Source organism: Globicephala melas, chromosome 4 (assembly GCF_963455315.2).
Source record: "Globicephala melas chromosome 4, mGloMel1.2, whole genome shotgun sequence".
NCBI classification, from domain to species: domain Eukaryota; kingdom Metazoa; phylum Chordata; class Mammalia; order Artiodactyla; family Delphinidae; genus Globicephala; species Globicephala melas.
In genome coordinates this window covers 79,821,901-80,381,974 of record NC_083317.1, presented here as the reverse complement: position 1 = coordinate 80,381,974, position 560,074 = coordinate 79,821,901, and the positions used below count along the sequence as shown (strand labels likewise).

General features: G+C 43.1%; 6 protein-coding genes, 1 long non-coding RNA gene and 1 pseudogene across 16 annotated transcripts; 4 read left to right on the top strand and 4 right to left on the bottom strand.

Annotated features, from left to right (window-relative positions):
• The first annotated feature begins 29,272 nt into the window (after positions 1 to 29,272).
• On the top strand, positions 29,273 to 30,916 carry ADIPOQ (adiponectin, C1Q and collagen domain containing). The gene is made up of 2 exons (XM_030861109.2): positions 29,273 to 29,480; positions 30,396 to 30,916. The coding sequence occupies exons 1-2, from the start codon at positions 29,273 to 29,275 to the stop codon at positions 30,914 to 30,916; spliced, it is 729 nt and encodes a 242-aa protein (XP_030716969.1).
• A 70,327-nt stretch (positions 30,917 to 101,243) lies between these two features.
• Positions 101,244 to 238,943, top strand: ST6GAL1 (ST6 beta-galactoside alpha-2,6-sialyltransferase 1). Of its 8 annotated transcripts, none has more exons than XM_060298296.2 (10): positions 101,244 to 101,552; positions 101,920 to 102,117; positions 127,442 to 127,580; positions 195,387 to 195,522; positions 205,541 to 206,162; positions 213,155 to 213,252; positions 214,292 to 214,495; positions 232,220 to 232,318; positions 233,536 to 233,710; positions 236,127 to 238,943. In XM_060298296.2, exons 5-10 carry the CDS (start codon positions 205,580 to 205,582, stop codon positions 236,372 to 236,374), a joined length of 1,407 nt encoding a protein of 468 aa, XP_060154279.1. In that variant the 5' UTR covers positions 101,244 to 101,552; positions 101,920 to 102,117; positions 127,442 to 127,580; positions 195,387 to 195,522; positions 205,541 to 205,579; the 3' UTR covers positions 236,375 to 238,943. The 8 variants fall into 8 exon arrangements, with proteins under 8 accessions (XP_060154279.1, XP_060154280.1, XP_060154285.1 ...); XM_060298299.2 differs by lacking the exon at positions 101,244 to 101,552 and adding an exon at positions 187,891 to 188,005 and having other exon boundaries at positions 101,561 to 102,117; XM_060298297.2 differs by lacking the exon at positions 101,920 to 102,117.
• Positions 238,944 to 239,147: 204 nt separating this feature from the next.
• On the bottom strand, positions 239,148 to 321,373 carry LOC138842658 (uncharacterized). Its single transcript, XR_011377388.1, has 3 exons — positions 321,234 to 321,373; positions 281,048 to 281,131; positions 239,148 to 239,252 (listed from the first exon to the last, which is right to left on the bottom strand). It is a non-coding gene; the product is annotated as an uncharacterized lncRNA (long non-coding RNA).
• Positions 321,374 to 324,354: 2,981 nt separating this feature from the next.
• Positions 324,355 to 328,408, top strand: RTP1 (receptor transporter protein 1). The gene is made up of 2 exons (XM_030856692.2): positions 324,355 to 324,654; positions 326,466 to 328,408. The coding sequence occupies exons 1-2, from the start codon at positions 324,383 to 324,385 to the stop codon at positions 326,983 to 326,985; spliced, it is 792 nt and encodes a 263-aa protein (XP_030712552.1). The 5' UTR covers positions 324,355 to 324,382; the 3' UTR covers positions 326,986 to 328,408.
• Positions 328,409 to 331,138: 2,730 nt separating this feature from the next.
• On the bottom strand, positions 331,139 to 331,850 carry LOC115857479 (elongation factor 1-alpha 1 pseudogene; annotated as a pseudogene).
• Positions 331,851 to 338,680: 6,830 nt separating this feature from the next.
• Positions 338,681 to 401,080, bottom strand: MASP1 (MBL associated serine protease 1). Of its 3 annotated transcripts, XM_030861062.2 has the most exons (16): positions 400,946 to 401,080; positions 394,823 to 395,054; positions 375,660 to 375,837; positions 373,895 to 374,026; positions 371,520 to 371,716; positions 368,988 to 369,135; positions 367,551 to 367,669; positions 366,504 to 366,582; positions 359,952 to 360,089; positions 359,087 to 359,161; positions 349,745 to 349,882; positions 346,494 to 346,607; positions 345,439 to 345,624; positions 343,564 to 343,631; positions 341,456 to 341,555; positions 338,681 to 340,993 (listed from the first exon to the last, which is right to left on the bottom strand). In XM_030861062.2, the coding sequence occupies exons 1-16, from the start codon at positions 400,948 to 400,950 to the stop codon at positions 340,803 to 340,805; spliced, it is 2,100 nt and encodes a 699-aa protein (XP_030716922.1). In that variant the 5' UTR covers positions 400,951 to 401,080; the 3' UTR covers positions 338,681 to 340,802. The 3 variants fall into 3 exon arrangements, with proteins under 3 accessions (XP_030716922.1, XP_030716912.1, XP_030716939.1); XM_030861052.2 differs by lacking the exons at positions 338,681 to 340,993; positions 341,456 to 341,555; positions 343,564 to 343,631; ... (1 more) ...; positions 346,494 to 346,607; positions 349,745 to 349,882 and adding an exon at positions 353,155 to 355,566; XM_030861079.2 differs by lacking the exons at positions 338,681 to 340,993; positions 341,456 to 341,555; positions 343,564 to 343,631; ... (3 more) ...; positions 359,087 to 359,161; positions 359,952 to 360,089 and adding an exon at positions 360,316 to 363,841.
• Positions 401,081 to 444,506: 43,426 nt separating this feature from the next.
• Positions 444,507 to 445,240, bottom strand: LOC115857476 (olfactory receptor 8K5-like). Its single transcript, XM_030864512.1, is given in 2 exon segments — positions 444,507 to 445,141; positions 445,144 to 445,240. Coding segments are annotated over 2 exon segments (732 nt in total).
• Positions 445,241 to 471,667: 26,427 nt separating this feature from the next.
• RTP4 (receptor transporter protein 4) lies at positions 471,668 to 479,236 on the top strand. Its single transcript, XM_060297595.2, is given in 3 exon segments — positions 471,668 to 471,924; positions 474,063 to 474,816; positions 474,818 to 479,236. Coding segments are annotated over 3 exon segments (1,341 nt in total). The 5' UTR covers positions 471,668 to 471,769; the 3' UTR covers positions 475,250 to 479,236.
• The last annotated feature ends 80,838 nt before the right edge of the window (positions 479,237 to 560,074 follow it).

The following is a 560,074-nucleotide window of genomic DNA, read 5'->3' as shown; positions in this document are numbered from 1 at the left end:
ATCAGAGGACCGAAGCAGTTCACATCCTCATAGGACAGGACACAGTATCAACTCACAGTGTTGCCTGGAAGCTAAATCTGCCCTTTGCCCTAATATAGTCTTAAGGACCTGGGCCATCTGGACACTCTGCAGAAGATCACATTGTTTACTGTATTAAATGGTCAAATGAGTAAGAAGTGACAAATGCATTGGAAGACTGGATAAGACACGTGCATTCCGGAGGGCAGAATAAAGACTAGATGAAGATTCAGGGGTCACTACTTCAGTGAAGTTTTTAGAGATCCAGTGGTTTGGGGGGAGCTGGAACATATCCTCCCATCTCCACTGCATTAGGACAAATCATTATCTCATATCTCACACAACTAAGAAGAAAGCACGATGCCTGGCAGGCCTTCTGGATTCTGGAGGCAGCATGTTCCATATTTAGAAATACTGCTCTCACTTATTTCCTTAGTGACAAGGAAAACTGCCAACAGGAACGGGTTGTGTAGCAGATCTAGGCTGAGGTGCAAGCATCCCTGCTCCTGAGGAATACAACCAGTGGGCTACACAACCAGGTAGACTCTATGGGATTAGAGTTATCTGGGGTGAGAAAAGATGCCACGTGGAGGAGAGCAGAATCACAGCATAAGGCCCTGGGGTCCTGACGCAAATCTATGCCATCTGCTGCGGAGAATCATTCAGAAAAGAGATGCTCCTCTGCTAATGGACCCTGGTAGAGATTATGCACCTAACCATGGGACATGAAGGGACCGAGTGTCCAGATTTGCCATCAGGAGCTGGGTTCTGTCACATTCACCAAGCTTTAAGGCCCGGGAGGAGTCTGCAGCATTCCATCATAAGGTGGAGGTGGAGGTCTGGGAACAGCCATGCATAGGACCAGAGAATACAAGCTAGCTGCATGAGCAGGTGGCCCAGGCTCCCATGTCACCTACACTTTGTACCAGTGCCTCTCTCTCAGCTCATGTTTGATTGTGTATTGGTTTTCTATTGCTGCATAGCAACTTTATAAACTTAGCAGCTTACATTAGTACATACTTACTACTTCCCAGTTTTTGTGGGTCAGGACTCGGGCATGACTTAGTCGTCTCCTCTTCTTCAGGTTCTCACAAAGCTGCAATTGAGACATTGACTGGGGCTGTGATATTATCTGAGGATCAGCTGGGGAGCTATTCACTCCCAGCTTCACGTGCTTATAGTCAGAATCCAGTTCCTTGCCCATGGCCACAATGAGGGGTTTAGTTTCTTGCTGGCTGTTGGAGAGATGCCCCCTTCAGCTCCTGGTTCCCGGTTCCTTTCCATATGGCAGCTCATAACACAGTCACTTGCTCCTTCAAAGCAAACAAGTCACGGGGAGTGCCCTTGTGAGATGGACCTTACCATCTTATGTCCTGTATCATGTACACATTCTCATGCTCATCCCATCACCTTTGCCATATTCCACTGATGAGAAGCAAGTCCGAGAACTTTCCCACACTGAAGAGGAGGGGATTACCTAAGAGAGTGAACACCAGGAGGCAGGGGTCCTGGGGGCCGCTCTAGAATCTGCCTGCCTCAGACTGCGTGAAGGGTTCTGAAGACAAGCTGACAGAGAAGGAAAAGCTAAGCTTGGTTCATGGACGGGTCAGTTGGTATGTGGGTGCAAGACAAAAATGGACCACAGCTGCTCTGCAGCCTCACTTGGGGTGGCTCCTTTGGCCTGCAGGAGAGAGTTTCCTCCTAACGACAGCTACAGGCAGTACATCTGGTCATCCACCTGGTGAAGAAAGAGAAGACGCCTGGGGCAAGGATGCCCAGAGACTCATGGGCAGTGGTCATGCTGGCTGGTTGGCCAGAGACTTGAAAGGAGAAAGACGGGAAGACTGGGGATGAAGGTGTCTGGGGAAGAGGTGGTGGCATGCGGACCAAAGCAGTGGGCTTGGAATGTGAACATCTATGTAATATATGCTAACACCCAGCAGGGAGCATCTCCCATGGGAGAGGCACTAATCAACCAAACAGAGTGACTTCCAAGGGTCCTGAGCCAGCCTCTGCCCTTGGCCACCCTAGTGTTGGCACAATAATTTCATGAACAGAGAGGACACGGTGGCAGAGATGGAGGCTATGCATGAGTCCAACAGCATGGGCTGTTCTAGCTTCTGCACTGCTTAAAGGCCAGCCTGCCGTTTACAGAAACCAACGCGCACTCCTCTCCCCTCAAGCACCAGCTCTCAAGGAGACCTACAACCCTGTTCCTCATAAAGAAAGAAAACATCACAGAAACAAATTTCTACTCTTTAGATTGTCCTAGAGATCCTTTCTCCCTAGAGTAATGTTTCTCAGGACCATAGCTTCAGAATTACTTGCGCTTGTCACTATTGTGGATTTCCGGACCCCACCCAACCTACTGAAAGAGAATCTCTAGATTGGGTGCCTGGGAATCTGCATTTGTGGAATATGGAGGGTTTAGTCAGTGGCCTTTGACTACAATTCAGTATCCTAGCTAAATTTCTCCCAGAAAACAATCCAGTTGTTATGAGATGGGGAAAGAAAATATAAACTTAGGAGTGTCAAATTGAAAAATCACCATATTAGTAGGACAAACCCGTTATTCAGTCGCCAATTTAGAAACACATTTATAGGGTCCCTGTGAGCCTGGAACTGTGCTCTAGGTTGTGGTGGGAACGAAGAGCATAAAGTTCAGATAAGAAGGAAAACGTCTACACACATAAAACCTCAGAATTGGAGGACAGCCCCAGAGGTGTGGTCCCAGCCCCTTCCCTTCACAGGCAGGCCAACTGAGGGTCAATTTCACACAGCCTTCCTGCAGCAGGACCAGGTCTCCTGAGCCTGGCTCACCAAGCAGGGTCTGATGAAATGTCACTGCGAGTGATGCCCACAGCAAGGGCTCTAGGAATTCAGAGGGGCCTCCGCGCCCTGTGGGTGAGTGAGCAGGAGTGGGGCCTTGGGCTGGTCCCCGAGAGATGAGACTCCAGGGCCGAACACAGACTCAGGGGCATCAGGCAACAGGGGAGGGAGGTTTCAGAGGCTGCCAGATCAGGAACATCAGGACCTCACCCCTGCCCAGCACTCACACGGCTCTGACACCTACGCATCATCACCCCAGTTCATTCCTACACCGCCCGACCCCACCTTCAACCACCGGGACTGCTGGGCACGATAACTCTGTGCCCTCTGGGCAAGGCCTCCGGGCCCCCAGCGACGAGGGCCTCTAAGGCGACAGGACGGGCCGAGCCGCTGAGGGTGTGGAGACAGGGCCTCTGGAGACAGCCAGGCAGAAGGGGCCTGTGTCCAGAGGGAGTTACAGAGTCAGAGAGGCTCTGGGCTGGGAAGAGAAGCGCGTAACCCGAGCGTCCGCGGCGGCGCAAGTCAAGGAGGGCGGCTGGCCCTGTGGGGGGCCTGGGACAACCTCCTCCCGTGTGGCCTGACCCTGTGTGACAGGGAGGCCTAGGGACACTGGGAAATCAGGCTCACTGGGTAGGGGCTCTGGCGGCAGGCGGCTTCGCAGGGGCAGCACGGTGCGTGGTACAAGGCAAAGCCCCTTTGTGGTACAAGGCATCGTGCTCCAGGCCGCAGGCCCATCCTAGCAACTGGGCAACTCGTGCCGTCACATGGGTAATAAAGGTGGACCCACGAACCTCTGAAATCGCCGAGCTGCCGCCAAGGGAGCATGTTCAGTGACGACTTGGAGCCTGGCTTGAGAGGTTCATGGGTAGAGTGGAAGGAAATGAGGTTGAGCGAGAAGGAGGTAAGCCTCGAGCATCAGGCTGAGGTGGACAACACCTGAACAGAGAATGTGATCACTGACCCAGGGATGTGTAAGTTTGCCCCACCAACTTATACAGTTTGGGCTCATCTATATTCTCTTTTGGTACACATAGGGAAGAATGGAGAATGGTGGGAGCTCTGCTATTATTTATTCATTATTAACAGAGCTAACTATCACAACTTGGATGGGCCGAGAATCAAGGCATGCAGGGAACACAGCAGGATGGGCTGAGAAGTGGGAGAGGATGCCAGGACCAAGTGAGCCAGGACTGTAGAAATGTCTTCTGAATGTATGAGAGGAAGAAAAGATCAAATGCATGCATTCATATACATTTAAGTATGTGGTTATAATGTTTTGTGTGTGTGGTGGCCTTGTTCCTTTAATACTTGCTTACCCGTGTGTGTGTGTGTGTGTGTGTAAAATAAATGAAAACTGGCTTCACCGCATAGCACAGGGAGATCAGCTCAGTGCTTTGTGACCACCTAGAGGGGTGGGATAGAGGGGGTGAGAGGGAGATGCAAGAGGGAGGAGATATGGGGATATATGTATATGTATAGTTGATTCACTTTGTTATAAAGCAGAAACTAACACACCATTGTAAAGCAATTATACTCCAATAAAGATGTTAAAAAAAAACCCCAAAACTGGCTTCAATTTGAGTGCCGATTTTTTTTTTCTTTCAGCCTGAAATCAGCTTCTGTATGAAGTATGCAAAAAATTGCTGGCTTGGGTAAATACTATTTTTATCTTTAAAAGAAGTATCATATTTTGAGAGTTCATGTTGATTACTGATTTTCTTAGCTTACTGCAAGGAATTTTCGATGTTTATAAGAACGATACCAATGCCCTCTCAGTGATTATTAGTAATTCTGATTCCTCTTGGTTCTAGACTGGTTTGAAAAGGAAATACACACTTCAGAGATATACTGGTCTAAATGCACAAGCTTAAACTCTGGTTTGCAGAGCAAAACTCTGCAAAAGGTCCTAATCTAGCCTAGTAACCTACACTAATCCTAAGACTCCTTCTTTCCTGAGATCTAGGTTACTATTAGGGCAGATTAGGCAGAAATTAGCCCTGTGATTTAACACCCACCAGGCAGCAGTCACTTAGGTGGCAGTAGCACAGGGTTAAGTGCAAGTGCTCAAGCCAGCTCTGTTCCTTTGGTCAAGTTAACTAATCTCAATGTGCCTTAAATTCTTAATCTTTAATTTTACAAAATGGGGGTGACACCTCGTAGTCTCCCTATGAAGATTCAGGTAGATGGAGCTCTTAGCACAGCACCTGGCTCAGGTAGTACTTACCTTCACATTATCACAATGCTACTGTCCAGTATTTCTCCAAAGGCAAGGAAGCAAGGTCCCAGGCTTCTTTAAGGCAACTCCAGCCCCCTAGTCAAAATGACTCTGTTGATATGCTAGAAACGGTCCTAAATTTTGCATATACAATGCTTACCTTTCTTTTCCATTAGACGAAAGAAAAATCTGGAAGGAACCAAAACATAGTTTAACCATTTAAAATCTGTGCAGGAAGAGCTGCCTCCCAACCAGCAGGATCCAGAGTGGTTTCGTTCTGCCATCTAGAGGACAGGAAGGGAAAAGAGAAATTTCAAACAAAATAATTGCTCTTAGATTTTTGTTGTCAACATCTGTAATTTACCAAAAAAGTATTTTCTTTCTTCTTTTTTTAACTATAAAACATAATAGTTAGCATTTTTTAAAGGCTTACAGTCTGCCAGAGGCATGCTGAAATCTTTATAGGTATTTCCCTTATCACTACATTAACCCCATGAAATACTGATAGGTCCCATATTTAATTCCTATTTTGGAAATTAGGTAAGAGAGGAACAGAGAGGTGAAGGAACTTGCCCCATATTATACAGGTAAGAAGTGGAAGAATAAAAAAGTGTTTTCTGAATAGTGTAACTTAAACTCTCTTCTGAGTTCACTTATTAATAGATTCAACTTTTTAAAAGCAAAACAACAACCCAGTATTCTAAACATTAAGAATTAAAACTGAGTTCCCCCAAATGTTTATATTTACAAAGTGTGAGTTTCAACTATTGTCTGTGGAAGGAAGAGAATGCTCTCAAATTCTTATCATCGTGAATTTTTCTGGCCACCGTTCCCATTTATCAGACTCATTTCTGCAAAGCACTCTGCATTTATTTTGGCACAGACTGGGAGTAGCCCAGAGCCTCTGAGGTTTATGTCTTCCCCAAAATACTCGGTGAAATCAGTGGGGAAATAAAATAGCTCCATTCACGTAAAAAATGTACACTAACATAAAATGTTGGTGTAACCAAGATGAATATTTGTTAAGGCCCGTGTGTTTGAATTAGTTTTTTGCTGGTGTATGTATGCACAAATTTCCTGTTTTTATTTCTAAAGTCATTTCCTTAGGTGTCTATGAGGATTTCTATTTTGTCTGGGATGAAGACGTTGGCAGCCAAACTGCCCCCCCAAATTTAGTGACAGCAGCATACCTGAAGTGGCCAATGCTGTTCCGAGACTGTTTTTCACTCCTGTTACTACTAACAATAATAGCAGGTGCTATTTATTAAGCTTCTATGATGTGTCAGGCACCATTCTTGATGGATATACATAATGTTAATCCTCCCACTAAACCTCTAAAGTAAATACTGTTATCTTCACTTTGGATGAAAAACTGATGCTTGTGACCCACCAGGAGTCAGGCCCTGTGCCCAGGGCCTGACTGGAGTGAATAATCACTGACTGGCTGGCTGACCCTTCCAGGTCAGCTTCCTTCCCTGGAAAATGAGAAGATTTGACTAAGAGACGTTCTCTCAGGTTTTGCCTGATTCTAAAGAATTCCTCTGCTAGGAGCTGTGAGGTTTTCAGAAGTGAAAAGATTTTGTCCCTGCCACCAAGCAGCCCAGGGTCCAATGAAGCGCTGAGGGCACACACAGAGTGGGACGTTGTGTAAGAGCAGACGGCCTCAAAAGGACATCATGGCAGGCAGCTGTGTGACCTCCCACCACCTCTCACACACCCCTTTCTTCATTCTGTCCTGTCTTCTTTCTCTGTTCTTCCTTTCCCGTGTCCCTTCCATTTCCTTTCTGCTCCTCTTTCTTTCTCCCTCCGCTTTGCCCTAGAAAGGTGCTTTTCTCACTGTGGGTTTTAACTCATTAGTAGATCATAAAATCAACTCAGTGCGTCTGGACCAGCATTAATAAAAATGAATGGACACAATACAAACTGTTAGAGTATCAATCACAGTGAGGGTAATAGTGCGTAAAACTCGTTTTAACGTGTCTGCGCATGCGTGTACACTGTATCAAGATGTAAACTTTACATCTTATTTTACCACATTAGGAAAACCCTGCTTTAGAGTAAAATGGGGGCCCCACCCCCAGCTGTGGCCTCTCCAGTGAGGAGCCCATGTGCACCGCCGGCGCCAGCAGGGAGGTGGCGCCTGGGTCTTGACTGTGCTCGGAGGATTGGTCCTCTTGCCAGCTCAGGCAAATCCGTACCTGGAGGCAGGGGATGACGGCCTGGATGACCCTGAAATAATGCAGTCAACGCGTGGCCAAGTGTGCGAGGGCCCCTCTGTGCCAGCCCTGTGCCCGGCTGAGGCCCCCGCACACTCCCCAGCCCGCAGGGTCCACAGGAGAGAGGGGAAAGCAGCCCCGGCACCAGGTCATCATTTCACTTACCTCGAGGAATGGCTGGACCTCGTCCTCGCGTCTTTCAGTTCCCAGGTTGCCGCCCAGCCCCGCTACCACCCCGGGCTCCTCCCAGCGGGCGGCTCTGGGGCCCCTGGCACCCGGCATTGCCTGGGGCACTGAGGCCACGGCCCCTGCAGACGCAGCTCTTCTATCCACGCAGGGGCTGGTCAAGGGCGCAACAGCTCCTGCTCTGTCCCTCCCTAAGAGCTTTCCAGCAAGACGGCCATCCCTCCGTCCTCACTGTCTGCTCCTGGTCCAAGGGGACCCACGCGGGATGGCCGCCCTAAAGAGGCGTCTCTGGGGGTTACCGCGGGTGCCCCGCAGTCACACCTGGAGGAGGGCGGTGGGAAGCGCCTCCCAGAGCCACTTTCGCCTCCGCGCTCCCTCCGCTCGCCCCACCACGTCCCAGGAGCAGGAGTTAAACCAGGCTTTGCCCCTGCGTCGTCCCGCGGCGTCTCTGGAGGCCTCCAGGAAGCGGCTGCCCGGCGGCTCCCCGTCGTGCTCGCACAGCCCTCACGGCCCTGCTCCGGGGAGGACCCCGGGCCCCGAACGCAGCTGAGGGGGGGGCCCTCTGGGCGGCAGGTCGGGAGCTCCCTCTTGCTGGATGCCTGCTCCCGGAGCTACTGTGCCCCACCCACCCCAACTTCAGGCTACTTCCGCTCCGCTCCTGCGCCCCCACAAGGCCCCTCCCCCTGAATTCTCAGCGGAACTGAAACTCTCCTGTGCTCAGATTCCTGCGGGATGGATTGGACTCAGCTGACGCTCAACCTGGGGCTCCCTCAGATCAAAATCTTTCTGCAGATGCTCGCCTCCCTAAGCTGACTTGGGAGACCACGCCTTTAGTGTGGGGTAGATTCCAGCTGCGGTGTTTACAGGCCAAGGGAACTTGGCCAAGTGGCCAAGTGATTAATCCTCCCTCATGTGAGTTTCTCATCTGTAAAATGGGGCTAAGGTCCTTGGGTGAGACTTAACTTTTGACAAATAACTGACATCCTAGCAGGCACAGAGCAGGGTCGGAATTTGGTGGGCGTTGCTGTCCCCCCCCCCAGTGTCTTTAACAGCCCTGGCACGTGACAGGCGCACAATGGTGTGGCTGGTTAATTAATCAGTTCATTGGCGAGAGAGGCACGATGTATTCATCCCTCTGATTTTCCCACGGGGAGAGCAGTGACTTTGGGCAGAGGCTGCCAAGGAAATGGGAAATGGGCAGTAATCAGGGGAGAGAAGGAGGTAAGGAAGAAAGGAGGGCGGGAAGGAGGCAAGGCAGGAAGGTCGTCAAGCACAAAAAGACAATGACTGTTTTCTTGGAGGACAAGGAGGTAGGACTGTGAACACCATGTGGACATGTCTTCTCACAGTTACAGAATTTTGAGCTGGAAAAGGGAACCTGGAGATCACAGGCCCCCTCCTCCCGGCCCAGGTGAAGCAGTGCAGTCCTGGGAGAGGAGGGAGAGATGGCGAGAATGGGTTCCTGGAGACCGGCGCTGCCCATTCCGTCCTGCCATAGGCTGCGTGGCCTGTCCTCCCACGCCCTCTCCCCCACGGCCGGCCAAATTCTTCCCTTTCTTTCCCTAAGGTTGCTCCAGTAGGGAGTTTATCTCCATGGAAACCTTTGATGATAGTGAAGGTGCAGAAGATATGGAAAAGGAGAGCAGTGCTCTGAGTGTAAATTTATTTCCTTCTTTTTTTTTAATTAATTTTTATTGGAGTATAGTTGATTTACAATGTTCTGTTAGTTTCTGCTGTACAGCAAACTGAATCAGTTATACATACACATATATCCACTCTTTCTTAGATTCTTTTCTCATATAGGTCATTACAGAGTACTGAGTAGAGTTCCCTGTGCTATACGGTAGGTTATTATTAGTTATCTATTTTATATATAGTAGGGTGTATATGTCAATCCCAATCTCCCAATTTATCCCTCCCCCTTTTCCCCCCTGGTAACCATAAGTTTGTTTTCTACATCTGTGATTCTAATTCTGTTTTGTAAATAAGTTCATTTCTACCATTTTTTTTAGATTCCACATATAAGCGATATCATATATTTGTCTTTGTCTGACTTCCTTCACTCAGTGTGACAATCTCTAGGTCCATCCATGTCGCTGCAAATGTCATAATTTCATTCTTTTTTATGGCTGAGTAATAGTCCATTGCATATATGTACCACATCTTCTTTATCCATTCATCCATAGATGGTCATTTAGGTTGCTTCCATGTCCTGCCTATTGTAAGTAGTGCTGCAATGAATCCTTCTTACCTCTTTTCATATTTTCCCTCATTTCTGTTCATCAGCTTCTCCTGTCCTCTCTTCCTCTCCTCCTTCCCTCTCCCTCCTTTTCATGATTCTCACCCATAAAGACTAGGCCTACGGGAGCATCCAGGGAGAGAAAGAGGGAAGCGAAGAGAAGGACACGTGATTTAGAAGCGGAAAGAAAAGTAAGCGAACTTGTTAGCCATTGCTCCTCTTTCTTCTTGGAATTTCAGGGCCACAAACAAAACTGAGGAGAGCCTTGGGATGTCCGCTGGCTTGCTCGCCCCCAGTGGGGAGACCGGTTTTCGAGCAGAGGCAGTGCGGGCGCGGGAAGGGGGCCTGAGGCCGCCCTGCGCAGAGAACTGATACTCGCCTGCATTCCGGGGAGCCACTGCTGTGCATGCGGAGGCCGGCCCGCCCTTAAGCAGAAGCAGCAAAGGGGCCTTGGAGCCTGGGGATCCGCTGCCCTGCCCGGGGGCGATTAGGCCGTCCTAGTGGGGCCTGAGGCTCGGTCCACGTCCGCCGCGGAGCCCACGCCTCCCGGTACAGCCCCGCGGCGAACCTCGCGCTGTCCTACCTGCGCAAGCGCGAGCGCAGGGACTCGGCGCAGACGTCGCGCGGAACCCGGAGGTATTGACGCGCTCCTGCGCAGGGCACGCGACGCGGGTGCAGACCCCGCGGAGGCCGCGCCTGGGAGGAACCCGAAGTGATTCCGGGCGGCAGCAGGCGATCGATCCCGCCGGACTGTGTTTTCATTTCTATTTAGCTGTTTAGTATTCCAGTTATTTGACTTTGTAGTTTTCAGTTTATTTTCAAAGTTATTTTTTTTCAGAGTTTGTTTTCAGTTACTTATCTTCAGTTATTTTCGAATTAGCTTTGAGAATTATTTACTTAATGTTATTTATTTTTAGACTTGGTGTGTGAGTTTTTCAGTTACTCTTCAGTTGTAATTTTGAGTTATTTATTTTTAGTTTTGTTTTTATCTATTTGTGTTATTTAACTTTTGACTTATTTAATTTTGTTAGTTTTCAGTGTGACTTGTTTAGTTACTGTAATTTTAGCTATATAGTTTTACATTTATTTAGATTTGAATGATTTAGTTTTGTTATTTTTGAATTATTTTCAGCCTTATTTAAGTTTTTTTATTTCCTCAAAATTTGGTCATATTTAGTTTTAAGTTATCTTCAGAGCTATTTATTGTCAATTTCTTAACTTTTTTAATGAAATTTTTTTCTGTTCTTTATTTTTACTTAATTAGTTTTAAAGTTGTTTTTTTTTTTTTTGAAGTTTTTTTTTTTTTTTTTTTTTTTTTGCGGTACGCGGGCCTCTCACTGTTGTGGCCTCTCCCGTTGCGGAGCACAGGCTCCGGACGCGCAGGCTCAGCGGCCATGGCTCACGGGCCCAACCGCTCCGCGGCATGTGGGATCTTCCCGGACTGGGGCACGAACCCGCATCCCCTGCATTGGCAGGCGGACTCTCAACCACTGCACCACCAGGGAAGACCAAGTTTATTTATTTTTAAAATTGCTTAGTTTTAGAGTTACTGTCAGGGTCCAAACACTGTTAGAGACACAATACTGATAATAAAGAAAAAAAAATTTAAATAAAGAATTGTTACTTGGCTATTGGAGAACGAAAAAGGCAAAAAAAAACAAAAAACCCACCCCCCAATATTGGAGTATAATGGAAATTTTAACTGCAAGAAGCAGCTACCAGCCCAAGAGCTGAGGGAACAAAGGGAAGAGGTTGGTGGCCCCATATGGCTGGGGGTAGCCCTCTGAGTGGGTGGCACTGCCCAATGGGACAGGTGCCCCAGGAACTCAAAGACGAGCCCGGGAACTGGATACAGAACTCTAGGGAGGGGGTGCTGCCAGCTGGTGCTAGAGGAAGGGGCATGATGAGGCTGGTTGTGGAAGTGTTGGGAAAATGGTAAATTGCAGCTCCTGGAACCCACTGGGGCTCTTGAGGTGAAGGCCAGTTGCTAGGGCAATGCTGAGAGGGACCCAGGCACACAGGGAGGAGCAAAGCCCTCTCCCCTCTGCCAGCCTCTGCTCCTCTGCCCTGTTGGCCCAGGCTGACAGGGAGCAGCTGGTAAAGGAGGCGAATGGCCCCAACCACAAAGCAGAGAGCAGAAGGGTGAGCAGGGAGCTGAGCGATCATGGCTAATAACCAGCACCCTGAACTCTGGAGTTGTTTAGTTTTAGAGGTAGTTTTGGATTTACTTAGTTTGGGAATTGTTAAGATGATTTGATTTTAACTTTTCACTGGACAGGGATCTGGCTGAGTCTTCTGTCCCCTGATTCGTTCCTGGGATGGAGTGGGTCAGCAGGCACCTGGGGAGTGTCTCCCATGAGACTCAGGACCATAATTGTAGAATTCAAGAAAACCAAAATAGTGTGTCCACGAAGAAGCCCTTTGTGTGGCCAAAAAAGGGCAGAGACTGAGGGACACACCGTCAGGGAGGGGCTCCTTGGCACGACTGTCCAACAGAGTGTTCTTCTTCGAAATTATTCAGAAAGCTAAGCTATGTGGTGGTTCCACGCTCTCATGTCCCCTTTCTTAACAACAAAATATCTGTCTTGGTAGAGTGTTTCAAATTGGTAGGATAAAATATTTATTATTTGCGCACTAAAATAAAGTTCTCCCCAAATCTTTGGGAAATTTTATTTCCTTCTACCCACATTATTTTCCAATCCACATTGTTCCATTTTGACCATAAGAATATTTATTTATTTACATACGTATTCACTCATTTAATTCAACATCTATTTCCTGGGCACCCCCATCCTAAGGAAGGTGCTGGCACCAGGAGAGACCAGGGAGGTATAAAGATGAGTGAGAAGCTCTCAGTCCGATTGCGGGAGAGAAATGTGGAAACAGATCATCAGATAACATGGTATGACATATACTATGGGGACACAGCACCGTGCCACTGACTCTTCCTGATGTAGTCAAGGAAGGGGTGATGCCTGAGCAAGCATTTTCTCCAGGTGGAGAGGAAGGAGAAGGACATCCTGTGCACAGGCACAGAGAAGTGATGCACAGCAGGGAGGATGCATTGGCAGAGGCTGCTGGGCCACAGGGTTCAGAAAGGCACTAACATTAAGGGCTGGCCCCAGTGCTTGACAGATATGGCCTCCTTTCGTCCTCATAGCCAGTCTGCAAGAGGCTAGGAGGCAACCCCACAGCCAGTGCTCTTCCTGACCTTACTGTTCCAACCACAGTTTACAAGACCCTCTGACTTGCCATGTCTGGAATTCTCCAGCTCATTCCTTGGTCCATTCACTCCTTCCCACTCACTCTTGAGGGGTGAGTCCCTCCCCCTCCATCTTTCGGTTGCTGCTTCTTAAACATCTGCGGGGAAGGAGGAGGGTTGAGACCAGTCAGCTGTGAAGTGCAGCTGCAGAAGAGGCAGAGCAGAGCAGAGGGACCTGCAGCAGGATCTCTCAGGGGAGTTCTGCAGACCAAGATGGTGGGAGTGGACTCTTGGCGAACCAATCCTAACATCCTCCACCTGCATTCAGAAACCCTTGACAGGTTGTGTGGAGTCCTTTCCCAAAGGGGGGAACCTGTTTTAGATCCAATCCAAGCTTGTGGATCAACAGATTGGGATTTTCTAAGCACGCAGAGCCCTTTGCTGCATTAACAGCACTGGACATGTCTAATCTACTAAATCAATCTGCCAGGTCAAAAGAAGGTTAGTCCTGCATAATCTAGGATGGCATGTTTTCACACTTTTTATAATACACATTCAGATAGTCAGTCTTGAATGTGTAGATTTCCCAGTGGACTTCTCTCCTTTGGTCTCTCCAGTTATCTTATCAATCACAATAATACATTTCTCAATGAGAATATGTAAGAACTACATCTGGACAGAAGAATCTTCAGGATTCTGACTAGTAGCCTTAGGAAACACATCACTTGGATCCCCTCAGATACTCTTGATCATTGACTGGCCAGTTGCCCATTACAGAAATAGCCCCAAACTTCCTCAATCTTTTGCACCTCATTTTATGAATCTACAAAAATGGCCACACTTGATGGTGCTGGCAGAATGCGAAGTGCTCAAACCTCTGAGGCCTCCCAGGAAGAACCTCTCCACAAATCTCCTGGGCTGCCAGAGGAGCCATTTCAATACCAGTCATCACTGCCGATGTTCGAGGATGCTGTCCCCAGGTGTTCTGGGACAGGTCCATTCTGTACTTCCACCGTTCCCCGTGGGCACTGCACCTGCTTTTCCAGGGCCTTACACACAGTAGCCACGAACTGTGGTTGCAGTACCTTTTTCAAGCCCTTTGAAAGTAAGAACAAAAAAACCAAGAAAAAAAACCCCATACTCCTCTGTGGGTAAAACATTTGTCATCTTTCCATTTGATTAGATGAGAAAGAATACAAAACAATGAGATCAAAATCTCCTAAAACTTTTTTTCCTAAAACTTTTGGAAGAATTATTCATATTCTCTATGGTTTCATAATATTGCCTGTTGTGCCTAGAGATAACATGCTCTGACTGAAGTAGTTGGACCAAAGGCAGCCTTGATTCTGTAAAATTTGGTGGTGTTCTGAATGCATACTAACACTGGCCATGCATTATGCAATATTTAGAGAAAATAGAAATCATCTAAATCAGCATTTTCCAGATGTGCTTTTCAGAAACAGTAAGAGAATACAAGAGATCAGCAATTTTCTCCCTCAAGCTGTGATATATATGAGAAAAGGAAACGTTTATCTAGGTGCAGAGAAGTCCTATAGGAAGAGAACCTGCATACTTTTAGTACACCCTTTATTTCCCAGACTCTTTGCAGAACTGTTTCCTTTGTGGGATACCTGTGCCAGGTAGAATAGTAAGCTGTTGCAACGAAGACCCAACAATATAATGACTTGATAGATTTATTTCTATCTCAAGTAACAGTCCAGGGCAGGTTGGAAGACTACTCTGTTCCACACAGCCATCAGGACTCCCAGGTTTCTTTCCTCTGGTTTTTCCAGCGTCCTCTGGAACATCATCTTTGTATGATCAAAACCGGGTCACAGGCCTATAGTTAATAATATGTATTGTGTACTTGGAAGTTACTGAGTGTAGATCTTAAACATTCTCACCACACACACACACACACACACACACAAAGAGTTAACTATGTCTGGTGATGGAGGTGTTAATTATCTTGATCTTGGTAATCAGTTCACAATGTATACATATACATATATCACATCAGCACATTGTATACTTTAAATATATACTATTATGTTTTTTAATAATGCCTCAATAAACTTGGGAAAAAAAGTAATATGTTCTTAAAAAGTTCTTAAAAAGAAAAACGCTTCCCCCAAAAAACTGGGTCACAGGCATATCTGCACTCTTGTACACAGGGAAGAAATTGAAAGATCACATGTGTAATATTTTAAGACTCAGCCTGGAATAGCTGAGTCTCTCATATTTTATAGGTGAAAACTTTGTCATATGGTAACTCCTAGCTTTAAGGAGTGATGGGAATTATAGTCCCCGACATTGGAGGCCATTTCCCAGCTACCAGGCCATTAAAGTGTAGCATGGTCACCCAACCAGCCTGCAGTGAAGCAGAGACTGGAATCCAGGTCTTCCAACTCCTGGTCCAGAGTCCTCATTGCCACACTAGCATTTCTGGACTCAGCCAACATATATGAAGACCTCCTGTATGCCAGGCTCCATGTCAGAGTACGACGTTGGAAAATTTTATTAAATACAGTCTCCCAATTACATATTTACTCTTGTATCAAGCTTTATAAATGGATAAACTTTCAGATATGACTTTAATACTTATATCTTAGAGCTTTGCATCATGCTGCTTTCGTTGGCCAAGAGGATACTTACTCCTGATGAGGAATAAACACACACAATGAACAGGGTAGAGAATCCTGAAATAGACTGCCCCCCCATGCATTTGAAAAGTATATGAAAAAGACATTTAAAATTAGAATTTAAAAGATAAATGTGTATTAAAATGGGTACTGGGTTCAGTAAGAATACAGAAAAAAAATGGATTTTATCTTATTTTTTAAAACATGAATTGCTAATGTAAGACTCCAAAGCCAGGGACCAGATTTTCTTTCAGGTGAAGCAGAATAACCCATATGACCCTACCCAGCCTGGAAAGCCCCCATTTATATACAGGTAGATAGTGGACCAATTGAAGATGGCCAAATGTACTTGAAAGCCAATCAGAAAGCTTCCCACACTTTCAAAAAATCCCACCCTGCTAGAATTAGAAAATCCCATCCTAAAAGAACACTCGCCAAAGACTGTCGTAGGACTTCCTTCTTTCAGCCTATAAAATTCACTCTCCTTTCAACCCCCTTCCAATCTCTACTGGAATGAAAGTGATGGTAGTGACCCCCTTACAATAGTAAGATTTGAATAAATAGCCCTTGATTAACTCTATATATGGTCTTTGCCCTTTTGACAAAATAATTACAGATTGGTCAAATAGTGAATTAAAAGGAAAAAAAATCATGAACATTCTAGAAGAAAACATATTTTAAAGAATACCTTTAAAATGGGAGGAATCTTTCAGGCAACACAGAAAAATCTAGAGGCCAAAATGAAAATGTTAAAAAATTAGGCTAACCAAATGGGAAGCAAAAATTTTTGTATAAAACGTTTTTTAAAAGGCAAAAGCTAAATAAAATTTCAAAAGGATTAATTTCCTTGATATACAAAGAACTTTAAAAAATTAATAAAAAAGACAAAGTAGGAAAAATAGACAAATAGAAATTAGCACACAATTCACAGGAACATAAATACAAACAACCAATAAATATTTGAAAAGATATCCTCCTCACACATAACCAAAGAGATAACTTTAAAAAATCTATTAGAAAGCCAAATATTTAAATATTTGACAGTATCCAATATTGGTGAGGGTATAGGGAAACAGGTACTCTCATACCATTTTTGGAGCACTATAAATTATTGTTGAATTTTTGAAAGTCAATTTACAACTATCAAAATTTAAGATGTGCATACCCCTTGATCCTACAATTCCATGTCTAGAAATTTACCCTTAAGAGTTACTCACACAAATGAGCAAAGGTATATATGTACATGAATATTCAGGTTTTTGTTTGGACATGGTTTTCATTTCTTTGGGATAAATGTTCAGGAGTGTGACTGCTGCTTAATTTTTTAAGAACTGCCAAACTATTTTCCAGAGTGGCTGTACCATTTTCCATTCCCACTGGCAAATTATGAGTGATCCATTTTCGTCTTTTCCAAATTTAGTATTCTCACTATTTTTTTGATTTTTAAAAAATTGTGTGCTATTTTCCCCACCTTTAAAAATATCATCCAAAGTCCATACCTTATATTAGGGTTCACCCTTGGTGTTGTACATTCTATGGGTTTTGACAAATGTATAATGACGTGTTTCCACTATTATATTAGTATTTCTTACTGTTTTTAATTTTAGCCATTCTAGTAGATGTGTAGTGATACCTCATTGTGGTTTTAATTTGCATTTCTGTAACGGCTTATAATGTTGAACGTTTTTTCATGTGTTTATTTGCCATCCATATATCCTATTTCATGAAATATCTTTCATGTCTGTTGCCCACTTTCTACTTGGGTTTGTTTGTTCTTTGTTTTACTGTTTAGTTTTGAGAGTTTGTTATATAATCTAAATACAAATCCTTTGTCAGATGTATGGTTTGCAAATATTTTCTCCCAGTCTGGAGCTCTAAACAGGATCTTTCATAGAGCAACAGTTTTAATTTTGATGAGGTCTTATTTACCATGCTTTTTCTTTAATGGATCCTGCCTTGATGCTGTGTGTAAGAATTTGCCTAGCTCTAATTCCCCATGTTGGTTTCCTAGGGTTGCCATAACAAATCACCACAAGCTTGATGACTTAAAGAAGAGAAAATTATTTTCATCTCCTACTGTGGCAGGATATCCATTAATTATTTTCACATATGTTCTTTCCTGTCATCTCTCTAAATATAATAATTATACTTATTTTAAAGTTTTGCTCCCCCCTCCCTTTTTTTTTTTTTCTGTTAGCTTTGCTTCCTTGGGTGTGAATTCTTCTATTTATTAAAGTTGTGGCCTATGTCTGATCATGTCTATCGATACTTAGCCCTATATCCACTTTTCTGTAATCCCCTTTGTACTCCTGAAGCTGGTGTCTGAAACGACATATCCTAGACTCCCTTACTGGATAAGTTCCAATTAGCTTCTGCAAATGGGAGACAATGGTGCAAGATTGAAGGGGCGGGGGGCTTCCCTGGTGGCGCAGTGGTTGAGAGTCCACCTGCCAATGCAGGGGACATGGGTTTGTGCCCTGGTCCAGGAGGATCCCACATGCCGAAGAGTGGCTAGGCCCGTGAGCCATGGCCCCTGAGCTTGCGCGTCTGGAGCCTGTGCTCCGCAATGGGAGAGGCCACAACAGTGAGAGGCCTGCATACCGCAAAAAAAAAAAAAAAAAAAGATTGAAGGGGGATGATGGGAGAAGCTATTGTGTTTCAGGCAGTGTCCCTGGCAGTGTCAGTAGCCAGGCTTCTTTTCAGGGCAGTGAGTGCAGGCTTTTAGGCTAGAGCCCAGGGGCAGTAACCACTTCCTGAACTCTGAGCAACACCATCTCCATCTCTTTGTTTCTCCAGCCTTTCCAAAATGATTGTGGGAAATTCTTTGACTGATACAGTATTTTGGTATGAGGAGTGGTCGAAGGATAGGGCTCTCAAAGATATGAATCTAGGGTTGCTTATCTGAACTGGCCTCCTTGCCAGTGGAAGTGGATTGCTGTTAGTCCAAAGAATGAGTGACAAAACAGATTCTTATATTTGTATCTGAGGGTGCCTTAGATAAAGTGCAATTGTAGTTGAGTCTTTGGAAGAGATAAAGGAATTAAAACTTTTTTTTTGCCATTTCTAGGAATTTGGGGATGGAGTGGAAGGAAGGCTGCCGGGTGTGTTTCCTCTATGTCTTGCTCTAATCTTCTAGATTATTTTTCAAAACACACAGGTTATACTTAGTTATTTCAATTAAGATTTTTTTTTTAAAAATCACAATAAAGCAGAAATATATGGCAATACTTAAACATATTTATGGGAAGGAAATCATGTGACCTGCTGTTTCAATATCCCAGTTCCCATGCTGACAGGGGATTGAACAGTAGCCATGATACCCTGGAGGAAACGATGATGTTTATTTGATTATTTTATTTTAGATAGTAACAGTTCTATCCTGGGAAAAAAAAAACTAGCCTCAAGTTACCTCTGGCTGAATGTTTTTCAGTTGCAGTCTCTAAACCAGTATGCCACAGAATTGCTTCTTTCCACATGATGAACTTTGTGGTGAATGGCAGATTTCCCTGAGGCCTCTAGATGACAGGCTTTCGCAGTGCCACTGGCAGACAGCCAGACCAGCACAGTCTTCGTGTGATTTTGGAGCTAAAGTCATTCCACCTTGTGCAATAGTTAAAGCCTGCTGTAACCAGCTGTATTCCCATAAGATCGGAAGAAACTGCTTTTCATGCCAACCCCAAAGCTACCCTGAAGTACACGCATGAATCTTAGGGTATTATAGTCCATCAGGAGGGGTGAGAGACATAAGGTACTAGAAAGCAAGCAGGTTTTATAGCCAGACAGACTGGGTTCAAATCTTGGATCTGTGCCTTGGACAAATCACTTAACCTCATTGAACTGAAGATACTTGATTTGTAAACTGGAAGACAGTCAGAGCTATCTCCAAGGGGAAGAGTAAATATGACCACTCCCTTATTTTTGATTCAGCAATTATCATTGCCCACCTTATACCGGATCTTATTCTAAGGGCTTGAGGATAAAACATTGAACAGGCAAGGCACCTGCTCTCGTGAAGTTTACATTCTAGTAAGGAGAGACAGATAGTAACACAAACCCCAAATCAATAAAAGATGCCACAATAAAAATAAAATGCTGAAGTAATTGAGGGTTGCTGTAGTTTCTGTGTGTTTTCTCCTCGGTCCAACCTATCTAGTAAACCAGAACCTCATTTTCATAAGCCCCTTGCCTAAGTCAGTGGGCCCTTGGGAAGAGACTCATGACTCCAATCTCAAAGGCCTAAAGTAACTTCTCTAGAAATATTTGCATATTAGTAAGAGGTTAAACCCTAGATCAGATTTTTACTTTACTTTGCTGGTGGGCTTTTAGGTTTTTTGTGGCCAGGAGAGGTGGTATTTAGGGCCAGGTAGATACTTGCCCAGGCTCTGCCTGAGAACATTCTGTTTCTGTATGTCTTGCAGAAGTTATTGCTGGGATCCTGAGCCCTTGCTGGGGTCATGATTTAATGCATCAGAATTTGTGGCTAGCAGGAACTGGCCCCGATCCTGTCCTTCAAAAACAAAACGTGGGTTTGCCAAGAAAGAGTCCAAGGTGATGAGCACTGCCACTTTTAGCCTAAGGCTTCTAGGAACACCTCTGTGGGTTACAGCCGCTCCAGGCCACTCCTAGCCCGGAGCAGTGTTCGCCAGTAGGTGGAACAGGCACACGTTTAAGGTGCTGGCAAAATGGGGACTCACACATGCATAAAAAGTTAGTTTTCAAAAACTTATCCAGAATTTTGAAACCACAAAATCCTTGAAAGTTGGTATTCTCTCCTAGTTAATATGTTTTCTGATATACTGAATTTGAATCACATACAGGTGGGGACTTCAAAATCATTTGGGATTCAGGGCTTTTAATGGTCTTAATCTGCCCTACACCAGCCCAGAAACGTCCCCTCACCTCAGTTCTCAAAATTGGCATGCAAAGTCTTTCCCCGATCTGGGGTTCAGGCCGGAGAACAGAGGATGTGTTATATTCCTTGTTATACTGCAGTTCCCTATCATGCATTGTGAGCAGGAGGTGATGGTGGTAATTGGTGCCCCGGATTCATTAGGGCAAATCTCCGGGAAGACGGAGGTCTCCTGGACCACAGGGCAATTCATTTTACATAAGGAAATATCTTGTTTTCTTGCTTCTGGTCTTGACCCTTGGCCTCGTCGCCATTGTAAGAGGCGAAAACAAGAGCCAAAGTCTGGAGACAAGACTGTGGTGACTGAGGCTCCACTTGGCTTCCCAAGCCCAAGCTGGTTGCACCAGGTTCCCCAGGGCGGACCTGAGGCAGTTGCCAGGGGCACATGCCTGCCCATTGGTCTCTGGTCCTCACCATGCTGGCCAATAGGAAAGGACAACTGTGAGGTGGGGACCACCTGCCCCCATGAGTACCAGGCTGCTGAGACTGGGCCATCTCCTCCTCACTTCCATCCTGACCGAAGTCTGTGGCTCTGATTCCACACCTGAGGGTAAGGACAATTGATTCAAGTTCTAGGCTGGAGGGGAAGTGGCTGCCCTGCCGTGGAGCCCCTGACTGGGGTGTGCCCACACTGTCCTGTTAGCAGGGTAGGGAGGGATACAGGCAAAACCCTGGCCAGGGTAGCAGACAGGCCTTGGGATTCTTCCTCGATTCTCCCACGGCTCCAAGAGAAAAGGGACTGTTCCTTCTGGTCAAAATGCCTGGGACCATCCTGAATTTTGCCCAATTCACTCTGTGGTTAGATGCCTAACCAAAGAGAAGTTTGGGGTCAGTGAAGTTGGAGGGATGGTCCAGTGATAAAGTCCAATTAGATAAGAGGAGAAGGGGACAAATCACTTAGCTTGACCAGGTAGGGCGGAGAAAGAAGCACATGAAGAGGCAGCCTGGGGAAAGCCTGAGCTCCGATCTCAGCCTGAGTTTGGAATCCAACTCCAACGCTGGATTCTACTCAGCAATATTTATTGAGCAGATTCCACGGGCCAGACACTGGGTAGTGTCCGTGAGGTACAAAGATGGGTGAGGCATGGTCAGTACGTGTAGATTTGGGGGTATCTGTAAATATGGGAATATCTACCCCGCTGTGGTGATATCTCACAGGATGATTGAGAAGTGCAAATGAGGTAAAGTGAGCAAGGGGCCTGGCATATACTGGCAGCTTATGAAAAATCTTATTTTTAGCAGACATCTTCTGACAGAAACAACTGGATCTACCTGGTCTTGGTCAAGCCCAATCCTGCTTGCCCCAGTGAGCACTGCACGTGCGGCCTCCTGGTTGTTTCCAGCCATTGATGCAGAGACCTGAGTGGGAGGGATTTTAGAGATCAGGCCAGCCCTTGTCTGAGGATGCGGGTCCCTGGTCTGGGGAGGTTCTGGTTTTCAGATCAAGCCTTACGAGGGGTGCAGCTACCTCACTCCTGGTGACTCCTGCCACTGGGGGTAAGGCCACCTCCTCCTGACAAGGTTGGAAACAGGGAGGCCTTGACGCTGACAGAATATGTCCAAAGGAGCGTGAGGGTGTCAGCTTTGCTCCTGAAGCTGAGCAGTGGAAAGGGAGCCTGCAGCTTAATTGTCTATCCTTGTTGCCTCCCTCCTTCCATTCTTGAGGAGTTGTAAAGAGGGCCACAGGACTTGCTTCTTGTCCTTTCAGAGGTGGCTGTGGGGACAGACTTCCGTCCTACTCCTTGTCAAGCTGGGGACCTGTGGCCCCAGACACTTTGCTGAGGTCAGGAGGTAGAAGCTTTGGAGACTAGAAGCTTTCAGTCAGGAACTCCTTCAAGTGGAGAGAGACTGATGCCAAAATGTGTGTGTGTGTGTGTGTGTGTGTGTGTGTGTGTGTGTGTGTGTGTGTGTGTGTTGGGCACAAGGATGCTGAAAAAAAGCTTTCATGTCATCCTCCTGGGAGCCAGGCAGAGCCTAGCTGATTCCTGGTTCTGCCATTTATCATTAGGTTGCACCATGTGAAATTGCCAATATTCTACCATTTTCGACCTTTAAAAATGGCAATTTCATTGAATTCAACCCAAGAGTTGCATGATCTTAAGCCAGCATCTTGGTCTCTTTGAGTCTCAGATTCTTCTAGAGAGTGGAGTCAAAAGCAGGGCTATGAGAAGGATTAAACAAAATACAGTCTGAAACTGCCTTATGCAATTTATACTGCAAAGAACGCTTCCCAATTTCAAAGTGTTCTCATGTTCCTCGTGATCTCATTTAGCAGATTATGAAGGTGAGCCTGAGAAGCCTTTTTCGAGGCAATGTAATGTGATGGGAATCTCTCGCGGATGTTCTCCTTAATCTCTCAGTTTCCCCATCTCTACAGTGGGGGTTATTTTCTTTGCTTCATGGAGTTCTTGTAAAGATTAAAATAAATAACAAATAGCATAAGTAATGTGTAAAAGTTCCTAGTGTGAGAGCTGGTTTCTATGAGGATGCAATAAATGCATCCCTTTCCTCCCCCTTAGCCTCCCATTTGTAAAAGCAGGGCAGGGGTGAGATGATTTCTGGGGTACCTTTCAGCTCTCTGGGACTATGTGATCTATGCTTTAATGTCCTTTCCTGCTGGAGGAATTGGCACCGGGTCTGGTGACCTTTTTCCCCCATCCCACTCTGTCTCCTGCCTGTCCCAGAGGAGACCCCATCCTTGCATTTCACAAGATTCTGCTGTTGTTACTGGCATTCCAGCAGGTCAAAGTGGAATTTCTCATACACTTAACAAATGAAAACGAGAGATTGTAATATGGCCCTTTAGGATCCAGAGATCATCATGGTCATCCCCTTGCATTATTTTGAAAGCAAGGAGAGCCATGCCTGTACACAGTGCACCATGAAAGTTAGTACGATAGAAATAACTCAGGTTTTGGATTTCAAATTTCACCTCTGCACTCTTTTACCTGTGACCCTTGAGCAGAAATTACTAAACCTCTTTGGTCCTCGGATTTCTCGTGTGGGAACTGAGTCCTAACCCCCAGGAGCTGTGGAGGTTAAATGAGATTAAAGGGGTGGTGAGTGTACAGTGGGGATCCACAGCGAGTCGTCCATAAATATTTGCTTGCTTCTCTTCACTTATATGTGTGGAACACTTTATAAGTTTTTAAAATACTTCTTCATAATTTTAGTCTACTGGTTCTCACAACAATATTATGAAATAAGCTAAGAATAAATTCATTAATAATCGCCTTTGAGGAATTCCCCAGTGGTCCAGTGGTTAGGACTCTGAGCTTCCACTGCAAGGGGGCATGGATGGGTTCGATCCCTGGTCGGGGAACTAAGATCCCGCAAGCTGCACATGGTGCCGCCAAGAAAAAAAAAAAAGTTAAAAAAAAGAAATAATCACCTTTGCCTGCAAAGAGCATGAGGTCTGGAAAGTGGGTGGGGACGGGTAAGTCACCCAGTAAGTCACTGGTGGAGCCCAGACTAGAAGCCAGGTCACTGCATCATAGTCTGGAGGTTCCTTCACATTATTTTCTCTTCTATCCCCCATCCTATGGAGTGGAATATTAAAAGGCAGATGTGTGACCTTGATGCTGTTTTCCTTTCTTGGGATATGCCTAAGGGTCCATTGCTGGGTTTCAGAAAACCAGAATTTGATTTCCAGCTCCTCTACATGTAGCTCTGGGATCTTGGACGAGTCACTTAACCACCCCGAAACCCACTTTTCTCATCTCTAGAATGGGTACATTCATACAACAGATGACATTTATTGAGCGCTGACACATGCCTGGCACTGTTTGAAGTATTATTTTACGTGGATTGTGCCTTTTAATCCTCCAACAGCCATATGACTGAAACATGTTACAAGGAAGAACAAATTATTTTCACCCAACCACTGAGGTCATAGAACCTGTGCTCTGTATTCTACCTCAACCTGTCCCTCAAAATTCTGAGAATTAGGTGGGATATTAAGTGAGGTGAGGACTTTACAAAAGGCATTCTACAAAGACAAGGAATTATAGGTGGTACTTGGGATTAGCTTCATGACCCATGTAAATGGTTTCTTTGTAGGCACGATTGAATCTTAGAATATAGTTCTAGATTACAGTTTTATTTAATAATGTTTTCCCCTTTAGAAAGAGAGGTCTTTCAAAATCAAATTGTAAAAATTGCTATATCTAAACAGAGAGCACAGATAATTTTGGAATAAATTGTTTGAAATTTCGGCATCTCTGCACTGACCTTCAATTATTATCAATTGCTAATTTTTCCATCCAGAACTTGGTTAGACGACAACCTTCTTCTTAATCAGAATCGCTTCTTAGCATCAGAAACATCCTAGGATTGTGTGCCCATCTGCCCCCAATCCCTCCTTCCATTACTGTCGCCCCATGTTACTGTCATGGAACCCAGATTGGTTGCCCCTATGAATGGAGAGATCTGTCCATAACACTGTAGTGTTGAGCACAGAATGCCTTCCCTTGGGCTGGGAAAATAGAATCTTTTTTTTTTCAAATTTATTTATTTTATTTATTTTTGGCTGTGTTGGGTCTTCATTGCTGCACACGGGCTATCTCTAGTTGGGGCCAGCGGGGGCTACTCTTCGTTGTGGTGCGCGGGCTTCTTGTTGTGGTGGCTTCTCTTGTTGTGGAGCACAGGCTCCAGAGCGCAGGCTCTGTAGTTGTGGTGCATGGGCTTAATTGCTCCGCGGCATGTGGTATCTTCCCGGACCAGGGCTCGAACCCCTGTCCCCTGCATTGGCAGGCAGACTCTTGACCACTGAGCCACCAGGGAAGCCCAGGAAAATAGAATTTTTATTTTTTTATTTTTATTTTTATTTTTATTTATTTTTTTTTTTTGCGGTATGTGGGCCTCTCATTGTTGTGGCCTCTCCCGTGGCGGAGCACAGACTCCGGACGCGCAGGCTCAGCGGCCATGGCTCACGGGCCCAGCTGCTCCACGGCATGTGGGATCTTCCCGGACCGGGGCACGAACCCGTGTCCCCTGCAACGGCAGGCGGACTCTCAACCACTGCGCCACCAGGGAAGCCCAGAATTTTTATTTTTAAAAGAGGAGGAGGAACCAGAGAACTCTAGAGACCTGACTTTTCACTCCTTCTAATGGTTTGGAGGAAGCCCCCAGTCACCCTTCTTCTTTGGGACCCTCTGTAGCTGCCTTCCCTGGTTCTTTATTCTGGATTCTCTCCTTCTGTTTCCCTGTGGAAAAGAGCATAGCCCTCCTCATTTCTGGAAGAAGCAAGCACAGAGCCTCTCGGTGGTCTTCTTAGGAGTTTTACTGCTAACCCCATAGAGGAAAAGGATGGAGATGACAAATTGTGGGAAGTTTGGATGGCATATAAAGCCTTAAAAACCTCAGAACAAGTATTCTCCTTAAACACAAAAGGGGCTTGGCTGGTCTTTTCTCCTTGGCTTCTCCTCTAACTCCCCTCTTTCTTCTCATCTTGGGAAAAGCCAAGCTTAAACGATCTCTCATTTTCATTTTATTTCCGGCTGTTATTGAGAACACCCCTTGAGACCTCCAATTCCAGTAGAGGGGGACAAAGGTACATGTTAATGGTAAAAGAAAACCTTGACTAGGGACTCATGACCACCAGGGGGCAGCATCTATCCCTATCGGCACCTGTCTCAGTTATCTTGCCTGTCTCTCCTCCTCTCTGTCTGCTGGTCTCATTCTCAATTCTCACTCTGCTTAAGATGATATTAGAACTTGATATTTGATAACTGATGCATCAGACCAACAGAGATAAAAAAGGTTAATTTAATTAAATGTCTTTTAAACAGTTTTCAAATAGGAAGAAATCATTTGAGTATCTTAGATCACAGTTTACACCAACACAAAATATCAGAGATGGATTAAAGAGTAAAATTTAAAATACACCAAACAATAGAAGAAAATAAAGTACTCACCAAACTCTAGTATGGAGAAGGACCGTTTAACACTCAGAAGCAAAAAAAAAAAAAAAACCCAACAGAGTTGGCTATATAAAAACTAAAACTTCTGTCACCTAAAACTCAGGATAAGCAAGACAAAAGAATAATCTTTACACTAGAGTTAATAGTCATAGCACATATGACAAAGTGTTGGCATAAAGAACTCACACAAATTAATTCAAAAAGCACATTGTGTCCCTAATAAATTAACTGATAAAGAACACTTAACAGAGATATCAAAAATGAGGAAATTAAATTAGGAAATAGGCCTTTAATAAAATGTACAACTCACTAATGATCATAATGCTCACTAAACTAAGAATAAGAAAAATGTTTGTAATCGTTATATCCAAAGCTGGTGAGGGTAGCTAAGATAGGCTCTCTATGTACACACTGACGTATTACCGGGGAACAGCATGACAAACTGTAATTTGGGAATATCCATCATAAGCCTTAAAAATGTTCATACCTTTTGGTCCAGAAATTTTACTTCTGGGAATATGTCATAGCAGAACAATAATTTGAGGATAAACTATGTGCCTAAGGATGTTTGTTACAGATTTAAAATGTTTTAAAATGAAAATATGTTCAAAGTTCAGTAAAATGGGAACGTTGACATATATCTTGGCTATATCCACTTGATGGACTAGCGCACACACACGTTTAAAATGACGATTATAAAAATTAGAAAATTGCAAGGCAAAAATTGGGGAATAAAATTTCTATGTAAAGTATTATTTCCACCATGTTTAAAAATAAACAGATGGATTCTTGGGAGTGGGGGTTGTTTTGTTTTCTGTAGTTTTCAAAGTATTTATCTTACTATTTTTTTTTTTTTTTTTTTTATCTTACTATTTTCCTTTCTTGGCTGTGCCTCATGGCTTGTGGGATTCCGCAACCAGGGATTGAACCCGTGCCCCCTGCAGTGGAAGCTCAGAGTCCGTTAACCACTGGACTGCCAGGGAATTCCCTCTCTTACTATTTTTAATGAATACACACGTGTGTGTGTATGAAAGATGAGCATATATATATATATATATACAGTAAACATATATATATAAGTTTATATATAACATATATAAACTTATCATATATATATGATGTTTCACATATACATATGAAAGATGAGTGGGTTGTGTCACATGGAGGGGGCATTATAGAGCCCCAGGCAATGGGCCATAGAGGTGGGATTCCAGACACCATGCATGTCTTTAGGGTAAGATTTCTCATCAGGGTCTTTTCTCCATCCTTCATAGAGGAAACGCCTCCTGAAGCCAAACTCAATTCTGGAGGCTTCGTGAAATCTATGAGACAAGCAAACTGATGAAAAATATTGCGTGTTTAGGGTAAAAAAATACATATGGACCATGTTTTATTTAGAATCAAGTTCTTGGGATTAGCTACCTTTCAAACTCCACAGAGGGTCTTAGTGATGCCTGTGATCCAGGATCCTATGCCCTGTTCCCCTCTGTGGTGCTTTCTCTCCACTCCCTGGTGAGAGAGGGCTGGGAAGACTAACACCCTGGCAATCAGAGGTGGGGGGCTAAGATCACCTAATAACAGGCAGGGATGGATGGGGACCAGAGCCCCTGTGCATGTAAAGGACTGTCTTCCGGGAGGGGATATGGAGGGCCAGTTCTGAGACAGGGAGCACATTTATTTTTAAAAGAGGAGGAGGAACCAAAGAACTCTAGAGACCTGACTTTTCACTCCTTCTAATGGTTTGGAGGCACCTTGGCCATCTGTGTCGCTTGAGCTTTTTGTTAGGGTACCCAGAATATATGTTCTAAATGTACTCCATCCTCTTTCCCTCGTTCCCCCTTCCTTTCTCTTTTCCTTCCTCCTTCCCTTCTCTCTGGCTCTCTTGCTCTTTTTTTTTTTTTTTTTCCTACAGAACTATTTATTTAGTCCCTACTCTGTGCTGGTGGTGGGTTAGACTTTGCCCCATGGTGCTTGTAGTTTAATGGCTGAAATGGGTAAGCAAGTCAGGAATTATAGTATATGGTGCAAGATGTTCCAGTGCTAGATAAGCGAGGGCACTGGGGGAGCACAGAGGAGGAACGGCAGACCAGATTGGGGAAGGAGGACCGGGAAGACTTCCTAAAAGAGAGGACAGCCCACTGTGTCCTGAAGGCTGCGTGGGGATCAGGCAGGTGACGAGGTGCAGCTAAGTGTGGCCCAGGCAGCGGTCAGTGGATATTCTCATGCGACAGTGTGTCGCTGGTTGTCTGACTAAGGCTGTGTGTGTGTGTGTGCGCGTGTGCATTGTGCATGTGTGTGTATGGGTGTACATGTGTATATGTGCATATGTGAGCACGTGTGTGTGCACGTACATAATATACCAAATGGTCTAACATGTGGCCCAGGGAATGGGGAGAGGAAGAAAGAGAATGGGAAAGAAAGGAGGAGGAACAGACATAGAAAATGAGGAAAAGGGAAGTAGAGAAGAAAAAGAAGGAGCCGGAGAGAGGGAAGTTGGTTAGAGTTGAATGGGATGATCTGAATCATCATTCTTGGACAATTCAAGGGATAGGCTCATGACAAGTTGACTCTTGGAGCCTTCCCTGTGCCTCGTACTGTGCTCAGATATGAGGAATTGGAGGAGTGTTGTCTCACCATCACTGATGGTGGAAGAAAGGAGATCACACACACAAAGAATAATGCTAAATACTGCAAATTTCAGGGCAGAGAGAAATCAAGGTGGGCTGAAAGAGTCAGAATCTGAGTCTCCCTGGAAGAGGTGAGTACTGAGAGAGCAGGTCTCAGAGGCAGACTCTGCGGAACTGGCCAGAGTCCTGCTTGGGTTCTGACTGGGTGAGCCATGTGGGGTCCACTCTTCTGTGTCTGACAGCACAGGTCTGGGTTCCAGGACTCAGGATGCTGCTTCTGGGAGCTGTTCTACTGCTACTAGCCCTGCCCAGTCATGGCCAGGAAAACATTGAAGCGCCTGAAGTCCTTCCCATCCCCAAGGGGGCCTGCGCAGGTTGGATGGCAGGCATCCCGGGGCATCCTGGCCACAACGGGACTCCAGGCCGTGATGGCAGAGATGGCACCCCTGGCGAGAAGGGTGAGAAAGGAGATCCAGGTAAGAATAAGGTCTTTAGTCTCCTCTGTTACAGACTTCTCCTGGGTAGAAGAGGGCTTCTAGCACTATAGGAGGGCAATAGTTATTAACTTAAGGTCTACACACAGGGAAGAAACAAAGCTTTTTAATGTGACCCATAAGCAACATGAAGTGGATTTTGGATTGGCCTTTCAAAGGTAAACACACGTGGTACCTTTAAAACCAAGTACCCTTGACTCTGCTCTACCCACACCACCTTCTGCATCCTCTTTCCATCCCCGCCCTCATCCATCCCTATTCCCAGTCTGCTCATATTCCTGTTTCCCTTAATTTTCCCTTAATTCCCGTTCCATCTAGTGGCATTCAACCATACTTCCTGGTACCTCCTGCAGGCCACAGTCCTTCTCTTGGAGAACTCTTGCTCTGGTGCACAGGACTGTTAGAGGTTACTACAAGAGAGTCTACTCCAAATATGCTGAAGTGAATGTGGACAAGTGCCTAAACAGTGGAACAGAGAGAAAATGCCCTCAATGCAGACCTGGGTTAACAATGAAGGCTTTCAGGAGGAGGTGGGGCTTGAGCGAGGCCTTGAAGGGTGTGTGGACAGAATAAAGGAGGGAGGGCAGCCTAGACGGAGGGCAGAGAAAAGCAGATGTGTAGTTGGTTGAGCTGGCACATAAAGTGTTGGCAGGGTGGAGCATCAGTGATGGAGATGTATAGGAGATAAGGTTGGAGATGAATTTATGGGAGCCTGCTGTGGGGCAGGGGATGTGGAGGGGGAAGTGACAGCTGTCCCCTTTGGGAGCTCTCATTGGTTCCTTGCTCTGTCAGTCAAGCAGTTTGTAGGTAGGGGGCCACAGGGACAGTGATTTAGGCTGGAACCAACCTAAACGGGAGTTCTGTTTTTGTGGTCACTAAGGTCTTCTCGTTCTCTAGGTTTTGCTGGTCCTAAGGGCGACACCGGTGAAACTGGAGTGACTGGGGTTGAAGGTCCCCGAGGCTTTCCAGGAATCCCAGGCAGAAAAGGAGAACCTGGAGAAAGTGCCTATGTATACCGCTCAGCATTCAGTGTGGGACTGGAGACCCGGGTCACCATTCCCAACGTTCCCATTCGCTTTACCAAGATCTTCTACAATCAGCAAAGCCACTATGATGGTACCACTGGCAAATTCTACTGCAACATTCCCGGGCTGTACTACTTCTCCTACCACATCACAGTTTACTTGAAGGATGTGAAGATCAGCCTCTACAAGAAGGACAAGGCCGTGCTCTTCACCTATGACCAGTTCCAGGACAAGAACGTGGACCAGGCCTCTGGCTCTGTGCTCCTCTATCTGGAGAAGGGTGACCAGGTCTGGCTCCAGGTGTATGGGGATGGAGAGAACAATGGGGTCTATGCAGATAATGTCCATGACTCCACCTTCACAGGCTTCCTTCTCTACCATGACATTGAATGATCACCACTAACTCAGAGCCTCAACTGGGCCAAGCAGCCTGGAGTCAAAGAACAGTCCACAGGTCTTCAGTGTAGTTAGGAGACTGACTTTATTAACTAGTTGGAGGACTCTGAACATTATTCTTTCATTCATTCATCAAGTACCTTTTCAAAAAATCATATACCGTATTCCCAGACAGTCCTGAAGAAGACACATCCCTTGGCCTCAAAAATCTATCATGTAGTGGTAATACTAGAAGGATGGTAACATCTACTGGGGAGTTTCAAAACGTGACAAGATAACGAACTACAAGAAAGTATTTGACAGTGCTACTCTGTGCCCACTGTTTTTCCTTATGTTCATGCCAATCTTGTGAAGTACACAGGAAAGATACTATTCTCCTCTTTTTACACTTGGGGTCCTGAGGATGAGAGAGTTAAGTGAATGCCTAAAGTCACACAGGCATTTAGCGGCAGAGTTAGAGATCCAACCCAGGGCCGTGGGCCTTTTCCAGTATACAGTGCCCGTTTTAAGGAGTGTATGGCCTTTTGGAGGGTATTGGTAGGGGTCTCTCACCCAGCTTGCCTGAGGGCCTTTGGACTGGCCTTCACCATGCATTAAACCTTTCCCCAGTAGTGCTCCCTCGGAGAAGGTGGTTCTATGACTACGTCCCTTTCCAAATGGACTACTCAGCAGCTCCTGCACTACTCCGTACTTCCTCTTCTCTGTGTCTTTCCTCATGCTCTTCTCTCTGGCCCAGCAAGTAGACTCCATCTCCATATGTTGACATCTTCCTTGTTTCTCAAGTCCACCTGGTCAGGAAGCTTCTCTGATGTGATGTCTCTTTCCTGCAAGCCTTCCTCACACCTGTGTCCCTCTACATGTTACCCTGGATAAGAGTCCTAGGTCTGTGAAACATCCTCCCACAGACCAGGGACAACTGCCTAGAAAGGACTGTGCTTCCTTCATCCCAAGTCCCCTTGTAGGTCCTTGATAAATGCCTCATGAAGAGCAAGCACTGGAACCTCATATCTACCCAGAGTTAACTCCATTTCAGTCTCTCCATATAACTAATCCCTATCTAAGAAAACAGTTTCATTTTAGGAACTCCTTGATTTTAAACACCCAATCTTTGTTCCACTGGACAGCTTGATTTCCACTGAGGTTCGGGATGACTGTGCTTTCTAGAACACTCAAAGAATTTTCCCTCAAGGAAGTACCTTGAGCCTTCAATGCAAAACCCATGAAGGAATTTGGAAACCATTCTTTCTTTGAGCACCAACAGGGTCTGGGAAGACCTGGGCTTCCTGAATCTACTCGTGTTCTTTAAGAATTATAAAGAAAGAAAGAAAAGGAAAAAAGAACAGGTAACTGTCTGAGGTGATAGATACGTTAATTAGCTTGATTGTGGTGAATATTTCACAACATATAACTATATCAAATCATCAAATTGTACACCTTAAATATACACATTTTTAATTGTCAAATATTCCTCAAGAAAAAGGGGGGTGGATTACAGATGATTGATGGTGGTAAACATCCTCTCAGGAGACAATAGCTTGAGAGCTGCTCTTCAAAGATTTTAGCCAAAGCAGAGCTAATATCATTCTGTATAAACGTAGAAATGGAAAACTTAGTTTTTTGCTTCCAGTTTTAAATTCTGAATGATTTTCTTTTATATGTGTATGGCTATTCCTTAGGTGATTATTATTTCTGCCTATAAAGCTTTGGTTTATAAAATGTTTGTATATCATTATTTTCTACAAGTAAAGATACTGTCGTTCAGCATTAAAAGTAGAAGCACCTGTATCATGTGGCTTTTGTTTTCATTTTTGGAGAAATACGTGGGATGTAGAGAGGGATGAAGGGGTAAACCGTGTGTCAATAAAGACGCTATTTTGTGAATGATGAATGAGATTTCCTCGCATCTCATTGGCTCCATTGCATCTCTGACCAATCACTGGAGTCAGGAGGATGGAATATATTTATTTACTTAATTGGTTATGGTTAAGCTAGAGAAGGGGTATTTTCATTAAAGCAAAATCTGGACACAGTTACCAGAGTGGGGGAATGGATGATGAATGCAAAAACAACAGCTGTCCACAACAAACTTTTAATGTTATGTTTGAATTTTCTCAGGTTTCTCAGAGAGGCATTGCTGCTATTTTTTTTTTTTGCTATTTTTATTGCTGCTATAATTGCTATTGATTTTTTCTAAAATTTCAACAAATAGCTAATGTCTGGCCATGCTCACAGTCCCACATCTGGCTCGGGTGGGATCCTCACAGCACTGGACACAGTATCACACATACTCTAAGCTCTCTGGAACAGGGGTTGGCTTAAGTTCAGACTACAAGTTGTGTCTTACCTTCTAAGGTGGTAATTCCAGTGTTAACTCAGTTTTCAAGACTTTGCTATGCTATTGGGTCTATCTGTCACGTGCACCACTCCGAGTTTGGTCTGGGACTTTAGTAGTTTAATTCTTGAAGCTTTTGCTATGCTTCTTTGGGTCTGCTCTGCATGTGTACACTGGGAGTTGAGTCTGGGACTTACGTAGGGTCCCGAACAGAATTAGAAGGTGTCCTTTCCCAGCTCTTTCCTCTCTGGCATGTCCCTATATTCTCCAGCCCTCAGGGACCCTCCTTTTCTTGATTCTTTTTTTTTTTTTTTTTTTTTTGCGGTACGCGGGCCTCTCACTGTTGCGGCCTCTCCCGTTGCGGAGCACAGGCTCCGGACGCGCAGGCTCAGCGGCCATGGCTCACGGACCCAGCTGCTCCGCGGCATGTGGGATCTTCCCGGACCGGGGCACGAACCCGTGTCCCCTGCATCGGCAGGCGGACTCTCAACCACTGCGCCACAAGGGAAGCCTTTTTCTTGATTCTTAATGCCAGGAAGCTAGCGTTCTCTCTGAGTTTTATTTTCTTGCACTATTGTGCTGTCCTGTGTGACTGGGGCTGTCTTTGGGGATAAAGCAGCAAGAGAAAAGAAAGAAAAAAAAATAACAGGGATCACCCACACTATTTGAACAGTGGTGGTCCATTTCACTGGTTTCTCTGGTCAGAGAGAAAGATTTTGCGGGGGGTGAATTTTAGATGCTTGTGTTGCCGCTGCTTCTGTGACAATGCAGCCCAGTGCTTGGGGCTGATCTCAGGGCAGAGCTGGGAGAGAACAGAGAAAAGAAGGCATGTTAAAAAAAGAAGTGGGATTTCTCTTACACGTCTGTCATTCAGGAATTGCTGTTCCTGGTCTGGTTAGCAAGAGGTGATTTCACCCAGGCTATGAGTTGCTATTCACGTTTTGACTTTAGTCCTCAATCTGCCTGCTGTTATTTACTGTTTAGACTCTTCAGGTATTTGTTTTTTGCATTTTGTGTAGAGTTTTTGGTTGTAATCAGTGGGAAAGGTAGACTGTAGTTAGTTCAGTTTGGCTAGTACCAGGCACCCGATGTCCCATGATAGTCCTGAAGAAGGATAAAGGGAAGGAATTGAGGGATAGCAGGAGGCCCAAGAATGCACATACATTATGCTGAAGTTGATGGAAGTCAAAGAAAATAAGTCCAATCTTGAGACAGACCATTGTTGAAGAAAGAAGGTGGAAGGTGCCAAAAACTCCTTAACCAAGGGAGGCTGGGGCCAAGTATGGTCTTGATTATAACCCCAGCCTCTAATTCTTCCTGTGCATGGAGTGACCGATGAGAATACATCCCATGCTGTGCAGTGATGAAAGCAGTCAGCATGACTCCACCACAGGCATCAAAGCAGAAATATTTACCTTCAAATTCAGAAATTTTATTCATTTAGTGTTTTACTTAGGAATGTTTGGAAACATACAGGTTTTTAGTGAGATTTGGAAAGAACTAGATTTTTTCCTTTGACCTTCTCAGTTTTCACTCAGGTATTTTACAGCAAGTAAACATGATTTTGAATGAAATTCACTATGTAAAAACCACATTTTCCCAAAAGTAGGTGAAACAATGAAAATGCAGAGACCACTTCCATTTATTTGTTATGTGTGTTTCACAAGATCAGTGTAAGTGGAATTCCGGGACAAGGATTAAGGTTTCTTTTTGTTTTGTTTTTAAATTTTATTTATTTATTTATTTTTGGCTGTGTTGGGTCTTTGTTTCTGTGCGAGGGCTTTCTCTAGTTGCGGCAAGTGGGGGCCACTCTTCATAGCGGTGTGCGGGCCTCTCACTGTCACGGCCTCTCTTGTTGCGGAGCACAGGCTCCAGACGCACAGGCTCAGTAGTTGTGGCTCACGGGCCCAGTTGCTCTGCGGCATGTGGGATCTTCCCAGACCAGGGCTCGAACCCGTGTCCCCTACATTGACAGGCGGATTCTCAACCACTGCGCCACCAGGGAAGCCCAGGATTAAGGTTTAATGTGCAGTTCAGTTTGTGCTGAGAGTTAGGGCTATAAAGAGGTTAAGCGTCAGTCTGTACTGAGTGTAGTGGACACCTGCTGGGTGTTCTTCCATTTCTCCCTTCATGATGGGGCCACCCTATGGCCACACCCTTCAGGCCGCCCTATAGTCCAATCTGATCCCTTTCTCCTAGAGGCCATTGAATGGACCAAGGCAGATGCTTGATCTAAGCTGGGCCATCCAGAGTTCCTCCAGGAATATGAATTAGGATGGATGCAAAATATGCAGATTTGAGACTCAGGGGTGGCCACCTTCTGCCCTGCAGTCTAGAGATAGAAGAAGGCCAGCTGTGCAGAAAAAAAAGCAGGCTCAGAGAGAAACAAAACTGAAAGAGAGAGAAAGAGAGAGGGAGAGAGAGAGAAACTCTTGTTCTCAAAAGTTTTCCACCGTTTGGTTCCAGTCCTTCTTGACATTCAGTTGTATACTTGCCCATGGGTCACATGAGACATCAGTTCCTGGATTTTTGTATAATTTTCTCTTTTAACTTAAGCTAGCTTGAGTTGATTTCTGCTATCTATATCCAAAGAGTATAATGGGTCAGGAGTTAATCTATGACTGTGCCCAGGTACCAGGCTGAGGTCTAGTTAGGAAGAATATTTGGTAATGGGGTAACAGAATTAAGTCATCAGGCCCCATGAAATCAAACCTAGAACTCAAGTTCATTTATATTTATTTTATTGGCAATTAATTTCCTAGCTTGGAAATTTCTTATGGGCAGAGACTTCCTAGTTCATCTTTGAATTCTTTCTAGAGATCATTCATTCATTCAGTAAATATTTATTAAGTATATACTACGTGCCAAACACATAATAATTTAAAAAATAACAATGATAATAATATAAGTCATCATTTGAAGTACCTGCCTGAAACACACTCTTTTATTTAATCCTTATAACGCCCTGTACATTAAATAGCCTAGACCCAAATTTCAGATAAGAATACTGGTGAAGCTGTGATCCAAAGCCACAATTAGTAAATTGTAGAGCAAGGATTCATACTCAGAGCTGTCTGACTCTAAAGCTTATGCTTGTAGAAAGAGTGAACCCAAAGACATTTGGGCGATGGGGTATTTGTACAACCTGTAGCCCTAATAGTGGCAATCCTGTAAATAACAGCAGTGGAAAATCTTGCCTTTGAAAAATGAGTCACTGAGTTTGCTAAATGACAGAAAGTCTGGTTGTTAAAAGGAAATATGATGAAATGTCTCACTCATCATTTATGTGGACATGTTCTGAGGACTGCACTGAGGTTCTTTGTAAGTGTGATGCAAGAAAAAAGAAAGATCTTGCAAAAGAGCTTGTTTATGCCAGCTGCAATAGGCTGAATAGATGTTCAACCATTTGCTATTACAACATTTTGTGGATGAGAAATACAATGCTGTTTTCTTAACATGATAAAGAATAACACATTCAAAACAATGTCCAGCATTATAATAAAATAGTGGAACACAAAATGCGTTCCCAACAAAATTGTTTACAAGGGTGCCTACTTTCACCCTTCTCACTTAACAGCGTCCTGGAAGTTCTGTTGTTTTACCTCTTATCTTTGAGATCTATCTTATTTTATTCATGCACTTATCACAATCTTCCATAGAACAGGCACTCACTGGAATTTAAAAAAATTTTTTTTTGCTTGGTGTATATTTTTTTCTCCCAGACTGGGTTCTCAGCTTCTCTTTGGCATGTTGTGTTTCTCTTTCTGTTTTCTGTAGTGTACATGGCTGATTCTAGCTTGCTTGTGTTGAACGTGGACAGGTCTTTTTTTTTTTTTTTTGCGGTACGCGGGCCTCTCACTGCTGTGGCTTCTCCCATTGCGGAGCACAGGCTCCGGACGCGCAGGCCCAGCGGCCACGGCTCACGGGCCCAGCCGCCCCGCGGCATATGGGATCCTCTCGGACCAGGGCACAAACCCATGTCCCCTGCATCGGCAGGCGGACTCCCAACCACTGTGCCACCAGGGAAGCCCCAATGGACAGGTCTTTTGAGACCTTCAGTTCTCTCTGAGACACTGATGGTGAATTCTCCATGACTTCTTCCATCCCTGACGCTTGCATGTCTCACCTCCAACCTACAGGGTGGAGCTAAAATTTGCTTTCCATCCACCCTTCTGAGACTGAGGGCAGAAAGAGTAGGAGCAGACCTCCACTGCGGCTGTATGCAGCCTTTGTAACCTAGGTTTTACTCTCCTGAAATGATGTTACAAATCTGGTGCCAGGAATTAATCCACCTTGTTGGCCATGCCTCCTGTTCTCATGGTGAGATACCACTGGATTCCTGATAGTTCCCTGGGGCTCTTCCTGTTTCTAGCGAGATCTTGAAGTTGGGGTCTACACTGTGAGGAGTGTTTCTTTGAGCTGCTTACTTATTTCTTGAGTCCGTTTAACCACAGGCTGGGGAGTATTAGTGAGAGGTCTCAGGAATTTGTCCAATCTCCTTCTTTCTGGGTTCAGTCGTGGCGGGTAGAGGGCTGCAGTGGGCTCAGAAGCTGAGCTTTGACCTGTCAGAATGTTTTGTCTCTTTCCTCAATAGCCACATTTTGAAGTTTATAACTTGTAGTTATACCCCTTTTCCTATTCTGTTGCTGCTAGTGAATTTTCAGAGGTGCTAGTTTTGTGTGTGTGTGTGATGGTCATCTGACAGAGCAAACAGGTGAGACAATATAAGAACACATTTTCAAAAATAATAATTTATCAGTGGGATGGGCAGCTAGCCTTACCAGGTGATAAAAGGTATTACAAAATTATAGCAATTAAAATAGAATATTGGTTTGTGACCACCTAGAGGGATGGGATAGGGAGGGTGAGAGGGAGAAGCCAGAGGGAGGAGATATGGGGATATATGTATATGTATAGCTGATTCACTTTGTTATAAAGCAGAAACTAGCACACCACTGTAAAGCAATTATACTCCAATAAAGATGTTAAAAAAATAAATAAAATAGAGTATTGCTGGCATATGAATAGAAAGATTAAAAAGTTTAATATGTGATTAAAAAAACAAACAACCTAATCCAAAAATGGGCAGAAGACTTAAATAGACATTTCTCCAAAGAAAACATACAGATGGCCAAGAAGCACATGAAAAGCTGCTCAACATCACTGATTATTAGAGAAATGCAAATCAAAACTACAATGTGGTATCACCTCACACCAGTTAGAATGGGCATCATCAGAAAATCTACAAACAACAAGTTCTGGAGAGGGTGTGGAGAAAACGGAACCCTCTTGCACTGTTGGTGGGAATGTAAACTGATACAGCCACTATGGAGAACAGTATGGAGGTTCCTTAAAAAACTAAAAATAGAACTACCATATGATCCAGCAATCCCACTACTGGGCATATACCCAGAGAAAAACATAATTCAAAAAGACACATGCCCCCCAATGTTCATTGCAGCACTATTTACAATAGCCAGGTCATGGAAACAACCTAAATGCCCATCGACAGACAAATGGATAAAGAAGATGTGGTACATATATACAATGGAATATTAGCCATAAAAAGGAATGAAATTGGGTCATTTGTAGTAATGTGGTTGGATCTAGAGACTATCATACAGAGTGAAGTAAGTCAGAAAGAGAAAAACAAATATCGTATATTAACGCATATATGTGGAACCTAGAAAAATGGTACAGATGAACTGGTTTGCAGGGCAGAAATTGAGACACAGATGTAGAGAACAAATGTATGGACACCGAGGGGGGAAAGTGGCAGAGGGATGGTGGTATGATGAATTGGGAGATTGGGATTGACATATATACACTAATATGTATAAAATAGATAACTAGTAAGAACCTGCTGTATAAAAAAATAAAATAAAATTTAAAACAAAATAAAATAAAAAGTTTAATATGTGATAAAAGAAGCTTTATACGTTTTGGTTATTTAGAGCAAAGGAATATTCTTCGCTTTTTCCTCATACATGCTTGAAAACTATTGCAAAAAGATCAGATAGTTAAATCAACTGAAAGTAGAACACAAAACTATTAAAAACACTCTAAATGTACATAAAAGTGGCTATCAAGTCTCTAAATGGGGAAACAGACTCTCTGAGATGAGAGAAGAAACAATAGAGGAAAAGATAAACAGATGTGATGCATAAAGCTTTAAACATGTGCTTTTTAAAAAAATATATAAGGCAATTATTTTCAACAGAATTACAAGACAATCAATTTGCAATAAATGTTACATGTTAATACCTTTACTATGAGGAGGTCAAACAAATTAGTAAGAAAAACATAATGTCGCCAATAAACACATGGACAAGAACAAGAAGAGACAAGCCACAAGATGGAAAAAATAAATGAATTATAAATTTATGCTCATGCATTTTCTCTCTAATAAATACAAATTAAAACAACAAAGTTATGCCATAACATTTTCAACTATACAACCAATAAAAGATTGTTTTAGGGAATTCCCTGGGGGTCCAGTTGTGAGGACTCTGAGCTCCCACTGCAGGCGGCCTGGGTTTGACCCCTGGCTGGGAGCTAGGATCCCACAAGCCGAGCGGCCAAAAATAAATTGATTTAAGTGGTAATATTTAATGTGGATGTGGAGACATGAATTTGATATCTTTATATAATTTTGCTGAGGTTATTAATTTTACAGCTCTTTAGAAACAAATTTTTCACATTTTATCATGGACATTTAAAATGTTCATACATTTTGCCCAGTAATTAAATTCCTGAGATTACGTGTGAAGGAAATAATCCTAAATGTAGAAAAAAAATCTCTAGGTGCCAAGATATTTATTGCAGTATTATTCATAAGGAGAAATATTGGAAACAAGCTAAATATTCAAAAATGGAGGGATGGTTAAAATTATAGTATGGTTGCATGATGAGATATTTTACGTCCATAATCAATGATATTTTCAAATAATTTTTAATTACCCAAGAAATGCTTATATAATTGTATTAAGCAAAAAAAGGATATAGGTTGTGGTGTATGATTATAAATACAGTATGTATAGAAAAACAGTGGAAGAAAAACCCGCAAAAATACTAAAAAATACAGTTATCTTTTGGTGGTGTAATTGACAGTACTTAACAGTACTCGTTTCTCCTTCTTATACTTTTTTATTGTCAAGACTCTCAGTTACAAGTAAGAGAAACCCAATACCAAACAGCGTGAGCAAAAATAGGAATTTATTTGTCAAGTAACCAAAAATTAGGGGGATAGAGCATTCTTGAGTCTAAATCCAGGGACTCCATTGACGTGGTCATGAGTCTAACTGTCCTCTCATTTTATCTTATCTCTGCTTCGTTTAGCTATTGATAAAATTTTTTCCTTGCTGCAGACCCTGGCTTCTTTTGTGAGACCAGATAAGTTGACTGAAAAAGATTTCTAATTCTGTCATTCTTATAGATCTCTATTCCAGAGCTAAAGAAATGTTTGCTTTTCTGATGGATATAGATCTAGCTCCTCTGTAGTTTCTGATTATCTTGATTAGGCCACGTGCCCACCTTGATCTAAGGCGCACATACCCACCTCTGCTGTTCATAGTGGGGTCAGGGAAAACGTGTGCCTGGAGTTAGTCCCACCTGAATCACTTTCAGTGCACGGTCCACGGAAAGAGTGCTTCTAATATGTGAGGAAAGACACCATTTTTTGTATAACCAACAAGTATCACTTAAATAAATTGAAAAAAAAACCCTTGATTTTTGAGAGCAAACTATCACCACCCACCCATTTCCACCTCCACTCTCTCCTCATCGAAGGAAAAAAAATCCAGCATTATTCAGATTTGACTGGTAAGAGTATGTCATTTTTGGCATCTAAACTCAAGGAACAAAACCAATGCATTAAATTAACAAAAAAGCAATAATTCTTATAAATGAAAGGGATACACAGTTATAAGTTTGGAAGTGTCAAACCTAGCAATAAAGTGAAAAGCTATTTAGAGGTAAAGCTCATAATACTGGAGAAAAAATTAAGTCCTGAGTTCTGATAAAGGAAAACCAAGTTTCTAGCTAAAATGCTGACCCATCCTCAAAAACAAACAAACCAATCAAACTAAAGCAAAACAAAACAAAAAACAGGAGAGTGGGCTTCTGTCCAGCAGCACAGTGTTAGGGGTTCTGATAGGTATTTGGGGACCATTCCACTCACTAGGCTTTCTGCATAGCATTTTCTTGCCAAGGGAACTGCTATTCTCATGGGAACAGTAGCTGAAGGCTTATTAGGTAAGTAAGCAGTACTGGAGGCCAAGACTCAGGACAGTCTTACCCCACGGAATCATTCATGTTAATTATTGCATCAGTAGTTTTTCTTTTCATTGCTTAGTAACGTTCCATTGCATGGATATAGCACAATTTGTTTATCCAGCCATTTGTTGATGGCCATTTGAGACTTTTCCAGTATTTGGCTATTATGAATAAATCTGTTATGAAACTGTGTACAATTTCTTTTTGTGGACATATATTGCTATTTTTCTTGAGTAAATACCTAGCAGTAGAATTTATGGGCCAAATGGTAAGGGAAAATTTAACTTTTTAAGAAGCCATCAAACTCTTCCAAAGTAGTTTTACCATTTTAAATTTCCGCAGGCAGCATATGAGAGTTCCAGGTGCTCCACGTCCTTGTCAACACTTATTTTCAGTCTTTTTACTTTTAGCTAGATTAGTGTGTGTGAAGTGAGAGTTCACCTTGTCTTTTTGTTTTATTTTTAATTAATTAATTTTTATTTTTTGTTGTCTTATGTCTTCGTTGCTACCCATGGGCTTTCTCTAGTTGCGGCGAACAGGGGCTACTCTTCATTGTGTTGAGCAGGCTACTCACTATGGTGGCTTCTCTTGTTGTGGACGGAGCATGGGCTCTAGGCACATGAGATTCAGTAGTTGTGGCACACGAGCTCAGTAGTTGTGGCTCTCAGGCTCTAGAGTGCAGGCTCAGTAGTTGTGGCTCACGGGCTTAGTTGCTTCGTGGCATGTGGGATCTTCCCGGACCAGGGCTCGAACCTGTGTCCCCGACATTGGCAGGTGGATTCTTAACAACTTCGCTACCAGGGAAGTCCTGTTTTGCTCATTTTAAAATTGGATTGTTTGTCTTATTATTGAGTTGTGTTTATATATTACAAATACAAGCCATTTATCAGATATATGCATCATAAATATTTTCTCCTAACCTCTGGTTTGCTATTTTATTTTCTTAATTGTGTCTTTTGAAGAGCAAAACTTAAAACATTTGATGGAGTCCAGTTTATCATTTTTAAAAAATAGTTTTATAGTTTCTTTATATGTACTGAATCCTTAAGAATTTTTTGCCTATCCCAATGTTGAAAAAAACTTTCTCCTGTGTTTTTTAAGATAGTTTTATTGAGATATAATTTATATGCCATACAATTCGCTGACTGTAGAGTAGAATTCAATGATATTTTAGTATATTCACAGACTTGTGCAACCATCACCACAATCTAATTTTAGAATATTTTCCTTCCCCCTAAAAGAAACCCTGTAACCATCAACAGTCATTCCTTAATCTCAAGCCAATCTTATCTCTCATACCTCCCAGTCTAGGCAAACAATAATCTACTTTCGGTCTCTATAGATTTGCATATTCAGAACATTTCATGTAAATGTACTCATAACCTGTGGTCTTTTGTGACTGGCTTATTTCACTTAACATAATATTTTCATGGTTCCTCAATACTGTAGCATATATCAGTACTTTATTCCTTTTTTATTATGGAATAATATTCCATTGTATGGATATAAGCCTATTTTATTCGCACATTCATCAATTGATGGGTATTTGGGTTGTTCCCACTTTTTGGCCATTGTGAATGCTGCTGCTATATATGAATGTTCATGTACATGTTTTGGTGTTGGTATATGTTTTCATTTCTCTTAGGTATATATCTAGAAGTAGAATTTCTGGGTCAAATGGTATTGAATTTTCAGCACATCTTATGCAGATTTTGTTATATCTATTTTTAAGTATTTCGTGTTTTAAATAGTATAATTGGCATTGTTTCTATAAATTCCAATATCCAGCTGTTCGTTGCTAGTACATGAAAGTAAAATTGGTTTTTGTATATTGGTCTTGTATTCTGGGACCTTGCTAGACTCACTTATTAGTTCTAGTTGCTTTTGTCGTGGACTATCAGGGATCTTCTGTGTACAGGATCATGATTAATTTTATTTTTTCCTTTCTAATATATGCCTTTATTTTTCCTTTTCTTCCTATATTGATTTAGTACAATGTTGAATAGATATGGGGAGAGTGGATACATTTCTCTTGTTCTTGAGAAACATTAAGCATTCATTCTGTCACCATTGAGGATGATATTAGCTGCAGTTTTTTTGTTTTTTTTGTTTTTTTTACATAAACCCTTTATCAGATTGAGGAAGTTCCCTTCTATTTATAATTTGCTGAGAGTTATTTTTTAAATCATGAGTGGGTGTTGCATTTTTTAAAAACAAATTTATTTATTTTTGGCTGTGTTGGGTCTTCATTGCTGCTCTCAGGCTTTCTCTAGTTGTGGTGAGTGGGGGTTACTCTTTGTTGCGGTGCGCAGGCTTCTCATTGTGGTGGCTTCTCTTGTTGTGGAGCACAGGCTCTAGTTCACGGGCTTCAGTAGTTGTGGCTTGCGGGCTCTAGAGTGCAGGCTCAAGTAGTTGTGGTGCATGGGCTTAGTTGCTCCGCAGCACGTGGGATCTTCCTGGACCAGGGCTCGAACCCGTGTCCCCTGCATTGGCAGGTGGCTTCTTAACCACTGCGCCACCAGGGAAGGCCCAAGTGTTGCATTTTTGCAGATATTTTTAGGGGGCAGGGGATCTTTTAAGATGATCATATGATTTTCCTTCCTCTCTCTGTAAATATGGTAAATTGCACTGATTACTTTCCAAATGTTAAACCAACTTTTTTTCCCCCTGGAATAAACCTCATTTGATCATGTTGTAATAGCCTTGGAATATTGCTGGATCTGATTTTGTTACTGAACCGTACTTGGGTCCACTTGTTTGCAGGCAGTAAAGCCAATCTACTGACACCAGGTTGTGGTGAAGGAAAGTGCAACATTTATCGCAAGGCCAAGCAAGGAATAAATATAGTGGTCTGGGTTGCTGTAACAGAATGTCAATAGACTAGGTGACTAAAATAATAGAAATGTATCTCTCACAGTTCTGGAAGCTGGGAAGTCTGAGATCAGGGTGCCAGCATGGTCGTCAGGTCTGGGGAGGGTCTTCTTCCTGGTTTGCAGATGGCCGTCTTCTTGCTGGATCCTCACATGATGGAGAGAGAGAGATCATCTCTCTTGTCTCTTCTAATAAGAGCACTAATCCCATTCATGAAGACTCTACCCTCATGACCTAAATAACCTCCCAGAGGCCCCACCTCCAAATACCATCCCACTGGGGATGTAGGCTTCAACATACGAATTCTGGGAGGACACAAGCATGCAGTCCATAGCAGGGTATCACAGTGATCTATCTGCATAATATTTATACCTAGAAATCAAACATGTTGGCAGATGTGTATATAAATGGAGCAAAATGTCTGCCTCTTTTGGAGAATTTTGTCAGGGCCCAAATAACTTGGAAACTTCAACTCTGGGCTGGTTGTCTCAGTATTAATTACAGCCAGAACATGGACATGAGAAGAATGCCTCACAGACCCATGCATGGGTTTGAATGATGTTATTAACCGAGTAAACTTTATAAAATCCAGGCTTATGAAAGCTTAACTGTTTTCTATAATTTGAGCTTGTAAAAAACTTCCTTAATATTCCACTGCTGCACACACGCAGCTGTTGACTGTCTGAGGTCTGGCACAGGGTGAGTCAGTATTCAGTTAGGAGTTGAAGTAGCAGCTCTTTCTCAGATTCACACATTCCTTTTGACTTATTGGCAGCAAGATATTATCTGGTTCATAGTCTTGCTTACTTGGCAGACACATTTATTTTAGTAAATAGGAATACCTTAAATCTGAATCCTAAAGACAAAGACCTTACTGTCTTCCTTATTCATGACAAAATTACAGCTACAAAAGGGAAGCATGAACTCTGGTATTCAAATGAAGAAAAAGTTCTATTGAGTTATTTTCCCACCCTGGAAAACTTTCTCTCAGAGAACAATTTCATGATGGATGATTCTACGAGGAATGCTACAATGCTGTAAATGTCTGCACGCCAAACTGCTTTCAACGAGCGAATGTTTTCTCTGGAAAATGGAAATTGTGACACAGTCCAGGCAATAGCATACTCCCTGTCTTCTGTAATAAAGGGAAGGTTCACTGACTGGAACTCAGGTGTAACAGAGATAGAAATATGCCTGGTTTCCCGGATACAACAAAAGAAGCTACCATTGTCCCCCATCTTTTCCTACTATAGTGCATGGTCATAAAAAATGCATATTTATTGAGAGATGTCTTTATTTATTTATTTTTTAAATAAATTTATTTATTTTATTTATTTATTTTTGTCTGTGTTGGGTCTTCATTGCTGCACGTGGGCTTTCTCTAGTTGCGGTGAGCGGGGGCTAACTCTTCGTTGCGGTGCGTGTGCTTCTCATTGCGGTGGCTTCTCTTGTTGCAGAGCATGGGCTCTAGGCGCGCGGACTTCAGTAGTTGGGGTGTGCAGGCTTAGTTGCTCTGCAGCACGTGGGATCTTCCTGGACCAGGGCTCGAACCTGTGTTCTCTGCATTGGCAGGCAGATTCTTAACCACTGTTCCACCAGGGAAGCCCAAGAGGGACGTCTTTAAAATGTGTAGGGAGTTACAGCCCTCACAGTGAACATGAGAACTGAGATGTGAATCTGTTTCCTTTGCTGGTGTTCAGTTATCTTTCTTGAACATGAGCTTTTCCCCTGGCTGAGTATCATCCACTCTCTGAAGATGGATATTTTCCCTTCAGTATAGACACTGATGCAAGCCAAGTATTTTGGATATACTCAAAATTCTTAGAAAAAGGACTGTCAAGGGTAATTTTAAAGAATCTGGCTATTGTCTTCAGCACTGTGACAGAGACTACTGGAACTCACTGATATCTGCATGCTCCTCTGTATCTCCCAGGCTCCTTGTGACTACCTTGGACCTATGAGGAGGTCTGGCCAATGGAATGTAAGCAGAGATGGGTGCCCCTTCCAGGCTGAAATAATAAAGTGCCTCATGTACCTTCCCACACACTGTGTTCTCCTCCATAGTGGGAGTAGAGGCCAAAGGTTAATGATGGATGGATGACGGTAGAGTCACAAGATGGAGGATTCTGTACCCCAGAGCCACATTTTGGAGGAGAGCTTCCATAGAGAGCTCCCCAACTTATATCAGACTATGACATGAGTAAGAAATAAACCTTTACTGGGCTTCCCTGGTGGCGCAGTGGTTGAGAATCAGCCTGCCAATGCAGGAGACACGGGCTCGAGCCCTGGTCTGGAAAGATCCCACATGCCGCGGAGCAACTAGGCCCGTGAGCCACAACTACTGAGCCTGCGCGTCTGGAGCCTGTGCTTCGCAACAAGAGAGGCCGCGATAGTGAGAGGCCCGCGCACCGCGATGAAGAGTGGCCCCCGCTTGCCACAACAGGAGAAAGCCCTCGCACAGAAACGAAGACCCAACAGAGCCATAAATAAATAAATTAAAAAAAAAAAAAAGAAAGAAACCTTTACTAAGATTTATTGTGTTGTGAAATTTTAGGGGTGATTTATTACTGCTGCTAGCATTTCTTATTCCTATCGATGCCAACTTCTCATTTAAACTGTCACTCCCGGGTAAACTCAATACTCCCTCCACGTTTCCTCAAGATGAAATACAGCAAGTTCTTGAATGCAGTCCTGGAAGTAAACACGTATTTGTCAAAGATCTGATATCAAGTTTTTTGTTCAACTTTCTCATAACTTTGATAAAAAGATTTATCCTGCTAAAAAGTGATCTTTAAGATACTTTATGTACTATTTTGGGAATATACTATGATAACATTTGCTGATTCTTGATTTATACAATTAAGTTAAACATATCAATTTCATTGTGTTCTGAAATTAGTACTATGACTTTCAGATGTCTCTTAGATACCTTTGAGAAACCTTGTCTTCTTCCCAGGGTGACAGGCATATAATAACTAGATGGCCTTGAAATGTAACATAGTGATATTTTTTCTGGTCATCCACTTATCCATTCAACAAAACTGTATTGACCACCAACTATTATGCAGAAACTGTGCTGTCCAACTTAGCAGCCTCTAACAATGTGTGGACTCTTCTTTAAATTTAAGTTTAAATTACTCTAAATAAAATAAATTAAATTAAAAATTCAGTTCTTTAGTAATATCTACCACATTTCAAGTGTTTAATAGCTATATGTAACTAGCAGCTATCTTACTGGACAACACAGAGGAACATTACCATCATCCAGAAAGTTTCACTGGACAGCATTCATCTAGAAAAAAGATGGATACAATATTCATAATTTCCCTTTAATGTAATCATTGTTTCCATCAAAATGATAAAATATGCTTTAGGCTGCCAGAGAAGTCAGGAAATCTGTGTATTGGAGATAACATTTGAACTTATTCTTAAAAGATGAGAAGGAATTTGCTATATTCCAATAAGAGAGAAGAGCAGATACAAAGTCAAAGAAGCATAAATGGGCTAATAAGGGAAGGTGAGAAGTTCAATGTGACTGGAGAGAAATATATGTAAGAGAAAAGAGCAGAGATGAGGTTGGGTGTGGCAAGAGCAGGCAAAGTAGAGACGGGTACAGTAGAGAGTTTGGACTTCATCTTTTGGTGATGGGAAGCCAAAAAAATCTTTTAAGCAGGAGAATAATAACATCAGACTGGCATTGTATGAAGGTCACTTGCTGGTAGTATTGATGATGAAAGATCAGATTGGAGGCTATGGGTCCCAGCAGGTGAAGACAAAAGCAGTAGCAGTTGAATTGAAGAGGAAAGCCTCAATTTTAGAGATATTTCTATATTAGAATTATAAAGTTAGAATGTACATAATTTAGACCAACTTTTTCTGCTTAATCAAGTGGAGTGTCGGAAGGAGCCAGTGAAAGGAGAAGTAAGACTGTGTGTTACATACGGGTGTATGTCTCAGTCTCTACTCACAGAGAACAAACAAGCATAGATTTTGGCACACTTATCCATCCTATGACACTCAGGTTGTGCTCTTGAGGAAGTGGTGTGTACATAAGTTCATTCAGAGAACTTCTCTGTGTCCTCCCTAACATTTGGACATTTTGAAGTTACAAGAAGGCCACTCTTTCCTAGGAAGTCTATTTCATTAAAGGGACTCTTTTGATGTTACCTCTGTGTTGAGAATTATTACCTTTTAACACATTTATTTTGTCATCTAAACTTTCCATTCTGTACTGTGAGTTATTTTAACACACGGCACATCTATCTATGTTGAGGGATGATGCTATGAGTAGTAACAGGTGAGGTGTTTGGAATTTACGTAAGCATGAGCCTTACAAAAATGTCTTCTAAAGCTGAGGGGTGCTGGTTGATGAAGAGCTTTTGGGAGCAGATGACTGCTGATAAGAGCCTCGTCCCTCAATTCTGATGAGATTTTGGATTCACTTTTCAGTCTACCTAAGTAAAATTTCAGGTTGCTTATGATTTCTCAGAGAAGAGCAGGAAGAGTTAACACTGGAGTCAGTTGGTCAGTTTAAACAGAGGCACCACTTCCCTTTGTCATTTTATCGCTGAGCCTGGTTTCCTCCTCTACTGGGTAAACATCCTTTTCTTATCCCTGTTTTTCCTCCAAGTCGGCACTTTCCTAATGATTTCCTGTTTCTGAGAAAAATCTTACTGAGATCAAATATGAAATCAAGCGGGAAGAATTAGTAAGGCCTGCCATGGCAAGAGATTTTGAAGTCCCAGCATATGTCTGGGTTATGGGAAGTTCAGGAATTAGAAGAAGGTGGAATGTCCTCAGCCTGCTATCCATTCCCTCCCCACAGGACTGTCTGCAGTGATAGGAGACTGTTAGGGATGAAAAGTTCTCCATGAAAGTTTCTATATACAGCCCTGTGGAAAAATAGCACGTAAGCCCCTATTCTAAAATGGAGGAGGATTAAGATCAGAAATAAACATTTCTCATTTCAGAATGTCAGAACGTCAGGCAGAATGTCCTAATTAGTATAGCGATCTTCTCCACTACTGAAGGCTAAAAATGCTTCAAAGTAAATACATGTCTGTTGCCTCCTTCATGCTGCTGTAAATTTTCTTGAGCTACTAACAGTTTTGTTAGGGGAAGAGTCTTCTCTTAAGTGAGCATAGATTTGATAGCTTCTTTTTCTTATATGCAGAATAAATCTTCTTTTTGTTGTTCTGTTTTGTTTTGAATGCTTTTGTTACATTGTTTCTATTATGATGTCATAAACTAGTGTCTAGTAGGAAAACTGATAATGGATTCAAACTATTTGTTGATGTAAAATGCTAAGCAGTAAGTTTACTAATCCTTTCTTTTTTTAATTTAATTTTTTAAACATCTTTATTGGAGTATAAATGCTTTACATTGTTGTGTTAGTTGCTGCTGTATAACAATCAGCTATATGTATACATATATCCCCATATCCCCTCCTTCTTCTGTCTCCCTCCCACTCTCCCTATCTCACCCCTCTAGGTGGTCACAAAGCACTGAGCTGATCTCCCTGTGCTATACGGTTGCTTCCCATTAGCTATCTATTTTACATTTGGTAGTGTATATATGTCAATGTCACTCTCTCACTTCGTCCCAGCTTCCCCTTCCCCCTCTGCGTGTCCTCAAGTGCATTCTCTACATCTGCGTCTTTATGCCTGTCCTGCCCCTAGGTTCATCAGAAGCATTTTTTTTTCTATTAGATTCCATATATATGTGTTAGCATATGGTATTGTTTTCCTCTTTCTGACTTACTTCACTCTCTATGACAGACTCTAGGTCCATCCACCTCACTACAAATAACTCAATTTCGTTTATTTTTATGGCTGAGTAATATTCCATTGTATATATGTGCCACATCTTTTTTATCCATTCATCTGTGAATGGACACTTACGTTGCTTCCATGTCCTGGCTATTGCAAACAGTGCTGCAGTGAACATTGGGGTGCATGTGTCTTTTTTTTTTTTTTTTTTTGTGGTACACGGGCCTCTCACTGCTGTGGCCTCTCCCGTTGTGGAGCACAGGCTCCGGATGCGCAGGCTCAGTGGTCATGGCTCACAGGCCCAGCTGCTCCATGGCATGTGGGATCTTCCCGGACCGGGGCACGAACCTCTGTCCCCTGCATCGGCAGGCAGACTCTCAACCACTGCGCCACCAGGGAAGCCCTATTTTTAGTTTTTAAATGAACCTCCATACTGTTCTCCATAGTGGCTGTATCAATTTACATTCTCACCAACAGTGCAAGAGGGTTCCCTTTTCTCCACACCGTCCCCAGCATTTATTGTTTGTTGATTTTTTGATGATGGCCATTCTGACTTGTGTGAGGTGATACCACATTGTAGTTTTGATTTGCATTTCTCTAATGATTAGTGACATTGAGCATCCTTTCATGTATTTGTTGGCAATCTGTATATCTTCTTTGGAGAAATGTCTATTTAGGTCTTCTGCTCATTTTTGGATTGGGGTGTTTGTTTTATTTGATATTGAGCTTCATGAGCTGCTTGTATATTTTGGAAACTAATCCTTTGTCAGTTGCTTCGTTTGCAAATATTTTCTCTCATTCTGAAGGTTGTCTTTTCATCTTGTGTATGGTTTACTTTGCTGTGCAAAAGCATTTAAGTTTCATTAGGTTCCATTTGTTTATTTATGTTTTTTATTTCCATTTCTCTAGGAGGTGGGTCAAAAAGAATTTTGCTGTGATTTATGTCATAGAGTGTTCTGCCTATGTTTTCCTCTAAGAGTTTTATAGTGTCTGGCCTTATATTTGGATCTTTGTATGGAAACACAAAAGACCCCGAATAGCCAAAGCAATCTTGAGAAAGAAAAACAGAGCTGGAGGAATCAGACTCCCTGACTTCAGACTATACTACAAAGCTACAGTAATCAAGACAGTATGGTACTGGCACAGAAACAGAAATATAGATCAATGCAACAGGATACAAAGCCCAGAGGAATACCTGTGCACATATGGTCACCTTAACTTTGATAAAGGAGGCAAGGATATACAATGGAGAAAAGACAGCCTCTTCAATAAGTGGTGCTGGGAAAACCAGACAGCTACATGTAAAAGAATGAAATTAGAATACTTTCTAACACCATACACTAATCCTTTCTTAAAGCTGCACTGTATTAAAACTTGTAAGAGGTGTAAGAGCTCAATTTAGCATGGGATTAAGGTAAACACTTTTCTTGGTCACCTTCTTATAGGAGTAGAAATATAAGTGATTCTGGCAGTTACCCTGAATACTAAACACAATGGAAAACCTTTGCTTTCTTTAAAATGGCTTTGGTAGTCCCGGCAAATCATCCTTTCCTCTTTTAATATTAAACACACAGCGACTGAACTGGTTATGCCTGCTGAGACAGGTTGTGCTACACAGGTAATGCACAAAGCCAAGCTTGCAGTAGGCAAAATAAATGATGTGTTGGACCAGTCCCTCCCATCAGGAAACTTGCACAAGTTAGATAGCCTCATCCACCAGAGGGCAGACAGCAGAAGCAAGAAGAACTACCATCCTGCAGCTTGTGTTACAAAAACCACATTCACAGAAAGATAGACAAGATGAAAAGGCAGAGGGCTATGTACCAGATGAAGGAACAAGATAAAACCCCAGAAAAACAACTAATTAAGGGGAGATAGGCAACCTTCCAGAAAAGAATTCAGAATAATGATAGTGTAGATGATCCAGGACCTCGGAAAAAGAATGGACGCAAAGATTGGGAAGATGCAAGAAATGCTTAATAGGGCTTCCCTGGTGGCGCAGTGGTTGAGAGTCCTCCTGCCAATGCAGGGGATGCGGGTTCATGCCCCGGTCTGGGAAGATCCCAGATGCCGCAGAGCGGCTGGGCCCGTGAGCCATGGCCACTGAGCCTGCATGTCCAGAACCTGTGCTCCACTATGGGAGAGACCACAGCAGTGAGAGGTCCGCGTACCACAAAAAAAAAAAAAAAAAAAAAAAGAAATGCTTAACAAAGATCTAGAAGAATTAAAGAACATACAAACAGAGGTGAACAACACAATAACTGAAGTGAAAACTACACTAGAAGGAATCAATAGTAGAATCACTGAGACAGAAAAATGGATAAGTGACCTGGAAGACAGAATGGTGGAATTCACTGCTGCAGACCAGAATTAAGAAAAAAGAATGAAAGGAAATGAAGACAGACTAAAAGACCTCTGGGACAACATTAAATGCAACAACATTCACATTATAAGGGTCCCAGAAGGAGAAGAGAGAGAGAAAGGACCTGAGAAAATATTTGAAGACATTATAGTCAAAAACTTCCCTAACATGGGAAAGGAAATAGCCACCCAAGTCCAGGAAGCGCAAGATTTCCATACAGGATAAACCCAAGGAGAAATATGGTGAGACACATAGTAATGAAATTGGCAAAAATTAAAGACAAAGAAAAATTATTGAAAGCAGCAAGGGAAGAATGACAAATAACATACAAGGGAACTCCCATAAGGATAACAGCTGATTTCTCAGCAGAAACTCTACAAGCCAGAGGGAGTGGCATGATATACTTAAAGTGATGAAAGGGAAGAACCTACAACCAAGATTACTCTACCCCGAAACGATCTCATTCACATTTGATGGAGAAATGAACAGCTTTACAGACAAGCAAAAGCTAAGCGAATTCAGCACCACCAAACCATCTCTACAACAAATGCTAAAGGAACGTCTCTAAGTGGGAAACACAAGAGAAGAAAAGGACCTACAAAAACAAACCCAAAACATTAAGAAAATGGTCATAGGAACATACATATTGATAATTACCTTAAACGTGAATGGATTAAGTGCTCCAACCAAAGAACACAGGATTGCTGAAAGGATACAAAAACAAGACCCATATATATGCTGTCTACAAGAGACCCACTTCAGACCAAGGGACACATACGACTGAAAGCGAGGGGATGGAAAAAGATATTCCATGTAAATGGAAATTAAATGAAAGCTGGAGTAGCAATACTCATATCAGATAAAATAGACTTTAAAATAAAGAATGTTACAAGAGACAGGGAAGGACACTACATAACGATCAAGGGATCAATCCAAGATGAAGATATAACAATTATAAATATATATGCACCCAACATAGGAGCACCTCAATACATAAGGCAACTGCTAACAGTTCTAAAAGAGGAAATTGACAGTAACACAATAATAGTGGGGGACTTTAACACCTCACTTACACCAATGGACAGATCACCTAGACAGAAAATTAATAAGAAAACACAACCTTTAAATGACACAATAGACCAGATAGCTTTAACTGATATTTATAGGACATTCCATCCAAAAACCGCAGATTACACTTTCTTCTCAAGTGCGCATGGAATATTCTCCACGATACATCACATCTTGTGATACATCACATCACAAACCAAGCCTCAGTAAATTTAAGAAAATTGAGATCATATCAAGCACCTTTTCTGACGACAATGCTATAAAATTAGAAATCAATTACAGGGAAAAAAATGTATAAAGCACAAACACATGGAGGCTAAACAATATGTTACTAAATAACCAAGAGATCACTGAAGAAATCAAAGAGGAAGTAAACAAATACCTAGAGACAAATGACAAAATGACAATGAAAACACGATGATCCAAAACCTATGGGATGCAGCAAAAGAAGTTCTGAGAGGGAAGTTTATAGCTATACAAGTCTACCTCAAGAAACAAGAAAAATATCAAATAAACAATCTAACCTTACACCTAAAGGAACTAGAGAAAGAAGAACAAACAAAACCCAAAGTTAGCAGAAGGAAAGAAATAATAAAGATAAGAGCAAAAAAAAAAAAAATGAAATAGGAACAAAGAAAACAAGTGCAAAGATCAATAAAACTAAAAGCTGGTTCTTTGAGAAGATAAACAAAACTGATAAAGCATTAGCCAGACTCATGAAGAAAAACAGGGAGAGGACTCATCAATAAAATTAGACATGAAAAAGGAGAAGTTACAAAAGACACCACAGAAATACAAAGCATCCTAAGAGACTACTACAAGCAGCTCTATGCCAATAAAATGGACAACCTGGAAGAAATGGACAAATTCTTAACGACGTATAACCTTCCAAGACTGAACCAGGAAGAAATAGAAAATATGAACAGACCAATCATAAGCCCTGAAATTGAAACTGTGATTAAAAATCTTCCAATAAACAAAAGTCCAGGACCAGATGGCTTCACAGGTGAATTCTATCAAACATTTAGAGAAGAGCTAACACCCATCCTTCTCAAACTCTTCCAAAGAATTGCAGAGGAAGCAACACTCTCAAACTCATTCCATGAGGCCACCATCACCCTGATACCAAAACCAGACAAAGATACTACAAAAAAAGAAAATTACAGACCAATATCACTGAGGAATATAGATGCAAAAATCCTCAACAAAATACTAGCAAATAGAATCCAACAACACATTAAAAGGATCATACACCATGATCAAGTGGGATTTATCTCAGTGATGCAAGGATTCTTCAATATACACAAATCAATCAATGTGATACACCATATTGACAAATTGAAGGAGAAAAACCATATGATCATCTCAATAGGTGCAGGAAAAGCTTTTGACAAAATTCAACACTCATATATGCTAAAAACTCTCCAGAAAGTGGGCATAGAGGGACCCTACCTCAACATAATAAAGGCCATATACAACAAACCGACAGCAAACATCATTCTCAATGGTGAAAAACTGAAAGTATCTCCTCTAAGATCAGGAACAAGACAAGGATATCCACTCTCACCACTATTATTCCACATAGTTTTGGAAGTCCTAGCCATGGCAATCAGAGAAGAAAAAGAAATAAAAGGAATACAAATTGGAAAAGAAGAAGTAAAACTGTCACTTTTTGCAGGTGACATGATACTATACATAGAGAATCTTAAAGATGCCACCAGAAAGCTACTAGATCAAATCAATGAATTTGGCAAAGTTGCAGGATGCAAAAGTAATGCACAGAAATCTCTTGCATTCCAATACACTAATGATGAAAAATCTGAAAGAGAAATTAAAGAAACATTCCCTTTTACCATTGTAACAAAAAGAATAAAATACCTAGGAATAAACCTACCTCGGGAGACAAAAGACCTGTATACAGAAAACTATAAGACACTGTTGAAAGAAATTAAAGATGATACCAACAGATGGAGAGATAGTCCATGTTATTGGATAGGAAGAATCAATATTGTGAAAATGACTATACTACCCAAAGCAATCTACAGATTCAATGCAATCCTTATCAAATTACCAATGACATTTTTTACGGAACTAGAACAAAAAATCTTAAAATTTGTATGGAGCCACAAAAGACCCCAAATAGCCAAAGCAGTCTTGAGGGAAAAAAACGGAGCTGGAGGAATCAGACTCCCTGACTTCAGACTATATTACAAAGCTACAGTAATCAAGAGAATATGGTACTGGCACAAAAACAAAAATATAGATCAATGGAACATGATAGAGAGCCCAGAGATAAACCCACACACCTATGGTCAACTAATCTATGACAAATGAGGCAAGGATATACAATGGAGAAAAGACAGTCTCTTCAATAAGTGGTGCTGGGAAAATTGGACAGCTACATGTAAGAGAATGAAATTAGAACACTCCCTAACACCATACAGAGAAATAAACTCAAAATGGATTTGAGACCTAATTGTAAGATCAGACACTATAAAACTCTTAGAGGAAAACATAGGAAGAACACTCTTTGACATAAATCACAGCAAGATCTTTTTTGATCCACCTCCTAGAGTAATGGAAATAAAAACAAAAATAAACAAATGAGACCTAATGAAACTTAAAACCTTTTGCAAAGCAAAGGAAACTACAAAAAAGATGAAAAGACAGCCCTCAGAATGGGAAAAAATATTTGCAAACGAATCAACAGACAAAGGATTAATCTCCAAAATATGTAAACAGCTCATGCAGCTCAATATTAAAAAAACAAACAACCCAATCCAAAAATAGGCAGAAGACCTAAATAGACATCTATCCAAAGGAGACATACAGATGGCCAGGAAGCTCATGAAAAGCTGCTCAACATCACCAATTATTAGAGAAATGCAAATCAAAACTACAATGAGGTATCACCTCACACCAGTTAGAATGGGCATCATCAGAAAATCTACAAACAACAAATGCTGGAGAGGGTGTGGAGAAAAGGGAGCCCTCTTGCAGTATTGGTGGGAATGTAAATTGATAGAGCCACTATGGAGAACAGTATGGAGGTTCCTTAAAAATCTAAAAATAGAACTACCATATGATCCAGCAATCCCACTACTGGGCATATACCCAGAGAAAACCATAATTCAAAAAGACACACGCGGGCTTCCCTGGTGGCGCAGTGGTTGAGAGTCCACTTGCTGATGCAGGGGACACGGGTTTGTGCCCCAGTCCAGGAGGATCCCACATGCCACGGAGCAGCTGGGCCTGTGAGCCATGGCCGCTTAGCCTGCATGTCCAGAGTTGTGCCCCACAACGGGAGAGGCCACAACAGTGAGAGGCCCGTGTACGGAAAAAAAAAACCTGACACATGCAACCCAACTTTCATTGCAAGACTATTTACAATAGCCAGGTCATGGAAGCAACCTTAACGTCCAACGACAGACAAATGGATAAAGAAGATGTGATACATATATACAATGGAATATTACTCAATGATGAAAAGTGACGAAATTGAGTCATTTGTAGAGACGTGGATGCACCTAGAGACTGTCATACAGAGTGAAGTAAGTCAGAAAGAGAAAAATGAATATCATATATTAACGCATATATGTGGAACCTAGTAAAATGGTACAGATGAACTGGTTTGCAGGGCAGAAATAGAGACACAGATGTAGAGAACAAATGTATGAACACCAAGGGGGGAAAGCAGCGAGGGGTGGTGCTGGTGGTGTGATGATTTGCGCGATCGGGATTGACATGTATACACTGACGTGTATAAAATGGATGACTAATAAGAACCTGCTGTATAAAAAATTAAATAAAATAAAATTCCAGAAAAAAAAGAAAGTGATGCTACCACTTTGGGGGAATATTTGGCAGTATAAAAAATAAAATAAAATGATGTGATGCAATAAACCTCTGTGGGCATCATCTGGAAACCCTTTACCCTTGCGTTTCTTCTCTCCCTGTATCTGTTCTTTGAGCTACTATACCCTTGTTAGGAAATGTTGGAGATGTTTTACTGCAGATAAGACTACCTGGTAGCAATACAGTGGTGAAGAGCTCCCAGAGATTCTAGGTAGATTTATCCCACTCATTAATTAATCAGCCGTTCAACAGAAAATGTTAAGTTTCTCCTCTGGGTCTGACTTTGGGTTGCTGGATGGAGATCAAAAGATGAGATTGGAAATAAGACATGGTTAATGGACAGAAGGACTCACTATTACAAAGAGGTCACTTATTCCCAAATTGATCTATAAAGTCAATGCTATTCCAGTCAAATCCCAACACAGTTTTCATGAAACTTGACAGGCTGATTCTAACATTTATATCGAAAAGCAAAGTGCTGAGAAGAGCTAAGAGTCTCTGAAAGAAGAAAATGGTTGGAATTTGTCCTTCCAGATAATGAGACTTATTATAAAGCTATAGTGATTAAGACAATGTAGTTTATTCAGGAAGAGAGAAATACATACAATCAGATATGAATCCATGAATATAGGAAAATTTTATTATACAATGAAGGTTACTTCACAGACCAGTGGAACAATATGGATAATTCAATAAATAATGCTGGAATAATTTTTTATACAGACTTTAAAACCCATGAAATTGAATCTCTTCTTTGCGCTGTATACATGAGTTAATTCCAAGAAAGTTGAAGACTCAAATATGAAAGAGTAAACTGAAAAATTTTAGGAGAAAATACAAACAGAAGGAATAATTTTATAAACAAGACTCAAAAGGCCTAAACAATAAAGGAAGCATATTTATATCTTATTATAGTGACCTTAAAAACTTCTATTAATCACATAATACTGCCAAAGAAAGTGAAAGGAACAAACCACAAATTGGAAGAAGTTATTAGCACTACATAACACTGATGATAAAGGATTAGTATTCAGAAATTATAAAGAACTAAAAAAGACTTCTGTAAAAATTGAGCAAAAGGGACTTCCCTGAACCCTACTTAAGGCACTGTGGTGACCTAAATGGGAAGGAACTCGAAAGAAGAGGGGATATATGTATATGTATAGCTGATTCATTTTGCTGTACAGTAGAAACTAACACAACATTGTAAAGCAACTATAATCCAATAAAAATTAATTTAAAAAAAGTGGTTAAGTTGGTAAAAAAAAAAAAAAAAAAAAGAGGGGGACTTCCCTGGTGGTCCAGTGGTTAAGACTCCATGTTTCCAATGCAGGGGATGTGGGTTCGATCCCTGGCTGGAGAACTAAGATCCCACATGCTGCGTGGTGTGGCAAAAAAAAAAAAAAAAAAAAATTGAGCAAAAGTATAATTGGTCAATAATATATGAAGAGGTTGTTATTCTTATTAGTAATCTAAGAAATTAAAACCACAATGAGATGTCATTTAAAAATACAGTGTATAATAACATCAAACCATATAAAATCTCCATGTTGAAAACTATAGAACATGTTGATAAATTAAAACAAAATCTGAGTTCAGGGAGCTATATACCATATTCGTGGACAGGAAAGTTCATTATTAAGATGGTAATTCTCCCCAAATTTATCTATAGATCAAATTCAATCCCAGTCAAAATCCCACCAGGCAGTGACTCAAATAGAAAGCAAATAGTCAGATGGCATATTTAAACATCAATATATTAATGACTGGTCCAACTAAATGCCCCAATCAAAAGTCAAGAATTAACACAATGGATTTTTAAAATATATGTTACTTACATGGTACACATTTAGAAAGATTAAAAGTAAAAGGATGGGAAAGTTACAGCGTGCAAGCATTATGGCAAAAAGCATTACTTAGAGCTAAATATTCAATAAACCAGGAAGGTAAAACAATTCTAAATTTGTATGCACACGGAACATCAACATATGTAAATTTAAAATTAGTATAACTATAAGGAGAAACAGAAATATCTATATTCCAAGCAAAAGATTTTAATATACATTTCATGTTATAGGATAACTAACAGATAGAAATCAATAAGAATAGAGAAGATTTGAATAATATTATTAAAAATATGACTTAATCAACATATATAAAGCACTACATCCAAAATTCACTATTTTAAATGTACATAAAACATTTTTTTAAATAATCTTATGCTGGGCCACAAAGCAAATCTCACTAAATTTCATAAGCTTTAAATCATACAGTAAAATTAGGTTAGAAATCAATGGGAAAAATAACTACAAAGAAAAAAAAAACCACCAGGCCTTTTTGTAGAATTTGACAAGCTGTTTCTAAAATTTATTTGGAAATGTAAAAGAGCTTGAATGGCAAAGCAATTTTGGTAAAAAAGAACAAAGTTGGAGACTTATGCTACCTGATTTCAAGACTTATTATTTGGCTATAGAAATCAAGACAGTGTGGTATTGGCAGGAAGATAGTCACATAGATCAGTAGGTCAGAGTAGAAAATTCAGGATTAGACCCACACATTAGTACCCTAACAACTCAAGAATGAGAAGACAAATAACCCTAAATTTTTTAAAAAAAGGGAGAAACATGAACAGATATTTTAGAAAGAAAGGTAAATGAATGTTCAATAAACTCATGAAAATATACTCAGCATCATTAATAATCAGGGAAACATAAATGAAATTATGAAAAATACCACCTTATAAGCATGGGAATGGCTAAAGTTAAAAAGTTTGACAATACCAAGTGTTGAATGTAGAGTAACTAGAACCCTCCTACTTTGCTGTTAGAGAGGTAAAATGGTACAACTGCTATAGAAAAGCATTTCAGTAGTTTCTTATAAAGCGAAACATACATTTACCACACAACCCAGAGAAACGAAAACATCCGTCTACAAAAAGAGCTGTATATGAATATTCATAGCTATTTTATTCACAATTCATAATAGCCACAAACTGAAAACTACCCTAATCTTCATTTATAGATAAATACATAAACAAATTGTTATATATTCATTCATGCAATAGGCTACCACTCAGTAATTAAAAGGAACAAATTTCTGATACTTGCAACAGCATAGGTCAATCTAAAAAATGTTATGTTGAGTGAAAAATAGGCTAGACTCATGCTATATGATTCCATTTATATTAAGGTATAGATCTATGTTATGATGAGAGAAATAAGATCAGTGATTGCTGCATAAGGTGGTGGTGAGGGGTGACTGACTGCAAAGGGACATGAAGAAAATTTATATTTTGATGCAGTGGTGGTTACATGGGAGTATACATTTTTCAAAAGTCATTCCATCATACACTTTAAAATGTGTGCATTTTTTTGATGTAAATTTTACCTTGATATAAACTAAATTAAGAACACAATGAGTTACATAATACTGTGGATGTACTTAATGACACTTAACTGTACACTTAAAAATGGTTAAAATGGTCAATTTTATGTTATGTATATTTATGTTATGTATATTTATGTTATGTATATTTATTTTACAATAAAAACATGAAAAGAGGTACATTTAAAAAAATTAATTAGAAAATTTAAACAGGGACTTCCCTGGTGGTGCAGTGGTTAAGAATCTGCCTGCCAGTGCTGGGGGCACGGGTTCGATCCCTGGTCCGGGAATCCCACATGCCACGGAGCAACTAAGCCCATGCGCCACAACTACTGAGCCTGCGCTGTAGAGCCTGCGAGCCACAACTACTGAAGCCCACGTGCCTAGAGCCTGTGGTCCGCAGCAAGAGAAGCCACCGCAATGAGAAGCCCGCACACAGCAGCAAAGACCCAACACAGCCATAAATAAATAAATTAATTAATTATTTTTTAAAAAAGAAAATTTAAACACATACTAAAAATGGAAAGAGTAGTACAGTTATTCCCTCTATATCCTCCATGCATTATCTAGACATAACTATTATTCAAGCAAATATGGCAAAATTTTAGCACGTTTATATATATATACAAGCACACTGGAATAAACTATTAAATTAAAAATTATACTTATTATTATTATGATTCAATTTATTAATATTTATTATACCTAAGTTAATAATAATTCATTAATATCAGTTTTATCCAATCGATGTTCAAATTTTCCCAATCATCCCCAAGTTTCTCTTTTACATTCTTTTATTCTAATTAAGATTTAATCAAGATGTATGTCTTATTATGTCCTTTTAGTCTCATTTAATAAAAAAACAGTTATCTTCCTCCCTGCATGATATTGACGTGCTAAAGGCACCAAGCCAGTGTGGAGAGTTTCGTATTTTATGTTTGTCTATTTCCTCATAGCATCATTTCCCCTGTTACTCAGTCCCCTGGTACTGCCATGCTGGAGAGGCCAGGTGTAGGCACTCTGGTAGACAATACCAGCTGAGCCCAGCTTTCCTGCCATCTCAGCCAAGAGGCCAGACACATGAGTTGAGAAACCATCTTGCAAGTGAATTCTCCAGCCCAACCTGTCACAGCCATCAGCCATTTGAATTATTCCCAGATATCTGAGTCATCTCAATTGAGGCCCTGGACATCATGGATCAGAGCAGAGCCATCCTGGCTGTGCCCCTTTTTGAATTCGTGAGCCACAGAATCTGTAAGAATAATAAAATGGTTTGTGCCACTAAGTTTTAGGGTGATAGGTTATGCAGCATTAGCTAACTGGAACAGCCATCAGGCTTATGAGGGACATGATACAACCTGCCAACAAATGACAGCCTAGGTTCCAGGTCAGGACTACATGCAAAACCAGTGGAGACTAGGTCCAATGAGAGAGGTAGGTAGTGAAAGTGAAGAGAAGAGTCTGAGGGAACAGGGAACTCAAGCCCTGGAGGAATCAACATTTTGCTCCTTGCAAATCAGAACTGACTTTTAGTTTTGTCGAAGTGATTGACACTTCAAAAAGGTGGTTGTATAGGAAATTTTGAGAATCAGAATTCTTGAGAATCAGAATTCCATACTCTTTGATAATTTATCATTTTGCTTTAAGATCTCCTTGAAACCTTCATTTCTGAGAGCACTCTATGCTTTTTAATATAAAGTATGGTAGCATCAATATAAACACCCACCATCATGCTGCCTCCCCATGATAGGACTGTGCCAGTGCCTACAATCCCCCATCAGATCTTTATCTCTAGCAGTCGGTCACTGCCATTGCCAGGTTCCTCTGTGAAACTGTTAATACTTCTATTCACACCTTCATTATGTGTGAATGTGAATTCTAGCCCAATCACGGTGGGGAGTCCACTGAGTAGGGGGGAGGTTAGAAATAGACTGACAATTCGAATACTGACAGGGTGATCTGGGGACAGAGTACTGAAGCAAAGAGTCTAGGGAAACTGAAACTTTGCAGATGTAACTAGAGACAGGATTAAGGGTAACATTTCTTCTTTATAAACAGGTTGAGGCCTACCTTTACTTGCCACCTCTGACCTCTTCAATACCTACCTTCTCAGACCTTCAACTGAGCTTATTGTCATAATTACTCAAGATGTCCTTGGGAGACTCCTCTCGCTGTGGTCCTGAGCTGTTATTGAGGTTAACAAATTGTTGAGCTTTTCACCAATTTATAGCTCGGATTCCAAATAAACCATGAGAAGTTTTCCCTCAAGTAACATGATCATTCATTCATTTAGCTGAGTCCATTCATCATTAGTCTTACTTTCTTTTTTTTTTGTTTTTGGCTGCGTTGGGTCTTCGTTGCTGGGCATGGGCTTTCTCTAGTTGTGGCAAGCGGGGGCTACTCTTTGTTGCGGTGCGCAGGCTTCTCATTGCAGTGGCTTCTCTTGTTGCAGATCATGGGCTCTAGGTGCACGGGCTTCAGTAGTTGTGACACACAGGCTCAGTAGTTGTGGCTCACGGGCTCTAGAGCGCAGGCTCAGTTGTTGTGGTGCATGGGCTTAGTTGCTCTGCGGCATGAGGGATCTTCCTTGACCAGGGCTCAAACCCGTGTCTCCTGCATTGGCAGGTGGATTCTTAACCACTGCACCACCAGGGGAGTCCCCATTACAACCTTAAGTGCAGTAGGGACTTCAGAAATCTTCTGGCCCAACTTTCTTATCGTACAAATGAGGAAATTGAGGCTCAGATTCGAAAAGTGATTTATAGTAGGATCTACAGGGGTAGATCTTGGTATCCAGCAAAAGGCCAATTACTGATGACATTGAATGAACTTTGACAATCTTAGTGACTAGATGACACTTTCAATGTTACCTTCTTCATTGACAAGAATCTGCAGTACAACACAGCAACCTCTCTCTCTCTCTCTCTCTCTCTCTCTCTCTCTCTATATATATATATATATATATACAGTCAGCTATGTGGAGTAGAAGATGAAAGGGGTTATAAGTCTCAAGTCTTTGGGGGCTCAGGATGAAATGTCTACATTTCTAAGAAAGAGCCCAAGGGGAACATTTCAGATCCTAATAACATCACAAAAGCTTAGAGAGGAAAGGTAAATGTATCAATTATAGTTTCAGCAATATCCCCATTTTTACCCACTGAGAGGGAGATGTGCCCAGTCTGCCCAGGACAAACCTGGGAGATCTGGCGATGAGGATGATATGAGGAATGAATTTCTTAAATTGAAAATTGTGCCAGGATGGAGGGAGGTAAATGAATCTAAGAGGCAATGACTAGATGTTGTTTCTCAGGAAGACATGGTCACCCTGGGGTCAGTTCAACAACCAACTGATTAATCAAAATGTATCATTACACCAAAAATGTAATAACTTTGATGGACACAAATATACAAAATTGTTCATTGTAGCAATGTTTGCACAATAGCCTAAATGTCCCTAATAGAGAATTAGACCATGATTTCCAGTAGCTCTAACAGAATAGAATACTATGTAGGCAGTAGTTAGGGTAATGTGGTTCTATTTTCATTGGCATGAAAAATTTCTATAAGTATTTTTAGTGAAAAATATTATATAATTTACATGAAATATATAGATATTACATATATTACATAGAGTATATGCATATTCTCTCTCTATATATGTACATATATATATGTAAAATTAACATTATGTATATGTGTGTGTGTTTATGGAAATCTCTGTAAAGATTTCCAACAAAATATTAGCAGTGATTACTTCTGGAGATTAGTATTTTGTTCTTTTACATTTTTTCATAGTGTTCTGTATGCCTTGATTTTCTGCAAAATTTCCTACTATAATCATATAATTAATAAAGGTATTTAAAAGTCATTTTTGTTTATTTTATCAATCTTTATGAGAGCAAATTGCTTGGAGAGAGGAAAGTCAGGAGAGGAATGGGGGTGGGTCATACCTGTGGGTGTCAGAGAGAAGCCTCAGCTTATAAACCAGAAGTAGGTGTGATTATCCCCACTTACAGACTTGGACAGGAAGCTGAGGCTTTCCAACCACATTCTTTCCTACTTTCCTTAAGACGTCCTACAAGACTATTTGATGTTCCAAGTATGCAATGTTTTAAATTTTGTTCCTTTTTGACTGGCACATAGTAGGCACTCAGTAAATATCTTGAATGAATGATTGAACAAATGAATGATGGGTGCAGTGTGTTTTTCCTTGTACCTCTGTGTCCCAGGCTTCACTGCCCCTCCTCTCCTGCCATCCTCCTTCTGTTGCAAAACACACGCCTCTCTTTATTAGGATGAACAACTGTAGTAACCTCATCTCAAGCGTTAAGCCTCCTGCTAGGCGGCACTTTACCTGTTATCGCATTAATCCATACAACACCTTGTGATTTAGGTGTTAAGAATATGCTCATTTTACAAATTAAGACTTATAAATGATAAAGAGCTAGCTCAGGGTTATCAACAATTAAGCAAAGAGCCCCAGGGCTTTTACATAAGACTTCCTGTCATAAATTGAGATCAGAAACTCCTTTCCTGGAAGTGCCTCTGCCCTTCCCTCATCCTCTCTGTCACTAACTGCCTGCCTATCCACCTTTCTAAAAATAAAATCTGCTTTCCCCTTCAACAGGAATTTAACGAGTGAGGGTGGGGAGGTTAACCGAATGCTGTGCTCATCTCACATAAATTTTGTTAGATTTGCGCAGAAGTTTCATTCAACAAACATTTATGGGGCTTCCCTGGTGGCGCAGTGGTTAAGAATCCGCCTGCCAATGCAGGGGACACAGGTTCAAGCCCTGGCCCGGGAAGATCCCACGTGCCGCTGAGAAACTAAGCCCGTGCGCCACAACTACTGAGCCTGCGTGCCTAGAGCCCGTGCTCCACAACGGGAGAAGCCACCGCAATGAGAAGCCCGTGCACTGCAGCGAAGAGTAGTCCCCACTCGCCGCAACTAGAGAAAGCCTGCGCACAGCAACGAAGACCCAAGGCAGCCAAAAATAAATAAATTAATTAATTAAATTAAAAACAAAACCAAAAAAACCCAAAAACATTTATGAAGCTCCTGCTAGGCACCTGGCAACATTCTGGTCTCTGGATTCTTAAGATGACCCTCAAGGAAACTTGAAAATAAGCATATAAACTATTCCTCAAACCCCATCTCTAATGTAATTCAAGTTTTCCTGGGCAAGGGCAAACCTGGTCAGGGTCAGCCCAAAATCTGGATGAGCAAGGGGATGTCCAGGGCTCCGGAAACCCCCATCCTATTGACAGTTAGCACTCTTGATTTCAGATTATTTCAAGTCGGGGTGTGAGTCAGATACCATGAAGCACAGCAGGAAATCTCCCAAATGTCTCTTAGGGGAAGGTGTTATGCAATTTCTTTAAAAGCAAATTCACCTTCCTAATTATGGTTGCCTAGAGCTACACTTACGGATAAGTAGCATTTCCAAAATCTAAAGTTCTTCCTACTTCCTTCCTCAGTGCCCTGCTGGCAAACTGCCTGGGCTGTCAGATTCTGCAGAGGTGAAAAGAGGCAGGCTGGAAGGAGCAGACCTGACCACAAAGTCCTCAAGCTGAAGCGAGGTGGGTGCTGGAGGGGAGTGCGGGACTGTAGTCATGGGGATGCATCGGCTAGAGCCCCCTCCAAGGAAGCCTTGCTGACCGGCTGCGGGACTGCTCAGCAGACAGGCTCCAGTGGTCAGTGCTGTCAGCTTCAGCCTCAGCTGTAGAGTGGCCTCACGGGTGGCCACGTCCTTCCCAGGGTGACCTGTGTCCAGCGACTGAGCAAAGCAGAGGTATAAAGCCCTGGACCTCTGTGCCTGACCTGAGACACCCACAGGCAGTCCTGAATCCAGAGCTCCCCACCACACCTGCAGTACAGTTCATCTGGTTCCTGGGCCTGGTCCTGCTTCCTCCCTCTTCCTTTCATAGGTGTTGTCCCTAATAAACATAGTGCACCCCCAAATTCCATTTCAGGGTCTACTTCTGGAAAACCCGATCTGTGAGATGGGTCAGGAGATGGGGAGCACCTTGAGATCTGGCTCCTTTGCCTGTCTTTTCCTCTCTTGCAACTCTGAGCTCAGTCAACACCATCCCCACTTCCTACCAGCTACCTAACCATAGGCTGAGGGGGGCTATTCCTGTTGCTTCAGGCACCAGAGCCCACAACTGAAAACAACAGGCAGTAGTACCCCCCATCTAAAGAGAGCTGACAATTTAGGTACAGCCACCTTTCCGGGGCTTATTAAGAGGTGGCAGAACCAGCCCTGTTGCCCCAGCAACCACCACAAATACCTCCTCCCCCCACCAAGCCTGAGGAGGAGAGAGGGTGGTGGAGAGATGGGGGATTGTCAAAGGCAGACAGCAGAGTATCCTGCTCAGGATGGTGAAGGTCAAGTGGATATGTTGAGCCAAGCTGGATCTCCCATCTGGGGGCCCTCAGAACAGTTCTCACATGAGTCTGCGGCCAACCAGCCCTGGACACCTGTCACACAGAGGACAGGTGGGTCAGCCAGTATCAGTCAGGGAGGCAGTGACTGCAGAGAGGATGACCGAATGGCTGGTTAGGGAGAGTGACATCCTCTCCCATCCCCCCCCCTCCTGACCACCCCTGCCTGGAAGTGTTGGTCATCATCAGAATCCCAGCTCCAGTACAGGTGAGTTTGAAAATATAAACTACCTTTTAATTAACCAGAAAGGAGGATTTGAGAGTGTAGTTGAAGAGAGTAATTGAGAAAGAAAACAATTTGAACAATTTTTTAAGTCCCACTAAATGTTTTAGAATTGCGCCACCCTCCTTAAACTTCAACTGAACTGTCTGCCACCCTATATGTACTCCAGAAAAGGTTGAGGACATCAGGCAGGAGCCACCTCTGCTCTGTCCCTCCAGCCTAGGGACTTTAGTGGACTGTGGATGCCAGCATTTCCCCCTCCCTGTGGTCTCAGCAGTGACGGTGCTGGGTTGAGCGGTTCCCATTTGGCAGACGGCATTTTTTTTTTTTTTTTATGGTGGGAGCAAAAAATTTAATATGTTCTGATATGGTGCTCAATGTAGGTATAAGAAACAAACACTAGTTATAAAGCAGAAACTAACACACCATTGTAAAGCAATTATACTCCAATAAAGATGTTAAAAAAAAGAAACATTTATCTTTTTTTTCTTTTCTTGAACAGATAGCAAAGATTTTACTTAGCTCATTAATTAAACAGGGAACCAGAAGGATATTACAACAGATTCAAAAGAGATTACAAAGAACACACACAGAACACATCAGGAGTGTTGAAATAAATTTGTTAATATATATAAAACTGGTTTCTTGAGAGCAATCAATAGTACCTCCACTGGACAAAATTAATTTGTATTTCTATGAATAAGAATCACTTCCACTCTTATCATTTTTCTATAACTTGCCACATTGTACAATAGTTCAAAGAAAATGAAAGGCACAGATGATCCAGAAGGGTGCACTGGACACTAAATAATCTTTTTTGCCTATTTCAGAGTCAGCAATTTTCTTGACAGTAATTTATTTATTTTTTTTTTAAATTTAATGTTATTTAATTTTTATACAGCAGGTTCTTATTAGTCATCAGTTTTATACACATCAGTGTATACATGTCAATCCCAATTTCCCAATTCATCACACCACCACCACCACCACCCGCTGCTTTCCCCCCTTGGTGTCCATATGTTTGTTCTCTACATCGTGTCGCTATTTCTGCCCTGCAAACTGGTTCATCTGTACCATTTTTCTACGTTCCACATATATGCGTTAATGTATGATATTTGTTTTTCTCTTTCTGACTTACTTCACTCTGTATGACAGTCTCTAGATCCATGCATGTCTCAACAAATGACCCAATTACGTTCTTTTTATGGCTGAGTAATAGTCCATTGTATATATGTACCACATCTTCTTTATCCATTCGTCTGTCCATGGGCATTTAGGTTGCTTCCATGTCCTGGCTATGGTAAATAGTGTTGCAATGAACATTGGGGTCCGTGTGTCTTTTGTGTGTGTGTGTGGTACGTGGGCCTCTCACTGTTGTGGCCTCTCCCGTTGTGGAGCACAGGCTCTGGACGCGCTGGCTCAGCGGCCATGGCTCACGGGCCCAGCCACTCCGCGGCATGTGGGATCTTCCCGGACCGGGGCACGAACCCGTGTCCCCTGCATCAGCAGGCAGACTCTCAACCACTGCGCCACCAGGGAAGCCCTCTAGGTATTTTTTGATTTCCTGTTTGATTTCTTCAGTGATCTCTTGGTTATTTAGTAACATATTGTTTAGCCTCCATGTGTTCGTGCTTTTTACCTATTTTTCCCTGTAATTGATTTCTAATCTTATAGCATTGTGGTCACAAAAGATGCTTGATATGATTTCAATTTTCTTAAATTTACTGAGGCTTGATTTGTGGCCCAAGATGTGATGTATCCTAGAGAATATTCCATGCGCACTTAAGAGGAAAGTGTAATCTGCGGTTTTTGGATGGAATGTCCTATAAATATCAATTAAATCTATCTGGTCTATTGTGTCATTTAAAGCTTGTGTTTCCTTATTAATTTTCTGTTTGGATGAACTGTCCATTGGTGTAACTGAGGCGTTAAAGTCTCCCACTGTTATTGTGTTACTGTCGATTTCCTTTTTTATAGCTGTTAGCAGTTGCCTTATGTATTGAGGTGCTCCTATGTTGGGTGCATATATATTTATAATTGTTATATCTTCCTCTTGGATTGATCCCTTGATCATTATGTAGTGTCCTTCCTTGTCTCTTGTAACATTCTTTATTTTAAAGTCTATTTTATCTGATATAAGTATTGCTACTCCAGCTTTCTTTTCATTTCCATTTGCATGGAATATCTTTTTCCAACCCTCACTTTCAGTCTGTATGTGTCCCTCGGTCTGAAGTGGGTCTCTTGTAGACAGCATATATATGGGTCTTGTTTTTGTATCCATTCAGCAAGCCTGTGTCTTTTGGTTGGAGCACTTAATCCATTCACGTCTATGGTAATTATCAATATGTATGTTCCTATGACCAGTTTCTTAATGTTTTGGGTTTGTTTTTGTAGGTCCTTTTCTTCTCTTGTTTTTCCCACTTAGAGACGTTCCTTTAACATTTGTTGTAGAGCTGGTTTGGTGGTGCTGAATTTGCTTAGCTTTTACTTGTCTGTAAAGCTTTTCATTTCTCCATCAAATGTGAATGAGATCATTTCGGGGTAGAGTGATCTTGGTTGTAGGTTCTTCCCTTTCATCACTTTAAGTATATCATGCCACTCCCTTCTGGCTTGTAGAGTTTCTGCTGAGAAATCAGCTGTTATCCTTATGGGAGTTCCCTTGTATTTTATTTTTTGTTTTTCCCTTGCTGCTTTCAATAATTTTTCTTTGTCTTCAATTTTTGCCAATTTGATTACTATGTGTCTCGGCGTGTTTCTCCTTTGGTTTATCCTGTATGGAACTCTCTGTGCTTCCTTTACTTGGTGGCTATTTCCTCTCCCATATTAGGGAATTTTTTGACTACAATCTCCTCAAATATTTTCTCAGGTCCTTTCTCTCTCTCTTCTCCTTCTGGGACCCCTATAATGTGAATGTTGTTGCATTTAATATTATCCCAGAGGTCTCTTAGGCTGTCTTCATTTCTTTTCATTCTTTTTTCTTTATTCTGTTCTGCAGCAGTGAATTCCACCATTCTGTCTTCCAGGTCACGTATCCGTTCTTCTGCCCCAGTTATTCTGCTATTGATTCCTTCTCATGTAGTTTTCATTTCAGTTATTTTATTGTTCATCTCTGTTTGTTTATTCTTTAATTCTTCTAGGTCTTTGTTAAGTATTTCTTGCATCTCCTCAATCTTTGCCTCCATTCTTTTTCCAAGGTCCTGGATCATCTTCACTATCATTATTCTGAATTCTTCTTCTGGAAGGTTGCCTATCTCCACTTCATTTAGTTGTTTTTCTGGGGTTTTATCTTGTTCCTTCATCTGGTACATAGCCCTCTGCCTTTTCATCTTGTCTATATTTCTGTGAATGTGGTTTTTGTTCCACAACCTGCAGGGTTGTAGTTCTTCTTGCTTCTGCTGTCTGCACTCTGGTGGATGAGGCTATCTAAGAGGCTTGTGAGTTTCCTGATGGCAGACAACATTTTAAATTCTGTTTGTGAATTAGCTCATGTTGTCTTCATAAACAGCTCTGTAAGGTACATGTGATTGCTCTCCATATTTTTAGGAGAGGAAGTTAGGACACAGAGTACTTATGTAGCTTGTAAGTTCGTTATCTACTGCCTCAGTTAACTCCTGCTGCTATAACAAAATACCATAGATTGGGTGGCTTAAACAACTGATATTTATTTCTCATTTAGTTCTGAAGCTAGGAGGTCCAAGATCGGGGTGTTGGCAGATTTGGTGTCTGGTGAGGACCTGCTTCCTGGTTTGCAGACAGCCGTGTTCTCCTTGTGTTTTTTCGCATGAGGGAGTAAGGGAGGGAGGGAGAGGAGCAACCTCCCTGTTCTCTTCTTAAAAGGACACTAATCCCATCATAAAGGCTCTATCCTCATTCATGATCTAATTATCTCCCCAATGCCCCACCTCCAAATACCATCACATTGGGGATTAGAGGGGATTAGAGTTCCAAAATATAAATGTTGGGAGGACATGCACTTAGCAAATGGCAAGACTGAAGCAGACAGTTTAATTCCAAACCCCTTACAGCCTTGCCTTCTATACTCACTGTCTCCTGAGCAAAATCCTACCCTCTGTGGGGGGGAGGGGGGTCTTGTTCTATGGTTTATACCCCACTTTTCTGGATTTTGAATTACCCCTTCTCCTCTGGCCTTCTTCCCACATAACATGACTCTTCTAACTTCTGCCTGACCTCAAGCTTTTCACTTAAAGAGTAGCCCATTCCTGCTGCCGCTATGGCTTCTCCTCTTTCTCTAGAACTGCTCCCACCAAGTCAGTAATGACCCAGTTGATATCTTTATAGATTTGCTGCTATTGACCCCTCTCTTCTTGAAAATTCTGCTTTGCTTCCTTTCTATGATATCTCTTCCTGTGAGATTTATCTTCCCCCTGGATACTCTATCAGACTCTGGTTGGTTTCTAGCCAGCTCTCTTGCTGTGCCTTGATATAGGTGTAACCCTGGATCCCATCCTGAGAAGCAGGGCAATTCTCTCCCTTCATAGTTCTGTTTTTTCCTGGGCTTTCAATTACTGCAGCTATGTGTACTCTGTATTCAGACAGCTGCACTAAAACCCATAGATCTTTGCCTAATGGTCTGTTCCATCACGGCATCCCTCAGGCAACCTAAACTCAGCGTTTCCAACACTGAACACATCGTGTCTCCTTAAAATCCTGTTCTTGACATTTCTCCCATTGGGAGAAAACTGTTCTTTCTCTCAACCCCCATTAATCATTCCCCAAATCCTATTGTTTCTACCTCTTAAACTAGTGAAATTTTGGGGTCTCCAAATCTTTTTACACTCTTAAAAATCATTGAGGAGCTCCCAAAGCTGCTATGTATATATGCTGTATTTAGAGATATTTTCTGTATTAGAAATTAAAACTAAGAAATTTCAAAATATTTATCTAAAATAACAGTAGACTCATCACATATTAACATGAATAAAATATTTTTATGAAAATAACTCCATTTTCCAAAACAAAAAAAAATTAATGAGAAGAGTTACATTGTTTTAAATTTTTACAAAGCTCTTTACTGTCTGGCGTAATAGAAGACAGCTGGATTCTCATATATGCTTCTGTATTCCATCTGTTGCAATATATTATTTTGGTTGAAGTGTATGAGAAAATATAGCTTCACACTGATAAGCAGTTGGAAAAGTGAGGGGTGTTTTAATAGCTTTTTCAGATAATTGTAAATAATTTTCTTTGATACTACACCTAAGCACAAGTATTAGTTTCTTAAAGGTTAGCTGCAATGTGGATTCTGAAACCTTATAGAGAACTTTTTGCTCTGTTTTATGAAAATCTATTGGTTATTTTACACTTTGGATGGACCTTTCACCCATCCATCATTTTGTGACATTATACACTGGGCTTTTGATAATATTGCTTCACTAAGTTATGCACATCTTTCAAATGTTGACACATTTCCTGCTACAATATCAAATAATCACATTTGATGTTATCATCGTTGTATTAGTTTCCTAGGGCTGGTGTAACAAAGTACCACAGACTGGAGGCTTAACAGACACTTCTTGGTTTGTTGCTGCATTGCTTTAATCTCTACCTACATCTTCACATGGCCTCCTTTCATGTATGTGTCTGTGTCTATTTATCCAAATCTCTTTTTACTTAAGGACACCAGTCATTAGATTTAGGGCCTATCTTAATGCACTATAACCTGCTCTTAACTTAATGACATCTGCAAAAGCTCTCTTTCCAAATAAGGTCACATTCACATGTACCAGGAGTTAGAACTTCAACGTGTCTTCTTGGGGGGGACACAATTCAACCCAAAGCAACCACCTCATCAGAAAAATCTTTAAGAATTGGGAAGCTGTCACATTCACAGTCATCGAAACAAGCTTTCCAAAAATTCTAATTTTTGCTTGAAAACTCAAATTTCACCATCAGCAATAATTGCACCTAGGAACAAATACTATAACAGAAACAAGGAACAGTTGTTTTCTCTAAAGTGGCAGGTTCACATTGCTCATTTTCAAGAAAATGTCTCCCAAATTCTCAAGTCTGAATAACCTGTTAGTCTTTTTTTTTTTTTTAGGTGAAAATGGTGTCCCACGAAAAAAGTGGTCAGTCTGACTCCCAACTCACTTGTAAAAGTATTTTTCTTCTAGACAATCATTATATTTCTGTCTTCAACTGAAGTGCTTTAGGTATCTTTCCTTTTGCATCATACAGAGTATTAATTAAAAAGGGGTGTACTCAAAGATTAAGAGTTAATGAAGTTGATAATTTTTATTGCTTCATCAAGGATATTTAAAAGAGAAACTGACTTGTTTTTCTCTGTGAGTGCATGGTGGTGAAGAATGCAGAACTCAGTGGAATTCAGTGCCTTCTTGATTGTGCTAAGACACCAGCCATTTTACCCATCGCCGTGCTTTTGTATTATCAGTGCAAATGTCAACACAGTGAAAAAGCCAAATATTGCCTTAAAATTATTGTGAAAACAGTTTTGACCTCACAGCCCCCCCCCCCCCCCCGAAAGGGCTTTAAGGACAGCTACTGGTCTGTGGACCACACTCTGGAAGCACAGTCCTGGACAGCTCTCCCCGACTCTGCCTTTGCCTTAGAGACCATCAGTCCTTAGGAGGACTATGACAATAACCATAACCAGTGCCTGTCTCTAGAGTTGTCCTCCACGTGGCAGCCAGTAAGCTCTTAGAGAGGCATATGTCATTGGGACATTCTTCTGTTTCAAACCCTTCAGTAGTTCCCATGGATTTTAAGTATAAATTCCTTAGCATACCATGGCATAGGAGGTCATCTCTGATCTAACAATGACTTACATTTACCACCTTTTCTCTAGCTGCATTTCCACATGCTATTCAATCCAGCCCCACTGGTTATTTTAATCCATTATGCTGTTCCCCTGCCTGGAATGGCCTGCTCTCCTCACCTCTTACCAGGCTGTCTTACTCCTTAAAAGTCACCTTCTGTCACCTTTTCCAGGAAGCTTTCCTTGACTACCATTTTGGATTAGCGGGTTTTTCTCCTCTATGTTTCCATGCCATCAAATACTTATTCCATCATAGCATTTCTTTTCTTTTCTTTTTTTTTTTTTTTAGCTCAAACATGTTTTTAAACTTTGATTTAATGGTAACATTCCTTGCCTGATTTGGAAAGTCTCTTTTTAGGATAATTTGGATGACAGTCCTAGGAAGATTACATGAATTCCTTTTTCCTTTTTTTTTTTAACATCTTTATTGGAGTATAATTGCTTTATAATGGTGTGTTAGTTTCTGCTTTATAACAAAGTGAATCAGCTATACATATACATATATCCCCATATCTCTTCCCTCTTGCATCTCCCTCCCTCCCACCCTCTCTATCCCACCCCTCTAGGTGGTCACAAACCACTGAGGTGATCTCCCTGTACTATGTTGCTGCTTCCCACTAGCTATCTATTTTACATTTGGTAGTGTATATATGTCCATGCCACTCTTTCACTTTGTCACAGCTTACCCTTCCCCCCTCCATATCCTCAAGTCCATTCTCTAGTAGGTCTGTGTCTTTATTCCCGTCTTACCCGTAGGTTCTTCATGACTTTTTTCTTCTTAGATTCCATATATATGTGTTAGCATACGGTATTTGTCTCTCTCTTTCTGACTTACTTCACTCTGTATGACAGACTCTAGGTCCATCCACCTCACTACAAATATCTCAATTTCGTTTCTTTTTATGGCTGAGTAATATTCCATTGTATATATGTGCCACATCTTCTTTATCCATTCATCTGATGATGGACACTTAGGTTGCTTCCATGTCCTGTCTATCGTGAATAGAGCTGCAATGAACATTTTGGTACATGACTCTTTTTGAAATATAGTTTTCTCAGGGTATATGCCCAGTAGTGGGATTGCTGGGTCTTATGGTAGTTCTCTTTTTAGTTTTTTAATGAACCTCCATACTGTTCTCAATAGTGGCTGTATCAATTTACATTCCCATCAACAGTACAAGAGTGTTCCCTTTTCTCCACACCCTCTCCAGCATTTATTGTTTCTAGATTTTTTGATGATGGCCATTCTGACTGGTGTGAGATGATATCTCATTGTAGTTTTGATTTGCATTTCTCTAGTGATTAATGATGTTGAGCATCCTGTCATGTGTTTGTTGGCAATCTGTATATCTTCTTTGGAGAAATGTCTATTTAGGTCTTCTGCCCATTTTTGGATTGGATTGTTTGTTTTTTTTGTTATTGACCTGGATGAGCTGCTTGTATATTTTGGAGATTAATCTCTTGTCAGTTTCTTCATTTGCAAATATTTTCTCCCATTCTGAGGGTTGTCTTTCGTCTTGTTTATGGTTTCCTTTGCTGTGCAAAAGCTTTTAAGTTTCATTAGGTCCCATTTGTTTATTTTTGTTTTCATTTCCATTCCTCTAGGAGGTGGGTCAAAAAGGATCTTGCTGTGATTTATGTCATAGAGTGTTCTGCCTATGTTTTCCTCTAAGAGTTTGATAGTGTCTGGCCTTACATTTAGGTCTTTAATCCATTTTGAGTTTATTTTTGTGTATGGTATTAGGGAGTGATCTAATTTCATACTTTTACATGTACCTGTCCAGTTTTCCCAGCACCACTTATTTAAGAGGCTGTCTTTTCTCCACTGTATATTCTTGCCTCCTTTATCAAAGATAAGGTGACCATATGTTTGTGGGTTTATCTCTGGGCTTTCTATCCTGTTCCACTGATATATATTTCTGTTTTTGTGCCAGTACCATACTCCCTTGATTACTGTAACTTTGTAGTATAGTCTGAAGTCAGGAAGCCTGATTCCTCCAACTCCATTTTTCATTCTCAAGATTGCTTTGGCTATTCGGGGTCTTTTGTGTTTCCATACAAGTTGTGAAATTTTTTGTTCTAGTTCTGTGAAATATGCCATTGGTAGTTTGATGGGGATTGCATTGAATCTGTAGATTGCTTTGGGTAGTAGAGTCATTTTCACAATGTTGATTCTTCCAATCAAAGAACATGGAATATCTCTCCATCTATTTGTATCATCTTTAATCTTTTTCATCAGTGTCTTATAATTTTCTGCATTCAGGTTTTTTGTCTCCTTAGGTAGGTTTATTTCTAGATATTTTATTCTTTTTGTCGCAATGGCAAATGGGAGTGTTTTCTTAATTTCACTTTCAGATTTTTCATCATTAGTGTATAGGAATGTCAGAGGTTTCTGTGCATTAATTTTGTAGCCTGCTACTTTACTAAATTCATTGATTGGCTCTAGTAGTTTTCTGGTAGCATCTTTAGGATTCTCTATATAGAGTATCATGTCATCTGCAAACAGTGACAGATTTACTTCTTCTTTTCCGATTTGGATTCCCTTTATTTCTTTTTCTTCTCTGATTGCTGTGGCTAAAACTTCCAAAACTATGTTGAATAATGGTGGTGAGAGTGGGCAACCTTGTCTTGTTCCTGATCTTAGTGGAAATGGTTTCAGTTTTTCACCATTGAGGACGATGTTGGCTGTAGGTTTGTCATATATGGCCTTTATTGTGTTGAGGAAAGTTCCCTCTCTGCCTACTTTCTGCAGGGTTTTTATCATAAATGGGTGTTGAATTTTGTCGAAAGCTTTCTCTACATCTATTGAGATGATCATATGGTTTTTCTCCTTCAGCTTGTTAATATGGTGTATCACTTTGATTAATTTGCATATATTGAAGAATCCTTGCATTCCTGGAATAAACCCCACTTGATCATGGTGTATGATCCTTTTAATGTGCTGTTGGATTCTGTTTGCTGGTATTTTGTTGAGGATTTTTGCATCTATGTTCATCAGTGATATTGGCCTGTAGTTTTCTTTCTTTGAGACATCTTTGTCTGGTTTTGGTATCAGGGTGATGGTGGCCTCGTAGAATGAGTTTGGGAGTGTTCCTCCCTCTGCTATATTTTGGAAGAGTTTGAGAAGGATAGGTGTTATATCTTCTCTAAATTTGTGATAGAATTTGCCTGTGAAGCCATCTGGTCCTGGGCTTTTGTTTGTTGGAAGATTTTTAATCACAGTTTCAATTTCAGGGCTTATGATTGGTCTGTTCATATTTTCTATTTCTTCCTGGTTCAGTCTCGGCAGGTTGTGCATTTCTAAGAATTTGTCCATTTCTCCCAGGTTTTCCATTTTATTGGCATAGAGTTGTTTGTAGTAATCTCGCATGATGCTTTGTATTTCTGCAGTGTCAGTTGTTACTTCTCCTTTTTCATTTCTAATTCTATTGATTTGATTCTTCTCCCTTTTTTTCTTAATGAGTTTGGCTAATGGTTTATCAATTTTGTTTATCTTCTCAAAGAACCAGCTTTTGGTTTTATTGATCTTTGCTATCGTTTCCTTCATTTCTCTTTCATTTATTTCTGATCTGATATTTATGATTTCTTTCCTTCTGCTACCTTTGGGGTTTTTTTGTTTTTCTTTCTCTAATTGCTTTAGGTGCAAGGTTAGGTTGTTTATTTGAGACGTTTCCTGTTTCTTAAGGTAGGATTGTAGTGCTATAAACTTCTCTCTTAGAACAGTTTTGCTGCGTCACATAGGTTTTGGGTCATCGTGTCTCCATTGTCATTTGTTTCTAGATATTTTTTGATTTCCTCTTTGATTTCTTCAGTGATCACTTGGTTATTAAGTAATGTATTGTTTAGCCTCCATGTGTTTGTCTTTTTTACAGATCTTTTCCTGTAATTGATATATAGTCTCATAGCATTGTGGTCGGAAAAGATAATGGATATGATTTCAATTTTCTTAAATTTACCAAGACTTGATTTGTCCCCAAGATATGATCTATCCTGGAGAATGTTCCATGGGCTCTTGAGAAAAATGTGTATTGTGTTGTTTTTGGATGGAATGTCCTATAAATATCAATTAAGTCCATCTTGTTGAATGTATCATTTAAAGCTTGTGTTTCCTTATTTATTTTCATTTTGGATGATCTGTCCATTGGTGAAACTGGGGTGTTAAATCCCCTACTATGATTGTGTTACTGTCGATTTCCCCCTTTATGGCAGTTAGTATTTGCCTTATGTATTGAGGTGCTCCTATGTTGGGTGCATAAATATTTACAATTGTTATATCTTTTTCTTGGATCAATCCCTTGATCATTATGTAGTGTCCTTCTTTGTCTCTTGTAATAGTCTTTATTTTAAAGTCTATTTTGTCTGATATGAGAATTGCTACTCCAGCTTTCTTTTGATTTCCATTTGCATGGAATATCTTTTTCCATCCCCTCACTTTCAGTCTGTATGTGTCCCTAGGTCTGATGTGTGTCTCTTGTAGACAGCATATATACGGGTCTTGTTTCTGTATCCATTCAGCCAGTCTGTGTCTTTTGTTGGGAGCATTTAATCCATTTACATTTAAGGTAATTATCTATATGTATGTTCTTATTCCCATTTTCTTAATTGTTTTGGGTTTGTTATTGTAGGTCTTTTCCTTCTCTTGTGTTTCTTGCCTAGAGAAGATCCTTTAGCATTTTTTGTAAAGCTGGTTTGGTCGTGCTGAACTCTCTCAGCTTTTGCTTGTCTGTAAAAGTTTTAATATCTCCGTCAAATCTGAATGAGATCCTTGCTGGGTAGAGCAATCTTGGCTGTAGGTTTTTCTCCTTCATCACTTTAAATATGTCCTGCCACTCCCTTCTGGCTTGCAGAGTTTCTGTTGAAAGATCCGCTGTTACCCTTATGGGGATTCCCTTGTGTGTTATTTGCTGTTTTTCCCTTGCTGCTTTTAATATGTTTTCTTTGTATTTAATTTTTGATAGTTTGATTAATATGTGTCTTGGCGTGTTTCTCCTTGGATTTATCCTGTATGGGACTCTCTGTGCTTCCTGGACTTGATTAACTCTTTCCTTTCCCATATTGGTAAGTTTTCAACTACAATCTCTTCAAATATTTTCTCAGTCCCTTTCTTTTTCTCTTCTTCTTCTGGGCCCCCTATAATTCGAATGTTGGTGTGTTTAATGTTGTCCCAGATGTCTCTGAGACTGTCCTCAGTTCTTTTCATTCTTTTTTCTTTATTCTGCTCTGCAGTAGTTATTTCCACTATTTTATCTTCCAGGTCACTTATCCGTTCTTCTGCCTCAGTTATTCTGCTATTGATCCCTTCTAGAGTGTTTTTAATTTCATTTATTGTGTTGTTCATTGTTGCTTGTTTCCTCTTTAGTTCTTCTAGGTCCTTGTTAAATGTTTCTTGCATTTTCTCTATTCTATTTCCAAGAATTTTGGATCATCTTTACTATCATTATTCTGAATTCTTTTTCAGGTAGACTGCCTATTTCCTCTTCATTTGTTAGGTCTGGTGGGTTTTTACCTTGGTCCTTCATCTGCTGTGTGTTTTTATGTCTTCTCATTTTGCTTACCTTACTGTGTTTGGGGGTCTCGTTTTTGCAGGCTGCAAGTTCGTAGTTCCCATTGTTTCTGGTGTCTGTCCCCATTGGCTAAGGTTGGTTCAGTGGGTTGTGTAGGCTTCCTGGTGGAGGGGACTAGTGCCTGTGTTCTGGTGGATGGGGCTGGATCTTGTCTTTCTGGTGGGCAGGACCGCATCTGGTGGTGTGTTTTGGGGTGTCTGTGGCCTTATTATGATTTTAGGCAGCCTCTCTGCTAATGGGTGGGGTTGTGTTCCTGTCTTGCTAGTTGTTTGGCATAGGGTGTCCAGCACTGTAGCTTGCTGGTGATTGAGTGAAGCTGGGTTTTGGTGTTGAGATGGAGATCTCTGGGAGATTTTCGCCATTTGATATTACGTGGAGCTGGGAGGTCTCTTGTGGACCAGTGTCCTGAGGTTGGCTCTCCCTCCTCAGAGGCACAGAACTGACTCCTGGCTGGGGCACCAAGAGCCTTTCATCCACTTGGCTCAGAATAAAAGGGAGAAAAAATAGAAAGAAAGAAAGAAAGAAAGAAAGAGGATAAAATAAAATAAAGTAAGGTAAAATAAAGTTATTAAAATAAAAAATAATTATTAAGAAAAAAATTTTTTTAAAAGTAAAAACAAACAAACAAAAACGGACGGACAGAATCCTAGGACAAATGGTAAAAGCAAAGCTGTACAGACAAAATCTCACACAGAAGCATACACATACACACTCAGAAAAAGAGGAAAAGGGGAAAAAATAATATATCTTGCTCCCAAAGTCCACCTCCTCAATTTGGGATGATTCGTTGTCTATTCAGGTATTCCACAGATGCAGGGTACATCAAGTTGATTGTGGAGATTTAATCCGCTGCTCCTGAGGCTGCTGGGAGAAATTTTCCTTTCTGTTCTTTGTTCGCACAGCTCCCGGGTTCAGCTTTGGATTTGGCCCCGCCTCTGCATGTAGGTCGCCTGTGGGCGTCTGTTCTTCGCTCAGACAGGACGGGGTTAAAGGAGCCGCTGATTCGGGGGCTCTGGCTCACTCAGGCCGTGGGGAGGGAGGGGCACGGATGCGGGGCGAGCCTGCGGCGGCAGAGGCCAGCAGGACGTTGCACCAGCCTGAGGCACGCCGTGCGTTCTCCCGGGGAAGTTGTCCCTGGATCACTGGACCCTGGCAGTGGCGGGCTGCACAGGCTCCCGGGAGGGGAGGAGTGGATAGTGACCTGTGCTCTCACACAGGCTTCTTGGTGGCGGCAGCAGCAGCCTTAGCGTCTCATGCCCGTCTCTGGGGTCCACGTTGTTAGCCGCGGCTCGCGCCCGGCTCTGGAGCTCCTTTAAGCAGCGCTCTTAATCCCCTCTCCTCGGGCACCAGGAAACAAAGAGGGAAGAAAAAGTCTCTTGCCCCTTCGGCAGGTCCAGACTTTTCCCGGACTCCCTCCAGGCTAGCTGTGGTGCACTAGCCCCCTTCAGGCTGTGTTCACGCCGCCAACACCAGTCCTCTCCCGGCGCTCCGACCAAAGCCCGAGCCTCAGCTCCCAGCCCCGCCCGCCCCGGCAGGTGAGCAGACAAGCCTCTCGGGCTGGTGAGTGCCGGTCAGCACCGATCCTCTGTGCGGGAATCTCCCCGCTTTGCCCACCGCACCCCTGTTGCTGTGCCCTCCTCCGTGGCACCGAAGCTTCCCCCCTCCGCCACCCGCAGTCTCCACCCGCGAAGGGGCTTCCTAGTGTGTGGAAAACTTTCCTCCTTCACAGCTCCTTCCCACTGGTGCAGGTCCCGTCCCTATCCTTTTGTCTCTGTTTATTCTTTTTTCTTTTGCCCTACCCAGGTACGTGGGGGGTTTCTTGCCTTTTGGGAGGTCTGAGGTCTTCTGCCAGCATTCAGTAGGTGTTCTGTAGGAGTTGTTCCACATGTAGATGTATTTCTGATGTATCTGTGGGGAGGAAGGTGATCTCCGCATCTTACTCTTCCGCCATCTTCCTCAACTCCCCTCAAGATAGTCTTTTCAACAAATGGTGCTGGAACAATCATGAAGACATAACCTGTTTCTTCCCCCCACAGGTGACATGATCATCCAAGTAGAAAATCTGAAAGAACTGCTAGTGTTGGAGTGTCTCCTGCAGAGGCGGGCGGTGGCTGTGGCTCACCGTGGGGACAAGGACACTGGCAGCAGAAGTTCTAGGAAGTACTCCTTGGCGTGAGCCCTCCCAGAGTCATCATAGCATTTCTAATAATGTACTGTAGTAGTAGTGAATAATAATAATCATCATTATTATAACCACAAACATTTATTTATTACTTATTATTTGCTGGACATGGTGTCAAGCTCTTCAAAAGCCTCATCATTTGTAGCACATTTATCTATTACTTGCATTAAGACTTAACTCCAGGGTGCAGGAGGTAAGACAACAAAATGGTTAAGTACATGGTTCTTAAAGTCTAGGAGATAAGAGTTTACATCTTAGCTTCAAGCGATGTGAAGTTAAGTAAGTTTCTCATTTTCTTTTCTTAAAAATCTTTGTTTTTACCAAAGCGCTATATGTTCTGTAGAAAAGTACAAGGAAGAAAGCGAAACAATGACCCCAAATCCCACCATTCAGAAAAGAAAATTACTTGTGAGCATGATTGTAGATATTTCCAAGTGGATCCGTATGTTAGAATGATACACAAATAAACAAACAAAAAAAAAAGAAGCCATTGGATTGTATTCCATAATCTATTGCTTGAAAGTTAAAAAAATACAACAATAATAAAAAATGAGTGTAATTCAAAGGATTGCTGACTTTCAGAGAAAAGTTGCTTCACCACGAGGGATATTGGGATATTGGCAGCTTCTTTAAATCCCTCTGAAGCAGGGCCCAGCCTGGGCCAGCAGGCTGCATATTGACCCACAGAAGGGCTTTACCTGGCTGTGTACAGTTTATTTAAAGAAATAGGAGCTCAGTGCCTTTGTGGGAGCAGGGGTGTACACACGCTCATTCGTAGGATTTCTGCTCATCCCTTGCTATCTCACCCTGGCCACCTCCCATGGTAATGAGCTATAGGAAAGGGTGGGGTGAAGTATATGACCTGTGGAGCCAGACTGTCTGCGTTTGAATTCTGCTTCCATGACTTGCTAGCTTTGGGGCTTTGGGTAAGTAAGTTAACTTCTTTGTGTTTCATTTCTTCTTTGTAAAATGGGGCTCAAAATAGACTGTACTTTATGGGGTTATGGACAGTATTACATAAATTAATATGTGTAAAGAGCTTAGAGCAGTAAGCATATGGTAAACATTCAGTAAATGTTTGCTATTATTACTTGCTATCTGGCTCTGTGCTAAGTTTAAGGAGAAAAAGGATTACAAAAACCATTAAGGGCTTCCCTGGTGGTGCAGTGGTTGAGAGTCCGCCTGCCAATGCAGGGGACACGGGTTCGTGCCCTGGTCTGGGAAGATCCCACATGCCGCGGAGCGGCTGGGCCCGTGAGCCATGGCCGCTGAGCCTGCGCGTCGGAGCCTGTGCTCCGCAACGGGAGAGGCCCGTGTATCGCAAAAAAAAAAAAAAAGTAAAAACAAAACCATTAAAAGTTGGAGTTAATTTGCTTTCAAACATCGTATTTTAATTTTGGATATCACCAACTGATGGCCTCCTAGAAAATATGAGACCAGCACTATTACACTTCTTCCCACCTCTTTCTCCCCTCCTACTGTTTTTCACTGGTCAGTATTATTTCTTTGCAAAGGTTGTGACAGTTTCAATCCATTCTGTCCTGTAACTTCCCCTGTTACTCAACTTTGCTTTGATATTTACATGGGTTTTATGCTCACCACTAGGGTTTTTGCCCCAGCATTTCTATTTCTGAGTGTTTTATTCTTATTCAACTCTTGGTCAGGTAGAGCTTATGTTTTCAAGAAGGGCTCAGGCATGCATGCTATATTCCTTGCATATTTGAGAACATCTGCCTTTTGCATTTATACTTGAATGGAATTTTGAAGGGATGTAATATTTTGGGGTCACTTTTTCTTTCCCTTGGAACTTTGTAGACATTGCTCCACTGTCCTCTGCCACTGAACACTGCAATAGAAAATCTTTTTTTTTTTTCACCCTTATAGGTGATTGGACTATTCTTCCTAAATACCTAAGGAAACCTTTTAAAAAAATTTTCCTTAACTTAAATTAACAAGCACATGTCTAGATGTCTCTCTCTCTCTCTCTCTCTCTCTCTCTCTCTCTTTTTAAACCAATATTATTGGAAAACAGCACATCTTTTGGATTAAAAGTTTGAATTCTTACATTTTGGAGAAATTTTCCTCTATTACATTTCTACAGTTTCTCAACTTAATTATTGTAGCTCTTCATTCCCAGGACACCAAAAATTCTTATGTTAGATAGTCTTTGTCATCTATTCTTTGTTTTAAATTTCATGTCCTTTCTTCAATATTCATCATGATTATCTCAAGTCTCCCCTCTATGAAAATAATTTGATGTTTAGCTGCATCTATTCTGTTACCTGTTTATTTTTCTAAGTTATATGTCAGATCCGAAGCAGGATTTTGCTACACACCTTGTCTCTTTGACACTTTAATCTCCTTTGGTTTGATACAGAATCTGGGTGACTTCTCCTTGAAACTTATCCTGTCTTATCTAAAATTCAGTTGTCTTCCCATCAGAACTATAGCTCAAGTCTGTGAGTTGCTTGCTGTCCACTTTTCTGTAGTTTTAGGGCATGAGGAGGGGATAGGGCTGCATCCAGCTTTTGTTATAGGACCTGACCTGTGCTTTTCCGAGATCCCATTAAAATCTGTAGTTCCAGTACCCATGCCACCCAGCTGGGTGTGTGTACCGCTCTTGTGGGCTTGTCCCACCCAGCAGTGATCCGGAAACTGTCAAGCCTTGGGTGTCCTCCTTCACTCTACCATGGTCCCACGGTGTTCAGTACTGCTGCTCCCAGGTGCTTTCTCTTGACTTCTCTCCAACTTGCCTTTTCACCCTCTCAGTCTTATTCTTTCCAAATTGGAATAGGGGGTGTTGCAATTCCTGCAAATTATCAGGATTTTTCCATTTCATTTATTTTCCTCCATACTACTTCTCGGGAAGGTAAGTATGAGATTATGAAACATGTGGAACCACATCAGAACTCTATTTTCCTTTCTTGGACAACTACTTTTAAAGATTCATGGCCTAAGGTTGAAACTCTTTCCTTGTTACTGCTGGTGGATTTTAAAAAATGCCTTTACTTGGCCTTTATTTTGAAGGATATTTTCAATGAACATAGAATTCTGGGAGTCCCCTGTCCCCTCCCCCAGCACTTTAAAGATGTTCCACTGTCTTCCGGTCTCTATAGTTTCTAACAAGAATTCAGCAGTTATTCAAATGGCTCTTCCACTATGTGAGGCATCATTTTTTTCTCTGGTTGCTTTCAAAAACTTCTCCTTATTTTAGTTTCCAAAGTTTGACTATGATATACCAATGTGTGTCTTTATGTATACTTATGCTGCTTCGGGTTCATTGAACTTCTTGAATCTATATATTTGTCTTTCAATAAATTCGGAAAAAATTAAGCCATTATTCCTTCAAAACAATTTTTTGGCCTCATTTTTTCTTTTTTCCACCTTTGGAATTCAAATTACATGTATGTAGACATTTTTTATTGTTCCACAGTTCCCTTAGGCTCTGTTTATATTTTTCGATGTCTCTTTTTCTTTCTGTTCTTCAGGTAGAAAATTTCTATTGATTTGTCTTCAAGTTTTTTAACTCATTTTTTAATAAATTTATTCATTTATTTTTGGCTGCGTTGGGTCTTTGTTGCTGTGCGTGGGCTTTCTCTAGTTATGGCGAGCAGGGGCTACTCTTTGTTGCGGTGCGCGGGCTTCTCCTTGCGGTGACTTCTCTTGTTGTAGAGCACGGGCTCTAGGCACGTGGGCTTCAGTAGTTGTGGTGCACGGGCTTCAGTAGTTGTGGCGCACGGGCTTAGCTGCTCTGTGGCATGTGGGATCTTCCCGGACCAGGGCTCGAACCCATGTCCCCTGCATTGGCAGGTGGATTCTTAACCACTGCACCACCAGAGAAGCCCTTTGACTCTTTTTTTCAGCAAGTCCATCCAGAGAATTTTTAATTTCAAATATTCTAGTTTTTCAGTTTTAGAATTCCCATTGGTTCTTTAAAAATATAATTTCTACTTCTCATTTGAGATTTCCTGCCTTTCGTTTATTGAAAGCATTTTTTTCTTTGACTTCACTGAGTGTAATTTTAATAGCTGCTTGGCGATCTTTAGGTTGATTCCAACACTTGGATCATATTGGGCTTGGTCTCAGTTGATTGTCTTTTCTCTTAAGCCTGGATCATATTCTCTGGTTCTTTGTATGTTGACTAATTTTGAATTATATCTTAGACATTATGAATTTAATGTTATGGAGATTCCACATCCTATTCTAGTCCTCTGAAGTGTTCGGCTTTAGCAAGTAAATGCACTTAGGTCGATTCAAAGTCAATACTCTGCCCTTTGGGGAGCAGCTCAAGTCTCAGCTCATTTCCTCTATCTTTAGATCTACTGCTTTGAGTCTGCCTTACGCTTGTGTGGTTCAGAACCTGAGAGAAACTTGGTGAGAGTTTATAAACAGAATTTGTGGTCTCTCTCTCTCTTTAGATCACTCCTTTTCAATGTTTTCCCTCTACCATTACTTTCCAGCATACTCTGTTCTTTGGTTCTTTAGGCCAGAAGGAGTATGAATTTTTTTTATCCGAGTCTTAGCCACCACAGATGGTGCTGACCTCAGCCTGTTCGCAGGCTAAAAACTACGAAAAATGGTAACTCACCTTTTGTCATTACCTTCTTCCAAGGTGTGACTGTCCTCCAGATTCTGTCTGCTTCTATTTTCTCTCAGCAAACCTTCAGGTTGCAGGTTTTTGTATTTTGTCTAGTGTTTATAGCTGTTATCTGTTGGGAGAGCAGGATCTGGTAGGTGTTTATTTGTCCATACCAAAAGTGGAAATTGCTGGTAATTTTTTTTTAACGTTTTGCTGTTTTTTTTCTTCTGCCATTCATTGTGTAAAATGTTGGGTGTTGGGTGTTGTGTGAGGCAGATCCTCTAATCTAGAGGCATTTTGCCATTTTTACCCAGAAGTTCTCTTGTGAAAATGTCTTATCCTTCCTTAGCCTCAGCTTTATAATGTATAAAATGGAGGAAACAGTGTCTTCTTTGTGGAGTTATTGTAAGTGTTAAATGGGACAGTGCAGAGAAAGCGTTTTAACATCGTGCTAGCAGTTAATAGATTATTACCACTACTTTTGGTGTCCATGTCTCATCCCTACCATAGTGCCTGGGGAATGGTTAGAGGTTAATAATGACTGTTGAATAAATGAATTAGAATGTAAAAATAGAGAAGGAAGAGAATGGATATAAGAAATGGTGGAATCACAGGAAAACTGAAGAGACACTTCAAGGCTGGCATTTCCCCCTTGGCCCTGGGCACGTAGCAGACACATAGGCCTGTGGCCAGATGGCTCCTGCCTCTGGCCAGGCTTCTGTTACACAAGGTGTTCTCTCTAACTTGTGTTCTGATTCATCATGCAAGCTGCAGCACGAGGCCAAGCCTTCCGAACTAGGTGAAGAGTCTCCACATTCTTGCTTTTTACACTTTCCAGGAGGTACAAAGGAATTCTGGGGGGATTCTGGAGCCAGAGGGGGACACACCCCCCAGATTTGTGAGCATGGGAGGCAATACCTGAAAACCACATTTATGCAGAACAATATCAGAGACAAAATGAAGAGGCTTGGGGATGGGAGAGGCCCCTCATTACCCAGACATGAGAAGCCTGCTAACACTCTGACTTAGGGAGAAATCATTCCCCACACTGGAGGGCCGAAGTGCTAACTCTCAGCAGGCGGTTACATACTCCAGGATCATAATGGTGTTTAGTAGGGCAGAGGGGTGGGAGTGTTTGGGTACCAGCAGTGGTCATGCTTCCACTCAGAGCGCTGGTTGGGCCACCATGACAGGCTGGCAGCATCAGCAAGGTCTTGAGTCTGGGAACCTTCTTCACCTGAGAAAAACACAAGACTTTAAATAAAAAATATTATTAATTGAACTGTATACCTGAAGATGGTCAAAATGGCAGATTTTATGTTATATATTACCACAGTTAAAAGCAAAGAAAATTATTAAAATAATACATGCCCATTGTAGACAATTTGAAAAATTAAGCAAGATTGAAAGAAACAAAATGATCCCTATTCCTTCCTTCTAACATTTTGGTAATTTCCTTTCCTTCTTTTTATATACAACTTGTCTATAATGTGTGTGTTTTTTGGGTAATTTATTATAATCTGAGCATATCTGTTATTAAGCATTGCTTGAAAATATCATTTTAATGGATTCAAAGTAATTCATCGTATGAATTCATCAAATCGTATTTGATGGTCTCGGTGGCTCTTTAGGCTGTTTCCAATATTTGCAGAAAAAGAACACTGCAATAATCATCTTTCAACACATGTCTTCGTTTAATAGATCCTTTGAAAGTGTAAACATTTTTCGTTTCTTCCTCTCTCATGCTTCTCACATTCTACACTTCCTTAAATGCGGAGATCAGGTCTGGCCTCTATGAGGAAAACTTCCCTGAGCACTTCAGCCTGCAAAACTACCTTCCTTCTCTGACTCCAATTGCATTAATTTGTTCATTCATTCATTCATCAAATATTATTTGATGGCATATCAAGTATGTATATGTAAATATTCATCAAATATTAAATTTTCCCTCTAATAATGTGAGTACTTATATAATAATTATGGCTAACATCCATTGAGTACTTACTCTGTGCTGACATTTTTTTTTTCTTTTAAGTAAGTGTATTTCATTTATTTATTTATTTATTTATTTATTTATTGGCTGTGTTGTGTCTTCGTTGCCATGCAGGCTTTCTCTAGTTACGGCGAGCAGGGGCTACTCTTTGCTGCGGTGTGTGGGCTTCTCACTGCAGTGGCTTCTCTTTTGCAGAGAACGGGCTCTAGGCGTGAGAGCTTCAGTAGTTGTGGCACATGGGCTCAGTAGTTGTGGTGCACGGGCTTAGCTGTTCCGTGGCATGTGGGATTTTCCCGGACCAGGGCTCGAACCCATGTCCCTTGCATTGGCAGGCAGATTCTTAACCACTGCGCCACCAGGGAAGCCCTGTGTTGACATATTATTTTATTTTATTATTTTATTTTGTCTTAAGTCTTTATTGAATTTGTTACAATATTGCTTCTGTTTTGTTTTGGTTTTTTGGCCGCGAGACGTGTGGGATCTTAGCTCCCCGACCAGGGATCGAACCTGCACCCCCTGCATTGGAAGACCAAGTCCTAACCACTGGACCACCAGGAAAGTCCTTGTGCTGACATTTAAAAAAATTACTTTACGTTGTATAATCTCACGTTTACAATACTGTCTATGCTTTACCTATGGGAAAGTTGAGGCACAGAGAGATTAAGTAACTTGCCCAAGGTTGCTCAGCTATTCTTTGGGTGACCTAGGATTCAATTCCAGATAGTCTGGCACCAGAGTCTATTAACTACATTAACAGTGATATATGCTGCCTCAGGTGGACGGTTCTAGGGAAAAAGCAAGTATACGTCCTGTAGTGTGGAGCTTACTTAGGGCTTGGGTGTGCCCCACTGAGCTCTGAATCATGAAGCTGTTCCTTCATGGCTGTCTGAGGGTAACTCTTGCTTCTGCATCCTGTGAACTCCTACAGGGCTGGAGCCCTGTCTCCTCCTGCCTTCTACCCCCAGGAAGCACACAGCTAGTACCAAGTGTTGCTCAGTAATGCCTTTAAGCCAATGGATGGCGGTAGCCGACAGAGGTCTGAGCACCTGGAGTCCAGGTTTTGCTTTGGGCTCCATCATTGTGCAGGCAGTGTTTCTCTATCACCCTGGAGTCCATTTCCTCATGAGGGACATGAGATAATCTTTGACATCCTATGAATGTAGAAAAATCTCCCAGCGATACCTTGAGTTTTTCTCACATGGTGATGAGCAACCACTAGCACAAGACCCTACCGTGGCCTCCAGCTCTCTGATTTAGTCCAAGACCTATAATTTCAGGGTTAAACATGAGAAAATTGTCTCCATGTTGCTTCTTTTTCCATATGCCCAGATGCGAGCAGGCATCTTCAGAAGCCAAAATGAAGTGCTAATTTTCTCACGGACATTTGTCTATTTCATGAAGTAGGTATCTTAGATGTTTGGGCTCCTGTAACAAAATACTATAGATTGGGTGACTTATTAAGAACAAAAATTTATTTCTCATAGTTCTGGAGGCTGAGAAGTCCACAATCAAGGCATTGGCAGATTCAGTGTCTGGTGGAGGGTCTGCTTACTGTTCATAGATGCTCATCTTTTCTCTGTGTCCTCGTGTGGTAGAAAGAGATAAGGGGACTTTCTCAGGCAGCTTTTATAAGGGTGCTAATCCCATTCATGAGGGCTCTACCCTCATGACCTAATCACCTCCCAAAGATCCCACTTTCTAATACCATTTTTTTTTTTTTTTTTTTGGCCTCGCCATGTGGCATGCGGGATCTTAGTTCCCTGACCAGGGATCAAACCTATGCCCCCTGCAGTGGGAGCACGGAGTCCTAACCACTGGACTGCCAGGGAATTCCCTAGGTTTTTTTTCTCAACGTATGAATTTTGGGAGGACATAAGCATTCAATCTATAACAGCAAATAATCATAATTACAATGTTTAATTTTTAATGAGATTAAAAGAAGAAAGAGAAGAAAAAGAAGAGGAGAAGAAGGAGGCTTCTTACGCAAGGTCATAAGCATTTGTATGTGTGTGTGTGTTTTAATTGGCCCTAAGGTTAAAAAAAGTTAGTTTTTCTTCTTTTTTTGATCGGGTTCACATCTAATAATTATAATAGCTTCCACCTTTTGAGTACTTATTAGATGCCTCGCACAGCACATAACAGCATTACCGCTGATACTTACTGTGGTCCTTCAAGGACTATAGTACCTCCGTTTCATAGGCTCAGAGGGATTAATGGCCTTTCTCAAAGCCACCTGCCCAGCAAAAAGCAAGGCAGCAGTCAAACTCTGTTTTGCTCGATCCCAAAGCCTACTGATGTGCCACTACGACAGAGTTAGCTACCGCCTCATTAGTTATTTAGGGAACGAGCTGTGTCATCAACATGATGGAGAGGCACACGGCAGACGTATGGCCTTTTTGGAATTTTATTAAAGACCTTGGAGGGGATCAGAGAGGCAAATGTCAGCTAAGAGGAGCAAGTCTGTTTCCTGGCCATGGATGGAGCCAGGAGGGACCCCTACTTCTTTACCCCTGCGATCCTGGATCAAAGTTTGGGGAATGGCTAAGTGAGGAGAAAAAAATCCTGAACCAATTCAAATCACCTCTCTGAATGTGTTATGAAAAATTTATCCTGATCTGTAGATTTATTTGTTTAAGACAAAGAGTGCTTCTATGAAATATCTAATGCATTTTATTTGAAAGAGTACTTAGTTATACATTTAATGAATGAAAAAAAAATGGCCCCAGGAAATTCTGCAGGTGTTAATAAGACTTTGGAGAAGGAATAGGTCAGTTTGGACTCAGGGCTTCCTGGAGCAGCTTAGGGTTGAACTAGACCTTAGAGGACGGGTTGTGTTCGTGCAGGTGGAGGCGAGATGAAGGAGGCATTTCAGAGGAATGAAAAAGTATAAGCAAGTCCTAGGTGGAAAGATAATGGGGAGATGAGTCAGGTCATCCTCACATCACATTGCCTTCAAGGAAAAACTGATGAGCGTAGTGGTTAAAGAGCGGCTTTGAAGTCATATACATGCTGGTTCAATCCCCAGCTCTGCCAATTATGAGGCATGCGGCCTTCCACCAATTCCTTAAACTCCTGAAGCCTCAGTTATCTCATTTCCAAATGCAGTTAATGATGCACCCTGCACAGGGGCTTTGTGAGGATTTACTAACCGCATAGTTTAGTTCCTGGTTCAGTAACTTGAGGAAGTTATTATCTCTCAGATCATTCTGGAACATGCTTTATTTCACCTCAGTAATCAATAACTAAGAATTACGATTTCTTCTGCCTCCTGAGATCTAAGAAGCAGTAAAGCCACCTCCCGCTCTGTGCCGAAACCCTGGGTGAAGGAAATGTATTATCAGAGGATCAGCTTCACACAAAGCTATCTCAGATTAGGGACTTCCTTCTTCCCAGCAACAACAGTAACATTACAGCAGTCTTCTGGTCATTTCCTACAATCTCTTCTTATCACTTTCTTTGTTTTTCTTAGCCCCTTGAAGAGACAGGCTGAAAAGCCAGCCCTGACCACTAAGAAAAGTCAGAAGACAATTAGCAGGTACCGATTCCTCTCAGGGGCTTCAGGTTCCGGGAGGCTGGCCCACAGCAATTTCTGCTTTTTCTCAAGTCTTTTGTTCTCTCTATACTTTCTGGGCTGCCCTGTGGCCCCTGATTATCATCTACAACAGAGTTGGATGTGGACTTTAGTCCAAACTTTTATTAGCTGGGTGCTCTTTGATAGGTCGTTTGAGTCTCCTGACCTCAGTTGATTTATCTGCAAAATAGAGATCAATTGAAAGATATGTTAGGCAAGTGCCTTGGGCGTCTCCAAATGAGTAACACATATTTAAGTGGGGAAATTAAAATCAAGCAGATAGGGCTTCCCTGGTGGCACAGTGGTTGAGAATCTGCCTGCCAATGCAGGGGACACAGGTTCGAGTCCTGGTCTGGAAAGATCCCACATGCCGCGGAGTGGCTGGGCCGGTGAGCCATGGCCGCTGAGCCTGCGTGTCCGGAGCCTGTGCTCCGCAACAAGAGAGGCCGCAATAGTGAGAGGCCTGCGCACCGCGATGAAGAGTGGCCCCCGCTTGCCACAACTAGAGAAAGCCCTCGCCCAGAAACGAAGACCCAACACAGCCAAAAATAAATAAATTAATTAATTTTAAAAAAATCAAGCAGGTGCGCTGTGCCCCTTTCTCTTGAACTCAACCATCAGATGAGTCCCAGATTCTGCAAATAAAAATCCCTCCTGAATGTGGCCTTATGACCTTCGCATCTTTCTTGGGCAAGGAAATGAGTTTCCTAGTATTCATCCTGCCTGTAAGTTTGAGAAAGACCTCACAGAGGAACTGCCAAAGATATACTATAGATGATATCCCTCGCTCCCTGGAAATACAGCCTACTTGATGGGATCCCGAGCTGAAGTTGATACAACCTTTTGAATACAAGTGCCTGTAATCCTCATCCCCAAACATTCACAAACACACACAAATCTTCGGCCGGCCCGGTGGGCCTGCCCTGGTGTCCCTGCCTTCTGGATGGAGTCATTCTAAGGCCTTCAGTTCATGACCTTGCGATGCTCTGAGCCATTTAGGTTAGAGAGATGCAGGCTGTTATTAGCTTTATAGACCCCCTGCTTGCTAATTGAACTAGACAGTTGGTGCTTTATTATAGCGCCATGTAATGGATAATGCTTCTTCATTCAGGGGCTACTTCCTGCACTGAACTTTGTCAGTGCTCCCCGAATGCTTATCTGATTGCCCACACACTTAGGCCAAAGCAGAGATAGTTACCGGCTAATTCAAATCACCAATCTCCCCACCAGCTCCTGGTAGGTGAACGCTACAGCTCTATACTCAGGTTTCTTGTGGGAAGTTACCAGAGATTTTGTGCTGTACGCTGTACAAAGAGGGGTTGGGAAATTAATGTAGCTTTGCAGGAGGCATCTGTATGTTAGAAACTATCCCTGCAGTGGGGAAATATGACCTGGACAAAGGTCATTGTCCAGCTGGTTGTGATCAGTTAACTATTGGTGATGACGGTTAATGAGATAGCAGTTGAGGCTGCTGCCACATCTCAGCTGTCTAAGGTTCATAATCCATGGCGAAGGGTCCCTTGCTTGAGGCAGTGCCAGGAGAGAAGGCTCCCCTGCTCATGGAGTACCACATGGTCAGCCATGGTTGGTGGCCTTTTACCCTGTGGAGGAACTTCTTCTAAGGAACCTAGAAAGCCTTAGAAGTAACCTAGTGCTTTGTCTGCAAATTCTGCTGATCTTCAGCATTGCCTGGGGAGAGTGCTAACAATTACAGACACCCAGAATCCAGCCCCAGAACCACTGGGGGAGGGACTAAAACTTACATTTTACAGGATTTTTGTAGGTGATTCCAAATGTCAGCCAGGCTTGGAAACAACTTATTTAGTCCAACTGCCCTCGTTTCACAAAAGTAGTGCCTTGGCTGAGGTCTGCGTGCTGAATCGCGGGAGCTGGGAGTAAAACTCAGTCTGTTGGTTCTTACGTTGGGATCCTGTGTGTTGTGTGGCTTCTCTCAAAAAAACATCAGCTGTCTTTGGGGAGAGATGTGTAAAATACACTTGGTGAAACACAATAAACGATGGCATAATCCTCTGAGTGTCTAAGTCACCAGAACCTAACACTGGCCATTAGCTTACTGCAAGAAATTAAAAGTCGGTTAAGAATCCAGCTTCACCACTTACTGCTTGTGTGACCCTTGGTAAGTCACTTACCTCTCAGTTTCCTCGTCTACAAAATATGAATAATAAAGTCAATAGTAGCTACCTAATAGGGTTGCTGCAAGGGTTCAATGAATGACAGAATGTCTGAAAAGTGCTTGACGGAGCACTTGGCACGTAGGAAGTGCTTAGCTTTAGGTTAGCTTTATTTTTTGAGCGTTTACTATGTGCAGACACTATACTAAGAGCTTGATGGCTGCCATTCCCAAGGTCCAGCCGTTCTGTGAAGCAGGCATTCTCGATCAAGCCTTCCCAATGGGCAGCTGGGGGAAGGACTGACTGGGCTTGTACCTTTGGCTGCATTGGTCTTTTGGAATTTGGCATTCTGTGATTGCTGTCCACATAGGTGATATGTAGAAACATGTCATGGTGAAAATATCCTCTTGGAGGTAACAGTTGTGGAATTTTTGTAAATCTGACTAAAGCTCCTTGAGGGTGGAGCCTGTCCCTTGATCATCTTGGTGTCTTCTATTCATCTTGGTGTTCCCTGATCTAGTCTAGACCCTTCCTTGGCCCATAGTGTTCAATAAATGTTTGTCAAGTAGAACTAAATATCATCTCTTCAAGTTAATCTGATGCCTCCTTCCAAGAAATACTCTTCCCCTGGGTCATTTATCTTGACTTTCTTAATTCTTCATGGCTTATCGTGGCATGCCTTCACAATGGACTTTCAATTCACTTTTCCTCCTGTCATGCATGCTGTAAATGGTTTACTGCAGGACTATTTATAATAGTGGAAACATTGAAAATGACCTTAATGTCCAGCTGTGGGAAAATGGTTGAATAATCTATGATGCACTCATACATTGCTAATAGCTATCACTTACCCATGCTTACTGTGCCATGGTACAGTAATTACACTTTTTGTGTAATTAACTCGCTTAATCTTTAGAACCACTTTGTGAGGTAGATATTACTATTCTTATTTTACGGGTAAGGAAAGAGAACCAGAGAGGTTAATTAATTTGTCCAAGGTCACACAGCTAGGAGGTAGCAGAGTCAGGATTCAAACTCAGGCAGCCTGACTCCAGAGTCAGTATTCTCAGCCGCTAAACTAAACCATCTCTCATATTGACAACAAATAGTGCAACAAACCGCTAATAAATTGCCTAAGAATATTTGCCTTGCATCTACTAAGGGCTGAAGTGAATGAATACATTTATTGTTCAATATACAAGGGAAAAGCTTATGATATACTCTAAGTGGGATAGAAAAGCAGGATATCCTTTATATACATTATGATCTCAACTATGGAAAGAAAACTGTACAGGAAATAACTGGAAGAAAATAGGCCAAAAGGTTGATTCTGCTTGTGGCTGATGGGATGACAATCTTCCCCACTTGATTCTTTACACTGTCTGACTTTTGTATTTGTCAATTAAAAAAAATTTTTTTTTGATTTATTTTTGGCTGCGTTGGGTCTTTGTTGCTGAGCGCAGGCTTTCTCCAGTTGTGGAGAGCGGGGACTATTCTTCGTTGTGGTGCGGTGTGCAGGCTTCTCATTATGGTGGCTTCTCTTGTTGCAGAGCACCAGCTCTAGGTGCATGGGCTTCAGTAGTTGCAGCACACGGGCTCAGTAGTTGTGCCGCACAGGCTTAGTTGCTCTGCGGCATGTGGGATCTTCTGGGACCAGGGATTGAACCCGTGTCCCCTGCATCGGCAGGCGGATTCTGAACCACTGCACCACCAGGGAAGTCCCTGTGTGACTCTTGTAAATTTCCTAGAGCAAACTTTATCTGTAAAATGAGAGGGGAAAAAAACCTGTTAGAAATCGATGTTTAAAAATGTGAGGCCAGGCTTCCCTGGTGGCGCAGTGGTTGAGAGTCCGCCTGCCGATGCAGGGGACGTGGGTTCGTGCCCCGGTCTGGGAAGATCCCACATGCCGCGGACCGGCTGGGCCCCTGAGCCACGGCCGCTGAGCCTGCGCGTCCGGAGCCTGTGCTCCGCAACGGGAGAGGCCACAACAGGGAGAGGCCCGGGAACCGCAAAAAAAAAAAGTGAGGCGGTACAGAGGCAGGTTTGGGACGAATCACCAATAGGCATCAAACACTTGTTATTCCCCACCCCCACCCCCCGCCAAAACCCTTTGTTAAGTTCAGAGCAGTTTCATTGGCCCACAGGCCCTCTTGCGCCAAGCCCGACCATTCCTGCAGGTTATTCTGACGGTCATCCTCAGGTCATAAATACACAGGAGGCAGCTTCTACTTTGAGGCTGGTAGAAGTCCCTTGGGAAAAGCCAATTTCCTGGATCTTTTTGAGAGAATTTATTGCAAGCATCTGCGATTCCTCAGAGCTCCTTTACCCCTGTATTTCCTGCCATTGCTGGTGCATCTGGTCTCCTGGGCATAGTTTTTGAGTCTTGCCCCCAGGGCAGCAGGGCAGCAGTTTGGGCCGCTGCAGCCTGTGAAGTGTCAGCAACGGTTTGATGGGCTTGTCCGGTCTTTTGCAGCTCTGGGGACAGATACAGTATGAAGGACAGAGGCCTTGGTTTCAAAGCACAGCTCAACACTCACTAGTGGGCTTTAAGCAACTCACTTTACCTCTGAGCCTCAGTGTTCTCATCTGTAAATGGGGATGATCAAGAGGCAAATCTACCTCACAGGTTACTGTGAGTCTGAAGAGGGCTCAAGTGGGAGAATGTATATACAGGCCATCAGCGAATATAAAGGGCCATAGTTATGTGAAGTTTTCTTTTCTCCTCCCTCCTTTCCTTCCTTCTTTCCCTCCCTCCCTCCTTCCTTCCTTCCTTTTTTCCTTCCTCTCCCTCTCTCTCAATTTCTTTCTCCCTTTCTTTTTGTAGTTTCCCACTTTCTCATACCTTTTGGAGTCACTGACAGAGGCTAATTAAAATTAATTAACATTAAAATTAAGGGAGCCTGCTAGAGGGAAGGACCTGGGAAGGGGAAGGCCGCTGGAAGAGCATCACAGTAGGGGGAGGGATGTTGAGGAGGGAGGTGTAAAAATGTGAGAGGGTGACTGTCAAGAGTAGAACTTTGGGGAGAGGAATGTTGTAAGCAGATATCTAGGAAGTTTGCCTCAAGATGTTTGCTATAACACCATTTTGTCTCCTTCAGAAAACTTCTGTAAAGACATCGCTCACTTTTTACTGTTCTTGAAGTGAGATTTGTAGACATTCCCCACCCCCCCCACCATGTATTATTCTCTTACTAAGATTGGCCTTAAGGCAAGAATAGGAAAAGGAGCTCAAGAAGACTTAGGCACACTAGGGTTCCAGAATGATTCCCCTCCCCCCAAGTGAGGATTAAATGAGAGCACGCAACAGAGACTGGCTCGCACACAGGAGATGTTCAGTACATAGCAATTATTATTATTATGAATCAAGAGACATTTTGCTAAAATGTAAGTGACTTAGAAAAGAGACCTGGTTTCTCATTGTATCTTCTAGGCCAGAGCTGGACAGGAGCTGACTGGGTGAAGTGCAGTCCAGCCACACATGCGCCCCCATAGTGTGTCCGTTTCTCTGACCTATCCTGATCACACCGTGCCGATTCCCCGCTCTGAGGTTGTGGAGCCACCAGGCCACTGCTTGCTGTACCAGCCACTTCCCTGTCCTGTGGCTGCAGTCCTCCCATGAGGCCTATCTCTAGTGTCCAGCCTCTGCCCTCTAGTGTCGTTCTCCCCTGGCCCACTCCATGCTCCAGTGGACCATCCATGTAGGGACAGCAGGAGCAGTCCTTGGGTGCTTAGTTTAGAGATGCTGTTACTCTATTGCTATTTTCTGACTTGGGTTTTAGAGACTTAGCTGTGTCTGGGTATCTTCATCCTTGAAGCTGGCAGCACTGAGGCCCAAGGTAGGGGGCTCAGACAGACCACAGAGCAGTTCCTTTAACATGGAGCCTACCTTTATGTTGGGCAATAGGTGCTGAAAGTGTTGCAGGAAGGGGGACCCCTTCCAGGGCCCGAGAGTGGGCTCTTGTCTAACGTTTGGAAATGAATTGTCCGAGGAGACACATGTGCTGACAGAGCAAGAGACTTTATCGAGGAGCGCCTGGGCGGAGAGCAGGAAGGTAAGGGAACCCAGGAGAACCGCTCTGCCTCATGGCTCGCAGTCTCAGGTTTTATGGTGATGGGGTTAGTTTCCGCGTTGTCTCTGGCCAATCATTCTGACTCAGGGTCTTTCCTGGTGGTGCGCGCATCGCTTAGCCAAGATGGATTCCAGCAAGAAGGATTCTGGCAAGTTGGTAAGACATATGGACTGGCGTCTCCTCTCTCCTTTTGACCTTTCCGAATTCTTCCAGTTGGTGGTAGCTTGTTAGTTCCGTGTTCCTTACCAGGACCTCCTGTTGTAAAGATAACGCGTGCAAGTGGTTACTATCGGGCCTGACCAGGGTGGGCAGTTTTGGGCAGTGGTACCCCTAACAAAAGCACGCAGAGGAGGGAGCGCTATCTAAGGGCTTGATGAACATTTATAGTGAGGTGAGGAAGAAGAGTTTAGAAGGTTATTTTCAACTGCCTGCGTCTCCTTTCACCCCCACCCAAGACTTTGTAATAGCATCAACCTCCACTTCAAGAGTGCTATGAAAATATTGTTTGCCAGTGGATTGTTGTAAACGAATGTTAAAAAGCAGGGGGGCATTATTTGCATTAGCCAGTAAACTGCCTAAAATGATGACTGAGAAAGGCATGACCAAAAATATTATTCATGGGCAAAGGCTGAGGCCAGCGGTGGGCAGGGAGCTGAGATGGTGTCCAGAGGGCAAGTAGGTCTCTATACTTCTCAGGAAAACATCCTGCCAAGGCAGGGGCTCCAGAGACAATGAGGAGTGAAGCCTCCTATATAGGCTCGGGAGGACCGGACCATCCCCCATCCAAGGGTCCAGACTCTTGCTTCTCACTTATGGGTGAGAAGTTCCCAAAGGCTCTGAAGACACAGCAACCTTGAGGGAGCAGCCCCCAAAGGGAATAACCCCGAGCTGCTCCCAGCCTGGAAATTTGCCAGCGGCACTGCGACTTGCCTCCTCATCTGCCTTGGAGTCCCAGGATCTTCCTGGGCTTCTATTGTCCTCTGTGGTCATCCCAGTCCTGCAAGCCAAGCCTCCAGAGTGAGCCTGTCCCCTGTTTTCTCCATACCTTGGCTGGAGTTCTTCTGGTGATGAGAACCTTCTAGAGAAAACTCTCCCCTGTTTCTTGTTCTTGGTTCCTAAGTAGTGTTGACACAAAAGTGATGCTGAGGATGGAAATGATGAATGCTTTCAATGAATGTGGAAGAGGTTCAAATTCGGGCTCTTCCATTTCCAAGTGACTTGAATTTTCTCATCCACAAGATAGGGCTAAGGGTAGGCTAAGGCCACCAGGTATCCTATGATGAGGAGAGAATGCTTTTGCTTCCCAAATGGTGGCCATTGTTTGGATGTCCTTTTCTCATTCCCTCTGTCATTGCCACCACTCCTATTATATCTCCACTGATGTCAACTTCCAAGTTGATCTCTGTGTTCCGTGCTTTCATCTCTGATCCTGCCATCCATTTTCCAGGAGGCTCACTGCCGGAGAAACCAGTGTAAAACACAAAGGGGTATGTCATGCCCCTGCACAAAGTCTTGTTTCCATTTTTTTCAAAATAAAGTCAATATATCACCCTCCCAGAAATAGTCTTAAGAGTGTGTCTGTTTCCACTCATTAACTCATACATTTTACTGTGATGAGCACCTTCTCCACACCAGACATAAACAGACTGAGGAGCTTACATAAGAGTGCATAGCTAGTTGGTCATAGAGATTTGAATTCACTCTGCCTGTCACCCTCTCCAGCTGGAGCTCTTTGTACTGAGCAGTAGTGCATCCTCAGCAGCTGGGAAGGGCCAGCAGTGACAGCAGGAGGGGTCCAGGATCTGGGGTGCGGGGAAGCAGTGTTTGGAAGAAGGATGTTGGGGATGAGATGAAGATGCCATCTTCCCTTTCCCAGGATGGTGGTGGGGAGAGGGCAATTCGATTTGGAGACAAAGTTCTGGGCCTGGGCTTCACGCACTCTATTGTGAACTGGACTCTTGTTCCCAGAGGACCCGCACTATCTTCCACTCTCCTTGTCTCCTCTCCCCCACCACTCCTTCCCTCCAAGTACAGAGCCGGGCGCCAAGTGGGCCCTCCACAGACCTTCGGCAGATGATTATTGCCTCTGGGAGTCACGTCTTTTCTACGGGGACTGCACGGGTGGCCAAAGGTCGCTTCCGGCCCTCCTACAGGGTGGTTTTCTGTCTTAGGAAAGTGGTCCCCGGGGTCACCAGGGATGGTCAGTGTTTAGTGGTGACGCTTGCTCAACAAGTGGTTTCCTCTCGCCTCCTCCCGGCAGCCCCAGCTCGGCCCCAGGGAAGAAAGGAAACTCACTCCCTTTTCCACCCTCCCTGAGGCCTCCTGCCCACCAGCCTGCAGACAGCTTGGCGTGGAAATCTCCACGGGTAGGGACTCGCTGACCCTCCTTCCCTTCTGTATCTGTAGTGTGTGGGAGGTTCTTGCCACACCCTGTGAAATAGATTTTGTTGTTTCATATTCTACGTAAGAAGAATTCGAGGCTTCAGACACGTTAAGGGACTTGCTCAGGGTCATGCAGACAGTCGGTAGCAGAGGCAGGATTTATAGTCCCTGGTTGCTAGGAGAGTGCTGGATTCAAACCTCCGCCACCTGTGAGGCTAGGGTAGAGCCAGGATTTGGGAACCTTGCCCTTCCGCGTTGTCCCTCCCCATCGGCCCTCGGGGGGGGGGGCGCGGGCGGGGAAGCCGGATCCTAGCATCACTCGGGGGCTAAGTGCACCACCTAACCAGACACCCCTAATCCCGAGGCCTGCTCGCTAGCGACCTCCGGAGGGCTGGGCCGGTTTGGGGTGCGGTGTGGCGAGGGGACCCACCCCGTCTTCCCGACTATTTGCATAACGGAGACGGCTCGTTTCCCCCGCCCCTTCGCCGCACTCTTCTTCCCTCCTTCCCGCGTCCGCGCCACCCCTCATCCCCTGTCCCCCCGCTCCTCCCCAAAGACCCTCCTTCAGGGACTGTTGCGTTGGGGCTCCCAGCTCCCGGGCTCTCTGGCCGCCGCCGGGCGAGGAGTCCGGAGGCATCCGGGGGAGGGGAGTCCCGCGCAGGGCCGGGCTGGGGAAAACGCCTGGGGCACTGCCCCGCGCTAACAAAGGGAACCCGCTGCCTGCCGGCTGGGGCGTGGAGCTGGCTGAGCTGCCGCAGCTTCGGCGGCCGAGAGCGCAGCGAGTGAGTAGGGCTGCGGTGGGCGGCGGCGCGGCCCGAGCCCCCCGGGAGGAGTGGAGCGAAGGGGCACAGGATGGGAGCGGAGCGGCGGGGTCCGGGGCGCGCCTAGGGCGCAGGGAATCGGTGTCCAGCACCCCTCAGACGCCTTGGCCGCGCTGACCGGCCACTCTTTGGCTGCGGGTGTCTGTGGATTAATCCGGGCGGAGGGGCCGCCCTGGCTTCTCCCAGGCTCCACTAGCCTGCGGACCCACAACAAACCCACGTGCGCGCGGCCGCGGGGAACCCCGCTTTCTCCACTGCACCGTCAGCATGGGAGGGGGATGCCTTGCAGAGTCCAGATTCCTTCACATCTCGCCTGCCGGATTTACAGACGGAGAAACTGAGGCCCGCGGCGGGGATGGGGGCACAGGTACCATAACAAATGCACGTGCGCCCTGTGCTGGGAGCGTGGCACGCCGCTAGCCCTTAGGAGCCGCCCTGCGCAACCCGGCCATTGTCTCAGCTGCCGGGGAGGGAGCGGCGCTGGGGGCGTCACTTGCTGGAGGAAGACGACAGACCCGTTTAAAAGGTACCACTTGGGTATCAGACCAAATTGCCAGACTTAAAAAGGGAAACACGAAAAGAGAAGGAAGCTACAAAAGATTACCCCAGGCCGGGAGTGTGTCCCCGGCCGTGGTGCATGAGTTGAGATGACCCGGACCGCCCCTCACTTCCACCTCACGGTGGTTTCTTAGAGACAGGGGTTGAATTAAAGGTCTGTGGGTCCCCCTTCTAAAAAAATGACCGTGCCCAGCGCACCATTGTCCCTGCACTGCCTCTGTTGGGGACGGCGAGTGCCTCCTTAGCCTGCAGAAAGAACAGTTCGATTTAAACGGCCCCCAGCGCAGTCTTGGGTTTCGCTTGCGCTTTGCCTTTGTAGGTCTAGCCAGCCCCGGTGTCACTGGCCCCTTTTGGCTTGTTGTGTGTTTGTACAAACAAGGCCAGCCGAGCACTCTTGTTCTAGGTGGGGACGCTATTATTTTCAGTTCTATCCGAGTTTATTTGAGGGAAATTCCGAGGTCCGGAAAGAGAGGCCTCTTGTTTGTTTTGCTTTTTCTTTGCCTACGTATGCTCAGCTCAGCTTTGCAGATTTTAGTTCATCAGACCTGTTCAGGCAGCAATGAGGTGGTTGGGGGCGGGGGAGTGCATTGGCTCGGTAGGGGATGGTGTGGGTGCAGAAGGAAGCCCGTCAGGCTGTGGGAGTGGGTGGTGTGCGCGGAAACCTAGGCACCGCCCCCCTTGTGCTTGCGGAGCGGTCGGGCTTCGGCTTCACCTTGGCCAGCTCCGCAGATTAACCTGTCCCTGGGGCGGGCGAGTGGGGGGGACTGGAGGGCCTCCGGCTCTGCGCCCCGGTTTTTGGGAGTCTAGAGAGCATCCAGTGAACCCTCTTATTTTACAGGCCGGGAAACGGAGGCCGGGAGGGTTCAGCTCCTTGTCCAAGTTTAAACCGAGTGAAATCGGCCACCTAGAGAGGACTTGAGTCCCGGTCTCCCAACTCCCACACTGCACACTGCCATGCGGTCAACTAAAGGCAGAACCGGGATTCTGTGGTTGGCTGAAAAGGCAGTGGCCTTAGGCAGAATAGAGTTAAACAAAGAAAGTAATTCAGATTGAAATCTGCACCCTTCCATTATCCCTTTCAAGAGTTCTTTACCCATTTGAGAAAAGATAGATTTAGTAATTCCTTACTCTCCTAGCCTTTCATAAGCGTAGTTAGTTTTCTCTTCTGGCTGCCCTTTCCCCTCAAAGTTGGAGCCGGGCCAGCTGTGGAGACTTGGATGTTTTGCCTGTCATCCCTGTGCCAGGAGGCCTTTGTTTGGGCATAAGCACTCCAGGAAGAAAGTGTCTCCTAGGACGCTACTCGTGAGTCACTTGTGGGAGAACAAAGCATTGTTTTCATTGATTGTATTTAATTAAATGTTTAAAAATGAGAGTCCCACGAAGTAGCTACTTATGTTTGCATTTGGCAGAGGAAAAGTTGGAAAACCAAAGAAAACATGTTGAGTCTGGGTTTCGCCAAAGCTAACGTGCTGTTTCACCCTGTCCCTCTTATCTCCTGACTGCACCTGTTTCTTAGGGTTTCCAGGCTGTTTCATTTCTGTGGTAATTCCACTTGGCACTTGATTAGAGATCTCATCAGGACTCTCACCCTGTAAGGAACTTATGAAATCACCTGGCCAGTTTCCCTAAACGGAAAAACTGAAGCTCAGAGAGGAGAGATTACATGCCTAAGGACACACAGCAAGGTGTCTGCTTTTAGTGCCTCTTTCTGCGTGAAAGGGAAACTTGCATCAAATGAGTTTTTGTTGGTACCCCAGAGTACAGTCAAAGTTATGATGGTTGTTATAACAACACCCTTCAAGTCACAGGATGAATTCCTTAAGGACTTAAATAGGTTTTGGTTGTTAAACAAAGCCCTGGATCCCAATGGTAGCTATGGTGAGGAGTATTATATTGATAGTTATCACTGGGGATCGGTTTTCTTTAGTGTGTACTAACTGGTTCACTTTACTCTTGCCCTGGTTTCCTCTGCCTTGTGCTTCCCCAGTAGGGAGCTGTTTTAAACTATGATTGTATAACGAAAGGCAGCAAGAAGTCAGAAGAGAGACCCCACTTAGCTCTTCATGCTACTTAATTTCTTGGGCTCTGGTGTCCTTCTTTGTACAATGAAAGTCCCTCCTGCCCAGTCTCTGCACAGGCTGTTCGGGTGCAGTGGAAGCTGCTTGGCCCTTAGAGGCAGAGGATCGGGTTTGGGTCAACCCTCCTCTCCTGTGTTCCTTGAGGACCAGGCGGTTGCATCTCTACGCGGTATAATGTAAGGGGAAGAACATGTATGCATCTCCTGGGGCTGGGGTGGGTATTAAGTCACGTGACTCATGCTTACACCTTTTCAGACCTCTTGTCAGGGTTGGGTGCTCACTAGCTTTTTAGTGGTAGAGAATGACGGTTGGAGAATAACCCCATGGGGTAAGCCCTGTGCTTAAATGAGAGACCCAACCTAGTCAGTAACTGGGGTGAATGTGTGTCAGACTGTAAAAAGGGCCTTTGGGGGGTTGTGAAGTGTGTGTGACTCTAAGGTAAATAAACCTAGTAAAAAACAAATCAAAAAACCGAACCCAGAACTTTCACAGCCAGGTGAGCGCAATCTAAGGTCTTTCTATTCATTCACTCCGTATTTACTGACAGGCAGAGGCAGGTCAGTGTGGGGATGGTTCCTGTACTGGACCTGGAGTTACAAAGAGCCAGAGCCACTCATTGCCCACCCACCCCTGCTTGGAACACATTTGGGTCTCCCCTCGGAAATTGCCCTCAGACACAGATGTGGAGAACAAAGCCGCAGAGGGGGTGTGTGTGATGAATTGGGCAATTGGGATTGACATGTATATACACTGATGTGTATACAGTAGATAACTAATAAGAAGCTGCTGTATAAAAAAATAAAATAAAATTCAAAAATTCAAAAAATATAAAAAAAATAAAAAGAAATTGCCCTAAAGAAGATAGAAATAGCCTCTACGGAAAATAGATCTAATTTATCTCAAAATTGATCTCTGTGGTGGCGGGGTTGTCCCTTTTCTTCATAAGTTAAACCAAGAGCAGGTGGTCAACGAGAGAGCAGAAGAGGGAAGGCTTCAAAGAGAATGTGGCTCTCTGTAAGTGTGAAGATGTGGTTGCATTAAAAAGTGACAGGAGTAATTGATTAATGAAATTTGCAGTAATATTCTGGAACATTAGAGTCCTGGGAATTTGCTTAGACTTGGTATCAGTGACTTATTCAGTAAGAACTGAATTGGGGAAAAAAATACCTTTTTTCTTGCTTGTCTGCAGGTATACTGCATATATGCTGACTTGGATAGATGTACTTTTTATAGTTGTATATGTTACAGTAACATAGTAAGCAATGTGGTATCATCACATTAAAATACTGGAGTGACTTTCTAAGTCGTTACTAGAAGGGTCAGGTTAGCCTTTAGAATCAACTTGGTGATTTAAATTTTGTTTGTCATTATGATTATAAAAATACAGCATGCCCATTGAGGACAATTTGGAAAGTACAAAAAAGTATAGAGAAACAGCAAAAATTTCCATTATTCAAAGGCAACCATTTTTAACAATTGGCGATTTTCCCTCGTCTTTTTTTTTTTTTTTTTTTAGTGGATTTGTTTTTTCTAAGTGGTAGAGAACATACTGCAAGTACAGTAACTCTTGGCTTTCTTATTTAACCTTTTCATATACCCATGTCACAGTTTATATCCTCATTAAAGCTGCACCTTTTCATTCATCACCATATCAGCATCTCCAAGGTCACATGGTCCCATGGGATCTGATCACTCTAGTGAGCATTTCAGTGAAGGCCTATAGAGGAAGGAATCTCCATCTTCTTCCCCCTTTCCCAACCATGCCTCAAGCATCCAGATACCATTTAAAAAAATATATATATCTTTCATGTTAGAAGAGCCTAAAGTCTAATGGAAAGAGAAGGGCCCTGTCTGTGGCCTTGGGTTCTAGTCCTGCCCTTGTGACAATTTATTTTAACACCCAGGTTTTCAGTTTCCGTACGTGTTAAAATAAGCAACTCCAAGGTCCTTTATTAATTCATTCCTCCCATCTTTGAGGGCCCACTCTAAACCAAAACTGTATAAGAAGAGCTCATGGTCCAATGGAGGAGATGCGGTAACAAGAGACTAGTTCAGGGTACCCTGGGAATGCAGAGGAGGGGCAACCACCCCAGACCGGAGCAGTGGGGAAGGCTTCCTGGATGAGGGCCACTGTGGGCCTGTCAAACTACTTCTAATTCTTCTCTACTGTAATTGACACCATGACTAATGTTTGTGAATAAATCTCTGTCCATATTCCAGATAATTCCAATAGGATTGCGGGAACAGTAGGAATTAAGAGCATAAGTAATTCAGGATTTGAATTCTTGTTCACCAATTACCACCAATATAGACGAGCTTCAATTTCCTTCTCTGTAAAATGGGCATAACAGCCCTTACCTCACTGGACCATTGTAAGGATTAAACAAAATCATAGTTAAAGGGTCCAGTACAGTGCCAGGTTTATAGGAAGTCCTCCGTAAGTGATAGCTATTAGTGTTATAATTGGGATTTTCACAAGCTGCAGAAACTTTTGGTCCTAATATTTTTTCTTACCATGATAGCAGGCAGAAAGTTAATTAAAGTGGTACCTCCTACTAGGTGACAAATGGAGAGAGAAATGATCACTTACATGCTGCATTACAAAAGTCTTCTTATGGAAAATTTCAAACACACGAAAGTAAAAAGAATGGTGTCATTACCTCCTTCCCCCCATTTATAATCATTTACCTTCAACAATTATCAAAACTCATGGCTGGTCTATAACCCCACACTCTACCCCACATGACTTTGAAGTACATCCCAGACATCTTTTCAGCTTAGCCATAAATATTTCACTGAGTTGCATATTTGAGGCAATGGGTCGTGCTGCTCTTGGAGCCCGTGTCTGCTGTCACTGTTACCTATGGAACCGTGTGTGTCTGTGTTTGTGTGTGTGTGTGAAAGAGAGAGAGAGAGATAGAAAGAGCCAGTAAAACTTAAGTAGTTCTACTGATCAAGTGAATTTTCCTGCTGTGTCCCGTGTCACAAAGAGATGCGATAAAAGGAGCACTGAATTTAGACTCAGAAGGCCTGATTTTGCATAAAGGCCCCACCCTTTACCAGCTGTATGCTTTTGGCAAGTGACTTCTGAATTTCTTTAAACCCATTTATAAAAAATTTGGTGAGTAGCGAATGAAATAATCCATGTGACAGCCCAAGCAACTCAGCATTAGTTGGCCCTGCATCAGACTTGAACCCAGCCTTCCCTCTCCAGAAGCAGAGTTTCCGTATGGAATGAAGGTCAGAGACTGACGGGCTGGTGGTAGTAGGGTACCTTCAAGTGGAGTTGCTGCCTGTCTCGTTCTGAAGATGAGGTCTGCGCTCAGATGAGTAGCTGGCACCCCATGCTTGCGAATCTCCTTTCACTCAACCCCTTCCCTCTGATTTATGGATGAGGGCAAGGAAGCCCAGGAAAGGTAGGGCCCTGCCAGCTATGCCTGAGAAACAGATCTTCTCTGATGCCTCTTTTCCTCCATGAGAAGACACCAGGCTCCCCTCTCTCCTCCAAGTTTGTTGTCTTGGTCTCTCCTAACTCACTGTTGCTCCCAAGTAGGAATTTTTGACTCAACTGAAAGGAGAAAATTGATTTGATTTAGTAATTAAATTAAAGTCCTCTCTTTAATACACTGGGGCTCCCATTATCTCCGGGCCTGCACTGTGACTTGTGGTCTCCTCCGGCTGTCTCGAGCTAGCTGTGTGGCCTTGGGCAGGACGCATGCCACCACAGGGATTCAGCTCGCAGCTCTCTAGGCCCCTTCCAGCTTTGAGATCATCAAATGGGGAACAAGTATAAAAAGAGGAAACTATACATAAAGTTAGGGGCTTCTTCACACAAATAATAAGTGTAATGTTTTCTTTTAGAATGTTCAAATAGGGTAAAAAATTAACCACCTTCCCTTTTGCCATTTCCCCCAATCCCACTTCTTGGCAAAGTGACTACTGTTTGCAGTTTGTTGTGGGTCCTTCAGCCTCCTTTGGATGTACCTATGTATGTATTCATGGTTATATGCAGATACATTTAAAAAACTCAGTAAATGGATTACATTGTAACTGCAACTTTACAGACTTGCCCTTTTCACTTTACTATAGGTATTGGACGTCTTTCCATATCAGTATATACAGATTATTTTCTCATAGCTGCATCACAGCCTACATCATGGATGTGTTTATTTAACCAGTCTTTTGTTGACGGATATTTATCTGTTTCCATAAAAATATATTTCTAAGTGTATTTAGACCTTGGACATAGGGAACGCTGGTCGTAAATGTCATGGTTAAATGAAGTCAGTCCATCGAACTCTGGAAAGGGTGGCGAGAAAATGGGTGCAGGAACACTGAGAACCATGCCCCGGAAAGCTGAAATGAAGGGCTCCCGGGAAGCTACTAAGAGCCAGCTGTTGGGATGGGAGGTTATTTTTGGAGTTGGCCTGCCTGATTGGGTGCCCTAGGCTGCCGGCGCAAGAAACTGAACTGCGTCATCACCTTCTCCTCCTCATTCCACCATCCCTGGCTCTTCCGCATTTGTTTCTCTTCCCAGGGTCGGTGGCATCTGGTGGGAGGACTGGAACTTGAGTGATGGGAGGGAGGAGAGAGAAGCGAAGAAGAGGAGGAATTGATCTCAGGCTCTGGAGGAAAGAATGTGCCGGTTCTACTCTACCTTGTTGTTCAGACCCATCTGGAAACTCGTGTTTCGCTGGGTCCTGTACAGATCATGATAAAATGAAGCACACCCAGAATTGGGCTTACTTGGAAGACAGAGGTTTAGGACACCATATTGGAGGTAGAATACATGTGGAAACTGGAGTGTTCTAGCCTGCAGGGGATAAAATAAGAGGCAGTTTCTTCATGTGGAAGAATGATTAGAGTTATACTGTGTTGCTGCTGGGGGGGAGGAAAACCAGTACAGAGTTGCAGAATGGCAGATAAGGAAGAACTTACTCAGCAGAACTGCCCAACCAGGGAACAAACTAGGTCGCAAGACAGTGAACTCCCTGCCATGGGAGTATCTAAGCAGAAGTCTCAAGTCAACTTGTTTGCCATCAGAGGATTCTTGCTTTTCAGAGAGGTTGACCTAAATGCCTGGAAAGGCCCTTCCCAACTCTGAGAGTCTATGACTGTGGGAGAGAGGGAAAATCGGACTGAGGGGGTGGGACAAGTTACAGACAACGCGAGTGGAGCTTTTGTCACCTGCTCTAAAAAGGTGGAATAAAATGGAAGCCTTCAAAGGAGACTTAGACCATTGTTTCCCCTGGATCTTGGCAACCCTCCTCCTGTTTAGTCCTTGGCTTCAGCTCAACTTGATTTTATATTCGTAAATTATTTCCACAGAAATAAATATATCACATACACTCTAGATGACCAGGAAATCTGGCAACCAGAAAAGAACTACATGTCCCAGGAGGATGATTGTAATTTTATTTTTATTTTTTTTATTACAGTCTTTCTAAATTTGCATCCATCTCCTGGTTTCCCTAGCACAGGACTGAGACGTCATTCAGCTTTAATTTTAGGAACACTCTACCCTTTGCAACCTCTCAAAGGTCCTCTGAGCTGGAGTTGAAATGCTTGTCTCTTTCTTTCCTGTGGATGAGGAAGAACCTCTTGGACTTAAGTCTTAGCCAAGTCTTAGTGAGGAAACGTGGCAAGTTTACCATCTTCTAGGCTTTTGCTGTGCTCCTGACCCTGATAAGGCCCTGTTTGTTCCCTTATCCAGTCCTCATAGCCTTGGGGTCTTGGTATCATCAGCTCCATTTTGCAGATGAGAAAGCTGAGCTTCAGAGAGGGCTAGGGAACTACCCCAAGATTCACTGCTGTTAAGTAGTGATGCTGGCACTGGGTGTAGCTCATTCCCTACATCATGTTACAGGTTTTTCCACTGCTAATCATTCCCAGTCCTTTGGGGCTGAGACGCCCTTCGTCCTTGTGTTTCACTGGGAGCTTGGTTGAATTTCTCCTTATGGAGCTGATGAAAGCTTTCTACCATTCCTCTAAGAACAGATGAATGAAAGAACTCATGGGACAGCCATGTGTGAATAGCTTGACATTCGGATTCAACATACATTTGCTTCTTCCCCTTTTTCTTAAGAGTTATTTTCATCAAGCCTGGTTTGCCTTTTTTTTTTTTTTTCCCCACCTGCCTTTTAAAGCACCTGTACTCATTATCTGTTTATAACCGGAATAAACACACCCACCAGTACCGAGCATGGCTGCAGATGAATGGGTACCATTGCTTGGCTACCTTCGATGCCTTTAGGTGGTAAATGGAGCTCAATATTGGCATTGTTAAGGGCTTATCTGCAGCTGTGCTTGGAGGCTCTTGAACAATTTCTTCTCTTGTAAAGTTTACTCAACATTATTTTGTTCAGTCAATATTTGTTGTGTGCTAGGCATTATGCTAGGCATTGGGAGTATTTACCCTAAGAACACACACTGTAGATATGCACACACGCGTTCAGTGTAACTGCCGGGGCCTTAGAAGTTAGTGGCAGACAAACTTTTTGTGTCCTCCTCTTCCTGTTTTCTCAGAGTCCTTGCTTTGTCCACTCGTTCAGGTAACACTAGGTGCCTGCTGTAGCCCACGCACAATGCTCAGTTTTAGAACATAGACCCAAATTGCCCCCCAGTTCTCTTCCTTTAAGAGCTTAGTTGGAGGTGGGCATGCAGATATTAATAACAATATACTGTGATAAATATTATGATTTGGATGTATACAGAGGTTGAGAAGATCGTACAGTGAGTTTGGGTAAGCTTTCTGGAGGACCTATGACCTACCTAAGCTGGGTTGTAGAGTGTAGTAGCTGCTAGCCTCTGGGAAAAGAGCATTTGAAGGAGAAAAGGGAGTGCAGGAGTGAAGGTGTGGGGTAGAGAATGGCATGTGCGGGGGAGCCACTAGCAGGTTAATGTTCCCAGAGGGGAACACATAAGGCAGGAAGTGCTGGGAGATGAAGCTGGAACCGTTATACCCATCATCAAATATAATTTTCTTAACCTCTCTATGGTGGCATACACTATTATCATCTCCGTTTAATAGGTGAGGAAACAAAGGCTGAAGGAGGTTTGGTGACTTGTTCAAAGTCAGACAGCGAGTGAGTTGAGGTGCTTGAACTTGAATGTAGGCCTGCTCAACCCTCACAGCGGTGCCTGCAGGGGCCGAGAAGGTCTGCCTTGAAGACTGAGGTGATCCTTCCGTCTCTATTAATCTTTCAAAAATCACACCCTTGCTGAATTCTCTTCCTCCACCTGCCTTAGGGTGTTCTCACTAGTGAGTCTGATGTCGAAGACCTCTTCTGAGTCTCGGTTCTAGTTTTCATCCCCCTTTTCATTCAGAGAATCAGTAGCCCAGAACTCTTCAAAGAAAACCTTTATTGCCCAACCAGGTGTAACAAGGGAGAAGGAGAAGATTCACCCCCTTTCTCAAAAGGTCCAAGTTCATTAAGTAGCCCAGGCATTACCTGTGTATCCTTTAGTTCAGAGAAGCCCTTTGGGGGCTGGAGAGGGAGCAACCTGGGTGGGCTGGAAGAGTCTGGAGCAGGTGGGCTTTGAGCTGTGCCTTGAAGGATAGGTAGGATCAGGAAGGTGGAAGGCATGGCACATAAGTAATATTATTCTGTCTCACTCAGTGATAAATGGCTTATTCTACCCATCCCCCAAGATAATTTCTGGGTTGGAGTTGGCTCTTGGGCTGAAGAGGCAGTAGGAGGATTCATTCAGTTATTCATTCAAAATAAAGTTTATTGAAAACTAATCAACTGAGAGCTCAAAGACAAGATGATGAAACTACAGAATGAAATAAAAAGGGCAATTACAGAGCTAAGGAAAACATTGAGGACACAAACTACATCATTAGAGGAAAAGTTAATAAAGGAACAAAGTAGAATCCACTGAAAACTAAATTACTAACAGAGAGAGAAGGCATGAGGAAAATCACAGTATATGCTGAGAAAAAGGATGAAGAAACTCGTCAGAGAAAATCAGAGATCTAAAGGTTGTAAAAAGATCGTAAAAAGATCACTCAGAAGGGTAATTGGCCTACCTGTGGAAGCACAGGTCACTTCTCGTGCTCCATTGACCTAAACATAATCACGTAGACAAGCCTGGATGCAAAGGAGCCTGGGAAAACATCTCCAGTTGGGTGGCCGTGTACCCTCTTAGAACTCAGATTTGGGGAAGGCCTTTTATTACTGAAAGGAAGATGAGGAAAATGGATATTGGGAGCAATTCATTTCTGCCCCAGGGAAAAAGTCATGTTGATCTCAGACTTGATTTGCAGCAGAAGCAGAACTTGAGAACATGGAGAGGAAATATTTACAGAGTTCCAAGGGAAAGGTCGTGTGACTGAAGACTTTTACACTCAATTACATCACTCTGTAACGATAAGGCAGGTAGCCATTCTCATCTCTTCATATAACACATATGAGCCGTTCATGGGAAAACCTACTTGATGATGAAAAAGATTAGTCAAAAGCACCCTTTGGAAGGCATGGTGATAGGTCATTTGGAGAGCCCTTCTTCTACTCAAATAGAGAAAACCTTAGCATGGGTGGGCTGTAAGTCTAAGGAACAGAATGGGAGGAAGTGAAAAGAGTGTAATGGAAATGGAGAGCTGAGGGAGGGAGTGGGAGGACGTTAGGTGCTAACTTTCCCTCTCTCACACTGTCTAAGTAGGGTGTTAGTATCATGGCTCCAACCTCTCAATTAGTTTTTTTAACCCTTTATTTTATTTTTTAAAATTTTATTGGAGAAAAGAATCTAAAAAAGAATGAATATATGCACATGTATAACTGAATCACTTTGCTGTACACCTGAAACTAACACAACATTGTAAATCAATTATTTTTTTTCTCTTAAACTTGGAGGAGTCTTTAAGGAAATAACATCATTTGGATGTAGAAAAATTTATTAAAAGTTCAGCTTTTCCTCTATTTTACTTTTCTGTATAATTAAAATTAAATTAAAAAACCCCAGCTGTTGTATTAAGCAGTCCCACCCATTCTTCTTTCATGCATTCTTCCATCCTCCACACTTCTGTTCAAATGTAAATGTAGAGACATGCAAGGAAGGATATGAATCAATTTTTTTTCCTGGATGCAGGGATCCTGGGTGATTTTTAGCTCTGTATAATTTTGTGCATTGATTGATTTAAAAAAGTAATGAGCTGGTCTTATTTGTTTTTGTCTTTTTTTTTCAGTGTTTTACTTCTTTAATCTTTTTTTTTTCTTTTTTAAATTGAAGTGTAGTTGATTTACAATGTTTCAGGTATACAGCAAAGTGATTCAGTTATATATATATGTGTATATATATGTATATATTCTTTTTCAGATTCTTTTCATTATAGGTTATCAAAAGATACTGAATATAGTTCCCTGTGCTGTACAGTAGGACCTTGTTGTTTACTTATTTTATGTATAGTAGTGTGTATCTGTTAATCCCAAGTTCCTAATTTATCCTTCCCCCCAACTGGTCTTATTTGAATCAAACCACTAAGGATAATTTAAAAGGCATCATTAAATACTAATGCTCAGGGTGTGGGGAGTGAGGTGGGAGATACACATAGATGAACAAGGCCTTGTTTTTTCACGGAGAAGTTGGTGAGTCAGTTACGTGAACACCGGACTCTAGGCAGAACAAAACACTTTGTAAATTAGATGGACAATTGGGGTGTTGGGGTCCCGAGGACAGTGGGGAAGTTTTCACAAAGGAGATTGTGTTTGAACTGGATGTTGAAGGATGAGAAGAGTCCCTATAGGTGGAGGATGGGAGGCAGGGCATTCCTGGCCTGGAGGCAGCAGGAGTACCAGCAGGGAGGAGTGAAGGTATGTGGTGTGTCTGGGTAACCCTGGGTAATCTATTGTGGTCAGGGAACAGAGGGTGAATGAAGGAATAGCTATTGTTCATTAAGTGCCCACAGCGTTCAGGTGTGACACACAGATCTCTCTAGGCTGCCCAACAGCCCTACAGAATGGTGATAATTATCCCTACTGTGCCGATGAGGAAACTGAAGCTGAGAGAGACTTATCTGTCCGAAGTCACTCAGGGGTAAGACTGATTGAACCCCCTGAGCTGTCTGCACTCCAAAGCCCATATAGTCTCTCTCCTGTGCTGTGATTTGCAGTGCACAGAAGATCTGAATTAGCCACCTTTGTGAAACATAACATATACAAATACAAATAAATATCAAAACATTTTTATAGGTAAATATGTTTTATGGATTTCCATACACGCAGACCTATGACATGGCCATATATTGCTTGGCCAGAAAGTTCGTTCGGGTTTTTTCCGTGCCATCTTACCGAAAAACCCAAAAGAACTTTTTGGCCAGCCCAATATTTTGCGTGTAAATTTTCTAGGTAAATTTTTAGGTAAATATAAATCCTAAATTGTGGTTCAGACTCTACTGTCCAGAAGCTGTGTGGTCGCACGCTACTCAATTCGAACTCCAGTTTCCTGATTCATAAAAGGGAATAATGATTCTGGTGCCGCCTCCCCTCAGATTTGTTTTTGTGTTCCAGTTAGATCATAGATGTGAAACGACGAGAAAGTATAAAAGTATAAAAGAGCCACACAGAAAGGTTTGTTGTTGCTGACACACCCCTCGCTCTTCTGAGAGCTTACAGACATCTGTTCGAGCACCCACAGGTGTGTGTAAAAACTCTCACAGTCATGGACATGGTCCCTCAGGCCTGCAACAAACAATGTAGTCAGCCAGCCAGAAGCTGTGCTTTCCTGGTTCAGATAACCAGCTGGGGGCTGTGGAGGGAGCTGGGGCGGCCTGTTGGGGGGTGGGGTAGAGGGAGGGGAGCGAGGCAAGCAGTCTGTCTGGCTCCCCCCACTGCAGGGTGTGGGAAGGCTCCTGCCTCCCTTCCTGGTTGCTAGGTAAGTCTGGGCCAGAGTGGAGTCAGGATGGCTGTCAACAGCTTGGTGATTTATACCGGGCAGAGGAGGGTGTTTCAGACATGCCAGGCTGCAGGAAGGAACGTTGGAGCTGCCAGGCGAACAGGCCCCTGCCACGTCTATCTGGTAGAGGCTCCTGGTCTGGAAAAGGGACAGGAGGGACAGAGTCGTCAGGGGACTCTGGAGCAGACTTTAGGAGTGCTAGGAGTACTCATGAGGACAAGATGAGGACTCTGGCCCCAGAGAAATTGGGCTCTGATGCAACACGTCAGAATGGACGGGCAGCCAGCCCTTGGCACTGGGCTAGAGTGGCCCAAGGCAAGTTACTTGTGCTCCAGGAAGGATTAGGATTGTTCCAAGGTCTAGGTTGGGGCCTGGTGTCCTCCTGGGGGCCCAAAAGCCCTGTTGCGTGTATTGTGTGTGGGGTGGCAGTGGTGGAGGTTTTAGAGAGAGCCAAGCTACGCCTTACTGACGAAGAGATCACTTCCTTCCTCACCCCCCTGGCCTCTGCTCTGCCCAGACAGGCCTTTTAGCTCAGCCTCAGCTCAGGATGAGTCCCTGAAATTCATGCCACCCAAAGCAAAGAGAAGACCTTTCATCTCCTACACTGTACTTACTAGATTATATGAAGTTAGCTATGTTCGACAGTGTCTCCCCGATGGCAGGGACACTGCGGGGGTTCTCTGCACAGCCCCCTGCCCTTAGGAGGCCTGGTGGACTGAGCTCAGCCTTCCCAATGCTCCCCGCCCCCACCCACCTGCTGAGACCAGGATGCGGTCCGCAAGTGCAGGTGCTCTCTAGGTAAAGCCAGGGTGAGAGCACATGGCAGGAACACCCTGGGGCTCCGCTGGGCCCTTCTGCCCCACTGAACAGTCCTTCTTCTACCTGTCAGTTCCGGCCTTGGGAGTGAGAGACAAGCAACAAGGCGAAGTAGGGAATGCCCTCTGGGCTGATCCGTGGAGCTGAGCCCTGGCGGCCAATCAAGTTTGGGACCTTGCTCTTGCTTTTCTTATCCCGCTGGGAACCAGGGTCGTAGGAGTGTGTCCTAGGGGTGAGAGGGAGGAAGGCGGTGAGGGAGCTCTGAAAAAAGCAGTTAGGCTGAATCATCTTGTATCTGAGCAGACTGCAGGATCGCCTTTGTCAATTGTATGCTGTTGGGAGGATGCTGGCCCAGGGCGAGAGTGGGGGTGGTTAATGACGATGGTGTTAGGAATAAATCCCCAGAAGATGTTTCCTGCTGGAGGGCTTGTGGCGGTTCCTTTTCTGCTCTACACAATGCACAGTTTATTCTGGCCTGTAGACTTGGAGGAGAGGAAATAACAGGGAGGAGACGGATGAAAGCTGCCTCTTAGGGAAATGCTTCTGGGCTCGGAGGGTCCCACCCTTGTCTCCCAGCCAGTCCAGGGGACTCACAGTGGGAACGCTGGGAGGCAACTCCATCACCATCTGTAGGGTCACCTTTCTCAGAAAGCCCCGAGGTTGAGAAAAAAATCATAGGCTTTGCAGCCAGACAGACTTGGGTTTAATTCCGGATGTGCCACTTCTCAGCTATGTGAATTTGGGAACTTCTCCGATCCTCAGTTTCTCCTCTGCAATCTGTGTTCATCGTTCCTGCCTCATAGCATTGGTGTGAGTACGATGTAGTGATTAACCTAGGGCAGCATGTGACTAGTGATGAATAAATGGTAGCTCTTTTCAATATTGCAGCACTTCTTAATAGTTATTCTCAGTTATTGGTCACCTAGTGGGCCAGACACTCTGCTAAGCCCTGGGGGTATGAGGATACATGAGACCCAGTCTCTCCCTGGGTCTCTCCATCTAGGAGGACAGACAGGCACGTGGGATCAGGGACCAGATGAACAGGAGCTGCACGAGGTGCTTTGGGAGCAGGAGGCAGGGCTGGGGTCAGGGAAGAAGAGGTGAGACCCCAGCAGGAGGCGTTTGCCGGGCAAGTAGAATGGAGGGTGTTTCAGACATGCCAGGCTGCAGGAAGGAATGTTGGAGCTGCCAGTTCTCCCCAGAACTGCAGCAGCAGATAGGAGGAGGTTCACAACTGGGACTAGTCAGTAGATCCACCCGTAAGTGGGGGACAAGAGCCAATAGTAGGGGCTCCCCCAGCAGGCGAGCTCACAGGGCTTCTGCCCTCTGCTGGCATTCGAGCCAGGGCAGTCTGGCTCAAGATAGAGTCTGCAATCTATTTTTCCAGTGGTGGGGTGAACATGGACAGGGACCCAGCCTGGCTGGACTGGGGCACTTAACTTCACAGAGATCTCTCCAGGCTCAGGGCTGGGATCAAGGGTAGACTTCCCTGGAGGGAGCAGAGATGATTACCAGACAGGAATTGCAAACATGGAACCTACTAAAATAGAGGCTCCAGGTGGCGTGGACTGGAGGGGCTTCATGAAACGCTGGCACAGAACTGTTGTATTAACACTGGGACACTGGCAGCGTGGGTAGGAGGGATGACCTGGGATTTCTACAGTTGTTGGGAAGCCCAGCGACCCCATGTGCAGTGCTCAGTGTTGCATAAAAAGAACCAGAGGGGACGTCTTCGAGATTCAAGGATATACATTTGTGGTTTTAGTTATTTGCAAATGACTTCAAAACCCTATGATGTACACTAATTGGGTGAATCATTTGGATGAGATAAAAGCAAAATTATATTTGCTACAAGGATGGTTTATATCACTTAGCTGGTGATATAATAGACATAGCAGCTTTCATTTACTGAGCTCACACCACCATCCTGACTGGTCTCACTCTAATTCATGACCATGACCCTTAAGTGGACTTTGGTGTTGTCAGGTCTTTACTCTTTTCCTTTGATCCAGGGGTTCTCAACTCTGGCTTCTGTTATCATTAACTGGGGAAGATTATAAAAAGTACTGCTGCCTGAATTCCACCCCAGACTAATGAAATCTAAATTCTTGTGGGGTGGATCTGGGTATGAGTATCTTTTTTTAAAGCTCTTCATTTATTCCAGTGGGCAGCCTTGGTTGAGAACCACTGCCATCCTCTCCAATCTCCATGACTATTTCACACTTTTTTCCCTCTTTAAATTTTTAACACCTCCTCTCCCATCTCTATTCTCAGTCGAGAAACTTATTTCCCACTTACCTGAGAAAATAATGGCAAAGGAGTGCTTTCATACCTTTCCACCATCAAATCTATGCCCATTTATTCTACTTTCTGCCTGTTGCTACGGATGATGCTCCTTTCTTTTTTTTTTTGCGGTACGCGTGCCTCTCACCGTTGTGGCCTCTCCCGTTGCGGAGCACAGGCTCCAGACGTGCAGGCTCAGCGGCCATGGCTCACGGGCCCAGCCGCACCGCGGCATGTGGGATCCTCCCGGACCGGGGCACGAACCCGCGTCCCCCACATCGGCCGGCGGACCCGCAACCACTGCACCACCACGGAAGCCCGATGCTCCTTTTTAAGACCAACCCCTCCACTTCTGTATTGCATCTTGTTCCCTTCCTTAGTTAAGGACTTGACTCTGCAGTTCTACCTTCTCTTTCCAATGTTCCTCTCTTTATGGACCACTCCCATCTGCCCCCCGACACCATCTGTCTATCTGTGGCAGCTGTTTCTCCCACTGACCCCACACATATGCACATACACATCTTCTCCTGACCGCATCTACCCCTCCAGCTACTGCTTCATTCCTCTTCTCCTTGAAAGAGTCATCTGCACTTGATCCCTGCAGTTCCTCTTTTCTCAATTTCATTCAAACTCAGTCTAACCAGTGTTTTTTGCCTCCATCACTCCATAAAAACTACACCTGTCAGGTTTACCAGTGACCTTGGTATTGCCAAATCCAATGGTTAAGTCTCAGTCCTTATCTTGATTTGTCAGTAGCATTTTATATAGTTGATCACTCTGTCCACCTTGAAAAAGTTTCTTCTTCTGGTTCTGGAACATCACCCTCTTTGGTTCTCCTCTTCTGTCACTGGCTTCTCCTTCTCAGTTTCTTGTGTTGGCTCATCTTTGCTTGTTCACTTTGGAGCGCTCCAGGGAGCAGCCCTTGGACTTGGCCTCTTCTCTGTCCCCTCACTCCCTGGAGATCTCCTACCATCTGAATGCTGACAACTCTCAATGTTTAGCTCCATCCCAGACCTTTCCCCGGAACACCACACTCATTTTAGCCATCTAATCAACAAGCCTCCTTACATGTCTAACAGACATCTCAATGATGACAAGTCCATGGCTGAAATGCTGCCATTCTCTCTCAAACAGCCTTCCCCACTTCAGTAAATGACAGCTCCATCTTTCCATTTGCTTGGGCTTAAGACTGTGGAGGCACCCTTGACTCCGATTCTCTCATGCTGCACCCAATCTGTCAGCAGACCACGCCAGCCATGCTTGCAAAATACACCAAGAAACTGACTGCTTATTTGATCCACCAAATTCACACTGGTCCAAGACAGATCAATCTCTACTTCTAATTTTTAGAATAGTTTCATACCTGGGCCGCCAGTGGTAGTGTGTCATTTTTCCACTTAAAACCAACAAAGGCTTCCTATTGCACTTTGCAAAGCCAAAGTTCCTAGAAGGGCCTCCACGGTTCTGCATGAGGCAGCCCACAGATCCTCCCAGGCTAAATTTCCTGCTCTTTTCCACCTCTTAATTCTGCTTCACTTTACTGACCTTACTCCTTCAACATAAAGCACATTTTTACCACAGAGCCTGTTCCCTTCACCTGGAACACCCTTCCTTCATATATTCCCATTGTTTTCTCCATCTCTTCCTTTAGGTTCTATTTCAGTGTCACCTTATTAGAAAGGTCGTTCTGATCACCTTACATAAGATAGTAATCTGGTGCCTGTTTCTTACCCCATCACACCTGGCTCTCTCTTTCCCTTTTATCCTGCTTTGTGTTTCTTCTATGGCACAGATGGTCATCTGACTTATTTATTCTGTCTCTTCTCACTAGGAAGTTGTTTTTGTGAGGGCAGGGACTTCATCTCTTTTGTTCGTGATTGTTCTCCTAGGGCCCAGAGCAATGCCTTAGGAATAGTAGGCACAATACCTAATTGTTGACTAAATTCAACTAAATCCACACAACGGCACTTCAGAATTAGTTGGAATAACCCACGATTTACAGATGAGGAAATTGTAGCTCAGAGAAGTCAAGTAACTTTTTCAAGGTAACACAGCTTGCTAGCATAGAGACTCAAACCTTCCAAGTGACTGTGTCATCAGACTGTCTCCCTGTTAAGCCTGGCCTTTCCCCAGCACCCACAGCTCAACTTACCTCATTTTTTCCACATCTCATTGCAAGCAGGCAGCCCCACAGAGTGACAAAATCCTTGTGAAAATGCCACAAATGTGCCTGGAGGTGTAGGAGGTGTATAGGAAATGCATACACAATCCCTTATTTGCAATACCCAAATCCCCAAATCTGTGAAAAACTGCATTTTATTCTTAACCCATTTGGTGGCAAAACCTGATCTGGACTAATGGGAGGCTATTTATAAATCCTTGTTTAATGTACTTGGTTAAAATATTTATTGTTTTGTTGCAGAAATATTAATCCATGTAATTATGGAGAGTTGCCCTGCTACTGCTGCAGGTCTTTAGGCAACATATTGCTTTTCTAAAATAGGAAGAATTGTGAGTTCTGACACTTATCAGGCCCCAGAGATTCCTGATATGTGGTTGTGAACCTGTGTTCATGCTTTCCTAAATGTCTGGCATTTGAAAGTATGCCTAAAAAAAAATTAAAAATTTTTTTTCCTGGTAACTACAATTTATTTTAAGGACTTTTCCAGGAAGAGACTCAATTTTACGATCTGATTAAGATCAAGCACAGCAGGCCAAGCTGAGGAGGGCATGCATGAGATGCCATTCTAAAACACAGGGCGTGCATAAAAGTCTACATACTGAACAATGAGACCACCCCTTCCCCAACCTTCCTTTTTTGTTGTTTCCAACAGTGCTGGCAACACTGTTGGAGATTATGAGATTTCCCTAGTCATGAGATTAGTCTATGATTAAATTTAACAGCCTAAGAGGAAAGGCCTCTTATGAGATTTCCCTAGTCATGAGATTAGTCTATGAGATTTCCCTAGTCATGAGATTAGTCTATGATTAAATTTAACAGCCTAAGAGGAAAGGCCTATAGATATTGATATTTACAGTTCTTCAAATAAAATGGAGAGATTATTTTCAATCCCCCTCTGGTAAGGCCCACCAGTCCAGCAGCCCTGCCCAAGCACACAGAGCTTCTGGTCAACTTTTTAGTGTATCACTTTTCTTCTTTTTTTTTCCTTCTCTCTCTCTCTTTTTTTTTTTTTTTTTTGGCCGTGTGGCTTGAGGGGTCTTCATTCCCTGACTAGGGATCGAACCTGCGCCCTTCCCAGTGAAAGAGTGGAGTCCTAACCACTGGACCGCTGGAGAGTTCCCAGTGTCTCACTTTTAAATTTAAGGTAGAGATCAACTGATATCTGAGAAAGTTTGAAACATGAAAGAAACCAAAAGAGACAAATAACAACAACAACAGCAACATAAAAGTATCATAGAGACAAGTGAAGATATTCTATTAATAAAATAAAGACTGAAATAAAAGGAGTATTCAGAGAATAAGAGAGAACTCTTGGAAATTAAAAGTATGTTAGCAGAAATAAATGAATCGGGAGAGGGTTTGGAATATGAAGTTGAAGAAATCTTATAGGAAGTCAAACAAAAAAAGGCTATGAAGTGAAAAATAAGAAAGGATCATTCTAAGAAGTTCAACATCTGAATAGTAGGACTTACACGGAATGTACACAAAAGGAATTAATCAAAACACACCACATGGCTCCATGGTTCAGGTGTGAACAACAATTTATCTGGTCATAATAATGTAACTTCTGATGCTGACTTAATAAAAAAACAGTCTAAAGCTATTAGGAGAATGTGGGACGGAGAAGAGTTATGTGGGGTGTGGCAAAAGAGAACTAAATCCTCCTGTTCTGTAATAGGAAGTCAGTAGATAATATCTAACATTGAAAAAACAGAGCCATATAAGCATGCTATTTAGACGCACTGATGTAACCCCAGAAATAGATAAAGGAGTTGAAAGTTGTTGCATTTGAGCAGCAGAAATTAGGGGGGTGGAGGGGTGGGACAGGGCCTGAAATCACGTATGCAGAGGGCTTAGCGTCGCCCCGCATATCCGCACTGGCACCAGAAATAAGCACAGTCAAAATGGAGTGGCTGTTCGCTACAGACGATATAGTGACAACACGGTCAAAGTTCTGAGCTAGAGCACCCTCCTTTGGATACTTTGCATACGGCAGTGGCAGAAGAACTTCCCCTTTCTGGTTCTTTGAAAATAACTTCCTACGCCATTTCTCTTTTTGTCAGAACCTGTGTATTCAGTGCTCAACTCAAATTTAATTTCAGCTCTTTTATTGAAAGAGCTTGGCCTAGCTCTCCCCTAACCCACGGAAATAATCCATGAAGTCTGCTGATTTTAACAGAAGTTCTTACAGCATCTTGGGTGTAGTGCCTTCTGATTGGACTGCAGGGCTCAGCAAACTTGTAGTGACCCAGATCCTGGAATGTTTTAGGCCCAAGGATTGATAAAAGCTCTTAGCTCACTTAGCTTCCAAGTCCAAACACAATCAGAACAATTGCTCACATCTCAGATAATGTGGATTGATGGATCCAGGGTTAACAGGATTATCTTTTACCCCAAGGCTCCTGTGTGCTTGTGGTGATTGCCCATTTCAGCCAGGGACCTGGGGCCAGGGCCCTAACTCTGTGACAAGTTAACCCATTCTCTCACTCAAAACTGAGTCCTTTAGTAATAGTCTTGCCAGGAGGATACTTACCAGTGGGGATGCTAGGGTGTGAAGTTCTTAGTGTGTGTTCTTGGCTCATTTTATGAACTTCTTTGGATCTGGGTGGGGTCTCTAAATCCTGGCTCTGGTCTGGGGTCAGGGCCTCACACAGTGTACCTCTGAAGGAAATGCTTGCTGGGGGCATGAGGGAGTTCATGAGGACAAGGCAGCCTCTCATGTGTCTGCTCTCTTCCTTAGAGTCATGTTTGGGTGCTTCTGGGTCTGACTGAGCACAGAGGAGGAAGGGGATTAGCTGAGAAGCTGCCAGGGACTATAAGGTGTGCAGAACTTGTGGGCAGGAGTGATGGCAGGGGGAGATCAAGCAGAGAACAGACCCTGAGTATGAGGAAGGAGGTGGGTGAAACTTCGGCTGAGGGAGAGTAGTGAAACTACATCTTGATGTCAAGCCAGTGACCCTTGCAGGGTAGGAGGGAGGTCAGGGAGCAGAAGTGTCCTGCATTAAATGGGTGCTGTATTAAAACTACAAGGAAGCACATGAGTCCATAGGGGGCTCAGAGACAAGGGGGATGCAAGAAGACCCTGGGATCGAATGTGTAGCACTCGTAGGGTGATAGGAAGTGTTGGCATAAGCCACTTCATAGAAAATTCTTATAATACAATAGAAAAACCTGAAGTTTCTACAGCTCTGCCATTGTTTATTTCTCATGTTTCTGCAATGCACAAGATACACTTGCAATCCAGAACTGTCCTTTCCCGTTACCTCATCTATCAAAAGCCCAGCCACAATGTTTGGAAGAAAGTTAAAAAAAAAAGGCTTCTGAGCAGCCACAATAGATGGCTAACGCCCTATCACAAAGCCACGCACTGGATCATGGGAGAGCCCCTCTGGTCTCACAGCCGCATACGGCTTTTAGTGAGTCAGAGGCAGCTGGGACCCTTGGGCCGGTCTAAACCAAGCTCTTCAGAGGTCTATTGAAGGGATTCAGGGAATGCTTACAGGAACAAAAATAGGAAGTACAGACGAGCCTCAAAGCCACTGGAAAGTTCCTAACCATCCGCCTTCTCTGGGCTGCACGGTTTCCTGTTTGCCTCTCCGCAGGCCTCTGCCCTGTTCTCTTTGTAAGACCAGCTTCCTTTCCTTCTGCAGGGCCTCGCAACCCCATCACCTGATCTTGTGCATGGCATTTGCTTCTCATATTGTGCCCACTACCTTTCCTTTAAGGGAACTGGGTCTACCACCAGTTCCCTTATTTATGGGTGAGTTGCTTTCATTTGTTTGTTATATTGACGTATAGTTGATTTACGATGTTGTATTAGTTTCTGGTGTACAGCAGAGTGATTCATCTATATCTGTATACATATATCCTTTTTCATATTCTTTTCCATTATGGTTTCTTAGAGGATATTGAATATAGTTCCCTATGCTATACAGTAGGACCTTGTTATTTATCTATTTTATATATAGTAGTTTGTATCTGCTAATCCCAAACTCCTAATTTATCCCTCCCTCCCTCACCCCCCTTTCCTCTTTTTTTTTTTTTTTTTTTTTGCGGTACACGGGCCTCTCACTGTTGTGGCCTCTCCCGTTGCGGAGCACAGGCTCCGGACGCGCAGGCTCAGCGGCCATGGCTCACGGGCCCAGCCGCTCTGCGGCATGTGGGATCTTCCTGGACCGGGGCACGAACCCGTGTGCCCTGCATCGGCAGGCGGACTCTCAACCACTGCGCCACCAGGGAAGCCCATTCTGCCCATTTTTTGATTGGGTTTTATTTTTTGTTCTTGTTGTTATTGAGTTGTATGAGCTGTTTATGTATTTTGGAAATTAAGCCTTTGTTGGTCACATCGTTTGCAAATATTTTCGCCCAGTCCATAGGTTGTCTTTTCCTTTTGTTTATGGTTGCCTTTGCTGTGCAAAAGCTTATAAGTTTGATTAGGTCCCATTTGTTTATTTTTGCTTTTATTTCTATTGCCTTGGGAGACTGACCTAAGAAAACATTGCTGTCATTTATGTCAGAGAATGTTTTGCCTATGTTCTCTTCTAGGAGTTTTATGGTGTCATGTCTTATATTTAAGTCTTTAAGCCATTCTGAGTTTATTTTTGTGTATGGTGTGAGGGAGTGTTCTAATTTCATTGATTTATGTGTGTCTGTCCAGCTTTCCCAACACCACTTACTGAAGAGACTGTCTTTTCTCCATTGTACACTGAGTTGCTTTTAGGTCAGAATTCCACCCTTTGTCCATAAGCAGAAGCCCAAGTGTGTGAGTGGGTGGGGTAGCAGCAGGGTAGGCAGGTAGAATGACTTGCCTATTTGAGTAATATTGGAGGTCTACAGGCCATCTTCCAAAGGATTTAAGAAACACTAATGGGACCCTGCATTTCCTCATTAGTCTGCAGATTTCTGTGTGGCTGGAGTGCACGGTACATGGGGTGGAGTGGTGGGGGGGCAGCTGGGAAGGAACATGAGATTTGGGTCCCCAGGGTCTTTGCCTGGGTCACAGGGCCACAGAAATCCATTCAGTCTGTTTAGACAAATTACTCGGGGAATTATCCATTTCTCACTGAAGGTTTGGCCTAGAGCAAAAGGCAGAGGCTGGCTAGAGAGAGATGGAGAGTGGGGACCTGCTTTGTGTTAATGAGGCAGGTGGGTCACCAGCCCCGTAGTCCCCCCATCCCGGGGGCACTTTGCTCCTCTTCTCTGGGGAAGGCTCTTTACTGGCAGCCTCCCAGGAGGCCACCAGCTCAGCTCTGTTTGCAGGTAGAGACCTCTTCCTGGCCTGGCCCACTTTCCCCACAGTGCCTCTGGCTCCTGGTGTTTTGTTGGCATTAATTATAGACAGCAGCAAAGTGCCCAGATGCCACAAGTGACTTTTTATTTTTCCATCTCACCTGATGCCTTTGTTGTTCGCTCTATTCTGCCCTGAATCTTTGTGAAATCTTGACATTTGCAACCCCTCAAATGGCTCACTTCACCTTTAGTTTCATCTGATGTCAGTTCCCGTAAGCACCTGTGGTCTCACGGGATGGCTCTTGTTTCTCTTGGCATCTCAGGGTCTCTTTCTCCTGGACACCATCCTTGCATATTAACACTCCTTCTCTCTTCCTTAGTGGATTTCTCACTTTTTCCCTCTTTACCCATTCTTACTTATGCACACCCCCCCACCAAAACTCGATTAGGGGAGCTCATTTTCTCATCATAGATCTTGTCTTAACCTTGGGCTGAGCTGAGTGTGAGCATGAAGTATGAAAACTCAGACTCCCAGAACTCTAACTCATTTCCACTAGAAACGTTACACACGGTGAGCAAGAATGTGTGTGAGGGAGGGACTGGAGGAGAGGAGCATTAGAAGAATGGGCAGAGTTTTCCACTGCTGGGAGTTTATATGGTATAGTAGTCCTGGAGATAGCCTGCCAAGACTGTTCAAAAGCCTGAGAAATTTGGAAACTTTTTGACCCTGCAGTTTGATTTCTAAGACTGATTCTTAAGGAAATAACCATGGATTTCCCCCAAAGATTTAGTTTTACGTACTATTTGTAATATGCAAAAAAAGTTGAAGATGACTTAATTGTCCAGGCTTTGAGCACAGGGGCATATACTACAGCTAATCAAATGATGCTGCAGAAGGCTACTAAATCATGTCTAGCTTTATTGGATCCTTGTAAAAAATCTGGATAACAAAATAAAACCAGGAAGGGGGGACTTCCCTGGTGGTCCAGTGGCTGAGACCCCGTGCTCCCAATGCAGGGGGCCAGGGTTTGATCCCTGGTCAGGGAATTAGATCCCCGCATGTGCAGTGAAGATCCCTGCATGCTGCAACTAAGGCCCAGCACAGGCAAATAAATAAATAAATGTTAAAAAACAAAGACCAGGAATGGTGTGTTATCTGTAGTCATCTGGGGTGGAGAAGAGTGGGTGACTTTTTCCTTCTTTTGACAATTATATTTTCTAAAATTTTTAGATTAAACATACGTTTCTTTGGCACTAAGAAAAACAACAGTTGCTTTAAAAACAAACGCTATCCACCCAGCCAACCACAATAATACACAGGTTGAAAATTTAGGTTCAGTTAAAAATCTTCCTCCAATAAATTCGGAATTGAATTCACATTTGTAACATTATAAACAAAATACTACAGGTCAAAGGGAGACCAAGTTGGATGCATTTGTTAATGGACATCAGTTGTCCACAAGCCTTAGATAAACACAAGACTCAGGGCCAGAACTGTTGCTTTCTTACCCTTGCTTTTCTTACCAATAATAGCAAGTAGCACAAGGATTAAGTGATTGTAGTAGAGTTTGCTTTGCTTCATCTGCAGCTCACTCTGAAATTGCTCAGCCCCAGAAGGGGTAGGTCTGGGTGAACAGATGGCCAGGTTGAGCCCTGGGAAGGAGGCTGTAGTTCTGGAAGGGGTTCTGAAGTGGCCGGAGTGACCAGGGGTGGGAGGAGCGAGGGTGTTTACCCTCCTGCGTGTGTTAACATATGTGCCTCTGATGCTTAGCTGCCAACTTGGCTTTGTTTTCTTTTTTAACTTCCTGCAGGCAGAGTAGAGTGAACTGTGTAGAGATCTGCAAAGAGCAGCTTAGAGAGAAGCAGTGAAGTCCTGGACCGCAGCTGAAATGAACTGGTCCACTTGAACCTGCCCAAGCCCTGGGGCAAGGCCTCTGTCCCAGCGCTGAGGTAAGAGCACTCGAATCCCAGCTTGGGGACAGAGAGGGCAGAATGCCTCCTGTTGTGGGGTGGTGAAAACCTCCTCTTCTCAGGCTCAGGAAAGAAGGGGCAGTCGTTTCTGGTTCAAACCATCGGCTTCCATCTCAGCCCAATCGGAGGCAAGGTCATTTGGTGGCTAAAGAGGTTTTGATTTTTCAGACTAGGTCTTTTGGAATCTTAACAGGATGTTGTATTTTTTCAATTGCTGGTGAAATTTGAACTCCAAAGGGAATGAATTTATCCTCCAGGTAAGACTGCACCAGATTCAGGGGAATGCTTAACGTTGGTGCAGCTGCTCTGTTCTGCAAGGGAAGTCAAACTTTCAGGAAACACACACACACTCTCTCTCTCTTTCTCTCTCTCCTATCCAAGGAAGATAGAGTGACAGAAATTACATGGGGAGGTTGTTGGAAAACATTCCATTAAGCTCACTGAAAAATGACTTTAAGGGACATCCCTGGTGGCACAGTGGTTAAGAATCCACCTGCCAATGCAGGGGACATGGGTTTGACCCCTGGTCCGGGAAGATCCCACATGCCACGGAGCAACTAAGCCCATGCGTCACAACTACTGAGCCTACTCTCTAGAGCCCGCGAGCCACAACTACTGAGCCCTCATGCCACAACTACTGAAGCCTGTGTGCCTAGAGTCCGTGTTTCGCAGCAAGAGAAGCCACCGCAATGAGAAGCACGCGCACTGCAACGAAGAGTAGCCTCAGCTTGCAGCAACTAGAGAAACCCTGCACACAACAATGAAGACCCAACACAGCCAAAAATAAATAAATAAAATAGAGGATACAGGGCATGCAGGTCTTCAAGGGCCTGGCTCAGGTTCTTTTCCATGGCCATGGCAGGCTCCTTAACATCCAGGGTTTTGCCCAGTTCATCTTGGGACAGCTTTTGCATGTCCTGGAAGAGGGCACAGTCACTGTGCTGGTTTTGCATCGTCAAGAGATGCTGGGCGCCCTCAAGCTTCTCCACAGTGGACTCGTGGAAGAAGTGACCCACACCCTCCAGAGCCGCATCCCTGAGGGAATATAGAAGCCCAGAGAGAGATGGCAGAGGAGTAAGATGTGGAGATCACCTTCCTCCCCACAAATACATCAAAACTACATCAACATATGGAACAACTCCTACAGAACACCTACTGAACGCTGGCAGAAGACCTCAGGCTTCCCAAAAGAGCCGTGTGGCTGACAGGGTCTTGGTACTCCAGCCTGGTGTCAGGCCCGAGCCTCTGATGTGGGAGAGCCGAGTTCAGGACATTGGAACACCAGAGACATCCCGGCACCACGTAATATCAATCAGCAAGAGCTCTCCCAGAGATCTCCATCTCAGTGCTAAGACCCAGCTCCACCTGATGGCCAGCAAGCCCCAGTGCTGGACATATGCCAATCACCTAGGAAGACAGGGACACAACCCCACTCATTAACAGAGAGGCTGCCCCAAATCATACTAAGTTCACAGACACCCCAAAACACACCACTGGACACAGCCGTGCCCCCCAGAAAGACAAGGTCCAGCCCCATCCACCAGAACACAGGCACCAGTCCCCTCCACCAGGAAGCCTGCACAACCCACTGAACCAACCTCACCCACTGGAGGCAGACACCAAAACCAACAGGAACTACAAACCTGCAACCTGTGGAAAGGAGACCCCAATCACAGTAAGTTAAACAAAATGAGAAGACAGAGAAATACACAGCAGATGAAGGAGCAAGGTAAAAACCCACCAAACCAAACAAGTGAAGAGGAAATAGGCAGTCTACCTGAAAAAGAATTCAGAGTAATGACAGTATTTTGGAGAGTAAATCCAAAATCTTGGAAATAGAATGGAGAAAATACAAGAAATGTTTAACAAGGACCTAGAAGAACTAAAGAGCAAACAAACAATGATGAACAACACAATAAATGCAATTAAAATTCTCGGGATGGAATCAATAGCAGAGTAACTGAGGCAGAAGAACGGATAAGTGACCTGGAAGATAAAATAGTGGAAATAACTACTTCAGAGCAGAATAAAGAAAAAACATTCTAATTATAGGGGTCCCAGAAGAAGCAGAGAAAAAGAAAGGGCCTGAGAAAATATTTGAAGAGAGTATAGTTGAAAACTTCCCTAACATGGGAAAGGAAATAGTCAATCAAATTCAGGATGCACAGAGAGTCTCATACAGGATAAATCCAAGGAGAAACACAAAAAGACACATTAATCAAACTATCAAAAATTAACTACAAAGAAAAAAATATTAAAAGCAGCAAGGGAAAAGCAACAAATAACATACAAGGGAATCCCTATAAGGTTAACAGGTGATCTTTCAGCAGAAACTCTGCAGGCCAGAAGGGAGTGGCAGGACATATTTAAAGTGATGAAAGGGAGAAACCTACAACCAAGATTACTCTACCCAGCAAGGATCTCATTCAGATTCGACAGAGAAATTAAAACCTTTACAGACAAGCAAGAGCTAAGAGAATTCAGCACCACCAAGCCAGCTTTACAACAAATGCTAAAGGAACTTCTTTAGGCAGGAAACACAAGAGAAGGAAAAGACCAACAAGAACAAACCCAAAACAATTAAGAAAATGGTAATAGTAACATACATATCGACAATTACCTTAAATGTAAATGGATTAAATGCTCCAACCAAAAGACATAGGCTGGCTGAATGGATACAAAAACAAGACCCATATATATGCTGTCTACAAGAGACCCACTTCAGACCTAGGGACACATACAGACTGAAATTGAGGGGATGGAAAAAGATATTCCATGCAAATGGAAATCAAAAGAAAGCTGGAGTAGCAATTTGCATATCAGACAAAATAGACTTTAAAATAAAGACTATTGTAAGAGACAAAGAAGGACACTACATAATGATCAAGGGATCGATCCAAGAAGGAGATATAACAATTGTAAATATTTATGCACCCAACATAGGAGCACCTCAATACATAAGGCAAATGCTAACAGCCATAAAAGGGGAAATCGACAGTAACACAATAATAGTAGGGGACATTAAAACCCCACTTTCACCAATGGACAGATCATCCAAAATGAAGATAAATAAGGAAACAAGCTTTAAATGACACATTAAAGAAGATGGACTTAATTGATATTTATAGGACATTCCATCCAAAAACAACAGAATACACTTTCTTCTCAAGTGCTCTATTCTCCAGGATAGATCATATCTTGGGTCTCACATCAAGCCTTGGTAAATTTAAGAAAATTGAAACTGTATGAAGTATCTTTTCTGACCATAACGGTATGAGACTAGATATCAATTATAGGAAAAAAAATGTAAAAGATACAAACACATGTAGGTTAAACAATACGCTACTAAATAACCAAGAGATCATTAAAGAAATCAAAGAGGAAATCAAAAAAAACCCAGAAACAAATGACAATGAAAACATGATGACCCAAAACCTATGGGGTGCAGTAAAAGCAGTTCTAAGAGGGAAGTTTACAGCAATACAATCCTACCTCAAGAAACAAGAAACATCTCAAAAAAACAACCTAACCTTACACCTAAAGCAATTAGACAAGAAGAACAAAAAAAACCCCGAAGTTAGCAGAAGGAAAGAAATCATAAAGATCAGATCAGAAATAAATGAAAAAGAAATGAAGGAAACAATACCTAATATCAGTAAAACTAAAAGCTGATTCTTTGAGAAGATAAACAAAATTGATAAACCATTAGCCAGACTCATCAAGAAAAAAAGGGAGGAGACTCAGATCAATAGAATTAGAAATGAAAAAGGAGAAGTTACAACTGACACTGCAGAAATACAAAGCATCATGAGAGATTACTACAAGCAGCTCTATGCCAATAAAATGGACAACCTGGAAGAAATGGACAAATTCTTGTAAAAGCACAACCTCCTGAGACTGAACCAGGAAGAAATAGAAAATATAAACAGACCAATCACAAGCACTGAAATTGAAACTGTGATTAAAAATCTTCCAACAAACAAAAGCCCAGGACAGATGGCTTCACAGGTGAATTCTATCAAACATTTAGAGAAGAGCTAACACCTATCCTTCTCAAACTCTTCCAAAATATAGCAGAGGGAGGAACACTCCCAAACTCATTGTGCGAGGCCACCATTACCCTGATACCAAAACCAGACAAAGACATCACAAAAAAAGAAAACTACAGGACAATATCACTGATGAATATAGATGCAAAAATCCTCAACAGAACACTAGCAAACAGAATCCAACAGCACACTAAAAGGATCATACACCATGATCAAGTGGGATTTATCCCAGGAATGCAAGGATTCTTCAATATATGCAAATCAATCAATGTGATACACCATACTAACAAACTGAAGGGTAAAAATCATATGATAATCTCAATAGATGCAGAAAAAGCTTTTGAAAAATTTCAACACTGATTTATGATGAAAACTCTCCAGAAAATAGGCATAGAGGGAACCTCCCTCAACATAATAAAGGCCATATATGACAAACCCACAGCCAACGTCGTTCTCAATGGTGAAAAACTGAAACCATTTCCTCTAAGATCAGGAACAAGACAAGGTTGCCCACTCTCACTGTTATTATTCAACATAGTTTTGGTAGTTTTAGCCACAGCAATCAGAGAAGAAAAAGCAATACAAGGAATTCAAATCATAAAAGAAGAAGTCAAACTGTCATTATTTACAGATGACATGATACTTCACATGGAGAATCCTAAAGATGCTACCAGAAAACTACTAGAGCCAATCAATGAATTTGGCAAAGTAGCAGGATACAAAATTAATGCACAGAAATCTCTTGCATTCCTATATTCTAATGATGAAAAATCTGAAAGAGAAATTCGGAAACACTTCCATTTACCATTGTAACAGAAAGAATAAAATATCTAGGAATAAACCTACCTAAGGAGACAAAAGACCTGTATGCAGAAAATTATAAGACACTGATGAAAGAAATTAAAGACAATACAAACAAATGGAGAGATGTACCATTTTCTTGGATTGGAAGAATCAACATTGTGAAAATGACTCTACTACCCGAAGCAATCTACACATTCAATGCAATCCCTATCAAATTACCACTGGCATTTTTCACAGAACTAGAACAAAACATTTCACAATTTGTATGGAAACACAAAAGACCCCGAATAGCCAAAGCATTCTTGAGAAAGAAAAATGGAGCTGGAGGAATCTGGCTCCCTGACTTCAGACTATACTACAAAGGTACCGTAATCAAGGCAGTATGGTACTGGCACAAAAATAGAAATATAGATCAATGGAACAGGATAGAAAGCCCAGAGATAAACCCATGCACATATGGTCACGTTGTCTTTGATAAAGGAGGCAAGAATATGCAATGGAGAAAAGACAGCCTCTTCAGTAAGTGGTGCTGGGAAAACCGGACAGCTACATGTAAAAGAATAAGATTAGAACACTCCCAAACACCGTATAAAAAATAAACTCAAAATGGATTAAAGACCTAAATGTAAGGCCAGACACTATAAAACTCTTAGTGGAAAACATAGGCAGAACACTCTATGATATACATCACAGCAAGATCCTTTTTGACCCACCTCCTAGAGAAATGGAAATGAAAACAAAAATAAACAAATGGGACCTAATGAAACTTAAAAGCTTTTGCACAGCAAAGGAAACCATAAACAAGACAAAAAAACAACCCTCAGAATGAGAGAAAATATTTGTGAACGAAGCAACTGACAAAGGATTAATCTCCAAAATATACATGGAGCTCATGCAGCTCAATATCAGAAAAACAAACAACCCAATCCAAAAATGGGCAGAAGACCTAAATAGACATTCCTCCAAAGAAGATATACAGATTGCCAACAAACACATGAAAGAATGCTCAACGTCATTAATCATTAGAGAAATGCAAATCAAAACTACAATGAGGTATCACCTCACACCAGTTAGAATGGCCATCATCCGAAAATCTACAAACAATAAATGCTGGAGAGGGTGTGGAGAAAAGGGAACCCTCTTGCACTGTTGGTGGGAATGTAAACTGATAGAGCCACTATGGAGAACAGTATAGAGGTTCCTTAAAAAACTAAAAATAGAACTACCATACGACCCAGCAATCCCACTGCTGGGCATATACCCTGAGAAAACCATAATTCAGAAAGAGTCATGTACCTCAGTGTTCATTTCACACTATTTACAGTAGCCAGGACATGGAAGCAAGTGTCCATTGACAGATGAATGGATAAAGAAGATGTGGTACATATATACGATGGAATATTACTCAGCTGTAAAAGAAACGAAATTGAGTTATTTGTAGTGAGGTGGATGGACCTAGAGTCTCATACAGATTGAAGTAAGTCAGAAAGAGAAAAACAAATACCGTATGCTAACACATATATATGGAATCTAAAAAAAAAAAAAAAAAGGTTCTGAAGAACCTAGGGGCAGGACAGGCATAACCACCCAGATGTAGAGAATGGACTTGAGGACACGGGGAGGGGGAAGGGTAAGCTGGGCCGAAGTGAGACACTAGCATGGATATATATACACTACCAAATGTAAAATAGATAGCTAGTGGGAAGCAGCACAGGGAGATCAGCTGGGTGCTTTGTGACCACCTAGAGGGGTGGGACAGGGAGGGTGGGAGGGAGGGAGACGCAAGAGGTGAGAGATATGGGTACATATGTATATGTATAACTGATTCACTTTGTTATAAAGCAGAAACTAACACACCATTGTGAAGCAATTATACTCCAATAAAGATGTTTAAAAAATAAATTGTTGGTGACCTGAAATTGGCTATAGTGGGAAAATTGATACCACAGAAATTAGCTTTTGCTGCAAACCAGGGCTTTTTTGTTTTGGAGATTCAGATTACCAGCACACCTCTGGTTCCAGTGCTTGCTCTACCCCGGACATGCTGGGAGGCATGGGGCAAGTCCCTTCACCTGTGCATCCCTTGATTTCTCTTCTGTGAACAGTAGGTGCTCAATAAGCATTAGTTGAATAGATGAATAAGGCTGAGGTTCTGTTCTTATTATTCCATAAGTTAAGGTCCCATAAGACAGTGAACATGAAGTGTTTTTCATATTGTGAATTTCCCTGCCTGTGGAGGGAGGGCTTTAATTGATTGGTGAGCCTTTTGTGTATTGATGAAGTGAAGTTGGCTGACACTTCCCTTTTTGGCTCTCGCCTCTTGGGAAATCTGTGAATTACTGACACCCTTTCATAAGGGCAGATGAAAACTCTCCATTTACTGACCGACATCTGGGGCAAATTTCCTTCCTGGAAAAATCAAGAAGTCAAGAGTAGCGTGAAAAGGAAGCCCTGGCCCTGCTGGGTATGAGAGCCTGGGCTGAAATCAGAGCTTTGGACTCAAGCTTTGATGGTGGCGTGGGGGTGGAGGAGGAGGGGCAGGTTCAGCGGAGCAGGGGCACTTCCTGCCAAATGTGAATGTTAAACAAAAGCCTCTTTCTTCAAGGCCCTGCTGTCAGCAGATTAGCGCTAATTAAATTAGCATAATGGAGCCCCCGCCTCTGCCCTCTCCCTCTGCTTTTTTCTGAACCTTCTGGCTCCTTTTCCCAACCTCCTTTAAGTATCTTGAAAGAGGGGATGGGGAGAAGGCAGGGCATCAGTTAAGCACCAGTGTACTGTGTGGAAGTGTAGTGTGTAAAATTACAGAAGTGGAAAGGACTATAGGGGCCACCTGGTGCCACACTTTCATTTTAAGAAGCCAGTTCACACAGCCATGGTTATCGGTGCCTGAGGTGAAGGTGTGTGCTCCAGGGGAGGGAGGGACATGGGCTGGTGAGACGGGCACTGCTCCTGAGGCCACTTGCTCACGGAACCTTTGCGTGTCCCTGGCACGGGGACATGGGGGTGTTCTCCAAGTGCCAGCCCTGTGTCCCCCTCCTCAGCCCCTCCCCTGTGTCTGCTGCCCCAGCCCCAGTGCGCTTCATGACGTGCCCCTCCAGTGCACTTGGAGTTAAGTCTTCTTCCTCATCAGAGGCTTGGCTTTCTAGGTCAGTGAAACCAATTGAGAAGATGTTATCTGAGGATATTTAAAGTATATATACACAAGGAAGGGTAGAGAAGGGCGTTGACTGATCTCACAGTGGTTCCAGGATCTGTGCTTGCGATCTGGTCTCTAATTCTGCAATGACCTACCTAACAAGGTGGGTATTTCTATCCCCATGTGGCAGATGTAGAAACTGCGTCTCAGAGGTAAAAGAGACTTACTTGCCCAAGATTTCAGAATTCAAAAGTAACAGAGATGTAAACTAAGCCTGTCTGTGCCCTCTGCAGCTTCTCAAAGTTCCTGAGTGTTCTTTATAGTAAGTACTTGCCCCCCAGTACTTGTTCCCCCAGGCTCCTTTCCCTCATCTCTGAGCTATGGGAACAGCTGCAGCTCAAAGTGCTCGGAGTTTTATGAAAAGCTTCACTGTTCCTTTCAAACCCCAATGGCTGTTCCCTGTGCAGTAACATAGCATCAGAGTGAGGGAGCATGCATAGAGTGCTGAAGTGTAGTCCCCTCATTCATGGGATGCCCCAGGCAGTGAGGAGGATTCTCCTGGCCCCAGGCCTCTCAGACAGTGAGAAGTGGGGGGCGGGGGGGCGCTTCTCGGCTTCTGTACTCTCAGTGCTCTTTGCAGGGGAATGTACCGAGTTAGGTCTGTTTGGTTTTCCTCCATGTTTAAACAAGAGATTATTCCTCTGGTAAGAGGGATTTAATTCAGTTTTATAGATATTTACTGAAAGCCTGCTGTGAACCCAGCCAAATATCCTGGCCTGTTTGGGCAAGAGATTCTGGCCCAGCCTTGGGCACATGGATGTGACAAGGGACACGGGAGGAGCTGCCTACATCAGAATATGAATTAGGGCTGAAAGAGTTCCTTGGAGAGCTAGTAGGTTGGCCTTCCCGTCTTATATCTGAGGAAGGGGGGCCCAGAAAGGGAAAGGACCTTGTCTGTGACACAAGTGGAGCTGGAGTCTGTTCTGAATGTCTGGTCAGGGTCTGTCCCACCAAACCACTCTGGCTGTAGAGGGAAGAATGTTCAGGGGAGGAGGTACAGCCCGCTCTCTGCCTTAGCCTGTCTGGCCCAGTACTTGTGATGGGCTGGGCTTGCCTGTTAGAGGAATTTGTGGCAATGGCAACCCAGCAGGGAGAGGGTGTCATCTCAGTGATGCGGGAGATCCCCTGGCATCCCAGTGATTCTTTCAGATTCCTCCTCGAGGCCTTGCTTAGGACAGGGGTCTTCACGCTGGAAAGTCACTATTGTGGGAAGGCATCACAATGCAGAGAAGAGTGCCCCAGCTTTGAAGACGTTTGATCTGGGTTTGAGCCTGGCTTGACCGTAGCTGCATGACTACCTCGCCCTTCTGACTCAGTTTCCTCATATGTAAAATGGGCTGAATAATACCTACTTTGAGTGAAGATTAAAAATTATTTTTATAATGTTCTTCCCATAAAGTAGATGCTTATTAAATGATACCCATTTTTTTTCCATGCAGCTCTATTAAGGTATAATTGAGAGACAAAAACCTGCATATATTTAAATTGTACAATTTGGTGAGTTTTGACATATGTATACACTTATGAAGTTCTCCGCACAAGTTAGGTTAATGAGCATAACCATCAACCCCCCAAGTTTCTTCCTTCACCTAATCCCTCCCTTCTGCCCCTCTCCATGTCCTGCCTCCCATCCCTAGGCAACCACTAATCTGCTTTATTGCTATAGATTGGTTTGCATTTTCTAGAACTTTACATAAATAGCACAATACAGCATATGTTTTTCTTACACTCAGCATAATTATTTTGATATTTATCCATGTTTGTGTATCAGTAGTTCATTCCTTTATTGCTGAATAGTGTCTCACCATATGGAAATACCAAGATTTGTTTATCCATTCATCCGTTGACAGAGTTTTGGGGTTGTTCCCAATTTTTGGCTGTTAAAATAAAGCCTATATATATATATATATATATATATATATATATATATATATATATATATATTTGCAGCAACGTGGATGGACCTAGAGATTATCATACTAAGTGAAATAAGTCAGGCAGAGAAAGACAAATATCATTTGATATCACTTACATGTAGAATCCAAAAAAATGATACAAATGAACTTATTTACAAAACAGAAATAGACTCACAGGCATAGAAAACAAACTTATGGTTACCAAAGAGGAAAGTGCGTGGGGAGGGATAAATTAGGAGTTTGGGATTAGCAGATACAAACTACTACATGTAAAATAGATAAACAACAAGGACCTACTGTATGGCACAGGGAACTATATATATTCAATATCTTGTAATAACCTATAATGGAAAAGAATCTGAAAAACAATATACATATATATATACATATACATATAACTGAATCACTGCTGTACACCCGAAGCTAATACAACATTGTAAATCAACTATACTTCAATAAAAAGGTGTTCCGTTTGAAAAAAAGCCACTATAAGCATTTGTGAAAAATCTTTTGTGGGGCATATGCATTCTGTTTGGGTGAATACCTAGGAGTGGAATGGCTGGGTCATATGGTAGGTGTATGTTTAGCTTCTTAAGAAGCTGCCACGCTTTTTTCTAGAGCAGTTGTACCAGCTTATACTTCCACCAGCAGCGTATGAGAGTTTCAGGTGCTCCACTTCCTTGTCAACACTTGGTGTGGTCAGTCTTTTTAGTTTTAGCTATTCTAATAGGTGGGTAGTGATAGCTCATGGGTTTATTTGCATCTCTCTGAAGATTAATGATGTTGAGCATCTTGTCATGTGCTTATTTGGCATCTGCATATCTCCTTTGACGAAATGTCTGTTCAGATCTTTTGTTCATTAAAAAAATTGGATTGTCTTCTTATGATTGGATTGTAAGAGTTCTTTACAGGGAAGCTTTCAGGATGCAAAGGTATGTGACTTGGGTCTTAAAGGAAATTATAAGTTAGCTAGGCAGGGGAAGGGCAGTCTAGGTAAAAGTTTGTATGTGCAGAGGCACGGAGATACAGAATGTCATGGTGCATACCAAATTGTAAGTCATTTGATTGGAGCCCTGGGATTTTTGGAGTAGAAGGATATGGGCTGGAATCCCAGATGCCCTCTTACTGGCTGTGCACCTCGTTTATTTATTTATTTTTAACTTTTAATTTGGAAACAATTATAGATTCAGGGGGAGTTGCGAAGATAGTACAGAGAGGTCTGGTGTATCCTTCATTTAGTTTCTTCCACTGGTTTCATCTTATACAATTATAGTACAATATCAAAACTAGGAGTCTGAGGTTAGTACAACTGTGTGTGGAGCTGTGTCATCTTCTCATATGTTTAGATTAGCGGAGCCACCGCGGTAATCAAGGTATGGAACTAGTCCTCCACACAAATGTCTCTCTCGTGCTACCCATTCATCATCACGCTGGCCCAGCCCTTTCTCCCTTTTCCCATCCCTATAATTTTGTCATTTTGAGAGTGTTCTGTAAATAGAGTCATATGATATGCAACCTTCTGAGACTGGCTTGTTTTCACTCATCATAATGCACTTCAGGTCCATCCGGGTTGTTGAGTGTACCAATAATTTGCTCTTTTTTACTGATGAGTGGTATTCCGTTGTATGGATGGATCACAGTTTCACTATTGACCTAATGAAGAACATTTTAGTTGTTTCTAGTTTTTGACTATAACAAATAAAGCTGCTATCAACAATTGTGTACAGGTTTTTATGTGAACATAAACTTAATTTTTTAATTGATTTTTAAAAATAAATTTATTTATTTTTGGCTGCGTTGGGTCTTTGTTGCTGCGCGCAGGCCCTCTCCAGCTGCAGCAAGCAGGGGCCACTCCTTGCGGCAGCGTGCGGGCCTCTCACTGCAGTGGCCTCTCTTGTTGTGGAGCGCGGGCTCTAGGCGCGCGGACCTCAGCAGCTGTGGCTCGCGGGCTCGAGCACAGGCCCAGAGGTTGCGGCGCACAGGGCCCAGTTGCTCCGCGGCATGTGGGATCCTCCCAGACCAGGGCTCAAACCCGTGTCCCCTGCATTGGCTGGTGGAGTCCCAATTACTGTGCCACCAAGGAAGCCCATATAAATTTAATTTTTCCAAAAAAACAGAAGCCCAAACATTTTTTCTGTATTTTTCCAGGATAAATGCTGAGTTGTATGGCAAGTGTATTTTTAACTTTTTAAGAAACTGCCAGATTGTTTTCTACAGTGACTGTATGGTTTTCTGTTCCCACCAGCAGTGTAGGAAAGATCCACTTTTTCCATGTCCTCATCAGCATTTGGGGTGTCCTATTTTAATTTTAGCCATTCTAATAGGTGTGCAGTGGTAGCTCATTGTGGTCTTCATTTCCATTTCTCTAGTGGCTATAGTTGTGTGACTCTTAGCCTTTCTGCTCTCAGGTCAGGTCGGCTGTATGAATCTAGACTCCAGCCTGTACCTTTTAAGTGTGAGAAGCAAAAGGCCCTAGTGCTGATAGCCCCTTCCCACCATTTCTGGAGCTGCCCTGGAAGGCTGGCTTCCCTTGTTTTCTGATCCAGTTAGCCGGCTACAGGATCTTCCTTCATTGTCCTGGGTGGCTCCAGGAAAGTGATATTTTATAGAGCTGAGTATTTCTCCAGGGGAGGTTTTTTTTGTTTGTTTGTTTCCCATAGAGGAGCAAACAACCTGTAAGTGTTGATTTTTTACCTCCACCCTGTCCCTCCCTGGTCCCTGTGTGCCAGCATCTGTACTTACTGGCAGCTGAGCTGGAGAAACCTCTGGAGCTGACCCAGGATGACTTTTCTCAGTGTTTGGAGGTCTGAGGTGCCAGGGGAAGCTGCCATGGCCTCGGGCCCTCCCTGTGCCTACAATCTTCTCTTCTTTTCACTTACAGATCGAGAGGCAGCTTTAATGCGCTGGGGAAAATAATAATGGTAGCTGAGAATTATATAGCACTTATGATGTACCAGGTACTAAGTGCTTTATGTATATTTACTCATTTAATTCCCACAACAACCTGACAGATCTGGGTTCCAGGTGCAGAGCCTCAGTTTCCTCACCTGTAAACAGGGCGGTAACAATCCCTAGTGGATAGATTGGGAGGGCTAAGTAGGGGTGGTGTAGTGACTTACCCCCCTAGAGAACACTGGTTCCCTCTCCTCTACAGGGGCCCTTAACAATCGTGAACACCCAGCTGTACTGCCGTGCTGCACTGAAAGAAAGTGGGTGTCTGTATCCCTTGCTCCACTTCAGTCAAAGATGAGTGTCCATTCACTCATTCAGCATCCAATCAACTTTAAGAATGAGCACCTACTGTGTGCTTGCTTCTGTACTAGGCACTGTGAGCCCCAGAGCTACAGTCCTTGACCTCATGCAGCACGTGGTCTACAGAGAGAGACAAATATGAATTTAATAATAACACAACTGAGTGTAAACTCATGAATTGTGGGATTTCTGTAAAGGCAATTCTCTGGTGCTGTGTGAGTGAACCAGTCTGACATCGGAGGATGCGTCCTCGGGGAAGTGATTCTGGCTTGGAGTCTGATTCCTTAGCCTTGATCTACTGCAGAGGCCCATGTGGAATGTTCTATAGGATCAGCTCACTTTAAGCTGCGTCCTGACTATAGACTGACCTGATGCCTGGCCATCCCAGTGCTCTCCCCCCCATAACAACCCAGACTATTCCATGAGGTTACCCATCCCCAACCATTCACAGCTGCTGCTGACCCCATGGGGACCGAGACTAAGCTCAGGGCCACACCTTACAGGGCTGGGTCATCCTTTTCTGTTGTTTCTTTGTTTTTGAATGTGCTCATGACTCAGTCAACTTATTACACAGTGAGCCACCGTGGTAGAGTTATTCGTCAAACAGATTTTTTAAAAACCATCTTTATTGAGGTATAATTTATATTCCATGAAATTAACTTGCTTTAAGTGTAAATTCAGTGATTTTTCGTAAATTTACTGGGTTGTGCAACAATTACCAAAATCCAGTTTTAGAACATTTCCATCATTGGTTGGGTCATCTTCAAATGGAAAAGGCAAGGGATTATTTTTCACGGCAATAGCTCCGTAACTCCTTTTTATGGAATTAGTTCTGTGCTCCCAGCAGGAGGATCTCATTAATTAATTCAATTAGTATTTACTGAGAGCCTGCTGGAGCCCACAGCTGGGCTAGGTGCAAAAGGCAATAAAGAGAGAAACAGGTGGAGATGGCTGCTTCCCTGTGGCTGACAAGCTTCCTATTGAAGATACATTGTTAAATGTAACCCACCTGCAGCTTACAGTTTGCTTGTGGCTGCTGCAGGGCAGGTGATTATTTTCTACCTTGTGGCTCGTAATTGATGAGGCAAGGGCCTTGCTTTTGCATTACCTGCTATTGTACTGAAATTATTGGCCAAGCAGAAGGAGGGAAGTGTACTCTCCAACATCTGCAAACTGCTGTAGGCGTTGGCAAGCCTGGATGCAGGATCTGGGAAGAGAGGGGATTGGATTGGGTGTGCTGTTTGCAGTGCGAAGATTCGACAGGTGGACTTGGGGTGAGCGGTGAGGTGTACTGAAGGAGGAAAAGAGTGCGGGGAAAGTCAGGGAGTTGCGGCTCACCAGGTGGCCTACAGCTTAGGGGTGTCTCTGCGTGCAGTGGGGTGTTGCTTGGAGGCGTGGCGGTAAGGTGGGAGTGCAAGCTTGGATGCTAGACTGAGGAATTTGGACTTGGTGGAGCAAACAGGGAAGATGCTATTTTAAGTCTTGGAGGAGGGCTGTGACTATTCAGAGCTGGGCTTGGGAGAGTAATCTCGCGTGAGCTGAGAGATGGGAAGTGGGCATGGGTTAGGAGGCTATCGAGAGCGTCTTAACGTTAGGTGACGTGGACCTGATGCGAGCAGGAGAAGGGCGGCAAGGAAAAAAGAAGTGGGTGGGAGAGAAGATCCTGCCAGGTAGGGGAGAAAATCTCTCTGTCCCAACCCCTTCTCCCAGGTTCCATACCTGCCTTACCCAGCTGCCTTTTGCACTTCAACCAACCGCTCAGGCTCAGCCTGTCCAAAGCCCCCTCCACGTCATGCTTTCCCCTTGCCTGGCGTACTTTTCTCTCCCTGTCCCATTCCTCTTGCCCAGGAGGAAGGAGAGGAGCCAGAAAGAAGCGGAACGCTGTCCCTTTGGAAGGCAGCGCCGTAGAAGGTAGAAGGTAGCGGCAAGAGATTTCCAGGGAGGGAGGTGCCAGATGCGAAGGAGGTGAGTGAGTGCGGGTGCTGAAGACGGGCCGGGGACTCAGGTACTCGTGTGAGGCGAGTGGGGTGCCTCGGGTGCAAAATTTAAGGAGGCACTGGGTGCCAACTCGGCTTGCACAACCCTGAGAGTGAGGGTCCTGGACTAGGTTCCTGGAGAGAACCGGTAGTTGGGAGGACGCCGGTGACTTTGGAGAAAGCATTAGCTTTCAAAAAGTTAAGGACCGGGCTTCCCTGGTGGCGCAGTGGTTGAGGGTCCGCCTGCCGATGCGGAGGGCACGGATTCGTGCCCCGGTCCGGGAGTATCCCGCGTGCCGCGGAGCGGCTGGGCCCGTGGGCCACGGCCGCTGGGCCTGTGCGTCTGGAGCCTGTGCTCCGCAACGCGGGGTGGGGGGGCAGTGGGAGGCCCGCGTATCGCAAAAAAAAAAAAACCCAAAAAGTTAAGGACCAGGTGTGGAACGGTTTCTTCAGAAGAACACCTTCCATAGGAAGCTTCCTGAAACTGTCTGGGGGCCTGCCTGTCTGCTTTCTCCCCACCCCAAGACAGCCCCTCAGTGTCTCCACGGACTCTCTAGGCTTCCTGGAGCACAATGTGAAGACCACTGATTAAGCCTAGCCCCCCATCTTACCAGAGAATTCTGAGACCCAGAGAAGTACATGACTTTGTCCAAGGTTACACAGGGAGGGGTGACCTTAGGGGTCTTCTTTACTTTGATTTATCACCTTCAGTTGCTTTAGCTTCTCTTTTCATTGTTCCTCCCAATCTCCTCCTCCCTCTTCCAACTGTGAGAATTGGCAACAGTTGATATTCAAGGACTCATCTATATTGGAGGACTGAGGGCTAATTCTGAGAAGTCTGTTTCTAGAGTGCCTGCTGCCTACCAAGCACTCTTGTAGGGGCTTTCCCATTCATTATTGTATTCATATAAGGACTTTCAAAGTACTTGTCATTGTCCCATTTTCCTGATGAGAAGACTGAGGCTCAGAGAGGACAAGGGCTGGCTTAGATTTGCATGGTTACTAACTGGTGCTGCCGGACCCAGAGCCCGTGTTCTTCCTCCACCACGTATCTCTTTAGTTATTGATACAACTGAGTGCCTTGAGGCCAGGCACTAGTTTGGTGCTGGTATGGTACAAAGGAGACAAAAATCCTGCTGAAACTTATTCTGCTTGTCCCCCTGCTTGTGCAGGGGATTGACCTGTGCTTCTTAAGGTCCGCTGCCTCGGGGTCTCTGGGCTGCCTGTGGTGGCTGCTGTGTTTGGGGCTGTTGCTGAGATACTGTCCGCGGCCTAATTCATTCCTCAGCCGTGTCTCACGGACTCCTTTCTCTGTGCCTCTGGGTCACTGAAACATTCCACTGAAATCACTCATAGGTGACATAGGCAGTTTATTCTCCAAGGAACACGGTTTCCCCTACATTTCTTAGCTTTTATCACCAGCCATTTCCTTTGGCCACCACCCGTGTAAAGAGCTCTGACTCAATCCCATGACTTAGCCCTGATAAGGCAAGTTATTTTGGCCTCCTCTGCCCTCAGCCCCAGTGAGAATTTGGACTCAATGTTTGCACTTCTCGCTTTAGACTGTTTGTCAGAGTTTGTGGAAAAAGCCATGTATTATTAATGCCTTGGCCGGGAATGGCTGTGCCCTGCCAGGTTGTCATGTGAGCCCTCTGAAAAGCCCTAGGCTGCAAGGCCCCAAGCTCTCCTGGGCCCAGGGGCTTTGGTGGGAAATGTGATCCTATCCTACAGAAACTGCAAACAGCCACCGAGGGTAGAGAGGAACTTGGAAGGGGTGGATCGGGGTCTCACCCAGGAATTCGTAACTGCTTAGAGAGTGTCTCATGGGGCTGATTCCATTCTGCTTCAGTGGGACCCGCGGTTTGTTGAAGGTCTTTTAGTCTGATGTCCTCCTCCCCCATAAGACAAAAATGAGCTGATTTAAAATCAGCTAAGTAATATTAAATATTAAAATCAGTTGAGTAATATTTAGAGATCTGTCTTACAGTGGGTGATATGCTGGCCACTTGAAATCAGTGATGTAGTTTTAATCCTCAGAACAAGTCTTTGAGGTGGCGCTTGTTATCTCCATGTAATGGATGAGAAAACCACCTCTGAGATGTCAAATGAATTACACAAGGTCATGCAGGTGGTAAGGAGTAGAGATGGGATTCGAACCCTGGTCCATCTGGGCCAAAAAGCTCATGTTCCTTTCAGGACATCGTGAGCCAGCAGACATAAAATATTTCCCTGACCTCCTCTGGTTTATCCCTATAGTTGGTCCCAGCTCCTCTGTCTCTCATCTTTGTGGCTTCCCATCTCTCTGTAAAGATCTTCTGGAGCTTGTATTCCAGTGGAGACCTGACTAGAGTTTAGTATTAGTTGGGTCAGGGTTTGGTGGGGTAGATGGTGAGGCTGCAGGCCAGCCCAGGGCTGAGGAGAAATGGTCTCTGGCACCTTCTCCTCTGTCAACTGAAATGGCTCCTCTTCATGCCCCATCAAAGCTCCTTTTTAGTGCTAGGAGCTCAACTCAGAGTTGAGAGAAAATAATCTATCACTTGCTTGCTTAGAAAACCTCCATCAGTCCTAGTTTTTTTCCAGGATAAACTGGGACTAGATACACTTATGTCTGGAGCAGATAATCTTGTTGAACCCCATTTCCCATCCCTGAAGCTCTCATACTCTCACCCTTCACAGCTTCTCACCATTCCTTAAGTACAACAGGCCCACTTTCATGACTGAGCCTTTGCACTGTGGTTTTTTCTTTTTCTTTTTTTTCTGTTGGGCTTACCTCTTTCTGCCTGGTAAGCTCTTATTCATCCTTCAAAACCCAGGATGAACTTTACCTTTTCTGACTTCCTCTAGCAGAGTTGGTACCACCCCAGCTCTTAGTTCCTAATGCCTTACTTGATCTTTCCACCTGTCAGTTTATGGGTCTTCCCCTTTCTCTAAGGCCTCAGAGTAGGAACTGGACCCTATTTATTTCTATATCACCTGTACTTGGGGCATATTTGTATGGACAAATGCATGAGGACTCGTTAATTAAACTATTTAAGTATGAGTCGCAGGTGGCCCCACTTTAACTGAAATGCAAGGTCACTGGACTTTAGAGAAAGAGATGCGATAGGGTAAGGCTGTGGTGCTATTAACTGATTAACAGGTGGGCCAGGCAGTGTGCTGCGAGCATTCCTGCAAATGGACCCCATTGCAGAGAGAGAGGGTCCCAGAGGAATGAAGTAATAACGCAAAGCCTGGCAGTTGAGGAGCGAAGCACGGCCTGCCCGACTCCCCAGGCCAGCCTCTTCAACCCTGTTCCCAGCCTGCCTCCCAGGAGAGCTAGGTACAGACCTGGAGAAAAAGTGGGCATTCTGAATGGTCCCAAAAGGAAGGGGAGGCGGGTGGCATATGGGGGGGGGGAGCAGAAGCAGAGGCAGGAGGAAGTCCAGGGCAACCTTTCTTTCCTTACTGTGGCGCTGGGGGCGTCTTGCTGGCCAGAGCTCCTGCCTGATGTTAGCTCCTGAGGATGCAGTCGAGCTGAGTCCGAGAGTGAATTTGGAGCCGGGACCGGTCATTCTGTGCCACTGGGCCTCTTGCCCATTTAACTCCTCCTTCCCCTGCGGCTGGGTGTAGGCACTTATACTTTAGAGATGGTCAGATCTGAGCTTAAATCCTTGTCTCACCCATTTTACCTGCAAATTTTGTAGCACTCAGCGAAAATAACAGGGTTGCTGTTATTATTATGTTGCAGTGATGATGACACTATTGACGGGGTTTGTGTTAAGTGGTTTATGGCATTTCATTTATTCCTCTGAATACCCTAAAGGTAGATGCTGTTATCATTCTGAAGTCACAGGTAGAGGACTGAAGCGCAGAGAGGCTAAATAACTTGCCCAAGGTCACATAGTGAGTAAATGATGGAATCAGGTAGTGGACCCAGGCTTGCCTCACCTGATCCACTAGGCCGCCAGTCTCCAATTTGCCTCATCTTAGTCAGCTGGGGCTCTCTGATTCCGCCTGGCTGGGGCCTGGGGAGCAGTGGATATAATAGGTACCCAGGATGATATTAAGATCTGGGAAGTTCAGGAAACACTATATGGTACTTTCCTGCCTGTAAGGTGTGACACCGCTGGCCCACAATAAATATTAGCTGTGAGTATTATGACATGAATTGATTGAAAAAATATCATGCAAAGACTTTCATCTTTTAAAAATTCATTAGTCCTAGGACTAGATCTTAAAGGTAGAAGTCAAGGGAAGTAGATTCTGGATCAGTGAATCTACATTCTAACACTATAAACTCAGAACTATCGGATGGAATGAGCTGCCTTCAAAGATCCCTGTTGCTCCTGTTCAATCAATCTGTGACAGCACATAGCGGGTGTGCTTTAAGGACCTGGGGCCAGGTGTGTGTCTGCCCTCTGCACGCATGCGCTGGGGAGGACTTGGGTGTGTGAAGGTTCCAGCGGAGCTTGAGTTTAGGAGCTATGCAAAGTCAGAAATGATCCCAACTCTGGGAGGGAAAGCAGAGGCCAAAGCCTGTATATATTTTGGGGCCATAGCTTCCTGTGTTGTGTCCTGGGCAACCTGCACTGGTCTCCTCCATAGCTTCTGAGCCTCTAGACCCGCAGTCCTGCCATCAGGGCGCTGGGCACTTCATGTTTCTCAGGGACTGCTGGCGGGCAGATGTCTTTCTATCTCTTCCCAGTGTTCCCAGGTCTTCTTGTCTTTGGTTTTTTTTTTTAAATTCTGACTTCCTTGCAGTTAGAAAGTCAGAATTTTTTTAAAAGAAATTAATTAATTAATTAATTAATTTTGGGCTGTGTTGAGTCTTCGTTTCTGTGCGAGGGCTTTCTCTAGTTGTGGCAAGCGGGGGCCACTCTTCATCGCGGTGCGCGGGCCTCTCACTATCGCGGCCTCTCTTGTTGCGGAGAACAGGCTCCAGACACGCAGGCTCAGTAGTTGTGGCTCACGGGCCTAGCCGCTCCGCGGCATGTGGGATCTTCCCAAACCAGGGCTCGAACCCGTGTGCCCTGCATTAGCAGGCAGATTCTCAATCACTGCGCCACCAGGGAAGCCCTTGTCTTTGTTTTTTTTTTTTTTTTTTGCGGTACACGGGCCTCTCACTGCTGTGGCCTCTCCCGTTGCGGAGCACAGGCTCCGGGCGCGCAGGCTCAGCGGCCGTGGCTCACGGGCCTAGCCGCTCCACGGCATATGGGATCTTCCCGGACCAGGACACGAACCCGTGTCCCCTGCACCGGCAGGCGGACTCCCAACCACTGCGCCACCAGGGAAGCCCCTTGTCTTTGTTTTTAAGTTCTCAAGGCCCATCCTGTGAGCACATACATTACAGTTCATGGTCAGGGAATGTTGTCCCGTGAGAGCCTGGAGAAAGGCTTGACCCCTACCCTGACCCATTGATCTTCTGTTTCCAACCTCAACCTTGATGATAAAACTCAGCCTAAGCTTTCTTCCAGACTAAGAGCAGTCGGTAAGGCCCTGCTAAAAGCGGAAGGAAACCCACTGAATGATTGCCCAGGATACTTCTGTTTCTAAGATCCATGATAATAGCTGCCACCTTGAACACTGATTGTGTGCTGGGTGTTTCTTTTCTCATTTAAATCTCCCCACAACCCTATGGTAGAGGTAACACTATCCCTGTGTAGAGACGAATAAACTGAGGCCCAAGAATTCAGCTAAGTTGCCCTAGGTGACAGAGCCAGTAAGCAGTGGAGGTGGACTTCAAATCTAGCTCTGTGTGACTCACAAGTTAAAACTTATTATGTATATATAATTTTGGCTTATTGGAATAATAGGAAGTTTTGCTTCTCTTGACGAGGAAACTTAGGGACTAGTTACCCTGACTGGTGACAGAGAGCAAAGCTATATACAGAGCGTATCACAGGGATGGCAGACCCTTATATTCACATTTGCAGTCATCCCTAACCTTTATTAATGTGGACAACCATGACCTTCCTCAAGGCATCTTTTGGTGATTGTGGCAGAGAGAGATTTCTGTTACTAGTGACTCTCCGTGAGGCTCCACTAATGCTAAGGATGGTGGCCGACTATGCTGGGGAACGCTTGTCTGCAAACTGTTGGGCTCTGCGGCAGGCAAGTACGTTGAGGTCCAGTAATTTTTCACGAGGAGTGAAAACGTGGGAAGATGAAGTGAGAGGGTGAGAGGAAGGGAGCGTGAGCTGTGCGTCCTTTCATCAACCTTGAGCTTGAGCTCAAAGGGCACCTGTGTGTATTAACTTTGGTAAGGAGACCATCTGAGCCCCCATCTCTGTCGCCCAACACAAAGAGATTGTATCTTCTGATGTACAGATTTGTTGTGTTAGAAGAACAAAAATCATCCAAGAGTGGCGAAGGAATTTGAGGGCTTTCTCCAACTCAAGTTTTATTTTCCGTAACTGTGAACAGTTATTTTTGGTTTTACACATTTGAGTACTCAAGATGGAGGGTCCTCACCACCCTCTCCTTTCTGATTGACTATCTGCCATTGTCTTCTTCCAGCAGCTCCTTTGGGCTCCAGTTTGAGCTGGGCGCCCTTACACACTACCATTTCTCATCTGCTATCCCTGACCACTGACGAAGCCCCCAGGGGTCTGCCTCACTTCTCAATCTTCTATTCAAAACTCCTGCTCACATCTTTCTTCTTGAAGCCTTCTGGTTATAGCCAGCCATTTCAATAACAGCACCTGTCTTCATTTCTACCTCTAGCCAAGGTGGTATCTTTTCTTGGGGCTCTTTGTGTAAATATGGTCGATATCATATAGTTTGCTCTGTCATTAATCTCATTACATTTATTCAGCTGTTTTGTTTTCTGCCTCAGGTGCACTAAGTTTGTCTTTCAACCCTTTGAGGGCAGGAAATGTCGTTGATGTGGAGGTGGTGATGACTGGATTTTAATTTCAGTGTCCAGCAGGTAGCCAAAAAAATTGTTTTTTCATCTGTGCAACTGATGTTTATTGGATAATTTCCACGGTCTGGGCATTGGACACAAAGGCACTGGGGCTATGGAGCTAATCATTACTTGGTGGTTGAAATGCTTACAGTTTTAAGGGAAGCCAGACATGTGAGCAAATTAAAATTATATTTTAATTTTATTTGAGCTATAATTGAGGTTTAAGTAAAATTTATTGGGAGCTCACATGAGAAATAATGAGACAAGAGAGATGGAGACAGATTTAAGAAATGTTTGAGAGTAGTAATAGTAGAACTTTGTTTCCTATAGAGTTTGACTTAATACCTTTAGGGGCTTGTTCTAGGGGCAGTGAGGTACCAGGATGAACACGTGATCCAGGCGCACCCTGAGTAAAGAATGAGTTGAATAGGGGATAAGAAAGAAGGAAAAAAGCTTAGCAAGATAGTAAGTGATGGAGAGACTGAGGGAGAGGATTATAATTACTAACATATATTGCATGCTTATTACCATGTGCAAGGTAATTAATATGAATTGCCTCATTTTTCCCTCATTATAACCCTAAGAGGTAGGTACTGTTCTCTCCATTTTTACAGATGAGGAAACATCATCAGAGCAGTCGAGTAGCCTGTTAAGATCACACAGCTGAGAAGTGGTAGAGTCAAGTTGAAACCTGTGGACTCTTGTTCCAGAGTAAACACCCATATGCTTGGGGAGAGAAAAACTCAACCAGCTGATCAAGAACCTCCAAAGGGCCCTCGGTGCTGATAACTCCCACATTTATACCTCCAGCCTGGACCTTCCTCCTGACCTTTGTAATTTCCTATCAGACTGCCTATTTCCACTCCACCTGAGGGTCTAATCTCAAACTCAGGATGCCCAGAGCTGAACTTCTGATCTGCTCTTCCCTCATCTTCTCTTCCGTTGAAAGCAGCACCATCCTTCAGTTGCTTGGACCCCAAACTTTGGAATCATCCTTGCTGTTTTCCTCTCATGCCCACGCCCAGTCCATCGGGCTTGACTTTTGAAGCACATCTGAATCATATCCACTTCTCACCACCTCCCCTGCGGCGGAGCCACGGGCAGCTGTCACTGGGATCTGCCTGGTGGTCTGCCTGCTTCTGCCCTTGACCCCTATCCTATCCCCACAGGCAGTCCTGGCGACATTGAATCAGATTAGGTTGCTCCTCTGCTCAAACCCTTGCAGTGGCTTCCAGTTTTACTTGGAGTAAAACCCAAAGTCCTCACCTGTTGCCTCTGTTCCTCTAGGATGCCCTCTCCCTGTGCCCTCCCCTGCTCCTTTCCTTCCAGTCAATACACAACAGTGCACGCCTGCCTTGGGGCTTTGCATGGGTCTTACCCTTGCTTTAAATGCTCTTCCCGAGAGATTGCAGGGCTCACTCCTTTGCCATCTTTGATTCTTTGCTCAAATGTCCATTTCTCAATGAGGCTTACTCTGCCCTTTTAAAAATGGAAACCGGCCTCAGTTCAGCACTTGTGGTCCTCCTCTTCCCATACTCTGCTCTGCTTTGTTTCCTATAGCACTTAGCATCTTCCCAGAGACTAAATAATTCACTCATTACATTTATGATTTTGTGTCTCACTCTGCTAGAATGTAAAGCTCTAAGGGTACTGTTCTTCATCTGGTTAAGCATCTTAAGCACTAAGAATTACGCTGAACACGTAGTTAGTGGTTAATACCTTTAAAAAAAATGAGTAAATGTGGGGTGTAAAGTTTCTGTACAGGTGTCTGGTTTAAATTTTGTTTTTAAATGTGGTCTCGAGTCTGGGGGAGGTGCCCATGGGTGTGCGTAAGGGGGTACAGAGTGAGGAGAGACCATGAGGCTGAGGCTGGACTCCTGGGGATGTGGACACTTCAGGGCTGGCAGGAATCTGGGCACCAGAGGAGGCTGGGATGGGGAGGGAGGAGGGAAGCTGGGAGGATGCCTGTTGGAGGGAGGGAGTTTGAAGAAAAAGAACCAGGGAGGCCTCACTGAAGTAGGTGCTGGAGAGGAGTCTTTAGATTTTGCAATTAGAAACGCAACTTCAGTGGAATGGCGTGGGCTGATTTCAGTGGTCTGAGGAACAAGTGGAAAGTGGGGGAAGTATAAGCATCTCAAGAGGCCTTGCTCTGAGGAAGGAGAGATTAGGTTGTTGGTTGAGGAACTGGTTTGTTTGAGGGTGTTTGCTTAATCTGTAAAAAAAAACACCAACATTTTGAGTGTGGGCCAGTGGGAGAGGTGAGGAAGTGACACAGGAAGGGGTGGGGAAGTGAAAAGTAAGCTAATAACATCCAGACTGGCAAATTATATCTGGTCCTTGCCAAAGAGTTGCTACTGAGTCCCAGCCCCAAGCTCAGGGCCTGGCACATAGTGGGCCCACAATATTTATTGAATACAATATAAAATACAATAGAATTGAGTGACAGGTCACTATCAACAATAACAAAATAACAGGCATGTCTGATGTAGTGAGACTGCTTTTTGAACCACTGACTGTGGGCAAGTGGCATTTCTCTCCTCTTATCAGCCCTCTCCTTAGCGTTTTGAGCAGCTGTATGTGGTTCTATTTTTGTTTCCTCTTTTCTGCACCATGGTTATGCTTTTAGGAGATAAATCTGCAGGTGACTCACCTGGGTGACTAGAATGACATGTTACCCAGGAGTTCTGTGTGGATGTAATGGTGACTTAGTCTGTTTGGGCTGCTTATAAACAACAGACATTTCTTTCTCACAGTTTTGGAGGCTGAGAAGTCTGAGATCAAGGCGCCAGCATGCTGGCGTTCTGGTGACGGCCTACTTCCTGGTTCATAGCTGGTGCCTTCTTGCTGTGTCCTCACACGGTAGAAGGGGTGATGGGGCTTTTCTGGGTCTTCTTTAAAATAAGAGCACTAATCCCATTCATGAGGCCTCCACCTTCATGACCTAATCACATTCCAAAGGTTCCACCTCATACCTTCACATCTGGGGATTAGGATGTCAATATATGAGTTTGCAGGGGATACAAACATTCAGACCATAGCAAATGGTAAGTCCAGGGAAACAAAAGTGTTGGCCAAGGGTGGCAGAAAGACCATTTGACTCCTGGTCAGCGCCTAGCATTGAACCAGCTCCACCTCACACCAAGTTGTACTACCCCTGGGAGCTGGATTTAAATTTGGCTGTGCTGGGTCTTCGTTGCTGTGCGTGGGCTGTGTAGGGTGCAGGCTCAGTAGTTGTGGCACGTGGGCTTCAGTAGTTGTGGCTCGCAGGCTCTAGAGCGCAGGCTCAGTAGTTGTGGCGCACAGGCTTAGTTGCTCTGCGGCATGTGGGATCTTCCCAGACCAGGGCTTGAACCCGTGTCCCCTGCATTGGCAGGCGGATTCTTAACCACTGCGCCACCAGGGAAGCCCCTTCTTTGGATTTTATAAATAGAATAGTGTCAGGAAAAGAAGAAATAAAAGGAACTATGACTTACAAAATATATCAAGAACTAAAGTCTTTCTTTTTCCTTCTTAAAAAAATGACATGCAAAGAATGCAGGTTTAATTCCCAGATGGTGGGAAATGACATAAAGTTCCCAGATGTCCAGGGAGAAGGCAGAACAATTAGATTCCTATTTTTTTTTTAATATTTATTTATTTGGTTGTGCTGGGTCTTTGTTGTGGCACGTGAGCTCCTTAGTTGTGGCACGTGAACTCTTAGTTGCAGCATGCATGTGGGATCTGGTTCCCTGACCAGGGATCGAACCCAGGCCCTCTGCATTGGGAGCGCAGAGTCTTAACCACTGCACCACCGGGGAAGAATTAGACTCCTGTTTTATTCCTACCTTCTCTGAAAAGACATTGGCAGACTGCGTAGGAAAGAATGAAAGAAAAAAATCCCTACTATTTACGAAATATCCTATGTGCCTGGAATTATGCTGGGCACACGTGCACATTACACTCATCCTGATTAGGGAAAGGGCATTATATCAGTGTTCACTGTAACCTACCCAAGGCCACACAGCCAACAAAGGGAAGAGGGGATTGAAGCCCATGTCTAAAGAGGGATGAATCTAAGAAATGTAGCTACTTGAAGTCAGCCAGAGTCCCTAGTGCCCTGCACAGTGTCTTATTCTCAGGAAAATCTTGAGAAATGTTTATCAAAGGATAGTTAGTTGGTTGAATGAATTACCAGGGCCCTGAGAAAACTTGCAAATAGTTTTGCTAAAGTGCTATTGGAAGCCTTCAACACCTTCTAGAGGATGGGAGAAACCCAGGGAGAGAAAAACATTTAAATTTTCAAAAGGAATAATTACAAAGCATCAGGCAGTCACTAAGATGACCTATGTAAAACGCCTGCACACGGTAGCACTCAATAAGTGATAACTGATGGGTAAGGTAATTATTAAATCAGTACATCCTGCTGCTTCTCCTCACCCTGGGACACAAGACATAGGGTTCCATGACCTGACACTTTCAATTTGGGGTTCATATTGGAAAGCACCATAGCTTTTCTTTATCCATAATGTCTTATTATATAAGACAATGTCTTTCCCAGTTGGCAGTCCCAGCCTGTTGCCCTCAGTTTAGCAGCTCTTTGTGGTGTCTGCACGAGGAAACTTGTGTATTGCCCCAGAAGTTATATCTTAAAGACCATTCCAAGTACCCGCTCAGTGGCCAGTCATTTTTGTGTGATACCGAAGCACAGAGAAACTTTATGTTGATTATGATGATAATTAACTTAGAACTCTTCTATCAGTGAACATATTTGTATCCTTAATAACTGAGGATTTATATTCTCATAAGCAAGATGGAAAATGTGGACTAGATGGTGGTTCATTTGGCTTGAATGTACTGCTTTTATAACTATCACTTAAGGTAGTTATAAAACAGACACAGACACAAATGCTAATTTGTGTCTGTTGGGAAGATAGTGCCTCTCTAACCCGTGATTTAGAGCAGTACGTAGACAGGGCTTGCTGATCCCATTTATGGATAATTTAAAGTCAGGAGGGGTAGCGAAGGTTGCGTGTGCCAGGGTCAAAGTTCTGTAAGCTTCACAGGCTAGAAGAGGAGCTGAGTGTGGGAAAATAAAGTGTAGCACCAGGATAAATAGAGGATAAAACGTGAGCTCCAAATACCAATGGCGCACTAAGGCAGCCCAGCTGGGAGGTAGGGAGTAGGGCTTGTAAGAAAGTCTGGTGAGCTTGAGTTCAGTGGATGCTCGACTAACTGAGGAAGTCATTAGCATGAGGCTGCTAAAAACTAACCAGAAACCCTCCACATTTGCATGGTGACGTATAGTCGGTCTCCTGTTCCATATTAGTCAGGCCACATCTGGACACTGTGTGGAGTTCAGAAAACGTGTTATTTAAGGAATGGTTCAAAGAATGAGAATGCTTAGCTCGAAAAAGAGAAGGTTTAGGGGGTGTAATAGTTTTAAAGGATTGTTTTATGGAAAAAAGAACAGACATTTGTTTTCCTCTTGGGAGGAGATGAGTCCAATGTAAGTAAAAAGCTTTTTATAACTAATATTTGGCTGTCTGCAGATGGGCTGCCTTGGAAGAAGAGCTGATCATTATTACAGGTGTGAAAGCAGATGCTGGTAGGCTGGCCATTTTGGGGCTGCTCTTGAATAGGGAATTCATTCGTCAGGTGGTGGGGTGACCACATGACTGTTCACTAAGGTCATTTCCAACTGTGATGGGGCTGCTACACCTCAGAGAGCACTCGGGCGCCACACATCATGTACGAGGGAACCCAAATAAGCATGTACCTGAGGCTTGGGCTTTGGGCAAAGAGCTAATGGAAACCTTCCTATATTTGACTTTCTCGGCAATTAACGAAATATTTGAATTCTAAAGTACCCACAGGTAGCATTTACTGTTTAAAAAATGGCGGCATAACTACAGGGCACTGGAATTTGAATCTACCTCTGTAACTCTGTTTCTGTATTGTAGGTAAGTTCATTTGTGTCCTTTTTTAGACTCCGCATATAAGCGGTATCTGATATTTGTCTTTTTCTGACTAACTTCACTCAGCTGATGGATTCCTTTTTTTTCCTTTTGTGGGAAGGGACCTTTCCATTGAAGCTTTTAGTTTTTAATATGGGAGAGGTAGGCAGGACCTAGCCAGTCGCCTTCTCGTGGACGTTTTCTGACTTGGCTTTTCAGTCAGGCCAGGCATTTATTTGCTCTTGGGTGGAGTGTGATTCTTGTATAGGCACCTCATGCATGACTCCTTCACTCAGGGCATGCAGAAGTCCTTGCTAAGGACCCAGTCTAGACCTAGCAGTGTGGTAGGTGCCCGGGCTTCAGAGAGGACTGGAATGCTTCCTGCACTCTGGAAGGTCACACCCTCTTGAAGACAGACGTAGAAACTGAGAGGATGTTGGGATGGGGTCTGCACAGGGTGCTGTGGGAGCACAGAGGAGGGGCTTCTATCTCAGACTGGGGGTCAGGGAGACTTTGGCTCCTATACTAAATTACCTCATAGTCAGCACGCTCTAAAGAACCATTCAGACCCATTGGTTCCTCCCACATGTTCAGTCAAAGGATGCCTGTGGGCCCTCCCTGGATGGCCCATTGTAGACCTTTCACAGTCGTCCCACATGAGGACTGTCTTCTCTAGCCTCCCCAGGCCTCACCAGTGAAGTGTGTGCTCTTGTGACCTGGGTTCCTTGGAAGCATGGGTTAGTCGCCTGATGGTCTCATCCCATACTGTGCGGGGGTATGAGCTGCCATGGTGCCTTCTATGATGATCCTTATTTATCTTGCTTCCTTTGCTCCTATAACTCCACCACTGGGGATGGGGAGGGGGCGTTGATCTCGTGAGCAGAAGCGGATTCCACCGAATCACAGAGCTTGGCCTCTGCTCACCTTCCCACAATAGAAGCCAGTGTGGATTTCCATTCCCCAGCCACCTCCCCTCCCTTCTGAGATGACAGAGGGTCACTGCCTGTAATCTTTTGGGATATCAGTGGATCCCACTGTTTGAGAGGCCTTCTGGGTAGCACTCTACCATCTTCCTCATCTCCAGCTGACCTCCTATGCTGCCAAACGGAGTTTGAGGACAGGAATCCAGTTCCTCAAACCGAGCCTTCAGATTCTGCTGTGCACCTGCGAACAGTTTCAGTATTCAACCATAAATATCTTTTAAAACTGTAAACATAGTACATGACCATGGTCTAAAATACCCACAACAAATATCTGAGGCCTAATTTCTGGGAATACAAAACCAAATTAGACATGGTCTTTGCTCTCAAGGCATTCACAGCCCACTATCCTATCCAGGTCAGATGGTTCCCACTGCTGGTCATCCCTTACGAGGCGAACCCTTTACTAACCCCCTCCAACACCACCCGTCTCCTCAAATCCTTCTGGGGATGGTAGAATTTGAGGAGATGGACTCGTGTGACAGAGGATGGCTCTGATCCCCCCATGCCAGCTCCCCATGATGCCTGGAGCTACCTGTGGGCTGGGACTCTGACTTGAGTGTCCCTGTCCCCACAGCATCCAGCCTGGGTTGGGGGCTTTCTTTGCAGGCACTTGATAAACACTTTCATGAGGAGTTGAGTCAAGTTGTATCAAGTATCAAGTTCATAAAGGAATCCATTCCAAGGTCAAACTCCCTGCGGGGTCCCTGTGTCACTGCTTGGCTGGCCCTTGGGCAGGGCACATCCTTTGTCAGTTCACTTCCATGAACAGCCAGTCCAACTCAATTATTAAGTTGCCATAAATAACCCAATGGACTTGAGATTTAAAGAAAAAAATTGTCGTACAGGGCCTGTTTTATGCCGGAGGGAGGGTTATTAGGTCACTGGGACTTCTGTCATTCCAAACAAAGAAGTCATTTCCTGTTTTGTCCTTTCAAGTATGTCACATGGAGCGAAGAGATGCTGGAATAGCAAAGGGAATGCCAGAGAAACTGGAAGTAAAGCTCACCAGGGCTGCAGACTTGCAGAAGTCATCCTGTGAGATCATGGAGTGGGGTTTTTGTCTGCTTTTCAGTTAGGCAACTCAACAGGTGTTTTTTTTATTTTATTTTAATTATTTAAAAAATGTTTTAGAAAATCAAGGGGCCTTGTTAAATAACTGTGCCTTAAGGGCCTCATTTGTAGGCAGGGGTAGCAGCGTGGTAGAAAGGGCTAGACTTGGGGAGTGAGATCTGAAACCTTGGTTCTGTCCTTTTCAAGCTGTGTGGCCTTTGGAAACTCACTCAGTTGCTCTGAGCTTCAGCCTTCTCACCTGTAAAATAACCCACAGAGTTATTCAGAAGACTTAAAATAGAGAGTGCCTAGGACATAATAGGGGCTCAGGAAGTGAAACTTACAATAATGGTGATGCATATGGGTAGACGTAGCGATGCTTCCTCATCAAAGATGGTCTCTGGGACCTGAATCACTCTGCATCCTCCTTATCGTCCATATATTCCCACGTGTTAAGATGTGATTATCTTCTTCTCCTAAATATCAACTCTAATACTGGAAGCTTGGTATAGCTTCCTCTCAGGCAGCATATGGGTACCCAGTGGCATGTCAATTCTACTCAGCACATTTTTAAAAAGGGAGACATTGGGAAAGAGAGGGTAATAGAAATAGTGCCCACAGTTCTGACAGCCACTCAGTCAGCTTAATTTGAGGCTTGCACAAGTGCAGGTAGGGAGACATGAACCAGGGTTCCCTCAGTCTCTGTAGAGTGAGCATCTTGTGCTGGATATGATCCCAGTGTTGAAATAGTTGTCTTTTTCTTGCTACATGTTACTAAACTCAAGATAAGTATTTCTTCTGGTCCCCAGAAAAAGAAATCATAATCTTCTCCAGGGCTGGAGAATCATCCAGCGTGTTGGATTCACTGAGTGAACTTTTATATGAGTGTTCCAGGGTTGTATAAACAGACTATGTATTCTGTATTTTATGGGTGATTTAAGATAGTAGGACTTTTTGTCTGTTTCTTTTTTACTGCACATGAATGTCCTTACAAAATAAGGGCTTATTTTAATTGACTTCTAATTCGGATTTATTAATTCAAATTTATTTTTTCATTTTATCTATAAATATTTCAATATGTATTTTTAAAAGGGACTTTTTAAAAATAAAAGCAACTTAACTATAATAGACTATTATCACATTTAAATAATGAACAAGTCCTTTGTATCATCAGATATGGAGTCAGTATTTAAATTTCCCCAACTGTCGTATGTATGTGGACGTGTGTGTGTACACAGATGTGTATGCATATTTATATGTGTGTATATATGTACATATATATAATTTTAGAAACAGTGTGTTTATTCAAATCAGGATCCAAATAAAGTCACTACATTGCAGTAGGTTCATACGACTTTTAAAATTCTTAAAATGCTTTTAATCAGTAGTTTCCCAAGAGAGGGGCGTTCTCGAGCCTCAGCACTGATTTTGTAACCAACCATTGGGTGACGTGTGGCTCCACCGTCTCTTTACGCAGAGATGGATGTGAGGCCCACAGATGCCACCTCCGCTTATTTACTCCCATTGCTCAACTGTCCCTTTCAGAAACACCCACTTCCTGATCTTTTATTCATTCTTAAATGAAAAGATGACCTTTTGAGATTCTTCTTTAAATATTTGAAAACCAATCTGAAGGATGAGTTCAGCTGCCGAAATCTCACCTTCAGATCTTCACCCAAGAAGCTTTCCGTATTTGCTTTTCCTGGGCCATGCAGGTAGAACGCCATGTTTTTGTTTTTTTGTTTGTTTGTTTTTGGTTTTTTTTGCGGTACACAGGCCTCTCACTGTTGTGGCCTCTCCCGTTGCGGAGCACAGGCTCCGGACGCGCAGGCTCAGCGGCCATGACTCACGGGCCCAGCCGCTCCGCGGCATGTGGGATCTTCCCGGATCGGGGCACGAACCCGTGTCCCCTGCATCGGCAGGTGGACTCTCAACCACTGCGCCACCAGGGAAGCCCAGAACGCCATGTTTTTGATGAAGTGAAAGCTTGCAGCTTAGCTTAACTAGAAATAACATGGATCTCACCTTGGGATTGGGAAGAAGCATGCTGTGATGTAGAGACGCCTGCCTGACCTCCCACACGATGGTGGAGCTTTGTACGCTTGCTGGCCTCAGGAGGAGGTAGATAGAGTGTAGCCGATAAGGAGGTATTTCTGGGTAAAAATAATGACAGGATGTTTTGAAACAGGGCTCCTGTTCTCACAAGCCTCTCTCTGCAAATAGCTGAGGTTTCTGCAGTTGCCGCTGGTGGGACTTAAGTTCCTAAGAGCTCATTGCACACCTCCTTGAGTGGACCGTAGGGTGAGCTGGGCGAACCTGAAGTAGCCAAGTCGGGAGGGCAATGGTGTTTCCATCTGTAGAAAGGACCTCTTAGCCAGGGGCCTCTCACGATCAGACTCAGATTGTTAGATGGCCCATTGTACATCCTATGCTGATGTTCACTTTGGATTAAATACTCTAGAGTTCCATGCTCACTCATATCTTCATGCCCTTCTGTTTTGCAAATGCCTCCAAGGTTCCTTCCTGTTGGCCATTTCATACCTCTTCCCCACCTCCACCCATCTCTGCTTCTCCCAAGTAAGGTGCACCCTCCTCTTGGTCCCTGGTGCACTTACACGTATTCAATTCCTCCATGACCCACATGTCCCATGTTGCGTTGTCAGTTTCTTTTTTTGCCAGGCCATCTGCACTGCTGCACTCTGAGCTCTCTAAGCTTACTACCCAGTACCCAGGATACGCTCAGCTTGCATGGTGGCTTGGGGGGGGTCTGCCTGCAGCACTCTGCTTGGGCTATGTTGTGGGCACATGAGAAGGAGGAGGTGTGTTCTTGGGAAAACTTGTTTCCAGAGACCTGAGACATGGAAAATAGTTAAATCACATTACAGAATGGGGAGGCAGACAGGACGGCCCAACCTCCTTCCTGTGCAAATTATACTACTTAATCCTGGCCCATGCAGTCATTTACAGTTTATCTAGCACTTTCACATGTGTTTTCATCATTGGCCCCTGTTTTGTGAAACTGTGGCTCAGAGAGTGAAATGACATGCTGAGGGCTATCCAATTAGTAATGGTAGAACCAGGACTGGGGCCCAGTCTTCTGATTCTAAATCTAGTTTCCTTTTTGCTCTTGGTCCCCAGTCTTAGGTTGGTAACCTGGAGCCTGGGAAGGAGAAGGGACTCACCTGGAACTGCAGGTGTGATGAAAGACTTTAGACAGTGCTGACAGTGCTGAGTGCTCTATGTGGCCAATGAATGGGAGGGAAAAACAGAGAAAGAACATTGACCAGTTACTATGTTCAATGAAAATCAAGTCACAAATGTGGGCCACATTTGTAATTTTAAATTTTATAATAGTCATGATAAAAAAGTACACGTGAAATTAACTTTAATAGTATATTTTATGTAACCCTATATATGTTCAAAATATTATGTACTTTCGCATGTAATCAATAGAAAAAGTATTAATCCAACATCTTGCTTTTTTTTGCCACATGAAATTGTCAGACTCTGGTGTGTATTTTACATTTATAGTTCATCTCAACCGGGATTAGCCACACTGCTGGGGCTCTGTAGGCACATATGGCTAGTGGCTACTGTATTGGGCAGTGCAGTATTTTATACATATTTCAGGAATCACATGAAGAATTTATTACAGTACTGCCTAAGAACTGAGGAAATGAAACCGGGAGAGGTTAGGTAGCTTGTCTGGGGTCCTGAAGCTGGAGAGTGACAGAGTTGGATCCTGATAGAGCAGATCTGTCCCTCTGCTTCCCACTGTGGTGGCCTGCCACTCCTCAGGCAGAGAGAAAAGGAGGGGTGCTTGATCCGGGCCTGGAACGATGGCAGAATTGAATAGGTGGAAGTGAGCTGTGTTCTCGATGTCGTGACGTTACCCCTGAGTGATTGAGCTGCTGCTGGTGTGGATAGTATTGCGAGTGGTGGGGGAGGGGGCCCAGGGGCAAAGCAGAAGTAGCCCATTTCCAAACCATTGTTAAATTTGCTTCTGGAGGTAGCTGAGAGATTCTAGGGAAGTAAGGGGAACCATCATCTTCAAATGCATATGCCAGAGTTACGGGAGTCCTTTGAGTAGGTGGAGAGCCTCTCTTCCGGGACATGGGGTCATTAAGGACACTTTCCTTTTAGAAGTTATGTGAAGAGTCTGTTATAATACATAGAGCTCAGCTAGCCAGGGCTGGGTCATCAGGTACATAGTACAGTAAGTCGCCTGCATACGAACGAGTTCTGTTCCGAGAGCACGTTCGTACGTCCAGTTTGTTCTTAAGTCCAGCCAAGTTAGCCTAGGTACCCAGCTAACACAATCAACTATATAGTACTGTACTGTAATAGGTTTATAATAGTTTTAACACAAATGATACATAAAAAGCAAACAAACACAAAAAACAAAAAAACATTTTTAATCTTACAGTACAGTACCTTGAAAGGTGCAGCAGTACGGTACGACAGCCGGTGCTTCTTAGCCGTCGCAGCTACATGTCTGCTGCTTTTACACTTGCTTCCAGACATCCTGGAGTTCAAATAAAGATACTGTACTACTGTACCGTATACAGTCCTGTAAAGAACACAAAAGCACAACCACTTGTAGAGGATGCACACACGTGACAATGTACGCCAGACACATGAACTAACGTACGTGATTGGACGTGCAAACGCACGTTCGCATCACTGAAAGTTTGCAACTTGTAGGTTTGCATGTAGGGGCCTTACTGTAAATGTATTTGCCCTCCCCTGTGCTAAAGCAGAAGGTCCTGTGGAGAAGGCCCGGTTTTATCTTTTTCCAGGAAGACTACCATACCCTAATGCAGGAGAAACTGAATGGGGAGGGCCACGGGCTTCTCCTGTGGGCAACCAAGTTGGTTCTAAGTTTGTTTTTCTTGTTTTATTCATAAACATTACAACAGCAGTAAAGACACACTTTGAAAATCCTGGCATCCTGACACATTGCTGTTCATTTTACAGTGTTCCCTTGCAATCATTGTCCTTTTGTGGAAAAAAATAATTTTTTAATATAATTTTAACATGGACAAAGTTTATTTTATTGCTCCTGTTATCATAAACGTTTTTCCATCTTTATAAGGCATGTGGTATGTTAATGGATTCAGAGAATATGACTAAATTCTATATCACAGTTTGCTTATTCCTGTGGCTAGATATTTGGGTTGTTTCAAGATTTCTTGAGATTGTATTTGATGCTACTGCCTGCAGCCTCATGCTTATTTTCTTTTATATCTTTTATAATTAGATTGTGAAATTATAAATTTATAGTTGTCACTATATGTTATTTATAAATATAGATATAATTACAACTTTAAAACTATTTCTTAATAAGAAATTATCCAGCCTTTGAATTCTAAGCCAGAAGGCTTACAAACATTTTAAAATGTATTGGTTCTTCTGGCATATTACTTCTGTTTTCTTGAGGTGTTGTTTCTGTTCCTCCTGCCTCCCCCCAGTCCCCAGTTTTATTTGAAATGTAACTGACATACAGCATTGTGTAAGTTTAAGATGTACAGCATAAAATTCTGTTTTCTCAGCAACAAGTGACGTGTGAGCTCACCAGTCTTGCCACAAAACTACCAGCACTGGGTATGAAAATTTACCTAAAGTTTTGCTAAATTTCACAAAGGTCAAAATGTGTCAAGTGTTTGTGTGTTCTTCCCCACATGCTTCTTAGAACACCACTGATGTAACTGACCAGAGGAATAGGTGAGGCTACCATCCATGCAGGGTGCTTCCTTGGAGGAAGCTTGGTTAAACAGCTTTTTTTGCAGACTGATGGTGAGGGCCAACCCCAGATACCCACAGCCTTTAAGTCCGGACACGGCACCTCGCCAAAGCTCAGCCTCAACCTCTCACAGCTGCAAAAAGCACAGAGCTTCAGTCCGAACCGCATAGAGCCTGTGGGAAAGGGATGACCTTCCTGTTTTCTTCCACACCCCGGATTGCACATGGATCTATCACAGGCTTTGGAGTCAGGAAGATGTGTGACTCTGGGCACATTATTTAATCTCCCTTTCATCTAAAGGGGACAACTGTGGTAGTTCCCTATAAATTTGCTGAGAGGATTCAATGTGTCAGTACTTGAAAGGTGCTAAGCGCAGGGTCTGACATAATTAGTACTCAATAAAATGTTGTAAATGTGGGTTTGAATCTCAGTTTCAACACATTCTAGATGCCTTCTTCAGGCAAATTACTTAATATTTCTGGCCTTGAGCTTCCTCATCTGTAAACTGGGATTATTTAACAACAGCCTCACAGAGATATCAGGGGATTTTAGTGAGATAATGTATAGAGAGCATTTAGCAGAGTCCTGCACAAAGAGGCCCTCCCTGAATGTAATATTAAGAAAAACATTGCTTTTTAGTTTTATTTTCTGTCCTTACATTGGTCTAAGCAGCAGTTCTATTGTAATTAGCTCAGATTTTGACATATGTGTGGTTACAGTGTATTTTTATTGTCCACGTTGTAGGTTTGGGGCCATCCTGAAACAAATGGGAGGCAGTTTCATGTCCCTGAAGCTTTTAACAGGTTTTAATGAAATCTTGTTTTTAAGGTTAGCGAGAGCATAATTTCACAGAGAAGGATGATACTTCATATGCTTATTAATTTTGTGGCTTTCCCCTACAGTTGACATCAAAGGAAACTGTCAGGTTTATGGAAGGTATCAAGTGTTTCTTTATGCTCAGCAACACAAATCAAGTCTGTCTAAATGATAAGGTAAAAACCCAGTCTTAGGGAAATGCAAAAAAATGACCAAGGAGGTACTTGAACACAGCTCATCCCGTTCACCTTCCTCTTGTCCGTCCCAATTCCTCCTCCTCTTCATGTCTGAGTTGAGATCAAACATGGGAGGTGATCCCCAGGCTCCTCGAACCATCCAGACTGGGTGGCTGGCTTCTCCGTGTGGCACATGCTCTGCGGCTGTCATTCCTTCTTCCCTGTCTCTCTCCCTCCGCAGTCACCCCTGCCTTCTCATTGCCTAGCGCCAGGCCTGACCAGCATAGCACTCCATAAGTCTATGTTGGCTAAGTGGAGAAACTGCAAAAATCTGCCTGTGAAGTTAGAAGGTGTGTGTAGAGTAATGACAGGTGCATCTGCAAAGTGAGGCAAGTGGGCTGAGGAAAAGGAACGCAGTGATATTTACATTTGGAAAATGCAAAGGACTTTTCCCTTGCCTACACTTTCCTGGACCCTGTGAGGCATCAGTGTTCCCTAATCCCAGCTGTTTCTCACTCCTAAGCAGCTTCTCTCTTTCAACATCTCGCCAAGTCCCATCTGCTCCATCCACCCTTGCCAAGGATTTGGGGTGAGGCTAGTTCTGTTCCTGTCCAATTTATATCCTTCCATTTTTGGGGGCAAAATCTGGACTCCAGGCACACCAGCAGAAAGGAAGAATGTTTCCTTTTTTAATCCTCATGCCCTGTGGGTTTGAGAAGGGCCAGGGCCTCCCTGGCCTTCCTTGGATGGTAGTAACTGGTGGCGTGGGGTGCTAGGCAGGTGGAGGAATAGTCTTGGTATGAAATGAGCCTTTGCTATTCAAATGTTGGCTTCAGGGCCTTCTGCTTTGTCACTGCTCATCTGGGAAGTCAAATCTAACCTAGTAACAGTATTCTTTACTGAGCATCTACTATATGGTGACAGTATACTGAGAGCTTCACAAATACTGGCTCAGGTGCTCACAATTGTAGGACCAGTGTGAGTCCCCTACAACTTCTGAGAAGCCTGGCCAGACCCTGAAGCCAGCAGCATGACACAGACTCAGTGGTAGAAGGAGAATTTGTCCGGAAGCCAAGAAATCTGAGTTCCACTTTAGTTTTGTCACAAACCAATACTCTGTAGCAGTGGGCCTCAGTTTTTCCAGCTATGAAAATAGGATGGGGAGAGTTTGATCAGATGCGTTTAAATTTCCTTCTGTTTCATGCCATCAGTGTGTCGACTCCAATCCAACCTGCTCTCTTCTTTGCCTGAGTGAATTTTGGATTGTGGGTTGGAATTATATAATTCGGTAGTCTGAGTGAGTCTATCTCCTAGTGATACTCTGATCTCCCAGTGACAAAAACCTTGTTCTCGTAAATGCTTCCTAGCCCTGGGCCTACCATATTGGTGAGATACGAAGCTTTTCCCCTTGTGTGAGGTCCCGAAACATCTTGGCTGCAAGTATTTATCCTGGGACAGTTGTTTCCAGGCCTGGATCTTAAGTCTTTCTCACACTGAAAACTGAAATCAGTTGTCAGGGCCACTTTTAAATAACTTGGCCTTTAAATGTGTTGAAGTTCTTATTATTCTCCCTTTTATTATTAATGCTTTTGTGTCTGGTCTAAGAAATCTTTGCCTACCTCATGATCATGAAGATATTCTCCTATATTTTCTTCTAGAAAAATATATAGTTCTTTATAACTATATAGTTCTTTATATATATAAACTATATAAAGAAAATATATAGCTTCTTTATAGTTTGAATTTTCACATATAGGTCTAGGATCCACTTCAAATTAATAGGGTGAAGGACAGTTCAAGATTCATTTTTTCCCCTATATAGAGGTCCAGACACTCCAGAACAATTTATTAAGAAGACCTTTCTTTCCTCCATTGAATTTCACTGATACCACGATAAAAAAATTAAGTTACTGTAAAAACTTAAGTTACTGGTATTTCCAGATTCTTGTCTTTTTCATTGATCTATTTGTCCTTACATCATTGTCTTGATTACTGTGGTTTTATAACAATTCTGGTAATTTAAGTCTTTTAACTTTGTTCTTCTCTTCTCAGATTGCCTTTGCTCTTCTAGGTCCTTTGAGTTTTCTTATAAATTTTAGAGTTAGCTTGTTAATTTCTACAAAATGCCTGTTGGGATTTTGATTGAAAATGCGCTGAAGCTATAGTTCACTGTAATAGGGTTCTCCAGAGAAACAGAACTAATAGGATATGTGCGTGTTAATCTTATTAACACCCTTACAGACATACCCAGAATAATGTTTGACCAAATAAATATCTGGGCACCCGTGGCCCAGTTAACACATAAAATTAACCATCACAATCTATTTGGGGGAAAATGAACATTTTAACAAAATTGAACCTTCCAATTCATAAACATGGTATATGTTCCCATTTCTTTAGGTCATCCTTAATGTCTATCAGTAAGGTTTGTAGTTTTCAGTAAGAAGTCTTGTCTATCTTTAATTTAATTTGCTTCTTGGCATTTGATGTTTTGTTATTATAAATTGTATGTAAGATATATTTTCCAATTTTTTGTGTACTCGTACTTTTAAATAATACAGAATTTTTGCAAGAAACATAATTCCCAATTTGTCAGACAGCAGTGATGTTTAGGAGCTGTCATTCTGGATGTAACCATAAATCATCACTAAAATATCCTATTCATCTCTATGCTACTTTACCATTTCCAAAGTATTTCCTTCCTTTGGGCCTCACGAGGGCTCTCAGAAAGAGACAGGGGAGCTATTATTATTCCTATTTTCATATAAGAAAATTTGGCCTCAGGGATGTTATCTAAAGGTCCTGTGACTGACAAGTGACAGTGCCAGCCCCAGAACTCAGGACTTTCCTAAGAGAGAGGTCCTGCTCCTGATACTAAAGTCATTCTATATAAAGGTGACCTTTTATTGAGAACACACTGCAAAGGCCTCTGGCTTTATGGAGAATCTTCTGCCTGTGGCCTCTGTGGACAGCGTAGAAGGCAGGGAAGAATTCAGCAGAGGGAGAAAAGCGGACCAAGGTACCTATAAACCACTAGATGACGGAGGGAGGACAGGGTCACCGTCAGCCCATAGAGCACTTTTTTGTCTATTGGGAAAGATGCCCTTCCACCAGTGCAGCTAGAATGTGAGGGCTGTATGCAGTGCACACCTTGCACAGTCATGTGTGGCATCCCAGAGAGAAAACAGCAAACACAGAAGCCTTAATTATTCAGGAATTAATTAATGTTGACGAACCTAATTTAGTGAGTATTTTGGTTTTTTCCTTTTGAGAAGTTCAGCAGAAATTGATTCATTAAAAGGGAATTCGCTAAAAGGGAAGACACTCTCTTCCTTTAATTTTCCTTTTACAACCTTTCCAGTTTCCTTCCTTTCTCCCTCCTCCTCTTTCCTCTGTAGTAAGTGCCAGGCCCTGTGAGTGCAGAGGTAAATGAGGGGGCATTTCCCCCTGGGAACTTAAAGTCTTACAAACTTTCTGGACTGTCATCAACAATAAGGAACGTAGTTTATGTTATTATAGTTATTTAAAAAAAACAAAACTTTATTTTTTAAAAAACATTTATTTATTTATTTTATTTATTTTTGGCTGCATTGGGTCTTAGTTGCAGCACGTGGGATCTTCGTTGAGGCATGCGGGATCTTTCGTAGCAGCACGCCAGCTCTTCTTTGTGGCGCGCGGGCTCTTCGTTGTGGCGTGCAGGCTTCTCTCTAGTTGTGGCGCGCAGGCTCCAGGGCATGTGGGCTCTGTAGTTTGCAGCACACGGGCTCTCTAGTTGAGGCACGCGAGCTCAGTAGCTGTGGTGTGCGGACTTAGCTGCCTGACAGCATTTGGGATCTTAGTTCCCTGACCAGGGACCAAACCCGCGTCCCCTGCATTGGAAGGCGGATTCTTTACCACTGGACCACCAGGGAAGTCCCAAAAGTCTTTATCTTTTAGAAATATATACCGAAGTATTTACAAATGAATGCCATGTTATTTGGGGTTTGTTTAAAAATAATCTAGGGGGTAGGAATGGGTAGAAATATAAACAAAATAAGATTGGCCATAGTTGATAATTATTGAATCTGGGTCATGGGTCCATGGGAGTTCATTATCTGTCATCCATCCATATCCATCTTTCTAATGATCTATTTCAGACAGAAGTTTCATGAAGCACAGTTATTACATGCAGCGAATTCTGATACTTTCAAATCTAGTTTACTCTATTTTTAAAAAGCTGGTAGTGATGTTTTAAATTGGTTTTGAGACTCATTAATGTAAAATAATACGTATTTTGAAAAACACTGCTATAGTGTGGGAGAGAAGGACTGTAAAATAAGTGATTACCATCCACCCCAAAGTGGTACTAGGGTGTTTATAGAGAGCTATGGGACACAAAGGAGAGAGAAGGACTGACCAAACAGGGTCCTGGAGGGTCCAGGAAAGCCTCAGAGACGTCCTTGAGCAGTTTGCATGGAAGAGGAGGCATTTATGTGTTGACAAGATGGTAAGGAGAGATATTTGAGCTCAAGGATGAGGGCATTGGTGCACGTGGGAATTGGTGAGGTGGGCTGGGTGAGTCTTAGTTAGGTCAGTGCAGCTAGAATGTGTGGGCTGTGGAGGAGTGGCCAGAGATGAGGTTACAGATAGCAGCAGAAAGCACAAAAGGTCTACGGGACAGCTTAAGGAATTTGGAATTGATTCTGTGTGTTTCAGGAAGACATTGCATGGTAAACTGAGAAATGACCCTGTACCATTTGACTTTTACGAAGATCGCTATCAGCTATGTGGAGGTAGACCAGCCTATCTTATACAGTCATGGTTTACAATAGAAAACACAGACCCAAAGGAGACCCGGTCCTGGAAGCCAAATCTCTCAACGCATCTCATGTAGTTATCTTCCCACTCTGCCACATGCTTCTCAGAAGATCCACACAGATACACATATTGGGCTCTTACAAGTATTTACTAAAGCAAAAATTATAGTCACTTTCAGGACACAGTGAGAGTTGGGAATAGAGCAAGCGCTGTCTGTTCTTTCCTCTTCCCGCTGCAGGGTTCTCTCATCTGCAGAGTAAAGTTATGGTAACTGTGAGAGATTGATAATAATCACTTACACTTACAACATGGAATTTCTCTAGGTGCTTTACAACTATTAACTCAATGTTCACAACAATTCTATGTGGTAATTATTATTATTTCCATATCATAGACGAGGAAACTGAAGTACACAGAAGTAAGTGATGTGCTTATGGTCCCACATCCAGCAATTAGCAAAGCTGGAATTTAGGTGAAGTCCCCTCTCTTAACCACCATGATGCTTCTTGGCTAGGTTTGATTTCATCCCTTGAACCCAGATGTTTGAACAAAGATAGTCATGAAAAGATTTGGCTGTCAGCTTGATTCTCAATATTGCTAAATCTGAATCTTCCCTAATTCAGAGGAAGGAGGAAGTTTTTCTAGCTGGGAGAAGAAGGATGGCTTCTTGGAAGGAAGTGGTATTTTAATGGAGCTTTGAGAGATGGGTGAAATTTTGAGAAGTAAAAATTGCTGAGAACAAAGGACATAGCACCAGCCAAGGTGAAATAATCCAACTACAACCTCTGTCTACCACTGTTTATAATGAAAAACTGGACTGAATGCAAAAGCCAACTGCATGGGAACTTGAAAAGTAATAGGCAGATAAGATACTGGAGTCAAAACTTGAACAGTGACCCATGATGGCCCTTGTCACGTGGAACTGCACAATTGTTTGGGAGGCTAAAACTCTAAGATAACCCCATCTTTCCAGTCAGAGGAACTAGGAAAATGAGCCGCTGGAAGCCAGAGAGTGTGAGGAAATTCCTGAGAGGAAAGAGCTGGCAAAGGGGGGCCACTAGTTCTGTGTATGGATTGGCACAAGTCCTGGGTGTGCTACAAGGTGTGCATGTGTGGAACAGATCCCAGGGAGCACAGCGAAGGTTTTGAGAACCTATCTGTGTTATTAACCACTAGCCGAGTCCCAGATAAATCCTTGAGTTGCCTATGTGACCGGCACACCCAACTGGCTTAGCAAAGCCTTTGAAAACTGAACTGACATCAGAGCTACCAGTCACAAAAGGTAAGACAGAATTTTCTATCTGAACCTAAGTGGGCTACATGCCTGCTAAAACAAATAAACAAAAATATCAACGTTTCAGAAGAATTTAACAGAATTCAGAGCCTCATTACATAATATCTAAAAGTCCAGGATGCAATTCAAATTTACTAAATCTAAAAAGTACCAGGAAAATCTGAACAATACTCAAAGGGAAAGACTATCACCAGGTGCTACCCCTGAGATGTCTCAGATGGTAGAACTCTCAGAGACTTAATGTAGCTCTTAGAACCATTTTCCACTCTTGAAAGACATGAAAAGATCGAGGTTTTCAGCAGAAAAATGGAAATGATACAAAATAACCAGATGGAAAATTCAGAATTGAGGAGACAACATCTGAAGTAATGAATTCACTGGGTGGGCTCAGTGGCAGAATAAAAAAAAGTCAGTGAACTTGAAGAGGGAACAAAAGAAATTATACAATATTTTAAATATATTTGTAAATATATTTTTTATTGGAAAGAATGGATAGAATCTCAGGATCTGTGGACCAATATCAAAAAGATGAAAATTCATGTTATTGGGGTCCCATCCTAGAAGGTGAAAAGAAAGATTTTCATGCAGACAAAATATTTGAAGACAGGATGGCTGAAAGTGTCCCATATTTGGTAAAAGGCATAAATTTACAAAGTATAGAATCTCTGTGTGAATCCAACACAGAATAAACCCAATGACAACTACTCAGCCACATCATAATCAAACTGCTGAAAACCAAAAATAAAAAAATATTGAGAGCATCCAGGGACAGATGATATATTATATAAAAGGGAAACCTATTCAAGTACTGTGGAACATCTTTAAAGTGGTAGAAAAACAGAATTGTCAACCCACATTTTTTTTTTTTTTTTTTTTTTTGCGGTACGTGGGCGTCTCACTGTTGTGGCCTCTCCCGTTGCGGAGCACAGGCTCCGGACTTTGTAGTATAGTCTGAAGTCAGGGAGCCTGATTCCTCCAGCTCCGTTTTTCTTTCTCAAGATTGCTTTGGCTCTTTGGGGTCTTTTGTGTTTCCATACAAATTGTGAAATTTTTTGCTCTAGTTCTTTGAAAAATGCCAGTGGTAATTTGATAGGGATTGCATGGAATCTGTAGATTGCTTTGGGTAGTAGAGTCATTTTCACAATTTTGATTCTTTCAATCTAAGAACATGGTATATCTCTCCATCTCTTTGTATCATCTTTAATTTCTTTCATCAGTGTCTTATAGTTTTCTGCATACAGGTCTTTTGTCTCCTTGGGTAGGTTTATTCCTAGGTATTTTATTCTTTTTGTTGCAATGGGAAATGGGAGTGTTTCCTTAATTTCTCTTTCAGATTTTTCATCATTAGTGTATAGGAATGCAAGAGATTTCTGTGCATTAATTTTGTATCCTGCAACTTTACCAAATTCATTCATGAGCTCTAGTAGTTTTCTGGTAGTATCTTTAGGATTCTCTATGTATAGTATCATGGCATCTGCAAAGAGTGACAGTTTTACTTCTTTTCCGATTTGGATTCCTTTTATTTCTCTCTGATTGCTGTGGCAAAAACTTCCAAAACTATGATGAATAACAGTGGTGAGAGTGGGCAACCTTGTCATGTTCCTGATCTTAGACAAAATGATTTCAGTTTTTCACCATTGAGAAGGATGTTGGCTGTGGGTTTGTCAGTTATGGTCTTTATTATGTTGAGGTAAGTTCCCTCTCTGCCTACTTTCTGGAGCGTTTTTATCATAAATGGGTGTTGAATTTTTTCAAAAATTTTTTCTGCATCTATTGAGATTAGCATATGGTTTTTCTCCTTCAATTTGTTAATATGGTGTATCACATTGATTGATTTGCATAGATTGAAGAGTCCTTGCATCCTGGGATAAATCCCTCTTGATCCTGGTGTATGATCCTTTTACTGTGCTGTTGGATTCTGTTTGCTAGTATTTTGTCGAGGATTTTTGCATCTATGTTCATCAGTGATGTTGGCCTGTAGTTTTCTCCTTTGTGCCATCTTTGTCTGGTTTTGATATCAGGGTGATGGTGGCCTCGTAGAATGAGTTTGGGTGTGTTCCTCCCTCTGCTATATTTTGGAAGAGTTTGAGAAGGATAGGTGTTAGCTCTTCTCTAAATGTTTGATAGAATTCGCCTATGAAGCCATTTGGTCCTGGGCTTTTGTTTGTTGGAAGATTTTTAATCACAGTTTCAATTTCAGTGCTTGTGATTGGTGTGTTTATATTTTCTATTTCTTCCTGGTTCAGTCTCGGGAGGTTGTGCTTTTCTAGGAATTTGTCCATTTCTTCCAGGTTTTCCATTTTATTGGCATAGAGTTGCTTGTAGTAATCTCTCATGATCCTTTGTAGTTCTGCAGTGTCAGTTGTTACTTCTCCTTTTTCATTTCTAATTCTATTGAGTTGAGTCCTCTCCCTTTTTTTCTTGATGAGTCTGGCTAATGGTTTATCAATTTTGTTTATCTTCTCAAAGAACCAGCTTTTAGTTTTATTGATATTAGGTATTGTTTCCTTCATTTCTTTTTCATTTATTTCTGATCTGATCTTTATTATTTCTTTCCTTCTCCTAACTTTGGGGGTTTTTTTATTCTTCTTTCTCTAAGTGCTTTAGGTGTAAGGTTAGGTTGTTTATTTGAGATGTTTTTTGTTTCTTGAGGTAGGATTGTATTGCTACAAACTTCCCTCTTAGACCTGCTTTTTGCTGCATCCTATAGGTTTGGGGTCATCGTGTTTTCATTGTCATTTGTTTCTAGGTATTTTTTGATTTCCTCTTTGATTTCTTCAGTGATCACTTGGTTATTAAGTAATGTATTGTTTAGCCTCCATGTGTTTGTATTTTTTACAGATTTTTTCCTGTAATTGATATCTAGTCTCATTGCACTGTGGTCAGAAAAGGTACTTGATATGATTTCAGTTTTCTTAAATTTACCAAGGCTTGATTTGTGACCCAAGATATGATCTATCCTGGAGAATGTTCCACGAGCACTTGAGAAGAAAGTGTATTCTGTTGTTTTGGGATGGAATGTTCTGTAAATATCAGTTAAGTCCATCTTGTTTAATGTACCATTTAAAGCTTGTGTTTCCTTATTTACTTTCATTTTGGATGATCTGTCCATTGGTGAAGGTGGGGTGTTAAAGTCCCCTACTATGATTGTGTTACTGTCGATTTCCCCTTTTATGGCTGTTAGCATTTGCCTTATGTATTGAGGTGGTCCTATGTTGGGTGCATAAATATTTACAATTGTTATATCTTCTTCTTGGATTGATCCCTTGATCATTATATAGTGTCCTTCTTTGTCTCTTGTAATAGTCTTTATTTTAAAGTCTATTTTGCCTGATATGCAAATTGCTACTCCAGCTTTCTTTTGATTTCCATTTGCATGGAATCTCTTTTTCCATCCCCGCAATTTCAGTCTGTATGTGTCCCTAGGTCTGAAGTGGGTCTCTTGTAGACAGCATATATATTGTTCTTGTTTTTGTATCCATTCAGCCAGTCTATTGGAGCATTTAATCCATTTACATTTAAGGTAGTTATCGATATGTGTGTTCCTATTACCATTTTCTTAATTGTTTTGGGTTTGTTATTGTAGGTCTTTTCCTTCTCTTCTGTTTCCTGCCTAGAGGAGTTCCTTTAGCATTTGTTGTAAAGCTGGTTTGGTGGTTCTGAATTCTTTTAACTTCTGCTTGTCTGTAAAGGTTTTAATTTCTCCATCGAATCTGAATGAGATCCTTGCTGGGTAGATTAATCTTGGTTGTAGGTTTTTCTTTCGTCATTTTAAATATGTCCTGCCACTCCCTTCTGGCTTGCAGAGTTTCTGCTGAAAGATCAGTTGTTACCCTTATGTGGATTACCTTGTATGTTGCTTTTCCCTTGCTACTTTTAATATGTTTTCTTTGTATTTAATTTTTGATAGTTTGATTAATATGTGTCTTGGCGTGTTTCTCCTTCGATTTTTCCTGTATGGGACTCTTTGTTTTTCCTGGATTTGATTGACTATTTCCTTTCCCATATTAGGGAACTTTTCAACTACAATCTCTTCAAATATTTTCTCAGTCCCTTTCTTTTTCTCTTTTTCTTCTGGGACCCCTATAATTTGAATGTTGGTGCGTTTAATGTTGTCCCAGAGGTCTCTGAGACTGTCCTCAGTTCTTTTCATTCTTTTTTCTTTATTCTGCTCTGAGGTAGTTATTTCCACTATTTTACCTTCCAGGTCACTTATCAATTCTTCTGCCTCAGTTATTCTGCTATTGATTCCTTCCAGAGAATTTTTAATTTCATTTATTGTGTTGTTCATCATTGTTTGTTTTACTCTTTAGTTCTTCTAGGTCCTTGTTAAACGTTTCTTGTATTTTCTCCAGTCTATTTCCAAGATTTTGCATCATCTTTACCATCATTACTCTAAATCCTTTTTCAGGTAGACTGCCTATTTCCTCTTCTTTTGTTTGGTCTGGTGGGTTTTTACCTTGCTCCTTCATCTGGTGTGTATTTCTCTGTCTTCTCATTTTGCTTAATTTACTGGGCTTGGGGTCTCCTTTCTGCAGGCTGTGTGTTCGTAGTTTCCATTGTTTTTGGTGTCTGCCCCCAGTAGGTGTATTTGGTTCATTGGGTTGTGTAGGCTTCCTGGTGGAGTGGACTGGTGCCTGTGTTCTGGAGGATGAGGCTGGTCTTGTGTTTCTGGTGGGCAGGACCGCGTCTGGTGGTGTGTTTTGGGGTGTCTGTGAACTGAGCATGGTTTTAGGCAGCCTTTCTACTAACGGGTGGGGTTGTGTTCCTGCCTTGCTAGTCGTTTGGCACAGGGTGTCCAGCACTGTAGCTTGCTGGTTGTTGGGTGGAGCTGGGTCTTAGTGTTGAGATGGAGATCTCTGAGACAGCGTTTGCCATTTGATATTAAGTGGGGCCAGAGGTCTGTGGTGGACCAATGTCCTGAAGTTGGCTCTCCCACCTCAGAGGCTCAGGGCTGACACCCGGCTGCAGCACCAAGACTCTGTCAGCCACCCGGCTTGTCTTCTTAAAGCTGGGCTGCCTGCAGCAGCCTGACCAATGTAATATTCAAATTGCAAGTATTACCTTTGCACCGGGTGCTAGAGGAGATCTCCGTCGTTCCACACCAGAAATAAAAAAGGATGAACAGGTCTTCTTATCCGTGATGCGAAGTTAAATTCTATTCCTCCAGGGAAAATTTCAGGGCACTGCCCCTGCCACCACCAGTGATAGAGATGGCTTGGGAAACATTGGAACCACCTCTAAGCTGGGGTTTTTATGAATGTGACGTGGCTCCTCCACTGTCTCTTTCCCTTTCTGCCAACGGAAGCAGAAGACTCTGAGGCTTTAGAACAGGACAGTGCTCCTCAACATTGTCGAGGTCGTCAAAAATGAGGAAAGTATGAGAAATTGTCACAGCCAAGAGGAGCCTATGGAGACATGAAGAGTAAATGTAATGCTTGGCCACCGTGGCTGCCCAGGTCTGCGTCCCGGGCAAGAATTTGCTCCCGGGCCCGAGCTTGTTATTTTACTGTGTATTTTTTTGATTTTCTGTGACATTGAATCCCCAGCCTTCCACTGAGTTGGTCCCCACCCTTTTCGGGAGAAAGCAGGGAGAAGAGTAGAAGAAAAGAGATTTATGACTCGCTCCCCATTCATCGCTTTGAAGATGAGAAGCAAATGCAGACACAGAGAGCCCTGGGTTCAAATCGTATCTCTGCAACTTCCTAGCTCCTGACTTTGTGCAACCTTCACTTCTCTGAGCCTCAGATTTGTTCACTGAAGGATAGAGCATTCGTCCTGTCCTCCATGAGGGTGAGGTAGTAGAGGTTTATAAGGAAAGAGTCTGGTGTGCAGTCTGGTCAATCTGAAGACAGTAGCTTTTGTTGTCTGTGGGGAGCTGAAGCTCAGGATATACAAGCACCTCCTGGTGCACAGAGGCAGCGAGGAACTCAGAGCTGGCTCTCCCGTCCAGGGACGGCCCCTGCAGGGACTGCTGCTCATGTTTAGGTCACCGCCTCTTCCCCTTCATTCGTCGCAACCTCCCTGTGGGGTGGTCTTCTAATCACCTCTGGGCCATGGAGGCATCTATCCCAAGCCAGGAAATTAATCCTGGGGAATTGGGTGACCTTGGGGGAGTGAATTCTGACTGCGATTGTATTTATCTGGTTCTGCGGGAATCCACCTTTCAGAACTTGGCTCGGGACCAGGGTGGACTTCAGGTGGGTTTGTTTGGCCGTGTCTCCCCTTATTCTCTGGAGCAGAATTCAGAACAGGAGCATGCTCTTTCCAGGACAGCCCAGCCAAGCTGGGTCTCTGCCTCAATTCATTATCCTTCCCTGACCCCTCATCTAAACTGCACATGTTCTTTTCTCTTTTTTTATTAATTAATTTATTTATTTTTGGCTGCATCGGGTCTTCTTTGCTGCGCACGGGCTTTCTCTAGTTGCGGCGAGCGGGGGCTACTCTTCGTTGCAGTGCGCAGGCTTCTCATTGCGGTGGCTTCTGTTGTTGTGGAGCACGGGCTCTAGAGTGCAGGCTCAGTAGTTGTGGCATGCGGGCTCAGTAGTTGGGGCTCACGGGCTCTAGAGCGCAGGCTCAGTAGTTGTGGTGCGCGGGCTTAGTTGCTCCGCGGCATGTGGGATCTTCCCGGACCAGGGCTTGAACCCGTGTCCCCTGCATTGGCAGGCGGATTCTTAACCGCTGCACCACCAGGGAAACCCTGGACATGTTCTTGTTACGCACCTATAGAAGGTTAAGAGCAGCTGATACAGAAGAGGCGGCTGTGGCTCCAAATAAGCTGTCCGCCCACAGCACAAGAGAGAACCCACGGCACTCTTCTACTACTGCTTTGATTGGTGGTGGGGGGCTCTACTCTTCAGGTTATTTGAACGCCAGATGAGTAGGCCATCTGGACCCAGGCTCACAGTGAGGCCAGAAAACCCTACCACACTCTCAGCTCAGTGCGGCTGACTGGGCTGAGAACTATTTCTCCTGAAATCAAGGTTGGGTGCCTAGGCCCCGGTGCTATCAGCCTACCCTGGTTTTGCTCTGGAAATACCTCATCGATTTCCCGTTTTCTTACCTGGGCACATTCCACTTGCAAGAGACCTAAGGGTCGAGCTGGGAGGTGGAGTGAGTTTGGCTTATTTTCTAAGTTGAAGGAAAATTCAGAAAAAAAGTCAGCAGGCTTTCTTGTGAGAATATGGGTCTACTGACTTTTTTTGTGTCGGGCAGCAAGCCAGCCCTCTACTCTGTGGCTGTGAGAGTAGAACTTCTCCAGGCATTTGTCTGCAGAAGGCGCTCAGGTGTATCCATGCTTGGAGAGAACTGAACCATTCTGTGTTTTCGTTTTGATGATCATCGAGAAATGATTCTTATACCAGTTATAATTCACATCAATTCATAGTTGAATGACCCTTTAGTAGAAGAAAACCATTGGTATCTTAAGTAAAGGTTTGTCAAACAGCAAGCATTTCTTTTTCCTCTTTCAAATGGAAGGGTGCTTGATAAAACACAAGCTTCGTTTCCTATGGCTTTACAGAAGTGGTGAACTCATGACACTGTCTTGGAGCTTTAAAGCTACTTTTCATCTCTTATTTCCCTTGTGTTTCCACCACAACCGTGTGAAGTAAAGATTATTAAGCCCCTTTGATCATGAGGAAACAGTGGCTCAGAAAGGATGAGTGACTTCCAAGGATATGCAGTGATTTGGCTGGAGGGCTGGGGGACTTCACATCTGTGTTACAGTTTCAGGCTTTTCCATGAGTTCAGCCTTCCCAGTAACACCCCCTTGTCTCTGACTCCTTTGAGAGTCCCAGATTCTGGTTCCCATTGCTGTGGGGCAGTGTTTGAAATGGTTAATAGTGAAAGAGGCTGATACCAGTTTTGTTGAGATGGACATCAAGGTCCCATGCTTCACGAGACAAATATTGAGTCGTGCACTTCCGGAAGGTTTATCTCCTCTTCTCAGAAATGAATACTTCCTCCATCCACAGCAGATAAGCCATGATCAGCCTCCGGTCCCTCCTCCTCGATTCCTGGCAGGTTCAGGATTACCAGGCACCATTTAATAAGCACCTACTATGTTCTGGGCATGGCAGGATGCTTTTTTCTAACCCTTACAGCAATCCTGTGAGGTAGGTGGCCTTGCACACATTTTACAGATAAGGAAACTGATGTCCAGAGCACTCATGTTATTTGCCTAAGGTCATACGGTGATGACAAAGGAAGCTGGGATCCAAATCTAGATTTGTCTGACTCCAAGGCTGGTTCACAGGAAATTTAGCACCACTCTTCCAAATGGGGCCTTGTGTGGGGTCTTCCTCATCTCAGTCCTGGTCCCTCATCTCATCAGTGCGTGGGGTGGAGGAGTACAGGAGGGGGGCCGCACCTAGGTTTTCTTGGCCTCTGGGCCCTGAGTCATATCTGAGTTGAGGTCCTGGCTCTGTCTCTTAACAGTGGGGTGATTGTGGGAAAATCCCACAACCTCTCTGAGCCTGTTTCCTCATTTGTAAAATAAGGTCGGCAATCATGGTGTTATTCTGAACACTAAACGGGTGCTTGGCACAGTGCCTGGCCCTAGCAGTTGCGTAAGAAGAAGTGGCTCTTATCTGTTTGTTGGTCACGTACTTTCAGGGAGTGGAGAAGGGGGTTGCGGGAGGGCCAAGGCTGCTGAACTCACACAGCCCCCCACCGGCTCCGCAGCACCCTTCTCCGCTCTGGAACTTTTGATCTACTCTCCACTGCGCCCCTGGTGAAGGCCAGGCTCTCCCACCTGACACTCACGGTGCCGCATAGTGAGGCCTGACGCTCCCTCTCAGCTTCACCTCCCGATGCTTGGCTTTGCGTACCTGCTTGGGCTGACCTGACCCTCTCTGTGCCCCAGTGCCCCACCCTCGCCCACCTCCAGGCCATTTCCCTCCCATCTCACAGGTCTTTCCCATCTACGAAGGCTTCTTTGATCCTAGACTGGATTCAGGCCCCTCCTCCTGGGCTAAGATTCTTGAACAACTTCTTTTCAAGAAGAAAACATTCACTTATTTGGCAAAGTAAGCTGAGCCGCAGGCCCTGACTCAGGTCCTGGGAACACAGAGGTAACTACGTGGTTCAGGAGCCCACTGTCTAGTGGGGGGAACAGACAAAGTAAGTAGTGCATTAGGTATTTGGTCCTTGTCTGATTTCTTGTGGTATTTAAGACGATTAGCATCTCAAGGGCAGGGGGAGTACCAGTTACATCTGGGCCCGCTGTTCTGAGCTCACAGTTACCTATGTCTTGGTTGAATTAATTGATCTGAACAGATGTGGTCAAAGGTAAGCTCACAGTTCTGGCACGCCCCGGCTAGCACCGGTGGGGGGCTTCGAGGAGGGTGGGGAGCCCAGGGGCAGCCTTCTCCCATCTGTGGCCTTCCCTTCTCCCCCTCCATCCTCCTAAGACACATTCTGTGATGGAGTCAGCATGCAGGGTTTGGCACTTTTTTTTTTTTGACAATTTGCTACTGGCTTCTAAGGAGGGAAGCACACTGGCTTTAGAGCCAGACATTCCTGGGCAAGTCATATGACCTCCTCCAGCCTCAGTTTCCTCTTGTATAAGATGTTGAAACGGGAGACTCGACATTCATATGCGAGTTCTCTGGAGATCTTTGAAAATTCTCCAAATCGTCTTCATCATTCTTATCAAGTTCTCATTTGTTGACAATGGCCCTAAGGTGAGGCATTCTGCTGTCATTTGACAGATGAAGACATGAGGCACACGCTACAAGAGCACATAATTTCCCTCATTTATGCAGTCATGCACAATCGAGCTATGTTAAGTGACTTCTGTATTGATTTCATGAATATGGAGCTGTAGGTGTTTGTAAGTCTATTAAAATAAATTCATTGTTGGGTATAAACTCTTCTGAACATGCACTAGCACTCTGGTTTCTTTGGGAGCTGTAGCTCACAAGCAAGTGGTTATTTCTATCACGTCCTGATACATGAAGGGCATGGAACTCCCTGTGCCCTGGGTCGTGGCCTGGGGGAGAGCTCTCTCGCAGACTAAGGGACGGGCCCCTGCCACCTTGCTGTTGCACATACCTCACTCCTGAGCAAAATCAGGAGACCTTTGGGGTTGTTCTCAAATAGTCAAAATCCCAAATGTTGACTCTGTACATGCCAAAGGTCAACTGTGAGGACAACCACCGTCCAGGGCTTGGTGAGATATGGCACGTGTCTAGCGCTCTCAGTGTGCCCTGGGCTTGGAACTGCAGCACTGTTGCTTTCCCTTTAACTGAAACCGTTTGCTTCTAGCGGCATTGTGGGCTTTGCCGTGGCTGAGGGAGTCATGAGTCAAACAAGATGAACCTCTGAGCACAGGCATTAGGAGCACAGTCCTTATATTCAGACAGTTCTGGATTTAAGTCTTGCTGCTGCCACTCACTACCAGAAGCACTTTAACCTCTTTAAGATTCAGCTTCCTTATCTATGAAATGGAAAGGATAGCAGTGCCAACCTCAGAGGACAGTGAAGCGAGGGAGGTTTAGGGGTGGGATTAAGCAGTGAGTGCTGAGATCTGGCCTCTAAAGAAAAAGATCCAAATTTTCCACCTGCCAACATAGGTGCACATATCAAGTGGTCTTTCTGTATGGGAGGCGGGCAGGGAGGTGGATGTGAAAAACCCCAGAAAACCAGCCCTTGCCTTCTAGAAGGGAATGACTGTGGGGCAAAAGTGGACTGGAGTGTATAATCTCTAGGTCCATCCATGTTGCTGCAAATGGTAACAGTTCATTCTTTTTTTGTGGCTGAGTAATATTCCATTGTGTGTGTGTGTGTGTGTGTATGTATGTGTACCACATCTTCTTTATCCATTCATCTGTTGATGGACACATAGGCTGCTTCCATGTTTTGGCTATTGTAAATAGTGCTGCTATGAACATTGGGGTGCATGTAGCTTTTTAAAAAAATTTTATTTATTTTTATACAGCAGGTTCTTATTAGTTATCTATTTTATACATATTAGTGTATATATGTCAATCCCAGTCTCCCAATTCATCATCCCCTCCCCACCCCGGCTTTCCCCACCTTGGTGTCCATACGTTTGTTATCTACATCTGTGTCTCTATTTCTGCCTTGCAAACCGGTTCATCTGTACCATTTTTCTAGGTTCCACATATATGTGTTAATATACGGTATTTGTTTTTCCCTTTCTGACTTACTTCACTCTGTATGACAGTCTCTAGGTCCATCCACATCTCTACAAATGACCCAATTTCCTTCCTTTTTATGGCTGAGTAATATTCCATTGTATATATGTACCACATCTTCTTTATCCATTCATCTGTTGATGGACACATAGGTTGCTTCCATGTCTTGGCTATTGTAAATAGTGCTGCTATGAATATTGGGGTGCATGTATCTTTTTGAATTATAGTTTTGTCTGGATATATGTCCAAGAGTGGGATTGTTGGATCATATGGTAACCCTATTTTTAGTTTTAACCATTTTCAGTAGTGGCTGCACCAATTTACATTCCTACCAACAGTGTAGGAGGGTTCCCTTTTCTCCACACCCTCTTCAGCATTTATTTGTTGACTTTTTGATGATGGCCATTCTGACTGGTATGAGGTGATACCTCATTGCAGTTTTGATTTGCGTTTCTCTAATAATTAGCAACGTTGAGCATTTTTTCATGTGCCTATTGGCCATCTGTATATCTTCTTTGGAGAAACGTATATTTAGGTCTTCTGCCCATTTTTTGATTGGGTTGTTTGTTTTGTTATTGAGTTGTATGAGTTGCTTACATATTTTGGAAATTAAGCCCTTGTTGGTCGCATCATTTGCAAATATTCTCTCCCATTCTGTAGGTTGTCTTTTTGCTTTGTTTGTGGTTTCCTTTGCTGTGCAAAAGCTTATAAGTTTGATTAGATCCCATTTGTTTATTTTTGCTTTTATTTCTATTGCCTTGGGAGACTCACCTAAAAAACAGTGCTAAGATTTATGTCAGAGAATGTTTTGCCTATGTTCTCTTCTAAAAGTTTTAAGGTGTTATGCCTTATATTTATGTCTTTAAACCATTTTGAGTTTATTTTTGTGTACTGTATGAGGGTGTGTTCTAACTTCGTTGATTTATGTGAGGCTGTCCAGCTTTCCCAATACCACTTGCTGAAGGACTGTCTTTGCCCCATTATGTATTCTCGCCTTCTTTGTCAAAGATTAATTGACCCTAAGTGTGTGCGTTTATTTATGGGCTCTCTATTCTGTTCCATTGATCCATAGGTCTGTTTTCATGCCAACACCGTGCTGTTTTTATTACTGTAGCTTTGTAGTATTGTCTGAAGTCTAGAAGGGTTGTGCCTCCAACTTTGTTCTTTTTCCTCAGGATTGCTTTGGCAATTCTAGGTCTTTTGTGGTTCCATATAAGTTTTATGATTATTTATTCTAGTTGTGTGAAAAATGTCATGGGTAAGGCATCTATATTTTTAAAATGCTCCCTAAGTGCCGTTAATGCTCAGGCAGGATGGAGAAGCACTGATTTAAGTGGTTTCCTTCACTCACACTGAACTTCATGGCTATGGGACTAGGGGTGGGGAGCACTTCTGAGGACAGACTTGCTCAAACTCTCTCTTCTATATTCTCTTCCCTTTTCTCTTTGCATGTGGCCTATTTGGCCTTGGACTGGTTCTAGGAAAGAGATCAGTTTGCTAAGGTGAGAGGGGTAAATTGTTGTCACCTTGGTAACCTTAAGGAGAGGCCAATCACTTCAGTGATACTGGTATTTAGGAAATGTTAAGGAACTCTGGCCCTGACTTCCTCCTGCCGAACAGGTAAAACTACATGGAAGGAAATAACAAACAGCCCCTGACACAATACCCAGCTGAGGAGTTTCTGGAGGAAAATACGTTTAAGACAACATTAGCAGAATCATTGTTCTCACTAAAGATAGTTAAACTGGGGTTTGAAGAGAGAGATGTAGGTCATCAGACTCTTGTTATCAAGATTTTGTGGGTTTTTTTTGTTTTTTGTTTTTAAAGCATCCTTCCATATCTAGCCAACCAGTAGAACCTGTTTGTTAGGAGGCCAGCTGGGATCAGAAGGTTCTAATTTTATTGGGGTAAGTTTCAGGCCATGGACAAACCAGAATTCCTTGCCCAGGGTTTCCAGAGACCCACCAGACACTTTCAGGATTTCAGAAAGCCAGACAGGAGAAGCACATTTATCCCAACAAACCTGCACAGGCCAAGGAAATCATCACGTTTCTTTGTATTAAGGCTGAACTTGTATCACCTGATTGTGTTAACAATGAGCATCTCATGCTGGTCAGAACCACTTACTGGCAGCAACATCCTTGTCCATTTGATAACAAACGAGAACTCAGATGATTACTTAAATTTGGCTGACAGCACTTTCAAAACTTGGGGATCATAGCAGGGGGAAACAAATACAAGATGTACTAGATGTGGAAGAATTTAGGAACCGGTGGCTTTGGCTAAGTTAAGGGGCGCTTCTGTTATTTCACTGTGCTAACGTCACGCTGGGATGAAGAGAGAACTGTGTGGATGGTGAAAAATCTATACTGAACATTCTGATCAATTCTCAGAATTCTACTTAGACCAGTAGAAATAAAGTCTCTACTTAGTAGTTCACTTAGTTACAGTAAACAAATAAACTCACAACAAATAAACTCACTTCTTACCTTGCCCAGAAGTGACACGTTATTTTTGCTCACACTTCCTTGCTGATAACTAGTCAGACAGTCCCAGTTCCACTGAGATGCAGGGTGTGTGTGTATGCACACTTGCTGAAAAATATAATGCCCGGCTGGACCACCAGTTTAAGCAACAGCTCTATATGGCAGAGAGCACATCTTCTGTCAGGCGGCCAGTGTTTCCTCACTGACATGAGGAAACAGGAAGAGGAGTCATTGCAGAATTAAGTGGCAACTCAGGAGACACAAATTAAGAGTTTGTGGTCATAAAGAAACGGGAACCCATTATAGGGAGGTTTTTTTTTTTTTTTTGCGGTATGCGGGCCTCTCACTGTTGTGGCCTCTCCCGTTGTGGAGCACAGGCTCCGGACGCGCAGGCTCAGAGGCCATGGCTCACGGGCCCAGCCGCTCCGCGGCATGTGGGATCTTCCTGGACCGGGGCACGAACCCATGTCCCCTGCATCGGCAGGCGGACTCTCAACCACTGCGCCGCCAGGGAAGCCCCTACAGGGAGGTTTTTGGAGGCTGGGACACACAGACTGCTTCTTCTTGGAGGTATTATGGTTAGCCAAGGGCAATATGGTGTCAAAGTTTCTAGACTAGGGACAGAAAATTTGGGTCCTAAAGTACAGATGAGGGTGAAGTTTGCACACTGAGAGGTTAAGGAGGTGGGGATCGGGGCAAAGTATGGGTTGGCTAGAAAGTTCGTTCAGGTTTTTCCATAACATCATATATATAAAGCGATGTCACCAGAAGGTCCAAGATGGTCACTGGCAACTCTAGTTGGCCTGGTAGAGCAGAGAGGCGCTCAGGGGCCATTTCAGGGGCCCTGAGTAGAGAGATATATGTTGGAAAGCTGGACCAGGCTTGCAAGTTAGAACAGTCTGGCTTGCATCCCAGTTTTGACCATTTGTAATATCTTAAGCATATGGCTTCAACTCTCTGAGCCTCAGTTTCTTCACTCATAAAAGAGGATCATTAATACCCCACCCCACTGGGTGGTGGTAAGAATTAAATATGGTAACATAAAATGCTAGCACCCAGTAAGAGCTCAGTAAACGGGATCCTGGGCCTTCCTCACCTGAATTGTTGCAATAGCCTCTCGAAAGGTCTTTCTTTCTTTAACCTTCCCCAACCTGCCACCTACCACAGTTGATTCTCAGTGTAGCAGCCAGAATGATCCCTTTCAAACATAAGTCAGCCAAATCTTCTTTAGAGTGAGAGCTAGAGTTCTCACACCAGTCGAAGACCCTCCATGCTCTGTACTTACTACTTCCCTCCTCTCCTCTTACGCTGCTCTCTTCCTCCACCTCTGTCCTCCAGGCCTCCGTCCTGTTCTTCAAGCAGGTCAGGCATGCCTCTGCCTAGGGATTTTGCTGTTCCCTCCACCTGGAACTCTCTTCCCTCAAAAATCTGCATGAGCCCTCCTTCACCTCCCTCTAACGTTTGCTCAAATGCCTTCTCAGTGAGGCTTTCTCTGAATATGTAATTTAAAATGCATACCCCCAGCCCCGCTGTCCCTCTCCATCTACCCTGCTTTAATTTTCTGGGTAGCAATTATCCCCTTACAAACACTACATCTGTGTTTATTTTGTTTTCCTCTTCACTTACCCTGTCACTGGAAGGCATATTCTGGGGGCTGTTAGATTTCTGGCTGGTTTCTGCACTGTCGAAACTTTTTCTGCATCTCCACTTTGGCTCACCATAGAAAATAAGCATTTGCTGGATGAATGAAACTATTATGAGTATCAGAGTATGTTGTTCTTATAAGCTCTGGGGCCTGCAACACGGAGGTCTCCCTGTTCATTTCCCCACCCCAAACTTCCTTAGATGACCAAGGCTTAGCTCCTCTTAGATATAAAAACATTGGGAGAACCACTGAACTTGAAACCACTGATTCTCAGGAAGCCTTGAAATCGAACGCTAAGTTCACAGGAAACAGAGCAAAGGGGAGTAAGTTAATACCTTGAGGAAGTCGTCAGCCAGATTCAGTACGTGGCACCTTCCACAGGACAAATGACTTAGTTTTTTCAACAAATTTAATATCATGAAAAAGAAAAATAAGGGAGTGGGGAATTGTTATAGATCAAAAGAGAGTTGAGAGTGGCATATCGTCCAAACAAAATGTGCCTACCTTGTTTGGGTCCTCATTCAAGGAATTTAGTGTAAAAGACATTTTTGAGAGACTTGGTAAAAATTTGCAAGTGGAGTGGTTATTGGGTGATAACGGCATCGTGGTCATGTATGTGGGTGCGTGTGTTTGTGTGTATGTGTTCCCATGTATCCTCTGGCAGAACCCAACGTGTGGGAGGTGGGGGGGAGTACTATTATAGAGAATTCAGCTCTGCAGAAAATGATTTTGAGGGCCTATGTTCTCAGTTTTCCCAAGGATGGTGCATAGCTAATACTGTTCTAGATACCAGGGAGGTAAGTTAATTCATTACATAAATGGATGTCTTAGGACATTAAGGCTTAATTTTCTCATGGCACGCCAGTCGGGAAGAGCTGGGCGAGGGGTAACTGACATGAAGTCTGGTGTTTGCTTTAAATTATTCCAAGAAAGAAAGGGGGGTGCGGGATCAATTAAATGAGATTAGCAAAATGTTGATAATATCTGGAGCCGGGTTATGAAAACATGGAGGTTCATCGTGCTATTCTCTGTACCTTTTCATTTTTTTATTTTGTTTTTAATTTTTGGCTGGGTTGGGTCTTCGTTGCTGTGCGCGGGCTTTCTCTAGTTGCGGCAAGAGGGGGCTACTCTTGGTTGCGGTGCACTGCCTTCTCACTGCGGTGGCTTCTCTTGCTGAGGAGCACAGACTCTAGGCGGGCGGACGTCAGTAGTTGTGGCACGTAGGCTCAGTAGTTGTGGCTCGTGGGCTCTAGAGCGCAGGCTCAGTAGTTGTGGCTCGTGAGCCTAGTTGCTCCACAGCATGTGGGATCTTCCCAGACCAGGGCTCGAACCTGTGTCCCCTGCGTTGGCAGGAGGATACCCAACCACTGTGCCACCAGAGAAGCCCTCTGTACCTTTTTGTATGTGTAAAAACTTCCATAATACAAATGTCATTTTTTCCCCAAGATTAGGGAGAGGTGAAACAGTTCTTTCTGAGGAGGAAAGAGGCCTATTTTCTTTTCTCTCTACATCTCTGTGGGGTGTGGAGGAGAGAGGTGGGTGGGTCTATTGCTTGGGCGGGGCGTGGTGTTTATTCAGCCCTCGTTATGGGCCCTTTTTTGTTCCTTCCTCCTCGGCTTACCCCTGACTGTTGGAGTGGAGCAGAGTGGTCTTAGTTGGTAAGACTGGGGGGATGCCTGCTGGGGCTGGGGCTTCTACTGCTTGTACTGGGGAGTGCGCATGATACAGAAAGGGAGCTGATGGGGTGTGAAGTGCGTGCTTTCCGCCAGGCACCTGTCAAATTGGAAGGCAAAAATCGCTACAGGTACGTGTCCGCTAAAGGCGCAAGGTTGAAGACAAAGCACAAGCCAATGGCCTGTGGTTTTTCTTTGCCCTGGCTCCCTGAGTCCAGAGCTCTCCCTACCTGTTCTGAGTGGCTGGCTCTGATCCAGGACCATGCAGCAGCTGCCCTGTCTGCGGTGGGGACTCAACATCCTGCACAGAAAAAGTTCTGTTCTCCACGTTTTTAGATAACCTCAGGGAAATGTACTCGGCCGTTTCACAGTCTTCTCCTTCAGTGCCTGCCTGGCTGGGTAAAAGATCTAATCTCTGTTAAGAGACCGTGTTTTTTTTTTTTTTTTTGCAGCCTGGGTCTGGAACAGCTGGGGCAGCAGGAATGAAGGCCCCTTTGTCTTCAGGGCTCTGATGTGGCAGGATTTCCCCCTCCCTCCCATTAACCTGGCAGCCGGGCTGGTCCTCAGGTAAACACTTGTCAACGCGGCCACTCAGGCACCTGGCAAAGTCTTTCATGGTTTCCTTTCACTCCCTCCTCAGATTCACCAACTACAGATTGGTTTCCGTTGCTTATCTGACTTTTTCTGTCCTTTCGAGTAAAACTGGAACTTGTCAGAAATGTTTTGATACAACTACTAATGTTTTGACCTATGCCGGCTCCCACTGGTAGGTGGCCAGGAGCTGTTAGGCTGTTTCTGACGGCAGCCTGGACCAGCTCCGCCGGAGCCCCTGGGAGGTGAGCCAGCGGCACCCACCTCAAGCACTATTGTTGCCGCAGGGATTAAATGAGTTTTACCCAATTACAGGAACTTTACCGTTTGTAAAATACTCAGCACGTGGTAAAGATACAATAATTCTTAGCCAGAACAAAGTGATAAAGTCTATCAGTAAATTGTCGGCACAACCCTGCAGGGGCAAATTTTAAAGTATTATTATCCATACTTCACAGATGAAGACACAGGCTCACAGAAGTTGACCAAACGGCGCTGACATGCAACTGACAGATAGAAAAGTCAGGATTTGACTCTGGGCTTTTGAGATGCCAGAGCCCGAGGTCTTTCTCCAAAGCTTGAGCTTCTCAAACTATTGTTGGTAAAGGACTGAGTTTCTTCCCCAACCTCTCACGCATCCATAATTTTAAAAATACAATAAAAGGGAGTTATTAGAATAATGAAATGAAAAAGACATTTAAAATACAAGCCATATTTTTAAAGTTATTAGACTCATCAGGCATAAAACTACTCTTTCCAATACCTATAAAAGTTGATTACACTCAATTTCTATGCTTTTCCCATCCTGGATCTAGAGAAAGCTTTCTCAGACTAGCACTTCTGATTGTGTCAGAATCACTTGGGGGTGCTTGCTAAATGCAGGTTTCCGAGCCCCGTCCCAGACCACTTGGAACAGAATGACTGAGGTAGAATTCAGGAATCTGCATCTTGACAAGTAATTTTAATAATGTGCTCTATATCTGATCAGCATTGTTCTCTGCAGTGCTGCCTCCCCTCTACAGATTATAGAGGGTAGTCTGAATAGTGAACACAATGTTTTATTCTACTGTCTCCCAACCCCAGCCCTACTATTTTGTTTTTGTTTTTAATTATTAGGGACTTCCTTTCTGTAGAAACTCAGCAACAGAAACTGCTTCCGAACTCATTTTAGTGCACGTCAACAAACGTGTTTTGATTGCAAACTACAGGCTGAGTAGAGGGGGAACAGATCACAAGGTGCCCACATCCAGTAGGAAGCAAGTGTCACTAGAACAAAGTCCAGAACCTGGGGCGCTTGGGTGTGTAGAGGTAGGGGAGATGTGGAGGAACCAGCATCAGAGACAGCTGAGGAGGAGTGACCAGTGAGTGGAGAAAAACCAAAAGGGTGTGGGTTTTGGAAGCCAGAAGGGGGAAGTGGCCAACTGTGTAAAGTACGGCTGATGGGCTGAGTAAGAAAAAGACTTAGCCCTGACCATTTGATTGGTAGCATGGAGGTCACGGAGGTCTTTGGGGACATGACAAGAGCAGTTTCATCGAGATGAGGGAGGTTTGATGGAGTTGGTTCAAGGGAGAATGGGAAGAGGGAAATTGGAAACAGTGACTACAGATAGTTCTTTCAAGGAGTTTTACTGTAAAGGGAAGAAAAAGGGCAGGGGAAGTGAAATGAGGTCAAGAGGTTTTGTTGGAGGGACAGGGAGATGGAGTTTCTTTAGACCTCATGTAATGGCTAAATATGTGACTTTTGTAATGTCATGTATCTTTTTCAGTTAATTCCTTCAGTAACACGAAAACATTGTCAACGTAAGTTTTTTCTTCACGCTCTTTCAAACGCTCCCTAATCCCAAATGATATTGTCAAGAAGGGTCTGCAAATCACTCTCGTTCCTTACATAGCTTAATTTGAATATATTTGAAAAAAATGATGCTGCTTTTTTTTCATATTTGCTTTATTTTTGGCTAAAGTATTTTTAAAGTAAATTTCATCTCTACTTCAAATGTGTAGGACTTTTTTCTAACATGACCACATATATAATCATAATATAATAATACTATTATTAAACCTAACAAAATTAACAGTGATTTCTTAATATCATATATAATACCCAGTCTATATTCAGATACCCCCATTTCTCCCCAGTGTTGTTCTGTTCAAACCAAAGGTCTGCAGACTGCATGTGATTGTTGTGGGTTTTTTTGTGTTTTTTAAGTCATTTGTTTTTTGTGCTCATTGACTTGTTGATGAAACTAGTTCAATCGTTCTGTAGAATGTCCTGCTTTCTGGATATATCTGGTAAACTAGGGTGTCTTTTAACTTGTTCTTCTTTCTCTTGTATTTCCGAAAAACTGGAATTGCCTATAAAGGCTTGATCACTTACAGATTAAACATTTTGGGCAAGAATTTTTCATTCGTGGTGCTGTGTGCTTCATACTGTCTCACTTCAGAAGGCAGAAGCTGTCTAGGTGTCCCATTGTTAGTGATGCTGAGACTGATCTGGGTCATGTGGTGTCTGCCTCAATCAGGAGAGAGTTGTTTTTTTTTTTTAAACATAGGAGAAATAATAGCATACCTCTATGCTGATGAGCATGATCTCTGAGAGAAAGATACCTACTGATGCAGAAGAAAAAAGGGGGACTTTTAAGAATGTCCTTAAGTAGACAAGAGTGTGTAGGATTTATGGAAAAATGTTGGATATTGCAAGTGTTGGACGCAGCCAATTAATTGATAGTAATGAGATCATTTGGGCATAAGTGCAGGTAAGGTGAGTAGCGGTGGTACAAAAGCATGCGTGTGGAAGTTCTACTCTGGTAGCTTCCTTTTTTTCTATGAGTAAGTAGCAAGTTCATCAGGCGAGGGTGAGGATAAGAGGAGTTTTTAGTGGGGAGGAAGTCACACAGTCCTCTAGGACAGTGGCAGATGAATTGACTGGAAAAGTAGCATATCGTTGCTGTGGAGCATTAAGGAGCTATTTGCAGTTAGTGATCATGAACTTGAAGTGACATCATTAAGCATCGTTGCATGATTTTCTCTAGCCATGTTCAGCTGCCTGCTTGCAGGTGTGGAGTAGGACAGAGAGTTGGATTTAACCAGGATTGGGGTTTATCCAAACATGTGTGATGAGAGAGGTCAACTGAATGACTGACCGTGGAATTTAAGCTGGATAGGAAAGGAAAGGGTGGCAGGGAGGAAGTGAGAGACAGTAGGAAGGTAGTAGGATCAAACACAGAAGATTGTTAGAGTTGGGTACTGGTTGGACTAAGCTGCAGAGGTAGGAGTGGTGATTAGAGAAGGACGCCTGAAATCGAGGTATCCCTTGATGAAGGGAGTATATTTTTTGGAAATGACAAGACCAAAGCTATGACCTTGGGGGTGAGTTGCTGATGTCACAGTCATTGGAGTTGACTAGGATAATTCTATAAGTGATTGTTAATGCCACCAAGAGTTATGACAGAAATAGTGTTGGAGAGAATTCTAGTGAGCCAGGAGCTAACATATTCGAGGAATGAGGAAGATTGTCCTGGGTGGAGGAGAAGATACAGCAGCAAGGTGGTCTGCACAGGGTTGCCACAAGGATGAAACGAGTGGGTGCACGTGGAGTTCCCAGCACTGAGCATGGGCTGAGCACAGGCTCAGCAAGTGTTACTGGTTTTCATTCTGAGTCTATATGGCTCCAGAGAGCTGAGCTTAAACTGCTGGGTTTATTTTTACAGGGAGGTTGATTTCTTTTCATTTTAAGACCTTTCTAAGAGGCAGAGCTGCTCACATAGCCATGTGCAACCTGGGGAGGTGGTGAATTTCCTGTCACTCAATGTACTCACCAGATGGAATGAATACCTGCCACGGCAGTGCTGTAAAGGGGACTCCGGCAATTGAAGGTGATGGGTGGGTAGGTGGTGGGGGTGATTCTAACAACTGAAGGACGTGGGGAACGGGAGGAGTGGGGTCCGAGCTATCCTCATTCTTTCGTTCAAACATGACCGAGCACTTCCCAGTTAGGGCGCAGAGCCTGGCTTGATGCAGGGGACCAGAGATAAATCTTAAAGCTTGGGACAGACCTGCAAACGAGTAAGTGTCATGCGGTCTGATGAGAGCCAGCACAGGCACAGCGGAGCTGTGACCATCTCCGTGGGGGTCAAGAAAGGCTTCAGCGTCCAGGGGCACTTGAGCTGGTATAGGAGGCTGAGTGGTCATGGCCCTGTGTGAACAGGGCAGGAAGGGACATTTCAAGCAGAAGGTATTCTATGTGCAGGGCTACAAAGGCATGAAAACGCATGGGACATTTGGAGTGTCACGAGTGAGTTACTCTGGGCAAATTGCTCATCACACCTGTCTCAGTTTCCCATTTGTAGAAATGGGGATAGTAGTGGTATCCACACAGTAGGGGATGGGGAGGGGTAAATGAAGTGACATGGATGATTTTTGTCACAGTTCCTATTGCAATCCCTTTGGGTGTATTATCTAACTTGATTATTTAACTAATCCCATGAGATGGGCTCTGTTATTATTATTCCCATTTTACAGATAAAGAAGCTGAGTCCTAGGGGGTTGAGTAGCTTGTCCAAGGTCATGTAACTGGGGAAAGGCAGAGTTTGGACTCTTGCCCAGCTCAGTCTAATTCCAGAGTTCTTACTCTTAACCCCTAAGCTATAGTCAGTGCTTTGAACATAGCTCGTATTAAAGACTTGGTAGCTGTTGTTGTCGTGAGTGCTAAGGTTTCTCCCCCAGAGAGTTGAGGATTCTGTTACCACTTGTGTAGCTGGTTGAAGATCACCACTGCTACTCTCATGAGCAGCGGTGACTATTTTTGGAAGGCCCTCATCAGCTACAACAGATATAGATCAACAGTTATACCACTTGTTTCAATTGGTTGATTTTTGGAAATCAACAGTGGGGAGTGATCTTAAATCTCCTCAGAGGGCAGGTTGTTCCGAGCAGATGCGACCTGTGGGAGGAAGATACGGGTTTGCTGCACTCCTCTGATGTCTGTGCACTGAACCCAAATAAAAGTCTCATGCCCCAGCAGCTCATGCATTGAGGGAATGGCAGTGAAGCAGCACATACAGGCAAGAGGCGGCATCCAAACTGCCGATGACTGCCCAAAGTGTTCTCAGTGAGGCTGCTGAGAAAGAACCCTGTCCATCAATGGTGCCTGAGGTAAGCATAGACCTCTTAAGGGCTGGCAACACTTCCCTCATTCATTCATTCAACCAATAGCTATTGAGTACCTACCATATGCCAGACATGCATCTAGGCACTGAGGGTAGTAGTGAAGAAAGGCCAATACTTACAGAGGTTACACTTTTGGTAGGAGGAGACAAATGGTAATCCTGCTTGCATAATCACAAACCCCCTGCCTCAAAGGAAAGTTACATGGCATGAAAAGAGGGATAGCTTTCAGAGACTTTTTTTTTTTTTTTTTGGACTCTACCAGGAGGCTGCTAGGCAGGGAGTAGAAATTAATTTAACTTCTTAAGAAAGTAATCATGCCATAGAATTAAGAGCTCGTGACTATGAACCAAGTTATTGTACTTCCAGGAAATAAAACTGAATAAATAATTCAAAAGGATAAAAGGTTAATAATTAAGCTTCCAGCAGTAGGGAAATAATACGCTACATCCACCAGATAGAATATATACACAATGGTGTGTGAATTTAAGTAGCAACATGAAATAAAATGCTTAAAATATTATAAAAAAAAAAGTGAAACACAGAATGTTACCTGTACATATTTAGTCACATTGCGACTAAAAGTTATGCTTGTCCAAATATCTAGAAAAAAATGTACATGGCTGAGACCTGAAAACAGATGATGAGCAAACTGAGAAGAGATAAATTCTCATCTTTCAGTTTGACTTTCTTCATGTTGAGTAATTTAGGCAAAACTGTTGGGGATATTGAATTGGTTATAATATTGCATCTGTTTTATGTTTTAGTTCTTTGGCCGTGAGGCATGCGCGATCTTAGCTCCCTGACCAGGGATTGAACCTGCACCCCCTGCATTGGAGGGCAAAGTTCTGTCTGACCACGGGACTGCCAGGGAAGTCCCTTAACTGTAGATTTTTCACCATTATAAATCATTTTGAAACTGAAAGCTATTTTTCTTTTTGCACATGCATATTGCTTTATAAAATTCATTCTTTACTTCATGAATCTTCTTCCAGTTCTCACTACAGCCATGTAAGGTAGGGAATTATTTTATATATGAGGAAACTGAAATAATATAACCTTTTCTCCCTTTGAATTATTTATTCAGTTTTTTTTTTCCTGGAAGTACAATAACTTGGTTCATAGTCATGAGCTCTTAATTCTATGGCATGATTACTTTCTAAAAAAGTTAATTTCTACTGCTCTCTTGAAATATACCAACTTCATTACAATCTGCCTGGCAATGAGTATTAATCTTTTTGAAAACTGCTGGTTAATGTTAATTTTACAAACTAGTATCTTAATGTTCAGTTGCCTCTTTTGAGTTTCTCTCAAGAGTAATCATAATTTCATATGCTCATTAATTGTATTTTCTGTTTTGTGATTTGTCTGTTCATGTTGATTGCCCGCTCATTTCTAGAGGCTTTTACTGTTTGAACCCTTTGCACACCTTGAGTTTATCTTCCTTTTTATTACAGTATTTTTTATTGTATACAAGTTGGAATTTTCATGCAACTGACTATTAAACTTTTCCTTTGTTATTTTTCTACATTCCATCAGAAAGAAGAGAGCTAACAAATATAGAGTTCTATTTTTAGCTTTCAAAAATTATATTTTTATAATTTTTTCCAACTCTAAGAGTAACACGTGTACACTTTAGAAATTTTGGAATATACAAAAAAAATTATAAAAAATGAAAACCCTCATTACTCCTTATTCTACCATCCAGGGTGTATTTTTTTTTTTTTTTTGTCCTTTCTCTTTCTCACATGTGAATTCTAAAAAATGTATTTTTTCTGAATTTCAGTTAACATTATACTGATAGAATTTTCACGTATCATTAAATATTCTTTGAAAATAATTTTTAAAAAATTTGTTTAGAGTTCATTTGGGGATGAACTGAACCCTCTCTTCCCCAAATTGCTGTTTATGTTATGCCCAAACCAGTGACTAAACAATCCTTTCTTCCCAGGTTGGTGTGTGGTGCTTGCTCATGTTCTTATGTAGTATCGGACTATTTCTAGGCTCTCTGTGCTGTTTATGGACCCAGAGCACTGCACCTGTAACTGGCTTTTGTCTCTCTTTTTCTGAGCCCTTGGGGCTTCCAGGGCCCGCACTGGAGTGTAGCAGACGTCCCTGTCTATCTTGTTAATCTTTAACTCTGCCCCTGCTGGAAAACGGCACTTGTCTCATCTTTTTTTTTTCTCCTTTGTAGATGCTTTTTGATCATCCTGAGAAAAATGAGCCTTGGCCTCCAGACCCAATAAAGCAAACATTCCTCCCATGGGGAATAGTGCTGGCTCCTGAGGACCTGGAGGGCCTGCAGCCCCAGGGGGATTAGCCAGAAGCAGGTAAGGAACACCTGGAGGCGTGGGATATAGAGGCAGCACCGGGGTCCATTTTCTATTTGGGATCGGCGCGGCAGAGTGCGCTGGTGAGGAGCCACAGAGGGGCTGCAGGTCTGGCTACAGCTTTGCTGTTTTCTTCTTCTTTTTTTTTTTTAGTCCTTAGTCAATGAGGGGTGGAGATAAGTGATTTGCCTATTTTGCCTATTTCTGTAAACTATAAATATAAGATTTAAAGTGATTCTGTAATTCAGTCTACCTTTATAAAGCACCTACTATGGCCAAGCCCTGCATCTGCTACTGGGCATCTAGTGATGAGTAGCCTAGGGTGGGAGCCCTATTTTGGCTGGGATTTTTCTTTCTGTTGGTTCAGTGTTGGCTTGTTCTCTGTACGTGATAATGTGAGTTGTTACTTATTCTTCTGGAAACCTGGTGGGCTCGTAAGTGTTCGTTGATACAGTCCCATTAATTCAAGAACCCTTTATTGAATACCCACTGTGTTCCAGGCATGGTGCCGGGCACTGGAGTGTCAGAAATGAGCCAGGAGGAGTTTCCCTCTAGCAGGGGGTCAGCATGAAAGCAAGCATTACTAAACACTAGAGGCAAGCAGCAGGGAGCAAGAACAAGAAGGGGAGGTGGGCTCCACAGGATGCCAGAAGCAGAAAGGTAATGCTGTCTGGTTGCCAGGCAAATGGACAAGGGGAGAGATTACAGCAGTGCAGAGTCCTAGAGGCTTAAGAAGGCAATCTGGGATGTGACTGGAAAATTAAAAACTTGGACTGATTTCCCAAAGAATCTGGGGAGAAATATTTACTACTCCTTTCCTTCAGTTTGGGCTGCTTAGATGAAACTTCTTCAAGTCCTTGTCTCTCTAGAGCAGCTTGAGAGATGAGAGTGAAGCTCTAAGTGCCTATGACCAGAAGCTCCAGCCAGCTGGTAGACTTGGAACCTCAACAGAGGGTGGTGGTCAAGAGAATTGGGAGCCCTGACACAAGGTTTCACGTGAATGCCCTCACGACCGAGCACTGGCCTTGAAGGCTGAGGCTTTCTTAAAGTTGTAAGACTGTGTTACGGTTGAAGGTTTGGGGAATTCTTCTTTCCTGGGAAACTCAACCTTGGAGAGTAGGTGCTGGCAGGTAGTCAAACACAAACCCCTCTGAGCCTCAGCGCAGTGAGACAGTGAACCGGGCGCCCCCTCCCTAACTCCTGTCTTATTTCACTCATACACGTAAAAGTTAAGTCCCAACTCCATCATTTCCAAATCACTCATGCAGCTTTGAAAATTATCTATATTTACAAAACCGTAGTTTCTTCAGTTGTAAATGGAACTAATAAAATTTTCTCTGCTCATCTCACAGGGTCGTACTGGGTCTCATAAACCTAATTGCTGTGAAAGAGTTGCCTGACTGGTAAAACAGTGCACATTAGTAGTGTCAGTGCTGATAGTGAGGGTGTTTATTCTGTAACTTTCCAGCAGTTGTGTCACTAGAGATCCTGATTTCTGAGTCCTAGTTGCTCAACACTGACTATTCACTGTGCTTTTTCACAATGCCTGTTCTTTGGTCCAAAGACCATGGACTTTTAGTCAGATAGACCTGGGTTCGAATCCTAGTTCTAGCACTGATTAGCTATTGACTTCAGAGAAGCCCTGTGTCCTTGCTAAGCCTGTTTCCTCATTTTCTCAAGAGGGGTTGTTAATACCTATCCCATAGTGGTATAGTAAAAATTAAATGAGATGAAGCAGGTAGAGTGCCTACCGTACAGTAGGCGCTTCTCAAATGCTACTTTCCCTTCTTTTCTAGTTTTTCCTCAGCTGTCTTAGTGTCCTATGATTAGCTGTGTTGGGTGTCTGGGGAAATTGAATTGCTTAGTTTTCTGATGATGCAACAGGCGCCTGCCCCATTTCATGATCTCATGTTTGAATTCTCCCTCTGTGTACATTTCATCACTTCCAAAACTTTGGTGGCCCAAGGTAAGCACCCATCCTCCCTAGAGTCACTGGTTCCTGAGGTCTGTGGCGGTAGGAAGCACTGTTCGGTGCTTAAATTAGAGTCTCAGTGAGGTGGGATCAAGATGGTGGAGTAGGAGGACCCTGAGCTCACCTCCTCCCACAGACACAGCAAAACTACAACTACATATAGAACAACTTTCTCTGAGAACGACCTGAAGACTAGCAGAATAGCTCTTATACAATTAAGGATATGAAGAAAAAACACATCAAGATGGGTAGGAGGGGGCAGAGACGTGATTCAGTCAGGACCCACACCTCTGGCAAGTGACCCACAGAGGAAGAGGATATCACAAACTTGGAGGTCCTTCCTAAGAGCAAAGGGTTCAAGCCCCACATTGGGGGCCCCAGCCCTGGGGACCAGCACCAGGAAGAAGTCAAACTTACGGCTGGGCGAGCTGGAGGGCTGTAGGAAACTGAGACTATGCTCTTAAAGAGCTTGTGCACAAACTTAACTTGCTCCCAGTCCCAGTGCAGAGGCTGTGGATTGAAAAGCACTTGACATTCTAGCCGGCCAGCCAAGACCACACCAGCACACCCCAGGCTACCCCTCAGCCTGTACGTGGCTCCTCCAACTGTCCCCCATTTGCCAAGATGGCAGCCCCTGGTGCACCCTGGGAGAAGTCCTGGCCCACACCAGGCTGTAACTCTAGCCCCTGCAGTGACAGCACTTCCCAAGATGGCGGCCGCTGGTGCATCCTGGGGACAGAGTAATATGTTCCAAATGAGAAAAACAAGATAAAACCCCAGAAAAAAAAAAAAAAAACAATGAAACTGACATAAGTAATTGTAATTTACATCATACACCATACAGAGTTCAAAGCAAGGGTCATAAATAGGCTCACCAAACTCAGGAGAATAGAGGAATATGAGAACTTCAACAAATAATTAGAAAATATAAAAAATAACCAGTCACAGATGAGGAATACAATAACTGAAATGAAAAAAAATACACTAGAGGGAATCAGCAGCAGATTAGGTGATATAGAACATGTAAGTGACCTGGAAGACAGAATAGTGGAAATCACCCAATCAGAGCATCAAAAAGAAAAAAGAATTAAAAAAATTGAGAATTGTTTACTGGAGCTTTGGGACAACATCAAGCATACTAACATTTGCATTATAGGGGTCCCAGAAGGATAAGAGAGGGAAAAAGGGTAGGAAAAAAAAATATTTGATGAAATAATGGCTGAAAACTTTACTAACTTGGGAAAGGAAACAGATATCCAGGTCCAGGAAGCATAGAGAGTCCCAAACAAAATGAACCCCAAAAGATCCATATCACAACATATATTTTTTTCACACTGCAATAGAGATTTATTACTTTTAAAATTTTTTATTGAAATATAATTGAAACTAATACAATATTGTAAATCAAGTGTATAGCAAAGTGATTTAGTTAATTTTTTTCAGATTTTATTCCATTAGAGGTTACATATCAAGAGGTCATAATTAAAAGGGAAAAATTAAAGACAGAGAGAATTTTGAAGGCAGCAAGAGGAAAACAAAGAGTATCGTACAAGGGAACCCCCTTAATACTATCAACTGATTTTTCAGCAGAAACTTTGCAGGCTAGAAGGGAGTGCCATGATATATGTAAAGTGCTGAAAGAAAAAACCCTACAACCAAAGATACTCTGTCCGGCAAGTTTGTCATTCAGAATTGGAGAAGAGATAAAGAGTTTCCCAGACAAACAAAAATCTAAAAGAGGTCACCACTAAACTGGCCTTACCAGGTATGTTAAGTGAACACCTTCTTTAAGTGAAAAAGTAAGGTTATAGCAAGAAATAAAAAAATATACAAAGGAAGAAAATCTCACTGGTAAAGGCAATATATAGAAAAGGCAATGGATCAACTACTAGTATAAAGGTTAAAAGACAAAATTTGTAAAATCAACTGTAACTGCAATAATAGTTAAGGGATACACAAAAGATGTAAAATATGACGTCAAAAATATGAAATATTGGACAGTAAAAAGCATAGAGCTTTTAGAATATATTGAAAATTAAACAACTACCAGATTAAAATAAATCTATATCTATGTATCTGTCTGTATATAAATATATGTGAACTTCATGGTAACCATAAAACAAAACTTACAATAGATACACACACACACACCACACACACATGAAAAAAAAAAAGAGAGGAAAAAAAAGAAACAGCACCAAAGAAAAGCATCAGACCATAAGAGAAGAGACTAAAAGAAGAGAGAAGAACTACAAAAACAACTTGGAACAGTAACACTGGAAATAAGTACACACCTATCAATAATCACTTTAAATGTAAATGGACTAAATATGTCAATCAAACGACATAGGGGACTCCCCTGGTGGCACAGTGGTTGAGAGTCTGCCTGCTGATGCAGGGGACGCGGGTTAGTGCCCCAGTCTGGGAAGATCCCACATGCCACGGAGCGGCTGGGCCCGTGAGCCATGGCCATTGAGCCTGCGCGTCCGGAGCCTGTGCTCCGCAACGGGAGAGGCCACAACAGTGAGAGGCCTGTGTACTGCAAAAAAAAAAAAAAAAAACACGACATAGGGAAGCCAAATGGATTAAAAAAAAAAAGACATATATATGCTGCCTACAAGAGACTCACTTCAGAACTAAAGACACACAGACTGAAAATGAAAGGATGGAAAATAATATTCCATGCAAAAGGAAATGGAAAGAAATCTGGAGTAACAATACTCATATCAGACAAGATAGACTTTAAAACAAAAATTATAACAAAAGACAAAGAAGGGCATTACATAATGATAAAGAGGTCAGTCTAAGAAGAGGACATAACATTTGTAAAGATAGGAACACCTAAATGCTTAAAGCAAATATCAATAAACATAAAGGGAGAAACTGAAAGTAACACAGTAATAGTAGGGGGCTCTAATACCCCACTTACATCAATGGATAGATTATCCAGATAGAGAATCAATAAAGAAACACTGGCCTTAAAACACATTAGCCCAAACGGACTTAATAGATATTAATAGAACATTCCATCCCAAAACAGCAGAATACACATTCTTTTAAAGTGCACATGGGACATTCTCCAGGATAGATTACATGCTAGTCCACAGAACAAATTTCAATGAATTTAAGAAGACTGAAATCATATCAAACATCTTTTCAAACAATGGTATGAAACTGGAAATCAATTGCAGGAAGACTGGAAAAACACAAATATGTAAAGACTGAACAACATGCTACTAAAAACCAATGGGTCAATGAAGAAATCAAAGAAGAAATAAAAAGGTACTTTGAGATGAGTGTCAATAGAAACATAATCCAAAATCTATGGATGTAGCAAAAGGAGTTCTAAGAGGGAAGTTTATAGTGATACAGGCATACCTCAAGAAATAAGAAACATCTCAAGTTAACAACCTAATTTTACACCCAGAGGAATCACAAAAAGAAGAACAAACAAAGCTCAAAGTTAGTAGAAGGAAGGAAATGATAAAGATCAGAGGAAAAATAAATGAAATAGGGACTAAAAAATCATAGAAATGATCAGTGAAACGAAGAGCTGGTCCTTTGTAAAGATAAATATAATTGACAAAACTTGAGCTAGGCTTATTAAGAAAAAAAGAGAGAGGGCCCAATTGAATGAAATCAGAAATGATAGACAAGTTACAACCAATATCACAAATACAAACAATCAGAATACTTTGAACAATTATATACCAACAAATTGGACAACCTATGAGAGATGTATAAATTCCTAGAAACATATAGTATTGCAAGACTGAATCAGGAAGAAATAGAAAATCTGAACAGTTCAATTTCTAGCAATGAAATTGAATCAGAAATCAAACAAAAAAACCAAAAAACCCAACAAACAGAAGTTCAGGACCAGACAGCTTCACAGGGGAATTACCAAACATTTAAAGAAGAGTTAATACCTATCCTTCTCAAACTATTCAAAAAAAAAAAAAAAAAAAAAATAGAAGAGGAGGGAACACTTCCAAACTCCTTCTAAGAGGCCAACTTTACCCTGATACACAAACTAAAAAAGACACTACAAAAAAAGAAAATTACAGGCCAATATCCCTGATGCATAGATGTAAAAGTCTTCTTCAAAATATTAGAAGCCGAATTTAACAATACATTAGAAGAATCATACATCATGATCTAGTGAGATTTATTCCAGGGATTCATGGATGGTTCAGTATCCACAAATCAATCTGATACACCACATGAACAAAATGAAGGCTAAAAATCACATGATCATCTCAATAGATGCAGAAAAAGCATTTGACAAAATTTAACATCCATTCATGATAAAAAAATCTCAACAAAGTGGGTATAGAGGGAACATCCCATTTATAATAATAATTATTATTATGATAAAGGCCATTTATGACAAACCCACAGCTAATATCATACTCAACAGTGAAAAGCTGAAAGCATTTCCTCTGGGATCCCCACTCTCATCACTTTTATTTAGCATAGTACTGGAAGTCTTAGCCACTGAAATCAGAAAAGGAAAAGAAATAAAAGGAATCTAAATTGGAGGTGATGAAGTAAAACTATCACTATTGGCAGGTGACATGATTTTATGTATAGGAAACCCTAAAGATGCCACCAAAAACTTAGAACTAATCAATGAGTTCAGTAAAGTTGCAGGCTAAAAAATTAATATACAGAAATTTCTTGCATTTCTATACACTAATAAATTATCAGAAAGAGAAATCAAGAATCCCATTTACAATCATATCACAAGATTAAAATACCTAGGAATAAATTTAACCAAGAGGGTGAAGACCTATACTCTGAAAATTATGACATTGATAAAAGAAATTGAAGACAACACAAACAAATGGAAAGATATACTGTGCTTGCTCATGGATCAGGAGAATTAATATTGTTAAAATGTCCATGCTACCCAAAGCAATCTACAGATTCAATGTAATCCTTATCAGAATACCCATGACATTTTTCACATATCTAGGACAAGTAATCCTAAAATTTGTATTGAACCACAAAAGAACCCAAATAGCCAAAACAATTTTGAGAAAGAACATAGCTGGAGGTGGTAGGCTCCCTGACTTCCAACTATACTACAAAGCTGCAGTAATCAAAACAGTATGGTACTGCCCCCCCCCCCCAAAAAAAAATCAGACACGTAGATCAATGGAACAGAATTGAGAGACTGAAATAAACCCATGCACATACGGTCAGTTAATCTCAGACAAAGAAGACAAGTGCTCACCATCACTAATCATCAGGGAAATGCAAATCAAAACCACAGTGAGATAGCACCTCACACCTGTCAGAATGGCTGTCATCAAAAGGACAAGAAATAAGTGTTGGCAAGGATGTGGAGAAAAGGAAACCCTTGTACACTGTTGGTGGGGATGTAAATTTGTGCATCCACTACAGAAAACAGCATGGAGTTTTCTTAAAAAATTAAAAATAGGGCCACCATACAATCCAGCAATTCCACTCCTGGGTATTTATCCTAGAAAACAAAAACCCTAATTCAAAAGATTTATGTACTCCAACGTTCACTGTAGAATTATTTATAATTTGCAACTGCCAAGATATGGAAGCATCCTGAGTGAATGGATAAAGAATATGTGATATATACATACATATACACACACAATGAATATTAGCCATAAAAAAGAATGAAATCTTGCATTTTGAGATATGGATGGGCCTAAGGGGTATTATGCTAAGTGAAATAAGTCAGACAGAGAAAGACAAATACTGTATGTTTTCACTTATATGTGGAATCTAAAAAACCAACCAAACAAAACAGAAACAGACTCACAGATACAGAGAACAATCTAGTGGTTGCCAGAGGGAAGGGCAATGGCGGGGATAGGAGAAATAGGTAAAGGATATTTGAGGTACAAATTACCAGTTATAAAATAAATAAGTCACAGGGATGTAATGTACTGCACAGAGATTATAGTCAATAATATTGTAATGGTGGGACATAATCTATAAAAACATTGAATCACTAAGTTTCACACCTGTAACTAATATTATAACTGCACTATACTTCAATTATAATTATACTTTAGTTATACTTGATGAAGGACCTGAAGTTCAGGTTGATGAGCCGTGGCCAGTGCTCCACTCCACCATCGTTTGCTGTCCCACATTGCCTCAACGTGGCCCTCATGCCTAGGGGCTGCTCTAACCTTCTGTGCCTTTACTTTACATTTACCTAGTTCAAAGCCCATGAACACCATTCTCGTTTGGTCTTCCCAGCACTCAGTGAATGAGACAGGGCAGAGATGGTTACTACACAGAAACTTAGGTGCAGAGAGGTGAAGAGGCTTGCCTAGGGTCACCAAGAATGGGGACAAGAAGCCAGGTTTTGTGATACCCAGTTCAGTACTCCTACCACTTTATCCCTGATATCCTTAGGAGCAGGCTTCATTGATATGGGCTATAGATTTTTATTTTCCTGAATTTTTTTAAATTGAAGTATAGTTGATTTACAGTGTTGTATTAATTACTGTTGTAGAGATTCCTAATCAGTTAGCAAAACCCTGGGGGTGATTGCTTAGACTCATTACGGTAAATAAACCTAGATACTTAGGGAAGAATTTAATGTTTTCCAGAAGATACAGACATTGTTTGAGTTCAAAGTACTTCCATTTTCCGTTCAGTTTCACAATAAATTCTGGGAAAACTAAGTAGGTCTTTACCCAGATATAAAGGGGCCTGTTCAGGCTCTATTTGCTTAGTGAAATCCATTTTCCAGAACTTTCAGCAGTTGTGTACAGGATACAGTGAAAGGGGTCATGGATTAGGGAATCAAGTGCACTTGGATTTGAATCTCAGTGCTACCATTCACTCAGCTCTGTGATCCTAGGCATTTCTCTTAATTTCTCAGAGCCTCAGGTGGCTTAGCTATAAAAATCGAGATTATAGCACCTTCATGGGTGGTAATGGTCAGGGCTTTTCTGCACAGCTCAGGAGATGCCCTTCATATTAGATTATTATAAACACAGTGCTCACTGAAGTTGTACCTCACAGTTTATGATGAAATTGAATGAAATAACCTCTTGTGTGCTTAATGCATTTTTATTTTCATTTCCTTAATTGGTCACATATCTGCTATTTTATCAGGAGTTCCCATCTTCCACCGTGAGGTCAGTCAGTTTCCTGCCACTTGCTAGTACTCATGCAGAACTCCATAAACCTGAATGTTATATTGTGAAGCTGACCCTTGGCTTTCTTCTCACGCAGGAGTCTAGCACCAGAGCCCTTAGAGCAGTGGTCCCTGACCTTTCTGGCACCAGGGACCGGTTTCGTGGAAGACAATTTTTCCATGGATGGGGGGGAGGGCGGGGTGTGGGGGGATGGTTGGTTCAGGCGGTAATGCGAGCCACGGGGAGCAATGGGGAGCAGCAGATGAAGTTTCGCTCGCTTGCCCACCACTCACCTCCTGCTGTGTGGCCGGTTCCTAGTAGCGGTCCTCGGCCCGGGGGTTGGGGACCCCTGCCTTAGAGAGATGCATCACAAACCTATGACACTGTCTATGGCAAGAGGTCTCTTTCTGGCAATTTTAAAAGGAGGCTGGGTCTTTTTAGGGAGTTTGGCTTCTTGTGATGTAGACCCCTCAGCCTGCTCTGCCTTTTTCTTTTAGTTTTTCAAGCATTGTATCCCTTCCCTGAACAAATAGTGTAAGGCCCTACAAACCGAATGTGTCAAATGTGATTCCTGACCTCAAGCAGCTCAGAGAGCAGTCAGGGAGCTAGACCAAGACGACAGGAAACTAAGGTTCAGGGAGTACAAAGGAGTGGTGGGCGAGTCCATAAAGTGCTCACAGCTCGGAGAGGAAGACGGGAGTGTCTGAGCGCTACTTTCTACATTACAAGCCCAAACTGAGGGTGATTTTTTTTTTTTTTTTTTAAGACTTGCTGAAGGTTGCAGACCTGGTGGGAGATAGACCTGGACTGGAATGCAATTCTTGTCACTCTAAAGCCATTGCTCAGCCCATCATTACTTTTAGATATACTTTACATCATTTTCTGCCTTGTCTCACTTTTTTTTTAGGCCTGTTTTCCTGCTCGGGACAGCGTGGCTTCCTTGAACATGTCTTTCGTTATGATTCACACTAACTTGAAGAAAAAATTCAGCTGCTGTGTGCTGGTCTTTCTCCTGTTTGCAATCATCTGTGTATGGAAGGAAAAGAAGAAAGGGAGTTACTATGAGTCCCTTAAACTGCAAACCAAGGAATTCCAGGTGTTGAGGTCTGGTTCCCAGTCTGTGTCTTCAAGCGGCACCCACAACCCCCAGAGGGGCAGCCAGGCCCTCAGTGGTCCCAAGGCCAAGCCGGAGGCTACCTTCCAGGTGTGGAACAAGGACAGCTCCACCAAAAACCTTATCCCCAGGCTGCAAAAGATCTGGAAGAATTATCTGAGCATGAACAAGTACAAAGTGTCCTACAAGGGGCCAGGGCCTGGTGTTAAGTTCAGTGCGGAGGCCCTGCTTTGCCACCTTCGGGACCACGTGAACGTTTCAATGGTAGAGGCCACAGATTTTCCCTTCAACACCTCTGAATGGGAGGGTTACCTGCCTAAGGAGAACATTAGGACCAAGGCTGGGCCGTGGGGCAGGTGTGCTGTCGTCTCATCAGCGGGATCTCTGAAGTCCTCCCAACTGGGTCAAGAAATAGGTGGGTTCTGGGGTGTTAAGACTGTTATCTGAGCAGCCAGTGCTCACTCACTTGGAGCGTCTGGGCATGTAGACAGTACTGGAGACTAGGAGTCCCAGTGTGGCTCCACCGACTGGTGGAGCGGGCCCAGATCGGTGTTACTCAACTGTCCTTCGTGAGTTAGAGGTGGCACGGGGGCAGTGGAGAGGGTGGGGATCCAGTCTTCCAGCACCTTTATCAACTAGAATGGCTTTATTTTGATCTGTCTTAAATATTGGTGTTCCACAGAAGATTTTGTTTGAAAAGAAAGTTCCACTGCTACCAATAAGCAAAACACTACATTGACATTTTAAAATATTTAAAGCATAGATCTCTACTTTTCCTTCAGGTCCTGAAATTCTGTAATGTACTGATTAATTAACGACTAATTGTCTCTTTTGGCCTCAACTACCTGGGTAATTTTTAGTTTTTCTCTTTGAAAAGAATTAATTGGGGACTCTGGACCGACTTCAGGAAGGTCCGTGAATCCCTAACATCATGTGCTGATTAGGAGCGTATAACATGTGTGTATATGTGTAAATCCGTGCATTTTTCCAAAGCGAGTGTCCATAGCTTTCAGTTGTGACCCAAAAAAGGTTAAAAATCACTGGTCAGAATATATCAATTTGCTTTTCTTGAAATTCTTCACAGTTAATAAAGATTTAGGGATAAATTAGGAGCTTGGGATTAACATATACACACTATTATATATAAAACAGATAACCAACAAGGACCTCCTGTATAGCACAGGGAAGTATACTAAATATTTTGTAATAACCTATAAGGGAAAAGAATATGAAAAAGATTCACTGAATCACTGTGCTGTACACCTGAAACGAACACAACATTGTAAATCAACTATACTTCAGTAAAAATAAACAAAAAAAAACCCAGAAAGTTTATCCAGATTTGTAAACATGTGTACAACACAGAGCTATGGATTTGCCTAAAGCTCCTTAGTTCACTTATTTTGAGAGAATGTGTTTTCCTTGACTGCGAAATGAATCAGGCTAAAGAAAGCAAAGCACAGGAAGCCTAGCTCTTCTGTCAGGCTCTGGAAGGTGCTGGAGCAGGTGAGGTCATGTGTCTCCTTTTTTATTTCCTTCATATGACTGCCAGGAAAAATGGTCTGAAACAAGCACAGGCTCTCAAAAGAAGAAAAGGAGAAGCAAATTGGATTCTCTAGAGCAGGAAGAAGTGGTGAGATCATATTTCATAACTCTCCAAATAGGCAGCACTTTGGAAGACGAGCTGCCAGGATAACCAGTCCCACCCCAACTTCTGCTTCTGCTTTTCTGGTTTCTTTTGGACTTCGTTTTCTAGAAACTAAATGTAATTGGTTTTTGTTCATCCATAATGGAACTACATTTCTTTCTTTCTTCCCAAGTCATTATAATCTGCCTGGCCGGAATCATGTTGCAGTTTCAGGCAGAGCTTAATACTCCCATGAATTGGAACTATAATCTTTATTTTTATGCACTCCATAAAACGTTGGAGTTTTATGGATTTAACTAAACATTCATTAAAATAACCTTTCTCTATAGACTGGAGTTATAATTTCAAATATGTATTTCCATGGAAGGATTTTGATCCTGAGATCTAACAAAAATTGCATGCTACACTTCAAATGTTCTGCCTTTGATAGGGTTATTTCCTTTGGGCATTTAGTCTAACAAAAATTTTTAGGAATTCATTCATGTTTTCTTTTATTCAGCCATGGACTCATCAACAATACCAAAGAGGAACTTAGAATACAAAGAGGAGAGGGAGAGGAAGGCCCTTTGTTAAAGCCTCTGAGCTCCACAGGCCCCAGCCTTCCCACCACACCTGGAATTTGTCCAGCTTAGTCCCAACTGTTGAACATATCAAATGGTTTCAGACTGTTTGCTCTTATAAATAGTACTGCTAAGGAGGTTGTGGGGAAGACAACTTAAGTGACTACTACTGCCCTCCAGAGGGGAGATATCCTCAGGAGTGGCGGTAGAAGACCAAAGTAAGATATGTTTTATGGCTCTTTTTTTTTGGTCCATTACACAAGTGTTTACCAGAGGGACCGTAACAATGTGTTGTGTCTCCGGCAGCCCCACAAACCAGCCAATGGTGGGCACAGTCATTTTCAATTGTTTTTGATACGCATACATGTAAAGTATCTTAGGTTTGTTTGACTATTCATTTCAAGCAGTAGCACATTTTTAAAATATTAGAATGAATAGGAGTAACATGTATGGTGTACCTGCTGTGCGTATAACAAGCCTTGCTCTCTTAATCCTCCCAGTAATCCCACGCGGTAGGTACGGTTATTGCTCCCATTTTACTCAGGAGCTAAGTGCGGACACTCAGAGAGGTTACGCAGCTGGTTAACGGTAGACTGGGACTTGAAACTGGGGTGTTTGAGTCCAAGGGGCCCACACTTAGCCTCATCTCTGCTCTTGCGCCTCGTGGTGATTATAGCTTTGTAATAATGAATGAATCCCTTTCCAGGTTAAAATAATCCCTTGATACTCTTCCTGACTTGCTCCCCTGGAAGAGAGGAGAAGAGCGTTCTGAACTGAGGCAAAAGCAAGAAGCAAAGGCTGTATGGAAAAACGTGCAGAGTGTGTTTAAGCATCACAGATAATCCTGTTTGCCTGGGCCGTAGGGCCCCACAAGGTGAAGAGGGCTGAGCAATGAGGTCAGAAAGGTAGCCGGTGGTAAGTTCTTAGAGAACGTTGATGGTCTTAAGGACTTTGGCTTTCATTCTTTAAGCCACAAAGAGCCCTAGAAGGTTTTTGAGCAAGCGAGTGATGGGATCATGTGTGTTTTGGAGAGATTTCTCATTTCTCTGAGTCCCCTTCCCCATGGGGACTGCTGTATAGCCTCTCTGCTGTTAGGGACTATCGTCATATCCAAGTGAGAAGCACCAGGCCTGTTGAACAGTGGTAGTGGAGGTGGGTTGAAATGGTCTGACATGAGAGGCATCATGAGGTAGAAGAGACAGAACTCGGTTCTAACTAGAAATGACCTCGAGTGAGAGGCAGGAGCCAGGGTCTCTGGCTTGGGAGCAGGCTATATTGTATCACAGGGGAGCATGCTCCTGGAGGAGGACAGGTTCCATCTTGGATGTGCTGAGTCTGAAGTGTTTGTGGATTTCCCTTCATAGATATCTATGCAGTTGGGTATTTTCTTCCAGGAAAAAGTGTCAAGGTGGGAGATCAGATTTAGGAGTCATTTGTATCAAGGTGATAGTTGTAGTCCAGGGAAGAGGACTGATGAGAAAACATAGAAAAAAAGTTTACATTTGAAGGACAAGGAAAGAACAGGGACAAGATAGATAGATAGATAAATAAATACAAATTCTGAAGGGCCAGTGAGAAGGGCTGGAAGAGAAGTAGGCATGTACCATATGATGGAAGGCAAAGGTGGGGGATGGAATTTGGGCATATTTGGGGGCAGATGGAGTTCTTGGGCAGAGTGAAGACTGGGTTGAGCAGCTCAGAGAGCATGACTGTTTATATCAGGGGTGAGCAAACTTTTCCTATAAAGGGCCAGATAGTAAATATTTTTGCTTTTGAGGACATACAGTGTCTCTTACAATGACTCTGCTATTTTAGTGTAAAATCAACCCTACACAGTAATAAATGAATGTGCCTGGCTAAGTTCCAATAAAACTTTATTTACAAAAACAAGGCAGGTCAGATTTGGCCTGTGGGCCATAGTTTGCCAAACCTGATCTGTATCATATCTAGTTTTCCTGACCAGAATCAGAATGCAGTCTTCCATACATGGTTATATGATTCATTAAGCTGACTGGAAAATGTAAGAAATGTTTGGTCCAAATAATGATAAAATTTCTTTCACCACAATTTCTAGCTATTTAGAATTCTTATACCTGGACACAGTAGATTTTGATGTATTTATGAATTTACTAACAAGCTGATTCTATTGAATTTTCTAGGCATGCAGTTATATCATGTGCATGTCGTGGTGCATTTATTTCTTCCTTTTCTAATTTGCATCTTTTTCTGCTAATTCTAAGTTACAGAGAAGTGGAGGCCCCTGTTTTCTACAGCCTTCCCCCTTCAAGGCTTGTTTTCTGGGATCCCAGTAGCTGTGGATTTTTCCGAGGGATTTCCTGGAGACCTATTTGAGGTTGAAAGTCTTAGTTTTCAGTAGCAATAGCAAAGGACAGTTTGGCAAACAAGGATCTGATCCCTTTTTTTATAAGCTCACATTTAGTGGTCTGTTTTAAAGTTCTCTTCTTTGATTTAAAAATCTTAGAATAAAATCCAAACTTCATACCTGGCCTCCACAGCCTGCATGATCTGCTTCCTGCCGACCTCTTTCATTGCACTTTTTATTTTTTCTTTCCTTCACTCACTTGTCCCCAGCCAAGTCCTTACCCTCCTTGGGGTCTTGACACTGCTGTGTCCTTCGGCTGGAATTTACTTTCCTGGGCCCTTCCCATGCCCTGTGGGTCTCAGCTCAGACGCAGTCCCTGAACAATCCCTCTATCTAAAGGAGATTCCCTCGGGGTCTCTGTTACACAGCTCAGTTTATTCGTGTCATAGTATTTTTTGTTAATTTTTATTTTTTTATGGAAGTATAGTTGATTTACAATGTTTCAGATGTACAGCAAAGTGATTCAGTTATACGTGTGTGTGTATATATATATGTGTGTGTGTATTCTTTTTCAGATTCTTTTCCATTATAGGTTATTATTTTGTGCCATAGTATTAACCACAATCTGTAATTATCTCGAATGTGGGTTGTTGTGCTTATCTATTGTCTGCCTCCTTGCAGTAGATCTCGAGGTCTCTAAGGGCAAGGACCTTGATTTCATGCTCACAACCATTGTCTCCAGCACCTAGAACTGTGTCTGGCAGAGAGTACGAGCTTTATCAGTATTTATTGAAGGAATAAAAGCATTCTCCTTTCTCATGGTCAACACCAAGGACCTATCTCAAGCCTCCTGTGCTGGGCGTTCTCCATCTGCCCCCCGCAAATTCACTCTCCATGCTTTCCTATGACTCTGTGCCCGGGGAAATAGAAATTTGGACTGTGTCAACTGGATGTCCTTGCTCTCTGGCTTTGATTTGGGACTGGACAGTAGTAACGCTGGTACAAAACTGAGAAGAAGAAGGAGAGTGAGGCCAGGGTGTCTGTCCCCCTCTTCCCCGCCCTTGCAGAAGGAACCTGTAACCACGGGCTCCTTCTCTCCTTTGACTGTAAGTTTCAGCCCCTTTCAGGCAGCCCTGTCTGTGTCTCCCCTTTTCCCTCCAGGCCTGGAAGTCAGAGGGGAGGAGGAGAGGCTGGGGTAATGATTCCCTTCGCAGTTCCCACCAGGTGGGCTTCCTCAGGGGGGGTCTCTGCTCCTCCTGCTGCCTTAGGTGTACGGGTGGGATTGGTTCCCTGCTGTGGCCAAGCCTGGGGTATGGTCCCTTTCCTTGTTCATCTCTACCTTGTTAAACTCGACCTACAACTTTGTAAATAGTCCTTTTATTTCGACCCTCAATGACTCCATTTGAGCTTGTCATTTTTGTCTGCTGGGACTCTCAGGTTTTTTCACCTGTGAAATGGGAAAGTTGACCAAGTGGAGTTTCTGATAAATCAACATTTCTAGTGGTTACTACTGGTCACTTTTGAAATCAGTGACTGATTCTGACAAAACTTGTTGCAATCCGAGTTGTGTAAAGATAAACTTCGCGCTCGATTTGCAGTTCTGTGTGCCTGTCCTGTTATCTGATAATGTTTGGACTATGGGCATCTCATGTAACTTTTAAACAATTTTGATAAAAATTTTGTCCTGGGATTGAGGATAGGGTTGTTTTTGTGAATGAGATGTCTAGATTCCTGAGGTTTGGTATATACGTTAGAATTGAAATAAAGAGGGAGGCCTTCTTCCCTTAATTCTGTGGGTATTTTCCGTTAGGTCCTCTTACATTGAGCTAAAATCCACTCCTACCCCTCTTCTCCTGATGCCACCTTTGTGCATGAAGAACCACCCAAAACAAACCCGCACAGAGAGAAACAGAACAACAGAGGTTTGGGCTGACCTCCAGATCTTGTGCAGATTTCAGTGGTGAACCGAAGCTTGTTTGATCAAATAAGCTTGAGATGAGCTCTCACAGGATCACAGAGGCTCAGGGTTAGGGTGGATCTTAGAAGTCATCAGTTCCCTCCCCCATCAGATTGGTCATTGCCAGGCAGAGAATCTTCTCCAAGTCTTCCAAACCCTGCTTAAACAGCTAGAAGGACAGAGAACCAGAGCTGGGGAGTGAGTAGATCTTTAAAAAGATTGTCTGTTTGATCTTGGCTGGATTTGAGACATTGTTTCTGACAAAGAGCTTTTTAAATTTTTAATAGAATATGTGGGGTTTAGTTTAGCTCTATGACCTCTTTTCCACCTCTGCCACCACCCAGGTTTGTGACCCTTCCTGGGGCTCGTGTTCCTAAATGGGACACTTCAGGATGCCATAGTGAATCTCTTTCATTTGCCGTGCACTGCAAGCTTTTCAGAATGCCATGGGGTACTTTGCACTTGTGGGTTAGACCAAGCTTATGGTAGGATCTTCATTTTTCTGACAGGGATAGAAGTATGACCTACTGGTAATACCAAGAGAATCTGATTTGCTCCTTTGGTAACTGGAATAGTGATTCCACTATGAGTAGTGCACTGGCCCTGTCCACGTTGCCCCTGTGCCCGGGCACACTGGCATCATCGAGTGGATTTCAGGAACACCACCATATGGACCTCTTTAGCCTTCGCAGTGGTTGGGCAGAGAGTTGGTCACCTCTGTCTGTGAACTTTACCTGATTGCACTGTACAAATATGATCGTTGTCCCCTGTGTACCAGGATGAGATAAAGATTAGGATGTATTATTCTCTTGCCCCCCCCCTTCCTCCTGCCCTCTCTCTCTCCAGACTGCTCTCTGCATATTGCTGACGCTCGCATCGTCATCACTGCTGATGTGTTCTGTTTCCTTGTGGTTTACAGATGATCACGATGCAGTCCTGAGGTTTAATGGGGCACCCACAGCCAACTTCCAACAAGATGTGGGCACGAGAACCACCATTCGCCTGATGAACTCTCAGGTAAAATTTCTTCTGTGCAGAAGTACAGTGAGAGAAGTTTCCTTCCTAACACAGTCGTGGACGGCGCTGAGTAGAGTGCAGTGGTCAGTACAGAGACTCTGCAGTTAGCTTGCCTGCCATCTAAACCAGCTTTGCCTCTCTTAGCTAAAAGATCATGCCTAAGTTACTCATGCCTCTGTTTACTCATCTGTAAAGAGGGGAGAATAACAGTACCTTCCTCACAGGGTTGTTGTGAGGAACACACGAGAAAATCCATGGGCTCTGAAGTAGAATGTATTTACTAGGAGCACATCAAAGCCACCGGCTTAATTAAGTCCCTTGCCCTTCCTGCGTCCTGGATTCCTCATGGAGAAAAAGACAGTGATTCCATGATCCAGCGTGGTACTTTGGTCATGGGAAGGCCCCTGTGGCATTAGTCTGCATTACTGGAGGTGTCCAGTGTCCAGAGAAAGCCGAGTTCTGCTGTCCCCGTGGCCGCAGGTCACATCCAGAGTGTTGCCCAAGGGAAAACAGAGGATATCCAGGGAGAGAGAGGACTGTCGTGAAAAGTAAATGAAGCAATGAACGCGGGTGTGCTTTCTATGCTGTAAAACCTTATCCAAGTATTATAAGACAGCATCACAGTGTAATTTATGTGTAATACAGCATTACAATTCAGGTATTACCTCATGAATCCCCCTAGACTATTCATTTCCTGAAGTATTTCCAGGTAGCATATGCTGATTTCTCTATACTAATGGGAACTTAAGAAGTACTCTTGCCACAAAGTTCTGCTAATGGATTGAATTAGTGGAAAAAGCTGGATTGCACATGTAACAAAAATAGCATGATAGGGCTATAAACCCACTCACCTCACTCCCGACCACCAATGTCTGTCTTTTTTCTGAGTATACGTGTAAGCCTTGGGGGGTTTTATGTCAGCGTTTAGACTCTGTACACTTTCTAGGGCTCGTGGGTGTGGACTGGGTCCTGGAAGTGACCCTAAGTGCCCTTTCAGCACCGTCCCAGCATAATATGCATTTCTCCTCCCCTCTGCCAGGCCTCCACTTCCCTGTTTCTCCCAGCAATCTCTTCACTGCCTGACCTTCAGGAACTCACCACCTGGGCAGAAGCTGCTTCCTGCATGGCCTGCTTTCCATCTGAGGCCCACAGTCCTAGGAACCTTTTCGTGATGGGACTTAACTCCTTTGCAAGAGGCCACCATCTTGTTTTCGATTCTTCTAATCCTTCTGTTATTATTTGGGTGATGATGATGTTGTCACTTTCTAACACTGTAACATCCTCCAGCAGCCTCTCTGTGCTTCTAATACCTGTTTCTGTTCAGCCTTACGTTTGGGGGTTCTACATTACTTTTATGATAAGCTATAAGAGGGCAGGTTAAAAAAAATAGATTCGTCGGCAAGAGAGTCTCTGGAGCAAGTGGTACTTGAGCTAGACTTTGAGAGATGGGCAGAATCTAGAGAAACAGCACTAGGAAGGCATCCAAACAGTGGGATTGGCAGGACAGAGCCGCACAGGAGACGAGGGGGCACTCAGACAGCCCTGGCAGGGTGGGGATGGGTCTGGACTCGTGCTGCCTCGCAGAGGGAGGTGAGGCTGGGGCTTCATGGCTGCTCAGACTCTGGTGAGTCTGGAAGATCAGGCAGAGGGGCTGGGATGAGCTCGCCCTTCTCTCTCCTGTCCCTTCTTGTGCCGCAGTCACAGAAACCTGGAGCTGGAGGGCTCCCCAGGGAATGCAAATGCCTAACTTCTGCTTCTGTATAAGATGGTACCTAAATACCCAGGAGAAAGGTGTACTTACCCTTGCTTCCTAACACAAACGGGGACGGTGCTGCGCAGAGCACAGTGGTGAGGACAGAGACTGCAGCTAGCCTGACTGCCGTTGAAACCAGCTCTGCCTCTCTTAGCTAAACGATCACGCCTAAGCTCCTTATGCCTCTGTGAAGAGGGGAGAGGGGAGAATAACTACCTCCTCACAGGGTTGCTGTGAGGAGTAAGTGAGAAGATCCACGCAAAGCATTTAGCGGCCGGCGCTTATGCATAAGTGTCACCTGCTCTGATATTTATGTGTGCGGAACTGAGGTGGGTGTGGGGGGTACGTTGGTGAGCGAAACAGACTCAGCCCTGTTCTCGTGACACCATCCAATAGTCATACAAACAAATATAAAGTTACAACAGACAGCTACAGAGGAGAGGGTTAAGGTGCTACCAGAGCCCATAAAGGGGCATCTTCCCTAGGCAGGGAAGTCAGGAAGAAGTGAGGAGGTGATTCTCCACCGCGCCTGAGGAGTAAGGGTAGACGGCGAGAAGTGGGAGAAGAGGCAGCAGCGTGGGTGAGGCCTGTGTGGAAGGGAGCTGGGACGCACCAGGACCCGGGAAGAGGTGAGTCTGGGTGGTGGGGATGTAGAGAGGGACGAGGCTGAGGGTGAGGAGGAGCCAGGCCATGGTGCCTGTTTTCTTCTCTGAGGCATAGCCAGACTTGCGTTTTGTAAACCCCTCTGGCTTCCATCTGATCAGTGCAGTGGGTGCGGTGGATGGACAGACACACTTAGGGGGCTCTTGCAATCGTGTGGACTAGCAATGCTGGCAGTTGCGCCAGAGTGGAAATGAAGGGGACTGTGAGGAAAGAATGGATTTGAGAGCTACTCAGAGTGTGCAGCCACCAGGCTGTAGTGTGTGGTTGGGCGTGAGAGGTGAAGGGAGGGGGGCCACAGGTGCGCCTGGGTTTCTGGCTTGCGTAACTGGCCAGCTAGTCACTGAGAGGGGAAGGAGTACTGGCAGATGTTTTGGGTTGTGAGGGGCGGGTAGGGTCAGAGAGGCGGGCAGGGATCAAAAACGTGGTTCTGCATATGGTTGATCTGAGCTGCCTTTTACGTGTCTGTGAAGAGAGGTCCAGTAGGCAGTTATAGAGATGGGACTGGAGTTCAGTGGAAAGGTCTGGGCTGCAGATGAGGGTTTGTGAATCGTCTCTATCTATGTGGCAGTGAAACAGTGGGACCAATTGAGGGCACTAGAGGGAGTGTAGAGAGAGGAAAAGTCCATGCAGGGGGTTTGGGTAATGAGAGCAGCGAGAAGGAGGTGAGAGCCATCAGACGCTGCTGAGAGGCCAATTTAGATGAAGACTGAAAAGCATCGTTCTCTCCTTAGCAAAATGGAGGCCACCATTGGCCTCAGCGACAGCCATTGGGGAGAGCGGTGAAGCCAGATTGGAGAGTGTGGAGGAGTGGGGAGGGAGGAAAATGTGGAGAGTTCTTGCAAGAAGGCTGGCTCCGATGGGCAGAGAGAAATAGGGCAATAGCTATAGAGAGTTGAGGGTTCCGGGGCCAGTTTTTGTTCTTTTCATTTTTTAGATTGCAGAGAATTGAGTATGTTTAAAAGTCAATGGGGGGCTTCCCTGGTGGCGCAGTGGTTGAGAGTCCGCCTGCCGATGCAGGGGACACGGGTTCGTGCCCCAGTCCGGGAAGATCCCACATGCTGCGGAGCGGCTGGGCCCGTGAGCCATGGCTGCTGAGCCTGCGCGTCCGGAGCCTGTGCTCTGCAGAGGGAGAGGCCACGACAGTGAGAGGCCCGCGTACCGCAAAAAAAAAAAAAAAAAAAAAGTCAATGGGAAGACAGTCACAAAAGGAAAATCACTGTATGATTCCACTTATATGAGGTCCCTGGAGTGGTCAAGCTCCTAGAGACAGGAAGTAGAATGGTGGTTACCAGGGCCTGAGAGGAAAGAGGAATACTTGTTTAATGGATCTAGAGTTTCAGTTTCAGAAGAAGATGAAAGAGTTCTAGAGATGGATGGTGGTGATGGTTGTATAACAGCATGAATGTACTTAATGCCACTGAACTGTACACTCAAAAATGGTTAGAAGAGTGCATTTTATGTTATATATATTTTGTCACACACACAAATTTAAGTCAATGAGGAGAAAACCAGTTGATAGAGAAACTGAATATACTTAAAAGAGGAGATAATTAAGTCAGTGGTGGGAGTGGTGGATCCAAAGCCTAGTGGAGGATTAACCCCAGCAGGAGGGGTCAGGAGGGGTCAGAAGGGAAGAAGGATGCAGGGGAGTAGCTGGAGGCCGTCTCTAGTGGAAGGATGACGGGGCTTCAATTTTCTCTGCAAAGTAGGGTACAGAGAAAAGGAGGCTTTTCATAGGGAGGCTGAGGGGAAGAGAGGTTTCAATAGAGGAGGTTTGAGCCAAGAAGGTTTGAAATTGTCATTGAGGAAAGAGTAAACCAGAGGAATGGAGTAGGGTCTCCAGGCCGTGCTAGCCGCTTCGAGGTTGGGGAGCGTGGATTCAGAGAGAAATCCAGCTGTTTGCTCAGGGGTGGGATGGTCTGCAGATCAGTAGGAAGCTGCAGGCAAGAGAGGGAGCACGGAGGAGGCCTGGAAATTCTCTTGGATTCGGGAGGCCACTCCCTTCTCGGGCATCTCTTCCAGGTGTTTAGTGAAGGACTAACCCTCAATCCTCAAAGATTCTGAAACTTTAATTTCTAGCAATTGCTCTCCTGGGTATATATCCAAACAAAACAAAAACAATGCTGAGAAAAGACACATGCACCCCAATGTTCACTGCAGTACCATTTACAATAGCCAAGACATGGAAGAAACCTAAGTGTCCATCCACAGATGAATGGATAAAGAAGATGTGGTACATGTATACAATGGAATATTACTCAGCCATAAAAAAGAATGAAATTTTGCCATTTGCAACAACATGGATGGACTTGGATGGTATTATGCTAAGTGAAATAAGTCAGAGAAAGATAAATATTGTATGATATCACTTATATGTGGAATCTAAAAAATAAAACAAACTAGTCAATGTAACAACAACAACAAAAACAGACTCACAGATACAAAGAACAAACTAGTGGTTACCAGTGGGGAGGGGCAAGATAGGGGCAGGGGATTAAGGGGTAGAAAACTACTAGGTACAAAATAAAAAGCTACAAGGATATATTGTACAGCACAGGGCATTTATTTTATAAGAACTTTAAGTGGAGTATAACCTTTAAACATAGTCACTATATTGTGACTGAAACATATAATACTGTTCACCAACTATACCTCAATGAAAGAAAATAAAGCCAAGGTAAGATTGCCTGGGAATTAAGAGACAGACCTTGATCGAATTTCTCCCTCAGTACCTAACTGCGTGAGTGACTTGAGCAAGTCGCCTTATCTTTCTGAGCCTCAGTTCCCTTATTTGTAAAGGGAAATAAGAAAAGTTGCCCTGCTGGGTCTTTGTAGGATCCAGTGAGATTACTGAGCGTGGAGCATGTCACTCAGAGGCCCTCATGCTGAAGCAAAGGCTGTGTAAAGGGTGGCCGTTGTCCCTAGTGCAGCGTGAAGGCCTGCCTGTGTCTGCTGGGCAGTCACTGTGCCCTCCCATTTCCCAGGCAAGTGGGCATCTTGGCTCCCAGCAAGGATGTCAGCCAGCTTGGGGACGCTTCAGAGGTGCCCAGCAGAAGGGAGAAAATTAAAGGATAATTTTCAGGAAAAAGTAAGCTCATGACTATCATAGTGTCTATTTTATTCATATGAGGAGGGAACCAGGCAGATGTTATAACCGGTTCAGAGGAAAAGTCAAAACAGTACAAAATCTGAATAAAGGAATGCAACTGTTTTTTGTCACGAGGTGGGCAGGAGGAAGAGGGAATTTAACTGAAACTCTACTGGGCAAGGTTGAATAAGCGTGTCTGTAGTTCACTACAACTTACAACGCGCTGCAAAACAGCTCTCACGGGATTAGAATCTGATAAAGAGGAAGGGAGTGCTGCAGACAATGCATAGTTCTCCACTGAGGTGCAGCATGTTTTCCTGCACTTCTGCATGGCTGTGGTCCCTTTGCCAGGGCTGAGAGGGGGTGGATGGCTTCCCAGGGTGCCCAGTCCACTCTCAAGAAAGCCCTTCCCATCCTCTTCAGGCACGCTGACCCTCCTTCCTCTCTTCCTGTAAGTGGCTCTAAACATCAAGCCTGTTGCTTTGACACTGGTCACGGGCAGCCGCGTGACCTTGCTCCTTGTGATACTGACATGTGACTGATGCCCTTCTATTATGGCCCTTTCTCATATTGGTATCCTAGGAAGCTGGCAGTCTGTCTCCTCTATCTTTTGTCCCAGTTGGTTATCCCAGCTGTTTTGTGTCTGTTTCTGGGCAAACTGAGTCCCCACCATCGCACCCAGACAGCACCTGGCACCCCAGAGTTCCTGGGGGAATAGCTGTGGGTTTGGTAAATTGTGCCTTTGAGCAGCTCATTTTCTTCCCAGAGGGAGAGCTCCTCTGGACGGCAGCTGGGCCCGGTTTTGTTTGTTCAGCTCCCAGCCTCCTCACATGCGGAGGACAGACTTTTGTGCATCTGGCCTGTGACAAAGCCATGGAAAACAAAGAGGTGGTTTCTAATTGAGAAGATGGCTTTTTAAAGAGAATGGTGTCATACCGTGAAGTTTCAGCAGCTCTACGCAGGCATCTATGTACCAGGTGTTGTTATGAGATTCCATAGGGAAACCACATAGAGCTAAATGTGGGTCTTTAAACAAATTCAATTGTGACTCTAAGTGTAAAGGTTTCGTGAGACTCAGCTGAGCCCCTGCTGGGCCCAGTGGCTTCCTTAGAAGCTCTTGTACAGGTTTGGGAAGAGAAAACCTACACCCTGTGCATAGTGATACGTGGACTGGACTTCACCCAGGGCATTGCCAGATCACTTAATGGGGCTTGAGATATTAGCTGATGCCACTTACTAAATACTTCTGTTGTCTAAGGGCCATACCTGTCTTACCACATTTCATGACAACTCTGTGAGGTGTGGCCACAAAACACCATTTTAGATAAAGACACTAAGGTTCAAAGGGTTGAAGTGAATTACTCAGGGTAGCACAGAAACTAAGCAGTAGAGGTGGATCTGGATCTAGGTTTGTTTGCCGGTGGTACATTAACTCCCCTGAGCTTTCTTTAAGCGTTTCTAGGTCGCTGATATTTTTCAGAAACACAGAAGGGGCTCGACTTGATGATATTGGACACAGGGTGCCTTCTTACTCCAAACCTCTGGGTCATAAGTGGCTTTCAACGTGCCAGAGCTGCCCTTGGTCTTCTCTTCCTTGTGTAGCCCATCCATCTGGTGTGCAGCCAGCTACCTAGATTCCATTCAGTCAATCGAATAAGCTCCCTCGAGACCCTGCCTAGTATGGGGGAAGAGCAGGAGAATGCAACGCTCTCCTCCTCATAAGGGCTTCCGTTTAGTTGAAGAGAAGAAGACACACCCCGCTCCCCAACATACACACACACACACAAAACCAGTAAAGGTGCTGTGCGGAAGCAGAGTATATTCTTTTTGCATGAGTTTGACTATTTGAGATACCTCATGTAAGTGGAATCGTGCAGTATTTGTCCTCTGTGTCTGGTTTACTTCACTCAGTATAATGTCCTCCAGGTTCATCCATATTTGTCATATTTGGTAGAATTTCCTTCTTTTTTGATGCTGAGTAATATTCTATAGAAGCAGATTGTTGAATGGTGGTTGCCAGGGGCTGGGGTGAGGGACAGATGGGGAGTTGCTATTCAATGGGTATAAAGTTTCAATTGTGCAAGATATATAAGTTCTTAGAGATCTGCTCTACCTTGTGCCGATAGTTAACAGTACTATATTTTGCACTTAAAAATTTGTTAAGAGGGTAGATCTCATGTTAAGTGTTCTTACTGCAATGAAAAAAAAGCAGGGTGTACTCCAGTGTGGGGCCGATACCCCCGGCCTGGAGTTCTTTGGCATGGAGTTCTTTCTGTGAGGGCACTACTGAATCTTGAAGGGAACATTCAAAACCTATATTTAATTTGTGGAAAATAGCTATCTTTAAAATAACCTGCTATCTGACCTCACACCACATTTCAGCTCAGTCACCACGCACAACCAGTGCTTACATCAGAATCTCACTCAGTCATCAAATGTCTACACTTTGAGGTCATTTGCTAGGAATTTTTGCATCTGTGTTCATGAGGGATATAGGTTTGTAATTTTCCTTTCTTGTTATGTCTGTCTGTATTTTTGATATCAGAGTAATGCTGTCTTTGTAGAGTGAGCTGGGAATGGTTCGTCTAAAATTTTCTGGAAGGGTTTGTGTAGAACTGGTATTACTTTTTTCCTGAGTGTTTGGTAGAGTTTACCAGTAAAGTCATCTGGGCCTAGAATTTACCTTGTGGGAAGGTTTTTAGCTACAAATTCAACTTCTTTAATAGACACAGGGTTATTCACGTCACTTGTTTCTTCTTCCCGAGCTTCGTTAGTCTATATCTTTCAAGAAATTTGTTCATTTCTTCTACGTTATCGACTTTGTTAGCATAAAGTTGTTCATATTTCCTCATTATCCTTCTAATATCTGTGGAATAAGATGTGATGTCTGAAGTGACATGACATCCTTTAAGGTGATCCAAATGGTATTGGAAATCCCAGAGCCGAAAAGGACTTCGGAGATCAACTAGCCATTCATTTCAGAATGAATTACTGATCACCTGCTCCATGCCAGACTTTGTGAACAGGGCTAGAACTCAGCTGCCAACAACAGCAGTAAAACAGAAACAGACATGCTCCCTGCCTTTGTGAAGCTCAGGGTCTTGCCTGATTGTTTCATTTTACAAATGAGATAACTGAGGCCTGAGAGGAGAAGGTGAGCTGTACAGTTGCACAGAGCACAATGGCAGGCCCATGTAGGCTGAAGCCTTCGTAACGGCCTGTCCAGGACTCTTTCCTGGCTCTCTGGTGACACGTTCTAAGTCCATGTTTTCTCACTCCCATCATATAATTTATCCATCTCATTTATCACTTAGCTCTCCCACTATGAGAGGAGGCATTTTTGGCCTGTTTTGTTCATTGATGCCCAATGCCCAGGTGCCCAGGATAGTGCCCATTACGTAGTAGATGTGCAAGAAATATTTGTTGAATGAAATATAGTCCAAAGAACCTTCTGTTCACTCAGTGGATTGCCTCCAAACTTCGTTTTTTTAAACTTTTTATTTGAAAATACTTGAAAACTTCCAGAAAAGTTGCAATAATATGACAAATACAAAGAATGCCTATATACCATTTATCCAGATTCACTTATTTTTTCATTTTACCCCATTGCTATATCATCTGATCTATCCATCTTTCATATTTTTTTTCATTTGAGAGTAAGTTGTATACATTGCAGACATCAAGCCCTAAATATTTGTTACAGACCGAAAGTTTACAGCTCTCCCACAAATTTTATGTTGAAGCCCTAACTACCCAATATGATAGTATTTGGAGGGAGGTGGGGCTTTGGGGAGAGAATTATGTTTAGATGAGGTCCTGAGGGTGGCGCCCCCATGATGAAGGGATTAGGATCCTTATAAGAGGAGGAAGAGGGACCAGAGCTCGCTCTCTCTCCGCCATTAAGGACACAGTTAGAAGGTGGCCATCTGCAAGCCAGGATGAGGGCCCTCACCAGGAACCAATCTGCTGGCACCTTGACCTTGGACTTCCCAGCCTCCAGAACTATGAGAAATAAATATCTGTTGTTTAAGTTACCCAGTCTATGGTATTTTGTTATCGCAACCTGAGCAGACTATGATTTTTTGGTACCGAGAAACAGAGTGCTGCTATACAAATACCTGAAAGCGTGCAGGTGGCTTTGGAACTGGGAAACTGGTAGAAGCTGGAGGAGTTCTGAAGGGCACACTAGAAATACAGACAGAGGGAAATTCTGGTGAGGACTCAGAAGGAAAAGAGGAGAGCTGGAGAGAACGCCTCTTTTTTTTTTTTTTTTTTTGCGGTACGCGGGCCTCTCACTGTTGTGGCCTCTCCCGTTGCGGAGCACAGGCTCCAGATGCGCAGGCTCAGCGGCCATGGCTCACGGGCCCAGCTGCTCCGCGGCGCGTGGGATCTTCGCGGACCGGGGCACGAACCCGTGTCCCGTGCATCGGCAGGCGGACTCTCAACCACTGCGCCACCAGGGAAGCCCGAGAACACCTCCTTTTAGAGAAGACAAATAATCATGAACAGAACGTTGGCAGAAATATGGATGATAAAGGCCATTCTGGTGTGGTCTCTCAGATGGAAATGACACGAGGAACATGTTATTGACCAGTGGAGAACAAGTGACCCTTGTTATAAAGTGGCAGAGGACTTGGCTGAACTGTGTTCTAATGTTTTGTGGAAGGTGGAACTTGTGAGTGAAGAAACTGGATATTTAGCTGAGGCAATTTTTAGAAATTGCCTTAGGGAAAGCACTGAAGGAGTGGCTTGGTTCCTCGTGACTGCTTTTAGTAAAATGTGAGAGGAGAGAAATGAATTGAAGAAGGAATTGTTTAGCAAAAAGGAAACAGAACTTAAAAGATTTGGAAAATTCTCAGCTTATCTATATTGCAAAAAATGAGAAAACTTGTTCTGAAAAAAACTAAGAGGATGGCCCAACAAGCATTTGATAAAAAGGTCAGTGTGGGAGTGAACCACAGACCTAATCAGCCACCCCAGCAGAAACACTGCTAGTGTGAACTGAACGAGTGTGGATACAGGACAAAATGAAGGCAGGCTGTCAGACTTAGATTCTACAGGACCAAACTATAGAGCTCTTTGCCCGCAAACATATACCATTCTTCAAGACAAGGGAAGAATGAACCCAATGGTGATTCAGAGACCATCAGGGCTGCCTCCTTGGTTTCAAAGGGGGCAGGGCACTGCCTTGACCTCAGTAGGCCATATGGCAGCTGCCCAGGGCCTTGGGGGAGTGACTCCTACCCGGCAGAGCCACGCAGGTGGGACTGATGCCCCACCACGTCTATAAGGCAGAGCATCAAACCAGAGAGGATTATTCTCAAGCCTTAAGATCTAATGGTATGTACTTTGCTAGGCTTAGACTTTCTTGGAACCTGTCACTTCTTTCTTCCTTCTAATTTCTCCCTTTTGGAATGAGAATCTCTACTCTATGCCTGTTCCACCACTGTATTTAGGAAACACATAATTTATCCAGTTTCACAGGTTCACAGCAGGAGAACAGTTTAACTTCAGGTTGAATCGTTTTGCTCTCTTCTGGTTTAGATAATAATATTTAGATAAGACTTTGGACTTCAGCCTTTAGAGTTGATACCAGAATGAGTTAAAACTTTTGGGGATGTTGGGGTAGAATTAATGTGTTTTGTATGTGAGAAGGACATGATTTTGGGGGATACAGGGGTAGAAAGTTATGGACTGAATGTTTCTCCCCCAAATTCATATGTTGAAGTCCTAACCCCCAATGTGATGGTATTTGGAGACGGGGCAAATGGGAAATAATTAGGTATAGAAGAGGTCTTGAGGGAGGGGCTTCCACGATGGGATTGCTGTCCTCATAAAAAAATAAGGAGAGAGACTAGAGCTTGCTCTCTTTTTACCATGTGAGGACACAGGGAGAAAGCAGCCATCTGCAAGCCAGGAAGTGGGCCCTCACCTGGTAGCTGAATCTGCTGGTACCTTGATCTTGGACTTTCCAGCCTCCAGAGCTGTGACAAAGAAATGTCTGTTGTTTAAGGCATCCAGTCTGTGGTATTTTGTTATAGTAGCCTGAACTGACCAAGATAATACTTTAATGTGTACTTCCTAAGAATATGTCTTATGTAACCAAAATATAGTTATCAACTTCATACATTTACACTGATACCATACCTTAATCTGGCTGCATTGCAGTTTTGTTAATTGACCCAATAATGTCTTTTATGGCATATTTTTTCTTCTAGCACAAGATCCAGATTAGGATCACGTGTTGCATCTAGTTGTTACGCCTCTTTAGTCTCCTTCAACCTAGAATATTTCCATATCCTCTGTCGTTTAAGACACTGACATTTTTGAAGAATAAAGTCCTTCTTTAAAGTTTTTTAAAATTTAGGGTTTATCTGATGCTTTCTCAGTATTAAATTCAGTTTCTGTATTCCTGGCTGGAAAACTACACAAATGACACTGTATCCTCCTAAGAGCATCATATCAGGAGGCATCCAGTGTCCATCTGCCCTTCAGCTTGGATATGGTGTTGTTTGATTTGGCCACTGTATAATTACATTTTTCCCTTGCGGTCTATGAGTGAACACTTTTAATACTGTGCCATTATTCTGCTCCAGATCAAAATTCCCTCCTACGTTTAACATTCATCGATCACTTTTGCCTGAGCCAGCCTTTACTATGATGGCTGAAAAATGATGGGTCTTTTAACTTCAGCTCTCCCTTCTCCATGTAATCCAGCTGGCACTCAGAATTTTATTATAAGCAAGAAGCCTCCCTTCTCCTCCTCCATTTATTTCCTTCCTCCCTCCCTCCCTCCCTCCTTTCCTCCCTCCCTTTCTTTCTTTCTTTTCTTTTTGTATTTGTTATTGGTAAGAACTCAGAGATTCCTATATTTTCAATGGTTTCTAATTCATTACGGTTCTGAACTACTTAGGTGTTCAACTTGTCCCAGATCTGGCTAGTGGGAGTTCCGTCAAGCTGGCTCTTGTTTCCCCATGACATGCATGCCCTCATCGTTTTTTAAAATACTTCTATACTTTCTGGCTTAACAAGATGTTCCAGTTCATTTTGTAACCTATCTGTTGGGTTTTTAATATTTCATCTTTATTAATTTTATCCTGAATGCACAAAGTGTTCTGGCTCAGAGACAGATTTCTTATTTAAATACCTTAGAGTAAGTAAGAAGTGCATTAGTCTCCGCTTACATTCTTATTCCTAGTGCAATGCAATAAGAGCCAGGCCAATTATCCTACATGAGTAGCCAGGTACCCTATAAGCAAGGGACAAAAAATAAGTCATTTTTTTCCCTTGCTTATAAAAGGCAGGAGGTAGCTGAAAAAGAGTCCCCTTCTTACTCCAGCCCTTTGGAATATAAATAAACTTACCTAGAGCTGTCCCTAAGTTCCTGGGCTCTTTCCTCCTGCTCCGGTCTTCCTGGTCTCTTAGAATATATTTGTATTAACCTAGAGATATAGTCTGAGCTGTAACCATTTAGCTTCTTGGGGGAGATAAGTGAAGTTTTACTATGTTTTGAGTCAGAGAAGAGCAATTAACTAGACAAATAGCTATAGATTTTATTCTCATTGTTTATAAAGTCTCAGGAATCTGGGGCTTTCTGCAGGAGTGCCGAGAGATCCTGGGAAGTTTTATTTCCCCATACTATCCTACCCTACTTCTGGGATATGCCAGTTTTTCCCAAGGAGCCCTGGTTCCTTTAAGTGAAAAATGGTATTAGAGACCAAGATCTAGGTACTAGATATGTTCATGCCTAACGAGGTTGTCTTTGCTTCTTGGCCCTTTCAGCAGGTAGAGGAAATATATGCATGTACACACACAATACTCATACATGTGTATTCATTCATTTACACATATGCATACGTGTGTATGTATACACACCTACATAGACACATGTATATACATGCAAAGATACCTATTTTAGAAATGACAGACTTAAATTGATACCTCAGTCTTTCCACACGAAGGTATTCCTTGCCTTCCCCATTGTGTATTTGTAACCCCCCCCTTCTTTCAAAGTGAGAATCCCCCTTCTAACAACATCAGCACACTGATTTATTTGCTCATATCTATAGTACATCTAAAGTAATTTGAAAATTGTTTTGCATATCTCTACATAAAACAAACCTATCAAAGTTTAGGATTTGTTTGCAATTCTCTTTCACACCCTGCCCAAGACTGAGGGGATATGGCCAAATAATGAGGTAACCCTAAGTTACCTCGATTAGTCCTTCTGTTTCTCTTCACTTCGATTATGAATTCATTTGAAATTCAACTGTATTCATTTTGTTCCAGTTCTAGGTTTTCCTTTTCCTTACCTAAAAAAAAAAAACACAGAATATTAACATGCTTCCAAAATTCAAAACTATCCAAAAAGGTATCCAAAAAGGTGAGTGTTACTCACTCCTGAATTCCTTCTACCCTGTTTCACCACCACCCTTTGTAGGTAACTCACTACTGTTGTGTGATTTATACTTATATGTTTCTATTTGTAAAGACAAATATATATATAAATATATATGTTTTAATTCACCTTACTCCTTACAAAAATGTAGTAGACTATATATGCTCTTTTACAGTCTGCCTTTTCCCAGTACCTTCTGGAAACTACTCCATATCAGTTCATAGAAATCTTCCTCATTCTTTGTTGCAGCTGCATAGTACTGCTTTGTGGGGGAGTTTCACAGCTTATTCTTTCAATCTCCTTTGCTTGAACATTTAAGTACTTTCCAACATTTACTTCCTCTAATATATTATGGTTCTTTGGATGACCTTTCCTGTGATTCTAGGTAGAATTACGGGCCCCTCTGATTTGGGGTTTGTGGTGGGTTTCAATTTGTGGTGCCCTTCTGTTTAGCACTTCCCTGTCCAGGTCCAGTTTACAATGGTCAGGCCTTCCCTTAAGGCCCAGAGCCTTCATATCATTTTTCAGGTCTACGGAAGACCTTGAAGACCTCTTTGTCTTCCTAGAGCACTAGCTAGCTTTGCAACTGTGGCAAATTTGCAAATCTGGTGGCCAGAACACAAACTTTACTTTATCGTCCCTTAACATTTTTGAAAGATTGCCTAGTACAGTGGGAGGTCAGACATACCTTGATTTGCAACCCAGCTCCATCCCTTCCTAGCTGTGTGATCTTGGGCCAGTTTCATAACCTCTCAGTTTCCTTTTCAAGCCCTGTTTGGGGCTTGGAAATATTGTGAGGGGTAAGCGAGAAGACATCGAACTGGACTGTTGTCTGAGTTTAACAAAACCACTAAGCCTAAGCTCTATAGTTAAGAGATATCAATATCTACACATACACACACACACACAGTGTATTAGTTTCCTAGGCCTGCCATGACAAAACACCACAGATGGGGTGGCTGAAACAGAGAGATTTATTTTCTCAGTTCTGGAGGCCAGAAATACTAGACCAAGGTGTCATCAAGGTTGGTTTCTGACAAGGGCTCTTCCTGGCTTATGGATGGCCACCTTCTCTCTATGCCATCTCATGTGCATGTCGGTTGGGGGGAGAGAGATCTCTGCTGTCTCTTCCTTTTTCTTATAAGGACATCAGTTTTATTAGATTAGGGCCCCATCCTTATGACCTTGTTTAACCTTAATTACCTCTCCAAAGGCCCTATCATCTCCAATATAGTTACACTGGGGGTTAGGGATTCAACATATGAATTTGGTGCAGGGGGACATAATTCAGTTCATAACAGAGGGGAAGAAAGATCTGGTAAGATAAAAGACTCACATATTCACACTGGGAATATCTGAAGAATGCAGTTATGCATGATTATTTTCTTCCATATGTATGTAGATAGATTGTGTGTGTGTGTGTGCGGGCGCGTGCACGTGGATTCCTGTATTTTCTAACTTTCTGCAGTGACTATTTCTTACTTTATGACTGCAAAGTTTACTTTAAACAGGTTGCTAAACAGCAACAGTCCATCTCCCAAGTGTAGTCTTTTCCTGGCATGTACTGCCTGGGGGCTCCGTTGCTCTGGCAATGACTTGCTTTCTTCATCATGAGGCCCTGGGGATCCCTGAACTCAGGTCAGACTGTGCATGTGGGTGAGTACAGGAGCATCTGAGAAGAGCTTTATTTTTAAGTCACTTGTGCTGCAGTTGGACAAATGACAGACTGAGATGTTGTCCAGACATGGCTGGTCACCCAGGCAGGGACTTACAGGATGGTCATGTCCTATAAATAAGGCACCTGGGGCCCAGAGAAGGTAAGTGAGTAGGGATAAATCACCTGGTGTCAGGTCCTCTGCACAGAAAGAAGCATAGCTTAAGGCTTAGACTTTCAATATACCAGCAGATTTTTTTTTTGAATGGGGGGTGGAGTGGGATGGGACAGGGAGTGAAATTGTAGAGTTCAGTCATGAAAGTCATGTAAAAAATAGTGTGAGGGTGTCCCACTTCCCCCTGGGGCCTCCCTGTCACCCGCTCAAACATGTCTACCTTGCAAAGCCCTGTCTGCCAGGATGCACACTCTGCCTTTGGACTATAGTGCTGAATTCCTGTGCTGTGAGTTACCGTGTTCTCCACAGAAAGAGGACAGTGCTTAATGTTGGAAGGTGTGGGGCCCCTCCTAGTTCCTATGGCCGCTCACCTGTGGGACTCCAGGTCAGTTGCCTCATCCTTGAACTTCAAATCCCCACTCCACTCCCAAAGGCACATACCAGCTGCTCTTCTTTCCAAGTTCTCATTTTAGGAAATGGCCTGAGGTCCAGGAGTCACCTTGACCTCTTTTTTCTTCACTTTCAACAACCAGTTAGTCTACAAGCCTACAGCTGACAGTTGTAACTCTTTTTCATTTCCCCATCATTTTTTACTTAGGCTATAGCAGCAGCTTCTATCTGATCTCCTTTTCTGTAAAAACTCTAGTCCAGAACACGGGTCAGTTTGGATTCTTCTCACTTACAAGCCTTCACTGGTCCTGTAATCTACTGAGGAAATGCTAAGCTCCCTGGTGTGGCCCCTGCCTACACTTCTCTGACCCCTTCTGGCCCTCCTTTTGTATCTAAGCCACTGGACAAACTGCAATTCCCAAAAAAGCTATTCACTCTACTAATTAGAATTAGGTTTGGCTGCAAGTGACAGGAATACTCTGCCCGCCTCTCAACACTAGCTTAACAAGATAAAAATGTATTTTTCATGTAAAAGAAGTCTAGAGTTGGTATGGTGTTCCAGAGAGTCAGGAACTCAAGCTTCTACTCCCTTGTGCATCTGCCATTCTAACACGTGACTTGCACTTCATGGTCCAAGATGGCTGCTCAAGCTCCAGCCATCACATCCACTTTTTGCCAGCAGGAAGGAGGAATGAACAAGGAAGGGCATAACCCTGACTCTAAGAACAGTTCCTGGAAGTCACACTTGCTTACACACCTTTGGCCAACATTTTGTCACATGGCCATACTTAGCTGTAAGAGAGGCTGGGAAATTTTTATTTCAGGTAGTCTTTATTTTAGGTAGCCATGTGTTGAGGTATCTGTTACCAAGGAGGAAAGAGAGGATGGGTATGGGGTGACACCTAGCAGTCTCTGCCATGTATTCTCACATCTGGGGATTTGCACACGTCGTTTCTTCTGTCCAGGTCCTCTTCCCTCTCCCTCCTCACTCCCTTGACTTGCCTAGTCTTATTTGTCCCTTAACATTCACTTACCTCATGGCCATCCTCACTCTGGCACCCTGTGACTGCCTGGGGGCTCCTTAGCACGCAGTACAACTGCACAATCTCTGGCCAGGGTGGGCCCACCACCAATAGTTCTTGTTTCAAAGATACACTGAGGAAATGAGATGATATTCTTCAGGCTCCCAGGACCTTCCTACGTCTGGGGGAAGGTGTGGGGATGGGGTAGCTGAATGACCTTAGAGGCTCTTGGCAAATTGCCATCCTTGGTTGTACAGACCACCCATCTTCCCATAGTCATTCTTCAGATACTGCAGGGACATTGATTAAGTCTCAGCCTCCTCGTGATGGTGAGTGATCGAGGTGGGGAGGGATTTTTTTGGAGGGGAGCCATGCTGTGCGGCTTGCGGGGATCTTAGTTCCCCAACCAGGGACTGAACCTGGGCCCCCAGGCAGTGAGTGCGCCGAGTCCTAACCACTGGACCGCCAGGGAATTCCTGGGGAGGGATTATTGTTGTGATTCTTGCTTTCAATTCCAGTCAATTCTTGTTTTGATTTCTGCCATTTGTTCATTTTACACCTGGGCAACATCATCTCCCACCTGCTTTTTAAGGTGACTGACAGCAGATCACACAAAACAACTCTGTCCCTTAAGAGGGACACAGCTTCTTTCATTGCTAAGCCTTCGGGGCCCCTTCTCTCTCTTTCTCACTCACTCCTGTGCCGCATTTGATCCTCAAGACACCTCCTGTTTGAGACAGCAGGGCAGTGTTACCTGCACTAGGCCTAGGGCGACTGTCTGACCTTCTCACGGTCATCAGACGAGTGGCAAAGCCAAGAACTGAGCCAGGTCTTTCTGTAATAAGTCTAGTAGTTTTCACCTTCTGCTGCCACACTTTTCATATTTTGATAAGTACTTTAATTAACATTTCTGTTCATAATTTTTTCCCAAATTTAGCTTCTCTTAGGATAAATGCCAAAATGTAAAATTACTGAGTCAAAGGGTATACAGTAAATACTTTATTTTTATTTTATTTTATTTTTCATCTTTATTGGAGTGTAATTGCTTTACAATGGTGTGTTAGTTTCTGCTTTTTTAAAAGGCTGTTAATGGATTTTGCAAAACTGATCTGTCCCATGGAGTCTTATCACAGTCACATTTTGCCCAGGCCAGCCTGACAGCAGGGGAGCCTGGGAGTGTGGGGAGGAGAGGAGCAGTAGCTGGTTCCCCAGCACGGTGCACGTGATCACTGCCCCAGCCTGGTGAGATTCTCACATTTAAGCGTATGTTTCTGCATATGCCATGGTCCCTCCACACGAGCCGACTACTTCATTTGGTGCTCAACCACAGATACTGGCATCTGGTCCAGTGCTGCAGAAACCATGGCCTGTATTAGATTCTGAGATGTCCTGTGTCCGTCTCCATCATGCTTTGTAATAACTACGTGCTGAACTTTATAGGTGACTGAAGGGCTTTTCAGAGATCATTTTGGTTATATGAGATTCTGACTTTAAACCTCACCCCCACGACTCCCATATAAGGTATGACTGCAGGGGACTATACCCAGAGCCATTTTCACTGTACCCTTGGCTCCAACAACCTCAAAAGTCTGAGTGGAACCCTTTCTACTCTATGGCTGATGAATTATGACAAAATGTCCTTTCAGGCCCACACAGTTCTGGCTGGCATCTTTGCCTTCTTCTTAAGTTAAGTGCTGCACCAAAACTCAGAAGCTTCATGGGGCTCTGGGGCCTCAGGTGGTACTTATAATGTGTCAGGTATTACTACAAGCCAACAGTCACATGTAAATGTCCAGGTGACAGCTTGTCTGTTTCTTCCTGCAGTTGGTCACCACAGAAGGGCGCTTCCTCAAAGACAGTTTGTACAATGAAGGAATCCTAATTGTATGGGACCCGTCTGTTTACCATTCAGATATCCCAAAGGTAAGTGGGTGTCCATGGGAAATTGGGATTGAGTCACCTGTTTGTCTATAGATTTCCCTGAGGTCCTGGGTTTTAAAGTCACGGCTGACGTGGACCACACTGAGGGCTGGCTATTTCCATTTTAGGGCACCCCACTTCTGGACTAGCAGTTCAGAAGGATTCCTGTCCTGTACCAGTGCTCGCCATGCCCACCCTGCACTGCCATGTATTTGTCTCCCAATTATGGTCTGTACCAGCTGTAACAGTGGCTGGATTTCCCACCATCTGGGGTGGATTGTGTTCATGTAATACAATTATTATTCCTGACGGGCACCAGCAGGAATAGACAGTGGTTACTGTCACTTCTATACGTAATATTACCACACTCTTCCCACACTTCCAATTTCCAGATGCTTCTCATTTCACTCTCGTAGCTACATAAAGAAGTAGATAGGCAGAAGCATGGTTATTCCCATTGTACAGAGGAGGAAAACAGAATATGTGTGCATGTCGGGGGGTCACCTTCCCTGGGACTTGATTGCTAAGCAGAGGGCCCAGATCTGCAACATCAGCTTTTCCAGGGAAGGAGAAAGAGTCTCAGTCCTGCTGGAGTCTAGCTTCTCCAGAATGACCCTCTCACCGTTACACACGTCAGTTGGCCTCTCCCTGATACGGGCCTCTCCCTGATACGGGCTGTGGCAGTGGCCACAGGAGAATGGCTTTAGGGAGGAGGGACAGAGAGCACTGTTCTTGGGACACTTAATTCTTATGCTGGACACACCAATAGCTGATGGGCTCTGGTATCCCTGGCACTGTCCTCTCACTACCTCAGTTTCCAGTTTTGTGTTGATCTCACTTAGAACTGAAATTTGCCTGGGTCAGGTCAAGGACTGTGAATCCACAGATGTGGCAAGCTGTGCCCCCGTTTTCACCCCTTTAAAAGAGAGGTGGGGTTAGATAGGGCCAAGAGGCCCTCTCGGCTCTGATATCCTTCCCAGATTCTAGGATCCTGAAGTCTGAAGCCGTTCCAGGGTCAACAAGCTCAAAGCTTGGTGAGCACAGTGCTGGCTCCCCCACTATCGAGTGAGAGCTTGAAGTCCGGAATTGTCTGTGCCTCAGGAGTCTGCCTTGGTCCTTCCCCACCTCCCCTCAAGTCCTCAGACGAGGATGACCCCCTGGGGGCAGCAGTGGCATTGGCACGTTGCTCTCCTTGAGAAGACCTCTTCCTTCTTTTTCAGTGGTACAAGAATCCCGACTACAGTTTCTTCGATAGCTTCAAGAGTTATCGTAAGCTTCATCCTGATCAGCCCTTTTACATCCTCAAGCCCCAGATGCCTTGGGAGCTGTGGGACGTCATTCAAGAAATCTCCCCCGAGCAGATTCAGCCAAACCCTCCCTCTTCTGGGATGCTCGGTGAGTCCATGTCTGGGGAAGGACCTCTTGTGCTTGATTCTAGAACAGATTAGCCTTCTACTGGGGTCTCATTCGTTCATTCGTTTGTTCGTTCACCACACAGTTGCTAGGTTTTGGCTGTGTTTGTACGCTGAGGCAAATTCCAGCTAAGACACAGAGGTCGATAAGATAGACTCCGCCTCCTTAATTTCAGGGTGTCCAGTGGGAGAGTTCAGTCAGGTGTCTGCGGCAACGTTCAGTTTGTGCCAGGAAAGAGTGACCAGCCCGTTGCCATAGGAGAGAGGACCCCCTTCCAGAGGGACAGTTTGAGAACTTGGCCCAGGCCTGGGAGAGGGGAGGATTTGGCAGGTGGAGATGGAGAAACGGGAAGCACAGACAAGAGGCGGCAAGAAAACAGGAGGAGCAGGGCTGAGACTCGGATGAGGCCAGCGAAGCACTTGCTTCAGGTGTCGATTTAAGGAGGTGCCAAGAAATTCAGAAACGAATGATATCTTAATACAGTATCTTTTTTAAAAAATCACAATTACTGCAAAATTTTATGATACACAAAATATCAAAATTTTAGATAAAGACAGGATCAATAATAATGTCATTATTGTCCTGGGCCATATTAAAATCTGTGGAAAAAGGAAGAGTCAATAATATTTTATTCAGAATTTCAAAAATCTGTTCACCCTAGTGACCACCCTAGTCGTGGCCCTGAGAGAAGCCTGAGCGGTGAGGCTTAGCCGGGTTTGGGGGCCACGAATGGAGCTGTGGGTGCTGACGTGGGGGTGGGCTGGGGTCAGAGTGCTGGGGGCCCTGCATGTTGGCTACAGACTTTCTTCTTGGACCTACTCCACACCTCTCCACCCTGATGGCCCGTCTGCCCTTCCCTCCCTTTCACTTTGAGTTCAGCTGGACCACGGGCACTTTCCACGAGCCTCCAGGGCTGCCTACGGCTCCCCGCCCCCCCCCCCCCCCCCCCCCGCCCACCTCACGGTCCCGGCCCACCCATCTTCCCTACTGGACTGCAAAGTCCCTCAGGGCAGGGACTGCGTTTGCCTCATCCTTGTGGGTCTGGTGCAGGATAGCCCTGAGCTAAACGTTCCTTGAGCAAACGAACAAATAAGTGTTTACTATCAGAGGCATTTCCTGATAGAAAGAGATGGAAGCGCTTTCAGCATCCCATCGTCTTCATGCCTTTCTCTTCCACTTTTGGATGGGTGCATTAGGGGGCTCTCCCTGGACCCCTTTTGAGCAGAAGTAGATGGAGAGCTTCCTGGGACACTTTCTCATTGCCCTACTGCCTGCCTTTGCCCATGCTATTCCCGCCACCGCCAGGCTTTCCCCCTTGCCCAGCCCTCATGGCCAGAGCCCCTGCCAGGCCCCATAGCAGTGCTCCGGGAGGTGCACCAGGACCCTCTCTCATGGAGGGCTCCCTCCCATCATCTCTAGAAGCACTTCTGCTGTGCCTTCATCAGTTAGTTGCAGAGGTGTCTTTTCTCCCCCACTGAACCAGGAGGCAGCCAGAGGGCAGAGGTGGGGCTTTTCCCATGTCTGATTCTTCTAGAACAGAGTTGCTGCTAGCAGTTTACAGTTTTGCTGTTAGTGAGGACTGTTCATCATAAAGATTCCCTATATTTATGGTTGACAAAAGCAGTCTAGAGCCATGATGTTATTGCATCCTAACGATAGCCTATGTGGTAGGAAGCGTGGGTAAATCACCCCCTTGGGGCAGATGAAGAACCTGAGGCCCCAAGCAGATGAGCAAGCCAGGTGGGGACAAGCGTGGGTGGTGGCAGGCGTCTCCCACCTCTTGCTGGGTTTGCACCCTGAGTGTTCTGTACCCTCCCTGAGAGCACAACCTGGCCACACCCTCCCGGCTCTTGTCTCCCGCCTGACTGAGCAGAGCGCATCAGTACAGACCACGGCATGCTCCTGTGCCAACGGTCCCTCCTCCCACCTGAGGCACGAAGCCTTCCCTCCCCACGCTGTTCCTCCGGGTACTGATATAAGAAACGCCTCCCAAGTTACCATCTACAGAGCTGCTAGAAGGTAATATCTGCACGGAATGGTTCCGTCTCCTCAGTCACGTTGTCCTGTCTCTTCACATAGCTTATGGACAGTCATCAGTTCATTGATGATGGAGCCCTCCAACCCATTAGTGTTCAGGGAGGACCTGCTGTGCACCAGGCCCTGACCTGGGTGCTGAGCAGGGCAGCACGAACCCTACGAAGGTGCACAGGGCCCTGCACCCAGAGGGACAGCCTGCTGGACTGGCTTCCCAGAACAGCTCAGACTGGGAATCACACTCAGGAACTCCAGCCAGACCCCTCCCCAGATGTGGGGGCGTAAGCTGCTGGGCTCCCTGGGCAGCACTCTGGGGAGCTGGGGCGGGCTGCCGGGCAGGACTCACCTCTGCTCGCCTCTCCAGGCATCATCATCATGATGACGCTGTGTGACCAGGTGGACATTTACGAGTTTCTTCCATCCAAGCGCAAGACCGACGTGTGCTACTACTATCAGAAGTTCTTCGACAGCGCCTGCACGATGGGCGCCTACCACCCGCTCCTCTTCGAGAAGAACATGGTGAAGCACCTCAACCGGGGCACGGACGACGACATTTACCTGCTTGGAAAAGCCACGCTGCCTGGCTTCCGAAGCATTCGCTGCGGAGCGTAAGCTGCCCGGCCAGGCCCCCCACCCTTCTCCATCGGGCATTTTACAGCTGGTCTCCTGGCCGCCCTGGGCCCAGGAAGGCTGTTCCTGAGTGATCACCGCCTGCAGTCCAGGTAGCAAGAACCTTCAGGAATCCAAGGGCAGGGACCCAGGCCCAGCCTGCCCTTTTGTCGTGGGGCTGTGTGAATCGAGAGCTTCCCACCACACTCACGTACACACGCCTAGGATTCCTTCCAGTCAGAGTCTTCTCTGCCCCTCCCCCGCACAGGTAAATGCGAGATCCACCTTTCCCAGCAGGGCTGCCAAAGCTGGGCTGCTTTCCCCACTGGAATGGTGTTATTCTTGCAAACCAGTGCTCTGTCACGCTTGAAATCTACACCTAGACACTGATTTCATGTTTTAAACAAACTCTCCCATATTATGATTGTGCCCATTACAAGGTGCCTCTGAGGGGCAAGTAAGTGTCACAAGGCATAGGAAACACAGTCAGTTCCTCCAGAACTACTAAGCTGCTCCTAAGGTCCACGCCCTGGGAGAGGCAGTGTTCCTATCACTCCGCTGGTCTGGCGGCCCTTGGCCTTGGTGCTGGTGAGCAAAGGGTCTTGATGCACCCACAGCCCTCTCCATGTGTGAGGAGATGAGAGTACAGAAAAGAAGGTACAGTCTCCATCCTCAAGTTGCTTACAGCTCAGTGCGAGTGACTGAATGGATTCGGCGTGCTCAGTGCCCTGGGGGCTTGCAGGGTGGTGGGCTTGCTGTGCTGCCATCTTTGCACCAGCAGGGGCCACACACTTCCTGTGTCAGTGGGTCATAGAGGGCTTCATGGAGCTGGGGGCTGTGGAGTGGATTTTAGAAGAGGAAGAACATGTCAAGCAGATTCTGTCCGAGTCATCTGAGATGTGTTTTCCTTTCTGCCTTTATTACCCATATTTATCCGCTAAGATCTGCCTGAATTTACATGAGCTTCAAGTTAGTTTTTGAGGAAGCCCCTCCCTCATGTCTGAGGCAGCAAGTGCAGCCCCGTGACAGATGCCAGGCAAGCCAGATGCCAAAAGCCCTATCTCCCCAGGCTCGCCTGCTCTGAGCCTAGCCTACCCGCTGGGCGTGCACACCATATCCAGGTCTTCCTGTTGGATGCCTACCCCCACACCTCCTCCTGCAATCTTGTTTTTCCCTTTACTCTTCCTCCTCCAAAATTACTTTTAAGCATTTTCCACTTTAAGATACCCGCACCCATTTTTTTTTTTTTTTTTTTTTTTGGACATACACGGGCCTTTTGTGAAAGGTCTCTCAGGGACTGGGAATGGGGTTTCCTAGGACTTAAAAGTAGCTCTCAGAGGTCAGAACCCTGGAGATCATGACTGATTCTCACCAGGTGTATCAGATTGCTGTACCCTCCACCCCTCCCTGCAAGGGAGCAACACCAGAGTCTCCAGGCAGAGGCCTACCCACTGTGGTCTGTCTACTCACTCCCTGGACCATTGTGCTAAGTCCCCTCCCCCGATGGGGAGCCACACTGGACTGGACCAGGCTTCTGGACTCCCAAAGCTAGCCCTGTGTGCTCAAGGGCCTCGAATGTTTGAGCTCCAGACCAGCTGTTTTGGAGCTGGAATCCTCGTTCGCTGCCAAACCACTGGCTTGAGGAGGCAGTAGAAAGAGCTCTGGAGTGAGAAGCCCTGGGTTTTCAAAGTGATGTTCCCCTATTACTCGATATGCCACCATGGGCAAATTCTCCTCTCTGAGCCTCTGTTTCCACATCTGTAAAATGGGTGATAAGCCTGCTTCACAGGTGCTGTGACGGTTACCTGGCATATTGTAGGTGCTCAGTACATGCTGCATTCCTCCCTTCCTTTACTAAGGACCTTCTCTGTGCTCACATCTGGGCATGACCCTGCTTTGAAGGCCAGAGAGGGGGCCTTGTCCTGAGGGAAGTTAATGTCCTATTGGGAGACTACACCTACCCTGCTTAGAACACCCTGGAAACCATCCGAGGGAGTGGAGGGTGCAGAACGTGCCCCTCCTCCTCCCTGCCTGCAGCTTAGGCCTGATCTGCTCGGGGATGGGCAGAGCACTGGGGCCACTGGCTGCTGTGCAACATGAGTCTTTTCCATGTCTCTGGGCCCATGAATTCCTCACAATCTCTGAATCATGAGCACTGAGTGCAGAGGAAGGTGGCATTCCATCATCAGGAGAGAGATGTTGGTGTGGACACTAAGACTACACTGGGTAGATGCTAGCTTTTAGTTGTTGTTATTAAGGGATCAAGTTAATTTCACTCTGTGCTTTCTCTACATGGAAACTGGTAGAATGCAAATAAGATGTGGATATTATCATTAGTCTGATAAGATGTTTAATATTTGTGACAGGTAATTTAAAAATTATGACCGAGTCCTGTAGGAAAGCCACTGTCTCTAAGGTGTTCTGTTTTCTTCAGTAGCCATCTGTTCATTCTATACCATGAGGTCCTGGAATCCTTCCATCAATCAGATAAGCTATTGATATTGGTTTGGAGTTGAGACGTCAGTCTCAGAAACTTCTGAATCATGACTAAGCTAATTCTGAATTACCCAAAGATTATGTAAAATTTTAAAATAAATGTTTTTGAAAAAGCTTGTCCCTCTTTTCTTACTTGCTAAGGGAACAACTGCTCATTGTCAATTCTTGTCTCCAAAGAGGACACAACTGGAATTCCAAACCCCCAAATCCTCCCCCACAAGCTCCTCTGGCCTCTTAGCCTCTCTTTTCAACACTCCAGGAAAAGGAATGCTTACTTACGTGGCAGGACAGCATCTTTGAGATAGTGACTGGTTTATTTTCTTCCTTTTGCTCTTGCTGGGATTCAAATGATGAAGTGTGGTTCATCCAACACCTCAGGGAAGGGCTGCAGTAGGGCAGAAAGCAGAATGAAAAAAAGGTTGGTTTCAAAAGCCTAAAACCCTTAAAGGAATGATGTCCCAAGGGAACAGCCAAATTGTTTACATACAAATCCTGAGGAGGCGCAGGAGTAAGTGGAGAAAAGAATCATTCCTCTTCCCCATGAACTGCCCTGCCCGCCTCCTGTTACGGGCTGAATATGTCCTCCTAGATTCCTATGTTGAAGTCTTGACCCCTAGTACCTCAGAATGTGACCTTATTTGGAAATAGACAATTGGTTAAGATGAGGTCATACTGGAGCTGGGTGAGCCCCTAATCCAGTATGACTGGTGTGCTTACAAAAGGGGGAATTTAGAGGTAGACGTGCACACAGGGAGAACGCCATGTGAAGATGAAGGCAGAAGTCGGGGTGATGCTTCTCCAAGCCAAAGGTTGCCAGTGAACCACCAGAAACCAGAGGAGAGGCATGGAAGATTTTCCCTCACAGCCCTCAGAAAGAACCAACCCTGCTGACACCTTGATCTCAGACTTCCAGTCTCCAGGACTGTGAGACCAAAATTTTTACTGTTGAAATCACCCGGTTCGTGGTGCTTTGTTATGGCAGCCCTAGCAAACAAATATTTCCCCACCCCTGCTTATAACTCCTTACCTACGACAGAGTCCCCTGGAGTGGGGCTGGAAAGAACACTGAGAGGAACCAGGCTGTCTCAGGACCTGGAGAGAGGGCCCTGTGCCGTGTCCCCAGCCAAAGCTCTAGGAAGGACCAGCAAATCCTTGGAGAGCAAGGCTTTCACGGGGCTCTAGTCCAGGCAGATTGGACCTTAGGCAGCCTTGAAGAGCTCCCGTGCCTGGAGAGGCAAAGAAGCAGCTGAGTGATGAGATCGTGAATGAGGGACCCCTGAGTAGTGTTGAGAGGTCAGATAACACGGAAGACTACTCCCCGACCCCTGCACGTAATGCCTTAGCGTTGCAAGTTCCCTGGAACTCAGATGTAACGCCATCTCGACTGAGATTGGGTTTCTGCCTGAATCTCAGGAGAATGGGAGCTCAAAAGAGGAGTGAAAGAAAAATAGATTTCAATTAGTTTGGAAATTGAGATTTGTGCTTGCCAAATTTACAGTGGCCTTAAATCTCTATAAAGTCCTTTCAACTGGTGAGCTGGGCCTTGGGGTGGCACTAGGCTTCCCCGTTTGGGTCTTGGGGGAGCTTCTGCAACCTCCCCAGGCTGCCTTTCCCCTGGTTCCTACTTTGCTATCTGCTGGTTATTTTAAGGTGTGTATGTTAGGGGTGAAGGAGGAAAAATGAGACCCTGGCTTCTCTTTTCCTCACCAGCTGCTTAAGGAGAAGAAAGACACAAGTCACAAAGAGAAAGGCCAATAGAGAGAGAGATTCGTACCTGCATCCTCCATGCCCACCCCACCCACAGATCCCCTTACTGACTGAAGCCCAACTCCAGGCTCTGTGTTCTTGCAGAACGCTTCACACCTTGGCAAGTGTGCGTTACCCACACCAGTAATGGCTCCAGTCATAAGCAGGAGGCAGAGAAGCGGTGCACTGGGCCTCTGGGACTGCCACCCCCACCCTATTCCCAGCTCCCTGTGTGGCTTTGGTTTCTACTTCGTCTGTGACTCTCACGGCAGCCTTCGAGGATGTTCTGTGATGTGATGGGGAGTGCATTATGGCCCCAGAGACACTTTCCACTCTAACTGGGGCAGGAACACCCTAACCCAGAAAATTCATCCTTATGGGCTTGGGGTAATGGCATCAGTTTCAGGAGAGAGGAAAAGGCCTCACGTGCACCCATGAAATCCCATCACCCAATGCATTTATGCTGCCATCCAGTCATCCTCAGGATTGACTGGAAAACAAGTTTATAATGGGGAGAGGAATTCTATTTAGTCCAGCAAGTGCACAGTGAGCACCCACTGTGGCTGGCATTGGGAGACAGTGACAAAGACTCCCAGCACCTGCCCTCCAAGAAATCAGAGCCTGGGAGACTAGACCTGCCCTGTCTGTGTGTAGTATTATCAGGTTCAAGTGAGAGAGCTGCCATTTTTTGAAAAGCTAAGCCTGGAAATTATGGTTATTGTTGTTAGGCATGAATTTATAACTGCATAGAAGAAAAATACTATGCAAATGCCAAATATGAAGGAATATGATCATACAAGGTAAAAGCACAATAATGAAGTTATAGAAGATTCATTTTGGCTGGGATCTGGGGAGTCTTAGTGGGTGACAGTCTTGAGGGACAGGCAGGATTCCCCCTTTTTTCTTTAAGGAAAATGCTTTTCCTGATTATAAAAGTTACACATATTTACTGTCAATACACAAAATCATGAAGAGGAAAAAGTCCATCTCCACCCAAAGATAATCCCTACTAGCAGTTCCCAAAGCTATAGTAGTCAAAACAGTATGGTACTGGCACAAAAACAGAAATACAGATCAATGGAACAGGACAGAAAGCCCAGAAATAAACCCACACACCTATGGTCAATTCATCTACAACAAAGGAAGCAAGAATACACAATGGAGAAAAGACAGTCTCTTCAATAAGTAGTGGTGGGAAAACAGGACAGCTACATGTAAAAGAATGAAATTAACCATATACAAAAATAACAACCCAATCCAAAAATGGGCAGAAGACCTAAACAGACATTTCTCCAAAGAAGATATACAGACTGCCAACAAACACATGAAAGAATGCTCAACATCATTAATCATTAGAGAAATGCAAATCAAAACTACAATGAGATATCATCTCACACCAGTCAGAATGGTCATCATCAAAAAATCTAGAAACAATAAATGCTGGAGAGGGTGTGGAGAAAAGGGAACACTCTTGCACTGCTGGTGGGAATGTGAATTGGTTCAGCCACTATGGAGAACAGTATGGAGGTTCCTTAAAAAACTACAAATAGAATTACCATATGACCCAGCAATCCCACTACTGGGCATATACCCTGAGAAAACCATAATTCAAAAAGAATCATGTACCAAAATGTTCATTGCAGCTCTAGTTACAATAGCCCGGAGATGGAAACAACCTAAGTGCACATCATCGGATGAATGGATAAAGAAGATGTGGCACATATATACAATGGAATATTACTCAGCCATAAAAAGAAATGAAATTGAGCTATTTGTAATGAGGTGGATAGACCTAGAGTCTGTCATACAGAGTGAAGTAAGTCAGAAAGAGAAAGACAAATACCGTATGCTAACACATATATATGGAATTTAAGAAAAAAAAATGTCATGAAGAACCTAGGGGTAAGACAGGAATAAAGACACAGACCTACTAGAGAACGCACTTGAGGATATGGGGAGGGGGAAGGGTGAGCTGTGACAAAGCGAGAGAGAGGCATGGACATATATACACTACCAAATGTAAAACCGATAGCTAGTGGGAAGCAGCCGCATAGCACAGGAAGATCAGCTCGGTGCTTTGTGACCACCTAGAGGGGTGGGAGGGAGGGAGACGCAAGAGGGAAGAGATATGGGAACATATGTATATGTATAGCTGATTCACTTTGTTATAAAGCAGAAACTAACACACCATTGTAAAGCAATTATACTCCAATAAAGATGTTAAAAAAAAATAACACCATATACAAAAATAAACTCAAAATGGATTAGAGACCTAAATGTAAGACCGGACACTATAAACCTCAGAGGAAAACATAGGAAGAACTCTCTTTGACACAAATCGCAGCAATATCTTTTTTGACCCACCTCCTAGAGTAATGAAAATAAAAACAAAAATAAACAAATGGGACCTAATTAAACTTAAAAGCTTCTGCACAGCAAAGGAAACCATAAACAAAATGAAAGACAACCCACAGAATGGGAGAAAATATTTGCAAACGAAGTGACCAACAAGGGCTTAATCTCCCAGATATACAAACAGCTCATGCAGTTCTATGTCAAAAAAAAAAAAAAACCAATCAAAAAATGGGCAGAAGATCTAAATAGAAATCTCTCCAAACAAGACATATAGATGGCCAAAAAGCACATGAAAAGATGCTCAACCTCACAAATTATCAGAGAAATGCAAATCAGAACTACAATGAGGTATCACCTCATGCCGGTCAGAATGGTCATCATCAAAAAGTTCACGAACGATAAATGCTGGAGAGGGTGTGGAGAAAAGGGAACCCTCCCTACACTGTTGGTGGGAATGTAAAGTGGTACAACCATGATGGAGAACAGTATGGAGGTTCCTTAAAAAACTAAAAATCGAGCTACCATATGATCCAGCAATCCCACTCCTGGGCATATATCTGGAGAAAACCATAATCCAAAAAGATACATGCACCCCAATGTTCACTGCAGCACTATTTACAATAGCCAAGACAAGGAAGTAACCTAAATGTCCATCAACAGAGGAATGGATAAAGATGTGGTACATATAAACAATGGACTATTACTCAGCCACAAAAAGGAATGAAATAATGCCATTTGCAGCAACATGGATGGACCTAGAGATTATCATACTAAGTGAAGTAAATCAGACAGAGAAAGACAAATATCATATGATATCTCTCATATGTGCAATCTAATTTTAAAAAATGATACAAATGCACTTACAATACTGAAACAGACTTGCAGATATCTAAAACAAACTTATGGTTACCAAGGGGGAAACATGGTGGGGAGGGATAAATCAGGAGCTTGGGATGAACATGCATATGCTACTACATATAAGATAGATAACCAACAAGGACCTACTGTATAGCACAGGGAACTCTACTCAATATTCTGTGATAACCTATATGAGAAAAGAATCTAAAAAGGAGTTAATATATGTGTAACTGAATCATTTTGTTGTGCATCTGAAACTAACACAGTAAATCAACTATACTCCAGTAAAATTTAAAAATACATACATACACACACACACACACACACATATAGAAAATGCAAAAAAAGACCATATCCCACTTTTTTTTTTAATTTAAAAATATATCATAAAAATGCCTCCAGATCATTTAGGCAGCCAGCTGTGTCAGGAATCAGCCCCATCCACCAGCAGATTAACACTAGATCCAGGACCCCCTGGCCCTGCAACCACCTACCCCAGAACCTGGCTCTGCCCACTAGTGGGCCGGCACTAGCCCTGGGACCCCCTGAGGTTCTGCAACCAGCCAGCTCATGACCTGGTCCCGCCTGCCAGTGGCCGGCAGCCACGGCACAAGGTAGGGCCTGGCAACCGACTGGACCGGGGACCAGCCACACCTAACAGACTACCAACAGTAGTCAGGAGTTTTCTTTATGTTTCCTATGCTTGGGGTTATTTGAGCTTCTTGGATATGTACGTTTATAGTTTTAATCAAATTTGGAAAATTTTTGGCCATTATTTCCTCAAACCTTTTTTCACTTCCTCTCTCTCTGCTCCTTTGGAAACTCTAATACAGTAACAGATTGCTTAATGCTCACTGATGCTCTTTCCATTTTTTATAATTCTTATTTTTTCTGTTTCATTTTGTATAGTTTCTGGTGTTACATCTTCAGGCTCACTAAACTTTTCTTCTGCAAGGTCAAATCTGCCGTTAATCCTATCCAGAGCATTCTTCATCAGATATTGCAGTTTTCATCTTTCTGCTACTTTCTTGAAAATATAAAATATACTTTTAGCAACTTTTAATGTTCTTATCTACTAATAATATCAACTTTTATTTCTGGGTCAGTTTTGACAGATTTTGCTCCTCATTATGGGTAGCTTTTTCCAGCTTTTTTGAATGTCCTGCTAACTTTAGATTGGATGCCAGATATAAATATTTTCTTTTTGGGTGTTAGATACTTTTGTAGTCTAATAAATATTCTTGAGTTTTGTTCTGGGATGCAAGTAAGCTTCCTGGTAACCAATGGTTCTTTTTAGGTACTGCTCCTAAGCTCTGTTGTTTCTCATTTCTCAGGGATCACTGTTCTTTGTTATCTGATTTCCAATGTCTTCAAAACTGTATTTTACATTTTTTGCAGTTCTTTAGCTGTTTCATGCAGGAGGGTAAAATCAAGTCTCTTTTACTCTATCTTGGCCAGAGATTGAAGTATCTCTTCATTAAAAGTTGAAGTGAATGAACGTTATAAGAGTTATACTTAAGCTGAATCCGGACTCATTCGGCTCTGTCTCAGAGACTGGAGTAGGGATACTATGGGCCTCTATTTCCCTCATTGGTAAAGAGCCTCCAGAAAAGGGCCTCATCCAAAGAAGAGGGGACAGAGCTGAGGTGAACCTGCCTGGCTTAAGGTCAAGGGGCCACAGTAGGAGGGGATCAGATGCTGATTGTTCTATAGCCCTGTCCCATGGAATAGGAAGAGAGGACTGTAGTGAAAGTATGAGAAGACCTTGTAAGTTCATACTCCCCAAAATATGTATGGGATACTGAAAACGCAGTGTGGCATGAGCACGTAAGGAGAGGCAGCCAGAATGGCTGGTGCCTGGCACTGGTGCTCATAGAAGAAAAAAGAAGAGGAGAGTGATGGCTGTCATGAAGACATCCACTTCCTCTCAGCCCTGTTTCGGTAGAGATTTGTGGTAGCTGGAGCTTCTATTAAAGGGCCAAGGCCAAAGCATGAAGCGAGATTTGGGGAAGCAAAAATGGCCTCTGACAGAGAAGTTCCACATAAGCGTGTGTGTACATACACAGGTCAACCAGGAGAGGGGTGGGGGGCAACACGATCGTGGGAACCGCAGGGTAGTGTGGCTGCTTTCAGTAACTGCATTTTCAAAGACTTTAGCTACCAAAGTGACCCACTCTTTCCAGACATGAGATCTGGTCTTTCTGTGGTGCTGAGGTCTGTGTTTGTCTCTAATGACTACATCCTTGCCCTGGGCAGCCTACAGGTGGGCCTCTCCAGCGGAATAAACAGGGTCAGGGCTGAAAGCCCAAAGCTCTCGCTGTGCTTCCTCAGAGGTTTGTTTTTACCACTTGCCAAAAACGATTGAAGGAGTCTTAAAACAGGTGGGAAAAACTTACATTGAGTTCTTTATCGGGAAGCTCTGAAACCCACTTGTCAAAGGTCTATCCCAAGGCATAATTAAGTAAATGGAAAAGGACCAGTCTTAGGCACAGCACAAAAATAGCTGAACGTCTGTTAAATTCTGCAGCTTAGGTTGAGACAAAGGCTGTGAACCTTGAATGTCTGTGGAAGTAGATCAAAAGGGAAAAGTGTGCTAGGCCTTTACATGAATACCGTTTTTCCAAATAGGAAATATCCCATTCTTGGAACATACTGCACAGCGCAAGTGGGTGGCCCTGGGCAGCACTGAGTAATAAGGTAGTATTCAGCTGAGAGCTCCAGGTGAAAGGAAAAGCTTAGAGAGACCCTGAGCAGCCGCTTTTACAATAAAATAATCCTACCGTAGTAGACCATAATGCTCCAGGCGGCGCTCACCAAGAGAAGGGAGTTGGTGGTTTGGCCTGTGGTGACCATGCTGATCTCACTGTCTGCCATACTTGGCTAGCAGTTAGTAATCTCAGCTTTTTTCCCTTCAGTTTCACTCATGTGAGTTATTTCTCATCAGACCACGGTAAATTCCATCAGAAGCCACACAGCAGTATTTCATGTTTACCAGCTAGAAGAACACCAACAGTGCTAGCCCACGACTCAAGAGTGGTAACACTTTCTAAATCTACCCTTACACTGAAGTTTCTACTATGGCCTAACTCAGCAAGCTTCACTTAGGACAGACTCTCTAGCCCGGAGCTAAAGTTCACTTAAAACTCTATGAGCCTAGTGCCCACCAATCCTGCCAGCTATCTCTTTGCACCCTCTTCTTTTAGAACTTAAAAAAAAAAACCCAGTAAATTTGTTCCTTCGTTCATCTATCCATCCACCCATCCACTCATCCATTCAACTAATGAATATTGGTGCCTACAATGGGCCCAGTTCTCTGATGGAGTTACACAGATAACATTGACGACAATAGTGATAAGGAGAGAGATGGCACCAAAATGGCAATATAGGAGCCCCCAAGCTCTATCCCTGCCCAGAGACCAATAATTAGACAGCTAGCCGTGAAGAAAAATAGCTCTGGGAGAGCTCTGGATTCCACTTAAGAAATTTTCGCACATAGTGGAACAAAAACCCTGAGAATAAATGCACAAGAAGAGAAGAAAATTAGTCTCATCTTGCCTGCATCATCCCATCCCTCAAGCTGGTACTTCTTAGTGCCAAGAGGGAACTTCCCAGATAGAAAGAATTCTCCTTTCTAGGAAAGGAACAGTCAGGTGAGCAGCTTCTCCAGCCTTTCTGGGTGCCACACAAAGGATCTGCTTAGGTTTCACCCCACAGACAGGAAAAGCTGAGATGTACAGAGATGGCTAGGAACAAAAAGAAAAGTGGTCATAGAGGGGCAGCCATCACAGTTCACAGTGACCTGCTCTATAGACAAACCCAGCAAGGAGCCTTTGCCACTGAAGAATCAATGGCTAGCACAGCTGCCACAGACCCCCTGCAGGTTGCACCAGCTTTTCCCCTATAGGTATCTGTGCTTGCTGATGCCAGCTGCCTGAGTCCCGCCCTGATCCATCACCTTCCCCAACCCCATATCCCATCTTCCTCCAGAGCCTGGGAAATGCACTGGCAGCTAGCTCAGGCCTCTGAGGCTGCACCAGTGTGAAACACCAGCTTAGACCCCTGCGGATGACCCCCACTGTTGAGCGTGCACTCAGAGCCAGCCCCCCCAGCTCACTTTTATGCTGCCAGCCTGACATCCATCACTAGCCTTCACCCAGCTGCACACCTGGGGGAGATTGTACAGCCACTAGGAGAGCATGCTGACAGCCAGGGCTCGCATAGCTCCTTGTGGGCCCAGATCAGGCCCTGTCTTATGTCACTGGCCTGAACGACTGTACTTACCTATAGCTAGAGTTCCTCCAGCTGTGCACCTGTGCACCTCCAGCCCAATCCCCTTCACCGTGAAGTTCACACACCCAGGGGAGGACTACAGCCACGGGAGAGCATGCTGATAGCCAGGGCTCCCATAGCTCCTTGTGGGCCCAGATCAGGCCCTGTCTTATGTCACTGGCCTGCACGACTGTACTTACCTATAGCTAGAGTTCCTCCAGCTGTGCACCTGTGCACCTCCAGCCCAATCCGCTTCACCGTGAAGTTCACACACCCAGGGGAGGACTGTACAGCCACGGGAGAGCATGCTGATAGCCAGGGCTCCCATAGCTCCTTGTGGGCCCAGATCAGGCCCTGTCTTATGTCACTGGCCTGAACGACTGTACTTACCTATAGCTAGAGTTCCTCCAGCTGTGCACCTGTGCACCTCCAGCCCAATCCGCTTCACCGTGAAGTTCACACACCCAGGGGAGGACTGTACAGCCACGGGAGAGCATGCTGATAGCCAGGGCTCCAGTAGCTGCCAGTGAGATTATAGTTGTTCCTGACCCTTGCTGCCTACACTGGCCCCCACCATGTTGTGTGTGCCTACAACTGCCACCTGCCATGATATAGGCACCTGCAGCTGGCCCCTACAGCCAAGTGTGTGCATACTACTGCCACTGCCTGCCCTGGTCCCTAGCTGCTGGACCTGCAGACACCACTGAGGACCCCAGCAGCTCTTGCAACCATTGCAGACTCCCCACAGTCCTTGCCAAGGACGTACCGTTGTTGACGCTGGGAACCCCAGTGGCCTGAGCTGAAGAGACATAATGCCCCTGATGGACCTGTGTGCTGCCACATGCCCCCAAACTTGGCACCCTGCACCACTAGACCTGACATCACAGCATGCTCCAGTGTGCACCCACCCACAGGTGAAGGTCTTTCCTTACCGAAGTCAGTCCACAAAGTTTGGAAGAGGCAACTGCTTCTTTAAATGCACAGACACCTAAACAAGGCTACCAGAATCATGAAGACTCAGAAAAACATGACTCCATCAAAGGAATACAGTAAACCTACAGTAACTGGCCCCAAAGAGATGGAGTTCCAGGAACTGTCTGATGAAGAATTCAAAATAATATTTCTACAGATGCTCAACGAGTCAAAAGAACACGGATTAAAAATTTAATGATAGGGGAGGACCTTCAAGATGGTAGAGGAGTAAGACGTGGAGATCACCTTCCTCCCCACAAATACATCAGAAATACATCTACATGTGGAACAGCTACTACAGCACACCTACTGAACGCTGGCAGAAGACCTCAGACCTCCCAAAAGGCAAGAAACTCCCCACGTACCTGGGTAGGGCAAAAGAAAAAAGAAAAAAACAGAGACAAAAGAATAGGGAGGGGACCTGCCCCTCTGGGAGGGAGCTGCGAAGGAGGAGAGGTTTCCACACCAGGAAGCCCCTTCATGGGCAGAGACTGCGGGTGGCGGAGCGGGGGAGCTTAGGAGCCACTGAGGAGAGCACAGCCACAGGGGTGCGGAGGGCAAAGCGGAGAGATTCCCACACAGAGGATCGGTGCTGACCAGCACTCACCAGCCCAAGAGGCTTGTCTGCTCACCCGCCGGGGCAGGAGGGGCTGGGAGCTGAGGCTCGGGCTTCTGTCAGAGCACAGGGAGAGGACTGGTGGCGTGAACACAGCCCGAAGGGGGCTAGTGCACCATGGCTAGCCGGGAGGGAGTCTGGGAAAAACTTTGGACCTGCCGAAGAGGCAAGAGACCATTGTTTAGGGGTGCACGAGGAGAGGGGATTCAGAGCACCGCCTAAACGAGCTCCACAGTCGGGCACGAGCCCCACCTATCAGCGTGCACACCAGAGATGGGCATGAGATGCTAAGGCTGCTGCTGCCACCACCAAGAAGCCTGTGTGCGAGCACAGGTCACTATCCACACCTCCCCTACCAGGAGCCTGTGCAGCCCGCCACTGCCAGGGTCCTGTGATCCAGGGACAACTTCCCTGGGAGAACACATGGCATGCCTCAGGCTGGTGCAACGTCACACCGGCCTTTGCCACCGCAGGCTCGCCCCGCATCCGTACCCCTCCCTCCCCCAAGCCTGAGTGAGCCAGAGCCCCCTGATCAGCTGCTCCTTTAACCCCATCCTGTCTGAGCGAAGAACAGATGCCCTCGGGCAACCTACATGCAGAGGCAGGTCCAAATCCAAAGCTGAACCCCAGGAGCTGTGCGAACAAAGAAGAGAAAGGGAAATCTCTCCCAGCAGCCTCAGGAGCAGCGGATTAAAGCTCCACAATCAACTTGATGTACCCTGCATCTGTGGAATACATGAATAGACAACGAATCATCCCAAAATTGAGGCGGTGGACTTTGGGAGCAACTGTAGACTTGGGGATTGCTGTATGTGACTGACTAGTTTCTGATTTATATGTTTATCTTAGTTTAGTTTTTAGCGCTTGTTATCATTGGTGGATTTGTTTATTGGTTCGGTTGCTCTTTTTTTTTAATACTTTTTTCTATTTTTATTTTAATAATTTTAAAATTTAATTTAATAACTTTACTTATTTATTTTTTCTTCCTTCCTTCCTTCATTTCTTTTTTTTTCTCTCTTTTCTTCTGAGCCATGTGGCTGACAGAGTTTCAGTGCTCCAGCCAGGTGTCAGGCCTGAGCCTCTGAGGTGGGAGAGCTGAGTTCAGGACATTGGACCACCAGAGACCTCCCAGCTCCACGTAATATCAGTTGACGAGAGCTCTCCCAGAGATCTCTGTCTCAATGCTAAGACCCAGCTCTACTCAACGACCAGCAAGCTCCAGTGCTGGACACCCCATGACAAACAACTAGCAAGACAGGAACACAACCCCACCCATTAACAGAGAGGCTGCCTAAAATCATACTAAGTTCACAGACACCCCAAAACACACCACCAGACTCAGTCCTGCCCACCAGAAAAAACAGATCCAGCCTCACCCACCAGAACACAGACACAGTCCCTTCTTCCAGGAAGCCTACACAACCCACTGAACCAACCTTACGCACTGGGGGCAGACACCAAAAACAACGGGAACTACTCAGCCTGTGAAAAGGAGACCCCAAACACAGTAAGTTAAGCAAAATGAGAAGACAGAGAAATACACAGCAGATGAAGGAACAAGGTAAAAACCCACCAAACCAAACAAATGAAGAGGAAATAGGTAGTCTACCTGAAAAAGAATTTAGAGTAACGATAGTAAAGTTGAACCAAAATCTTGGAAATAGAATAGACAAAATGCAAGAAACATTTAACAAGGACCTAGAAGAACTAAAGAGGAAACAAGCAACAATGAACAACACAATAAATGAAATGTAAAATTATCTAGAAGGAATCAATAGCAGAATAACTGAGGCAGAAGAATGGATAAGTGACCTGGAAGATGAAATAGTGGAAATAACTACCACAGAGCAGAATAAAGAAAAAAAAATGAAAAGAATTGAGGACAGTCTCAGAGACCTCTGGGACAACATTAAATGCACCAACATTCGAATTATAGGGGTCCCAGAAGAAGAGAAAAAGAAAGGGACTGAAAAAATATTTGAAGAGATTATAGTTGGAAACTTCCCTAATACGGAAAAGGAAATAGTCAATCAAGTCCAGGAAGTGCAGAGAGTCCCGTACAGGATAAATCCAAGGAGAAACGTGCCAAGACACATATTAATCAAACTATCAAAAATTAAATACAAAGAAAAAATAATAAAAGCAGCAAGGGAAAAGCAACAAATAACATACAAGGGAATCCCCATAAGGTTACTGGCTGATCTTTCACCAGAAACTCTGCAAGCCAGAAGGGAGTGGCAGGATATATTTAAAATGATGAAACAGAAAAACCTACAGCCAAGATTACTCTACCCAGCAAGGATCTCATTCAGTTTCAACGGAGAAATTAAAACCTTTACAGACAAGCAAGAGCTAAGAGAATTTAGCACCACCAAGCCAGCTTTACAACAAATGCTAAAGGAACTTCTTTACACAGGAAACACAAGAGAAGGAAAAGACCTACAAAAACAAACCCAAAACAATTAAGAAAATGGGAACATACATATCGATAATAACCTTAAATGTAAATTGATTAAATGCTCCAACCAAAAGACACAGACGGGCTGAATGGATACAAAAACAAGACCCATATATATGCTGTCTACAAGAGACCCACTTCAGACCTAGGGACACATACAGACTGAAAGTGAGGGGATGGAAAAAGATATTCCATGCAAATGGAAATCAAAAGAAAGCTGGAGTAGCAATTCTCATATCAGACAAAATAGACTTTAAAATAAGGACTATTACAAGAGACAAAGAAGGACACTACATAATGATCAATATGGATTGATCATAGGGATCAATCCAAGAAGAGGATATAATAATTGTAAATATTTATGCACCCAACATAGGACCACCTCAATACATAAGGCAAATGCTAACAGCCATAAAAGGGGAAATCAACACAATAATAGTAAGGGACTTTAACACCCCACTTTCACCAATGGACAGATCAACGAAAATGAAAAAATAAGGCAACACAAGCTTTAAATAATGCATTAAACAAAATGGATTTAATTGATATTTATAGGACATTCCATCCACAAACAACAGAATACACGTTCTTCTCAGGTGCTCATGGAACATTCTCCAGGATAGATCATATCTTGGGTCACAAATCAAGCCTTGGTAAATTTAAGAAAACTGAAATCGTAACAAGCATCTTTTCTGACCACAACGTTATGAGACTAGATATCAATTACAGGAAAAAAAACCATAAAAAATACAAACACATGGAGGCTAAACAATACGCTACTAAATAACCAAGAGATCACTGAAGAAATCAAAGAGGAAATCAAAAAATATCTAAAAACAAATGATAATGAAAACACGACGACCCAAAACCTATGGGATGCAGCAAAAGCAGTTCTAAGAGGGAAGTTTATAGCAATACAATCCTACCTCAAGAAACAAGAAACATCTCAAATAAACAACCTAACCTTACAACTAAAGCAATTAGACAAAGAAGAACAAAAAAAAAAACCCTAAAGTTAGCAGAAGGAAAGAAATCATAAAGATCAGATCAGAAATAAATGAAAAAGAAATGAAGGAAACGATAGCAAACATCAATAAAACTAAAAGCTGGTTCTTTGAGAAGATAAACAAAATTGATAAACCATTAGCCAGACTCATCAAGAAAAAAAGCGAGAAGACTCAAATCAACAGAACTACAAATGTACAAGGAGACGTAACAACTGACACTGCAGAAACAGAAAGGATCATGAGAGATTACTACAAGCAACTATATGCCAATAAAATGGACAACCTGGAAGAAATGGACAAATTCTTCGAAAAGCACAACCTCCCGAGACTGAACCAGGAAGAAATAGAAAATATAAACAGACCAATCACAAGCACTGAAATTGAAACTGTGATTAAAAAACTTCCAACAAACAAAAGCCCAGAACCAGATGGCTTTACAGGCCAATTCTATCAAACATTTAGAGAAGAGCTAACACCTATCCTTCTCAAACTCTTCCAAAATATAGCAGAGGAGGAACACTCCCAAACTCATTCTACGAGGCCACCATCACCCCGATACCAAAACCAGACAAAGATGTGACGGAAAAAAAACCCCAAAAACTAAAGGCCAGTATCACTGATGAACAGAGATCTAAAAATCCTTAACAAAATACTAGCAAACAGAATCCAATAGCACATTAAAAGGATCATACACCATGATCAAGTGGGGTTTATCCCAGGAATGCGAGGATTCTTCAATATACGCAAATCAATCAATGGGATACACCATATTAACAGACTGAAGGATAAAAACCAGATCATAATCTCAATAGATGCAGAGAAAGCTGTTGACAAAATTCAAGTCCCATTTATGATAAAAACTCTCCAGAAAGCAGGCATAGACGGAACTTACCTCAACATATTAAAGGTCATATATGACACACCCACAGCCAACATCGTTCTCAATGGTGAAAAACTGAAACCATTTCCACTAAGATCCGGAACAAGACAAGGTTGCCCACTCTCACCGCTATTATTCAACATAGTTTTGGAAGTTTTAGCCATGGAAATCAGAGTAGAAAAAGAAATAAAAGGAATACAAATCGGAAAAGAAGTGAAACTGTCACTGTTTGCAGATGACATGATACTATACGTACAGAATCCTAAAGATGCTAACAGATTAACTGCTAGATTATAATTAATGAATTTGGTAAAGTAGCAGGATACAAAATTAATGCACAGAAATCTCTTGCATCCCTGTACACTAATGATGAAAAATCTGAAAGAGAAATTAAAGAAACACTCCCATTTACCATTGCAACAAAAAGAATAAAACACCTAGGAATAAACCTACCTAAGGAGAAAAAAGACCTGTATGCAGAAAATTATAAGATACTGATGAAAGAAATTAAAGATGATACGAACAGATGGAGAGATATACCATGTTCTTGGATTAGAAGAATGAATATTGTGAAAATGACTATACTACCCAAAGCAATCCACAGATTCAATGCAATCCCTATCAAATTACCAATGGCATTTTTTACGGAACTAGAACAAATCATCTTAAATTTTGTATGGAGACACAAAAGACCCCGAATAGCCAAAGCAGTCTTGAAGGAAAAAAATGGAGCTGGAGGAATCAGACTCCCTGACTTCAGACTATACTACAAAGCTACAGTAATCAAGGCAATATGGTACTGGCACAAAAACAGAAACATAGATCAGTGGAACAAGATAGAAAGCCCAGAGATAAACCCACGCACCTATTGTCATAGCTCTAATCTATGACAAAGGAGGCAAAGATATACAATGGAGAAAAGACAGTCTCTTCAATAAGTGGTGCTGGGAAAACTGGACAGTTACATGGAAAAGAATGAAATTAGAACACTCCCTAACACCATACACAAAAATAAACTCAAAATAGATTAGAGACCTAAATGTAAGACTGGACACTAAAACTCTTAGAAGAAAACATAGGAAGAATACTCTTTGACATAAATCACAGCAAGATATTTTTTGATCCACCCCCTAGAGTAATGGAAATTAAAACAAAAATAAACAAATGGGACCTAATGACACTTAAAAGCTTTTGCAAAGGAAACTACAAACAAGACACAACGACAACCCTGAGAATGGGAGAAAATATTTGCAAAAGAATGAACGGACAAAGGATTAATCTCCAAAATATATAAACAGATCATGCAGCTCAACATTAAAAAAACAAACAACCGGGCTTCCCTGGTGGCGCAGTGGTTGAGAGTCCGCCTGCCGATGCAGGGGACACGGGTTCGTGCCCCGGTCCAGAAGATCCCACATGCTGCGGAGCGGCTGGGCCCGTGAGCCATGGCCGCTGAGCCTGCGTGTCCAGAGCCTGTGCTCCATGGCGGGAGGGGCCACAGCGGTGAGAGGCCCATGTACCGCAAAACAAACAAACAAACAAACAACCCAATCAAAAGATGGGCAGAAGACCTAAATAGACATTTCTCCAAAGAAGACATACAGATGGCCCAGAAGCACATGAAAAGCTGCTCAACATCACTAATTATTAGGGAAATGCAAATCAAAACTACAATGAGGTATCACCTCACACCAGTTAGAATGGGAATCATCAGAAAATCTACAAAGAACAAATGCTGGAGAGGGTGCGGAGAAAAGGGCACCCTCTTGCACTGTTGGTGGGAATGTAAATTGATATAGCCAGTATGGAGAACAGTATGGCGGTTCCTTAAAAAACTAAAAATAGAACTACCATATGACCCAGCAATCCTACTACTGGGCATATACCCAGAGAAAACCATAATTCAAAAAGACACACGGACCCCAATGTTCATTGCAGCGCTATTTACAATAGCCAGGTCATGGAAGCAACCTAAATGCCCACTGACAGAGGAATGGATAAAGAAGATGTGATACATATATACAATGGAGTATTACTCAGCCATAAAAAGGAATGAAATTGGGTCATTTGTAGGGATGTGGATGGATCCAGAGACTGTCATACAGAGTGAACTAAGTCAGAAAGAGAAAAACAAATATCGTATATTAACACATATATGTGGAACCTAGAAAAATGGTACAGATGAACCGGTTTGTAGGGCAGAAATAGAGACACAGATGTAGAGAACAAACGTATGGACACCAAGGGGGGAAAGTGGCGGGGTAAGGGTGGTGGTGGGATGAAGTGGAAGATTGGGATTGACACGTATACACTAATATGTATAAAATGGATAATTAATAGGAACCTGCTGTATAAAAAAATAATAAAATAAAATTCAAAGAAAAAAGAAACAAACCTATCCCCCTCCCAGGAGTTAATGATTACATTTTTGCTTGCTTAGTGGGTTTTTTTTTTTTTTGGTAGTATAACCAGTTTATCCCCAAATTCTGACAGAGCTGTAAAACTTTTCTCAGTATATTTATTTATAAATATTAGACATTCTATTACCTTCATTTTTTGAGGAGGGGTTGTGAGGGAGTCATCCCTCCTGAGCTGGTGATCTCTAATCTTACACTAAACAAGGTGTTGCCATAGAATTTCATTTCATCATCATCATCTCAGGAATTCCCTTTGCCTTTCTTCTCTGTTAATTCTGTCCCTTTTTTTCCCTATGAGTGCTTTATTGTTGGTTTAAGCCTGCTTGCTTTTGTGAGACATACCTAAACAGTGGTTTCCAGAGGCAGAGGGCACATGGAAGGAGAGAATGAAGTAGGGAGTAAAGTTGGGGATGGCTTAGAGAAAGCATCCCCATAAGGAAATGTGAAGATAGCACCCTGGGGTAATGCAAGAATACTGTGTGCTTCTGCTCTTCCTGAGACAGCAATAAGCTTCAATCATACTGAACTGGAAAGGTGAGGGTCTTAAGATAAATCTTTACATTCTTCCATGCACATAATAGGCTTAGATCTCAAATACAGAACATACAAAAAACAAGCATTAAAGAAATTGTACTTTGCCATATTGACAGAAGAGGGCATCACTAAACTAAGAATCTTGTAAACTATCACAAATTTGCAAAAACAACTGAAGAAAATGGAATAAATCTATGCGAAGCTACTTAGAAAGACAGAGAGAATCAAACATCTCAAGCAATGAAACTCCTCCACCATTCCAAGAAAGATAAAAAACAAAACAACAGGTGGATAGCTAGTGGGAAGCAGCCACATAAGCACAGGGAGATCAGCTCGGTGCTTTGTGACCCCCTGGAAGGGTGGGATAGGGAGGGTGGGAGGAAGGGAGACACAAGAGGGAAGAGATATGGGAACATATGTATATGTATAACTGATTCACTTTGTTATAAAGCAGAAACTAGCACACCATTGTAAAGCAATTATACCCCAATAAAGATGTTAAAAAAAAAAACACACAAAAAACCCAAACAACCATGAAGTGAAAGAAAATTGCAACACCGTGCAATTTTCTAAATAACCCTAAAACGAGTATTTGGAAATAAGAAAAGCTATCTTCAATCAGAAATTAAAAACATAAATGGATTTGGAAAAAAATAGGAAGATATTTTAAAAAGTTACTTGAACTCAAGGAATAAATAGAACAAGAAGAAAAATTATCTCAAAATTGAAAAGTAAATTTTAAGCATTTGTTTCCTAAGGCTGCCTTAACAAATTACCACAAACTGGGTGACTTAAAACAATAGAAATTGGTTCTCTCACAGTTCTGGAGGCCAGAAGTCTGAAATCAAGGTGTCAGCAGGGCTGGTTTCTCCTGGAAGTGCTCTCCTAGTTTTCATCCCTCTCTCCTAGCTTCTGGTGACTGCCAGAAATCCTTGATGTTCTTTGTTTATATATGCATTATTCTAATCTCCACCTCCATCTTCATATTGCCCTCTTTTCTAAATGTCTTCTCCCCCTTCCCTTCTCTTCTCTTCTAGGGACAATTGCCATTGGAATTCGGGCCCACCCAGCTAAGCTAGGATGATCTCATCTCAAGATCCTTAACTTAATTACATTTGCAAAACCCCCTTTTCCAAATAAAGTCACATTAATGGGTTTGAAGTGGACATATCTTTTGGGAGGCCGACATTTAACTCACTACAGCACCCAAGGGAGAATGGACTCAAACAGAAATTTAATAAGCAGCACCGAAGAAAGACAAATAATCAGCCAAGAAAAGGAAATAAGATAAAGTAAAAAGAGTCAGGAAGGAAATGATTGATACAGAAGACAGGCAATGCAATTTAGATATAACTGGAGGCCTTGAAGAAGAATTATAAAACAATGGAACTATTATTTAAAATTATAGTTGAAGAAAACGTCCCAGAAATAAAACATGAATCTACAAATTGAAAGGATTTGCTATATAGATAAGAAAGTTAATCTGAAATGGTCAACTCCAAGATAACCTAATAAAACAATCTCATTCCTTCATTGTACATGTCTATTTTTTCACCAAGCCCACACTGGCTTGATTACTATAGCTTTATCATAAGTATCAAAATCAGGTAGTACAGAGTTCTTCAACATTGCTGTTTTTTTCAAAGCTGTCTTGGGTATTCTAGGTCCTTTGTATTTCCATATAAATTTTAGAATCGACTTGTCTACTTCTACAAGAGAGCCTACTATGTTTCTGATTGGAATCCTGTTGAAATTATAGATCAATTTTAAAATGACAATTTAACAATATTGACTTTTCTAATCTATGAATACAGTGTATATCTCCATTTATTTAGGACTTTGCTTTCTTTCATTGGTGTTTTGTAACTTTCAGCATATAATCCTGCACATATTTTGAGATTTATATGTAAGTTTTTCATGTTTTGGTATAATTGGTACTATTTAAAATTTTTAATTTCTAATCATTTCTACAATATATATATTCAATTGTATCTTGACAACTTCTCTTATTACTTTCTAGTATCTGTTTTGTAGGATATTTCATAGACTCTTTGGGATTTTCTACATGTAAAATCATTTCATCCATGAATAGAGATGTTTTATTTCTTCTTTTCCAATATGTATGGAATTACTTTTTCTTGCCTTACTGAACTCCAGTTTGATGTTAAATAGGAGTTTTGGGAGTAGACATCCTTGCTTTGTTTCTGATCGTAGCATCAAAGAAGTCAATCTTTCACCACTTAAGTATAAGACTGTAGGGTTTTTGTAGACTTCTTTATCACAGAGGGAATAGAAATACACTGAGTATTTTTTTTATCATAAATGCATATAATATTTTGTCTCTTACCATGTTTTTTATTTGACTCTTTTTTCTAGTTTTCATTTTTATGCTGAAATTCTCCCTCTGTTCATACATGTTGTCCACCTTGTCTGCTAGGCCCTTCAGTATCTTATAGTTATTTAAGCCCAAGTTCCCAAATCTGAGTCATATATGAGTCCAGTTCTGTTGATTACTTTGTTTCTTGACTATGAATTATATTTTTGTTTCTTTTTGTTTTTGCTTTTTGTGTTTTATGTATTTTGGTTGAAAGCCATACATTGTGAGTACAACAGTAGAGATTAAGGTAAGTATATTTATGCCTGGAATTGGGTGATCTTCTTCCACTAGGCCATAAATATAGGAGGGGTTGAGTCAATGTAGTCAGGAATTGAGCTGGGGTTGGGTTTGGTTGTTCTATGTTCACTTTCAGTTCACCACTGGCATCCAGTTCTAGTGTTACTTTGTTCTTATGGAGAGACAGGTTTACTTGAGCGTTTCCCTCAGTGTTCCTGCTCCACTCTCAGCTTTAGGCCTTTACTGTTTGCCTTTGCCTGCATTTCAGAGAGAAGGTCTCTCCACCCTCAGTAGTAGTTGCCTCGCTTCTTACTTACTACCAGCGCTTGGTAGGCTGCTTGGGGCAGGATGATTCTCTCTTGTCTCGCTCCCACCTCAGTCTTAGGTAGGCCCTATGTCCCTGGGTTTTGGAGGTGAGACCTTCTCAGTGATCCTGCCCTCCCCCAGTGGTAGAAGACCTATAGTAGTCTGAGCCCAGGATTTTTTTTCCTTCCCTTCCTCCAGCCACAGTTTTCCTGCCCTTAGCAGTTTAAAAGCAGTTTCTGCCTTTCCTGTAGTAGTGACTGCTCCCTTCCTTCAGGCTTATACCTCAAGGGATGCTGTCTCCTCTAATCTCCTGCCCTGCCAATCAGTATTTTTTGTGAATAAATACCTTCTGGGAGTCCACGGAGAACAGCTTCCAAGTAGGGACAAACTCACTTATTTCTATGGCTCCTAGGGATACTGTCCTCTCAGATTATCCTACAGTCATATTCAGACTTTAGCAATTAGTTAAAAATGTTAGCTGAATTTTTCTTCTCTACTTATGATGTGGCCTCATTTTCTTCCTGTGCTTTGCCACAACTGAGTCAGTGTTTGTGTCTCTTTAGAGACTCCTGTATTTCCTTAGAGTTAAGATAACCAGTCATTCTGTAACCTTGGTTATCTAATGAGTTCAAGAAAAGCTGCAATTTTGTACACTGTCCTGCATTTTCTAACTGTAATAATGAAAGTGATTTTTATTTTCATATTTCTATATTCTAAGCAGATGTTGGTAAGCTTTTTGTTAGTTAACCTGGCTAAAGGCTTATCAATTCTATTGATCTTTCAAAAACCTAGTTTTTAACAGTATGGAGGGTTCCTTAAAAAGCTAAAAATAGAGTTGCCATATAATCTAGCAATTCCATTCCTGGGCATATATCTGGAGAACACTCTAATTTGAAAAGATACATGCACCCCAATGTTCATAGCAGTACTATTACAATAGTAATAGTTTCCAAGACTATTGTTCCAAGGCATGGAAACAACCTAAATGTTCATTGACAGATGAATGAATAAAGAAGATGTGGGATATACACACACACAATGGAATATTAGCCATAAAAAAGAATGAAATAATGCCATTTACAGCTACATGGATGGACCTAGAGATTATCATACTAAGTGAAATAAGTCAGACAGAGAAAGACAAATATTAAATGATATCTCTTCTATGTGGAATCTAACAAAAGTGATACAAATGGACTTATTACAAAGCAGAAATAGACCCACAGACAAAACAAACTTATGGTTACCAAAGGGGAAAGGGGTGGGAGGGATAAATTAGGAGTTTGGAATTAACATATACAGACTACTGTATATAAAATAGATAACCAACAGGATCTACTGTATAGCACAGGGAACTACACTCAATATTTTGTAATAACCTATAAGGGAAAAGAATCTGAAAAAGAAAAAAATATATACATATAGAACTGAATCACTTTGCTGTACACCTGAAACTAACACAGCATTGTAAATCAACTATACTTCAATAAAAAAATTTTAAAAATAAAAACAAAACAAACTTATGGTTACCAAAGGGGAAAGGGGGTGGGGAGGGATAAGTTAGAAGTTTGGGATTAGCAGATACAAACTACTATATATAAAATAGATAAACAACAAGGTTCTACTGTATAGCACAGGGAACTATATTCAATACCCTGTAATAAACCATAATGGAAAAGAATATGAAAAAGAATATATATGTATAACTGAATCACTTTGCTGTACACCAGAAACTAACACAACATTGTAAATCAACTATACTTCAATAAAAATTTTTTTTTAAAAAAGCAAAACAACAGTAAATAGTTAAAAACAAAACTCCTAGTTTTTGGTTTTGTTGATTTTTTCTATTGATTTTCTGTTTTCAATTTCATTGATTTCTGCTCTAAATCTTATTCTTTCTTTTATTCTGCTTACTTTGGATTTAATTTGCTCTTCTTTTTCTAGTTTTCTAAGGTGGAAACTTAGATTATTGATTTTAGGTATTTCTTCCTTTTTAACATATGCATTTGAAGCTATAAAATTTCCTCTAAGCACTGCTTTTGCTGAATCCGACAAATTTTGATGAACTGTGTTGTTATATTCATTTAGTTCCAAACATTTAAAATTTTTTCTTGTGATTTTTTAACCCATGTGTTATTTAGAAGTGTGTTGTTTAATCTCCATATATTTTGGGATATCCGCTAATCTGTTACTGACTTTTAGTTTAATTCCATTGTAGTCTGAAAGCATACATTGTATGATTTTTATTATTTTAAATTTGTTAAAGTGTATTTTATGGCCCAGGATGTAGTTTATCTCGGTGAATGTTTCATATGAGCTTGAGATAAATGAGTATTCTGCTGTTGTTGGATGAAGTCGTCTATAGATGTCAATTATATCCAGTATGATGATGCTGTTGAATTCAACTATGTTCTTACTGATTTTCTGCCTGCTGGATCTATCCATTTCTCATGGAAGAGTGTTAAAAGTCTCCAACTATGATAGTTGATTCATCTATTTCTCATCTATCAGTTTTTGCCTTACATAGTTTGATGCTCTGTTGTTAGGTGCGTACACATTAAGGACTGTTACGTCTTCTTGGAGAATTGACCCCTTTGTCCAAATGTATTGCCCTTCTCTATTTCTGATAGTTTTCTTTGCTTTGAAGTCTGTGTCTGAAATTAATATAGCTTCTCCTGCTTTCTTTTGATTAATGTTAGCATGTTATATTTTTTCCATCCATTTACTTTTAATCTATATGTGTCTTTATATTTAAAGTGGGTTTCTTGTAGAAAACATACAGTTGGGTCTTGTTTTTTAATAATATACTCTGGCAATCTCTGTCTTTTAATTGGTGCATTTAGACCATTGACATTCAGAGTGATTATTGATAATAGTTGGATTAATATCTACCATATTTGTTACTGTTTCCTATTTGTTGCCCTTGTTCTTTGTTCCTATTTTTGTCTTCCAGTTATACTTCTTTTTTAACTTTTTAAGAGGTTGACTCAGGGTTTGCAATATACATTTATGACTTATGCAAATCTACTTTTGAATATCACTTAACAGTAGTGTCAGTACCTTATAACAGCAGAATAATCCTAATTCCTCCCTCCGATTGTTTGTATCACTGTTGTCATTCATTTCACTTATATATAAGCACAACTAAGCATATTTGTGTGTGCATAAATTATGTATGATATATCTGTAAGCATACGTAATTTACTACATTGTTGCTATATTATTATTTTAAACAAACTGTTATCTGTGAGGTCAATTCAGAATAAGAAAAAATGAAAGTTTTTCTTTTACCTCCACTGACTGCTTCTTCAGTGCTCTTCCTTTCTGTATATAGATCCAAGTTTCTGACCTACATTTTCCTTCTCACTAAAGAACTTCTTTTAACATTTCTTGCAAGGCAGATCTACTGGAAACAAATTCCCTCAATTTTTGTTTGCTTGAGAGAGTCTTTGTTTCTCCTTTACTTTTCAAGAATAATTCCATTGGGTCAGAATTCTAGGGTACAGCATTTTAGGGTGGTAGTTTTCTTCTCTCAACAATAAATATTTCACTCCATACTCTTGCTTGCATGGTTTCTGAGAAGTTGCATGTAATTCTTATTTTTATTCCTCTATAAATAAAGTATTTTTGGGACTTGCCTGGCAGTCCAGTGGTTAAGACTCTACGCTTCCACTGCAGGGGGTGCAGGTTCGATCCCTGGTCAGGGATCCCACATGCCGCACGCTGTGGCCAAAATTTTAAAAAGTATTTTTTCCTCCGGCTTCTTTCAGGGTTTTTTCTTTATTTTTTATTTTGTATAGTTTGAAAATGATGTGCCTAGGCATAGTATTTTTTGCATCTATCCTACTTGGTGGTATTCCCTAGGCTTCCTGGTTTGGTGCCTGACATTAATTTGGGGGAAATTCTTAATCATTATTTCATATATTTTTTTCTGTTCGTTGTTTTTCTTCTTCTGATATTCTCATTACATGTACAACTTTTATAGTTGTCTCACAGTCCTTGGATATTGTTCTTTTTTTTTTTTGTCTTTTTGCTTTTCAGTTTTGGAGTTTTCTTTTGACATATGCTCAAGCTTAGAGATTCTTTCCTTAGCTGTGTCCAGTTTACTAATAAGCCCACCAAAAGCATTCTTCATTTCTGTCACAGTGTTTTTGATTGTTAGCATTTATTTCTTAGGGTTTCCATCACTCTGCTACATTGCCCATCTTTTTTTTTTTTGTAAAAACATGATGCAATTGTCTTCTAAATTACAGTGTTTATAAGATAGCTACCAAACTTGTTTCTGTTTTTTTAAATAAATTTATTTATTTTTGGCTGTGTTGGGTCTTTGTTGCAGTGTGCAGACTTCTCATTGCAGTGGCTTCTCTTGAGGCAGAGCACCGGCTCTAGGTGCGTGGGCTCAGTAGTTGTGGCTCACGGGCCCTAGAGCACAGACTCAGTAGTTGTGCCGCAGAGGCTTAGTTGCTCTGCAGCATGTGGGATCTTCCCAGACCAGGGCTTGAACCCGTGTCCCCTGCATTGGCAGACGGATTCTTAACCACTGCGCCACCAGGTAAGTCCCTGCCCCTCTTCTTACATGCTGTCTACTTTATCCTTTAGAGCCCTTAGCATATTATTCATAATTATTTTAAATTCCCTGGGCTGATAATTCCAACATTCCTGCCATGACTGGGTCTGATGCTTGCTCTGTCTCTTTAAATTGTGTTTTTTTGCATTTTAATATACCTTGTAATTTTTCTCAATAGCTGAATGTGATATACTGGTTAAAAGGAACTGCTAGGGCTTCCCTGGTGGCGCAGTGGTTGACAGTCCGCCTGCCGATGCAGGGGACACGGGTTCGTGCCCCAGTCCGGGAGGATCCTACATGCCGCGCAGCGGCTGGGCCCGTGAGCCGTGGCCGCTGAGCCTGCGCGTCCAGAGCCTGTGCTCCGCAAGGAGAGAGGCCACAGCAGTGAGACGGCCACGTACCGCAAAAAAAAAAAAAAAAAGGAACTGCTATAAATAGGCCTTTAGAAATGTGGTGATAAGGTGTGGGGGAAGGGGAAGCATTTATAGTCCTATGATTACGTCTCAGCTGTTTAGTGGGTCTGTACCTCTGGACTGCGAACTTCACAGGGTTTCTCAGTTTCTCTTCTCCCCCCTTTAGGTGGAACAAGAAGGCTAGAGTGGGCTGGAATAGTATACTTTCCCTCCCCTGAGACAGTTAGGTCTGATAAAACCCTAGCAGGCTAGGCTCTGCTTAACTAGTTTCTTCTGAGGGCAGGCCTTGTTACAAAGAACAGAGTGCTCTGGCATATTTTGAAATGATTTCTTTCCCCTTCCCCTGAGGGAAGAGTAAGGAGACTTTTCTCCAATATTTATTGTGAAAATCTGGTCAAGCTCCTAGAGGTAAACTCACAAAACTGTGCCCGCCCCTAACCATCCACCGCCCCCCCCAAGACTAGGTATCTCTGGTGTTCTTAACTCTCAGAGTTATCCACACTGAGCCTCTAGTAATTTGTCAAATTACAGTTCATATATTCCTACTCTTGTACTAGTTGCCGTGGTGTTTTCCACTTGTGGGAGGTTTCTGCTTAGGCAAGCCATGACTCCCTGTATTCATCTGTCTGTCCAATCCAAACATTTGCCCTGTGTCCAACCTCCTCTTACAGATCCAAGAGGAGTTGTTAATTTTTCAGTATGTTAAGCTTTTTGCTTATTGTTGGGACAAAGTGGTGACTTCCAAGCTCATTATTACACAACTGGGACCAGAATTCTGTGAGTTTTTAATATATTTAATTATAGATCTAAGACTTCAAGTCTGAGTTGAGAATAATAATATATGTTTTGACAAATTAGAAATGATGCATTTAAAAATGGAAGTTTCAAGAAGAGATAAAGATGAAAGTAGATCCTACCTATTACACAGACACTGGGTAGGAGTTCAGAGGTACTACTGAAAAGGAACACTGGAAGGTAAAAAGTTAAATGAAACCACAGCTAACATCATACTCAATAGTGAAAAGCTGAAAGCATTTCCTCTAGGATTGGCAACAGGACAAGGAAGCCCACTCTTGCTACTTTTATTCAAAATAGTATTGGAAATCCTGGCCACAGTGGTTGGACAAGAAATAGAAAAGGAAGGAACCCAAACTGGAAGGGAGGAGGTAAGGCTGCCACTGTTTGCAGATGACATGATACTATACTTGGAAAATCCTAAAGACACCACCAGAAAACTACTAGACCTCATCAATGAATTCAGTAAGGTTGCAGGATACCAAATTAACATACAGAAATCTGTTTCATTTCTATGCACTAACAACAAACTATCAGAAAGAGAAATTAAGGAAACAATTCCACTTACCATCAGGTCAAAAGAATAAAATACCTAGGAATAAACCTACCTTAGGAGGTAAAAGGCCTGTACTTAGAAAACTCTAAGACACTGATGAAAGAAATGGAGGATGACACAAACAGATGGAAAGATATACCATGTTCTTGGGGTGGAAGAATTAATATTGTTAAAATGACCATACTACCCAAGGCAATCTATAGATTCAATGCAATTTCTATCAAAATGCCAATGGCATTTTTCACAGAACTAGAACAAAAAATTTTTAAATTTGTATGGAAACACAAAAGACCCTGAATAGCCAAAACAATCTTGAGAAAGAACAGAGCTGGAGTAATCATGCTCCCTGGCTTCAGATTATACTACAAAGCTACAGTAATCAAAACAGTATGGTACTGTTACAAAAATGGACACATAGATCAATGGAACAGGAGAGAAAGCCCAGAAATAGGCACACACACTCATGGTCAATTAATCTACAACAAAGGAGGCAAGAATATACAATGGAGAAAACACAGTCTCTTCAATAAGTGGTGGTAGGAAAACTGGATAGCTACATGTAAAATAATGAAGTTAGAACATTCTCTTAACACTATACACAAAAATAAACTCAAAATGGATTAAAGACCTAAATGTGAGACTGGAAACCATAAAACTCCTAGAGGAAAACATAGGCAGGACACTCTTTGACATAAATTGCAGCAATATTTTTTTTGGATCTGTCTCCTAAGCAGAGGAACTAAAAGCAAAAATGAACAAATGGGACCTAATTAAACTTAAAAGCTTTTGCACATTGGAAACCACTGACAAATGAAAAGACAACCTACTGAATGTGAGAAAATATTTGCAAATGATATGACTGATTAGGAGTTAATATCCAAAGTATATAAATAGCTCATACAACTCAACATAAAACAAACAACCCAATTAAAAAATGGACAGAAGAACTGAATAGACATTTTTTCTGAAGAGGAAATGCAGATGGCCAACAGCCCCATGAAAAGATGCTTGACATCACTAATAATCAGGGAAATGCAAATCAAAACCACAATGAGATATTCACCTCACACCTGTCAGAATGGCTGTCAGCAGAAAGAACACAAATAATGAATATTGGAGAGGACGCAGAGAAAAGGGAACCCTCCTACACTGTTGTTGGGAATATAACTTGTTGCAGCCACTGTGGAAAACAGTATGGAGGTTTTAAAAAAACCTAAAAATACAACTACCATATGACCCAACAATTCCACTCCTGGGTATATATCTGAAAAAAACAAGAACACTAATTCAAAAAGATACATGCACCCCAATGTTCATAGCAGCATTATATACAACAGTCAAGATGCGGAAGCATCCCAAGTATGCATCAACAGATGAATAAATAATATATATTATTATTACCCAGCTATAAAAAAGAATGAAATTTTGCCATTTGCATCAACATAGATGGACATGGATAATATTATGCAAAGTGAAATAAGTCAGAGAAAGACAAATAGTGAATTATATCACTTATATGTAGAATCTAAAAAATAAACTAGTGAATAAAACAAAAATGCAGCAGACTCACAGATACAGAGAAAAAACTAGTGGTTACCAGTAGGGGGAGGGGCAAGATAGGGGCAGGGGATTAAGTGGTAGAAACTACTATGTATAAAATAAAAAGCTTCCATGTTTTGGCTATTGTAAATAGTGTTGCTATGAACAATGGGGTATCATTTCAAATTAGAGTTTTCATTTTTATTTTCTTCAGATAAATATGCAGGAATTGCTGAAACATACAGTAATTCTATTTTTAATTTTTTGAGGAAATTCCATACTGTTTTCCACAGTGGCTGCACCAATTTTCATTCCCACCAACAGTGCATTAGTGTTCTCTTTTCTCCACATCTTCATCAACACTTATTTGTCTTTTTGATAATAGCCCTTCTTACAGATGTGATGTGATATCTCATTGGATTTTTTCTTTCTTCTGTTCAGCTTGGGTGATATCCACTACTCTGCCTTCCAGTTTGCTGATCCATCCTCTGTATCATTTTATCTATTGTTGATTCCTTCTAGTGTATTTTTATTTGTTTATTTAAATAAATTAATATTTATTTATTTACTTATTTTTGGCTGCATTGGGTCTTTGTTGCTGCGTGCAGGCTTTCTCTAGTTGCAGTGAGCGGGGGCTACTCTTCGTTGCAGTGCGCAAGCTTCTCGTTGCAGTGGCTTCTCTCGTGGAGCACGGGCTCTAGGTGCACAGGCTTCAGTAGTTGTGGCACATGGGTTCAGTAGTTGTGGCGCACAGGCTCTAGAGTTCAGGCTCAGTACTTGTGGCTCACGGGCTCAGTTGCTCCGAGGCATGTGGGATCTTCCCAGACCAGGGCTCGAACCCATGTCCCCTGCATTGGTAGGCAGATTCTTAACCACTGTGCCACCAGGGAATTCCCTCTAGTGTATTTTTAATTTCAGTTATTGTATTCTTCAGCTGGGTTTGGTTCTTATTTATATTTTCTAACTCTTTATTAAAATCCTGTGTCTATCTATTCTTCTCTTAAGTTTGGTGACTATCTTTATGATCATTACGTTGAACTCTTATTGGGTATCTCTACTTCACTTAGTTCTTTTTCCAGGGTTTGATCTTGTTTGAAACATATTTCTCTATCTCCTCGTTTTGCCTAATTCTCTATGTTTATTTCTATGTATTAGGTAGGTCAGTTACATCTCCTTGATCTTGGAGAAGTGGCCTTATGTAGGAGACATCCTATGGGGTCCTGCAGCACACTCCCCTCTGGTCACCAGAGCTAAACACTCAAGGGGTATCATATTATCCAACTTTCCCTAATCTGATAGATGAGAAATAGTATTTCATTGTAATTTTACTTTGCATTTCTCTGAGTACGGCTAGATATCTTTTTATATGTTTTAAGAGCCATTTTTTATAACTTTCTTGTGTATATATGTAGTCTGTTAAAACCTTTTGCCCATTTTTCTGTCATATGTGTGCTCTGGGCATCAGAACACTCCATGAAAATGAGGAACTTGATCTGTTACAAGATCAGGGTCTCCAAAAATTAGACAAATCTGTCATTTATGCGAAGCAAAATTATTTTTAATGTGTAGATAAGGAAATCTTCCCATGAGTCTTCATAAAGATATTAGACATGTTTATGAATATAGACATGAATATATATTTATATTTACGTACATAAATGAATTATATTAAACAAATCTATCTGTTGATCGATATATATACATACACATAATAATTTTAGCATTTCTTAATGGAAGTTGTAGATAAGATTATTTTATTCCTGCATCACTTCAATTGTTTCTTCCTTACAGTTGTCCTTTTACTTTCTTACTGGGTGACATTTGGCTTTATGTTCAAGGGTCTTTTTGCAGTTTTAGCTCAGTTTTGTCCTAGCGATAACCACCTTCCTGGGGTGAATACCAACACGGATATAAGCCTTCTCCTGCTGCACATGTTCAATGTGGATGACACATCTTCCTATCACCTGGACCACCTTGCCAATCTGCTGACCTTCTCGTGTCCAATCCAGTGTCCTCACACAAACTGAACTTCAACATCCTTTCAGATGGGCATGAATCGAACATTGTACTTCTGTCTCAGCAACTTAGAAAGTGTGGAGGGCAATCTTCCTACCAATGTGGGAAGACACATTGAATTGCCTTTTATTTTTAGGGTTCTTGCTCTAGTCAGAAGTTACACAGGGATTAAACTTCATTTTGGCTACTATTGTTTTAGCAATGACCACAAGAGGAAAAAAAAGCTGATAGATACTTTTATTTACCTTCCCACTCTTTTCTATGATCCTCACTAGCTCAAAATATCTGTCAAGAAGAAGAAGGCAAGTGAGGGACTGATCCTGAGGAGCAGTGGACCAGTCCTGTGCAGGCTGCAGATGTCCAACAAACCAGCAGCCGAGAGGGACGGAGCTCTCTAATGTTTCTGTTACGGTTGGTGCTGGTGCGTGACAGTTACCTCGATTATATGGGCCTCATCAAAAGGAGAGAAGATCCTAACTGACCACAGATTCCATTAGAAGACATATGGCCTGTGCTCAAAACATAACCTGAGTTAGGAAACTTATTGTCTTGAATCTGTACGACTAAAATTTTTTTCAATTATCAGTGCCAGAGTGTAGTCAAAGCCCTTGGAGCTGCCAGAAGTCAGCCCAGACCTCCACTCAGAAAGAGACTGTTCCAAGGTAGAGATTCTGCTGACCAGCCAGCTAAACCCAGAGCAGAGCCAGGCCACTGAAACTCAGCATTTAATGAAAAACTTACCCTTCTTATTGCCTCACAGTTTACAGAGTTTTTTCCTCAATATCTTTCAAGATTCATAACCTACCAAGGAAAGTAGCCTCTAATTTTCAGATGAAATACTAAGGCTCAGAGAGGTCTGCTCCAGTTGTCCAATATGATACAACTGTTGGGAAGAGCCATGACTTCAAGACACCAGGCTCCTTGTTCTCTCCTTTTTGTTTCTGGATTTATTCTGACAAGATTCTTCCCAGCATTGTAAAGCAATTATACTCCAATAAAGATGTTAAAAAAAAAAAAAAGATTCTTCCCAGAAGCAAAGACCATTTCTACAAACAGAGTCCATGATTTCAGAACGAAGTCTGACATTTTAGAATTTGGGAGTAAACATTTGTTCAATTAGCTAGGCTCAGGATACAGAAATACATCATTTTATACATGGATCCCTTTTTCCTCCACCACAGCTTTTCCCAACGTGATGCCTACAAGTTCATTCAACCCAGTATAACCACTACTGTAATGCATAGTCCAGCTCTTTCCTCCACTGTCCCACCACTGGGTTGTCTTTATCTACTTTGTCTTAGGTCTTTAATATTGCTCTAATTCCTGCAGACGTAGGATCTATTTTTCAAAAATTTATGCCCTAAAAACATCAATGTCCTCGGCCTTTTCATCTTCCAGTTTTATTTTCCATTTTTTCTAAGTCTACAATTATACCCACTCATGTCTTTTACATTCACCTCAGATACATTTCTGTGCTCAAGTCAGCTACACAATTACAAGGTAGAGCCTCCCATTCAATTTTGAAAATAGGGAATTCCCTTCTAATATCAGAGGAAAAGATGCTACTGACACCTTAGTACAAAGAAAAACATACCCTTCCTTTGCAAAGATGTAGCCTTGCACAAGGGCATGGCTTGGCAAGGGAAATTCTGACAGAGCTTTAGTCTCCACTAACTTCCTTGGCCAGCCATCTTTGTGTCACACCCCAATTGCACAATCATACCAGGTAGCCCTCGGTCTGGGATCCATGAAGAATATACCTTAAGGTTTTGTTTAGTGGCTGACAAGCCAAGTAGACATGGTCATCTCACAGTCTGTAATTACATCTGCAAGATTTAATACTCTCCCCAGTCTACTTAATTAGTTCCATGAGGGTAGGAACTCTGTTTTTACTCACTCCATATGCCAGTGCCTGGTACAATAGTAAGCACTCATTACTTCTTCAATCCTTTTATAACTGTGGCTTCAATTCTTTGGGCAAAGCAGAAAGTTTACTTTATAACTCAGACATGGCCACTGCTCAACAGTTTATCTATGGCAAACATGGGGACCATTACAGAGAAGAGTGAAGATGGGCAGCCAATTCAAAAGCAGAGACTGCTAACTGTAATAGCTAGCTAAGCTAACAAATTCTGGGCTAGCACCTACAATTGCTTCTGAATACTGTCTCATTCAACTAGAGTAGCAATATAAATGACTGAATCTGTGACTGGTTCTTAACGGACCACTGTGATATTTACAATTTATCAGTTACCTCCTGTTTTTTCTAATCCCATTCTTGTGTCTTCCTCCAATCCATTTGCCATACCACAGCCAGTATGAAAACTAACCTGATTAATGTGTTTTTCAGTTCAAAATCTTTCAATGTCTTTCTTGCTTAGGAAAAAAGATAAAATTCTATCCTGCTTTGCAAAGCCCTTTGTGATTTGGCCTCTACTTACCTCTGCGCGCTCATCTCAAGGCATTCTCTTTACTTTCTATGCTCTGGCCACCATCCTTTCACTTCCTTAGGCCTATGAGGCTCACTGCTGCTCAGGGCATTCACACATGCTGTTTCCTCTGTCTAAAATTCTTCTTCCCCCCACCACAATCGCCACTTACCTGACTCTTGCCTCTCCTACAGTTCTTAGCTTAACTCAAGTTCTGATTGGCATACTGAGTGCATAATATAATGTGGGTCCACCCTCTCGCCCAGTAACTCTACTTCCTAGCAGCCAATTCTTTTCTTCCATAGTTCTCATCCCATTCTGTCCCAATCTATACATCTGTATGATTTGATTAGCATCTATCTCTACCTGTGGACAGTAATTCCACGAAGGTCTGTTTGGCTCGCTGGTATATCCTCAGCGTTACTTAGGGGTTTGGCATATAACCTGGATTCTAGTGTTATATTGAATAAATGAAAGTACAGTTTTTAAGGATCACAGAGACATATTAACATGGGATGGGGGAAGGTAACATGAGGAAGTGAGAAGTAAAAGCAGACAAGAAAGAGCATCCCTGGCATTACAGCCAGGGCTCATCTCATCGCCATTCAGATCCCACAGCAGCTCAGGAGCAGTTCTTGAGCCGCAGTGATCTGAGTCATCCAGCAGCTATGATGGTGTCTCAGCAACAAAAGTAAGCGCCCCTTGGTTCCTGCAGTTCCTGACTTCTTCCTGCTATTCATTTCTCAGCAACACTCTTCTGCTTCTCTTGTTAACTATCCATCATGAGGAAGTTTTTTAATCTTAAAAAAATTGTTCTTATGAAAAAGTTAACTCATTACAGAAAAATTAAAGAAAAAAGAACACTAAAAAGCTATTATCCCATTTATCTAGAAAGAAAATAACAGCTTGATATAAAAGTCTTCTAGAAAATACATATGTACACACAGAAGTTACCTTCCTATAAACTGAGACATTTACAGATACAATTTTGTAACTTCTATTCTTAATACACAAATTTTCTTGGAAGCTTATAAGTTGTCACAATAACCCTTTATATTTGGAGATCTTAAATCTGTTCCAGTGTTACACTATTACAAATAATACAAAACAGAAATAGCTGGCTGAAAATAAATAGGAATCTAAAAAGAAAGTAATTCACTTCCACAAAACGTAAAATATGAACATATACATTTAAACTGGTAATGTGTTGTAAACCCACCTCATGGTATATTTATATTACTACTATTTTAAGAACCAGTACCTGTGGATATTAATTTTTAAAAAATCTAATTGTCAAAATTGTCTAACTTGCTGTCTTCTGAACTTCTTTCAAATTGTGTGCCACCACTCCACTGGAGGATCTTAGACCTCCTATTAATAAGAAATGTTAACTTCTGAACTTAGGGTTAAGAGGCCAAATAATTATTTTTAATGGATTTAGATGCAAAAAAAGTCTAGGTCTCAGATAGTGAGAGTACATTATGGCAGCACAGTCCTACTGCAAACAGTGCTAGAGATATGGGAGCAGTATGGATGTGTTGTGACAGGAAATTCTTTTCCCCAACCCTAAGGTGGCAGGGGTAGTGGTAGTGTGGAAAAATTATGGAGTCTGTCTGAGTTCACATAGCGTCTATTTGCCTGTTAACCCAGCCTTTTCACATGTGACCCAAGCTATTCTCTTGGCTTTCCTCCCATAATAATCTTGTTGCTAGATGTCTATTCTATGTCCACCATCTCCTCTAAGGTGCAGGTAGAAAGAAGGGGAAGAAACTAGGGCAAAAGGGCATATGCCCTGAGGTATCCCCTTTTAAGGGGCTTTACTAGAAACCCTTCCACACCGTTAATTTACACCTCAGTGACAAGAACTGTGTCACACTGTCATCCTTATCAGTAGTGGAGGCTGGACAATGTAGTTTTTTAGCTGAGAACATTGCCACCTCCATGCAAATCAGGATTCTGTTAATAAAGAAGAAGAAAAGAGTAAAGAGGTAGTTAACTAGCAGTCTCTTATACACAGTTTTGGAAAAGATGGCTTAAGGAGACTTCTGGGAATTTCAGTTCCCAAAATAACCAAAGCAAAATGGGGGGAAATGTAAAAAGTTCTCAGTAGAATGACCTACTGGTCTGGCTACTAAAAGATAGGGTAAAAAAAACCCAGATTGATGGGCAATCCATAAATGTGATGGTCAGGAAATACCAAGAAAACTAATAGCGATTACCAACCTTACTGTCTGCTCTTCAACCCTAATACCGAAACTTCAGACAGTCCTGAAACAAATGCCCTAGAGGGGAGGCCAGTGTCCTCAGACTAGGACACTTTCCTCATTGGGAACACTTGGGAACAGGAGGCTTTATGTACAGGTAACAGACTAGTACGTACATAGCGTGGGGTACAGAGTGGGATGTGGTTGAGACACAAATGTTCCACGGAAACCAAGCCACAGGGACCTCTGCAGGAGTCTATAGGCTAACAGACATAACAACGGACAGGTCTGGAAACACTAATGGGTAATAAAGAAAGGAAAGACATAACTACTATCTCTGCCCCATCTTCTCCTCTTCTCCCCATACAAAAAAAGAACCTTTAGCTACCTATCAAGTTCACCCTAGGTTGACCAAATGATGACTTTGGACAGCTACAGAAAGCATCTAGCTGACTTGGATGATTTTACCATTTCTACTGTAACAATTTCTACCATTTCTACTCAGAAAAAGCTTGGAAGGATGCAAGGGAAGAAATCGACTGGGCTGCCACCAAACCCAATGAGACGACCATCCCCTCCCTTGAGAACACTGGTTCTACTGGCTAGGGTTCTTGAAATCACTCTCATTTGAAAGTCTTCTCAATGAAGACTTCACTGTAGTAAGACAAAGATGTGCAGTAGGACAAAAATATTTATTGACTTATTGTACTATTCCAGGTGTTAGTTCCCAGTAAAGTGAATGAGTACAGGGCTCTCCTCTGGGGCTCTTGGGCTAGGAGCTCTTACCCAGTGTTGCCCAAAATTTCAATGCCAACACATACAGCTGTTAGCTGGAGCTAACTCTGCATGGAAACTTGGAAAGAAATTCAAAGAGGTATCTGGTACCCGCATTGAAGATAGTGAAGATAAATTCTAGAAGGTCTGGCTATAATACCAGTATAAATAAGGTTACAGCCAATAAGCTAGAGGTCCTCATTCTAGTATAATACAACAGCACTGGTTATAACAGCAGTTCTATCTTGAAGGAATGATCACACTAGACATTTCAGGTAATTCAGAACACCTGTAATAATTGGCTTTTCTCAAGAAAAGACTAAACTGCATATATTTGGCCATATGCCAAGTTATCTAATTAGTCTAGAGGCTGCATATATAGAATAATACAGATCTCAACTGAACATACATACTTCATTCCAGAACAACTGAAGGATGCAAAATCATGGTAAATTTCAGAACCTGGATAGTTTATGCAAAGCCTAAATTTAAAAGTGATAATGGAGGCCCTATTGCAGTTATAAGAGAAGATACATGTGGGGATGGGAGCACATTAAACTTATGAAATCTCTATCAGCTGGAACAGGGTTAACTGTAGCTGGCCATTTAACTGGAGCTGTCAGAGAAATGACCCATTCCCCAAACCCTGAGACACTTCCTGGACCCTGCTGTCCTAAGCACAGTCCCCAATCCTGTCCATATATGCTTCTCTTGAGTCTGAGCTGAAGGGAATAGGCACCAGTACTTGTAACATCAAGGACGCTCATAAAGATCTTATCTTACAACACCCATATTAAGTACCAAAAACTGGACTCTGGGTTTTGGCAAAAAGTGTACACCCACTCCTAGTTCTCCTACCTATTGGATATGAGGACCAATCCAATGGCTGCATGAAAAGTACAGTAGGTGCTGCTATTTGGGACTAACTAGACCAGCACTGGGAGCCACTAAATGGCTCCCTAAAATCCTTATTGAGATCCGGGACAGAATTTATAATTTCCAAAGTTTAGATTGACAAAGCAACTCAGAGATCTGTGATACAGCTACTATATATATGCAACAGTAATGCTGAAGAAATGGTAGTCATAAGATATATAGTGGTCTAAAACCACATGTCCTTAATATTATATTCTAGCTAGGAAGGAGGACCATGTGCTATTAAAGAGAAAAAATACCTATATCCCAGACAATTCCCCAAACACATGGGATTCGATAAGATATATCCATAAGGAAGTGGCTAAGCTGAGTGAATTTCATGTGGTCCTGGTTTTCCATACCTTGTGATAAAGTGGGAATTTATATTAAGGAAGTTTATTATTTGTGAACTAAATATTTCTATTTCTAAGTGATGAGACATATGAAAATAATGATGGCATCATGTTGGTCTGGAGTCATCACATTGGTCTAGACAAAAGTTGTCAACTAGGGGGTAGACTGTGGTGGGTCATGACTTGTAATTTAAAAAGTCCGTGGCTGCAAAAAGCTCTATGGAAAGCCCCCTTGTTATTTGTAGCTCTGAACTGGAGAGTTCCTACATTCTGTGTTTCAGTTTGGTCTGTATTCAAAACATGAGCTTTAGGTCCAGTAATAAGGTAGCTAGAGTATAGATTTACTGGTTTACCTATCAATGACATCACCCTCTAAACTGATTTAAAAAAACAGACTGAGGAGACTCAGTGCCCCTCTAACTTGGCGGGACTCCCATCCTGCATTAGTCCCATAAACCCACAGATTCAGGGCACATCTCAGGGAGAGAAAAGAAAGGCACTGGGAGCAGCACCTGTTGTCCTACCTTAAGGCATTCTCTGCTCTAACTAGCTGAGTTATAGCCTTCACCTGAGATAAGCTAATTCTTGCTACCACCAGGGTTAAATCCTAACATGTATCCTGACCCACAGCTTCCAGGGGTCATGGGCTCTTACCACAACAAACAGTTCCCCCTTTCAGGGAATCCTGACATCATCAAGTGACTGTCAAACATCCTTAAAATTCTCTAGAAATAGCTGTCAGAGTGTGTTCATTCCTACCCCAAGCCTAGCCTACAGGGATTGTTATAAATCCCAATTGTTAGGCACTAATTAAGAGTACTCAAGATGAAGCATCTCACCAAATTCTTACAATCTCTGATCTCTAAAATGCCTACCAGTTTACCTTCCAAATGGTCAAATGCAGGATTAGTGTATGTCTATTTCCAATCCCCTTCAAAAGATACCTAAAGATAAACATAACAGACTCATCCTTACCCAGAAAGAATGTGCTCTGACTTGTCAGGAACAAGTTGGGAAGGGGTATTTCCTCTTTGAGAATCTTGCCTACCTCAAGGGATCAACCTGACATAGGAAAAAAAGGGGATGTGATATACTTTGGGGGTCGGGGAGAGAGGTGGTTAAAATATCCATCAAATGCTTAGAACTTGACAGCAAATAAAGTTTGGGGCACTCCATGTGCTATCCCAGACAGAAACCTTAATAGGGATAAGAGTGTAAACCATTTATGCTTCCTAAATTTCATGTCTCCAGACTTGTGAAAGCTATGGAAAAACTAACCCTCATAGAAAGTGCCACACACTGTGAAATGGATCCTGTACTAGGCACATCTCTGCATTTTGTGAGGCTTTCTGAAACTGTGGGAAGCATTCCTTGGAACCCACTAGTAAAAGAACATTTTGGATTAAATGTCATAAATATGCAACCCTGGGAATCTTTTCACAAGGAGAGTTTTTGTATCAAAATCATCTTGTGTGTCCCATGTGTGGATAAAGGTATAAGCTAAAAACAGAAGGTGTTTTTTTTTTAAGGATATCAACATCCATGTATTTTTAATGTTTTGAAAAACCACAGTATTTTAAAAACCTGCTGTGCATTAATGATGTATTTTGCAGATTTCCCGTTTCTGCTAATGGTCGTTTAGGTTGTTCACATCAGGCCTACAGCTGAAAACAACTATAAAACTGGATAAAATGTATTTAAAATAATCTTTTTAAAAGCATCAAAGAGATTATAAAAGAGGAAGGAATTATCAGCACAAAGTAAAGAGAAGCCAAGAATCTAGAGAAGTAGACACGCCTGAAGCTAATCCCAGAAAATTAGAAACTCCATTCTGATGGCCTTTCAGGGTGCAGAAGGGAATAGAAAACAAAACTCTGGGTCCATGCAAGTTGGGGACTCTGACAGGAGACCTTCCCCTACAACAATATGGGTTCCAGGATCTCAGAGTGAAGGTGAACAAGAATTGGAATAACCTGGGGAGAAGTAAAACAGAATAACAATCCCTGAGTATTCTAGGAAATAGCAAACTCTGAACAGGTGGTCCCAGACTGGTAGTGCCCCTGGGTGCCTGGCAGAAGTAAATGCAAACAGTCTTTGGAGCAAAGTATTTTCATTATAGGCCTCACAATTATTCCTACAAAATAACCTTTCAAGTGCAATGACTAGCACAGAGTCAAATATACCCAGGATATAGGAAAATTAAAATTAGTGAATAAAGCAGACAACAGAAAGAGATCAACAGAAACTCTAGATGTAGGGCTCAGGATCTGTGTCTTAATAGGCCACCCAGGTTTTTCTGATATATGCTAAAGTTTGAGAATCAATGCTTTATACTTTAATCATATAAATATGCGTCCTACAAAAAAATGTATAAGTGTATTAGGTCTGGGGAAGGGCCCAAGAATTTTCATTTCTAACAAATTCCCAGATGATGCTGATGCCAGACCATCCTATGAGAACCACTGGTATAGAAAAAAGGAATTACTACACAGGACAGGATAGTGGTCACCTGTGGGGAGGAGAAGAGCTGTAATTTGGAAGCAACATGCAGAAATTTCCTGGAATGCTGGCAACTTTCTATTTCTTGATGTCAGTGGTGATTACACGGTGTAATCATTATATGTTTATATTTGAATGCACAGTGAGATCACTGGCTGTCCTTCTTCCATTCAGTCACATATGTCAAATGCCACTGCACTAATCTTACCCATCATCATCCTGCCACCCTCATTTAAAATCAATTTCTAAAGTATAAAGTGTAAAAAGTTAATAAAGTTGTGAGATGTAAATTCCTCAACTTCAGTTCCTAGTGTAATTAGCTCACAAAATTAAATTCCTACAAAACTAAAAAAACAACTATCAAACTTTTAACAAGAAAAAAGTGTACAATATAAAAAATGACTGCTTTTTTCCCTAAGTGAAAAGAAAGGGGGAACTTCCTACTTCAAAGAGGAAAAGATGCAAATACAATCATTTTTGCCTTTGTGAGAATATCAGGTTCATATATAAATGAGTGCCACTTAAGAGCTATATAAAGTCATCTAGCTCACCCCGTAGGTATAAAGAGGATATCAGTGATTACTGTCAGGCTAGGTTAAGACTTCATCCCATCCACGGTTTTAAACTATTCTTTGTTATAATAATCACTTGGTTTGAAAACCAATCATAAGTCCTCAAAGCATCCTACTCTTGCAAGAAAGTCAGAGTCCCTGCTACAGACTCATCAAAAGTTGTGGATATAACTATTGACTGTCCTACTCTATGTGTCCTCTGGATTACCAGAACTGGTTTGGAAGATTGCAGGATCTTCTAGTCATTTGTGAATCTTATAGTGTTTCTTGTGAGTTGATGATGTCCTTGTCACTTTCAAACTAAAGTTCTTTATACATACCATTCATTCGTTTTATTCTCACTTTATCATAAATGGTACTGATAAAATTTTTCAGCCTCAATTTTTTTCTATGTGGCAAGTAGCTTCCGAGTAATCTTCAATTTTGAAACTGAAAGTATTCAATTATTTATTTTTATTTTATTTATTTTTTTTTTTGCCGTATGCGGGCCTCTCACTGTTGTGGCCTCTCCCGTTGCGGAGCACAGGCTCCAGACGCGCAGGCTCAGCGGCCATGGCTCACGGGCCCAGCCGCTCCGCGGCATGTGGGATCTTCCCGGACCGGGGCACGAACCCGTGTCCCTTGCCAGGGAAGCCCGTATTCAATTATTTTATACAGAAAATACTTGACACAGAAGTAGCAATCTTCCTGCAAGTTGTTTTTTCCACATTACCAGGTTATCTGCAAAACGGGAAGTTTCCACCAAATATTTGATCACACTGGTCTGTGTAACTCATATTCCACTGACTTGTAGTAAGTTCAAGGCACCACTGTAAAATTTGCTGAATCCATTTCCTTACTTAGCATGTCCTCTTTTAGTTTTCTGCACATCTTTGTTTGGTATGTAACCTAAAATCAAAATGTTACTTAAGAGCCTTTTTTGGGCTTCCCTGGTGGCACAGTGGTTGAGAGTCCGCCTGCCGATGCAGGGGACACGGGTTCGTGCCCCGGTCCGGGAAGATCCCACATGCCGCGGAGCGGCTGGGCCCGTGAGCCATGACCGCTGAGCCTGCGCGTCTGGAGCCTGTGCTCCGCAACGGGAGAGGCCACAACAATGAGAGGCCCGCATACAGCAAAAAAAAAAAAAAGTAAAAATGAACAAGTGCAATTCATGTTAATGCTTAATATATCCAAAATATCATTTCAACATGCAACTTATTTTAAACAATTGAATATGTTACTATAAAAAGTGAGACTTTGAAATCTGGAGTTCTTGGCACATTTAGAGCATATCGTATTTCAGACAGCCACCCTTCAAGTGCTCAGGAGCACCTGTAGTTTGTGGCTACAGAATTGGACGGTCCAGCTTTAGGATCTCCGTCTCCAAGTCTCTTACTTCCTCTGAACCATGTCAAACAATGCAGCCTCTGCTCTCTGCATTCTCCCACACCCACCTGCACCAGCCCTTCCAGGGCACCTGTAAAAACAGTCCCAGAGCACCCACCCATCGATACATGATTAGCTGATTCCTTACCTGTTTCTCTCCTTAGGCAAGGAGCCAAACGTTGTTGCCCTCAGAGGTGTAGCATTTCCACATTTTGCACATTCTTCAAAGACCCTAAAATATGAGGAGTGGAGGGTGAGCACTGGATCACAAAGGTCTCAACATTTCAACAACTCTCAGTTTAGTCAGTATAATCATCCCTCCTCTGTCTCTGGATGTCTTAGTAGCTACTGAGAGGTCTAGAGAAGAACCCTTGAAATTATATTTTTGTATAATTGAATGTCACCAAAGAAAGCCTTTGGGAAAAGAGGAGAGCTGGTGCATATTTGGCTGGGCCCAGTGAAAAATGAAAATGGGGGCCCTTTGTTCAAAAATGAAGAATTCGAAGATTTCGACTACAGAGCATTAAAGCAAGCACAGGGCCCTCTGATCACGGTGTCCTTCTGAGCCTGGAGCCCTGTGACTGCACAGCTTGGCCCTTTACGAAGCTGGTCCTGGTTGAGGCTTATGTCTTTGGAGGAAGCAGGGAAGTGGTGAGATTCCCTGGACTATCCTTGAGGAAATGGACATCCAAGGGACTCCAAAATCATTATCTACTGGAATTCACTGGGGAAGAGTTATTTTTTTTTTAACATCTTTATTGGAGTATAATTGCTTTTCAGTGTTGTGTTAGTTTTTGCTGTAAAACAAAGGGAATCGGCTATATGCATACGTATATCCCCATATGCATCCGTATATATATCCCCTATATGCATACGTATTGTAAGGCCAACTGGCCCGAGGCAAGGGAACGCAATCAGACTCACAGGTTGCATCAGACCGAAACTTTCCGGACCACTCAGTTCCAGAAACTGACCTGGGGACTTTCCACCTGGCCCAGCCTTCCCGCCTTTCGAGGGGCGGGACTAACGGTCCCAAGACTGATGCAACCGGCACGGGATATTGCCACGATACCCGAAGAGACCACCAAATAAGGAATAACCTGCGCCCTCCCGGATTCGCAACGCCCCTTTCCCTTTTTCCCCTATAAATTCTGCCCAAACCCTCGCCCGGGCGCGACTTCTCTGGCCCCTTTCTCTCGGGCCAGTGAACCTTGCCCGGGAGCGTTCCCAAATAAAGCTCGTTTAAGCTCTCCCCCGTTTCTTGGTGCCGTTCCTTACATTTGGTGCCGAAACCCGGGAGGGGTACCTAGCCCCGCGGTTTACCGCGCGCGCGGCTCCTCCCCTCCCCCAGGAGACAACCAGGGAACCTCTACTCATCCACCCGACCCGGCAGAAAACGGGTTAAGTCCCCCTCCCTTGTTCCCTCCGACCCTCAGAGTCCCTGCCCACCGGACTCCCTGTCCTTAATCGCGGCCGCGTCAGGGACTCCTCCGTCCTCTCTCCGGGCCTCGGGCAACTGTGGAGACGTCCCAATCGCCTGACCGCCCTCCGACCTGCTGTGAATTGGAGACTGAGACCAGGGACGCCTCTCTCCCTCTCCATTCACTCAGGTTCAAACTGGGGGTCATGGGAACCTCACAATCGAAACCAGATCCTAAGACGCCCCTGGGGTGTCTCCTAGTCAATTTTACAGCCCTCGGCTTCTCCCAAGATCAACGTTGCCGATGGCTTATTTTCTATTCCACTGTGGCCTGGCCACAATATCCTCTAGACAATCAATCCAAATGGCCTCCTGAAGGGACTTTCGATTTTAACATCCTCCGTGATCTAGATAATTACTGCCGCAGGACGGGCAAATGGTCCGAGGTCCCTCATGTCCAGGCCTTCCGGTATTTATGCTCCCGCCCTTCTCTCTGCGTCAATTGTTCCACTTCCCAGATCCTTTTTCCAAACAGACATCTCCTACATCCAAGCCCCTAATTTCCTTTGACGATGACTCCTCTCCACTAGCCGACCCACCCGAATCTCTCGCCTACCTCCTCCTTTGTAGCCCGTCTCTCAGCCTCTCAAGACAACACACTGCAGATCTCCTCAATTACCTTGGCTCTCGCGGTTATCGGGTCTCCCCAGCCAAAGTTCAACTGTCTGTATCCTCGGTAACTTACCTGGGAATCCACCTCACCCCCACGACAAAGAGCCTAACGGCCGACCGCACCCACATTATCCGTGAGCTCCAACCTCCAGAAACAGCGGGTCAAATTCTCTCTTTTTTGGGACTTATAGGATTTTTCCGACACTGGATCCCTAACTTTGCTCTCCTCGCTAAACCCTTATATCTAGCCGCTAAAGAAACCCCTCAAGGACCCCTCACCTCTCCTTCCGCCGTTCGACAGGCCTTTCTCACACTCCGTAATGCTCTGATATCTTCTCCCCTTTCTCTGCCCAACCCAAACCGACCTTTTCACCTTTTTGAGGATGAACGGGCCAGAATAGCCACAGGACTCCTTGCCCAGCCTGTAGGGCCTTCCTACCGCCCCGTGACTTACCTCTCCAAACAGCTAGACCCAGCCATTCGGGGATGGCAACCATGCCTTCGGGCCCTAGCAGCGGCAGCCGAACTGACCAAACAAACACTCAAACTGACTCTGGCCCACCCACTAACCGTGTTTTCCTCCCACCGGCTGGTCGACCTCCTAGGCCACAAGTCTCTCTCCCTCCTGGGCCCCTCCCACATCCAGGAATACCACCTGCTGTTCATTGAAAACCCTGCTATCTCCTTCGACCTCCCCCACCCACCCAAACCCGGCCTCCCTCTTGCCTATCTCCGATACCGGGACCTCCCCTTCCCACTCCTGCCCCCAAGTCATAGAGGCCCTCAGCCCGCCGAGAGAGGGACTCTTTGACATCTCTCTTTCAAACCCGGACCGCACCCTCTTCGTAGCATGCTTGCTCCCTGTTTTCTAGGTTTCTTCGCAGGCGCATGGAGGAAGTCTCTCAGGTGGCCACAAACCAAATGCTCCTCGGCCCTTACACCTTGCTTCCTATAGAACCCCCACTGGTCTCCCTTAAGCCTCGGACCTCTGGTCGCCCTTTGGACGCCCCCATTCAGCAAGAAGTAGCCAGAGATCAGAACGCTGCCCCATTACACCAAAGATGTCGGGATGTAAGGCCAACTGGCCTGAGGCAGGGGAATGCAATCAGACTCACAGGTTGCATCAGACCGAAACTTTCCGGACCACCCAGTTCCAGAAACTGACCTGGAGACTTTCCGGACCACCCAGTTCCAGAAACTGACCTGGGGACTTTCCACCCGGCCCAGCCTTCCCGCCTTTCGAGGGGCGGGACTAACGGTCCCAAGACTGATGCAACCGGCACCGGATATTGCCACGATACCCGGAGAGACCACCAAATAAGGAATAACCCGAGCCCTCCCGGATTCGCAACGCCCCTTTCCCTTTTTCCCCTATAAATTCTGCCCAAACCCTCGCCCGGGCGCGACTTCTCTCGGACCAGTGAACCTCGCCCGGGAGCGTTCCCAAATAAAGCTTGTTTAAGCTCTCCCCCGTTTCTTGGTGCCGTTCCTTACACGTATATCATACATATGCATAATATATCCCCTATATGCATACGTATATCCCCATATACTCTTGTGTCTCCCTTCCACCTTCCTTATCCCACCTCTAGGTGGTCAGAGCTGATCCCCCTGTGGAAGAGTTTCTGAGCCTGTGAGAACCCCTTGGGAAGAGGTAGTGAGGGGGTAAAGTAGGTAGGTAATACACGTGCCTTTGTTGATTAAACCATTGATTAATCAGTGTCACTCACATGCCGGATGTTCAGAAGGTCAAGTTTCTGTGGACCCTAGTTGGGCAACAACAGACTGACATCTACAAAGGTGACCTGTGGGCCTGAGCAGGAATCCCTTCAAAGCTTCGTTATAGTCAACTTTCCAACTCTCCAAGCCAGAAACAGGTGGTGACGATGAGTGCCCTCCAGAAGCTACCACTAGCATGGGAGTTTGAGCTGTGGCGTGGTTTGTAGCCACCGACCTTACTTGGGCGGCCCAGGCCGAGGATGAAGAGAGAACTTTCTTCCCCACGGCCAGCAGCGGCTCTTTCCGGCGTCCGCGCTTCTGCTTCTCCAGACGAGGGGCACGCAGACTTCGAGACGTAGGAGATTAGGGCCGGGCCTGTGGGCCACCCTGACTGAGGCACCACCAGGTCTGGGCAAAACCAACCCAAACCACATCTATTGTTCCCGAAGCCCGCGGCGGCGTCGCAAAGGGCGGCTGGGGCCTCGGTGCACCTGAGCCTCAGAGACCCTTCTTCCCCCACTGGCGTTCGGGGTAAGCAACGGCCCAGGGCGACCACCTGCAACAGTTCAACCAAAACTGGGGCCTGTAAGAGCACAAAGGCTCTGCCCGTGGTTTCCCGGGCGACAGGCCCCGCCCCCGCCCGCACGTTCGGCCACGACCCCCTGAGGAGCAGCCGGAGGGTGGGGGGATTCCGGGGTGTCATGCGCTTTGGAAGCCGGCGGGGTTCCTCTTCGTTTGTTCTCAGTTTGGCGGCAGCGCTAGTCCGCCGCCCGGCAAGGGCGCTTGGCACACGACAGGGACTAATACTCATATGTTAGATAAACCAGTAGAAGATTCTCACACTTTGGCAGGTGAGGGCCACAAGCCCTCAACCAGCGAGAAGGCGCCCTCTCGTCCGTTGAGCAACCTCCAGGCTCTCATCAGCTCTTCCTCTCGTCAGCCGCTTCCTCGATCACAATGCTGGGAGTCAAGATGATAGGCTCGCATCACAGATTTCTTAGGCAACTAAATTTTAAACGTACTTTATTTAAAAATAATAGTGACAAACTTAATAAGATTCCTGCTAATGCAGTATCCATGCCAATTTAGTTCTATTTAAAGGAACGTCCGATCTCCTCTGTTACCTGTTAGCAGTTTACCTCTTGCTCATCTTTGCGGTAACTGCAATGATACATCGAAACCTTTTTCAAACATATTTGTAGTTGAAGATGCTATTATAAGAAGTGTATCTTCTTTGCAAAGAAGTGGATATGAAAGTTTGAACTGTAGATATAAAACCCTTCCTAATTACACCGATTACATCATACAACAGTAGAACAGGTATCCTGCAAATGTTGTCTGATGTTGTTTTTACATAATCACAAGTGGATTAATCACATAGATCTTTAAATCTAATCATCATACAAATCTGGAAATATCAGATGGAGCCAGGATAAATACCAACCATCCCAGGCACCAACCAAAGTGCTTAGTCGAATGAGTCCTGCTGCCACCTGTGTTCAGATACTGGCACAGAACAATTACAGTCATTATGGTGTTAATCTGTATACAACATCTTTCAAGAGAAAGTACCAGGCAGCCTGTTCAAGTGAGGGTGTGGGTGTGGCTTAGGTTCCCAGCAGAAGCCCAGACACTTGCAGCCTTGGACATGTCATTTCAAAGTCACTCTCCAGTACTGGCTCATCAATTGTAACAAATGTACCACGTGAATGCAACATGTTAATAATAGAGGAAACAGGGATATAGGGACATTTTACCCTCAATTTTTCTGTAAAGCTAGAACTGCTAAAATAAATAGTCTATTAATTTTTAAAAAGTCACTTTCCTATTGATTAAGAAGATATGGTTAATAATTACATACCCCCAACCTGACTCATAAAAGAATTGTGAGCCCAATCCAATACATAAGGGTTGAATTTTACTGAATTATATTTCTTTAAAAAGTTTACACCACTTAATCAAAATCCCCTAGGATAGTTGTTAAAAAGAAAAAAGCAAACAAACCAAAAAACCCATGACTCTGAATCTCAGGGGTGGACTGGGTGCCTAAGAATCTGCATTTTAGTAATCATGCGAGTAGACGATTCTCAGTTTGAGGATCATTGTTTTAGGTTGTCAGAATTCATCAGCTTAAAAAAAAAAAGCCTATCCTTATTTAACTCATGCAAAGATGGAAATTTTGAAAGGTGTTAGTAAATGAGATTAACATGATTTAACTTTGTTGTTAAATCTCACCATAATTTCCTTCATTTAACGAGATTGATATTATTTTCTTGCAGTTTAAGGACTTTAACTTTTAAATGTATTTAAAAGATATGTCAATCTTCTACTTTTACTTTTTTTGATTGAAATAAAGCATTCCAGTCACTTCAAATAGTGAACAAAATATTTTTTTAAATTTTTTCTTTATAGACCTGATTTCCTTATGCACGCTAAGACATTCAAACCCTTATTTGTTTCAAAAAGAGTCATGTACTACAATGTTCATTGCAGCGCTATTTACAATAGCCAGGACATAGAAGCAAGCTAAGTGTCCATCGACAGATGAATGGATAAAGAAGATGTGGCACATATATACAATGGAATATTACTCAGCCATAAAAGAAACGAAATTGAATTATTTGTAGTGAGGTGGATGGACCTAGAGTCTGTCATACAGAGTGAAGTAAGTAAGAAAGAGAAAAACAAATACCGTATGCTAACACATATATATATGAAATCTAAAAAAAAATAAATGGTCATGAAGAACCTAGTGGCAGGAAGGGAATAAAGACACAGACCTAGTAGAGAATGGACTTGAGGACACGGGGAGGGGGAAGGGTAAGCTGGGATGAAGTGAGAGAGTGCCATGGACATATATACACTACCAAATGTAAAACCGATAGCTAGTGGGAAGCAGCCGCATAGCACAGGGAGATCAGCTTGGTGCTTTGTGACCACCTAGAGGGGTGGGAAGGAGGGAGACACAAGAGGGAAGAGATATGGGGATATATGTATATGTATAGCTGGTTCACTTTGTTGTAAAGCAGAAACTAACACACCATTGTAAAGCAATTATACTCCAATAAAGATGTTAGAAAAAAAGAAACCTTATTTGTTGTTAATGTGAGATTTAAAAATACCATTCCAAGTAATTCTCTTAGTTTTAGTAATGAATTCTATAACGCTTATGGGTTGTGATTTTTTTTTAAGAGTCTTGGTGACTTAGTGTTGATACATGATGTGACCAGTTGATGCTACATATTACTAACCAACTGCAGCTGATACGAAAATGATGCCATCAAAATGGGGTTTTATCAATTGTTCCCTTGAAACAACTTGTGTATCAAATGTTAACAACTCCATTGTATCCATTGTCAGTAATTCTGAAGGCAATAAAAATACCTTCTATCAGCTTTTTAACAATTAAACTTTATATTTTGACATAATTGTACATACATTCATGTGAAGTTGTAAGAAATAATACAGAGATCTTCTGTGCTCTTTACCCAGTTTTTCCCAAAGGTAACATCTTACAAGAGTATACTATAATATCACAACCAGGATATTGAGATTGATGTAGTCAAGATACAGAACATTTCCATCACCAGAAGAATCCCTTCTGTTGCTCCATAATGGTCACACCCACTTTCCACCTATCCCCACTCCATCTTTAATCCACGATAACTACTAATCTGTTCTCCATTTCTATATATAATCATGGAATTTCAGGATTGTAATATAAACGGAAACAGTAGGTAACCTTCTGGGATTGGCATTTTTTTACTCAGCATAATTCTCTGGAGATTCATCCCCATTGTTTCCTGTATCAGTAGTTTGTGCCTTTTTGTTGCGGAGTAGTATTCCATGATGGATATACCACAATTTATTTAACTATTCACCAGCTGAAGGACATCTGGGCTGATTCCAGTTTTTGGCCTTTACGAATGAAATTGCTGTGTACATTTGTGTACAGGTTTCTGTGTGATTAATGCCCAGAAATGCAATTGCTGAATTGCATGGTAAATGCATGTTCAGTTTTTCAGAAACGGAAAAACTGCTTTTCAGAGTGGCCATACCATTTTATATTCCCACCAGCAAATTACGAGTCATCCAGTTTCTTTGAATTCTAACCAGCAGTTGGTGTTGTCACCAATTTTTAATTTTAGTTATTCTGATAGGTATGAAATTGTAAGATATTTAAGGGGTACAACAAAATGGTTTAATATACATATACATTGTGAAAGTTTTCCTCTCATTGAATTAATTAACACATCCATCACATATTTACATTTTGGGGGGGGAGGGGGTGGGCATATTTAAGTTCTACTCTCTGAGCAAATTTCAATGATACAACACAGTGTTATCAACTATAGACACCATGTTATACATCAGATCCTCAGACCTTATTCATCTTATAACTGAAAGTTGGTTCCCTTTTACCAACCTGTCCTTATTTTATGGTTGCATTTTGAGAGTTTTTAAAATATATTCTAAATAGTAGCTCTTTGTCAGATACATGTTTTGCAAATATTTTTCTCTCATTCTGTAGCTGTCTTTTCATCCTTTTACAGTCTTTCACAGAGCAAACATTTTAGCGTAGTTCTGTCACATTATTTAAGTTTGTGTTTTAGTATTTTAATTTCTACCATGCAATGTGTTTTGTAATTTTTTTGAATGTGTGTGTTTATTCTAATACTTTGAAAATTATTTCTTTTTGATCTAAAGGTTATTGTTATAACTGTAACTTAAAACCTTTAATCCTATGTCTGTCTAGACAGAATCTAGCTCCATCCACACTGTGAGCAAATCACAAGTTAGTATTTTCCTTTTGCTTCCCTTTCACCCCTCCATTCAATTTTAGTTGCCATTTTTCTTAGCATTTACCTTTGTATTGCTACATAAACTTCTATTATTTTTACTTGATTTATCAGCTTCCAATGATATCTTTTGACCCCTTGCTGCAAAGTATGAGTGAATTCAGCAAATATTAGTACCTATTTATTCTCCCAAATCTCTTCTCAAATCTGTTATATATGTTGTTCCCATATAGTCAGGATTATTACATTTACATTTTGCATTGTTACCATAATCCCTGCATTTGCTTTAATCTTTGTCCTACAGTAAAGTGGATCAGTCCCAATGCCAGTCTTATTGTTGTCTTTCTCATTTATCTGTTGGCTGATGGAAGTTCATCATCTAGTATTTTCTACAAGAAGGGCTCATCAGATGTTCAAAATGTTTATTTTTTGCCTTTGCACTTGAGTGATGTTTTGAGTTTTTTAAATATTCTTTGGTTACAATTTCTCTTGAGGATTTATAAGCATTGCTCCACTATTTTCTGTTGTGGAAAATTTGCTCTTTGGAAATCTGAGATCAGCCTTATATTTCTCTTTTGAAAATGATTTAGTATTTTTGCACAGTTCCCCAAAGAACTTTTTGTCTTTGAAGTTCAGTAGCATTGGTTTATAGTATGTTTCTGTGTTACTTTTTCCTGAGACATCGTGTGTCCTTGCAATTTTGCAATCAAATCTTCTTTTATTTTTAAAATTTCGTGGTGAAATAGTCACAGTTTTCAAATTGTCCAAAGCAACTTTTTTCCCTGATAGATATCTTTCACATCCTGTTTGTTTTTTCTTTTCCTCACTTGTTTTCTTTCTTTTTAAAATTTATTTATTTATCTATTAATTTGTTTTTGGCTGCATTGGGTCTTCGTTGTGATGCGTGGGCTTCTCATTGCGGTGGCTTCTCTTGTTGTGGAGCACAGGCTCTAGGTGCGCGGGCTTCAGTAGTTGCGACACGTGGGCTCAGTAGTTGTGGCTTGCGTGCTCTAGAGCGCAGGCTCAGTAGTTGTGGCGTATGGGCTTAGTTGCTCCGCGGCATGTGGGATCTTTCCGGACCAGGGATCAAACCCATGTCCCTTGCATTGGCAGGCAGATTCTTTACCACTGTGCCACCAGGGAAGTCCCTTCCTCACTTGTTTTTAATAGGATCTTTGTATAGATCTTTGCAGTTCCTTTTGGTGACCTCATTTTTGACAGAGGTGTTTTTTCTGCATCAGATATTTAGTTCCAGGAGATTCATATGCAGGTGGGTCCAGGCCTACATTTTAAGTGAGCAGAAGTTTTCTTTTGATTCTGGATTTTAAGGGGGTTTAATGAGTTTTTACAGCCTTTAGTTTTTCCCACTAACGGAAAAAGGCAACTATGGGGGTTTTCACTTTGCAAGTCTCTCTTCTCCCCCAACCACATAGGTAGACTGATACCTGAAATTATGTCTTGCCAGTGTAATTCAACCTTGTCTTCTACACTTTTTACGTCAAAACCAGGTCCAGGGAACCTGACATTGTCTGTACACTATATCCCTTCAGTTACAAAAAAAATTAGATTTTGCAACTCAGAGTATGCACCTCTTTTTAAAAAGTGTACTTTATGTACTTTATGATCTCTTTCTGAGATCTGTAGCTGTGGGCATCCTCTTCTCCTCTTTCTCATATACTCCTCATAGAATTCCAATGTTCTCCCTAACCCATCCTGTTTCCTCTAGTTTTGTGACTAGAGGTTTTAGCAACCTCCTAGTTTCTTTGAAGGAAGAGTTTGCATTTCTGCTTCTCATCCTACTGGTTGCTTTAGGTTGATTTCCAAGGAAAGGAAAAAATGGAAACCTTATGCCCCATCGTCAAACCAGAAGTCCTCAAACTAAATTCTTACTTTGCTGAAGTTTAGTCAATTGCAGTTTCCAGCCATGGAAACTTCCAGCCATGATAACTTGCTGGAGATTTTCTGGATGCATTAGAGACAGGAGTATGTGAGGGAAATGTGGCCAGTGAGAAATTTCCAATGGTGGATATTTATCTTACTGCTTATTTCCTTTTGAATATCTATATGGTGAATCTTCCCTGATCTTTGTCTTATCAATGAGCCTTTTTTAGCCAGAGAAATGGTCCTAGTTCATAGCCTACATAAAGGATGATTTTTTAAGGTTCCCTGTTCCCTGTGTGATACATGTTATCTCAATCTTTGTTGTCTCCCTAGTTCCCATCTTATTTGTGAGCCACCTGAAAATACCCTGCCCTCAGAAATGAACTCGATGTACCCCATATCTTCTCTCAATAATGGACTTCAATGTTTCCTACCTCCTGGAAACACCTGAAAGGAAACCACACAAGGACACTTTAGATTGTGACATTGGAAGCAAAGCCTTACAATCTGCTTGTCATGAAGGGATTGCTCCTCTTTGGAATCCTTCCTCGGTTGCTTTTTAGGGTAACAGATTTCCCCAAATCATCACACTAAAAATTCCCTTCCTTTTTCTGCTGAGTCAGATCTTTTGTTTCCTGTATGCTCAAATCTTCCTCTCTCTCTCTCTCTCTTTGTTTTGTTGTTTTTTCTTGGTTGTAACACTTCTTCTGACAGCTTGCTGAGAATGAGTCCATGAGAGGAGAAGAATATTTTGAGACATCATATGTCTGAAAATATCTATTCCTCCCTCATTTTAATTAAAAAATTGGTTGGGTATAAACTTCTAGGTTGGAAATAATATTATCTCAGAATGTTGGAGGCCTTACTCAATTTTCTAGCTTCTAGGATTGTGGAAAAATTCAATGACTAACTGATTCTTGAACTTGTGTATGTAACCTCTTTTACCCATCTCTGGAAAATTTTAGGATATTTTCTTTATTACTACTATTCTGAAATTTCATAATAATGTCTTATTGTGGTTCCTTTTGTAGTTAATGTGCTACACCCCTGTTGGTTCCCTTAAATCAAGAAATCTGTGTTTTTCAGTTTTGGAAAATTATTTCTTTCTGTAATTTTTTTTTCTGGAAATTTTACTATTCAAATGTTGAATCCTAGATTAAAAAAATTATTTTACTGTGGTCAGGACACTTGACATGAGAGCAACCCTCTTAACAAATTGTTAAGAATATAATTCATTGTTGTTGACTACAGGTGCAATGTTATACAGCAATCTCTAGAGCTTATTCATCTTGCTTAACTGAAACTTTATGCCTGCTGCTTAGTAACTACCCATTTCTCCCTCCTCTCAGCCCCTGGCAACCACCATTCTACTCTTTAACTTTATGAATTTGATTATTTTAGATACCTCAAATAAGTGGAATCATGCACCATTTTCCATAACTGACTTATTTCCATTAGCATAATTTTCGCAAGGTTCTTCCATGTTGTCACACATTGCAGAATTCCCTTCTTTTTTTAAGGCTGAATGGTATTCCCTTGTATGTATATCCCACATTTTCTTTATCCATTCATCAATGGACATTTGGGTTGTTTCTTCAACTTGGCTATTGTGAATAGTGTAGCAATGAACATGAAAGTGCTAATATGTCTTTGAGATTCTAATTTCAATTCTTGAGGATAAATACCGAGAAGTAGGATTGGTGGATCACATAGTAGTTAAGGATTTGATCTTCAAAATATATAAGGAATTCCTACAACTCAATTAGCATAAAAACTAATAACCCAATTAAAAAATGGGCTAATGACTTGAATATATATTTTGCCAAAGAAGACATACAATTGGCCAACAGATATACTTAAAAATGCTCAACATGATTAGTCATCAGGGAAATGCAAATCAAAATGACAATGTGATATCATCTCATACCTGTCAGGATGGCTATTAGTGAAAAAACTCACAAGTGTTGATGAGGATGTAGAGAAATTGGAACCCTTGTACACTGTTGGTGGGAATGCAAAATGGTATAGCTGCTATGAACAGTAGCATGGAGGTTTCTCAAAAGGTTGAATCTCTTGGATTGATCCTCTAATTTCTTTATTTCTTCTCTCCTATGTTCCCTTCTCTTTTTTGTTGTTGTTGTTCTGATTTCTTAGAAATCTAATCAACTTTACCTTCCAATTCTTTTCTTACAATTTTAATTTCTCCTAAAGGCTCTTAAATTTTCTAAGAACGATTTTTTTGTTTTGTTTTTTGTTTTGTTTTGTTTTTTTGCGGTACGGGAGCCTCTCACCGTCGTGGCCTCTCCCACTGCGGAGCACAGGCTCCGGACGCGCAGGCTCAGTGGGCATGGCTCACGGGCCCAGCCGCTCCGCGGCACGTGGGATCTTCCCAGACCGGGGCATGAACCCGTGTCCCCTGCATCGGCAGGCGGACTCTCAACCACTGCGCCACCAGGGAAGCCCTCTAAGAACGATTTTTGATTTGAATACTCTTTTTAGAGTTTTCTGTTCTTGTTTTATGTATGCAATATCTCTTTTTTTTTTTTTCCAGAGGGCATTGATGATAGTTTTGAGTCATTTTTCTCTGCTTCTTGCATTGTCTTTCTTTCTTCAGTTCCATTTTTTTTCCTTTGGTCTACTTTTGTGGCTTTCACATTATATTCTTTCTTCAAATGTCTTGTGACCTTTGGCTGCCTTTTCAATTTAAGAGAGGCACTAAATGCTGATTGGAAGTGTATTGGTGGGGCTTGTAGGCTGGTGGGACTCACTGTAGGGTAGCTGGATAGCAAGAGAAGCAGCCTTTTTTTGTGTGGGGGGGATTACCCCATCATGTCAGTATTTGTAGGCTACTCAGTCTACCTACAGAGGAGTCCTCCCAAGTCCTGCCTGGGGAGAGAGGTAACAACACACTTGATTTTCAACATTTTGGAGGCCAAGAAAGAAAAGAAGGCACTTTAACAAGTAGGTTTTTCTCTAACCTTCCTGTTTTGAGTGTGTTGACTCATTTTTACTCTTAGCCATTTCTGGTCCTTCTGCCTCAGTCTACCCACTTCATCATTTTCTGAAAGTGAACTTGTTTGTACGGCTATCTGGCTGCTTGAAGTGAAAGAGGAAATCTGGGATTCTAACTACTCTTCAAACAAGCTTTCAGCCAATTCTTTTGAGGTTTAGCCTCACCCAGAACCCCTGTCCTCAGAGATACCAGAGGCTTATAATTCCCCAAATTCTGGGTTTTGACACCTTATTTATTGCAGTGCTTTTCAAACTTAGCATGTATAAAAATCACCTGAGGAGGCGGTTGAACCACAGATATCTGGACACCCCCTCCCAGAGACTGTTATTCACTAGGTCTGTGGTGGGCCAGAGTATCTGCAGTACTAGCAAGCTTCCAGGTGATGCTGATGCCTCAGGTGAGTGATGCATTCTGCTTTTACCTGCAGTCACTTCACTTCCAGTTTTCTGACTACTAATGATTTACTTTTTTAAAATACTCATACAACCAATTCTATTTTCCAAAATTGTTTTAAATTCTCCTGATGTCTGTAGTCTCACTTTCCATTCTGTCTGTCCTAATTAATTTGAATTAAAAAATTCTTTAATCTTGTCTTTATGTGGTGTGGGAAGGGAGTGGAAATAAAGGCAAGCATTTAGGTTGCTGCCATTTCTAACCAGACGTCTAATTTGATTAAATGTAAGTTTGGGGCAAATCCTGAGAGTGACCTTATTTTTAAGGTTGGAAATAGTATAATTGTAATATAAACTTGTCCAGCACTGGCTTAAATAAAATGGAGTTTATTTTCCTAACATAAGTCAGAAATGTCAGTATAAGCAACCATCTAATGCTTTTGACCTTTTTCTCCTGATTGCAAGTTGGCTGCTAGTTCCTGACCAATACAGAGGGTGGATCTCAAGGAATGAGAACCAGAGACTGTTGGGTTCAACGGTGTCTCCCGAAGAGGAGATTCTTCCTCCCCCGACAGTTTGGGGGACTGCAGTATCAGTTTAATAAAGGAACCACTTCCCCAACAATCATCTTTGGGAGTTATCAGGGCAGCTGTGGTTTTCCTGCTTCTGTCCTGGCACTCTACTGCGGGGCATTGCTCTATCTGCCAACCACAGGCTCTGCTGAAACGCGTTCTGTTCATTTCACTGAATTCTGCTGTTCACGATTCTGCATTGTCACTTTTCAGCTGCATACCGTCCTCATTGCTGGACCCTTTTGCTACTTGCTTTCTTTTGGACACCACTATCTTTTCTCAGGAACCACCATCTCCCATAAGGTACCACCTTGTCCCACTGGGCATTGCTGATACTCTCCTGGGTACCACAGCTTCCACTTGGATTGGTGATCATGATGCAGTGGTGCTATCATATGCCGAAGCTCCATGGCATTCCGTGGGGGAGAACACCCTTCTTCTTTGTGTTTTATATTTGGTCACTGGGCACTGCAACCATGATGCTGTGCCTCAGTGTTCAACACAATGATTAGTGAACTGGTGCTTTTATTTTCATTCCACCTTCCACTTCATCTCCATCCCCCAAAACATATAACAAACCACTCAGCAGTGAGTTATACTCAGAATGGTCCCTCTCCATCTGATATTACTGGGTAAGCAAGTCATTCTGTCCAAACTTTTCCCCCATTTTCCATGCTCACTGCTTTTAATGAGCTACTTTAGCCAATTCACCATTTATCCAGATAGATTTTTAGTTCATCAAGGCAGTGGACTCCCGAGAGATCCCTTTGGAGGAAATAACGCTCAGGTGTGCTGCAGGAAGGGCGTAAGGGAATTGGTTGGTTGATGCATTCATTTATCCATCCTACCTACTTCTACTGTACCTTGAGGCAAATTTCTTTATCTAATGTGATAAATACTCACCCCTCACTAACTTTTAAAATTTCAATCTGCTGAAGGTAGCCATGGGCTGAGATCGCTAGTGCCCCAGCAGTATAGTGGTATGGTTGTGACAACCAGTGTTTATTGCTTGGGAATAAGGTGCTGAAATTAGGTGAAGCTTGAAGAAGTCAGGCTGGGCTCAAGAGGGTTTTCATTAAATCCTCAAAGGTGACAGAGGGTTGTGAGCTCTTCAACCCTCAGCACGTCTCTGTGATCCTCCTCCTGCCCCGTCACTCATTACAGCTCACATCTCATCCAGGAGCGTCAGGCTAGCAGCTCACATCCTGTGAGGTCCATGGGATACAGGTCTCACTGCTGAGCAGAAGCTGTTCACCAGAGGTGCCTGGGTGTCACCAAGGTGAAGTTCTTTGCTCCTTCTGTCTCCTTCCTCTACCTTGATCCATTTCCACTATTTTTTTGTCTTTTTAAACTTATTTCTTTGCTTCTTTGTCTCTCTCTTGCCTGTATTTCTCTTTCCTTATGTCTATCTTCTTTGCTTCTAAGAATTCTGTATCTTCCCTTCTCTGCCTTTGTTCACTTCATTTGAACACATTATAAGCATGCTACGTGCCAGGGTGTGTGTTAGGTGGTGGGTATAATAAAGGTGAGTAAAACAAGATCCTTGTTTTCCTGAAACTTAGTTCATTGTTGGCATTGTAACTATAACCCACAAGATAAAAAGAATCATTAAGTGACTATGGTACTTCAGAAAACCACAAAGTGACCCTTGGGGTCAGAGGAGAGAGGAATTGTGACTGGGAGAATCAGGGAACGTTTTGGAAAAGGTGGCATTTGAATTAGGCTCTAAAAAATGGATTTGCTTTAACAGGAGGAGCTGGAGAGGAGCAATGAAATTCTTCTGATGATGACTTTAAAGCTGATCTGTAGACCCTAGGCACTGGATTTAAAAAGTCTTAGTGAATAGAAAATATTGAGATCTCTGAAATGGAACAGGCGGACAGAATGAGGCAGGGGTGAAGTACAAGGGCGTTCTCTGGGCTTATGACTTGAAGTAAGGAATCTGCAGGTGCTTGCTGCTTCCCTTGCTGGTGAGGTCGTGGCTTGTCCATAAGCCCTCTGAGCTTCCAGCTGCCTCCTAGGCTTGAACACACAGCCCTGGGGCTGGCATGTGAATGGTGGGGCTGACCTGCAACACTCCAAGGACCATGCGAGTGCCGGGGTGGACACCTTCCAAGGGCTTTGTCACTTGATTTGCATCACATCCCTCTGCATCTTCCCTTTAACTGAGATGCCAGGGAGATGCCACAGGAGAGGGTGGAGGTTTATCTGGAATTGTTGGATGGGAGGGGGCAACAATTTTCAAGGGCACTTTTTCAACTGTACTTGCACCCTGACCCTGAAAAATACTAAGTGAGAATGAAACGTGGTTAGAACCTGATAGCACCTGTTCACCATCATCCATCAAGTGCAAACCTTTAAAACAACAACAAAGCAATAAACCCTGGAAATATCATTCCTGAAAGAGTCTACTGGGGGTCAACTTCACAAACTGCTTGAGCTGGGATGGGTTTTAAAGAAGTGCCCTAATCACATTACACTTTCATTTTTGTGTGGGAAAACTGAGAATAATATCACATGGTGTGTACAGTAGTTCTGAAAATACAAGTCTCCTAACACCTAATTCTCTGCTCATCTCATGAACCCCTTGGATTTTGTCAGAATTACGTAAGAGGAAACATACTGTAATTATTAAAAGCCTGGGCTTCAGAGTCAGACCAACCTGGGTAACATTTTGGTGCTGTGTGGTTTTGGTCAAGTTCTCTTTGAGCCTAGGTTTCTTCATCTTTAAGTGGATATAACTATGGGATCTACTACATTGGTATTATATCAGGATTAAATGAGATAATGCATGTGAAGAGTCTGCACATAGCTACTCAACAAAACTCATCTAGGATCATTAATTATACAGATTATTACATTTTTGCATTGAGTATCTTATCCCTCAAGAATTATTTTATACCTTTACATTGTTTCATAACTATGTTTACAGTGATTACCTCCACTGTTTACCACAACTTCCTTTCTATCACATCTTTCCTTTCTCCTTTGCTGGATTCCAACCAGCCCCTCCCCGCCAAACCCTGCCAGGACCTGCCCTTACCCCTAGCTCTCCTGCTCCATTTGGTGGATTTTTGCAGATTCTGGCAGGGCTCTTACCCACTTTTCTCTCAGGCCCTCTCTTCACACAAAACTAGTTGGGCAAGACGTTTCTCAATCTCACCTTTTCTGCATCATTCCCTGAAAAAATGTCTTCAAGTTTCTGGTTCACTGATGATACTGTTCCTTGTGGTCCAGGGCTGTTACAGATGATTACTCAATATTTATATTCTTTGCTCTGTTTTTATGAAGTTTGGGTGGAAGGGGTACTAAGAGTATGGACTCCAGAAAGCATCTTGGCAAGGATACCTTGGCAGATCCCCAGCCCCTGTGTGTCAGCCCCAGGGGATGGAGGATGGGTTTGTTTCTCACAGTTCTGATTCCAACAGAAGCCCTACTCCCTGCTCAGGGAAGCATGTCCCCCTCACACAAAAGTCTGGATGGCCCTGGAGAGCACAGAGGCTGTATTCCTCTGGAAGCACCTATGCCATCATTCCTTGGCCAATCTGCCCGTGCATGACTCGGGCCAAAGTTTGAATTTTAGCTAGACTAATTATTAGATTCCTCTAGGAGAAAGGTCTCTCAAAACAAATCAATGTTGGGATTCAGATCCCCAGAGTTGTGCCTTTAGATAAATACCCTATGTGGGGAAGGCACAATTTGGCCAGGAGAAAGAGGCAGAGTTAGAGAAGAAGTAAAAATGGCATTTTTTAGACTCCAACTCCTGATAACACTTGGAATTTTTCCAAACCATAGCAACCTTTGTGGCTGAGAAAGCAAGCAGTGATAAGGTGCTGAGGAGGGTGTGAAAATTAATAATGAAGACCTTAACTAAAATCGGAGTCACGAAGACCTGGAGAGGGAGCTCTCATGCCCTACCACTTGTCCTCAATTACAGACCCCAACAGGAAGTTACATCTTCAGCAGGAAGTGACATTACTTTACTACCCTGGCAGGAGGGAAGAAGATTTTCTTCTCACCTAGCAACAATCCCAGCCAATGGAAAACACCAGAGCTCAGCCAATGAGGAGCCACCATTACCCTGAACTCTTCCTTCCTTCCAATGAACTTTCACTTTTCTCTTGCTGATAGTTCCTTGTCCCACCTTCCTTTCTATAAACAGTCTTTCATTTTGTATAACTCCTCAGAGTATCTCTCCACTTGCCAGATGAGATGCTGAGTCATTTAATAAGGCCATTTTAGATCTCCAAGTTTACTCAGTTGAATTTTTTTTTTTTTAACAAGGGTAACTAAAGTTTCTGCTTAACTGATCAACTGACCTGCTTATGGCATAATTTTTTTTTCTAACATCTTTATTGGAGTATAATTGCTTTACAATGGTGTGTTAGTTTCTGCTTTACAACAAAGTGAATCAGCTATACATATACATATATCCCCATATCTCTTCCCTCTTGCGTCTCCCTCCTCCCACCCTCTCCATCCCACCCCTCTAGGTGGTCACAAAGCACGAAGCTGATCTCCCTGTGCTATGAGGCTGCTTCCCACTAGCTATCTATTCTACATTTCGTAGTGTATATATGACCATGCCACTCTCCCACCCTGTCCCAGCTTACCCTTCCCCCTCCCCATGTCCTCAAGTCCATTCTCTAGTAGGTCTGCATCTCTATTCCTGTCCTGCCTCTAGGTTCTTCATGACCTTTTTTTTTTTTTAGATTCCATATATATGTGTTAGCACACGGTATTTGTTTTTCTCTTTCTGACTTACTTCACTCTGTATGACAGACTCTAGGTCCATCCACCTCACTACAAATAACTCAATTTCATTTCTTTTTATGGCTGAGTAATATTCCATTGTATATACGTGCCACATCTTCTTTATCCATTCATCTCTCAATGGACACTTAGGTTGCTTTTATGGCATCATTTTGAGTGAACATCTTTCTCTGAGCAACAGGGTAGATTGTGCCCTAGACTGTCTCACCTGTTTCCCCAACATGGAGACCATGGATGTCTCTAGGGCATTAGCAGTATGTCCGGCAGGTTCACTGAAGCCCAGGATTCTTGCCAAGTAACCAGGGGTGCAGGGATGGTGGAGGAGAGGAATGGAAGTTAGACTAAATCTGAAAGCTGGCAAAGAGAGAGAGAACAGGGTTTACATAAACGCCTCTCATAAGATGGGCAGTTGTGAAGTCTTGAGTCCATCCCTCTGATGGACGTTGAGGATCATCATCCCTGTTTGGCCCCAGCCCTGCCTTTCACAGCCCTGTCTGTCCACAGATCTACAGGTAAAAAATTCTCTCCTGACATCGAATGTCTCTTGGTATCTTTCTTTTCCACCATCATATTCTAGTTGCAGCCTACTACAAGACTGAGGTCTCAGGGATGACTGCCCAACTCCTCACCTGGCCAAGGGCAATTCCCCTTGTTCTTCTGGATTTGCTATTTGCTATTTCTTCCCAGGAACTCTGTTTTCCTCTTTTACACTCTGTCTTCAACCCTCTTCACCTCTTTCTGTTTTTCCCTTCATCTTTTCTCCCTCCTTTCTTTTTTTTCCCCCCCTCTCCTACTGACCTTTGTTACTAACTCTCCCTCATACTACTTCCTTTAAAAGTTTCTTTCTGGACTTTCCTGGTTCTTTTTCTCTTTCTCTCTTTTTATCCCCTCTCTCAGTGTCTCTCTTCTTCTATAACTTCAAGCTTTTCTTTGCTACTTTATTTCTTAATCTGTTTCTTTCTACCCGTCTCTGTGTTTCTCTCTTCCTGCTCACATTCTTAACCTCTTTCTTTCCTTTTCCTTTTGCTGAAAAAAACCCTAATGTGCAATGTACACATAGGTACAAAGAAGGGCACAAACCATTAATGTAAAGTTTAGCAAGTAATTATAAATTGGGCACCTATGTAACTTCTGCAAAGGTGAAAAATAGATTAATTCTAGGATTCATAGCCTCCAGTACGTACCATCCTGACCATGAGCACCTGTCTTCACAAGCCTCACTGTTGTGACTATCATTTCCTTGATTTTCTTTATAGTTTGACCACCTATGTATGCCTTCTAAACAATGTAGCTTTAGTTTTGCATATTTTTGAATGTTATGCACATGGAATCATACTATGTATATTCTTTCATGTCTTGCTTCTTTCACATTAGGTTTGTAAGATTTATCAGTGTTGCTGCTTGTAGCTACAGTTCATTCATTTTCATTGCTGCCTATTACTCATTGGATGGACACACTGAAATTTATCCAACTATCTGACATCAAATTGTAGTTATCAGGATACTTGTTTTGCATTTAAAAATAAGAGCTGGAATTGCTGCCCTCTGGTGTCTTTCAACAACTATAACAACAACATTGCATATATCCTCTCTTACTCCTTACAAGCAAACAAAGAGCTCCAAAAACCATAAAGAGTTTCACCCGGCCAGCTTGCTCAAATTACACCTGGGGGCTGAGGAGACCACACCTTTAAGCTGCAAAGAGATCCACTGACGGAGAGGCTTTTATTACCACCAGCACCAAGCTCAGTGCTGACTCTATTGAGGTTTGAGTCACCACGACTGAAAAGGATTTGGCATAAATAGATTGGCCAGATATAGTTGGGAGGTGCTCAGGCGTCTAAAAGAATGTTTTTCAAAAAGATATCTTTTACAGTGTTATTAACTCAGATACCAAGTCTTACTCTGAAAGCAGGCTGGGGAAATTCATTTCAACAGGTATTTTATTCTTTTATTTACCTGATGTTCACTGAGTGCCAGACATTGATCTAGGCTCTAGAATACAAAACTAAACAAAAACAGTAAACAGGCACATAACTGTGAAATAGTTATTTTATCACCAGTTAGTGATAAATATTAAAAAGAAAACAAATTAATGGTAAAGAAATAGAGGGTAACGGGCTGATTCTTGGAAAGCCACTCAGAGAAGGTGACATGCAGAAATGTGAGGGATGTAACAGAGCAAGCCGTGTGAGGGTCCAGGGGAAGAGCGTAAGTAAAGGGAACTGTAAAGGCAAACGCGTTGAGGAGGGAAAGAACTAGTTATGCTTGCAGAATAGTGAGAAGGTCAGTTTGATGAAAGCAGAGGAGGGAGGTTGAGATTAGCAGGAGATGAGGTGGAGAGATAGGTAGGACATTGTAGGTGTAGTGGTAAGAAAATTGGATTTTACTCTGAGAGTGATGGAAATCCACTGGAGAGTTTAAGCAGGGAGTCATATGACTTAATTTACGTTTTGAAATCATCACTCTGGCTGCTGGGCAGAAAATTGATTCTAAGGGGATAAAAGTGGAAGCAGGGTGGTAAAAAAGGAAACTATTACAAAATCCTGGCCAGAAATGGGATAGCTTTGGACTGGGTGAAATGGTGGATATTGTGAGAAGTGGTCATATTTAGGGTGCATTTTGAACACAGACCCCACAGGACATGCTGATGAACTGGATGTGGGGAACGAGGGCAACAGGAGTTCACGATGACTCCCAGTTTGGGCTCAGCTGGTAGTGGAGGGGTGGAGATCAGAGTGGTCATGGGGAGAGACACAACTAAAGTTCTACTGGGGTGCATTAACTTTGAGATGCTTACTACACATCCAAGGGGACATGTCCAGTAGACAGGTGGTACGTGAGTCTTGGATTGAGATTAGGGCCAGAGGTATACATGTGGGAGTCATCATTGGAATAAATGGGACTGAATGAGATTACATAAGGAGTGAGAGTAGAAGAAAAGAGCGCTGAGGACTAAACTCTGGGGCACTCAACATTTAGACAGCTGGAAGAGAGGTGAGGCCAGCAAAGGAAACTGAGCAGGAATGGGCAGTGAGGAAGAAGGGAAAGCAAGAGAGTTTAGTATCCCAGAAGCCAATTTTTAAAAGTAGTTTAAAAAGGAAAGTAATATGTTGCCCTCCCCCACCCCCCAAAATGCTATTGAGAGGTCAAGTAAAACGAGAATTGAGAATTGACACCTGGTTTTTCCGAGAGGGAAGTCATTGGTGACTTTGGCAAGGATGACCTTAGTAGGGGTGATGGGCTGGAAGCTTGGTTGGGAAGAATTGACTTAAGCCCAGAAAAGGGAGATGTAGAGATTTTGAATGATGACATTCAAGATGTTCTGAAGAAATGCAATCCATGCTTATAAGAAGCTGAGCTTACTAAAGATTAATGAATATTTCAGAAGGCGTCTGTGTCTTTTGAATTTATATCTGCTACACTATAGGTAGGCAAAGAAAAAAAAAGTTTAAAAAAAAGTCTCCATGGTTTGCTGGCAGAAAAACCACTGAAAGGTTTTAAAGAAATCTTCTCTTTTGCATCTAAGTGGCTTAAAAGTTAAGTGGAAACACAAAGTCACCCTAGATTATGCATCACTAGAAGACAGAGTACTAACCAGATATGTGACATCATCTGCTCAGGTGATGGCTTGGCTCAGGAAGGTGTACCAACTAATGGCTATGATTCTGCATACAATCTCCTTTAAAACACAAAATTAATAACCTTATAGATTTGTTTCATCTTATTTTTTCATTCTTAATTTTTTTTTGACTTTGTTCTCCACAACTTTTTCTGCTTTCTTAATTCCATAACACTTTTTCTCAACTTAAAAGGCACTACGTTGTGACTATCTGGAAAAAATAGGGGGTTATAGCTATATCCTTAATCTCAACATTGACAAGAGAAATTTTACTGTGCCTTTATTGATCAAAGTATTTTAACATCCCATTTCTTACTGTTGGAATCTAGCAGTAGTCTGCTTTGTAACATCATTTTGTTTTTGAATTTTTGAATTCTATTTTATTTATTTTTTATACAGCAGTTTCTTATTATTTATGCATTTTATACATATTAGTGTATATATGTCAATCCCAATCTCCCAATTCATACCACCACCACCACCCTGACACTTTTTTGACATTTTTCTTTGACCACATTTTCTCACCTACTTAATGTAATTTTTTACTGCTTAATTGTTGCATTATTTATTTTTAAAAACTGCTTTAATATTTTTTTGGAATAAGGGAAGTAATAATTTCTTAGCTGACCCATGTAGTTATTGAAATGTCTGTAACACTTCCCTAAGGAGGGAGCGAGTAACTCTGGAACACAAGGAGAGAGGAAGGCATAACAAACCCCCTACTGACCCCACCGCTGAACTACAAACCTCAGCCCTGGGAGGAGATCTAGCCTGGAGAATTTTGGTCCTGCAGCCAGATGATATAAAGGCCCAACAGATATCTCTTGGGGTATTATCAAAAGGAAAGGTTTTGTGGCTATGGAGCAAAGATTGGAGATAAAAGAGAAGGACTTGACTGTGGCCCAGCCAGTTGTGAAGACTGTTGTGTACATTGTCAGGTTCTTTCTAAGCATCCCTCCATTCCCTCTTCGGTAGCAGTCATGCTGTTTGAGCAGGATTGACATCTCTTATCTCCCATAGCTCCAGTATTCCAGTATTTCTACCGGAATATCTGGTTTGTTTTTGCTGTGTAGACACTGAGAACCTTCCCACGCTTCCTATTTCCTTTTTACATTGTTGGCTACAAACATTGAGCCAGATTTGTGGCCACACCTGTAACACGTGTGTAGGAGTACATGGAATTCATTTGTGCACCAACTCCAGTCCTGGATCCTTCTTACAGTTTACTCTCTTTTACCCCCTGTTTTGTTTTCACTGATTTAAAAATGTTTTAGTATGAAATTTCCAAACACACTTAAGAGTAGAGAGAATAGTATAATAAGCTTCCACATGTCCATCCCCCAGACTAAAGTTATCAAGATTTTGCCACATTTGCATTATTGGCTCATGCCTGGGGAATTTTGAAGCAAGACCCAAGTACCTTGTCATTTCAAGCTTAAATACTTCAGTATGCATCTCTAAAAATTTTGGATTCAATCTATAATCAAATTTCTCATGTTATCTCAAATATGTTTAATAGTCTATTTAATTCAATCAGTATCCAAAGAAGGTCCACGTATCACATTTGGTTGTACATCTCAATTCTCTTTGAATTTATAATAGTTACCCCTTCCTCACTTTTCCTTTGCCATTTATTTATTTGGGGGGAAAAAATCATGTGTCTTGTAAGATTTCCCACATTTTGGACTTTGCTGATAGCATCTTTGTAGTAATGTTTGAGATATTCCCCCATACCTTACATTTCATCTACACTATCTCGAGGCCTGATCAGATTCAGATTTAATTTTTTGACATGATTAGTGTGGTACAATTCCTCTAGCATTACATCAAGAGGCACATGACACCTGGTTGTCTTTCTTTTTGTGGCTGATTCACCCTGTTCCCTTTTTCCCTGATAGGCAAGAACTTTCTTTGGTTATTTGTTTATTATTCCATTTATTTTTAATATATGCAAATATTTATCTCTAATTCTTAGACCAAAGAGTATACCCTGGAGATTATAACCGTCTATAGAGACAATCCTCATTCCTTTGTTTAGCTCCATAGTTCTCCATTGGGTGGATGTTCCATATTTATTCACCTAGCACCCTACTAGTAAGCATTTAGTTTCTTTTCAATATTTGGCTACTAAAAATAATGTTGCAATGAATAACTTTTTGTGTATACCATTTTCTATGTTTTCCATTATATTTTAGGCCTAGATTTCTAAACTTCTGATTACTGGGTTGAAGGGAAATGCATATATTATTCTGTTATATATTTTTGGCTGTTTTAAAATATAGAAAATATTGTAATATTTTGTGCATCTTTGATGCTATTTTAAACTTTTTTTCAAGAACTTGGGGGCATAAATTAATTTTTATTTTCATTATTATAATAATAGTTTTTGAGACAATAAATTTATGATTGTATGTATATCTATCATTTATAGGCATAATTTTCTGTTGTGAAAATTGATATTAACCAGGAATTATCCATATACTTCCCTCTCCCCCCCAGTCCACCAAAGCCAACACCATAACTACCAGGTCAACCTTTCCCTACTCCCCCAGATTTCCCCATCCCTTGCACTCTAAACTTGGCATTGCCAGTCCAGTTTCTATACTTTTGTGAGGATGGATCAAGAAGGATTTTATGGCAGAAAGAAATGACCTAGGGAGAAAAGTAGAGGGATGGACATAAGAAAACTGAGGCTATAGAGGCTGGAGATGGGCAATGTGGTGGAAAGATGGGGGTAGCAAATGAGAGGTGCTAGAGGACACAAAAGATTAAGTGGAAGGGACGAAATAGGAATATGAGAAGTGTTGCTAAAGTTTGTGAACTTGACCACTTTGTCTCCTTTCGGAAAAGCAAGTGAATAAAATTCGTCTATAATTTCTTGTTTGGCTCTCGTAATATGCATCTTGAACACGATGCCATGTAGAGATGGACCTTTATGGACTATAGCACCAAGCCTTCATAATGTAAACACCTAATGTGTTTACAGATAACACTAGATTGAGATTAAGGTTGGCTGTCGGTGTGAAATCAGTTATGTATGAATTAATATATATGGACCAGCTATGTACTAATTGAAACCCATCCACATACTTGCAATGTAGGTATGTCTCTTTCTAATTATGAACAGACCTATAAAGCAAGGCTGAGTCCTACCAGACACCAGATGTCCACTTACACCCTAATGCTTGAATCCAGTTTTTCTGGAATGAAACTATATGAATCACTGGTAAAATTTCTAAAAAAGAAGAAAAAACCATAGCAACAGAAAACAAAGGCTGACTCTAAGCACAGCCAGTGTGTTAGCTAAACAGGATAGGCCAGGTTGTCAAAATGTTGGCAAGTGTGGCTGTCATCTAAAAAGCACCTGAAGTCAGGCTGTCCGTGATCAATGCCCGAGGAGCTGTCACATCTGCCCTGCACAGGATTCCTTCATGGAAAATGAGCCTTCTGGGCCTGTCCCTGATGGCCTTGAGGGCTGACTGGAACCCGTTCCCTGAGGGTAGCATTCTTGTAATCCTCTATTTAGTTGATCTCCATTTGTGGAAAACCTGGGGCCCGAATTCAGGATTCTTTCTTCCAGAGAGTTTAGTGTTTTGTTTTGTTTTTTGTTTTGTCTTTATTGGAGTATAATTGCTCTACAATGGTGTGTTAGTTTCTGCTGTACAACAAAGTGAATCAGCTATATGCATACATATATCCCCATATCCGCTCCCTCTTGAGCCTCCCTCCCACCCTCCTTATCCCACCCCTCTAGGTCGTCACAAAGTACCGAGCTGATCTCCCTGTGCTATGCAGCAGCTTCCCACTAGCTATCTATTTTACATTTGGTAGTGTGTATATGTCAATGGTACACTCTCACTTCGTCCCAGCTTCCCCTTCTCCCCCTGTATCCTCAAGCCCGTTCTCTATGTCTGCATCTTTATTCTTGCCCTGCCACTAGGTTCATCAGTACAGTTTTTTTTAGATTCCATATATATGTGTTAGCATAAGGTATTTGTCTTTCTCTTTCTGACTTACTTCAGTCTGTATGACAGACTCTAGGTCCATCCACCTCACTACAAATAACTCAATTTCATTTCTTTTTATGGCTGAGTAATATTCCATTGTATATATGTGCCACATCTTCTTTATCCATTCATCTGTTGATGGATATTTAGGTTGCTTCCATGTCCTAGTTATTGTAAACAGTGCTGCAATGAACAATGAGGTACATGTATGTTTTTGAATTATGGTTTTCTCAGGGTATATGTCCAGTACTGGGATTGCTGGGTCATATGGTAGTTCTATTTTTAGTTTAAAAAAAAAAACTAAAAAAGAGAGTTTAGTTTTTAAACTACTATTTGCAGCAGGCTGGGGAAGTCACAGATCTGCGATTGCTTTAGCCTCTTCCCTTGTCCCAAGCTTCATCTGGGAACCTGGGTTCATTCTGCTTTACTTTTGCTCAAAGTTTAGCTCTGGATTATTGCACTGATATTGGCATTTACCCTGAAGGCAACTCTCCCTTTTTCTGCCTACCACTAGTTTCAGCTCAATGTTTTAAAAGTGAATGTAAAATTTCCATGTATTTATCTCATTCACGCTCCCAAGCACTCTGTGAGGTAGGAACCATTATCCCGTCCCCACCTCCCACCCTAAATCAGCCGAGTGAGGAAACAGGCTTTAGAGGATACAAACTTTTCCACAGTTACACTCGTAGTAAGTGGCACAGCCTCGATTTCAGCGTTGTCTCTTTGACTACAAAATGCATGCTCTTAACCACTGCGCTTCGGGCCAACTCCTCCTGGGGTGCACTATGACCATGGCCTTCAAACAGCCACTCTGCTGTTTCTCTTCATGTCAATCCACCCTTCATGCTGCCCACCAACTGTCCGTTTTAGAACATGGCTAAGACAGCACCAGTCTAACCGTCCTTGATATGCCATCTCCATATTCCCCACCAAAGCGTACAAAAACCCACAAAAGACACAACTGAAAAAGCACTGGGAATTGAGGATGGTGATGGACTATTTGCTAGTGTCTGGGAAATTTACCACGAAGTGAGATGTGGAGGGGCTTAAAATGACAGACTTTTCACTTTGACCTGTGAAACAGTACAGCAGGACTAGCCATGATGATGCTGGAAAGCAGATTTGACACTCCCCTCCCACAGTTCCTCTCTCCAGGCCATAACAACCCTTCATCTCTAAGTCATAACATCCACTGGACAGCAATTCCCTGGGTGGGAGGGAAACAGAGGAAGTGTCTGTGTTAGTTTCTTCCTGGCACAAAATATAAAATCAACCAGATGTAGAAGCAGAGCCTTGGGGGCAGTGCACTCCGGGGCTTTGTTTCCTGAGACACCACTGCCCTGTCCCTCCCTCCCCACACATGCCTTTCTTGTGCCAATAGAAGTAATAGATGGGGAGAATTGGAAAAAAATTGGGCATAGGGCCAGTTGGGAAGGAACTCAACAGATCTAAGCAGGAGGAGGGGGGTAAGTTACTAGGTTTTGTTGAAGGAGGCACTCAAGCCAGCCAGTAAGGGACAGGCTTCTATGTTGCTTCGGAGAAAGAAAAAGAAAAAAGATTTTAGAGGGATATGCTATGGTAAATGGGAAATGGATGGGTGAAAAGAAAGTTTAGGACATGTTGCTTAGTGTTATACAATGTAATTCCCCGTCTGGCACCTCTGTGAGAAATGTCAATAAAAATATAAATTATTTTCCACTGCCTTTTTGGATTGTGCTTCTTTTGGTTGTAGTGCTGTTTAATGAATGACCGTTAAGGTGGTCCAAAGTTATCTCCCCTTCACAGTCAGACAAATGGGCAGTGGAAGAATTGAAAGATTCCTTCTTAGTCTGAATGAGTCACTCCTGATGCCTGTCTGTCTATAGGACAATCACCTCCCTCCAGGGTGTGACCTGAATGAGGGGAACCCAGGCAGGCATGGAAAGAGGGCATCTATGTCACCTGTTTGCTGCAAAACGTTGAGCCTTCATGGATCTTCTTTCAAATTTGAGCAAATAGGCAAACAAATGAACAAACCCCAAATCAAACCAAATAAAAATGAAAACACAATCCAAATGGAATCTATAAACACAATTAAGCCACACAAAAGCATAGTTATACTCTACAGCTGCAAAGGAAGTACAAATTTAAGAGAAGTTACTATAGGAAGCAAAAGCATGCTTTAGAGCAATCTGCTTTCCTTCTTTTTCCTCCAACTCTGTTTCTTTCCTCCGGTGGCTCCCTTGTTTCTCCCAGTCTTTCACTGTTCCATACTCTTTCTCTTCTCTTTACCCCCCTCCACAGGTCCTCTCTCCTCTTCTTCCTCTCTGCATCTCATTTTCCCTATTTTCTGGTCATCCTTTTGAGTTTCCATAGCCCTTGCTAAGGACGACATGGTGGGCATCTTTAAATCTTCCCCTCATTCTCCATCCTGTGTCATGGGAGGCGTGTTGGGATCTGAACTTCCAGGTCCTCTCAGTCCCTGAGCCACCTGGGATGGGGGAAATCTCTCTTCCTGTGGCTCCCTCCTTTGCAGAGCTTAAGTTCATGTCTTACATCAGATTCCCTTAGCTCTATGTTCACTTGTTGAGGCTTGTTAAGGAAGCCAAGATGCATGAGGTGTGTGGCAGTGGTGATGCCCTATGTAGAGTCCAAGCGTGCCTTGGATTGAGTTTCCTGGAAACAAGCTCAGAGACAGAGAGTTGCGTGCAGAGTTTATTGGGAAGTGCTCTCGGGAGTTACACCTGTAGGGAGGTGAGGAAGGCAGAATTGGATAGACAAGAAAGGAACATGTGATATGGTTGCAACTGAGCCTCAGTCTACCCTATGGGGGCCTCTGGAAGTGAGATAGCCCTTTGGAGTTTTCTCAAATCAGGCCGGGGGGAGGGACAGGTCTTTGGATCCTTGAATCAGCTAGTCATTGGCCTTTGGGAGCCTACTGTGAAGGGCAGTTCCCAGTAAGCCATCAGCATTTCCAGTATTCCTAGTTGAGGGACGGGAGCATCGGCAGAGGGTTGGGAATTTGGGTGGAGAGCTGGAGTGATAACCTGGGGACAGATATAATATAGCTGTTTTATCTTCACCCATCCAACAGTGATGAATGAGACAGAGGGTAATCAGACGTGGGTTTGGTCTTCATTCAAGGTACAAAGAGATAATGACCAAAATAACAAAGGAGTAAGAAAAAGACCAAGAAAGGGAGATATCATCTTTGGGGGATGATGTGGGAAGGTTCCTGGGGGAGGCAGCATTGAACTGGGCCTGAGAAATAGGCCAGATTTTGATAGGTAGAGATGAGGGGTAGGTAGCAAGAATGTAGGCAGGGAGTTATCTGGAAGCACTTTAAGTCTTTGCAGGTCTTCAAGCCCCAGATGATTGTGAATAAAGAAGACCTAATTTCTCAAAGTAAGTGTCCTTTAAAGACATTTACTTTGGATAAAGCATAGAGTGGATAGAATGGAATGGAAGAGAAGCCCAAGGGACCTTGACCTGGAGATGTTTTCATATATCAACACCTCGAAGATATCAGGAAGCTACAGGTGTGGAGGTGTTCCCCAAAGACTTTTAGCATCTTGAATTTAATAGAAGTTTATTTACAGAGCCATTTTCTGAGGCTTGAGTCTTGAAGTGAGGGTTGGGAAAGCTCCAAGAATGATAACTGTTGCTGCCTTTAAATATCTGAAGGGTGCCATGAAGTGGCGGGGGGGTGGGTATGAATGTGCGTTCAGAAGGCAAACCTAAGATCACTATGTGGGTGAAACAGGAAAACAGATGGTTCAGCTCATTGAAAGAAAGAGTTTAATGGAAGACAGTGCTTTTTCAAAATTAGGCAGGTTATGAAGTAGTGAGCTGACTATAGGATGAGGTATTCAAGAAGAAGATAGAAACAAGATTAGAGAGAAGATTCTTTGGAATTGGCAGTTGACCTAGATGAACTTTAAAGCCCATTCCAGCTCAGAGGTGATATAATAATGGCTAACATTTATTCAACATTTACTATGTACCAAATACTATTCCAAGCACTGTGAACACATTACCTCATTTATTCCTCACAAGTTTATAAAGTGGGCACTATTATTCTGTTCATTTTATAGACAGAAAATTGAGACTAGGCAGATCAAGTCATTTAGCCAATTGTCACACGGCTAGGAAGAGGTGATGCTGAGATTTGAATGCAGACAGGCTGACTCCAGAATCTGGTCTTCATCTCCTGTGAGACTGGGATGTCAGAACCTGTGGCATCATTGCCCAGCCCACGTGATGCAGACAGTCAGTAGTCAGAGCCCAGAACAACAGTGATAGACTCTGATGTGTTAGCAAATGTCCCCTCCACTTGGTGAGTTACTTAGCTCAGTAATCTATAAAATGTCTACAAATAATGTTACCCAAGGGACACATCACTGCTTCTTACCTCAGGCAGGAATGAGATAATCAAGTCCTTGACAGTCTCTAAGTGATGGGTTACTCAGCAAGTGGAGAGTAAGTTTGCAATGTGTTTCTTTGCTTCTCTTGTGAGGTTAGAAGGGGACCAAGAATGTGTGTCCTAGTTTTCCTATCAGAGTGGAGGTCCTTGAGGGCACGAAGTGTAGACCTATTTCTTGGGGCCCAGCAGATCCCTTCTCGCCTCTTGCGAGTCAGCCTGGATTCCCAGACAAGAGCACTGAGCCCATGTGGTTCTGGCAGACACAGCCATGCCCTTAAGGGGCTTGTGAACTATTAGAATTGCTGTCACAGTCACAGCTCGCTCACACTGAAAATAACACGGCAAGTGTAACAGAGGCACCAGAAAGGGTCTGCGTGGCTTAGAAGACAGCGAGCATATCCTCACAGGGAACAGTGGGGAATCTTCCCAGTGCAGGCAGGATTTTAACTCATTCATTCAACACCAACTTTCTTAGATGCTGTACTTCACATGTCAGTGAAAGTCAGAGGAGGAACTTGTTCTCGGAGAGCTCTTCTTTTCTTGGGGAAGACAGATCATCCTGCCATTACCCAGCACAGCGGTGAAGAGGCTGTGATGGCGCTGCCATCAGACTCTTAAAATCTCCTCTTCACCACCTGCTGGCCAAGTGACTCAGGGCAAGATGTTGAACCATTTCAGGGCTTATTTGAGTCATCCACGAAAGGCAGAAAAACAAGAGCTTACTTTATAGGGCTGATGTGAGCGTAAAATGTAAACCTTTAGCAGGGTGCCTGCTTGGCATACAGTAAGTGCTCGGTAAATGCTAGCAATCCTTATAAATGTTGCAGTAGGGAAAATGTGGGCTGCGACGGAGAACATAGGAACTCCCGCCCCTGCCGCAGTATAGGGGAGCAAGCATACCAGGCTGGGTAAGATGGTGCTGTATGAGAACAAGGCATTTCAGACAGAAGAAACAGCAAGAACAAAAGAGGAGGGGGGATTCCAGGTCCTGTTTTGGGAAGAGAGGCATCGGCCAGGTGGGCTGAGCAGGGATCATGCGGTGGGAGCTGTGTCTGGTGAGTTAGATAGAGAGTAGGTCATGGGTGAACCTGAGTGCCACGCTGAGTAATTAACCCCGGGATGTGGCCCTCAAGTGTGAGGCGGGGGATGATTTCCATACTTATACATCCTTCTTTTGTAGACTCTGCTGAATTTGCTTGGAATCAGAAAAAACCTGGAAGATATACCAATTCAGGTAAAGATATAACCTTGAGCTGTATGGATGACGGGGTGCTTATTTTATAACTTTGGTTATTTAAAAATTTGAGGGGTTTTCTAAATAACCATCAGTCCTTATTTCTTCAGAAAATATTTCATAAAGAAAAATTTGGGCACAGCCCTATCCATTCATTGGGAAAATAGGAAGTAGCTCCTTACATACGTTTCTGAGTATCTGGCGGGGGCGGGGGTGGTATGAAGAGGGAAATCCTGCCTTTGCCAAAGCTATAGGTGCTTCATATAATTGTGGGCCCATAAACTGTTAGCACGAAGAAGAAACTTATAGACATGTGGTATAGTTCTACCAGTTTTAAGGTCACAGAAATGTAGGACCAGGAGACCAGCTTCTCTGGGTCACACAGCAAGTCAGTGATGGAATGCAGACCCCTTATTTTTCCCTGCTCTCATTCATTCCACAGTTCTTGCTAACTCTCTCTCTCTCGTAGTTTCTGAGAGTTTATATATGTAGACATGTACTGAGTATCATATTTACACCTAAGACAGGCCTTATAGAAATGCAGGCGTAGGTGGTACCTCATAGTCAGACCAGATGCCAGTTGCTTCCAGAAGCACGGGTCACAGATGTTTAAAGTGCAATTCAAACAATGGCAAAGAGTCCAAATAAAATATATAGTAAAGGTATTACTTAAATCGAAAAGGCTATGGATGCCAGAGTCTTAACACTATTCAGGCCCAAGTGGCCTGGGCGATGCCCAGGTCACTATGACCCATGAGCTTACTCTGGTGCAGGCTTGGCTAGCTCTGGGCTGAGTCGTTCGTCTGTTTGAGTCTTCTGGACCTGTTTCCCACGGGTACTCAGAAAAGGGGCTTCAGGCTCTTTGGTCTTCTGTCTGGTGTGAAAGCCATCTTCCTTCTGGTGGGGCTGTCAGGGCTCCTAGGGCAGGTCTTGGCTCCTGGAAGCTCACAGAGGAGAACTGCAGCTTCTGGAGCTGGTGCCCCAGAAAGCTGGCAGGAAGGCTGGCCTCACACCTGCCTTGTGGGCCAGTCTCCCAGTCCCGGTCCATTGCCTCAGCCTTCCCTTTCCTACTTCTCTTCCTATCTGTGTCTGGTACTAAACATCCTGCCACCCAACACCAAGAAAAGCATAGCTTGTTCCCATCTCAGGCAAAGGGCTCTCTCTCCCTGGAACTTTTCTCTCTCTCATTCATGCGGGAGTCACACTCTTTTCAAGGAGACAGTCTGGGCCTAGATTTTGGTCCCAGGGAAGAAAATAACTCCTCTGGGACACTGAAGAGACAATCTGGAGTCTGAAGATTCTCAGTTCCCAAGTGGCTGAGGTGTGGACCCCTTTACTCTTCTGCTCCTGAATCAGATCTACAAAGGAATTAACTTAGACCCTTGAAAGATCAGTGCTGGCTTCTAAGAGAAAGTGAGAGCAGTTTTTGATAAGACATTGGACTTCACCAATGTGACTGGCTGTGAAGGATGCACCTGGGTTTTTCACTGTTCCTTTGTCCTGTTTTCAGGCTGCACATAACTCTCCAATTCCATTCACCTAAATCAAATACTGCAACCAAAGCTTACATATAAACTTCCAAATTAACCTCCAAACCAAAGCCAATCAAAAACTGAGGACCTAGAAAGATGAATATGGGAGAGTAAATCCTTCCTATTTTTTCCACTGAGGTCAACAGTCTTCTCTCAATAATTAAGTCATTGTTAAGTGGCTGGGATTATAACCTGATATCCAGCAATGCACTCATACATCATTCACTCAACAGACATTGAACATCTACTACATGTTGAGCAGTATTCTAGATGTTGGGGATCCCTGTGGTCTTTTATTTTGATCAAGACTATAAAATTCATCTGAACACTGGTCTGAGAGAGTAAAGAATAATTTGTCTTTGTGGCCCACAGCCATGTTACATTACCTACATGCTAGAGCATCTAGCATATAAGAGTTACTCAATGGATGCATGTTGAATGAAGGGAACTTTAAATTTTATGGTTCACCAAGACTGTTTAACTCTTTTAACAGAACAGTCTTTTGGCCTGAGAAGCTAGGCCTCTGGATAACAGAACTGCTAATTACCTGCATGTTCTGTATACACCATGTATTTCAAGCATAGACACTCGTTGGTGAGCGCATCTGAGGCTACAAGAGGAACATGTTTAGACTACTTTTGTACATATTAGGTTGTCATCATAGTGATAGGAAGATGTATGGAAAAATTCAGACCACAAAGGCTTAAACTAGACGCCTGCAGTTACAAGTTACAAGAAGCATGGGTTCATGGTTTCAAAGCAAAATATTTGAAGAGGACGATGAGCAAAAGAAAAAATGCTCATTTACTTTCTATTATGGAAACGTTCGACATAAGAAAGTAGAGAGAATGGTATAATAAATGCACATGTACCCACAGAGTCAAAAATGATCAACTCGTGGTTAATCATGTTTCATCTATACCGCCACCCATAATATTTTGAAGGAAATCTCAAATACTATGTTAAAGAAAATGTTTTAGAAGCCTGCTGGTTGTTGAAGCTGGGTGATGGGAACGTGGAGTTCCATCTTTTGTTGTTGCTGTTCACTTTTATATGTCTTGAAAGTTTCCGAGATACATCGATGGAAAACTAGGAACTGTTCTGCTTTTGCCATTACAGAAAATTATGTCAGAGAGTAGAATAACTAATACTCTTTCCCCTAAAGTTGTGTTTCAGCTCCAATATAAGGTATTCTTAATAAATTCTTTCAAGTTTAAAGAATTAAAAAAAGCAGTGGTGCTCTGACAACATAGATTTTTACAAATTATTTAAATAGAGGCTTCCAGCAGAAAAACTATAACACATTTCCCCCCCCTCTAAAAGTAGTTAATTTATCGACTGCTTACTGTGGGCTAGGACTTTGTTAAGCGCTCCTCAGTGGACAATGAATTGAGGTTTCGGGGAGTGAGAGGTTGGCATACAGCCAAGAAGAGCTTTCCAACAGCCAGAGCTTAGCTAGATCTGCTGCCTCTGGAGACAGTGTGCTCCATGGCACTGGGGGTGTTCATGGCAGGCAGGGTGACTGCGTGACAGTCAATGGGCTTCTGTGATTACTCGGACTTCAGTAGTAACCCTAATCCTGGATCACTGGGTCTGTCTGAAGACAGACGGTGAATGGTCTCCTCACTCTGGGTGAAGAGTTGCCTTCACACTAAATTAAAAACTGATCATCTTATGTCTGTGTAAAGCCTCACATGTGATAAATCGGAGTAACTGGTACATCTGATCAGGGTTGGACTAGATAAATTCCCAGACCTCTTCCACTCCTTGACTCTGTTCTATATACACTTCTGTCTTTTCAGGTCATGTGGTAGAGGCTGAGCCAAAGTAATTGAATGTAACTGTGATCCAGGATTATTCTGTGGCTGCTGTGAAATACACATTCGCTGTCCGGAGCAGTTTCCCATCGCTTCCAAAAGACAGAACCATATTTTCTCTTTCCATGGCTTTTCTTGGAAAGGTCATGTTTGGAGGGAGGATAGTATGTGGTATGATGGAATTTTCTTTCTCCTCCATTCCCTCCATTCCTTCTTCCTTTACCATGCTGAGTAGAGGATCTTTGATATAAGAGAATGAAGGGACAGAAACCTTGCTAGTGAATCAAAGTTATGCAATGGTAAGTAGTCACTATTAGTAGGAGGAACATTTATTTGCCTGTAGATGCTTCATGCTAAAGACTGAATCAGGGCCCTGAAGAGAAAGCAGAAGAGGAGAAGACAGATGGGAGATCAGATTCTATGGCCATACCACCCTGATAGTGCCTGATCTCATCGGAAGGGAGATCAGGGAGAGAAGGGAAAGTTCTAGACATGCAACCTAGATGGATTTTCAGTTGACTGATGGGTAACTTCATGGAAAAGTAAAAGAAAGTTGTACCCTGTCCTCTGATAGTGCCCTGGAGGATAGTGGCAGATAGGACTCACAAAATTGAGAAATAGCTTAGAAGAGAAGCTCAGTGGTGGTAGTGAGGGCAGGAGGGGAAGGAGAGGATAGGGCAGGCAGGGGTGGGTGGTAGTAGTGGGCTGAGTATTTGCGACGGTTTCCTTTACTGGGTTTCAAGGTGAGCAGCCCTACTGTCCCTTTCTGGTTATGTTTTGAGGTTGGGCTTACTGGATTTAGTTTACTATTTGCTTTGCTTCTCTGATCTTTAGTTTCCTTTTTTGCAAAATAATGTCAACCTCTACTTACATCATAGAATTTGACATAGCTTTTTCAAGACACTAAGCTTTGGAGGATAAGAACAAATGATTGGGCACTTTGGTGGACAGTCTGCAAAGGTGGCCACTACCAATTCCTCTCTTCCCTGTAGGTATATGCCACTTCCCCAACAAGAGGTGGAGTTTATTATAAGCTTTTGCACAGAAAAGGAAACCATAAACAAAACGAAAAGACAACCACAGAATGGGAGAAAATACTTGCAAACAGTATGACCAACAAGGGCTTAATTTTCAAAATATACATATAGCTCATACAGCTCAGTATCAAAAAAACAAGCAACCCAATCAAAATATGGGCAGAACACCTAAATAGACATTTCTCCAAAGAAGATATACAGATGGCCAACAGGCACATGAAAAAATGCTCAACATCGCTAACTATTAGAGGAATGAAAATCAAAACTACAATGAGTTATTACCTCACACCTGTCAGAATGGCCATCATCAAAAAGTCTACAAATAATAAATGCTGGAGAGGTTATGGAGAAAAAGGAACCCTCCTACACTGTTGGTGGGAATGTAAATTGGTGCAGCCACTATGGAGAACACTATGGAGGTTCCTTAAAAAACTAAGAATAGCGTCGCCATGTGATCCAGCAATCCCACTTCTGGGCATATATCTGGAAAAAATGAAAACTCTAATTTGAAAAGATACACGCACCCCAATGTGCACCCCAATAGTGCACCCAAATGCACTATTTACAATAGCCAAGAAATGGAAGCAACCTGAGTGTCCATCGACAGATGAATGGATAAAGAAGATGTGGTGTATATATATATATATATATATATATATATATATATATATATATATATACACAATGGAGTATTACTCAGCCATAAGAGAGAATGAAATAATGCCAGCATTATTGGCATTATTTGAAGCAACATGGATGGACCTAGAGATTATCATACTAAGTGAAGTAAATCAGAGAAAGACAAATATCATATGATATCACTTATATGTGGAATCTAAAAAAATGATACAAATGAAATTATTTACAAAACAGAAACAGACTCACAGAATAGAAAACAAATTTATGGTTACCAAAGGGAAGAGCAGGGATGGGGGAGGGATAATTTAGGAGTTTGGGATTGACAGATACACACTACTATATATAAAACAGATAAACAACAAAAACCTACTGTATAGCACAGGGAACTATATTTAATATCTTGTAATAACCTATAATGGAAAATAATCTGAAAAAGAATGTGCATATATATATGTATATATATGTGTGTGTGTATATATATATATATATATATACACATATATATTATCTATATATAACTGAATCACTTTGCTGTACACCTGAAATAACATAACATTGTAAATCAACTATACTTCAATTTAAAAAAAAAGGTGGAGTTTATTTTCCAGCTCCTTAACTCTGGCCCTGTGATTGCTTTGACCAATAGAACATGATGGGAGTGATGTTCCAGGATTTCTGACCCAGCCCTAAGTGGACTGACGGCTTCCATTTCCTTCCTCTTGGAATGCTCCTTCTTGGAAACCATCCACCATGCAGTGAGGCAGCCTAAGCAGCTGAGGAATACCATAATAGTGAATAAGGCGTTTTGAAAGTCCACAAATGACGGAGCATTGTGAAGAAGGAAGGGAAACCTAAATCCATAATAATTTTCTATTCCAGTGAGAACAAAGTTCTGTCCATTTCCATTTCCTTGATGGAAATGGTCCGATAAAATCAAACTGCTACCAGGTTGTTGACTGGTTCCCCATGGAATCATGTCCCATTCAAGGGGTCACTGTTGATCTCTGCTATTGTCATTTGGACACTCAGCAGTGAACTTAGAGAATAACTTATTTGCCACTGTGATATTCTGTGTAGCATTGCTTCTGACCAGGAACTGATTTTAAAGCAAATGAAATCTGGCAATGGGTTCATACTCATGGAATTCATTTGTTTTACTGTATCTCCCATCACTCTGAAGCAGCTGGCCCCAGTGAACAGTGGGGAGGCCTTTGGAAGGCTCAGTTATGGAGCCATCTAGGTGACAGCACCTTGCAGGGCCGGGGTATTGCTCTCCAGGATGTGGCGTATACTCTGAATTAGCAACCAAGGTTTGATGCTGTTTTCCTCAGCTCCACGAATTCAGAGGTGGAGAAGCTCCCTCAAAATCACCTCTGATGGTAGTGATTTTACTTTTTTTTTTTTATTCTTTGCTTCCTATCCCCGACAACTTTGGACTCTGCTGGTTTAGAGGTCTTGGTTCCCAAGCGAGGAATGTTTCCACCAAGGAAGAAAACAATGGTTTCATTAAATTGGAAGTTGAGACTGCTACCTGGGCTCTTTATACCAGTAAATCAACAGATCACGGAGGGGCTTACTGTTTGGGTTCAGCAAAGGCAGGTCTTTCTGGGAAGGAAAATTCTTCGTTGTGGAACTATCAGGTACGTTTAGATCCTAGGTCTCCAGGCACTGTGTGCCAGCAGATACTTCTAGTCATTGATCCAACCCCCAAACATACCCTTCCTTCCCAAATGCCCTTTAGGGATATGGAATTGTCCCTGGTTGAGAATCACTTGTCACTAGTGCATTGTTTCAACAGTGACAAGGTTTATTTTTTATAACGTTTTGATAAGCAATAATAGAATAATAAACTTTATAAAATATTTCTTATTGAGCCAAATAACAAATCAGAGACATGGTTTTCTTTCTTTTCTCTCTTTTTTCCCCTACCACTCCATTTTCTAGTTGGGGATTTAGTTTTAAAGCATTTTATGGATTTAAATTGTGGTCACAAACTCTAAGAAACTAGCCAAGGTGAGGTCATTGGCTTTAAAGATGTCTAGATTTGAGACAGGCTGGGACCTGGGACCCTTTGCTGTAGTGCTTGCACCTGGACAAATGTCTCCTCAAGCAACAAAATATGAAGAAACTATAAGGGACTAAAAATAACTGCGTACATGCACAGTTGGGGCAAATTATGAACAACAAGATACAAAAAGACTAAAAACCCAACTGCCACTTCTGAGGAGTCCAGAGTGAAAGCTGCGTACTGTGCATGCCCCCTGCACTCAACACCACCAAAGGGGTGGGCAAAACACCCAAGTCCCCCCTCTGGCCCGACCCCTGGACCCACCCCTACCCTTGCCCCATATAAGGGACCAGCTCGCTGCCCGCCTCAGGGAGTGAGCAAGGGAACCCGTTGCTTGTTTTCACTCCCTCCTGCTGCAGCACAAGTCCCAGTAAAGCCTTGCCTGAATTTCTCATTTGTCCTCTTATCAATTTCTATTGATTAAAGAGTCTAAGAACACTGTCAATAACCGATTGGCAATCTCTAAATTGTGGATATCATGACATCAGAGTTCATTTGACTGAGAGCAAGTTGCAATACCACAGGGTTATTTGTCTTGATAGAAATAAGATTTTATTAGAGAAAACATTCTGCTATACAGAAGGATGTATTACATTGCTCTCTGCATAGTAAGCTCAGGTTCTAAATTAAACTTAATTTGTGCCAATGGGAATTGCATCAGCTGGTTATGCACACACATGTGCGCACACGCAGGCGCACACACACACACACACACGTACCTCTGGTGATCCTTACCTTCTGTGTTCTTGTTTTTCATCATAATGTTTACTGTAGCAACGACCGCAAAATATTCCTAGAGAATCTGTTCCTGGTGCTGGGTAATACACTTTGGCTCCAGGACAAGTTCTAAAAGCTTCTATCAGCTTTTCATACTTTCTGGAATCGTCCTCAGTTTCCATTCTCTCCTTGGCCTGTGGCTGCAATGTGAGACAGCTCCCATCACACCTCTGAGACTTGTTAAGTCAGTTTACTTCTCTGAGTATTGATTGCCTTAATTCAGAAGCAAGAATACTGACTTGAAGGATAAAAAGTTTAATGAACTTTAAAATCCCTTCTAGTGTGAACGTTCAGTGGCTCCGATTCATTTTCTGTCCTTACTGTGTCCAGTACAAAGCCAGTGGAGTGACACCTCCACAGAGATCTTCAACTATGTAGCAGCCCCCAAGGAGACAGACCCTGACTCCAGGCACTACCTGCAATGCCTCATTAGAAGCATCCCTCTTCCATCCAGTGGCCTCCATCTGCCCTCCTGCCCTCCAAGGATTCAGGTTTCTAAGTATAAAGCTCTTTGAATTCATATGTGGCTACAGCCAGAGGGGACCTCAGCCTTGCCATCTGGTCTAATTCTTCATCGAACAAATGAACAAACTGAGGCCAAGAGAAGTGACTTGTCCATGGTCACAAAGCCAGCCAGTAGCAGGGCTGGGATGTATATTGACATATCCTGCCTTCCAGTTCAGTGTTCTCTCCACTGAACCTGGGTGCCTGTCGTCAAATGATTACGGCTTCACAGGAATGGTGCTCCTAGAGATGGCTTTCTGCACTGTATTTCCTTTGGGAAGATTTCAAGCTGAATATCTCTTTCAGCTCTAAAATCTTTACACTGGGTATCAGGGGTCTGTGGACACTTGCTCCATGAAGCTCAGCAGAAAAGGAGGCGTGTGATAACAGGGAACCTGGGGGGTTAAATACACTCACTTCTCTATCCAGGGGCTATGGCCTCAGGCTGGCCTACTGAACTATTTGCCGAAAGGACATGAATTTCAATTCTCTGAGTCTGGAATGACCATATCCAGTGATGAGAAGGTAGAAAGACACATTTATTTAGCAAATGTTTTGTTTTGATGTTCTGTGCTGAGCAGTGTAGTGATTAAGCTGGGGCTTTGGAAACAATCATTTAGGCTCAAATCCCAGTTCCATTCATTATTAGCTGTTGAATCTTGGGCAAGTTATCTAATCTCTCTGCTTTATCTTACGTATTTGCAAAATGGAGCTGCTGCTGATATTACCTATGTATAGAGATTATTATTAAGATGAACTCAATTAATATGTATAAAGCACTTAGAAAAATGCCTGATACATAGTAAGTGCTATACAGTGATTGCTGTTACTATGCAAATTAAAAATATATTCACATAAAACATCAACATACATTTTGAAGTGATACGTATTAAATATATTAGAATAGCTACCTATGAGGATATAAGAGCATTCCAAAAAAAAAAAAAACCCATGCAAGTAATTCCAGAGGTCCTGCTCTTAACTAGAGACACTGCCTCTTTTTTTATCCCATTGCCAATCTGAATAAACTGAGGCTAAAATAAAGGACGCTAAGGCATGAAGCATTCATGCAGAGGCAGCAGGAGAACTTGGAAGACAGTCTCCAGAATCAGATGGGAGATTTAGGCCCTTCCTTTTCATCCCTAAACTTCAGAATCTGTAGGCTGTCTACGAGTTAATACTGTTTGAAGAGGCTGCTCAGATTCCGCTAGCCGCACCAAGCTTCTGCAGGGAGTAGAGTCAGGAGTGTGTTTTCCAGCTGCGGAAAGCGTCATCTCTGATGCCTGAAATGCAGGTCCATGAGCTTCAGCAGTAAGTTTTACTCAAATAGGAAGCAAGAGTGTAACTGTGAGAGATTGAAAAAAATGAATGCTCCCAAATAGAAGGTTGCCTAAATAAATTATGCCCAACCATATGACAGCATATAGGCAGCCTCCAAGCTGGAATAATATTAATGACCTAGAAAATGATCTAGAAAAGTATTTGTGATATATTGTTATTTTAAAAAAAATAGATCACAGTGTACTATGTAGAATGTGTGTGTATATATACACATACATGCATACGCACATATATATATACACACATACATGTACGGAAAATAGCAGGCAGGGTGTGTACATCATAATATTAACAGCGACTATCTTGAGCATGGGTATTAAGAAGAGTCTTACTTTTGCCTTATTTTACCTATATTTTCCAAGTTTTCTATAATAAACCTGTATGACTTTTATAAAGGAAAAATAATTTAAAAATAGCTAAAGGGGCACCAGTACTAAAGGTTGTTTTTCCTATGGATATCATGTTCCTCTTCTATAATCAAGTTGAAAATGATCTTTTCTATTCCTTCCAGGCTGATGCAATGGCTCCCACCTTTGTGCACAGGTGGCTGCTCTTATCCATGGCTGTCACAGCATGGATCCTATTGCATTCTGGTTACTGGGTACATACCCAGTTACAACCATCTGGCATATATAGAGCCTGGCACATGGGTATGTTTGACACAAATGCAGTAATGAATCGGTAGGGGCTCAATAGCTTGGATTTGGCTACAAGCTCTGCCATTTATAAGCTAGGTGAGTCCCAGTCTCCTGATCTGTACAGTGGCAATAACAATTGTGGGTCAAGAGACCTCCAGTAGTTTTCGTAAATGGCAAAGTGCTGGTCACAAGATGGGTGAGGGTGCAGAAAGAGGGTTTATTATCATTGCTGCATCTATTAACAGGTCTACATCTTCCCATCCCTTATTTCTCTTTGGTTCCCTAAGGCATCATGGTTACCATAGAAGCCAGATGATGCTGATGGTACCTCCAGGGGCAGCAAGGTAAAGCTGAGCCAGTTCCCAGGTCCTCGTGCATGCCCTTGGCAGGTCAGAGTGAGACGGTCTGAAGCTCAGCCTCCTTTCAGGCCCCCCACCCTGTCTAGGGTCACTTAGATCCACAAACCCTGCCTCTTCAGCCTCAGTTTGGGGGCCCTGAAACACCCCTTCAGAGGCTCCCTCCTTCCCAACCTCTGTCTCCTGACTCCCTGCCTGGTTGCCGTGGAAACAGGTTCCACTGCGGACAAAGGAGGGAGCTGGGTCCTGCTTCCTCCCGGTCCTACGGATGAGGATTTTTAGACCGTGGAGACTGCGCTGCCCTGCCTTGCACCTGCCCTCACTTCCCGTGTTCTCACTCAAGTGGAGATTGCCCTCCCTTGCCACTGACGAGACCATGTGTAAAAGTGTGACCACAGGTGAATGGAAGAAAATCTTCTACGAGAAGATGGAGGCGGCAAAGCCGGCTGACAGCTGGGACCTCATCATCGATCCCAACCTCAAGCACAATGTGCTAGCCCCAGGCTGGAAGCAGTACCTGGAGTTGCATGCCTCAGGCAGGTGAGTAGCCCAGGAAGTAGGACCCCTGCAGGCAGCCCCTGGGACACCTTCCAAGAAAAGACAGAAACATGGGGAACCCAGGTGCTAGGGGTCAGTCTCACTGTTGGCCCAGTGCAGACTGGGAGGCAGAGAAAGAGCAGCTACTGGGAGTTGGGACACCTAAGTTTGATTCCAGCTCTTCCGCTGAGCACCTGGTAACTTTCCCTCTCTGAGTCATAGTCTCCCCTTCTGGAAAAAGAGGTGGAATATATTTATTAGTTCTAAACACTGGTATTTTACATACTTTTATATTTTAATAACCTCTTAACACAATTGAAAGCCAAGAGAAGGGGGGGGCTTGTGGGTCAAGAGGCCTATGTTCTGGTCCTGGAACAGTTCAGTTTCAATCTATTTAAGTCAGCTTGACTTAATATAAAATATTGAACACCTGAGGTGTGCTGGAAACTAGCTCTACTCTGTATGACCTTTGAGAAATTCAGTTTCCTTCTTGGACCTCACTTTCCCCACTTGTGGAAGGAGGGGTTAGCATAGATCCTTGCCTCTTGGTTCATGGACCAGCAGCAGTAGCATCACCTGGAACTTGTTAAAGATGCAGCATCTTCGGCCCCATTCTAGACCTGCTGAATCGGAATCTGCATTTCAGCAAGGTCCCTAGGTGATTCATATGCACAATAATGTCTGAGATGACTTTCGAGCACTCTTGTCCGTGGGTGGATTATGTAAAGACTTACCTCTGGGACATAAGATTCGGAGGTTGAATGGTGCAGCCTGGGGGTCAGAAGCAAGGCCTTCCTTCCTTCCCTAGTTCAATTTATTCAATTCAAGAAACATCTACTGGGTACCTGTTAGGTGTCGGATACTGGCTCTGCCTCTAACTCACTGTGTATACAGCTTTCTTACTCTCTTTGCCTCAGAGTAAAACAAAGGGTTAATTAGGTGATTTCTAAGCTCCCTCCAGTTTTGACATTTTCCATTCCAAGTTTTGTAGTCTAGTTTGGGAGAGGGGAAACAGTCCCCAAAGGGTGTGAGTAAACGAGAAGAGATGAGAATGGAAATGTGGAGTTCCTTAACCAGCTGATGGGAGGGATGCAAGGGACCGGACACTCGCTGTCAGGGCCCAGGAGCTTCTCAAACACCTGAAAGGCTTGTGGGGCTGAGTGGGGAGGGCTTGTGCATCCTCCCGACCTGGCTGGTGACCTGAGAACCCCAGCTGGCCCCAGTTAGCTCACTCTGGGCGTGAACTGCCTCCACTTCCAGGCCTTCAGATACATTAACCCTGGCACCGGCCCAGAGGCTGAGAATTGACAACGGTGTCATTTTCTCTGGATTTGGGTCTAGCCAGTTCATAGTCAGTGTTGACAGGTAAGAGTGTGTGGATGGAGCTTGTGTTTTCCCTGTGGTGCGGGCCATCCCTGCTATCAGACTCAAAGGATATTTGAGCAGGAAGGACTCTTAGTGCAACGTGCACGTTTTACAGATGAGGAAAGGTGCCCAGAGCCAAAGGCCCAGAGGCAAGGCCTGAAGGGCACTGAAATGGAGGGCACTGAGGCTTCTGCAGAGCGCAGAGGGGGGCCCAGTGATGGCAGAGCGCTGCTGGATGCCAGCTGCCTCCTGAGGCGCCTACTCTGCTCCTAGCAGAGCACACAAGGGGGCGGGCTGGGAAGCCACCTGGGGAAAGCTAGTGAACCCAGGGGGCCGTAAACACAACACCTCTACCTCCAGGCTCTGCCTACTGCCCCTTACCTCGTTCCTGGATCTGTTTCCACCTCCTCCACTCCGTCCTCTCCTCCTGCCTCTCCTCGTCTCCACAGGTTCCACTGCTCCTGGTGCTGGCACACCTGGCAGTCGCCCCACGTGGTCATCCTCTTCCACATGTACCTGGACCGCGCCCAGCAGGCAGGCTCGGTGCGCATGCGCGTCTTCAAGCAGCTGTGCTACAAGTGCGGCACGGCGCGGCTGGACGAGTCGAGCATGCTGGAGGAGAACATCGAGAGCCTGGTGGACAACCTCATCACCAGCCTGCGCGAGCAGTGCTATGAGGAGAGAAACGGCCAGTACCGCATCCACATGGCCAGCCGCCAAGACAACCGGCGGCACCGCGGAGAGTTCTGCGAGGCCTGCCAGGAGGGCATCGTGCACTGGAAGCCCAGCGAGAAGCTGCTGGAGGAGGAGGCGACAACCTACACCTTCTCCCGGGCTCCCAGCCCCACCAAGCCGCAGGCCAAGGCGGGTTCTGGCTGCAATTTCTGCTCCATCCCCTGGTGCTTGTTTTGGGCCACGGTCCTGTTGCTGATCATCTACCTGCAGTTCTCCTTCCACAGCTCCGTCTAAGATTCCCTTGTTGGGCCCAGGCAGATGCTAGGGGCCCAAGGCCTGAGAGGCCAGCCAACTGGTGGGAGGGGGTGAAGAGAGACCTGGGTTGGGAGTGGGGATAAGTTCTAGAGCCGGTGCCACCACTGACTCAGTGGGGACCCAGGACAAATCACCCTGCTTTTCTATCTATAAAAGTAAGGGTTTGGGCTAGATCATTGGCTTTTCAAAGTGAGGCCCAGGACCCCCACGTTCTGCATAGGTGCCTCGGGGCTTTTGGATTTGGAAGGGGTGAGTGAGTGCGTTTCCCATCATGGTCAAACCGCCCATCCCCAACTCCTACCTCCTCCTCTAGAGCAGCTCCATGTTAGATGGAGTTTATTTAAGAGTTTTGTATGAAAAAGGTCCAACTGCGTTTAAAAAGTTTGAAAATTACAGGGCTAGGTGTGATCTCAAGGGGCCTTTCCACAGCAATGAGCTCCTCCTTGCTTTCTCATTAACCCCAGCCCTACTCTCCGTTATTGCCCACATCCAGAGCTGCAGCTTTACATTAGCCTCTGCCTGGTGTATGGGTCTCATCCATAGCTCTATCTCCATGCACACAGCAGAGGTTCCTCTCGAAGGGAGAGAGGTGGAGGCGCTAGGCTGCCCCTTTGTTCCTGGGTACGCGGGGTCCCTCGTTTCTGTTTTCCACACTCCCAGTTTCCGGCTTCCCTCCACTCAGGGTGGATTCTGGGGCCTGTCTGGTGCCCAGATGGTGCTTGGGGTGGAGTCCCATAGAGCTAGGCTCCCCACCCACTGCACGTGAACCATCAGAGAATTTAGGAGAGGTTCAGAAGGTAGGATGTTAGAAGCAAAGCACAAAATCCCTAGGAAACAAATATAATGACTCTCCATTACAATGAAGAGTCTTCAGAGTTCAGGAACCAAGTCGGACTGATTCTCAGTGGTTCTGATGGTCAGAGTACCGGAAGAGGGGCCTGGCTTCTTGAGCTATTTGCTGAAACCCTCGTTGAGAGGCTTTCTCATATGGGCCAGGCATGGGCCTGCTCACCAAAGATCAGCGGTCCACCTAGAACCACAGGGATGGGTGCCCATTAGTAAGAGAGGGAGCATGAAAGATGGGAAGTGTTTTGCCCTAGAGAAGTGCATAGATAGGTGGGAGAATCCTAATCGCCTTCAAACGGGATGCCATATGGTGTAGAAAGGGAGGAGAGGAGACTTTCTGATGGGAGGGGTACAGACTGTGATTTGGGGAAGGGAGGCAGAAAGCAGGAAGTGGGACGCTACCCTGTACCTTTGAGGGTCCTCGTCCACCCCACCTTTGTTAATAACTTGACTCCTTCTCCTTCCCCCACTGCTCCCCTTTCTAATGGGAAGTCACCACCTACCATCTGTAGTGGTGGAGGGAGGAGGGCCACTTATATAAAGACAGGGTACTTTAATAAAGATGGGATTTCTTCAATCAGGCTTAGTAGTCATTACTGTGTGCTTGGGATTCACCAGTGTCCCTGATCTGTAATGGGCTGTTGGACACCCCTCCCATCCCCTCTCTCCCCTTTCTGGGGTCCCCATATAAAGCTTGATCTAGCTCCAGCTTCAAGGTCTGGGCCAACCGTGTACATAGTCAGGAGGGATTCAGGCAGCCCTTGGTCAGCCATCCAGGGGACTCAGCATAAGATAGTCTTACTCTTGCCCTTGCTCTGGTTCTAGTAACTGCCTGGTGACTTCCTTTGCTTCACATACACAAGTATTCATTCCTTTATCCAGGAGGCGTATCCTGAGTGCCTTCTCTCTGGCAAGGCCTGATTTGGGTGCTGGGATCCAGTAAGCACTAAGGGGTAGGCCGTGTCTCTCAGAGATCTCTGCTTACTGCAGATATTCTCAGCCTTGGCTGTACTTCAGAAATCCTGGGGAGCCTTTAAAGAAATATCAGTGCCCAGCCACCACCTGAGACCAGCAGAATCAGAATTGCTGGGTGTGGGGCCTGAGCATCTGAAATTAGAATAAGACCCCCAGGTGATCCACCTGAGCTGCCTGGTGTAAGGCCTCCTAACTGAGGAATAGGCTTCCTTCTGCACCCAGGCTTATAATAATGAGCCCAGAGATCTTCCTTGATGACCTGCTGTGGATTCTCTAGGACTTGGGCACAGCTTCCCCACTCACTCCCTGGGGACTTGACCCTCCCTCAAACCTCCGTGCTCCTGCCTGACCACCTGCTGCATGGCTTTATCCTGCTCTGAGAATCTCCAATTTTGAGCTCTGCCACCCTTGCCAGATGCTTATCAAGCTTGGCTGTAATTGCTTGTCTAGAGCTATACTCCCTGCTAGAGTGTGATCACGGCTCGGAAGCGACTTACTTCAGTCCCCACTGCCAGGTAGTGGTAGAGCAAGGGTCCAACCCTTGACTGGGTTTACTCCGGAACACTTTCCTAAATCATTAAGCCTCTTCCTGCTCTGTAGGAAGATGTCTACCATCTACAAACACCTCCTCCGTCTCCCTTATTGTCCCTCATACTTGCTAGGCTTACTCACAGCTTAGCCCTTGTCTTGGCAAAGACTTCTCTAGGGCAGTTCTTTCTTAGCACACATGGCCACATGCCACATGATGACCTTGTTAGATGTACCCTAGGTTTTATAAATAAACTCCTCAGGGACATTCCAGGATCCCAAGCCTCTCCCACTGGTGCTTCTGTGCATTGGTCTTGATGTTCGAGCCAGGAGGAGACCTACAGGCACTTGAATTGGTGTTCCAGAGGCTGCAATCCTTAGCGTAGGGTCAGCAAGAAGTGCTGCCTTGATCACTTCCTTCAAACTCAGCAGGATGGAGGAACAGCCCAATGGGAGAACGCTTCTTGGGGCTCAGGAGTCCTGCAAACCCAGAAGATCACCAACTAAGGATGATTTGCTGTGAGACAGATTAGAGATGTCTTGATTGAGTGCCCTTATTTTATGGAGAAAAAACTGAAGTACTAGAGAAAGTACGAAAGTTGAGCCGCACTGTACAGCATAGAGTAAGGCAAGATCATGAAATCTGGGGTTAAGAAAGACTTGAGTCCTAGTTCTGCTACTTACTAGCTGTATGGCCTTAGGAAAATTAGTTAAGCTCCTTGAGCCCCAGTTTTCCTCCTTGTTGAAATGGGAATAATCAATCTGCCACGGAGGGCTACTGTAAGGATTAAATAATACACTATCTGTGACATTCCAGATACAAAGCCCATATTCATTCTCTTCTTTCTGATGAGATTGAATGCTCATCCTCTTCTTTCTTCTCCTTTTCCTTTCAATTGGCAGCCTCCCCTTTGAGACCTGAAGGGCTTTCTCTTTGTGATTTCAGTTCTGTTGGTAAATACTTTAGGAAAAACATGGAAGGCAAGGGTTAACCTCCCAGCCCAAGAGTTAGAACTAGTTTATTTTAATATATGTAGCATCGTTTCTTTTCTTCTCCTCATATATCTTGCAAAGCAATGACTTCATTTTCCCAGCAGCATGGTAGCCACTCTTCATTCTTCAAAGATAGCTATTTAAAAAATCTCCCCAAACAGAAAACATCAGTGATTTCTGGGCTCCCTTCCCATTGGCTGAAATACCCCAGAAGGAATTTAGTTCTTTTCCAAGTCCCATTCTGGTTCTCTGCAGGACTCCCAGCTAAGAAATTTCCTTTGGGATCACTTTCGGCATTGCGTGGGTACTGCCACATGCATCAGGGAAGTGAAATCTGCCTGCTGTATGGCTCTTTTGTGACAGGGCCTTGTGAGGGCTGGTGGGTTGGCAGTTGTGGTATAGAAATCTCATTGGCCTGAGGGCTGGAAACCTGGGTTTCAGCCCTGGCTTAGCCAATATCCAGGCATGTAGGTTGATGACCTTGGATGATCTAGTCTTTCCCATCCCCTGGGTCTCAGTTTCTTCATTTGTAAAGCAAAGAGGTAAGGTGAACTGAAGGCTCCCTGCTAGCTCTGACGTTGCTCAAAAACTGCTGCTTAGACTTTTTTTTTTTCTCATTAAACTTTTTTAATGGGTCTCAAATTCTGTGACAGATTTTTGGTCAAGTTGTTTCCATTAAAAAGTACTGATTTTCAAAACTAATACCTTAAAACTGCCACACACAAAACAAATGGTCCACAAAACATTCTCCTTCCTTCTGAAGGTTTTGCCATGCACTGTTATCATTAACCAGTCTTTTGTTATTAAACTTAAATGGCCAATTGAGACAAACTGTCCTGAGACCATTCTTCCACCACTGATTAAGACTGGGGTGGCAGGTATTGGGGATAATATTCATTTAGCCTTCTGAGCTTTCTGGGCAGACTTGGTGACCTTGCCAGCTCCAGCTGCCTTTTGTCCACTGCTTTGATGACACCCATAGAAACCGTCTGTCTCATGTCACGAACAGCAAAATGGCCCAGAGGAGGATAGTCAGAGAAGCTCTCAACACACATGGGTTTCCCAGGAACCATATCAACAATGACAGCATCACCAGATTTCAAGAGTTTGGGGCCAACTTCCAGCTTTTTCCCAGAACGACGATCAATCTTCTCCTTCAGCTCAGCAAACGTGCAGGCAATGTGAGCTGTGTGACAATCCAGCACAGGTGCATAGCCAGCACTGCTTTGGCCTGGATGGTTCAAGATAATCACCTGAGCTGTGAAGCCAGCTGCTTCCATCGGTGGGTCATTTTTGCTGTCACCAGCCACACTGCCAAAGTGAACATCTTTGACAGACACATTCTTGACATTGAAGCCCACATTGTCCCCAGGAAGGGCTTCACTCAAAGCCTCATGGTGCATTTCAACAGACTTCACTTCAGTTATCACACTGACTGGGGCAAAGGTGACCACCATGCCAGGTTTGAGAACACCAGTCTCCACTCAACCCACAGGGACAGTGCCAATACCATCAATTTTGTAGATGTCCTGGAGGGGCAAACACTAGGGCTTGTCAGTTGGGCGAGTTGGTGGCAGGATGCAATCCAGAGCTTCAAGCAGTGTGGTTCCTCTGTCGTTGCCATCTTTTCAGGTGACTTTCCATCCCTTGAGCCACGGCATGTTAGCACTTGGCTCCAGCACGTTGTCACCATTCCAGCCAGAAACTTGCACAAATGCTACTGTGTCGGGGTTGTAGCCAATTTTCATAATGGAGGCGCTGACTTCCTTAACAATTTCCTCGTATCTCTTCTGAGAGGTGTCACCTTAAACAAGGACTTGGGTGGTAGTGTTGGAATATCAGTCTGTGTCTTATCCCTTCACTTCTAAGCCCAATAATTTTTCACTCCCATCTTAATAGGCTTACAGTATTATTTTGAGGACATAATAAGATATTCCCTATTTTCAAGATTTATTCACTCAACAAATGTTTATTGAGTACATATTACGTGCCAGGCATTTTTCTAGGCACTAGAGATACAGTGGAGAGCAAAGTGACTAAATCACTGACCTTATGGATAGTAGAAAAACTAGACAGCAAACAATATAAGTGAGCTGTGTGGTATACTAGATAGTGTTAAGTACTAAGGAGAAGAATAAAGTAGGCAAGGGGGACAGGAAGGGCAGGGGATGGAGTTAGTTACAATTTTAGATTAGGTAGCTAGGGAAGGTCTCACTAAGAAGGTGACATTTGAAAAAAGATGAAGGAACTGAGCAAGGCAACGGGCATGTGCAAAAGCCCTGAGGTAGGAGCAGCCTGGAATGTTGAACCATGAGGAGGCCAATGCGGCTGGAATGCAGTTCAGGCGTACTAAGTCATTACTAAGTGGGGATGGGGGTCAGAGCATATAAGCCATAGGTCATCAGGACATTGGTTGTTGATTTAAATGAGACAAGAAGCCATTGGAGGGTTTGAGCAGTGGGGTGATGTAATCCAATTTAGTGTCACTGTGTTGAGAATGTCCACAGAGGGACAAGAATGAAAGAGGAAAGATTAGCTAGGAGGCTCCTGCGACAATCCAGCAAAGAGGGGATAGTGCCTGTTCCTGGGTGGGGACCCGTACCAGGGTGGTAGCAACTGGGATTGAGTCTGGCTGTATTTTAAAGTAAAGCTGAGGGGGTTTGTTGATGACTCAGATGTGTGGTATGCGAGAAAGTGGAATCAAACACGCCCCAGGATTTTGGGTCAGGTCAACTGGAAGAGTGGAGTTACCGCTTTCTGAGATGGGGTTGGCTGTGTAAGGAACAGACGTGGGGGCCGTAACAGGAGCTTGGTTGTGGACACGTGAAGTCTGAGATGCTTTTTGGGCATCCTGTTAGACACTGAACACGAGAAATGCCCAGGCAGTTGAATATGCATACCTGTGGTTCAGAGGAGAGGACCAAGCTGGAGATGCAAGTGAAGTCATTAGCATTTGGATGATGTTAAATGTCATGAGATTAGATGAGATTACTCAGGGAGTGAGGGTAGAGAGTACAGACAGGAGGGCCAGGACTGAGCCCTGGGGCTATCCATGTATAGAGGTTGGAAAGAAGGAGAAACTTGAGGGGGACTGTGGAAACTGAGCACAGAGAGCATGATCCACTGAGCATTCAGAACCATCAGGCAGCAGAGCTGGGGCTGGAGCCCACGTCTTCAGGGTCAGGTTTCAGAACTCTTTCCACGCATCCAGAGCACCTTCTCTCTCGCGGCACCAACTTACTCCTTGAATTGGAATCCTGTCTATGTCCCCTGCGTCCCCTGTTGTTTCATCAGGTCTGAGCAGGACATGATTCGTATCTTGTTTGTTTTGTTTTGTTCTGTATGTTTAAAGTATTTCGTAATGATGAAATACACTGAAATAAAAAGACTTAATGGGAGGCCTAGACCGCCAATATGGATTTGGGCCTTGGACGGGCAAACTCAGAGCAAAGCGAGCTGTTGTTGGAATTGTTTAAAGGAAGGATTCTGTTGTCTGGGATCCTGTTGGCAAGTCTGGGCCACATGGGAGTGGATTCAATAAGCTGGATAGTCCCAGGAGATGGGCAAGATGGAATAATGTCACAGGATAAACAGCTGAATGGGAGGTGAGAGTCCTCACTTCTAAAATAGGTGAGCATCATCTAAGACCTTGGGTCTGGACTGCATCTATGCTGTACCCTTTGGGTCCCCGGGGCTTGCTGTGTTTGGTGCTGACCTGTTGGCATGTTACTTTGCAGAGACTTCCCCTGGGACTGGAGGATATTGGAGGGTAAGATATGTTCCCACCCACACTAATCTGTTCATCATCCTGCGCTCTGGGCAACATCCAGGCTCGACACATCTTCCCCTGTCTTAACACTGTCTTGTCCTAACGCCCCACTTCTCAGACAGGCCTCCCTAGCAGCCTTTGCCTAAATATTAGCAGGGTCCTGGCTCTTTTTCCTGTGATCAGAAGCTCACTGCTGGGAATTGAGCCTGTGTTTTTTGCATACAAAAGACATTTTCCTTATCTTCTTGAAAAAAGGCCAACACATACCAGACGCAGGAGGTGGTCACAAAGGCCCTGTTTGTCTCTTTCCCTCAAGTTCAGAGAATGCCCTGGCTTCCTTTCTGGAGACAGCACCGGTGCCAGAAAGTCCAGGGACCTGAAAACAGTTACTGCCTTCAGGTTTTGGTCCCTGCCCTTTTCCCCCTCTACTCTCTACTAATTCACCCTCAAATGTGAACAGAGGTTTGAATCTCTTCAAAGTGGCTCTTCTAGGCCCAGCCCTAGGTTCTCAGAGCCCCTGGAAGCCGATTCTTACCCTCCCTCTCCTCGGGCCTGCCCTTGTTCAGGACCAGAGGGTGCCTCACTTGTTGTTGGGAAGCCATGTGGAGTTTCCCTACCTTTAGGCTCTTCTCCCACAGTTTACTCTCTGCACTAAAGCCTGATTTGAAAAGTAAAGCTCATCACGTCTCTCCCTGGTCTAAAACCCTCAAATGTCTCCCCATTCCCCAAACCACGCTGAGCATCCCAGGTCAGTACTTCCTGATGCTGTTCTTTTTTCTCCCAATTTCTCTGGCTCTCCAGGGACACCAAGTCTCTCAGTTTCCCCTAAACACCCTATCATACCCCTGCTTCCTCACATGCTATTGCCCATGCCTGGGATGCTTTCCCCTTCTTCAGTTTACCACTGCAAAGTAAAAGAGCACTGTTCTTGCCAGGAAGACACTAATGCAGAAATGGCTTAGCGACGGTGTTGCTGCTGAGCCGCAGAGAACTCCTGGATCTAGGGCTAGAGCAGCAGGGTGTCTGCCTCTCCTCCACCTCTCACCAGAAGCATGACCTGGGTCAAAAAACCCAAGCTTGGGAAATAAAGGCTCCCAGCATTCTTCAGGGGTCTCACATGAGCAGGACAGCCTGGAAACGTGCATCTCAAACTGGGTGCACATTAGAATCACCTGGGGGAATTTTAACTCCCACCCCCCAAGCCCCCAGGGCTCAGCCTTACTCCAGACTCATTATATCTGAGTCTCTGGAGGGATTGAACCAGACATCAGTATATCTTTAAGGTGGTTAAAAAATTTTAAACTGGGAGTTTCCTGTGTGCTGCCTAGTTCAAGAACCACTGGTATAGAACCAGTGGAGCGAGAGCCTGGGCTCCAGAGTCCATCAGAACTGGTTTCAAATCCCAGTGCCCCTAATCTCCTAGCTGCAAGATCTTAGGTCACATTGTTTTAAATACAAACTTTTAATTTTAGAATACTTTTAGATTTTTAGAAGAGTTGTGAAGATGATAGAGAAAGTTCCCATATACGCTTCACCAGTTTCCCCTGTTATTAACATCCCACGTTAGTATGGTGCATTTGTCACAATTAATAAACCAGTATTGATATATTATTCTTAACTATTCAGATTTCCTTCGTTTTTACCTAATGTCCTTTCTCTGTCCCAGGATGTCATCTAATGATGTCTTCTTAGGCTCTGTATTAGTTTCCATGAAGGGCTGCCATAACAAAGCACCTCCAACTGGGTGGCTTAAAACAACAGAAATGTGTTGGCTCACAGTTGGCAGGGCTATGCCCTCTCTGCAACCTGTAGGGGATACTCCTTCCTTGTCTGTTCCTAGCTTCTGCTAGAATGCCATTCCTTGGCATTCCTTGGCTTGCCGCTGTGGGATTTCAATCTCAGCCCCCATCGTCACATTGTGTTCTGCCCTCATGTGTCTGTTTCTCTGTGTCTCATCTTCTCTTAAGGACACCAGTCATCACCTACTCCAGTACGACCTTGTTTTAACTAATTACATCTGCAAGGCCCCTATTTCCAAATAAGGTCCTGTTGGGAGGTACTGAGGGTTAGGACCTCAGCGTATCTTTTGAGGGATACAGTTCAACCTATTTCAGGTTCCTCTTGGCTATGACAGTTTCTCAGACTTTCTTTGTTTTTGACGATCTCCAAAGTTCTGAGGCGTGTTGGTCAAGTATTGTGTAAAATATTCCACAGTGGGGAGTTTTCTGATATGTTTCTCAGGATTAGAGTGGGCTTATGAGATCTGGGGAGGTGGAACACAGAGGTACAGCAACATTTTCATCACAGCATATCAAGGTCACAAACTATCAGTGTGACTCACCTCTGTTGATATTAACTGTGCTCATGTGGCTGAGGCAATGTTTTGTCAGGTTTCTCCTCTATAAAGTGGCTCTCCCCTCACCCCATTTCCATACTGTACTCTTTAGAAAGAGGTCACTATAGGCAGCCCACACTTAAGGGATGGGGAGTAATGTTCTACCTCCTTCACGGCAAAGTATTTACATAAATTATTTTTTATTCTCCTCTATTTCTTTATTCAATTATTTATTCATATAAGTATATATTTACGGGTATTTATTTTGTACTTTGAGTTATAATCCAATAATATTTTGCTGCTCAAATTATACCAGCTTTTACCATTGGAGCTCTTCCTGTTGGTTCCTGTGTCACACACCCCCATCATTGTGTGACTTACTTAATTTCTGGTACCAGATACTTTTGTATCATCTTGTATATTTCCTGCCCTGGTCCTAGAATCAGCCATGTCTTCAAGGAGCCCTTATTTCTTTTATTGCAGAATAGTATTAGAAACAAAAATCTGGATAATACGTGTGCTCATTGCTACTGGGGTGTTGTTGTGTCTAGGTAGAGCCACATTTTTAACCTCACCGTGCTTCAGTTTGCTCAGTTGTAAAATGGGGATAATAATAGTACTTTTGTCATAGGTTATTTTGAGGACTAAATTAGAGAATTGTGTAAGAGCTTAGTGTGGTCTCAATCATATGGTAAATACTCAGAAGTATTTTAGTGATTATCTCCCATAGACCTTTTTATTTTGAGCTAATTTAGTTTCCAAAGTTCTTTCCTATATGCTAATCCATCTGATTCAACAACCCTCAGACAGGGGTAGGGCAAAGATTTTTCTGCCAGTTTATAGATGGAGAACTTAAGTGGATAAAGAAGTCAACATATGCTTGCATGAGAACCTAAGTCTCTTGATTTCATGCCCCATACTAGACCCAGATTGGCCACCGTCTCTGCTGCATGAGGGGTATGGATTTTCCTTCCATGATTGTTGCCTACCTTTACTTGAAGGACTTCTTAGTGTTGCTGGTTCTTTGATTCCTGCCACCTGGGAATAAGGTTCACTCGTGGCAGAAGGAAAGTACATACTCCAATTCAGAGCAGGCCGTGCATAGACCTCGCGCCATATTTTCTGAACCAAACAATTGAACACATGATCCGAAAAAAATGGTTTTTCTATTCTAGGTGCGGGCGACAATCCAGAAGTACAATTTGGATATTGAAAGACTGGCATCCTGGGATATTCTGATAACTTACAGGAACAATAGAACAAGGTATTTAATCAGAACTGACCTGAAAAGCCTAAGAAGTGCTTTTGTATCGATAATTTGATCTTCCCATCAATCTCCCTCTCTCTCTTCATGGTTCAGGGATCCTAATTGGATACAGAGAAATGTTGATAAACGAAAACACAACTCACCAGAACTATCAGTACATGAAAAACATACAAGCCAAACAGGATGCTTTGACTCAAAACAGATGTTTATTGGAAGTAACGTGTAGTTACAGCTACACATGTAGAGCAACAGCTTCTGTTGCTAATGAAATCGGGCACGATCATTATTGCTGATAACAACATTCATGGCACGGAATCATAGCTTTAGATATGCTAAGTATATTCCGGGAGGTGGAGTTTGGTTGTATAGAAGAGACCTTTCTAAGAGCACGTTTTGAGGTTCAAATTGGCTATGTTTGGAGGTAGTGAGTTTCCCATCTTTAGATATGTTCAAGAACGAGGTCATAGAGTTAGACAATATGGTCCTAACAGACACTCCAACCCTCTGCTTCTATGACTCTGTGAGACAGTTGGTTTTCTTGGACCTTAGCATCAGTGCGGGGGCTGGTACATCTGGTAAATGTTTGTAGATCAAGGGTAAGCCCAAGTCCAGCAGCACATCTAGACATCCCTTAGAATCAGGATGAAATTGCAATTGGGGGAATAAACAGGATAAACTGGGTCCAGCCAGAATTTGTACACAAATTCCAAGGCTGCTTCAAGTCTCAGAGTTGTCTGATTTTAAGGAGAAAGTTTCTTTTAGATGTTGGCTCTGGTCCTGGAGTCAGAGCACTGGTCTGCTGGACATGTCCTTTTTTTTTTTTTTTTTTCAGTATGCGGGCCTCTCACTGTTGTGGCCTCTCCCATTGCGGAGCACAGGCTCCGGATGTGCAGCCTCAGCGGCCATGGCTCACGGGCTCAGCTGCTCCGCGGCATGTGGGATCTTCCCGGATCGGGGCACGAACCCGTGTCCCCTGCATCGGCAGGCAGAGGACATGTCCTTTTTGTGAGGGAAGACAGTGTAATCTGAGGAAAGCCTGAGTGGACATGGACTCTTGTTGTCCTTCTACCTGGAAGGCCTCCCTCTGTCTTACCTGTGGAAATGCCCACCCTCTTCAAGGCTCAGCTCCAACACCATCTCCTCTGGGATGTCTTCCTGACGCCCCCTCCTCCAACGTCTCCATACTAGAATGGCCTTTCTTTCACCTCTGTGCTATTCTGACACATAGCACTTGGTGGGGTTCATTCTGTTCATGATAGACACTTGTGTATGTGTCAGCTCTTCCTGTAGGAGCTCCTGGAAGGTATGAGTCATGTTCCCCTCATCTTGGTGGTCCACATAGCAGTCAGCATAACCTGGCACGTGGGGGCACCCAGGCAGTGCTGTGAAATTGGAAGCGATGGTGTTTGGAATGCCTTAGGGTAGTTCCAAAACTTTGCATTGCAATTCTTCTCTGGTGTCTGAAGTAGAGCTCCAGTTTGCTTGACAAATGTCTGGTGAGATTGAGTATGATTGCCATCTTCCATTTACAGAATAAACAGCAGGGCACAGAGAGGTAGAATGACTTACTCAGAGAATCAAAAGCAGGCTGTGAGCTTAGGGCTTAGTGTCCATAAGTTCTCATTCCTCAGTATCATCTTTCAGCAAGAGACCCTGAACTACTCCAGCAGCTGCAGTGCAGGTCGAGAAACGAAATCTCCCATGAAGACCAAATTTGATAGAACAGAAGCCAGGGACTTGGGGCTTCTGATCCCTTGAAGGGCTTAAATCTCAGAGCTCTGGAGGGAAGGAGGTCCCTGGAAGCTTCCGGAGAGAGGAGGTGGCTCTTGGAGAGGAGAGGCATCCTGCTTGGGAAGCACTTATGACCCTGCAGGGCTGGGGTGTTCAGGGTGAAGAACAGGGGTGAGGAACCAGGGGAATGGTGGCTTGGGGTCAGCTGTGGACACAGGGAGGGAGAGTGCAGGGGCCTGAGTCTAGCCTCTCAGGGCCTACCTTGTGCAACTCAGGTTCCCAGGAAGAAAAGGAGGCTGGTGCCTAGAACAGAGGCTCTGCTTAGGAATAAGGAAAGGCCCCTTGGCTAGCACTTCGCCAGGGCTATGTCCTTGGGAACTAGGGTGTGGTGCACAGGGGTGGGTGTTGCAGTAGCAGCAGTGTTTGGTCTGCAACAAAGTTCTATTGAACCTAAGGCAATTTTTGCCTTTCGGTTATTTTGGCTTTAACTCATCTCTTCAGGGAGAAATGGCTTCATTGGATCCTAGATTGTCAGAGCTGGGAGGGTCCTTTGGGATGAGGGGAAGGGAGTTGCATAGAGTCACAGGGAGCTGTGGGCAGAGTTGGTTCTAGAACCTGGTGTCTGACTTCCTAATTCACCATTCCCAGTCTCCCCACCCTGTGAGAGTGCCTGCTTCTCTCAGGCACTCTCACAGTTTGGTATCCAGCTCATGGTCATAAGTGCATCACTATGGGGCATGCCATAGACTAAGAACATTGTCTCTTTTACCTTTTTTGTGGGGAGGGGTGGGGATTGGGAATGGGAAATTCGTGGTAGCAAAGAAGCATGGAGCATTCGGGGGCAGGTGAAGGAGACGGTCAAGGCTGAGGGGAGCGGTGCACACTGGTCAGCCCTAAGGCCCAGCCAGGATTCGTAAGAGAATGTAATGCGCCTGGTAGACACACCAGCCTTCTGCTAAGTCATATTTATTGAGCACTTAGTTTATGCCTGCACTGTGCTACACTGTGCTACGTGTTATATGTATATTAACTAAATTTGATCCTCATCAGACTTTTATGAGGTAGGTAAGGTATGCCATTTCCATAATATGGACAAAGAAACTGAGGCTTAAAGACGTGAAGTCCCCTGCCCAGTGTTACAAAGCTACTAGGTGATACAACCTGGATTCTGACCACCCTGCTACTCTGCTTCTTTAAAGAGAGTGAGAAGGGGGCTGAGATGCCCCCTTTATTGGCCAGTAATAGATGGGCCGAATGAGGTGCGTGTAGGGCAAGGGGCACCTTGCATCAGATAACCAGCCTCTGCTGCTGACTGACCATGGACAGGTGAGGAAGAAGGTGAGGAACCGAATTCAATTCCTCATCCCAGTGACCCTCTGTATCCAGTCCTTGTTGTGGAAGGTGTAGGAATACACTCCGTAACGGTCCTTCTTTCCACAGTCCACACCCCAGGACACCGTGCCCACTAGGTACCATTGGCCTCTCTCTATATCCAAGGTCACCATGGGCCCTCCAGAGTCACCCGCACAGGCATCCTTCCCACCTAGAGGAAGAAGTGAGGCAGGTTAAAGCGTCTCCTTCCCTAGCCCCAAATCCAGAGAAGCCGCCTTCTCTCCACAACTGCCTTGTAGTTCAGAGAATCGGGCACCAGGGGGCGCAGTAGACCATTGGACCCAGACCTGGATTCTGAGCTGTTGTAGGTCAGACCTCCTCAGACCTCAGTGATTTTAGAAAGTGCAAGTTAGGACTCTCTCATTTCACAAGGGAAAAGCTGGGCTGGGAGAAGGGAATTATGGAAGTTCCTTACTTAGCCCCCCTTCTCTTCGATGCAGCTTCTTCAGTGGAATCCTTCCTCTCATGACCGTCCTCCCTCTCCCCCGCCTCGCTCCTGCCTGTCCGCCGCTGCTCAACCTGCCAGCTCCAAGGTCTCCAGTCCTTCCACTGCCAGGCTCAGCTCCCCTCCCTGGCTGGTGGTGCCCTGTTGTACGCTGGCCTCCTGACTTACCTTCCTTCTCCCCAGCACAGATCATGTCTCTGGTCACTTTCTTCTTCAGTGGGGTATAGGCCTCCTGGCAGATGCGGTGGTCAACAACTGGGATTTCGATCTGGAACACAAGGCCACTGTTGGTCCCCACCCCTGGCTGAGGAGCCCTGCTGCTCTGACACCCCTAGAGCTGACTCATCCCCATCCCCTTCCTGGATGAGCCTGGGTCTGCCTCAGACCTGGCCTCAGAAACTACCTATGGTACAGGTGAAGGAACACTGAATGCAGAATCAGGAGATCCATGTTCTGGTACAGTCTTAGTCATGAACTTGCTGTGTGACCTTGCACAGGTCATTTGCCCTTTCTGGGCCTCAGTTTTCTCATCTGTAAAATGGAGATAGTAATACTTGCCTAGCACATGCATGATCTCAAATATGGCAGTGTATGCAAAACCGATGGGCAGTCTTCTCTTCCTCACTCTTACCACTACTGGTTGCGGGACCTGGGGCACGTAGCCTTCACCACTGTGTTCTCAGATCTCTGAGACTCTGTTTCCTTATCTGAATAATGGGAGTCACAATATTTGACATACTAATCGCATAGAGTTGTTGTGCGAAGAGGAGATGAATGAGCAGATATTCTGTAAACTACAAACACCGCATAAATAGTAGGTGGTGTAGGGTTAGTGAGGCTCGCCTAGCAGCAAGCATTCACTTACGTTCTCCCCCACCACAGTGTGCGCTTCCAGACACTCGGTCTGTATGTCGTCCATTTCTATCTCACATAGCTTGGAACATGGTCAGTACTCAGGAAATGTTATTGTGAATCGAGGTGATACACTGATACATAAAGTAAGGTATTGTGATTGTTACTGCCCTTGATTCAGCTCGGGGGTAAACGTTGGATGGATGTCTAGAATAAAAAGAGGAAACCTATGAGTTTCCTTCAGCCAAACCAAGAACTGAATGGGTCACACTCCCCCCAAAAGCACAACTCCTGTTGGCCCTTGCTGGGAGGGGCCCAGAGGCATTCAGGTCTCTTTGGGGCCGTGGCCTTCCCAGAGAAGTGGCGAGAGGAAGTCAGGCAGGGTGGTCGTGAGCACGTGTCCTCAGCAAACTGTTGATTGCCTGACTGACCTCTGTCCATCGCTCATGCATCATTTAAGTGTCACTTCCTCTGGGAAGCCCTTCTGTACCCCTGAGACAAGGTCAGAGCCCCTGCTGTACATTCCGGAGCATCTTGTACCTCTTCCTCATTCCATTGATCACATTGATAACTACTTTCTGTCTATCCCACTTGACTGTAAGCCCAAGGAGGCCAGGGGCCAGATCTGTGCTCTTACCTCCCAGCATACCTAGCAGTTAATACAATGTCTGGTACACAGGAGGCACCGAATAAACACTCTAGAGTTAACGACTGAAGGGCTAAATTGTTGTTGCCAATCCAGAATTTTAAAGTACGCTAAAATAATGCATGTTGAAGGGTTTAGAGACTAGCTGTGGCGGTCCTAGAAGCTGGTAATGTCCGAGCCAGGCAGCTCCTGGAGGACATCTAGTGTTGCCCCTGACTTTGCAGCCTGAGATACTACACTGCAGTCTAGAGAGGCAGGATGACTCGTTTAAGATCTCGCAGCAGGTTTCTAGGAGCCAGGACTTGGAGCCATGGCTCCTTACTCCTGGTCCAGTGTTCTTTTCTGATATGACAAGAACGTAAACTTCTACATGCAACAGTCAAGTTCATTGCTGCAAGGACTGCAGCTCTCAAGGCCCACTCCTTGGCCCATTCTTGGTTACTCTGTTATGTGAACCTTCATGATGTATATAGATGGATCACCTTTGGGGGAGTCCAAGACGGCTGTTCTCTGGAAGAATTTCCACAAATTGAGACTTTAATAAGCTACAGAAACATTAAGCAATGTTTAGAGACTAGAGCCCTATGACATGCAGAGCAAACAGATCAAACTAGTTGGGATTCAGTCTCATTTAACTTTGAAGGTGAGTTTGGGCCCCTGGTACCTCTCTCACCCACCCCCTGCCGAAGCCTCTAACCCCCTAAGGGGCACTATGGTGCAGAAAGGTCCAATGTAGGGCAGAGGTGTCACCCTCTGAAGGGTATAAATTGAACTTCACCTCCATCAGGGTCTCCGGGAACCTTTGCAAGAACTGCTTCCCCCAGCCACTGACGATGACCATGGTCCCTGGAGGAGAGAAGACACAGTGAGAGCAGAGAGGCTGTCTGTGGGGTTTTCAGAGGGTGACATCTTGCAGCCCCATCATCCTCTGCCTGTGGAGGAAGGGCTGAGTTTGCCCCCTCAGAGAATGGCAGCACGGTGGGGGAGAAGACTGCTGGGTTGAAGGTTACCCACGACAGAGGTTTAGGCATTTGTTTCTATGAGACGTTAGCTGGTTTATTTGTTTAGTTGCCTGTTCTCTCCCACTCCCAGCTAGCTTGGAACCTAGACTCCATGAGAGCAGTAATCTCATATATCTTATTCAGCGCTGTATCTCCACGCCTATAGCAGTTCTGACACATAGTAGATGCTCAATCAATAACTGAATAAATACAAAGTCCAGCTTAGCCCACAATATGCTACGTTCCCTCCCCTTCTGAGTCTCAGTTTCTCCATCCATAAAATGAAGAGGCTGGACTTGGTATTCTCTAAAACCCCTCCCAGCTCTGATATTCTAGAAGCCTATGAAGTTGGCAGACCTCGAGGCAGTGTGGAAATGGGTTGAGCACTGATAGAACACTTATCTCTTCATTTGTAAAAGAGCCTGGATACTGAAAACAACATTGGGCTTTAAGTTGGAAGATCTGAATTCTATCCCCAGATCTACTTCTTACAAGCTGAATCTTGGCTAAGTCACTGTACCTTGCTGAGCCTGTTTTCTCATCTGGAAAACGGGACTACAATACCACCTCATAAGGCTTTTATAAGTAGTACATAAATTAATTAATGTAAATCAGGTGGCACGTGGTAGGCGCATGGCATCTGATGAATCAGAGCCATACCTGTGCCTTTCCTGTTGGCTTACTTCTCCTGAATACTTCTCAGATCCCATTCAGCCATTTAAAAAAATACCTTCTTTGAACTAAACGAGGTTATCTGTGACATGGCTCCACTGAATTTAGAACAGGATGGAACAAAAGCCAACTGCCCTGGGTTGGACTCTCACTCTGTGTTGGATATGTTTGATTATTATTTCACTTAAACATCACAACCACCCATGGGATATTATCCCCAGTGTAGAGGGAAGGGGCTTGAGGTTTGGCAACTTCCTCAAGGTCACCCAACTAGGAAATGGCAGCATGGGGATTTGAGCCTGTGCTGGTGATGAAGCTATTGTCTCTCAGCTCCAAACGTACCCTTCTACACTCTACTTTGTGATGCTGCGAATGGGACTCTGAAATGGCAGATCTGCTTTGTCAGGGGTGTTCCTGAAAATAGGGGGAACCTCCAGGAAGGCTTGCCATTCCTGTTGGCATCACCCTAGCAATGGTTCCTCACCCCAGCACTGGCGGTTGGTCCCAGCTGTTCTCCCTAGCACCATCAGCACAGGGCCTCTTTTGCAGTGTCTGAGTTCCTGCTTCACAGACCCCTGTCAAGCTTCTAGGTTCTATGTCTCCAACTTCTTCTCTTTGTTCCTGCAGCCCCAGGAGTGGTGGTTTCTTCCTGCAAGTGCTATCTCTATTATCTCAGCATCCCCCTTTACTTCTCCAGTCCTCCAATACCCTGTATTAAATTCTCTCTGATATAATAACTGGTCTGGTTTCTGTTTTCCTATCTGGACCCTGACTCATTTAGTGCTTGCAGTACTGATCAAGCCTGCCTGTTTACCTTGGAACCAGCTTTGACTCAACTGTTTTAGGGGCGGCAGCTGAGGAATCACACAGACATGGTCAGCTGGCTCAGTTGGCACCAGAGCCCGACCAATGCTGGAGAAGAAGGCTCTATGGAGGTACCAGGTGCTCTGCAGATGTGGAATCACAGGTGGGGGTGGTACCTTCCTGCGGTGGCCCCTGGGGCAGACAGATGGGCATCACGAAGTCATTCAGCACCGGGTTCTTCGACAGCTCCACCAGAGCCACGTCATTCTCAAACGTGTTGGGGTTATACAGGGGATGGAGGAAGATTTGTTTGACGTTGAGACTCTGTTCATTCTCATCTGACCGGTACCTCCAATGCTTGCCTGGGAAAGAAGAAGGCGTGTGAGGTATGAGGGCAATGCAAGCTTAGAGGATAAGGTCGCACCTTGTTCCCTGTCAGCCCCTGCCCCATTCAGCCCATGTTTCCAGCCTTAACCCTTATACTGCCCTTCATCTACCTTTTTCAAGGCATCCCATCCTACCTGCCCTTCTCCACATATTCTCATGGCTCTGACCTCTGTCTTTCTTCATGACCTGATCCCATTGCCTTATAATACTCATTCCAGTGCCCATTGCCATATGTCCAAGCCTTCCTTGCCTGGGTCATGTGTTGCCTCCCTCCATGAAATCTCTCAGAGTCTTGAGTTAGATTCTTCAATTAGGAATCTCTTCCCTACGAACTCCCATGCCCTTTACCTGTTCCTCTCCTATAGAACTTACTGCTTCCTACTTTATATTCGAGGTCTGTGTGCTCACATTCTATTCCTTTATTAGACTCTAAGTCCCTGTGGGCAGGAACTTGTGTAGTTATATGCTGGCATAGTGTCAGGACATAAATATGTGCTGAACTAAACTGAATCAGCCGGTGGTCTTGACTTTACAAAGGAGAGGGGAAGCTTGATTGTTTGTGTATGATCCACTTGAAACCACGGGTTCACAGAAGCCTGAAGCACTTTTGGAAATTATCCAGATGAGGCTGTTTATTGTAAAAACTGAGGCTTCACCTTCAGTGACCTGCTCATGGTCCCACCACCTGAGAATCACAGCCTTGGGCTTAGATGCAGGTCCCTGCCCTCCAGTCCTGACTCGTCCTTCATCCCAGGCACCTTCCCTGATGATTGAGTGAGTGAGTGGACACACCCCATCCCCAGAACCGCAGCTGGCTGCAGGAATCACCTTGCTCCGCACTCACCCATGATGATTTTGAAGGCAGAGGGGCTGAGCAGGTCCAAGCCATGTAGGGTTGCGTCCTCTGAATCCAGCGATTGGTGAAGGCAGTGAGCCGCGGTCACAATCCACTTGGAGCCTGGGAACAGAATTGTGCACACACACTGTCCTCACGGCCCCATCCTGCTTCCCACAGCCTCAAGCTGAGGGCTTTCAGACCCCTCCTCTCCATGGCACCCCTCTCCCTTGCGTTTCACAGCCTCAAGCGGAAACGCATATGATCCTGATCTGAAAACGGGGAGTTGAATCTGAGATTTCATCTGCCTTCTCCAACCTAGGCCCAAACTGAATGTTTTAAAGATGATTTCAGGTCTCCCTTAAACCCATGGGGTTGGCGAGCTCCGGACAGCCCAAGGTGTGCACAAGAAACTTTGTGTTCACTGGCTGCCCCTCCGGTCTTGCTGCTCAAGCCGTGGTCCCTGGACCAGTAGCCTCAGCCTCCCCTGGGAGCTTCTTGGAAATGCAGACTCTGAGGCCCCACCGTACGTCTACTGAATCAGAATCTGCATTCAGTAGTAAATTCTGAGGGTTTTAATAAGATCTCCAGGTAATTTCTATGCATATTAAAGTTTGGAAAGCACTGTTGTACGTGGTTCTTCTCAACTTTGGGTGCACGTTTAGAATCACCTGGGGAATTAAAAACAAACAAGCAAACACATCCCCCAAAATAGTACCTGGGCCTGAAGCCAGAGCATCTATGTCATGGGAGTGAGGCACAGGTACAAATACACTTTAGAAGTGCCCCCAGATGATTCTACTGCCATCAGGGCTGAGAACCGCTGCTCCGATCCAAACCTCTCATTTTATAGACATGGATTCTGAGGCCTGGAGGAGAGCGAGGATGTCTAGGGCAACTCTGCAGGTTGGTGGCAGGGCCAGGGCCAGACCCTGGGTGTCCTGATGGTCAGCTGAGCACATCTCTTGCATCTTGGCTGTCTTTTTCCCTTGATGGACAGGTCCCTGCCCTTTGCTCAGTATGGGGTCAGGCTTCGGTTCATCCTTAAGGTTGAACAGATGACAAACCCATAAATAGCTGAGGCCAGAGACATGCTGGGTTGAGCCAAGCAGAAAGAAAGGCACCAGGGCTTTGGGATGGGGTATCGGGGCCAAGTACAGAGTCCAGGGCAGAGTCCCTTTCTGCAGCAGGTCCCGGGCTCCACTTGGCCCTCTCAGGAGCAGCTATGTTCCCTGGCTACTGGCTTCTGGATAGAGCTCCGCACAGGCCACCCTCTTTTCCCTGGTGGCATTTTTGATCCCTGTCCACAGCCAGGGGCTGTTGACTAATTTTCCAGGTAGGTAAAGTGGGATGAGGTACCCAGATTAGGGAGCCTGCCTTGGAGCGGGGCTCTGGGCTATTTAGATGAACCTGGGGTATGCAGCGGTGGGTCCAAAGACATGGCTTTGCCTCGTAGCTCTGCAAACACTGAGTCCCTGAGCCAGAACCCAGGCTTTAGGGTGGGCACTGAGCGGGAGCTTTCTGCCTGTCCCTCAGCTCCTTCCCTGCTTCCTCTGCCCTCTCCTGTCTTTCCCTCTCTCTACAAAACTAGACAACAGAGGAGGAGAGAGATTCTAGACGAGGAGAGCTGTGGGGAGGGCTGAGTAAGTCAGATCTTGTAGCTTGGCTGAGGGTAGAGAAGTGGGAATAAACACGCATTAGACACAAGTGAGTGCTGAACATCATTGAACTTAAACACTCAAGGCTTCAGAAAACTAATCTAACTCTTAAAACCGTGGGCAGTGATCCATCTATTTACTTACATTCTAAAAAAGCCAGAAATGTCTTTGCTCCCTTCTGCTCTCCCTGCCGGCTCCTCCCCTCTCTTTGCTTCTCTTCTGATGCGTTCTTTTCTGGGTCCTCCCTGCTTTTCTATGCCTTTCACAATTCTCTCTCTCCCTCTCTCTCTCTGTCTCGTCTCATGCCCCACCAGTTTCTCTTCCTCCGGTTGTATTTGTTTCCTTTCATTTTCCCCTTAATTTCTCTTCACTTCCCTCTCTAGTTCTCTCATATGCCCTCCGTCTCTTTCTCTATCTTTGTCCTTGTCCTTCTAAGCCCTCTCTCTGTCTCTCTGCCCCTTCTCATTCTTGGCCCTCTCCCCTGCCTGCTTCCCACTGGGCTCCCCTTTAACCTGTGCTCACTCGCTGTGCCCCTTTGGGAGGCTCCATAGGGGAGACCACTCATCTTTGTGTTTGTAGGAATATAAGGATCAAACCCTCTGCTGGGTTACCATTTCACACACCTCGGGGATGTCCAGACTGCAGTCTCACCAGAGCCTGCACCTCCCCTCGGGGATCCCAGTCGGGGAGCTGTCCTCACCTGAGTGTACCCTGGAGGAGGAGGGTAGGTCAGCGCGAGGCGAGACCGGCAGCCCCAGAGCTGCCCAGGCAGAAGTGGACCCATCCATGCCTTCTTCCTCTGTGATAGGGTTAGAGGGACTCTAGATTGGTATTAATTTTTATTATGATGTCAGAGCTGGGATGGACCTTAGGTCATTTGGACTAAACTGGCAGGAAGAGCCATCAGTCATTTCTTCCCTACCTTTGCTCCCACTGCCAATCACATTCAGTCCACTACAAAATTCTCACAATCTTATTTCTCAATGGCTTTGAATCAGCCTGGTTTCTATTCCTCAGCCCCTGTCCTTCTTCTGAGGCTAATGACTTTCCTCCCCACTATTGCACTATAGCTGCCTCACTGGACTCTTGGCTTCCAGATTCACCCTTCTTTCAATCCATGCTGTCTCAGGAGAGAACTTTCCAGAACATGCTTATAAACCTGGAGCAGCATTCAAGAAAAGATCTAAATTCCCAAGCATGGCATTCAAGGCTTTGTAAATCTCCCTTCTCTGACTCCTCTAGTGTGGGTTTCCTGGTTCCCCCTGGTCCCACGGCGCTGGCACACCCTCACTTTGAGCCGCATGTAAGTGCCTTGTGTTGTAATCCATGTTTAAGGGTCTGACTCCCTCACCCTTCTCAGTGCCAGAGAATGACCAGGGCTCGGGAAGTGTTGTTGGCTGAAGGAGCCAGCTAGAACAGAACACGTGTCTCCTGGCTCCAGCTAAGGTTTCTTTCTGCCACTTTGTACTTCTGGGTCCCGCTACTACTGTGGAAGATTCTCAGTGAAGAAATCTTGTCAGTCTCCAGGAAGAGGGTCAGGTCCCTTTCCTTCTACCCTAACCTCTAATCCTGGGTCCCCCAGCCCTTCCACCTTCAACTTACCTAAAAGGGAGCCCCCGCAGAAGGGCTGCCCATTCAGGTGTGACAGCATGGCAATCCATGGGGTGGTGCCCTTCTGGGCTGGGCGTCCACTGAAGATCCTGGCCATCAGATTCCGGGAGAACTTGGGGATCCCACACACTGCAGCCAAGGGAGGGAGGACAGATCACACTCTGGGCTCCATCTTGCCCTTTGCCAGAGCTACTAGCACATCACCCTCTGTTAGGAACATCTGTTATTTTTGATATCCCAGCATCCATTGCTCCTTTCAGTAACAGCACCCCAATTTTCCTCTAGGGCCCACTCTTCCCCCATTTCTTGTCCATATAGCCTGAGTTGCAGTGATCTTACCTCTGGTTCTAGGGGTAGGAATGTGACCCAGACCTGACTAATGAAAGCCTCTTATACTCTGGTCACAGCGATTGCTCAGAGATGGGAATGTAACCCTGGCCAGGCCAATGAAAGCCTGCCTTGGGAATTTTGCTAGAAGGTCCTTCTCTGCTGGGTTGCTAAGCTGCTGGCTAAAAGCCCAGATTTGCCAGAGATCACTTCATGGAAAGTTTGTAGAAAAACTTGCTACTAATGGAAAAACCAAACCAAACCAAACCAAAAAACATCCTCCTCTCCATCTGCTCCCTCTGTAAACTTTCTTCTCTTCAGAACGAATTCTGGGCTTCCAAACTTTTGGGGACCTGGCTTTGAGGATTCGCACCCCTCTCCTCTGTCTTGCATCTCTCCTTTGTCTATGCCTCCAAAACATGATCAAGACCTCTCATTCTAAAAATCAAATTTCCATTTTCCCTGATTCTCACTCATTCCACAGTCTCTCCCTCCCCTCTCTTCCATAGTCAAGCTTCTGGAAAGAGGAGACGACACCCAGTATCTGCATCCTTCCCTGTCCTTTGGAGGTGGATGCCACGCTCCACACAAACTTGGACATAAAGTGGCCATTTGAATATTTAATAGATCTGTAATCATAGATGGACACAGAACGACTCTGGGCCCATAGCTGGAACTTCAAAGATGATATTTACATGTATAGGAGAACACTATTTCTGAAATTTTATCTCACGTATTCTTCAGCTCTAGGAAATCTCCTCGCCTTGTGGCTGCTGGAGGTTTTTAGGTTTCAAGGAAGCAAAACCTGGAGAACTGAGCATATAAACCAAGAGAAGGGAGGATGTAAGGGCAGTGTGCTATCTCAGGAAAGAGATAAAAACCTAGGAGAAGCCTGAAGAGAGAAAGAGAAGGAGGGAGGGTGTGGGAGGGAGGGGGAAAGAGAGAGAGAGAAGAGGGAAAGAAGAAGGAGGAGAAAGAGGTGGTGGAGGAGGAAGAGGAGGAGGATAAAGGACGAGGAGGATAAAGTAAGAGGGAGGAAGGGTTAAGGACTTCAACATGAGCGCGGGCCTGCTCCCTGGATCCTCTCTCAGAGTTGACAGTAGAGACCGGGTCCCAGCACCCGGGAAAGTCCAGCCTGGAAGCGTCCTCTGGACTGTCCTGGGTCATTTGCACTGTTGATCACTTTATCCTTCTTGACACTTTCCCTCCTTGGCTTCTGAAGCTCCTCTCTTCCTGTGTTTCTGATTCCTCTTCCTTGTCTCTTTCTTGGGGTTTCTCTTCTTCTCTCCATGCCATCAATGCTCGTCTTTCCCTTTTTGAGTCCTCAGCCCCCTTTTCTTTTCTCTTCCAGTAGATAATGCCATCTCCTCCCATGCCATCATACTATTTAGACCCTGATGAATTTCAGATCAGTATCTCTAATCTGCCCTTTCCTCTGAACCGATCCTGAAGTCTCCAGCTGGATTGCACATAAACTCCTCAAGCACAGAAAACCCAAGTCCTGGTCTCCACCCTTCACCACCCATCTGTCTCCCCTTTGTTATTCCAGATGTCTGTCAATGTCTGCACGGACTGCATCCTCGTTGCCTCCCTCTTCTTCAACATCCGTATTTAATCAGCCACTAAGCTGGTAAAAAAAGTCACCAGAAGAAGCAGAGAGTAATGTCACAATGTGCTCTCCATGCAACCTCGTGACACCTGTGTCTCAATATGTCACAACATAAAGTCCAAATATCTAGAGGAAAGTAAAACTCTGAAATGTAATAGAATACAAGACATGATAATCTTTGAAATCAGCTACATATAAAGTATAAGGCATAATGTAAGATTCTTTTAGCTCTCAATAGTGTAAAAAGCATGACAGTTTCATTATGATACAATTCCCAAACAAAGGCAAACCAGGAGTACCTTGTATGGGGAGCTCTCACTAACAGATTAGCTTGTGTTACTCCACATCTCTGTGTCTGCACTATTCACACGATGCCTCTACACCAAGCCCTGCCCAATACACTACTTAGATGTTTTCAAACTCCCTCACGCCCACATCTGCAGTGTCACACCCTAGGTCTGGGGGGTTTTCACCACCTCTCTCCAGAATGGTTGTTGTAATTTCCCAACCGCTCTCTCTAGCTTGGTCCTTCCCCGACCCCTCCGCTTTTCACAGCATGTTGCTCACGCTCTAACCTGCTGATTCAGAACTTCCCATGGGTGAGACCCAGGAATCTGCATTCCTAACAAGCACTCCAGGTGATTCTGATATACCCCAAACTAGAGCATCACTGGTTACAGGACAGAGCACATAGAATAACATAGAATGACCTTCAAGACTCTGTCCACCTTCCCCTCATCCCCTCTGCCCCCACTCTACTCAGGGCACACTTTTCTGCTTCATCTTTGTCCCCTCTCCCCTTGTCTCCCATCTCCCAGTGCGTTCTTTGTAACCTCTCTGCAAATGTATCCAGATCCTCTTCAGCTGTATGAACCTCCCCCTCCTTAAGTTCCCATAATACTGCAATCTCCACTCCTCTAATGACGTTAATTCCCTTCGCCTTTGTGAGACCTAGGTGCACACAGTCTTGCCTTGCGTGCTCATTTGAGCTCTTTGAACTCAAGGAATTAAATGGCAGGCACTTCCGTGATGGAATGGGCAGCCTTCGAGAGGACACATGTCCGTAACCGACTCCATTCCTCAACACCCTTTCTTGGATGATGTCCAGGTGACAAAAATTGTACTGTTTCTGCAATGGGAGAGATTTTGGCTTCGTGAGGGGCCAGGTTTTCTTCAAAAAGTCAAAACAGGGCTTCCCTGGTGGAGCAGTGGCTGAGAGTCCGCCTGCCGATGCAGGGGACATGGGTTCATGCCCTGGTTCGGGAAGATCCCACGTGCCGCGGAGCAGCTGGGCCCGTGAGCCATGGCCGCTGAGCCTGTGCGTCCGGAGCCTGTGCTCCGCAACGGGAGAGGCCACAACAGTGAGAGGCCCGCGTACCGCAAAAAAAAAAAAAAAAAAAAAAAAAAAAGTCAAAACAAACGAACATCAACAATAACCAAACCCCAAAACAAAGGCTGTTGGTTATCCACAGAGGGTTTATTTCCACTTTAGTCCCCTGATGGGAGAAACGGAGTGCAGAGGAAACTTACAGAGGAGTGAAGCTTGTGATATAAAATAAACAAAATAGAGTATCCTCTACATGCACTGTTCATACACATGGGAGTGTGCTTCCAGGACCCGACTGGAAAAGCGGATGCTTCCCAACTGCTCTCTTGGAATCCCTCTCAGGGCTTCTTCTTTCTCTGATGGAGAGTCCCCAGGAGAGCGAGCCTGGGGAGAAGGAAGATGATCAGCCCTGTGAGGGCCAGGGAGAGGCTGCTGGCATTGGAAGCGCCGAACGCTGGAGCTGGAAGGACCCTGAGGGGGATCTGATGCCTTCCTTTTACAGATGGGGAAACTGAGGCCCGGTTGGGGGCAGAGCTGGGGCTGGAACCCAGGACTCTGGGCTCTCCCTCTCTTCTCACTGTCTTTCACGGGCAAGTCCCTGCTTCTCTGGAAGCTGGAGGACTGGACCCCTCTCAACATCCACGCTGGGTGTGTTCTCTGTAGAGCTCAGACCACAGACACGCAGGGCAGTCTGGTGGGACTGGGTCACTCCTATGCCCTGAGCCCTCCTTCTCCTGTTTCCCTGTCCAGAGGCACAGCGAGCATGGTGTGAGCCTTCTCTCTCTCCAAACAGTCCAGTTGAGTCTCCACACCTGAGGCTGAGGCTTTTCAGGTGACACATTTCAAGGCTGGAAGGTTGCTTCGTGCTCGTCTGGAGTGCCAGGTGTGGACACCCGTGTGGTCAGCTGGTATTCGGGAGTGACATGTGGGTCCAAATGATGTGCTCTGAGTGGTTGGTGGGAATTTAACGGGCTTGGGGAGCCTCCCACTGCTCTCCTCCTCCCCCCAGTCGCCACGAAGCTTCCCAACTTTCTCTTTGTCCTTTGAAATTCCTTTAACAGGGAACAGAAGGGATAAGGCTTGGACTGCAAGAGGTTTTGGGAGAGAAAACCCAGGGACAAAAGTACTACAAGGCATTACAGTCGGAGAGAGGGGCCTCAGGCTGTCATCCCTGTCTCCCCAAACCTGAGGAGTTTTCGGCCAGAATGTACCCAGAGGGCAAAGCTGGGAGAACACACGGACTTAGCTCACGGCAAGGAAACATTTTCTAACAGTCAGGTCCAAGCTCAGTTACGCCAAGAGTGAGAGCAGGGCCACTGGGTTTGACAAATGACTAGCAGTGAACGAGGCCCCTGGGGTGAGTACTCGGGAGAGGAGTGGGGGGTACTGGCCCCAGTCTAGCTCCCTCACTGTACTGCGGGGAGAAGGAGGCCTGGAGAGGGGAGGGGACTCGCCCAGGGCCAGCGACCCAGGCCTCCTGTGTAGGGCCTTTTCCCTGTACCACACTGCTGCCTCTCAGGGTCCCAGGGGCTGTCTTGGGAGGGTGGGAGCAGCGTGGTCCATCCCACTGGTCACGTGAGTAACATGGAGTGTGCCGTCTTTGGGAGTGTGTGGTGCAGCCTCGCTCGGGCTGGCCAGGGCAGGCGCCCCGAGGACGTAACGCATCTCACCGCTCCACCTGGAGCTCCCCCAGGCCCCGCGGGGAGCCTATCTGCTCCCACACCCAGTCCACGTAGTTGGAGACCTTGGTGTAGACCCCATACACCTGCTTGCTGCCACATTCTTCGGGGCCCCCCCAGGACACCAGGCCTTGGGCCACCCAGCGCTGGCTCGAGTCGTCGAGGATGACAAAGGCGCCGCCGCTGTCCCCCAGGCACGTGTCCTTGCCACCCTCGTAGTAGCCGGCACAGAACATGTTCTCTGTGACGCTGTAGTTGCCTGACCGGGACTCGTAGCTAGTCTTGCACTCGGCGTGCGGCACCACGGGTAACTTGACGTACTGCAGGACGTCTGACAAGGTCCGCGTGCCACTGCTGATGATCTCGTCCACCGTCACGTTAGGATTGGAGATGCCCCAACCAGCTACCAGCCCCAGCATGTGGGGCGCCGGGCCTTCGGGCTCGGGTCGCGGCAGGCAGACGGGCATGATATGAGGCCCCAGGGGCACGGGCTCCCGCAGCTGCACCAGAGCAATGTCGTGGTTGTAGTTCTGGATGTCGAAGTCTGGGTGGAGCACCACTCGGGCGGCCGAGCTGTTGACAGCCCCCGATTTGTCCCGCACGTCATGCAGGCCCAGGTAGACGGTGACGTGCTCCTTGGAGACCGGTGTCACCGTGTTGTCTCTGCGCTGGGAGCGCAGCACGTGGGCTGCCGTGAGGATCCAGGACTCAGAGAGCAGGGCCCCGCTCCCAAACCACTTGTCATTGGGCACCCTTGAGGTGTCCTCCACCACAATCAGGGCCTGCCACGGGAAGAGGCCGGGCTCAGCATTCCGGCCCCCGATGATCCGCTTGACCAGGTTTGGCAGGGAGCGCGAGGGCTGGCCACACGCTGCAAGGAGAAGGAGGGAGCGGGGACAAGGGACAGAGACACGTCAGGTCAGCCAGGTGGAGGACCTCTGAAAGAAACGCACGTCTCACCCACTGTAGATTATGCCACCACGGCCCCTACTCTGCATCACAGAGTCATGCTAGCCTGGGAAAGCTGTGAGTGCGCTCATCTTTGGCCTAAGTCTTTCTAGTCTGGCCCGTCTGTAGTTGGACCCTTCTGTAGCCAGGGCTGTCTATGGACCAGACCTTTTTATATGTGGGCCTTCACCATCCTGAACCATTCCAGCCAAGACCACTTGTGGCCTGGATCATCTTTAGCCAGGACTATCTCTAGCAGTGGTCACTTTGCCCCTTTCTTCCCTAGAAAGGCATCTCAGAACCCAGACGTGGTCCATGCCGTAGGTACTTAGAAAACTTCTGAAAACCACAGATCAATGGCTTTGAGAGACGGAAGGAAATTAAAATACTGTCTAGCAAGTCACAGCAAACACTGGACTGGGAACTGAGACACCTGGGGCCTTGAACTGGCTTTTCTCTCCTCTGTCCTGTGTGACTCTGGGTTAGGATATTTCCTTCTCTGGATTTCAATTTTTGATCTGCTAAATGAGGCAGTTGGTCAAGATGATCTCCAAGGATCCTTTAAATTCCAAATTCCTTTGATTTTTATTTCATCTGCCCTGGTCACCCCCATTTTATAGGTGAGTAGAACTCTCCAGAGGTTAAATGACTAGCCCAAGGTCACACTGCTATTAAGTTGAGTAGCAGGGGCTTAACTAGATTCTAAGATGAATGTCTTGTCCTTGTGTCCCACAGAGCCTCATTACTTATAAAGAACCTTTTCTTCTCTGGACTAAAGGACACATGATGTGAAGGGATGCCCAGGGCATCCAAGCTTAGGGAAAGGTGGCATAATCTACAAGCAATGATGCATAGGCTCTGCTCTACCCATCATTGCACCTGGGAACCCCATAGTACCTTCAGGGAAAGAAGAAAGGTCTGATCAAACTTCGTTCTACCGAGTTGTACCCCGAGCATGCACATGCACCACCAGCCTCCTGTAGCCAAACGCCTTTGGCCCACGAGCAGAGGGTCTTCAGAACCAGCCCCCTGCTGCCTAAGAACAAGCTCCCAGGGGCCCCTCCAAGCAGGGTGCTTGGGTCTGGGGGCTAAGCCTGGTGTGAGCGTGGACCTCCTCTGGGTTGCGAATTGCCGGGCTACACCCCTTGGCCTGCAATACTTTCAGCTGTCCTTTAAAGACCAAGGAGCATCTGAGTTTTCTTGGCAACTCTGAGAGGTCAGGCTTCCAGCAACCTAATGCTTTTCAGATGCTCTTCTTCTGGACGCCAAATGCTTCTTACGTGATCCCGAGGCACCCTGCTGTGCACCCCGGGCCAGACGTGAGGTGGTTTTCGCTAATTGTCTGTGGCAGGCCTTTCGGAGCTAAAGGCCAGACTCCCGATTATAAGCGGCAGCCTACCAAGTGGCTTCTCCAGGCAGGTCTGCGACTGGCCCTGCAGAACAGCGCACTGAGCGCTCATAGGCCCTCATCTGGTGAGGGACGCTTCTGTGGCTCAGGCCACGGTCACAGCAAAGCCGGCACTGAATGGTGCCTTTTTCCCACGAAGGTGCCAGTGGCATACTCCGCGTCACAGAGTGTCTGAGCGGGGGAAGCTTGGAGAACAGCTCACTTACAGATGGAAAACTTGAGGTTCAAAGAAGGCAAGTGACACACTCAAAGTTATTGGTGGCAGAGCCAGAAATGGAGCCTGTTTCTTTGGACACTGGCTTCATTTTTTCCCATTAAAGTCTGTTTTTCTTCTTGATATGCTCTTGTCCTTTCAAGAGGTTGAATGACGCAGCAAGCCTTTGAGAGTGCTCATTGAAATGGGGCCATTCTTTTAGGCTGCTACCGTTCTCCATCCAGTCTTTCCTGAGGCAAAGGATTCACCTTGAAATACTAGAGCTGCAGCTGTGCTGAAGTCAGATTTGGGCTCTAGAAGACTGGAGGTACTGAGGGAGGGCCCTAAAAACAGAAATGTGATATTCGAGAATTCGGGGTTCACGAGGATGGCAGAGTCAAGAATGGCTCAGCATTGCTGGTGTTGACATCAAAAGTCTTGGGTCCATCTTCCAGTTCTGCCTCTAACTTTCTGTAGGTAACCCTGGATGAATCATTACACCTCCCTGATCCTTAGTTTTCTCATGTGTCAAATAAGGGGCAAATAATATTTTCTTAACAGTTTCCTTGGAAAGGTGGGATATTATGATGCCAGATGAAATGGCTTTCTCCATTCTGGCTTGCCTTTGGGTTCAATCTTGGTGTTTTAGTGGGGGAGAATTTAGAATTTTCTGGCCTGGTTCAATGATACACGATGTTCTGCTCGATACCAGGTGTTAGAAGAATTTCATGACTCATTGCAAGATGCTTTGTATGAATCTAGAGGACGATGACCAGTAAGAGTCATAGAATGTCAGGGATCACCTGGTACTTCTCCTTCACTTCTGAGGTACGAAATCCTAGCCCCAGAGACGTGAGGTTACCTACCAAAGCTTGCAGTTAGGAAAAGACAACAGTGGGACCAAGACCCGGGCCCATGACTCCCAGCTCAGTGCCTCCCCGGCTTCTAGACACCGCAACATGGCTGCCTGGGATGGAAGCCACCTGCAGTGCCGTCTTTGGTCCACCTAGTATTTTAGCAAAATGGGGGTTTGGCCTCCAGTTTGCCACAGCTCCACCATTCTCCATCTTCTCTGAGGCTTCTCTAGCCGTGGCCCTTGGGTGTGCTCCTGGCTAAGCCTAACTGAGATGATGGGGGTCAGCAGAGTGTGGATGGGTTGGCCTTTCCCCTGTTTCAGCTCCTCACGAATTCTTTGTGTTCTTTCTTAGACTTAAAGCCCTCTTAAGTGAAGTCTTCCTAACCAGTCCCCATCCCTTTACTCCCAGACAACTACATGCAGGAATTTCCTCCTTCTTTGGGAACTCGTAGCAGCTGTGATGGCCAGGGACGTTTCCTATTACCACAACGTTCTTTGTTCATTTTAAAGTAGGGTCAGTAGACAGGCTTGGGGGAGGTAGCAGTCACTAAGACTTGAATGCATTGCTCTTTGGAAGAGCTTTTTGCTCTGTCCTATGGTCATTTGGTATTTGTCTGATTTCCACCTCCTCTGAAACACAGTGAGTGCTTGAGGACGAGGTGTCTACTTTCTCACTTTTCCTGGTGCACAGCCAGGGCAAACACCAACTCTGTGGGATGAAAAACCTGGTGGGAAGGGTGCAGAACTGCAGAGAGAAGAGGCAAGAAGGCTCCTGGTGTGACAGAACAGGTTGAACATAGAGGCTGGCTGGTTTGAGAAGATGTGAGGCTAGGCTTTTCTGACCTTCGCCCTTCTGACGTTATCTCTTAAAAATCAGTCGAAGCATCGTGACCTCCCCACCCCTTACTCCATCAGCAGCCAGAGCACCTGCGGCCCGAGGGCCTGGCATGGGAGACCCTGAGGCAGAGAACTTGAGGGGGAGGTACCTGGCAGGCAGGTGGGCTGGCTTCTCCCCAGGACTTCATTCATCCAGACTCCTTGGGCAGAACACGTATATACATCTGGGAGAGGGAGAAAAGGTTGAAGAAGAAGGAGAACATAGGTGATTTATAGCACATGGAAAATAGATCTGCGTTTTTAACTCCTCTGTTGTGGATCATCGCAAGCCTTCCAAAGTCTTTCTGCTGCCGTTCTCTCTGAACCAGTCCTGTCTGCAACTTGAAACATCTTTCTAAACTGGGAATCGTTTCATCTCTGCTCAAAATCACAATAGCTCCCCACTGGCCTCAAAAATAAACAGGATGCTCTTCAGTATGGTGTCCAAGGCTCTGAGCAATCTGACTCCTGCCTGTCGGGGCCCCGCCCAGCCCCTGGGAGGCACCTCTCATCATTAGTCACACAGCTCTCTGTGACACACTTCCTCTGCCCCCGCTTCTCCACTTAACAAACCCTTTCATAAACCACACTGTGCCCACCATCTCATGAGACTTACGCTGGCTCTGTGAGCGCTATCACTATTCCCTTTCTGGAAGGAGGACTTGGAGGCTTTGAGAAATTAGGAGAATTTTCTTAGTGCTAGTCTGTGGTGGAAGCAGAACTGACTGGCCTTCACATCTCCTTGAGGGTTCCTTCTCTGCCAGAGGCTGTATGTCTGTGTGGGTACGGGGATGTCATGCAGCTTAACTCGGGGTGCAGGCCTGAGGCAGGGAGAGGTGAGGCATGTCTCCAAGGGTTTCTCTTCCCAATTCTCCCAAACCGTGGCCAACAGACTGGCTGTTTCAGCCCCCAGCCTAACCCTGAGACCCAGAGCGTGTGAGGACGGAGTGCGCTGGTTTAGCGTGGAAGGCTCACCTGTGATACTGTGCAGCATCTTGTAGTAGGGCTGCTGGCAGGAGTATCTGATCTCAGATTTGTATGTGGTAAGGTTGTTTCTGGTGGAAAATGTGACCAGTCCGTTTTCCAGCTCTGCCGGGGCTCCACAGTCCACAACTGAGAGAGAAGAGAGCGAGACCCCTCAATTACCCCTTCCTCTTCTTCCTGGGGCCATCTGGTGCGTGTCTCATACGATGTGCGGCTTGTACACTGCACACAACTCCAGAGAGCAACGTTATAGTCTATGCACATGGTGGCCCTGCATTTGGGGTGTCTCCCATCTATGACTGCTGTGTGGTCAACTCACCTGGCCTGGTGTCAATTCCAGGGCAGGGGCAGGTCTGCTGAGACTCAAGGAGATCCCAGTCTTCTCCCCACCAGGGCCCCTTCCTTGACTTCCAGTTCTATTGTGCAATCCTCTTCTGTCCAAGCATGAAGCCCATGTCTCAGTGAGAAAATTCTGGCTCACATGAACCAAAGAACCTTCAGTTCTTCCAGACCCAACCACATGCTGAGTAAGAGCAATTATTGTGCTCACTTTGGAGCTTGGCATAAAAAAGTACAAACAAAAAGAAACCCAGCTCCTGCATGAGTACACAGCCGCACCCTGCTGGCTCTCTGCAGGCACAGAAGGCAGGAGGGGGGTCAGGAGGGACCAACTTTTAGTCTTCACCTACTCATTTTCTCTGCTTGTTGGTGGCTGGACGTTGGGGCTGGCTGTAGGGCAAGACCAAAGATGCCTGCTCCTCAGAGGTGATCTTAGGAGAGCTTGCCAGTCCAGCCAAGTCGAGTGTGCCAGGAGCCAGGTCAGGGGCTGAGGACCCAATTTGTCAATGTCTCTTCAGGGGCCTTCGTTAGAAGATGGTGCTCATGTCTAAGGAAATCCTAATCTTAGTTCAAACAGCCTCTGCCAGAACTGAAGAATCCCAGAGGACTCAGAACCTTGCAGGTGGAAAGGAACCTGAAGTCAGGCAACCAAAACATCATCTTTACTTACAGATGAGCCCGGGGGGAGACTTGACTGGTCTAAGGTCACATAGTGAATTACAGTCAGAGAACCAGACCTGACCTTAAACTCAGTGTTTTTTTAAGTAAACCAGACTCACAGCTCTTAGGATCTGTTTTCTAGTGAAAACGGCCTGTGATCAATATTAGCTGGGTAATGGTGGACACTAGCTATCCATCTTCTGATAATTTCCGAGGATCATATTCTAAAGCCAGAGTTTCCCTCCTCCTGAATTTTACCTGGTCACCTCGGGAAACAGAGACAGGGGCAATTTAGCCCTGAGACGCTATTCAGAAATTGTGATTTTTAACTTTAGGACTCCGAATTTACATTTTTGATTGAACAGAGCGCTATCTAACTGAAAATACAGATGATTCTAAGACCCTTCAGGGTGGAGGAGAAGGATGAAGCATGGGAGTAAAAGCAGGTAGGTACCTCCTATCTACAAGGAAGGCAAACGCCAAGAGAACTGGTTAGTGTTGTTTCCTGGCCTCCAATCCCCCTGGACAAATCGCTCCCATTTGTTTTGATCTCCCAAAGGTAGAGACACCCTTCTACTCTGAGGAGAAAGCATGTAAGGGTCAGCACTATGATAACAAGAGGCAATAATATTTACTATCTAAAGCTATAAACAATTTTAAAAGAATTTTCCTGCAGAGTCTCTAAGCAGATTTTTCTTCCTTTTTTAAGAAATACCATTGATTAGTGCCTGGATCTTTGTATTACTCTTGAGTCCCTTAACTTCGGTCTAGCAATATATTTTGCCCAAATTATCCTCAAGACCTAATACCTAGTTCTGGGTGGAGGATTCCAGAGTCAGTCATAGACATGGCTAGGTGGTCAGGCCGTTGAGAGCCTGTACGCAGCCAGCACTGGTGCAGAGAGATTGTCTGGACGGAGAGCCTGCTTTCACTTTACTCCAGAGAAGTAACTTTGCCCACTGATGAAGCTGGTTTTACAACCAGACAGAGGGGGTGACAGATAGTGGAAAACAGAGGGTCATTTCAGCTTGGGTATAGTGAGTGGGGAAGAGGTGAACCTTCTCCCCGAGTCTACAGTGGCAGGCAAAGAGCCATGCGTCTCTGGGACCTAGAGACAGCTTCCCGTTCCGAAGGCCCTTTGAGTTCTGCCTGCCACAATCCAAGATGCTAGATCCAGACCCTGCTTCCTCAGTTAGTCCATCTTCTTTGCTTGGGAAAGGGTCTCATCATCTTCTCTAAACTGTGTCTGGCCACTTCCACACTCTGGGATCAAAACGCTCTTTCTTTCCCCTTTCCTTTGGCCTCCCATTCTCATCAGTCTCTGGGTTGGGTTGTGCCACCCACACCCTGTCTCCACTGTCACTCTTCCTGCCATTTACTTTCCTTCAGACATGTCTTTCTTGCCCTGCCGCCCTGAGGATACACTGACACAGTCTTGGGGCTTCCTAGGGAACCACACACAATCAGCTCACCTGGCCCTCAGGTCCCAGGGATGCCCCTGACCTGCCCCACCCCACTTTCATCTTCGTCCCTCCTGCCGTGCCCTTGCATTCCAGTGTCACACACCCCTCACTGTGCTGCTGCTTTCCCTACACAGGAAACCATGTGGTTCATGCTCTGGCCACCCTCCAGGCCTTGATCGAACATCGCTGCTGCTTGAAAGGCTTTTCTCATTCTTCTAATTGGATAGGGCTGCTTCCTCATTTCTCCTTGCATGGCCCTTTATTCACTGCTCTCTGAGGCATGTATCTTAAGTTGCCTGGTATTGCAATTATTTGGTTTTATATCATATCTTCCGTCTAAATTACGATCCCCTCTCTCACACTGAGTACAAGACCTGTTATACTTTGTGGTCTTAAAAATATTGATCCAACTGATGCTTATCTTTAGTGACTGCCCCATCTCCTCTCTCAAGGGTGCCCTTGACCTAGGATGGTGCTGCAGTCTCCGGACCATTCATTGTCCGACTTTGCAGGATTCTACCTTCGTCAAGAGGCCATTCAATCAGCAAATAGACTGAGCAGTCACAATGTAATGCAGGGGTGCTCTGATATGTCTACCCAGATTTTGTTCAGGCTGAAGCAGAGATTCCCACCCTCCACAGCCCTTTCTTTATCATTATTTATGACCCACTGATGTCCCATGGCACCAGAGCTGAGGACTGCTGCTTTCAAGCGTGATGCCTATCTTTTGAAAAACTTTAATTAGGGAATTTTCGGAAATGCAAAATTTGTAAACCCCAGAGGAAAGATCTTCTGATGATGGAATTTCAGCCCTGTGTTAGGTACAGGTGGAAGAGAAACTCTTGGGCATGAGAATAGGTCTAGGTTTCCTAAAAATCCATGCTATGAGTTACTGTTAGTTTCACCTACTCATGGTTGCTAAGAAAACAGCAATGGGGACAAATATTAAAGTCATAAAGTCACAGGCATTTTGGCCCATTGAAACTTGAAGTGTGGAGTGGAAATCAGGGCCCACTTTGACCTGGTCTACCTAAGACCATGTGAATGTCTCTAGAATGAAAGCCATTTTTCCTTTGATAAGAGTATAGTCCACATAGAAGTGCTAAAAAAAAATGCCCCATTATCTTTTCATTATCTTTTCAGCATAATGTTTGTATGATGGGTGAACCCTCAAAAGGAGAGTTGTCATATACGCCGCGGTTTCAACTGCTTAGGCCTGTGTTGCCTTGTTCAGCATCCATTCTAATCCGCACTGAAATGGGAAATGGAGTGTTGGCAGGATGGGGAGGGATGGAGGAGCTCTGGGACCCAGGGGTCTTGTGAGTGGTCCATTCCTGGATGTCTGCACTGTGTGGGGTCCCGCCATTCACTCTGCCACTTGCTCTGACTCAGGTTCGCTCTCCACATCCATTTCCGTTTCTGCCACCATGATGAAGATCAAAGAGGGGTCAGGAGGGAAAGGGAAAGGAAGCAGAGAGAAGGAGGGAGAGAGAGAAAGAAGAGAAAGAAAAATTAGCAAGCAAAGCAGAAACAGTTGCTGCAGGAAATACAGAAATCACTCCACCAGAATCGATTAAGAATGCATAGTGTAGGTACAGCCAGTGTGAAGGACAGCTTGGGATTGTGGAATGCGTACCATTCTGAGAATTTGCACAGTCATAAATCCTGGCTCATGGCAATGATAACATTCTGCCCGTGCAGCAAGCTTTGCATTCATCTGGTCCAAACCCTCATTTGGCAGATGGAATCAGAGTAGAGCAGGACTGGTTTGGGGTCACCCAGCAAGGTGGACGCAGGGCCAGAACCACAGCCCAGAATTCCCACTTCCTGTTTTGGTGCAAGTCTCTTCACTGCACACACACACTTCTGTCTGTTCCCAACTGCTTTCCCCACAGTCCCTGGGGACTCACAACTTCTCAGTCTTTTTTGTCTTTTTTGCATCTCCCCTAGGACCCAGCACATGCCTGGGACAAAAGTACTCAATAAATACCTACTCAGTGAACAAGCAGAGATGCCGGGTATGTCTGAGTGGGGAGTCTAATAGTCCTGATTCAGGCTATGCTGGGAGAACCAGGCCATATTAGGGAGGAAAAATTCCTCTTTTCTTTAGTACAAAATGACAGCATACCTTTGTATACTAGCATACGTCACATAAAAGAGCACCAGCAGATACATTAGTGCCTTACTCTATCAATACTTCTGTGACAATAAAAAGTGTGTGTTTCGGGCTTCCCTGGTGGCGCAGTGGTTGAGAGTCTGCCTGCCGATGCAGGGGACATGGGTTCGTGCCCTGGTCTGGGAGGATCCCACGTGCCGCGGAGCAGCTGGGCCCGTGAGTCACGGCCGCTGAGCCTGCGCGTCCGGAGCTTGTGCTCCGCAACAGGAGAGGCCACAACAGTGAGAGGCCCGCGTACCGCAAAAAAAAGAAAAAAAAAAGTGTGTGTTTCATCAGGGACAAAAAATTACTACCGTTTCCTACTTTCCAAGAGTATGAATGAGAGAAACCAAACCTCTTCCTACGAGGGGGTTGGGTAGGAGAAAGAAACAAGCTTCTACAGAGCTCTTACTTATTCCTGGTGCTCCATGGGTGTGATACGTACATTAACTCAGTCCACAGAACAATCAAGAATGCAGGAAACTCAGGCCAAATGAGTCTCCGTCAAGTGTTCATGCATATTTAACTGGTGGGGTCTGGATTTGAATCTAGAAATTCCTGTCTCCAAAGCAACACCCTGTCCTCTCTACCCCTCATCCTCTGCCTCGTCCTTCAGACCGCCTCCTTGCCCTGTTCTGCAAAGTGCTTCACACAGAACTTAGTCACAGCACCACACACGAGCCACGTGTTGCAGGAGGTGGCAGATGTGTCTGTTGGCATTTAGTTCTTCAATGCCTGGGCCTTGTCTTTTCCATCTGAATTCCCTGTGGACCTCTGCACAGGCATCCAGTAAGTGTCTGTGGAGACTTTTTGTTGCAGCCATAAAGTGCACCCATTTCCCACACTGGGCTGACTCCAGCCTCATCATCATATAGAAAAGAAAATTGAAAACAAGCACTTTCTGCTCCAAAATTATGCCTGGGATTTGCCTCAGGGGAGCCCCACCCTGACAGTGTCCCCCTGGGGCAGTGGGAGTGGATCCGCCTGCCCACTGGACCCAAGCCATTTATTAGAAGGGAAGAGGACAACACTCTAAAGTTTATATGAGGTCATGAAATGGGGCTGGGCAGGACCCACCCTAATTCTCAACTCCTCACCTCTCCATTCGAAAATATATTCTCCTTCCCTCCCTCCCTCTTTTCTCTTCCCTTTCTGTCGCCAGGCCTCCTCTCATCACTGTTGCCACAGATAAGTTTTCTAAAATTGTGGTCCTTACACGTCTTGCACTGAAATCACCCGGTTAGGGATAGAGGGCGTGGTGGCCGGTGATTTGTATTTTTACAAGCTCACTAGGCGATTTATAGGGATTACATTATTTCCGAACCAGTGGGATATATTCTAGAGCTAATCCAAAATCTTTACAGCTGAGGTGAAGGATCTTGTCCCTGGTCACAGCGTGGCTTAGGAGCAGAGCCAAGGCAAGAACTCTGGGTCCCAAGAACCAGTGCAGAACTGGACCCCCTGCTTCACTGTGTTGACCGCACAGCCCTTCCTGCACAGCCCCAGCTCATGAGCTGTCCCAGGAGACAGTGGATATAGCTGATGGCCACGTAAAGGCTGGCAAGGTCACTGGGCTCTGGGCACCAGTGCCAGAATAGTTTCCTGAATTAGCAATCGCCAGAGCTAGTTTCGAACCTGGAAACAAGCTATTCCTTTAGCAAATCTGGCAACCTGCCTGCAGGCAGAGGTAAAATTAGCATTTAGAAAACAAACTGGGACCCACAAGGTCCTTTCAGAATTCTAACATCTTATTGCTGAAAGAAACATTAATAAACTTTTGTCCAACCCCGATGTGCCTGTGGAATTCCTGCCCTAACCCGCTCAGACTGTACCTGCCAGGTTTCCCCCCTTGTGTGGGCTCTGCTCGGACCCCACCAGTGCTGGGGAGCTCATGAGCCTTAGAATCAACCGATTGTGTTTTCTTACTTTTACAGGTGGGAATCTTGTTACTCCACGTCCCATCCTTCAGACACTCGATCTGGAACGTGTCCATCTCCACATTATCCTGGGAAGAAACATGAAGGAGGTATGGGAAGAAGGAGGAACGGTGGGGTCTGTGGTTTTTCCCAGTGAAAGCAGCTCGAACAGCAAAGGTGGCTGCCCTCCCCTGAACTTTCCCAACCGTGGGCCTCCAAGGGCTTGAAGCTAAGGGGAAGACAGATGCTGAATTCGTATCCCCCCGCTCCTACTCTGGAGACAGGCCAGGACTGTGTGCAAGAAGGGGTCCGGGAGGCTGTCTCTGAAGGGAAACCTGGACCCGTGACTCCTTCAGAGCAGCGGCTCTCAAACCTGAGTGAGCGGCAGCAACCTGAGCCCCTGAGGGCTTTTGCACAGGTCGCTGGGCCCTTCTGAATCAGTGGGTCTGGCCTGGGGACCACAGCTTTGCATTTCTAACAAGTGACGTGCTGATGTCGTGGGGCCCTCACTTGGATGATCGTTCCCTGAGAGCAGCGGCCCACTAGCTTGGCTCACATCAGACTCACCTGGGCAACTTAACAGAGAACAGGCACCGGGACCCCCCCCCCGCCCCAGAGATTCTGCTTGAATTGATCTCAGGTGGGGTTGGGAGGTGATTTTGTTTTTGTTGTTGTTTTTAAGTTAACCATGGGGTTCCTAGGAGAACGACTGTTTCAGAGAGCAAGCAATGCCTACCTGCCACCTTCAAAATCTCTACTTCTATCCCAGGTCCCCCCCAAAAGCCTGACAAACTTTGTTAATGTTGTTTGTACTGGTTATCGGGCTGCATGGATTTGATTTGCTCTGACTTTTGTGTCACCTTCAGAAATGAGAGTCTGGGACACACACTTTGAATTTTCACAAGACTGGAATCTCTGATGCATTTTGGAGGTTTATGGAGAAGGTAGGAAATACTGTGGTGGGACCAGGACAAGCTCTAGAAGCCCACCTGCCCTGGGAGGCTCTGGAGAATTTCTCTGGCCTGGATGACCTCCCTCCCCCGGCAGGACCCTGTACCTTCAGCACTTTGTGGCCTGTGTCACAGCTGATGAGCACCTGGTCTTTGAAAAAGTACTTGGCTTGCAAGGGCTCGATATTCCCATGAACAGGAGGCTGCAGCTTGGGGCACTCATTCCCTGGTGGGGAACAATGAAAGGAGAAGGTGAGAAAACAAAGAAAAGTCTGGTCACGAGAGGCCATTCCTTAGAATGCAAGGCCTGATGAAGGTGGAAAAGCCACACAAAAACCATACCCCCAGGCTGTGGGGGCCTGGACCTACCAGGCCCTGAAGAAGGCTTATTTTGGAAACTTGAGCAGGTCACTTTCCAACATGGACCTCTATTTCCTCATTTGTAAAATGAAGTGGTTGGCCAGATGATTTCATCAAAACTCAGGGTTGGAAAAGATATTAAATGTCACTGAGTGCAACTCCTGTCTCATGTTCCCTTTACATCTTCTGTAGTAGACCTCAGACATCTATTTGCATTCCTACAGGGACAGGGAGCTCGATACCTCCCAACCTGTACCTTTCATACTAGGCTCCTTTGATTAAAGGAACAGAATTTTCATATTCAACTGAAATTTATACCCTTGTAATTTTTACTCAGTGGGCATAGTTTGCTCTTTTGGGTCACGCACGATGACCCCACCCTTTCTTCCCAAGACCATTCTTCAAAGTGTTAGAGAGACTGTGATTATATGCCCCTGAGCCCTCTCTTCAAAAGGCTAAATTGGCTAGGATTCCTCCTTCCTGGACAAACTCTCCTTTGTTAATATCCTCTTCCTGCCTCTCCCCACAAGCAGGCACTAAATGTGATGATGCAGGCAAGTCCAGGATAGTCTCTCAACTGGATTAGTCACACACAGCTGTGGTCTTGTCACTGATGTCTACCCACTTCTTCCTCGAGTTACTGCAGGCCCATTGGATCAAATACCTCCAGCAGGGTATGGACCAGGACTGAGTGCCTTGAGGTACTGGGGAATGAGGCTTGTGGGCTTTGTCAGTCTGGGGGACACATGGAGGCAGACGGCCATGGTGAAACATTTTGAGCTACAGACTCTCACCCAAATTCCTGCCCCAGACGTGAGGAGGGCTGGCACTGGAGGGGTCCTCCCCACGCCCAGTGAATCACAGCGTGAAGGGGTGAAGTTCAGGAAACAGGTTTGTTTTTTTTTTTTAAATCTCCTCATGTGATTCTGAAGTGCAGCCAGTTTTGAAATCTACATCTAGTCCAAACCCACCATCATTGCTGCCCTTGCGCCCATTTTACAGATGGGAAACTGAGTCAGTAAAGAGAATTTGCCTCGGTCCCAAGCTGCTCACTGGCAGAGTTGGGAGTTCTGCCACATCCCAGGAGGAGCCCCAGGCCTGCTCCCCCTCACCACGTGGCCACTGCCCCATGAGGGCTGAGCATGGGAGCCAAGTGTGACCCAGGAGGGGAGAGGCCGTGTTACCTGTTGCCCTGTACAACAGCCTCCAGCCCCGGTTCTCGCCTGAGTTGTCACTGCGGAACAGGATCTGAACGCTGTGGCTCTGGGTATTGATGGGTTCTGGGGCTTTCTCTCCACAGAAGGGCCCCAGAACTTTTGGACCGGTTTTAATCTGTGAGGGGCAAGACAGAGAAAAAGCAGGGTCACACCTGAGTGGCAGAGGCTGCTGCAGGGATTGTCTCTACACTGCACCCGGGGTTTTCTGGAAGCTTCAATGTGAGCCCATGGTGTTCACTCACATTTTTAGTGGGCATTACCATTCACCAAAGGGTTCCATCTCCACTCTCCCATTTACAATTTACAATGACCCTGGAAGTGGACAAGGCAGGCTGATAATCCTCTGCTCATAGATGAATCTATTATGGCTCAGAAAGGAGAAGAGCCCTGTCCAGGTGCACAGGACAGAAAAGGCGTCTGTTCTCAAAGACCCTGCAGCCTAGTCGGGGCAGACTAATGGATAATAAACAAAATAATTACGGGCTTTGGTAAGCATTATAAAAATAATCAGGATGATGTATAGATATAATATAAATATATGCTATACGTTTATGTAGTAAAATCTATGTAGTTTGTATAATTCATCATTAATATAATAGATAATAACTTTAAATAGGAAGTCAGGGAAGGCCTCTTTGAGGAGGTGACATTGGATTTGAAACATGTAGGATGAGAAGGAGCTTCTCATTGGAAGAGGAGGGAAGAATACTTTCCAGGCAGCGAAAACAACTTATATGAAGGTTGAGGCCAAAGGTGGGAAAGAGCCTGGCAAGTATCAAGAACAGGAAGGATTTGCATTTCTCTAATGATTAGTGATGTTGAGCATCCTTTCATGTGTTTGTTGGCAATCTGTACAGAATATAAATGCTGGAGAGGTTGTGGAGAAAAGGGAACCCTCCTGCACTGTTTGTGGGAATGTAAATTGATACAGCCACTATCGAGTACAGTATGGAGGTTCCTTAAAAAACTAAAAATAGAACTACCATACGACCCAGCAATCCCACTACTGGGCATACACCCAGAGAAAACCATAATTCAAAAAGAGTCATGTATCACAATGTTCATTGCAGCTGTATTTACAATAGCCAGGACATGGAAGCAACCTAAGTGTCCATCGACAGATGAATGGATAAAGAAGATGTGGCACATATATACAATGGAATATTACTCAGCCATAAAAGAAACGAAATTGAGTTATTTGTAGTGAGGCGGATGGACCTAGAGTCTGTCATACAGAGGGGAGTAAGTCAGAAAGAGAAAAATAAATACCATATGCTAACACATATATACGAAATCGTAAAAAAAAAAATGGTTCTGAAGAACCCAGGGGCAGGACAGGAATAAAGATGCAGAGTAGAGAATGGACTTGAGGCCACGGGGAGGGGGAAGGGTAAGCTGGGACGAAGTGAGAGAGTGGCATGGACATATATACACTACCAAATGTAAAACAGATAGCTAGTGGGAAGCAGCCACATAGCACAGGGAGATCAGCTCGGTGCTTTGTGACCACCTAGAGGGGTGGGATAGGGAGGGTGGGAGGGAGACGCAAGAGGGAGAAGGTATGGGGATATATATATACATATAGCTGATTCACTTTGTTAGACAGCAGAAACTAACACACCATTGTAAAGCAATTATACCCCAATAAAGATGTTAAAAAAAAATTAAAAATAAATAAATAAATAAAAGAACGGGAAGGAAGCCAGTGGGGCTGGAACAGAGGGAATGCCCTGGCTTGAGGTTGGAAAGGCAGACAAGGGCCATATTGTGTTGAGGAATTTATGTTTACTCCAAATACAATCTTGATGTAACCTGGCTTTCATAGCGTTTACCCTGGATTCTATGTGAGAGCAGACCGTGTAGAGCAAGAGTGGAAGCCAGCAAACCCGCCAGGTAGCTTTGCAGTTGACCGGAAGAGAGCAGGGTTTACACTCGGATGGAGGCATCGGGGATGGAGAGACGGGAAGACGCACTCTGGGCTGGTCCGGATTTCCCAGCTCCCAGGCCCGGTCCTGCCTATGCCTTTAACTCTTTCTCCTTCTACCTCTGAGGACCAGCACTCTTTAACCCTCATTTGATGAATTCTATAATCCTGGGTACATCTTCATCTTGTCAGCCTTACTGTGGCAAGGGGGCAAAGTGAAGCCCCAAGAGGTTACGTGCCTGGATAAGGCTCATAGCATAGCTCCCAGGATGTGCTGTGTGGTAGACAGAGTTCTAAGACGGTCCCCATGACCTTCACCCTGGTGTTACTTCATGATGATGTTATGTTACCTGGCAGAAGGGATTTTGCAGGTGGGCAAAGGGCTAGTTTGGGAACAGGGCAGATCCCTAGACCGGATCCAATTAAGCTGGTAGATGTTATTTTAAATAATTATTTTTAGGAAGAAACCTGCTTGGCCCCCTCTCCTGGAAGAAGGGAGGGCCAAGAATGTCAATTTTCCCAATTCATCCAAGATTTTCCAGCATTCCCAGGGCTTATGCCCACTGTCTTCTTACCTTGATGTAGTCATAGGGGCAGGACACCTCAGGATGGTCCTCAATGTCGAAAATGTCCTCAAACTGCAGGGTGATCATGAAACCCTCCTCCAGCTCAATGGTGTAGACGCATTCGGAGCTCTTAGGGTAAGGGCTGGGGAAGTCGGGGCTGGTGATCACGCCAGTCCTCTGCGTGAAGAGGTTGTCACTGCACTCCACTGTGGGAAACACACCGGAGCAAAGTGGCACACCACACCCATGGCCACAGCAACCCCTTTCTTATTGGCTACTGTACAATTTTCCCAGTGGTCCTGAGACGCAAGTGGGGAAGGAATCATTACTCCCATTTTACAGATGGAGAAGCTGCAGTTTAGTGAGGGGAAGTGATTTAACCAAGGTCACACACCCAGTAATTTGCAGAGTCAATACTCAAAGGCAGTGAGTGTGATAAACTTTCTTGGCAAATTCTCTGGTCTTTGTCGGGGGCTGGAGGGGTCTGAGATGGAGTGGTCTGGTAGAAAGTCTGGTCTTCTTTTGTCCTGCTCTCCCCTCAGCCCAGGACTCCCTGGGGTCTCTGCTCAAAGCCTTCCTGGATCCCTCATATAACACAGGACCTTCACACGTACCCTCACTCTCTGGCCCTGGCCTTGCCTTTGTTTCTCTTCATGCTGCTGACCACTGCTTGCCAGTATGAAATATATTTGTCAGTGGATCTTCCTGTCTCCACTAGACTGTAAGTTCCCTGAGCTCAGGGATTCTGCTCTGTTCCTCACCACAGCTGCAACCCAGCACCCAGGGTCCTGGATCCTGGCCATGGCTGAGCCCTGCCAAGGCCCTGTTGTTTGCCACTGAACCATTGTCCTTGGGCTGACCCATCCTGGCTCTGGCATGACAATTCTTCCTAAGCCTTTGTTTATCCTGCTTATTTGTAAACGAGAAAACTGTGGCCAGAAAGGGGGCGTGACTAACCTGAAGTCCCATAGCTGTGAGCTGCAGAACAAGGTTTAGAGTGGCTTCTGAATCCCGAAGCTTTCATTTTCTACACCAACCACTTTCATGGGGAGAATATCGCCCCTAAGGGGGCCAAAATTGGTTCTTTGGGAGGGGGAGTTGTTACTCTTTTTATGCATAATACACAGATAGACATACAGTGCATAAGCATATATACAGTATGTCTGTGGTATTAAAATTTCATGGGTGAGGCAATTAGGAAGAGAATGTTTCAAAAGGCTCCTGGGGGCAGAAGTGAAAATGAAAAACAGGATTGGGAAACATTGCTCATTCTTAGCCCCTCTGTACTCAGCACATAGTAGATACTCAATAAATACTTACTGAATGAAAACCATGGAAAATACAACCCTGTTCAAGAAAACTCCTGTTATGTGCCTGCTTTGTACTGATGGGTCCTATAGGGTTTTATTTGGAAGTAAGTAGACGTTTTTGAAGGAGAAAGGAAAAAAAATTCTTGTTTCCAGCCTTTCCCTCCTCCAATGATCCCTCACTCAGCTTCCAAGTGATCTTTCTAAAACGCAGATCCTTACCCTGAAGTCATACTAATCTACTGGCAATTCCCCAAGCATTCCAAATTCTGTCATGCTTCTGTATGTTTGCAGAAGCTGTTCTCTCTGCCTGGAGTGCCCTCCTTTCCTTGTTATTTCTCCTTCATCAAGGGCACCATCTCTGAGAAGTGCTTGCTCACTGCTCTGTGCAGACTCAGGTCTGATGGTACCATGTCCACACTTCTTTTACAGCACTTACTACATTTTACCATTTTCCTATGTGGCTATTACCTGCTAGCCAGGAGGTCTTCATGGAAAGTGGCCGAGTCCTCCTATTTCTCCACCCCTGCCTCAGCCTGGAGACTGTGGCAGAGAAGGCACACTGATGAGAGGTGAAAGCAAAGGGAGCTAGAAGGAATGGGACGTTTTCTTGCCACCTCTGTCTTTGCCTCTCTCTTCCCTCTTCTCTCCCTTGCACTGAGGTTCTCTCTATCAACAGAGGAACTTGAGGGGCCATGAAAGAGCAGGAAAAAAGGACCTAGTGGGTGAAGCCTAGTTTATGGTTCAGGACTGGGAAACCTGGGTTTTCCCTTGACTTGGCCAGTTACTTACAGTAGAAGAGGAAATAGGGACTAAGGAGCAGAAATTCCTGCTGCCCAGGAAGAAAGATGGACTAAAGGCTAGGGCTTCTGAAATGCGGTCCTCTGAGAACCTGAACCCGACTTCCAGGCTGGTGGGCATTTCAGCATCTTTATCCCTGTGGTATCTGAGGCACAGCTCTCTGATTTAATTTTAAATCATCCCTACTGCACATCTGTCCTTCCTCTGAGCCTCCCCTAATCTTATCGGAAAATATGGCGCATAATGGTGATGCACAGAATCATCGCTGGGCCCCACCTCGGCAGGTCCTGTTGTCTGTGTGGAGGATGTAGCCGAAGCGGCAGGAGCAGTAGTAGCCGCCGATGTAGTTATGGCAGTAGTGGTCACAGGACAGCTCCTCGTCTTCCCGCTCCATGCACTCGTCCACATCTGCGGGGCAGGTAGAGCCTCTCAGTCAACCAGTTCATGTGTGATGGTGAAGACAACAGCCAACATCTACAGAGCACTCAGTATGGGCCACTCACTGTGTTGGGAGGTTCCTGCATCCCTCATTTAAGCCTCACCGAAGGCCCATAAGTAGCCACTATCTCCATTTACAAATGAAGAGACTTACCCAAGATCACAGAGAGCCTGGTTGAAACCCAGGCAACCTGACTCCTGGTGGTGCCACTGTTCTCTAACAGTTGTGATAATAGTAAGCAGGACCATTATGATCCCCTTTCTACAGATGATGAAGCTGAGACTTAGAGCCATTAAAGAACTTACTCCGAGTCACACCAAGAGTTAAGTGGTGGAGTCAGCATTCAAATCAAGGTGGGCTGGCTCTAGAATCCGGGCTCTTAACCTCTCCTCCATGCTGCTTCTCTCTTTATAAGTCACTATGGGGGTCAAGCCCTATCCTAGGCGTTGGAAATACAAGGATAAAAAGATGTATGTTCTCAACCCAGTTTAAAAATTGGAACATATATTCCTTCCCAAAAGATACAGGAATGGCCATGAAGCACATGAAAAGATGCTCAGCATCACTAGGCACCAGGGAAATGCAAATTAAAACCATAATGAAGTACCACTACATACCCCACGGAATGGTTAAACATTTTTTAATTGATAACATCAAATGTTGGTGAGGATAAGGAGCAGCCAGAACTCTCATACGTTGGTGGAGAGATACAAAATGGTGCAAACACTTTGGAAAAAGTTTGACAATTTCTTATAGAACTAAACATACACCTACCCTATGACTCAGCAATTCTGCTCCTAGATCTATACCCTGCAGAAGTGAAAACATGTTTGCAAAATGGCTTGTACAAAAAGGTTCATAGAAATTTTATTGAGAGCCAAAATATGGATAGAACCCAGGTGTCCAACAATAGGAGAATGGATAAATAGACTGCAGTATATTCATACAATGGAAAATTACTCTGCTAGGAAAAGAAACAATTACTGATGCATTGCAACAACATGAATGAATATCAAAAACTTTATGCTGAGTAAAAAAATCCTCACCTCACAAAATATATTCTGTATGTGTTCCTTTATATGTAGTTTTGGAAGTGGCAAAGCTAATCTATGGTGGGAAAAAAATCAGGACAGTTGTGGCCTCTAAAGGAGGTGGGAGTGGGTTGCAGTTGGGAAGGAGCACAAGGGAACTTTTTGGGTTAGTGATAAAGCTCAACATCTTTTTAGGGGTTTGTGTTAGACACAAATATAAATTTTTGAAAATTTAAATGTACTTAAGATTTGTGCATTTCATTGAATGTAAATTTTACATTAAAAGGAAAAAATGTGAATAGATTAGATAAACAATATACATGCTAAAGTATTTAGGAAGAAGAGTACTGATGTCTGTAATTTATTTTGAAATGCATCAAAAAAGATGAATTAATGGATAGAGGATAGATAGATGGATAGATAAGTGATAGAGCAAATGCAGTAAGAAATTACTGGTAGAATCTATGTGGTGAGTATAAGGTGTTCATTTTAAAGAAGAGAGCACAAGGCACTTTTAATCTTGATAGAGAAAGGGAGACCCGGGGATGAGCCACCCACTTCTCTAACTTACCCACAGCCATGTAGTGGGCCTCAAAGCCTGTGAATCGCTCCTCGTTGGAGAAATCTGAACGGAAAGTGATAGACATGAAGGAGCCAGGGGAGAGGACCACTTCCTGGCCAGGGGTCTGTTCTGTGTCTGTGGTCTCCCTGCCACAGAAGGTTGCCAGCACCTGCTCCTCAGTTTCTACCTTTAGGGTCAAAGAGAAAGGGAACAAGATGAGCACCTTCCCAAATTAGCTCTTCTCTGCTGGTCTCCAGGAGAAAGGACGGAGGGGCTGCCCACAAGTAGACCAGGCAGCCTGGGAAAGCCAGAGAAAGGGGTTTAGGGATTCTGGGATTTGAGGAAAGACACATTACAGGTTAAGTCAATGTGGCCGTCCAGCCACTGTTTCACTCGTTTTGTTTAGGTCCATCAAAAGTAGCTTGGCATTTGTCATTCCTGTTGACAACAAAATGGCTTATTTGTTAAAAATAGCTCAATGTTAAAATAAATAAATTTTAACATTGGATAATAGAATAAATAAGAGCTAGATAATCTCACAGATTCTATACGCAACAGGAACTTACATTTCCAGGAAAAGAAAGTTTATACACAATATAAGTCATTCATTGAACATTCAGTGTGTGCCTGCCACAGAGCAAAGCGTGGGGTGGGGATGATGGGAGATGAGTAAGACACAGAGCTGTCACGGGGAGGCAGTGTTCAGGGGGAGAAAAACAGAGACAGAGCTATCATACAGTGTGACAAGTGTCTCATTGAGGATGCACTCAGAAGGAGGTGAAGGATCCCCGTTAGAATGTATGCTGCAAGAGAGTGAGACTTTAATTAATTAATTACTTGATTACTTAATTAATTACTTAATTACTTATTGATATATCTGAGTTTTATTTATAAAATGATACAATATCTGTATCAGAAGTGGAAGTTTTAAAAAAATTGCATATGCTTTTCATTATTTTTATTGAAGTATAGTTGCTTAATAGTGTGTTATTTTCAGGTGTACAACAAAGTGATTCAGTTATACATATGTATGCATCTATTCTTTTTCAGATTCTTTTCTTCATAGATGTATCTTCAGTGCATGGTGCAGGACCTAGAACATAGCAGTTACCCAATAAATATTTGTCATTAAGAACTAAAAGTGCAAGACATATTCTGAGAACAATGAGATGCCAGGGAGTCTGTGGGGATTGTAGGAGGAGATATATTTGGAGGAATAAGTTGAAACTAGATTACAGTTGACCTTGAATGACATAATAACAAGTGACTCAATTCTGTGAGTAAAGGGAAGACGTAATCAGAACTGTATTTAATAGGTAGTCTTAATAATACAGAAACTACTGGAGTCACCCAGAAATAGGTGCCTTTGTGTTAAGACTCAGATGCAAATATTGCCTATTTGCTAAAGAATTCCTACTTTGCAAGAGTCTGAGGCCCTGGGTAAATTCAGAGACCCAAGGAGAGATTCTAAACTGATTGCCTAAGGCAGAATTTATGTGTTTGGTTTGGGAAGCACAGTGTTGTAGCTGGTTGGTATATTTATTTGACTACCAATACTTGGCCTACCTACCACTCTATCATTTACACCTACCGCGATCCTTTTAAAGTAGTGTTTCTGTTTGCAACCTCTAGACTGGTATTTTAACCAAGATGCGAGAGAAAAATCTCTGACCAAGAATGATTTCTGCTGCCTTTCAAAGTCATTAAAGAAAGTTCTCAAAGGCTGCCTATCTCTAGTAGCTTCTAATGAATTCATTGTTTTGTTCATTAGTTTAGTATGTCAGAAGTATCTTAACATTTGACACTTCTGTTTTGAAACTAATGATTTATTTATTTAAAATAAGTGGGAGTTTTAAAGAAAAACAATTTGCCCTGGCAACAAAACACAAGGACAATTAATCACTAACTTTGGGAACTGAAGTGTAAACAGAAAATGAGATCATAGCTTTGCTATTTTTTCCTCTTCTCTGCAGATACTAGCCCAACTCACACCAGCCTTATTGCTATAGAATGTGCCTATCTGCACACAGTTGAAATGTCACTTCCTTGAACATCACAGCTGTTTTGCTGTTTTGCTGATCTGAGTTTTCCAGGTAGCTGAAGTTTTTACCTAGCTATGACTAGAAAAATTTTTTCCGGGGTAGCGGGGTATAATGCTTTTTAAAGTGCTTTATTCAAATCCCTGCTTTCTCAGGTAAAACATGCTAATCCTTCTTGGTGATCCAGGGACATTGTTATGAACATCAACTATCTTAGGGATATTGAGTTATGTAAAGTTGCTTGCCCTGCTTTGAAGGTCCTCAGACTATTATGCCTTTGCAATTCTTACGTCTTCTTTATGTAATGTTTTATTCACTGTTTTAAAATCAGTTTATTAGCTGAAATATGTTGTAAAATAGAAACCAGTTAAGCTGCTATCATTAGAACTTAATAAAAATAAGACAAAATAGATTTAGAGTGAGGGCCTGGGAGAAGGCTTCTTCTATGAGTAACTGCACAAGCTGGAATGCACTATCTTGGTGACCTCTGCTTTGGAGTGTATGGACCTGGCATTTAGAGGTCCTGAGTATTCCTGAGGACCATACTCAGAGGTCCTGAGTATTCCTGACTCCACCATAAACTGTTATGTGGCTGACTCCTGTAGTTATCCACCTGGTAAACTAGGGGTTTCAACTTGCTGAGCTCTACACTCTCTTCCAGTCCTGACATACTAGTATTCTAACAAGTCATCATATCCATACATGAAATAAACCAACTAGAGGATGGTGAGCGGGAATTTCAGCACACAGATTACTTCCTGCTGAAGAACTTAATGAACTTGAACTTGTTTGTGGTCTATAACCATGTGATACAGAATCAATTACTAATGAAGAGTCATGCCTTGAGCATTAACACTTCCAGGCACAGCAGCCTCCTTCCTAATTCGGTATTCCCAAGGTCTCTGGGGTTCCATAGTACCTGTAGCATGGACACTTTCAAGTGAAATCAGCCAGAGATAATTTGGATTAGGGAGAGACCTAATGAAAGTCTGTGATAAACAACCTCCCTCCTTGTAACTTCCAGGCTTAAGGACCGTTTATGATGGCAGGTAAACGATCATCACCTGCAGGGCCTCACTATTCCAGAGGACAGGTAAGCACGCCCCAGCTGAGACCCATGGGGAAATCTGAGCCAGATATACCTTTAGAAGCAGGGAAGAAAAGGCCCCAGGGCCCTGGGAATTCAGCCTGCCGCTCCGAATAGAGTCCTGGAATATCAGAGCGTGGAAGGAGGGACCCTTAAGAGCTGTTTCGATCCCCATCCTTCTAGAGGAAACTGAGGTCCAGAGAGGGGCAGTGACTTGCTCAAGAGTAGAGAGATAATCATGATTCCCTGATACTTGTTTTGCTTTTGGAACTGTTTTGACCCTGGTGAAAGGAACCCACCAACCCAGAGAGTGCAAGGCAAAAGACATAGGCACTCTGCCAAACAACTTTTCTGGCTCAAGGGCCTCTTGAAACTTTATCTTGGGTGCATGGACTGTCTCCCAGAGAGGATGTGGCTCAGTGACAGCTCCGGCCATAACCTAAATAGAGGGGGTCACTGGCCCTACTTAATATCTTCAGCCCTTGCTATGATTGTAAAAATCTACAAAAACCATTGACTTCTGAGTACAGATGGAGGATTGAGCTCTGGCTTCTGTTCAGACTACCCCATTTCTAGGGTCATCGTATTAACATGATGGAGGGAAATACCTTATCAAATGAAAACACAAAATTCGTAATATTAGAGAACCATCTGGCTGGGGATCACAGACTCTTCATTTTTCTACTTCTTATGGGCAGCCATGTCCTTTCAGACTATTGTGATTTAGGGCACCAACACCATGGATGCATGTCCTCAATCTGCTTTCTTTCAACTCAACTCAGCAAATATTTATATAGCAAGTTCTGTCTGCATTATAATGTGAAGGATGTCAAAAATTACTTATTTGTTGCATGTGCTTAATAAGGAAGTCCCCTGCCTCTGGGAATGTAAAATTTAGTAGGAGAATAAGTACTCAAATGTGTATGTGTTAGGGAATCACCAGATTGTAGTTATTGCAATGAAAGCTAGGAAGCCCCTGGGCTTATAAGATGGGAAAATATTGCATCCAGCTGAGGGGAATCAGAGAACACTTAAGAAGAAGAGACTGTTCTTTGATCTGGGGACTGAAAGTTGAGTAGAATTTAGGCAGGTAGAAATAGTAGGTGGAGGGTTTGGGGGGCAGAGGGGAGGACATCCAGGCAGAGGGAAAAGCGAAGTCCCAGGGGCATTAGGAGTCTCAACTGCCCCTCCCTTCCCACCACCACCTAGGAAAGGGGTTCTGTTGATGTAGGAAAGGGGTTCTATTGAGGACAGGGAACAGGGGAGAGAGATCTAAGGAAAAGAAGCCAGAGCCTGTTTTCTATGAATTTTCTACCTTAGTAGAAACAGCACAAACCTCCTAGGCAAAGCTAAGGCAGAGCAGCAGAAAACTTGGTCAAATTTCTGTGGGAGGACAGCTATGGCTGCTTTCCACATGTCCATAAGGTTACCTCACCAGAGCTTAACAAATACACTGACAGCCACCCAATGAGAAACTTGAAGCCCAGATGATTTAAATGAATCAAGCAAGGTCATGATCTAGTGAGTGGTGGCTTCAGGTTCACAATGCAGCATCCTGATTCCCTAGTCAATAATGCTCATGCTCCTTTAAGACAGGAGGCAAACAAAAAATGCTGTCCTCTACTATATGATATCACTTATATATGGAATCTAAAAAATAATATGAACTAGTGAATATAACAGAAAAGAAACAGACTCACAGATACAGAGAACAAACTAGTGGTTACCAGTGGGGGAGGGGGCAACAAAGGAGTAGGGGATTAAGAGGTACAAACTATTATGTATAAATAAATAAGCTACAAGGATATATGTACAGCACAGGGAATATAGCCAATATTTTACAATAACTATAAATGGATTTTAACCTTTAAAGATTGTGAATCACTGTGTTGTACACCTGTAACTTATATGATATTGTACATCAACTATACCTCAATTTAAAAAAAAAAGAGGCCGTCCTATAAGCCCAAATGCCTGAGAGCTCTGCTAGTCCATGTTCCCAAGCTTCATCCTGGAGCCCCACTGACATCTTCTCTGGGCCCTTGAAGAGCTTTTCAGATTTAATTTAGGCATTCAGGGAGTGTGCTGAATTGTCCTGCTGTCAATTTAGTTAACCTCGGAACCATGTTCCCCAGAATCTCCTTCTCTCTCTAGTTCCAGGTTACTGTTGGCCAAAACAGGAACTTGTGTGGGTTTGGAAGGCAATAGTCCTTACTCTCTGGAGGTTGTTTTATGATCAGATACAGAGATGGACAGATGTAGATGTGCCAATGGGTTCTAATTGTCTTCACTCTCCTCCTCTTTGCATACAGCTCTTCTTTCCTGCTTCTGGCTCTGATGACTAAGAGTGGCCCAGGCCCACCAGAGGCTTGCAGGTGTCCCCACAGGCGTAGTAGCTGCTCAGAGCCAACAGCTTCTCATAGACTTCTCTCCATGAGCTCCCTCTTCATGACCCAACTTTGGCTTCTTCAATAGGCTTGAATTCTCAGCTTTCTCTGAAGATACCAATATTTCCACCCATGCCAGGGCTTCACGAAAATGGATAAGTGAACTGTCTGTGGTCCTCCAACTCTCTGTCTAGGAGAAGCTGGGATCTTTACTTTCCTAGCCTCTCCTATAATTACATGAGTTCTAATGCCCATAAATAGCTTTTATCTCATAATACTCACAGAGGCTCTGCTTTTCTGACTGAACTCTGACTGATACAGCCTGGAGCCACAGAAATGACCTCAGGCAAATCCAGCAAAAGGACCATCCTGCCAAGTCTAGCCTAAACTTCTGACCACAGAATCAAGAGCAAATAAAATGGATATTGTTTTGGCTACTAAATTTTGGAGTGGTTTGTTACACAGCACTAGACATGTTATAGAGAGTAAGGAAGTAATCTGGGATAAAGAGAGACACTGACCTTTGTGAACTGAAATTTTGAGAATTACAGTCTCATGCCGTCTTAGGGCCTTGAAATTTACCTCATTTAACCTCTTATTTTTCTACCACACCCTTGAAAAATTCACACCACCTTTTCACGATCAGTTGCAGAGATGAAAAACTCACTACCTTCCAAGATAGATGAGGCCATTTTGGATTATCTTTGGCTTAGAAAGTTCTTCCCTGGCCCCATAACTGGGAATATAATTGAGGGGAGGATATTCCAGTTGTGGAAAAAACTTATGAACAATGATGTTTCTAGCAGTTATATATAATAATAGAAAACTGGAAACAATGTAAATACCCAATTCTAGGGGAACTGTTGCATTAGCATTAGCTTAGTTAAGCAGCTATTAATTATTGCATTAATGGAGAATTTTCAGTGATCTGGAAACATTCTTAGTAGGTTATACTAAGTGAAAAAGCAGGACAAATTGTATAGTCAATGTAATTATAACTATGTTGAAAGTATACATTGAAAATAAAAAGTGGAAGGAATTAGAGCAAACAACAATGGCTAGTGAAATGATAGGTAATTTTTCTTTTTCCTGTTTTTCTATTTTAAAAGTATTTTAAAAAGAAATTTGGGCCCACAGCTACTTCCCTCTAGCTTCTACCCAATGGCATAAAATCAGTTGGTTCAGGTCAACCAACAAAGGGAGCACACAGGTGGGGCAGCTGAACCAGCCTGGAAGTTCAGGGTTGGTTTCCAGTCTCTCCATCTCTTATAACCACCTGAGTCTTCCCTTCCTCATGGTCATGTATGGAGACCCCCTCATCACTATTTCACTTCCTTCTCTCATTTTTTTCTAGCCCTTGGGTCCCAACAAAGCTAAAAAAAGAGGTGAAATTTTTTGCTTTAATTCCACACAAACAATACGGTGAAAAATAAAATTCTGAGAAAACAATCAAGAAACTCGGAACAACTAAAATTCACATATGGCAGGGAGGGTCTCATGTCAGGGAACAGTTTTTGTGATTGTCAAGTCCAAGAGGGACCCAGAGGATGGGGTGTAAGTGGAGGTATGAGGGGAGATAGAAGAGATCCTTGGTGTGAAATTCCTGAAGACTTTAGGGGAAAGAAGAAGAGAGGGAGAGAGGGGGCATGGAGGATTGAACATTTAAGAATGTTTGTGATAAGAACATCTCTGCCCTTTTTTGGTTCTCAAGAGAGTGAGTCAAATTGTGAATTGCTTTCAATTGTGTAAGTTTTCTGTTTTTTTTGGATGTAACCCCTTACTGAGACTGGATCATGTGGGACCTCATCTTTATATAAGTTGCACATGAGTCTTCACCAATTAGTATATGTTAGGAAAATTATTTAAATTCTCTGTTTTAGGTTAAATTGTATTCCCTAAAAGATATGTTCAAGTCCTAACTCTTGGACTTGATTTTATATGGAAATAGTTCTTTGCCTATGAAATTATGTTAAGATGACATCATACTGGATTAGGGTGGACCCTAACCCAATGACTGGTGTCCTTATAAGAAATGGGAAACTTGGACACAGAGACATACACAGAGGGAAGTGTGAAGACAGAGGCAGAGATTGGAGATATGCGGCCGTAGCCAGGAATGCCAAGGACTGGCAAACAACCACCAGGCAGCTAGAAGAGGCAAGGAAGGATCCTTCCCTAGAGCCTTCAGAGGAAGCATGGCCCCACCAACACCTTGATTTCAGACTTCTGGCCTCCAGAACTGTGACAGAAGAAGCTGCTGTTATAAACCACCAGGTTAATGGCAATCTGTTATGGCAGCCCTAGGAATTGAATACACTCTGTATATAGGTTTTTCTCATTTGTAAAATAGTGAAAATAATAGTATTTATAAATCATAGGACTTTGTGAATATGACATGAGTTAATATATGTAAAATATTCAGAAAGTTACCTGAAATATAGTCAGCACTCAGTAAATCAGTGAGAAAAACAGGACCACTGAGAGTCAGCCAACTGAGGTGACAGCTTTCTGGACTCCCAGCTAAGTGGGGCATGGGTAATTTCACATATTCAAAGAAGAATTAAGAGACTGAAACCGTCCCTAGATATTCTCTTGTTTCCTGGTTCCACTCTTTCATTCCTAATCTCACTGGGGTCATCAGCACAGACATCTCTTTTTATGAGTCCCCCCAGATCCCAGGCTGATGGGGCAGGCAGGGAACCCAGGGAGACCTTGCAACCTGGCCTCCTCATTTGGCAGGTGGCATCTTAGGTCCCTTTGGCTCTCTGAACTTTACAAGTCTCCTATCAGTCCTGGGAGGTGGGTGACATGGAAAAGATATTATCCTAATTTTATAAGAGAGGACCAGAGTAATTTAAGGGATCTCTGAAAGCTTCCATCCACAAGAGAATAATAGCAAGTCCAGGAATCCCTTTACTTTCCTGTGTGTCAAAGGATTTCTCTAGGTGTGTGAATTTAGGCCAATGATTCAGTGACAGCCCTGGGCCCAGGACCCCTGACTCACAAGTGAGTGCTCTGTGCTCCTGTGGTCGCCTTCACCGCAAGTCTGTCACCCTCCAGGGACTGGGCCAGGGGTTAACAGCTCAAACTGCTACTTTATCCAGGTGCCCAAACTGCAGTTAAATATCATGAGAAGGAGCAAAGTAAAGGTACCAGATGCCAGACAAGAACCTGGGTCTAGAAAAAAAAGGAGACGTGTGTGTGTGTGTGTGTGTGTGTGTGTGTGTGTGTGTGTGTGTGTGTGTATTGCATTTCAGAAGCTCTTGAAAGCCATGTAAGTAAAAATAGCACAGCTGGTGGGGTTAAGACTCAAGTTGGCCACATTTGTGAGGGGCTGCAGGTCGTTGCTTCAGTCCTGGATCAAGTCGTTTGGCCATAAAATAATAATGATGATAATAATAATAATAACAATAATAATAATAATTGTAGTAGTAGTGGTAGTAATAGTAATAATTCCCACTCCCCCCCCCATGTGGAATTTCCAGTTGACAAGGTGTTTTCACCTTCTTTATTTGTTTCTGACGGCTGTCTTGTAATGATTGCACTTCAGGTAGACATTGTGATTCCCCGACCAGAGAGGTGACATGAATTTCCAAGGTCACATAGCCTAGGAGTAGCTGACCTGAGATAAAAATCCAGATGTTCTGACTTCCAGCCTTGTTCAGTAACTGGAATTACAAGACCATAGAAGGTCTGAGATAGAAAGGACATTAAAGGCTACCTATCATTTTCCTCTCTTAGATGGGGAAACTGAGGCTCAGAGAAGTGAAGTAACTGGTTGAAAGTCACATGGCCAGATAATGGCAGAGCTACCATCAGGGCCCAGATATACTGACAGTCCCAGCAAAGTGTTCTTATACATTTGTTATTCGGAGTAAAAACCTCCTAACAGAGCTGGGTAAGCCCCTAGGAAGGTATGTATCGTGTACATGCAAATGCTAGACGCCATTAACAGTGTGAGGACCTGAGACCCAGCTGGCAGGTGTTAGAGTCCCCGAATCCCTCTGCTACCAGGAGGATTGCCCAGTCGCTAGGAGGGCTCCGGGCAGAAAAGGAGACGGTCTCTAGGCAGCAGAGCACGGGGAGAAGAAAGAGCTGGTTGGGGAGGGGTGGCCGCGAGCTTGGGAAGCAAGCATCCCGCAGGTGGGAAACTGGAGGCGCCTGGCATCTCAGTGCGGCAGGGCTGGGGGGGCGTGGGTGGGAGCGTCTGGGAATCATGGCTGGGAAGGGGGGCCAGGAAGGGCTTTACTCTCATTGGCCCGTGAATGGCTTAAACTCCCCATCCACCCCTTCTGTGACTTCAGAGCCAGGCCCATTCACATGCAAATACCCTCTGGGACCGGGAAGCTGAGCCCCAGAAGGTTCAGGACAGGAAAATAGCCTGGGGACAGGCAAAAACAAAGCCTTGTTGTGTTCTTCTCCTGCAGAGGCAGCCTGGCTCCAGGTCGGTCACAGTCAGCACTGGGGTGAAAGCAGTGATTAAGTAAGTGCTGAGCGGAGAGAAGGGACCCGCCACGGGCCAGCGTCTCCAGGCACTTTCCAGGAATGTGCAAGCCGGTATGTCCCTCTACCACTGCCCAGGACCCTGCCCTCCCCAGCCCGAATACACATCCTCAAATCTTGGAAAATTTTCAAGAGAGCTAGAATAGGGACCAAAAGACCTGGCTTCTGGTTACCGCCCTGCCACTCACATGTGTCACTTTAACCTCCCCAGGCACTGGTGCCCTGGAGCTGGCTCTTACCAACTTACAGGGGCCAGTTGTCAACTTTTCAGGGATTTTTGCAATGCTGTCGTTAAACATAGCCATCGTGAAAAACTGTTTCATAAATTTACAATTAAATAAATTATATTAAAAAGAAATAAATTATATAAAAACTCATCATCTCCTAACTATTCTATCATTTTACTATTATCTCAGCACTTGAGTTTACTAATGTCTAGAATATCTGAGTGGTGAATAGAGAGCTACCGAGGTATCTCTTCTCTGCCCTCCCAACCCACCCCCCAGTCCAGACCAGGTTGTTGATCATTGATAAGTGCACCACTGGTTCAGCCTCAGTTTTCACAAACATACTCGGTGGACCTTAATTCTATCCTCTAAGAGTCAGGAGGTCAAATGACACTTGGGTGGGAAAGCAGCTTGTAAAGTCTGCCATTGCCTGTGCGCATTAGGCAGGGACCCTATTTCCCAGGCCCCCTGGTGATGGGGCTCCCACCTGTACCTCTGTCTTCATCTCCCACCCCTGTCCCTCCTGCTCCAGCCACACTGCCAACCTTGCTCTTCTTCAAACACACCAGGCACATTCCCACTAAGGTCTTGGCTGTTCTTTCTGGTTGGGATGCTTTTCCCCAGAAAGCTACATGGCTGACTTTCTCAACTTCTTCAAGTCTTTGCTCAAATGTCACCCTTTCAACAAGGACCACCTTGATCAACATATTTCAGTGGTAACATGCACCCCACCTCACGTGGACCCTCTTTACCCTGCTCTGTTTCACTTCTTTGCCTATCACCTTACTACTCATTATATAATTAACCTGTGGATTGTGTTTAGTGTTTATTGTCTGTTCCCCCCAGTGTCATGTAAGCACCCAGCCGACCGGCACTTCTGTCTTGATTACCACTATACCCCAAGCTCTAGTAAATGGTAGGCATTCAATGAATATTTGTTGAATAAATGAATACCTCCCCTTCCCTACTTTTTCTTCTATGAGCACATCAAAGCAAACTCAAGCCCTGCTTTTTACTAAGGTGTGTCTGAGAGTGGCCTGTGTACACATAAGCACACAGATTTGCACACCGGGGCACCTATTCCCCAGAGCACTCCCACCTCACACTCACCCACACTTGCCCACATTCTCTGCCCCAGCGCTGGGAACCTTCCTTCTGTTTTCCATCACCCCAGAGCCTGTGCTGTTTGTACTTCCTTCATAAAATAAGCTTTTGTCACGCTTTTTCTGAAGCTCATTTTCACTTCCTGATTCTTCTGAATCAGCTAGAATGGATTTGGAAACCTGGTATCTCTGGAGTGAAGAATTCCACTAGGGAATACAATTGAAATTCATGAGAAATATTTACCCATTCCTCTTTTCCCTCAGGGGCAAGGCCTCCTGTCTACTCCCAGAGAATGAACAGAGCTTCGGCACTAGTTGAAGGTCGAGGGCACGTTCAGAGTAAACACAGAGCACTGCACAGAAATTAGGAGTCCGGGTTCAGAGGAGTCAGTCTTTGAGCAGGGCCATGGGAGGGACTTATCTGTCAATTACACAGCAGGATGAAGACTGACCCAACGAGGCCTGGGAAGGGAGCATCAGGGCTGGAAGGGCTTAGAGAGGCCAGCCAGTCCAATTTCCTCATTGGGCAGATGGAGAAACTGAGGCCCAGAGCAGACAAGTGACTTGCCCAATGTCTCAACAGGAGTCAGTGGCTGATCTCTAGACCAGAGCCCTTTCCTTTATGCTTACCACCAGGAGATTTTTGCTTTTTCCTGTTCTGCCCCCAGGGCTGTGCTCACTACTAGAAATAAACACAGACATAGGCCCTGAACTCCTGGGGCTGACAGTCTAGTGCAATGTCCTTGAGTTCACCATTAGACATGTGTACCACAAACAGATAAATTGAGCACTTTCCCAACCTTCATAGCTCAGACTCCAATTTTTATTTATTTATTTATTTTTTTGGTACGCGGGCCTCTCACTGTTGTGGCCTCTCCCGTTGCGGAGCACAGGCTCCGGATGCGCAGGCTCAGCGGCCATGGCTCACGGGCCCAGCCGCTCTGCGGCATGTGGGATCTTCTCGGACCGGGGCACGAACCCGTGTCCCCTGCATCGGCAGGCGGACTCTCAACCACTCTGCCACCAGGGAAGCCTGTTCAGACTCCATTTTTATAAATTTTTTTTTTCTCTCAATGTCAGAATAAAAGAGAAAGTTCTTTAACAAAATCTAGACAACACAGGAACCCTCAAGGTCCTTCAGTTTTACAAGATTTTACTAAATTTCTCTTATAGCCAGGAAGCATATCAAAATCCTGAAATCCCTACCAGGATAAAACTTGTTCTGAGAAGGGCCAAATGGAGAAACACAATCATGACTTAGGGGTAAGAAGAAAAAGGATTGAAACCTGGCTTTGCTCTAAAGTCCTGGACCACAAATGCACTTAAGCTCTTGATGCTCAGTATCCTTTCCTGTAAATTAGATGTAGTAATCCCGGCTCTCCCTAGTCCATGAGAATCAAAGGAGGCAATACATCAGAAAGTGCCACAAACTTGTGTCACGACAAATGAATACACAGGAGAAATAAACAGCCTCTTGCATTTGATTAGTCCTTTCAGAGTACTTTTCCATAAATTGCCTGAAAAACTGAGTGATATGTGCAAGGTCACAGGCAGCCAGTTAGTGGTAAAGTCAGAGCAGATGAGAAAACGGACACTCATTGAGCATCTGGTGATACCAGCAAGCACTTTAGTGCTCACACCCTTGCCATCATTACCACTCTAATAATGCTTACTGAACTAATTACATAGGTGTTGGGCATATGTCAATACAGCATTTACCTCACTTGACATTCACAATAAGCCCAAGAGATAGGCATTACTGTTATCCCTATTTTACAATAAATAGTGGAGGCAGGACCTGACTCTAGGTCTGAGTGGCTCTAGAGGCTGAACTCCAAACCATTGAACATGTTTGCCTTTTGCAGTACTGATTTCAACTCATAGCCATCATTTCATTTAAACTCTTGCATAAACTGCAAGGAAGGTACTGTATCATTGAGTCTTTTTTTTTTTTTTTTTTTTTTGGTACCAATCACAAAACCGATGCTTAGGGAGATCAAGAAGTTTAGGGAATTACACTGTTAAATTCCTCTTTACCCTTCAAGACTTATCTCAGACATTAATTATTTCCAAAGCTTTTCTTGAACACCCAGAAATGATCACTCTACAACTTATATACTGCCCCATACTCTTGTGTTACTCTGCCCAGTTTTAGCTTATTAGTTATGTACTTGTCTTATGACACACTATGAAATCATGAGTTCTTGGAGGGCAGGTACTGTCTTACTCATCTTCATGGGGCCTGTCTTTGGTGCAGTGTCCAACTTATGGTAGATTTTCAATAAAATTCTTAGACTTCATTCCATAGACAGTGGAGAACAACTGAAAGGTTTTGAGAGTTGCACAATCAAAGCAATGTTTAAGAAGCTCTCTCTGGACACATGTAGAGGGTGGACCGGCTGGGGAGAGACCCACAGCTGGTAGACATTTAGGATGGTATTGCAATAAACTAGGCGAGAGGAATAAGAACTGGAACTAAAGGGCTAAAGTGGAGAGAATGGAAGAAATGTTTAATGTATCAAGAATATAAGAGGAGAAAAGTGATGTTATGTCATATGAGCATTTAACAGATGCCAGTTGAGCTATATGCACTCAATAAAAGAAGGGGAAAGAGAGAAAGAGAAAAAAGCCAAATGCAGGCTTTTATGATCTCCTTTTCCAATGAACAGATACCATGAAGTGGACTTGACAATAAGATGTGTGAATCTGCTGCTCCCTTGGTGGTTCTGGTTTCTGAGTACCTTTTTCAGTAACTACAGCTCCAGGGCTCACTTCTCAGCACAAGTCAAACTACTTCATCTGATGCTCAACTAAAGGAACTATATAATTTGTTGCATTTCTGGGAAAAAAAGTCTCTTCTGGACATTCTAAAAGCCAGTGCTCTACTATATTTAAGAGAGTAAGTTTGACTATAGACAGTATTTGCCTTACATTACACTTAAAAACCTAGGCATCCATAAGATGGGGACTCCACTGTCACTTAATATTTTTAAAAGAAGAAAAGACTGAGAGTTTTGAGATATAAATTCTGGTCCCCGTGTGACCTTGGCCAATGAATTGCCCTTTCCAGGGCTTCAGCATGATGATCATGAAGTTGAATCATGATTCCTGAGGTCTTAGATACATAGACTATCAGGGCTAGGTGGACCTTAGAGAACATCTGGTTCAACTCCCTGTATCTGAGACAGGAGGAAAGAGTCCACTCTAGAAGCAATCACTTGCCCAGGGTTACTTAGTTAGTAGAGAATGGCCACAAGAATCGAGGCCTCCAGTTTCCTGGCCAGTGTCTGTGCTCTGCCCCTCGCCTACAGCATTAACCAGCTGTGATTCATATGTCTCATCTGTGCACTGTAGGAATCCACACATTGCAGCCACATTCCAAGGAAGCAAATCCTGTCGTGCAGATGTGCATGTGCCTTGAAGACCAAAGACTGCGGGAAGTCAGGCTGGAGAGGAATTTTCATAAAATGAGAGCATCCAGACCACAGCCTTGGGGTCCTGCCCTTCTTCAAGCTGCTGATGTGCAGTGTCAGCAATTCCGTCGTCATCACCCTGATGGGCCAGGGTGGGAAGGGCAGTCTGCGGACTGGGGCTGGGCTGAAAGGATTCCTGTGAACTGGATGGTCCTTTAAACCCACTCCCAGGCCTGCCAGGGGAATTCAGTCACAGAATGAAAGAGCCTCAAAACAGGGGATATTATCCCATCAGACGGAAATGAGTGATATTCCAAGTTCCTTGGAAAAGGACAGCACTGGCATGATATATTTACAAGTTTTCTTCAAATGACATGTCACTAAGGCAACTCCAGCAGACTACAGTCTCTTACTGGAGTGCTTATGGCCACGGAACTTCAAGAAGAGGCCGCTGTGACATATTATTACCATTCTCTGGCATTACCCTAACTAGGATAATGAGGGTTTGGGGGGTCATCTGGAAAGCTCTGGCAAGGAGAATGAAGATTAAAATTCTGGAATTTAAGGGACCTTAGGGATCATCTCATTCTACTCCTCATGGAACAGATGAAAAGACAGAATTTTGTAGAGGGGTATTGACTTATCCAAGGGTGGCATGGCTGGCATGCTCATGCTTCATTCAGATGAAAAGGGAAGAGCCTCCTTCTCATTCATAGCCAGGAAAGCCACATATTCTGGGGGTGGAAGGTTAGGGAGAGAACACAATTAGGAAAAGTCAACAGGTTTCGACTATATGTTGAAGGCTTCTGGGTTTTAGGGTTCACAGGTGAGAGTACTAGTCTTGTCCCTGAATTGGGAACTTAAGGAGTATTCAAGCTGTAATTCCTGCAAGGTGTGACCTTCAGAGGGACCAAGAAGGTTGAGTGAGCAGAGTGAGCTTCTGAGCCACCTTCAACCCTAGCAGCCTCACTTCTGTTTCCTATATCAGAAGATATAGGTTTTTTTTAAGATTTTTAAGAAGAAAGATTTTTAAGAAGAAAATGTCCACTAGGGAGAAAATATTTGAAAAACAACAATAACAACAATGACATGGGACTAGGTGGGTCTCCAGAGGGCCCCTGTGGCCTGACATCCTATGAGTTCTTGAGTCCAGGAGGGGAACTCTGCCGGGCACATGTGGGCAAGGACACAGAGCCTGTCTCCACATGAGCACTAGTCATCAGCTGACCAGGGTGCAGCGTCCTGTGAAGGAAGGCCTGCTCAGGCCCCATGGCTGCTAGAACCTCTGCAGGGAGGCCAATGCTAGTGCTGGGATGGCATTCTGGAAGGAAGTGGGCTGTGCAAGCCCAAGCAAAGTAATACCTCTCTGTCCAATATGCTAATCTCTTCTTCTAAAGGAACTGGAAAAATGTACCGGAATCAGAGAAGCAAGGACTGTCGGGCACTTCAGGTAGGCAGCTCAGTCTCTGTGTTGCCTCACACAGACTGTTTCTTTGCTATGCTCAGAGGTCATAAGTCTAATTTTGGAGCAGAGAGAGTGCTAAAAGATCATTTGGGAGTTAGTGGCAGATCTGGCACTAGAACAGGCATTTCCTGAATCCCAGTCAGGAAACCAGGATGATGCTGCCCTTCCAGAGGGCCTAGTCCCATCTCCTTGGGCTTTCAGGAAGGTATCTCACCACGCTAGATAGAAACCATCAATCAATTTCCAAAATATTCTCCAACCAGAAAGGCCAAACTTTGGGTAGAAATTTCAGTGTCCTTAATTCAGTGTCGGAAGAGGTCTTCACAGTCTATTGTTGCCCTTGAAAAGTATCATTTTTTTCCGCTACAAAGTGTACCTGATGTCAACTCTTCAATCTGCCTTGTCAGGAGACTCAATTTATTTGGGGGCAAAGGAATGAGTTAAATCCTCTATTATGTGTTTATCATCTCGATAAAGGAGTCCTAACAAGGTCAAACCTGGCATCCATATAAATAAGAGGAAAACTTGTGAGAAATGATTGAATATGAATTGAGAGTGAATTCTTAGGGTGGAGGCAGGGAGGAATAATGAAAATAAGTCATTGTCACAGCTAAAGAAAAAAATTCTAATTTCTGTGGTCTTGAGGCCTCAGCTACTAATAAAGGCAAGTGTTTCCGCTGGCAAAAGTTCTAGATGATTGACGTATTTGAAAGTAGAGAAAAAAGCAGTTAGGAAGTTCACATCTAGCCTTGTCTAAATCTATGGAATTTACTCTTCTATTAAGTCACTGTTTGGTCATTTTCCTTCTGCTAAGTTCACTCTCCAACCTAAATATTTGAGAATACCATGGTTGTACGGTGAGCATCAGCTAGGGGAATGGGCTGGGGGATTCTGCTAACCTAATGTCCCCTACCCATAATGCATCTGGGATCCTGGAGTTTGGTTCTGCCAGAGGCTAGATTATGTCCTAGAAGACATAACTGACCTGTTTGTTAGAAATTTCAATTTAGGATGATAAACACTTAGGATCTTGGTGAATACTCTCTGCTTGATCCTTGCGAGTCTGAGAAGTTGACTCCATTTTCAATGAATTTATAGAAACTGTCTGTTAATCTAGATTACCAAGCCACATCATCTCTTAGAGCAGCCAGTTTTACCTTTTCTCATTCTTTTTGTCAATCTTTTATTGTCATTACTCTTTTTCATCTTGTGCAAGTGCTATTTTTCTAGGCTCATCTCTCTTTTTAAGGGACTAGATTTTTGTGTCCTTAAATTCTCACAGTTTCTAGCACAGGGCATTCAAAGATGGGCAGCATCACACAAAGAGAGCAATGGTTCTCAAATGGAGAGATTTTGCTCCCCTGGGGATATTGATAACTGCTGGAGACATTTCTGGTTGTCACAACGGGAGTGGGAGTGCTATTGGCAACTAGTGAGTAGAAGCCAGGAATGCTGCTAAAGACCCTACCATTCGCAAAACAGCTTTCTTCAGCAAGTAATTGCCTGGCTCAAAATGTCAATAGTGTTAAAATTGAAACACTGTCACGGAGCACCAATTTTAGAACGTTTTCAGTCACAGAAAATGTGCTTTAAATGGGATACTTGATGCATATCCAACATATATAATTAGCAACACCCACCATTTAAAATGAGTTAATCAGGGTAGGGGTTCACAGCCCCACTTACCAGGCCTCCGCCCCACCCCACCCCACTGTTCTTTTCAGCCCCTGCAGTATCCTAGGGCTCAGTGTAGTACAGCTTGTGAGCAGTTTGGTGGAGCCAAAAGAACATGGTATTGAAAGTCACAAGACATGGGTTTGGAACCCTGATCCATCACTTACTAGCTGTACAACGTTGGGTGAGTTGCTTCACCTTCTTGGGGTTGTTTCTTTGTCTGTAAATGGGACAGTAGTACCTGTCTCATAGGATTGTTTTAAAGGTTGAATGAGATTTTAAGTGTAAATCACCTTGTCAACTCACTTCTTTGCTGTTGATCAAACATTCTGGTAAATACAAGGTTAACTGTTGTTGAATTACAGGCTGTGGAAAAATGAGACTATACTAATACCAAAAATATAGAAAGCCTACTCTAGGGTGGTTTGATGAGAACTTCTTCCAGGAAACCAGAGAGAGTTTATAAAGTAGGTTCTTAGGTCTTCACATCTTTTTGAACCAGATACAACCTTAATAAGTGTCATCTCTCAGAAGTACTGTAACCTTTCTTAGCTCCACTTTTAAAAGAGAACAGCTCCCCACCCATGGCATTGTTTGTGGGCTCTCCTTAAATTCTGGGAAATGTTGTTTTGATGTTGTAATCATTTTCTGCTCCTCTTCCATTTGTCTTTTACATCCATCTGTGTAGTGACCCCCCACTGTTGCCCATACTCTTTGTTGATAAAATCCAAACTCTTTAGCATCATATTCAAGGCCCTTCAGAATCTCATCCCAATCCAACCTTCCAACTTCACCTCCTACTCTCCGCTGCAGCATACGCTACACTTCCCAAACACTTGATCATTACCTAGGGAACAGGGCAACGCTTTCTAATGCCTCAGCTTTGGATATAATGCTAGCTTACTCTGATTAATGCTGACTCTGGGGTATCTGCCCTTTTCTGCTTGTTGAATTAAAGGTGACATTGGAGCAGAGGTTAGTGGAAACGTTAAAGACTTTGAGATCAGAAAGGAAAAGGTAAGGCTGTGTTTGGCTGAGTCACACTTTGCCAGTTTCAGTTTCCCTCAAGGTCTTTTCTAGGTCTTCCTACTCAGCCTGCACCTAGCATGCCACCCCCAACCCTCCTTCATAATGTTATAACACTGTAATGTCTCCCTCACTAGACTGCCAGCCTGGGTGGTAAACACAGCATCTAATTCATCTAAGCTCCTCTAACTCCCAGCAGATTCTCCCGTAGAGAACCTGGCCCAGTTAGGGAACATTAGGGGTCTCACCTTCACATAGTCGTATTCACAAAGGTAAGAGGATTCCAAGTTGAAGTGCATGAAGTAAAGCTTGATCCGAAATCCCTCTGGGACAGTGATATTCCACGTCACCTCTGAATCACTTGGATAAGAGTCTGGATAGCCAGGCGACTGAATCTGGCCAAACATATTGTTAAGCTCCACTATGTGGGCCAAAGCCTTCAACAAGGAGAAGCACAGAGCATGAGAGAGAAGGAGCCACCTGAAAGACATGAATGGATTTACTTACATTCACAGACACTGGTCCTTGCCATTTAGCTAAATCAACAGCCAGGAGAACAAGTTCCCAGCATGTGTCTGCCACTGACCTGCTGTAATTACTTCGTCCTTATGGGTCTTGCTTACCCAGCCTATAATACTGGAGGGCGGTAACTTGATTTTAAAGGTTGCTTCCAGTTGTGCTCTTTTTAAAGATTTGATAATAGTATTAAACTTTCCCAGAAAATACCATATTTGGGACTCTGAGGCATATCATTTTTTGGTTGAAAATATAAATTTCATAGTTAGGTAAAAGCTGGTATCATTTCTTTAGCTTAGCTTCATTTAAGAATCATAAACTCTTGATTCAATTTTCTAAAAAGTAAGTAACAGTAACATGGTAATACTGAGATAAGACTCATACTCAATGATGGGATCTGTAGTACCTAAAACAAATTTAACAAAATCAATCAAGAAATGCAAAATTTTGAATTAAGAAGGAATGAGCAAAACAAGGTTTTTCCTTTTGGCAAGTGTTTTTATAAAAGGATCAAAAACATACAGTTTATTTCCAGCTGCAGGAATGAGAGATGATGGACTGTGAAAAGAGTTGCATAAGGGGCACGGGAAATTCAACAAAACTTGCAGAATACACCCAAAGTGGCTGATGCAATAATGAGGCAGAATGTCCAAGGCTTGTCAAAAACCTAATGGTCGGGCTTCCCTGGTGGCGCAGTGGTTGAGAGTCCACCTGCCGATGCAGGGGACATGGGTTCGTGCCCCGGTCCGGGAAGATCCCACATGCCGCGGAGCGGCTAGGCCCGTGAGCCATGGCCGCTAAGCCTGCACATCCGGAGCCTGTGCTCCGCAACGGGAGAGGCCACAGCAGTGAGAGGCCCGCGTACCGCAAAAAAACAAAAACAAAACCAAACAAACAAAAAACCTAATGGTCAGTACACAGGACAACCAAGGCATCTACTAGATTGCTCCCCCTGTGAGACTCAAGGACCTTGAACTCAAACATCCCAATCCTGGCTCATCGACTTCTCCCTTAAATACTATATGTTCTGCTTCCTTTGTCTTGGGAACCCCTCTGCTTCTCTCCAGCCAATTAATTTAAATGTTCTTATCTGGACTGTTGCTATTTCATCCTAACTGATCTCCCTGGCTACCACTTCATACCATTCAGCAATCTTCCGCCAAATTTGATTTTCTAAAACACAGATGTGTCCACACTGCTCCACTGTGCCTGCAGGGCAAAGCATCTGCTACCGGGATGGCTGATAAGCCCTTTTTGATCTAGTGCTGATTTACCTGTCCAACTTCATCTCATAGCAGCCATGCCGAGGCAGATCATTCTGGGAGCATGCCATGCCCATCCAGGCCTTGGTCCCACTGCACATGCCCTGCTCATTCCTCACCTGGTTGTCTTATTTATCTTCCACCATCTAGCTCAAAGCTTCCCAAGATACCACAGAGTATCCTTCACTCCAGATTCCAGCTCCCTGTACATGCTTCCAATTGGAGCACTGCTTTACGCACAGTCCCTGAAGTTAGGTGTATTTGGGTTCAAATCCCAGTTCTCTTACTTACTGGCTGTGAAACCTTGGGTAATTAGTCTCTGAGCTCAGGTTTCCTCAAATGTAAAATGAAGATTATAATCTCTAATTTACAGAGCTCACATGAACATTGGAGATGATGTATGTGAAAGACCTAATATAAAGCCTGGTATATAAAAGATGATGAATGAATGAACGAATGAATGAACGAAAGCATGAAAGTGGGGCCAGAGTCTTATATAGCCTAAAAAGTAACTTCTGGGAAATTATACCAGCGTCTTAAGATTAAGATACAATTTGGCTAATCAGGAAGTTGTTTCTCCCCAAGCTGCCCCACGCTGCTCGGTAAACAGATGCACATATGTTTATATATGCACACGTATGAATTTTTGAGTGTGCAAACACAATGAGATAACTACAATGAGATTATCTAGCTGTCATATAATATTTACATAAAAGGTAAATATGTAAGTGCAAAATGGCCTACAAGGGTGTCAGTAGGATATTAACAGTAGTTATCTCTGAAGTGGTAATATGAGTGTTTTTAATTTTACTTTTGTGTATATAAAATGTTCAGATGTGTCTAGAAGGGCCTTGTGCTATTTTTTCAATTAAAAAAAAATAGTTATTTAAATTTTTTCCAAGGCCCCTGCAATAGCAACATGTGAGATGCAACTAAGGAAACAAAATGTTTTAATCCAATTGCCAGGGTCAATATTTTTATAAACCAATCTGTGGAGGAGAGAGAAGGGGAGGCACAGGTCCAAGCTCTCTCGTGAACTAGTAGGAAAGCTTGAGTCTAGAAACCCTGGCTTGCAGGGCTCAGGCAGCCCCACTTTCAAGTGAGGAAATATACTGATGGTACCCGGGCTAGGAGTTCTGGTTCAGTTCCGCTTGGGGAGGGGAGAGCACTGGTCTTAGGTTGGAATAGCTGGATTCAAGTCCAGACTTTGACTTTATTTATCTGACCCATCTTGGGGAAGTCACGTAAGGTCTCCCTCTCAGTTTCTTCATTCTTTAATTGGTGACAATAATGACATCCCCCGGGGCTGCTATCAGAATAAAGGACGATTGGAAAATAAGTACTTTGTTAACTGTCCAGCCCTAGGCAAACATTAGTTATGATTACTCCATCATGCTGCTTCCCGAAAAGCAGGGGTTAGGAATGAGCTTTGGATCCCCCAACTGGACCTCCCTGCAATAGTGACACCCAGATTATGTAAGGCTGAAAGGTCAACTTTCTCCATATCTGCTTTTTCCAGACCACATGGAGGAGACTCTGAGCTTCCTAATGCTGCTTCTGTCAAGGGCTGGCCCAGGCTAACGGCTCCATCTATCCTCAGAGGCCCAGGACCATGTGTAGTAGGCAACTGGTCATTGTGGGAGGAAGGCCTGTGAAGCTTTCTGTTCTATTTTGTTTGCATCTCAAAACAGTTTTAAACATATGAAACAAATCTCTCTTTTCACATAATAAGCCTGAGCATATGCTTGCTTGCTTGCTTTCAGGGCTGCAAATTAAAGAATGTAAGTGGCAGCTTTCATTTCCCATCACACTCTGAATGTTTTTGGCTTCTTATCCACCAGGCACCGGCTGTACAAATTCTGACACCTGCTATCTATTCTCCAACTAATCAAAAAGTTTAATTACATTTGCTTGAAATGTCAAAAGTAATATATAATGCCAGGATTTCCTAAGCTCTACTGTAGGAGCAAGCTCTCAGGAATGCCTTAAAAAATGCCGGCATATATCCATGGTTGTGGAATGAGTAGCACTTTCTATCCTTTCCATTCACTCCTCACTTCAACCTACACTACACCCAGACTGTTTTGGGGTAGAAGAGTTGAAATGGACTATATGGATCCCTTTGACAACACCCGTACTTGACAGATGACGAAAAGGATACCCCAAGAGGTGACATGTCATGCCCAATACCATATGGTGAATTAGCTTCAACAGAAGAAAGGAATAACAAAAGCTCACAGAGGATGCTGGGTCCATGCCCATATCATGCCCAGGCATCTGGCCAAAGCAATTAATCCTGTGAAAAATAATTTAAAAACCCGTAGCTTTATGTGAAAATTAAAAAAAAAAAAAAAAAAAACTAATACCAAAGCTCCTCCCCTGCAGATTTTAGTTTAATTGGTCTGGAGTGAGGCCTGGTCACTGACATTTTTTTTTGCTGTACACGGGCCTCTCACTGTTGTGGCCTCTCCCGTTGCGGAGCACAGGCTCCGGACGCGCAGGCTCAGCGGCCATGGCTCACGGGCCCAGCCGCTCTGCGGCATGTGGAATCCTCCCGGACCTGGGCACGAACCCGTGTCCCCTGCATCGGCAGGCGGACTCTCAACCACTGCACCACCAGGGAAGCCCTGCCATTTTTTAAAGCACCGCAGATGCTTCTAATGTGCAGCTAGGATTGAGAGCCGCTGGTGCAGAATAATATACTTGGTTGAGAGTCTGGCAAAATACAGTAGAAAAACATCCTGAACTTGGAGCCTAAAGATCCAAATTTGGGTCTGGGCTTTTTCAACATCATCAGTGTGGCTCTGGGCAAGTTGCTAAACTCTTTTATCCTCACTTCTCCATAAATCCTACCTCATTCAAAATCTGAAGACCAGATGAGACAGTGCCTATGAAAGGGCTTTGCAAACTCTGAACTGTTGTGTCTATGTGAGGGAAGACCTTTTATAGACTTCTAGTGGAGCACTTTTCCAGTAGTAGTTTTGCTATTGAACAACTGAATTCAATTCAGCTAATATTTATTGCATGCCTAATAGGAAACAGACATTATGCTAGGTACTAGGCATACAAAGATGAACATGCCATAGATCCTATTCCTTAAGGAACACTCAGTCTTGGAAGAGGAGGTGGACATTTCAACAAAGAGGTATTAAGAAAGGTAGCTCCCAAGGACAGAGATATCACAAAGGAGAAGATGCTGACTCTGGGGATACTGGGCAGGGAAGAGGAGGTGATGTATGAGCCAGCTTGAACAATCGGGTCCTCTAGAAATAGGAGAAATAAGAGGGAGAGCTATTCTGGCTTAAGGGATCAGCAAACACCAAGATACAGAACTGATCGTCGGCCTTGTAGTTTGTTATGGCTGGGGCACTGGGTGGTAGGGTGAGATTTGAATAGTGGACAGATCAATCAAATTGTCATTTCATGTAGATGGGCATAAATCTCCTCTCTTTTAGGAGAAAGGAAAATGAAGTTAGATAGCAGATTTAACATTACAATGGATTTAGAAAGAAGAGAATGATTGGATTAACCTTAAAGACCTGATTATCTCTCTAAACCACAGGTAATCTGAGTTCAAAGAGTTAACATAGCCTGAAGCCCCTCATGGGCCCCAGATCCTGAAAAGTTGCTAGGTGACTTTGCAGAAGAGAAACAAATAGAAACCCTTTTCCAATTGAGAAGAAAATTAACGGGAAAAGATGTTTAGAGGCAACACATCTGCAGAGTGTTTTTTTTTTTTCTTTTTTGTATTTTTAACAGTATTAACACTTATAAGTAGTAAAAGTAATTATGGTGGTCGGATTTTGACACTTGGAGAGAAAAACTTACAAGAAATGTCTGGTAACAAGCATCAAGTAACTCTAAGTCTAGGCTGAGGAATGGGGAATATTGAAGAGCTTGGAAACAATTAGAATTTAAAGTCCTAGTTTCAGAACTCCAAAGACTCTTTTTTTTTTTTTTTAATTTCAATTTGTAATATTCCTTTAAGAGCCATTTGGTGCAATTCATAGCCTGATTCACGCCACTGGCGGCCTCTGATTTCAGTAAGAAATGCAGAAATTTATAGTGGAATGTAAAACGGGGACAGGTTTTTAGTTTTCTAAATTGAGGTTTTAAACTAGCAAACTTCTGAAGGTTTAAGAAGCCACATAGCTGAGCTACGGGAATCTGGTTTCTTTTCCGGTCAGAACAAATAAACACACAAACACATATCTAACTCACAAAGTGTTGGAAGAGATAAAGCAATGCTCTTTACAAAGGAGGAAAACAAAAACTCAGCCTTGTGGGCAACAGAAGAAAAGTCACATTGGCCAGCAGACAGCACCCTAAGCTGGCAGAGGGAGAAATCTGAGTTCCAGCGGCGTCAGGGGCATTTGCACACAGCCTCCCGTTTCAAGTTGCATGTCTCCGGAGTCCCAGGGAAGGCCCCAGCCTGTCTCCCTTCTCAGAGCCCCAGGGAGTGATGAAAAGCCCCTGAACCAGCCACAGGACTCGCAGGTGAGTCAGCCCAGAGACAAGGTCAGACCTTCCAGGGCTACTTGGCACCTGGTCCCTGGAAGGACCCCCTGTGCCCACTCCTGCCCTGGCACTCACCTCATTTTCCTGCCTTGGGTGCTCCTGGCTGCCTGGTCCCCCCGGCCTGACTTGTCTGCGAGCTCGTCCCCGGTGTGGTGTCAGCGATGCCTTATCTTTGTTCTGAGGTCCCTGTGTGTCTCTGGAATTGGCTGGCATTCTCCATTCAGGTCACGCCTTCCCCTGCCTGCAACAGATCCCCTCTCCCCCTCTCTCCCTCTGCCTTTTCCTCTCTCTCTCCTCTCTGACTTGCTCGTACACACACTCAGAGGAACCTGACAGAACAGAATCTGTCTTCTTCCTTAAAAGATCTGCTTCTCCAGGTCCCTCCTTCATCCCATACGGCTGCTTCCAGCTCCTGAGAGAGAATAACTGAGCAGCTCAAATAGGTATTTGTATCACCATGTGTGTGTGTGTGTATGTGTGTGTATATGTGTGTGTGTATGTGTGTGGATATGTGTGTGGATGTGTGTGTGTGTGTGTGTGTGTGTGTGTGTAAAGGGTGGAGGGGGACAAAGTCTGATCTCTCTGTCTCCCTTGCCAGATGGCTATAGTTTTCTGCTCGTGTTCAGGACACTGGCAAAGGACACCAATTAAACAGGATGATCAACTAAGAGGGCAATTCTAACATCTACACTAGGCAAGAAAATAGAACCAAATCCCAAAGCTTGTCTGTCTGCAAACAACTACAGGCTTTCCTGTGAACAGAGCGGCTGGACCGGTATGTGAGGGGAGCAGTCAGTCCTGCAGTTGGTTAGTTGTTCTTCGTCACTTAAAAGCAAGGCTTGTGCTGTTTACCAACTCAGAGCATTCAGAGGCCTGATACAGCCCGGGGAGGACCCACTACAGACAGAAAGCCCCGCATCCCATGGTTGTAGAGAAATCTGGGCCTGTAAAGGTGGCTAGACCTGGAGTTTGTGGAGAAAAGCAGCATCAGATATAAGCCAAGCTGAATAAGAAGAAAATTCCTTTCTTCACAACAATGACCACCAGTCCTGAATAGGGAGAGAGACATCTGGGTGTAACAAGTAGATTTTACTGAGAACCTTTTCTGTGTTAGGCACATGGCTAGGTGCAAACATCATCTCAATTACTCCCACAAACCTGTGAGGATCATACTATTATACTCATTTTACAAATAAGAAAACTGAAGCATAGAGAGGTACACAATCTGCCTGGATCATCCAGCCCTTTATTACTCCTTACTGCTACCACGGCAAACGCAAACAGTTAACATTTACTGAGCACTGTGTGTCAGGTACTGCTCTAGTAATGTATTGATTGCTTTCGATCATCTTTACATTTTGTGTATCTGGGTAGTAATATTATCCCCATTTTCCCGATGAGGAAACTGCCCAGAGAGTTTAAGTAAGTTACCCAAGATCACACAGCTAGAAAGTGATAGGGGAAGAATTTGAGTTCTTACCCACAATATTGTACTGCTTCTCACTAGAATATTATAGTGCATATGGCATTTCAAATACACACCACATTCACAAAGAAACTCAATTTGGGGCATTTTGAAAAGAGCAATTAGACTCAGCATCAGAGTTGGCTATAATCTTCCCTTTCTATCCAAGCTGGCTGTGCACTTCGGCCCCAGTTGTTAACATCTCTGATCCTGTTTTCTCATCTGGAAAATGGGGGTTGCTTTGAGACTTAAAGGAAATTATCCTTGCCATTTTTTTAGCTGTTCAGTGTACCCAAGAGAGGGCCCCCACCCATTCTAACCAAGGTGGCAAACACATGCATTCTCCACCCTCTGATAACACTGCTTTAGCACATGTGGGGGAACAGTGCCTTGCATCTTGCTGAAATTCTCCTGGCTCCATTTTCTCTCCAGCTTCTCTATTTTATCACTTTTAAAGGTCAGCTTTGCTAATCTGGGCATTATTAAGAGGCTGTGTTTGATAATGTGAATGCAAGTATATGAGATGAGAGAATATGTGTGAACCTAGGCACCATTCTGGCTAAACAGCCTAAAAATTTCTGTGTTAGGCAGGATAGAAAAAATCCCTTTAAAAGTCCCATTAAGAAGACTCACAGGCTCCTCAAACATCAAATAACTCTCACACAACATTTTAATGATTTAAGTGCAAATGAATCAGGAACACATGGACTACATTTCTCTTGGAATATACAAGGGTTTTAAAACCAAGGGATAAAGAACTTGGCACGAAGCATCCTGCACCATGCAGAGGGCCCTGCCCACTAAAGACATTCCCTCCATCAACACTGCAGCTGAGCTGACCCTCTCCTAATTTAGGGCACATCCAGGGAAATGCAGTCATTTGTTCTGGGCACAGAGGGGAGAGCTTGGGAGGGAAAGCCATCAGCTTCTCCTTGCAAAGTGTCATAGAGTAACTGAGCCTCCTGGAATAATTTCCTGGCCATGTTTCTTTAAGGCTGCCAGTGCTCAATGGGAGGCATTTGAAATACGTTCTGAGCCAAAGTTCTGCCAATATACAGCAGAGCTGATATGTGCTTCCCTGGGAGTTAGCCAAGGCTCAGATGAAATCTGCATGATAACGGGAACTATGTGGCTCAGGACTGATCTGGGTGGGATTCAGAGCTGTTTCCCATCGTGTTGGGCTGCATTGGTGATACCTTCCTGACCTTTTGATAAAAACTTCCTGGGGTATCATGAATAGATCACGGGGAGTGGGAGGAATGGAAAAGACAGTGGTTTAGGAATAGACTCAACATGAGTAGGCTAACTCATGGGACCTTGGGCAAGTCACCTACTTTCTCTGCTGGAGGAGGGGAAGGAGTGACACCAGTTTGCTCCGCTATAAAATCAGGGGAGAGGAGTCCACCGAGATCATGGAGTGAGGACTAGGAAATTGCAGTGGAGGTGGGGAGGTGAATTGCTAATGATCTGTAAAGAGAGTCAAGGAGTCCTGAGTGACCTTCTAATCTTGACACTTGTTTTATCTGTGGTCACAATAGCATTACATTACTCAGGATTCAATCATAGGTATTCAGAAAGATAATTTTTAAGAAGGTTCAACTCGTTTTTTAAAATGTTGATGAAAAGGTTAACATATAAGGAACTAACAGTATGTCAATTAGAATCATAGAAGTGTAGAATGACGGATGTGGGCTCAACATCTCGTTTATAGTCAGGGAAAGGGATCAGAAAGCTACTACTAAGAAAGTAAATACTACAGCACTCCTACAACTAGAACTGGGCTTGGTTTACATGTTCTACCAAAGTATTTATTACATGCAACTCCTGAGCCCAGACTTTCTGGAATTCCATGAATGCGCTGGAAAATGTAAAATATTTGGGCAATGAGTTTTTGTTGGCAAAGTGTGAAATCCAGGCTTCCTATAGAGTACAGGAGAACTGATAAATAGCCCCAAAGATTACACCTTAGAATTAAATTTTAGGTTATTCAACACATTGGCTGACAGTATGCTGGAAACCCTGGCTTCAGAACCTATCGGATCATCAGAATAATATGGGAAATTAAAACAAAAAAACAAAAAAACCAGTGCCTGAGCTTCATCTCAGAAGATTCAAATTCAATGAATCTCGGGTGGGGCTCCTGAATCTGTAATTTTAAAAGCTCCCATGGACGATTTTGTCATTTTGGGTACTTATAATGGTGCGTCTTATAATTAATGGCATCTTAGATTTGATGATATAGTCTTAGTGTCTGCCAGATACCTTCATATACATCATTACATGTAATATTTACATGTGTTTAAAGGTGAGGACACTGAAGTTCAGAGAAACTAAGTGTGTCAGCAAGAGGATGATGGACATCTAGAGCCCAGGACTCCTGACCCTAAATCCAGGGCTCTTTCATCTGCAGCCCCTTGATCCTGCCTGTGGACTTTGAGCACCCATGAGCCATGCTGTCATGTGACTGCAAGATTTCAGGGAAGGGATACATAATTTACATTCAAAAAATAATTAAGCTCTCTTATGGGCTAAATTGCACCGCTTCAAAATTCACGTATCAAACCCGAGACAGGAACTTTAAAGAGGTCTAAGTTAAGAGGAGGTTATTAGCGTGGGCCCTAATCCAATATGACTGATATCTTTATAAGAGGAGGAGATTAAGATAGGGAAAATCAGAGGAAAGACTATGTGAGGAGACAGCAAGAAGGTGGCCACCTGTGACCCAAGGAGATGAGGCCTCAGAATAACAACCTCGATCTTGAACTTCCTTAAAATACCTGCCAATACCTTGGGCTTGAACTTCTAGTCTCCTAAACTGTCAGAAAATGCACTTCTGCTGTTTAAGCTACCTAGTCTGTGGTACTTTGTTATGGCAGCCCTAGCAAACTAATACAGGCTCTCTTACAGAAGTTCTCCCAAAGCGTGAGCGCATACCACCACGGTGTCAAGCTGATTTCAAGCACCGCAGGCACAGAATTAACAAATACTGGGTCAGTTAAGGTTCCGTTTGGTAGGTAATAAGAGAAACCTTGACTAAAGCTGAAACAGAGTTTATTTTCCTCACTTAGCAAGAAGTGAGGCAGTAGGTGGGCCTGGGGACATTTTCTTTTTTTCTGTTCTGCCATTCTTAGGAGCTAGGCTATGTGTAAGGAAGAATCCAGGGGTTCTTAAGTACTTGAGACACTTGAGACATAGACCGTTTGTTATGAGCTGAATTACACCCCCACCCCAAATTCATATGTTGAAGCCTGAACTCCCACTATCTCAAAATATGACTGTATTTGAAGATAGGAGCTTTAAAAAGGTGATTAAGTTAAAATGGGGCTGTTAGAATGGGCCTAATCTAATTATAAAAAGAGGAGGTTAGGATACAGACAACACAGAAAGCAGGGAGACCATGTGGGGATACAGTAGGAAGGTGGCCATCTGCAAGCCCAGGAGAGGGGTCTCAAAAGAAACCACCTAGACTTCTAGCCTCCAGAACTGTGAGAAAATAAATTTCTACTACTTGAGTAATCCAGTCTGTGGTATTTTGTTATGGCAGCCCTAGGAAGCTAACAGAGCATCCACATCTCCCTTACCTTTGCTCACCTAAATCCATTTGATACCAATTATTGTTGCTATTCACTCATATTAGGTCTCCCCTCCCACAGAAGTTCCTCAGATGCTAAGACTACACGGCCCAAGCAGATTCAGCCATAGGACAGGATTAATTAGGCCTTAAGAAGCAAATGGACAGCTGAGGTTAGACCATGTGAAAGGCAGGATTCAGATCAGGGGAGTCAGTGTTAGCACTTCTCTAACTCCCTAATGCTGTTTCAGTGACCATGACTTTTCCACCCTCCTTCCAAACTCCCTTGCTCTTCTATCATTCTGGCACACACTACTCATCTCTATTACTGTCACCTTCCAATCTCTTGGTCCCCTCCTCTGTTCCTTTCATTAGGAACTTAGGCATGTGGCACCATGCTTACCTCTCCTTCCCAATTCCTCCTGACATCCTGACACTGGACCCTCATTGCTTGATCTCCTCACTTCAACGATGACTTCTTCCATTTCATTGTAACCATCTACTCTACTTAAAGCCACATCCACCTCTGAAATCTTAAACTTGTAACACCCCATTCTCTGACCACCATCTCTTACCTTTCTAAGTCTTTGACTCCTTCAATAACCCTAGACTTCAACCTCATCAAGACATCCAGTCCTCTGACACCACTCCATTTCCAGTCTATCAGATCCTCTTGGCTTTATATCTTTTCTGAATCCCACAACCAATCACCAGCACTCCTGTGTGGATCCTTCTTTCTCTACCAGTTTCTTGACTCTCTTCTTACTTCAGAGGAATGATTCCTCATCTTTCTGGTGAATCACTGAGAATCTAATGAAAGCTAGATTCTCTGTCTGGAATACCCCCAATAAAGCCACGTAATTTACTCCCTCACTTCTTCAATTCTTTCTAAAAATGTCACCTTTTCAGTGAGGTCTTTCCTGGCCAATCTATTCTATTATTTCTATTTCCACCCAGCTTTGCTCTCCCCATATCCTGTTTTATTTGTCTTAATGGCAGTAATCATCAGCTAAGATGGTATTTATTTTAAGTTTTTATTGGTTTGTTGCTTGCTCCCCACCCCATTAGAATAACACAATCTCCAGGTGGACAAGTATTTTTATATTTTTTGTTTACTGCTCTATTCCCAGTACCAACAATAATGCCTTTGACTTGCACAAAGTAGGACCTTAATAAACATTTGTGGAATGAGCCATCTTCCAAGAAACATTTAAATAGGCACACATTCTTGAATTTTGGCATATAATTTCAGGGACTTGATGGCTCTTCTGAAGCCATGAAGCTCAGAAGCTCAATTTTTTTTTTTTCACCCGTGTCGCCTGCATCGGCAGGTGGACTCTCAACCATTGCACCACCAGGGAAGCCCCAGAAGCTCAATTTTAACCATTCTTCCTGAATATTTCTCATACATCCCACCACTGCAGTTTTAAATACCGTTACATACTGATCACTAGCAAATCTATTTCTTTAGTCTAAATGTCTTCCCACCCTCAAATCAAATGTCTATTCTTGCCTCCATCTGAAAGTTCCACTGGGCCGAGGTCATTATTTTTCTATTCCTGACTTGCTCATTCTCTCATACCAACGATGTCTATGAACTACCATCAACTCAGAAATTCAAGCCAGATATTTGAGTGTCATCCCTGATTTATATTTTCCTTTTCTCCTCATATGCCATCAATCAATAACTCCTATTGTTTACATATAAGTATCTTTCAAATCCATCATTATGCATAACTTCAATTCCCCACTACCGCTGCATTAGTGAAGGGATTCATTAGTTCTCACTGGATTATTTCAACAACTTCTCATTTGTTTCTTTGCCCTTAGTACCAATCTTATAAATATACAAGTCTCATTAATTGTCTCCCTTTGTCAAACCTTTCAGATCACTTCTTTGCTTACAGAATAAAATAAAAATACCTTAGAAGAGCATTTGAACTCTGAAGTTTAATGTTGACATGAGGTGCAGTGAAACTGAAGTAGCCTGCAGTGCTGAGCCAACATGTGGAGGACAGCTGCCCTGGAGAATGGCTTGGACCCACAGCAGACTTTGCATAAGTGAGAAAGAAACTACTGTGCAAAGCCACTGAGCTTTTAGTATTATTTGTTACTGCAGATAATTTAGCCTATTCTGACTGACACAATACTCTTATATGGGATTGCTCTTTCACCTCTATATTCTCTCCTACAACCAGCACACTTACATATACAGACTTTTATGTCTAGGACTGGTACCAAACTAGTTGCATATTCCAGATTTTATCATGATCTCTCATGTCTGTATGTACTGATATACTTGGTTCTCTTGTTCTTTAATGCTATTTTCTTCCTCATTTGTCTGTAGAATTTCCTCTTATCTATCATATGAAATCTTGCTTAAACGTCAGCTTCTCTGGAAAATCTTCCCCAATCACTCAACACGGAAGTAAACACTACCTTTGTTCCTTACACTTAAACTTTAAATTATAGTTTAAATTGCATGTGTCAAATTATACAGCAAATTTTTGTCTACTTGGGTCATCCCTTCATCACAATAATTTGAGGGCCTGAACAATATCCTTTGTACCTTTGGCTCAGTAAATGTTTATTGAATACATAGATGTCTAAATAAATTTTTAAAAAGGCATCAAGACATGGGGCTTCCCTGGTGGCGCAGTGGTTGAGAGTCCGCCTGCCGATGCAGGGGACATGGGTTCGTGCCCCGGCCCGGGAAGATCCCACATGCTGTGGAGCGGCTGGGCCCGTGAGTCATGGCCGCTGAGCCTGCACGTCCGGAGCCTGTGCTCCACAACGGGAGAGACCACAGCAGTGAGAGGCCCGTGTACCGAAAAAAAAAAAAAGGCATCAAGACAGGTAAACACACAACTAAGTCTATAATTATAAATTGTGATGAATGCCATGTTGAAAGAGAGCAGAGTTCTATGAGAGAGGCTAATAGAAGGGCTTAATTTACACAGAGTGGTTAGCAAAGTCATGGTGAAGTGGTATCTAAGTTGAATAGGATGAGTACAAGTTCTCTAGTGAAGAGCTGGTGATTTCACAGTGATGGACTTTGCTACCTGGACTTCCACACATGTGGAAATTCCCCATTTTTATAACCCAGTTCATAGAAATAATAAAGATATAGAAATGAGATTAATAAATGAACAGCTGCACTCAGAATCAAGAAAAGGTATTTCCTGTGGGAAAGTCTGCAAAAGGAGGGTGGTAGATGAGAAGCTATGGCAGTGAGTTTCCCACAGTGGGAACCCATCCTGACCATGTGGGAAGTCTTCACAGTCCCGCTGGAAAGCTGGGGGCTGACAGGGCTGTATGTGAAGTCACTGGGGGAGGAGTGAGAATCACCACCACAGAAAAATTGCCAAACAAGAATCAACAAATATTTTTCAAAGCCTGCGTATGGAAAAGGGGTAGTAAACTCAATAAGAAAAGGATTTCATGGAAGGAAATAGAGTTAATAGAACCATAAGAATAGGATTTTAAAATAAGCTGTTTCCATAAAGCTAAAGGAGGGGATATCATCTATGATACAAGAAGAGGAGAAAGATTTGAAACAAGAACAGGTTGAAACGCAAAAAGAAGCAATTGGATAATTAACGAAATTAAAATAACAATTTTACATTTATTAAATATAATTTATTAAATATATTTATTGAAATTAAAAATAAAATGCAATTGTAAGTATAAACAGCTGAATGGTCACAAATGAAGAATTAATTAACGATTTGGAAAATCAAGCTGAGGAATTCTCCCAGATAAAGAGATCAGAAGTATGAAAAAAATAAAGGGGGTATGGATTCAGAAGGTCCTACATATGTCTAATAGAATTTTCATTAAAAATGGAATAAAGAGGGCTTCCCTGGTGGAGCAGTGGTTGAGAGTCCGCCTGCCGATGCAGGGGACATGGGTTCGTGCCCCGGTCCGGGAAGATCCCACATGCCGCAGAGCGGCTGGGCCTGTGAGCCATGGCCGCTGGGCCTGTGCGTCTGGAGCCTGTACTCCCCAACAGGAGAGGCCACAACAGTGAGAGGCCCGCGTACCACCAAAAAAAAAAAAAAAAGGAATAAAGAGGGGGAACAGGAAGTAATCTTTGAAGAAATATTGGCCTCAGTTTTCTAAGAATTGAGAAAAGACAAGAATTCTCAGACTGAAAAGATCTACCAAGGTCCAAGTGAGATACTTACATAAAGTTAGATCTAGATTCCTTGCAGCAAAATTTCAGTGTACTAAGGATAAAATTAAAATCTTAAAAATTACCAAAGAGAAAGAATGAAATTAGATTATCATTCAGACATTCTCACCAGCCACCTGGAAACAAAAGGGAAATAGAGAATACCCACATGTACAAAAGGAAAATACTTTTAAACCTATCATTCTATACTAGCTGAAGGATTATGTAAATGAAGCTGAAATAAAGACATTTTCAGACTCTAAAAAGCCTACCATTTGCAGGCCCTTTCAGAAAGAGTTACTGGATGATGTTGGAGCTGGTTAGTGTTGCTGAAATTGTAGAGAAATAACCACACTTATACCATGCATGTGGGAATATAAAGTGGCCTGGCTACTTGAAGTACAATCTGGGGGTATTAATAAAATAAAAATTTGCATATCCTACAAACCAACAATCTTACCTCAAGATATCTGTCCTAGGGAAACATTCATTTGCAAACATGTTTATTGTAGCAAAAGTTGTCAAGGTGAAAAATGGGCATCAGTAAAGTAATGGCTAAATATAATATGGACATACTATGAAACACAGAGCACCGGTTAGAAGGGATGAGAAAGATCTTTATGCATCAACCTGGATTTATCTCCAAGATCTACTATTAAGTGAAAAGGGCAGGCTGAAGAATGAAACGTGCGTTAGGATACCATTTATTTAATGAAAAAGCAATAGGCTCAACCAGCAATACATATTTTGCACATACCATAGATATTTTGCATGGATTTTCCATATATCACTGAAAAAAGCATGGAAGGAAATATACCAAACACAACTAGTTACTTGTATGGAGGATGTGGTGAGAGGCTTTATTCATATTTGTAATAAGCAAAACCTTTAGTGTCTGGTCAGAGCTGTTTAGGCAGGGGATTTTAAGGATAAAAGAGGACTCTGGGAAATGCAAATCAAAACTACAATGAGATATCATCTCACCCCTGTCAGAATGGCCATCATCAAACAATCTACAAACAGTAAATGCTGGAGAGGGTGTGGAGAAAAGGGAACCTTCTTGCACTGTTGGTCGGAATGTAAATTGATACAGCCACTATGGAGAACAGTATGGAGGTTCCTTTAAAAACTAAAAATGGAACTACCATACGACCCAGCAATCCCACTACTGAGCATATACCCTGAGAAGCCATAATTCAAAAAGAGTCATGTACCACAATATTCATTGCAGCTCTACTTACAATAGCCAAGACATGGAAGCAACCTAAGTGTCCATCGACAGATGAATGGATAAAGATGTGGCACATATATACAATGGAATATTACTCAGCCATAAAAAGAAATGAAATTGAGTTATTTGTAGTGAGGTGGATGGACCTAAAGTCTGTCATGCAGAGTGAAGTAAGTCAGAAAGAGGAAAACAAATACCATATGCTAACACATATATATGGAATCTAAAAAAAAAAAAAGGTCATGAAGAACCTAGGGGCAGGACAGGAATAAAGACGCAGACCTACTAGAGAATAGACTTGAGGACACAGGGAGGGGGAAGGGTAAGCTGGGACAAAGTGAGAGAGTGGCATGGACATATATACACTACCAAATGTAAAACCGATAGCTAGTGGGAAGCAGCCGCACAGCACAGGGAGATCAGCTCGGTGCTTTGTGACCACCTAGAGGGGTGGGATAGGGAGGGTGGGAGGGAGGGAGATGCAAGAGGGAAGAGATATGGGGATATATGTATATGTATAGCTGATTCACTTTGTTATAAAGCAGAAACTAACACACACACAAAATAAATAAATAAATAAATAAATATAAGAATGAGGAGAGAAATAAAAAAAAAAAAAAGGAGGACTCTGCGTATTGTGAGGAAAATGGATTTGGAGGATAGGAGGCAGGGAGACCAGTTTGGAGGCTGTTGCAGTAGTTAGGACCATTAGGCACAGTAGGCACACAGCCTGGGGCCATGAAAATGTTTTAATTTTAATTCTTTTAAAATCAGAATGAAAACTAAGATAATAATGAATATATAATAAAGAATCCATTTAGTTTTATAGCAATGAAGCACTAAAATACAATTTCTATTTATTTATTTATTTTATGAATAAAGCCCAGATTAGGAGAGAGAATGCTTGGATGGATCAGAGTGGTAGCAAGTGAACATGGAGCCACGAGGATAAAGACAAAATATATTTTGTAAGAAGAAAAGCCTGAACCTGGCCATAAATTGAGAGTGAGGAATTGAGGGAGAGAAAGACAGCAAAGATAACTCCCAGAATTCTGACTTAAGACGGTGTTGGTGCCATTTACTGAGATGGGGAAGAGAGGTGGAAGGTGAACAGGGGTCAGGATGTAAGGAGACTTGCATGCCGGACTAGATGTGGAAAATCTACTAGACAGGACAGGGATTCTCAACTCTGGATGGATGACAGAGTCACATGGGAGCTTGAAAAATTCAAAATTTTGCAACAACTCCCAGACCAGATCCCACCCAGAGTCTTGAAAGGGTTGAGGAACGCTGAATTTTTAGGCCACAGGGAGACAGAAAAGATTTTTAAACAGAGAATGACATGATCAGATAGCGTTTTTAAACAAATTCATATTTGAAAGCAGTATGGGAGCTGGAAACGAGTTGGCAAGAGATTGGAGGATAACCAGGAGCTACAATACCCAATGAACCCAGGCCCCCTGATTCTCAGGCCACTTCCGGGCTCAGAAAAGTTTAATGGAACCAAAGAAGTTTGGAAGAAAGCTGAAAAGACCTCCCAGCCACACCCAGTACAGAGCACAGATTGACTGAAGGCCAGGGACATTTGAAGCACGTGGGCCTTGGGGCCATCAACATTCTCTCTGGCCAAACCACAGTGCTAAGTTAAATGTTCAGTTGTCACAAGACAACAAACCTGAACCACAATTGCTTTTTAAAAGCAGGATTTTAAAACCTGAAATACTTCACAAAAAAAGCATGTCAGGAAAGCTGGCTATCTTTGGGACAATTGTTTTAAAATGTGGGCCTCAAAATATTGTCAGCCCCCTGACGAAGGGGCTGAAGAGGGAAGGGGAACAGAGCTCTATGGACCTTCTGTCTTTACCCATATCTGACTGTGAATAAGGGTGACTCTTCTGGAGACATGCCAGCAGACCCTGATAGTTGAGTAGGAGATCATGACACTCAACGCTTACACTCATCAGGACAGTGAGGGTTTTTGCGTAAGCTATGGCGACTCTTTGGGCCTGAGTTATTTTGTTTTGTTTTCCCCGTAAGATGGGAGAAATGATAGCACTTTTTTTTACATATTGTTTCAAGGACACAGTTGTTCTTAAAGCCTTTTGAATGAGTAACACCTTTGAGAATCTAATGAAAGTTGATCTTCTCTGGAGTAAAGTATAAAATATACATGTATCTGGGTATTTATAGGACTGGTAATTAATCCTTGGTAATGTTATAAATCACCTGCAAAGCTCCTGGCCCTTTGTGGAGACTCAACTGATAGTAATTATTATTAATATAATTAGACAGTAAGGGTAGGAGGATCATGAAATGTATATGTAGAAAGTGGCCTTCAGGATGGGACTAAAAAGATGAGCAGGATTTCGATAGGCTGAAGGAAGAACAAGAGCTACAGTAATGGCAAAAAGTGAAGTGAGAATCAGTGATGGAGGGATTATGCCTAATGAGTAATAATACTGACCATTTGCTGAGCCCTAGCTATGTGCCAGACGTTACATGCATGACCTCAGTCAGTCTTCACAAGTGAGGTACTGTTAGCCCCACTTTAGAGATAAGGAAACTGAGAATTAGGGGGATCAAGAGGGAGGCAAGAGTAGAGGCAGGATCTTACCTTAAAAGTCTCTATTTCTGTTCTTTATGCAATTCTCTTTAATTTTGTGTATGTTCGAAAATTTCCATAATAATACATTTAAAAAGTCTCCCACTCCCTACAATTTTTATACCACAGGATGGCTTAATGGGAAGCCATTAATGGGAAGTAATTTCTTCTAATTATTGAGTTATCTATATATGAGTCCATTATATATACAAGTCCATTATCAGATGCATGATTTGCAAATGTTTTCCCCTAGTCCATGGTTTGTCTTTTCATTATCTTAATGTTTTTTGCAGAGGAAAAGTTTTTAATTTTGATGAAGTACAATTTATCAATGTTTTCTTCTATATATCATGCTTTTGGTATTGTATCAAAGAAATCTTTTCTTAACCCAATTGTCCACCATAATAAAATACCATATTCTGGGGGGTTTAAAAAACAGACATTTATTTTTCACAGTTTTGCAGGCTGGGAAGTCCAAGAGCAAGGAGCCAGCAGATTTGGTTTCTGGTGAGAGCCCTTTTCCTGGTTTGTAGACTGCCTTTATGTTGTGTCCTCACATGGGAGAAAGAGAGGGTGTCTCTTCTTATAAAGACACAAATCTAATCATTGGTCCCACCCTCATGATCTCATCTAAGCTTAATTACTTCCCAAAGGCTCCACCTCCAAATACTATCACATTGGGGGGTAGGGCTTCAACATATGAATTTTGGGGGATACAAACGTTCAGTCCATAACACCAAGGTCACAATACTTTTTCCTGTATTTTCTTCTAGAATTTTTAGGTTTAGATTTACATTAGGCCTATGATCCTATGATTTACATTTAGGTCTATGATCCATATGGAGCTGATTTTCACATATGGCACAAGATATGAATTGAAGTTCATTTTTTTACATATAGATATCCAATTGTTCCAGCATCACTTGTTAAAAGGACTATCCTTTCCCCACTGATTTGCCTTTACATCTTTCTCAGTTGTCCTTATAAGTGTGGATTTATATCTGTTTTCTCAATCTGTTCCATTCATCTATTTGTCGATCTTTATGCCAATACTGCATTCTTAATTACAGTAGCTTTAGAAAAATTTTGAAATATGTAGTGTTAGTTCTCCAACATTGTTCTTTTTCAAAGTTGTTTTAGTAAGAGTTTGTCAATTTCTACCAGAAAGCCTGCTATGATTCTGATTGGGATTATGTTGAATCTATACATCAGTTTGGAGGAGAATTGACATCTTAAGAATATTGAGTGTTCATATTAAATGAACACAGTATATCTCTTCATTTATGTGTCTTTAAAAATTTCTCTCAATAATGATTTGTTGTTTTCAGCAAATAGTTCTTGTCTACCTATTGTCATATTTATCTCTAAGTCTTTCATAAATTTTGATTTCATTGTATCTGACATTTTTATTATGATTTCTGATTGCTTAGTGCTAATATATAGAAATATAATTGATTTTGTAAATTGGTTTTGTCTCCTGCAACCTTGCTGAATTCATATTTTAGTTTTAATAGCTTTTTTTAAGATCTCATCAGATTTTCTGCATAGATGATCATATCATCAAAAGAATAAAGACAGTTTTACTTCTTCCTTTCTTTTCTTTTCCTTATTTTGTTGCACTGACTAGAACCAAAAGTACAATATGGCATAGAAGTGGAGAGTGTGAACATAAATGTTTTATTCTTGATCTTATGGAGAAAGCATTCAGTCTTTCAACATTTAGTTGTTAACTGTAGGTTTTTTGTAGTTGTTCTTTATCAGAGGAAGTTCCACTCTATTCCTAGTTTGCTGAGAATTTGTACCAGGAATAGCTGTTGGATTTTATCAATTGTTTTTTCTGCCTTTATTTGTTAATTTTTTTGGCCACGAGGCATGGCTTGTGGGATCTTAGTTGCTGACCAGGGATAGAGCCCCAGGCCCGGGAAATGGAAGCATGGAGTCCTAACCACTGGACATCCAGGGAATTCCCTTTTCTGCCTTTATTGACATGATCATATGATTTTTCATTTGTTAATATTTAAAATGTCAATGTTAAAATTTTACCATATTAAAAATATGGTAAATTACATTGGTTTATTTTCTTGACTTTTCCAGAAAGTTAATCTTGCATTAACTCCACTTGGTCATGATATATTATCCTTTTTGTATATTGTTGAATTTAATTTGATAAAATTTTGTTAATAATTATTTTATATATGGTTTTGAGGGACACTGGTATGAAGTTTTCTTATAACATTTTTATCTGATTTTGGTATCAGGAAAACACTGGCCTCATAGAATGAGCTGAGAAGTATTTCCTTCTCTTCAATTTTCTAGAAGAGTTTATGTAGAATTGGTATTATTTCTTTCTTGTTTCTTAATACAGTGAAGCTATGTAGGCCTGAGTTTACCCCTCCCTCTCCTCTGTGGGAAGATTTTTAACTACAAATTCAATTTCTTTAATAGATAAAGGGCTATACAAGTTTTCTGTTTCATCTTGAGTAAACTTTTGTGTTTTTCAAGGAATTTGTCCATTTTATCTATGTTGTCAACTTTATGGATATAACGTTGTTCATCGTAGTATTCCTTTATTGTACTTTTAGTATTTGTAAAATCTTTAGTAATGTCACTTCCTTTATTCCAGAATTTGGTATTTGTGTCTTCTCTCTTTTTGTGCTGACCAGTTTATATAGAAGTTTGTCGACTTTATTACCTCCTCAAAGAGGCTGCTCTTGATTTCACTGATTTTTTTCCAACATATCTGTGTTGGGTATTTTGTGGATTTATTCCCAAATCTTTAGTATTTCCTTTCTTCTGTTTACTTTGAGTTTAATTTTGGTTTGATCTTTAGTGCTATAAATTTCCCCATAAGTTCTGCTTCAGCAGCATCCCACACATACCTATATGCTGTGTTTTTTGTTTTTTGTTTTTTTTGCGGTACGCAGGCCTCTCACTGTTGTGGCCTCTCCCGTTGCGGAGCACAGGCTCTGGATGCGCAGGCTCAGCAGCCATGGCTCACGGGCCCAGCCGCTCCGCGGCATGTGGGATCTTCCCAGACCGGGGCACGAACCTGTGTCCCCTGCATTGGCAGGCGGACTCTCAACCACTGTGCCACCAGGGAAGCCCATATAAGCTGTGTTTTTGTTTTTACTCATTTAACTTTTTATTTTTTGACTTCTGGTTATTTAAAAATGTGCTATTTGGTTTCCAAATATTTGGTAATTTTCCAGAAATTATTCTGTTATTGATTTCAAATTTAATTCCATTTTGGTCAGAGAACCTACTTTGTATGACTTGAATCATTTTAAATTTACTGAGCTTTGTTATAAAGCAGAAACTAACACACCATTGTAAAGCAATTATACCCCAATAAAGATGTTAAAAAAAATTTACTGAGATTGGTTTTAGCCCTGAAATATGATCTATCTTGGTAAATATTTCACATGCACTTAAAAGGCATGTATATTCTGCTGTGGTTGGAAGGAGTTGTCTTTAAATGACAGGTTGGCTGATCATGTTATTTAAGTGGTCAGTATAGTTACTGATTTTCTTTCTGCCTGTTCTATCAACTATTTAGGGAGGAATGTTAAAATCTCTAACCATATTGTCAATTTTTCTACTTCTCATTGCAGTTCAGTCAGGTTTTGTTTCATATATTTTGGAGTTCTGTGATTAGATGTGTAAACTTAAGATTGTTATATCCTCTTTGTGAATTACTTCTTTTGTTTACCATTATGATCTTCTTTATCCCTGGTAATATTCTTTGTTCTGAAATCTACTTGTCTGACATTAATATAGCCACTCCAACTTTCCTTTAATTAATGTTAGCATGGTATATCTTTTCCTACCTTTTTCCTTTTAATCTATTTCTATCTTTATATTTAAAATGCATTTCTTGTATGAAGCATATAGTTGGGTCTTGCTTCTTTATTAATCTGAAAACCTCTGCCTTTCAATTTTGTCCAATTTAGACCATTTACATTTAATGTGATTATTATTTGGCTGAGTTTGAGTTTATCACACAGCTCTTTGTATCCTATTTGTCCCATCTGTTCTTTGTTTTCTTTGGGTTTTTTTCCCTTTCAGATTAATTTAGACTAGAATTAGTATATTTGTTTTTATTTCATTTTATCTACTTTGTTGGCTTATTAGCTATAATTCTTTGTTTTGTTATTTTACTGTTGCTTGGGGTTTTAACTTATTACAGTCTACTTTCGAATGACATTATACAACTTAATGTGTATTATAAGAATCTTAAATAATGTACTTCCACTTTCCCCTTCATGTCACTATATGATTGCTGTCATTAATTTTCCTTATACATGTGTCTTGAGCCCCTCGGTACATTGGTATTATTTTATTTAAACAGATAATTATCTGTAAAATAGATTTAAATAATTTTTAAAATCTTCTGTATTTACCCAGGTAGTTGCCATTTCTGGTGCTCTCATTTCTTTGTGTATATTCATATTTCCATTTGGTATTATTTTCCTTCTGCCTGAAGGAGTTCCTTTAATATTTCTTTTAGTGTGGGTCTGCTGGTATGAATTCTTTAAAACTACATATCTGGAAAAGTCTTCACCTTGCCTTTGTTTTAAAAAAATACTCTCATGGAAGCAGAAGGGTCTATATTATTTTGAGTGTGACGAAAGGCATAATTAAGATGACAGTTCACATATATCAAGCACTTAGTTTATGCCAGCAACCTTCTGAGTTAAGCATTATTATTATTTACATTATACAGACCTGGAGACTGAGGATCAGAAAAATTTAAGTTTTCCAATGTCATACACCCAACAAGTGACAAATGACATTCACATTTCTCTAGAGTCTCTAATGTTAACCACAACATTCTGCTGTCTATCAATAAAATAGAGGACATATAAGTACACACTCCAGGAAATGCCTCATACTTATATTTCTGAGAAAAAAAATTAAGTCACTTGAAAGTCATTCCAGACTCTTTCTGGGACAATGGTCTTAACAGGAAACTCCTGGAGCCCTGTGAAACCATACAACTCCTCAGAGACCTGCTTATAGAGAATATAATCAGCAAAGCTCCACAACACAGCTGGTTGGTCAAGGCCACCCAAAGTCATTCCCAGAGCCTGAGAAATGGCTCTATAAAATTAGCAGCTGGGGGTTGGGGTGGGTGTTGGTTCTAAGGGAGCATTTCCCAGTGGATGGCTATACACACTCATATGAAAAGAGGGCTGCATTGATAGTGCTGGGTAGGGTGTCATGCTCTTTTCTCAAATGTTCTGTGGAAGTAGCATGGACAAAACAAAGAGCACTGGGTCTGCACCCATGCTACCTGGATGGATGGATTTAGCATTAAGAACTTGAGCGTCCTATGTTACTTGCCTGGTCCCGTTTCCTCATCCGTAACAAGAGGACATGAGTGGTCATTCAGCCTACCATTTGGTGCTGTAAAAATGAGAAGGATTATTATTTTTGTTCTTATTTTTATGGATGTTTCAGGATTCTGCACAAGGATACAATGAAAACGTGTTACATCACACACTGAAAAATGAAATATACCAAAAAAGCTGCACCAAGTTAGAATTTGGAACAGAAATTATTTATAAAATAGGCAATGCTACTGGGCATGTTTTGGTCTTCAATTAAATTCTTTTTAAACTCTGGCTCCACAGTGTAATGGTTTTGGAATTAGTAATAATAAAACATTAGTTACACTGGTGAGTAATGGTTTTATTTAAACAGGATGAAATGTTAACCCAGTGGTGCCCAGAACCAAATGTAAGACCTCTAAGTGGCTATCCCGTGAATGTCAGAGGCCAGGGTCATTCCTATTAACCTTTCGGTGGGAGGCTGAGATACACACAGCCCAGCTACCTGCATTTCACATCATTTCACCTCGATGTTTTATCTGTGCCTCAAAATTCTTTTGGGAGCACTCAATATTGACTTTTTTTTTTTTTTTTACTGGCAGAGACACTGGGGCTCAGAAAGATTGACTTGGTCAAAGTCTCACCGCCTGTAGGGGGTGCAGAGCCGAAGAGGTCATGACAGTGCAGAGAGCACAGTTTGACTGTGACATGACAGGCGTCGGCTGGGGTGGGTACCTGCATAACTGAGGAACAGTTACTATGTGAGAACGGGGATAATACCTACTTCGTGGAGACTAAAATGTGCTTACTCAGGCCCTGGCACTTACTTAAATACTTAACAAAAGTTGGCTATTCTTCTCCTTCTTCATCTCCCACCTAACTTTCCACTAGAGCACACAGGTGTCTTAACAAATACAGCCACAGGCAAGCTTCTACTTACGCAGTCCCCCAACCACCAGGAACACGCCCCCAACAAACCTGTCCGAAATGGACTCCATTCCACTCCCCTTCCAGCTTGTGAGTCCTGGGCTTTGGAGATGTTCCCGCACTGCTCCCTTTCCCTCCCTTTGCCCTGGCAGTCAGCACTTCAGCTTGGGCCTGTCCTCACCTGGCTCTGGAGACTTCCCAGGGGTGGGAGGGAGGGGTGCAGGGGTGGGGGCAGTGCTTCATTTCAGGTGGGAAGGCAGAAAAAAGAAGAAAAGCTGGAGAAACCCCTCTCCTGGGGGTGGGGGGCAGCCCCTGCCCTGATCTCCTATCAGACCCCGTCCCATCTGTCAGGCCTGCATCTCCTTCTCCTCCTTGGCTTCAGGCCCTAGGGCCAAGCTCCCTGGCAAGTCTGCCTTTCCTCTGGAACATGGGGCCTCTAGCTCTCCTCTGGGTTTGCAGGGAACCCCTGCTAGCAGCAGTATCACCTGAGAACTTGCTGGAGACCCACATTCTCTGAAGTCTGGCACCAGGCCTAATGAACGGGAACTCCAGGGGCAGGCCCCAGCAATCTGCGTTTTAAGAAGCTCCCCAGGTAATTCTGATGTACCCAAAGTGTGAAAACCACTGTTCTAGGGAAACAACGCAAAAGGAAGCTGAGGACCTGAGTATTCAGCTCTGCTTCTTGACAAGCACAGTGAGAGCCCCCCTAGTTGTGGTTAAAGGCTATGTGTTAGTTCCAGGCACAGATGGTGGGGAGGGGGAGGGGGAGAAGGAAGGAGTGGGGAGGAGGATGGGGGTGGGTACAGGGAGATGGCTGGACAGAGGAATGCAGACGGAGTGGGGAGTGGGAGATGGAGAGGGAGGGGTTTGTGGAGGTGGATGGGGGAAGGGGGAGGAGCTCAGAGACTGAGCTCTGTTCTGTGGGAAAGGAAGGCGCAAGGGGTAGAAATCCTACACTTACTGAGTACTTACTACTAAGCAGGTACCTGGCATCCACTGTTTCCTTTCACTTTTAATTTAAATTTTTTTTTAAAAAGTAAATGTTATTTATCCCTGCATTACAGATGGAGACTCTGAGAGGTTGGGCTGGGAAAGGGTAAAGAGAATAGGGTGAGAGTGATACCAATATAGGACCATAAATGTATGACCATAGATAGGATAGGACATTATTGTCTTGGGGAACACCTGCACTATACAGATGGGGAAACTGAGGGCCAGGGAGGAGAAAGGACTTGCCCAGGATCACACAGAAAGTCAGTGTCTACTAATTCCTAACCCCGTGCTCTGTCCCCAACCCTTTAAAATGCAAGAAAATCAAAAGCATTTTCTTGCATTTTAAAGCTTGTTTTCAAAGTTTATTTTGAATTAATTTCAGATTTACAGAAAAGTTGGAAGAAAGTATAGATATCCTTAAGTCCCTCACTGCTTTTCCCCTAAAGGTAACATCTTACATATGTGCAGTATAGTAATCAAAAAGTTTTGGGGGAGTTAATTACACTTTTTACTTTGAAGTAATTGTAGATTTACATTCAGTTATAGGAAATAATACAGACCATCCTGTGCATCCTTTATGGAGTTTCCCCCAATGGAAACATTTTGTCCAGAACTTTTATGCTTGTGTGTTTTTGTTTTACCCTTCAGATTCATCCTCCTCACTCAGAAGAAAGTTCTCAGATCTCTTCTGAAGAGACAGAAAAGACAGGATATAAAAATAAAAATGGAAAGGTTTTTTTCTCAGCAGGAAAATGGGCATCTGCTTTTCCTGGACCCACTATTTCTTCTCCAGGGACCGCCCAGGCCTTCCAACAAAAACCTCTGGGTCTAAGCTTCTGCAGGTGCCATCCAAAGATACCTGCGCGGGCAGCAGGGGAGCATTGGCAGTGTTCCAAGAACTTAAAACCTCGTGAGACCTTGCGCTTGGGACGAATCTTGGAAATCAGCCACCCAATTCTTCATTTGATGCTTGAGTCTCTATCAACCTCTGCTGGGAACTCACCCCTATTCAAAAGCTTTGATAACTTGGAGTGCTAGAAAGTCCTTTCACTGGACTTGAGAGCAGGACTGTGATTTCTTGTTTGCTGTGATATTCCTACTCCCCCCCACCCGCCCCCCACAACAGTGCTCAATAAATACTAGTTGAATGGATGGATGAATGAATGAGCTAGTGAGCAGATCTTCTGCCCAGTTTGTGTGGCTGCTGTGAAGGAGGGCGTCAGGGTCTGCCTGGGATGCTGTCAGCGTGACTCAGCACAGCCTGTGCCTTGCTGAGGGCAGATGTCCTTGGAACTGGAGGTGGATGGGAGAGTTCCCGGCCAAGAGGTCCCTGGGGTGGGGAGACGAGTCTTTCCAGTGTTCCGAGTGCCAGGGCCGGGTAGCAGCCTTACTCCATGGCCATGACTTATTACATTCCCGGGTAAATCGAAATACAATCCATATGTTCTGGGGTTATTTACACGATTCTCATCAAGATGCCGCCGTTGCGTAAGAGCCATTTGACATCGATGGCACGGCTCTCTTTCTTCCATTCTGAGAAGACTCCCTGAAGAAAAGCCAATTCCACTGTCCCCGGAAAGGGAGGGGCAGGAGCACAGGGAACAGTCATCTGGGGCAGCCCTGCTGGCAACACAGTGCCTGGGGAGACTGTTTTCAGTGAGTCTCATAGGGGAGGCTGAGGAAAGAGGGAGACTCCTGCCAAGCTGCATGCCCCCAAGGGCTCTGCCAGCTGCTGCCAGCACGACTTCAGTGGAGGGCGGGGTGGAAATGGCTTAAGGAGTTGCCAAAGAACAGGGAGGAAGAGCTGGTGCATTGGGAAGATGGGGGCTTCCAGGAAGGACACCTGGGTTGCATTCTGGTGTAACTTTGGGTAAATTACTTCCTTCCCACCGCCCCTGGGCCTCAGTTTCCCCTTCTGTGAAGTGTGAGGCTGCACTCATGCTGCACCATCCTTATGCATCCTGATAGACTATTCTAGGGTCCTTTTTTTATATCTTATTGTGAATATTATCTGGCAATGCCTAGATAAATATTTTTCAAGAAAGTATCTTTACCACAATCCTTAGTAAGAAATACATTTTACACAGTAATCTAGTGTGTGTGTGTGTGTGTGTGTGTGTGTATGTATATAAATATATAAAACTGAAACAAAGTTTTCACAAATCAATGCTTTCCCTTCCTACAAGGACAGACATGTAGATTAATGGACCAGCAGAAAGAGTCCAGAAATAAAGCTACGCACTTATGGTCAAGTGATTTCCAACCAAGGTTCCAAGGCAATTCAGTGAGGAAAGAGAGCCTTTTTAGGTGGTGGCACAACTGGATATCCATATGCAAAAATCCATCCAGACATCCATCCGTCCAGACATACATATATACGTGTATATACTTACACCCTTACTTCACGTGATACACAAAAATGAATTAAAAATGGACCTTAGATTGAAATGTAAGAGCTAAAAGTAAGGAGCGAACTATGTGTACTTGTTAACCACAAGGACGATCCTCATGAACATTATGTTAAGTGAAAGAAGACGAACGTGAAAGACTAAATACTTTGTGTTTCCATTTACATGAAATTTCTAGAAAAGGCAAAACATTAGAGACAGAAAGCAGCTCGGAGGTTTATTTGGGCTGTAGGGCTGCTAACAGGCATGGGGGAACTTTGTGGAGTGACAGCAGTGTTCTGAAACTGTGGTGATGGTTACACAGCCCTATAAATTAGCTAAAAATCATCAAATTGTACACTTACAATGGATGAACTTTATAATATGTAAATTATAACTCAAAGAGACACACTAATAAAATTAAACCTGAAGGATAAAGATGGTACATGATTTGTTTGTGATGTGTTCTTTGGGTGTGATGAGTTAGTTCCAAACCACCTCTTACTGTCTTATTTGTCTCTCTTCATAACATCCACAGAATCATTGCACATAGACATACTACTCATAACTACAGTCATTTGAAAAGATTAGAAAGAATAGATATACAGTGATTAGATTTATACTGAAAACTAAACTTTTTTAAGAAAAGGAGTTTATAAATCTAAGCAAGTCTTCCAACATTATGCGACACCAACAAATGCTATTAGACCATAATTAGCCATACTTTCAGGCATGTAGTTTGTCATATTCACCAAAGGCATAATCTGATAGTTCTGAATGATCATGAAGTGCAAGGAAAAACGTTCTGTCTCTCCTTAGTAGCTTAGGATGGGAATCAGACACATCCAAAGACTTCCAAACCTAACTGATCATGAGGATGATTCATGGACAGCTCCACACCTCACCCCCAAGACCTCCGAGGTGGTGAAGTTTTAGGATTCTTCAGTCTTGCAAAGATCTCCCAGGTGGTAAGGGAGGTTTGTGAGTTTCACTTGGTGAAATCAGTGTAATCAGATTTGAGATAGAATACGAAGATTGGTTTCCGATTATAGTTAAAATATCAAGGTTTGCAAATGAACGACTTAAAAATATATATATAAAGCAGAGTATAGATTAAGTTGCCCAAATCTGACCAACTCTGTTTTCTGTTCATACCTAATTTAACTGTCTCATTGAGTTTGTTTTGGGGAACTGGTCTCTCCTTCTGAAAGCACTCTTCCTTTGGTTTTTCAGGCGCTGCTTCTCCCTTCCCTTTCCCGTCCCCCAACTGTTTTCCCTCAAGGACCACTGGGAGGCATCTCATCTCCTTCACTTCCCATCCCCTACATGTTGACCTCCAACCTCTGCTCTCTCCTCCTCTCATTCTCCTCCAGTGGTTTCTCAAGTGTGCCCTTAAGCCATTTGTATCAGAAGCACCCAAAGAGTTTGCTTCTTGCTGAAAGTGCAAATTCCAGGGCCCTAGCCCAGATCTACTGAATCAGAATCTCTGGAGGGCACCTAGGAATCTGCATTCAAGCTGTCTCTCCTAAAATTCTAAAGCACACTGAAGTGTGAGAACAGCAGCTCTACAGACTTCCCCTGGGCCACACTCCTTAATCTAATGTTTCCTGATTCATCCATCCCACTGCTGCCCAGACCCCATCTCATTGTTCTACTCCTTAAAATCTTTTACACAGGCATCTCGTCCCTGGAAACTGAGGCTAAGCTCCCAGATCCTGGCATTAAAGACCTTTGTCACTTGGCCCTTGTGAAGCTCTTGGGTTAGGCTTTTTCTCCCCACAGCTCTCAAATTTCTCTGCACTCCAGGTATACCCTTAACACACCTGCCTGCTTGCACCTCTGGGCCTGGCTGTTCCTGCTGCCCAAGTGGTCTCCACCAAGGTTCTCCTGAATTCACCTTCAAGTCTCAGAAACTGCCTTGAACATTATTCTCCGAAACTACCCTGAGCTTGACAGCCTCACCATGTTCTCTTTTTGCCCTTAGGGTGCCCGTTTGTAAGATTCCTCACTCAGTATTGTCCTGGACGGGCCTCCTACCCACCAGAGCTCTGCACGAAGGGACCCATGTCCATTCTCTTCAGAACCCCAGGAGCATGGGGTTCTGTAGCACAGCAGGAAGACAATGGTCGTGATGACAGGTGCAGCAAGGGTGCTGCTTTCCTGGGTGAGGGGCGACTTCTCTCATCAGTTCACGTGCACTAGGCTCCAGGCTGGGCCCTGTGTTCGGAATGTGAACTGTCTCTGCTCTCAAGGGCCTCTTGTTGAGTGAAGGACACAGAAAAGTTGGTGGGGATAATCTGGGTGCAGAATGCTGTTATAGAGGGAAGTGTGGGGAGCTGGGGGAGCATGGAGGAGAACAGTCAGCCCGGACCTTGGTTCCAGATGAAAAGTTCCTGTCCCAGGAAAAGGGCAAAGTGATAGGGAAGGTTAGACACGGAACAGTGCACAGGATGGGAAAGAGCTCCTGAAGGACAGCGAAGAAGGCTTAAGCCTCAATCTGGGCTCTGCCACTGATAAGCTGTGTGACACATGCTTATACAATTCCTGAGCCCAGACTTCATGTAAGTAAAGGGTGGAGTTTAAACTAAGTTCAGTTCTGAAACCCTTGAAAAGATCAGAGATGGGAACTCGATACAATGTATGTTGTGAAAGGTGCATTAATAGTGTTAGACACCAGATGGCAGGAGAGGATCTATTTTTGCACAAACTTGGGGCTTTACCTCCATCACTGAAACCTCACCTTGGGGGTGGTCCATTAGAATTGGGGCTGATAGACGCCACCAGCTCCAGACCTGGCTTCTATATAAGAGGCTCTTCTGAGACATATGAGCAGCAATTCTTATTAAAAAGAATTCTCCCTCACTTTGGGGGAACTAGTCATTAGTTGTCTTTAAATATGCATATTTGAAAAGCAGCCCCCGTGATGCCTACTGACATACTTCCGAGGCCGTCCCAGCACTGTTATGCTGCAGCTCTGGTTCTGACCCCGTGTGCTGGACACATGGAGGGAGGTGTTTTATTCAGGTCCTAGTGGGACAAGCTGCCCACCCCTCACTCTCTGGGGGTAGGTATTGATCACAGGAAATGGATGGGCTGCCTTGCAAGGTATCTATGCCCTATCCCTGGGGCTTTGACCAAAGCTGGGCAGCTGGGGGGCTAAGGAGGTAATTTCTGATCCTCAGTGGCTAGGTTTGGAGCAGAGACCCTTGTGAGGATCTGATGGAAGCCATAGACCCTGTCCTCCAGAACACTCGTAATATACATGTTATTTCAGCAGCTTCTCGGACCTTGTGTCTAGGGACCCTGACTATGGACCACTCAGAGTTCTTCTCAGCCTTAAGAACCTAATGTCATGTATTCACTCTCAGTGGTCAGCTATGCACATTAGCTTTCTAATCTGTGGTAAGACTAATCTCTTGGTTATTTCCCCTAGAGAAGAAGTTGCAGGAGTGATGAATCCCGAGTCTTACCATGGCTAATAACTAAATAGCGGACCATGAAGGATCAGTTAGATATAACTGTAATGCTTTTGGGTCTGGGTTTCCTGTGAGCACTTCAGCCGTGCAAAAGGCTGCATTCTCAAGCTCTGCTCCAGGGGAGGCTGAAGAGCTGCGTATGTTTCCAGCCAGTGCCTGCCTGCTGGAACACACCTTGCTGCACAGGGAGGACATGAAGCTTTTTGCCAGCTATATGTCCACATCTCGGTCCTGAGTTTTCTTTGAATATCTTTCTCTTTGCTAGAAAACCCCTGCTGCCTGCTTTTCTGTGCACTGTACAGCGGCTCCACACACTCATGGCTTTGGGGTTCTTTGCTTCCTGAGGCTAGTGACCCAGAAGCATCAGAGGACAGAATAACTAGCAATGACCTTGGGGTGGGAGTCTCTGTGTGGTCCTGGCTCTGCCATTTATTAACTGTGAGTCTCTGGGCCTCAGACATATAATGTGGATAATGATTCCTTTCCTGGCCTCACAGGGTTCGTTTATTTGACAAATATGCGTTAGAGCCTATGTGCCACTCCCTGCTCCAAACACTGTGGATACGATGAATGAGACAGACATGGATTTCCAGTCCAAGCTAGTTTGAAAGTCAAATCGTAAAACATAGCTGAACACCTTGTGTTAACTACAAAGTGCTCTGCTGACATACAATCTTCCTTCTGTTTTTGTTTGAATGGTTTTGCGGCCTATTGTGGCAGGAGACACAGACTCAGGGTTCCAAACATCACAAATATGAGGAAGTTACCTTCAGGCAGAGTTGATGGACCTCAGTCCTGCTCGGTGGGAAATTGCAACCAGGCTGGCCCTGCTCATCCGCATTCCTTTTTTTTTACATCTTTATTGGAGTATAATTGCTTTACAATGGTGTGTTAGTTTCTGCTTTATAACAAAGTGAATCAGTTATACATATACATATGTTCCCATATCTCTTCCCTCATGCGTCTCCCTCCCTCCCACCCTCCCTATCCCACCCCTCCAGGCGGTCGCAAAGCACCAAGCTGATCTCCCTGTGCTATGCCACTACCTATCTATTTCACGTTTGGTAGTGTATATATGTCCATGCCTCTCTCTCGCTTTGTCACAGATTACCCTTCCCCCTCCCCATATCCTCAAGTCCATTCTCTAGTAGGTCTGTGTCTTTATTCCTGTCTTACCCCTAGGTTCTTCATGACATTTTTCGTAGTCTTTCTCCTGGAAGATAAGTGGATGGGACTGCAGCTTCCATTATTCAAACAAAATCCGAAGTCCTCCACCGAGCTTTGGGCAGACAAGCGCCATCTTGTGGAGAATGTAGGTGGGATGCTGCTGGCCAGGGCAGCACCCCAGGACACCCCCGAGTCTCATGTCCCTCGTCTGTATGTGTTCTTCCCCACAGTGCCCTAAGCCTCCCAGGCAAACTGATTCCTAAGACAACCAGTTGAAAGTTTCCGTTTGATCTTACTGTTCCATGTGATCCCAAATTTCCAAGTCATATGTTACATACACAAAATAGTTTAATATTAGTAATGGGGAGCTGGGAGACCCTTGATCCTCATTTCCATTCTTTTCCCCTTTCTTCTCCAACAAGGCCCTTTCCTCCGGGTTAGGCTCCGTCTGGGAGAAATGCTGTCAGTGGACAGGATGACACTGTGTAGTGGCAGAAGTCCGACAGCCCAGGGGACTCTGGATGAGAAAATGGGGCTCGTCCTCACCCCAAATGCTAAGGAATGTAGAGTATAGCCCCCCTCTCTCCCCAGTAGCCCTCTCAGTCCTTTGAATACCCACCCTTCTCACTGGGTGGGCTTTAAATCAACACTGATGCTTTCAGACAAGACCTGCATGTTGAGGGTCTGAATTCACTCAGGAAGGGGTGTGAGTGTGTGGAAATTGTTAAAGTTGCATTTTTATTAAACAATATGTTAGACTTGAGCTATTCTATTCTGTGCAAATTATTCAGAAAATGAATTTTCCTGGACAGAGTAAAAAAAAAAAAAAGACTGGGAAAGGAGGAATTAATTATTAGGAATTCTGAGGACAAAGCCTTCTCTCTTGTTTCTAGGAAAAATTGAAGAACATTTGTCTCTCTGCTTTAAAGAAGACGTATTTGCAATGTTTGTGTATAAAACAATTTAAGGCAACCCTTCCTCTGCCCGCCCCCCAGCCATATACACCTTCTCAATACCAAGAGTGTCCTGTGGGTCACACGAGGTGCTGACAGCTCCCATCTCTCCAGGGGCTCAGCCCCAAAACCATGCTGTCTTTGTGACCTCTCTCTTTCTCTCAAACCATAGATCCAACCAGTCAGGAAATCCTATGGACTCTACTTTCAAAACATATCCAGAATCCAACCATTTCTTACTTCTCTACTGTGATCTGAGCTCTCAGGAAGATTAGTGCAATAGCCTCCTACTTACTCTCCCTACTTCCCCTCTACAATCTATTTTAAAAAATTACAGCCAGAGTGGTCCTATAAAACCTAAGTCACATTCAATCAGTTTCCCGGCAAACCCTTCCATCGAAAAAAAAATTATAAACCATTTGTGTTCTCTACTGACCATGGGAATGTCTGACAGCCTGGGCAGAATCTATGTGTCCTTTGTTCAGTAGTATTAACTACTACCAGCTCTTGGGTTTGGACCTAATTCTCCTATAGCCTCTTAAAGACTGAAAAATCCTGGAAATGAGGTAGCAGCAGAGATGGGCTGAGATTTCTCTGAGGTTATTAATTTCTGTTTCCCACTAGCTAAATTGGGCCTGAGGTTCTCCTGAGAAGCACAGAGCAGTGATTCTAGCAGAGCCCTGCCAGGGTAGGTCCAAGGGATTCATCCAAGTTTGGCACAAGAGAGCAGTTAGAGGAAAACCAAAAGAGTCCATGCAAAGTCAACTGGAAATAAACGAGCCTTGGATAAGCTTCATTAATGGCAAGTTTTCCCCCCTCACCCAGTGTCTTTCCTTTAAGGGGCACTCTGCCAGACAAGTTCCTAGATCTTCCTGCTGCAAAATCTGATTTCCCGTTCAATAATGCGAGGTAATATTGACGATGGCTAATAATTCTTAAGTACATATTTTGCACCAGACACTATTCTAGACCCTTTATATTCATCCCTTCATTTGTTCACTCATTCAACAAATATTTATTGGGCACTTAATAAATCTATAAATAAAACAAAACAGAAAAATAAACCCCTACCTTCCAGAGCTTACATTCTGGTACAGGGAGACAGAAAATATAGGACCATAATGAATAAGTAAATTATATTGTATACTAGGAAGTCATGGGGCAGGGGGAGGGAAAGGGAGCATCTGAGAGCAGGAATCACAATTTTATAGTTGGTCCAGGTAGGTCTCATTGAGGAAGTGACATTTGAGAGGAGAAGGAGATGGTAATGAAGTTATCCGTGTGGTTACCTGGGGCACCAGTGTTCCAGTGCGAAGACCCTGCAGTGAGAGCAACCTGGATGCTCTGGGACCAGCAAGGACTGCTGTGGCTGGAGCAGTCCAGTGATGAGGTCAGAGGCAATGAAGGGACCAGGAGGCCATTGGAAGGGCCCAGCTTTCTCTCTTATCAAGTGGGAAGCCATGGGAGGACTTGACTTAAGGTGAGCTATGTTTTACAGGACCTGACTGCTGTGTTGAGAATAGAGTGTAGGATGCAAAGGAAGAAGCAGGGAGATCAGTTAGGTGGCGGTTGCAATAATCTTGGTGAAGGATGATGATAGCTTAGGAGAGGGGATGAGAAAGGTTTAGATTCCAGATATGTTTTAAATATTGAGTCAGTAGGACTTCTTGGATCTGTGGCGGGAGAGAAAGTAAGGAGTTAAAAACGAATACAAATGCTCTGGTGACCTAAATGGGAAGGAACTCCAAAAAAAGGGGGATATATGTATACGTATAGCTGATTCACTTTGCTGTACAGTAGAAACCAACACAACATTGTAAAGCAATTATACTCCAATAAAAATTTTAAAAAGCAAAAAACAAAAAACGAATACCAGGTTTTGGCCTGAGCACCTGGAAGAATGGAGTTGCCCTCAGCCAAGATGGAGAAGAATGCAGGCGAACAGGCTTTCGGAGGAAGGTCGGGAGTTCGGTTTGGGACATGTTACGTTTGTGGTATTTTTTTGGAGTGGGCAGTTGGTTCCATGAGCCTGGATTTCAGGGGAGTGGCTCAGCTGGAACTATACATTTAAGAGTCTTTGGTACATAGATGGTAATTAAACCCTGAGCTTGGATGAGCTCACTGAGGGGCTGTATGTTGTAGGTAGATAGAGAGGAGGACCAAGGACAGGACCCTGAGTCTGGGAGAAGATGAGGAACCACCCAGGGAGAATGAACAGGAACAGTCAGAAAGGGAGGACAAAGTCAAGAGTGTGTAGTCCCAGAAGTCTAGGGAAGAAGTGCCTTGAGGGGGCAGCAATGATCTGCTGTGTCCAATGTCACTGGTGGCTCAGGTAGGAGGAGGACTGAGTTGGTCAGTGGGCGTAGCACTGTGGAAGCCATTGGTGACCTTGACAAGAACACTTTATGTGGAGTAAAGCGCATGAGAGCCTAGTTTGAGTGTGTTTAAGAAAAGATAAGAGAGGAATCGGAGACAATGAGTATATCAACATAAGAGGTTTTGCTGCAAAGTGTTGCAGAGAGAAGAGTGGTAGAAGGCAGGGAAAGCACGGTCAAGGGAAGTTAAAAACAATTTTTTTTTTTTTGAGATGGGACAAATAACAGCCTGTGTGGAGCCGATGAGAATGATACAGTAGAGAGGAAAAAACTAATGCTATAGGAGAAAAATGCTGTTGGACCAATATCTCAGGGTAGTCTAAACGGGGTAGAATCTAGTCACTTTAGGTGACTGAAGGGTTGGCTTTTGTTGTAGTTTTCTAGAGCTGCCAGAACAAAGTACCACAAGCTGAGTGGCTTGTAGCCACTGAGTGGCAGTGGAAATTAATTTTCTCACAGTCCTGGAGGCTAGAAACCCAAGGTTAAGGTGTCAGCAGGGTTGGTTCCTTCTGAGGTCTATGAAGGAGGATCTGTTTGCAGCCTCTCCCCTGGCTTCCGGTGGTTTGCCGGAAATCTGTCATTTCTTGGCTTGTGGGCACATCACCCTGGTCTTACCTTCCTTTTCACTTGGCATTCTTCCTGTGTGTGTCTGTGAACAAATTTCCCCTTCACATAAGGACACCAGCCAGTGGTATTGAATTAGAGGCTCACCCTACTCCAGTATGACCTCATCTTAACTAATTACATCTGCAATGACCTTATTTCTAAATAAGCTCACTGAGGCGCTGAGGGTTAAGATTTCAATATACAGTTTTGGAGGGCACAGTTCAACCATAATAGCTTTCGATAAGAGGTGGAAAATTTATCTTCAGTAACAGAATGGAAGGCAGAACACTGAAAATGCTGGCAGATTTACAGATAGATTTGTAGGAGTCCATGCAAATACCCTTCTGATTGCCTCTATTTTCTCAGTGATGTGAAAAGCAAGGCCATTAGCTGAGAGTGTGGGTAAAGGCAGATTGAGGAGGAGTTTGTTGTGAAGTTGTTTCTAGCAGGGTGGGAGAGTGGGTGGTCTAAGGGGATACAATACAGCATCTGGGTATTCTTAAGGGCACACCTGTGGTCCTTGGTCCTGCATCTAAGGCAGGTCAGTCAGTGGGGTCCTGAATTTTTCTCAAGTTCCAGTCAGCTGCAGAAGGGCAGGCAGAGAGTGTGAGGAGAGTTATGATTCACTAGGGCGTGATATTGCAAAGTGAGTACAGCACCCAGAGGAGAAGGAGAATCAAGGGAGTTGAGAGTAAATACAAGGAAGTTGTAATGATAGACTGTGGAAATAAAACTGGATAACAGGGAAGGGAGGATCCTATGTGGAGATGTTATGATCACTCTGATTTCACAGATGAAGAAAGTGACGGATAGAGAAGTGAAGTACTTTTGGGGGTTCAGTCAGTGGCAGAATCAGAACCCAAATCTAGGCAGTGCATCTCAGAGCCTGTGTTCTTTGAGACAAGACCAGAAAGGTGGGAGGAAGGAGGCAGGAAGGATGGAGCACCAGTAGTTATGAAACTGTTCTCTCCACTGACCCCATGTGACTGTAAGCAAGGCATTCTCATCCCCTGTGACACAGCATTCCATGATTCCAGTGATTTCCTCCTCTTTGGAGAAGAATCTTTTCTCTTTTGTTCTGACAGATATTCTCTTTCATTTAAAACAGATATCCGTGTCCCTACTAACCTCCATCCTCCCTTCCTTTCCACCCTTAAATATGTACACTGTTTCATTGTTCACAAAATACTTTTGTATTCATTTCACACTTTGTGTTCACTGCTACCCTGCTCTGGCAGGGTAGCATTTCCTTATTTTCAAGATAAGGAAATGAGGCTTCGAATAGTAAAGAGATGAACACAACAGCCAGTTAATAGTAGACCTGGGCCTCAAATCTAAACCTTTAATTTAAAATTCAAATCTCTTTCTATCTCCTAGGATACTTTCTTTAAAAATGATGATTTTTCTGATTTTGAAATAGGGTGAATTTGAGGGCAGGTGTATCCCTGACACTGGAGAAGTTCAGGAACATAGATTAGTACTCTTCTAGGATTCTGTAGAACAAATTCAAGCAATAATTGTGTTGTTAGAGTACGTGCCACTCACATTTTCCACCCTTGACTCGCTGGTAAGTCAAGGAATAAATGCCTATGTTAATAGAAGGAAGGCTAGTTAAATGGTTTAGTTATGGTACACTATTGGTAATATCATGTTAGATATGGTAGGTGAAGCTGTCTTACTTGTTCTTGGGACATTCTTTGTGTTTCAACAAAATATTCTTCAAATATTTCAAAATGCTTCTGGAATATTTGCTAAAGCTCCTCAGTGAAGTTTATTCACTCAAACATTCAATCATTCATTCATCAGACTTTTATTAAGCCCTTGCTATGAACCTGGAATTGTGCTAGGTGTTGGATCCTTGTCTTTAGGAAATTCATAATCCATCAGGTGATACAGACCTATAGACACATACCCTATAAATGCTGTAGGGAGAAATGAACTAACTGCTAAGGAGCACAGAGCTGAGACTGACCAATTGCCTGGGCAGAGGAAGGAGGACTTCAAGTTGGAGGTGATATTGAAGCTTCTTAGAGGAGTTTTCCAGGCGGTGCAGGGAAAAAACTGCACAGTCCCGCAGCTCTCTCCATTCCTCTCCCCCAGACTGGTTTTAGCATGACCTCTACACCTGTACTAACAAAACACATGCCACACTAATAGTTTAAGACAAGTGAAGAGCCAAATGATTTCTTCAGCTCCTCGAGGTCATGGAATTCAAGAGGAAGACACTGCTGTGACCAACGAGATTATGGGCAGGAAAGAGGGCATGGGCAGGCAGAACTGAGGGTTCTCGTATGGGACAGTAACTCTACCCAGGCTTGTAGTCAGTCGTGTGTTCCTCTAACCAGTAGAACAAAGCACAGTCTTCCTGTCTCAGAGAGAAGGACAGAGGATGGTATGGAGGACACTTGGTCAATGACCTGTTGACAGGTCAGATTGTTGGCTGACCACTTCTCCTCTGTGGGCCACAGTTCATAAATTATGGAGCTGATAGTGCTAACTGTGATGGGCTTATGGATAAAAGTTTTTTCTTTAAATTATTTTACTTTTTCTGTATTTTCTATATTTTCTGCAATGAGAATGTTTTAATTAACCTTTAAAAATGAGGAGATTGAAGTAAATGGCTTCTGAGACCAATTCCAACTCAAAATCGGATTTTAAAGGAAGAGTAGAGATAGAGAAAATAAGCAAATAGTATTGACTTTTGGTGGCAGTAATACATTATGTTGATGAGGCTTCTTTATAGTAGCTCTCATTTATTGAGTGCCAAGTCTTATGTAAAACACTTTATGTACGTATTTAAATATATATGTAGAAATATTTAGTACATATGTCTAACTATATAGACATAGCACATACCTTATATAGATATTCAGATAGATATCTGTATCTATCTATCTATATACCTAGATAGATATCTATATAGAGATGTAGATATATTCCTAGAATAAGGAGAAGAAATACAGTGAAGTGTTTGGGGTCCTTTTGACTTGGAGTTAAGTTCTGGCTGGGTCTATATATTCCTCATCTGTCTCTGAGCCCAGTTCTAATAAAATTAAAAGGGAGACACACTTCCTCTTTATATGAGCATCAGCTGTATACTTCCCCAGGTCCTGATGGTCTCAAGACCCACTGCTAGTGCTATCCATCCCCACTTCCTCCCTTCAGTGAGCCAACAGCAAGCTGCATGGGTGAGTGCCCTTAGATCAGGATGGAGCCTCTGAGTGCTGGGGCTGCAAAGAAGGGCAGTACCTGCGACAACCAGAAGCAATTGGGAGCTCCCACATCCAGAAGTCTGGCCACAGGCACAACTCATTGCCTACAGCACATCCCACCCCTCCACCACAGGGCTAGAGTCAGATTTTGGTAAAGAAAATGCATCCTCAGGTGGCATTAAAGGCAACCTCTAATAAAAGTTGAGCACATTACTAAGAACTGCTGAAGATTTAAGGATAACAAACATCATATAAGAAGGGAATAAAACTCAACAAACAGAAAAATTAGCTCCCTGGGAAACAGAAAGTGGAATAGATAAAAATGGGGAAAAATGTAATTAATATTTACATTTATGAAACAAGAACAAGATGTTATGAAAAAGTACCAATTCGAGATTTCAGAAATGATAAAATATGCTTGTTGGAAAGAAAAAGTAAATCAATGAGTGCAGAGCACATTGGACATAGCTGAAGAGAAAATGAGTGTGTTGTAAGCTGGAGCTGAGCAATTCCACCAGTTTTTAGAACAGAAGGACCCAGAGCCAAAACATTCAGAGAAAGTTAAGACATGTGGAAGACAGAGTCAAAAGTCCAATATCTATTTATTGAATATGAGTTGAAGATGGAGAGAACAGACAAAACAAAGAGAGAAAATCAAAAATATAGTAGAGGGCTTCCCTGGTGGCGCAGTGGTTGAGAGTCCGCCTGCCGATGCAGGCGACACAGGTTCGTGCCCCGGTCCGGGAAGATCCCACATGCCGTGGAGCAGCTGGGCCCGTGAGCCATGGCCATTGAGCCTGCGCGTCCGGAGCCTGTGCTCCTCAACGGGAGAGGTCACAACAGTGAGAGGCCCACATACCGCAAAAAAAAAAAAAAAAAAAAAAAAATATATATATATATATATATATATATATATATATATTTGAAAAACATGCCCCAGTCCTGGAGAAAGATGTTTTTAGATTCAAAAAAGGATATCTTGCTTCTGAGTAAACGAAACAAAACAAAAATTCAAACTTAGGCACATCCTAGTGAAATTTTGGGCAACGAACAGGAAAACAATCTAAAAGCTTCAGAAAAAAATTACCTACAAAGAAGGAAGAATCAGATAAACAACAAGTTTCTGATGACCAATAGTGGCTACAAGAGATAATGGAATAATATCTTCAATATTAGGAGAGGAAATAATTTTGAGCCTAGAATTCTTTAACAATCCAAATAAACATTAAAATGTAAGGTCAAAATAAAAGGATTTTAGAATACAAAGTCTGTACAACAACTCTTATTGTAAGAATTTCTGAAAGCTATAGTCCAGCAAAATGAAAAATGAATACAAGAGAAAATTATTTCAGAGAGACAATTTTTAATTAAATCTTAATAATTGTTGACTATAAAAAATAAATCAGTATTATGCTAGATCCCAAATGCAAAATGATTCCTACGTATGATGTGGCGAAGAGGAGGTTACCATTTTTATCATTATAAATAGGGGAAAATATAGACATGGTTTAGTTTTAGATCATAGAAGAATATATGTATTGTGTTGTTTGGACTGCAGCAATAAGTGGATTGCTTTCAGAGTTTGAAAGGAAAATCAGCAAGATATGTATAAAAGAAAAATAAGAATCCTTCATCAAAATGAGAATAGCATTCTTAGCTAACACCTCAATTACTGAATCACTCATTTCCTTCTAATACTTATTGGTTGACTGTTTAAAGGTAAGAATGGAGCTGTGAGTCTCACGCTTTGCTGCACATTAGAATTACCTGGGTAGGGTTGATAACTCTCAACACCCAGGCCCCATTCCACATTAATTAAGTCAGTATTGCTGGGCGTGGGACCCAGGCATAAATATTTTTAAAACTTTCCAGGTTATTCCAATGTGCTGCTGAGTGGGCTAACCAGGGAATAGAAGAGGGTACTGTTAGGGAAAAGGTCACACTTCAGGTGGGATTAGATGGCAGAGTGACTCTGGGCGGGTCCTTGCACCCTCAGACATTCTCTGAGCTGTAAGAGTTGGTATGCAGGAGCTCTATGGGCCCTCCAGAGCTGAGGAACTCTTGATTCTATAAGACCAGTCTCAGAAAGAAGAGAATGTGTTTCCTCCCTTTTAAAATGTACCACATGGGACCAGTATGAGTACAGGGCTCACCCCCACCTGGTCCTCAGAGCTGGCACCACATTGTTGCTCCATTTGCACTGTTGTGGCCAAACATGACCCCTTCTCATTAGGAGCTTGCACACAGCTATAGGCAAAAAAACCTATCAAGGCCTTCTCGGACTATGATAACGGTTAGTGCCCTTGCTGAGAAGTGCTGCTGGACCCAGTGCCAAGCCTTGCCCAGCCTGAAATACCTTCTCTCTCCTCCCTGCCTGTTCAGGACACACCCGGTTTCTCTAGGAAGACATGACTTCCTTCTCTCAACTCCTGGTAAACACTATCTTGGCTCCTAAGTAGATGTCAACCTCCTATTTGGTATTTCTTTTTAAAATCCTCCAAATGCTTGTTTGAGCCTAAGTCTGATGCAATGAAGAGGCATTTAAGCCTGCAGTGCCTCAATGAATTCTCACCATAACCCACCAATGTGTAGGTCAGTCTCCTGAATCTCTTTCCCCCTTTGACGTGATGAAATCCAAATGCCTTTGCGTGGCATTCACACTCTTCACAACCTAGTACTCATCAACCTCACGGAACATCATTTTCTCTGCCTTCCAGTTAAGTCCATTCTCCAGCAGTCTCACCAAGGTTCCACACCATCCCTGCTGTGAGAACATGCTACTCACATGAGTGCTCCATTAATGTTCTCTGTGAAGTGTTCCTGGACTCCCCATTCAGAGCTGAGTTCACCTGTCTCTGTGCTCTTATGCCATTGTATTTCTCCCTCTGTGACAGCAGTCATCACTGTGTATTATAATTACAATTCTAATGTGTAGTTTTTCTTGATAGACCAGAAGGAACTAGAAAACAGCGTACTGGTCTCTGTCTTCACCCATGGCTAGCACAGTACCTTATGATTAATAAATATTTATCAGATGAATGAATCAATAAATGAAATGATTTAAGACCCTAACTGACCTGGCCAAAAAAAAAAAAAAAAAAAAAAAAAGCTCTTCAGCTTGGCTAGAAATTCTAGAAATCAGAATTAACATGAAAATTTGTTAAAAATGCTAATTCCTAAGCTTCAGTCCAAAATGATTTTGATTTAGTAGGACCAGGGTGAGACCTGGCAATCTGTATTGTCAAAAGGCCTGTCCTCCCCCACCCAGCACTGAGTCTGATTTGTAAGATCTGGGGACTTGCCATGGCTTTGGGAATTCTTCCTTGGGAAATGATGTACTTTTGCCACTGTCCCAGTGCTCAGGGGCCAGAACAACACAGCTGGTTATCAGTCTGGCTCTTCTCTTTCCAAGAGGGCCGATGAGGCCAGTTGCCCCTCCAGTATGCTGACCCCACATAACGAAGAGTCTTTACAGCTTAAAAACAAACAACCCGGGGCTTCCCTGGTGGCGCAGTGGTTGAGAGTCTGCCTGCCGGTGCAGGGGACACGGGTTCGTGCCCCGGTCCGGGAAGATCCCACACGTCGTGGAGCTGCTGGACCCGTGAGCCATGGCCGCTGAGCCTGCGTGTCTGGAGCCTGTGCTCCACAACGGGAGAGGCCACAACAGTGAGAGGCCCGCATACCGCAAAAAAAAAAAAAAAAAAAAAAAAAACCCAATCCAAAAATGGGCAGAAGACCTAAATAGACATTCCTCCAAAGAAGATATACAGATTGCCAACAAACACATGAAAGAATGCTCAACATCACTAATTATTAGAGAAATGCAAATCAAAACCACAATGAGGTATCACCTCACACCAGTCAGAATGGCCATCATCAAGAAATCTACAAACAATAAATGTTGGAGAGAGTCTGGAGAAAAGGGAACCCTCTTGCACTGTTGGTGGGAATGTAAATTGATACAGCCACTATGGAGAACAGTATGGAGGTTCCTTAAAAAACTAAAACTAGAACTATCGTATGACCCAGCAATCCCACTACTGGGCATATACCCAGAGAAAACCATAATTCAAAAAGAGACATGAAAAAAAAAAAAAAAGAGACATGTACCACAATGTTCATTGCAGCTCTATTTACAATAGCCAGGACATGGAAGCAACCTAAGTGTCCATCGACAGATGAATGGATAAAGAAGATGTGGCACATATATACAATGGAAGATTACTCAGTCATAAAAATAAACAAGTTCTTTGTAGTGAGGTGGATGGACCTAGAGTCTATCATACAGAGTGAAGTAAGTCAGAAAGAGAAAAACAAATACCTTGCACTAACACATATATATGGAATCTAACAAAAGTGGTTCTGATGAACCTAGGGGCAGGACAGGAATAAAGACTTGTAGAGAATAGACTTGAGGACATGGGGAGGGGGAACGGTAATCTGGGACGAAGTGAGACAGTAGAATTGACATATATACACTACCAAATGTAAAACAGATAGCAAGTGGGAAGCAGTTGCATAGCACAGGGAGATCAGCTCGGTACTTTGTGACCACCTAGAGGGGTGGGATAGGGAGGGTGGGAGAGAGGCTCAAGAGGGAGGAGATATGGGGATATATGTATACATATAGCTGATTCATTTTGTTATACAGCAGAAACTAACACAACATTGTAAAGCAATTATACTCCAATAAAGATGTATTAAAAAAAAACACACACGGGCTTCCCTGGTGGCGCGGTGGTTGAGCGTCCACCTACCCATGCAGAGGACACGGGTTCGTGCCCCAGTCCGGGAGGATCCCACATGCAGCGGAGCGGCTGGGCCCGTGAGCCATGGCCGCTGAGCCTGCGCGCCGGAGCCTGTACTCCGCAACAGGAGAGGCCACAACAGTGAGAGGCCTGCGTACCGCAGAAAAAAACAAACAAACAAAAAAACCACCACAACTTTCTGAGAGCTGTGTCCTGAATAAGACAGGGTTGTACCCATGCAACTGTGCCTGGTCATGGAGCCCAACCTGACAGAAGATTTGTATTTTGGCTAACTTCTAAATCTGAGAGGATGTGAGAAAAATAGAGCAACATTCTGCTATTGGGGTCCTGTCATCTGTTACTTTCTGATGTGATGGACAACCCTAGTACAAGCAGTCTTCTTTTCAGCCTCTGTCTTCCTCTAAATGAATATTGATGCTGTGTTTACCTTTAATTAATATTCATTGCGATAAAGGAATTACACTCATTCACTTTTAATTATACCCCTCTTGCATAAACAAGCTTTTAATAACAGATTTTCCAGGGTAGAGAAAAACAAGCTCTCTGCCCGCAGCCTTGTTTGATGCCAGGAAAGCTGCCTCTGCAATTGATAAAGGGAATTTCAGTTTGTTACTTGGTACAGTGGGAGGAGCCGTGGTGGAAAGTTAGGTCTTCGGAGTTCTAGCTCCATCCAGTTATGCCATAGCTACTGTGTGTTCTTGGGCCAATTCCTTGCCCTCCTGTGCTTCACCTTCGTATCTGGAAAATGGTGATGGAACCCAACCAATCATTCTCACCCATGGCTGCATACAGGGAAAACCTGGGGGATTACTCAACAATACCAAAGCCCAGGCTGCATTCCAGATGAATTAAAACAAAGTATCTATGGGTTGGGTGTAGGTGCAGGTATTTGTATAAAGATCCTCAGGTGGGATTCTTTTGATGTTGGGAATTATGGGTATCATTCTCACCAGACTTCTAGGTGTTTGTGGCTCCTGCCAGGGTGGCAGGTTGCACAGGGCCCAGAAGGAAGGCCAGCACGGACCCCAAGAACCAGGTCAGCCATGCCCTGGTGCTCCCCTGTGCTGGGTGGGTGCTCACATCCTGGGATTGGCTCAGTGGTATTCTCTAGGAGCAGGGAGGAGGGATAATGTTCACTGAGCACCTGCTCTGTGACAAGGCACATCCAATGTCTCATCTGTCAGTCATGAGACACGTCCCCTGTCTTCTCTGTGCCAGGCACTGGGGGTTTAATGTTGGTGAGTAAGGCAGTTTCTGCCCTCACAGACCTTATGACCTAGTAGGGGAGAAAGACTTCAAAGTGTGTAATTAACAATTACATGAGTTTAAGGAGTTGAAAGGAAAAGTACAGGTTGCATCAGAGCACGTAACAGTGGTGGGGCAGTGTTGTTAAGAGAGACCTGCGTTATGAAGCAACGTCTAAGGTCTGAGGCCTGAGGATAGTAGGACTTAGTTCAGTTCATAGATGGCGAGCAGCATTTGAGTAAGAGATAGTGCTTCTACAAGGCAGATGCAGACACTCCTCTTGTACAGGTGAGAAACCCAGTCCCAGAGAGACCAGGTCCAACGCAACCTCCCTGGTTCTGACTTTTCAGCTGGGAGGGATATCAGAAATCACTGAAATGACATGGTGGGACAGAGCTCATTAAAATGACCACAGCTGCAGCTGGACAGAGCAGAAATCAGGTTGAAATAGGAAAGGAATGAAGCCATAGGCCTAAGGCACACTAAAGGCAGAAAGTGCCACCTGCCTGGTCAGGCAACAGGCCACACGCACGCAGTCCTGGGAAGGAAGCCACATCACAGGGTCCAACACGGATCTTGGATGGCAGTGGGCTTCTCTGTGAGGCAGATGGAGACTGGTGTGGCATGACCACAGGAGGGGTCCAACAGCAGGGGATATTCTGATGCTCCTAGAAGGTGGTCCAGAGCAAGGCAATCTTTCAGCCAATAGCAGGCCTCTTCCCGTTAGTCTGGAGTTGGGGGATGGGACCCCAGATGCTGAGAAAAGCAAAACAATGCTCTGCCAGTCATTGCTGGACAAGCCCAGCAGTGCAGCTCCCTCAGGGAACGAGGTGAGACCACATCTCGGCAGCTGGCTTGGGCTCAGGGTTGAGACTACATCAGGAGGTCAGAGACAGTTCAGCACCAGGGGCTTGATGCCGAGATCCAGAGCTTGAGGACAGGATCAGTGCTGGAGGCTGTGGGGAGGCTTATCCCAAGGGCAAGGATCAAGTCGTTCCAGGTGTGGGGGGAGCAGGTAGGCAGAGGTGGGAGGCAGGTGGCACCTGACCATCCATTCCAGTGGTTCTCGGTGAGCATCTAATGTCCACTGAGAATCTGCTTCAACATAACAGGGTGGGATGTGGGTACCTGAACTTTTAAGAAGCTCTACAGGCAATTCTAGTGTACATTTCTGGTTAAAAATCACTGAGCTAGACCAATCCCTTCAGTTTTCAGATGAAGAACCTGAGCCCTAGAGAGAAGTGACTTGCCCAATGTCCTACAGCACACTAGCAGAAATAGGACTAAAACCTTGGTTTCTTCACTCCCAGTCCACCGCCTATACATTCAAGTTAGCAGTTAACATCAGCAACAGTAGCAACAGCTCTGGAGATGCATACGCCCCTGCCTCTGATATCATCCGATGTTCTCAGTTAGGGAACATTGCTTATTTATGCCCCATAAGCAAACCAAGACTGCGAAGTGAAACCATTTGCTTGCTCAAGCCCATATAGCTGGGCTGGGACTCTTTCCTAGTCCTGAGATCTTTCTCTGGCTTCAAGCACCACATTACAAAGCTGGAGTTTAGGCTTTGCTCCCAGGAGGCAAGACCTGACCTTTTTCAACCTGGATGGTCTAATGGCCTCTAATCCATTTCCTGTGCGTGTGGCCAGCAAGCCCCTAATGGAGTGTAGCTATAAGGCTAAAGGGGAGCCTGGTAGTTAGAGGCCTAGAGGCATAAGTGACATTTGGACAACTGGCCAGCTGGCTACAGTGCATTTGGCACCCCAAGGGTCCCAGAAACCAGAGCCAAAGTGCCAAGCATATCAAACTCATGTCACCAAGGTCTGCGCTCAGCTGCTCCCTTAGCATTTGCAAAATGTCCTGCCCACACTCTTCCCCTCGCATCCTCCCTTGGCCATTTGCAGGAGCAGATGAGTTGAGGTTACATGCAGCTGATCCCAGACCTGCTGGCTAATTATCTTGGCCTGTAATTAGTGTTTCCTATTCCTCACTCCTTGCCAACTCCTGCAGTTAATGTATCGTTTCTCTCTCTGCAGAGACTCCTTTGGGAGGGTTCTGAGGCCCTGGAATGAACATTTCTGGTAGTGGCAGGATTTTGGAGATGTTCCATCTGCTGCCTGTCCCACCACCCCTTGGCATCATCTCTGCTCCCTCCCACCTCAAAGTCTACATCCACCACCAAGTCTTTAGTTCTCTCCTGAACACTTCTTGAACGTGTCGTTGCTTTTCCATCTTTGTGGCTCTGATTTGATCAGACCTCATCATCCTTCATTTGGACTCCTACAGTATTTTCTTAATGGGCCTTTCCTGTCCTGGTCCTGCAAATGTCTCCTCTGCAATATAGGAAGAATAATCTTTCTAAATTGCCAATCAGGCTGTATGACTCTCCTACCTAAAAGCCCAACCTTTTTAGTTTGGCACATAATGTCCTGGGCAGTGTGGTCTGCCTAATTTTCAACTCCCTCTTTCACATGGTTTTTACATGGTTTTAAATTCAGAACTGCTGTAATTTTCTCCTCTCCTCCCTCCCTTACACGTCCCAATACGTATGTACATGTGTGTGTGCACGCACACACACATGCACACACACGCACTCCATCCATCCATGCTGCTCCATGAGCAGGAGGACAGAAGACAGGGCAGGAAAGGGATCTGACTGACTTGGGCAAGCACCCTAAGAACAATCATTAGGAAAGTGAGAAGGGACTCATTCTCTGTGACTTTGGAAGATGGGACTAGAAACTATTAAGTTCATTTTAATACTCAGAATAGATATTTAACTGATAGGGACAGAGTAAAGGGACAAAATACGTGATTAAATAGTTAATCTCACTAGGGGACTGTAAATAGAGAAAATAAGTATGGGAGACCCCTGTAAGTTAATCATCACTCAAGAAAGTACGCTTTTGTAGCAAGAAAACCATGCAACAAAAGCATGAGACATGCTCCTCAAACAATAAAACAATGGTGGAATGAGGTCCACATCCTGCCCAGTGAGGTCCGTAAGTTATCGATTCCTAGGACATGCTTCTCTGCACGTACTAAAAACAAAAATATAGGGAAAAGGTGACATTATACTGAAACCTGAGATGATTTACCATATTTTAGTATGTTACCACCTTTTGGCCCATTTCCATAGTGCCATGACAGTCAGTCCCAGTATGACCAAGTAGGAACAAGAAAACTCCCCCCATCCAACGTGGAGGAGGAGCTGATGATGGAAGTTTGATGTCTATTCAAAAATGAGGAAGGTGGTCTTTTCCCCCTCCTCACTTTTCCTTTGATTATAAAACTGTATACTATGACCAACAATTCTATTTCTTGTGCATTTGAGCACAGCATAAGTAACAAGGGAACATCATCACAGTAGAAATGACTGATGACATTAGAGCTGTAAAAAGTCAATGGAAAAATCTTGATAGTGAACATTAGTGCTTGAAAGGTACTGCAGAGGTATGGAATGCCTACCAGCACATGACAAAGTCTCTGGGACATGATAACATTGTAGAGCAGAGGGTTACAGATGGCCAAATAGCAGTCATAGGCCATGGCTGACAAGACAATGAACATAAGGAAGAAAGCCAGCTGTGTGGTGCATGCATAATAGGAAATGGTATTTTGATCCACAACAAAATTTACCAGCATCTCAGGACAAATGACAGTAGAATTACCAAGATCAATGAAAGCCAGGTGTTTGATAAAAAAGTACATAGGTGTGTGTAGGTGGGAATCCACTTGGATCAAGATGATCATTCCCAGACTTCCCACCACTGTGATTGTGTAGTAATGAGGAAGACCCCGAAAAGTGGGGCCTGCAGCTCAGGATGCCTTGTGACTCCCATCAGAATGAATTTAGTCAGTGATGATAGATTTTGTTGGCCCATTTAGTCCAGTTAGCTTTTCTGGAAAGAAACAGGTTGTTATTAGCTTCTTTGTGGTATCTTCTAAATAAAGTATAATATGTATAGACAGAAAAAAACAAAAAACTGTAGCCCAGTAAGCTCTCGGGGTGACACTCCCTTGCCTGCCGCTTGTATTTCTCACAAGTGTCCTATACTAATAAATTCTTTCCTTACCTGTCACTCTGCCTCTTGCTGCTTTCTCTCTACAGCGAGACAGACCTATGCTCTACTGAGTCCCAAAATGCATTCTGCGGTGTCATAACCACTGAAGTTATTTGAGCACAAAGTGGGCTCCCCCAGGAAACAGTGAGTGTATCTGAGCACAAAGTGGGCTCCCCCAGGAAATAGTGAGTGTATCACCTGGAGGATTCGGGCAGAGGCTGTCTGTCAAGATGCCACAGGTGCAATTCCTGCACTGTGCATGGTCTGGGAGTCTTTGGCCCTCAAATAACATTCTAATTCCAAGATTCTGTACATCTCTGATACAAAAGCCACATCAAGTTTTGCTGCTTCCACAGAGACTTTCCTGTTTGGGAAAATCTCACCTCTCTGCACATTTGTGTCTGAATCCCATCCATGCACACACACACACACTCCACACACTGCGTCAAATGCTTCAAATATACGGTGGAGACACATCTTACACTCATTCATCTATAAAAGCTAGAGGGAGAAGAAGAGCAGGAACATAATTTGAATAACATGGGGGTGACTCCTGGTCTTCCGCTCAATAAGCAGAGGCCCCAGGCCAAGCGGAGGTGCGATGGGAGGTGAGCGCCTGCCACCGTATCCTCACTGTGTCTCATTCCCTGTGGGCCGCTCAGAGCTGGGAGGCATCTTGAAGATAGGGCTGCTGAACACAGGCCAGCTACTGCAGCTGAGGCATCACCGAAAAGCAGAAATCAGTTCCAGCCTCAAAGGACCGACTGGCGGTGCTGAACCCTATGAGAGACGTGAAGTCTGCTTCTGTTGTGAGGTCCTCCAGCGGGAGTTTAAACGGAATTTAGGTACTGTTTGATTTTTCCCTCATATGCCGACTTCAGAGGGTACTGAGGTCCAACTCCACTGTGCAAGGTCTAGCACCATGTCTGGTGTGGACCACAGGATGGGGAGGCCCCAGATCTTCTACTAGTCTCATCTTAGAACCCTGAGAGAGCATGGTGCTGGGCACCTAGTTATTGAGTAATTGTTTAGAAGTTACCTTAGTCTTTCAGAACTGGTGTGGTAGAAGAAACTCGAGTCTAATGGTTAGTGACCCAGTCATGGCCCCTTCCAGTTCGGTGATTTTAGGTAAATCTCTGTGGGGCTCAGCCTCTTTATCTGTGTGTGTGGAGTATGTTGCAGGGGCTGGGGTGTGGGGAGGGGAGAAGAGTATGGATTAAACGACCTCCATTCTTCCTTCCAATGTGAATGTGCTAGGATTCCGATTTTTCTGTTTTAGAGGTTGGCAAACTTCTCCTGTAAAGGGCCAAATATTTTAGTGTCCGCACACCACACAGTCTCTGTAGCAGCTATTCGACGCTGCTATTATTGCATGAAAGTAGCAATACATGAATGAATGAGCAGCTGTGTCTCAATAAGACATCATTTACAAAAACAGGTGGCAAGCTGAATCTGGTTTGCCGACCCCAGGTTTGTGGACTATTGTTCTAGTCTAGTCTATCTATTCTCCACATAGTAGGACTTTCTTTTTCTGTCTAAACTATACCACTCAGTTGCCTATCTCATGAAGAGACTCTCACCAAAGCTCCTTACTCCTCCTCTGCCACAGTAAAGTGGTTCCAACTCACAGGAAGCCTTTCCTTAGATCATCTCAGAGTTCTGCTGAATTCAGAGCTAAGAACCTTGTGGTGAAGCAGGTAATAACAGTTGACCATTTTCACTCTGTCAAAGAAGTCTAGGTTTTCAAGATTTCCCAAACCAGTATGATGAGTGGAAAATTTAGTTAGTAACAGATGTATTGAATCTTTTCAATAACAACATCTGGGAAGAATATATCAAGAGCTGGACACACTGGTCTCCTAAGTTTGGCATCCAATATCCTCTTGATTTGTCATCAGTGGCTTTTACGTACCCTCCTGTAACCACCACCAGATGTTGTATCAATTCCAACACTTCTAAGCTCTGCGACTTCAAAGAAGCTATTCAACCCCTCTATGCCTCAGTTTTCTCAGTCTAATGAAATAATTAGTTTTAAAGAGTTTGCATAGCACCTGGCATACAGTAAGCACTTGATATGTGCCATTATTATCTCCTTGTCCATGAACATCCCTCATATTTACATGCCTCTGGGCCTTGGCTCACCTTCATCCTGGCACATCTGTATTCTTCCCATTGCTCAGGATTGAGCTCAAATACTGATTGGCCAGGAAGAGTTCCCTGAACCCCTTGGTAAGAAATAACCTTCCCATGTCCTTGATGGGACAAATAACCTTCTCATACCTTGATCTCTCTCTACTTCTCACAGTAATTTTCTACTTTGTCATAGTTTGTTGGCACCTATCGCTATAAATATCTTGGGGACAGAACTGTCACCAGTTCTTTTCTGGACTCCCTCCATGATGCTGAGCAAAGTACCTCAGCACATAAAGGATTCTTGGTAAGTGTTGGTTGAATTAATGAATCAAGTAAATCAAGAAAAGTCTCAACAGCCAGATTTTATCTTCCCTTTCATTTTGCATTGTGATACTTGGTTTCATGAGGATGCGACTCTACTGTCAGTTTCCAGTAGAAGTTTAACAACAGGCTCATTAGTTTTCGGAATATACTGGATATGATAACTGACAGACATGTGATTCTCACTCAGGTTTCATTTGAGTGTGGGTGGATGTTTTTTCTTGATAACTTGTATCCTATGAACTCATCCATTTATACCACATCTAGGCACAGACTGGAGACTGGAATTCCATGCCTATGAGGCAGCAGGAGCAGGTGGGCTTGGAGCCTAGGGCTCGAGAGAGAATTTGTCAAGTTTTGCTAATTAAGCCTGGGATCCATCTCTCCCTCAGCCTGCCAGGATGATGACAATGGACCGCAGCTAGTCATTTTGCTAAAGAATTCCCACTGTAATTTTTTTCTGTTATTAGTGAGAGAGAAGTCTGTGTGCATTAGCCACATATTGAGGCCATACTTTACCCCAAATTGGAATATATATTTGGTGCTACTTGATTTCACATTTACGGAGTTGAGTTTAACTTCAGAGAAATTTCAGTTCCCAGGCCTATGATACTTCCAAGTGCTGGATGAATCATAGACTTTTAGAAAATTGAAAAGGGTCACAGAGATTAATGATTCTAATGTCTGATGCATCCATCTCTCCAACTTTCTCATGCATGCTTCCAGTGATAGGGAGTTTTACTGCTACACGAGACAGCCCATTTCTTTTTTTATTATAACTTGAATTCTTATTGATGTAACATCAGCTTGCATTTTCATGGTGATTTACTTCGAAGAAAGTATCTTCACAAGGTTGTTTGGAAGAGGCCTGGACCCATTGGTTCCATCACCCCTACTTCACTGAGGAGGAAACTAGGGCTGGATGGCTCTAAGCCATGGATCTTGTGCAGGGTATTGGAGTCAACACATGAGGTGATTCCCCTATGCCATGAGTTCCCTTTTTAACAAATAGAAGTTATTTTTACCTTCAATTTTAAAATAATGAAATATATTTTCTGCAGATGTAGAGGGAAAATAAAATACTCTAACTGCATGTTTTGAACTCACTCCCAGCTCAGTACTCTTTTGAGATGGCTTAACCCCTATGACCAAAGTCCAGGGAAGCAAGGAAGCCTGGAAGAGGTCCCACTGGCCTGAGTAGGGTATCAGTTTCCATGGAGATGATTCAGGCAACCACCTGGAATTCGCTTGCAGTGGGTAATGGCTTGCATCTCAGAGGGAAAGGGGTAAAGCCCAGGGAAAGCCAGGCTTCCAGTTAGTGTGCTGTTGACAGTGCCAGGAGGAGCTGACCATCCTGGCACCAGCTGTCCTAGGTGGGCCAGTCCTGCTGAGGGGCATCGATCTTTTTCAGTGCCCCCTTTTTCTTCTCATGAACCTGGACAACTTCATGGACCCAGTTGCCTTTCCTTTTCCTAAATTCAGGAATCCTAGCCTGTCTACCCTTTGCTGTTGATCTACCTGGAAAGGGTCCAACACCTTCAAGTCACCAACAGCCTGACCTCAATAGTGCTGAATGAACCTACACTGGCTGATGGTGCTGGTACGTCTAGGCCTGTCTTCATAAGAAATAAAAATACACACATACAGAAGAAGAAGGAGAAGGAGAAGAGGAAGAAGAGGAGGAGGAGGATGGGAAGGAGAAGGCTAAGGAGAAAAAGAGAAGGAGGAAGAGGAGAAAGAAGAAGGAGAAAGAATGATAAGAAGAAGAGGAAGGGGAAGAAGAAGAGAAAGAAAGACTGGAGGGCTTCCCTGGTGGCGCAATGGTTGAGAGTCCACCTGCCGATGCGGGGGACACAGGTTCGTGCCCCGGTCCAGAAGATCCCACATGCTGCGGAGCGGCTGGGCCCGTGAGCCATGGCCGCTGAGCCTGCGCGTCCGGAGCCTGTGCTCCGCAACGGGAGAGGCCACAACAGTGAGAGGCCCGCGTACCGCAAAAAAAAAAAAAGAAAGACTGGAAATTTGAATGAATGAAAAGCCTAAAAGGAGAGCTAAAACATTGAGAAATCAAAATAAAGTGGAGGCTGTTTAAGTAGAATAGAGGCAAGAGAGCAAGAAAGAGAATTCTCTGATACAAATTTTCAATGAGATTCAAGAAGATATTACCAAAGAGAAAGCTGATAATAAGAAAACTCTCAAAAATTAGGAGAAATAATTTAAAAAACAATTGCTGAAATTAAAACAATCTAGAAGGAGTGAAAATATATGGAGGGACAGAAAACTGAATTACTGATCTCAAAAATAGACTTAAAAATATACTCCAGGGCTTCCCTGGTGGCGCAGTGGTTGAGAGTCCGCCTGCCGATGCAGGGGACACGGGTTCGTGCCCCGGTCTGGGAAGATCCCACATGCCGCGGAGCAGCTGGGCCCGTGAGCCATGGCCGCTGAGCCTGCGCGTCCGGAGGCTGTGCTCCGCAACGGGAGAGGCCACAACAGTGAGAGGCCTGCGTACCACAAAAAAAAAAAAAAAAAATTTATATATATATATTCCAGAATATAGAGCAAAAAGAACAAATGAATGAAAATTATTAGTAAAAATAAGAGAGAAATGGAGGAGAGACTCAGGATACATAACCGACAAAGACAAGCAGCTCGGGAAGAGACAAAGGAAAAAATGGGGAAACAATACTAAAAAATAAGAAAATTTTCTGGAGCTAAAAAAAGACCATTTTGTATTAAAAGTCACAGAGTTATACACAAGATTAATAAAAATAATATAAACAAACATTTTCTTGGGAAAATGTTAATTTCCAGGAATAGAAAGCATATATTACAAGCTTTTAGAAAGACAGAACAGCTTATTTACAAGGGCAAGATAATCATTTTGACACTAGAGTTCTTATCACAACACTGGAAGCTAGAAGACGTTGAGAAATATTTAAAGAATATCACTGGGAAAGGACTGTGATTCTTTGGTTTCCAACCAAGAACTGCAAGGACTCAAAAAGCATGCAGCCATGGACTTCTTACAAAGGACTTGAAGAAATATGCCTTCTTCATTAAAATGTAATTAGAAAAAAAAAATCAGATTGGGGAAGATAAAATATGTAAGAAAAATACTGATTTTCAATGAATTCAATAAATCTCATTTTTAAGTATAAATCAGGTTTCTTAGAATAGAATACTGAAATAAATGTTTTAACAACTCAAAGTAAAACTTCCAATCATCTTAACAGGCAGGAAGAGGATAGAGTGAGGGAAAGCATTCTAAGAGTCTCTTCTTGAGGGACTATAAGCATATACAATGTACAAAAGTCAAATGTATTCATACATACCTGCAGCAAGCAGTTAAAACATAGAATTCTAAAAGTATGTCATTTATAAGGGCATAACAATATGAAATATCTAGGATAAAATCTAATAAAAGATGCTTGAAACCTCTCTGCAGGTAAGCATAAAATTGTTGAGACGTTAAGGAAGACCAAACTAAATGGAGAGATACAGTATACTCATGGACTGAAGACCTATTGTAAATATGACCTTTCTTCCAAATTGATCTAAATATGCAATACAATCCCAATCAAAATCTTAAAGCATTATGATCACGTTTATGATTATGATAATCTTAAAGCTTATCTTGATAAGCTGATTATAAAATGTATATGAAATATGAAGAGTCAAGCATAGCCAAGATACTCTTGAAAAAGGAACCAAGGTAGGAAGACATGCTGTAAAAATACGAAGCCTTATTATGAGGTTACAGTTATTAAAACAGTGTAACCTTAGCACAGGAATATAAACCAAGGGACTAGAATAGAGAGCAGACTCCAGTATATATGGATGTCTGATATGTGATATAGGTGACAATGCAGAGCAGTAGAGAAAGACAGTCTTTTTAGTAAATGGTGCTAGCTTGACCCCTACCTTACAACATATGCAAAAATTAATTCCAAGGGGATTTGAGATCTAAATGCGAAAGACAAACAAAAAATATTTTACAAGATAAAATAGGCAAATTTCTTTATACTTCAGGGAAAGTAAATTTTTCTTATAGAGGGCATGAAAGGGGAATTCCCTGGCAGTCCAGAAGTTAGGACTCTGCGCCTCCACGGCATGGGGCACAGGTTCAATCCCTGGTTGGGGAACTAAGATCCCGCAAGCTGTGTGGCACGGCCAAAATTAAATAAATAAATAATTAAATAATTAAATGGACATGAAAGCAATGATCATATAATAAAAGAATGAAAAATTTGAGTATATTAGAATGAAGAAATTGCGTTCATCAAAAGACACCACTGAGAGAGTGAAAATACAAGCCATAGAGTGGGAGAATATTTTTTCAAGGAGTTCATATCCAAAAATATAATTAAGAAACAAATCAGTAAGAAAATCCAAGAGTTAGCAAGAGTCTGGAACAGGCATTTCACAAAAGACAAAAAAATGTAGGAAATTAATATATGAAAAAGCACCCACTTTCAATAGTAATCCCAGAGATACAAAATTAAAATCACTGGAAGATATCACTACACATTCACCAGAATGATTATAATTTAAAAGACTAACCATATCTCATATCAGGGAGAATGTAAAGCAATAGGAACTCATACGTGTGGGAGTTATAAACAGGCACAATCCCTTTATATAAGTTAGACAATCTCTACTAAATTTAAAGATACTCACCATGCTCCAACAATTCTACTTATTGTTACATAGCCAATGGAAATGTGTGCACAAGAAACTTGTTCAAGAATGTTCATAGCAGCATTATAAAATAGCCCAAGATGGAAATAACCCAAATGTCAGACAATGGTGGAAAAGAAAAATAAATTGTTGTGTATTTATATGATGGGATACTATACAGCATCGCCACCAACAACCAAAAGCTATAGCTACACATAACAAGATGAATAAATCTTTAAAATGTAATACTGAGCAAAGGAAGTAAGACATGAAAGATTTATACAGAATAATTTTATTTATGTACGTTTCAGAAACAGGCAAATCTAAATGCTAAAGTACTGAATATACAGCTTGGTGGTTAAAATATGAAGAGAAAGGAGGAAACTCCTACACAAATCAGGATAATGGTAACATTCAAGGGGAAGGTTGAGAATAACTTCTGGCTTTTAGAGTTCTGTCAATGATCTACATTCAGTTACTTGAACTGGGTAGTGGTTAGATGAGCAATTCTTTAGGCCATACACTTGTGTTCTATGCATCTTTTTCTGTATATTTCATAGTAAAAATTTAATGTATATCCTTAAAATACAAAAAGAAAAAAGAAACACCTAAGAGTGGCAATGTTAATATCAGATAAAGTAAAATTTGAGTCCAAGAGTAAAAATGGAAAAAGAGAATATTTCCCATTTGATTAAAAACACCAAGACTAGAACTCCCTGGTAGTCCAGTGGTGAGGACTCGGTGCTTTCGCTGCTGTGGCTCGAGTTCAATCCCTGGTTGGGGAACTAAGATCCCACAAGCTGCACGGTGCGGCCAAAAAACAAAAAAAATAAAACCCCACCAAGATTATATATTTGTCATAAACTTTCATGTACTCTACACTAAACAGTACTTTGCAAGATATACAAAGCACAACTCTTAGAGACAAAAACAAAATTTGATAAAAACAGAATTGAAGAGTTTTTTTTTAACATTGTTGTCTCAGAATTTGATTGACCAAATAGACAAAAAAATATAAAAAGGATATAAATCAGTTTAAGTTTATAATTAGTAGGATAAACTTACTAGATAATCTAGTATTTGATACTTTATAGAGAATATATATTCTCACATGCCCATAGAAGTAGAAGAAAATTGTGATGTGTTTAGTTATAAAGAAAATCCTGAATAACACTTTTCAAAATGTAAAAATCTTACCACATTTTGGGACTATCACACAATCAAACTAGAGCCACATGAATGGTAGATCAAAACAAAACAAAAACCAAACAAATAAAATCCACAATTTCTTTAAAGAAATTGTAAATTAAGTCAAAATCATACTCTGAGATCATCTAAATATCAACAAAAATAAGAACAGTGCATAGCAAAACTATGGGTTGGTGCTAACAAGAACTATTATAGATTTAAATTCTTTTACTATTAATCAAAAAAGGCCAAAGATAACAACCAAGCTTTCAACTCAAGACAATAGAAAAATTAATATAATAAGCCAAATATATAAAATTATATGCTATAGTTAATAAAAGCAGAAATTAATAACCTAGAATGCTAAAAATAAAACAGAATTAATGAAAAAAGGAAGTGATTCTTCAAGAAGATAAAATAAGCAAGTCCCTAGGAATCTGGACTTTGAATAAAGGGAGAAAATAAAAATATAAAGCATTAGTAATGAGAAAGGTATAACTACATTAAGAAGCTAAGTGAAACACATAATTCTTTAGGAAAGTTGAAATAACCAAAATTGACTTGCAACAGGGCTCTCTGGCTCTCCCACCTCGCCTATGTGGGCACAGGGGTATCGGGGGAAAAGGTCTTAGCTCTCCAGTACCTTTCAGTGACTGGGAAGTTCAGTTCACCATTAGAGCTGCAGAGCTCCCTATGTTCTTCAGTCCAGCTTTGCCAGTAATAAAGGGTATACTGTGTTTTCATTCCCTCCTAGGCCCAGTGTCTATTTTTCAATGCATTCTGAATATGAGTAGAAGGAGGTGTGAGTAATTAGCTTTCCAACATATTTAGAGTGTAAATGAAATGAAAACTTTCTCAAATCTTTTTATGAGACCAACAAAGACCTGACACCAACACTTGCTAAAGAGAGCACAAAAAATTAAAATACAGACAATTCTAGTTTACGAATGTTACATCGTGTCAACTGACTTAAGGGAAAAGGGGAGCTTATGTTTATGTGTCCATGTTACCAAAAAATATGGGAGTATGTCTTTTGGCACACTAGAACAAGTGCGTAAAGCTTCCCTTTGTGCTGGTTTCATTCCCAATCACACTTCCACCTGGCTGTGGCAAGGTGCTTACCAGTTGTATAAGCTAACATTCTATCAGCTTGGAACTGCAGAATAAGAGAACCTCTCTCCTCACAATTCCAGCACAACTCCTGATAAGGAGTCTCACTGGTCTGGCTTGGCTCCAGTGCCCATCACTGAACTGTTCATTGTGGCCAGGAGATTGGTACTCCAGCTTGAACAAGAGTGGATTATGTGTCCACTCCTAGAGCAGGGATAGAATTAGCTTGACCTGATCCTCTTGGTCTGGGAGTGAGAAAGCAGTAATTCTCCAAAGGAAAACTGAACCTCTTTCTAAGAGAAGGGAGAATGGGAGAATGGATTCAGGGTAAGCCAAAAAAGAAGAAAGAAAAAAAAAGACACACACACACAACAGACAAAAAATATAAAACAACATCTAATTTAAGATTACTTATAAAATCTTAGCAAATCAAATGCAGCTATATATTCAAGGAATAGTATATTGTCAATAAGAAGAGTTTATTCCAGGAGTGCAGGATGGTTCAGTATTAAGAAGTCCATGAATGCAAATCATAAGATTAATTATTTTTAAAAAACACATGAAGGAAAGGCACTGGAGTTGATTCAGCATCTATTTCTGGGTAATTGATTCATTCCTCCAACAGTATTTCCTGAACACCAACTATGAACTAAACACTCTTCTAGTCATTGGATACAGGAGTGAGCAAAACGGGCACAACTCCCTGACTTATAGAAGTTACATATTAGTGATTAAAACTCTATACAAGGGCTTCCCTGGTGGCGCAGTGGTTGGGAGTCCGCCTCCCGATGCAGGGGATATGGGTTCGTGTCCCGGTCCGGGGAGATCCCACATGACGCGGAGCGGCTGGGCCCATGAGCCATGGCTGCTGAGTCTGAGCGTCTGGAGCCTGTGCTCCGCAGCGGGAGAGGCCACAACAGTGAGAGGCCCGCGTAACGCAAAAAAAAAAAAAAAAAAAAAACTCTATACAAAATAGTAAGAATATGAACCATCTTAAATATGGTAAAAAGTATCTGACACATGCTAACAGCAAAATTTACATCAAATATTGAAGATTTAAAGATATTCTCTTCCTAGGATTTCTATTTTACTTATCTTTCAGAGCACAATTTTAATAAGATTTCTGGAAAGAGGCAATGTATATATTATCTGGATTCTTACTTGTTAAGAATATCTTTTCCTGCCCTTGCAAGTGAAAATAACTTGCAAGATTTCTCAGTCTTGAATATTTTCCCTTTAAACTCTGCAAATGTTGCTTCTTTTTCTTTGGCCATTTAATATTAATGAGGAATTATCTGAAGCCAACCTAATTTTTGTTTCTTTGTAGGTAAGCCATTTCCTCCCACTCAATTAATTAAGAATTCTACAGGACTCAATTAATTTGATGGCTCTTTATGAAACCTTTCAAACTGAAACACTGCCTTTCTTTGACTCAAGAAATGCTTCTTCTTCTTTTCCTTTTATTGTTTCTACTCAATTTGCACTTTTCTCCTCCAGGTTTTATTTAATAACTAAATGGCATCTTCTAAAGTTTTTCCCTATGTCTTTATCTTCAGTTGTTCACCTTCTTCTCCCTTTCTTTGGATTTGTGGAGACAGTTTTTTTTGTTGTTGTTTCTTTTGCGGTACGCGGGCCTCTCACTGTTGTGGCCTCTCCCGTTACGGAGCACAGGCTCCGGACGCTCAGGCTCAGCGGCCATGGCTCACGGTCCCAGCCGCTCCGCGGCATGTGGGATCTCCCCGGACCGGGGCACGAACCCGTGTCCCCTGCATCGGCAGGCGGACTCTCAACCACTGCGCCACCAGGGAAGCCCTGTGGAGACATTTTTGAAACTTTCCCCTGCTTTGGTTTTCCTTGGTATCCCTGCTGTTTGTATTTTTGTTGGTGTTATTCTTTGTGAGGCTAACATAGGGAAGACAGGCCTTCCCTTATAAAACTGCATGATGTTGTTAGAAGCAATATCTATTTAGTTAAACATTCTCGGAATATAAATTAAATACAGTATCCTCTCTTTCTTTCCCTAGCAATTTTATTTAATAGAAAGATGATGCTCTGATTCCAGAAGTCCATGCTTTCTCAATATCAGATGTTGAGCCTGAATCTATGAACAATTATATGCTGACCTTTTAGACATTTAGGTCTAGACAAGGAGAGACCAGAAAAGGTTAGATCTGCAGTACTTTTCCTTTCTGGTTCTGCATTCCTGAAGCCTGGGAAGGGGAGGCGCAAGTCCAGGGGCAGTGATGGTTGGGATCTTTGCACTCTTTGCAGGGCTCCTTTCCTTTCTTGTATTCTGCGGGATCTGGGAGTTAGCAGTAGCCTCATCTGCTCACCTTCAGGGTCCCATGGCACCTGGCTCATAGGTCCTTGGACATGCACCAGTTACCAGTATACCTTTATGTTAAAAGGACGAGGAAACCTAATTCAAATAGTTCCAGGCAATAAAGGAGAATGATGTGCTCAGTTAACTGAGATATGGTGAACTCCACAAGGGTTTTTTGGCTTTTGGGGTTTTTTTTTTGCTATGGCCCAGTGATGTTGTCAAGGACCAAGTTCCTTTTTGATCTCCCTTCTCTGACTCTGAAGTGTCAGCTCCACTCCTAGGCTGAACTTCCTTAAGGAGACAAGGTAGCTGCAGCAGTTCCAGACCACATGGCACAGCAGGTGACGAAGCTGACTAGCTCAGAAGAGGGCACCTGAACTTCATATGACTCCTGAAGGGGAATGCAATTTCACTAATTAGCTTAGACCAATCTTGGCACTCCTGCCCCCATGGCTGGGATGGGCAATTCACTCTTCCTTACCCCACCACACGGCTGCTACCCAGGGGAAAGGGTGAAACGGGTGGTGAGGCGTCACCCATAATATATTCAGAGTTTTAGGGTTCCTTTCAGCGTGTTCTCAGAGTTGGAGACAAGTTCCAGAATTGGTCTAAACAATGCAGGGATAAATTTATTTGGCTATGTAAGTCTATTATATTAATTACTCAGTTTATTAAAATCCAATTTTGAGAGTGACAGTTTGGGAAAGCCCCTTAGCTGTTATTTTGGTTTTATTTCACTTTGATACTCTGTCAATCCAAAATCCATCAGAGGGGAGAAAGGAGACTGGACTAGCAGAATCTCATAAAATAATGCTACATTTTGGACATTTGGATTCATTTATATATATAAGAAATACTTTTGAACACCTACTACTTGCCAGGCATTTCATTCCTAAATGTGGAGATACGATGGTATACCAGCTAGAAAGTGCTCCTGTTCTCAAAGAGCTTAAGTCATAAAAGAGATGATAGCAAAGTCAACAGATTTGTGAGATAAAAGGAAAAATACCAGCTGCTATGAGACCACACAGGGTGGGTGCCAAATCCAGGCTTGAGGAAGCAGTCAAAGCTTACTTATCAGAGAAAAAAGTCATCTGAGCTAAAACTTAAGTGATGGGTAGGAGCTGGCCAGGTGAAGAGGAGACGAAGGAGCCTTCTAGTTAGAGGGTTAGTATGTAGAAAGGCCCAGAAGTGAGAGAGGCAGCAGAGCAATTCTAGAGGTAGAGCACCTGGGTTTGATTCCTGGCTCTGCCACTTAGCAGCTGTGTGATAGTGAACATTTAAGTTTCCATCTGAGAAACAGATAAGAATGGGAGTGACCTCATGCCATTATGAAGACTGAACAAATTAATATTTGAAAAGCACTAAGAACAGTGCTCCATTTGTTACATAAGCAAAATAAATCTTACATAAACCATAAAACACATCTTTCCACACTGCTTCAGTCAACAACGAGTAAGAAAGAAGTTACTTTTTGGTGTCTTCTGTTCAAGAGAGCCATGCTTTTTCTCTAACCTCCACAATAGTGGGTCCAGCTGCCTGAACAAGACTGTCCACTCAGTCCCCCTGGACTGAACCCCTTATCCATTCAAGAAAGGCTACAGTGTGAGATCACAAGAGAACAGTGAGAGTGGGAGTTGACAGCTAGGGCAGTAAGTAAATGCGAAGAAGGTCAATGAGGAATCCAGGAGAGATGGTTGTATATGTTGAAGGTGAAGGCAGGGGCAAAGCAACAGTCAGCCATCTGGGCAGGTTGTCAGAGAGACTGACAGCAGGTCCTTGTCAACGCTTCCAGACCCCATTCAGAGGCAAGACTCCATCTCTGGGAAGCCTGACCAGGACAAAGCCAGGTCCATATCCAGGGAAACCATAATGCCAGGCAAGTTATCAAAGCAATGATTCCTCCTTTCTTTCATTGATTCCACAAAAAATTTATTAAAATGCTTAACATGTTCCAGAAAACACACCAGGTGCTGGAAGTATTAGTAATAAGACAGTGTCTTTGTCTTCAAAAGATTTGAATTAGTGAGACTAGTGAGAGGATAGACTAAATAATGTAGTGTTTTGATAAAACTATTCACAGGGCACCATGGTAATGATCCCCAAATTCTGACCTTACCAAGTCCAGTTGTAAGGGTGAGGAGAGAGGCAAGGAAAGGGGGCATAGAGAAAATAGAGATAGAGAAATGGATTTAGAGTCTTCATTGAGAAGAAACCCAATTATTAATATAAAATCAGAGCAAGATGGCTTCCAGAATGGCCTGTTGAAGCTACTTCATAACATGACTCTATTTCTAGAAAGAAGGAGCTGAAGTATGCAAGGACAGAATCATATAATGAAGGTAAGGAAGGACAGTGTCTGAATGAAAGAGAAAAAAAAGCAGAGTACCCATAAATTATGAACAAAACAAACCTCAAAAATATCATTCTACAGAAAACTATTCAACAAAAAAAGGGAATGAAGTACTGATACATGCTACAACATGGATGGACCTTGAAAACATTACGCTAAGTCATAAAATACCATAAAATTGCATGACTCCATTTATATGAAATGTCCAGGAAAAGCAACTTAATAGAGACATAAAATAGACTAGTGACTGCCTAGGGCTCAGGGGGTTGAAGGAAAATGGGGAGTAACTGTCTATGGGTATGAGGCTTCTTTTTGGGTGATGAAAAGGTTCTAAAATTGATTGTGATGAGGGTTTTACAGCTCTGTGAATATACTAAAAACCTTTGAATTGGTATACTTTGGATAAATTGTATGCTATGTGAATTACATGTTTAAAAAACTGTCACAAATATAAAATAAATTAAAAATGGTTCAGTAGAGGAATAAGGAAAAGCTAGTATGGCTAGAAGTTCAAACATATAGGGTGTAGGGTGTAGTGACAGATCAGTCTCAGGCAGTGGTTCTCCACCAGGGTTGATTTTGCCCTCTAGGGTACATTTGGCAATGTCTGAGGACATTTCTGGTTATCACAACTGGGGAGGTGGTATGACTGGTATCTAGGGGGTAGAGGCCAGGGATGCTGCTAAATATCCTAGAATGCACAGGAAAGCTTCCTACAACAAAGAATTATTTAACCCAAAATGTCAGTAGTGTTGACATTGAGAAATCCTGGCCTAAAGAGGCAAGCAGAGTTCAGGTCATGAAGGGTTATGGGGACAAGTCAAGGAGTTTGGTCTTCCTCTTAAGAGTAGTAAGGAACCATGATGGGGGATTGGCATGGTGAGATCTGAATTTTAGATAGATCACTTTTGGTGCAGCCTAGAAAAAGGATTGAAGAGGCAGGGGGATAGAGATAATGATGACCCAACTAGGATGGCAGGGGAAGAAATGGAGGGATTTGAAAGATATTAACTTAGGAGAAACAACTGGCGGAATGTGATGATTTGTTTGATTCAGAGTTCAGGAAAAAATGGAGAAAGAGGGGCAGGTTGGTGTCTAGGCTTCCAGCTTGTGCTAGAAGCTGGATGGTGGTAACGCCATTGACTAAAGTAGGAAACAAAGGTAAGGGAGTTGGTTTGTGAAATAAAATAAGAGATTATATTCTACATGCATGGAATGTCCTGTGGAAATCAAAGTGGAGATGTTCAGGGGATAATTGAAGATAAAGTTATGCAACTCGGGAGAGACTGGAACTGTAGATGGATATCAGGGTATATAAGGCAATTGTACATGGGAATTCCTGGGATAACCTAAGGAGAGTGAGGCTTGAGATGAGAAGGAAGAACTCTGAGGGATACTAACAGGCACAGAAAAAGGAATTTGCAAAGGAGACTAAGAGAGTAGCCAGAAACTTGAGGAGAAAAACAAAACAACACAAAACAGGACTGTATGGTAACATAGAAGTCAAAGGAAGATTGTTTCAAAGAGGCCAAGAGTAGAAAATTCTGCAGAGATCAAATAATATGAAGACTGAGAATTACCCAATGGATTTAGCAACAGGCGTTTGAGGGAGACCATGGTGAGACCAGTTTCAGTGGTGTGTCAGGGATAGAAGTCAGATGTAGTGGGATGGAGAGTAAGTGGGAGGTAAGGAAGTGAGTGCAGTAAGTGTAAGTGACTCGGCCATGGCAGGGCAGAGAGAGATCAGTGGTAGCTGGAAGGGAATGTGGGGATCAGATTGGGGGCTTTTTGAGAAAAAAGACTTCAACACTTTAAATGCTGAGTGCAAGGGGCTGGCAGACAAAAAGATTAGAGATATAGAATAGAGAAATTAAAATGTCAAGGTTTGGGGGAAGGACTGAAGTCATTGCTTAACTTTGGCTGAAGGACATCTCTGCTATCAAAGCACTAGGAAAGGACAAAAGGATGGATGCAGACAAAAGAGAGTTTATAATTTTGGTGGCAGAAAATTGAGGATATTTTCATCTGAAGTTTTCAAATTTCCCCGTGGATGAGGTAAGGTCATCTCCTGAGGGTGAGCCAGTGAAATGGCAGGGTTAGTATTTTGTGGAGAGTGGACACAGTTTGAAATAGCTATAGTAGAGTCGAAGAGAAGGAAGCAGATGGATAATCTGGAACATGACAAGGTCAAGTACATGGCCATGGGATCGGATGACAAATAAATGGATGTGAAGGTCATTGAAAATGAATGGGGTCAGGGATTTAAGATGGAATTTCTTCATTGAAGCTGACTTGTCTCGGCAGAAGAAAACTATATCATGCCTCTTGGGGTATGTGCAGATTCTAAGTAATGTCTTGTTTTGTTTTTGGTTCTCAATTGGATTTTATCCTTAAATCTAGACTCAACAGTACTTGTTACACTTCAAATCTCTCTAGCACTTATACTTAAGGAAATCATGCAGAGAAGAATGGAAATATTTCAGAAGGCTACAAATGAATACGGACCATGATGTGCTCAATGACTTGAAGGTTGCTTCCTCTTGCACATGAAAACTCTGGTCATTCCAGGTAGCCACCCGCCTAGTGCATCTTCCCTTCCTCAAGGTAAGTAGTCCCATTTACTTCACCATTTCTTCCCTCTTCTCAGACACTGACTTGTACATACATGCTGGCTTTCTCCTCTTCCAGCAGGTACATTCCAGATCTCCTCCTTAGCTTACATACTCCCCAGTTTTCTCTAAGGGAAAAGCCTACCAGAAGATACAACCTTCTGGAGGATGGCACTCAAGTTCACTACTCTACTGCACACTTGGGACATTGGGACAACTTGATGCTGTCAACAGTACTAACATGGGACACAGGAGGACTCTTTCACATCCCCTAATGTAGGTCCAGAGTCCTGATCCATCCACAGAATGCCAGAATTGCAACTGAACTTGGAGATCGTCTAGTCCAATGCTTTATTATGCAGAAGGGGAAGCTGAGGCAGGGAGTTGAAGCAACGTGTCCAGATCATGGCAATCAGCTAGTGGCACAGCCTGGATTCAAATCTAGATCCTCTCGCCCCTAATCTGATCCTCTTTATGCTTATCAAATTCTCTGGAATAGTATCTCATTTTCTTCTCTCTAAATATCTATGGCAGAATAACTTCTCAGCTCAGTTCCACATATTGACACTCTGAATATTCATTTCCCAAACCTCAGGAGCTTAACAAGAACAGAAAAATGGATCAAAAAAATTAATCCATTATTGGGTGACATGGATTATAACAAATACAAAGTGGGAGAAAACACACAAGAAAGTAAAACCTCAGCGTGTTTACAGCCTTATGACAACCATCAGGCCGCTACCAAAATTGGACATGACAGAGCATTATAAATCATGGGACTGTAAGGGAAGAACAGGGAGAGAAAAGAGTACAATAGTGCTGATGCCTCAAGCAGCATTCATCACCTATAATCTCCCAGCCTTTCCATCTTCTGAGCAGGTCATGTGCACAGTAGGTTTTGGTCTGAAGCAGTAGCCTTTACTGATCTCTCTCTGCAGACCTGACACGTTCAACTGATTCCCAGTAATTAAAGGTGATCACAGGGCCAGACAGCCTCCTCCTCATTGAATCAGGGCTATAATGTACCTGGATTTTTTAAAACGAAATAGAAAAAAAATATCTCTGAAGAGTTGGCGGGGAGAGAGATAGCATTGACCTCTTTTTCCCCGACAACAGTGGAAAACCTAATCTTCAGTCTGTGGCTGAGAATGAAGAATGCCCCACAGAGAGATACACAAAACAGGCTATCACAAAGGCCTGTCAGAATGAACTCGGGAGAAGTCAGTAACTTCAATGGAAGACTCTAGGTCAAACTGTAAAACAACTCCAGCATAAATCTCATGAACTATCCTTTAGGGGGGTAATCCTGAATTTTTGCAAAACACCTACACTGAAGTCAAGATCAGTGACCTTTAATGCACTCACCAAACCACCCCTGGGTGAGTCTGTGGCTTTGAGCCTGCTTGTTTCCTGCTACTGGCCTGGGGCCCTGGTTGCTCTTTGCACAGGTCAAAAGTTCTCAGTGACATCAGGAGGGGCCACAGGGCTCTCAGCGAGGCCCAAGCTGCACTTTCATGGCCAGACTGAAGCTGCAGAGGTGAAAAGCCAAGTCTGGCTTATTGGTGTGAACATCAGCAGGCTGTGCAGCACCTCGCAGCTTCACGTCGCCTTGGCCCTGGATGATCTGCCTTCATTTCTCAGAGCTCCCCTCCCTGGATTTCAATGTGTGCTGCTGTTAATTCAATTCACATATTAGGACCGTGGCCATCTCGTGGCCTCCTTCCATCAGAGAGCAAGCTGCTTTCTGGTGCCAGGTCAACTCAGCCATAATGACTAGACTAATGAAGGCTGACCTTGTCTTCCAGATCTGCATGTTGGAAAAAAGCACACAAGTGGGATTTATAGCACCCGGATTCATCTCCTATCTCTGCCACTCATATGTTAGATCTTAGGATTTGCTCAAGCTTCCTGAGCTTCAGATTTTTAATTTATAGTGATTTTTATGCAGGAGTATATTTTGGCATCATTCTTGGAGTTTTCTAAAAATACATGCCTCTCTACCCCCAGACATGTAGAATCAGAATTTCCAAAGGTAGGCCTGGACTTCTGTTTTTTCCAAAGCTCCATTATATGCATCTGTTCTGAAACACTCCTTATTAAGGGTCATAAGCCATTGGGCTATTGTAGTAACAACAAAGATATGGTGATAAACATATCTAAGAGATAAAGTGCTCTAAAATTTAGTTATTCATTTTATCTTCCTCTTCTCTTCTCCATAACATACAGACACAAACACTTTCCAGGTTCTTGGTCTTATATATCTCTCTCCTTCACATATAAGGGTCCTTATCTCTTTTTTGCCCTTTAAATATCTGGTTCAAATATTCTTTTGCATCCAAGAGCTACTGTTTCAAGCCTCTACATATTCTTTCTTTTTTTGAAATAATACTGATGTTTTGTAGTTATGGTTCATATCTATACCATATTAGTACATATACCATTAAATCTAATGGTATGGGTATTATTATTTCCATTTGGTAGATGAAGACATTAAGATTCAAAGATCTTAAGTAACTCAATAAGTGTTGGAGTTGGAACATATAACCTTGTCTTCTAATTTTAAATCCAATGCATTTCCCCCTGAGTCAGTCTAGAAACAGTATCTGAATTTTTACTCATAATTCAAATGGACACCATTACAAAGCAAGCAAGTAAAGAATAGGACTTAGAGGGTCTTTAAAATCTCTTCCAAGTCTTGGTGGTTTAATGATTCTAGTTGTATATTTGGAAATCTTGACAGCTAAATTCTTTATTCCTCCCCCAAATATTATGAGATGAGTTGAGAATTAGTTTGACCTGTGTGGGACCCGGCACCTCTCCCAGAAGGCAGCACAGGGGTAGCCCTGCCCCCTTAAGTGTATGCCAGGCTCTGCATTCTCATCACTGCAAGTTTGGTGGGCTTTGTACTCATTATCGATCAGAAAAGGAGTGAAGTCATTCCCATCCCTCACAGTGAAGGATAGAAGGGGCTGGCATTTGGGTATTTCCTTTCCCCCGGGTCAGTTAGGCTTCTGTAAAACCCAGCTGTGTTATGCTCCAGTGCAACAGTTTTCCTTAAAGGCAGACTTTAAGAACAGAGAGTTCTGGGTGTTTTAAAAAATGTTTTTTTCCTCCTTCCCCTGTCAGAAGCACAGGAAGATTTTTCTCCATTTTGTAGTGAGTTTTTCCTGGAGGTAAAACTCACAAGAAGGTGGGAAACCCCCCTAAGACTGGGTCCCCTGGATTTTTTAATTCTCAAGCTTGTCCACTGAGCTTCCAGCAACTGGCCATTGACAGTGTAAACTGTTCCTGCTGGTACTGGTTCCCGCGGGGGCTTCTGCTTCTGAGCATTTGACTGTGGTAAGCAGTGATCCTCTGTATCCACCCATCTGTCCCTCCAGTTTTCAGGGCAGTGGTTTGCCCTGTGACCCCAAATTCTCTCGTGAATCTAAGAAGGGCTGTTGACTTTCAGTTTGTTCAGCTTTTTTCTTGTTGTAGGGATGGAAGTGATGACTTCTAGGCTCCTTCCATGTCAGACTGGAAAATGCCCTTTTTACACATGGGCAGGAAGTGAAGAAAAATTAAGTTGCTCTTTGTCTTGGCTGGGGTTCTTCTAGAAGCACAGCCCAAGACGAGAACTTAGTGCTGGTGGTTAATGTGAGGGGTGATTCCTGGGGGCAGGAGGGAGGAACTAGGTAAAGTGAGTCAGAAAGGAAAAGCCAGTGAGTGGGTATAGCTTCCACGTGCTGGCTTCCTGGCCTGGCTGCAGCGGCAGGGGAAGGGGGTCTAAAGACCCTGCTTCATCACATCTTCACCACAGCTTTGGAACAGAGCGCAAATATTTCTGACTCTGGTTTTAAAACAACCTGTGCTGAAAAAGAGAAGGTGGATGTCACGAATGGGAGTCTGGGGCTCTATTTGCAGGCTGAGCAGCCTGGGGTTGGCCACTCTCCTTTCTGGGGTCAGCTTTCTTCAAGTTCACAGAAGGTCTTTCTACCCCAAAATATCCAAATGGTTGTCTATCAAGGCAAACCCCAGTTTCCCAGATGGACTGTGCGAGGCCTGACACCAGACAGGTTTTCACAGAAACTGTGAAACAAACTGCCTCTTTGAAAATTTGTGAGCTTTTGTTTCAGTTCTTTTGATTTTACACGTTACTTCTGGTTCTTTCTAAAAGGTTTACTTTATTGTCCTTTGAGCGTTATCTTTGCTGTCTGGAATGGTGTTCTCAGGAGGCCTAGCCCTGGGCCTGAGCCGCAGCAGGCTCTGGGCTTCCTTCTCCTTTTACAACTCTTGTTTGACTTTTACAGGGGAGTTGACTATCCAGACAGGGGCTGGACAGGAGTCCTGGGGGAGCACTGGCCCCGCCCAGGGAGGTGCACGGAACAGAGTGGGGCTGGGGATAGATAACAAGGTGTGATAGGAATACATATCTCTGCTCAGACTGGATTCCTACGTGACTGCTGTGCTCTTGGAGGCCTTATATACACAATTATTTGCAGTTTTTTTCACCCTGTACTACTACAGATTGGTAGATGACAGATAGATAGATAGATAGATGATAGATAGAGAGGTGAAAGACTTTATGGTAACTTATAAAGAAACATGCAACATAGCAACAATAGAAAACTAGCAAACACTGCTATTTGCTTACTAAATGACAATAACTAATTTTTTTTTTTTTTTTTTTTTTTTTTTTTTGCGGTATGCGGGCCTCTCACTGTTGTGGCCTCTCCCATTGCAGAGCACAGGTTCCGGACGCGCAGGCTCAGCGGCCATGGCTCACGGGCCTAGCCGCTCCGCGGAACGTGGGATCTTCCCGGACCGGGGCACGAACCCATGTCCCCTGATTCGGCAGGCGGACTCTCAACCACTGCGCCACCAGGGAAGCCCCGACAATAACTATTTTTATACTCATTCAAGCCTCACAACAGCCCTATAAGGTAGGGAGTGTTATTATCCCTACTTCTTTTGATGGAGAAACTGAGGCACAGAGAAGTTAAAGGGACTTGCCCAGGCCACCAAGGTGTACATGGTGGAACTAGCACTCAACCCAGGCAGGCTGGCTCTAGCTCTACGCTCTTAACTAAAAGGATAAGCTGAGAAAAGTGAGACAGGGCAAAGTAAAGCTAGATGCTCTTTTATATACACACCTGTCTTTCCTGCTGGGCTGTTCCCTGCCTGAGGACAAGGACCAGCAGGTTATAGGTATTTGATAAATGTGTTATTTGATCTTTCCAAGGCAACGGTCTAATTCTGCTTTCCCTTGAGCTTGCTGGTTCCCTGTTGTGTTTGTGACTATCCATACACGCAGCGAAGGGGCAACGATGAGAGTAGAAACAGCCCCTTCCATTACATTCCAGGCAATTTGAGTTCAACACCTCCCTTCCCCTCCAGGATGACCTTCTGCTGAGAAGTCATCCTAACTGGAATGGCAGTTCTTCCTAGGATGTGCCCAGGGGCCCCAGCTCAGAGAGCACAACCCTTAGAGGAGCAGCATGAAAACCCCACTTAGATTCCCCCAAATAGCTCCCCACGCCTTCTGCCTGTTCTTCAACCATTAGCAACTCATTCTTTCTTTAGACATGCCCATTCTTTCATGGGACTTAGTGTGGCATCAGAGAAATTTGAGTCCTGGCCCTGCAACTTACTGGACAAGTCATGCCAGGGTCCAAGAGATGAAGATATTTGTCTGGCATCACCAACACAGCAGGGGCTCCTAGTCCAGAATTCACCTCTCCCTACTCTGAAGCATTGAGGCAGGAGACATGGATTTAGGTTAGGGATCATCCAGCCTCATTGTTCCCCAGATCAATCACCTTAAATTTTTTTTGTATCTATGTTCCATATACCTATAGTATTTGTGCTAATCAAAGAGATATTTTTTAAGTTATTACAAAATAATGAATATAGTTCCCTGTGCTACAAAATAGGTCCTTGTTGTTTATCTGTTTTATATATAGTAATGTGTATATGTTAATCTCAAACTCCTAATTTATCCCTCCCCTCCCTTTTCCCTTTGGTAGCCATAAATTTGTTTTCTATTTGTGAGTCTATTTCTGGTTTGTAAATAAGTTCATTTGTGTTTTTTTTTAGATTCCACATATAAATGATATCATATGATATTTGTCTTTCTCTCACTGACTTACTTAATATCATAATCTCTAGGTCCATCGATGTTGCTACAAGTGGCATTACTGCATTCTTTTTTATGGCTAATATTCCACTGTATATATGTACCATGTCTTCTTTATCCATTCATCTGTCAGTGGACACTTAGGTTGCTCACATGTCTTGGCTATTGTAAAAAGTGCTACTATGAACATTGGGGTGCATATATCTTTCTGAATTAGAGTTTTCTCCAGAAAAGAGATGTTTAAAATGTAAAATTATTACCACATTAAGGACTACATTTCTTGTTTCTTGTTTCTCTCCTTTAACCAAGCCAATCCCTCCATCCCATCCACTTGCAAGCTAGAGTAATTATGGAAATAAAGTATCAAATGGATTACTGCCATAGATAGGGTCTCCATCTCCTTTCTCAGTCCCACCCCCTCAATCCCTATCACTAATGTCTACCCTCCTTTCTTCCTCTGCCTAAAATGTCCCCAAGAAGAACACATCTCTTTGTGTTAAACTTTGTGCTAGACTTATTTGTAATAGGTCATGTGATATTCTGAAAATGGGTACATGCCTAAGATTACAAAAACTGTACTTTAGTCCTAGTTAAATTAAATCTATCTTGGCTTTGGTTTCTGCAACTTGTAAAATAAGGGAGCTGGACTATTGCAGGAATGGCAAAAAAAATTGTCATCTATCAATCAGTTGGCAGTGGCTGCCTAGACCACTGATGAAAGAGATTTTGAAGATACGCCCAGACCCAGAGAGAAGAGTGCAATCATCGATTAGCAATGTCTGCCTTGAAAAAGAATAGGGGAGTGACATCATGTGCCATCCAAGGATTAGATGACCCTGTAGATTCATTCCAGCTCAAAACTGCTGAGAATCTAAATTTTCCTTTTTCAGAACTGACCTGTGCTTTGTGTCCTTTGAGGATCCTTCCTCTTTTCTGACTGTCTCTCATGAACTCTTCAGCCAATCTATGATGAGGCACCAACTGTTGATGAAAGCCTAGACGTCACGACCCTGTATGACTTGGGTAAGTCGTTTTGACACCTTGGCTATCAATGACATGGGAGGGGGAGGTCACAAGATGATATATGAGGTTTCTTCCAACTACAAGTTCCATGATTTGATTATCCTAATGCCTTGGTACGAGGGAACAAGTGGCTTACAGTGGATCCATGGGGTTTTTAAAGGGCTGTAATTTCTTTCTCTTTCTTCTTTTTTTTGTCATGTGGTGAGGAAGGTAGTGGGCTTCCTCCAGCCCTCAAATCTCAATACATACCCCTGGTCTCCCCATGCCCCTGTCCATTGGACCAGGCTGGCCTGGAGCAGTTGTGTGTGTCAAAGGAAGCACATGAAGCAGAGGCAGAGGGAAATGGCAGGGAGTGCAATGGATCAGTCAAGGCTATATTTTGGGAAAAAAGACCATTTGAGGAGTCAGGAGGCAGGGATGCTCTGAAGATACAGGACAAAAAGAGTGGGCTTGGGTTCTTAAACCCAGCAGAAAGTAGGAGAGCAAGGGTGGGGAAAGAGCCTAGGCATGGTTGGAGCAGGTGAGCAGAGCTCAGAGCTAGGACATGGGATGTTTGGGTTCTGGCCCTCTACTGGCAATAATTTTCTGTGTGACCTTGGGCAGGAGACTTCTTTCCACTTTGTCTCTATTTTCTCATGTATAATAATCAGAGAGAAAAGAGGACAAGTTGATTCCTAAGGGATTTCCAGTTCTAATATCCCATGGGTTTAATTCCAAGTTCCTCCAACTATCTGTGCAGACAAGAGTTTCCTATATTGTCTATGCAGACGTAAGCACCCTCAATGTGTAAAGTTATAAAAGCAGAGAGAGTTTGTACAGAACAGAATATCCTGGGAGCGGGGGACAGGGGAGGGGGTTTCTTCCTCCCAAATAGAACATGTTAAAATCCAGAAAGCACGAGAAGACTTAGGCTTATCCTGTCTGGGACACAATAACTGTAGGGGCTTCTAAGGACATAAGCATCCTGCTTGTCTTACCTCCCCCATTTAAATTTCAACTCCAGAGGGACAGAGCTTACTTTCTAGAATCTCAGACTCTTTTGAGTTAGAAGTGACTTTATAGGTCATCTAGTTCCAATCCCTCACCCCAGGAATGGGAACTCTATCCTGACATCCAAAGATGGCTCCCACACCTGCTCGTATACTGCGTTACATGATAATTTACACAGCAAAAGGCAGAGTTAAGTAATCTTTTCATTTGGCCTAGAGTCCTGCCTCACGACCCAGGATATCTCAGTAGACCAAATCACTAGGTCAGGGTTTCACGATGGTTCTTCCCACTGGCTCCAGAGTGCCAACCTGGAACCCAAAACACCATTCTGAGCTCCCTCTGAGCTCTCCTCAGGGAGGGAGGTAGCTGGAGACATCACAGGTTTAGAATCTCACAGGATGGGGTTCAAGTCTCACTTATGTTGCTTACCAACTGGGTGGCTTTGAACAAGGGACCTCCACTCTCTGTGCCACTCACCTGAAAAGTACCAGGAATAATCCCCCCCTAAGGGACTGTGGTGAGGTCTCATCAGGTGCACGAAAGGAGCCTTGGACACGTGCTCCCCCGCACCGGGCCCCCCTACCCAGTGTCTACACGAGGGCGTGAGCATCTATGGGCGTAGGAACTTATTCTTAGTCGATGTTACTTGTCCCAATGCCGAGCATAGTGCTTTGCCTAGTGCAAAAATAAGAGAAAAATAAAATAAAAACTAACTTATAGGTGCCTCCAGAATCCAGACCAGAGTTTTGTACTCAGACATCCCTTAGCAAGACCTGTTCACAAACTAGCAAATCCCTGCTGCCCCCTGTCCTCAGAACAAAAACTTGCTCTGTGTACTCAAACAGTCTGAAACAAAAGTCAAACCTGGAGTCTGTCATACAGAGTGAAGTAAGTCAGAAGGAGAAAAATAAATACCGTATGCTAACACACATATATGGAATCTAAGAAAAAAAAAAAAGGTCATGAAGAACCTAGGGGTAGGACGGGAATAAAGACACAGACCTACTAGAGCATGGACTTGAGGATATGGGGAGGGGGAAGGGTAAGCTGTGACAAAGTGAGAGAGTGGCACGGACATATATACACCACCAAACGTAGGGTGGATAGCTAGTGGGAAGCAGCTGCATAGCACAGGGAGATTAGCTAGGTGGTTTGTGACCATCTAGAGGGGTGGGATAGGGAGGGTGGGAGGGAGGGAGATGCAAGAAGGAAGAGATATGGGAGCATATGTATATGTATAACTGATTCACTTTGTTGTAAAGCAGAAACTAACACACCATTGTAAAGCAATTATACTCCAATAAAGATGTTAAAAAAAAAAGGAAGTGACGTGTATCCAGACGGAGAAACTGAAACTTGACGGAGAAACTGAAACTGTTTTTTCTTCTTGCTGGAAACTGAAAGTTATTGTCAACATAACTTAAGGACACACAAGTTTCCTTGTGTGTCCTTAAGCAAGTTGTGTATTGTTTTATGATTCACTTTCCTGGGGCCTCAGAGCAAGAAAATGGTTTTGGATGTTGGGACATGGGAGCAGACATTTCAAGAACTGATCTGGCAGGAGAAACCCCAGGCAAGATGGACCCTGAAGATGGATGGGAACCTTCGGCCAGACTGTGCAGCCCCAGGGTGGAAGCAATACAAGCAGAGAGCATTTGGCAGGTATGTGAGAGTCTGTCCAGCCATGGGCCTTTCTGAGCCAAGAGGTTCAGCTAAGCATTGATGATTCTTTTGAGAGCTTGTTAAAAGAATATGTGTCACCAGGCTCTTCATGCTTTTATAATCACAGTGTTCTTTAAGATGGAAATGATAAGGCTCTAAGCCTCTATTTTGCTTAATGGTAGGAAATTTTTTCTTTTACAAGGCTTTCTCCTTAAGTATTTCTGGAAATCCCCAGGGAATACCATAAATCTGCCCTCCTATTCTCTCGCCACAGTTTATTCCAGACTGCTTCTATACAGAGATCTGCTCTCCCCCATCAGGCCTGTCTGGCTTCCCCAGGCTGCAGCAGCCCTACGAGCCTAGTCCTGGTCAGTACCAGCCTAGGAAGACTGGGGCCTTCCTTTATAGCCCCAAGAATTGATTAAGGCCAAGCAATGGCTTTGAACATTACTTTACTGAAGGCCTGAAGATAATAGGAGGGATTGATGCTGCAAGAAATGAAAACCTGGTTCTTTGCGTCCCTAAATACTGCCCCTCCCTTATTGTCTGTCTCCCTCTTTAACTTCCAATGAGCCTCTAAGTTGCAGGAACCAGCTTCCTTGCCCATGCAGAAGGGTGAGAAATGCTGACTTGGACAAGACTTGGACAATCAAGTCTTCTCTTTTTATATGGCATGCAGGGACTTTCGCTTCACTTTCCACCTCACCTGTTATCCTGCTTCCCTGCCTGCCCCCATCCTGCCTCAGGTGTCCTCTGTTCCATTCCCTATGGGTTATTAGCCATGCCATAAATTTTCAGACTTCTATACCCTTGTCTATGATGTTCTGCCTGTTCAGCAGGCCCTTTCTTCCTCCCTCCCTCCCTACTTGTCCCTCAAGGACTAACTCAAGTACCCTGGTCTTCCTAGGGACAGTAAGTGTTCCTTCTTCTCCATTCCCGTAAGACAGTGAATGGTTCTCTCTTTCTTTCTTTCTCTTTCTCTCTCTCTCTCTCTCTCTCTCTATATATATATATATATGTTTGTAATACATTTATAAATAACGTATGTTCACATATTACATACTACAGAACATATATATTTATATATAATTATTTTTAGCTGCAGAACCCATTGTTTACATGAAGCTTCCCGGGGCTCTACAGAACAGTTTTCAAGCCATTGGCCACAGCCCACATAGCAGTCATTCTGTTCTGCTTGGAACCTGGTGAACTATGTAAGAGTCTCTCTTTGCACCAGCCAGAGCTCTTGGAGGGACTCATGATGTCTTTTATCAGTTTGGCACTGCCACAAATGGACAGGTGCTTCTCTTGTTCAGATGAATTGACCTGATAGTCATTCTGAGTTGGGAAAAGCAACGGATCAGCAGAGTTTTAGAAAAATATCAACCAGCTTTTGAAAAGCACTTTGTAGTTTACAAAATGCTTTCACATATATTGTCTCATTTAATGTTGACAATATAACCCTTGAATATTTTTCCCTTTAATATTTTATGGATGTAAAAATTGAGGCTTAGAGTAGTGCTTTTTCCAAAGTCCCCCTGCTGTAAACTATGGACTTGAGTCTCCAACCCAAGTATTATGGTTCCAGGTCCTAAGTCAGGTACAAAGCTAACCACATTGCTCAATAGAGGTAATGTGGTATAGTAGGTAGATAATGTTGGGATTGGAAACATGGCTCTGCCACTTAACTTTGTGTGTCCTTAAGCAAGTTGTGTATTGCTTTATGATTCAGTTTCCTTATCTGCATATTGGGCTCAATAATGCCTACCTCAGAAGAGTGCTTTAAAGATAAAATGGGATAACATTGTAAAACACTGCCTCAAAATAGGTACTTTATAAGAGTTTTCCATGACCTTGTGAAGACCAAATTTCACTGGCAAATGGCAGAAATGTTTTTCCCTCTGAGACATCCAGAGGTGTTTTACCGGCAGAGGCAGACTTGGTACCACATATAGGTGGGAGTTCAATGGGCCACAGGAGAAAGCTTTACTAGAAATGCAGTCCCTCTCATTCTTATCAAATTGGCAATATCACATACACTTTTTCAAGTTGAAAGGGTTCTTAGAGACCGAGGCCAGGCCCATTTCCCTGGCCTCGGTCAACAATCAGCTGAGGGCACGATGATCTTCTGTCTGTAGGTTCTGTTGTTCCTCATGCCGTCGAAGCTGGCCTTCCGCCCAAGTGCAGATCCTATTTCACATGTACCTGGAGCACCAGAAGTCCCAGGGAAAGGTGCTTGTGCGGCTCTTTGGTCAGAGGTGCCGGAAGTGTTCCCAGTCTCAATTTGAGAAGCCTGAGTTCTCCCTGGATAGCACCAAGAGGATTCTGAACAACCTGGTGCAGCGTATTCTGGAGAGATTCTACAGAAATGGCACCAAGAAGGTTTTGGAGATACCAGTGATCCGGGAGGTGCCTTTTGTTGGGCACCATGATACGGTCAATTGTGAGGCATGTGCTCTGGGCTTCTGTATACAGAACTTACATAACTGCATGACAGAGCCAGCCAAATCCTCTCTCTCCTACATGAAGACTGGGAGCTCCTCTCCTCACCCTGGTGACATGTGTGGCCAAAACCAAGCTAGGAACCAGTCAGCTGAGGCAAAGGAGACTCAGGGAAGTGGGTATTCCTGCACCCATAAAGGCCCAGGGCCCAGCCATGCCACTGCTGGGATCCAAGGGCCTGGGGCAGGCCCTCAGCTCAAACGGGAGACAGGCCGACTGCTCACACCAGGGGCATACTGGCAGGCTGCACGGGGAACAGGCCCACAGCCCATCCGAGTAGCAGGATCACTTCCCCCAGGGTGGACAGACCCACGGCCCAGACAAGCAATAGGTCCATTACCTAAAGGGTTGGCACGTTCACAATCCACACTGGGGACAGGACCACAGACCCCCCCGGCTGACATCTTCTCAGGCTATAAAGATGTCAGGCCAGCAGTTGACACAGGATGCACAAGCCACCCAAGGGGCAGGTCGTCAGGCCACAAAGGTGACAGACCCACAGCCCACACGGGGGACAATCCCAAGGGCCACATCAAGGTCAGACACTCAGGCTACAAGGAGGGCAGGCCCCTCACCACTGGGGTCAAACTCACAGCCCACACAGGGAACAGGCCCCACGGCTACATGTAGGAACTTCAGTGAAAGTCAAGCTCCCTGGGGCAGGCAGGAGAGGTGCTCACCTAGAGGGTCTGCTCGAGACAGCTCTTTCAGATTACCTCCTTCAACGTTACCAAATAATTCCTTGAACCAGGAGCAGCGGTTCAATTGGGGCTATGTCTGTGTTGTTGCTCTGTTTACCTTTCTTCTATGTAAATACCTATAAGTAGAATGATGAAAAAAGACTTGTCTTCTCTTGTCTTAATTCCATGGTAATCAATGAACTGGATGCCATTTTAATATGACAGAATTTGCTTTGGGACCAATGCAGGGTCAAATTTATAGAATAAGAACTGGTTCCTGGACCTCTTTTGCAGATAGTTTAAAACATGACCTGGCAGATTAATAAATATTTGTTAAATCATTAAAAGATTTTTACTCACGCATTCACTCATTCATTGATATCAATATATAGAGACCATATCTTGACAAGAACTGAGGGTCCTGAGTTTCATCAGAAAGTTATTGTAGTAGGCTGAATAATGGTTCCCCCAAAATGCCCATGTCCTAATATGTTACTTTACACGGCTAAAGGGACTTTTCAGATGCGACTAATTTAAGGATCTTGAGATGAGGAGATTATCTTGTGTTATCCAAATGGGCCAAATGTAATCACATGGGTTTTTATAGGAGGGAGGCAAGAGGGTCAACGTCAGAAAAAGGAAAGTTAACTATAGAACCAGAGGTTGAAGTGATGTGCTCTGAAGGTGGAGGAAGGGGTCACAAGCCAAGGAGTGCAAGCAGCCTTTAGAAGCTCATAACGGCAAAGAAATATATTCTCCCCTAGAGCCCCCAGAAGGAACCAGCTCTGCTGACATATGACTTTAGCCAAGTGAGGCTGATATTAGACTTCTAACCTCCAAAACCATAAGAAAGTAAATTTATGTTGTTTTAAGGCACTAAATTCATGGTAATTTGTTACAGCAGCAACAGGAAATTAATACAGTTATCAGTATCACTGCAGGGATCAGGCAGCTATGTTTTGGGTATGCTTTAGCTTTAACAACAACAAAAAAGAGTATAGATTAGAAATATTGACATACACATCCCCTCTTGTTCTTTTTTCTCTCCTACATAAACCCACCCAAATAGCCCCATCCTAAAGAGATTTTCTAAAGCATCATCAAATCATAGGGAATCTATTTAGAATGGAGGTATTTGGGTGGGCTTAAGTAGTTTGGTGACCCTTGGAGCTATCATATTCTCTCACTCCTTCTAGCATTGGATTGGGAATCATGTAAGAACGTGCCAGTCCTGAGATCTTGTGATGCATAGCTTCATCTTTCACTCTCTCTTTCCATCTGTCTGCTAGGCATTTCTACATGGTTCTCGTACTACCACCTCTACCTTCCCACATTCAAAATCAAGCTCATCAGCATCTCTGACTTTCTTGTTCAACTCTGCCCTAGTCACTCAAGCTTATCACCTTAGAGTCATTTTTAACTTCTCCTCCTTTTCACCAATGCTTATTATCCCTTCTTTTGTCAAGTTGCTCCCATCTCTTGCCACTAGGTTTTCCTATCAACCCCTCTCCCCAAACAGTTCAGGGACTTGGATTATTGAAATAATGAGGAGATTTGGATTTTACCTCATAGGCAGTGGGGAGTCATTGCAAGGATTTGAGAATATGGGCAATTTGAGTAGAATAACAGTTTAAAAATATTATCTCTTTCTGGAAAAGAATGGAATATAGGATAGAACCAGTTAGGATTCTGGCTTGAAATAGGAGAGTGGTAAACACAGAGAGGGGTTCTTGTAGACAATAAATATCTTGAAGGAATTTGAAGACAATGAAAGGCAAGATGGCAGAAAACCCAAGGATGAAAACACTTCCTTCTTTTCTGGCCATCTCTTTTCATTGCCTCTCAGGCCACTCCCATCAGCACTCTCCATTTATATATGCCCCCATCCCCAAACCACTTTACTAAATGTCTGCATTCCTCCTGTTTTCATACCTTTTTGCTTCTTTCATAAAGAACATACACATGAGGACTAGAGACTTTATTTCTGTCTTGGTTATGAGATATGACTGGTGCAGGTCATTATCCCCCCCTGACCCTCAGTTTCTCCATCTGTAAAATAGGTTAATGACTTCTAATTAAACATAGAGGATTGAACACATGCATTTCCTTCTGATCACTCTTGAAATCCCACTGCGTGACAGTAAAAGGGGGGGAAAAAAGCATCAATTCACAAGGCAAAGAGCATGGGTGCAAGCTACAAAACAGATGGATTAGTGATGGGTTACTGACTTGCAGAGAGATCTGGAATACAAGTTAGGCAAAGGAAAACCAAGGTGCAAGGCAATTGATGTGGCACAATTTCATAAAAGTTCAAAAACTGTAGGCAACAAGTAGCTCTGAAGGTGGGTGTTAGGAAGCCTGAAGTGGAAGGATTGGTTGAAAGCCTTTAGAAAAAGTTCCATTTCCCCACTCCGATGCAGCCTTGTACCCACTCTTAACTCATTCCAGGGTGAGGAATGGAGGTTTATTCTCCGAAGACATTGACCCAGAGGGACTCTGGGTTTAGGAACTTGTGCATAGTTAAGGGAGGGGGTACCAACCAGCAATCAGAAAGTCTACATACTGACTAGAGGCACTCCCTTAGCCCACTACCAAATCTAGGAGCCAGCATTATATCCTACTAACCCTCCCCTCAAATACACAAAGAATGGACAGTTCCTCATTAGGAAAACTGATCAGTTCAAGAGAGAGAAAAAAATACATATACTGAAATCGGGGAAGGGGGTTCCTCCAATGGAATGACCAACTCAGATCATATAGTACTGTAGTACATATTTATTGAAAAAAAATTTGCGTATAAGTGGACCCATGCTGTTCAAACCCATGTTGTTCAAGCGTCAACTGTATATGTAAACTACTAGAAATAATAAGGGGAAAAATTCTGTATGCAAGGAAAGTAAGACGTGTTTTTGGCTAAGAAAAGGTATGAGATATGGAGATGCATTTTTGTTAATGGAAAAGAAAGTAAATTTGTCCTAAAGTAATACTGATTATTTCAGAATTGAAAAGAGGACAACAGAAAAATAGAGGACAAATTATGGACATATCTATATCTGTAACTATAGAGAGAGAGGGAAATTAAGCATGAGCATGGGAAATTTTACCTTGTCTAATCAAGCTGGCTAAAATTGAATTGTTATTAAAAGTGTTTCTTAAATAAGCCTTAATATTAATAGTGTACTTATATAAAACTAAAACTTGATTTTTTTTTCATATACTGAAAAGACAAAGTTTTACTGGACTGTTGGTCTGCTCCTGATAAGAGACTGTGAAAGGTTTTTCTTTACCTATTAAATAACCTTCCTAAAAAACAGAAGTTCTGTGTTTTATCAAAATAATTTCCTGTGCTTCATGTCATCTTAATCAGGTCTTTGGTAACTTAAGAAAAATGAATCTTCTCAATATTAAGAGTGAAGTTTTGTTAACAACTATGTAACATTCTATATTTGCCTTTGAAACACTTTACTGTCACTTTGTCACATAGATTATTAAGTATTGTTTATTAATAATCTGGGATCCTATTTAGTCAAGTATCCAAACCTTTTGATATTTTTCACAAACTTCCCAAAATTAAATTCTAAATAAAGTCTTTTTGACCTCGAACTAATTTGGGGATTTCCCAGAGGGCCCCTGGAACATCTCAAAAGATTTGTTCTCTCTTTTTTTTTAAAAAAAATTGATGTATAATTGTTTTACAATGCTATGTTAGTTTCTGGGGAACAGAAGAGTGATTTAATTATATATATATATTCTTTTTCATATTTTTTTCCATTATGGTTTATTACAGGATGTTGAATATAGTTCCCTGTGCTATACAGTAGGACCTTGTTGTTCATCTATTTTATATAAAATAGTTTGTATCTGCTAATCCCAAATACCTAATTTATCCCTCCATCACCCCCTCTCCCCTTTGGTAACCGTAAGTTTGTTTTCTATCTCTGTTACTCTGTTTCTGTTTTGTATACAGATTCATTTGTATTAATTTTTTAGATTCCACATATAAGTGCTACCATATAATATTTGTTCTCTCTCTTTATAGAGGAGAGATGATGAACTAATTAGGCTTGTTTGATATGTTGGATTATGTGAGAAGCATTGCCAAATAAATGATGCTAAACCTTCTTAGATTATATTTGTGTGGCTACATGTTATTTATATGTGTTCTAGAAATTGTATAAAATCTGATATGTCCTGGTATGTTATCATTTTTAATTCTAATTATTATCTTGAAGTGTTGTGTGTTACAGAAATAAGCACATTTCCTTGTCAACTGCATTATAATGAACTCTCATGAGGTCTTTAACCATGGCCATTTTAAAGTCTTTGTCATTTACGAAGAGTTACTCTTTTACTTTTATGCTTTTGCAAATATGTTTCATTTTCAGAGAGATTCATGGAGTGGGCTCAAACAAGTACTCTAGAATACAGGTTTCTGATAACTTTAAGATCATAAAACTGAACTGGGTAGGAATTTCCAGAACTCATGGAAAAACTGGATTCAAGTAGAACAAGGATTAATAACGTGGGACTGAATGAACCGATGAGGATGATTATAATTTTATGATTTTTATTTGAAACACTGCTGATTTTTAAAAATGTTTTAGTTTTTCCAGATTTGAGGGAAACCCTCCCTCTTTTCTCTTAAGCTATCAACAAAGATGACTTATTTATCTTTTTCTCCCTTCTTGATCCTTCTATAATTCATAAACTCTCAATGAGTATTCTTATTTTCATGGTAATATATTTATTTGCATAAGTTCAATAAGAATCTGTTCTTATAACAGGACACAGTTGAAAACACTGGTTATATTATCAAGGCTTTGACTAGGATGTTAGGTTTGAGAATGTGCATAGACTCAGATATAACCAGAAAACTTAAAGGAACTAAGGTTGACTTTATGAAGCCAATAAAACCCCTTGGAAATACTGGCCTGCCCTTGCTTACAAGGTTCCCAGCAACCTAATCAGGTGACTAAGGAAGGTCACTTCCTGGTAGGTACAAGAGCCTCAAGATACTCTGGGGACCTTGAGAAGAGATGAACTCACCCAAATCTATATGTATTGCAGGAAATTTCTGAGGGTAAGTCCTTGGCTTGGCTTCCTGGCCTTAAGAGGCTTTTAAAAGTTCAAACTGATATTTCTTAAGAAAAGTTCCAGCAAACAGATTTAAAAGAGCCTCTATGATCAATCACTATTCTTGCTGCACTTATGTAAATAATCAGGTCAATTTTTTGGAACTAGATGTATTTTGCAAAAAAATTAGACTTAATTTGGCTCTCTTTTATAGAAATGAGGGTCATTTTAGAGAGATAAAGTAGGTTTCAGTAACACACCTTTGTGGATATTAGATTCTAGTACTGTTAATTGTCTTTGAGGTTTTGTTATTTACCTGTAAACTGGACTGAATCCTGAATTCTTCTAGTTTCCTCCAATATCTGGCTGTAACACCCCAAACTAATGTTTCCAATTTTCTCTTACCCTTTTGACTTGGAATCACTAAGAACAAAAGCTGCACTATTCCCTGAAACCCTGCAAACTGAATGTGAACGACTTGATACAAACTTCAGAGAAACCACCACAACAGCTTATGTGTAGGCCATCTTTGTGTCTGCTGCTGTGTGCACCACTCAGAAAGTTTACTTGAACACATGATGACATCATTAGAGACATTCCAACTACAGAAGATGCTTTGACCCCAACATCTAGAGTATCCTCTAGAAATCTTCTTGACTGACTGCCCTCAGAACTCAGACTGGGTTTTCAGTCTGCTGCAATCATTAAGCTTTGTTTTTATTTTGTTTCCATAGAAATGCCTTATTAAATACCTGATTTCTCACACAATATAGGCCTAATTTGGGGAGCTCAAATACAAGACAACCTCCTGAAACGAGACACGACCATTTAACTGAACTGACCTATTCTCAAGACGGAGATTGGTTTAATGAGATATGAAGCAATCTATCAACTTAGCTTCTGGGCTGTGAAACTTCTTGTTTGAAGTTTCAAAGGCAGGACTGAAGAGGAGCAGAATTTGTTATCCTAAAACATGCCTCTTCAGCATAAGGATTATTTTAAGCTGGCTATTTTTAAGAAACAGCAGACAGAGGAGAAGCTCTGAGAACTGAGTAGAAGTTACCCTTTTGTAAGAGACATTTATATTTATAAGGGAAATCTCCATGTGTGAGAGTGTCTCCCTCTCTGTATCAGGAAGAGAAGGATGATTCTAAATCTCTAGAAACTCTTTGCAATGGAGAAGGTAAGGACTTCAATCTGTATAACAACCTTACTCTTGTTTACTATGTTTTCCTGGTCACCTTCCATAACTGACTCCTCACCCTCAACATCTTCTTTTGTCTTTAGCTGAATATTTAACATGATGATTCTGACCATCTTGGGGAGTTACTCGGTTTCCCTGGGTCTCTCCCACGTATACATGAAGGTATACATGTTATACTTTTATTTGACATTCTCCTGTGAATCTGTCTTATATCAATTTAATTATTAGACCAGCCAAAAACCTAGAAGGAAAGAAAGGGAAATCTTTCCACTCCTATACAGCCCAGGAAGCATTACTCTACCTCCATGCTTGGTAATTAACTTGAATTATGCAATAATGGATTGGGATGTTACTGGAGGGAAGAAAGAAATGGACAGAAATTCAGCAGCACCTAACCAAGCCATGAGGAAGTATTATCAGTCAGGCCAGGCAGCCAAACTGGGATCAGAAACAAATGTGTGTGTGTGTGTGTGTGTGTGTGTGTGTGTATATATATATATATATATATATATATATATATTTTATGAACACTGAAAGCACAGAGATAATTCTCAGCCAAACAGAGATCTGACATGAGAGGACTCAGCAAAAAACTCCTGTTAACAAAATCAGTCATCCCCTAAAATGGAAAAGTTTTTCATTAATGAGAGTCCAGGGCCAAAAGCTATGGATTTCAAGGAATGCTAAATGCATCCACTGACCTTTCTTGACCTGCTTTTCTTGTTCTGTGCTACCATCTATCCTTTACATCTTCACCCCTGGTTAATTCAAGGCACTTTCAGCTTGTGCATTATGTCTGAACATCCTCAGGCCAAGAAGTCACAGGGAGGGAAGACTCTGGAGGTTTGGAAGGACAGATTCATCAGATGTCAGAGCCAGAAGCGGGTTTAGAGAAGAATCCTGACCCACCTCTTTGCAGCAGTGGGAGGGAAGGGAATAGCTGTTTGATCCCTCGTCCCTCAGCAGAGGCCAAATGTCATCAATTTTCACTTAGGGATGTCAAAGAGATGAACACTCAGGGGTGAAGCCTTACCCTTGGGATTAAACTAAAAGCTTGCAGTGTGGAACTAGGAATTTCTGAGGTTTATAGTGGGAAGTAGGGAATGGCTGGAGGAGACAAAGGCAGGGGAACGGAGTAAACTGGGTGAAACAACACAGTTTGGCTCCTGGAAACTTCCAAATAATCTTAGAATTGCTGCAAGCAAGCAGCATTCTGGTGTGAACTGACCACCTCTCTGGGGGCTGGATGTCTGGGAGCAGTGCTGGCAGGCACTGATTCCAGCTCTAGAGAGTTAGTGTGGTTCTTTCTCCAGAGACCCTGGGAAGCTGGGAAAGAGGGTTCCAGATGGCTTAGTGGCTCAGATACCTTAGAGTGGGCTCTTAGAAACCCTCTAGTCCTAATGTATTTTTTAACAGAGAAGAAAACCAAGTCTTTAGAGACATAAGATTGCCTGTTAGAGTATAATTTTCGAAAAGGTAAAATCACGTCTCTCATATAGGTGTTAAATGAACAGGTTTCAAAGATTTTACTGAGCTCATTAATTAATGAGGAAAGCAGTAAGATTTAAAACCGGCACAGAGAGCATTTGAGAAGCTAGGTATGTATAAGCAATTTAATGGCTTGCTGACTTACAAGCTATCCAAAAACTGGCTTATGTTTAACCGGATCATAAACTGTAAACTTTCAGGCTATTAGTTCCACTGGGAAGAAATTATTTGCATCTTCACTGAACAAAATTTTCCTAATGAACCTTTGCCTTATAGTGAAGTAAAGTCATCCAATAAATTCAAAGTCTGCATTGAAAGAACACTCAATGATTTCTTTTGCCTATTTCCAAGTTTCAGGTAATTTTTAAAAACCTGTCCAAAATAACACTGGTGTTTGCTAGCAGATGTAGGATGACATCTGAAGTCTCTTTATATAAACTCAACCCTGTGTTGTTGTCCTTGCCACACAATCCAGAAAGACCCAGATGTACAAGAGCGAAATTGTGAATGGAAGAAGTATATTCCCTACTCTGGTCTGCCCCACCCATCCACTCACTTAAGGTGTTGCGTATGAAACACTGACCTGTGAGGACGCCCAGACTAGTTCCTTGTCCCCATATTTCCCAAACACAAGGTATGATCTCAATACTCTCTTTCCCTCCAGTGTCTTACAGTAATCCTTAATCACCCTCCCCCACCCACACACACACTCAGTCCTTATACTTGACTGTCTCTAGGATCCTTTTCTGCATATTCTCTATTGGAAACTTCATTAGATGTGTTCCAGTGAGGCTCAGTGACATCTTGGTGGAGATGTTACCTAAAGGGATTTAAGACTGAATGTACTCACTTGGCATAGGTATCCATTAAAGTTCTTCCATTTCTTAAATTCAAGGATTCTGTAATAGTTTTTTTTCCAAGATAGGACTGAGAACTTGCATATAGGACCTAGGAAGCCTCAGGTGGATTTGCAAAGGTGGCATTGATTTTTTGGCTTTAGGGTAACTCTAATTTCTTGGCTCTTCATTAGAGTTAATGCTAATGTCCTTCCTTTTGGGAGGGCTCTGAGTATAAGTGAGTTACTATTTGCCAAAAGATTTGGAAGCCTGAGACAAGTAACACTGAGCTGCTCACCAACAATGACAAGTCATCTACACAAACATCCATCCTTTTGCTCCTTCCAGATCTTTGTGGGTGGCAGAGATTGGAATAATTTCATTACCAGAGTTCATCAGACTTGCCAGTGTCTCTTTAAGATTGCCTTTTTCAAAATTACTTTGTTTGTCTGAAATGGAATTCAGGTAGATAAGGGGTAGCTATTAACCATTCAAAAGATAACATGATGGGGATGAATCATCTTCCCCCAGGCCCTGATTTTGAGGCTTGCTTTTGTATTCTTTTTATCCTCTAGATAAAAAGAAAAAACATTTTAAGAATGAATTTCTTATGGTTAGTGTTAAAAAAAAAAAAAAAAAGGGACCACAAGCCCAGAATGGAGTCACTTGTGCTAGGCCCCAGATCAATAAACCAAGACCTAATACCTAACTTAATTACAGTTTCAGCCTTTCCCAGGAATGGAATCTTAAACTAGTCAATCTGGAATCACCTTCACTGGTCAGTACCAGTGAAGAAATCTGCCTGATAGACCCCTGCTGGCTCCTAAAGGAAGGTGACCTCGCCACAGCCAATTCGTTCTTTGCTAGTTTAACTTCCATGTCCTGCTCCCTTCTGTCTTTAAAAGTCTTTGATTTTGTACAGGTCTTCGGAGCTCCTTTCTATCTTAAAGAGCATCACTTTTTTTCAGGTATTTACCTTTCTCTTGCAAAGCTCACTTGCTTCACCCCCAACCCCAAGGCCTGATTTATCCAAGGGAAATCACATACCCTGGACAGTGATTGATTCATAAAAGAACGTCGACACAAAGTTGGTCAATAAGATGCAAGGAGAAGTTTGCAGAGGGCTTCTGGGAAATCCTTCCTCACTTTTTAAATAAAATTTCCAAAAAGTGACCCTCGTATATTTTCTGGACAAACCATGCCCATGTTTGAAGTCTGGAATGTCCACAGCTGCCTCACTAGTAGGTTGAGGATGAAAACTCAGAGGAAGGGAGAGCCAGGGCCACAGGCTTATATGCACTCTAAGGTTTGCCTTACTGCTGGACTTTCTTATAGGAGCCAATAAATTTCCCATTTGTTTAAGCCACACAAAATCCAGGGATGAAAACCGAATCATGAGTTAGGCAGACAATCCAATGGAAACGTTATCTGAAAGAGCTGGGTAAGGTAGCAGAATATGCTATGAAGCAATGGGAGAGGAACAAAGATACCAGCACAAAGGAGGATGCTGGGAATCAAGAGTCTGGGGCAAAACTTAAAGAGATTCCTGAGAATCTGGGGCATTGTTTCTGGGGTTGTGTGCTGCACAACTGATCTGCTGGTTATTGCCTTATTGTGACTCCTGGAATTCTCTTTCTTGTCTAAGTCTAAACACCACCCACCCTTCAAGCCCTAGCTCAAAGCTTACCTCCCATGGGGAGTCTTTCCATTTGCACTGGGCCTTGTTTACTGCCCCCAGCTCAGACTTCCTTGGGATCTCTCTTCTCTGCAGAATGTCTGTCATGCAGAACCTCTAAGTATCCTGGGTGAGAGTCTTGTCCCTTAAGGCCAAATGAACAAGTATGTTTCTTTGTTTCTTCTCCCACAGAGCTGAGCCCAGAGTTATTCCCAGAAATCACAAGAAAGTGAATGTGTTTGCAGAATAGTGTACTGAAGTTTATTAGTGAGGGCATCTCAGTGTTCATAATGAAACCCGTTGTCAGCATGGCTCCTGAGTGTTATCCCTCCCTGGGTGCTTGGTCATACAGGGCTGCCCCACAGCTGAGTTCAGAGGGGGACCCCCTCTTCCATTCTCAGGCTGTACTGAGAAAGACCATAGCCCTAGCTCTCAGAGAAGTTCCCAGAAATGGTGAAAGAGGTGAAGAAATCACTTTGACCTTGTTTAACTTGGAATTGTGGAATACCTGAGCTGAAATGAAGCTTAAAGTTCACAGAGGCACATTTTCCTTTTTCAGCAGGGGAAACTGAGGCAGAAGGTAGAAGGAACCCGCCTAAGGTTCTACTATTAAAGTGATCTTTAAACAATCACCATTGAGTGTATGGGGAAAGCTGAGCAACTCACCCCATCATTTCCTTAAAGACAACTGCTTGTTTATTACTTAGGCTTCCTTTTCACTAAAAAGCTGGGCAATTTGATAGTAACTTAAAAAGGTGTCTAAAGAAATGGCCATTTTAAAAGCAATAATTACTCATATTTCAATACAGCTCTATAGTTTAAAAAAATTTTTTTTATAGCTTGGTCCTTCTTACAATTGTTTTCTGGAAGGAGAGATTGTTGTTTCTATTTTAGAAATGTAGAAACCAATCTCACCCCACCCAGGTCACACTTCAGATTCAGGCCTGGAATTCCATCTCCTTTGCCTACTCCTGTGTGTATTTCTTTCTGTTCACATGGGATTGAGAAACATGAATTTTGAAAACCAGTTTGATGCCTCCAATGTTTCCAAACCTCAATTACCCTTCACCGTGGCAGAGCCCTGGCTTTTTATCAGCCTAGCTCTAATGCTAGATTTTGGGTCTAGACCCCCCTTCCTTGTCTTTGGTTGATAGTGGAGCCTTTTTAATGAAATAGCCCAGAAAATACTGCCTACTGTCTTCAAATATTAATAACTTCATTTGTTTGCAAAACTTAGGGAGGGTGTCATAAAAATTAATGAGTGTGTTGGTGGAAATCAATTGTCTTTCTGCAAAAGATTCTCTGGAGACATTGTGTAGGAAATTATGTGAATTTTTTTTTTTTTTTAACTTCTGAGATAGTATATTTCTAGCTAAAGGGTATGTTTTGAGTATATTTATGATCCAGAAAATGGAGACTTTGTAAAGATCTTCTGGTCCTTTGCTTTGAAGAAAGATGAAGTTTGGAGAAAAACAACCCCAAAGAATGAAAACCCAAGGGAACCACTTCAATCAAATATTTCTCATAATTTTGGCCTGGGTATTTGTATTCCTCTTCAGTCCTTATATTTTTACACTCATAACTGGGCTAAGGTAAATTCTTACTGAGTTGGAGACAGAGCCAGGCTCAGAGAGGAGAAGAGATGTACAGAGTCTCATAGTCCAGTTAGTAGAAGAGACTGCTGATCCCCAGCCACAATTTTTGCTGTATTACATTGTTTGTCTTTCCTGCTCTCTCTTAAAAAAGAAAAAAAAAAAAAAAAGGGCATGGGGATAGAAGTTAGCAATGTATTCATTTGTTCTTGTTAATTTTCCAAATTCAGGTAATTTAATTACATCGAGTTAAGATCACAATCTTTTTCCACTCTAAATCTGTGTTCATCTCAAATTTACTAGTGTCAGATGGCATCAGATAGGCTGTAGGCTTTTTGGAAGTCCAGCTATGAGGAAATTGAATTGGAGATACATTTAGCCTGGACTGAATGGACCACACTGATGTATTTCACATCTTGAACATGGATAAAATGCATAATTTTATGAAGAGTTGGTAACATTTAAATACACCATATTAATTGCAATTTGAAAAACATATTGGAACATTTCAGTAAATCAAGTGAGAATTTACTGACTACTGATTTGGACATACATGAAGGGTACTTTATTTTCCTTCGAAAATTATTTATTGAAGAATTGAAGGAAAATTCAGATAAAAATTGGTGGATATTTATTGCAACATCTTTTCAAATTTTTGATTGTTTGAATGTTTTCATAATAAAAATTCAAGGACTTTTAAAAAATTAAGGGAACACAGAATAACAGTGATCAAGACAAGCAAGGAAATCGCCAGAGATTTTCTCATATTGAAAGGAAAATTGTAACAAAAACAAAAATTACCAAAGGAAGTAATTCATTAAGAAGAAGAGAGGGACTTCTTTCGTGGCACAGTGGTTAAGAATCCACCTGCCAATGCAGGGGACATGGCTTCGAGCCCCGGTCCGGGAAGATCCCACATGCGGCAGGGCAACTAAGCCTGTGTGCCACAACTACTGAGCCTGTGCTCTAGAGCCCAAGAGCCACAACTACTGAAGCCCGTGCACCTAGAAACCATGCTCCGCAACAAGAGAAGCTACCGCCACCGCAACGAGAAGCCTGCCACCGCAACGAAGTGTATCCCCACTTGCAGCAACTAGAGAAAGCCCACACATAGTAACAAAGACCCCACTCAGCCAAAAAAATGTTTTAGGGAGAAGTATTATAGAGACATGAGGCTATGTCATTTTTCTGGATTTTTGTGGTATCTGTCAGCATTTTACAATCTGTTATTTGTTGTGATTTCTTTTTTTCATCCAAATAAATATTCACTTTTGCTCCTAATTTTGTATCCTTTTTCTTAAAGAGGGCCTGACCATATTTTATGGGCTTCAGGCCCTCCCTACCAAACCTGTGGTCCTCTAGCAGTGAGATAGGGAGAGGCTGAAGGATGGTACTTACTGAAGTGTAGGTGCAAGTTATGGAGTAAAGTGAAAAGAGGGATCATCTAGGTGGCCGGTGGCACCAAACTGAGAATGTTGGCTAAGTCAGGTTATATTTATCAATAGGAGAGGTGAGGAGCGAATTGGGTGATTTCCAAAGCCTCTTAATAACAATGACAATAATAGGCTCTACTATAACTGAGCACTTACTGCATATCATGCATTACATCAGAGGTCACAAATGATGGCCCATGGACCACTCTGGCCTGCCCTCTGGTTTATAAATAAAGTTTTATTGGAAAACAGCTCTAACTACTCATTTAGGTGCTGTCTATGATTACCTTTGTGCAGCATGGTTGCACAGCAGGGTTGAGTAATCACGACAGACACCACATGGCTTGTAAAGTCTAAAATAATTACTAACTGGCCCTTAGAGTGAAAGTTTGCCGACTTCTGCACTATGTAGTCATTGGCTCTGTGGTACACTGTATTTTCCAAATATGCCCACAAATATATGGGTATTGCCCAACCCACATGCTCTGGTAAAAAATGTGATCTTCTTATCCCACCTCCACCAAGGGGTGGGGTCTACTTGTATCTGGGTGGGTGGGCCAAGTGGCTGCTTTGACCAATAATATAGAGTGGAATTGATGCTGTGCCATTGCAGGTAGGGCCCCAAGTTGCCTGGAAGCTTCTGCTTCCTGCCTATGGAAGCCAGCCACCATGTAAGAAGTGCAGCTACCTGAGACCACTATGTTGTGAGAAGCTCAAATCTCACAGAGAGGCCCTCACAGATGACATGCCATGTGGAGAGAGAAAACAAGGATCATGGAGGTACCAGACATGTGAGTGAAAGAGCCATCTTGGCAGTAGATCCTCCAGCCCCAGTTGCTCTGCTGATACCATGTAGATTAAGACAGACACCACCCAATCAAGCCCTTCTAGAATTTCTGACCCACAGAATCAGATGTAATAAAATGGTTGTTTTTATCCATCAAGTTTGGGGTAGTTTGTTATGTAGCTATAGATAATTGGAATAGTCGCATATACTCATCACTGCCCAGTGAGATGAGAATTATTAGTCCCAATCTATGTGTAGAGAACCAAAGTTTGAAGAAACCAAATTACATACCCATGTTACACGTCTGATAAATGGCAGAACCAGAGTTCAAACCTGAGTCTAGTGGACTCCAAAGGCCAGTTACCTGACATGCCTACCAGCGTTGACATTCTGTGTGCGGAAAGCTGCCAAAGCTAAGAGACGATGGGGTCAAGCAGGAGGCTCCTGAGAAAGTCATACTCCCAGCCCTAGTGGAGTTATATTCAAGAGGGAATTTTTTAGTACCCAGCTTCCACAAAGCAGAGCAACTAACGCTGTGCCAAACATTTGTTCCCTGGCAAGTCGCCTGACAGCATTTCTTTTTCATCCATGATATGTTTTTATTCTCTTCCAAGGCATTATGTTTTCTTTTTAAACAGCTTTATTGAGGTATAAAACACATATCATAAAATTCACCCATTATAAGTGCACAGTTAAATGATTTCTAGTAAATTTACACAGTTGTGCAACCATCACCACAACCCATTTTAGAATATTTCCAAATGTTCTAAATGTTCCAAATGAACACTTCCTAAAAAGGTCTCTCATGCCAGATTGTGGTCAGTCCCCATTCCAACAGCTAGCCCCCAGCAACCACTGATCTGCTTCTGTCTCTACAAGTTTGCCTTTTCTAACAATGTCATATAAATGGAAGCATGTGGTATGTGGCATGCTGTGTCTGGCTTCTTTTACTTAGCATGCATCAGTAGTTTGTTACTTTCAATTGCCACAGAGTATGCCATTGTATGATATATCACATTTTTTTAAATATATCCACCAGTTGATGAGCCAATCCATATGGACTGGTTCCACTTCTGGATTGCATTAATGGTGGCATTTAGTCAGTGTTTGATTGCTTAAGACTCACAGGACCCAAAATGACAATGGGGGGAAATCAGAGAAGCTGGCAGCTATTGACCGGGTCCTGACGGCTTTGCATCCAATTGCTGCAGAGGGTGTGGTCTGGCTTCTCAGGCTGGTTGCTGACAAGGTTGTGGGTCAGAGTTCTATTTTTATATGTGGTCAACCCAATGACCATTTGCATATTCAGTCTTTCACTTCTGTAGTACAGTAGAAGTGAAACGCATTTGGTGTCAAAAGACCTAGTTCTATCCCATGGAAAAATCACTTCACTTCTGAGACATGTTCTCTGCACACAGAATGAGCATAAAGATAGTAATTCTTGCCCCTTTATTTTGTAGGGTTTGGAAAAGATTGTATTAGGGTCCCTAATTTTTTATCCATTCCTAAATCTATGCCCTTTGCCATGTGATTTGTAGTTTTTCTCTCAAAAGGGGAAGAGGATATTTCCCCATCCCATGACTCTGAGTTCAGCCATATAACTTACTTTGGTCAAAAAAATGAAAAAGAAAAGTGACAGTATGACAGTTCTGAGCTTAGCTCTCAAGAGGCCTTGTGTGTTTCTACTTGCTTTCATGAGCTTCCACCATCACCATGAGCATATCATGCCCAAGCTAGCTCATAGGTTCCACAAGGTGGAGCAGAGCCTACTTTTCCCAGCTGAGTCATTCTACATCCCCTGACCCACAGTCAACCCCTAGACCAATGTGCAAGCCCAGCTTAGATGAGCAGAGCCACCCAACTGAGTCCTGGTCTGTGAAAATAAGTGATTGTGTCTTTAAGCCACTAAGATTCTGGGTGGTTTCTTAGGTAGCAAAAGCTAATATATACAGGGTTGTCATGTCAATCAAATAAAATAAGGATGTGGAAGTTTTTTTGAAACTGTAAGCTACTGGGAAAAATTTATTACCCTTAGTTTTCAAAATTTCCACATGACCTTATTTTCAGTTATTTGTGAAATTAGTATCAGTGAAGTAGTACCTGTCAAGGTTTAAGGTACACTCTTCTATAAGGTATTCAGCCATGTATTAATATTTATTCCCTAAATACTTTTGAAAATCAGTGTGTTCTATAGAATACAGAAAGGCTTTTTCTTTTTTTTTTTTTAATGTTTTGTCTGCTTTGGGTGTTCGTTGTGGTGCGCGGGCTTCTCATTGCGGTGGTTTCTCTTGTTGTGGAGCCCGGGCTCTAAGCCCGTGGGCTTCAGTAGTTGTGGCTCACGGGGTCTAGCGCGCATGCTCAGCAGTTGTGGCGCAAGGGCTTAGTTGCCCCGCAGCATGTGGGATCTCCCCGGAGCAGGGCTCGAATCCGTGTCTCCTGCATTGGCAGGTGGATTCTTAACCACTGCGCCACCAGGGAAGCCCCAGAAAGGCTTTTAAATGCAAAGAAATCTCTTTCTAGAGAGACACTGAAATGATTTTAGACACTGAAACCATCTGGAGTGAGTAGGGAAAGATATGGGCTTTGAAGCAGTAGGTTAGACACTGGTCCCCCTCATCCCAATGGTGGATACCTATTCTGCATTCTGCTTTCCTCTAAAAGCAAAGAAAGAGCCAAAGCCCTTTCCCTAGGTGGTGGAAAGCATAGAATTCCCTGGAGAGTAAAACAGGAGTAGAACTTCTCCCATTTGGAAAGGACCAAGGAAGAGGGCCTCACTGCACCTATAGCGGTGGGTCCAGGGAAATTACTTGAGAACCTTGTCCAGTCCTTGCCACTTACATCTTCTGAAATCAAAATGTTTCTTCAAAGCTCCACTCAAATTCCACCTCCTCCAAGCAGCCTCCTTTTCTGAGGCCCTATGGCTAGTATCTTTTTTCTTTACATCTGGGGCAATCTTTGATATCTACCTTAGCCTCATACGCCACTACTTTCACAAAGACATGAGCCTACTAAACTAGTAGGGTTTGGCTTGGAATGGCTGTGGCAATGGGTGCAACTTAAGGCAGAAGAGAATAGCACAATGAAAAGGTAAGGATGAGGAAAGTAGGGCATGAAGAAGCTGATCTTCATGACAATTCTTGGGAGAACCAGGAGGTCAAAAAGTGAGCTGACACCAGCATGGGCTGCACCAGGGTCTTGGAAAGAATTTATCTCTGGCTGGGAATTCAAGGGCCACACTTATTTGGAAGAGCTTACCTTGTGTCCTAAGTCTCAAGTTCTGTAAATGGCCCAGGCCCAGCCAGGTAGGGCCCCAATGACATGTTCCTTAGATGCTTAAATCAGGTCTTAGATTTTCTTGGGGCCAAATTTCATTTTAGATGACTAGTGCTTATATATGATACAATTTAGAATACTGGCTTTACTTGACAATTCAGTTTAACTACTGAATTTTAAAAAGGGATTTTTCCAGATCCTTAGAATTTGAGAAGGCATTGCAAATACAGTGGTTTGTGGTTATGACAGTTGTTATTAAAGAATCAATGCACTTATGACAATTTTGATAAGAATGAAATATGCACATAAATCCACTTTTACTTAATTATGGAAATGATCTTTTTCAATAATAAAAGGGGATCAGACAGATCTTTAAACTGCCTGAAAGAAATATTTTGAAATGAGTTGGATTTTCTTAGGGTAAATCAATGGTTTGCCTTCTGACCTCGAGTAGTTGTGTATATGTCTGTGTCATCCCGTAGCCTCTATTCTCCTGGAGATCAGGAATTGTCTCATTTCTATCTCCTCTATGGCTAGTACAGTGCCTGTTACACAATGAGAACTCAGAAAATACTTTTGCTGTCTTGGAGTGTTATCTCCACCTTCTTTTACTTATGCAATTCATTTACTCCTTGGGACAATTTTGCAAAACATTACCACCTTAGTTTCCACAGAGGAAGGAACTAAGCCTAAGAGAGTAGGCGATTTGCCCAAGATGGTACCATTAGTAAAGGGCAAGATCAGGATTCAATCCTAATCTGTTTTCTATGGAGTCCTTCTTTTTAGATGGAGATACAGGACACCAAAATGATCAAACACAAGGCTTTCATTGCTATCCTGCTGTGGATTTCACTTTTTTCTCTCCTTTTCACTCCACTGACATCATATAATGCTCTTCAATTACAGCTGTCAACTTCCTCCCACAATTGCTCTGTATTCTGGGCTATAATTGCTCCTCACAGAACCTGAGCCCACACGCCTACAATTTCTCTATCAGCTAAGCAGCCCCCACTGCCTCCAAGGGACCATGGCTAATGCAGTCCACAGAGGTACATGCACCTGTGATTACTGCCATTTTCCACTTTAGTTATCTCAGGAGAAGTGCTATGCTGGAGTGCCTTTTAAGTAATGCGTAGTGACAACATTCTGATGCGGGTAGGTGGCCAAGAATCACTATCCCCCGCATTAGTATTTGAGAAATGATACCTTCAAGGTGGGAGTTGACACGTTCACTTGGACGTTTGAGGGAGGACGCAAAGATGAGTCCCTCTGGTACTGAGATCCATTTCCTTCCTTAATGCTAAGGGCACAAGGCTCTTTTCTAGAGAATACATTAAGCCGTCACTTATGGCAAAAACTTCAGCTAATAAACTACCAACTTGTACTGTCCAAGAAAAAAGTAGTTCAGAAATAAAGGATTCCTCCAATTTCTTCTGTAGAGGCATCCCTGAAATTCATTTCAAAAGAACTCAAATAGGTCACAGAACCTGTGAACTAAAAGGGCCTTGTTCAGATGGGAGAATTGGGATCCAAAGAGGGAAAAGGACTTGGTCAAGTCACCCAGCAAGTGGATGGCAAGAGCCAGATCTTAAGACTTCTAGATAAGGACCTTCTTCGCTTTGGTTAAACTTAGGGTTGAAGGAGAGGAGTGATGTCACTTCTAACTTCAGTCTCCTGGGAGCTTCTGACAGGGGAAGTTATAGAAACACCAGGTCCCTGGGATAGTGGGTCCTGACATTGGTAACATCTTATTACTAGGACACCCTAGTCCAGAGTGCAGTCAAGAAACTCTGGCCAAGAAAGCCAAACGTTGCTGAAGAGATAAATAAACAAACAAGATAAAACTCTAAAAGAGATACTGAATGTGCCTGAGATGAGTCCCCTCTCTCCACCTCAGGACTGAGAGAAGCTGGTCAAGGCCAAAAAGCTGGTTCTAGGAACCTGAGAGATTTTGGGGAGAGAGGAAGAGATCAAGTGTAAGGATTTTCCCAATCAACCTGAAGCTCAGGGTGTATAATCACTGTCACAAAGGGAGGGACTGCCTTTCCTGGAGGTTAACTAAAAGCAAGGAGCTGGAGGAAAGGCTGGGAAGGAGTCCTAAAGGGCTGCTGTAAGGCAGGGACATTACAGAGTGAGCAATGGTCTGAGGGAACTGCCTGGCGTCTAGCAAAGACAAAGCTGAACTGACACGACAACCTAAACAGCAACAACAGCAACCAAACTTCACAGAGCACTTCTCTCATACCAGACTCTTCTCTAATTATTTTACGTACATCATCTCATTTGATCCTCACAGCAGCCTTATAACAAGAATTTAGAAAATGTGGTAGGGCCACTTTCAAAAGTTCTGGGAAAGGATTATTATACCTGAGGACTCTCCCATTAATGACATTTCATAAGAGACCAAAGCTATTTTGGATCCCCACAACCTCTCTATGGATGTATAAATAACATTTTAAATACATATTACTTTGAACTAGGGGAAACTGCTAGTTTTGTAGATCAAAAAATTGTCAAATAGCAGAACTTTCATATGGTTCAACCTAATATATAAAATATATGTACTTTAAGGGAAGTAAGTAAAAAAGTAACAGGCAAATACAGTAGAGTGGGATATGTACTACATAAGGAGTAAGTATTGTGCACTCTGGGAAAAAAAAACACACACACAAAAGAATGTGCTAACCAAGTTTTCAGTGAAGGAGAGCAAAGGGGAGACTTCTAGGAGGAAATGTTGAAACCTGAAGTACAATAGAAAACACTAAGGGAAGTTAATCATTATGAGCCTGATTCAGTGAATCAGGGAGGCTTTAGGTCATGATAAAATAACAGATGCTGGACTTGCACTACCACTGTAAACATGTAGAAAACTAAGAAAAATATGTGAAAAAAACCCACTTTCAGACATTGAACAGCAGACATCACAAGATCATAATCACTGGGAGTAGGAAAACAAACAAGGTGAGTCCTTCAGTTGGTTAAAATCAGTAAGTTTTTAAAGATTGAAAGAGTATGTTCTCTAATTGTACAGAATTAAATTGGAAATAAAAATAGAAAGAGATCTGAAAAATAAACAGCTTAGTTTTAAGTAAGTCTTGGGTAATAAAAGAAATCCCAAGGGAAATTTAAAAATATTTAATGAACTGAATGAAAATAGAAACACAACATATCAAAATTTGTGAGATGCAGTTGAAGCAATGCTAAGGGAAGATGTATAACTTCAAATGATTATATTAGAAAAAAATCAAATCAATAATTTAAACTTGCATACCAAAAAGCTATAAAAAGTTGAGACAATTAAACCTAAAGTAAGTGAAAGAATGAAAAAATAGAAATAACAGCAAAAATCAATCAAATAAAGAATGTACAAATAATGGAGAAAATAAATTAAACCAAAAGAAGAGTCTTTAAATGCCACATCATGGGCTACAGGTAGAAGCCCAGAAGTGGGAACAGCTTATAAAGGAGGTCTGCTCAACGGAATATATACTGACTGCAGAGGTGCCACTTTGGTGTGTTATCATCTTGAACAGCTTGTTGTGACAAACATTTCAATAAAACTAATAACTTCTATCTAAACTCATCAAAGAAATAAGGGAAAAGACACAAATTATCATCAAGAATGAAACAAGGGACATTATTACAGAGTCTACAGTCACTAAAAGGATAATAAGGACTATTAAGAACAACCTACTGCCAATAAATTCAACATCTGATATGAAATGGAAGAATCCTTTGGAAAAAAACAACAACAACAAATGACCAAAAATGACTTAAGAGAAGACAGAAATTCTAAATAGTCCCATATCTATTAAAAACCATTGGATTTCTTATAAACGATATTCCACAAAGAAGAATCTCAACCCAGGTGACTTCTCTGGTGAATTCTTTCAAACATCTAAGGAAGAAAAAAGAACAGTTCTATACAATATATTTCAGAAAATAGGGAAGGCAATAATACATTGTTCTTCCACATTAAAAGAAAACACCAGCAGCATTGTTCGCATCCTGCCTGCTTAACAGAGCCTTATGGTATCTTCAATTCCAAGAGCAATAAAAAACATGTAACCATAAAAATGCTTAAACATGTGCCATAAAAATGTACACAGATCTTTAAAGAATATTTATTTACACCAAATAAAAACTGGTAACAATCTAGATATACATTAGCAAGAGAAGAGAATAAACAAATTGTGATACACACACATGGTGGAATATTACTCAGAAATAAAAAGGAATAAATTACAGATAGATGCAACAATATGGATCAATCCAAAAAAATTATACTGAGTAAAAGGAGCCAGACACAAAAGAGTATATTTGTATATTCTATTTTTATAAAAATTTAGAATATGTAAAACTAATCAATAATTGTAAAAAGCACGTCAATGGTTACCTGAGGCCAGTTGTGAAGGTGGATGAAGGAACTTACTTGGTGGTGGAAATAGTCTATTTCTTAATAGGGGTAAAGTTTCAAATGTATATACTACTGTCAAAAACTCATCAAACTATATGGTTAAAATAGCTACATTTTATCACACAAAAATTATATCTCAATAGAATTGAATTGAAAAAAATAAGTCAGAGAAATAGGTAGAGATGAAGACATTAGGGAGAACGTTATCAAGGTTGTCTCTCATGTTTCAATCAGAGCAACTTTATGGATGGTGGTTTTCCTTACTATTGTGGAAAGAAATGCTGGAACAGAACCAGGTTTGAGGGAAGGAGTGTTAATAGAACAGTACTGAAATGTTGAGGTAAAGGTGCCTATGGTAGTGATGTTCTATAAGCCATTTTTCAGGGGGAGAGGGAAAAGATGGGGAGCCCTGACTTGTAGCATTTTCTGATATTCATGGTATAGATACTTCCATCACGTCTGATTTCAAGCTACCAACTGTTTAATAACCAGCTTAAAAAATCTTGGAAATTTAACAATCTTTCGTGACCCAGAAGGAGCCAGCTCCAGCAAGCCACTGCCTATGAATCATCAAAACAAATATGTGAAGCAAGAAACTGTATCAATCGAGGGGTTCTTTCTAGAAATATAGGGGAAAAGTGTAGTCATCAGTGAATAGATGTTAATAAAATCCAGGTATGTGGATGCAATTAGGGAAAAAATATAGAGGGGAAAGAAGAGATGCCTAGAATTTTACCTCAGGTATGTTATTTTTAAAGGTCAACTGGAAGAGAATGGGCAAGTAGAAGAAAGTGAAAAGTAAGAACCAGAGAGGCAGGAGGAAAAACAGGATGGTATTTTGTCATCCATCCAAGCCAAGGTAAGGAGCTGAGAAATGGTTAGCAGTGTTAAATTCAGCTAAGTTAAGTAAAATGAAGACTAACATTTGGGGGTACGGAGCTTATGGTAACCTTTGAGAATGCAGTTTCAGTGGAGTTTTGGAAGTTGAATGGGCCACAGGCAGATGCCTTCATCTAGAAGCCAGAGTGGGGAGTAGCTCGTAAAGAAGTCTGCTCAGTGGAATATATACTGGCTGAAGAAGTCCATAGCTGCAGACTGTCACTCTGGTGTGTCCTCACCCTGATCAACTGCCATGACCCACATTAAATACTCTAACCAGGGACAGAGGTGTCTTGACATCCAAGCTGACATTCCTAGGCCTAAATTTATACCACACACACACACATACACACACCTAGAGACATGTATAGACACCTAAATATGTGTAAAAAACAAACACTATGGTGTACTACAGAATATAAAAGTAATAATTTTTTAAATATAAAGCATGAGATTTCAAAGAAATGTTATGTTTGCATCATGTTACTTTACATTTCTAGGCCTCCTTCAACTCGACTCCACACTTATTCCCACCCATGTGTGGGGTGTCTATATTCATTCTCCTCATCCATGGGGACATTTGGATGAGTAAGTTTGATAGGCTGAGAGAAGGCATGTGCCTACAGGTGCCAAGAATCAGGAGGTGATTTCCAGTGCTGGAATCTCGTTGACTTCTGGGCACCACCTATCCCTGAGGAACCTGGAGGACTGTTGCTTAGGGCCCTTCCCAGCAGAATTTGTCAACCTTGTGGTTTGACACTTTCATTTACCATCCTTCACATCATCCTATCCATCTGCCACCACTTCTGTCCACACGAGGCCTACAAACAGCCCATGGTCCATTGCATACCCTACAACTCAGACCCGGGAACCACAGAGAGGGTCACGATTCCACAAACATGTAGACAAGGAACTTCCAAGTTCTTACTGATGCCAGCACTGGCTTCAGTGCCTAGGTCACCAAGAGAGAATGGATATGGGATAAGGCCTTGACAGCCTTCCCATACTTCTGTGCAACTCAGAGCTTATCGAGGGCTTCTCAGAACAGCTAATGGAACATTGGCCCTGCTTTATAGACAGAGGTTTTACATATAGACTCTGGGCTGTGCACACTTCTTTGTTTTAAACATCACATGTTCTCTGTATGAGAAGATACCCCTGGAATTGAATGTGGCTATGTGTGACAGCTCTGGCTCCAGCTCTCTGAAACCTTTGCCAGCTAGGCTACCCTCTAGGTCTCCTACTAGGAGAAAGAAATTTGGACTGAAGGGCCATGGAAGGTTTGGGAGGAAGGTCTGCCCTACATTCTCGGAAGTTGGCTCTGTGGCTCTGTGGAGGGCAGATGAGAGAGAATAAAGATTAGAGGCTGGGGGAACAATTGAGATTTTTCTTTAGTGAGTCAGTGGTTCTCAATAGGGGTGATACTGCTCCTGAGACATGTTTTGAAATTTTGTGGGATCTTATGATTTGTTACTAGTGTTTAGTGAACAGGAGCCAAGAATCATAGGCATCTAGGCAGTTTAGGCCAAACAACTAAAAATTGTTCTGAATTCCACATAAAAAATGGAATATTCCTTTCTATAATAGTCTGGACCTGGCATTTAACACTGTTTTACCAATATACACACTACTAATGATATTCGAGCCCTAATATGACACACCTGTACTGGTCTGCATTTATAACTATGATGCTCAAATTATGAAGAGGTACAAGCATTTGACTGCTTGATCACACACACTAGTTTACTGAAATATGTTATTATTTTGTTATAAACTACTTTATTTCTCTGTGTATTAAAGTCAGGGTATTATTTTGTTGTTTGTGGAATGATCTATTTTGATAGATTATATTATCTATAAGTTTAATTTCCATATACTAAACAGTCATCATGAATATTTTTTATTTATTTTTTAGGAAAGAAAGCATTAGATCTAACAGTGTTGAAAATGACTGGTTTAGATGATAAATATTGAGAGCTTAGGCAAAGCCCTGTGGGAAAAAGAAAGTCACTATGGATATAGAACTAACAGACTTTGGAAAATGATTTGATTCAGCGGCTTAAAATTAAGCTCTGTTTCAACTTTCTCTTCTGCAGGGTAAATAAACTAAATAAACCCAGAGCCATCATCCAACTTGGCCTGCTTCACAGACCGTGCATTATCTTGGTTGCTGTCTCCAGAATCACTTCCCTGAGTCTCAAAATGGTATTCAGTTCTATATCGCCAAAAGAAGCTAAAGTATATTGAAATGAGGAGCCAAGACTCCCAACCCCCAAACAAATAAGCCATGTACTAGCTCACAGATCTGACCGTGGACATTAATACACACATGCAGCAGACACTGTCAGTAGCCTGAAAATATTCCCTCATCTTCTGTATCTGCTGAGTGACTTGCAACTGTCATCACTTGCATTTCTTTGATTAAGAGGCTTCTTCGGCCACTGAAGCCTGTTTTGCCCAATGAAGGAGGTTGGAAGGGCTAGAATGAATGCATCTCCCTATTCCCTAAACAGCCCTCAAACAGTAACTGGCTGCAGTTGGTGTATAAATAACCCAGCTACCCAGTCCCTTTTGTGCAGTAACTCTAAGGTGTGTGTCCTATGTTAATCCCCCAGAGTTTCCCCCATAGGATAAAGCTCCAGTCACCCACAGTTGTAACTGACTTGATAACACACCCCACACTGACTACCTTTCATGGCGTATTTTCTTCTTCCTCTCCTGGAGTTTATTTTCCCTCCCCATCAAACTACTTTGCTATCATATTCTTGTCTGAGTGTCAGCTTCTGGGAAACCCAAACCAAAACAACTTGTTATCTATTGCACTGGGGACCTCTTGTAGTTGATGGATGTAGTCTAAGAGCACAGACCCAGGAGACAGGCCTAGGTCTAAGCCCAACCTGTACCAACTCACCTTCTTACTTCAGGCATTTTAACTCTCTCTCTCTGCTTCAGTTTCCTTACCTTTAACTTAAAGGATTTTGACTACATTAACATTTCCCAGAATGTGTTCATTGGAAGAACATTCCATGTTTGGAACGTTAATCGTTGTTATGGGGAAAAGGTGAAAGAGGAAAGAAGATTCCTGCTCTGTTATACACAGCAGTCTCTATCTACTTCCCAGGATGACGCTGAAGTGGACGTGGAGTGCCTGGCTAAGTGTCTGACACATAGTAGGTGTACAAAAAATGGTGATTGATTTCAAATCCAAAGCAGTTAGCTCATGCTCATATAGAATACATCATCAGTAGGCAGTGATTCTTAACCTGAAGTTCATGTACTCTCTGAAACTGTAATAAAAATTGTACACTCTGTGCTCCTGTGCCTTTTTCTGGGGTGAATCTCTTAGATTTAATTGGATTTTTAGACTCTCTAAAAGATTAAGCCTTAAGCCATATTGTCTTAAGCCATCTGGTCTTATCAGTTGTTTTAAAACATAGAAGGAAATGATTACTTCCTAGTTTTAATGATCAAACAACAAACACCTATTCATCATCTTATCTCTCTTTTAGGGGAACACCTCAAGTCTTTGTGCAGTGGTATCTCATTAAAATTTCTGAGATATGCATTCAAAATATGTAAGTGACATACAAATATGAGAATTCAGTTGATATAACCAAAAAAACAATGGATTAAAAAAATCCTGGGTTCCACTGGGAACTGTATTTGTATTTGAATAGAAACAATTTTTTTTTTTTTAATTCTGGCTAGTTTGATGGATATATACTGTATGTTAGAATGGGGTGGGATAGTCCCTAAATGGATTGGGCTATTGTTGAATATTTCCCCTCCACTCTCCTTTGTCAGAGCAACAGGCAGATCACAGGTCTTGGATTCAAATGTTTTGCTCACCATCAGACCGTTCATTGGATTAATGTGTCCTGGGAAAGGTGCTTATTGTATCTATCTGTGATTCCTCAATAACTAGCACGGTCCTTTCCCATTTGTAAGGCCTTAGCAAAGGTTATCCAGGCTGTTGGGAGATTTGCTGTCATCTCAAACCATGAGTTGTGCACTCTCTCTGAGATGAGTCAACCGCAAGGAGAATGGAACCAACCACTAGAAGTGTTTCCGGCTCCAATTTTCTGAATGTCTCCTCGTGGAGCTTAATCTTTGGTTGTTATTGACAACTGTTGTGACCACATTTGAGAGTGTGTGCAAGGAGCTGTGTGGAGAAGTATGGGGAGGCGGAGAGAAGACAAATTGGCAGGAATTATTTTAAAAGATGCCTGTTTTCCCAGTTACTTAAGTTTACCTGGTTTTGTCGACATCAAGAGAGGTATAATTTTCTAGTTTTCAAAAAACAAATTATGCCTCAGTGGAAAGTAAATGTGTTATCATGGGTAAAAGGAAAATATATTGTCAAAATAATTGCTGTGGGACATAGAATCCGGTTTCAGGAAACATTTTTCAGTTTCTTACAGGCAGAGAATAGTCTTATTAGAACAAACCAACCAACATCATTGGTACAATGGCTTCTGCTCTACTTTCTCTTTATCAGTTAAAGTTTCTAGTTCAGTGTGTCTTCACCTTTTTTGTGAATATGAGGACCCTGTTTAATACATTTTTTAAAATTGAGAACCTTGAAAGCTGGAAGTTGTATTTTAGTAACTGTTAAAGGGAGAGAATATACAACAGTATTCCAGTTATCTATTGCTACTTAACAAACCACCTCAAATCTAGTGGCTTAAAATAACATTGGTTTGTTTGGCTCATAAATTGGCATTTGGGCAGGGATTGGAAGGGACAGCTCACCTCTGCTCCGCACGGGGAGCTGAGGCAGCTTATAGACTGGGGGTCAGAATCACTGGAGGCCACAGGAACTCACACGACCAGAGGTCGATAGTGACTACAGGACCTCAGTTGGGGCCGTCATCCACAAAACCTATACGTGGCCTCTACCTGTGGTCTCTTTGCTTTCTTGTGGCATGGTGATTGAATTACAAAAGAAAGTGTCCCAAGAGGATCAGGTGTCATCTGTATTGCCTTTTAGGACCTTGGCTCAAAAGTCACATAGTTCATTTCTGCTCCAGTAACAAGCCCACCCAAATTTAATGGGTACGGTGTCAACACTGCATTCTAGGAAGAATGTACGGATCAGAGATATTGTTGTAGCCATTTGGAAAAATATGAGCCTCCACAAAGGGCAAAATGCTCACAATTTCAGTAATGCTTTAAAATGAACACATGAGCCTATCACCCCTGGCAATGATGCCTCAGGGTCTGGGGATTTCTTACTATAATTGGGCACCTCTGCTCCAGAACAGATACATGTAAAACACACTCTAATGGGGTCAAAGCAGTTGGCCATAGCTTGAGACCCTGACTATGCTATTTTTCCATCCATGGAGGATGAAACTCCTTGGTCTCTACTGTGCATACCTTCCAGCCCACTCCATATTCTGTTCATTTTGGTCTTCATTTAATCATTCTCCTATGTGTAGTTTATTCCTCATTCAGCCAACAGCATTTTTTAAATATAAAAATACATACCTATTCACAAAGTAACCCAATTCACAAACTAATTCTGGTTTGATCTGCCTACAGAAATAACAACAATAACATAAGCAGCTACAATTCTGAACACTTAAATGCCAGGCACTGAGCTGAGTGCTTTACAGACATTAACTAAATTAACCATCATTGATATAATAAGGCAGTTCTGACATTATCCTGTTTTTTAAATTAAAAGAAAAAAACCCTGAAGTTTATCATTAAACTTACCCCAAATCTCAGTTAGTAAATTACAGACAAGTTCTCACAAAGATCTTACTTTTCATCATTATGATGCTATGGGTTCCTGTACAGGATATTTAACGTAACATTCATGGACTTTCCAGAGCTGGACCTTATTTTTCTAGTTTCACATGGTAACAGTTTTCTTTCACACCCATACAACTTATACAACAGTCATCTAGTATTCCTAACTATACACACACTTTTTTTCTTTGTTCATTTGCTTAATGTGTCTTTCTACTCTCCAACCAGCAAAACAGAAATTTCCTGCTTAAATGCCATCTTCTCTAGGAAGTCGTTCCTGACTTCCTGTCCCCTCCTCTGAATTATTATGACACTCAGTACTTTTCTCTGCTAAAACTCCCCTGATGTCATTGAACTTATTTGTCTATCTTTTCCAGAAGGTAATGAGGCCTAGGGTGTGCTGTTTATCTGTGAAGTCTCAAAGACTAACACAGCACTTTGTACCAAGTAGTCACATATTCTGTATGTTGGAACTTCAACTTCCTGCCCTGATGGTGGAACAGATACTACATTAGCCCTCTTTTGGTAAATTAGTATAAACCTAGACTAATTATATAAAATAACTGTTTTCTGATGTTGAACCAAAGGCAGTGCAGGACTGTGATCTCTGAGAGGTAGGAAACAAACAAGATAATCCCCAATATTGTAATGGCTTTCTGTTTTAAGGCACTTTCCAGACCATAGTACAGAGAAGGGGAGGCAAAACAGAGCACAGTTGCTTAGCAGAGCTAAAATGATAGAGATTAGAATTTGGGGTTACTGAAGCATCTAGAATTTCTGGGACAGGGTAAGAGGGAGAAGGAAGCTATGTACAGAAGGAGCTCTAAAAATGTGCTTAAGGATCCCCTTGAGTCTTTGGCTGAATACTAACCTGTGTATGTGCAGAGAAAAACTGCATGAAGCTAGAGTGAAAATATCTATCAGAGGAAACCAACTACTTGGAACTGCGAGTTAAACAAATACTAGATTTTGCATAAGGCTGAAAGATGTTTGCATTCTGACTAGCCACAGTAGAGACTTTGCTGAAAATCCCAGAAATTCAATAAAACCCATATAAAGGCAACATGTTAGGAATAGAACTAGCCTAACCCTATGGTAATAGTCATTCTAGACCAACTATTTAAAAGACTCTAAAGAAAACTTGAAAGGACTATGTTGGTCCATGAGCAAATTAAATGCCTGCTGCAACAAAGCACTAAACTCTGTTATGAATAAAGATAAAATCCTTCAAAAATATAGTACCCATAATGTCAACCATGCAATACAATTTACTAAGTATATAAATGAGCATAAATACCTGATGTATAATCAAAATAAAAATCAGAAAAATAGAATACAACCAAGAAATGGGAAAGATGCTAAAATTTGCAAACAAGAACTTTAAAACAGCTATTATAATTATATTCAAGAATTTAAAGGAAATATTAACATAGTGAGTGAAGAATAGGAAATCTTCAGAAAGAGAAGGTTAAGACAAGTTTAATTCTAGAACAAAATGGAAGTTCTAGAATTAAAAGTTACATGATTTGAAATTTAAAAATTATGAGATTAACATCAATTAGGCAATGCATAAGAAAGGTTAATAGGGAATACCCTGGTGGTCCAGAGGTTAGGACTCTGTGCTTTCACTGCTGAGGGTGTGGGTTTGGCATCTGGTCAGGAAACTAAGATCCCACAAGCTATGTAACGCAGCCAAAAAAAACCAAACAAACAACTCTAATAAACTTGAAGACAGAACAACAAAGATTATGTACATGGAAGCACATAGAGATAAAATGCTGGGGGAAAGAAAAGTCTCAGGGACAACTGTCCTGTGATACAATATCAAGGGATCTATTGTAAATTTAAGTGACATGAAAAATATAAGCCTACAGATATAAGAAACTCAGTGTACTTCAAGCAAGATAAACACACACACACCCCACACCACGGTCAGAGTGTACTGTAATCAAATCATTATAAACTGATTATGTGTTAAGTAAATGATAAAGAAAAACATCTTAAAAGCAGCTGGATGGAGTTGAGATGGGGAACATATTACCAACAGACAAAGGAACAACTATAAGAATTACCACTTGTGTCTCATCAGAAATAATTCAAACCAGAGAAAATTGGAATAATAGTCATGTCTTATAACTATTATTTCATAACATTTTTTAGTTGACAAAGTACTTTCCCACTCATGCTTTCATGTAAGCTTTACAACATTACCCCATGAGACAAACAGGATTAGGATTATTCTTCTCATTTTACAGATGTAGAAAGTTGGCTCAGAGATGTGAATTTGCCCAACAGAGCTAGCACTAAATCCTGGTCTCCAAGGTACCCATGTTATCATCATTGCCATCACACTGACTGTATACCTCACTTGGGTTGATCTCTGATATGCCTTTTCCTGTGGGCTGACTTTCTGGGTTTGCCTTCTAATTAAAACAGCCATGACACAACAATAATTCCCATTCCTTGCCAAATTCCAACTCCTAGTTTCCTGCCTTCCCAATTCTATGTTACAGCTCCGGACTCTGAGGAGCCAGAATGATCCCTTTAGCCCTTCCCAGGCAAGAAACACAAATGTGAAACCGTGGTTTCTTAATCATAGGTCAGCTGCCTCCTTGAGTGGTTCATCTGATTCTGACATACCCCAAATTCTATGTCATACACCAAGCTTGGGCCACTGTAACCCAACAGTCCTCCCACACGAAAGCTTGGCCATCCTCTCATTGGCTCCACCATGTCCCAGCTTCCAGCATGAAATAGAAAAGTTCCTATAAGAGTGACAGTAAAGTTAGTAACAGCAGATCATAGCTAAACTCCTCACATGTTGTCTGTGGGAAAGGAGCATCTTCCTTTGTCTAGTCTCATCCTCTAAATGCCCCATCACCAATCACAAAACTGGATTCACTCAGCATGTGTCCCCTAAAATGCTTTTCAGGACAGAATGAAGTTGAGAGGGTGTGATGCACAGATTTTACCAATTCATAAACCTGGAAGGAAACTTTTCACTTTACAGACACATAATCCAAGATTCTGAGAGAGAAGGTGGCTTGTAGATGGTCACCCAGTGAGCTGGCAGCAGGACTAGGACAAAGACTCTTTCAATTGCTCCCACAGTGTCTCTCCTTTCTCAGGTAAGTTCCAAGATGAGGACGCAATGATTTTGGTTGAGAGATTTTCTCTTAGATGAAGTTCGGATTGAAAGAGGAGAGAATTAGCTGCCCTCTGGTTGAACAGGCTCTATTTCCCAAGAGAAGACCCTACATTTATGTACTCCTGAGGTTTCATTCCTTTGAGGAGGTCTCATTGCATGCTTCTAACCAGCCACCCATTGTTTTCCCTTGAAAATACATTTGCTGTGTTCCTTTATATTTGCTTGAAATGTGGTTCTCACATATGCAGCTAAACCCTAAAGAATTTGCTGATTCAATTTCTAATTGATCTTTTCCAAGTGTTTTCTACTTCAGAGCCCTCTTCACTCCAATAAGGGTGGTGATAGGAAATTTAGAAGGAGTAAACTCAGTCTTGGGAGCTTCACTGCATTTTTTTAAAAAAGAAAATCAGCACAACCTTTGACAAGCATGTCCCAAGGTTTAATTTCCCCTTAGAATGTCAGAGAAAGTCAGTGTAATGAGCATACATAAAGCCTGTGGCCTTTCTTATAAGGAAATTTCAAGAGGGTCTACCAGCTGCTGGAAGGAAGCAGCACTTTGCTATGTGGCCAAACATACCCCTTGGCATTTCAAGAATCCTTTCTGAAGGGAGGGAAGAGACAGCTCATCTCAGCAACAGATCTGCTGCAGGCAGTAAGAGATCAATGGGGAGTTGGAATGGTGCTTACTATTATTATTAGTATTGCTGTTGTCATTATTATGATCAAGTTGCAAATTCACTTAATGGTAACAACAGGGTCTGGCCCCAAAAAGAGATTCTAAAAAGATGTAATCTCTGCCCAGAAGCCTCATTTTTGAGCCAGATATTTTTCCAGTACTCCATTCTCACAGTCCTCTGGTGCCTGTTGTGGATATGTGTCTGCGTGCTCTGACCAGCCTGGCTAGATTCATGTTGATAAACTATGCACACAGAGGAACTGTGTAGCTCACATACACTTTACTGCTGCTTTTGATAAACCAGAGCCTCTTTTTAAGATAATGAGATTTATTGACATAATTATGCATATACTGCTGTCTTCTCAAATAGGATTTAGAGAACATAATAAGATGCCTGGTGTTGGAAGTGACCTCAGAGAGAAAACTACATAGTGCTCGAATTCTGCCCTTCAATCTCTTGCCCATTCTTGAATACTCCTGATGTTGGAGAACTCAGCACCTCTTAAAGCAGTCCATTACTGTCTAGAGAGTTCTGATAGAAAGTTCCTCCCAAATTAGGCATCTGCTAGTCACTTTCTTTCTCCCTTCAGAGAGCAGCATTCTCTGTACAGGAAAGCAGAGGTTTCTCCTTCTCTTTGCACATGGCTCCGCCCTCTCTGCAGGGCTCCCTAGCACTGGGGAGCTCTCTTACTGCTTCTGGCTTCTCTATGGTTGCCCTTCAGTTCCCCTGGTGTCATCTGGAGTTCATGCTCCAGTAAACAGGCTGACGCTTAATACGTCTCCCCAAAGCTTAATGGCTTAAAACAAGATAGAATCATTATTTGTAATGATTCTGAGTGTTGGCTGGGGAGTTGCTCTGCTGGCACCTCCTGGGCTCCCATGGCTGGGCTGGAAGGGGCAAATTGGCATTACTCTTGTGTCTGACCGTTGGTGCTGTCAATGGCCTGGGACTCCTCAGTTCTCCATATGGCCACTCTTTCTTCACTAGGATAAACTGGGTTTCTTAAGTGGTGGTCTCAGACAGTCTTCTGGGGGTGAAAGGCCTAATCTTGAAAATAGCACATTATTTCTGCCATATTTCTATTGGTCAGAGCAAATCACAAAGGCAGCCCAGATGCAGGATGGGCAAACAGGCTCCGCCTCTTGATAGGCTGTGGCATGTTCTTCAGTCTACCAGCCCTCTTTCCGCTGGAACACACAGAAGGTACGTGTACAGAAGGTAGAAAGGAGAGATGGAGCACGAGGGCTTTCCCTTTCTCTCTTGACACTGTTCCTTCATTTTCTCAAGACCAGTATCTCCGGGTTTATGGTTACACAAAAATTTATTTTATAAAGGGTTTCAATGATTTGGGAAGATAATTAGTATAGAGGAAGGAACAAAGTATAATTGCAGCGAATTTGAATATTGCCTTAAATCTCAAAAATGAAGGATCTTAAAGACTTGTGAAGAGATCTTCTGTGGTCACTTTTCAGACTTTCATTCTGGATCCTTTATTTCAGGTTCAAGAGTTTCCTCTTCCCTCATATCAAGTGTCTCATGGTTCCAAGGTCGATATCCAAAAATTTCCACCTTCACTCCACTTCCTTTTAGGAAACCTTACTTCTTTTTGAAGGAAGAGATTTTCCCCCCTAGATTCTTTGCCCTTTCCTCATATAAAATGACTTAAGTTTTAATCCTATGGTCTTAGCACCCCAAACCCTCACTACAGTTGGCCATCAGCCAAATTTCATAGACAGGCAGTCACAAGATGGATGCTGGTTCCCTGGGGAAGTTGAGTGTGGAGTAGCCTTTTGGAGTTTCCTTTTTTACATCCCCGTGTGAAGGCTGAGGCCGGCAGTTCCTGTTGACAGGGGTCTACTGAAATAAGATCAGATCCCAAGAACAAACATCAGTTGTGTGTGTGTGTGTGTGTGTGTGTGTGTGTGTGTTTGTGGGGAGACTGAGGATGGTTTGAGTAGAGTGGTCTTTTCTCAATTAAAAATGGAGTTCTCTATAACACAGGAAACTAATTCAATATTCTGTAATAAACCATAATGTAAAAGAATCTGAAAAAGAATATATATACATATATATTCAGTTATATATGTATATAAAACTGAACCACTTTGCTGTACACCAGAAACTAGCAAAACACTATAAATCAACTACACTTCAATTTAAAAAAAAACACCATTAAGTATAATGAAAAAATAATCTACCACTGGTAAACCAACAACAACAACAACAAAAACCAAACCAAAATTACGACAAAAAAATGGAATCAGTGGAACCTCCATTACTAAATGAGAAGTATTTGGTTTCTCTCCTGCTCAGTCTTGGTCCCTGCCAGAATCATAATAGCTGTGCCTCAGACTCTTAATTCACTCATCCCTACCCCCAGCCACACATGCACACAAACACACCTCTGAAGGGATGTGTGACCCCTCTTACTATATATTGGAAGAAATCCACCTCCTTTTCTCCTGAGGACACACAGAGAATTCATTATTTTTTTAACACCTTTATTGGAGTATAATTGCTTTACAATGTTGTGTTAGTTTCTGCTGTATAACAAAGTGAATCAGCTATACATATACATATATCCCCATATCCCCTCCCTCTTGCGTCTCCCTCCCACCCTTCCTATCCCATCCCTCTAGGTGGTCATAAAGCACCAAGCTGATCTCCCTGTGCTATGCGGCTGCTTCCCACTAGCTATCTGTTTTACATTTGGTAGTGTATCTATGTCAATTTTACTCTCTCACTTCGTCACAGATTACCCTTCCTCCTCCCCACGTCCTCAAGTCCATTCTCTACGTCTGCATCTTTATTCCTGTCCTGCCCCTAGGTTCATCAGAACCTTTTAATTTTTTTTAGATTCCATATATATGTGTTAGCATACAGTATTTGTTTTTCTCTTTCTGACTTACTTCACTCTGTATGACAGACTCTAGGTCCATCCACCTCACTACAAATAACTCGTTTTTTTTATGGCTGCGTAATCTTCCATTGTATATATGTGCCACATCTTCTTTATCCATTCATCTGTCAATGGACACTTAGGTTGCTTCCTTGTCCTGGCTATTGTAAATAGTATTGCAATGAACATTGTGACACATGCTTTTTTTAAGTTATAGTTTTCTCAGGGCATATACCCAGTAGTGGGATTGCTGGGTCGTATGGTAGTTCTATTTTTTGTTTTTTAAGGAATGTCCATACTGTTCTCCACAGCGGCTGTATCACTTTACATTCCCACCAACAGGGTAAGAGGGTTCCCTTTTCTCCACACCCTCTCCAGCATTTATTGCTTCTAGATTGTTTTTTCTTTTTTTTTTTGCATTACGCGGACCTCTCACTGTTGTGGCCTCTCCCATTGCGGAGCACAGGCTCCGGACGCGCAGGCTCAGCGGCCATGGCTCACAGGCCCAGCTGCTCCGCGGCATGTGGGATCTTCCCGGACCAGGGCACGAACCCGTGTCCCCTGCATTGGCAGGCGGACTCTCAACCACTGCGCCACCAGGGAAGCCCCACTTGTAGATTTTTTGATGATGGCCATTCTGACTGGTGTGAGGTGATATCTGTTTGTAGTTTTGATTTGCATTTTTCTAATGATTAGTGATGCTGAGCATCCTTTCATCTGTTTGTTGGCAATCTGTATATCTTCTCTGGAGAAATGTCTATTTAGGTCTTCTGCCCGGGAGTGTTCCTCCCTCTGCTATATTTTGGAAGAGTTTGAGAAGGACAGGTGTTAACTCTTCTCTAAATGTTTGATAAAATTCACATGTGAAGCCATCTGGTTCTGGACTTTTGTTTGTCAGAGGAGTTTTAAACACAGTTTCAATTTCAGTGCTTGTGATTGGTCTGCTTATATTTTCTATTTCTTCCTGGTTCAGTCTTGGAAGGTTGTGCATTTCTTAGAATTTGTCCATTTCTTCCAGGTTGTCCATTTTATTGGCATATAGTTGCTTGTAGTAATCTCTCATGATCCTTTCTATTTCTGCAGTGTCAGTTGTTACTTTCCCTTCTTCATTTCTAATTCCACTGATGTGATTCTTCTCCCTTTTTTTCTTGATGAGTCTGGCTAGTGGTTTATCAATTTTGTTTATCTTCTCAACGAATCAGCTTTTAGTTTCATTAATCTTTGCTATTGTTTCCTTCATTTCTTTTTCTTTTATTTCTGATCTGATCTTTATGATTTCTTTCCTTCTGCTAACTTTGGTTTTCTTTTGTTGTTGTTTTTCTTCTTCTTTCTCTAATTGCTTTAGGTGTAAGGTTAGGTTGTTTATTTGAGATGTTTCTTGTTTCTTGAGGTAGGATTGTATTGCTATAAACTTCCCTCTTAGAACTGCTTTTGCTGCATCCCATAGGTTTTGGGTCATCTGGTTTTCATTGTCATTTGTTTCTAGGTATTTTTTGATTTCCTCATTGATTTCTTCAGTGATCTCTTGGTTACTTAGTATTGTTTAGCCTCCATGTGTTTGTATTTTTACAGTATTTTTCCTGTAATTGATATCTAGTCTCATAGCGTTATGGTCAGAAAAGATACCTGATACAATTTAAAGTTTCTTAAATTTACCAAGGCTTGATTTGTGACCCAAGATATGATCTATCCTGGAGAATGTTCCATGAGCACTTGATAAGAAAGTTTATTCTGTTGTGTTTGGATGGAATGTCCTTTAAAAATCAATTAAGTCCATCTGGTTTAATGTGTCACTTAAAGCTTGTGTTTCCTTATTTATTTTCATTTTGGATGATCTGTCCATCGGTGAAAGTGGGGTGTTAAAGTCCCCTACTTTGATTGTGTTACTGTCGATTTCCCCGTTTATGGCTGTTAGCATTTGCCTTATGTATTGAGGTGCTCCTATGTTGGGTGCATAAATATTTACAATTGTTGTATCTTCTTCTTGGATTGATCCCTTGATCATTAGGTAGTGTTCTTCTTTGTCTCTTGTAATAGTCTTTATTTTAAAGTCTATTTTGTCTGATACAAGAATTGCTACTCCAGCTTTCTTTTCATTTCCATTTGCATGGAATATATTTTTCCATCCCCTCACTTTCAGTCTGTATGCATCCCTAGGTTTGAAGTTGGTCTCTTTTAGACAGCATATATTTGGGTCTTCTTCTTGTATCCATTCAGCCAGTCTATGTCTTTTGGTTGGAGCACTTAATCCATTTACATTTAAGGTAGTTATCAATATGTATGTTCCTATTACCATTTTCTTAATTGTTTTGGGTTTGTTATTTTAGGTCTTTTCCTTCTCTTGTGTTTCCTGCCTAGACAAGTTCCTGTAGCATGTGTTGTAAAGCTGGTTTGATGGTGCTGAATTCTCTTAGCTCTTGCTTGTCTGTAAAGTTTTAATTTCTCCATTGAATCTGAATGAGATCCTTGCTTGGTAGAGTAATCTTGGTTGTAGGTTTTCCCCTTTCATCACTTTAAATATATCCTGCCACTCCCTTCTGGCTTGCAGAGTTTCTGTTGAAAGATCAGCTGTTAACCTTATGGGGATTCCCTTGTATGTTATTTGTTGCTTTATCGTTCCTACTTTTACTATTTTTTCTTTGTATTTATTTTTTGATAGTTTGATCAATATGTGTTTCTCCTTGGATTTACCCTGTATGGGACTCTCTGTGCTTCCTGGACTTGATTGACTATTTCCTTTTCCATATTAGGAAAGTTTTCAACTATAATCTCTTCAAATATTTTCTCAGTCCCTTTCTTTTTCTCTTCTTCTTCTGGAATCCCAATAATTCGAATGTTGGTGCATTTAATGTTGTCCCCTAGGTCTCTGAGACTGTACTCAATTCTTTCCATTCTTTTTTCTTTATTCTGCTCTGAGGTAGTTATTTCCACTATTTCATCTTCCAAGTCACTTATCCGTTCTTCTGCCTCAGTTATTCTGCTATTGATTCCTTCTAGTGAATTTTTAATTTCATTTATTGTGTTATCTTTTTTTTTTTTTTTTTTTTTTTTGCTCTTTAGTTCTTCTAGATCCTGTTAAACATTTCTTGTATTTTCTCCATTCTATTTCCAAGATTTTGGATCATGTTTACTATCATTACTCTGAATTCTTTTTCAGGTAGACTGCCTATTTCCTTTTCATTTGTTTGATCTGGTAGGTTTTTACCTTACTCCTTCATTTGCAGCACATTTCTCTGTCTTTTCATTTTGTTTAACTTACTGTGTTTGGGGTCTCCTTTACACCGGTTGTGGGTTCGTAGTTCCCACTGTTTTTGGTGTCTGCCCCCAGTGGGTGAGGTTGGTTCAGTGGGTTGTGTAGGTATCCTGGTGGAGGGGACTGGTGCCTGTGCTCTGGTGCGTGGGGCTGGATCTTGTCTTTCTGGTGGCAGGGCTGTGCCCGGTGGTGTGTTTTGGGGTGTCTGTGAACTTAGAATGATTTTAGACAGCTTCTCTGCTAATGGGTGGTGTTGTGTTCCTGTCTTACTAGTTATTTCACATGTGGTGTCCGGCACTGGATCTTGCTGGCCACTGGGTGGAGCTGGGTCTTAGCATTGAGACGGAGATCTCTGGGAGAGCTCTAGCCGATTGATATTACGTGGGGCCGGGAGGTCTCTGGTGGTCCAATGGCCTGAACTCAGCTCTCCCACCTCAGAAACTCAGGCCTGACACCAGACCGGAGCACCAAGACCCTGTCAGCCACACGGCTGTGTGTATGACTGTTGTCTCCTTTTCTTCACATCCCAGAGCTCTTTACTCAAAAAAGGTGACCAGGTTCAGCTTAGATACAGAAACACCTGGCATGCGGCCCAGAGGGCAGAAGTGGTTTCAGACAATTCATTTTTATGAGAGGTTTTCATGTATTTCAAGATAATTACCATGTCCTTCACAAGTCTATTCTCTTAGCTAAATACTGAGGCTGGCTTAATAAATTGTTATCTGACAAATGCCACTTTATTGATTCAAAAAATATAAGAAAATACATTTATGAGAAAAATTCACACTCGTTTCTATTGTAGATATTTGTCATGCATTTAGCAGAAATCCAAAATGTTAGACACAGGATATGGATAGTGGATGAGATACTGAACATAAAGTGTTAAATCACTAATTCTGTTTCTATTTCTCTTCTTCTGTGTCTAGCACCTACTCAGAAAAGACAGGAATGAAAGAAGACTGTGGAAAATATCCTATATTTAATCTAATAATTCTTTTCACTAAACAAGTCCTACAAATTCATTTAATAAGTGTTTAATAATATTTAGTAACATTTATTAATCACTTACTATATATCAGTCACTGCACATCTGACACCTAGAAAACCCTTGGTAAATGCCTGTTGGGTGAAGTAAAGGGATCACTTAATTGATATAACTCTGCAAAGTAAAAATTATCCCCATTTTCTAGATGAGGAAATTGGAATTTGGGGAGGTTGAGTGTGCCAAATTCTTACAATTAAGAAGGACAGAGCCCAGGTTCTTCTTCTCATTCGACTCAGTGCATGCCTGTCCTGGGCACTGGGGGATATGGGGTAGAAACATTACATGAGCTTCCTCCTTTGTTCTCACCTTCTGCATGTGAGGAGGAGAAGCCAGGGCTCAATTCAAGGAGGAGGGGAGCACTGAGCTGGTCCTGGAAAAACAGTGGCAAAGGAGGCACAGGAAGGGACACTGACAGGGAGGGACTTAAGAACCAAGATAAGGAGAGAGGAATGTGCTGGGTGCTCAGCAGGTACTGAGAGGACCACTCCGGCCAGACGAGGGAGGACTCATTTTGGGTGTGTGTGGAGGTTGGTTTGGAATTCCGTGTTAGTTTGACTATAGCTTTTGATGGAGCTGGACCATGGAGAGCCTTGAATAACAAATTAAGAAGGCTTTTTACTATGGATTAGCCAAGGCCAAGAGCACTGACGGGCCATGTTTCCAGAGATGTAGATAAGCCTGTTCAGGGAAAATTCTTTCTTCCTGTTGACATTAGACAAGTTCTGGCCTGGCCTTTCTTCACCACTGCAATGGTAAACTGGAGATTTATGGGATTGAGAATATAAAAAGAGACTAGCTCCTTTGACCTGCTTACTTGCCACTAGAACTGGGAAAACATCAGTTCTCCACATGGTGCCTAGCATATACTTTCCTTGGGAGTCCCTAGAAATGTTTAGCAACAGAATTCAAAGATGCTGGATCCTGTAGCCCAGACATTTAATTCTTAATCTTTCCTTCATCCTAAGTCCAACATGAGGGAGCCAGTGAATATTTTTAGCAGAATTGTCACTTGAAGATAAGCAGTATGAGGGAACGTTAATCTTGGCCTCATGGCTCAGCATGGCTCAGAGAGACCCAGGAGGAAGGGAGACCGAGTGGGAGACATTTCACTAGTTCTCACAAGTGGTGGGCAGGTTGTCCAGGAAATCTGAAAAATTCGTTCATCCCTTTCCTCATTCAGTTACTTGTTTATTCACTCAACAGATATGTAGAGAAAACCCACCCATGTACTAGGCGGTGAGTGGGTTAAAGCTCTGAAAACCAGGGGTGAACAAAAGAGACATAATTCCTGTACTCAAATAATTTACAGTGTCTTTTCTAAACTAATCATCCTAATGTTGTTATCCAGTATTTCAGTGTTTTAGGGTGATGGGATATTACAGAATTCAAGACATCCAGCAAAGGATGAAGATACTTGACTACATAGTGATCTCCCTGAACCGAGAGGCAATTTCTGCACCTAGTAGGAGTTTGACAAATTTCTACTAAAACATAAGAATCTAGAATTCATGTTTATAGGTATGTGCATCTGAACCTGAGACTTTTTACTGGGATTGGTATTGAAAGGAATCAAAAAAGAAAGTAGGGAGATATTTTTCTTCCTTCTTCTGGAGCAAAAACAATGTGGGATAGAGCAACCATAGGCCAAGTCCTCTCAGGAATACTGAGGAATACAAAGCACCGTGATAGCTCTTTCACCAAAAAACAAACAAACAAACAAAAAGTCACCCTTTAGGTTTAACCTGATTGCAAAGTCAAGCAAGCATGAGACTGGTTTCTTTTTTTTTTAATTTTTATTTTATATTGGAGTATAGTTGATTAGCAATGTTGTGTTAGTTTCAGGTGTACAGCAAAGTGATTCAGTTATACATATACATGTATCTATTCTTCTTCAAATTCTTTTCCCATTTAGGTTGTTACATAATATTGAGCAGAGTTGAGACTGGTATCTTTTTGTGCTAGGTGTGGTGATGTAACTGACTCAGACAAGAAGAAATGATCTTAAGAAGTTCACCACCAGGAGGATGGTAGTACAAGGTACACTTGCAGTAATCAGCTTATTTCTTCAGTTTACGCCTCCATCCTCATCATGTAATTGTACCAGTCCCTTCTCAAAATCTCGTGATATTGTTTGTGAGATAATTTAACATGTTGCTATGTAAACTTTCTGAGCCTCAGTTTCCCCATTTCTAACACTATGATATTTTTGAAGGGCACTGTAAGACTGAAATGATACCTCACAAGCAATCTGCCAAACATAGTACCTGGCACCTGACTGGAACCTAATACTTACCTCATACCATCACGTCTAGGAAAAGTAAAATACTTTTTTAAAAAGTCTGGGTTTTTTTTCCTCCTCACATTTTGTGAGAGAAGTTTGGCAAAAAACATAGGAAATAATTATTAACGTTTTCCTCAGTCAGGTTTGAAGTTCCTGAAATGACTCATCCCAGGATTGGTGGGAAGCTCAAAGGAGGTGGCTCAAAGGAGGTGGCGCATAGGAAGAAAGCCCTTGTCAACTATTAAGTACCCTCCACACCTGAAGAGCCAGCTTAGGCCTGAGGGGCCTGGTGCCTGCCTTTGTACAGGAATGCCGGTGTCCCGAAGGCCAGCGTCACTGGGTGGAGGAGGCCCTCGTTATCCGGACGGGATGCCTGCTAATGAGAACCGCAAGCAGCCACGAAGAGGATTTCCACTGTACGGCCTTCTTCTGACTCCAATTTGTGCAGCCTACGCTGCTCTGCTTCGGGGAGCCCAGGCTCCAGAGGCCCTTAATAGCCAAAGTCACCCAGCGAAACTCTGCCCACCTCCAGCCAGCGTGGCTGACTGCCCCAGAGAACATAAATGACGATAATTCCTTCGCAAATGAGGAGAGACACTTCTCATTAACAACTTGGGGCGGACGACCCAGGGCTGAGCAGAAAAGCAGGATGCAGACAGGACGGCCTTGCGGCTGCTGCTGCTCTCACCACTTCCTGGCCCCGTCACGGGGCGGCCTCGCAGAAGCTGTCTCCAGGGGCGCTTGCAGGAGGAGTAGAGGCAAATCCTTACAGAGCTTTCTGATACCAACTCCACCACGTGTGTTTTCTCAACTGTAGACCTGAGGCTACATTACAAACCTCCACTTAAATGTAGGCTCGGAGGAGAAGCCATCTCTGAATGCATTCATTTCCTCTTTTCCTTTCTCAAAAGAAAACCAAAAACCAAAACGCCACTTGTATTTATTCATTATTCCAACTATTATTACTCTTCTAGGGTAGAGATTGGTTCTCAAAGCTTAGTGTACATCAAAATCACCTGAAAACACTATAAACAACAGGGCCCCTACCTCCATTGCACCCTGCAAACCTATGGACATCAGGGGATCTGAATTTTAACCAGTTTCCCAGGTGATTCTGATGTAGATGGTTCTTAGACCACACTTTGAAATACACTATTCTGAACACAGAAACTATTTCAGGGGGTGTTAAAACTGTAAGAGACTTCAAGGATAGCTAGAACAACCTCTTGCTCTACAAATGAGACAGCATCATGTCACAGATAAAAGCACAGACTCTACCAAACTGCCAGGTTAAATTCCTGGCTTGGCCTCTTACACGCAGTTATGATTTGGAGCAAGTTACTTTAATTCTCTGAGCTTCAATTTTCTCATCTATAAAATGGAGATAATATAAAATGGGGATAATTACATACCTCACAAGAGATTCTGGAGGATTAAAAAATTAATATAGGCAAAATATTGAGAAAGTGCCTGGCACATAGTAAACATTCAAAGGATATTATTTACATCATTCACAATTCAGAGAAACAGAACCACTTCAAGCGGTATAGAATGAGGAATACATTACGAAGATTAGGCCACACGCAATTGTGGGAGCTGATTATGTTGGCTATTTAAAGCTGTAGTTTCTGAATCTGGTGCTGGGTCTGAAGTCAGCAGGGCTAGAAATGTAGAAGGAAAGATAGACATAAAGTAGAGATACCAAGAACAGACTAGAACCTGTTAAGAATTAGCTGGAACATCATCTGTCTCTCATCCCCTTCAATCCCTATGATGCTGTTGACCTACACGATGAGCTGGCACCCGGCATCACAGAGTAACACCTGTGTTTGGCCCAGGACTCAGGGAAGCTGAAGGCAGGGATCCGGCAGAAGCTGGAGCGGATGAAGGCCTGACTGTATCCCATACCAATCAAGTAAGCGGGCAGACCAGTGACAATGTGCATGAGTTCCAACAGTGCCTGCCTTATTGACCTTCAGAGTGGAAAAATTTTAAAAAGCCCTCCTTTATGTCCCCCTTCCAAAACTCTCATGACCCTAACTTGAAACACTAACTTGTGGTCAACTCCAACTTGGAATCATATAGAGAGGGGAATTCCAACTGTAACTCGGAATTCTAACCCTAACTTGGAACCATATAGAGATGAGAATTCTATGATTTGTAGTTTCAACTTAGAGAAACTGATACAACACAAATCACATTATCAATTTATCTTACTACTCATCAGAAAACGGAAGACAGAGAAAGAAAGTAACTTAAGGTCACACAGAAAATCTGTAGGAGAAGACTGACAAGGGCCTGGGCCTATTCTTTTCTACTTCTGTCCTTCAGGCCTCCTGGTTACTGCAAAGATCTTAAGAGCGTGTCCATCTGCATGTCCTTTGGACCTTCAGACAGAAGGCTCACGGGGGTAATGGATCCAATTCAATAATATGTTTACTGAGGGCCTGCTAGGTGCCTGGTACTCTGTCCCTAGGTAGGGAGGAGTCCTTACCCTCAGACTGCTCACAGAGAAGACAACTGCATCAGTAAAGACAACAGAAGTCTGAAGAGACACATGCTTCAGGAGAGAAACAATGGTAGTGTTTTGGGATGGAGCTTGATGAAAAATGGGATCTCAAGATAACATCAGAGATTTTTGCTTAATATCCAAAGTTCAAAGTCTAGCTCCTACTTCTCCACTCTCTTATCCCTCAATACTCTGCCCCGGTGAAGCAGGACATATGGGTTTGTTGGAACTGAGGGGCTTCCAGTATGCAGTGCTAAAACTAGAAAGTCTCTAGCAAACTGGGATGAGCTGGTCACCTTAAGGCCCAACAAAAGAGTGACTTACCCAAGGGAAACAACAAGTAAGTAGCAAAACCAGCTTTGGAATCAAGTATAGTACAATCTTCTCTTCGCTATTATGACCCTGTAACTCTAAGCTCAACAAGCCCAAGAACCTCTCATAAGCAATTAGCAAGCCAGTAAAAGGAATCAAGACTTTCCAGCTACCCTCAACTTTCCTCAGAACTTCCTGAATTTCTATTCCCACTTGGATTCTGAAATCTTTTTAACTCTTGTCTGTTTTCCCCCAGTGTATTAAAGCCCATTGGACTTGGTTTGGTGTTAGGTCTCTGTGGATTTTACTTTGGCTTTTTCACTGACTTTGGCTTTGCTGTTGCTTTCCTGATTCTTCCCAAATAAGAAAACCTAGAGGAGGACACCCATACTCAAAGCACCCAGGACTGCCAAGACAGAAGGACCTTGAACAGAAAAGAAGGTAGTGGAGGCCATGTTTGGTTTCCGGTGCTGAGACTACCACTTAAAAAATTCTCCAGCTCTTTGGTTGAAAAGTTTGAAATAATCAGGGGTGCTTATCAAGACCTTTAGCTTTCACCATACAAACCTCATATCAGATGAATCACCTTCCGGATCTACCAACCATGGTCTTTATTTGGCTTGCACAACTAAAATTAGCAGCCCATTCACAATCCATAATGGCTGGGGAATTATCTCATACACATGGGACAAAGGAGAGGGATCTGAAGAGGGGCCTCTTCCCTAAGTCTCATCCATGAGATTCTTCTCATTAAAGAGGCGCTCTCAAGCATCCAATTTGCCGCAATTATAGCAATCAAAAAAGCATTCAGCCTCCTTCCGCACCTGACAAGCCAGCTCATGCATTCTCTCCAACGGTGGTGGGATGGAAGCCAATGCAGCTCCCATCCCCCTGGTTCCAGCTATAGCCATCAATCCCACCCAACTCCCATCCTCACAGCTGGAGTTGGTTCACAGTCCAACAGACTCTGTCATGTTGACACTACTATGGTAGACCTGTGGCTGCCCCGACCCACCAGGGTTCATGGTTCTCCAGAGAAAGAGGCCAATTAGCCCTTGATGTTGGCTTATATATCTCTATACTCAAAGGCTGGAAGTGAACTTATTATAGGCAACCTCCTCCATTTTATAAGTTTCTAAGGGCTGATAAAGAAGTTCCCGTTGTGATAACAGGTGCAGGTGTAGCGCCTTGGAGAAGCTCGGGCTCGTCTGATTGCTGCATTGTGCCAGCCTCCATGGCACTTGAATGGGAGCTTTGTGAGTATACAATCTCCCCAGATTGCAGGGACCGGCTGCTGCTGGTGGCGGAGTGCAGGTCTGTTGATTAAAGGCCCATTAACAAAGCGCAAATAACTCTCAACTTCCTCTTCTCACCTGCTTCTCTGTTTTAGTCTAATGGCTCCTGGGGGAGCTGAAAATGTTATTTAATTATTCCTAACCCCCACAATGCTGCTACAATGACTCCTTCTAGAGCATGCCATCCCCAGCAAGGCATCTGTAAACATACTTATGAACTGCTCCAGGCTTGCTAATAGATGTAAGAAGTCTGCAGCCACTCCGAACAGTCAGGCTGGTATTGAGTCATGTACATGGACCACCTCTGTGCTACTCCCTTGAAACACTCTGGCTGCCCCATGCACGTTTCCGTCTATCTACCTTCAAGGCCAGGTGACCACAGCCCTTGGGTTATTGCTCACCATGTGTCTCTCAATCTCCACTGAGAGTCTTTGGAAAACAATATGCAAGTGTTTATTGTTGTTAAGTGTGGTCACTGAGCCCAGTGGGACATTCTCTCACCTTTTCTCAGTGTCTGTAAAGTGGGGATAATGGGGATAACCAGAGCTTCTTCAAAGGGTTGTTATGAGTCCCCAATTAGATAATGTCTGCAGAATACGTAATGCTCAATTGAGTCGGTGCTCAATTAAAGGTTGCTATTATTTCATTATTGTTTCTGTCATATCAACTGTTAGCTTTTTTAATAACTTTCTCCAGAATGTCTCCCAATCTGATAAGTTCTCCTAGAGCAGGGCACTTCTAGATTTTCCTATTTTCCATACAATTTACCAGGCAGCTAGAATGTGGCACGAGCACTTGTGTGGGAGTCAGAAGCCTCAGGCTGGAGCCCTGGCCCTGCCCATCCCTCTCCCTGGTTGTCTACCATTAGGTGTCCTTTTATCTCCTCTGTGCCCTCACTCTTCCTTCCCTCCTTAAATACCTTAAAAAAACACCCACCTCCTTGGCCTCACCTATTAAAATCCCACCCCTTCTTCCAGCTCAAACCAAATGCCCCACCTTCCAGAATTCCTCCTCTGGTTGTACCAGTCTACACTGGCCTCTTTGCCCAGACTTCTCGTCCCTTTGTCTTAGCACCACAAAGCTTAGTAACTAATTGCTTTTTATTGTTTTTTTTTTTTTGCGGTACGCGGGCCTCTCACTGTTGTGGCCTCTCCCGTTGCGGAGCACAGGCTCCGGACACGCAGGTTCAGGGGCCATGGCTCATGGGCCCAGCCGCTCTGCGGCATGTGGGATCTTCCCGGACCGGGGCACGAACCTGCGTCCCCAGCATCGGCAGGCGGACTCTCAATCACTGCGCCACCAGGGAAGTCCCATAATTGCTTTTTAAAAGCCTCACTTTAATATAGAAAAAATACAATCTCTACCTTTTTGCAAAATCTTTTCCCCTACTCTTTTCTACATTTATACAGCTCTTTAGGGCAAAGATTGACAATAAGTGGCCCAGTGGCCAAATCTGGTTTGCTTTCTCATTTTGTCTGGCCTAGAGATAAGAATGGATTTTGTATTTTAAATGGTTGAAAGAAACCAAAAGACAAATAATATTTCATGACATATGAAAATTATATGAGGTTTCAACTTCAGCATCCATAAATAAAGTTTTATCAGGACACAACCACACCCATTGTTATGCATTGTTTACAACTGCCTGCACACTACAAGGGCAGAATTGATCAGCTGCAACAGACACTGTAAGATCCATAAAGTTTGAATTATTTACTCTCTGGCCCTTCACAGAGAGTTTACTGACCCTTGCTTTAAAGTATAAAACCCCCTTCACATTTGCACATTCATTTGGTTCTTGTTATAGGCCTATTGTAACATCTCCATTTTCAGGAGCTCAGAGAAGTGAAGCCACTTGTCCAAGACATCACAGCTTTAAGATGGCAGAGCGGGTAGTCTCCAGCCCACTCTCCTGACCACACATAAACCTGCATCACTCTTTAAGCCAGCCAACATGGAGGAAGCTCTTTTGCCTTATTATCCATTCTCTACCACATGCCTCACTTAGTGTCTCCAAGGAGCTCCCTCCAGAAATCTGGGCATGAGGAACTGTGACCTTGCATCAGTGGCTCCCCAGTCTCTCTGAAATGGGGTGTAATTGTTAGCAAATGAAAGTTATCAATAACTGGTAAATGGCCTCTGCTCTTGGGTGGTGCTGGAGCTAACTGAGTCCACAAGGGCTGCATCCTGCCAGCCATAACTCCTTCCTTGGCTGACTCTGATATGGTTTAATTAGGGAGAGGTCATGTGTTGCTGGTGACCACTGATTACCAGCAAAATGTACATATGAGCAGCAGCTAGTCTTTGGGAAGCACAGATGGAGATTCTGGCCCCCATCCAAGCCATTCTCAGGGCCTGCCCCACCCCCTTTCCTAATCTGCTGTCTTCCCCCTTCTCCCGAGCTCCTGTGGTGGGTGCTCACTGGCTGTTCTTAGTTTCTCCCTCATTGGCCCTTGGTTTTAGACACAATCTTTCCCTAGGGATCCATCTCATCTTTTCCAGTGACTTAGGGTGAGTTACTTACCCTCACTGAGCTCAGTGTCCTCATATACTGAATTGGGATGATACCTCTACTTCCAGCATAGTTGATATGATCACACGTGATAATTTATGCAAGGTGCACTTAGCAGAGTGCCTGGCATATCAGCTGGACTCAATAAGTGATAGTACAGTGGTACTACTGTGTCTTTGTTTTGAGTCTCAATAAAGGTAGGTACTAAACCTCATCCCAGGAGTCTATTTCTTCTCCCAGGAGATTTATAACTTGGGCAAAACCTTCCCTCTATCCTTGCCCTCCAGTTCCCAAGTTCCCTGACATTTCCTCATAGCTCACTTGTCAGGAAAGCCAGGAATGTCTGTTGATATGACTTCTGCCCTGGAGAGGGGGTGCTGGTTCTGGACCAGAGCTGAGGCCCCTCTAGGGTAATGCCAGGTGCCCTCCATGGTCCCTCCATGGGGCCACAAACCAGGGTTCCCGGGTTCTCACTAGAAAGTACCTTCCTAAGGCTGCATGGAGTGCCCGCGAATGGAGCTGAAACCACCTACTACTACTTCTCTGGAGACTCCCATTTGGGTAATACGTAGTATATTAGAGTGCTCCAGAGAAACAGAACTAATAGGATATGTATACACAGAAAAACAGATTTATTATAAGGAATTGGCTCACACAATCATGAAGGCTGGTGAGTCTGAAAAATAGTGTGGACTAACAGGTTTAAGACCTAGGAGACCTGATAGTGCAATTCCAGTCCAAAGGCTGGCAGCCTGGAGACCCAGACAGGCTGACGGTGCAGATGAAGTCTGAAGGCAGTCTGCTAGAGAATTCCCTCTTGCTCCAGGAGACTAGCTTTTTGGTTCTATTCAGGCCTTTCAGCTGATTGGGTGAGACCCACCCACGTTATGGAGGGTAATCTGCTTATTCAAAGTTCGCTGATTAAATGTTAATCCCATCAAAAAAACCCTTCCAAATTGACATAAAATTAACCACCACAGACAGCATGTATAAATATTGTATTATCTTTCTCTGACAATTCCAATTTTGTCTGACATTCTAAACTAGTGTATTTTAGGAGGTAAAGCAGTTGGAGAGCCACATGATGTTTCTCTTTCCAGAGTGGTTGAATAATAGTAATATACCCTCTGGGGGGAGTGGTGTAAAATAGTCTCAACTGTATAGAGCATTTTTCAGTCCATACTCTCACCGGTTTCTCACAGAGGACAAGTCAGCTAGTCCAAAGCACTCATTTTTCAGATAAGCAAACTAAGACCTGGATGGGAGAAGACGCTTGGCCAAGGTAATCCCACATGATAAAGTTGTTGGGAAACTAGGACAGCTGAGCCCAGAGCCCAGCCCAAGGTTTCCCCACTTCTTACTTAACGTTTGTATTAACTGGCAAGTAATGAAACTAAAATTCAAGCAGCTTCCTTGAGTAGGTTTGGGATTCTTTTTTTTTTTTACATCTTTATTGGAGTATAATTGCTTTACAATGTTGTGTTAGTTTCTGCTGTATAACAAAGTGAATCAGCTATACGTATACATCTAACCCCATATCCCCTCCCAATTGCGTCTCCCTCCCACCCTCACTATCCCACCCCTCTAGGTGGTCACAAAGCACCAAGCTGATCTCCCTGTGCTACGTGGCTGCTTCCCACTAGCTATCTATTTTACATTTGGTAGTGCATATATGTCAATGCCACTCTCTCACTTCATCCCAGCTTACCCTTCCCCCTCGCCGTGTCCTCAAGTCCATTCTCTACATCTGCGTCTTTATTCCTGTCCTGCCCCTAGGTTATTCAGAACCAATTTTTTTTTAGATTCCATATATATATATGTGTTAGCATACAGCATTTGTTTTTCTCTTTCTGACTTACTTCACTCTGTATCCAGGGTCTGGTAAGGGAAAAACTGTGAAAGACCTTGATATTTTAGTGGTTGTCCTGATTAGCTCCTCCACCTGGGTTCTCTCTGCCTCTCCTTGTCTTTGCGCTATTTTACAACTCAGTACAGATAGAAATTAAGTTGTAGAAAATTGATAGTAATGCAAATAATTCCTGTCCAGAGAAATGCAAATTGTGTCTAATGGAATGCAACTGATTATTACCCTTTAGATAGTGACCACTTTTGGACCCTTTTCTAAGGGTGCAAAATTCATTTCAGCATTCCATATTTGACTAAAAATATGTGACACTGTGAGTTTGCTCTTGAATTCACTCTAACATCTGGTTGCCTCATTAATTAATGAGTTAAAAAAATCTTTGGCATATATTCATTTTATATGTGTATGAGAATCATGATTATATCCTCTTTTAAAATGTATCCTTTAATAGGTCTTAGTGTAAACAATATTCAGACCCTATTGTCCCACACTACACTATGTTCCCACACCTCCCTCAAAGAATAAATTGAAGCTCCTGTGAGCTTCTGAACATCATGGAGAATAACAGCTCATTTTGTAAAGTTCTTTAATGTTGCTTTCATTTTCATCTCATCTGATTCCAACAATCAGCCTGTGAGAGCAGATATCATTCCCTTTTTGCAAATAAGCAAAATGAAGGCCAGAGGAAGAAACATGTTTTATAAAACCAAGATCGTCGAGCTATAGGAGGCAGAGCTGTGACCTCAGCATAAGTCTCCCGTCTCTAAGGCCTATGCTCATCCTCGTCTTTAAGTCATGTCTTCTTTCTCCACGAGAAATGCTGTAGACCCAGCCTGGCAGCTGGATCCCAGTGCAGGAGAGCTGCTGTTTCAGAAAAGAAGGGCCAAGAATTTGGATGTAATGGAAGTTCTGAGAAGTAAGTTTCATTACCAAGGATGTTATTCAGCTTCCTTTTCATTTTTCCCCTTGAGAACAAAAGCTGGTTTTACATTTTAATGGATTTAATTACTGCATGGAGATCTGAACAGATAGGAAAGGAACAGGCAGTGAGGATGCAGTGAGCATCATCTGAATTAGAGTTTTCATCTTTGTGATTAGTGTGGTTATTAGTGTTTACACTTGAAGTTTGTGTTAACAGGGTGTTACTGTGAATTTGAAACATTGAAGCAGGCCCGATTTCCTAGTATTTGTTTACTTATTAATCAGTCATTCATAATTGCTACGATGCTGACATATAAAATGCCCCCTGCATCCAACTTCCCGGCTCGACTTAATAAAGAGAAATATTGGGTCTCATTTAGTCAATGTTTAATGCTAATAGGTTGTTCTTATCTATTTTGGTGACTTCCCCACTGTGGACATTCTCTCCTTTGTCCTCAGACCACCGTGGAGAGGCAGATAAAGCCTCAGAGTTTATGAAAACAGCCTGAATTGGGGCTTATTTTGCCATGTCTCCGGGAAAGCCATGCCTCCTCTCTGGGCCTCAATTTCCCAGCTAAAATAAGGGGTTTGGATGAGATGATCCCCATTTCCTTTCAGTTCTATGGCTCAGAGAGCAAATCAAATCAAAATGGAGAGATAACTGGAGAGTCATAGAAATGTAAAGTTGTGACTAAGAGATCATCTACCCTGATACATTAATTCTTCAACAGAGGACAAAGAGACCCAAAGCAGGTTAGTGATGTCCAAGGTCAGATAGCAGGTTAGAGTCAGAGCCTGAACCCGAATGCAGACTTTGTAATGCCTAAACTGGTCCCATTTGCTTCTTTTCCTTTAGTTGTAGCATAGTTTTAAAATAGAGTACATAATATATCAAATTATCAGACTCCCATAAAACTTCCACCTAATTAGTATAAATGTTAATCTTTGGCCATATTATTCTATTTTCCTTTCTATCAATATAACGTTAAAATCCAGCTCAATTCCAAATCCTCAAATGACCATCCTCATAAATAACTACCATCCTGAGGTTTGTGTGTATTATTCCTATGTTGTTAATACTTTTATTACATATGAAGTACTCATTGTCTATTTGATTTATTGAATTTTATTTTTCCCCTCTATTGGTTTGGAAACATACCTTCTATCTCTTGTCTTTTAGGTATTACCTTTAAATTTTTAATATGCCTACTTGTTATTCAAAATGATCTCCACTGATCAGAATTTCTGCCCTCCTCCTAAGCAGAACCACAAATAATCCTTATCCTAAATCCCATGTAACTGGTTATCAACAATTTTGTTCTGCTTGCTTTAAACATCTTCAGTCACTTTTTTGATAGTTTGTTCTTATTTAGATTTAGGCACGTTACTTACGTATGTTTTCTCATCATTGTTTGTTGTATATCCCTACTTGAACACGTGGAAGATGATATTCCATTGTCTTCAGGTTTCTAGATTTGCTGCTAGTAAGTTGTTTTAATCTGATTTAGTCCTAAGGATAATTTCTCTCTTCTCTTTAGTAACTTTAAAGATCTTCTCCTTGTTTTGGTATTCTGCATTTTTACTTCAAAATGTGTTAAGTGTGGATTCATATTTTTCTTTTTGCTGCTCTGGATGCATTATAAATCTCCAATCCAAAGGTTCATTTCTTTCTTCAACTGTGGAAAATTCTGTCATCTCATTGAATATTGACTCTCCCATTCTTCCTTCTTTCCCTATGAACTCCTATTAAAAGAGAGCTGTCTGCGTTCTAGTTAATGTCCTGAAATCTGTCTTCCAGGCGCTAGTTCTGTCTGCATATGTCTAATCTGCTGTCTAAACTGTCCATCAAGTCTTCAATTTCAATTATTTTGGTTTTTCCATTTCTAGAAGTACCATTTGCTTCTTTTTTTTACATTTCTTTTATTTTTGGCTGTGTTGCGTCTTCATTGCTGCATGCAGGCTTTCCCTAGTTGTGGTGAGTGGGGGCTACTCTTCGTTGCGATGCGTGGGCTTCTCATTGTGGTGGCTTCTCTTGCTGTGGAGCACGGGCTCTAGGCACACGGGCTTCAGTAGTTACGGTGCTCAGACTCAGTAGTTGTGGTTTGTGGGCTCTAGAGCACAGGCTCAGTAGTTGTGGCGCATGGTCTTAGTTGCTCCACGGCATGTGGGATCTTCCCGGACCAGGGCTTGAACCAGGGAAGTCCCGATCATACGGTAGTTCTATTTTTATTTTTTTTTTGAGGAAGCTCCATACTGTTGTCCATAGTGGCTGCACCAATTCATGTTCCCGCCAACAGTGCACAAGAGTTTCCTTTTCTCCATATCCTCACCAACACTTGTTATTTCTTGTCTGTTTGATAATAGCCATTCTGACAGGGGTGAGATGACCTCATTGTGGTTTTGATTTGCAATGCCCTAATGAATAATGATGCTGAACACCTTTTCATGTTGAGTTTCTTTTCAGAAACATTTTAATGTAAATCTTGAGGCTTAGGGATTCCTACAACACATAGGTGAAATACTTTTACTCTAAATCACTGCATAGTATGTACATATGGAGGCTTTTTTCAACACAGAATCTCAACAGAGACAAGCCTCTTTATAATCTCCCTGGGTTGGTGTTGTAGGCTGAATAATGACTGCCAAAGATATTCAGGTCCTAATCCCTGGAACTTGTGAATGTTAATTTATATGGCAAGAAGGACTTTGCAGATGGGTTTAAGTTAAGGATTTTGAGATTGGAAGGTTATCCTGGATTATCCAACTGGATCCTAAATGTAATTACAAGTGTCCTTATAAGAGGGAGACAGAGGGAGATTTGACTACAGAGGAAAGAAGTCAATGTGAGAATGGAAGCACACACTGGATTGACGTTCTTTGAAAAAAAAGAAAGGGCCATGAACCAAGGAATTCAAGATATGCAGAACTACAAGCAAGAAAAGGCAAGAAAATGAATTGTTCTCTAGAGTCTCTGGAGAAAACATGGTCCTGCCAACACCTTGATTTTAGACAATGACCTCCAGAAATGTAAGAGGATTAATGTGTGTTATTTTCAAGCCACTAAGTGTGGTAATTTTTTACAGGAGTAACAGGAAACGAATACAGCTGGTAAGCAGAGTTTTTCTAGTCCTCTTTGGCTAAGAGTGCAGTAATTCAAAAGTCCCTACAGGAAAACTTGACTGGACTTTCCATAAAGGCTGGTAATTAGGATGTTATCACTTCCACCAAGTCAGGCTAGGTAGACGTCAAATGACAAGATTCCACAACTCCTGTGATTGAAAATCAGTCTTGAGACAGGGAAAAAGAGACATGATTCCATGATTCTGAGCCTTTTTTACAAGTCAAATCAATGACTCTAGAGGATATATCATAGTTGTCAAGGGTAGTGGGGACAGAAAGTGGGTTTGCACTCTCTGTGTTTTATAAATTGCCACATGGACAGAAAAAGCATGTTGGGTAAATTAAATTTTTTTATATAATAACTTTTTTTAAACATCTTTATTGGAGTATAATTGCTTTACAATGGTGTGTTACTTTCTGCTTTATAACAAAGTGAATCAGCCATACATATACATATATCCCCATTTCTCCTCCCTCTTGCATCTCCCTCCCACCCTCCCTATCCCACCCCTCTAGGTGGTCACAAAGCACCGAGCTGATCTCCCTGTGCTATGAGGCTGCTTCCCACTAGCTACTTTACGTTTGGTAGTGTATATATGTCCATGCCACTCTCTCACTTTGTCCCACCTTACCCCTCCCCCTCCCCATGTCCTCAAGTCCATTCTCTAGTAGGTCTGTGTCTTTATTCCCATGTTGCCCCTAAGTTCTTCATGACCATTTTTTTTCTTTTTTTTTAGATTCCATATATATATGTTAGCATACGGTATTTGTTTTTCTCTTTCTGACTTACTTCACTCTGTATGACAGACTCTAGGTCCATCCACCTCACTACAAAGAACTCGTTTCTTTTTATGGCTGAGTTATTTTCCACTGTATATATGTGCCACACCTTCTTCATCCATTCATCTGTCAATGGACACTTAGGTTAATTCCATGTCCTGGCTATTGTAAATAGAGCTGCAGTGAACATTGTGGTACATGACTGTTCTTGAATTATGGTTTTCTCAGGGTATATGCCCAGTAGTGGGATTCCTGGGTCATATGGTAGTTCTATTTGTAGTTTTTTCAGGAACCTCCATACTGTTCTCCATAGTGGCTGTATCAATTTACATTCCCAGCAACAGTGCAAGAGGGTTCCTTTTCTCCACACCCTCTACAGCATTTATTGTTTGTAGATTTTTTGATGATGGTCATTCTGACTGGTGTGAGGTGATATCTGTTTGTAGTTTTGGGGTTTTTTTTGGCAGTACGCGGGCCTCTCACTGTTGTGGCCTCTCCCGTTGCGGAGCACAGGCTCCAGGTGCGCAGGCTCAGCGGCCATGGCTCACAGGACTAGACAGACCAAACAACGGGGAGAAAGTACTACAGGGTAAAAAGTGACCACCACAAGATATAAAAGAAGAAAGAAATAAGGGCTTTGGGAAGCTAGGAAGGCTGTGATATGGATCAGGGTGAGGGTGCCTGGTAAGGCAAACTGTAGGGAGGCTCAATGGAGGGGCATTAAATCACACACACTTCAAAATTCTTCACTGTGAAAAATGAAAACCAATAACCCATCATCAGTACAAATGGTTTCAGGCTGCCAGCATGTTGCATTGTATTCTACCTTCCACAAACAATTATTATGTGCCTATTATATATGGGGGATTGATTCCACTGAAAAGAAAATTATGACATAGCCATGCAATCAGCCTGGTTTCTGGGAAGGAGCGGCACACTGTTCACCAGGAGACCTTCGGTCCAGCCCTGACATGAGAAGTGACCTTCAGTCATCTGTTTCCCCTTCAGCTTTGGTTTCTTCTCCCACACATCAGGACTCTAAAATTCCCTGGCCACTCTAACATTCTAAATTTGAATGAGGAGGATGTTTATCTATGCTGTTGTCTTCTCTTTCATTACTCATTCTTGTTTTCATGTCTTAAATTATTTTCCTTCTCTTTTTCTCGTTTCTTTCTCCTCCTCCTTTTGGGATGGCTCCTCCCCTCCCCTCCCTCATGGTTATTCTCCTTCTCACGTTCAGTTTCTGCATATTTTCTTCCTCATTACCTAAGCACATGTAAATTGGCCATGTTGCTGATGCGGAAGCAATTTTTTAAATTGGTTAAAATGTACCAACGTCAAACATGACGAATTCTTCCACTTTTGGACTCCTCATGATTTTAATCATCCCAGATCAGCCATTTAGGAAATGACAGCATGAAAAACAAATTCCCTTAGCATCAAATCTTTTGTTTTGTCTTTTGATGGTGTGTGAGTGTGTGTGTGTGTGTGTGTGTGTGTGTGTGTGTGGTATTTGCCAAAGTTGTTAGTGGGTTTGGGCATTATTTAACTCATTAAGTAGCATTGAACACCTGCTGTGTACCAGCATTGGCTGGATAGGTGGAGATGGAAGAGAGAAAAAACAGAGCAATTTCTAGTGTCTGTAGTCAGAATGGGATTTGGGTGCTTGGTGGGTAAGAGCATGTCGGCATGGTTAAAAGTAAAGAAGGAAGCTTTGGAGGCATAACAGTGGTATTTTGGCCCAAGACCCGGGAATGCCTGACTCTTGCCTTAGGAAAGAATTCTTGGGTGTTACTGAATATACAGTAAACTGCAGCAGCAGAGAAAACTGCCACCTTGGCACTGAGGCCCGGCCTGATAATCCCTGATAAAGGGCTGTCTGTTAAAAGCTGGTTTAGAAAACATGAGTTAAGCCTATTAACTGCCTTTCTAAGCACCAAATCTCTATCTTGGGATTCATACATTCAGGCATAACCGTGCAAAGGGAAAGAAAGAGAATTGGCCCCAGAGGGACCTTGAATGCGCTTACTCAATCAGCCATGAATGGAAGTCAAAGGCCAAAAGGATAACCAATCTGGCCTGGGGCCAGGCTTTACCTGGGTTTCAGGCAAAAAAGCAAGAGAGAACATAGCACAACATGCTGCTTGTATGCTTGTATAAGGTACAGTAAGCCAGGCCACAAGTAAATGGGGCTTACTGAATGTCCTGGCTCTGGACAATTAGTAAATTCTTCTGCCTTTTAAGGGGGAGTAGCTGGAGAGGGCATGCTCCCTACTACCCCCACTCCCCATCAGTTCAGGAGGAGGTACTGACCTGATGTAGCTTGAATGAGTTTATTGGAAGAGCAAAAGCACTCCCTCCTCTAACAGGGTCCTGGATAAAAGACATTGCTAATGACAAATTCAGGATGGAGGAGTGCACTCAACCGCACTTCAGGTTATGTGAGCAAGTTCATGAAAGTGGGCAAAGAACTGTATCTGGAGAATATGGTGAATTATATTCTGATTTCTGAGTAAGTGCTCAAATGAGCAAAGTGGCTCACCCAATGCCACACTGTAGATCTAAGGCCCAAATAGAGCTTCTGACTCCAAGTCTGGGGTTCTTCACATTTCACCATGGCTGCCAGGGTAATAGGCACCTGTCTGTGTGATGGGTCATAGCAGGTGGGCAGAGCACCTGGGAAAAGGCGGAGCATAAAAGATGAAATCCCTGTCTTTCAGGAGAGGGCAGGACAGAGGAAAATGGAAAGAGCACAGCAAAGACCTAAGCAGAGAGGAGAAGGGGACCAGGCTGATTTTCTTAGAAGGCCCAGAGACAGAGGTCAGGAGATGAGGCCAAGGTGGGGTTTGATTGCAGACAATGCAGGAGCAGCCCCTGAGCCAGTGTGACAATGTCAGAGGGCTCTTGCAGCCAACCCACCTGGGGCTGCCTTCTCCAGCTAATCCACCAAGGCTTCAGGGAATCTACTGGTGTGCTCTGGGTTGCTATATGAAAGATATTGCCCTGAATTGAAAACAGACCTCCAGCTCTCCTTACCTGGAGGGAGAAATAGGCCCTTTCAGAAAATCCAAATGATATGGAAGTTTCTACATCCCTACACCTTCAGCAGGCACTCCATAAGTGTCTGATCTGCCCACACTGCATTTGAGAGTGGACATAAACGTGTCTCATACACTGGTGGGAATGTGGGGTTATTACAGACAAAGTACCCATAAAAAAGGAATCGGGACAATCACCTTCCTGAAACATCAATGTGTTCACCAACCAGGAAGCTTACCTTAATCCCCAGGATCTAGAGTCTTTATCGGGGTCTTATCGACAGAGATTTGAATATGACCACGCATGTAACACTGTGGCTTCAAAGTGAGACGATGGTTTGAAGGCTGGGTTAGCCCCTTACTAGTTCCATGGTTCTAGGCAAGTTATCTCACTTCTCTGACCCTCAGTTTCGTCATCTGTAAAGCAAAGATAAACAATACCTACCTCCAAGTGTTCATCTAAGGGTAAGATAAAATAAACAACATTTGGACATAGTATGTGCTCAGTGAAAAGTGCCATTACTCCTGGTGCCATTTGTTATCCTACATATTATAAAATATGCTAATTACCTGCTATAAAATATACCAATTACCTGCTATAGAACAGTAATTCCTAAACTCAAATGTGCTTAAGAATCATCTATGGAGTTTGTTAAAAGTGTGGATTCTCAGTCCCATCCCACTCTGAGAGATTCTGAGATGGAGCTCTGAAACATGCATCCCCAAGTGCCTCTGATCACCCTTTGAAAAATATTGCCATAGAGTTATATTTTAAGTTTAAAATATGACTACTCTGGGTTCATGGCTCAAATCTGTCCAGGTTAGGCTTATATCCTTAAGATTTCCAACTCTTCTTCCTTACCCTCCCCTCCAACCCCAAGCACAAAGGAGACAGAAGGTGTTTAAAACAAGCTGTTACTGTTATTAGCATCACCTTTGGGTATTTCCAAGTGCAGCAGCACTCAACAATGGCAGCATACAATAATCACTTGGAGAGTCTGCAACCATCCCCATGCCCGGGCCACACCCCAGACCAATTAATGAGGATCTCTGGGTGGCCTTAGGCATAAAGGTTTTGGAAGCTTGCCAGGTGGTTTCAATGTATATCTAAGTTGAGAATCACTGCTGTAGATCCACTTTCCCATCTTCCCTTCAAATCTTCTCCCTCACCTAGTTTCCACCGCATGCCTGATATTAGGGTATTTCCTCTCAAAGCTTTTGTCTATGTTCACTCAACAAGTTTCCTCATTTTATTGTTGTTTTTCCTGATCCACTGATGCCTCTTAACCTGGCTGCATTTGGCATTGATGTCCTATTCACCACTCTGTTCACACTCGCCAGACACAACACTGTTGCTCTAGGAAAACTCTATCTTCAGAGTGGGGATCAGATGGAAACATGCGACCGTCTTTCAAACATTTTTGCCATTTCCTCACAATAGAGTGTTTTCCCCACTCTTGCCTACTTGTCCTGCGAGAACTCATGCCAAGTTCTCCTCCTCTGTGAAGCCACCTCTACCTATCCCATGCCAAGGTAGAACAATCCCTATTCTTGACTTCACTAATAAGCAGCTACATCATGTGTTACGAAATTATATCTATATATTGAGAGGGGAAGGTGCTGAGGCAACGGTAACCACCAGAACTTCTTGTGGGAAAGGAACTGTACACGTTTGGAAAAATTATGAGTGCTTGGGGTAGAAGTTTATACCAAGAGGGATGTAAAACAGATCAGTACTACTCTGATCAAAATCCATGAAGGATTATTTATTACTCCAGGAGGAATATAAGAGGACAACCACTCTGTGACGTGATGCACACCATGATTTCTTCAAAATCCTGAGTAAGCTCTATATGCATTACAAAATATTCGATAAAAGTAGATTTCTCGGGGCACTTCTAAAGGGTCTGAGTCCAGGGTATTGTAAGGAAAGACAGGTCACATGGACAACGGCTTAGAGACGAGCGGTAAACAGAGAGCTCTAACAGAAATCTTAGAGATTTGGAATATCACAGGATGTGGGTTGTGGATTAAGGCTAGGTTTAACCAGACATCCAAGGAACACAGAGGTCTCAAAGGATATCTGGATTACATTCGAACATTCTCTATGCCCACTGAACTGTGAGTTTTCTAATGGCAGGGCCTATCTCCACTATATCCGAGTTCTCCTAGTGCCCAGCCCAATTCTTGGCACACGAGATGCTCTAAATAAGTGTTTGGAGAATGAACAATACAGGCAGCATTAATATAGACTTTATCCTAAGGTCAAAGGAAGCACCAGTCTTCTGTCTGTGGCTATTTTGTGGCTAAGACTGAATTTACTTTCATTCACCACTTAGACACTATTGAACTTCTTTCTCCAAACACTGTTACTCAAAATTTGATTAATTCGAGCTCAAAATGACATTTCAAAATCCCGTTCCCAAACACATAGCTCATCAGAAATGCCAGCCACTATTTACAGTTTCACTTCATTGAAATATGATGATGCCAGGCAGACAGCGATGTGTATTCAGTGGAATTCAATTTTCCTGATCACTGGCTCCATCGATCAGTCTATTTGCAAAGGGCTGATGCAAGCATCAATCCACCTTGTACAGACGATGGGTGAGCTGCTCCTATTATTTCCGCATGTGGAAAGGGTTGTTAGACTCTAATGATGGGATTCTGGAGGATCACTTTATTATTGTTGTTTTAAGCTTTACTGAGTTCCTACCATGAGCCAGGAGTTTTCCTATGTGTTCATATTTAATCTTTATGCCTGACATTTTGTGGCTGAAGAATTTGAGACAGAGGACTTGGGGGGAATTGTTTGTGGTTACAGAGCTGGCAATGTGCAGAGCCAGGATTCAAATGCGCTTCTTTTGATTCCCAAAATGAGTTACCATCCATTATGCTGCTTCTCTTCTTGGGGGTTGTTTTGGGGCCAAAGCAGGGGAGCAGAGAGAATGATTAAGAAAGGACTCTGAGACAAGTTGAACAGGAAGAGTGACTGTGGTTTATTATTCATCATGCTCACTGCCTGTCAACCCTTCCTGTGACCCCCACTGTGCCTATATAAACATTTGTCACTGTAGCTGGAAGGCCACACTTGGCTGCTGGCCAGTTCCTCCTCATGTGATGTGAGCTCCGAGAGGATACACACTGGGCACGTACACTCAGTGAAGCATCCAGACCCAGAGGAGCAAACGCAGTGTAGAGAGGAGGTGCCTTGAGGGCAGTGCCATACAGACAGAAGTCCAGGGAAGGAATCTTTGTGGATCCTGCAGGAAAGCAGTTTCCTCTTTGGGTTTACCATAGGGCGTGGCCAGGACATCTGACTCAGACAGAGGGCAGAAAACAGGGAAGGACCCACCCAGAATCCCAGTCTACCTGGTAGCTGTGCCAACCTGAATCCGTCTCAGGAAAAAATCTGCATAGCATCCTCCCTTTTCTAATCTAGGCAGAGTCAAGAAAATACCTCTGTGGGACCTTCAGCAACTCCATCAAAGTCTGGGGGCAATGACTACTGTATCTTTCAAGCTTCAGGAAACTTTCCTTGTTGCTCATAATTGTGTCAAGAAACATCTGTTAACCTGTAGCTACTTTCAATTTATGAAATGCATGGAAAATCTCAAACAGAACCTTTATTTTTTTGATCCTTAGGCAAAGTTTAAGAAAAGTGGAAGCATGCTTCTCTTTTCAGGCAATAATTCTAGCTGATAACAAGACCAAAGCTGATCAATAACTGACCTCAATTTCTCTGAAACCTGAATTACACATTATGAATATTCCCTCCACAAGTAGGATAGTTTTTCAAAGCCATCACTTTCTTTATTAGAAAGTCGGGGTGTTTTCACAGACCTTTGGATTTGCCTACAGGGTCTGGTTAACAAAGAAAAGGATTACTCATAAAACACACAGCAAACCTGGAGTCGGTTGGGCTGATACTATTTTTTCCATTTCACAGATGAAGAAACTGAGGCTCAGAGAGTATACCTGAATTATCCAAGTTCACACAGCTAAATAATGCTGTCACTGGGATGACACCTGTGTACTCTGTTGCCCAGTTCAATATCATGCTGTGCATTAAGGACTGACTCATGCCAACACCCTGTGAGCACTGTCATATTTTATCATTCAACCCTGAATCCTTAACCCTTGAATCTTATTCATTTCTCCTAGAAAAAGAAACCAGGTTAGGTATGAACTGCTGTTTTTAAATATAATCTGACTCTACTCTGAAAAGATAAACTTGAGGAAGCCATTCTGGTGGGCAGTAAAAAGTCATGGTAGGTTCAGTGTCTGAAAATCCAATATAGATTTCAACATTCAGGTTACTAAGCAAAGAGTCTTAGATAATCTTTCTAATCCTATTAAGGGCTAACTGCTATTCCCAACTCAGCTGCTAAAGTTCAATTACACTGCCAGTCAGAATAAACACTCTAGGTCAAATATGTCACTGTTTTGCTCTTGCTCAGGCTAAATATTTTATTCCTTTTGGACAGCAAGTATTAGAGCTTCAAAATGTGTGTGTTAGTGTGCATGTATACTGTTTCCAAGCCCTAGTAATTACAAGGTAAGTTTTAAAGTAAATATTATAAAAGTTGTCTAGAAATTGGTTAATAATCCTGATTGATACTCTGTGTTCCAGTTGCAAAAAAAGGAGAATGGGGGCTTCCCTCGTGGCGCAGTGGTTGACAGTCCACCTGCTGATGCAGGGGACATGGGTTCCAGCCCCGGTCCGGGAAGATCCCACATGCCGCGGAGCGGCTGGGCCCGCAAGCCATGGCCGCTGAGCCTGCGCGTCCGGAGCCTGTGCTCCGCAACAGGGGAGGCCACAACAGTGAGAGGCCCGCGTACCGCAAAAAAAAAAAAAAGGAGAATGGGGAATAGAAATATTTGAAAAGACACGAACAGGTAGAGTGGCATATCAACACTGACACACACAACATAAATAATCTCTCAAATGTATAAAGTATACTATAACTTATAAAGCGCTTTCACCCACGAACATCTCTACTGTGACTCTCAACACTACCCCATGTATGAAGTAGGCAGAATAAGTATAAATAGCAGCATTTTTAAAATGAGAAAACAGAAAGATAGGTTCAGATCTAGCGTCCTGTTTAGGAGCCTTGAGTCCAGAACTTCCCCTACACTGTCATTTCCACATACCTATTAACCCTCACTTATATAGTGTTTACCAGCAGAAGAAACCATTAAAAGTGCTTTATGTTGACTCACTTAACGTCTAGATGTACATACTCTGATTCAAAATGCAATTGACCTTTTCATATAAACCCACCAAAATATAATTCATGGTGTGTGTGGGTAGATGTTCATTACAAAAAAAAGTTTACCGCTGGCAGGGTGCAATTTTAAATGGTTTGTGCTGCATTTGTACAACACTAAACACTCTTCAGAATGCCTTCTCCCATACAGTCTCTTTTGATCCTCACCAGATCTGCATTTGACACAGCAGGGAAGCTGAGGCTCTGTCTCTTGAGACTAAGTCACATTAGCCATCTTTTGACAAGAAGCCGTGCTGTTAGTGCTGGTGGGTGGTACATGCTGGAAGGGAAGTGGGAAGGAAAAACATAAGGGGTGGGGAGTGGGGTGGAAGAAAAACCCAAGGGGTGAAGAGTGGCTCAGAGGGCAAAGTCCTCGAAGCAAGGAGAAAGCTCGCTTTGAGTGGCCCCGGGATCAAGATGAGGCCTTCTTTTGCTTTGTGCTTCAGCCTTCACTGACATCCGTCCCTCTCACTTTCCAGATTTATACTCCTTCACTGTGAACCCTTTATGTGTTCAAGAGGCTGTGCACGCAGATAGTCTCCTCACAGGGACCTTGTAATTCTATCTGCATCCACACTCTGGGGCCTGATCAGGAAAGAGGGCGGATGGCGTGGGAGCTGAGAGAGCAGTGGCCATTGTCCCCCATGGTAGCCTGATAGGGTGGAATAATTCACAGGATGCACAGCCTGAAAGGTGTGGGTAAAACATGCAGGTATCCTCTTAAATCATGGTGACAGCTCTGCCACATTCATGCCTGGGTGCTGGAGCCATCTCACTCAATCCTGCACCCTATGGTGCTGGTATCTTGGGGCAAGGTGAGGTCACAGATTGTGGGTCAGGACTTTAGGGTTCTAACCACCAGTTGGCAAGAATGCCCAGCCTTGTCATTTAATTTTTATCTTTAACAATCATTTATCGTCCACTGAAAATGAGCACCATACCAAGAGCTGGGAACAGAAGTAGATTCTCATTTATTATAACTTATTTTATTTAACTTATTATAAATTAATTTATATATTAACTTATGTAACATTCACTATATACTAGGCACTGGTCTAATTGCTTTATAACTAATTTAATCCTCACTCCAACAATAAGAAGGATATTATTATCTCCATTTCACAGATAAGAACATTGAGACATAGAAACGTCAAGAAACTTGCCTGAGGTCACACAGCTAGTGACTGTTAGAACTGGAATTTGAATCCATGCTCCATAATTTCCAAGTAAATGTTTGTAACCACTGTCCTTCAACATCTCTACCCTAAATAAACTGTAATCCAGAGGGCCAGACCAACATATAGACATGATAGAGCATGACTGTTGTAATAGAGACATATGCAAAGTACTACGGAAAGTTAAACAAGCTGAACTGCCCAGCACTTCTCCTGTCCTGCCAGCTGTAACCCTGACCTCCTCGCACCCTATTCTCACTAGCTTCCTACTGACCTAGTCCCATATCTGACTCAGAGACCAACCCTATCACTGTGAGGGGGGGATTTCAAGCTTCCTATGCCAGGAGGGCAGGGCACTGGCATGAAGACAGTCTGGTTTCTGGTCCTGCTTAGGTCCCTGCTCTCTAAATGGGTGTCTTCTGCCTTAATCTTCTGACCAAGCCCCATGTCCTATCACTGGTCCAGTAAATTCTACTTCTGCCTTGGCCCCTGCTTGGGCTCTTTGGAAAGTACACTAATTTCTCTCTGTATCTGGTGGATGAGAAAGGGATCTGGCTGTAATATTTCAGTTCCCATCCAAGACCAAGGCTCAATGCACTCTTCCAGGTACTCTTCCCCTCTCACTACTTCGAGTATGTCCCTCCAATGCTTGGACATAGAAGATGACCTCCTCTATGGGAGAGGGCCTCTTCTCAGTCAATGGCCAGTGGGTGTTTTCCCACTGGAACTTCTAAACAAGCCCTTAAGGTCTTGCATGCCTTTAGGACTGAAGCTCTGCCTTCTCTCTCCAGTCCTCTCTCCATTTCTACATCCGAGGTCCTGAGACTGCTGACCAATGTCACCACAATTGCTTGCCTCTCCCAGACACCTCCCTTACCACTCCCCTTCCCTAATCACATGCCAGGACCACCATCTCTCTCCACACCCTGTACATCCTCTGCTGCATTTACCACAGCCCTCTCCTGTCCTCTGCAACTGTTTCTGAAAGATTATCCTGATGTCTCCTCCAGCAACCTCTGCAATTACCAGTAATTTGTCAGCAATCTTCACACTCGGACTGTTTGTTTATATCAAAGTCTAGCCAATGTTCTCACCTTTTTTTTTTTTTTTCACGTTTTGTCTCAAGAAAATGAACCATTCCTGACACTTAAGACACTGGCATTTTTCACTTAGCTTTTTCTTCTAGATATGTGAAACAAATGCTCTGACTGTATAATCAAAGGGAGCAGAAGATAAGGGTTTGGTCCCAAAACACTGTCATAAATATATTTGACATTTTTTGACAGTTTAAGATATGCTAGGCTCCTACTACATGCTTATATTCATTTTCTTATCCATCCTTAGAAAGCTCTATGAAATTGGCAATTACAACTATTTTACAAGTGAGGAAACTGAGGCATGAAAAATTAAACAATTTGATGTTCACACAACAAGTGGAGGAACCAGTTCTCAAACCCAGGTCTGTCTGCCCCTAAAGCTGAGTTCTAACAACCAATATTTTTCCTTCTTCACTTCTTCCTTCTGAGTCTTGTTTTCCTTACTGTAAAATAAGGGGGTGAGATGGATCACAGGACTTCAAAAATCTGCTTCAGCTTGAGAAGAGTGTGTATCCAGCGGGACAGATCAGAGTTTAATATGACTCTTGTCTCCCTTGCCTTCTGCTTTCTGTGGTTCTCTCTGGAGAGGCAGCGGCACTGCGTTCAAGTCTGAGGGGTGTCCTATGAAGGAGGGGGCTGGCGCAATCTCGGAGGCTTGAAGCAAATTATATTCAGTCCCACAGTAACTCTCTTACAACTGCAGCAAATTTAGTGTCATATATATTAGGAGCCTAATAATTTTTAGGAAAAAATGGAAAGTTTAGAGTTTGGGAAACTTGTAGACAAGAGAAACCTGAAGGCATGTCTTCATCTAACTTAGAGAGTAGCTCTGATTTGGAGTTAAGCCAGTTTTGAGGATGTTCAGTGATCAGGCCAATGGAATCCCCCTCACCCCCACGCCCCCTCCCCTACCCCCTGAAAAAAAAGAAGAAATCTTAAAGTGGGAAGGACATGGGATATCATATTACCCAATGTCTTCATTTTGCATATGAGTGAACTCAGGCTGGGAGAGGGTCCAGGTGCATGGTAACTCAGTCACAGGACAGTACCGTGGGCTGTTGTAGGTATTTTTAGAGTTTCTTTGCTATAAATATCTTTGCTGTAAGCATTTTTACTGCAAACATTTTGACCACACAACTAACTGGCTTTAAGGCAATTCTGTCTTGGAAGATAAAATAACTGGTTGACAGTTTTTGGTTTGCCAGTTTGGATTCAACTGGTTGAAATGCATTAGTGGTTCTTCCAGTCAGAGATGTTATTGATGGCTTTATGGAGTGGACAATGACTTACATCAAGAGTTGGTATATTTGGAAACACACTACATTGGAGAAGAAAGAGTCTGAGGGCCCTGATGGTGCAGAGTTGAATCCACATTTCCCATAGAACTTTGGAATGTCTATCAGTGAACATGTGACAAGATGCCAAGAACAAACAACTGTATAGAGGCTTTCACAATGTGATACAAAGCTCGGTTACAAATATGCATCCTAGTTCTGTATTTGGAAGCTGATACCTCTTAATGAAGGAAGAAATTTTAGCAAAAAAGAAAAAGTGCAATGCCGAACCAGGAGACTAAGCAACAAGCAAAAAAAAAAAAAAAAAAAAAAACGTATAAACACTATGAATAAAAGACTTGGAAGACAAACACTTAGGTACAAACTACAAAATATCATTTATCTGCACAGGATTGCTATGAATCTACACACATTTAAATGTATTCAAATATTTTGTATTTTGTAATAAAGTCTTTTTGTTATTCATTTTTCATGTTTTATTATGTCCTTCTTAATGTCCCTCTTTCATTTTTCATGATTTTATCTTTTATGGCAAAATTGCATTATGACCAATCAGTTATGCCATGAAAATGTTTGCAGCAAGAATGCTTGCAGCAAAGATGCCCAACAAAGACACTTTTGGTGAAAATACCCCATATGGTTATTATCATCCTGTGTTATAATAAAGAAAACTTAATGTCACAAAGCTTGATGGTTGATGGGTTTTCCTGAATTACTGCATTCCACACAAAAGAAGGAAGAACTGAAATCTGAACTGCAACACCACCTGCTCTCTGTGAAGACTTGAGCAGTCTTTGCTTCTATACCCACTGGGTACATCTTCCAGCTGAATGTTCTGCAGGAAACCCCTTCATCTCCAAGGCATTAATGCAGATGACATTATAGTTCTTTGCAATCACAGCTTATGACTTTGTTATTATCAGTATTTTGAAGAATATATTTAACAGTGTTAAACTTACTGAAGTTGTTCAGTTCCATCCAAAAAAAGGATTGACCAAGATCAAACTAGCATTTAGTTAGCTATTTTAAATACAATTCAAGCTTGTTGAACAATGATGACAGAATGTCTCAGAATTGATCATGTATTGAATTGCCCTTCAAATTCAAGTTCTCCCATGCTTATGAGAAAAGTGCAAAAGGGAGATGTGGGCTGACAAAACAAAGACACTTCTTCTCCATCATAGAAGAGCAACCAGAATAATTTCTTTGCATGGCAATTCTCAGAGTAGAGTTTCAGAAAATTTCCAAGAGTCAGAATGATTCCCAAAGCCACATTTTGAGTAAGATATTTTGAGATCCCACACAGAGGTCCCTGTGAGAAGCTAGTGGTGGAGGAGACAGAGTCAGGACCAAGACTCTGGGAACGTCTCTGACTTACAAGCTGACTCTGAGTGTGGTGGCCATCGATTCAAACTGCATCATCGACAGGAGTGTGGGAACTCAGCTCATGTGAGCTGGTAGAGCCAGAAGGGAGATCCAGTCTGACAGGTGGGACGTGAGGCAGGAGTGCCCATGCAAAGGTGACGTGGACACAGGTAAGTGCAACAACACGGTGGCATAGTCCAGATGAACTGCTTTTTTGAGCAGGACCCCAGGACTCACTGGGAGTTGGGAAGGAGAAATAGGATCCAGTGCCCAAGAAGAGAATGGCCACACACAGGTAGAGCACCTGGGCCTGGTTAAATGGCTAGTATTTATAAACACTACAGTCTCAGCAGGAAAATGGGGAAGAAACGACTATTCATATTGACTGACCAAGCATAGCAGGAAGTAGATGAAGCCTGTAGCTTGGATGAGGGAGCATGCCAGGCCAGAGCCCACCTCGGCGTAGTGACTTCCAAGCCCAAGAAGCAGAAACCACCCTAGGCCTCTCCTGGTAGATGTGCTCAGTGTACTCCACATCTCCAAGCTTGACTTGGGGAAGAGAGGTAGAGGCCTCGATGCCCAACCACACACAGTCTGGAGGTCAGGGACTGGCACTTATGCTTTGGAGGCCACTGCTCATCTACACTGCAGCTATAGCATCATAGAGGGACGTGTGGCTAATTTCTGGCAGAGAAAGAACACAGGTACCATTCTTCTGCCTTGATGTCTGGGCCTCTTTCCATCACCTTCAATTAGGGGACCTGTCAGGTACTAAGAAACTCACCTCTTTTGAGTGAGATGGCTGCAATCAGGTCAGTGTTTTGCCCCCACTAAGTAACATATTTGTACTTAATAAAGACATATCCAAGGTCAAAAAAATGTAGTTCCTAAACCTAACATCAGTATATTTTCTAGGATGGTATAAATTTTGGGCTCTGATGCTTGGCTTATAAGGAAGAAAATTAATTGGGGGATAGGTTTGGGGATTTTTGTGTTGTGGGCTAGTTGTGAGTCAGCCTTACATCCTTCTCAAAGATTTTCCTGATCTAAGAAGTAACCATTATGGAAACTTCTCAAATTTTCTAGCACTTGAATATTTTGGAAGCATTATGCAGTTTTATGATCACAAATTTGGAGATACAGAGTATATTTTAGTATCCCCATTTGACAGTTACAGTTAACTTCAGACAATGGAGTCATCTGTCCCAAGTTATCAGCTGTCAGTAGAAGAGTTTGAGCCCAGACTTGCTCCTATATCTTCTGAGTCTCAGACCCTGGGCTTGTGTGAAAGAAAAATTTTGTTCCAGACACTTGTTAAAAATGACAAGACTGATTTTATTTGAGATAACTGCAGTAGGGAAGAGACTTCAGTGTATCAACTGAGCTCAACTCCACTGAACAAGAAGCAGGAGGCTTTTTAAATTCTGGAGGATGCTGAAGGAAAAGTACTGAGGGCTGTTAAGGGGTGGGCAGTCAGTGTGATTAGGCCATCTGTGTTTGCTAATTGGTGCTTTTCAAAGTTAGGCTCCCACTCTCCCTCAGAGACTGGGAGACCTTGACTCTTTCTTGGTGATTACATTTCAAAGGGATGGCTCCCAAGTCCTTGAAAAAGAAATGCCGGGGTTGTAGGAGATACATTTGAAAAGGACAGAGAAAGGATTTACCATTGTAACTTTTCTGAAGTATATGCTCTAAGAAAAGGGGAGTCAGAGGCTTATAGTCAGGTTTTAGCTGGAACAAACTTTAGCTTCTTTTGGTAGCATTAAGCTTTCTCAGGCAGGCTCTTCAAGGAGGCTTGGAGTTGTCATCCTAGGGACACAGCCTCGAGCTGATAGAAGTCATGCTAGAGTTTGTTCAAGTCTCGTAGTGGGTGGGCGGGGGAAGTAGATGAAGTCGTTTGTGCCAAGAGTTGTGCAGTTTTCACCTGCTACCATTGCATGTGGGTTCTCCATTTCAGTGCTAGGTGGGCTGGATCTCAGGCTTCCTGGGATATCTCCCTGATGCCAGCCCTAGAGAGAAGTTCCTTCATGTTTTAGAGTCCTGACAATCCCAAGACTCATGTAAGAGCCAGGCCTGCTCTCAGTTTCTTACTATCCTACTAGGATCCAAGGGGAAGGATTACTTTCTCCTAGGCTAAAGGATCATCTCTCCCGCTTTCTGCCTTGTGTCTAAGGAGTACCGTTGTCCTGTAGCTGTTAGACAACTGTGGCCTTGCACCGTAGAGGGAGCTACACTTTTCAGTAAATCTATTTGCCATAGGCTCTGGAAACCTTGCTGAAGGACTCGGGGAAGCAGAGATATTATTATTATTTTCCACTGTTTGATTCATGTAGCATTCATTAGATGATTATAGCTGTTGGGATTTGATGGATGGAGCAGTCTGTCTTGTCACTGTATTTCTGAGTCGCTCTGTAGCTACTCAATAATTATCACGCAGCAAAGTGGGGGCATGTTCAAGAATGCTAATGAATTATCCGTTTTCTTTAAGCCTCATTAGATTTCTTGATAGCAAAACCTCCCATGACAAGATCTCATCCAACATGATTTTCCAAATGTCTTGTTGCTTGTCAGGCACAACACTATCTCCACATGCATGAGGTAGTTTGGAAACCACAGTGGTTTCCTGCTGTGCTATTATCTCATACATTTGTTTTTTGTTACAGCTTTCTGTGTGTGCATCTGTTGTGTACATGTGTTGTGGAGGTGGAAGAGGGTAGACTGAGGTCTCTGGAGAAAATTTCAAAAAGGGCAATACTGAATTCTATTATAGAACTGAATTTTCTGGTTGGAAATTATTTTAGACTCATCTTGAGCTATTGCCTTTCACTCCCAAATCTACTTTTCTCATATAAGTAAATGGTAAAATGATCTGCCCAATTCTTCTGGCCAAAAGCCTAGGCATCATCCTTGATCACCCTCTCTCCCTTAGCTCTCATATCCAATCCATCAGCAAATCCAGGTGGCTCTACCTCCAAAAGCTATCCTAACTCTATCCTTTTCTATCTCCATTGCCATATCTCTAGGCTAAGCCATTGCCATCTCTTTCCTGGTCTACTGTACCCACTTCATCCTTTGGTTTGCTGCTTCCATTCTTGCTCCCTTAAAATTCATTATTCCCAAAGTAGTCAGAATGACCTTTATGAAAGTCATTCAGATTGTTTCACACCACTCTCCTGCTTCAAACCCTCCAGTGACATCCTGTAGCAAGTAGAATTCAAAGTCCTTTATACAGTCGACATGGCCATATGGGAACTGGCTCTTGTCTACCCCTCAGACCTCATTTCTTGGTTTTCCCCCCATTATTCACCACCTTCTAGACAGGCCTACCTCATTCCCACCTCAGAGTCTTTGTATTTCCTGTCCTCTCTGCCTGGAAACTTATTTCCTCCGAGTTTCACATAGATGGCTTTCAGCTCAAATGTCATCTCAGATTAATTCTTCAGAGAGCAGCCTCCTACCTTCAGATGCTTTCTACAAGACTGCTCTCCTTTATTTTCTTCACAGAAATTATTATTTCTTGGGATTTTATAACATTTTCAATGTCTATTTGTTTATTGCCTGCCTCTCATGACTTGCATGCAAGCATCATGAGGGCAGGGACCTTGCTTTTCTTGGTCCCTGCTAACCCCTAGCTATACCTACAAGAGTGCCTGGCACATAGCAGGAGCTTACAAAAAATTTATTGAGTGATTTAAGGAGTGAAAGAATGAAGGAATCTAGTACAACTTCTTTCTTTATAAAATGAAAACAATGAAGTCACAAACTGAAAGTGGCTTGTCCAAAATTACGAAGAGGAGACTGTACTGTTCTCCTGATCCCCACTTTTATGATCTTTCCAGCATCTCCAAGTGGTTGTCAACCAGGGTGATTCTGCCTACCAAGGGACATTTGACAATGTCTGGAGAGATTTTTAGTTGTCTTAACTGTGGAGAGATTGCTACTGGCAGTAAGTACAAGCCAGGGATGCTGTTAAACATCCTACAATACGCAGGACAATCTCCCACAACAAAGAATTATCTGGCCGAAGATGTCAAGAGTGCTGAAGTCGAAACCCTTTAGTAGCACTTGGAAAAGAAGGTTACTCCTCCTGCTTTGCTCTTCCTCTGGGCCACTGGAAAACCTTACATAAGCCAGTTTTCCTAGATGGCCTCAGTTTCTCTGTCAAACAAGCAGTCACTTTCCATCCAAGAAAGATGCTGTCTTTGACCACCAGATTCATCTTTTCTCTCTTGAAAGTAAATCTTCCAACATCTTATTAGCATAGGACATGCCGCTGAGTTGACATTAAATTAATACTAGTTTTGAAGTTTGTTAAAGAAATTAGTTGCTCAAGCTGTCCTTTCTGCTCTTCTACATTCTACCTTTCAGTCCTAAATTCTACCACTTCCAGAGGGCCTTTCCTGAGTCCCAGGCAGAGTTCATATCTCCCTTACATAGTATTCTCCAAGCACTGAATTTATATTAATTAAAATACTGACTTAAGCCCAGGAGTCGCTCATTTTCCCACCACCCCTAGTAGTTTATGCATTCCTTGAGGGCAGGCACCAGGTCTCAGCAGAGCACTGGGCAGAGTGGGTGCTCAGTGAGTACATTCTGGAAGGAAGACACATGTCTCTGCCAGGCTGCATATCCATTCAAAGTGACAACAAAGAAAACCTTGCAAAATGAGCATGACAAGAGAAAAGGAAATACTTTCCTCTTTCACGGTAGTCAAAGGAAGTTGGGAGGCAGGCTTGTTAACTGACATATCTTTTCAGAATATTACTTCTCTTTTGTGAATGAACGCTGGCATTCGTGAAGCAGACAAGTGGAGCCCGCTCCCCACCAACTTGAGAATAGGCAGAATGAGTAATTATCCTAAATTGGTGGCGAAGGGTCCCAGCAGTGGGAGGAGCAGTGTGATCTCTGCAAATCCCTAAGCCCATGACAGGGACGGGACAGGTGGCAGGCTGTGTGATCAGCACCGCAAGGGAGATAAAGAAAACAAAGTAGCAACTCTCTCTGCTTTCCGGGGAAGCCTGCTTGCTTGCCTTAAGCCTGGTGTGCTATTTAACTCAACACAGCTGCAAACAAGATTAGAAATGAATGATTGAGTTCCTTTTAAAATAGAACACAAAACAAAAGCTTTTTTTATTGTTGTTATCACTATGGGGCAAAGCAATGGAAGTGCCTGTGGAGGAAAACAATTCCAACACACCAGTTCCTTCCACATTAGCTTAAATGACCTGTTTAAGACATAAAACACTGAACCTAGAAAGGCCAGTTAGAAATATTGCCACATTCCCATTTTATGGACAAGGAAACTGAGACCTGGAAAGGAATAACCACTGACCCCCAAATCACACAGCACACCAATGGAAAAGCCAGAATCTAGAATTAAGTTTCCTGTCTCCTGGGTGACGTGGAGAGGGGGAAGGTCAGTGGCTCAGAGAGTCTGAATACCTGACCTTCAGATTTTATCAAACTGCATTCTGTGCAAATTTGGGCAAGTCACTTTTCCTTGCTTCACCTCCCCCATCCGTGAAATAATGGGTTTAGAATGAATGACCTGAAGACTCCTCCTAGTACTAAAGCTATATAGCTATGATTTCAGTAAATGCTAGTATCAAATAAAAGAATAAATGAACAAATAAATGTATGGAGTGCATACTATATACCAGATGCTATGCAAAACTTTTCCTTTTCCCCACAAGGTATCTCATTCAATCTTTACAGCCCTATAAAGTAGGCATGTTTGTTACTGCCCTTTGCATATGAGAAAGCTGGAACTCAGGTTAAGTAACTAGCTCAGAGTCACACAATTGGTGTGGCAGTTGTGACACTGGTGACAGTGGGATCTGAACATCTCCCGGTCTGACTTCAAAGATGGAAATTACAAGGTCAACAAATGTTCAAATAGTAGTACTGTCCAGTTCTTGCAAGGACTAAGACCTCACATCCATCTCCACAGAGATGACACCAGTTGGGGATACTCTGATTGTGACAGAATAAAACTGACAGAGTATAGCTTATACTCATTGATCCAATAATGTTGCAAGACCACCAAGAAGTGTAACATGTATTCTATAAAATAGTTCTATAGATAAGGGAGGATTGGCTTTTATGACCCTTATTCTGAGAATCTTCTCTAAATTTCCAATCACCTCTCTGGTTCTTTGTTTGGACCTGCTTTCAACTCCCTCACTACCCTCCGGAGGAGAGAATGCCTCTGCCCACACCCAACGTATCTCACACTTTCAAATTAGAGTGTTATTACTGATCAACTCTTCAGTAATTGCAAAAGAGGTGGGAGAAAGGAGGATGATTTCAGTGCAAATTTGAACACGAAATCTTTTGTTTGGGGCCATGACAGAGTCATAGGGACTTAGTTGCCCTTCCATCTCACACAACTTAAGAAAAAAATAAGCCAAAGAAAGAAAATAATAAAGATCAAAATAGCAATATTTGAAATAGAAAACAGAATAATAATAGAGAAAATCAATGATTTGAGGAGATTACTAAAATTGGTAAACCTGTAGCCATACTGATCAGGAAACAAAAAAGAAAGAAGACAGAAATTACCAATATTGGGAATGAAAAAAAGGCATCATTATAGATTTCACTGATATTAAAAAGATAAAGTGAATATTACAAACAACTTTATGCCAATAAATTCTACACGTTATTTGAAATAGACAAATGCCTTGAACAACACAAAAAACCACACAAATGGTGTGGTTACAGTTTGTTGTACATCTACCATACCACAATAAAGTTGCAAATAATTTTTTAAAGAAAAGAGGAAAGGAAGAAAGACAAAATTTTATAACAGGGAGCTTGACAGAATCTTCAGTGAGAAAAGCATAGAAGAGGAAAAGACATTGAGGAACTGGTGGAACGAAAACGCAAGAAAAAGCAATAATATATTAGGAAATGGACTCTGAATTGACAGCATTCTATCAACCACATTTTAAGCCCAGGTTGATTCAGACCGGCTTTATGGAAGAGATAATCTGAAAAGAGGCTTAAAGCAGTGGTTTTAGAGTGTAGCCTGCAATATGACACATGATTCTTGAGCAGAGTATTAGAAGAAAGAATATTAAATTACAGGCTTAAAAGTGTCACCTTGTCACATGCTCTGCCTCCAAGCAGAGTTTATGTAGAGACATTTGGAGAAGATAGCTGTTCCACCGTCCATTTCTCTAAACTGTGCTCATAATATCAGGAAATGTCTAGCCACCATCCAGGAGCCTTGGATTCATCTTTGACTCCTCTCTCCCCTCACTCCTTGTGGCAGCCATGGAAGAGACCCTTCCAGATCTCCCCGGAAGAGACAGCATGCTGCAAGGCCTAGAGTCAGCTGATAGCCTCTGCCTGCACTGTTTTTAGATCAATCACATCATTTGAGCTAACTCCATTCACTTGCATCTCCTGGTCAGTGAATGAGCCTCACTGTTTCTGTCCAATGAGGGATTCCCGCCAGGCAATCCTGGGATTAGAGGTGTCCAAAGTGTTGGTCAAAATGTTCACAAAGCTTCACCAAAATGAGGCTCTTCTTTCTAATCATGCTTCTTCTCTCTTTCATGGATATCAGACATGCATTATGGTCTAAAGGCTTTCCCTACCCACTTCCGCTCTCTTTATTTTTATAGGCATTCCTCTCAATACATCTCTTGCACTTCTAACTCTGTCTTGACATTTGGTTCCCGGAGAACCTGAATTGACATGTACCCCTGACATTCTCTTCCCATCACTTTAGTCCCCAAGTTTTATTGAGTCTATCCTCAAACTCTCTTTTGAAGTTACTTCCTCTTCTCCAATTTCACTGCCACAGTCCTAGGACAGGCTGCCTTAGTTCCATTGCCCAAAACCTTGCCCTAAAAATAGTCAGACATCAGATTTGAATTTCAGTGCTAGTGTTACTCTAGGAACAAAGTGGTTGTTTGTGTGGCCTGGATATCTGATATCAGGGCTACACTTCCCGTAAGAATAGGATATAATTTGGAAGGGGGCTGTGAAGTTTGACTGCTAAGCTCTGCTCTGACAATTTAACTGGGATCTAATGTTTCATGCTCAAATACTACCTTACTTCTTTTATATCTGAAATGAGAAAAGTTTAATCACAGTCTCTGCTCTTTGCAAAGAATCAGGGAGGCTGGTGAAAATCTGATTGGTAAAGTGCTGTGAGCTCCTTAGAAGCTCCAATAATCCTCTATCTATGGATAAAAATGCTGTCCTGCCACTATTCCCATATATACCTTTCATTTTGACTCCAAATAATGCCTGGCTGCCTTCATCTGGTGTTTAAAGCCCTCTAATTTTATCTCTCAATACCCTCTCTCATCCTACATATGCCAGCCAAATGGAACCACTCACTTATCCCCAAGCACAGTCAGTGCTTTCTCACTTCAATAATTTCACTCAGTCTCTTTCCTCCATCTGGAATCTCCTCGCTTCTTACTCCCAAAGCTATTTGTCCAAATTCTACACATCATTTAAAGCCTCTCTGAAATATGACATTCCCTAAGAATCCTCAGAAGTACTCTCTCCCTCTGCTACCATTTCACAGTAATTTTGCTTGTATATTTCTCAAGGCACTCATTGCTTTCTACGTGTCTTATGTATTATACTCCCTGTCTTATACAGTACTCCCTACTAGGCTATAACCTCCTTGCCCATCTCTCTGATCCCTACCCTCTCCCAGGACCTGCCACCTAAGGGCTGCTCAAGCCCTTGGCTCTGAATAGGTGCATTGTTTTCAGAGGTAGTCATGGGTTCCCTTATGTTCCGTGCATTCTTGTGCAGTACCTCTTTGAGACCCAAGGTTACAGACTGTCAGGGCTGCTGGAGAGGGCTCCAGGCAGCTTTGCCAGGAAATCAAGTATTTCCCTGAGCAAAGCCTTCTGTGCAATCCAGTGAGTCTTGCATTGTTAACACAGTTATCTGGTCAAACCAGCTAAAAGAGTGAATAAGCAGAAGGTCTCCAAGTTTTCACATAAGGATGTGAATAGCTATCACTGCTAAAACAGACTGCCTTACCTCCAGTGTCTGAACAAAAGTTTTCAGAAATTATTGCAAGTTGGGGGGAACATCAATATTAGCTTCCATCCTGAGCCTAACATCTGCTCCATTGTGTGTTCTCTCATTCTGATTCTCCACTTACCATCAAGCCTGATCCCTGGACGTCAACCACTCACTCTATAAAGTAACAGTCAAAATGTGAATGGAATTCCAATGCATTTTTCTAAGAACATTACAGTGGTCCTAGTCTTGCCAAGGGGTTCTCTCTCTCTACTGTGTCATCCAAAACCAGCTTCCATGAACACATTCCCAGGTCAGTAAACATTCAACAAGGAATACATATTGAGGTATACTGTGTGCCAGGAACAGGGCTGGGCATACAGAGATAAATAGAACCCAGATCCTGCACTCAAGAAGCACTCAGTTGGGGCTTCCCTGGTGGCACAGTGGTTGGGAGTCTGCCTGCCGATGCAGGAGACGCGGGTTCGTGCCCCAGTCCGGGAGGATCCCACATGCCGCGGACAGGCTGGGCCCGTGAGCCATGGCCGCTGGGCCTGCGCGTCTGGAGCCTATGCTCCGCAGCGGGAAAGGCCACAGCAGTGAGAGGCCCGCGTACCACAAAAAAAAAAAAAAAAAAAAGAAGCACTCAGTGAACCAAAACAGCCTTTATTTTTAGGATACAAATTTTCTTCTGGTTCAAATTTTTATGACATCCTTGGACTATCCAACTCTGTCAATTTTTATTTTAAGGTTCAGTTCTAGAATAGTTTTAATGAAGCAAAACAAACCTCCTTGATTCAGAGGATCAGCTCTGCCCACCATATCTGTCCAGTGCAGTGAAGTTCCAACCCATCACCTAGAGAAGCAATTTTACAAAAGCTCTGGGATAGATCATCAGTAGAACACAATACAGCAACCCAGTGGATGAGTTACGACCCACACATGAAAAGCAAAGTTGTTCTTTCACATCTTGGTCTTCCATGCAATGTAAAAGTTCTTTGAGTTTTCCCAGGTATAAAGACAGCTAAGAACAGAAAGTTCTATAAGGCCGTTCACAGAGGCAGGCAGATCATGATCAGGAATGGCAATATTCTCAGGTGTGGTTAATTAGCTCTAGCTGAAAAGGCAAATGTGTTTCCTTCAGCAGAGCAGAAACAAACATGGTGCTTGTCTTAATTTGCAAAAGGTTTCAAACCGTAGTGTTTTTAATCGACAGACTAAATAGCCAATAGTGGCTACCAGCCCAGTTCCAAAGGCTGCGGTACAGCCTGACTATTAATTTCCTGAAAGCTTAGCAAAACAAAGTTGGATGTCAGATTCTTGAGAAAAGTCTCCTCTTCAAACAACAAATCTTCCTCCAGCTTTTTAACTTCTTCCCAAGGTCTCAGCCAAGATAAAAGAAACGTAGAAGCGTCACCTTGGATGCTATCTCACCATCACCTTGGATGCCATCTCACCACCGCTGAAAACCCTGAGAAACCTATCACTGCTTGCCAGCAGACCAAAGCTCCACCTTGTCAACAGCTCAAATGCCCTGGGATTTTCCATCCTTCTGATCTGTCATTACGGAGACACAACACATTCATTAGTGAGCTGCTCCTAACTTTTAAAGTGCTGCTCCTGAAACACGCTTGAAAACTTAGGTGCTGTTGGCTATGTGGAATGAGCCCTGGAACCAGAGTCAGGAAGCCTGCATGATGGACTCTGAACTCACTGTTTACCCGTGAGAAAGTTATTCTCTTTGAAACTGTGTATTTACTTGAAATATAGGGATAATAGCACCCACCGTGACTACAGGATGTTTGTAAAATTCAAATGAGATAATGCATGGAAATAAACTTGATAAAAGGAAAAAACATCACTATATAAATATAGAGAAATAAATAGAGCTGATGGCCAATCTGTTTAACTTGTATTGCTTATGTAGGCCACATGGACACAATATTTAGAGATACTGTCTTTGTTAAATAGCAAAAGAAAAAAAATACCTTAGGATTAAGAATTAGCAAACCTGTAGACTGGACCATATTTGAGTTTTAGCACTGTCAGGTACACATATGACAATACATCTTTTTTTAAAATTTAATTAATTTATTTTTGGCTGCGTTGGGTCTTCATTGCTGCACGCGGACTTTCTCTAGTTGCGGCGAGCAGGGGCTACTCTTCGTTGCGGGCACAGGCTCCTCATTGCAGTGGCTTCTCTTGTTGCGGAGCACGGGCTGTAGGCATGCGGGCTTCGGTAGTTGCGACCGCGTGGGCTCAGTAGTTGTGGCTTGTGGGCTCTAGAGCGCAGGTTCGGTAGTTGTGGTGCACAGGCTTAGTTGCTCCACGGCATGTGGAATCTTCCTGGACCAGGGCTCGAACCTGTATCCCCTGCATTGGCAGGCGGATTCTTAACCACTGCAACGCCAGGGTAGTCCATGACAATACATCTTTTGTTGAATGAAACCTACCTGCGAGAGTGATGGGATGTAATCCGTATATCAGCTCAAACTCTACCTTGTCCACTTTAGCCTGTGAATGGCATCTCAGGGGGAGTTCTTATGCCCCTGGAAGGCAAGGGCGTTGTTAACACAGGGCATTACTGTTGAGGAGGTAATACGAGGACACTGGAGTTCAGTGGAGGAAACCAACAGGTCCAGACATGTTTAAGAACTTTAGTTGGGTATCATTCTACTGAAAAGTATTGGGAGAATAGAATTAAAAACAAAACCTCTTCCCAGCCCAGAAAATCTTTCCACAAAGGTAGAAAAGAAGGAAAACACTTTTATTATTGAAAAAGCATTAAACCATGTGATGTGCTTCACAGGCAATTTGCTAAGTGATTGCAAAGGTAGAAAGGATTCTCACTCCCTTATACAGGCGGGGCCAGGCGGATACAAGTCATTAGACACATGGATATACAATCACTAATCCTCAAGTAAGAGCTCTTAACAGCACCTTTGTCACACATAGTTCATCCTAACTTTACCATGGGAACTGGGGAGACCACCTATGTTGTTAGCTAATTGGCTTTATCCAGAAGAGAAACAAACTTCTTATCTCTTTATGACAAGAGACAGTTTTGCAAATTGGAGCAAGGCACCCACTGAAATTAGGCTTTACCCTCCCCTGGGAACTGGGAAATAGGAGAGCCATCTCCCTTGATGTTCACATTTCAAAAAGATGGTTTCCAAAAAGACATCCCTGGGTCATAAAACTGATGAGAGGTGCATGTCAGAGGGATGAAAAAGTACTCACAAGTTTTCTAAGGTAAATGCTCTACGAAAAAGGAAGGGAGGGATATCTTTATTTTCAACAGGAAGAACCAAGACTTTAATTTTTAATTTGTATTTGCTCTTACAAAAACCCCAAGCTTTTTCAGCAGAAAAATTACATTTGAGGGAACAGACGGAAGGTATACGCACACCTTATTCCCAACGGTGACTTCTGGGTGGTAGAAAATCTGGGTGACAACTCTTCCCTTCATGGTTGGCTTTGGAGCCCGAGAGAAGCCCCGAATTCCTCCCTTTCATGCATCAAGTCCTCAGCCTTTCTCTGATATTACAACCTCCTAGTAACCAAAAAGGGGATGTCAACTCTCACCTATCAGTCACATTCCCCTTGTTCTCCTGGATATTTCTGCTCTGAATGCTGCTCTCTACCCTCTCTGGGCCATCGTCTGTCTGTATGAACTGCCTCCCTGCTGACCACCCCTGAACCTCTGATCCCTCTGCTGCACACAGGTGCTCCTGTTGTTCTTCTCCAGACCAGGGGCTGGGGCCCTGCACCACTGCTGGTTGCCTGTTGTGGTTCTGTGCCCACCATGTCCCGGTGCCACTCGAGCTTTCCACAATGTAGCCATGAGTAACACTCTGGTGACAAACGATGCTTGAGAAAGCTGCTCTCTCCACTACCACCACCTAGAGCTCTGCCATTGCCTCCCTGCTTACCTTCCATATCCAAAGCTCTCTTCTATAAATAGGGATACTTTCTCCTTCCAGTGTGCCAGTCGGACCCCCAGGAATAGAATTCTCTATATTTTCACTTGTAGTTCTCTCTTACCCAGTGCATAGGACCCCTGAGGAAACTAGTTGGGACCATTTAATGTAGTGCTTCTAGGGTGACCAGAGCCCCTGTTTGCCTGAGACGGTCTAGTTTTAGCACTGAAATCCCCCCAGCTCAGTCCAGAGTAAATCAGGCCAGCTGGCTACTCTATGACAGCATCTCAAACTTTAATGGGCATGCAAATTCCCTGGGGATCTTGTTAACATGCAGATTTGGAATCAATGGTTCTGGCGTGTGACCACATTTTGAACAAGGGTGTAAAGTACAGACAACATCATGAATTTTTGTCAGATATCTGATTTCTTTCCTTTTGTGCTTGCTACTGAGTGTGAGCCTCCATGCTCGGCTCTATTTAGCAGTGATTTTTCTGTACTCATGACCCCACCATCCTTCACTGCAATCTTGCTTTTGCCTGAGCCTCCTCTGATACACCAGATAGCCCAGCTGCAATCCCTGGTAGCAGACACTGTTGATTTTATAACCAATATCCATCCCTCACATTTGCCCTCCTATAGGACCTGAGAGGTGAGTAAATATGGATCCAAGAGGTTTTAAAAACCATGTTTTCTAGCTCTTATGTCTGTAAGTTACTTAAGAGCAGAGACTGTTTGTCACTCATTCCTGATGCTCACAACACAAAGCATGACTTCTTGCTAAGAGCAGACTTTCCACAAATGCTTGTTTGTTCCTTCTTTAGGTTCCCAACTCATTCTACAGCACCTAATTAGTATTTGAAATCTTCTAACAAATAGAAATTAATAAGAGTAGTGAAGGTGTCTTGGAGTTGTAGGGACATAGAATTTAGAACTGGGATTAAGAATGGCTTTATATATCCTAAGGCTGCATATTTACCAAGAAACACCATTGTTTGTCTTAAATGACAATGCCTTTTATGTACATGGCATTACACCATAGACTTACTTATTGAGGTTAACCAAAGAAAATAGCTTGCAGGGTGAACACATGTCAGTGGACACTCTAAATGTAGTGTTAACCTTGGATGGAACATCAATTTAAAAACATCCATAAAATAGACATTTTTTGTCCAACAAATGGCAAACAGATTAACAGTGTTGTAATAAACACAATTATTTAATATTTTGTTTTTCCTTTATAGTGGCTTTTTGAAGAGAGGGGAACAAAAGGAGAAGAAGGTTTTAAGGAAAAGATTGAGCAGCAAGATGGTAAAAAGATGCTTAGATAAACTTCTCATGATATATAACCCACTTAAAATGTAAAAATCATATTTTTTGTCCCTGCATGGATGAGCTGCTGGGAAAGTAAAAGAAGTCAGACATAAAAGAAAGTATGGATCCCTGGGGATAGTTTGCACTTGTGTGAGCTCTGATCGTGGGTGGTCTAGCGTCCAGTTTCTAACTAGAGACGAAGTGTGAGCCTGGGCAGCGTGGGGTTAAGATTAGAGACTATATAAAGCTGGATTCCTCTAAGGAAAAACACCCACAACTGGTAGAGGAAGAAAATGGACAAGATACTTGATTTGATTTTGACTCTGGGTGGAGCAGGAAAAAAAAAAAGAAAAGAAAGAAAGAAAAACAAAAGTTTCCTCTGAGAATTCCTAAACCCAGGCAGTGTTTGAGGATTTGAAGCCAGAATCTATCTCGCTTGCATGGCACCAAAAAACCCCAAGCTAAAAATTAAGTTTAAAGTGGTCTTGGGTGGCAGTGCCTCTTGATGGCTATAAGGAGCAAACACAAGTCTTCTCCGGAAAAACACACTTCAAAGCAAGGCCTCAAAGGATTTCTGCCCAGAACACTCAAGGAACATGAACTCACATGCAAAAACTAGTATACACACAAGTTAGCCTGTATATGAGAAACAGCAAAAACAACAAATTACTGAGTTTTATCCATGTGGCTGACTGAAATTACTAGAAATGGAATATAAAACAAATACTATTAAAATGCCTAAAGTAATCAAAGAGGGTATTGAAATAAAATTTTTAAAAAAGACTAAAATTTAACCAGGCAGAATTGAAGGAAAACCTAACTATAGAATGTTTATTTATTAAAAATATATAAATTGACATTAGAAAATTAAAGCATGGGTTAAATAGTATATTAGGCATAGCAGAAATCAGAGTTATTAAACTCTGAGATATATTTGAAGAAATTATATGGAAAATAGAATAGAAAGACAGAAAAAGATGGACATGTTAAAAAATTTAGACACACAGATGACAGAGTACAAATCTCTAATGTGCTCATGAGAATTTCAGAAGGAGATAATGGAAGAGAGAAAACACCTGAGAAGCTAAAGGAATTGATGAAAGACACCAGCACTTGGGTTCAGAATGCCCAGTGAATCCCAAGCAGAATAAAGGAAAAGAAATCCACACTGAGGCACGTTGTAGAGGAACTGTAGAACTCTGAACAGCAAAAAGAAATCTTAAAAGCAGTTGAAAAGAAAGATCTACACAACTGATAATTTACTTCTCAACTGCAACAATCAAAGTTAGAAGACACATCTTTAAAGTGCTAAGAGAAAAGAACTGTCAAAATAGTATAGCATACATAGTGAAACCATCTATCAAGAACAACAGTGAATTAGAGACATTTTTAGACAAAAACAAAAACAAAAAACCACTTCACTTCCAACAAACTCTTAACTAAAAGAATGTCTGGGTGATGTTCTTCAGAAAAAGAAAAGAATCCCAGAAGGAAGATCTGAGAAATAAAAATACCAAATAAAGGACCGTGTGGACTTACGGGTAAAACTACACAAATATTGACTGTAAAAGAAATTAACAATATAAGTCAATTTGTGGTGTCAAAAAAATAAAGATAAAATTTATATCTTGGAAAACAATGACATGTGGGGTGAAGTTAGTGACTATCTCAAGCATTTTAATTTTATCTTTTTGTTGAGAAGGAAGATAAATATGCCAGTTTGCTTTGGACTTTGTTAAGTTAAACGGGCATGTTAAAATTTTAAACGTAGCCAAAAAAGTGGAATGTAAAACTTCCAAACTGGTGGAGGAAAATAAACTGATTGGGGTGTGAGTAGGGAGCAGAGTCGATCCAAAAGATGGAAAGAAAAAGGAATTAAAAAGAACACTGAAAAGGCACAAAAATGGGAAAAAATGAAATAAGATAAAAGAAATGATTTCAAACATATAGTTTATCTCAATCAACGTAGATGAACTAAACTCCAGTTAGAAGATGGGATTTTTAGATGGATTTAGGAACAAACTCAGCCTACATGGTATATACAAAAAGATACAACTAAAGCATAAAGGCAGAAAGATGTTAGGATAAACTCATGGAAAAAGAAATTCTAGGAAAAAGTCAAACAGGGGAGATGGTATTAAAAGTACCGCTAGAGATAAAGACGATTAGTAAATATTAATAAAGCTTTAATTCTCTAAGGAAATAATTCTAAACTTGCAAGCACCTAAAAACACACATACAGCATCCAGCAATAAGAGAATACATATCATTTTTGAGCCCACATGGAAACTTTGCAGAAAAGTAGCCTCAGGTTGGACCAGGGAATTTCCAATAAGTTTTAAGGGGAACAAAGTATTTTAAAAAAGAAAGACAAATATAGATCAATGGAGGCAAGAACTCTTTCAATGACAAGTTTATCTCAAATTTTTCTTTTAGAAACTAAAAACAGAGTTACCACATG

Coding starts and splice junctions, on each gene's coding strand:
- ADIPOQ (XM_030861109.2), top strand. CDS start 29,273: ATGCTGCTTCTGGGAGCTGTTCTACTGCTACTAGCCCTGCCCAGTCAT. Junction 29,481..30,395: donor GGGTGAGAAAGGAGATCCAG/GTAAGAATAAGG, acceptor CTCGTTCTCTAG/GTTTTGCTGGTCCTAAGGGC.
- ST6GAL1 (XM_060298302.2), top strand. CDS start 205,580: ATGTCTTTCGTTATGATTCACACTAACTTGAAGAAAAAATTCAGCTGC. Junction 213,253..214,291: donor TTCGCCTGATGAACTCTCAG/GTAAAATTTCTT, acceptor CCCCTCTGCCAG/GCCTCCACTTCCCTGTTTCT. Junction 232,319..233,535: donor ACCATTCAGATATCCCAAAG/GTAAGTGGGTGT, acceptor CTTCTTTTTCAG/TGGTACAAGAATCCCGACTA.
- RTP1 (XM_030856692.2), top strand. CDS start 324,383: ATGAGGATTTTTAGACCGTGGAGACTGCGCTGCCCTGCCTTGCACCTG. Junction 324,655..326,465: donor GAGTTGCATGCCTCAGGCAG/GTGAGTAGCCCA, acceptor TCGTCTCCACAG/GTTCCACTGCTCCTGGTGCT.
- MASP1 (XM_030861052.2), bottom strand. Junction 367,670..368,987: donor GCTGTTGTACAGGGCAACAG/GTAACACGGCCT, acceptor GTTCCCCACCAG/GGAATGAGTGCCCCAAGCTG. Junction 360,090..366,503: donor CAAGATTCCCACCTGTAAAA/GTAAGAAAACAC, acceptor CTTCTCTCTCAG/TTGTGGACTGTGGAGCCCCG.